The sequence below is a fragment of the Pleurodeles waltl genome, chromosome 1_1 (genome assembly GCF_031143425.1).
Source record: "Pleurodeles waltl isolate 20211129_DDA chromosome 1_1, aPleWal1.hap1.20221129, whole genome shotgun sequence".
NCBI lineage: Eukaryota > Metazoa > Chordata > Amphibia > Caudata > Salamandridae > Pleurodeles > Pleurodeles waltl.
Window position 1 is genome coordinate 823,663,405 of NC_090436.1, and position 552,198 is coordinate 824,215,602.

A 552,198-nucleotide genomic window follows, 5' to 3' on the forward strand; every position below is an offset into this window, starting at 1 on the left:
GTTTGCAAAGTAATGAAAGGGATTCATATGTCAGCTTCTCCTCAACCCAGGTATTCTTCCCTCTGGGATGTAGATATAGTTTTGAGGTTCTTAGACAAATGGCCATCTAATCGTTATCTTTCCAGAAAGCAAATCTCACCAAAGTTAACTATGTTCCTTTATCTCATTTCTTGTAAACATGTGTCAGACATTAGAGCTTTAGATTTAGCAGGGAGAGTATTCTCTCCAGAGGGAGTTACGTTTAACATCACTAGAAGAACGAAAACCAATTTTGGGTTGGTAACATATCCTATGTTTCCTGAAAATTCACAGTTGTGTGGAGTTTAATGTTTGAAGGATTATGAATTTGCTACAGTTGATAACAGAGAAGATTCTAGGGGTCAATTGTTAATATCATTGCAGAAACCATTTAAAACAGTGTCATCTGCTACTTTATCCAGATGGATGAGATGGTGGATGAATGAAGTGGGAATAGAAACTTCTAAATTTGGGGCTCATTTGGCTAGAGGAACAAGACCTTTGTGTAAGGCTCTCGTCTGGAAGGCATTTTGAGAGCAGTGGATTGGTCCTCAGAATCTACTTTTAGGAAATTCCATCACAAACCTGCAGCTGATGTAGCAACTGTGGTTGTTGGGCAGCTTTAACCCTTTCGCTGCCAGGCCTTTTCCCCCTCAGGTGCCAGGCCTTTTTTTGGCTATTTGGGGCAGTTCGCTCTTAGGCCCTCATAAATTTTTGTACACATAAGCTATCCACGCCACATTTGCGTCCTTTTTTTCCAACATCCTAGGGATTCTACAGGTACCCAGAGTTTGTGGGTTCCCCTAAAGGAGACCAAGAAATTAGCCAAAATACAGCGAAAATGTTGTTTTTAAAAACAAAATGGGAAAAAGGGCTGCAGAAGCAGGCTTGGGATTTTTTCCCTGAAAATGGCATAAACATAGGGGTTGTGGTGCTAAAATCACTATCTTTCTAGCTTTCAGGAACAGGCAGACTTAAATCAGAAAACCCAATTTTTCAACACAATTTTGGCATTTTACTGGAACATATCCCATTTTTACGATTTTTTGTGCTTTCAGCCTCCTTCCAGTTAGTGATAGAAATGGATGTGAAACCAATGCTGGATCCCAGAAAGCTAAACATTTCTGAAAAGCAGACACAATTCTAAATTCAACAATGGGTAGTTTGTGTAGATCCTGCAAGGGTTTCCTATAGAAAATAACAGCTGAATTAAAAAAATATTGAAATTGAGTTGAAAAAAACAGCAATTTTTCTCCACGTTTTACTCTGTAACTTTATTTGCGATGTCATATTTTTTAAAGCAATATACCGTTACGTCTGCTGGTCTCTTCTGGTTGCAGGGATATTTAGGGCTTGTAGGTTCATCAAGAACCCTAGGTACCCAGAGCCAATAAATGAGCTGCACCTTGCAGTGGGTTTTCATTCTATACCGGGTATACAGCAATTCATTTGCTGAAATATAAAGAGTGAAAAATAGGTATCAAGAAAACCTTTGTATTTCCAAAATGGGAACAAGATAAGGTGTAGAGAAGCAGTGGTTATTTGCACATCTCTGAATTCCAGGAGGCCCATACTAGCATGTGAATTACAGGGCATTTCTCAAAAAGACGTCTTTTTTACACACTGTCTTACATTTGGAAGGAAAAAAAGTAGAAAAAGACAAGGGGAATAACACTTGTTTTGCTATTCTGTGGTCCCCCCAAGTCTCCCAATGAAATGGTACCTCACTTGTGTGGGTAGGCCTAATGCTCGTGACAAGAAACACAACATGGACACATCACATTTTTACATTGAAATCTGACATGTTTTTTGCAAAGTGCCTAGCTGTAGAATTTGGCCTCTAGCTCAGCCGGCACCTAGGGTAACATACCGAACCTGCACATTTTTTAAACCTAGGGGAATCCAAGATGGGGTGACTTGTGGGGCTCTGACCAGGTTCTGTTACCCAGAATCCTTTGCAAACCTCAAAATGTGGCCAAAAAAACACTTTTCCTCTAATTTCGGTGACCGAAAGTTCTGGAATCTGAGAGGAGCTACAAATTTCCTTCCACCCAGCATTCCCCCAAGTCTCCAGATAAAAATGGTACCTCACTTGTGTGGGTAGGCCTAGCGCCCGTGAAAGGAAATACCCCAAAACACAAAGTGGACACATCACATTTTCCCAAAGAAAACAGAGCTGTTTTTTGCAAAGTGCCTAGCTGTGGATTTTGGCCTCTAGCTCAGCCGGCACCTAGGAAAACCTACCAAACTTGCGCATTTTTTAAAACTAGACATCTCGGGGAATCCAAGATGGGGTGACTTGTGGGGCTCCCACCAGGTTCTGTTACCCAGAATCCTTTGCAAACCTCAAAATTTGGCCCAAAAAACACTTTTTCTTCTTATTTTATTGACATAAAGTTCTGGAATCTGAGAGGAGCCACAAATTTCCTTCCACCCAGCGTTCCCCCAAGTCTGTTAATAAAAACGGTACCTCACTTATGTGGGTAGGCCTAAAGCCCATGACAGGAAATGCCCCAAAACACAAGGGGGACACATCACATTTTCACAAAGAAAACAGAGCTGTTTTTTGCAAAGTGCCTAGCTGTGGATTTTGGCCTCTAGCTCAGCTGGCACCTAGGGAAACCTACCAAACCTGCACATTTTTTTAAACTAGACATCTCGGGGAATCCAAGATGGGATGACTTGTGGGGCTCTCACCAGGTTGTTACCCAGAATCCTTTGCAAACCTCAAAATGTGGCCAAAAAAACACTTTTTCCTCTCATTTCAGTGACAGAAAGTTCTGGAATGTGAGAGGAGCCACAAATTTCCTTCCACCCAGCGTTCCCCTATGTCTCCCAATAAAAACGGTACCTCACTTGTGTGGGTAGGCCTAGCGCCCGTGACAGGAAATACCCCAAAACACAAGGTGGACACATCACATTTTCACAAAGAAAACAGAGCTGTTTTTTGCAAAGTGCCTAGCTGTGGATTTTGGCCTCTAGCTCAGCCGGCACCTAAGGAAACCTACCAAACCTGCGCATTTTTTAAAAATAGGCATCTCGGGGAATCCAAGATGGGGTGACTTGTGGGGCTCTCTCCAGGGTCTGTTGCCCAGAATCCTTTGCAAACCTCAAAATGTGGCCAAAAAAACACTTTTTACTCTAATTTCGGTGACCGAACGTTCTGGCATCTGAGAGGAGCGACAAATTTCCTTCCACCCAGCATTCCCCCAAGTCTCCCGATAAAAATGGTACCTCACTTGTGTGGGTAGGCCTAGCGCCCGTGAAAGGAAATACCCCAAAACACAAAGTGGACACATCACATTTTCCCAAAGAAAACAGAGCTGTTTTTTGCAAAGTGCCTAGCTGTGGATTTTGGCCTCTAGCTCAGCCGGCACCTAGGGAAACCTAGCAAACTTGCCCATTTTATAAAACTAGACATCTCTGGGAATCCAAGATGGGGTGAATTGTGGGGCTCTCACCAGGTTCTGTTACCCAGAATCCTTGGCAAACCTCAAAATTTGGCCACAAAACACTTTTTCCTCTCATTTCATTGACATAAAGTTCTGGAATCTGAGAGGAGCCACAAATTTCCTTCCACCCAGCGTTCCCCCAAGTCTCCTGATAAGAACGGTACCTCACTTTTGTGGGTAGGCCTAGCGCCCGTGACAGGAAATGCCCCAAAACACAAGGTGGACACATCACATTTTCACAAATAAAACAGAGCTGTTTTTTGCAAGTGCCTAGCTGTGGATTTTGGCCTCTAGCTCAGCCGGCACCTAGGGAAACCCACCAAACCTGTGCATTTTTTAAAACTAGACATCTCGGGGAATCCAAGATGGGATGACTTGTGGGGCTCTGACCAGGTTCTGTTACCCAGAATCCTTTGCAAACCTCAACATGTGGCCAAAAAAACACTTTTTCCTCTAATTTCGGTGACAGAAAGTTCTGGAATCTGAGAGGAGCCATAAATTTCCTTCCACCCAGCATTCCCCCAAGTCTCCCGATAAAAATGGTACCTCACTTGTGTGGGTAGGCCTAGCGCCCGTGACAGGAAATACCCCAAAATACAAGGTGGACACATCACATTTTCACAAAGAAAACACAGCTGTTTTTTGCAAAGTGCCTAGCTGTGGATTTTGGCCTCTAGCTCAGGGAAACCTACCAAACCTGCGCATTTTTTAAAACTAGGCATCTCGGGGAATCCAAGATGGGGTGACTTGTGGGGCTCTCTCCAGGGTCTGTTGCCCAGAATCCTTTGCAAACCTCAGAATGTGGCCCAAAAAACACCTTTTCCTCTCATTTCGGTGACAGAAAGTTCTGGAATCTGAGAGGAGCCACAAATTTCCTTCCACCCAGCGTTTCCCCAAGTCCCTCGAAAAAAACGGTACCTCACTTGGCTGGGTAGGCCTAGCGCCCACAACAGAAAATGCCACAAAACACAACGTGGACACATCACATTTTCCCAAAGAAAACAGAGCTGTTTTTTGCAAAGTGCCTAGTTGTGGATTTTGGCCTCTAACTCAGCCGGCACCTAGGGAAACCTACCAAACCTGTGCATTTTGTAAAACTAGACGTCTGAGGGAATCCAGGAATGAGTGTCTTGTGGGGCTCTCACCAGGTTCTGTTACCCAGAATCCTTTGCAAACCTCAAAATTTGGCAAAACAAACACTTTTTCCTCTCATTTCGGTGACAGAAAGTTCTGGAATGTGAGAGGAGCCACACATTTCCTACCACCCAGCGTTCTCCCAAGTCTCCCAATAAAAATGGTACCTCACTTGTGTGGGTAGGCCTAGTGCCCGCGACAGGAAATGCCCAAAATACAACGTGGACGCATCACATTTTCACAAAGAAAACTGAGCTGTTTTTTGCAAAATGCCTAGCTGTGGATTTTGGCCTCTAGCTCAGCCTGCACCTAGGGAAACCTACCAAACCTGCGTATTTTTTAAAACTAGACATCTTGGGAAAACCAAAATGGGGTGACTTGTGAGAAACCAAGATGGGGTGACTTGTGGGGCTCTTTCCAGGGTCTGTTGCCCTGAATCCTTTGCAAACCTCAAAATTTGGTCAAAAAAGCACTTTTTCCTCTCATTTCAGTGACAGAAAGTTCTGTAATGTGAGAGGAGCCACAAATTTCCTTCCACCCAGCATTCCCCCAAGTCTCCTGATAAAAATGGTACCTCACTTGTGTGGTTAGGCCTAGCGCCTGCAACAGGAAATGCCCCAAAACACAATGTGGACACATCACATTTTCCCAAAGAAAACAGAGCTGTTTTTTGCAAAGTGCCTAGCTGTGGATTTTGGCCTCTAGCTCAACCAGCACCTAGGGAAACCCAGCAAACCTGCACATTTTTGAAAACTAGACACCGAGGGGAATCCAAGATGGAGTGACTTGTGGGGCTCTCTCTAAGTTCTGTGATGCAGAATCCTTTGCAAACCTCAAAATTTGGCCAGGAAAATACTTTTTCCTCTCATTTCAGTGACAGAATGTTCTGGAATCTGAGAGGAGCCACAAATTCCCTTCCACCCAGCGTTCCCCCAAGTCTCCTGATAAAAATGATGCCTCATTTGTGTGGTTAGGCCTAGCGCCCGTGACAGGAAATACCCCAAAACACAAAGTGGACACATCACATTTTCCCAAAGAAAACACAGCTGTTTTTTGCAAAGTGTCTAGCTCAGCTTCCATCTAGGGAAACCTACCAAACCCAGACATTTCTGAAAACTAGACACCCGAGGGAGTCCAGGGAGGTGTGACTTGCGTGGATCCCCCAGTGTTTTCTTACCCAGAATCCTCAGCAAACCTCAAATTTAGCTAAGAAATCACTTTTTTCCCACATTTCTGTGGTGGATCACTGCACCGGGACAAATTTCTTACCAACCAACATTCCCCTCAGTCTCCCGGTAAAAATGATACCTCATTTGTGTAGGTGGACCAAGTGCCTGTAACAGGAAAAAGCCACAAACTTGTTGAAATTGAGGGGGAGCCAAAGCGGAAACAAAAGGGCAGTTTGAAAAAAAACATTTTTAGGCTGACAAGTTCAGCAGAATTTGTATCGATATAGATGAGACAATGTTGGGTGGTAGGAATTCTGTGGATTCCTGCAGATTCCGGAAGGTTCCATCACAAAAATGTGTGATTTCCAGCAAAGTTGAAGGTTTGCAGGGCATTGTGGGTAAGAAAATCAACAGATGTTTAGTTTTCAGATGTGTCTAGGTCTTGTGGATTTTTCTACATGGCAGCATCCCGAAGCCAAAAAAGTGCAGCCCTCACCATTCCTAGTGGGACGATTTTGAGAGTTACCAAGCTCTCATGGCCCATATGTAACACCAAAACCCAAAATAATCAAATGTCCTCTTGCTTGCTGTGGGATAAGATGTTTTAGTGAGTGGGAGAGAGCTGAAAGAATGTTACCCCCTTCAGTTGGCGTGGGGGCATAACCAGGCCCATACTGGTTGGTGGCCACCATCACATTTTTTTTGCTTTTTTTTTAAATTCCATGGCATCTACTAGACTTTCTGCTCCCCAGGATGTGGACCGGGGGTAATTGCCCCATCTGCCCACTGGTAGGCAGAACAACTTTGACCCCATATATTTGGGGTGGCGGTATGGCCATACCTCCACCCTCTTATTTTGAAAAAAAATCTTCCCTGGTCTCTGGTGAGCTTTCAGCCCCCCTTGGGGGCAGATGGGCCTTCCAAAAATAGGCCAATCTTCCCCCAAGGGGGGCAGATATGGCCAACAGTAATGTGCACCTATGGGGAGCGACCCTTGGCCAAGGGGCTGCCTCCCCCAATCAAAACACACACATACACACACACCAATCTCTGGTGTCAAGTGGTTTCTGCCCCCCTTGGAGGCAGATTGGCCTAACAAAAATAGGCTGATCTGCCCCCCAGGCAATACTTTGCCTAAGGGATCGCTCCCCATACATAAAAACATAAAGTAGATAAAAATACATATATCCCTGGTGTTTCTGGTGTTTTCTCGAATTATATTAGGCCGATTTGTCCCCTTGGGGGGCAGACATGGCCCAAAAATATTTTGCCCCCCGGGGAGCGGCTCTTGCCCAAGGGGCCGCTCCCCTGATGCATAAGTATAAAAAAAAGAAAATCCCTGGTGTCTAGTGGCTTCTGCCCCCGGGGGGAGGCAGAAATGGGCTAAAAATAATTTGGCCCCCCGGGGAGTGACCCTTACCTAAGGGGTAGCTCCCCACATATAAAAAAATAAAATAAACAAAAAAATGTATCCCTGGTGTCTAAGGGTTTTCTGCCCCACCGGAGGCAGATCGGCCTAATGATATTAGGTCGATCTGCCCCCGGGGGGGCAGAAATGGCCCAAAAATATTTTGCCTCCCTGGGGAGTGGCCGTTACCCAAGGGGCCGCTGCCGCTCCCCTTATGCGTAAGTATAACAAAAAAAAATCCCTGGTGTCTAGTGGTTTCTGCCCCCCCCCCCCCCCGGGGGCAGAAATGGCCTAAAAATTATTTGGCCCCTAGGGAAGTGACCCTTGCCTAAGGGGTCGCTCCCTACATATCAAAAAATATATATGTATCCCTGGTGTCAAGGGGTTTTTTGCCCCCCACCCCGGGGGAAGAAATGGCCCAAAAATATTTTGCACCCTGGGGAGCAGCCCTTGTCCAAGGGGTCGCTCCCCACATATATAAAAATATATACTGTATATATATATATCCCTGGTGTCTAGTGGTTTCTGCCCCCGCTGGGGGCAGATCAGCCTAATTATATTATTTAATTATATTAATTATATTAGGCCAATCTGCCCCCAGGGGGGCAGAAATGGCCTAAAAGTAATTTGGCCCCCGGGAGCAACCCTTGCCTAAGGGGTCGCTCCCCACATATATAAAAATATATATATATATATCCCTGGTGTCTAGGGGTTTTCTGCCCCCCTCCGGGTGTCTAGTGTCCCCTTGCCTAAGGGGTCGCTCCCCATACATAAAAAACATAAAGTAAATAAAAATATATGTATATCCGTGGTGTCTAGAAGTTTCTGGTGTTTCCTCTAATTATATGAGGCCGATCTGCCCCCAGGCAAAATATCCCCCCCCCCGGGGAGTGGCCCTTGCCCAAGGGGCCGCTCCTCTTATGCGTAAGTATAAAAAAAAAAAAACTGGTGTCTAGTGGTTTCTGCCCCCTCCCCCCCCCCCCAGGGGTAGAAATGGCCTAAAAATAATTTGGCCGCCCAGGGAGTGACCCTTGCCTAAGTGGTCGCTCCCCACATATATATCCAATTTTTTTTTTAGCCCTGGTGGCATCGCGATCGGGCAGCAGAAATGCTGTGAGAGACAAGAAAGGAAAGGAAAGGTCTTTCCTTTCCTTTCTTGTCCCTCCCGCCCCACCTCCCAGTCGGAAGAGAAATGCAAAAGCATTTCTCTTCCTGGATCATCCGAGGTGACCTCTGATGAAGTCAGCGCACGATTTTCGCACTGACATCATCAGACATCACTGGGGCGATGAGGGGGGTCGGGTGGAAGGGGAAGCGATTACCCTCCCATCCCCGACTGCGGGGTGTGGGAGGGAGGCCCACAGGGGGAGCGCTAGCGCTTCCCCCATGGGCCGGGTGCAGGACAACCGTGTGCCTGGACGAGACCAGCTCGTCCCGGGCATGGGAGGGGTTAAACAAGCATAATCCGAGCCTCCGGTCCTGACAAAGAATAAAAAATTGTCTAGCTTACGTGTCAAGAATTTTCAATTCCCTCTGCCACGGTGCGCAGTAACTTGGATATGGTGCACACATTGTGGCAGTAGGGGGACTCTAAGAGGCGCAAGTAAAGTGGTGCTGCACTTTGTGCAGCGCCACTTACCCTAAATACACCCCTCAGTGTCTGGTGCTCAAAAAATTAACTTGCAGTCAACCACAAAAAAAGATAAAGTTCTAAGTTTCGGCACAAAGACACATACAGGTTTACTCTGAAGAACAGCTGAGGGAACGATCAGCAGTGCCCAAACTTACGCATGTTAGGAGCTAATATCCATGGAAAAGGCCATTACCAAGAGTAGGAGGCTGGCCTGGCTTGTAGTTAGTACCAAGGGGTACTTACACTTTGTACCAGGTCCAGTTATCCCTTATTAGTGTAGAAGAGGTGTCTAGCAGCTTAGGCTGATAGAAAAGGGTAGCTTAGCAGAGCAGCTTAGGCTGAACTAGGAGACATGCAAAGCTCCTACTATACCACTGGTGTCATACGCACAATATCATAAGAAAACACAATACACAGATATACTAAAAATAAAGGTACTTTATTTTTATGACAATATGCCAAAAGTATCTCAGTGAGTACCCTCAGTATGAGGATAGCAAATATACACAAGATATATGTACAAAATACCAAAAATATGCAGTAATAGCAATAGAAAGCAAGGCAAGCAATATACAGTCACAATAGATTGCAATGAGAGCACATAGGTATAGGTGCAACACAAACCATATACTCCAAAAGTGGAATGCGAATAACATATGGATCCCAAACCTATGTGAGCTTGTAGAGGGTCGCTGGGACTGTAAGAAAACAGTGAGGGTTAGAAAAATAGCCCACCCCAAGACCCTGAAAAGTAGGTGTAAAGTGCACCTAAGTTCCCCAGAGAGCACAGAAGTCGTGATAGGGGAATTCTGCAAGAAAGAACAACACCAGCAATGCAACCAAAGTGGATTTCCAGACGAGAGTACCTGTGGAACAAGGGGACCAAGTCCAAGTGTCGCGACACAGTAGAGATTGGGCAGATGCCCGGAAATGCCAGCTGAGGATGCAAAGAAGCTGCCACCGGATGGTAGAAGCTGTGGATTCTGCAAGAACGAAGAGGACTAGGAACTTCCACCAGGAAAACAGTCGAGAAGGCCGCAGGATCAGCGATACAAGGTTGCAGTAGTCGTCTTTGCTACTTTGTTGCGGTTTTGCAGGCATCCAGAGCAGTCAGTGGTCGATTCCATGGCAGAAGGTGAAGAGAGAGATGCAGAGGAACTCTGATGAGCTCTTGCATTCGTTATCTAAAGAATTCCCCAAAGCAGAGACCCTAAATAGCCAGAAAAGGAGGTTTGGCTACCTAGGAAGGAGGATAGGCTAGCAACACAGGTAAGAGCCTATCAGAAGGAGTCTCTGACGTCACCTGCTGGCCCTGGCCACTCAGAGCAGTCCAGTGTGCCAGCAGCACCTCTGTTTCCAAGATGGCAGAGGTCTGGAGCACACTGGAGGAGCTCTGGGCACCTCCCAGGGGAGGTGCAGGTCAGGGGAGTGGTCACTCCCCTTTCCTTTGTCCAGTTTCGCGCCAGAGCAGGGCTGAGGGGTCCCTGAACCGGTGTAGACTGGCTTATGCAGAGATGGGCACCATCTGTGCCCATCAAAGCATTTCCAGAGGCTGGGGGAGGCTACTCCTCCCCAGCCCTGACACCTTTTTCCAAAGGGAGAGGGGTAACACCCTCTCTCTGAGGAAGTCCTTTGTTCTGCCTTCCTGGGCCAAGCCTGGCTGGACCCCAGGAGGGCAGAAACCTGTCTGAGGGGTTGGCAGCAGCAGCAGCTGCAGTGAAACCCCGGGAAAGGTAGTTTGGCAGTACCCGGGTCTGTGCTAGAGACCCGGGGGATCATGGAATTGTCTCCCCAATGCCAGGATGGCATTGGGGTGACAATTCCATGATCTTAGACATGTTACATGGCCATGTTCGGAGTTACCATTGTGAAGCTATACATAGGTAGTGACCTATGTATAGTGCACGCGTGTAATGGTGTCCCCGCACTCACAAAGTCCGGGGAATTTGCCCTGAACAATGTGGGGGCACCTTGGCTAGTGCCAGGGTGCCCACACTAAGTAACTTAGCACCCAACCTTTACCAGTTAAAGGTTAGACATATAGGTGACTTATAAGTTACTTAAGTGCAGTGGTAAATGGCTGTGAAATAACATGAACGTTATTTCACTCAGGCTGCAGTGGCAGGCCTGTGTAAGAATTGTCAGAGCTCCCTATGGGTGGCAAAAGAAATGCTGCAGCCCATAGGGATCTCCTGGAACCCCAATACCCTGGGTACCTCAGTACCATATACTAGGGAATTATAAGGGTGTTCCAGTAAGCCAATGTGAATTGGTGAAATTGGTCACTAGCCTGTTAGTGACAATTTGGAAAGAAATGAGAGAGCATAACCACTGAGGTTCTGGTTAGCAGAGCCTCAGTGAGACAGTTAGTCATCACACAGGGAACACATACAAGGCACACTTATGAGCACTGGGACCCTGGCTGGCAGGGTCCCAGTGACACATACAACTAAAACAACATATATACAGTGAAATATGGGGGTAACATGCCAGGCAAGATGGTACTTTCCTACACCAAGCTAATGTGCAAGCGATGAAAAACAAAGCTTCCTCACTAAGATTTGCCTTTTGAAAAGTATCCAAGAACCCAAATGGTCTGGTAGTAACATCACTTCTTAAGGTTATGAAGCCCAAAAACTGACCATCATTTAGTTATAGATTAGAAGCATTTGCTGATGAAATGAACTCTTGACTTAACCTGGAATAAAGTAAATAATTTAAAACCACTTTGAACCTCCATCAATTGTCTAGTCAAGCTCAATTTCGTATAGAATTCAATTTGATCAACCAGGAAATGGGAATAAATGGTGCCTTATTAAGGTATTGGTTTATTGTGAAACTAGCTAAGCCAAGTTCTTTCAAAAACAAAATCTTCATAGTGAATGTAAAGACTGAAGCTACTGAGGTAATGCCCCATGGCACATTGCAATTGCCGCTAGTATTGCAGAACTGGAAGTGGTACACCCATTGGATCGCGAGCTATCATACGTCAACTTCAAATGCCTCTTGAAGGAATAGATTGCCAAGGTGTACCAAATGGAAGACCTCCTAAAATTTGAAAACTGTCTTCATTCTGAAAGGATCATGGTCAACCATCTTGCTGCCATTTCATCAGATCTTTGCCTCACATTCCTTCACTTATGTTTTTGGCTCTTTGATTTAGGAGACCTTGAATAACAGTAGAAGCAGAAAAGAGTGTAGTCCGACTGCCATTTCTGCTCCTACTATAAAGAGCGTTTCTCCCCCAAATTTTTACCAAAACATAAAATGTTTCAATTACCGTGTTTCAAAAACTACGTATACAAACCTGAAAGGAAGCTATCTTCTCCTGTTTTAATAACACAGAAGGCTTATAAATATTAACTTTATGTTAGGTGTATTTGTAAAACACACTGTCACCCGCGAGGGTATCCTGGCACTTTGTGAAATTTGTTCACATTGTACAGAACATGGAAGACACTAAATAAGATAAACATTGAACACCTAATATATAAATGATGGATGAATATTTATCACATGATCCTAAATTATGCGCTATTTACCTATTTGTTTAACTGATTTACCCGTTTTTTGCACGTATTGTATTGAACGAACTGTCAATAAATAAACCCTTTTTCAACTTCGTGAATTGACCTAAAAACATCTAAAATGAGAGTTATCATGGAATATTCATAAACATTTCATGCAAATAGAAAGTGCTGTACTCTCTTTGAACTTTTTAATGGATGTTCAGGGCCAAGTCACTTAGACATGTAAGCATATGTCAAAGAGTACTCCTGTAGTACTGCTTCCTGTACTCATAAATACTTTGTACATCCACCCCATGTGATTTTGCCCCGAGTTCTGCTCATTTAATGCGCATCTGTTTTCACTGGTGTCCCTCTCTAAGGTAACTGGGAGTTAGACTCAGCACAGTGTTGATAGTGTTGGCACAACAAAGGGGAGCAGCGTTTGCCTTGGCAGCAGGGCACAACATCTCCACATATTTCCATGCATTCCAAACAGGATAGAAAGAATAATTCTTTCTTTATCAGTAAAGTGTTTTCTGTAATCCTGTATGAAAACTCATGTTTACTCGGCAGACGCTCTTATTTCAAGAGGTCACTAAGAGGTTAGCAGGCTCCCAAGTATTCTGCATAACTTGCTAATATTTGAAGTCTTGAACCATATCCGTATGAGACAGAAACCTAACAAACCTGCATTGTAAAAGCATGTTCTTCATTGCTCTTTCTTAATGCAGAGAGGTGCTCCCAAAAACAAAGTGGTGTGAACATAAAGTAAAAGTGAAACTAACGACCCATTTTGAAACATAATTGGCATGCAAAGATTAAATAGCCACACCTGTTATTAAAAGAAGGATCTACATTTATGATTTTCTATACCATCAGCTATTTCCCCCTGGGAGGCAGAGGGAACAATGTTAATTTACTTTTAATAAATGACTAATAACAATAATTTCTATTTTTGTCACATAAATTAATTTTTATTCACCATATAATTTAGTGATTCCTGCTGCATAATTCAGTGTTTGGTTCCACATAAATTTAGTGTCTCTAACAAAAGGCTGTTTTAATAGCATTAGGAGCGTGACCGGCATCATCCAGAACCCATTCATGATTATGGGCTAAACCCAGACTGGCTGCGTGGAAAGAAATTCAGGGGAGGAGAACAGAAAGACAGATTTAGCTGCAAAGCAGTTACGGTTACACAGCACAACACAGACTGTGCCAAGAGCATGGGGCGAAGATTGATGTGGCCTGAACTAGAGACCAGGCTGTAAAGGTGGATAAGAGAGGACTGGGTAGGCCCTGAGGGCATCCAGCAGACGGGGGTGCAGAGGACTCTAGTAGCGATGCCAGAAGATGAGAGTGGAGTGCCCGACCAGGACTGTTGGGGATGTCCACAATCTTGGCACAGGAAGGGGTGGAGGAGAGGCTGGTAAAGGAGTCTGGAATAAGGTGGGACAGGAGGCACTGCTGTCTGTGCCAGTGGTAGGCCTGTGATTATTGTTGGACTAGTGTTTTGGACAGTCTTGCACTCTGGCACTGCCTGAAGGGCCAGATTGAAAGAGCCACTGTGTGGGTCTCCTTTTGGCCCAACCATGCTTATGGTACTGCGTACTGAAGGATTTATTTGAAAACATGCATGGAAAGGGATGACAGGAGAAATTCTCAGGCAAGAAACACAGATGGCCTAAACTGGACAAAGAAGGACATACAAAAGTATAACCTAAGGGTCCGCTCAGTCAGGATGCTCCATCCTTTGTCATATTTGATAGAGAATTGAGGAGGACCACGTGTAAAGTTCAGGAAAGAGGGAAGGGGGGGATACAAATATAAAATGGAGGTGTCTGACAGGCTGCAGTGAGTTGTGCATCTTCTAGTAGTGAAAGGACTGGGTGAAACTGTCCCTGGAGCTCCAGCTGCAAGGCTCACTGGCAGATGGCAAGCTTTTGGCACACTGAATGCCCACCTCCCCTTGACTAAGAAAAACCATAAGCTGAGCAACACTGAGGACAAGTAGACATAGGAGCCTAAATTCTGAAGTGAAGTTGATGTGCGCGTGTGATGCCGACATCAACCAGAAACTGCCTTATTGGGACACCATCTAGGGGTAAATTAATGTGCCAAAGCGGACATAGGCATAGGGCAGCTACAAGACTATATCACAAAGTGAACCGTGTCACAAGGAAATGTCTAGAGTGGTTTAGCAACCTTAAGAAACTAAAGATACATAAAGATTGCAACAGAAGGTCACAGAAACAAGAAGAAAGCAAGCTCAATATGTATTCCTTCCTGGCAGGGGAGGAGCCTGCAGGGCACCAGCAGATAAGAAACAATAGCCAAAATCAATGGTAAAAAATACACTGATAGAGGTTCAAACCTCCACTTAGTCCCTAGATAAGAAAATAGACAGAGTGGCTATTCACCTGAAATTTCTGCCAGTGGAATTCCACAAGATCTCCAGTCACATGGGTGAGTGAAAAATAAAACAAGTAATTTGTCTGTTGATATGAAATAACGTAAAGAGGCAGTCTCAAAGATTCAATTCACTAAGTTACATCTAGCAACTAGGGTAAATGATATAGAAGGCTGAACCAGGAGAAATAATGTATGCATTATTAGTGTCTCTGAATAAAATGGAGGTACAATGCATTGGCGCTGATTTTGACACTCATTCACAAATGTACTCCTGCCTAGAAGTCTTTCATTCTTGTTCTCAGTATAGTGGGAGCATGAAACCCAGAACCCATACCAAAACTAAGAACAACCCAAGAGTGACAATTGTGAGGATTTCTAATTTTTGAGACAGGAATACAATTCTACAAACAACAAGAACCTGTGGTCCCCTTGAGGAAGAACATGCAAAAGTAGTTTTTGAGACATTTCACATGTGCAGTGCAGCAGAAAAGACATACATTCCAGGTAGTAAAAAGAGAAATGAGAAAACAAGAAATGTCATACATTATTATATTCCCGCCATGTCTGTGTGTCATAACAGAGGGTAAAGGATGGCACTTTCTATATCCAGATGATGTCTGGAAGTAGCTGGAGGGGTGAAGACCACACGTCCATGCAGAAGAGTAGGAAATTATCACAACCAAGGAACACAAGTTACAGTACAGACAAAGGAGTGAGCGAGTAAATCCAGAGAACTCTCCAAAGAGCATGCACTAATGATAGCAAAGAGGAAAGAAGCAGAAACTCCATCTTGCTCCAGGTTGATCTCATGCCAGACCAATGCTAGCCAACAGCTGAGTAAGGATCCATAGGAACGGGAGAGGTGGCCTTGATGTGGAACATTTTATTGACAAGAGATGCCTCAGACAGCACCTAGTGAGTGGTGGACAGATGAATACATGGATACTCCAACGCATATCTCAAGAATATGTGTGATGTGATATGGGCCAGGATTTCTGGGAATTTCAATAGTTGGACATAAAATATCATGAGGAGGGTATATGGGATGGAGGGAGAAAGGTCTTTCTCCCCCTTTAGTCTAATGTGGAAGAAGATCCTAGGTCTAATGTGGATCAATGCAGAGTTTGAAGTTGGGGTGACAGGTGTCTTTGATTTGGGTGCATGCGGATTGCAGCTCCTTGCACATACGTGTGGGGTGGTAAGACTTTTTGGCATGTGTTTTGTTTCAGTTTATTTTCAGTCATGTGGAGTTCTGTGAAAGTACAGAACACGATATTTGGAAGTCAGTCATAAAACATGGAATCGGAGCAGGGGGGTGCCATAAATACCTAGTGAATGTCAATGGCCAGAGTAACAAATGTGAAGATGAAAGACACAAATATTGAATCAAATATATCATTTTGCAGACACATTGTGTCGAAAATATAGACAGTACAAAAATATTGAGCAACAGAAGGTAAGAAAATCATTTTTAGGATTATAATATTGTTTTTAAAATGCCGTTTTATATAACATTGTTAAATGTAATTTTATTGGTTGTGGAAAATGCATACTAGCTGCACAGGCAAGCTACAACACTGGGTCCGCATCCTTTCAGAGAAGCAGCATACATGGACAGATACGAAGGGTTACTATGTCACTCTAGTAGACACACAGGATGGAGCACCAGTGGCAGTTTTTGTCCATCTGCTTGCCACCCAGACTCCAGGCGGCACTTCTAGAGAGTGGGTGCTGGATGTCACCTTGGTAGTGGGTGGAGATTTTAATATAGTGATAAGTTCCAGCATTCAAAGGATGACTGGCGCGGGAGCATTTGAGGTGATCAACAAACACTGGAGGGGTTTTGCTGCAACCTGAGGTTTGGTAGATGTACGTAGAGAAACACAAAGAGAAAATAGACATTACTGTTTTATGCCCATAGATGATTCTGTAATTGAGACTACTTGGTCCCTCCGCAGGAGTATGGCCCTAAATTTGGTGAGATTACATTTCTGGCACAAGGCTTCTCAGATCACTTATGCCTGGTTTTCACTGTGAGATACAGGACAGCCGGGTGGTTGAAGAAAAGATGACCCCCAAGACACAGTCACTGGATCTAAGGCTGCAGGAGGTGCTGCAGAACATCCAGTATAACCTTGCAGCATTTTAAAGGAGAAATATCAATAAAGAGGCCTTTTATTTAGTTTTTATCTAGTAGCAATAAATTGCTGCTTATATTTTTTTCTAACATGGAGATTGATGTTTAAATTTCTCTTCTCTTACAGCAAAGTGAGTGAATTATGCAAAAAGTGACAATCGTCCTTGAGTAAAGAGTGTGTGGATAGATGTCAAATCTTATCTAACACACAATTTACAAATGTTTCAATACATATCAGCACGTAAACACCAATTGACTGATGAAAGTGTCTCAAGTCAAATACTATTAAAATATTCAGTTGCAAACGAAAGATGTAAAATGTGAGTGTAGATATGGGTTCTGCGCATGCTGCAGGGGGCTAAGGGGGATCCGTGTTGCTCCAATGGTACAATGTAGTTGCTGTGTCATTGTATTCTTGTATTGTTTCTTGTTTCAACAATAAAAATGTTTTAATAAAAGAACTCTGAAAAAACCCTACAAAACATTGATACACACCAGTTATAGTTTTGTGAACTATAACTTGGGTCCTCATCAGGCACTGCTTACGACCTCACAAATTAAATCACTTAAGAGTAACATTGAATCACTACTGATATCTCAGTCATAGCCTACAGCCAGTCCATGCATGCAATCCACATCAGGACCAGCAAGGCCCTGCACCCAAACATCCACAAGCATCAATCCCTGGGGCGGATGGGGTCCTTTGAAAATGCTGGGGCATGTAAAGTGCCCCACTACTTCCCAAAAGCTAAAAATAAAATACCTCCGCCCTCCAGAAGCTCAAATAAAAACATAATTACTGACTACAAAACAAAACACAACCAATACACTTATATGCATTGCACATTTCCTACTCGGTGTTCTTCTGCTGTCCTATGACCAAAGAGCTCCCCTAATCAATCCAGACGCTGATCTCATAATGTTAACCAGCATGAGAGAAGCACCTGGATTGGAAGGAGTGGCCTGGCTGAACACTTCTACAGACCCTGGTGTCCTGTGCTTGGTATTCACTCAGCTGTTATAAGACAGCTGGGTGGAGAGCTTCGAAGTGCACGTCACTTTGGCCAGCACAAGACAGCCGGCCAAAGTGACATGTGCACTTTGGAGCATCCAGTCAGCCCTGCTTCAGTCCTCCATGCTTCCAATCGACAGCAGAAGACACTCCTCGCATGTCTCTGGGCTGCTGCAGTGTGCGAATCAGTAAAAATAAAATGGCAATTCAATCTTTTTATTGCCATGTTATTTTTTCCTGTGTGGCGCGCAGCAGGGGTGTGGGAGCGACACCCCACCTCCCATGAAGAAACTGCCACTGATCAATTCTCCACTGCACACAGTCTTCAGGACAGGTTTGACAGACAGCTAAGCCGGTGGCCACTCTCTGCACCCAACCATCCTGAAGCAGCCAACCCGTACCATGCACAGATCTTGGACATACATAGTGGAGGTTGTCTACAAGGCCTGGTGTCACACCAGATTCTGCATCCAACATACAATATGAGTGAGACAGTGGGCCTGCCCTATGAGCATTCTCTGTGCCCATCCCTCTGTATGTGACCCTGCACCCACCCCTCCATGTCCACCTAGCATCCTACTTGCTCAGTATTCAGACCTTCACAGCAACGATTGGCCAAAGACTCGTTCAGTAATGTTCAGCAGCCACATCTCTGCAAGTGGCCTATCACCACTGCATCCATCCTTTGGGTAAAAACAAGTAAAAGAACAATGGCATCTATCAAACGTGCTTCACATTTTAGATATCTAATTTCTTTTGCATCATTTGAAAGCTCACAGAGAAGATTATAAGAGCCCAATCCTCAATTTAAGTTGTTGTATTACTCCTTGTTCACAAAACCTATAGCACACTGCCAGAACCATTGGTTGATTTAATTAGTGTTTTTGGTGTTATTGAAATACATTCAGTTGTCATCAATGATGTAATTTATAATTCTATGATTGATGTAATATGTGAGTTCATAAGAAGATGCTGTGGAGTCAAAATAAACTGGGTAAAATCACTCCTCTAGGCAATTATGGAATGGAAACCACCTCCACACATGGATTGCCTATTAAGGTGTACCAATGATGGCTTTCAGTATCTGAGAATTTATGTTACTAAGGACATAAATAGGTTCATTGAGAGTAAACTGGAACTGGTCCTGAGACATATCAAGATAGATGTTGCTCATGGTGAAAATTGCTGTTGTCTTTGTTAGGTAAGGCTGAATTGTACAAGATTATCTCACTCCCCAGGTTTTGTTTATTGTATCAAACACCCTGTTATAAATTGTGGAGGAATTGTGAAAGGTAGGCACAACTGCTATGTACTGGGAGAACTGTTTTACAGGATGAAGGTTTACATAGAATCATTTTGGCTACATTATTCAGAAGTACTTATGATAGTGAGATTGATCAGCCAGACCTGAAAAAGTACTGTTGGTATAGTAATTTGTGAAAGAAAATGAATAGGCATTTGCATTTCAGCAGGAAGCATTCCTAATCATTGATAAGCATGCAAGCAGTCTCAGAAAATAACTCCAGGGCATATATGGATGGATGACTGGCCGTATAGAGGCAGCCCTCTAGATCTGGAAAAGAGCTCTGAAAAGTGACGACTGAGATGGGAAAATTACGACACAAACCACATGTTTGGTAAGAGCCTTGCTTCAGGAACTAAGGGCCAGATGTAGGAAGCATTTTGCATGGTGCAAACTGCGAAAATCACAGTTTGTGCTATGCAAAATGCTCATCGCAATGCTCATTCACAATTTGCGAGTCGGTACCGACTCGCAAATTGTGAATGCAACTCGCAAATAGGAAGGGGTGTCCCCTACCTATTTGCGACTCGCATCGCAATGCTAAATTGCTTTGTGACCTCGAATGCGGTCGCAAAGCAATTCGCACTGGTGGTAACCCATTCGCAAAAGGGAAGGGGTCCCAATGGGACCCTTTCCCCTTTGTGAATGTTGCCCAAAATGTTTTTTCAGAGCAGGCAGTGGTCCAATGGACCACTGCCTACTCTGAAAAAACGAAACCAAATGGTTTTGTTATTTTTTTTATTTTGCAACTCGTTTTCCTTTAACCGGTTCTGTGCCGAGGACGTAGTGGTTAAGTCCTTCGGCACAGTGCTGCTGTGCAGAGGACGTAAACACTACGTCCTCGCACACAACCCAGAGGGAGCGCTCTCGCTCCCTCTGTGTGCTTCCCCCCAACCCCCCAAAGGCAGGGATGGAAGGGGAAGCCCTTCCCCTTCCACCCCGACCCCCCCACCCCCCCTGTGACGTCAGCGCCCAAGCGCGCGCTGAATGTCACAGAGCCTCCCCCATCGCGCTGGAAGCTCAGCAAAGCATTTCTCTTTCGATCACGTGGGGGAGGCAAGGAGAGGCTTCAAAGGGAAGGAAATTTCCCTTTGAAGTCTCTCCAACTCTTTCAAAAGCCGGATTGCTTGCAATCCGGCTTTTGAAACGCCCACTAGACACCAGGGATTATTTATTTTTTTAAATGGACATAAGGGAGCGACCCCTTGGGCATGGGCAAGGGTCGCTCCCAGGGGGGGCATTTTTTGGGAAGGCCTTTTCTGCCCCCCCTGGGGGCAGATCGGCCTATTATTAGAAAGGGGCCCAGAGGGGCCCCAGGAATATATATATTTTTTTCTTCTGTTTTTGTTTATGTTTTTGATTTAGGTGTGGGGAGTGACCCCTTAGGCAAGGGTCACTCCCCTAGGGGGCAAATTATATTTAGGCCATTTCTGCCCCCCTTGAGGGCAGATTGGCCTATTTTTATGAGGCCAATCTGCCCCCAAGGGGGACAGAAACCACTAGACACCAGGAAGTTTTTTTTATGTGAATTTCACGCAAGGGGAGCGACCCCTTAGGCAAGGGTCGCTCCCTGGGGGGGGGGGGGGATTATTTTAGCCCATTTCTGCCCCCCTGGGGGGTAGATCAGCCTATTTTGATTAGGCTGGTCTGCCCCCAAGAGGGGCAGAAACCACTAGGCACCAGGGATTTTTTGTTTTTGTTTTACAGATGGGGAGCGACCCCTTGGACAAGGGTCGCTCCCCTGGAGGGGAAAATTGTATTTAAGCCCTTTGGGGGCAGATCGGCTGATTTTTGCTATGCCAATCTGCCCCCTAGGGGCAGACCCCGTAGGCTAGGGTCGCTCCCGGGAGGGGGGGCTTGGGGGGGCAAATTTATTTTAGGCCATTTCTGCCCCCCCGGGGGCAGATCGGCCTATTGTTATTAGGCCGATCTGCCCCCGGCGGGGCAGAAACCTCTAGGCGCCAGGGCAAATTTTATTTTTGTGTTTTTTTTTTCTTTGTTAGTTTTTTTAGAGATGGGGAGCGACCCATTAGGCAAGGGTCGCTCCCCTGGGGGGCAAATTGTATTTAGACCATTTCTGCCCCCCCCCTTGGGGTCAGATTGGCCGATTTTAAGTCAATCTGCCTCCAAGGGGGCAGAAACCACTAGGCACCGGGGGGGAGCAACCCCGTAGGCAAGGGTCGCTCCCGGGGGGGGGGGGGGATTTGGGGGGGTGAGGACAAATTTTTTTTAGGCCATTTCTGCCCCCCCTGGGGCCGTCTGAGCTAGAGGCCAAACTCCACAGGTAGGCACTGTTTTCTATGAAAAAATGTGATGTGTCCACGTTGTGTTTTGGGCCATTTCCTGTCGCGGGCGCTAGGCCTACCCACACAAGTGAGGTATCATTTTTATCGGGAGACTTGGTGGAACGCTGGGTGGAAGGAAATTTGTGGCTCCTCTCACATTCCAGAACTTTCTGTCACCGAAATGTGAGGAAAATGTGTTTTTTTAGCCAAATTCTGAGGTGTGCAAAGGATTCTGGGTAACAGAACCTGGTCAGAGCCCCACAAGCCACCCCATCTTAGATTCCCCTGGGTTTCTAGTTTTCAAAAATGCGCTGGTTTACTAGGTTTCCCCAGGTGCCGGCTGAGCTAGAGGCCAAAATCCACAGGTAGGCACTGTTTTCTATGAAAAAATGTGATGTGTCCACGTTGTGTTTTGGGCTATTTCCTGTCGCGGGCGCTAGGCCTACCCACACAAGTGAGATATCATTTTTATCTGGAGACTTGGGGGAACGCTGGGTGGAAGGAAATTTGTGGCTCCTCTCAGATTCCAGAACTTTCTGTCACCGAAATGTGAGGAAAATGTGTTTTTTTAGCCAAATTCTGAGGTTTGCAAAGGATTCTGGGTAACAGAACCTGGTCAGAGCCCCACAAGCCACCCCATCTTAGATTCCCCTGGGTTTCTAGTTTTCAAAAATGCACTGGTTTGCTAGGTTTTCCCAGGTGCCGGCTGAGCTAGAGGCCAAAATCCACAGGTAGGCACTGTTTTCTATGAAAAAATGTGATGTGTCCACGTTGTGTTTTGGGCCATTTCCTGTCGCGGGCGCTAGGCCTACCCACACAAGTGAGATATCATTTTTATCGGGAGACTTGGGGGAACGCTGGGTGGAAGGAAATCTGTGGCTCCTCTCAGATTCCAGAACTTTCTGTCACCGAAATGTGAGGAAAACTTGTTTTTTTTAGCCAAATTTTGAGGTTTGCAAAGGATTCTGGGTAACAGAACCTGGTCGGAGCCCCACAAGTCACTCCATCTTGGATTCCCCTTGGTTTCTAATTTTCAAAAATGCACTGGTTTGCTAGTTTTCCCCAGGTGCCGGCTGAGCTAGAGGCCAAAATCCACAGGTAGGCACTGTTTTCTATGATAAAATGCGATGTGTCCACGTTGTGTTTTGGGCCATTTCCTGTGGCGGGCGCTAGGCCTACCCACACAAGTGAGGTATCATTTTTATTGGGAGACTTGGGGGAACGCTGGGTGGAAGGAAATTTGTGGCTCCTCTCAGATTCCAGGACTTTATGTCAATGAAATGAGAGGAAAAAGTGTTTTTTTGGGCAAATGTTGAGGTTTGCAAAGGATTCTGGGTAACAGAACTTGGTGAGAGCCCCACAGGTCACCCCATATTGGATTCCCCAAGATGTCTAGTTTTAAAAAAATGCGCAAGTTTGGTAGGTTTCCCTAGGTGCCGGCTGAGCTAGAGGCCAAAATCCACAGCTAGGCACTTTGCAAAAAACAGCTCTGATTTCTTTGGGAAAATGTGATGTGTCCACATTGAGTTTTGTGGCATTTCCTGTCGCGGGCGCTAGGCCTACCCACACAAGTGAGGTATCATGTTTATCGGGAGACTTGGGGGAACGCTGGGTGGAAGGAAATTTGTGGCTCCTCTCTGATTCCAGAACTTTCTGTCACCAAAATTTGAGGAAAATTTGTTTTTTTAGCCAAAGTTTAAGGTTTGCAAAGGATTCTGGGTAACAGAACCTGGTCAGAGCCCCACAAGTCACCCCATCTTTGGTTCCCCTAGGTCTCTAGTTTTCAAAAATGCACAGGTTTGGTAGGATTCCCTAGATGCCGGCTGAGCTAGAGGCCAAAATCTACAGGTAGGCACGTGTGCAAAAAACACCTCTGTTTTCTTTAAAAAACTGTGATGTGTCCACGTTGCGTTTTGGGGCATTTCCTGTCGCGGGCGCTAGGCCTACCCACACAAGTGAGGTGTCATTTTTATCGGGAGACTTGGGGGAACGCTGGGTAAAAGGAAATTTGTGGCTCCTCTCTGATTCCAGAACTTTCTGTCACCAAAATTTGAGGAAAATGTGTTTTTTTAGCCAAAGTTTGAGGTTTGCAAAGAATTCTGGGTAACAGAACCTGGTCAGAGCCCCACAAGTCATCCCATCTTGGATTCCCCTAGTTCTCTAGTTTTCAAAAATGCACAGGGTTGGTAGGTTTCCGTAGGTGCCGGCTGAGCTAGAGGCCAAAATCTACAGGTAGGCACTTTGCAAAAAACACCTCTGTTTTCTTTCAAAAAATGTGATGTGTCCACGTTGCGTTTTGGGGCGTTTCCTGTCGCGGGCGCTAGGCCTACCCACACAAGTGAGGTATCATTTTTATCGGGAGACTTGGGGAAACATAGATTAGCAAAACAAGTGTTATTGCCCCTTGTCTTTCTCTACATTTTTTCCTTCCAAATATAAGAGAGTGTGTAAAAAAGACATCTATTTGAGAAATGCCCTGTAATTCACATGCTAGTATGGTCACCCCGGAATTCAGAGATGTGCAAATAACCACTGCTCCTCAACACCTTATCTTGTGCCCTTTTTGGAAATACAAAGGTTTTCTTGATAGCTATTTGTCACTCTTTATATTTCAGCAAATGAATTGCTGTATACCCGGTATAGAGTGAAAGCGCACTGCAGGGTGCAGCTCATTTATTGGCTCTGGGTACCTAGGGTTCTTGATGAACCTACAAGCCCTATATATCCCCGCAACCAGAGGAGTCCAGCAGACGTAACGGTATATTGCTTTCGAAAATTTGACATTGCAGGAAAAAGTTACAGACTAAAACGTAGAGAAAAAGTGATGTTTTTTTCACCTCAATTTCAATATTTTTCTTTTTCAGTTGTTATTTTCAGTAGGAAACCCTTGTAGGATCTACACAAATGACCCCTTGCTGAATTCAGAATTTTGTCTACTTTTCAGAAATGTTTAGGTTTTCTGATTCAAGTCTGCCTGTTCCTTAAAGCTGGGAAGCTGGTGATTTTGGCACCGCAAACCCTTTGTTGGTGCCATTTTCAGGGAAAAAACCACAAGCCTTCTTCTGCAGCCACTTTTTCCCATTTTTAAAAAAAAAACGAAATTTTCACTGTATTTTGGCTAATTTCTTGGCCTCCTTCAAGGGAACCCACAAAGTCAGGGTACCTCTAGAATCCCTAGGATGTTGGAAAAAAAGGATGCAAATTTGGCTTGGCTAGCTTTGGTGGACAAAAAGTTATGAGGGCCTAAGCGCAAACTGCCCCAAATAGCCAAAAAAAGGCTCGGCACAGGAGGGGGAAAAGGCCTGGCAGTGAAGGGGTTAAGGAAAACGGGCTGCAAAATAAATAAATAAAACAGCTTTATTTAAAAAGCAGTCACAGACATGGAGGTCTGCTGTCTTCAGCAGGCCACCATCCCTGTGAGTGCAGGGACTCGCTATGGGGTGGCAAAATGCGACCCACCTCATTAATACTAATGAGGTGGGTCTTTGCGACCCCATAGCGAATCACAGACAGTGTCTGAGACACCGTTCTGCATCCGATTTTGTGAATCGGAAATTGCGAGTCGCACCGACTCGCAATTTCCGATTCGCAAAATCAGAACTTCCTACATCTGGCCCTAAGAGCCCTAGCAGGATTCTGGAAATGGCACATAACAGGCACCACTAGTGTAAGAGATGTCTGGTGTATAGAAGGAATTAATCTGTTTGAGACCATGTAGGTTGAATACTCTCTTGAGGATCATCCACAATATACATTCTTGCCGCTGAAGCATGTCATGTAGAAGTAAAACAGCAACGTTGATTACCTTCACAGTAGTTCCCATTGGAATTTAAAGTGTTATCAGAATCGCTTTTGGTCAAAGTAGTTTGATGGTTTCACCAGTATCACCTCTGATACACGGGGGAGATTGAGAGACCAATGGGAGAAGGATGTGGGCCCCCTGGAGAAAGAGAAGTGGGAGGAGACATGTAGATATCCCAAGGAGGGGTTCATTCGGGAGTTGCCCTTCTGAAACTGACTGCATCAGCAGCTCATGTTCTAAGTAAGAAGCAGTACAGCCTAGCTCAACAGTTTAACATTAATGCCATTCATCAAGCAAAACTAGCATCTATGAATTCCCAAACGGGGCTGTTGTGGCAGCTCTTCTGAATGTTCAGTCACTTAACAATTTAGTAGCTACATTTATTCAAAACTAAACATTAGACATATGTTTGGGTGGAAACGTCGATCAAAGATTTGTCATCACTTGATATTCATCAAGCAGGTTCCCCAACCTTCAAGATACAGCATATTGATCAAGAAGTCCTCAAATGTTTGGGGTTTGGAATTATTTATAACATTGCTTCCCAAACGTTTTAGAACCACAACCCTCTTTTTAGAACGACAAACGTTCGTGATCCACCTAGCTTTAATGGCCATGAGGTGGGCGATTTGTTAATGTAAACAAAGCATTGAGTGGTAGCGTACTTTTGTCTACAAACAGCACATTTTCTATTGCAATTGTCACTACATTTGCACAAACATACAGTTTTACTTGTAAACCTATATTGCACACAAATGAGAATGTATGGAATATTTATCATTTGTACATCACTAAGAAAAGTTTCTTGGTTTGTTTTGAGCCTATTAAAATCGTTGCTTCCATCACAATTCAGAATTACAAAAATGTCCATTTTTACTTTCCTAACTGCTGAATGTGTACAGTTCATTTGCAGGTATTTACAATTTGGTGTGTGTTACAAAAAATAGCATCCTACAGCTTTTCCATTCACACTCTCTGTACCGCAGCAACATTATCACATAATTCACTTTACTTATTTTCCTCTGACTGAATAGTGAGAGTAGTTTGTAAACACCAGTGTGTTAAAAAACAGAAGCAGCAATTTTTCAGAAGACATAGGTCCTCATTAAGACCCTGGCGGTGAGTGACAAAGTGGCGGTAACTTCTGCCAAATTATGACCATGGCGGTGATAAGTCCCATAGACAGCCAATGTACCACATCAACCGCCAGGGCACAAACAACATACACCACAGCGGTAGCCAACAACTGCCAGGCTGAAGACTAAGTACCGCCCACCATATTAAGACACAGGAAACCACCAGCTTTTCCGGGGGCTACCAACGCCAACAAAAGCCTGGCGGAAACAGAGCTCAGAAGTGAAAGGACTCACCATTGGAGACACGGGGAAGAACCACGCTGCCATGGAACCCGAACTGCAAGTTTTTCCGATGATCATCTACGTTATGCTCCACCTGGAACACCAATGCCAACTAAGAAGATGACGGTGAGTACAGCCGCCTGGCACAAAAGAAAAGGTGGGAGGAAAACGAGAGTGACACACACACGCACGACACACAACCGACATACACACACACCATACACACAACCAGCTGCACACGTAAACCAATGGCACAAGACACATGGCCAGATTGCTAGAGTACTGTCAATGTATTAGCATAACAAAACCCACCTCACAAACCAAATATATTTACAGATGTACATAAAGGGCCAATGCCCAGTCCAAAGTCATAAGGGCACACAAGGGCACAGTCCAAGACCCAACCTGTATCCTGACACATCCGTAGAGGACACTGCAGGGGCATAATTTTGCAAGTGGGACGGCACCTCAGGGTGATGGGGTGGGCCCCTCAGCTGAATACGGGAACTACCCCACTGGTTCTGGAGAGGCAACATGTTCATTGCTCTGTCCTGCCGAGTGCAAGGCCACAATCTCTGGAGTGGGTGATTTGCCCACTGGTTCTGGAGGGGGCAACATGACCATTTCTCTGTCCTGGGGAGCGCAAAGCCACAGTTTCTCGAGTGGGTGACTTGCCCACTGGTTTTGGAGGGGGCAACTCGCACAGCAGCCCCTGGAGTGTGGCCTACATGGCGTCTGCTGGCAGAGCCGGCTGCACTGTGGTGGTGGTTGGAGGTGCCTCCTGGGCAGCCTCTGCACTCTCTGATGGTTGCACTGTGGCGGTGGATGGAGGAGCCTCCTTGCAGCCTATGCATTCTCTGATGGCTGCACTATGATGGTGGATGGAGGAGCCTCCTGGGCACCCTCTGCACTCTCTGATGACTGCTTTTCCTCAGCTGGCAGTGGGGGCCAGTGACAGCTGGTGGTGGTGGTGGTGGCGGTGTCAGCCTGACAGCCTCCACTGGCCTAGAGTGCTTCATCTCCTTCTGTACATGGTGCGTGGATCCCTTACCCTTCCTAGCAGGGGGGATGGGCATTTCCTCTCTCTGCCTGGTGGTGCAGGCTTCTCCCCTTTTTCACAGGTGGTACAAGCCCCTTCCCCTTCTTTCCAGGTGGTGCAGGCCCCTTTCCCTTCTTTCTAGCTGGTTCAGGCTGCTTCCCCTTCTTTACAGGTGGTGCAGGCTCCTTCCCCTTCTTTACAGGTGGTGCAGGCCCCTTCCCCTTCTTCCCTGGTAGTGCTGGCTCCTTCCCCTTCCCCTTCTGCGATGGAGATGTAGTATCCTTCCCACCACAAGTAGGGGGTGCTACCACTGTCCCTGTGGACTGTTTGGCTGAGGTGCTGGGCTGTGTCCTTGGTACCCTGCTCATACGGGCAGGAGGGGGAAGAGGGGTAGGAAAGGAAAAGCTTTTTACGGATGTGGGGCAGAGAGGAGGGAGGAGGAATGGGAGTAGATGATGAGGGAGTGGTTGTTGGAGGTGTATGTCTGTTGGACTTGGGTGCAGGTGCATGGGCAGTATGCTGAAGTGAGGTGGATGGCTGTTGGGTGTGTGAATGTTTGCATTATTTTCCCTTAGGAGGGGGGACAGACATGGTGGGAGAGGACACAGGGGAGGCGTGCATGTATGTTGTGGAGGTGTCTGCCAGTAAGGTGTGAGTTCTACTTGGTGTGGGGATGCTGGTAGTGGATGTAGATGTAGTGCATGCAGGTGTGAGTGTGGACGTGACTGGGAGGGAGGTGGAGAAGGAGGAGAGGGAGACAGTGGAGGAAGTGGATGTTGTTGTGTCTACAACTGTCTAGTGTTTGCATGCGTGTCTGTGGGATGAACTGTGGTGCTTGTGTTGGCCTGTGCCACTCATGTGTTGTCTTGTGTGCATGCTTGTCTGTATGTGTGCCTGGGATGGGTTGGGGTTGAGGGGAATGGGACTGGGAAGTGGTAGTTGGAGGGGGGACAGTAGAAACAGGGACTATGGCTGCTATCAGAGAGGAGGCCAGAGCCTGAATCGATCTCTGTTGGGCCGCCAATCCACCGTGAATGCCCTCCAGGAATGCATTGCATTGCATTGCTGCATGTGGGATGCCAGCCTCTGGATGGCATTCACAATGGTTGATTGCCATACAGAGATGGATCTCAGGAGGTCAATAGCTTCCTCACTCAGGGCAACTGGGCTCACTGGGGCAGGGCCTGAGGTGCCTGGGGCAAAGGAGATGCCCACCCTCCTGGGTGAGCAGGCACAGGCAACTCACTGAGGGGCTACTGGGAGGACGGTGCTGGTATGGGGGTGGCGGATGTACCTGCAGCTGGGTGGTCAAAGAGGTGTCCGCCACCACCAGGGCGCTCCCATCGGAGGAGGTATCTGAGTCTGTGTTGTCTCTTCCAGCATCCACCATGGTGCTCCCCTTGCCCTCCGTCCCACTGGTTCCCTCGGCGTTGGTGGACTCTGCCTTCTTGGTCCTGTGGGATGCAGCTCCCTCTGTCACCGGTGCCCCTGCTCCTCCGTCAGATGATGCTAATGCACACAAGGACAGGATGACAAAACAAGAAAGGGGGGAGGCAAAATAAACATTGGGTCAATGACTGCACCAACACCACTATTGGCATGCACATCACCGTCACACACAGGGAACAGCCCTAAGCAATATGCATTGCACTAACAGTGATATGGCTAGTCACCAAGGCAAGATAAGGAGCACACACCACCAACTGCAGCACACCAGGGACCCACAATGCCCTTCCTGAAAGTGACTACTTACAAGCTAGGTTACCTGTATTTGCCATGTAACCATTACACGAGAGATGACCCACGCTGCAATGTCTGGCCTGGCCTTGGGAGCACCCACTAACACACAACCACTACCCGAATACCACACCACCAGCCAAAATATGTAATGATACCCACTGTACTCACCCCCTTGTGGCTGATGTGATTCTCTCAAGCGCCCATCCAGCTCAGGGTAGGCCACCGCCAGTATGCGGGGCATCAGGGGGGTCAGGGTCCTACAGGCACCCCTTCCTCATTGGGAGGCCATACCCAGCTGGGCCTTTGCGGTCTTCCGTGCCCAGCATCTCAGGTCCTCCCACCGTTTCCGACAGTGGGTGCTCCGCCTGCCATAGAACCCCAGGGTCCGCACACGTCCTTGGCGATGCACACCATAATCCCTTCTTTTGATGGAGCTGACCTGCAGAGGTAATACATACAGGATAACTCTATTAAACAAACAGTCCATCCTGTCACACACAAGGCCCACCATACCCGATTCCATCACCATTGCACACACATATGCCACCTCACAACATGTACACTGCCAACAGACAATCCTCCTACCCCCCACCCACCCTTACACAATGCCTTCACACACATCTCCATGCATCCATGTCACATGCATCGTGCCCAAAGTGTACTCACCTGTTGGTCTGGAGGCCCATACAGCTCTCCGTACTGGGGTAGGACCCCATCCACCCATTGCTCCAACTCCTCTGAAGTGAAGACTGGGGCCCTTTCCCTAGTCACACGGGCTATGGTAGGTTCCAGACACAGGTCACAGCAACACTCGCAGTGCAGTTCTCCTCCTGTTGAAGGTCTGGAAACAAGTGAGGATTGAGTTAGAAATTGGCAGTCACGTCCACGGCGGTGTACACCGTCACCGCTGGCGTACATCCCCATTGGCCACTGTACTCCATAGGGCCCAATATTATCCAATGAGGAATTGTACAACGGAGCAAGACCGCCTACCGCCACGACGCCCATTGTCAGCAGAATTACCTCACTTCCATCTGTCCCTCCATACAGGACTGGCGGTCGCCATTTTTGGGGGGGGACCATGTGGACTGCTGTTGTGGTTTAGCTGTTCAAATTGTGACAGCCTACTCACTCTTTTGTCCCTTAAATACCTACCTCTGTGCATGAATGGGAGTTGGAGACATACCCCCCGTGTACAGACCCATGGTGGACTTAGCTATACTGGAGGACAGGAAGATTATCCTCACCTATAGACTGGACAGGGCCACAATCACAGAGCTGTGTTCCCAGTTGGAGCCTGTCCGGATATCAGCAATCCGTCTTCCCACTGGGATCCCCCCTGTTGTGCTCCATTTCCTGGCGACAGGTTCTTTCCAAGTGACAGTGGGCTTGGCAACAGAAATGTCGCAGCCAATGTTCTCAATTGTGCTGGCAAGAGTTTTGTCTGCCCTGGTAAAAAACATGTGCAGCTACAGAGCTTTACCTCAGGTGGAAGATTTGGCCACTGTGAAGGCCGGATTCTATGCAATGGGACATATCCCCAATATTATCGGGACAATTGACTGTACATATATTGCGTTAGTCCCCCCTGCCAGAATGAACAGGTGTACAGGAATTGTAAGAGTTTCCACTCCATGAATGTGCAAATGGTGTGCCTGGCGGACCAGTACATCTCCCACGTCAGTGCGAAGTATCCTGGGTCGGTGCATGATGCCTTTGTCCTGAGGAATAGCAGCATCCCAAATGTGATGGCCCAACTACAGAGGCACACAGTGTGGCTTATAGGTGAGCCTTGGTTCCCACTCAGTGTATGTTAGTGTATGCCTCCGTTGTTAAGCTCATAGGATAGTGTGTGGCTAAATGTTGTCCATCAATACCTGCAGGGGACTCTGGCTACCCAAACCTATTGTGGCTACTGACCCCTGTGAGGAATGCCAGGACAAGGGCTGAAGAACGTTATAATGAGGCACATGGGGGAACCAGTAGGATCATAGAGAGAACCTTCGGCCTCCTGATGGTCAGGTTCAGGGGCCTCCATCTGACAGGTGGATCCCTGTGCTACCCCCTTCAAGAAGGTCTGCCAGATAATCGTGGCATGCTGCATGTTGCACAACCTGGCCCTCAGAAGCCATGTACTTTTTCTGGAGGAGGAGGAGAATGGAGATGCCCCTGTGGCTACAGTAGACCCTGATGACAGTGAGGATGAAGAGGCTGAAGATGAGAATGAGGACAACAGAACCACAGTCATCCGTCAGTACTTCCAATGACACACAGGTGAGTCAGTGCAACTTCACATTTCAATGACTATTGGTGTATTCTGTGTGGCATGATGGCATTACCCACTTTTTACCTCTACTTAATGTCGCCTAAGGATTCTCATTTTACAGATGTTAGTGCAATGACATCTGTGTACTGAAGTGCTGACTACAGCCAGCTACAGGTCATTATTTCTATGCTCTCACACTGTACAGTTCATTTGCAACGGATTTAACTGTTTCCATTAATACACTGTTTCAACACATGACATACACGTAATTTAGTTGTGTTCAAGGGTGTTTATTGTAGTGCTAAGAAATTGAGGGTAAAGTGCAATGGAATGGGGTGATGATGGACGAAAGTCCAGGGTATTGTTCCAGTCTGTTTGTAGCACAGGTGCAGTGTCCAAGTGTCCATAGGAAGGGGAGCAAAGGCATTTCAAGGTGGACAAGGTGACAGTATGGGACACAAGGGGGATAATCAGGAGAGTCTCATTTCCTGGCGGTGATCTTGGCAATTGTCTCTGACTTCTTTCTCATTCACAGGGAACGTTTGCGGGGTGGTTCATCTTCTGCAGGGGGAGGGATGCTGGAAGCCTGTGGGTCATGTGGCGGGGCCTCCTGGCCACTAGCAGCAGCGGAAGTGGAGGGCTGTTCAATTGACTGGCTAGTGGTAGGGGCCCGCTGGTGTGCTGTTGCCTCCCTCATGATGTTGGCAATGTCTGCCAGCAACCCTGCAATGGAGATCAGGGTGGTGTTTATGGCCTGCAAGTCCTCCCTGATCCCCTGATAATGTACCTCCTGCAGCCTCCTGTTCTCCTGCATGTTGTCAAGGATCTGGCCCATTGTGTCCTGTGAATGTTGGTGGGCTCCCAGGATCTCGAACAGTGCCTCCTGGAGAGTCGGTTCTCTGGTCCTGTCCTCCCCCTGGCGCACAACAGTCTTCCCAGTTTCCCTGTTGGCCTGTGCCTCTGTCCCCTGAACGGTGTGCCCACTGCCACTGACCTCAGGCCCCTGATTGTCTTGGGGGCGAGATGAGGCCTGGGGTCCCTGTACAGGTGGGCAGGGCACACTGCTGATTTACGTGTCCTGGGGAGAGAAGTGTAGGTATGCTGGGTGGGTGCTGTGTTGTTGGATCCTGATGGGGGAGGCTCTGTGGTGGACTGTGATTGTGCTTGGGTGACCGGCTGTCTAATGGTCCCTGATGGGCCACGTAGGTCCTCCAGATCCTGAAGTTCAGAGTTTCTGTCATCACTGGGAGTATCTTCTGTTGGGGGATATTGGTGGCACCTCTTCTCCACTGACATTGGCTGTAAATGATGTATTATGCTTCATGTGTATGACATATTGTACATCTGTGGCTTCCCCTCTATCGTTGGTGTTGCCCTGACAGCTTTTGCTTGTGTATGGTAATGTATTGTGTGCTTGTTAGTTTCCCTATGCTGTGCATGCTTTAGTGATGGGTGTCCAAGCAGGGCTGGGAGTGCTGTCCATGCATTGGTATGGCATTCAGGGACTGGTATTGGGGTTAGTCATATGTTGTGGTGCAGTGTGTGGGATGGAGTGGAGTGATGGGAGTCAGGGTGAGATGGCATGCAGGTATAGGGGGTGATAAGTGTTAAATGTTGACTTACCAGTGTCCAGTCCTCCGGCAACTCCAGTGAGTCCCTCAGGATGCAGTAATGTCTAGACTTGCTCCTCCTATGCTGTGAGCTGTGGGGGAGCAAGTGGGGTCCAACGCCAGTCCTCTATATGGCGAGCTGGTGCCTTGCTGCGATTGGAATGTACCTTCTCCCGTAGGTCTTTTCACCTCTTCCTGATGTCATCCCTTGTTTTTGAGTGCTGTCCCACGGGGTTCACACTGTCCATGATTCTCCGCCATAGCTCCATCTTCCTTGCAATGGATATCTGCTGTACCTGTGCTCAAACCGCTGTGGCTCTATCCTGACAATTTCCTCCACCATGACCCTTAACTCCACCTCAGTAAAATGCGGGTGCCTTTGTGGTGCAATGGGAGTTGTGTGGTGTGTGTTGGTGAGAGAGTGTTGAGTAATGTAGTGGGGTGTGTGATGTGGAGTGCATGAGGGATGTATGGGTGTGAGTGGTGTGTGTGTGTAGTTGCCTGTGTTCTTCTTCTCAGTATCCTGGTAGCAATTGGTAATCGAAAGGGGTTGTGGATATTGTGGGTGTGTGATTTATAGTGGTGAGGGTGTGGCGTGTGTATGGGTGTCAGGTGTGTGTTTTTAGTATTGGCCAATGTAGTGTTGTTTTGTATGCGGGTGTCCATTCTGAGCGTGGCGGTATGTACCGCCAATGGTTTACCGCAGTTGAATGTCTGCTGTGGTGATTCGTGGGTCAAAATGTGGTGGGCATTGTTTTGTTGGCGTAACGGTATGGGTGTTCGGTCCGCCACTTTTGCACTGACCTTTGGGCTGGCGGATTTGTGTATGTGGCTGTATTCTGTCGGATTGGTGTGTGTGTGTCATAATATGGTGAAGAGATATCTGCCACCGCGGCGGTATGTTGGCGGCCATCAGCGTGGCGGTAAGCAGCATTTACCACCAATGTCATAATGAGGGCCATAGTCTGACATTTGACCACTGTCTTTGAAGCGCAGCAAATGTGACGAGTTAGAGAGTTTAAAGGCATCTTTATTTAATGCCTGTACTTTCATGACCCACCAAAAAATCGGCTCATGAAAGACTAATGGGTCTCGACCCAAAGATTGGGAAACACTGATTTATAGGGAATGGTCTAAGGTTAAGTGGGTGGAGGCTCTCTCTGCAGAAATACTGGCTTTTACTCTTTCACCGTCTGCTTCAACCACATTTTCTGACATGTTGATGTACTGGCCTTTGGGCAGTTTATTCAACTTTGGATCTACCTCTCCTAATTATTGTTCACCTCCCCTGAGCCACCATTATGGCGACATCTGTTCTTTTTTTAACCATGTGTGGCTTTATTATGTAGATGGATATGCCTTCCTCTATGTCTTATCAAAATCTTTTGTGTTCTTCTGCCTCACCTGGCCTCAAGCAACTAATCACTGTAGTAACTGATCATATACTAGACCTGTTTTTTGCTTCTAAACAATTTATATCCAATCTTGAGCAATGTCTGATCACTTAGTTGGATCACTCAGCCTTCACATTTTCTTTGAACTATGACATCATTCACAATAATTTAGCTACACTGCCTGATCCACCAGTGACAAATTACCTGCTCATTACCTCTGCACCATTTTAGAAAGAATAGCTTGCACCTTCCACAAAAATGTTCATAAAAGTAAAGGAAATGTCAATATTGGATTACATATGTGTAGGACTCGATTGCGCCAGCATAAGTCTATATCACTAGCTGAAAAACACCATGCTACCCTCCAGCCTTATATGGGTCCAAGCGTGGCTATAAATTATTAAAAAGAATCTGGGGTAAAGAATATCATGAGGAGACCAAAATTAAATATAAAGTCACACTTAAGAATAACAGGCTTCAATTTAAGTAGGCTATCTCTAAGTTTAATACCCCCTTTTCTCTTAAGTAATAGTACTTCCAAAGAAATTTGCTAAATTCTGAAACGATTTGCTAATTCTGGTCCACCCAGAATGCAGCACTATTCTCACTGGAGCTTATGAATCGTTGTGTTTCTGAGTAAAACAATTAAAATAGTTTAGCATTCCTTCTAGGTTGATCCTTATGGAGCTCTATTTCCTCCAGCTAAAACTTTGGAAATAGTACAGACTTTGTCTGAGCTCAACCCCATTTTCTTGGAGATGACTCTAGAGGATATAAACACCAGAATCATCACATGGTCCCTGTGCATCCTGTTTAGTTCATCCTATTGCTACCACAGTTGGTCCATCGGTCTATCAGCTAGTTAATGGACTCTGTTCTCACTGTTGCATTGTTCCAGCAACCACCGCCCTATCTCTTTTTTGTCTTTCTGTGCAAAAGTAAGTGAAAAAGTACTTAACACATAGCTCTCAGAGTGTACTGCAACCAACTCATTTCCTTCTTAAAATAGCTGAGGGTGGGCTATGCCCACGTCATAGAACAGAGGGAGCACTAATATCAGTCCAGAATGAACTGTGTATGTTCTTGGATCCAGGAGGCGTTATGGTGCTCATTCTCCTTGACAGCAGCCTTTTGGCACCATGTGTCATGCTATACTGGTGGATAGGCTGGCAGAGGGAGGAGTATGAGAGCAGGCTTTGGAGGATGAAGCCCCCCCCCCCGCCGGGATTACCAGTGGGAGGCGGCAGATTGGGGAGATGAGTAAAGGTTGGGGGATGGGAAGAGGTTCAGGAAGGATGCCAAATTTATTTTCTTTGGGGCACTGTCTGAGAAAAGACCAGCCCTGGGGATGGCACAGAAGTTTGTGGAATGGTGCATATATATGGATAAGTGAATGGTGGCTAAAAACATGGGGGCATATTTATACTTTGTTTGCGCCGAATGTGCGTCAAAACTTTTGATGCACATTCGGCGCAAACCGTGCCCCATATTTATACTTGGCACCCGACCCAGCGGACGTCAAAATTCCATCATGTGCCTCATTTTTGGAAGCGGGAAACTGCCTTGCGTTAATGATATGCAAGGTAGGCGTTCCCTTCCCAAAAATGATTTTAAGGCCTGTGTGCCTTATTTATCCCCCAGTGTCATTTTGACGCACAGGAGGGGGTGGGCCTTTAAAAAACGGCGCACAGCCTGATGTGTGCCGTCTTTTAACGCCTGGGTCAGGGCAGGCGTCAAGGTATCTGTGGGCTCGGAAGGAGTCCAGAGGTGCCCTCCCCTGCCCCCAGGGACACCCCCTGCCACCCTCACCCACCACTGGAGGATAACCATGGATGGGGGGACCCATCCCAGGTAAGTACAGGTAAGTTGAGGTAAGTATTTTTTTTTATTATTTAAGGTGGCATAGGGGGGCCTAATTTGGGCCCCCCTACATGCCACTATGCCCAAGGACCTTGCCCAGGGGACAGAAGTCCCCTGGGCATGGCCATTGGGCAAGGGGGCATGACTCCTGTCTTTGCTAAGACGGGAGTCATGTCAATGGAGATTGTGTGTCCAAAAAAATGGTGCAAGTCCGGTTTGAGGCCTGATTTTAACCTCAGACCTGACTTGCACCATTTTTTGACGCACAACCCCCATTTTCCCTAACGTCATTCCATAAATAAGGCGCCCGCATGGTGCGTTGGAATGGCGTTAGCCAGCGGTAATATTTTTGACGCACAACTGCATTGGCGCAGTTGTGCGTCAAAAAGTATGAATATGGCCCATGGTCTTTTATAGTAGAGGGTACCTGAAGAAATTTGAAAATGTGTGGGGCTGATGGAAAGAATATCATAGACTCTAAATTGGATTCTCTGTGATGTCATGAGTGTTTCCAGATCTTGGATTTTGTGGTGGCACTTACCACACCAAAATCCACAGGGCTAGGTAAACACCCCTTTTTTGATTATCGACAGGTTTAGACTATCAATGTGTATCCCAAAAATATGCTTCAAATATGTGCAGTAGCAGTAGTTACCACATATTGGAATTAAGCATCCCACTCAAAACTAAGAGTTTAATACTCTGTCCTGAAAATGATGCTGTTTAACCTGCCTGCTTAATTGTTGTCTTTTATATATTTAAGTACTGAAAATGAATAAAACACATATTTTTATCGCATTGCTTTATTGCATCTTTAATCAGGTTATTGCGGTTAAGAATCATTTTATGATTCCTTTTGTGTGCAAGCTGTGTGCGCCCGTCCTTCTGTCAAAGCGAAAAAGAGGCGTTGAACTAGATTCTCCAATACAGGACAACAAGAATAACATGGGCCGGACAGGTCCAAGAAGAACATACTGGGAGGCTTTTGCCGTACTTCTGTTTTGAGGCAATGGCAGATGTGAAAATAGATGATTGCATTGCGGAACAAGTCTGTTGAACTGATGAGACGTGAATTGCTCATTGTTTTCCATAAGGCGATGGAATGTGTGAAGTGAGATGAACACATTAAGCCGGTGTTGTTTGTGGTTAGACCCCCTGCAGCGGCAGTGCATACGCTGCTCTGCAGAATCTAGAAGTGCCCGTTACGGAGGCTGAAATCGGTTTCTAAACATTTCTATTTATGGGCGAAAGCGGTTGAAATAATTGTGCGTCTGGCCTATTTTTTGAAGCAAGGTCTTTGTTCTTCGTAAACTCTACCTGGCTGGGAAACTGCACACATCGCTGTAGGCGCTAGAGCTAAAGTTCAAATGCCCCGCTCAGATTTCTGTGAAATCCATTAGACTGAGAAAAGAAGAAAGGAGGAGGGCGCCTGCAAAGACAAAAATAAGCTATTAGAAGGCAAAAAACGATGATTGTAATATAAAGCTCAAATATACAGTAGTTAGAAATATATCTAAATAAGAAGGGCGATTGCTTCATGAAATGGCGTCGCCGGATGCAGGAAAGGGGTCCAACGCAGTCAATTTGGCTGGGGTGGGCGCTTTAAATGGACAGTTACTGTCCGGAACGGAGTACCAGCACGTCTTTAATTTGAAGGGGAGAGTACCAGCACTGTTGCAATACATTCTAGTGGACGAGTACACTTCTCAGGAGTAAAGAGGTACTCTAAGTAGAGAGTACCTGCACTTCTATAGTCCCATTTAAGGCACTGGCTGGGGTGGTGGATCAGAGTGGGATGATTGTTGAAATCTGTATTTTATGCTATTAAATGTGACCATAGCTACCCAAGGACTGCGGGAATGGGGGCATGGGCAAAGTGGGCAATTGTCCAGGTCCCCCACCTTGTAAGGGCTCCCTTAGAAAGTGAACCTTCGTGCTATTTGACATTTGTCTATTCTATTTTTCTACCCACGTCTCTCTCCTTCTCGGCCTACCCCTACCTCTGTTTCTGTCTGTCTACAAATTGTCATCTTAAGGGTCCCATGCAAGACATACTTCAACTGTTTTCCTGTGACCCTGTTGAAGATTAGCATATAATGTAGTATTTTTGGATCATGCAGGTTTGAATGAGCAGGAAATGGGTAATAAAATGCAAAATTGGGTCGTACAGGAGCCACCAAAATCTATTTTGCTGGGGACCCCAAAATCCTTAAGGTGACACTGATAGGGGCCTGGATCTATCCTTCCACCTCTTATCTGCAGTCGTGCTGGGAGTGTCCATCATATGGAGAGTCTCTGAGGTGACATGACTGAGTGCTCAATTTGGCAACTGGGCTGGTACACCATGCATGGTGAAATGCCTGTGCGCCTTCTGCCAAAATGTTCAGGGTGCCTGCATGATTTTGTACTGTGCTGCCTGCTGCAGGTGTAGATGTCATTTTATAGTAATAGTTTATAATAGATTTGCATGACTACATTTTGCGCTAATTGCAGTACAGACTGTTTATTTCTACAGCAGATTCGAGGATTATGATATTGCACATGTGTTTTATGCTGGTATTTTCAACAAGCATTGGCAAAGCTAACAGGTCTTGCTGTAATGTGTGAAAGCATGCAAACTGCATTTCTGCATGACTGTGTTTGTACTCATTAGCACATTGAAGCCATTTCTAACATAATGGCTTTACAAAAACTTGTTTTATAGAGTAATCACCAAAAGGTCATAGTTCAGGTACTTCCTGGGTGTCTAAATCACAAAGTCACATTTTGGCACACAAAAAATGGACTGTATGTTAACAGTGACATTTTAGACACTATAGGACTATAATAAGAAAGTTGTTAAAATGTCAATTTGCAGGTGGTAGTTTACAGCAGCATAATGCATTTTCCATTAACACGCACGCTAGTGGCACCTAGCATATTTTAAGCATTATTTTGAACTGAAATAGGTAAAGGAAACTGAGGTCCTGTCTGCATATCCTGAGCTTACTGGTGCCAAGGTGATGAACACATCTGGATGATATCATGGTGCTTTAACTGAACATCCAGAAAAGAAAAGGTTGTAGTCAGGAATGACAACAACATGTGGTAACTGTCAACTATCTGCTCCGCACTAGCCAAGAAAATCTAGTGGATAAACCCACAATCATTGTATTAGTTCTGTTCATTATTTTTTGCATTAGTTATTTTTAGGTGATAAGGAAGACCTATCGCTTCAGATCATGGAGTTCTTGAAGCTTGCATTATGATTCTTCTGGTATTATTAAATATTTTTTTAATGTTGCACTGATGATAACTATCCTGTTACCCCTCATGAATTTGGGATCAGATTTACTAACATTTTGCACTGGGTTTGCACCACAAAAGTGATGCAAACCAGTGCAAAACGTTTATTTGAAAATTACTTTCCAGGTAAAACGTGTTTTGTGCTGGCTGTAAAGATGCCTGAAATTAATACAAAGCAACACTTTGTGCTGTTTTGTATTATTTTGCTTTAAGGGGGAGTTCCATGGGAGGTACATGGGTGTTCCCAAACAACCAACTATGGTTTTGGATGAAAAGCCTTAGCTACTAACAATGGTAGACAGGTCTTTGTGCAAAAAAATTCCTTCTTTGAGGCATGCATTAAAAATGGGAAATGTTTTTATTTCACCAAACCTTTTTGATTTTGCAAGTATGCTACACTGTACAGCACACATACGTAGGGGAAACATTTTGAAAGTTTGTCTAGACACAGTATTATGTACTAGAAGGGATTCCTTTCAGTACAAAAACTACATTAAACATGACCCAGGCATCTTTGACAATGGTGAAACATAGATTAAGGCAGCCTAATTGTGCTCCACGGAGAAAGTCGTATTTTAGCAGATAGAGCTCTATCCAGCTTCCTCTCTCTTATGCAATACTGCCCTGCAACTTTGCTTGCCTTGCAATACTGCATGAGTTTTGCAGTGCTTAGTTTGAGCTGGTGGCTTCTGGTGCTCGGCACCAGCACTTAATTCTGAACACTGGCACTAATCACAGTCCACCACATGGTGGTGCTGTCTTTCTAATTTTGAAATGAGCTCAACATTACTGTTTAATCATTCAATATACATTATGACATGAATAATACCTGCCACACACCATACTTATAGCTTTGAGATGCCTGGAATAGTCTAAATATTCGCACTTCTGACAGTACAATAGTTAGTAGCTGTGTTGGTATTGTAATTGTCAGCACTGGAAGAGGTAAGGGAAGTTGCAAGCTGCAGTGTCCTCCTTAGAAGAGCCCTGGCACTTACTGTTTCACAAATCAAGCACTGCATTTTGTAAATCTACCCCAAAGTATTTTAAAATTGTTTGTGTTGGTGCTGAAGAGGTAGTGCTTGTTTCTCTTATTTCATGCATTATTACAAATTTGTACTCCAGCTATGCTGGGAGGATGAATATGTTTTTTTACGTTCTTATGTGGCATTAATGGCAGTTACTAAGCCAATAAGATATTAGAGTAACACTTTGAGCACATGCAATTGTTTTTTTTAATTGGTAGTGCTCTCGTTAGTGTATGTTCCACCCATACAATTTAAATGGGGTTTCACCTGTTGTTGAAGTTGTGTACAGGGCTGTATTAAACATTTTTGAATCTATGAATTATGTAAATATGAGCAATATAATCAAGCTTTTTAAATATAATATGTTTAAGGCTATCCATTTATGAGTGAATCATTGTTTGATGTTTTGCATTGAATACTTATAATTTTTCTCTTCTTTTTTGCCTTGCTCTTGGTTTGTGCAGTTCTTTACAGTGATTGTCTGTTTCTTGATGTTTGTGGTTAAGGTGCCATATGTTTGGTTCTGCATTGGAATATATTAAACAAGCAACACATTTCATTTATTTTGGATATTATTCTTTTAATTCTGGAACTACACAGGGCATTTGAATACGGATTTTAGGTTCTAGAGATTTAGTAAGCTTACACTTTTACAAAATGACTTTAGTTTCCTTATGAAGGTTGGTAATACAGATGCTAAAGGGATTCTATTCAGGCAGAGTGTCAGTTTCCTTTGCTGTGGGCTAGCTGTGAAGCAGTCTGTGTGTTCCAAGTGTTCTGTATTTACACGCTTTTTAAATGAGATCTTTTTACCGATTTTATAACAAGTTTGTCTTTGAATTTGATTGATTAAAATTGTAGAGAGAGGATACTTTTCGAAGTCTTAACGTATATGGACAATGTTAAAGTGCTTGTATATACTGTGTTACTTATAGTACTTTTGATACGTATATTTGTTACTGTTTACATTGTGAAGTTTGTCATTTTTCTTTTTAGGTAATTCTGTATTGTTTATGAAGAGGTTATAGCAGGCACTATGTTGGTCATCAGCATCTGTGTTATTATACAATTGTTTAGTGCATGTATTTTAATATTTTTTCTTTTTGTTTTTGATTTTGTTGGTATTCCAATAATTTGAATACCAAATATTTTTGTACTCCATTTTTTGTTATTTCTAAAGTAGTCTGAGAAAATAGATTTTATGGTAATCCATGTTTTTGTCACAATACCTTTGTACTAAATATGTTTCACTCAATATTGTGTTATCCAACCCTGAAACTCTGGTGCCACAAAAAAAAGAGAAAACTCAACAACAGATGATAGGTGGAATGCTTCAAAACATCTCAGACTACAGTGCACTCCACAATGTTTTCCCGCTGAACCATGTCAGATGGGTCCAATCATATGTAAATCAGTCTTGGCGCTGTTTCAGTAGGAACAGTCAGGCCCAAACTTCCAGAGTATGCCCTGTCTGAACTGTAACACAAGAAATCCCAAATGGATTTCAGTCCAATTAGGCCTCATTAGTGAGATGCAGTTTAGATTCTAAGGCACAGCAAGCACAGGACCCGCGACTTGGCATATTCCTTGCACTTAGGTTGTCACACCAAAAAACTATAGGTGAAAAGCTTGCTAAAGTCTCAGTCACTGGCAATCATTCAAACCACATTCCAGGTCATCATTTCTGGTCATTCTGCAACCCCAGATGTGAAGCAGCTTTCGTCATATTGCAACAGGACCCAAACTATACATCATGGTTGAGGCACAGTGAAGTTTAAACTGGTCTAGGGTCACATGCATTTTTGTTCAGGGGGATAGGTGCTTAAAGTTCAGGCTGGACTGTTCCAAGGGCCAAGACACATTTGCATACAGTTCCCTCTACTAGGAGTAGTGCAGTAAACTAAGAACTGATGCAGAGGTATGTGGCTCTGACTACCTACCCATCACCTTTTATGTTTTATTATTCAAAACCAAGCTAAAGAAAATGCATTTACTGAATCTCGAGTATTTATAATAAGTATGCTGCCAGACAGCTCCCCTCCTCAATCTTCAGTACACCGTCCGAAGGCAAGTTTTACCTTGCACCGCAACACATTTAGCCTATTTCTAAGATCCTACAATCATCACCAATGTTTTAATAGAATTTATCTTTAGTCAGCTCTGCTTTTCTACAGACTCCACTCTGTCTGGCACTTGAAAAGAGAAACAATGGGCAGATGTACTCAACCGTCAGTTAGACATACATTTAAAAAAATATATTTTTATTCTGGACTTTGATCATGTGAATTTAAAGTATAAACTAGGATTATATCCATTGGGATTTAGATTTCGGCAGATCGGATGACCGTCACCGTTGTGACAGAGTAACCCCTCCACCAATATCTAAATCATGTCCCATATATTGACATGTATCAATTGGCAGTCTTGTGATCAGCATCTCATGCTATTCTCTTCCTATTGCACCAATCGCTTTGAGGCAAAATGTCAAAAAATGCAGGAATTCCTCATGTTTATTTGCATGTATTCTTGTATGAATGTATTTACACATTTGGTATTGCTAAAGTGCAAACCTTGTCAAAAGGCAGCGAAATCTTGCACAGTGTCAAAGACAAGCATAAAATCAACAAGGGATAAGAGAGGTAGCTGGGTTCGGGACGGTTAATGCATTGGGGTGTAGTGTTCTTTAAAGAGATGAGTCTTTAACTCTTTCCTAAACTGGAGCACCATTGGGTCAGTCCTCATGGATATGGGGTGTTGTTTCATATCCTGGGTGCATAGATGGAAAAGGCCTGTTGCTTAGTTTTTTGTTTTTTTTTATAGTTCTTAGTCTGGAATCTTGTGGCCTCCTGGCTGCACGTGTGCCGAGAACCACCAGAGATGGTGAGCGTTTCTGCAAGATATACAAGGGTGTTTTTTCTGATGGCTTTGTAAATGATGCAGATGGTTTTGAAGATAGTATGGTCCATGTGGACACAAGGGCAAGTGACATTGATAAGACTTTGAGTCTTGGCAATATATGGCTTTCTCCCAATCTGCCAAAATAAAGTACCACTCAAGAAAATGTGATCGTTTAGAATTGAGTGTGACGCAAAAGTTTTTCCAGCGCTTCTATAAGATGCAATACGAGCGTGCATTGTATTCATATAAATTAATTTATTTGAATTTATTTGAATAAAATGTTTTTTATATAGTAATTTCTCACCCAGAGGTACTGAAACATTTTACATAAAACAATTAAATCTGTGCAAAAGATCGAAGATGGACTGCATTTGTGATGGGATAGTTGTGGAAACAAAGGGCAAGTCAGGGGATATCAAGAAACAATCAAGTGCATAGGGAGCGTGGCGTCCGGCGTTTTCATGGATCAGAGCATTTGCCTATAAATGGAGTCACAAAGCGCTAAAGGGTGAGATAATTTGCAGCTTCTCCCTTATGGTGGAGGAGAATCACCCAACTACTGATAGCCAGCAGATGCAAACAAGCAAAAGAAAATAATACAATAATTTCATTTTTCACTGAGCCAAGTCTTAGGGCAGGCCAGGGCCATCCTGTCATACAGCAGCAGGGAGGTTAGGTGATGGGCACTGTCAGTGCACATGTTGGCTTGGCCGGCTGTCTTAGATTACTCCAGCCCGAGGTGTGCCGGGTAGAGAACAGGCACAGACTCCCTGTCCCTGAGCAAGAGCCGAACCAGCTCGCTCAGACCAATCCCAGCACTTTCCAAGCCTCTTAATAGTATTACTAGAATGAAAGCAGCTTCTGGATCGGCATAGAGGAGTATGGGAGCCTGTGCAGTGTGCCAGGAGAGGAGCAGAAGAGCACTGACAAGGCAGCTGGTAGCGACAGGTAAGTTATTCTCACAAGACGTCTGAAGAAGAGTGGCATCGTAGCTGAATGGATGTCTAGAGGAGAATCCAGACTCTAAGGGTGCAACTGAGAAGGCTATATATATATATATATGTGTTTTTTATATTTTCCATTGAAACCAGGTGGTGAGGTATAGGAATCCCTGACTCAAATTTGAAGCCACCCAAGACGGATAGTTTGGAAGAAGGAACGACTAAATGTATATTGTTTTAGGACCTTGATGAACGTGTGCATTTGACTATAGAGATAACGTTCTCAAAATGTCAGCCCTGCAGATGCATCTTGTCAGCATTTTGCAACACATTAGCCACTGAGTACCCATTCTGCTCTGCAATTCACATGAAATAGCTCCTCACTGCACGGTAGCACGAATAGGAAAATGAGGCACCTTGAGCTGAGCATGACCAAAGAACTTTGCTGTCAAGGGGGGTATGAAACAGATTGAGCCCTGTGTCCCAGTGGGAATCTGATTTGTTAGAAAGCATAACAGTAAGTGGGCTACCCTAGACTCTTTTCTCTCCCCACCACTTATTTCTTATGTGCAGCCCCTGGCCACCCATCCCATACCTAAGGATTTTACTTTCACAGATGTGTAGATGACCTTTCGATGCTATTGACTGAGAATCTGGGTAAAGCTATATCTATGTTTCGCACACTACTTAAAGTCATTAGCACCTAGATGTGCCACTATCGCTTGACAATTATCACAATAGAGAGTCTCTGATATTTCCCCATGGTGCTCATATTTAAATTCTTCGTTCAAGCTTCATCTATTGGCATTTCCTCATCTTTGAAACAGGTAAGAAATTTAGGAGTCCAAGTTGTGAACATAGTACCATGACCCTCAGATGAACAGTGCCAACAGGCTGTGTTTTTGTAAATGAAGAAATGTAAACAAAATTACCTAGCCTTCCTTTTGCTGAATAATTCAATCTCATAAAGGCCTTTTTTGCTTTTGCCTGTGCAACAGTTATATAATTTAACACTTAGAGCATGATGGGTAGCCCGACACTGCCGCGTCGGCAGAATCTCAGGCCTTTGTCACACAGGTCAGGAAATTTTGATCCCAGTTATAGATCTCTGGCTGCCTGAGCGGTATCTCTGTGACAAACATGCATCCACAGAAATTGTGGTGCACAATGGTCACAATTCATGCCCAGTGGGCCACTGCATTTTTTTGGCCACTTTGCAATTCATTTTGCTTTACAGAAACATACCCCCAAAGCAGTATATTTTTCTGAACAGCAAAATAGCAAGGGCTCTGTTTTCTTCCTGCATCTCAATGCCAATATTTGTTTGTCCTATCACTACTGTGACCCCGTGGTCCTGTGGCTGAAGGCTAATGGGTCAATGGTTTCTGACAGCCATTAAAATCCTGGTGGTATTCCCATTCAAGAGGAGAATTCACAAACTACATTTTGTAGTATGATTAGTACTGCTCACATACTACAAAATGCTATTCACAAACCAACATGCAGAGGTCTCTACTTACGCCTCTCTTATCATTTCTGTGCAGAGATTTCCCCTCTCCCCCCTTCCACAGACTATAGAGATCTAAGAACATGAACACCTACGTTTTAGATGAAAATGTGGGAGGGACAGAATGAAGTGACTGGAAAATGGCCAATACTGCTGAAGTAGAAGGACTTTGGGAGAGATACAGAGGGGTTTAGGAAGGAATCTGGCCCCCTTCTCACAAAAGAGTAAGACCATTTTCACAAACTGCACTTCTTACAGCCAGAAAGGACCCAGAACCTTAGCAAATGAATTCCAGCTCAGAGCTGTAGTAAGTCCAGCACCACACATGGCCAACCGCTGGAACTGCAATACACTTCCATTAAAATAAATGGATCCCTAATGGAAAATAAGGTTAAAGTACATTTATTTAGACTTCTTAAATATATATGCATATCGTTACACATTAAAATATAAATATATGCATTTATTTAGACTTCTTAAATGTATATGCATATCTTTACACATCAAATTATAAATATATTAATTTCATTTAAAAATCTTCATTTCAGCTACAAGCTATAAACGTGCAGAACAAAGTAGAAAAGTGTTGAGCATTAAAATCAAACATCATACCAGAGAGATCAATAAAACCTATTTAAATCAACCAAACCAACTGAAAATTTAATAAAATCAATTACAGCCAAACCATTCCATGAACTCGATAAAATGGGTCACAACAAATGAACAAATACACTCTTCGTCCACAAATTCTCAAAGTGCTGGTGCATGAGGGAAAAGGGGTTCCTAGAAACACCCTATGCTTTAGTAATGTGCAGATACAGTCTTGGAGCACACATCTCAAAGTGCTAGTGCATAAGGGGGAACAGAATGAACAGGAACATCCTGTGCTTTTATGGTATCAAAACCCATATTGGGCTTAGAAAACATGTGCCTATTCCTCTCCATTGTTAGGAGGTATCAAGAGACAGCAAAGACAATACTTTGACTTATGCCATATCTCAAAATACGAAGGGCCTCAAGACGTTGTTTGAACCCTAAGGTTTGACATATTGGAAGTATCTTTTTTTCCTCCCCGTCTCAGAGGCAGGGCCGAAAAACAATGCATGCTTGATAGTTTCTTTAGTGGCACCACAAGAGGGACATGCCCACCTTTCCCTCCCATGAGGCCATCCCCATGCTGAGTTGAAGGAGAACAAGGGGGGATGCAACAACGAAACTGGAGGTAGAGTTTCCTAGCAACTGCAGGTTCAATCTCGTCAAGGAATCACTCTGCCTTAAACTCATCCTTCACCAAGAGGAACGCGTCAGACAGGGAGGCAAAAGATGGCTGTGACTGCATTGGAGCCATTGGGTGCTAGCCATAATTGGCTTTACTGGTGCTCTTATTAATTAACCCAACTGTCATAAGATCATCCCATAAGGCCCCATAGTCCAACTTTCTCAATGTGTTTCTGATGTATCTTTCCATGGGATATTACCAGAGCATGGCAAGCCCAAAATTCCTTCCAACCCCTGACGGTAAACTATAAGCTCAGAGGTAGCCCAGAGCCTCTTCCAGTAAAGACTGGTCTCAAACCTATCCCTTCTGAGATCGGCCAGATAGCCATGTCAAGTCTAAGTGGGAGCAAGGGTGTGTTAACAGGGAGCCCTGTCAGCTGGCGTAGAAACTGGTTTTCCACTAGAGTAAAGGCTGCTGCGTCCTCATGACCCCAAAGGTCCACAGCATGGAGGGCAGTCCCCATAGCCTGCTGTTTGTAAATTTGCAGCGCCTGTGAAGTTGGATGGCATTTGGAGCTACTCTGCACTTTTACCAAAAACCCCGTATCGAGTTTTAATCTGCACCTATCCACATGATGACACTAATCCAACTGCTCAGTGAGAGTCAGTCCTAAATGCTCAAAAGTATGCACACGCTCCAACTGGGAACCTTTAAGCTGTGGATTAGGTCTGATGGGGCAGCGGGGTTGAAGAGCATATATTTAGTTTTTTAGACATTGATTTCCATCCCCTCTTACTGCAGAAAGTATCAAAGCTGTCTAGAATCCTCTGCAACCCCAGGGGTGATTTAGACATTAATAAAGTATCAACCGCAAACTCCAGGGCAGGAACCCTGATGCTTGCATGACCTGGGGAATCTCTCTTACACCCATTCAAATGGTCCATAAGATCCTCAACAGACATTGTAAAAAGGGTAGGGGCTAAGACAAAGCCCTATCTAACCCCTCTTGTGACGGAAAAACGGTTCATCAGCTCACCTGTTTGACCACCTCACCATGGCATAATTGTGCTCATGAAGTCTTAGGAATAGATTTAATACATGTATTAGTTTATTTTAAATTATTTTGGTATTTTTAATTTAAAAATATATGTTATCTAGTTTTTAATGAAATCAAATTAATTGTATACATCCGTTTTAATCGTTTAGTACACATTCAATAAAACAAATATTGTGTTCTAGGTTTTTTTGGTGAATTGATAAAAAATATTTTTTAATATATCAAATACATATATTTAAATGAAATATATATTGAATCCAAAATTAAGTTATTATTGCTGTAGCATTTTTTTTAAATTGTGGTCTACATTTAAGTTAAATATATACAATTTATTTACATAAATATTCATCTTAAAATAGTTTTACTATTTTTTTTACATTAATACATTTTTAAACGTCTCCCTATACTTTTAAATGTTTCTCTTCCTACATGTTAAAAGTTACAAGTAGTAACTTTACACTCAAATTTCCGGGGTTGGAGACATGCAAGCCTACAATTTGTGGTAAATTTAAAACCCACATAGTACATTTACTAGAAAGTGTGAAAGTAAACTTACTTATAGATGTATTCACATGTAAGTTTGCTTTTGCACATAGCCCCCCAGATCAAGTGGACTTCTATGAGTTTGGAGGGGCAGAGCAGTCTCATAAAATGGCAAGGCCTATGCTCTGCCGAACCTTAAAGGAACCCCCCCCTTAATTTATTACATAGATCCACTGCCATACTGTAGCAATCTATCTTGTTGCTATTACCCATCCTGATGAAACTTAACCACCACATTTGCCCAGATATCCCCCAATGGACATCAGTTTTCCATATAAATGACTATAAGACACCATATTGCTCAGAAGCTTAATGCTCTGCATATGCTCAAGTCCTTTCATTTAGACCAATATCAAAATTATTCTCAACCCACTAATCAGCAATCGCCAATAAACAAATGTTTAGTATCAACCTCTATTGGTAGTTCTCATGGCCAGTTTTGAATACTTTCATGGTAGTTGTGGACATTTTTGTCTTCCAGGTCATCAAGGATAATGAAGAGAGCCTTTAATTAGACAGACCTACAATTGATGCTGCCTTAAGAGAGGAGTTGATAATTTTTAAGTGTGCTGGGGAATATTTCAAATGAATGCCCAACAAGGCAGCATTTTTTACATATTCAAACATAGGCTTTGCTTGAAAGCCTTTCATAGTAACCTTGCATCTCTGATTTGCATGCATTCTTCTAAGTCATGAATATTACACCACCCTGGGTCCAGTGTAAGAAAGTCAGTCATAATTAGTCATTCCCACCTCCACAACGGCGCAGCACTAATTCTTATCTATGATTTTATGCTGATGTAACATGGCAGAACTCTGCAAACCTGTAGTTTCTTTGCTCCCAATTAAATTTACATGTGTTCTTTTCTTGACTGACTTTCCATCACCTTTTTCTTAATTACTTTCTACAATTGTGGAAGGATTCCTGAGCATGTGGGGCCCTATTTATAAAATTACATTAGCATGTGTAGATATGCTCACACACCTAGCCCCTGCTTTGGCACTTACAGACCTGCCAACCTGTAATATAATTTCACTGTGTGAGGAGGGTGCGGGCAGAGGAGGCGGGCCTTGTACCAAGAGCTGCCTAAGAGGCAATCTGCCCTCCTCCAAGCTCACTACTCCCTTGGCTCCCCCTAAAAAAAAAACAGGTTGCTGAGGCTGTTGCCGATGTCCTTGGGTATTTTCACACCCCTAATGGACATCAGCTCTTTACGGCTGCAGAAGACAAGCTGGTAATCCACTATATACAGTGGTTTCCAGCTTGCCTTCCCTGGCACTGTGTAATGTAATCTCCTCACTGAGTGACCGAGTGAAGAAAGCCGAAATCGTGTGTGAGTAGGCAGGTCTGTTCCTATTACCATTTCCATGTGTGGATTTGTACTTAGATGGAGTCTTAGAAGTCTCCACTTCCTTAAATAAGGGGGAGGAGACCCCTACAACTAAATTTACAAGTTTAAAGTGACTATAAACAACTTTCTATCTGTTTGTGGAAGTGCTTGACATCGGGGCAGAGATCCCGCTATAGAAAGTAATAGGTTAATGAAAATTAAATTTAAATGAATAATGAATATTGTAATTTTCAGTGAAAAATAATAAAACCCAGTTCTCTAACTCCTATTCACATAGCAATTCCACAATAACCAAAGACAACACAACTACACTGAAGTATAACATCATAAATAATAAAATATTGAATTATTTAAAATGTTATTACAATTATTTTTACATTAAAAAAAACTAATCAAAATATTAATTAAACAACCATACTCTTACAATATAATTTCTGTAAAATGTGTCACAATTTTGCATGGAAGCTGTGTACTATTTTACTTGTGACTTATGTTTTTCTAATAAATTATCATTTACAGTATGTTGTATTAAGGTGTTTTTATGTATACTAAAAAATAACATTTAGAACTTTTAAAAATGTTTAATAAAATTATTTTGAATACAGATTAATTTGAATGTTTTTTCATTGGATTTATGTTGAAGTGTCCCTATGTGTTAGTGATACTGCCTGATTGTATTGATTGAGTGTGCTACAGTACCAATGGATAACTATATGTGGTGTTTGTCTTACTCTAAGGCTGGGCTGGAGTACATTTAAACCTGTTTGTCTCTAGTACTACTGTAGTAGATTTAAATGTCTCTATTGTCAATTCCATTGTCTTACTCTTAAGTGGGTGTGTATTTCCTATTAGCATGTATTTCCTCAACCCCCTTCTTCAATTTTCCATAACTCATTTTGTAGTAATTATTCCCCATTTTCCAGCCAGCGCTCCTTTTCCCACGCACATTTACTACTAAACATTATCTTTATGACTGTGTAAAGATCTCATCCACCAGGACAGAGGTTGCCATACAGAAAAAATAGAGGTGGAGATCTATGCCTGGAGGTTTATGAATTGCATTTTGGAGTACAGAAAGTAGTATTACTTTGTGTACTCCAAAACAGCTTTTGGGAATAAAGCTCATAGATTCCACAGACATAAAGAGAAGTTTCATGCAAGAGGTTGTCCATTAGGGCGAATGTCCCTCTGCCCCCAAGTTACTAAAACTGAGTATAAATATGGTGGTGTGTTAGTGATGCACTGTCTCTAATGTGTATAATGGGGATGCCCTTAGAAGACTGAGACCTGCAAAGAAAAACAACAGCAATGGGTGTTGACTCATATGTCAAAGGAGAGCTGAAGTGAAACCACAACAAAAGGAGTAAGAGAGAAACATTGGAGTCCCAGAAGGAGCACCATAGAGATCTTAAAAGAAGTCAGGGGTTCCAAGTTTTGTGAAGTCTTAAAAAAAGCTCCCCCACTTACGCTTGGATTAGGCATCTGAAGTCCTCGATTTGGTACCTTGATCCTGCTATGGGAATTGTGTACATAGGGGGGTGAAGGTGAAGCCTAATAATGTGAGAAGCAATAAGTTGGCATACAGCCAGGTTTTGAGAAGCTTTGTTAATTTGAGTTCATTGGGCTCTGTTCTCAAGTCGATAGGCATTGAATTCCACAATTTGAGGGATATGTAGGAGAAGGATCTTCCTCCCCATCTGGACTTTTGAATGTGAGGGACCTTCAACAGACCAGTCTTAGAGGACCTTAACATCCTATTGGGAGTATAAGGAGTAACAAGAGCCCTAATCATCTTGGGTCCCCTGCGATTAATTGCCTGTGTGTTATACAAAGTATCTTGAATTTTATTCTTTTCTTCATTGGATAACAGTGAAGAGAGGCTAAGGTGCCTTTGGCTGATGAGGATTTGGGTAGCTTGAAGATTGTCCTGGCCACAGCATTTTGGACCACTTGGGGTGAGCCCAAATACAGGGAGTTCCCGTAGTCCAGGCGCGACAAAATAAGTGCCTGGACTACAATTTTTCTGGATAGCTTAGGTAGTAAATCCAAAATTTTATGCAAAGTTCTCAAGGCAAAGCATGTACAACTCCGCTTCTTTACTTGTGCTTCCATAGACAAAGAGCTATCCAGCCATATGCCTAGGCTTTTTACAGGGTCATTAATAGTTGGGTAAGTTGCCTGCAAGAAGGGTTTGGATAAAAGAGAGTAGCAGAAGAGGACACTGGCAAGGCCACCAGCAAGATGCACAACATGAAGGATGAGCTACAAGTGCATCAACAGTGGTATTTATATATCACAGTACTCAGTCTACTCTCCTTTTGTATCATGCTGATAGAACTGCTTGGACCTCATTGATGGAAAATGTCAAACCATAAGCAAGTGAAGATGGTGTTAAACTTAATGGGTTCTAGGAGCTGTGTCTGTGTGCCATGCTAGGAGGATTTTCACTTGATTGGATTCCTTGAATGGGATTAGCAGAAGGGGGAGAAAGGGAGGACTCAAATAGGTCCACACAAAAGTATAAGAAACAGTGGAATATTTCTTGAAACTACACTTGTCAGAAGATGGTATGGGTGCCCTTGAGGACATCCCATATCACATTTAAAGAGAAGGTGCAGCAGTATGATAATCAATGTTACATGCAGTTGCCCCAAAAACAATTATTTGTATACTTAATAATAGGACGTATTTCAATAAATCTTCAAGAGAAATCATACTTCATCAATGCAATTAATGTAGATTTAATCCAACATCATTTAAGAATAAAACAATTCAGGCCAACTTGTAAACAGTGTTGAGGTGCATATATGTGCTAATCTGCTTTTGCATGGCATAGTGTCTGTAAAATATCCATGGGTATATTTGTATTATTGGTAAGTTGGCACATAATTTTGTGCAACGCAAGAAGAACAGGTTGTGTTGATGTTTTGATCCCCAAAAAAATGAATTAGCGATACCGTCATCAGGACTATATGCTTTAGGCAAAATGGTGGAACCTCATTTAAAAAAAGTCAGTATTACGATGTTCGAATGCGAAGCGGCAAATTTCAAAATCCAAAACATCACTGTGGTTGATTGAATCAACAAGTGAAGACCAAGGAGAACTCTGCAGATTCGAACCATCAAATGCAATGTTTCATAGCACCAAGAAGACCAAGAGAGACAAACTGTATGGCTTAAAGTAGGGTCCCTCTAATTCAAGCACTGACAAATACGAGGAGGGCAACAAGTAATAACAGCATTGGCTTCCGACCAATTAACAAAGGAGCACCCATTGCTCTGCTTGCCTGAGTTCACAATAATTTTGATTAAAATCTGGCACTTGGTCTGGTGCAACTTTCATAGCTAGAAGATATCACAGATCATAAAATGATATGCAATGTCTGCATTAGAGAACGCAAGATTTGCAAACAGAGCTACTGGTACAATGAGCTGTTGATTTAGCTGCAGGTCTATTTTTATCTCAAACATAGACCTGCAAACAAAAAAATGCTGTGAAGTGCGAGGACTTCAAAAATAGATCAGAGAGGGATTATGGCAGAATCTGTAAATTGAAAGATGAGAGTGAAGATAAGAACTTACAACACTTTGTCCTGGAGCTGTTTACCTTCATGCAAACAAGAATTCAACCTTCCAAATGAACTTAGAAAGACTACACAGAAAGGAGAAAAGAGGTATGAGAGGCTCTCACAGGCAAAGAGATATTCAGGCTTAAATAACTTATTTCCAGCTCAAAGAGAGATTCAAAATGGATATCTTCTTGATAACAGAGTTTCTCTGTATCAGGATCTTTCAGCAACAATTATGTTAAAAAAACTTCAATTACAGAAAATGTAATTTATCACTGAATCATGAGGAGGTAGTTAGATTGGAGTCAGGTCCCATTTGTGTAGATTGTTGCCCCTCATTTAGAGGGGTGCAACAATCTACACAACATTTGGGCGATTTGGGCAGAATGAACAGGTTACAACCTATCCAGGTTACAGAAAATGATAAAAGAGGTCCACCTGCAAGGTTAGCTTCACCACTCAAACCATTCTGACAGAGCAGATGATACAACAGACAGAAATAGCAATTGGACTAGGGAGGATATCACAACTTCCTGAAAGATTCTTAAAACAAAATTGAAAGACGAGAACAATTGGAACTATCCATGTCCCAGGTCAAGTAAATCAGGATCCAATTATAAGAACTAATATCAGACAATGTAAAAGGTATTGAATAAACAAATGGTCAATATCAGAAGATGTTGTCATTATGGCCATAGGTAGCTCACCCTTGTATGATTATCTAGGGAAGGCACACCTCCTGTAAGCACAAGCATCTTGGAGATAGAAGATAATGGAGCTTCAAGGGCAGAAAGTCAGGAGAATGAACTTGCATGTCCACAGGACAAAGAACCCTCCACAACACAACATGCTGAGTTTCAGGTATTCTGAAATTCCTGGAAAAAGTCTGAGGTCTTCCAAATCTGATTACAAATCATTTAAAACAGCAAATAAGACAGCAAATAGCCTGATAAATCATATCGGAAATGCTAAAGCCCACCCTTCCTGAACAGGCCAATGCGATCTTGCTAGCGCACCTGGGGCCAGATGTAGCAAGCAGTTTTGCCCATTCTGTGTCTATGGGAAAATGTGTTCGTACATATGGCCCCTGGTCTTTAATAAGTAAATTTACAAGGGGACGCGCATAGGTTGATGAACCTTTTGATTTCCATGGGGTATCCTAGCTACGGTGTGACCAATGTTATTCAATAATCAATACACACAAAATCAATAACCATTAGGCTAGTCATTAATCAACAGTTAATAAACATCACACCATGACCTTTCATTCATGAGTAACCACAACTCAGTATACGTTTTAGTAATTTTGGGCCAGATGTAGCAAACAAAAATTTTGCGACTCGCATTTTGCGAGTTGATGCGACTCGCAAAATGCGAGTCGCAAATTGGAATGCAGGGAAAAAAAACATGCAGAAATAGCGACTCGCACCCGGACTCGCAATGCAGTGTGCGAGTCCGCCGATTGCGAGGTCGCTTTTTGCGAGTGTGCAAAAAACGAACTCGCAGTTAGCGAGTACATGTCGCAAATTGCGATTAACTTGTAAATTGCTATCAGGTGCAGCAGAACACCCCAGAAACCACTCCAGAACATTCTAGAAACACTTCCTGGCACATGATGATGACATCACAGCCAGGAAGTTTACTAATACACCTGGGAGGAGGGAGGACCACACCCTTTTATAACTGCCAAACTACACAGAGGACAAACAGCAGCTGCCATGGAGGGAACACCAAGGAAGAGGAAGCTGAAATTCTCTGAAAGGGAGCTGGAGGTGCTGACAGAGGAATGCTGTCAGCACTATGATGACTTGTTTGGTAGATCAGCCCTCAATGTTCCTGAAGCCACCAAGAAACAGCTGTGGCAGGACATACAGGACAAGATTAATTCCCTGGGGGTGAGCCATAGGACCATAGACGACATCAAGAAAAGGTGGTATGACCTCCGCTCCCGGACCAAGGAGAGGGTGGCTGAAAGGCTCCGGGAGATGAGAGGCACAGGAGGGGGATCATCGTCTGTGCCACCACCTACACCCCTGGAAGAAAGGGTGGAGGAAACCTTGGAGCAGGAGGCAGTGTCTGGATTTGGGGACCTGGACACCTCAGAGCCCAGCACATCAACCGGTGAGTACCATGTGATATGCCTGTACCCCTATCAATGCCATACCCCCACCCACCATGTACACAGGGGCATGCACAACCAAGATAGCTCCATTTCAGGGTAGCAAACACCAGAATGATGCATTATGGGAAATGTAGTCAAGTAGGCAGTTCATAGGCAAATGTTTATTGTGAAGTGTGCAATAAATAGTAGACACTGACAGTCTGTTCCCCATGTCCCACAGGTCTCCAACAAGACACCACCACTACTCCAAGCAGCCAGCCCCATGAGGACACCCCAGGACCTGCCAACACCCCCACCTGCACGGTCAGCAGCATCCCTGCAGTAGCCACACCTGCTGCAACAGTGTCCCAAGAGGCTGCCCCAGCAACAGGCAGGGATGAGACAGGTGAAAGCACAGGGCAGCCACCGCTGCGCAGGCGTCGCAGATCCATCACATCAGGGCTGCAGTCTGCATCCGGGCTACTTCCTCCCAGCACCAGTGAGGCACATCTGCTGCATGGTCAGCGCCTACAAAATCAGATTTTAGGGAGGATTAGTGGTGTGCTGCACCGCTTCGTGCGCAATAACCATGCCAGCATGCAGCACCTGAACACAAGGATGGACATGATTTGCAATAATACTGGGGACCTTGCCCTTGCCATGAGGGAACTGGCGGGAGGTCTACTGGCCCAGGCCGAGGGTGGGCGGCGCAGGGACCGTCAGCTCCTGCACAGACTGGACAGGATGGCCACATCCATCGGCAGGCTCGCCATGAACACCACAGGCCTGTCGAGGAGGACAGTTGGGCTGCAGGTGGAAATGGGCCATTTGCTGGGGATGTGGCTAGGGCCCTGGGACGTCTGACCCACATCATAGACATGATGGAGACACGGAATATGTCGAGGGGCACAGGGGAAACACCCCAGGACAGTGAGGAGGGCTCGACAGTGAGCAGTGTCTCTGCAACTGACAGCAGGGTGCTCAGGAGTAGCAGGCAGAGCACCACGGAAGCACCAGGGAGCAGCCAGGCTGGCAGGAGGGGCAGAAGGTCTTAGAGATCACCCTGGACCATAAGATGTGGCACATGACGTTAAGGTGCCACATGCCTGGTTTGCATTTTCATGCCCATGGACAATCAGTAATTGTAAATAGTTTCATTAATGCACAAATAAAACAGTTATTTTTTTGCCACTTAACAAATGGGCTTTTTGGTCAATAGGTGAGTATGGTTGGAGTTGACACGTACCTTCCAAAATATTGTGTTGCAATGTGTTCCCGTCTCAGTCTGCCTTGATTAGCGATACTCCTATCCCCATGATGGCGATGTGGTTGTTCTTGCTCTTCATCATCAGGATCTGGGTCTGCAGGGGTGAGAGGTAGCCCACGTCGGGTGGCTATGTTGTGGAGGATGGCGCATGCGACCACAATTTTGAATGCGGTAATGGGGGTATACTGGAGGGCACCTCCACTGCGGTGGAGGCATCTGAATCTTGCTTTCAGGAGTCCGAAGGTGCGCTCAATGAGGTTCCTGGTCCTCTTATGTGCATTGTTGTATTGCCTCTCTGAATCATTGCTGGGTGTTAAAAACGGAGTCATGATCCAAGGCCTAAGAGCATATGCACTGTCACCTGTTGGGCACAAAAAGTAAACTGTTAGGAAGTCCATATTGTCGTGCACAGTGACCTGTGTGTATGTCTGCAAGTGTCTGTAGCTCTACCTAGGAGGTAACCATCTCCGAATACCCCACGTTCCAGGCGTTGATGTATCCCACTATGCCTAAACATGTATGAGTCATGGGTACTGCCTGGAAACTTAGCTACAATGTCGGTGATGACATAATGGGCGTCACAAACAACCTGAATATTGAGTGAGTGGGTACACTTTCTGTTGCGGAAAAGGTGTTCCAGATTTGCAGGGGGGCATATTTGAATGTGTGTCCCATCTACACACCCTATGACATGGGGAAAGTGGGCAATGCGGTAAAAGTCCAGCTTGGTGCTGTTCATTTCTGCCTCATTCCTTGGTAGGTATATGAAGTGAGACATGTGCGTGACTAAGGCATCTAGGAAGGCCCTGAGGTACCTTGACACTGCACTTTGGGATACCCCACCTGCCACAGCAATGACCCCCTGATAGCTCCCTGAGGCCAAGAGGTGCAGTGAGCATAGCACTTGCACATGCGTAGGGATGGCGCAGCCACGCAGAGTCTGGTGTTCTAGCTGTGGTTTCAGTAAATCAATTAATTCTAGGATGGCTGCGCTGCTAAGGCGGTATTTATCATATATCTCATCCTCAGTTTGCTGAAAAAGAGTCTGCCTTGTTCTATATATCTTCTCCTGTCTGTGGCCCCTCCTCCTCCTCTGCTGGGCTGCGTGGACTCTCCTTCTCACTGCTATCAGATATATCTCCGCCATCTTGGTGAACCCAGATGCCTTCTGGGTCTCCTTTTATACTTTGGTAATGGTTACCACCTGCTCTGAGTTAGTGGTAAATGGGACGTGCAAAATGGGCTTTTTGCGACTAGTCGCAATTTGCGAGTTGCAATTGCATAAGGTTTGCGACTCGCAAATTGCGACTTGCTATTTGCGGGTCGCAAAATGGGGTCGCAACTGATGCGAGTCGCAAACGGGTCCCATCGCTTTTTGCAAGTCGGAAATGGGCTTTTTGCATCCCATTTCCGATTTTGGACTGTCGCAAATAGCGATTCTGCCCATTTGCGACTCGCAAAACTTTGCTACATCTGGCCCTTTATTCCCTATTAGTTACAATACTAAATCATGAGATTAATTAAAACTTTATTCAATTCAAAACTATTCTCTCATTAACTCATTAGTAAACGCCAAAAGCATAACCAAGTCAAAACTTGCAACAGGATATATTCTAGAGCATTAGCATAGATCATCAATAGAATCAAATGCAAATGTGTCAACATAAGTAGCAGAGTTCAGCAAATCAGTCTGTCATGTATTTATCTCTGTAATTCTGTCAGTGTCATAGAGTAGGGAACCTCACCTAACCCAGATTAGTATCAGCATGTGGGACTTCATGCAAAACAATTTAGAACATGAATTTGGAAAACAGCTAGTCAGAGAAAAACTGTTAGTCAGTGAAGTTGGTACCTAGAAGAAAAGGCACAAAAGGTAATCCAGTCACATTGTCAAATTTACCTATCCTCGTTATGGATCAGCAATAAAGTCAGTCTTCGTCTTCAGGTCATCAGTTGATCAGCATCACATCAGGCTCTCAAGAGTATGATCCCAATGACAGAATCTCGAATCTGTGTTGATCTTGCAGTCTCTCCCCTACCATCTGCACCTAACATCTGAACTCTCTTCCCTCTGTCACCTTATTAAATCAAAGTTACCAAGACTATCCCCCAATTTCTGATTGGTCAATTAATCACACATTTCTACTTTATCCAATAATTTTTATGATTCAAATCTCTGAATTCTAATATTACACATTTCTCAGGTTTTTGATTGGCTCACGTTACGATGTTTTCATCATCCAGATCGTCAGGTATCAAAAATGTTGTATCTTCTTCTCCCAGTCAGTGTCTTCATTGCTCGAGTCCTGGGAAAGTACACTCAGAGCGCTTTACACACTATTTGCTACATTCTAGTTACATCGTCTCCTGTCCGTCGGTTCACGCAAAGGTTTCAGCTAAGCAATTTTATTAAACAATGAGCAGTTCAAGGTTAGTTCAGCTCGTCAACATTTTCATTGCACATTAGAAATACAGCTTCTGCACGACGTCTGACAAAACTAGGCCAAGACTTTGGCTAAGTTAAGCTCTACAATATACTGCAAAACATAGGCTATATCTCTCAATACAACATATTACTACATTAATCAAATACATTTTCAATATTTCACATGTGTTAATAACTCTTTTAATATTTTACATGAAATGTGTTGGACACTCCTCGAGGTCACAATTTCAAAAGTGCACATTATTTTTCTACTTTAATCATTTTACTTCAAAAGTCATTATGAACATTCAACAATAATTTCTACCTAAAATATTTACGTTCACAATCTCACACAGAGTCCCAATGCCACCAAGGAGATGTATACAGCACTTGGAGCCAACAGTGCCAGCTCCAAAGTCAAACCAGGTCAGACTAGTGGCAAGCATGCAAACTTTCCTAATGGCCTGTTACTAGGGGAAGGAGAGAAATTTAAATTCTTGTTGATAAAACCACTTCTGGCTCCTGGAACATGGTAGGCATTCTATCTAAAATAGGTGACCCACGGACTGGCTGCAGTTCCATACCATTTCTGAAGCCTGGGCTGTAAATTATTGGAATTCAGTGGAAACTTAAACTAATCACATTACTTCATCCTAACAAGAAGACAAGAAAAGAATTAGGGCTTCAGCCATCATGTAGATTAGATATGTGCACCTAAAGTTCAGAACACAGTGTATTTCATAATGACATTCACTGGAGGACATTTGGGCTAAGAGAGGCCTAATTTCTAAAAACAACTCATTTAAAAGGAAGTATAGAGCCCACAAAAAGTCTAGGAAACATGGACTGTATCTTTAAAAAACAGAGACAAATGTTACTTCTTTACTAATTATCAAGTAACACCAAAGGCCTCCACGTCTCAGAACACTGAAGAAAATGGAGAAAACTTAGCAAGCATATCAGCATAGTCAGCTGGTTTCATGAAGGTTGTACCCACAAGAAATAATAGTTCCAAGGTGCAAAGAATGAGAGGATTGATCCTCATGAAACAAGGAGTGTCTGGATAACTAGTATGTCCCTGACCAAGGGAAAAAGAAAGATGGCCAGGAATTGAACTAGCAGCCACTTGAACTAGAATTCACAAACATGAATGTACAAAATGGTTGGTCTCACAGCCTCATGAGCATGGAGGTAATACAGCATTGTGTGGAGAGAAATGTATTGGAAACAGCTTGGGCTTCACCACTATTGAAGTATCTTCTATGATGTCATTCAGACAAGTAATACAGTGTCACTGGCAGACAAATATAGTTCCCTTACAATCATGATAAGAAGCAGGTACAGAGACAAATATGGGATTAAAGATCAAGTTTTCACTCTTGCAAGAATTATGTACTTCTTGAGAACCTTGAAAGGTGGAAATTTTAAAACCCCCAATAGGGTACCCCAGAACTCTGGCTAACTCTGGTGGGACCTGGTCCTTGCCAGTGCCTTCCAGATTTCTGAGCTGCAGCTTCCATCCTGGGTTCTTGACGTAACAGTATTGCTGCCCTGCTATTAAAAAAAGCAATACATTTTAAAACATATTGGCCTAGCTGTCTGATTAACAGGGACTATAAGATAGACACTAAACTAAAATTGACCTCAATAAACAAGTGTGTGGAAGAGAAGACAATCCTTAATTGCATACAAGATGGCTTTGCTGGAGCATTTCAGGTATGCTCTAAACAAGGTCAATGGATCTTTTCACCCTAGCTAAGGGATAAGAGAAAATCAAAAATGGTACAATCAAATCAACATTTAAATTGAACAGTATGACCAATTTGGCAACACAAAGAAAACCCAAGTAATGAATAGAGTTAAAGTGTTTTATTACAAACTCAGACCAGGTTACTGTAAAGAATTCTCAAGACAAGACTATTAAGATACAGAATTACCATCAGGTGTCCAAAACGTTGGAACAACCACAGCTTGATTAACATCCAACAGACTAAGCATTTGATTATTGCAATACAGACCATAAGCACCTTTACCAGATATTCTGAGAATAAACATGAACCTGTTCTACTAAGCATGAAGACAATCTAAAGCAACCCAATTTAGTTGTTAAAGCAAAGAAATCCATAAAATTGAGAACTCACTAACTGTCGTGCTGGGCTACAAAACATGGGGACAAAATGTAAAAAGTATATAAAGGACAAAAATAATTTGGGATAGGATGAAACTAACAAAAGTTGGCAAAAAGTAAGTAAAAGGGGAAGGTGTCAGCGTTTCAGAAGCTTGCTCGAGTCTTATCATAGATCAGGGAAAATCCTAAGTCTTCTCTCAGCAGGCATTAGGAAGGTGAGGGGAAGGGGGAAAGAGGTCTGTATCTCTCAAAGTCCAATGAAAGAGTTCTCTCAAAGTCAAATATTGCCTGATCAAAATCCGAATGGTGACTGTCTCAAATCCAACTGGGGAACAGTAAATTAAAGTCCAAAGTGAGAGATGATGTGTCCATTGATCACACCACATGAATAAGAAGGTTTAATTGTTCAATCATGGTCCATCATACGACAGGCAGCTTCAACATCAGGAAAGATTCCCATTACCGTCATGGGAAGGCATCTATCTTTGCTGTTCTGTACGACTTTGCAACAATTCTGAAATGTTCCTGTTCTTAGTCCCTTTGTGTTCCGATTTCAAGGTTACTTTTGCAGGCTCTCTATGAATTAAACAATAGGACATCTATTTCCAAACTAACAATTTATGTGAACGAAAGAAATGACACATTAGCAGGAATGAAAAACAGTTTCTCACACAATTCATGAAACAGGGCCTAGCAGGCCTCACATTGGCTTACTAAAGCACATTTATTCAGACTAAATGTAAAGCACATATAACATTTTAATTACAGAATTTTCATTAATAAATCTTTGTTTAACATCATGTTACAGTAAAAATACAATGAAATAACTTTGTTAATTCATGTCATTAAGTATAATGGGAAAATACAATTTTCACCATTAGCCTGTTACATTTTTGTCACATTAATTAAGAACTAAGCTTGGTCTTTTTCACCATGATGGAGTTGTTATATCAAAGGAGTGGAATAAGGAATCTGTCATTCATTAAGATATCCTGTGATGTGTTCAAAAACATAATCCATTATCATTTCAGTGAAAACTATTTCTTAACAGCATTAGGAAACACATGAAATCAAAATGAATGAATTATACTTAGATTAAAATAACTATACCACATCTCATTAGGTCACTAGTCTACAGTGAATGCACTTTGACATGGGTTTCCAGTTTACTGTTAACTTGTTAGAAATTCACACATTATAATACAAAACTTGTCATTTATAAATCATCATTGTGATGTCAAAGGTAGCATTCACTTGTTAGAACTTCACACATTATAATGCAAAACCTGTCATGTGTAGATCATCATTGAGATGTCAAAGGGAGCATTAACATTTCAGCTACATCAGCTTCCACCCAGGTCTGTTCACAGCAGTTCAGGTCTTAAGTTCTACGCATCAACCACAAATACAGCAAGGCCAAACAGATACCTTTTTTTCCTGGCTACCTGGTGTTTACATCAGGTTTATGGAAGGAGTGAAAACGTGAAGTTTGTACAAGTGTCAAGACCCTTCAAACCTGTCATGCAGTAACAGTGAAAAGTCCAAGAAAAGCAATAAGAATGCAGGCAAAGAAGTATCCACAGCAGAGACAGCGTTGTCCTAGTTGGAAGAAGGTTTGCCGAGTCGTGCTGCATTTGTTACAAAGAAAAGGCCAAAGAAAGGAATCCAAGATGGCCGATGAGAAGCCGGAAGGTTAAGTTGTAGTTCTAGTGTTGCATTCAGTTTAGTTGCTAGGATATGCGCACGCCGCTTGAGATCTTCGCACTTCAACTGTGATCTGACAGGAATCCAGATGTACAAAGAGAGCGCGTCTTTTGAGGTAAACTAGAGGAAAACTAGACTTTGCATGTATTTTTACAGATAACGAGTTAACTGCAGATAATAATAATTCTTGAAGTAAAAGCATTTACGGATACAGAAAGTTTTTTTGAGTGCTCTAAAATGTTTTCGGCTGGAAAGGACTACTAAGAACATTCAAAGAAGATTAAGATATTCTAACAACAAACCAAATAATCCAGTCAACAATATACAAACAAAAAACTTAACAAATCTACAACAGGAAGTTCAATACGCATTTTTTCAACAAGGCACGCAAGTTATTCTTGATAGAAAAGTCATTAAAGACAGTCAAGAGGAAATCTTTAACACACCTAATACAACCATAAATAACTATCAACTATATATATATATAGATAGATATAGCTATATAGCAACCCTGCTGAATAAATAAGAACGTGTAAAGAAACGTATTCAGTATTGAAAATCTCATCACAAGAGTTAAGAAGCAGACAACTCTTTGTGTTAATTTGAGAACTATTTCAAGAAGTTCATTATCATATCAATAATAAACATTTACACAAACAGATAGAGGCAAATGCTCAGGGAGCTCAGGGTGAGTTAGTATAACATTGGATGTCAGAGAAAATTAATTGTTAGTTAATAAGAAAGAATAGTAACATATAATAGCGTGTCCCTAGTAATTGTCAATGTGATTTTTCAGGTGCTTATATCCAGTCAAACAAGACGTGAGGTGGCAGACTGAGTATTTGACAAAACGCCATCTCTGAGGCAGTCTCTCTAAATCCCATTCCCTTTTCCCCTTCCAGGGGAATTCGGAGATTCTATTTCTTTGCAAGTAGTCTGGGTTGGGACTGAGGATTTATCTTCTGCTCCTGAGGGAATCAAATCAAGGTACTCTATCCAGGAAATAACAAACAGGGGAGCAATCCAACGGAGGGAATACAAGAGGAATCAAATAATGATGCCTGTTAGAACTACTATCTTTCTTCTTCAATCAAATGTACATTATGGTTTTTGGACACGTCACAGGATATCTTAATGAATGACAGATTCCTCATGCCACTCCTTTGTATAACAACTTCACCATGGTGAAAAGGACCAAGCTTGCGTTGCAAGCTCACATAGAAGCATTTAGATCTTACTGTAAGACAAACAACCTAATAACAATTGCAACTCTAAAATGTCACAATTTAGGTGGCACTCAGGAAGGTGAACACTCAGAAAGTGAGAACATCTTGAAGGAGGTTAATTCTTATCTGTTTATAGGCATCCAAATGGGCAAAAACTTAGATGTAGAGCATGTGCTGTTTCTCCCACAAATGCTTCCAAATAGAGGGGTGAATCTGTCAGGAATAAGGAACAGTATCAGCATTTCTAGCTGTTCCATTGGCTGTATTGTTGTATTCAAGAGATGTGATCTAGTGTTTATGCTACAACACATTTAGGATGTTCTGGAGCCTTTACAGATGCTTTCCAATTCACTTCCATGGTAGAGGTAGGATGCTGTGTTCGATATCTGTCAAATTGTGGATTTGAAGATGCTCATTTGATTATCTAGGATGTATTGCTACTTACTGATGAAAAATAAGTGAGGAAACTGATCTCCCTGGAAGTATATCCTTTATTGTCTATTTGCTTGTCATTCCAAAATATAACTGTTGAACCGATATTATCTGGCTGCTAGGTCCTTATGGCCCTCATTATGACATTGGCGGTAAATATCGAATACTGCCACGGTGACTGCCACCAACATATCGCCGCGGAGGCGAACATCCATCCACCAGATTATGACACATACACACAAAACTGATAAAAAACAGCCACAAATCCGCCAGACCCACTAAACGTGATAAACTGATGGAATTACCACCCATACTATTATGCCACCAAAACAACGCCCTCCAAATAATGACCCACGAATCACCACAGCGGACATTCAACGAAGGTAAACCATTGGCGGCGGATTTGGCCACCCAAATACAAAACAAGACAACATTGGCCAGAACAAAAAAAAAACACACCTGACACAAATACCCACACACCCACCAACAGCACTCTAAAACACACCTCATCATCACCCATAAACCTTTACAAACATGACAAGATGGCTACACCTTGAGAGGACAATCCAAAATGAGAACTACACACACATCACAACTACCAATTCAGCCGACACGCACTACACACTACATACCCCAACACATCATACATCACCCCTGCACAACCTACACACACCACACAACACCCATGTCCCCTCAAAAGCACCCCGTTTCACTGCTGAGGATTTGCGGGTCATGGTTGAGGAAATAGTCAGGGTAGAGCCACTGCTGTTTGGAGCACAGGTACAGCAGATATCCATTACCAGGAAGATGGAGCTATGGCGGAGGATCGTGGACAGGGTGAACGCCATGGGACTACATCCACGCACAAGGGATGACATAAGGAAGAGGTGGAACGACCTACGGGGGAATGTGCGTTCCAGTGCAGCAAGGCACCAGCTCGCTATCCAGAGGACTGGCGGTGGACACCCACCTCCTCCCCCACAGCTGACAGCATGGGAGGAGCAAGTCTTTGCAATCCTGCATCCTGAGGGACTCACTGGAGTTGCCGGAGGACTGGACACTGGTGAGTCAACATTTACAACCTATCACCCCCCATACCTGCATGCCATCTCGACCCCAACCTGACTCCCATCACCCCACTTCATCCCACACAGTGCACCACCACAATCAACAAACCTAAATGCCAAGCCCTGCATGACACACCCACTGGATGCACATCCCTTCCAGCCTTGCAGGTACACCCAGCACCAATGCATGCACAGCATGGAGAACTAACAATCCCACAATCCAGCACCATACACAAAGGTGGCAGGGCAACAGCAATAATATAGGGGAAGCTAGGGATACAGAATATGTCACAGACATGTAGCATAATACACCACATGTGTCCCAGCCAATCTCAGAGGCGAGGAGGTGCCACGGCTACCCAGTCCCCCACTAGAAGATTCCCTCAGTGATGACATCAACTCTGGAGTTCTGGATCTGGATGAACTCCCTGGCCCATCAGGGACCATTGGTCAGTCGGCTACCCCAGCCCACACCCAGTCCACCACAGAGCCTCCCCCCTCAATATCCAACACCACAGCAGCCACCTAACGTCCCCAGGACATGTCAATCAGCAGTGTGCCCACCTGTACTGGGACCCTAGTCCAAACCTCATAGGCAAGACAATGAAGGTCCAGGGATCAGTGGCAGTGGGCACACCGTTCAGGGAACACAGGCACAGGAGGCCAGGGGCGGTCGGAGGACAGCTGTATGCCAGGGGAGGACAGGCCCAGGCAACCGACTGCCCAGGAGGCACTTATTAATGCCCGGGGGCATATCAACAATCACAGGACTAGATGAGTCAGGTGATAAACATCATGCAAGAAAACCGGCGGCTGCAGGGGGAACACCACCAGGAGATCAAGCAAGAGCCGCAGACCCTGAACACCACCCTGGTCTCCATTGCAGGGGTGCTGGGTGACATGGCCAACATTCATGAGGGACTACATAGCACACAAGTGGGCCACTTCCACTAGCCAGTGTACTGACCAGCCCTCCACATCTGCTGCAGCTAGTGGACAGGAGACACTGCCACAGGACCCACAGGCCACCAGCACCCCTCCCCTGCAGAAGGTGAACCACCCCTCAAAAGGTCTTGCGACCCAGACAGACACCTGAGACACTTGCCAGGACAAAGACCACCGCCAGGAAATGAGGCCCTCCTGAATGCCCCCCCTTGTGTTCCACTGTGTCCCCTTTTCCCTTTGAACTGCCATTGCTCCCCTTCCTATGGCCCTCTTGGACATTGGACCTGTGATACAAACAGACTGGCCCACTACACTGGACTATTCCCAACCATTACCCCACTCAATTTCACATCCCATTGTATACCAATTTTCAATAAACACCCTTGGACACAACTTGAGTAATAGTGTTTTATCTACAGGTAATGTACAATGTATTGAACTGTAAAGAACTGCATGATCCTGTGTAAATGTCCAGTAACATGTTGACCCATCCTACAAATGTGCCTCAGCAGTTTGCACACGTCACAATAGTACACTGTTGGAACAACACCAACATCTGCAACAAGGGAAGGCATAGGTGACAGTCAGGTGGAATGCAAAGGTAATGACTTGCACTATGCTACAGTCACACAGCAGAACACTAAAATGTAGAAATGCTTAGTTCAACAGTTTTACCTGTCATATGTGACCTGTTGGCCACATACTCCTCATCTTCCTCCTTCTCACTGTCCTCAGTGTCCACTGCTGGCACAGCTGCATTGTCAACCTCATCCTCCTGCAGATAGGGCACATGCCGCCTGAGGGCCAAATTGTGCAACATGAAGCACACAACAACAATTCTGCAGACCTCCTCATGGGAGTATAATGTAGATCCACCTGTCAGATGGAGACACCTGAACCTAGCCCTCAGGAGCCAGAAGGTCCTTTCAACAGTCCTCCTGGTACGCCCATTAGCATTATGTACCTATTTTCAGGCCCTGTTCTCGGATTTCTAACAGGGGTCAGGAGCCAGGACAGGTTTCGATAACCGGAATCACCTGCAAGAAGTAACAGACACATTAGCCCTGCACAATGGCATGGGCTATGACTCCTGAAGGCATTCACTGACATACATTGGGTGGGGACTCAGATTCACCTATTAGCCACACTTTGTGCCTTTGTAGTTGTGCCATCTGCTGTGGGACACTGCTATTCCAGGAGCCCCCTCCAGAACCAGTGGGCAAGGAGTCCCCTCCAGTACCAGTGGGCAGTGATCCCCCTCAGTGATCAGTTGGCATGGAGCTCCCTCCAGAACCAGTGGGCAGGGAGCCCCCTCCAGAACTAGTGGACAAGGAGTCCCCTTCAGATCCAGTGGGCATGGAGCCCCCTCAGTGACCAGTGGGCAAGGAGCTCCCTTCAGAACCAGTGGGCAAGGAGGCCCCTCCAGAACCAGTGGACAAGGAGCCCCCTCCCAATGATATGCCCCACCAAGCCTCCCTTCCCCCCTAAGGTGCACGTCCATTTCCAACATGATGCCCCTGAACAGTGGAGTCCCAATGTAGTCAGGAGTCAAGTTGGGGCTTAGACTTTGCCCTGTGGGCATTTGCAACTGTGGACTGGCCTTTGGGCCTGTATGTATGTATATATATATGCTGTTGTGTATGTTTTGCACAGGAATACAGTGGTTGGAACAGTGTATGTGTCCTGGCTTTCTTTGTTTTGGGGTTCTGTTACAGTTGTTTTACTCTGCAGATGGTTCTGGCTGTGTGGTGTGTGTATGGTGTGTGTTGTGTGCGTGTGTGTGTCACTCTCCCCTCCCTCCCTTCCTTGTGTGATTGGCGGCTGTACTCACCATTGTCATCTTCGTCAGCGTTGGTGCTCCAGGATGGCCATGGCATGGTACAGCATCGGAAAGACTTGCCGTTCGGGTTCCATGGCGGCCGCCAACTCCTGTGTGTCTCTGGAGGTGAGTGTCTCCTTTCATATGATGTGTTTCCTCCAGGCTTTTGGTGTTGTTGGTACCGTCCCGGAAATCCTGGCAGTGTGCTATTTCAGAATATGGTGGGCATATCCTTGTCTTTCGCCTACCTGTAGGTGGCTACTGCCGTGTTCAGTGTTCGTACCGCGCTGGCGGTTGGTGTGCTACATTGGCTGTCTATGGGAGGGATCACCGCCATGGTAATTATTTGGCACTCATTACCGCCAGCTTGGTGATACCGCCACATAAACTCTGGCGGTAACCTGACCGCCAAGGTCATAACAACCACCTACGTGTTTTTAGGGACCAGTAGCCTTCAATCAAAATGACACGGAGATAGTAAATTAAATCACATTAGACCGTAAAAGTGATGGGGTAGTTCCGATTCACTAAAATGATGTTAGGAGGAGCAGATATTTTATCCGGTTTATGGCCAGCTGAATTGATAGGCCCAAAGACTAGGTCAGCAAAGTTCTTCTGTAACAATCTTAATGTTTTACTGTTGTTAATTGTTTGCATTTTCATTTTCTGTAAATCACTCCTCTGCCCATGTAGGTATTTTACGTTGGAGAGAATACTTCATTAAGTAACTGCCCTTTGTAATGCTAAAACCACAAGCCTAAGCTTCAACGTATTGATCTAAATAAATAAGATGAAAGCCCTAAAGCTAACATTGCCTGGCCTTGTGACAGTCTTTGCAAGGAACAAGATATGCCAACCTGCATCAAAATGCACCAGCATTTCCCCGTAGGGTTCAGTATTGGCCACAGAAAAGACATATATTTATCTACTGAAAACACACAACAATAAGAAATATAGAAAAGCATTGCATAAAATAAGATACACTTGATTGTGATTAGCAATCGCTGTGTGACTAATGATGTGGGGGACTGCTGAAGCAGGCTGGCATACACATGCAAAGCTCAGCTTATCAGGATGCCATGCCTGGAACGAGGCAATTCAATAGGAATGGAAAGACTTCGTGGCCAGTGGCTTCCCTGAGACAGTAGGATTTTGTCAATAGCAGACGAGTTTTGGAGCAAGATGAACAAAAGGGAAGATCTGATGTAAGATGTTAGGTGCATGCATCAGTTGAAAAGCGTGCTCTGGTATTTCATGACAGGGTGGCATGCAGATTCAGCAACACAGCGAGTACTCCATACTCTTTCTTGAATTCTGGGCAACATCTTCTGGATCTGTTAGGCTGGTGAGTTTGCATGGTCTGAATATTCATGTGCACGCTCTTGTGTGCATCTTGCAGGGAACATAGCAGACCACCATCCATGTAACTGCATTCCAAAAAAGATTATTTTAAAAGCAACTAAAGGAACTGGTGCTACTTTACAAAAACATTTCTGTCCTGACTGGAAAACTTACTACTTGCTACTCGCCGAAAAGCACTTCAACACCTCGTCAGGGACAGTAAGCGCTATATAATTACAATTTCAAGTACAACTATAATATGCTGAAAATTGCTGGGTACACAGAGATCTCTGCAGCTGGTGCCTTAACCCATAAGATATTTTAAAAGACAGGCTGTTTGTGACCCAATTAAGTAATTCAGAACAGATTTATTATCACATTTTTCCTTGTAGCCAGTTTCTTTGGGGAAGAGTTTTGAAAAGTAAATGTTTAAGTTGCCTGCCAATCTCCTTGCTTCAGGCCTCCGTCCCTCATGACTCCATCCCCTTTCTTCTGTCATAACTTCAACCAATAGTGGCTCACAGGCCGTGGAAGGGGCGGGTGGGGAGGCATGAGAGGGTTGGGAGGAGGGAGGAAATATTTTTTTTTTTTAAATCACTTACCTCCTCCGCCGCTCCTCTGTCCCTCGATGCTCCCTGCTGCAGGCACAGGCTCCCAGCATCAGAGCAGCGTCAGGATTGGCTGGGAGCACCCAGCCAGGGTGCTCCCAGGCAGATTGGGAACTTGTGCAGGCTCTCTCCAGCCCAGCAACTATGTTGCTGGGCTGGAGAGAGCCTACTGCGCATGTGTGTTTGGCAGGCCCGAGACAGCCGGCCAATCACACATGCGCTGTGAAGGGGGAATGCTGAACACTCCCCCTTAGTGCACATCACGCCCGTGCCCTACCCCCCTTTCAAAGAAAACAATAATAAACATAGTTTATTAGCATTTTCTTTAAAAGGTTTTGCAGCTGCTGGCGGGGTAGCGACGATCATCTGCCCAAATGGAGGAGCCGCCACTGACTTCAGCCCTAATTTTAGGAAATCACAATATCTACAACCACTTCATATGTACGACTTGCAAGAAATAGTTCTCAAAGATCATTATTTATTAGCAAGTAAGACACTTTGACCCCGATTGTGTAATACCTGGTTGTAATGCCTGGTACGGACTACAAAGGACATTTAAAAAACTCAGAAAGGCTTACACTGGAGTCAGACTGTGAGAGTGGCGATTATTCTCCTGCTGAGCAGTGACCTTCTTGTGTGATGCCCTGCTTTTTGTGGTGATAGAACAATGGCACAGAGTTCCTTCAGAGTTCAGAATTTCCAAAAATTCAAAGTCTGTGAACCTGTGCTCGCTTGCTATCCATGTAAACAGTCTTGGTTTAATTGTTAAGTAGTCAAAGCTCTTATTTTCATCTCAAGTTTTGCTGGAGTTGCTGGACTAAATACATTCTCCTAGTTTCCTATCAAATGTCTAAGCATGTATTACATTTTCGGTATCTCCCCTCAAATTAAATCAGTCTTAGTGAACCAATCTGTATTTACAATTATTTCACTTAAATGACTAGTTTACGAGGGTATGTTCAGGGACATCTTAAGGATTTTAGGGGTCCTGAGCTAAACATATTTTTGGGGGCCCCTATTCAGAACAGCTTTGAAATGATAATACAATTTCTGCTTTTTCATCCCCCCCCTTTGGCCAGGTCACTGACAGTGCATCCAAATTCTAAATGTGTTTGCATCTAATATTCAGTGTTATTGACATGTTTTCAATATTTTATCACAGCAGCAAATCACGAATGTTAGTGCAAACAATGTCTCTGAAAACCCTCCCATTTCTCATAAGTGAGGTCCTGCTTTGATATGAAAAGAACCTTTTTTATGGATGTTGCATGAAACATAGACACAACTTGTATCTGCAAAATGTCTGTAATAGACTCTGACACATCATCCACATTAAATCAAATTAAAAGAAAAGAGTAATTAAAAAATGTGTTTAAGAATTATGCAAAGTCATTGGGGAAAGACACTCTGCAGAACAGAGGCCCTAGGCCAGAGCCCACTTTGCCCAAGCATTAAAACGTCTCTGCGCACGTTGTACAAAGGCGCGCACCTTTCACAACAGTGGAGAGTCAGCAGTCCACACATTACCGTGAGAGACTGCCTTCACCAGGGAGGGGTATCGCGTCGACAAGGTTGATGCCCTGGAGGATATACTGGCAAAGACGAATGGTCTTCTAATGATTAACTGCCTGAACTCGTCTTTGGACTACTTGTCACCTTTCAGCAGAGATTACGAACTTTATCAGCAATTGATAGCCCCCTCTGTGTTCGTATGCGTTTACACTACAAAGTGCACTAGTATATCTCTTGGCTTACACATTCAAAACACATTGGTCTAAATGTATTGGTAGTGTATGTTCCCTGACCAATAATCTTATTGAGCATCAACATGTTAATTTCCGAGCTCCATTCACAACTTCTGATTAACAAAAACAAAATGTATGAATCTTTACCTTCCACAAATTCGACTTGTAGCATTGAACATTCTGCCAGAATCGAACAATTTCTATAACAATAATGTTTCGTTTAAGCATAGAAACAAGGGTATTATCAAGGTGGAAGAAGGGAAGGTGTCCACTGGGAAGCCAGTAACACTCACAATATTCAGACCCTTAGGACCCAAATGTGAGTTGCCAGGAATTCCAGGTTGAAGATAATGGGTCCAGAATTAATTATTCTAGGAAGTATCTCCATCTCTTAATGCCTTTACGAATTTAAGGCTCTTGTGTGAGGGATGGAACTAGAATTTAGAACCAGATATTTTAAGACATTTTGTGGTTGCAAAGGATCGGATTCACAAAAAAGGGCCCTTCTGAACGCAAAATGGCCTATTGATATGTACAAAACTCAAATTGTGATCGCAATTTGGGTTCACAATAATAAATTTAAATACTATTTGGAAGGGACATGTTTAGGGCACCCTTGCCAAACAGAAATTTGCAATAGGATGTACTAATGTTTACTACTGAAACCCAGTCTCAAAACATTCATATTTTGCTAACTAATGAAAGGCAGCGGTACTCTATTTGCAAACTGGAAGAGGTCCCCGGGGGACCTTTCCCCTTTGTAAATCTTTAAAAAAAATTAGGTGTAGACATTGGCCCATGAAATATATTTGTAAATGTTTTTATTTTTCAGTTTAAAAAGCTTTATTGGAAAAACACATAAGAAACAAATATAGCATATAGAAACGTGTAAATATCTTATAGAGAAATTTAATTCGAATCACATGCAGAACTTAACCAGATAAAACATCATAAGCAAATAAAAATAGGAAAATATAAATAGGAGTATAACTCCTAACGAGGAAAGGGATCCATGGAAAAGCTATATATATTAATTAGCATTTATTCTCTTACTTTAAATTTGTAACTAAAACAAAATTCCAACGAAGTATAAAACACTAACCATCCTTTATAATGAGTTATTTATCTGATAAAGAATATGTAAATTCAGAAATTAGGTGCTTGAAGAAAATTAACAAACAGTAGTAACAAAATCAAACTTATTTTGTGAGGCTTGAATGCATCACATTCTACAGTATTGTTAGGCACCTTTTTTAGGTACAAAAGAGGTCAAAGGCAACCAAAGTAAATCTCTCTTAATTGACATTTGAATAGGCAGAAATGGGCGGTACTCAACCTGTGCTTATGACAAATCAAGTTCCACTATTGTAGATAAATAATCTTGCCAAGAGACTTCCAATTGAAAGTAATAACTTGAAATGCAACACCTAAGAGAAAACACACAAATGTACCTTTAGTTCTGTCTGTGCTCCAAATATGAGAACAACCACCTATGGATATATGTGAAATGTCAAAAGGTATGGCAATATATACAAATTTCTGAAAGTAAGGAACACACCTGCTTCCAAAATTCAGAAACATTAATGCAATAGAAGAACATATGCATAAAATCTCCACCGGCAGAATTGCAGGACCAGCAGTTGTCAGTAGTGGAAACGTTCATAGTATATAAAGAATGAGACATAAAAAATATCTTATTAAAGCAAAAATTATATCTGGGTAGTGCTGGCAAAACGGGAAGTGGTGTGGATTTTTTGCCATGCCCCATTCCATAAGGAAATATGGAAGATAGTACTTAAATCTTTCTACCATTGGAGTGCAACTTTAGGAGCCTGTCCATATTGAAATCACAGAGTCGTTTTCATATTAAAAAGAAGCTTAAGCCTCAGTGAAAAAATCATATAGGGAAACTGAGTCAATTAAATTCTCAGAGGCTGTCAGTGAAGAGCCTATGACAACAGACCATAGAATGGCAATTAATTGATCATATTTAGGGCCACATTACAAGTTTGGTGGTCCATGGACTGCCATGGTGGCAGCGATGGTCTGAAAGCCGTTGGCCTGGCGATGGTACCATTATATTATGAGACATGCGGTTCCAGAGAGGAAAAACCACTGCGGTCCAGCCTGCACCGGCAGGCAGCGCAGACTGCCGCCATGGCAAGAGAGGTCAATGAGGCTGTCGGAGGCAGTCTTTCCGCCATACACATTATGATTTTGCCTTCTGCCAACATGACTGTGGTGGTCCAACCACCAGGTCCCAGCTGGCGGAAACAGAGCCATAAAAGGAAGAAACTCACCTGCAGGCAGCGTCACACGTCCTGTGCCACCATGGAGTCGATCACACATGTCCTGCCGCTGCTTCTGCACCTCCATCCACCTGGTATGTATGTTACTCTACGTGGAGCAAGTACACTTGTCCTTGTGTCCCAGCTCGGAGTCATGCACAACAAATGACTCATACCCAGACACATGACGCCCCCTTTGGGCAGGTCACTGACACTGCACATCCACACGCCACAGAAACACATGTATACTCCTCACAGTTTCAGGGACAGTGAAGCGTACAAAACAGTGTGTCACACAACAGCCACACAACATCAACATCACACATAATTCAAGTGACACCCTCAAATTGATCGCATGCCATGGACTGTTGTGAGATTGATTAAAGACACATTGCAAGAGAATGAAAGGTAAATGAGAGGCAGGTTATTTTGTGAGACACATATCTCATGCTCATAATGGAAACAATACCTGCACAATAGGGATGGGGGCATCAGGAGCACTCCTGGAAGTATACTGACCTGGGACACATATTACTTTGCATATGGCCCAAAACACAATTTGCACAGGAACTGGCCTTTGATGTACCTCAGGGACAAACAATAGTAGAGTCCAGTGACATGCCTATCTGCCAAATGTGTAAGTGCAAGTCAAGAAAGCAAAAACAACAGCAACATCATGGCCATACATTTAGATGAAGTAGTTGGAAGGTACACACATCAAAATGGACACATGGTCAGTCAAATGTAAAGGAAGGTGTTCATGTGTGGACAAACAAAACTCTAGCTTACACACATGAGACAAATGTCCAATCCATATCAGAGGGTCAAATATAACAAAATACATTGGCCAACCAAAGATAAAATACTTACCATATGAAACAAAACACAATGCAATGACACCCCAATTGGATTACCACCCATCCAGTGAACATCTACCCTTGTCCCGGGTGACACCAACACTGCCCACAAAGTCAGATTTTAACAACCACAGCAAATGGTCAGCAATCAGGGTGAAACGTACACATCTGTAGGCAGACAACACAAATTACACTCACATTACTCAGGAACAACAAAAAGGTACAAAGTAGAAAAGTAATGGCAGGACAAATGTATTCCCAAATAACAACAACTTGAGTTTATTAACAGGAAATGCTGAAGAGCCAGGTCCATTTGCCAGTCCAGATAGTAGTCCATGCACATGATTGTGCCCAAGCTTGACTCCAATCACTGCCAGGGAACCTCCAAAGGGAGGGGCCTCAAGTGGGCATGCAAGCACCTCTGGGATCATGCTTGGGTGGGGAGAATGGCAGTCTGCCCCACAGAGATACTCCTCAGGAGGTCAAGAGCCTCCTCACCCAGGGCAATAGAGGTAACAGGTCTTGGTTTGAGGTGCCCTGGGGGAAAGGAAAGGGGATGGCTATCCTCTTGGGTGAGCGGGCATGGCCAACTGGGTGGGGAGCAACAGGGAAGGCGGCGATGGAACTGGGGGTGACAGACAAGGATGGTACAGGAGCAGGTCCTGATGGTTCCGCCACCACTTGGTAGTGGCCACTGAAGGTAGAATCAGAAGATGACAAGGTCGATCCTGTGTCCTCTGTGGCATTCCCCCTCACCCTCCGGGCCATTGGGTCCTTCCGTGTTGATGGTGTTATGACAAGAGGTATCGTGGCCAGATGCTTCCCCACTTGGTTTTGCCCTATCTCCTTTGCTTGCCTTGGATGATGCAGACAATACAAAGAAAAATAGGGTCATTATATGTTCCTGATCATACTTGAACAACAGCCGTGATTAGCAAACATTAATATGATGTAAAGAAGGGCCCAGCAACAAACTCCACCAAAGTGGCTGCTACATTTGCAACACCATATGCATGCATGCCACACGAACTGACAACAGTTGCCCACAGGAAATTCAGAATCACAGACAACTCCAAATGCATGGGTGAAATTGTGCAATCACAGTACCCATTGAACAAGTAGGAGACCTTATCACCTTCAATGGTTTGCCTCATGTAACATTCCTCAGTTACCTGTTGTCATACAATAGTAGGGCAATGCCAAGTTCATTTACACAGCTCACACACAAGGTCATGCATACAGCTAATCATCATATACCTAATACTACAGTATGAAGTAATGATCGTCCACAATTCTGGAATGTTGCTGACAGAAGTACAGTACCCTGAAGATGGGGACATGGAAATGCCCTTGTCACACTGGAAACAAATCAACAATGCTCACCTTACTATGTGTAAATTGTCCTAATGGTGTCATGGAGGTTATACTAATGTTGCTCAGATAGATAACACACCTAGCATGGAAATGTACACTGAGGACAAATTGTGTACAATGTCAGGGAGATATGTCTCCAAAAATCCACAACACAATGAACCAGCTAGCCACAGGGAAATCACCTATCTTGATTGGTACCCCTGACAATAACATACTCTGATTGCATCAGTAGAAGTCAATAGTCCTTTGAATGTTGGAGAGGCCCAGGGACTCTCAAGTACTTGTAGAAGGCCCTCAACATGTTGCCCAATGGGAAGCCATATCACTGTCTCCATTTTTGTCCTGCAAACACAGATTTCTGGGGATGAATGCTTGTACACAACCACATTGGATTCCCATATAACTGCAAGTCACTCCATGATACATGCCAACAGTAAGGCAATGCCCCTTCAGTTGTGTCCTAGGTCACTGTGTTAACAGGTAAGGCACATCAGCATGCACCAACACAAACCTAACACATCCATTTTGCAATTTGACAGGCAGGAATGTGCCCCAGACTCACCCCTTTGTGGCTGCTGTGCTTCCCTCAAATGCCCATCAAGCTCTGGGTAGGCCACCGACAGACCGTGTGCCATTAGAGGGTGTCAGGCTCAAGCATGCGCCCCACCCACTTTGGGAGAAAAGCCCCAGCTGGACCACTGCGATCTTTGAGGCCCAGCTTCTCAGGTCCTCCCACCTTGTCCGACAGTGAGTACTCTGCCAGCTATGGACCCCCAGGGTCCACACCTTCCGGCGCTGGCTCTCCAAATTCCCTTCTTCTGATGGATGTTGACCTGTATGGATGCAAGAGACAAATCAAAAGGTTACAAACACATTTTTGCCCAAATGGTTGTGTGACACACATGTCAGAAACACCAAGCACAACATTTGGAACTTGTCAACACACCACAAGTGTAGAGCGCACATGCTTATAAGTACAGGGACATAACTACATGCTTTTGGAGTTATCTGCACACCAACCCACTACCCTGCTCATGGTCTACACTGACTAAGCAACCCTACTAACATCAGGTGGCCCAGGCCCAAGCAACATGTACTGTGATGCAAGCCACAATGAAACACTACACACCATTGTGGTTTCTGAAGGGTAAACTACTTGGGCCTGACTGGGCCAACACAGTTACACTCCTCGACATTGACTCCCTGCATACAGTCCCCACAGGCAACTACCATAGTACAGACTTCACCGTTACACTTGAGTGACAATGAAAGGGTAGGCAGGGAAAGTATCTTCCCTGTGCATGTGTGGACCTGTGGACTACCAAATGCAGACTCATGCTACTTCAGGGTGGTTTTCAGTTTTAGGGTACCTGCACCACAAAACACACCTTTGACCATATGTGACAAACCTACAGAGATGGCATCCAACATACAAAATATGTTTGGTTTAATTCCTGCTATGTAACCAAGCTACTGAGTCACATGGCATGGCCTCCCTGGCATCTATACACTCTCTGCACTGTGGGTTTGCAATACGCCTCTGCTGGACAAATAGGACTTATGTGAAGGTGACAACAGAGCTGAGGGAGTAAGGGACCTGCCATGAGTCAAAGACACACATTGACAATGTTGCAAAATACACATATAGACTAGTTCAGAGATTTACCTCAATAACCATTCCTAATCTAGTCAATGGACTAAGGGATTCAGGGCAGGTTTTGCCACTATAGCCTCATACTGGCCACATGAGAGGATCTGCGGGACTACATAGAGTGGGCACAGTGCCACAGTTGCATAGCCACAGCCTGGAGAATGTCCATCCTGGGAGATAAACTTGACAGGCTCTGGTCTCTGCAGGCTGAGCATACATAACCTACATGACACTCACATTTCCATCACTTCCATGCACGATAGCACATCATGTGACCATCATCAATGCGGCTGTTGTGGCTACCTGAAGGGCACAGTGAGTCATGATATGCCTCTTGGCAAGGCCAGATGTGGGGTAGAAGATCCATGGCACAATACACACTGCTAACAAGATCCTCAAATGACTCAAACAAGATGCATGCACAGCTCATGTTGTCATGTACATACATGTTGTCTGACATTTACAAACATCATATCCAAAGAAATGTCATTGTATAGCAGTACAGTCTCTTTACCTGCATATATGCATCTAACACAAGGAGGATCTAAGCCTCAAAACATATCACACAACACAATGTGAATGTCCAAAACATATAGTACTGTTCTCCAATACCTGCACCAGGTACATCCCACTGATGCCACACAAACTGTTACAACAGGCACACAAGAAGTATAACTGGCACACAGGGGCACATTGTAGCCTGTGAGGAGGGAAAGGATAGTGTAGAACAGAGTTAATTGTACCTATGAGATTCTTACCTGCTCCTCTCGTGAGCCGCACAGCTGATCATACAGGGGGAGGACCTCCTCCACAAGCTTCTCCAGCTCTTCTGGAGAGAAGGCAGAGGCCCTTTTACCTGCTGGCAGTGCCATGATTGTTCCCAGAGGCGACACACAGAGCAGCTGAAGTGGTGGAGGTGCTGATGACAGCAGTGTCAGGAGTCACTTGACTTATTTAGCAAAACGCTGCGTACACTTTTACCACATATGTGGTCAACACCATTGACGGCCACAGACATTGGCCTGCGATCACCACAGGCAACAACTTTAGCCTACCGCTGTGTCCACCACAGTTGGTACCACCCACCTTGTGAACGACTTGCACCGGGGGCCGTGGGTGGTTCCTAATGCCCAGTGGAGTAGGTCAGGCATCCTTCAGACTTGTTGTCTAGGTCCCACTACTCAATCACCAGTGTAGTTTGTTGCTGGGCACAGATGGCATATGACGGCGGTGCACTGCCCACCGCCGCTGATGGTATTTTTGATGGTCAGGAGAGACTGTTAAATTTCAAGGGGCAGTTGAGTAGCAGATAGTTGGATGTTGCCTGAATCTATGTTGTGGACACATGCCTTGTCAACCATGGGGTCACATTTGACCCTTGTGTAGTTGACAGCTGTGATGTGTACTGGGTGTAATGAATTTCCAGTCTGAAAAACGTTGTCACATGATTTTGTTCGTATACATCATGTATGTTGGTGTAGACACAGTGACTAATGCTCACACTCATGTATGTTTACACATAGGTACCCTGGGAGAGGAAAAATGCCACAAGCTCCAGTGTACCATCCATTGCCAGACCTTCAAATCATTGAGGTACGCCACATAATACAACTATACCGACTCAATAGGCAAACAATAGTGGATTTATGCCATCAATTGGAGCTAGATCTGATGCCTGAAAACACAAATTCAACATGCATACCATCCATTCATGGAAGTATTGCACTTCCTGGCCACAGGGTCCTCCCAACAGACAGTGGCCATATCTGGTGGTATGTCTCAACCTATGTTCAGTCTTGTTTTGAGAGGTTTCTTATCAGCAATTGACAGCTATATCATGTTCCCGGATGTGAGGATTTAGCCGATGTGAAGGCTGACTTCTATGGTTTGGCCCACCCCATACACGTGGTGGGAGCCATTGATGCACACATGTTGCCTTCGTGCCACCACAGGCCACTGAACAAGTCTATCACAACAGGAAAAACTTCCAATCTATCAACGTGCAAGTTGTCTGTTTATCTGAGCTCTACATCTCAAAGGTCTGTGCCTATTTCCCTGGATCACCCCTTAATTCCTTCATAATGTGAAACAGCACCATACCCCAGCTGGTTTTACAACTGTAACCAGAGAGGGCCTGGCTGGTTGGTAAGTCACATCTGTCCTGATTGTGTGTGTGCAATGTCAGGTGCTACAATCATGAAGTGGGTGACTCATTGTTGCACTTATGTCCCATTCCAAAACAGGAGACTCAGTATATCCAAACCATCATTGGTTATTGATGCCTCTGAGGAAATCAACTATGCCAGGGGAAGTCTGCTTCAATGAGGCCCATGGAAGAACACGATGGGCAGTGGTACAGGCTTTTGGGCTCCTGAAGACCAGATTTCACTGTCTGGACAGGACTGGGGGAGCCTTCCTCTACTCACCAGCGAGAGTGTGTCAGATCACTTTGGCATGCTGCATGGTCCACAAACATCGCCCTGTGGAGAAATATCCCTTACATCCCAGAGGATAGGGAGCCTGCAGTGCCACCAGGTGAAAATCCTGAAATGCCAAATGAAGATGACAGTGGTGAAGAGGAAGGAGCTAATCTGCGACAAGATCTCATCACCAGCTTCTTCTCATGTGATGTCATCAGTTTGACTGTACAATGCACTGCAGTTGTGAGAATGTGTGGAGTTGATTCTTTGAAATAGTTAAGGAGCTGATACTCAGCCAAAATCCGCCAAAGGCTGTTTGATGAAATAGCTTTTGACATACCCCCACCTTAATAATGTTGCTTTGTTTTTGTCAGATTTATTGCAGTGTACTTTGTTTTCCAGATGCTTGCTATGTGATTTGTGTGATATGTATGGTTCCATGCCTATACGCCTTTTTTTGTTGTTTGTTCAGGTACCTTCATCATGACATCTTCATGTAGGCATTTCAGAGTTGTGGCATTGGCATGTATGTGATGCTGTTCTGACACACAAAGTGGACATGGATTGTTCCAGGGAATGTAGGTCACAGAGTTTGGGTGTAGGAGACCTGTACCAAGACAGCTTGCACAGTGATAGAATGGAAGTTTATAAGACTCCACTGGACTTGTTCTTGTCCTGTGCTGGCCCTGATGCATTATGTGTGTCATCATGTGGTCAGACAATATGTAATTGTAGGCCACAATCATGTCAGTTACTCTTCGCATTTGCTAAACACTCTTTTTGTGTGACCAGTATGTAGCCTTTGATATGTTTCCTCATTGTAGGCTAAAGTGCCTGTGCCAAATCACTGACATATGTTTGTGCCATACCACCAGATGCATGAGCACTGGATTGTAATCACTGTGTGATCATTAACTGTTGTACTGCCATCTGTCTGAGTCTTGTATTATATGGTGTTGCATTACTTTGGTGTGGTCGGTGATATGGCTCCAGCTGATGACATTAACCACTTCAATGATTGCCTATTCTACAGGACAATATCTGCCCAATCCCTTCCTTCCATGATCTGGAGGTCTATACATGTGTATTTACCTAACTTGAGACAATTATTTATGACTTGCTATGTTTCAGACATGTTGACAGCCTACGTGCTGAACAATGTAATAACATGTAATCTTTAAAAAGACACGTGTATGTATGTGTTTGTGTGGAATTGTTGTAATCCTGAGCTGGACACTGTGTACATGCAACATATCCCATCTTGAGCAAGTACCTTGGATCATCATCGTATGGTTCACATGGTCTGACATATCTACATGGCTAAATGTGAAGTTTAAGACAGCAGACAATGAGTTAGGGACAGGTGAAATAATTGGGAAACTACAACTAACAGAAAATATATGTGACTTGACTCAACAAAATTTCAAATGTGAAGGGGTCAGTCATGGTGAATGAAATAATTGGAGTAGATGCCACACCATTGAAAATCCAAAGTACAGAGTACTCCTTCCATTGGAAATGGAAAGTTGTTTATGATCAGTCCATAGAGTGAATGTGTGACACACAAAGGAGGATATTAAGGGAGAGAATTCTTGTTGGCAGTGGTGGGAGACTTGACATCTGCACTTCCTAGATTCTTGCATGGACGTCCTCGCTTGTGAGGGTGGGGGATCAGCTGCTGCAGAGGAAGAGGTGTCTGCGGCTGTTTGTGCCTCTGTCAGGGCCTCTCTTGCTGTGTCTGTCATAGATGTAGTTTGGAATAATGTACGTGCCACACAGGAAGGGGTAGTTGTTGTGAGTAAAGCCCTAATCAGTGTGGTGTTAATTTCCTGCAGTACCCCTGTTAGCGTGCCCATTTCGGTATTTTGCCCATTTCGGTATTTCGGTACCATTTTGTCAGTCATGACCCTCTGCAGCTGCTTAATGTCCTGGAGTTCAGTCAACACCTGGCCCATCAAGCACTGGGACTCCTCAGAGACCCCCAAGATGTGGCTGATGGTGTCCTGGCCAACAGCAGCCCCAGTGGCCTCACTCCGCTGGCCCACAGCATCCTTCCCACGCATACTACCCCCACAAGCCTGTGCCCTCTCCAACTGGGTCCTGGACCCTCAGTGTCCGGAGTGTTGAGTTGCACCTCAGGATCCAGGACTGAGGGGCACAAGATGGGGGAAACTGTGCTAGGTACACAGGTTGGGGGGGTGCATCTTTGACTGGGATGTTGAAGCAACAGGGGACGTTGTAAGCACAGTGAGTCTCACTGTTACCATCTGACCAGGTTGCCCAGATGGGCCAGGACTGTCATCCACATCCACAAGTCACGGCGTGTTACCGTCCTTGAGTGCTTCATCCAGGGGGGTAGTGGTAGTCTGTTCTGTGGCCTCTGTGTTCCCAGTGGCAGCTCAACCTGTTAATGAAGGAAGTACATTGTTACTGGGTGAATTGTGACACCTACCTCCAAAGGTTTTGTGTTACAGTAAGCAGAGACATTGGACACACTTAAGTTGTAGGTTATCCCATTGTGCCATGTTACCAGGGTTTTGGATTATTTGACATGACGTGTGCAGCATGCCTAAACAATTTGACTCAAGCAGCTCATGAGATGTGCAGATTAATTGCACTCTGGAAGATGGGCTGAAAATGATATTTTACCTCCAGGGAAGACAACACAGTGGAGACATTTGGAGGCCTAGCTGAGTGGGATGCAGGCAAACACAGGACTTTGCTGTATATGTGACTGGAGTCATCATGTGCACAGTGCTCTGTTAATGTGTCTGCTGCCGATACTAATCTGGTGATACAGCTAGAGGCCTTAGGAATACTTGTTGTACACACTTGGTAACGTGTCATTCCTGTCCTCAATAGTTTCATCTTTGGTTAGCAGGTCAAGATGGAGCTAGGTAGAGAGACACCTCTCTAAGTTGAGCATGATCTGTATCATGCTCACTCCGGGTGAGTAAACTTCAATTGAGAGTTACCAAACAGCAGAGTTTGGAAAAGTAACCACTGGGCTGATGTTTGAAGTTGCAGACACAAGGCCTCCTGTGAGTTGCAGTCAGGTCACTCCCTCTACTTCCCAACACTTGACAAATGGCATATTCCGAGGTTAGTGTAGAGCATTAGAGAGATGACAAACAGGGGCATTTGGACAAGTGACCACTGGGCTGGTGTTTGGAGTTACAGACACCATGCCTCCTGTGAGCTGCAGTTAGGTCACTCTTTCTACTACACACACTATACAAATGGTATCCTCCAAGGTGAGCACACTTCAATTGAGAGTTGCCAAACAGTGGTATTTGGACAGGTGACCACTGGGCTGGTGGTTGGAGGTACAGAAACAGGGCCTCCTGGGAGATGCAGTCAGGTCACTCTCTCTACTACACACACTACACAAATGGTATCCTCCCAGGTGAGTACACTTCAATTGAGAGTTACCAACCAGGGGTATTTGGACAAGTAAACACTGGGCTGGTAGGTAGAGTTACAGAGACAAGGCCTCCTGGGAGTTGCAGTCAGGTCACTCCCTCTACGCCCCAACACTTGATACATGTTGGGTATTACCTATCTGTATAAAGACTGCATTTAGGTTTGAGCATACATTCACATTTTGGCACATAGCATGAATCCTGGAATGTTTTTTGATACTGTAAGATTTAGAGGCACCATTTGGACATATGGTATGTGATGGGCCTTGGTAGCTGTAATGTTGGATCTAATAATACACACTGACAGTGTTAAAACTCAGATACTCTGGGTATTGTATGTTGGTAAAGTACATGAACATGACAGTGGCAAATTCCGAGCTGTGCGCATACAGGACACTGCAGCTTTGTGACAGTTTTTGTGTTGTAACTTACCAGACTCCACTCCCACAGGTATTCCTGCCAAGCCCTCACGATGCAGGACGGCCAAGACCTTCTCCTTCCAGGGAAAGAGTTCTAATTGGGCACTGGGAGGGTCACCTTCAGTCTTGTAGGCCTCCAGCTGCTGCCTGGAGGCCAGGGAATGGACCTTGCCCCTCAGGTCATTGCACCTCTTCCGAATGTCCTCCTTTGTGCGCATGGTGCTGCCTAAAGCATTCACTCTGTCGACGATCATTTGCCACAGATCCATTTTCCTACTGAGAGGAGTGTGCTGGACTTGGGCTCCAACTAATTGTGGCTTTACTCTTATGATTTTATCCACCATGACTCTCAACTCATCTTCTGAAAAATTGGGATTTTTGTAACATGGCATGGTGGGCAACTAAAGTGGGTGCCTGGGACTTACTTAATAGGGGAATTGCAATCAGGAGTGAATGGACAAATGTGTGTGCTGGGTGTTCTATGGAAGTGGTTCCCAACCTTTTGACTTCTGCGGATCCCCACTATCAATACTGGAATCCGGGGACCCCCACTGAATCATTATTGGAATGTGGGGACCACCCACTGAGTCATTACTCAAAGATGGGGACCTGATCTGTTAAAATTATTAATTTTTCTAAGCAGCCGCGAACCACCTGAAACGGCTTTGCTGACCCCCCCAGGGTTCCCCGGACCACAGGTTGGGAACCACTGTTCTATGGGATCGTGAAAAAAGGGTGCCTATTCTATGTAATACACAAAAATCTGTAGTCGGGGTGTTTTGGCTTCCTGTGGAAATGCAAAGGATTGTGGTCTTTTAATGGGTGTGTTTTATAGTGTGATATGCAGATGTGTCCACTGCACCAATGTGTGTCAGCTGTGTTGTTTGTGAATTCATCCAATGTGCACTTGTCTATTTCTTTGCTGGACATGTACCGCAGTGGTCAACCGCCATTGGCTAACCGCCGCGAGGAGACCGCCCTAGCAACTGTGTGTTTGTAATAGGCTCAATGATTAGCCACCAATCTGACGGCGCTGGAGGTCAGCCCGCCTAGATACAAGCCACCGCACCACTGGAGGTCTGCCTTTTTTGCTTGGTGGGCAGCGTCCTGCCTGTTTGCATTGTAATACGGCGGTGGTGGACCACCAGCACAGTTGTCTTTTTAAGATCGCCAACATGGTGGTCTGGCGGTCTGACAGCCAAACTTGTAATCAGGCTCTTAGTCTGGAATGAGTTAGGCATATTAAATGTACTCTGAAGTTCTTCAAAAACAGAAATTTATTATTGGACCATAAATGAGATACATATGTTATACCCTTAAACATCCAGCTATACTGTTTTAATATTTTTTGATCCACTGTAATGTTGCAATTGTACCAAAGAGGAGAGGAGCAATAGATGTTGAGGGGAATATATACAAGATAAAAAGGACCTTGCAACAAATCCCAGAGTGGTTCAATATGGGATATGCAAAAGATTTAGGTTTGTGAGATATCAATACATATTCCATAAAGAAAAACTGTGAAATAAAGGATAGTTCAAACCTGTGGCATATCGGTGAACTCATAGAGTTTGTCAGCTTCAAAAAGGTCCATGTCGGTTTAAGGACAAATGCTGTGTGATATCGAGCAAAATGTGGACATTTCACACCACCACTTTTTTTTAGCTTTTGAACTTTAGATAATGAGATGAAAGCATTTTTTTATTCCAATATACTGTATGTGGATCGAAAAAAAGATTTGTGGACATTTAAGAGGCAGCATAGCTAGGAAAAAATTAGCTATAGGTAACATTATTATTTTTATAGTATCTAGTCTGCCCACCATGATAGAAAAGAGGGGTCAACATAACAGAGAGAGAAAAAAGTTTGTCTTTTAGATTTTGCAATTTTTTAGTAATAGTGTTATTTAGTAGTGGTGGCATACGTTGTACTAAAACATTTAACAGTAATATTTTTCCATTTTTATGGAAAACACAGAGCCTTTGAACATATCTTTAAGACAAAATGTGTTTAAAGGCATTACTTCTGATTTATCGATATTTAATTTGAAACCAATAAGAAAAAAGTAAGATCCAGGAATGCATGAAAGGAAGAGAGGGGCTTGGAAATATATATATAACAAAATAGCATCTGCATAAACTCTTCTGTTTGAATTGAAAAATGGAAATAGATGGAGATCTACGAATGGTTTCCAAGAAGAGTTCCATGGATAATATAACAAATAGTGGGGATAGCAGACAACCTTGTCTTGTACCTCTTTGGAGAGGAAAATAATAAGATTGTACTCCATGAACCAAAAACGAGGTAGTGGGAGAATCATATAATAAGTGAACTAGTTGCAGTTAATTTTGGGCCAAACGTGTAACATTTTGAGGATCGGAACAAAAAATCCCAGTTTACTCGGTCAAGGGCTTTTTTGGCATCTAAAAATACAGCAGCCATTGGAGTATGCTATTTGGAAGCACCAAGAAGAATATTTAGAAAAGTTCTGGAATTGTCAATTATATTGCAATCATTGACAAAGACAGTTTGCTCAGGTCCAACAAGACAAGGGATATATTAATTAAAACAGAGAGCTAACATTTTTGCAAATATTTTGCAGTCAATGTTTATAAGGGAAATTGGTCTGCATTGTTTACATTCTGTGATGCCTTTATCTTGTTTTGGAACCAGACAAATCATAGCCTCTGTAAAGAGTCCAGATGTACTATCAATTGTGAGAAAATGCTGGAATAGTGATGAGAGCCTAGGTATAAACAATAGTGAAAACTTAAGATAAAATTCAGTTGTAATGCTGTCAGCACCAGATGCTTTATCTTTGGAAAGTATAGAAATTGCAGTGAGAATCTCCTCATTAGATATATTTGTTTCTAATTAGGTAAAATCCAAAATGGATCAGTGATTCTAGGCATATTATCAAAAAAAGCCTTCAGAGTGGCTCAAAGGAGATAGAATCAACTGCATAAAGTTGAGAATAAAAATCAGTAAAACTGGTTAAAATATCACAATCTTTAAATAATGTCTCGCTGGTTGCTTCATGAATTAGTCCAATTTTGGATTTCTGCTTTTTGACTTTTAAATAATTTGCTAATAGTTTACTTGCTCTATTTGAACCTCCATAAGAGTGAGCAATAGTATACAGTAGAGTAGCACATGCTTACTCTATTGTATAATTTGGAAATAGTATTCATGTTCCACTTTTTTAATTCGGTGTAATAAACTAGAGGATTCTTTTGTGATAGCTTTATTTTTTGTTACATAGTTTATGATGTAACCACTTGCACTAGTCTTAAAAGCATCCCAGACAAAATGAAATTGAAAATTACGTGTAAAATTGAAATAAAAAAACATTTATGAAACTCCATGACAAATTCCACATCCTGTAGCAGGAAATTATTAAAACACCATCTATTAGTATGAGTTTGGAAAATACGTGTATCTAAATCAACTAAGACTGGAGCATGATCCGAGATTAAAATATCTCCTATTTCAGCATTAAGCAAAGCTTGTGATAAGCATTTATCCAGAAAGATATATTTTTTTCAAGATGTAGAGTGGTGAGTGGGAGCATAGTCAGAGTATTCTAGTAAATCAGGGTTATAAATGCACCAAGCATCTACCAGACCCCTATTGAAGACCACGTACTGAAATGCCCTTTGCATTTTATTAGGGATATACTTAATTGCCAAATGTCTGTCAGGTATGGGGTCCATCAATTGACTACAGTCTCCAACTGTGACCAAATTGGGAGTATTACAGGATATCAATCTGCTGGACATAGATTCCCAAAACTGTGGATCAATCCAAGTTGGACTATAAACAATAAGGAGAGAATATGGAGTGCTATCTATTGTGTATCTAAATACAACCAATGACAAATATCATCACACTCTTGCTTAATAATATTAATTGATAAGCATTTATGAAAGAGGATGATAACCCCATTTTTTCATGCGAAGCCTGAGAACAAGACCAAGCCCACCCAATCTCTTCTCAAATAAGTAGCCTCTTAAGTCTCTTGTAAGAAAGCTATATGACATTGTATTTTTGAAAGGAGGGTAAGGACTCTCTGTCATTTAATGGGACTCTTCATGGCTTTGATATTCCAGAAAAAACAAGTCTAATTGTGTTCATAATTGATTATGTTTAAATAAGCAATTGAACAATGCTTCCAACAAGAAAACTGAATCAACAAGAAGAGAAAATACCAATATCGACTCATCAAATTGGAGCATGCACCAAATACATAAATAAACAGTTGGAAATGAGGTAAAATAAACTAAAATAACAGAAAGTACTAAATAGGGTGGATTACAGGACCCTAACTCAATAAAAAAAGAATATGGTGAAAAGTCTAAAGGACTTGAACTACAAGATAGAAAGTGAAAAAGGTAAAGTAAACTGCAAATGGGAAGTAGAGATAAGCCATGTGGAGGATCACTCAACAAAGAGTAGGTAAGGAAGAGTGACTCTGAGTTCTGGAAAAACAAAAGAGAAAATAGAAGGAAAGAATGTAGAGAGCAGGAAATAAAATGATAGAAACATGTGGATACGTGAAGACCAAACAAGGTTACTTCAACAATAAATGACAACAGAGGGGATATGAATACATTGTGGAACAACAAAGGGCTATATCACAGCCAGACTTTAGGGATCAACGTCCAGGGGAATCACTCTGACATGACTAATAAACAGCCTGTAAAAAAGAGCATAGAATATAGATTAGTATAATGAACATAGAAAGGCCATAAAAGCACAAATAACACTAGAGGTATTTTAAAAATAAGACTTTAGAAAAAGCCACATGGAAATATGCATTGGTATCAGACAATCAGTCAGGCAGTACTAATTTCCATTGCATTTCTTTTATGATGCTGTATAAAGTCTCTAAGTTGAGCTGGAGAATTAAAAGTTAAAGTCTTATCCTTGTTGGTGACCTTAAAAAGACAGACAAGCATGTAAAAGTCCAAATCTTGCATTCATAGCTTGCAAGGAGGGACGAAGGTCTATAATTATTTTCTTTAAACAGCAGTAGTTCTTGAAATGTCTTGAGAAAAAAAAACTTGTGTCTAGACCATAACATTTTGTTCTGCTGCTTGGCACTCAATTGTACCTTCATAAGGTCAGTGAACTGTAGAAAAAGAACAGTAATACCTCTAAGTTTAGATGCTGAGCCTGAAGAAAGATTGGGGCCAAAAGGGTGAGCTCTTTGAATATTGAAAGGGGCACGTTCAGATATACCAACAAGTTGTGGTACGTTAATATTCAAGAATGAAATCATGCCCCTTCCTTTAGCACCCTCTGGTGTGCCATAAATACAGAGATTAATGCATTGATTACGATTTTCCAAATCCTTAGTTTGCTTATTATGAGGTCTTGGGTCTTATCCTTAATCCTTGCTGAAACACCCTTCAAGTCATCCATTTTGACCCCAAAATTCGAAAGCGAGTTCTCAAGGGTGGACTAATGGTGTTTCAGCCTCTGAACAGCAGTGTTAGTATCCATAATGAAGGGTTTCAGAACCTTAATTACCTCCATTGAGACCTCCAGAGTAAGCAGTACAGGAAATTTGGTAATCGAGACAAGATCTTTTTCAGTCTTTTATTGCTGCCTCCTGTTCCATTTTTGTGGATGGGCTGAGGGGTAGGGGGTTGTGTTAGAACTTTTGATGTAACACATCATGTTACTTCGCTCTGCCATAATAGAGGGAAGTCTGTGAGACTGAGAAGATGCTCCAAGACACTTATACGTAGAGGTAACAAGGCTATGAAACCGTCTGGTCCTTCCTATAAGAGATAAAAAATCAGCAACCAGTGAAGAGACAGTTAAAAAAAACATACTTGTAATGTTACCTTATTAACTTCAGGCAATCCATGGATGGTTATAGAATAAAAGGGTAGTCATGTGAGATGTTTGAAATAAAAATGGCTGTCTCACAGAACGTGAAATTTAGACTTGGGCCCAACTTCATTAGACCCACTTGCTATTTTAAAAAAATGCACCACAGCACAATACATTCATGCAGATTAAAACAAACTCTCAGGGTGGGAGTGGCCGGCATGCATGAGTGGGAACCAGGTGAGGAAAAACTTTGAAAGCACCAAATTAGGACCAAGATAGGTCCTAAAACACTCACCTAGCCGCTCTCGAACTGCTGAACTGCCCCCGTCCAACATCCACAAGTCTCAGAACAGGACTGGTGCGGTCAAAGAGACAGAAGCCTGGTCTGAGGAGTCAAAAGCGTATCTATGGGGCAGTCACATTGTAGGTGCCCAAGCCACACCCCAAAGTTTTTATTTTTTTAAAAGCATTTTGTTTTACTTTCAGGAAAACAGGCTGCATTTAAAAGGAACATTGCTTTGTTGAAAATCAATCTCAAACATTTTGGGCTGCTGACCCTAGCATGTCACCATCCCTGTGAGTGTAGCCAATTGTAGTGGGTTGCAACCTTCAACCTCCCTCACGTATATTAAGAATATAGGTCATATTTTGACCCGCTACAAATAGTGATTTTGCGATTCAACATATTAGTGTGTAGGTAAGTTTGCAAAATCAGAATCGCTCTGGTAAAAGTTGGTGTACAATTTGCAACCAGTTTTACTGAATTGATTCTTAGTACTTTTGGCCCATAGTAACCTAAATGTAGTCTGATAAAAGTAGTGCATTCTATTGCCCCACTGGAGTTTATAATAGAAAATTTACACCCAAAGAGGTTATAGGCCACGATATTAATGTCAGATTATTTTAATCAATGTTCTGGCTCACAACTCAGCCTGGCTTTAATTAGCGGGTCCAGATGCATCTCAGCTTCATCAGTAATTAAAAACTGACTTTGATACGGGTCCCAACCAGAGCCTACATTCATGCCCCTAGCTTAACTGGTAAAAACATTGAGCAATTTCAATGATTCAGTCCTACTTCACATTTCACGTGTTTTACTTCATCTCACACTCCCTGCAAAAATTTGATTTTTCCAGATTTGTTTCTGTATTTTTTTTCATGCAACATCTGACTCACATAGCACATGCTGTGAGCTGAGTCGCCTTTAGGTGTCAGGTTGATTTCAGGGTGTGAATTGGTGTTCATGACAGGGCATGATTGAGAGCTCTGGAGTTGAGGTTAAAGACATTAAGAATCTCTCACAGTGCCTGCCAGTGGGTGATAGAGGTGTCATTCAATCCTTGACCTCTCTGCAGAGCACGCAGAGCCATAGTCACATTGTGCCACTTTTAAGTACTAAGCCATTCCCCTAATCACATAGGCCACATCTCTTTGAATGGATTCCTTGATACCCTTCTTTGACCAAGCCTCTTTTAGAAACACCTCATCTTTTAATTCTAAGGAACACTGAGTTGGATACCGCATGTGAATTCTTGATTCCAAGGAAATTGCAGCAGACTTTTTTACCTGCTCTGAAGTGGAATGCATCAGCAGTCCTGTGCATGATTTTACAGACTGCAGAACTGCATCTGCATACGAGAAATCAGTGATTTTAGGTGAAGGAACATCAGCCCACTCAGAATCAGGTATAGTGGTACCCCTGCAAGGAAGAAGCCTGGGTTACATTGTGAGGTAATCACAGTCAACAGTCCAGTAAAGTGTAAGACAGCATTTAGTAGGACAGGACTGCAATTAAATAAACATTTCAACATTTAATTAACTTTGGAAACGTCATGAACACGATCCTTTTATACCACCCACATTCCTTCTTCGCACAAAACTTTCAACCCAGTGAATCTTGCTTCACTCATCCTTTCACCTTTTCCTCCATTAACTCCTTCCATACTCAGTCTCATTCTCACTTCTTTCACCAAAGCATCCTTCAATGAAACCTCTTCGCCCTGCCCCAGGCAACCCACACACCGTCATCCTTCGTCTACACTCCCTTCCTCCCCCTGAGGGATGGATATGCCAGCATCTGACTCTCTGCCATCCCAGTTACTGCCTCTACTTTTCCAACCTGTCCTACTCTGGCAAATAGAACAAAACCCACGCTATCCCACAGCCCCCAACCCTGAACTCTTGTAGGGTGGGTGGGTGGCCAAATTTGCCTTTCTGTTAGCATACAGTGTGAGCCACCTACAACCTATCCTGTCCAGCCTCATCATCCCCCTCACAAAGAATCCCGTGGGATGAGTAGGATGTGCCTCGCCTTCCCACAGGACCCTCTATCATTAAGTAATCACATTCAACAGTCCAGTAAAGTGTAAAAGGCCATTTATTAGGGCAGTATTGCAATTAAATTAACATTTCAACATTTAGTTAACTTTAGAGACATCATTAACACAATCCCCTTATGCCATCCACATTCCTTCTTCGCCTAAAACTTTCACCTTAATCCATCTTGCTTCACTCTTCCTTTCACCTTTTCCTCCATGAACTCTATGCATACCCAGTCTCATTCTCACTTCTTTTACTCAAGCATCCTTCAATGAAACCTCTGTGCCCTGTCCCAGGCATCCCACACACCGTCATCCTTTGCCTATGGTCCCTTCCTCCCACCCCAAGGGGTGGATACGCCTGCATCTGAATCTCCATCCCGCAACTACTGCCACCCAAAAAAAAAAAACAGAGGGCATTTTACTGCCCCACCAGCAAAACCCACTTCAACACCACAACGCTTCATTCCTTTCTTCTGCACCAGACCCTCTCATTCCAAAGTTCTCCCAGCATATACCTCGGTTCCAACATGTAATATGCATAACCCATGTTCGAAAGATGCACCCCATCAGATCAAAAAAGACCTGTTTCTTCCTCCTCAATACCCCCATGTACCAAAACCTTGATGCTGTGTTCATCATTAAAACCCCTCCTCACCCTGTTCAGTTTCTTCCAGGCTTTATCAATGGCCCCATGCTTCATCGCTCACCTTCATTAGCTATGAGGCACAAACTCTGTCCAAATCAAGAAGGTCCCTTTCAAGTTTTGCTGGATTAGCACTAAATCCTGTTGCATGTGTTTTGCACAGGGCCCTAATAGCCAGACCAAAACATTTCTCCCCAGGTGTAGAACAAGCATGTCCCGACAACCCCATTTCAGTACCATTGATGCTAAAAAAAAGGCAGCAGGTTCCCCCATCTCATCCCACTCTTCCCTCACCAGAGCACCTCATGCCGACTGCAGGGCAATCCCAGATTATTTCCATAGATCTGTCTTTCTGTATATTTGGCTGCCCAGTGGATAAAAAGGAGTGTCCAACCATCCATGTGACTAACCTCTCAGGGCCGCTCACGCACCCTACAAGAAAAGAACAAAGTTAGCGAGCACCCTGCTGCGCCCCTCTGCACCTCCCCACCTAAGCCAAACCCTGTCACTTGTGCACATATCTCTCGCAACTACTATTGCTCCACCTGTCAATTTTACGAATTTGAGACCAATTCCACCCCAGCCTTGCAGCCGCAGTTGCTGCGCCAATTCTGGAAGAATGGGTCCCCAAGCTAACAGCGTTCCTTCCGAATTTCCGCAAAGCCATGTAGAGCACTGCCAGTAGCTGAAAAGCTGTAACCTTATCCCCATTTCCGTGATGAAAAATTGCCCTTTGCCTCCACCCTGGCCACTCGCTAAATCTGCACCACTCACTGGGCATGTCACTTCATTTCTGCCCTGCTGTAACCATGCCCATTTTCCCCTCCCCAGCTGATCAGCCTTAGATTTCGGTAACCAAATCCCTAACTGCTCCCTTTCCAGATGCACATCCCACTCCCCAGAACCCCCAGTTCCTTACGTGACCACAACATCCATATCATGCATAATCAAAAAAGAACAACCTCTATCACATCATGACAACATTCAGCCAACACATGCAAAAGCTCTATTAATAGATCAAAGGTGGTAGCCTACTACAACTCTCTACCCTGCCCATTCCTTCCTTGCCCCACCCTCTTAAAATCTTTCCCAGGATGTCATCCCGAGCTGGATCAAACCCACAATATAACTACCAATAAAAGGCTAAACCTGCCAACTTACCCGCTGTTGTTGCAGGCAAAACCTTTATCAATTAAAAACATAACAAATTGTATGACCTTTCTTTCCAAATCAACTTGATCCTGACACAAAGACCCTCCCATGTGCCCTTCAAAAGTCACAAATTCACTCCAAACCAGGTAACAGCTCCTCTTTGTGGACTCCGCTAAAGACTTCCTGAACAGCCTAATGATTTTCATTTCACCCACTCTCAAATCTCTGCCCGCATGGGTGTATTGTGTTCCTCTGCTCCTGGCACCAGGCTGCGAAATCAGTGCCACTGTGAACTGGACAACTAATCTGCTATAGAATTGTTGAAACCTGGTACATGTTTTGCCTTGAATACTATATTCACCTTCAGACATAACAGCATAAAATGTTGCAAGAGCCACAGAACCCTCAGATCCCGCGCCTTCTGGTTGTTAAACAGCTATACCACTGTCATATTGTCCACATTAAACATCACCGTCCTGTTGGCCAACTCACTGTCCCACACAGCCAAAGCCACCAGCAACTGAATTTTTTTTTAACACTATGCTCCTCCCCTGTTCCAACCAAGTCTGTGGGTGTCCTTCTGCACATCACCTTTCACCCCAAAACAGACCAAACCAAAGGCCTCTGCAACATCTAAGAATATCTGGACTCACCAGACCATGTTTTCTTCCTGGAAACTCATTGAGACACCATTGAAGTCCTCTAGAAAGAATTTTCAAACCCGGAGGTCAGCATGTACCTCCTTAGAAATACAAATCCTATGGTGTGTCAAACCCACACCAGACATGGCCATAGCCATTTCCAGTCTCTGGCAGAACGTCTGACCTCCCTGGACCACTCTGCATGCAAAATTCAGGAATTCCAACAAGTGCTGCACTACTCTAAGCTCCAGGATCTGACTGGGTCTCTTTTCTATTAGCCTCATTGAATAGCTCACTGTCGCCCTGTGCTTGGAAGGGCTGGGTGGCAGGTGTGAGAAAACAACAGCACTAAGCTCGCCGCCCTCTTCCAAAACTGATGCTCATTCTATTGTGACACTACTTTCCTACACTTCCTAAAGCAATTTATGGCTCCAGTCCCTTTCAGTGAAAAAGAATAATGCCTCGTAATATTCCTGCATGGGTGCTTCCCTTTTGAGTGTGACAATGCCACTGTTCACACTTCTCTCTCAACTGGGGGTTTGTGTTTTCCTGATCAGCAAATCCCACCCCCTGCTATTCACATGCATGTCACTGCTTACAGACTAGATTGTGAAACTAGAAATGGCAGCATCTCTGTGGGAAGGGTTGAATGTGACTTCTCCTACCCAGTTCAAACTAATACCGAATCTACTTCTTCGAACTCCCATCATGGATACTATACCTACAGTCACACCAGTGATTTGTCTGCCACCTTTTTCATTTGTAGAAACAAGGCTTATCCCTGGGTAGAGACATATTGGTCTGAGGTGTAACTGTGCTTTTTTTTAATTAAGAATCACACACTTTTGCCCACATCAAACTGGCCAGCAGGAAACTGTAGAGTAAACAAGATATATCACATTTGTGAAAAACACCTTGCCGCCACCATTGTGATCTAGTGGAAACCAATGAAGTGGCCATATTGCCTATAAATGAGTGTTGTGTAGAAAACTGAGGGCAAGCACAAGATCACTATGGCTTCTCATTCATCTGGGTAAGAGCTGAGAGACCACTTCTGGAATCAGCCCCACCGCTTTGAGATGGTGAGTGCATGTAAGTTCCCTACAGTCATGAGCCAGGATTCCATTCAATCTTGTATACCTTTGATTTGTTATCTAAAACCAGTGCAATCTTCTCCATGGTCAAGACATCTTATAACCAGGACAGCCATGTAGAGAATGTAGGATCAGTTGCTTTGCCCCATAACGCCAGGAGGCATTACTTCCCTGCCACAATAGCTGTGGCCAGCTGCAGCGCTGGCTCTAGCAATGCTAGAGCCCGGTGGAATGTTTTGTTTGGCGTCATCCATGACCTCCTTCTCCACTGTTTCTCTCCAAGAGTGGCCCTCTGACATACATTTCTTTTTTTTAGAGGGGCTACTTATAGTTCACTCACATTCAGTTTTGTGATCTGCATTGTACATGTTCTTTCCAGCAGGCACTTTATCCCTCTGCGCTACTTTATGATGAGTTAAAACTGCCATTGGACAAAAGTTTGATCTCTCAGGAGCAGTAACATTAATCACCAGAGTTATCTTGACATTTTTATTGTTGCCTGAAACTCCTGGACACACAAGAAATTTTACCTGCTTTTAAACCCATAAGTTATCTTTATACACAGCGCCCCCTACCAAAGTCAGCACCAGGTGCAGCTGCACTGGTCACACCGCCCTAAAGCTGTCCCTGGCCATCTGCTTGCCCCTAGAAGGCTTTGGAGAACTATGTGTGTCAAGGGGGAGGCCTAGAAGGCTAACACCTGGGTCCATATGGATCTGGGTTTCAAACACCCTATTTGGTTCATTGATGAGTTCCTCCCAGTATCATCCCAATCTGTGACGATGCCAAAGTAAGTGGAGAAGTGTGACCAAAGTGCAACACCCCCATCAACATCTGCCACTCTCAGAAGCATGACACCTAGCAATCTTTTCAATGATGCAATACCAGTATGTCAGTATCTTGTATTGGGTTTCAAGTGGGCGAGCATGGAAGGCAAACACACTTGCCCTATCAAAGAGCTTGCTCCATGCCTTGGGCTCGATTTCCTGTCCCAATTACCACTCCCACATTTGTTGCCTTGCTGCTTTATGATCACTGGCAGTGTTGATGAGGAGTTTATAAAGAGTAGAGATCAGAGCTCTGTCATGTGGCCCATCTTGATTCCACAGGACCATCTTTAAACCACCCACATCTCTATGCCAGGTAGTGATCTGGATGCTCCGTCGCTCATTGTAGGATGTAACACCCAGTGGTGGAGTTGAGTATGTGCAATTTTCTCAGACTTTAGAAGATTGAATTTTCGCTTGAGGTCTATAAACGGTAGGATGAGTTGGTTAGCAAAGAGGCAGCCAAACATGATACGTTTCCTCTCTTGCTAGACTTTGAACTGTTCTGTAGTGAGTGCAGGTGTGAAATCAGTATTTTATGAAAGGACCATCCAAAGGGACAGGAAAGAGGTGAACCCCGGTCTTCCAGATAGTCTGTCCCAAGTTGCCAGCTCCATCGTGATTTCTTCAGCCATGGAACCTGCCAAAGAGAGGCTATGAGATGTTCTGTAAAGCACCATTGATTTAACTTTTCCTTCTTCCCCCATTCTTAGGGGAGCAAGGTTGGGTGGCCTGAAAATATGAGATGGTGTAGGAGACTGCTAACCCTCATCTTATTGGCTAACTGCAGAGGTGTGCCCTGAAAGATAAAACAATCAATCAGGGACCGAAGCTGTTTTAGTGTCAGAGACAGTGTCTGTAGTTAAATGGTTTGGAATAGGTAAAGTATCTGGAGTAAAATCCTCATTTTTTTAACACATATTCTCCCCATCCAGGAAAACTGTTTGTTAAGTCGTTTTTGGAAGACACTTTTAAGTGCATCGTAACTTAAGCAACCACTTGGAGGTGTTGTGTTGTAGGTTTTGTATCCTGTCAGGGGACCATGAGATAGGTACTAGTCCCTAAAGGTGTTTTGATTGACTCATGTTTGGGTTTCTTATAGCTCTTCCAGTAGTTGTGGAACTGAGCCCACAGGATCTGTGAGTGACAGCAGAATATCATCAGCAAACATGGTGAGTTTGAAGGCATCTTTGCAGATGATATAACTCTTGATATCATCTCTGCTTCTCATTACGTTACCTTGTGTTTTTAGAGTTAGGGCAAAAATGAGCAGGACAACAAGCATCCCTATGTGGTTCCTCATTCACCTAGAATTGGTTGTGACAGCCTAGCAGTGACCCTGATTTTCACCCTCAGCATTTAATAGTTTGCCATAGCCTACCTCAAGAAACATAGTCCCATGTATTGTAGGACAGATCTCATAGTGGTGCAATTCCCCCTATCGATCTCCTTTTCTTGGAGTTGTTGTGGTGCGACATGATAGCGTCCTTGTTCCAATTTTCTCCGACTCTCTTATGGCAGCTTGTTTTGTTTGATCAATTTCTCTTGGAGGACTTGGAGTATGCTTGCTGTATCTTTTGGTCAATTGACAGGTGCGGCCTGTGCCTCTTGGAGGTTTAGGTCAGGAACTGTCCAGTGCAGGAGGGTCTTGCATGGGAAGTTTTAGGATCTTACAGGCCTCAAGTGTGGTTTTAATCATATGTTTCTGACTCCTCCAGACACAAATTAGACAGAAAGTGTGGCCCCATGGGTAGGTAGCATCATGAATGCAACTGTAATCTGTTGCAGTGTGGCTGGCTATTGTCATAATAGAAGAAGAATATATACATGAGGGAAAACATGCACATAGGCCATGATGCTCTTCTTTTCATCAAAGAAGTGACCCCTCGTTAGAATGTCAGGAGGAACCTCTACTGCGTGAGCAGCAGGGGTTGGTTCTGTGCGTGCAGTCTAATGGTACTAGCAGGTCATCTGGCTGATTGTATACATGATGGAGAAGACATTGGGAAAAGGCTTGAATGTCCTGCCCCTCCGCACAAAGTGGAACGCCCCAGATCCTAATTCATTACAACGGAATCTGTTTTGCAAGTCCTCTTGTGTGGTGGGGGGTGATCTCGTAATGGTCTTCAGGGGCAAGGAGTTGACACCTGTTATCATGGAGTACTACACAATTGTGTTCCAAGTCATCAATCCTAGACCCCAGCAGGGAAAGGTCATTCTACATTTCTTTCAAATAGTCTTTCAGATCCTTTGAAAGTGTACACACATCACCTTTGATTTCTTTCAGAACGTTTTGCCGAAATGCTTCCTAAATGGGTACACCTAGAACCGTTGCTTCATCCTCACTGCTAGATCGAGTGAGGGCCATGTGATTTTTGTCTGTCTTGTCTGCTTTACAGCACTTCTGACAAGACATATCTTTGATGGAGATGTCCCATCGGTTTTCTGCTGGAGACCGTGTCTCCACATAGAAGCCACTCCAGTAATCAGGATAAAGACTAGGTGTGCTGCTTTAGTGGAGATTGAGAAACTCCCAAGTTGAGAGGAAGTTCCATCTTGAGTATCCCTAACCACCTTGTAGATCACTGCCTGCACCCCTGGCGAAGGCAGGTGTAATTGAGTGGGAGTCACCAGATACAATCCCTGGCTCCGTTTCTGGACCTTCTAGTCGAATTGTTATGAATACAATACAGGGCACTGTTCATGTGTGGGGTATCTGGATCATAAGCTACCTGCTCACGTATTAACCTCCTAAAGTGAAGCATAGTCCTTGGAGCAGTCGTTGTGGCGGAGGAGAATTGTCAGACATCTAATTGTTGATAATAGGAGAGAGGACACGCCTAGCTTACGTATTCTATGAGAGATAGCACCTCACCTTCTGTCACGTCTGCTGATTGCAGCGCGGTAGTCACCCTACAGCCACACATCTGGTGCTCTGCTGGATGCAGACACCTCCTGCCACTCTTGGGCCCCCTGTAGTATTGTTTCAGTGTCAGCGTGGACAAGGCCTATTCTTGACCTGGGAGGTTGGCCTTAGACAGTGCATGGGGGAGCACACCCATCACCCAATGATGTGACTCCAAGTGCAGAAGTTCACCAGAGGTTCATTTCTTAGCAGCTGGGACCCGTCACTGAGCCACCAAGCCACCCTGCATGCCTGCAGAGGTCCTGGCCTCCGGTCTCCCGCCTCCGCTCTTGTTGGCACCCAACCAGCTTCGGGTAGAGACCGCAGCTCACCCGCCAAGCAGCAGCAACCGTATTTGTGGGCCTGCTGAGCCACGCTTTATGCTTGCTTGGTGCCTGGTGCCAGCAACCCAACACCTGTCCTGACGGTGAGCCGCAATGGGAGTCGGAGTAGTTGGTCCACGAACTACAGTCCCAGTCGCAGCTTCAGCTGTCAGGATTACCAACTTGTCATTCTGGATCAGCCCCTTCAGCCGCTAAAGAGGGTCCAAGGATCGATCAGGGTGCACTAGATTCAGTCTGCTGTAAGAAGCTTAAACAAATGGGGTTGGAGTGGTGACAAAAAAGCATACACCCTCCGAAATACTGGTCTAGATCCTATTATCCTGCTTATGTTGTGACTGCCATAATAAACACTCCAGTTGAAAACCATTACTGCTGTAAAAGACTGCCCAGATAGCAGGGGCGGGTCCTTCGCTATGGAGAAGAAGCGTCACCCCACTGGCTGTGCCAGAAACAGGTAAATAAAACAATAAATAGTTTTATTTGTCTGCTTTTGGCACAGCCAGCAGTGAAGGGAGGGATGGGGTGGGGCTGGGCCGTGGGAGGCGGCGTGAGGGGAGAGTGCACTTAAGTGCGCCTGTGTGTTTGGTCAGCCGCCTGAGGCCGGCCAAACACACATGCGCACTTAGGTTTCTCTAGCCTGGCTGTGTTTAACAGCCGGGCTGGAGAAACTGCACAGACCCCAGGCTTGTGTCTGAGCAGCAGTCACTGCCGCTCAGACCAATCCTGGTGCTGCTTTCATGCAAGGTTTTGCATGAAAGCAGTGCCAGGATTGCTGGGGAGCCTGTGCTGGTATCTCCGTAGTGAAAGATGGGACATTAGAAGAAGAGGAGAGTGAGGCGGCGGGAAGCAGCAGGGACAGAGGCGAGGTAAGTTCTTTTTTTTATTTTTATTTGCACCTTGTCTCCACTCCCAACACACCCACACCTCCCCTTACGTTATGCGGCACCCGCCGCTGCCAGACAGATTTCAGAGAGCGTCCTTTCTTCTGCAGTTTTGCTTCCTAGCTAGGGATTAGGACATTGGCATCAGTTCACCAAAATGCCAGGTGTAGCAGAAGTGATATTACATCCCATCTGACCTTTACTGTGACTTACACATACACACAGATTCACACACTCACGCACTCTCTCTCACGTAACACACACTCACCCGCAAACATACCACATACATTTGAAAACATTTTTTACTTACCTTAGCTGTCAGACAGGGTCATATTCCAGTGAAGTATACTCCATTTTAATACACAAATAGTGAATAATATTCTTTACTATTTGTGTGTCAAAAAAAATGACAGAAAACCAGGAAAGAGAAGCCCCAACTGAAGTTCATTAGGACGAGTTACCTCTGTGTTCCAGACACTTATTTTGCCACCTCTGAGGCCAGGGGTCCCAAAGGCAGTGCCAGGGGCCGCAACTGGCAAGGCAGGGGTCGCACCTGCGACCCTTGGTGACCTCTAAATGACGTCCATGGAGCAGGAAAGTCTAGCTATGAAATTCAACAGCTAGGTAAAGTATTGGAGGAGGTAGTGAACTCTAGTGCAATTACCCTTACGTTGATGTCTGACTAATAGGAAACACAACAAACTGTACTTTTACAGAATAGAATGGCTCTTGATTTTGTTTTGGATACCAAAGTTAGTGTCGGTGCAAATTTTGGTTCAGAATGTTGCACTTTATACTGGCTTAGATTATCAGATTGTTCAAATATGTGACAGTGTAAAGAATGGATGAGTGGGTAAGTGGATGTGTGAGTGGTAAATGAGGAACAAATGAGTGGGCAAGTAAAATAATGGAGACTGAGTGGGTGAATGAGGTGATGAACAGAAAAACGGTATGCATGAGATGGGTAGGTAATTAATGGATGACTGAAGGGTGGATGGGGAATGGACTGATTAATGCATGGATAGATTGACAAGGAAGCACCACAACAGGTGTATATGAGAAGCTGGGTTTGAGGGACCAGGATTACTGTTTTAGCTCAACAAGAGCACGGAAGGAAGAGTGTTATTGTCCACCCTAAGGGAGTTATGAAAGTACTAACAGAAAGGATAAGATATGGTACTTGGATGTTATGGAGGACCAGATTACGGTTGCAGGGGCTAAGACACAATGGGAGGGTCTTCAGGTCAGGCAGAAGCAATGACCCAATCACAATAACAGGAGAGGTGCTTCCAGGGCAATTTAAACAGCAGGACAAGAACTGTAACAAGTTACCTCGTAACTACTTTGGTTGCAACGTTCCCATTCCTTCACTTCAACACATTGTTAAGACATGCCCCTCTGTTTTGTTCTCTCTTCTTCTCTATGTTTTCCTTCTCTCTTGCAAGTACTTTCAAGGATGATGGGCCCTGTGATTGTGTCGGCCCGTCTCTTCAGTACACCTTCGGTTGGGAGCCATGCTTCTGTCAACATCATCTCCTGGTGATCGAAAACTCTGAGAAAGTCCCTGGGTACTTCCTATGTTCATTACCGGCATTCCCAATTGGGCTATCAGACAAGTACGCTGTTCTCAGCATGTGAAAATTACTAGGTATGCTGGTCTTTTCAGAGCCGGCTCTAGGGCGGTGCGACCGGTGCCACCGCACCGGGTGTTGACTTGGGTGAGGGCGCCGTGTTTGCAAGTACATTATGGCTTTAAAAGCACCTGCTGGCGCGTTCCTTGCCTAAAGCAATTTTCAGGCAACAATTCAAATGTCAAGATAACTACGGTGATTAATGGTGTTATTGGTGGAGCTACAAAAAATAGCGGGAGCATTGGTTACATTACTGAGAAGAAATGTTTTACGGAAGCTGAATTTGATGTAATTCTGGCGAAAGACTGCGTATTGACTCGTAGAAGTTGTAACTCATCCTAAGGTAGTGCAGAGGGTTACTATGCCTCCTGCAAAGAACGTGTACGTGTACCATGCAGATCATAATGTGCATATAATGTTAATAAATCAGTGGGTTACTGCTTTTGAGAGAGATCCTTTAGTTACTTGCAGTATGTGTGTTAAAGTGTTAACATAGAACAGTGAGCTAGAAAATGTAATCAAAGAGGGGTGTGGAAACTGCAGTTACAGGTTATGATTTTTACCCAGTTTTTCATTATCCTAATGTTGCCAAAAAAAGGGGGCATTTGGGTATAAATCAACTCATATTAGTAAAGACAACCCCCAAACATGGTGGCACTTTTTAAATTCGGAGTTTGTGCTTCTCCATATCAAGCACTCAAACTATACAGACTATCAGTATGGAAGACGTGACTGCTACACCGTGTAGTCCTCTGTCTTATGTAACATTTATTATACACTGAATTACACATATGATTGATTTTCGTCTGTGCAATGTGTTTATGATATAAGGTGCTCTGACACGCTGCACTGGCATGAGTGGTGCAATAAAACAAATTAAAGGCATCTGAGAGTGATTGGTTATAGAGCCTTGAGGGCACTGTTAAAGGGTGGTAGTGAGGGAATCTGCAGTGAAGGTGGTCATTGGGGTGGATGCCAAAAAACACTGACTCACAGGGCGCTGCCAGCCCTAAATCCGGCCCTGGCTCTTTCCATCTGAGAAATGAGTTATTCAGACTATCCCAGAGGCAAGGTCAGGACCTTCAATATTTCTTCTCTCACTTCCCTAGGTCCAATTTCTGCAATATGTTTTAGTGTGTGGGTTCTACTGCTGTCATGTAGGCCGAATGTTGTATGTGGAACATATAACATCGGCAGACAACGGTAGACGCTGAACCGGGGTGGATGTGTTTGGCTCTAGACAATAAAGTTGTGTTTAACTTCACATCGTGTGCGGGATCATTGATATAACAAGGTGGCAACAAGTGTCTGGAGCCAGGATCCATGCAAAGAAGACAGAAGGAGTGTGCTGGTAACAGAGAAATATAAATACCAGGCACAGGAAAATTAGAACAAGGTTAGGAGAAGAACAGTGAAGTCAGTAAGATTTTACATATTCAACAAATCGTATATAAGGTATGAACATCGTTGATACTTTAATATTTGGGAATCAGTGTGTTACCGTAAGAACGAACATTGTTGCAGGAACTGCACGCACTAATTTCTCTTATCACAGCATTGTAAGGGTGTTCTGAAAGTGCGTGTGTTGGTATTGTTGCCGTAGAGACATGCGTGCTTCAGCGTGAGTTGTACTGGCTGAAAAGACGCACGTGCCTCAGAGTGAGTTGTACTGGCTGAAAAGACGCACGTGCTTCAGCGTGAGTTGTACTGGCTGAAAAGACGCACGTGCTTCAGCGTGAGTTGTACTGGCTGAAAAGACGCACGTGCACGCACGTGCCTCAGAGCAAGTTGTACTTCCCCGAATTGGAATGTTCCTAAGCTTGTGCACCTTTGGTACTGCATTGGTTTTTAAAACTATTCTGTGTTCAAATCCTTTCAGATTTCCCAGTGAGGTGTTGAACACTGACGGAAATGTGCACAACAGTCTTTTAGAAATATTTGAACCCTCATCCACCACTTTCACCTGTTCCTCACTGTGAGGGTCAAGAAGGATATGTACCTTTTCTTGGTCTATCTACCGTATTACCAGGGGACCTTTCTTATCAATATACAGTTTGGTCCATGTATATCTGTTTTTGAATCTGGATGTTAACCACCTATACCCCAACATATCAGTTTTTTCTCCACTATACCCTTGTGGTTCTATATCTGGCTCACACAGCTCATTACCAATGTTTCCCATAAATGTTTCCTTTCACATTTCTTCATATATAATGGTGTAGGTTGAACCAGAATCTGCAAATATTTTTTTATCAACACCACCAATGCTTATCCAACATTCAGGTTTGTTTTTTATGCATTCATCATTGATATGTAAAATCAAAGTTTTTGAAACATTCATCACACTGCCATATTTTTTATCACTACCGTTTCCATTCTCTACATAATCCTGCTCCGAGTTTTAAAGTATACATTTAACATCATTCCATTTTTTCCTGCACACTTTGGAAAAATGACCAAAAGTACCACAATTACTACATTTCTTTTTGCAGGGCAGGTCTTGTTGTAACCCGAATGCCCTTTACTGCTGCATCTGTAGCATCTATTTTTGTCTTTTGAAGAGGTGATTGATTGTGCATTGAAATTCTTGATTGCAGGTTTTGGATTTACTTTACAGACTAATTCTGTTCCCTTATCCTTTGCCAGTAACTCCTTAGCACATCTACCAGAAATGTCAGCTTTACGCACTATGTTCATTACATCCTCAAGTGATGAATCCCCATTAACCCATAAGCGCTCGTGAATCAATTGATTTTTGACATGCATCACCACTTGATCTCTAATTAGTCTATTTGGTAATGACTCAAACTTACAATCAATAGCTAGTTTTTGTAATTCACCTACATAGTTGTCCACCTTCTCTCCCTCATTTTGTTTACGTTGGAAAAACTTATATCTGGTTACTGCGATACAATCTTTGGGGCAAAATAGATGTCAAGATCTTGCAATGGCACCTCAAAGACATTCGAGTCTCCCATTACAGGAGCCTTCAACATTTGATTATATACTTTTAATCCATAAGGACCTAAGGAGTGCAACAAAATTCTCTGTTTTTGGTCTGCTGACATTTTTCCAGCCTCATCCACAGTCGCTATATAATTAACAAAATAATCCTTTCACCTACGCCCAATATCCCCTAAAAAAATTGCACTGGAGCAGATTTTGTATATTTCCGGGACTACAAATCTCTACCAGTGGTTTGGTGATCTCGAACCTAGTGTGTCCTACCAACATGATGGACGGAAGTGGATTATATCATTGGCCTTTGGGGGAGCAGAAACTGCAGAGAGGTCATTTTAGTAACAGACACAGGAGCACCCAGAAAGGGCATCAGAAATACTGGCTTGAGATAAACATCTTTCCAAGCCCTCTTCACCCCAGCAAATCATTTGCAACCTCTTTGATCATCAATGACATAGAAAAGGAACCAGAACTGGAATTCTACTGCTTAATAAAAATTACCACCTAAAGCAAATGGCTAGTATCAAACAACAAACAAAGCAATTACTGCCATTTGAAACCTTTTCCCGCCCCGGATGCAACTTGCACCGTTTGGATTTTTCTCACAGAATTACTTGTAGAAAACAACTTTGCATTTTGCTGTAAAAACTATTTCTGATAAATAACTATTTAGTAACTGTCTCATCTTCTTGTGAAGACTGAACAGTAACGGCACCGCCTGATACAAATAGAAATAGGGAATTTATTTTCTTGTTACGCAGCTTTTGCGGTAGGTCGAGAGAAGCGGGTGTTAATGTACATACAGCAGATATCTATTACTTCCAACGACGTGTATGCGCTTCAGTTGTATATATTTTACCCAGATGTGTTTACTTCCTGCCACGGAGAAAATGATAGGTTAAAATTGCTACTTCAGTTTGTGTACACTGCAGTTCTCGCAAGGCAGATGTATTTTTTACGAGAATGTCGTGTACATGACAGAAATGACTGACAGGGCCGTGGCTGATCTAGCCCTGAGGCGTGTGCGGCGCTTGCCACAACAGAGGCGTGCCCACTGTCTGCGCCGTGCTGTCCTAGGCAGGTATGCGGCCTGAAGGAGCTGCTACCCCTCCTGCCTCGCCGTGTTGTGCCCCAGTGTGTGAATGCACCGCACAGTGTGTCTCTGTCGTCCGCTCTTTGCCGTGGGGGTGGGAGCCTGGTGACGACAGATTACCACTCAGCCTAACCCCCGCCCTCCCGGCGGGGGAGGAGGAGGCAGTGTGTGTACAGTAGGTGTTGCACTGAGATACCGGAGGCCCTGGCTGAAGGAGAGGCAGGAGGGAGGAATCTACCGCAGCCAGCGGGGAGGGCGCAGCGAGACCGGCCGCGCGGTGGATACGGTGCCTGCGGGAGGCTGCGTCTCTCAAGGGTGGCAGCAGAAGGGCTCCAGACCGGCCCGGGAAGGACAGGAAGGAAACATCCCCAGCGGACAGGTAAGCGCCAAGTTAGCTCCGCTGCCCTACTGGGGCGACTCTCACAGTGGCACAGGATCGATGGTGCAGGGACCCCAGTTCTACCCTCTGCGGGTGCTCTGCCTAGTTGGGGCAGCCCTGCGTGGTGATACAGTGCCTGGTGCAGGTGGCGAGAGACGGCACGGAGCTCTGGGTGCTGACACCACTACCCATCACCTCCCTGCCTTAGGTGCTGCCACCGGCGTTTGCATCCCATCCTGCAGTGGGGCTGCCACCACTGTCCGTCTGTCACTTCTGCACTGACTGGCACTGCCGCGCACCTACAGCCAGTCACCCCGGGCACTGCTGCGCCTACTGATCTCCTTCCCTCGCCCTGGGTGATTACACTGTTCGTTATGGCCCCCGTGTTCCCTGGGTGCTGCCATCACTGTCCATCTTCTGCCCACTTTACTGAATGCCATCATTGCTGTCCCTCTCGAGCACCTGCCCTGGGCGCTGCGATCTTTGCTTATCTACTACCCCTCCCCTGGATACTATCACCACTGTCCAGTTCCTCCCCCACCCATCATCCACCAGGTGCTGTAAATCACTGGGCATCACCCACACCCTGCTTTGGGAGCTGACAACATTGCCCAGTTCTCCCAGCCCTCATCATGTCGGCCTCTTGACCCCACTCTCCCTTTTCCACCTCTACCCACACACCTTCTGTACTTCCAACTGCTGACCAGTCCTTAATCCCGCCACTGCCCATCCTCTACCCCGGCCCTGGGTAGTCAACACAGTCAAACTCTTAGCCCTTTCTTGTCCTCCGCCTGCGGTCCCACTTGATTCCCCATCTCCCACCCCGGGTGCCATCTTCTCACCTCCGTGCACCCAGCTGTGCCCATCTCCTGGCCCTGTTCTCAGTTCTGCCCACTTCCCCCTGCTCGTGTCCTGCCTGCTCCTTAGTTCCCCTCAAGGAGTCACGAGTTGACTGGAAGAGGATCCTGCAGGTAGACTCTGCAGTGCTTGTCACCCGTCAGGCCCATCCTTTCCCGGCTTCCGGAATGGGTCCGAAGGGCAGCAGGTGCAGGGCACGCGCGTACAGGTTATTATAATGCACCTAAGTATCGGATTAGTTGAGCCATTCGCAGCGCAATATCGGATTTATGTCTCGACGAGCAGAGTATGAAACTGCTGTGTTTCGCTTGGTAACCGTGGCCAGGGATGGGAATGGACAGACCGGAAGCACTCCCAAATCCCGCCTCCCTCGTTGGGTCCTTTTGACCTGCTCGATTCCTGCATTTCTGTTTCTTTGTTGTATGTTGTTTTGGGTACGGACTCATGCCTAATTAAAGTTCTCCACGTAGAGTAGACGAAGATCTGAATTAGTCAAGGGAGGAGTCCACCTGTGAAGTTCCCCGGGCACTGCCCTGTAACCCCAGGGTGTGTGGGAAATTACCCAAAGGGCAGAAGGCAGACCTGGTTCAAATTACGGAACACGCCCGGTTTCCAGTAATCAGATAGATGCGTGTTTTTACACTGGTTGTTTAGGTGAATGTTTGTGTCTATGTTAATTGCACTCAATGCACCACCACCTCTCTCCCCCCACTACTCCTAGCAGCCGTGACAATCGTCTGAATAATTAATAGCCAATAGTAATCTCTTTCTAATGGACTGGGGAGTGCAAGGTCCGAGGCATCTCTCCCCAGCCGAGGGAGTCATTATCTACCCGTGGGTGGTCATAGAGAGGCGGGAGAGCTCGCGCCAGGAGCAGACTAGGCAAGACCCGCCCAGCAGAAACAAGCACCCTAAAAAGCACTGTCTCCTGACATGTGGATTACCACACTGAGCATAGCAACGGCGTCTCCAGCACGACTGTTGGTTGAGAGGATGTGTGCATTGCTGTTGTCTCGGATACCCCGCACCAACAAGGCGGGCGGCATCGCTGTCTTTATTGGCTCCCAGCCCTTCTCTTTCCCCTCTAATCTAGAAGAAGGACTTTCAGATGCACGTCTACCAATAGGAGTGCCCTAAAACTGGGGCAAAATGCAGATTTCTACAGCAATCACCAGAGGTACACACTGCTTAATTTGTGCTGGTGTTTTCAGGTGTTGGGTATTGGCACTAACTTCTGAGCACTGAGGCACATTTTTCTTCACCATACTTTGACCCAGAACGGAGCAGGGCAGAAAACAGTGAAAAAAGGAGAAAGAGAAGGGTGGGAACAGGGAATGAAAACAAACACACAAGAGTGACGGAGATAGGAAGTGCAGGGTGGCGGAAGAAAGCAACACACGTGTTCGGCAGTGCTGACAGTCGGCGGTGCCAGCCTTAAAAACTTTGGGCACCTACCCTTCTGTATTTTTTCAGACTAAGCACTGGATGCAGACAAGCTGCCATTGATTTCATCGATGTGGTGCATGGCTCTAGGGGCAGTAGAGCGCAGAAGAGATGATTTTAAGTGCTTAGGTGGGAGGCACACTGACTTGCCACTATATTGTTCTGAACAGGGCTTCTGTATTTACCTTGATGAGGAAGCATAGTTGGAATAACCTCGCAGGGGCACAGCTATAGTTAGAGCAGCCAGTGTAGTGGCACCGGTGTCTAGGGCTTTGAGGGCCAGGCTGCACCCCAGTCATGGTTGTCTCACAGGCTGCACACAGAATAGAGCCCCCGCTTTCAGGGGCGTAGCTTGGTTAGTGCACATTTTTTTGAGGGGGGGGGGGGTGGGGGGGGTGGGTTAGTGGAAGCTCCAGATTTCCCAGCAATCAGGCTGGCACATAATGTCAAAATACATTATACAACAAGCAGGGCACACGAGAGGGGAGGAATGGGCAGTGGAAAGGGAGATCAATGCTTTGATTGGTAGGGGTACTTAGTGAGAGAAAACGCAATATTTTGTAAAATAACCAACATTTTTGAAGACTTTCAAAGCAAAGAGGGAGAGAAATTGTGTGCGTGTGTGTCTGTGTTTATGTAAAAATTCCTTGTGAAATCAACCAGACACCTCACCATACACGACTGAAAACACCCGTATCCAACTATTTCCAGAAACTTTATTTAGGGGGGTTGTAATATCCCCACCCCGCCTAAAGCTACGCCTCTGCCCACTATCCAGCTTCCATTAGGGTCCATAGCGCCCTGTCTGCATGACTAGGAACCCCTCCAACGATCTGGGACATGAGTGAATCATGATGGTGTACATAAGGTACAGGCGCTAATGCCAGCAGATACATATATAATATATATATTTGCCCGATAAGCTGCCCCATCACCTCCTAACATGGGTAACTTTCAGATAATGGTATTCACACAGTGGTAGGAGCATCCTTTGTAGGCAAGTGCCCACTGAACGCCCTTGCTGTGCATGTCTTTGAGTAAGTTTGAATAATGATCACCAATTAAACACAAGTCTGACTTCTTTGTTCAGTATTTGTGACCGCATCTTGTGCTTGTTTAAAATTTGGCTGGATTGGTTCACTCTCTCTGTCTGTTCATTTGAGGGCCAGTTCCCTACCAGTAAATAGAACAGGCTGCCATGCAAGGGTGGGATGAGTGCCCGCTGCCATGATCGGACTCACTTCATAAAGTCATCATGTGGTTTCTGGAGGCAGATGTGTGTGAAAACAACATGGGGGCACTTGGGAATGGTCCTGCTTAGGAGGAATGTGTGTTCTAATATGTGTATATTGCATTTAATTTACACCTTTGCAATACTGCCATTGTTGTACTTCTATATGCCAACAGTGACAAAACACAGTTTTCGTACGTCAACAAAAACAAAAAAATATAACAGCAGCAGCATTGGCTACCAAACCTATGCCAAAGACACTCTTCTGCATATTAAGAAATAATGACAGAAAATAGATGTCTCCACTCATGGAGCATTGGATTTGAAAGCTGGTGGAGCCTAAATGCGTGTGCACCTTATATCCAGAGTGATCAATCTATTCTTATATCTTAAATCCCTAGGGACCCTCCTGTTCTCCTGGCCTTCCTCCATGGCTGACCTCTCTTGACCTTCCCACACACCCTGCACATATGAACAACCTGACTCCAGCAGCAGGCGGCCACCTCTATGGGATGATGCGTCTGTTGTCGCTACTGCACCGGTTAGCCAGGGTCCTCGCAGGTTGCCTTTACCACATTGGCCCTTTCAGTGGTCTCCTTCTTGGCCTTCCTGCCAAATTGCTAAAAGACCTCCCGAGTTTGCAGAACCGTGCCGCTTGCTGTAGATTTGGGATGAAAACACTTGACTGCACCAAGGCCATTTTACGTGCTCTCATTGTCTACCAGTCTACGAAAGGGTGCAGATCAGAAACCTGTGCCTTCCATGACAGTACTCCCTTCCTGTGAAATACCTGGCCCCAGACCTAGAAAGCCGACGCCAAGGTCATTTCACTCACAAGGCTGATCTCTGTGAAACTTCCTCCTCCTGGCCCTGCCCTTCGGCAGACTTTGGCCCTGGATTATGAGTGCTCTGGTAATTAACAATCCCTTCCCAAATACCTGTATTTTATGGAGGAGTCGTAATGGCAAGTGAGTTGGAATTTACAGTAAGCAGTAATTTTCGGGTGCAATAAAGGCCTCCACCCCAGGTCTAACCTGCTGGAATTTAAAAAAGGAAAATGCCTGGTAAACAGTCCAATATGGAGAGCACTGAAAGCCACATTTAGTCCCCGTTTGAAAGAGCGAAACTTGTAATAGGCAAAAATTATCGCACCCATTAAATTCCTAAACCTGGTATATGGGATTTTAGCAGGTGAGATACATATAGCAGTCCCCACAGGGGCAGTCACAATCACGGCCCTTATAAAGTTTTTAAAAAAACGAAAACCCTCCTCTTCTGCCAAGCACTAAGCCCAAACAGTACATCATTTGCCTATATATTCTGACTGTTATGCTTCCCTCCATTCTGTATGCCATCCCTCCGTTTGTAAGTGCTTAGATGGACCCAATAAAGAGTGTGGGCGCTATAAAAAATGCAGATGAATTAACATGGCAAGTATTAAATACACATATGTGAGTCAACGTTCAGTTAAAAAAATCAATGCTTTTGACAGGTTGCTCTTAAAAGTACCATTGTGAAATGATGTATGACATGTTAGTGCCAGCCCAACACAAGGCAGCTAGATTCATTCCGCATGCCACAAGTCTGTATTTATACCTCCAACAAGGATGTGTGAAAACATCTGTCCACACCTTTATGACGTAACGAGCAGTGACGCCTGAACGGACCGGATGTGCACTTTGCAAACCCTTCCAGCAAGCGAACAAACCAATACATTGTTCCTCTTCGCCATGGCAACCTCAACAAGCACAGCATTGCAAAAGTACAATCAGACGTAAGTCAATAAGCACAGCGGTGACCCACACAAACAGCATGTCCCAGCCAAGGTATATAGATTGTACAATATACAAGGCACATGTAAATATTGTTAACCGAAACCCCACTCCGGCTAATTGAATCTCCTTAGGTGGGATGCTATTAGGATATGAATCTGAACACTCTGTTTGTTGCTAGTGTTCTTTTCCGGTTTTTTTACAGAGCCTTGTTGCCTTCTTTTACTTCTGTTTTATAATTCAGCAAAACATGGACGATTGGTGCTTTGATATTAGCACCTGTTCCCGTGTTTGAGGTAATAACATGTTGTTTAGTATCAAACCAAACCTCGACAGATTTTAAGGTTGAAGTCTTTGGTTGATTTCTGGAGCAAACACTGTCATTGGTGGAGCGGACAGCATGTAACATCCGTCTCCTTGTCTTTAATCATCATACGTCATTTTTTAAAGCTCATGGCTACCAACTAAAGGTTTCCCAGCACTAGCCTCCTCACAGAATCAGAATCTTTAATAAAACCTAGACTTTCTTTACACTTCCCTGTTTTTTAGAACATGTTGATTTTCTCCGCGTAGCCTAGCAAAGTCTCCGAATAGTGGACTTGTCAACTACACCATGGCCAATAATGTAGGCAAATATCTCACATTCAAGTTCTTTAGGTTTTTCGCCAAGAAAGATGGTCATATTGACAAACTTGAGGCAGAACCTCTGTGCACTGGTCTCTCTAGTGGGGCTCATCTGAGCTACCCTCGAGAGCACTTTACAATGCTGCAGGAGATGCAGACAAATTGATACAGTAAACCATGAAACCTTAGCTCTAATTTTGGCTTCACCACTTGGCCAGATTTTAATTTCCTGGCAAAACTCAGTTCGTTTCCCTTCCCTCACTTTACTTAACTGCTAAACCAGGTTGACACACTCCTAGTTTCCTCCCCTGTAACAAGCAATGCTTAAGATCCGCGCAATAACATTTCATGTACTGAGGACTCTCAAAGGGAACCAAGCCATCTGTGGCAAATATTTATACATTAGCTAATTTAATTGCAGAAATGTTTGTTTCCTTACAGTGCACCGTGATAATACATACATGCCAGCATTTTAGAAGAGAAAACTGGGAGATTTCTAGAACAAAATCTGGAGAATGTATTTCCCCAATTGACTTCTATTGAGGCCTGAATTGGATTATTGTTATTTATGGGATGTGCAAGTCTGCTGCTGCAGGATCAGATATTAGATTTGCAAATGTATGTTTGTTTATCGTTACCTGTGAGGAGCACGGAGAAAGCGATATAGCAGGCAGGGAGACTGTGATGCAAATGTTGTGCACTGGCCTGCAAGAGCAGGTTACTTGTGCTGTGTTTGGCATTTTTCTGGCCTGTTGGTTAGCTGGCCTGAAGACAGGTGTAGAATCTTACTGGTGTCATAGGGTGTATATCACCACATTCCGTGATGCACTTGAGGGATGTTTGAACCAAAAGGTGACAGTTGGAAGTTGGTCCCCATCCTGGATGGTTGGTGGTTTGGCTTGAACTTACTAAAGCCTTTTATACTAATTTGATGAATGAGTATTATTCGAAACTTATCTTATTGGCAGTGCGTACTCTGAGTTACACAAGAGGAGGCCCTGTCTGCTGAAGCCGCAGAGGAATTGGGTTTTCACATGCAGGAATCGGGAGGTGGGAGAATAGCCTTGAAATCAGTAGTTTCCCGCGTGAATCAGGAGGGTTGGCATGTAAGGATAACACACCCCACAGCAAACGATATTGAGAGTACAAATCTTCTCATAATGTCATGCTGAGAAATTGTAAATGAAGCACTACACTCAGTGCTACACAGTTACACTAGAGTACCACCACGGATAACTAAACTGCAAGGACTGGCGCATTCAGGGACCCATAAAATGCGAGCACAGCAGTACGCATAGCCAGACACCCACAGCCAAAACCTAAATGCACTGTTGCATACATGCAGCGTCACACGGTATTCACACATGCATGCTCGCACTCGTGTGTGCTTCTAGTCCAACTCTGGGCTGAAAGAATGCGCCAAGTACAACCCCACGAAGGCACCGCAGTGACCTCATGTTAAACCATAATTATTCAACACAAACCAGAAGGACCGTCTTAGTTGTTCTCACTAAACAAGCACAAGCTTCTCACCCTGCAACGTAGGTTTGCGGAATGATAGTCATTTGTGTGCACAAAAATGTAACTTGCCGTGTGTGTACTAAACAATCTAAGCGCCCTTGCAGGCAGACAGGCGATGCCCACTTACATTGCACCGCTTTCAGCATCACCGCCCTCCCCAAAGGATGGGTGCAGAAAGCGCTTCGAAAGTAAGATTAACTTAAAGCTGGCCTTCCTCCCGATTCACTTATTTTCCCTCCATAGACGACTGATGACTTACACTTTCTTAAAAACTGGAGCCGGCCTTACGTGTGTCATTTTGTTTTGTTGCCTCGTTGCGCTCGAGCGCCGTGCAGCGCAGACATCTGCCTTTCAACTTGGGCCTCGGGGTACAACCTGTGCCCCCGCACCCTGGCCTGCTGCTGGAGATAAGACGAAGGCCTGTTTATCTTCCCTTTCTTGGAAAGCGCGCCAGGCCTCTGTGACTGAAGCTTCTGTCTGTAGCTGCCGAGTGTCCTACCATGGGGTACAGCCCTGGTAATGCAGGCTCAGGGGCGTAGCTTTTTAAGGAGGGAGGGGGCTACACCTCCCTAAATAAATGATTTTTCTTATAAATAGCTGGGTAGAGATGCTTTCAGTCCAGTATGGTGAGCTATCTGCCGGATTTCAGCAGGACTTTTTACATGCAGTGGGACAAAAACAGGCACACGCTCTCTCCTTCTCTGTTTTTAAAGTCGTCAAAAATATTGGTATTTTTTACAAAATATTGTGTTTTCCTTCACTTAGTACCCCTACCAGTCCACATTCCTCTCTCTTTCCACTGCCCCTTATGCCCCTCCCATGCACCGTTTGTCGTATAATATATTTAAACATTATGGGGGTTATTACAACTTTGGAGGAGGTGTTAATCCGTCCCAAAAGTGACGGTAATGTGACAGATATACCACCAGCCGTATTACGAGTTCCATAGGATATAATGGACTCGTAATACGGCTGGTGGTATATCTGTCACTTTACCGTCACTTTTGGGACGGATTAACACCTCCTCCAAAGTTGTAATAACCCTTAATATGCCAGCCTGATTGTCAGAAAATCTGTAGCTCACACCTCCCCAATCTTGCTGACCTAGCCACATCCCTGTGCAAACTGTGCCCCTCTCTACTACCTCATAGCTGCCAAGTTTCCCAGTTCCAGGCGTGGTGTGTTGCTCCAGTCCAGTTTTTTTTCCTTTGAATTCTGGGTCTGGTAGTCCTGTTCTATAATGGAATAAATAAAACTACAAGTGCCAGCACATCCCACATGGATCTGGGAAACTTGGCAGAGCTGCCACCCTTTTTTTAATAGACTCAGCCTTTTCGATATTAATAGGGGTTTCTCGTTTTTTTAGAAGGTTTCTTGCAGAGTCCATGATGATCTGCCTCGATGTAAAAGGACGGTCTGCTCCTAACAGTATCAGTTATTTTGTTACTTTGGATGATACCCAAAATATTGGTGCTTTAGACAAGTCACAATCCTTATGCCTTTTTTACTATTATTCATGTTTGCAAGATTTTTTTTTTTTTAAATCGTATATTTTGGACGGTTTTATAAACCACACGTTACTTTTGCAAAACGTCTACTAATATGATATATTACATTTGTTAAGCTATTTTACACGCCTTGTACATCTCTTTTACCCAACTCCTGGCTTAGCCTCTTGGGTCTGGCGTGTACCTCGCTGTGGATCAACTTATCTCCTCGTTGTGTGTTTTAAACATAGAGGGGACTTTATTTTGCAGCTGAGATTTTGTCACTTTCCTAAATTTTCCGTCAGTGTGATCGTTGTCGCTTAATTTCAATCACAATTGTCAGTCACTTTCTTTTAGTCGTAGGTAGTCAAACTTTGTTTTGTGGGATTTTCCCAGAGAAGGAGCTCCAGGGGGCAGGATGAGAGTTCTTGTGCTCTTCCTCCTCACCGAAGTGCTTGTCATCAATGAATTTTGTAATCAGTGCTGTCTATTTGTAGTTTTCACCTACGGGGCGCATAAATTAGTGAAAGCTATTGTTAAAAAAAGCTTTAAAACGGGCTTAGGGGCCCCCCATTACTAACCAATGCTTGCCATTAGTGGGCTTCCACGTCACACTTGTGTCCTTGCTTCTTACTGGTCACATCTCCTGCTTCCTGACAGCTGCTCACCCCCTCTGGCATTCTTCCCGGGGTTACTGTCCCTGCTGGGAAGGCTGGACCTATCACAGCTTCCTGTTTGTAGCCAGTGTCCTTCCGCTGGCCCCGTGCTGTTCCAGGTACTTTTTTTTAACTTTTTGCCATGCACTTTACAGAGTGCATGGCGCTGTACGGTTTCCTCACGCCCGCCCTCTCCCCCAATACACACACGTGTTGCTTCCCCCTGCTCCCTACTCCTGCTATATGTTTTGTGCCCCAACCCCTGTTGTCTTCCCACTGTCTGTTTCATTCCCTACTCTTCCATCATCCTCCCACTGTCTTTTCATTCCACACCCGCCATCTTCCTGTTGTCTGTTTCGTTCCCCACCCCTGTAATCCGCCCACTGTCTACTTCATTCCCCACCTCCCTTCCTACTCCCTCGTGTTCCCTGACCCCACTGCCCTCCTCCCACTGTCCGTTTCATTCACCCTTTCCCTCCCTTATGCTGCTTGAACCCCGTTCTGTCTTTTAACATATTGCACAGCAGCCCGGCAGCTTAAAGGAAAAAAAGCGCTATGACTTGGTCCATACTAGCTACGTCATAGCCTTTTTTGTTGTTCCAAAACTTTGCAGTCTTAAGTATGAAGGGCATTGTCTGGTAGATTTTGTATATCTCTATATAAAGGGAATTTTGGGAGGGATTTTCAGCATTCTTTGGACCTTGCACCTCAATCGAACGCTTTTGAAGAGAGTCTTATTTACCAGCTGCTGTGTGCCAATCAGCATCTTTTGGTACCTGGTGTGCAAACTTCAGGTTGCGGCCTTTGACCCCGTGGGTACCAAAGAGGATTCAGACGGCTGGGTCGTGCAACTTCAGACCAAATACTGTGTTAAAATAATCAGTGCGTCTTGAGTTTCAGTAGCAGGCAGAAGTATCCTTGTCTCGTAACTCATACCAGCTGGACTGTTTTGCGATCCCACTGTGTGTTCTTGTGCCCCAGTGCGATTATGTTCATTGTCCCCATTTGTGTGTCTTTTCTTTCCTGATGTTGGACTCCCCTTCACATGCTCTCACTTTGTCCAAGTACGTGTGTTTCCCTTTACCAGTGTGTGTTTTTGCTGTCCCAGAACTGGTGTCTCCCATTCCCGCTGTCATTATGGTTTCTGTCCCTATGTAACCGCCTGAATTCATTGTTAGCTCTCCTCTGTTTCAGTGTTTGTTACGATGTGAAAGTCCTCGTATTTCTGTCTTGGTGTCAGTCCTAGCCCTAGGATCCTACTGTGTGTGCCCCCTGCTACTGTGTCTGTGAGTTTCCTCTCCTCTCCACATGATTTTCTGCCTCTGTGGGTGCTTTCCTGCTTCGATGCATCTATCATGGTACAATTTGAAGGGATCCCAATCAGTGTTCTGGTTTACAATCTGCATATAGTGTTTGTGTCATCCTGTCACAATGAAAGGGTCGTACAGACCATGAAATTAGCGGTGTCCAAATCTGTGGTCCTTATTAACCATATGCTCCCTGGCTGAATGATAGGTGATGTTTCAGGTGAAATATACCAGTTTACCACTTTGGTGTGTGTGATTCCCGTCAGTCTCCATCCCAATCACCAGTCGTGGTCTCTTCAGCTGGAATGGCTTTCCCTGTGCATTATTCCATGTTAAACATGTATGATGTTCCTCCAGCCAATATCTATGTAATCCTGATCCTAATATGTGATTCACACTGCCCTCATATAACACTATCCACCTGTGCTACCAAAGTGTGCCCTCAGTGTGTGTTTTTCCTATTGAAGTTTAGGCTCAACATGGCCCTTTTCTGTTATTTGGTTTGTGTGTTGACGGTCCAGGGCCTGTATCTTCTTTATTCTATGTCTGCCTTGCTTTCTTGCCCAGTATCACTTAGGTTCTGCCCTATCTGCCATTGTCATTCCTTGTCCCACCAGTATTTTTCAGATAGCTGTCCAAATGTCTGCATTATCATTTCCTGTATTTTCACAAGCCAAGATTGCACATCTTTGGGAACCGTCGATTTGCATGTTTCCTTTTTCAGCAGGGGAGTTTCATGCCTCATTTCATTCATCTTTGGTAGGGTTCAGAGCCAATCCCTTCTTGAGTGATCATTTATTTAGTAGCCTACTGTAGATCTTTACTCTGGCTCGTATGCACCTTGTGTCCCAGCTACATGGTGTTTGTGGTCCCTTTAGGCAATGGATGTGAATGTGGATAATTAGTTGGATGAAGGCACGCCTGGAATACATTTGGAGGGAGGGAAGGAGTTCAAGATGGGGTGGAAGCATGGGGCTGTGTTGAGGAGAGGTGAAAGTAGACCTAATGCAGACATCCGTTCCTTGTTGCTCCAGTTGATTGGCCATTGATATCCTTCTGGCTTCCCTCCAGTAGAACATGTGATGGATGTAGATTGGGGCCCTTCAATGTGGACTGTCACCTGGAAGAACCAAAGTGTACTTATCAGCATGGGGCACCTCTTAGGATCCATAACTAAGGAGAAATAGGGTACGGTGGTGCGTGGTCAAGGAACAGGCCGGAGGACAGTTGGTGTGCCATTCTCTTGTAGTCTGCTCAATGAATTGATGGTCGATGACTAATTGTGTCAGAGTAGGGTAGTTATATATTTTGTGCAGCCATAGTAGACATTTTGTGGGAGCTGTGTACCTGATTTAGTCGGCCACTGGATATGAAGACAGAAGCATTTACCTCATTGATTGGCCCTATGCATGATACTGAAAGGCCAGTTATTCCATCTGTTATCCTGCCAGATTCTTCATGAAAAAGGTTAGATGCATGATGGGCTAGTGGGTCTCATGATAAATATTCACAACTGTCTTTATCAACCTCCTTCAATCACAAGATAAAATGGATATGCTATCAAGTTATAAAGCAAGTGCTATGTTTCTTTCCCCCAATAACTTGGGGAACGAGAAAAACATCAGTCCGTGCACAGCCTTATTCAAGATATTTATGTAATGCGGTAATTCTTTAGCAACATATGTTATTGCAGTCTTTTAGTTCATATTTAAAGTTTGATTGGGAGGGAGAGATAAAGCCAAGACAAGGGCATTCCACAGGCTCTCTGCTCAGTGCAAGAGCGCTCCATATCTGGAGATGTGCTTTAAAGGCTGCACCTGGCAGTCGATATTGGGTGGGCTCAGCTCTGTTAGCAGCCACGGGCCTTTGTCAGGCATATGCTCCCAGTCACAGTGGGCACCAAGAGCAATCTGTACCCTGACATGAATGGATGGCTGAGTCTGCATACAACACTGTACAGCTCTCCCCTTTCTTTTAGCCACCACCATGTCTTAATAGTGAGATATCTGCTCCTTAAAATATATCCATGCCAAGCATACCTCTGCTCTGCATTCTACATATTGTGTCTCACACCTCTCTCCACACACTCCTTTCGCTCCTTCTGTCTGTCCTACTCAACATCATAATCCCTAATCAGCCTTTGCCTGAACCCACTAGCCTCAGCGCACCCTGCACTCTACGCTTCACCCACCTTCCAAATCCCACACATTGACTGTGGATCCAGCATTGGTCCCTTATGACCTTTAGGTTTTATCATAGAAGCTGATCTTCCTCACATACCCACCATCTAGCTGAATGAATGTAATGTGGTCCTGCAGTTCTTATGATCCTAGCCTCACTACAATGGCACACCCTCCGAGTCATTCCCCTGACTGCAGGATATAATGGGAGACCTGGGCACAGGAAGACAGCAATGACACATGAGATATGGAGCTACGTTTAGCAGATGTGAGCAGTGGCATCAGTTGCCATGTCTCAGTGTTCAGGAAGGCCCATTCTGGACCACTGACCTCGTGGCCAGCTCAAGTGCTGGGGAAGGGGCTGCCCCGGGACATAGGGAGGGTAGTAACTTTCAAGGTCATTTTGCAAGTGGGAGAAATGAGTCAGCTATTTGGCCATATTTAAAACTCCACCTGAAGCTCTCATGATGCTCCTTACAGACATCCATCGCCTACAACCCTGGGCAATATGGCATTTGGCAATAAGCTAATAGTTTGACAGTGCTGTTGGCAGCCAAGTGTAGTCAACAGAAAATGAAGAGGGGTGAAGGAAGCTTGGACATTGGCTAGGTAAGATGTGGATTGATTGTTGCAATGCTATATAACCAGATTTAACTTAGTCAATTCAGAGAACCCTTAGTGCAGTGCTTCCTCTCAATCTGATGAAGAGAGCTTTTGTGGTGCAATGTAAAACAGGGCTGCTGGAGCATCTGGGCATGTGTTTTCCCCCAAATACATACCTGCCATCATCTCACCTCGCTTGAATCTGAAAGCCACCAAAATTATTTAATGTAAAGCGTCAGAGTGTGTAGAAGTACCAAAAGGATCCTCATGATTTAGAGAGAGGGGCTGTTCCAAAAGAAGCACCAAGATTGCACATTGAACCTCCTCAACGTATTCACAGTGGAGCGCTGGACCATGATATCATGATCAACCGGCTAAAGATATTGATCAAAATCAATGGACTTGTACTTCAGTGGACTGCCTTATGCTTCCAAATTGTATTTGACCACTGAAATTAGGTAAGAACCCTTTCAAACCACCTCAGTGTCCTATGGAATGTCCCAAGGACGTTCAAATCTTATTTGTTGCATCAGTAGCACTTCTAGCAAACACCAGCAACCATAATTCTGGTTACTTCATGTATGATAATGGTTTACAGATCTGCATCAGGATACCCAGGAATGGCGACATTTGCCAAAGACTGTCAGACTCTTGTAAAACAATGTTTGAGCCAAAATTGGCTTTTCCTCATTCCACCTGCCATCTTCAGCTCAAACATTTAATTCAACCCACAAATAAACAGTGTTACTAAGAACATTTTTAACACCAACTTTTCTGAGGATTACTCCTTCTACAGCTGACACACCAAATATCTCCCATTGTTGCCTTAGCTCTTCCTCACGTTGCTTGAGCAGAAGTAATTCCTGGGGCGCCCCTCCATAATGGTGTGCAAGATCCAAAGAACACAATGTTTGCTGCCCACCTCCCCTTGTAGTATGAAAGAATGACACCTTGCCTCCATTCCTGGTGTTTCACTCGTTGCTTGTTCTTTGCCACAAGACTTTGCAACACCACATTTTAATACTGATCTAAACTTTTCTTCTCTTACAAACCAGCCCAGTGCCTAAGGGCGGCCTCCCAGAACTGCCTTTTCCTGCTTTAAGCAAAATACACTGTCTGTGGAAAGGTCTGTACTCTCAGTGCCCTCCTCTTTGCATCTCCATGTCCTTGCCTCTTCTCTGTGAGTCAAACTACAGCAAAAACCTGAGCACCCACGTCTTCCATCAAGCTTGTGGTCTGTGCTCAGTTTAATTACTGCTGTCAATTGTGTTCCTCCTAACCTTAATGAAACAACTCTTTGTTGTGTAAGTGCCAAACAACACAAACATAATGTGAGCTGCAAATGCCATTGTCCCATGCCAAATTTGGATCCAATTAAAGACATGTTTTGGCTTACAGATCTGTTTATAGTTTAAGGACATGATAGTTACAGAATCAAGTAGCCCTTTATCTTTCAAGGGACTATGGAAACAGTGTACAAGGATGTAAACAAAACATCATAGGCGTGGAACACATCCATATTTTTGGCTCAATCAGCCATTCCATTGAAATGCTCCCCATCCAGGCAGGTGCCATCAATCAGTTTTAAATCTGATGAATATCATTAAATCCATACAGCACTCATCCAGAAGGTAGTTTAGTTGAAAACAATCCTTTGTTTGTGGACAGAGTGCATTGTGCTCATGCAAAAAGTTGCATGAAGTACCTCCAGAAGCATATCGGCTGGGTCTCTGGCCTTTTTTCGAAGGAAATTACCAAAAGGCTTACAGAAGGTCTTGTTAGTTATCAAATCAAATCAAATCATTAACATTTATAAAGCGCGCTACTCACCCGTGAGGGTCTCAAGGCGCTAGGGGAAAAAGGGGGGGGTTATCGCTGTTCGAACAGCCAGGTCTTTAGGAGTCTCCGGAAAGCGGAGTGGTCCTGGGTGGTCCTGAGGCTGGTGGGGAGGGAGTTCCAGGTCTTGGCCGCCAGGAAGGAGAAAGATCTCCCACCCGCCGTGGAGCGGCGGATGCGAGGGACAGCAGCGAGTGCGAGGCCAGAGGAGCGGAGGAGGCGGGTGGGGACGTAATGAGGCGTCTGTTGAGGTATTCCGGTCCCTTGTCGTAGAGGGCTTTGAGTGCGTGGGTGAGAAGTCAGAAGGTGATCCTTTTGCTGACAGGGAGCCAATGCAGGTGTCTCAGGTGTGCGGAGATGTGGCTGCTGCGGGGTATGTCGAGGATGAGGCGGGCCGAGGCGTTTTGAATGCGTTGCAGGCGATTTTGGAGTTTGGCTGTGGTCCCGGCGTAGAGGGTGTTGCCGTAGTGGAATCCAATAAACCTGTATCTTTTTGGCGACTGTGTCAGCTACACCAGGATGGATTCTGAGTTCTAGATTTATAAGTGAAATGTACTGAAATGTGCACTAATTCATTTGAATATGTATTTTGATATATGTTGTATTGATCATTCGTATACTACTCAGACAGCAAAGTGAAATTTCTATTTTGGCTTTAGTAATAGGTACTAATTTGTATTATATTTGTATTTTATTTATTTATAAAGTGCTAACTGTAACAGAAGACAATCAAGATTCAATGTGCTGTACAATGAAAAAAATAAAAGGTATAACATCAAAGCCGCAGTAAGACTAGGCAAGAGAGAGAAAATGGGGGATGGTTGCAGAGTGGTGTACAGAGTAACCATACAAAAAAAATGGGGAATACTGATTAGTTTAGAACGAGCTCAATTAAGATGAGGATGATTTTGCTAAGCGAGGATGGTTGAGGGAGAAGTTCTTTTTCAGTATTGCTCTGAAGTCTGGAGGTGTCTATGCAAGACATAAGTAGCTTCTATGGTTCCATATTTAGAAAGCAGAAAGTGATTAGTCAGGTACGTTGGGGCTTGATGATGTATTAATTGCCAAATGTTTTTTAATTGTTGATATTGAGTTAAGTTTAGATAACCAAGTCAATGTGTGGAGCAAGTGTGCTACGAAAATATTATGTTTTAAATTGTCCTCCATAATTATTGTATCAAATTATCAGCTACCACAATATCATGAAGGTATGTATCCATTGCTAAGTATGTGTAGGTAAGTATAGGTGTAATATCCCTAATTCCACATCTACATACCCTGAAGATATAATATATTCAATGCACGTAGATGTGGACTTAAGATTGATACGTTTATACTTACCTGTAAATAGTTACCTTAATGATGTGGTGATACTCATTGTTCTGGACACAATATTTTCGAAGTATATTGTTATTGTCAATATTCTGACATACAACATTCGTGCATGCTTTGGAGAGATGCTCATGTGTTTTTTTGAGAACGATGGCATTTCTGTTAGTTCTGTTTCGAACAACACCTTGCCTGGACATAAGCTACTGTGGTACATTGTGGTATACTACTTTGGAACAATATGAGTGTGAAGAATATAGTACCTCGAATAGGAAGAATGTAATGGAAAATGCCCAACATGGGACAGACTTTTGATAGGTTGTGTTAGTGAAGGTGGGCATTTTTTAAACCACTTGTACTTGTAGGACGTTGAAGAATTCTGAGTGTAATATAACCCCAACATTGCGTGAAGTTTAAATGTTTGCTGGAGGAGGTTTCAATTCGGCTAAAAGTAAGTTCTTACGGAACCCAAGACGCTTATGTCATTCATCTTGAAAATATCCAAATCTGAATTGTTTCTGCTGAGGGTCTAACCTGTGACTTTGTGGTGACAATCAGCTCTCAGTTTCCCGGGCCCTTCTTCAATATTGTCAATAAAGAGTGTCTTTATATGATCATATACTAGTTTTGCCATAGGTGTCTTTAATTGTACTTTTATGATATGTAGGGCGATGACTGCACACAACATAAAGGTGATGGCTGAGAGAATAAGATTTTTGGTGTAGTCTAGAGATTCTCACCCTCTGTAGAGCATTAGTAACTGATGTTGAGTCAGTTGTCCAAGCTTTAGCTTTTCCTGGGTGGATTTCAGAAATGATTGGAAATGATTTAAAAGTAGATTATATTTAAAGTTCTGTCGAACTCCTTATAATGGTTGTGATATGAAATATCAAATCCAGAATATCTATGGTTCATGTTGTCGTGCCCAGAATCTCGACAACAAAATATTTAAGGGGTAAGTGCACAGAGGGAGGTATGGATTTACTATTCTTAACTCCATATCTACATACTTTGAATATATATATATCAAGGTTCGTTTATTTGTGGAGTCAGGTATAGATAATGTATACAGACTTATTTTTCGATATTTATTCCCTTGGTATGCTGGTTATAATACTGTGACCAGTCGATATTTTGGCTTCGATATTCCACCCTTTAATCCTGCAGCCCGCACTGCATTTTGCATTTAACTTGAACATAATGAAGAGGGGTGAAGAAAGCTTGGACATTGGCTAGGTAAGATGTGGATTGATTGTTGCAATGCTATATAACCAGATTTAACTTAGTCAATTCAGAGAACCCTTAGTGCAGTGCTTCCTCTCAATCTGATGAAGAGAGCTTTTAACCCTGTTTCCATGGATGTCATTTAGAGGTCACGAGGGGTCGCTGCTGTGACCCCTGGCTCGCCCTTTGCTACCCTTGGCACTGCCTTTGCGACACCTGGCCTCACAGGTGGCAAAATCAGGACCAGGAACACAGTGGTAGCTCCTCCTTATGGAGGTCAGTTGGGGCTCCACTCTCTTTGTTTTCTGTCAATTTTTCACACAAATAGTGAATAATGATATATTATTCACTATTAGTTTAATAAAAATGGAGTACAATTAGCTGGAATATGCCCTTCCATGACAGCTGAGATAAGTAAAAAATGCTTTTAAATGTATGCTATGTGCATGGTTGCGGGTGAGAGTGTGTTTATGTGAGAGAGAATGCATGTAAGTCTGAATTTGTGTGTATGTGTCTGTGACTGAAAGTGGAAGTGAAAGGGCGTGTGATGTCACTTTTGCTGCCCCTCGCATTTCGGTCACTTGACGTCCGTGTCTGTTTCATAAAATTACACCGCTGATTGATTACCTTCATGTGGAGTAGCTGGCAGGAGTGGCTCTCCGGCGTAGAAGGGGCAGAGCGGAGCGCAGGGTGGGTAGTGGGCAGGGGGGTAAATAAACATTACATTTATTTAAAAAAAAACACTTACCTTCTCCGCCTTCGTGCTGCTCCTCTGCTGCAGGCAGGCACAGGCTGCCCTGCGGCCAATCCTGATGCTGCTCAGAGCAGCGTTAGGATTGGCTGGGAGCGCCCAGCCAAGGCGTTCCCAGGCAGATTGGGAGCGTGTGCCAGCTCTCTCCAGCCCGGCAACTGTGTTGCTGGCTGGAGAGAGCCTACTGCGCATGTGTGTTTGGCCGGCCCGAGAGGGCCAGCCAAACATACATGTGCAGTGCTTGTCACCCCGTGGCCCCGCCCCTTGAAAAGAAAACGATAATAAACAAAGTTTTGAAGGTTTTGCAGCTGTCACTGCTGGCAGGGGGCAACGCTCCTCTGCCCTAACGGAGGAGCCGCCCCTGGTAGCTGGTGTGTCTTTAGTGGGCCAGAGCAGTTGACATTTTTCAGTGGTCACCTTTACATTTTCAAACAATGAATCTGAATTTGAAAAAGGTTATCTCTTCAGTTGCAGTAAGACATTTTGACAATTGATCTGGCATAGTAACCATCGTCGGGCAAGACAGCCTTAAACCAGCTTTGCTATTCTGAGAACAGGTGAGTCCAGTGCGTCAACCTCTTGGTATGCACTTTTTTGATAATTTGGGGAGCTGGGGAACTTCCGGGTCTTAGGCCCTAAAATGTATAATGGGGACATTCTGAACTATAATTACATGTTCAGAGACAAATGCAATTTGTATTTGCCTGTAGGTGCCATGGAGTGCTCGATGGCTTACAAGTAAACTTGTTTTAATTTAATTTTGTTTGCATGAGCTGTACAGGAAATTAATATTATTCTAATGTGGCTTGGTCCGCACCTGCGAGGAGAGCAGATACTGTGGGGGCTGAGGGCGTGTTCTATAAATAAAGAGAAAAAGAAACAAAATAGGCACTCTGCCCAATCAGAGCTTACCGAGCTGGCAGGTGCCTCCCATGTAAACTATCTCCAAAACCTCATTCCTGCTGGTCTTAGGTTTCCGGTTGACAACTGCTTATTAACTTAATTACAACAACATCAGTTAGAACAGTTAATATAGTCAGGTTACTGCAGTTTGTGCTTCACTAGCCCTTGTTCATCTTAAGTTTCAGAAATGTTAAGTCCCTTACTTTGAATGTCTGCCTCAGTTTCCTTTATACATCGGCAACAATAACACAATGTTAATTAAGAAAATAAGCACATTTTTTTTTAAGTGGCTTATCAAAAGTAACACAATTGTTTGTAGTATAAAGGGAAACATGTCAGCGTAATGGAGTAGGCACAAGACGGCTGCATAGGCGAGAGTCTGAAAAGACCCACACCAGACATAGAAACAAGCATTGGCCAGGTCGATAGATCTGGCTTTGACTTCCAGCCTTTTGGTTTTGTCTTAGGGCAGAGCGGGGAGGCAGAAATGGTCCCTTTTGGAACTCCAGGTTATCCATACCTTGCCCCTTTCTAAACACTTTAAAAAATATTTTTAGAACTTGCTGTTGCTTCCTCTAATTACATCGCGTGGTCCTGTAGGACTCACTCAGACACAACCAATGAGAATTTCTTTCCTATTGTTTTTTTTCATGGCAGCACCACAGAAGGTTCTATGGCAACAGATAACTACATGTATCAATACATTTTGAACCTTAATTTCTCTAAAACGGCTGAAAAGAATGTAATATATGCAGCCAGTTATGAATATTGGAAACAGCTACACTGTGTTCCACCTGGCACATTTTTCAAAAATTCCACTCATTGGTGTAGAGGGATGTGTTCTTCTCAGGGCCGTACAGTTTTTCACACAATTCTGTCCTTTGTTAAGTTTACATTTTGCCAGGATGTATCTGAATATGCAACCTGCAATGTAATGCATATGTGTCTTTATCACTACCACTAATAGCTGGTGCTGGGTCTGGATTGGCCTGACAGACAGTTCAATTTGCATAGTGAAGGTGCCAGGATGACTGATACACACAAGGAAAATAAGCCCCGGCGTCTACGGTCTGAATAGTCAACTGCAGCCTTAATTAGAAGTTATTGGGGCTCTTATAACGCTGGGCTCCAGTGCCGCTGCACCTTCTGCACGATTGACAGCTACGCGCCTGGACAGCATACAAAGGTCACAGCGGGCCAGCCATCCTATGGTCCCAGGCTGATTTTCAATAATTCTCTACTAGTCCGCGGTGCCTAGGCATGCTAACACAGGTCTTCAAGTGGGTTAACACACTGGTGATGTGTGCCTGGACCTGGTGAAACGTGGCACGTGCAGCACCGAGGAGCAGGCCAGAAACTAAAAGTGTACATCAGGCTGCTGAATGAGAAACTTGTTATTTTTAAAGCAATACTAGAATGTAAAATATTAACCGTAGTGTTAATGTTTTGGAGGAAATGTTTTGAACAGAATCGTACCGCCCATCTCTCTGGGTATTTTTCAAGTAAGGGACAGTGACATATGTGCTTGAAAGTATCGATAACCCCATTGCACGCGCCCTTGCAGAACGTCACCTTGGAAATACTTGAAAGGGTGATAAACCAGGCACCCGTGTCTCCTATTGTTTCTCTGTGGGTTCATAGGTTTCTTTCATTAAACATTCACACGTCTTGCAGGCGGAAACTTAGATTTTGGCCTCTAACGTCTGCCATTATTCTCTTGCTCAATGGCTTGCCTGATGAATATTAACTTCCTGGATCCCACAGGAAGTGGGATGTCACATCGTCTAATTCAGTGGGTTTGTCAGTTACTACCGCTCCTTTCACTCACAGAGGCCTATCTTCAAAGCAGAATGGAGGCGGGGTGCATTACAAAAGACCATTCCACTTCCTGGAGGCAGGGATGGGCTAGGAACCAGACCCCAAACTGCTCTTAAAATGTTAGAATAAAGCCTCAAATGTCAGCAATAAAGCACAGTGCGGCCGACACTCACCAGGGTGCATGGGTAATGGGAATCTTCCCACAGGGTATTTTGGACACATAGAGTCCAAAAGTTTCATTTTAAATTAAGAGTCTGTCTTTTTGCGCAGTGGCATTACTTAGCTAGCGTGCTACTTGCTGAAAAGCGCTTCAACACCTTGCCAGGGGCAGTAAACGCTATATAATACAATTACAATTATTCCCGTGTGTCAAAAAACTGATACACGTCCTTGCATCCCATTAGGAAACTCCCTGCCTTCCCAGGGCCGACTCTTATCACGCCCCAAGGAGTTAAGAACGTGGGAAAGAAAGGGTGGAATAACTTGACATGCAGGTGTGATTGTAATTGATGTCACTGCTCAATTGTATTGTATTGTATTGTAATAGTATTTATATAGCGCTTACTACCCCTGACGAGGCGTCGAAGCGCTTTCAATCCAAGTTTAAGACTCTTTTTTTTAATTTAATCACATTTTTAAAATGAATAATGCTATTACCCTGCAATTAGGGGGTTGCGCACCTATAAATAATGTATAGAAACCTTCCAAAGATTATTCTTATGTAAACGGGTTTCTCCACGCCGGTACAATTCAATGTGCACACGTGATCTGCAAAGCTTTGAAAAGTGTTGTACGGGCTTCAAGAAATCCTATCACAGCATAAGGTTGGATATATGGGCATTTTTCAAGGAGAAATATTTCAAATCATTAAGGCTGCCTTCAAAGGGTTAACAAATTAAAATTTACAGTTGTGAAGGAGGCACTGCAGAGCATTTGTTGCGTAACCTACAATAGGTAGCATACGAGTAGGTAGGCCCAGGATTGGCTAAAGAATACACGCTGAAGGAAATACTCAACGAATTTCTGAAATACAGATGTTCCATGGGCAAATTGTAGCAGCTCCTGCAGGAGAGGGATGTCTCAGCCTCTTCCATAGGTCCTACTGTCATGTGCCTATAATAAACCACATTTTAGGGCCCCTTCACCAAACTGTGCAGGGGCACCATCATTTTGCCATACATAACTTAATTATTCTAGAAGTGTTTGGCGCTTTCCTGTGGGCCATCGTTTTGCCTTACACAACTTAATTGTTCTAGCAGTGTTTGACCCTTTCCTGTGGGACTTGGTGACCCTCTTAAAACGTGCCTGCCATGAATGTGACGGAAGTCTTCTGAAACAAGCACTGGCAAAACCAAAGGTCTCACTTTTGGGTTTTGCCAATGCAAACCTTGTCAGTGATTTTTTGGTGATGCATGTTCAGCAACGGCAAAAAAAGAAAAAGATGCTTTTAGCTGAAGCTGTGCAGCATCAGCAAAAAAAAGCAAAATAATGGATGTACACACGTGTCATTGCACATGTGTGCTTAATGATGAAAAATTGACAAGTGTCCTCACTCATGCGCACACATACGTCATGAAGCTATGTCCATTTTGTCTTCATTTTAATTTACCTTTCCATGATGAAGCGTGCCCATCGTGGAGCACTAAATGAAACATTCACATAAAAGGTGTGCCAAAACACATTAAAACTGCTCAAGACAGGAAGGATGACCAGCGGTGGTGCAGGAATTTGTGGGTGTTCAAAGAAAGTGCCAGTGGGCGGAAGGAGCAGCATTGAGGGGTAAAGTAACAGAGCAGCTGGATAGGGAGTATAACAAAATAAAAAATAAAAACAGGACAGAGAGGAGTGGTGGTAGCAACAGACGGGGGAAGGGGAAGCAACATGTAAATCGTGGTGTGGGATTTGAGTGTGAAAAAACACACTAGCGAGTACAAACCCCAAAAAATGCTCAAACATTTAAATATTTTGTGTAATTCAGAATCAAATATAGGAACATATTGCAAATTATCAGTGTTGCTTCCTTATTTGTATATACTTTATTCTTCAATCTATTATTATTATTTAATTTTGTAAAACAGTCATGGACCCCCTGAGTAGATCTCCTGGACCCCGAGGGGTCCATGGACCACGGGTTAAGAACCACTGCTCTGGGTGACAGGGAGTAGTGCTGCCTTTCCTTAGAAAAGGACGGATGTTGAATTGTGTGCCCGAGATTACCTCTGTCTAAAGGCATCCATGCAGTAATGAGCTGGCTATGACAATTGCTGGGAGTTCAGCACAACACATGTATAAAGCGTCAGAGAATCGATAGTCCCAGAATGTCAGCACACAGCACTGCTACGGAACTTTCAAATTGACGTCCCTGGTGCAGGATTTGACAACATATTTATTACCCACGTGCACAATGCAATGTAAGGCTTTATGTTTCCAATCACCAGCAATTGTGATTTATAACTGAGGTCTTTAGCACCAGTGGTCGAAGTGGGTTAAACAAGCTATGGAAACTGTGATTCTGTGTCCAGAGTGGAAGGGGGTGGGGTCAAATATATTTCTAAAAAACAAAATATTTGGTAACCTTTTTAGCTTTCACCTTCCGGTAACTACATATAAAATAAGGCACAGCATAAATAAAAAATAAATGCAAGTTAAGTTAATCAGTGGGAAATGTGCTATCGTACATTTTGAAACCTCTATTAGTTAATGCACTGCCAAGGTCTGTGTCTGTAACCAGAGATCCACAGAACTGAATCCTGGTTGGTCAGTTGAGAATAGTGACTTTTGTATGTTTAGTGCTACGAGGTCCCAATCTGTGATAGAAAGCACTAAGAATATGCAAGTCATTGTCTTAAACTGCTATTACACACAGTATAAGATAGCTGCTACAAAATGCACAAAAACGTTTACGATTAAAAAAAAGTGCTTCCAAAATATAGATTTTTAAAAATATCCAGACACTACAATGTGCATTGTTTTTAATAACTGACCCTTAAAAGTACACACTTCAAGCTCAATGCTAACTCCCTTGCAATACCACTGAAGAAAAACAAATGTGTGTCATCAGGAAACTTTAAGTGACTGCTTCCTAACACCCTTTACATTTGCAGATTACCCTTTTGCGCACATTTAAATTTCTTTGAGGCACGCAGGCACCCTTGCAAGAAGCTTGTTTAGCTGTCCCCTCCGTTTCACAGCACAGGAGACTTCCTGCCTGACTCTTCAGCTAAAGCATTTTAGCTCTAACCGTCCTGGGCCGGTTATCTTTTCACGAAAAGTAGGGGAACTATTTTTCGTAAGCTAAAAAAAAGTATGGGCACGTCGTGCCTCTCAGATGTCCGCCCACTTCGAGCCTTAGGTCTCTTGTAGGCATGTTGCTCATCCTACATGGTAATTTTTAAAGAAATAAACCAGTTTGGCTAGCTTACAAGGTAGGAGCAGACATTTCTTTTTCAACTTATGCAAACTGCCGTGTGTTATGTTGGGTGCATCTCTTTACCTGGGACATTTGCATGAGGCGAGATGTCATGTGAGCCGGTCGAGCAGTTTGTCAACAGCAGTTGGCTTGACATCATTGACACAGCTGTGTCAGTAAGCTCTGAATTCAGTGGAGTAGAATTATGCAATTTGTTTTGTGTTTGGGGTCATTGCATGAATGAGCTGCACAAGAGCACCTGCCATATTTATACTCAAAACACAACTCTATGAAAAGCAATTTGTTTCTGCAACTGTTTCAGTGGGAGGCGGCCTTAGTTTTGAGTCCCCTATTTATTCTCCATGTTGTTAGTTTAAAAGTCTGCCATTTATCTGTCTTTGTATTTTGGATTTTTTTTTTGTGCTACATCGACAGTCATAACATGTCTGTAGTTTACTCCTCTGGCAAGTCTGTCCACCTAGACCTCCCAATTATTAGGTCGAGTGTGCAAGCCCTTTTTGACTTGGTGTAAGTATTCTGTGAGCTTTTAACCATGCCCATCTCACATCCATCACTTTCCCTCGTTCGTGGGCTTGCCTTTCAAAAATTCCTTGGTGTGATTGGTAAATGTTTTATGTCTGTCCCGCCTTGGGGCGGTTTTGCTACCGCCTTGCAGACTGACCCTGTTACATGGATTATTGCACGACTGCTGATATACTTTAGCAAGGGCAAACAATTTTTTTTTCCCCCTTCGTGCTCAATGCCGGCCATGGTGCTTACAGCGCAAATTCCATCTGCGGTATTGAAGTGCTGGTCACATTGTTCACAATATAACTAATCAGACTCATTTCTTTTGGCTCTCCCCTTCACGTTCCATAGCGTTCATAAAAACAATTGTAACTGATAAATGCTTTACGTAAAAAAAACTGAAATCCTCAAAGCGTCTCTTCTTATACAGCAGAAGAGCTGATCCTGCAATATTCACTGCACTTGGGAAACTCGCTCCATAATGCTTTGCAGCCCATAACTTTTAAAAACAATTTTTGCTCATAGCTTCTAGGTGTCCTAGGACAATGGACCCACCACCAACATGTTCACGACAACAGGCTCTTTCTGTTGACATACTCTCTCGGTCCCCACACTAGGTTAATGGGGACCCCAAAATAATAACCCCTCTGAACATTCAGTGTTTTTTAAAGTTTGTTCATGGCTGGAGCTTTTGGTTTGCACCTGGCAATAATTTGGTTTGAGGCCCTTGTTTGTTATGTCATTGCAGTAGGTCTGATAGCCTTTAACATATGTAATGTACTACACGCTCTAGGGGCTAAATATATGGTTATACTGCATTACTTTCTGCCATTCCCTTTTCATTTGGTTATGCCCTCTAGGGTTTAACTATATCCTTACAAGACCATGTTTCTTTCAAGTGCTGTTTTTATTGTTGTGTTTTCTAGGGGCCGTTCTGAGCAATACAGTCAACATATTACAATATTCGCAGGCATGAAAACTTGCCCCATAATGCTTTGCAGGGCATTACATTTTCAAAACATTTTTGCTCATAACTTTGGTGGTCCTAGGGCAATGGGACCACCTTCAAAACATTCACCACAATGTGTTCTTTCTGTCTACATCATCTCTGGGTCCCCACACTAGGTTAGGGGGGACCCCAAAATAATAACTCCTCCCACCATTCAGTGTCTTTTTAATGCTCTAATTGTTGTAACTTTTGTTTTACAACTGGGAATAGTTTGTGTTCTAAAGGGTCTTGTTTGTAGTTTCATTGCAGTAGTCCTGCTAGTCCAAAAAAAATGTGTAATGCACTATGCTCTAAATATATGATTACAGTGCATTACTTCCTGACATTTTCTTTTCATGTAGTTATGCCCTTCATAGGCGTACTAAATGGTTACAGGACCATGGTGGTCATTCTGACCCTGGCGGTCTTTGACCGCCAGGGCGGAGGACCGCGGGAGCACCGCCGACAGGCCGGCGGTGCTCCAATGGGGATTCCGACCGCGGCGGTAAAGCCGCGGTCGGACCGGCACCACTGGCGGGGTCCCGCCAGTGTACCGCCACCCCATTGAATCCTCCGCGGCGGCGCAGCTTGCTGCACCGCCGCGGGGATTCCGACCCCCCTACCGCCATCCAGATCCCGGCGGTCGGACCGCCGGGATCCGGATGGCGGTAGGGGGGGTCGCGGGGCCCCTGGGGGCCCCTGCAGTGCCCATGCCACTGGCATGGGCATTGCAGGGGCCCCCGTAAGAGGGCCCCTACATGTATTTCACTGTCTGCTGCGCAGACAGTGAAATACGCGACGGGTGCAACTGCACCCGTCGCACAGCTTCCACTCCGCCGGCTCGATTCCGAGCCGGCTTCATCGTGGAAGCCTCTTTCCCGCTGGGCTGGCGGGCGGTCTGAAGGCGACCGCCCGCCAGCCCAGCGGGAAAGTCAGAATTACCGCCGCGGTCTTTCGACCCCGGAACGGTAATCTGACGGCGGGACTTTGGCGGGCGGCCTCCGCCGCCCGCCAAGGTCAGAATGAGGGCCCATGTTTCTTACAAATGCTATTTTCATTGTGGTGTCCTGTAGGGAATGTTCTAAGCATTACAGTCTAATGCCAAAAGTCTATTTCTGATCAAGGTTTGTATTGGGTTTATGTGATAATTGTGTATGTTATATTAATCTCTCCATATTGCAATTAGGACCATGTTTCAGGCCAGCTTAACATCCTTATTACACCATGACTGTTTGAACACTCTTGATATGTTTGGGTGACCCTTCTAGTTTATTTCTCTCATTAATCTTCTGTGGCTGTCTTGTGTCTTTTTTGGGGGAATTGTATTAGCCAGCCAGCAACTCTGATGGTGGAGTGGTGAAAGTGGTATTCTATTGGAATTAGCATGGCAGATTTAAATTAGGATGCTAACTGGCAACACTTTCATTTTTGACTGCAGCTAGAGAAAGAAGGTAAATGGAAGTGATCTAGTTATATACAGGGCCACTGGAATTATGTGGCAGGAAAATACCAAATTATGAGGCAGGGTTGACCAATTTAGGTGGCAAGAAAAGTCCAGCTATGAATTTACAATGCCAATAGCTCTAACTGAAGCAAATGCGATACCTATTGTATTGTAAAATGCTTGTTTTTCATGTTGTAAAGATTGCCAAGGGTACCAGCAGAACATGAGACCCACAGAAGACTTCCCCTTTGGCATTCTATCTGAACATCAAGTTTTTAATATTGTCCTGCTAAAATATCGCCTACCACAATATCTTGAAGGTAATTTTATCTACATAAGAATAGACTTACCATTCGTGACTGTGCATCAATGCACCTTGAAGACATATACCTCTAAGGAATTTATATGTGGGGTTAAGAATGGTAAATCAATGCTTACTTATATACTCTTACCATCACAATAGTGTTGTAGTTTACAGAGATATTGCGCAGAAGGATATAAAGAGCACAGCTGGCAGCAATATGAATCAGCTCAACAACAGAAATCTTCTGATTCCCACCACATCACTTAACAGAAACGCCATTCCATTTATATCAAACCATGAGTTAATTTCCATTATAGTGCTCCTGGCTTTACTGTATAATTCATCCGGGGAGTTTGATGTGAAGTGCATTACCTGTGGTCACCTACGAATGACCTTAAAGGGGAACACCAACCATCGAAATAATACATTCCTAGCTGCATTTACCGAATGAGAGGCCTAATTAAACAATATTTTGCCTTGATGATGTGTAACAGACCCTTGAAAGTGCTTTGCTGAGTCCATGTGCTCGGATCCAGCGGTGTGAGGAAGTCAGCTACCCTCATAAAGTGAGGTTGCTGGGCTGCTGTGATCTGTGTGCCACTTCAGTGTGAACCACTTTGGTTTTTCTAGTCTTTATGTTAGTTGTGATATGTAGTATTGTTCAAGTGGTAACGGAGGACACACAACTAATGACTGGAGGAGAGTTGTTTCTTTTGGCAATAGAGGCACACAGGAGCGCTTTACGGATGGAGCAAACCAGATGATGACACAATGAGAGTTGTAACCAACAATAAGTCACCAAAAAAGTATTGTCACTAAACCACTCTCAGAAAACAATCAGTTATAAGTTAATGTATTAGTTTATTTTATGTGTTGGGATTTTTAGGCTGTGGTTTAGAAAATACAGGCTGCAATACCCACAGATACCTCCCGATAAAGGCTCATCAGGCAGCAAACCGAAGATCAACAAACACACTGCCTAGATTACTCAAAACATCCAACAGCACCACTGGATCCCCCAAACCCTGATGGCGGAGGAGGGCAGGTACAGGATTCACATCCAAGTTTCATGTGCATGCGCACTCTGCCTAAATCCTTCAGAAATAAACATGATTGTGTCAGGTTCAGAGAGAGGCTCAGATTTATCGGTTCTCCACTTCTGTATCTGTCTCTGCCCCTCTGCACCATGCTTTCCAATAGTCATCATCAACTTGAATCCTAGCCCCCTCCCCGTCTATTCAATACTTGAGGCAGTGATTTCCAGCTAAATGGCCGAGAAATACATTCATGCCTAATACAATATCTTTTGTTGGGCAGGAATTCCTGCAGGTTCTGTAGAAAGTGACAAAAAGGAAATTCAAGTGAAAATATCTCCCTCCAACAGATAGTGGCTGATCATGTTACAGGAAGAAATGTTACCAGGGGCTTTGCTTGGGCAATCTTGTTTGCACAGGTTCATGATCCTAAACCCCGAGGAAGGCCTAATCCGGAAAGAGAGACTTCCTCTTAACGTCTTGCTGACATCTGAAAACAAACAAAACAAAGGTGTCCTTAGAGGACTCTTGGGAACTGCCTCCTCCGCGGACTGGGAGAAAAAATGGCCAGGGCACCAAAATAAAAGTGGCCACAATTAGTGAAGCAGACAAATTGAAAAAAATTGTACTTTCAGGAAAATCAGCAGTAAAGAAAATGGATCACCTGCCCATAAAACCGGCCCACACTCTGATCTGTTAGACCAGCCCATCTGGCAGTAGCTGATTGCCCTGTAAGCCTTTCCGATCCTGCTCTGAGATCTCTTGCAACAGCTTGTGTACTCCTTAACAAAATCCAGTTCTTTAGATGTGCTCCTCCTGTCTGTTAGGAAAGCTTTACAAGTACAGCACCTGCAACTGAAGGCCGGGGTGGTTCGATCGAGCTGAAAGTTTCAAAAGTGCGTTGCGCTCATTCAACTATTTCTACTTTTTCAATTTCTTCCGGAGACCCTTCCCTCGGCGATGTGTGTGGGAGAAGAGCTATGTTAAGTTATGTTATATTACACATATTTATAATGGGCTCACTCTGCAATTACTATGGGCTTTCAGCACTAATGGAGTCTGGTCAGTCATACTTTCGAGGATTCCATCACAGTCTGGTGTCTGCTTTTGAGTTGTAAATTGTAAGCATCACGGTATTGTGGCTCTGTTATTGTTCACCTTATGTATTTTATCATTGATAATTAGATGGGTTGTAAAGTTTAGTGGGTATGGCCGAAGATCTTACCAAGATGCATAGCTGTCATTGCCCAGCGTCTAGGTATGTGAGTGAATTAACTGAAAGTAGCGGATGATGTTGACTGGCCATGATATCAAACTCCTGCCTTCCAGGACTGCTTATGGTGGATTTCGTGTTCTGCTTAAGGTTATATACAGTGCTTAATTTGTAAATAAAAACGTGCCGGTGCCCAAAGCCCTCCTCTTAAACATGTGGCTGGGGCAATTTAATGTGGGAGCACAGAATACTGAGGCAGTGTAATCCTGAAGCCATCTCGGGCCTCTTCAATCCATTTACAGCCACTCCCTGCCCCTCCAGCTCACTCTTGCATCTTTCTGCTTTCTCCCATTGTGACACTTTTTCATTTTTCTGTTCCAATGTCTTTCCCATATGTATCTTTTGCTCCCAGTAAATGCATGGGGCAGAAGAATAAGCGCCAGTCCTAAAAAATAAGTGCTGGTGCTCAGCACCGGAAACACCAAGCACAAATTAAGCACTGGTTATATATCCCTCCTTTTCGCAGAGCCCAGATAAAGAAATGGACGTGAAAGTACGACCATGTGCACATCATTCACCAATGGTTGAGGTCAGACCATATTTAACATGCCACAGTCGCATTCATACACTTTTTAAGCTGTGATTCAGTGTGTTCAGTGGAGGTCAGGAATAGAGGAAGAACAAACAGGTGCTTGTATAGCACACTGAGGCCTTTCTGGAGCAGTTGCACTGGGCAAGTTCTTACTCATTCGATAAATAAAAAGGCATGAAAGAGTCTCATCTTCTCAGAGAAAAGAATAGCACAGAAAAACATGTGCAGCTCACATACACATACTAATCTTGTAATTGACACTGGAACATTTTTATTTTGCAACTTTTCTTTATACGCCTGCCCTTCTTTGAATATATCTGTGTCACACTGGATAACTTTCAGGGCTTCTGAGCACTACCATTTGAATGTGTCCATTTCCATGGTGCCTCAAGTACCTTTCACTGTAAGGTATACCTCTGCCTTACAGTACCATGCCATGAAGAGACGTTTATAAAAGAATGTGCTAAGCATGTTTGTTTAAGTAACATCCTTCTTGACTGTCTGTGACCAGTAAAGTGTTCAACATGGACATGTTTAGGAGACAACACAGATCACAGTGAAAGTCCTTTTATTCCCCTCCAAAGACTGTTCTTGCAAGGCTCTGAGCTTTCAGAGGGACTGCCTCTGGAGTCTCTTCTAACCATGCTCACATCCTCCCAGGTTTCAGCAGAGCTGCCTCTGGAGTCTCTTCTAACCATGCTCACATCCTCCCAGGTTTCAGCAGAGCTGCCTCTGGAGTCTCCTCTAACCATGCTCACATCCTCCCAGGTTTCAGAAGAGCTGCCTCTGGAGTCTCTTCTAACCATGCTCACATCCTCCCAGGTTTCAGAAGAGCTGCCTCTGGAGTCTCTTCTAACCATGCTCACATCCTCCCAGGTTTCAGAAGAGCTGCCTCTGGAGTCTCTTCTAACCATGCTCACATCCTCCCAGGTTTCAGAAGAGCTGTCCCCTGAGTCTCTTCCACCCACCGACGCTATATGCAGGAGTCAAGAAGGAGGTAATAGTGAGGCATTGTGATCCTGTCACAGGTCATACATATTAATAAGCAGTAGTTGTAGCCGTGCCGTCAAGGCCTCCAATTTCTCATTCTACACCTGGCTGCATGTGAGGTATTTTAAAGTTAAGAATCCCTTTCACAGGTAATGGGGATTTCTTTTCCCATACCTCTTTATTCTAGTACACATCAGCATGATCTTTAGTATGCCTGGGTCATAGAAAATCAAACCACAGAGAACTGTAAACCACATATCCACATAAATGTACAAGACATCGCCCCCATCAAAGACCTCACCAGCTACTTTGTAATTGAACCCCAAAATATCAGAAAAACAATGACCCTAATCAAATATGAGCCAAAAGCATGAAACGATGAACAGTCTGGTTCTTAGAATCTTGATAAAAGTGGAAGGTTAAAGAAAAAACCTGAGAAAGAATGGTATCCGTCAAGCAATTCAGGAAAACTAACAAACCTTAAAATAGTAAAGAAACTATATAAGACTTGCCATAGTAATGAAAACTCAAAGCTGTGGAAATCAGACCACAGATTAAACCAACCATTCTTGGTCAATCTTCTCCAGAGTTGATAATGGTGCAAGGTGGCAGTCAGTTGCCAAGGCCACCCGATCCTTATTCACTTTGACCAGTCTACAGTAATTTTATTTTTTTACAATAAAATATGTAACATAAAAATCATCTATCAACAATTTAAAAAGCCAGAGACCTTCCTAACACCACAGAAAATCAAATGCGGGCAACATACAAAACAATTTGTGACAAGACTCTACAAAAAATCTGCCCTTCCATCAAATCATTCCCTTTCATGGGAGGCACAATCTCAACTAATTAAGAAGCAATGCACCCAGTGTACACATCAGACACATTTTCAGTTTTCTAACATCCTCGAAACTGTTCCAGCCACACTCTCTACTGGTCTCAGATGGGTATCAAAAATTACCTTTATTGAGAACATTAAGAAGGTGGTCATCATAAAATTTTAAGAACACACTTAAAAACTATGTTCTTCACTGTTTATATCCAGGCAGTGCTTAATTTGTGCTTGTTGTTTCTGGTGCTGCGCACCAGCACTTATTTTTGAGGGCTGGCACTTATTCTTCAGCCTCAAGCATTTGCACACATATGGGAAAGATGAGGGAACAGAAAAATGAAAAAGCGTTACAAAGGGAGAAAGCAAAAAGCTGCAAGAGTGAGCTGAAGGGGCAGGGAGTGACTTTAAATGGATTGAAGGGGACCGAGATGGCTCCAGGATTACGCTGCCTCAGTATTCCGTGATCGCACATTTAAATGCAGCAGCCGCATGTTTAAGAGGAGGGCTTTGGGCACCTGCACGTTTTTATTTACAAATTAAGCACTGTATCCAGGTTTTCCATGATCAAAGAGAGAGAGAGTAAGAAGTTTGTGGTGGGTTCACTCCACTTTCCAGCTGATAAATTCACTTAATCAACAAGAGAGAGAACTCACTTCGGCCAATGTTGATAGTCTCTCTGCCTATCTAACAGAGGTATCCCTATGTGTTTTAAAAGGTCTTTCACCCACTAGGGCTGCTAGTAGCATGCTCCATCAGGGAGTCCCCAACCTAGTACTTTCTGGGTGGACTTCATCTCGATAGTCAAGGAAGCACTTATTTGACTTTAGAGAGAGATCTACACATACAATTGCCTAAGGTTATCCCATTTTCTGTCGCTGAAATTTATTTTGGGGTCTTTTGGCTAGGTTAAAAAGTAAGTTGATGTTATACGATCATACAGTGAACCATAACATCTATGAATCTACATGTTTCAGCAAAATATTTGTACCTTAATGGTCATATGGCCTTCTTCAGTATCAAACCTTATATCCCTAAGCAGACCACAGTTGGGTCGCAATATCTATGGGTAATGCACTATTTGTATGAGAATTAGGCTATGTGACTCTCTCACATTCCTGTCTCACTTATTGCAGCATGAGAATATACTGAAAATATTCCTCAGTTGAGTATTTATTCAAATGATTCATTGGGCCCCACAGAGTATTAGAGGGGGGAAGGCTTTGTAGACAAACTTTCGACCAAGGCACACACCCAAGAGAGTTCTGTGTGGCTCCTATATTCACGGAATCTTGGTTTTCACCTGAAATGCAGCACAAGCAGCCTCTTATCAAGTGCTGGGTGACACAAAGCATATTCTTGAAAAGGGTAATGGTGTTCCTTGGTGCTGTGTGCCCTATAAGAAACTTTTGATGTAATTAATCAGAAATTTTGCTTCATGTTTTTTGGGACCCATAAGAATTTGTGTATTTTCAGCACCCTGGCCCTCCTCCTTCTTAATGGGAAACGTTAACTTCATACACATCGACAAGTTTTTTTACCTATAGGTGGAGTCATTGGGTTTCACAATATTGGGGAAAAGAGGAATGACTAAACATTAGTATGCTGATAGATGACAATGAGCAGTACCTCTGAGTTTACTCAATGAATGATATCTGTTAACTGCAAATCTTCCTCTCCGACCTCAAACACTGGGAGGAAGCATTTGCTCTTAAACTGAACCCTCAGCAAAAGTCACTGTCTTCTCCTGCACCCATGGACACCCAACCTCCACATCCTGACATGGCTGGAGTTAAAAAAATGTTCTTGAAATCACAACATAACTGAACAATCCTGGTAATTCCGAATTGTCAGCAACCTACATGAGCAAACATATATCAACAGAGTAGCATTACAGCTACTAAGAAAGGGAGAAACATTGTAACACATAGTTCAGTTCTTTGTTCTATCAAACCAGGGTGTAGGTAATGCTTCTCTAGAGGGCCTACCAAAATCTAAGCTAACTCCTCTCATGAAGACCCTATAGCAGGCAACGAAAACTAGTCATTGGATCAAAAGAAATTCGCATGATACCTCTTCCGTCAGCTTACATAAGGCCCACAGAACCAATAGTCTAACCTAAGGACCTCTTCATCCAAGATGGATTGGTAAATAAAAAAAATATGAACATGAGAAAGGCAAAAGCACTTTTATTTATTAAGCTGAAATGCCTGCAGCAATTTACTGCCTGGCCCTCCAAAGAACAGCTAAAGAATTTTAAAAATGAAGGACCCCAAGTGGGTGGAGAGGGGCCCAATGGACGAGTGTGTCCGGGTAGCATGTGGGGGAATGAAAGGAAAAGCAGCACACGAGACAGGGAGCATTAAGATGGACAAGAGAGATGCACACAAAGGAGAAAATATGGAGATAACCAGAAAAGCAGTCGGGTGGAAGCAACTTGGAGTGTGGGGGGGAGAAGCACTCTAACGAAAGAGAGCAACATGAAGCTTGAGGGAAGAGAACACATGGATAAGAGAGATCAACATGCAGCTTAAAGGGGAGAAATGCACACTTGGGAGACAACTGGAAAACAAATGCACTCTCATGTAGTACAAAAGCAAAGGTAAAGAGTATGTCCCTAAATGTGAGCAGTTCATAGACACAAGTGAGGAGGCTGTGCTCCAGGCCAGGGACAAACACAAGGCATTGAATAAGGAGCAAGGACATTCGAAGGACAATATGGCAATGGTTTAAGCTCCCTGTAAGTAATCGGTGAGCTGACAGCAGATGTTTTCGCAACAATACAGCGTGTCGCTGCTTGGTAGGCTCGATCTAACAAGCATTTACAATGCATCGGGTCTCGCGTTTGCTCGTGTTAGAGCCGATCGCGTTGTAAACTCCTAACCCGACTTTTCACCTATCGGGCAAAAGTGCATTTATGCACGTAACCCGAAAAAGTGAAATCAAGTAGGTAAAGCGCTCGACTTCTGCCAAGCGAGATCGGGCTCGTAAATTAGTTAAAAAAAAAGTCCACCAGCCGGATGGAAAACAGCGAGCCTCGCATGTTTTCTGTACTTGGTCGCTGCGCTCGAGGAGGGCTAGCCACCGGAAAAGGCATGACCTATGCGTGCCTTCGACTAATGAAAGCAAGCCGATTTAATTAGGGAAGCCCACGAACCAATAAAAAGCACTGACGTGAAGTTGACAGGGCTCGGAGCCCTTTTCTAAATACTAAAGAGTCTCCCTGCTATACGCATGCGCGAGCGCATGCAAAGCAGGCTCGACCCTAAAAACGGTGGTGTACTTGGGTTTAAATAGTCGGTTTCAATAGTGTGAAAGTGAAAGAAAAGTTGAAAGGAAAAAGTTGATTTCCCAAAGGCAGCATTCGCCCTGTAGAGCAAAAACAGAGAAATATATCTCAGATCACATGTAATCCGTGTAGGGGCACAGCAGTGGACGTTCATTGGTGAGTGCACATTACAGAAACCTAGCTTTATATTTTACAGATGTGTTCAATAAAACCATACTGAAACATGGAGTGCTAGAAATGGAAGCGGCCGCGCGGGGCAGCCTTTTAATGTAAATATTTTGGGATGGAGGTTTCCCAGCATGAAACACGGTTACATTTCCATCAGTGCCCAAAAGAGCTTGAAATGGAAAAACTGAAGTGCAGGTCTGAGCCACAGTCCCTGCTTGTGTCTGAGAAGCAGCGTTTGTCAGAGTCGACCGATGCTTGGCTTGTATTCCTTAAAACGAGGTTATTTGTCGGTCCAGGCGTTCCTCGGATCCCTGAGAGACGGTTCCGGTGGGCAGCAGGGCAGAGAGATGCTCTGCACACAGGTTCCATGGCGCAGACGCAAATTCAAATAAATGTGCCATGTCTGTTGTCTGGCAGCAAATGTAGCAGAGATAAAAGGTTGTGCAACCGCAGCCAACGGAAAATACATGTCTTATTTAATTTAGAAATGTCTCCGGTCAGGTCGTGCCTGAGGCCTGGACGCTAAACATGTCGATGGGATTTTTTTCTCCGCCTTTTTTTATGTTTTTTTTTCTTCGCAAAGTAGGGCAGTCAAAGGCAGCGAAAATGAATGCAGCCAAATTGTTTATCATCAAAACAAGCTGTTCACTAATTCTAAGATAGGAAATACTGCGATTCCATTGGGTTCAAATGGACCCAGATGGTGCTGTGAATTCTGTTTACACTCTGCGAATAACCACGTGTATCATTACATGGTTTTTAATCGGAGGTAATAATAGCTTTTCAAAAGGTTTTTAAAGCCTTGATACACACTCGACTCCTTCCTGGAGGATGGGAACAGGGCACCTTCGAAATGACTTGGGGAAGTGTTTCCGCACAATGATGATCATAAGATTTTTGTGTTCTGAGAACTAAACATTTGTTTCTAAGTGTCTAGCGATGAACAACTATCCCAGTAAGAATTCTCCAACAAAACCTTTGGTGAACTAGTGTGTATGTGCATTTTCATCCCTTTGATTTCTGCCATTGTCCACTGATTTCCTCTGCAGGTGGGGTTATTATTCTTATGATTATAATTATGATTATGATGATGAAGATGGTGATTATTATTATTGTAAATAATAATAATATTACATGTAGTAATGATAATAACAATAGTAAAACTACACTGAGTAGATGTATGTGCTAAAAATGATTGCCCTTTCAGATTCCCTCTAACTATACTCATTGGTTAAGATGTGTTTGCAATAAACCAGGAAGCAGAAGGGTAGTAGAAAGATAAGGAGACAGGGATCATCTGTATGTCAAAATGTAGGAAAAATGTAGAGATCCCTCACATACAGTCGCTTGAAAACTGTGGATTGGCGCACACACACACACACACACAGAGAAAAATCAAACACATGTAGAACCGCATATATACATAAGTCCCCAGCACGCATGCGCACGCCCACACAAATACACAAACTTACTCTGAGTAAATAAGCACACACAAATCAACATTACAAGCCAAGTGAATGAAGTTTAAAAAAACCTCACGACCACATACATGTATCATCAGAAAACACAATTATAAGTGCCTTTCTCCTAATCACCTGCATGTACATTGTAATTATTTAACTTTCAGAAATGCTTTTTCTGCATAGGCCCATGGTAGGGTTTGACCCCGATCACTGGGATGCCCCCAAGCTTTGACTCAGGCAGCAGTATCTAGTTCAGTCTATTTTAAACGATTGCACTGTTTTTAGCTACTTTTTATCAGGAGCTCCTATATTCAGTGACAGCAGCACACCATGCAGTTTTAGGGAAGTCCTTCCTTTTGTGGATCTGGCTGTGCACAAAACGGATTTTTGTACATTATAGATATTATGATACAACCAACACATGTTTCGTCCCCCAAGCAATAAAAGGGTCTTCAAGGCTGAAACATGCACTTACAGTTCACACAAATGTGATCTCCTCATACAACATCATCCACACACTTCTCAAATTACAGTTGATTGTTACCAATCCTAAAAGACAGTGTTTCCGGGATGAAGGGACTCAGATTGTATAAAAGACACAAATGAAGAAAAATAAAAGTAAAAATTAAATTAAAAATGCAAGGCCAAGACTGGATAGTATGTGAGAAGTTTCGCTCCTTACATATGATACAGAACGACATTTAGAAACCAATATAGAAAGTTGTCTCCCAAATGTGTGCACTGTGGAAAACATTGAAACATATATAATTTATGATATCCTGACACTCAGTTAAGGGACTGTTAATAAGCCGACCACCAATCTGGATAGAAGATCATGTCGTATAACTATAAGGTCAATATATTTAGGTTTTGCTCCTTATTCCAGTTCACACCTATCTTTACCTTGTAGAAGGGAGTTCTGATTTCATAGACTATATCCGTCTGATAGACGTTTCAACCAAATTGATTACGTTTACAGTTATGTTTCGTCAATGAGCTGTTAGAGATAATTACTATAATTTTGTGCTTGAAAAAGTTCCAATTATTGTAAAAAGAGTAAAATTGCCTTGTGGTAATACAACTCTTATACTGATCAGTAGTGTAACAAGTAGGTACAGTTCTCACGGACTCTGTGTACAAATACATTAATTTTAAACAACACCAACTTCAATTGCGTCTCACGCTGTGAAATATATATTCAGTGAATAAATAAAATTCGCTCTAGTTCATTGTCTAAAAGCTTCCTAACAACAGCATAATCACAAATAGTATGTCAGTGTTTCTCCTGCATTTGTGAAACTGGGGTTTATCAGAGTTCCATTTCAGCCAATTAAAATGCTTTGAACTCGCAATAAATCGAGGATATTGACCTGAATTAAAGCATCAGATAGTAGCACATATATAAATATGCTGTGATCCTTGATGAAAATTAATAAAGTAGGCATTAAGGGAACATCTGAAAATTACATAAAAGTAAATATTTATATTTATTTTGCTCATATTGCACATGATGCAACTTGTAATTCTTGCTATTATGCAGCTTCTAACAGACAAATATGTTAAAGACCAGACTCATCTTATTTATGTAGACGCTATAAACCTCTCTATGGTCTGTGATAGGCCCACTCTCTGCTTGACTTAAAAATACTATTGGGCTCCTAAGACGTTTGAGTGCATTACACTCTGACACTTAGAGCAGAGTATTTATGGAGGAACATAAATGTCTAACAAAAAGATTAGAAACAAAAAATGGCCTAATGCAGAGATACCTATTTTCCCACTACTTTCTTCTCTGTACATCTATTATTTCTCTCTAATTTGAAAACATATTAGAACAAGTTCACCAAGTTTATCTTCTTGCCCTATACATACACAAATGCATGCTGATGATGTGGTCATTTTTTTACCTGACCCCAACAGGATGGGCTAGATGCACTGTTTACATGTTCAAGAAAATCACTCTTGATTCAAATTAAAATTCACTTAAAATTAAAATAACTATTTTAGAAAAAGAGTCAGACACAAGCTACCTTTAGCTGCAAAATAGGGACTAAAGTGTTGCAAAAGGTACAATGCTATATTTGTCTTGGGATGGTCATTTCCCAAAATCTCTCAGATTTACAATACATTGAGCAACTAAGCGCAAAGGCTTTGGCACAAGATTGTGGCTTCAATTCAATTTACCAGTCTAATGGTAAAAGCATTTTTAATCTCTTCTTCATTCATATAAAGCAAAGATCCCTTTAACCCTCCTACATGGTCTCAAACATATATATATATATATATATATATATATATATATATATATATATATATATATATATATATATATATCATGCCTAATGGACTTTAATGAGACGGAAGGCAAAATATTAAAGAAGATATGTAATTTGAATAAATCTGCACAATTATAGGCACTTTGTTTTGGAATTTGGATTAATTGTTCCTTATTTGAAGCTTTAGGTGCAGTAATTCAGTGGAAGTATCATATATTCTGGCCAGTACTTTACTCAAGAATCAATTTTACTTTTTGTTTACTTCATGTCTGAGTTTTTTATTCAAACAATTAAGTACTGAACTGAACTACAAAACAGAGAGAAGCACTCTTTTTATTTGGGCATACAACTCCATAGTAACGCTTTGGACCAAAATCAGGGAGAACTTCTTGACCAGAAAAGCCATCACAGTCTTTTGAGTCTTTTGAGGCTTAACTGTTTTTTCTCAGTGCATAAGGCTTATCTGAGGAAAGTCAATAAAAAACATGAAAATGAACTGTACCTTGACAAATCCTTTTGTCACAATCTGCCTGCACTAGACAATACTATATATTTGATGATTGTACAGCGATATGTTTGGCAGACGTGAATTTGTGTAAAGACGGGTTAATATGTCTGATTTTCTCATCTTTGTGGTTATGTGAATTACATTTTGTCTTGTTTAACATGTGGATATGTATTTTTAAACACTTTTTAGAATTAAATATACATATCAATATATGTGTATATATATATATATATATATTAAAGATATTTTATGTTGATGTTGATAAACATTAAGTAAATTAGTCAATTTAAAATATTGTGCACATGGATAAATATAGATTAGAGGTAAACATGAATAGAATGTGGATTGTTTAATGAAATTGCACCAGGATTGATGTTATATGCTAGTTCATGATTTCTATCATCTTTACTATACCTGACATAAAAAGTAATTGGGGAGGGAGAACACAAGAGAGAATATGAGTGTGAATAGTAGTGGTTAGGTTAAAGAATGTTTGTTGTGGGATATCTTTTTAATGGTTTGCAATATTACTTTGCTGCCCATATGTATCAGGGCCTTTCTACAAGGTGTCGTAATGCAAGTCTTTGTATTTGATACAGTATGGTACCAAGTATATCGATTTCCTACAAAATAAATTATGTATGGGCATTAGGAGTGTTTCTACCTAATAATACAAATAAGCTATACATTGCAACACTGAACCACAAGTTCTGAAAATCTCAATGTTGGAAAATAAGTTTTATTCTGGTTCTAGTCTGAAGAATAACTGTCTACTGTAGAATCAGGAAATGTTCTGGTGTGACCTTTTGGTATATAATTATTTCTTTGAAATTACTCATCTGAAGAAACCATCAGATGTCAGGATAGGAATGTATAAGGTTATTTTGAATACAAATTTTATTTTTTGGTTACTATTAAATATTTCAGACATATTGGAACATAAATATCTCGTCACCACTGTATAGTGTGATTGTGGCTAATCTATCAGTCTGATGATAATGTCTGCAACACCTTAACCACATCCTGACGTCAGACTTTTTGTACCAATGTTTTATTGTTGTAGACAATGTTACAATTGTACATTATTTTGATGTTATTGTAAACGAATTATGTAAGCTTTAAGTGAGCTTCTTAACATTCTATATTACCACCTAAATCTGATGGAGCTCTTAGTGTATTGAAAGCATTTGTATTGTCTTTTATCATGTGATTTCAGAATTATTAGTGGCAACACAGTACCCTGAACCTAAACTACGGCAATGATACCTGTGTGTGTTACTTTTCAAATAATGGGCCTGATAACGACTTCGGCAGAGGGGATTACTCTGTCCCAAATGTGACGGATATCCTGCCCGCCGAATTACAAGTCCATTATATCCTATGAAACTCATAATATGACGGGCGGGATATCCGTCAAATTTGGGACAGAGTAATCCCCTCAGCCAAAGTCGTAATCAGACCGTATGTCTTGTTACAGAGGATGTTTAACATCTTGTGCATCATAAAAAGGCTGGTAACTAAATGTCCATGAGTTTCATTATAGTGACTAGGCTGACAAACGTGTTGAGAGTAAAGCTATACATCTGGGTTATTTGGAATTGGAGAACAAGCTGAATATACTCAGAATTGGTAGCGGGCATGGGGAGTCCACTATTGCATCTAGATCCTAAGCCCAGCAACAACTGCTCAGTATATAAGGGGTAAATGTATCACCACATTACCTTCTTTTTTATCTCAATGAAAAAGAACATATAAATCAAGCTAGTATGAAAGAAAAAATGAATGACAGTTCTGAGAAGGATCACTTGTTTATTTCACTTTGTTGTGTTTTAAGATGTTGCAGTCGGTCTATAGTACGTTGTTTATATAGTGTTTATTTTGCTGCTATTTTATATTTTGAAAAGTGTTGTACCTCCTGAAGTCTACATTTAAAAGGATAAATGCACTTATTGTGACTTGATTTTAGCAATGTTGGTACATTTTTTATTTTTTCCTATGGTTGTTCTTTAAAGAGTGCAGAAAATACTGTATCTGGATGTGGGGTGTAATTGGGTTCCTTTAGAGCAGTGGTTCCCAACCTGTGGTCCAAGGACCCCTGGGGGTCCGAGAAGCCTCCTCAGGGGGTCCGTGACTGCTTAGAAAATTAAATAATATTAACAGATTAGGGCCCCAATTTTCAGTAATGACTCAGCGGGGGGTCCTCGGATTCCAGTAATGATTCAGTAGGGGTCCCTGGGTTCCAGTATTGATAAAGTGGGGGTCCACAGAAGTCAAAAGGTTGGGAACCACTGCTTTAGAGGAGGGGGTGCACAAAGACCCATAAGAAGTAGATTGGATAGTTCAAGTCTTGCTGCAAGGTAGTAGGAAGCTCACCAGAAGGTCGTTTCAGGCAGCCTGAAAACCAGGTCACCTATTGGGAATATATGGTTTGTTTGAACAAAGGTGGTGTTTGGGTGATCTTACGTAACAGTTAGTGACGTAGAACATGTAGAGTGTAAGCCTAATGGGAAAGACGGGTCTGGCTACAGATGAGATTCCTTTGAACCTGTTTATAGAATACGTTTCTGTTGCACAATACTGACATCTTTATGCTGAGAAACTAAAAATGGCCATTTTCAAAAAGAGGGGCTTGCAATACAGAGTAATTGAGATAAACTAGTTCATGAAGTGTACAACATGAATTGATTAGCAACGATCATATACATATATGTCAGAATTACACATTGTTGCTTCATGTTGCCACTGAATAGCTAAAAAGTGACTGTATAACATGAATTAAGGTGAAATTAGCATTCTCTTGCATGTTGAGTTTAGAAAAGGCTTCTGGACTCTGGTCCAGTGATAATGTCCTCTAAGAACTGCCATTGGTTCACAGTTGGAGAAGGCCGTGTGGAACCCGTGAGAATTTATGTAAATGTAATACAATTTTATTTGCATAAAATAAAATATTTATGTAAAATCATATAGAATTATATAGAATAATATTTATAAAGAAACTTACATAGACAAGACTGTGTGAGGGTACTCTGTATCACATTCAAATTTGTTTAAAAATATTATTACAAATATAATTAAAGGTGCTAAAATATAAAATGAGTAGTTAGTGTAAGCATTAGGATTAATATATCATTGCTTTTAAATAATTTACCATACATTTATGTAATTTTCAATAAGTTTAAAAGTTGTAAAAAAACATTTTAAAATAAGTTTTACTTTTTATCTATGCGTATACAGGTTTGGCAAGTTTCTCAATTCACCATTCTGTGTTATGTTCATTGCCACTGGGTCATGAGTTAATTTGATTCTCAGAGCTTATTTTGTTGTAAATTCTTCTTGTGTATACATTTTCGACATGTCGGCAAAACCAATTTAAACAAAGCCAAAAGTCTGGTCAGGTAGTACCAGAAAGTTGCATTTATTTATGTGCAAGCACCTAACAGATGTTTAATGGTGTTCCCATTTAGTGTGCAGTGTCCCAAGGGCCAATACGTTTTGGAAGCATCTGTTTCCCTAATTTCAGGGTTTCCAACACAAAATACTGTGAGATGCTTGTCTGTATTTTAATTGCTGTAATTTAAGGGCTCTAATGATAGTAAGTAACGTAGGGATGTTGTCTAAATCTACGGTGTTTAGGATCGTGGAGGTATTTATGGAGACATCTGCTCTGGGGCTAATGAACATGGAAAGGATGCAGGTATTCATTAGCCACAGTGGGATGCTTCTTGACTATCAAGGGTGAAGCCCCGCGGCCACTCTCATGTAGCAGGATGTGCTGACCATATTTTTGAACCTTGCACTTTTGCTAACATATAAAGCACTAACATTGCAGGGCCATGTACAGAATAAGATATTTTGAAGACTTTGCAGTGTCTATTTACAGGGTTTTGAAACTTTTAAATCAATTCCAAGGGACATAAGGAGTTGACAGAGCAACTGAGCTACGCAAATGACTTAGTTTACAAATCTGACTTCACATTAGGTAAATATGAAACGTGAATTGACGCCTGCAAACTGTGTATGATATAATGTCATGCGTAAGCACGTCTCCTCAGGGTGGTAGATAGGGAGGTTATGGATATTTACAGCTCTTCAGTATAAAAATTCCCACTCAGAATAAATATGCCAAGGTTAGGAGTAATTCGATATTCTGAGAAAGAAAGTAGTATGCTCAGAATTGTGAAGTCTGAAGGCTAAAAGAGGTCTTGCCTTGAGGAATACTATTTTCCCTGCCGAGAAAAAACAGGAAAAATTCTAACATAAAATACGCTTTTTCTAATGATTTATACATCTTTAAACACACACACATGCTACATGTACTCATGCCTAAGTACTTACACGTGAGAGTACTCCTGAAAAGTCATACATTTTCATGAGTTCTAAATTAATTTGAAAATTTAAAAAAACGTAAATCTGCTCCAAATGTAAGAGTAAACTGATGGGAGGAAAATACAAATTAAATTTTTTTATGAATGAGATTGATCATGATTTGTTGTTTGTGTTTTGCTTTTTATGGGAGATTTTTACTGTATGTCAAATTAAAAATGGATGTACATAGTATCCTATACATGTTTATGTTTTACTTTTTACGTTAATTGTAATTGTATTTATGTAGCGCTTAATACCCCTGATGAGGCGTTGAAGTGCTTTTTAGCGAGTAGCACACTACACCGTCACACAAAAAGGATTAGTGGTGGATTAGTATAGAGAAATATAAGTTGTTAATGTGAGTGGTGGACATGTGTGTCTGTTCGTTTGACCGCATAGGATAATGGAGGAATAAAGGAGGGAAGAATATAGAAAGTGTTATTTGGGAGATCATAATATTAAGAAGAGGTTTGGGATGTGTCAAAGGAGGGAAATACATTTTGTGAACTTTTGCAACTGGAGGAAGGCTTCGATAATTGTTTCTGGTCTCAATATCACGGATAAGGCTAAGGAAGGTTCATAGTTATTAAACAAAAGAGCAAATGCTGATGACTTGAGGTCTCGAAAGCATATGTCCAGTCATTCCATGAATGCATATCTCTCCTTGGAAAGCCTTGCCACTTTTCCTCTAATAAAGGCAAGGTTGAGCTGTTAGATTTAGCCTTTTGCTGGTGTCAGAGAATGCTTCTCCAAACAGTTATGGAAGGATTTATTGCAAGCTAACCTAGAACATATCTAAATAAATAATGTGCTGTCTAAAAAGGGCAGTTTATGTTGGTTACAGTTCAAGCATGTCATTTGATGTGTTCAGCATAATGTGTGTAATGAGAAGCACTTGCGCCGTAGATTCCTGTATAGTAATAAGTGGCAGCATGGTACATGTTAAATATTGCCTTTAATTATTTAAATCTGAACTTATGCAACAGCCAATCAGCCAGCACCTGTATCCTAAACATTTGTGCCATGCAGAAATGCGGCATGATCAGCCATGATACGCCTAAGGCTGGCAAACAACAACTCTCTTGATCTCCCTTGGTGAGTTAACAAGGCTTTTTTGATGGCCTCTTAAGTCACTCTGCTCCTTCCTTTGGCGCCATATCTTGTCCCTCGTTTCCTCTCTCCTGGTCCCTCTTTTCCAACTTGACTTTCCCGCATCAGTGCTTTGAGTAGACCCCAAGAGGGACTTGAGGTACTATATAAAGAGTCAACATGACATCGATCAATGTAACCTTGCACAGCCCAAGCCCTAATGGAAGATCGTCTTGTTGAGCTTAGAGCCAGACAAACCGTTTTGACAACACAATACCTTGAAAATAATAAATGCATCTTAGTGGTAAGGAATTGGTTTACTCTCCTGATCTTCACTTTGCATAGCTCATGGTCTCAGGCTATAGCACTGGATCAGTGGGTGGTAAATTATGACCTTCATGCCGATGTCACGCCATAGCATCCTGTTTCGTGTGCCCTGCCTATGTCATCCTTCGCAATATTTAGAACTGATTCTGTAGCTTATGGGTCATGTACTTGCCTTTAAAGAAAAATGTGTTTTGGATTCAATTTTTGGTCAACTAGAGCAGAAGAAAGTGCTGCCACGTGCGTATGCTTTGAAAGTCAATGCAATTTTGCAGCCTCGAGAATTTCTTTGACAAACTTTGTATTGCAAATCAAGGTGCAAGGCTTTCTCATATCTGCATAAAAAGTTAGACTTTTGCCACAATTAGTGTACTAAGAGGTAAATTTCCTAAAGAAAACGTCACGCATTTTACGCTAGGGACAGAAAAACTGCAAATAACACTGCATAGAAATGGTCTGCATTATTTTTTCATCTTTGCTGGGTTTTTGCTACAGTGGTAGTTCTCTTGCGCTATTGTGAAAATTATCATGCAATCAGCAGCAAAACTTTGCACAGCCGAAGAACAACTAAACCCGCAAAAGTTCACAAACTTCACGAATTGAAAAAAGCGGACATTTGCAAAACTTTGCGCAAAACAAAACTGCGGTCATCCTTATTTGCGCCTTGCCTTTCTATTGAGTTCTAAGATGTGTCGCCTGTAATTCGCTCAGTCACTTTGGTTCTCACCTGCGTGACACGCGATACAGGGAGCGGCGCGGCGGGAGCCACGGCGCCCTTCTGCCGCCTCACGTGAGGAGATGCCTTTGAACCCGGAATCCAGTTAGCCTTCCTGTCACAGCCTGGCACTGCACACCTGAGGTGCCTTTGTCTGATTTCCTTCTGAATGGGCTTTCTTGTGAAGTATGCACACATGCAGCTTAATCAGGTAAAGTATGCACATGTGCTTCAAAGAGCCCAGATAATATGTGGTTTGACCACCAGGGATTGGAACGCCGCACTTCCAACAAATTCCTTTTTTTAAAGAGGAAATGCGGTTAAAAAAAACAGGCTTGTTATCTACTGGGAGTAAATATATTTTGTACTGAACGTCATGACTGGGGCTGAACAAGAGAACAACGCAAAGAGGCAGCTTTAGACGGACCCTGGTTGCCACGTTGTGTTTCTCTCACCGACAATATATAGACTTTGCATGTGGTAGGGAAGGCAGGGGCGATTTCACAACATGCACTTGCATATAATGCTAGTGCCAGACTGATGAGGCTGCCATGCTGGAAGCCGTGACACAAACCTGGCAGCATTCAAACCGCAGTTACTTCATCAATGCCTCTTCTTGGAATGTCATGTCGCTGAGTACTTTTCAGGGAATAAGACACACCTTGAAACATGACAGGTGGCAGGGCAACAACATTGAGGGTTGCGCCTTGCAGCTACACGGTACCCAGCAGGGGTACAGTAGCAACCCGCTTCGGTCTTCTGAAGCGTCAACAGCACTGGGGCCTACAATTTGCACCGTTATCTCTGCCCAGTAGTTACTAGAGCAGTGGTGGATGTTTGAACTCCGCAATGTGCTACACTCATTGGTCCAGGAAAAGCGTGAAATATGCCATGTCTTTCAGGTAAACTAATGTGATGAATGAGGTACAAGCAAAAGAACATTCTCCAGGAATTGTAAAACAGATACTTTGCTCAGTGTGTTAGAATCATTATCCAAGACAATAAGAAAGGCAGATAATTATTGATTATATCGCTCTAATGCACATATCTGGGGTCTGTGCCAACAGTATAATGAGAATAGGACTGCCCGTCATATTGGCAAATCAGCACAGCCCTTGTGTTGGACCTGGCCCTTTCTTCAGGGTCATCTCCAGACTTTTTGTCTTTTCCCTCCACTTTTTGCTTAATTCATTTTTGTTGGCTTTACGACAATGGGCATTTAGCCACTGCTAACCAGTGCTAAAGTGCATGTGCTCTCCGCTTAAAACATGCTAACATTGCCTTATCCTCAATTGGAATATTTATTTTACTTATAATTCCCCAGTAAAGTGCACTAGCTGTGCCCCGGGCCTGTAAACTAAATACTACTAGTGAGCCTGAAGCACTGATTGTGCCACCCACTTAAGTAGCCCTTCACCATGTCTCATGCCTGCATTACAGAGCCTGTGTGTGCAGCTTTAAACTGCCACGTTGACCTGGCAAGTTAGCCCTCACGCCAGCCGTAAACCTTTCTTTTTAATAGACAGAAGTCACCCTTAAGGTAGTCTCTAGAAAGCCCAAGGGCATGGTGCAGTGTTTTTAAAAAGTAGGACGTGGACTTTAAAGTTTTGAATGCCCTAGTAGTGAAAACCTCTTAAATTCATTTTTCACTACTGTACGGCCTGTCTCTCACACAGAATATTATTGGGATTCCCTTATTAAACTTTGTACGTTTAATAAGAGATGAGACCTCCAAGTATGATGTCTCTGAAATTATAATTTAAAATCACAATTTATGATGAAGTCAGATTTAAAATCGTAATTCTGAAAATGTCACCTTTAGAAAATTGGCATTTTCTTACTTTAACCATCTGGTGCCTTCTGCCTGTCTCTGAATAAACATCTGGGTGGGTGACAGCTGGGGTTTTGTGCATTCCCTCCAGACAGCCACACACACAGGGAGTTTAGGTGTGACTGATGAGTCATCCACAGCCTGATTGGATCCTAGGCAGGATAGGAAGGAGGAGCTTACACTTACTCCTGAATGAGCTGTGTCCTGATCCCAAACAAAGGGCTGCGTACCCCCCCTTCCCCCGTAGCAAGTCTGGAACCAGGGCAGGAAGGGCAGGGATTCTGTGCACTTCAAAGGCCTCTCTTTGAAGTCTACCACACTTCAAAGGCACCACTGGGTATAAGAATTGGACTTCTGGTCCTACCAACTCATTACACTGTGGGACCTGTGGATACTCTGCCTGGAGGAAGGACTGCTGTGCTGCTGAAAGAACTGCCACTCTGCTAGACTCTGCTGGACTCCTGCTCTGCTGACCTGCTCCCCTCCTTGCCTGGTAGTGAGAAGGACTGGTCCTGAATATCTCCAATCCCAGAACCAAGTGCCTTTAAGGGTTTGCTGCCTTGCCTCCTGTTCCTCTGAATTCTCAGGGACACAAAATACTACCAAAACACCTGCTACAGCTCCTGGTCTTCAACCAGCTTCTGACCTCCAAGAGGCACCGCTCCAGTCCTGGGCCCTTGGAAGTGTTTTTTGACTCCTGAAATCAAGCTTTTGGGCTCTTTGTGACTGCGAGAGGCCCGCCTCACATCTGAAGCGCACCACTCACTTGAAGAATCAGTGCGAGTCACCACAAGTTAGTCTCTGGACAGCAACAATTTCTGCTCACGACTGCGAGGCTGCAGTCCATGTGTCCGCAACACCCGGCCAACACTACGCACCCAGGGGCCACCGCTGGTGAGGCTCTCCTTGCTCCCGGCAAACTTCTTCCCCGTGAACTGTACTCTTGTCCTAATTCTTAAGAAGGTAAAGTTTCAGCAGTGATATCTGGGACTGTACCCGACCCTCGCTCCATCGTGGTCAGCCTGAACTTTTGGATTTAACCTAGCATGGTCTAGCACGATCAGATATCTCAGTTTGGCGTGTTCTGCTTTTAAGCACTATATTGCATTTTAATCTTTAAAAAATCACATCATGACTTCTACATATTGGATTTTTGTTGTTTTGGTCTTGGTTTGTTCATTAAATGAAACTCTTTTTTTCCGATGAGGTGTGGTATCTTTTTGTAAGGTGTGTTCACTGTTTTGCTGTTTGAAGGGTTGCATAAATACTTTACACATTGCCTCTTACATTAAGTCTACCTGCTGTGTGCTAAGCTAGCAGAGGGGGAGCACAGGTTAATTTATGGTGTGTATCTGATTTATCCTGGCTTGGATTGTGGTTTCTGTTTGCACAGGGTGCATACCTCTACCAACCAGAAACCCAATTTCTAATACCTTGTGTGTCTGCTTGGTCTATTCACACACACCTCTTCAATGTGAAAAGTCAAGCCCACCGGCGACATGGTGACCATTCCAACCGCCAACAAACCACAATATTTCCTAGTCATTTTGGGTCATGCTGGCAATGGGCTGCAAGACTTTCAGGTGCTCCTGCTTCTCAATCGCTTCACTGCAGCCTTTCAGTTCGCAGCCATCGTGACAACTGGCACTTCTGACTCAATAAATACAGCAAGAGTGTCCTCAATGGCACAGTATAGATGTCAGCTCACTAAAGCAACGTCCACCCTAGTCTCGGTTCAACCAGTAGAATGGTTCACGCTCTACACAAATGCTTGCTGCACCGACAAAGTATGAAAAGACAGCAAAAGAGAGATTGGGCTGTTAGACCATATTTCAAAGCAGGACAGTCTCTACCACACAAAAACCCAAATTAATTGCTTCATCCCTCAGTCACCATGCTCTTCCATAAGTAGCCATACCCAAAGTGAAAAGGTAATTCCAGTCCTTGGCCTAGCATTGTAAACTATCGCATTCTCTAATGGTGTCCTACCTTATTGTGCTGTAAGTACAGTGACAAAAAATCAGCCTTTTCATAGAGAACAGGCTAAGCCTCAAAGCAGCACCTCAATCTCTTGTACAGAACCAGCAATATATGCAAACATTGCAAAATTGTAAAAAAACACAATACAAAATCATCAGTATGGGTTAGCAACGAGCACAGCCTGGAGTGGGGAGGGGAAATCAAGCTGGCTTTGCTGTCAACAATTCAGTAAGGCATATCATTAATTCATAGCTGCCTCAAGTAAGCCAAGAAAAACCCCAATGCTCGGAAAGCTGTTGGGTAGTAGGACTCTTTACATGGTGTTCACTTACAGATACAGGGGTATAGCTACTAATGGGTACATTGAAAATAACACAGGGTGCATACACATATTCTGTGGTGTGCCCCTTGTGGACCATCGCAAAACACATATTCCCAGTTTTCTACTTTCACAACACAAGTGAATTGCGACTAACCCCGTTAAGTTTCTGGCAACGAGAAAAATAGACAAAACGTGAATTTTGTAAATTTGCATATCCTTTTGTTAACCACCCGGAAAGGAAGTCCATTTATACACCAAATGTAGAAAATTAGTTTTTTGTGGCATTTGCAATTTTTTTATTAGTAGCAATGGTTCTGAATCATCTTGGCCTGTGACCCAAAAACATTTAAATATTTCCTCACTATTGAAATTACAGGAATATATTTATTTTATTATTTCTCATTAGTGATGATTGACCCTATTGTTTTGAAATGACAGACCTTGTTTTAGATTGCTCCAATCAGTTTTTTTCGGTTTTCTCTTTGTGCACTGAATTTTTTTGCACAGGGTGTATAAAGCTACAGCCACGATTTTCTTAGTTGGTACTTAATATTCTATTCTAATACTGGACTTGTCTGTAGACTCCTAGGGCCAACGTCTTCGGCCAAATGCTGCACATGACAAAATAAATCAAATCAAATATTCTATAAAACAGTAGATGATGAGACAGTGACCGCTTGTTAGTTCTGATCCCTGCCTTTTGGTAAACTCTGGATTCTGCTTACGCCTTTTATAGACTAGGTAATAACAGAATATCACCTGATTTTGGGAAGACGGACTACAGCCTTTTTTGAAGCTGTTTTCTCCAGTGAAAACTCTGCTAAGGAGAATACCTCTTGCTGGCCGATTGTCCACTAGAGGAGAGTGTTCAGATTAGGACCTTTTTCTTCCACAGATAGGAGGAATTTCCATTACCACTGAACTCTAAGTCCAGTCGTGGCTGATGTTCGGGCAAGAGGACGGGAGGGCGTTTGGCACAAAACAAAAACACAAAAAAATACAAAAAACTTCTGTGCCGCCTTGCTGCATCACTGCATTACTCCATCGCCACTCTTCCGGTACCACCGCAGGCTCACAGGCTCCCAGACTGCCCTGCGTCCAATCTTATCGCTGATCTCTTGCTGCTAGCAGCATGAGAGCAGCGTCAGGAATTACCTGAGTCCTTTTAAAATTTGCACTCCCAGGTAGACTGGGAGCCTGTGACTGCTGTCTCCAACCCGGCAACACAGCTCGGGTTGGAGGTAGCTCACTGCGCATGTCAGTTTGACCATCCTGCGGTGGCCGGCCAAACCCACATGCGCACTGACAGCAGTGCCACTTCTCCCTGCCTATCATCCCCCATGGCCCTGCTCCCTACAAAAATAAAACAGTAATACACATGTTTATTATTGTTTTATTTTTCAAGTTTTGCAGCTGCTGCTGCTGGTTGGGGGGGCAACGCTCCTCTGCCATAGCGGAGGAGCCACCGCTGTCTAAATAAGTGCCTCAGGCTCCAAACTTGCTTTTACTCTCAAACTATGACTGCTTTTGTGTGCCACCTTTATGAAAGTTTGCTTGATGAGTCAAAACATGTGCAACCGTTGGTTTATCTTTGTGAATATAATTATTATTTTATAATCAATTGTTTTTTGGAAGATACCATTATATGAATATCTTACTTATACATTTTTAGTACCTGTGTTCTTTACATTTTTTTACTTTTCCATGATGTATGGTCTTATAATGACCTTGACAGAAAAGAACCCCCTCTGTTGTTTAAGTGTCTTATCTTGAACCTTTTAATGCTTCTTTATGGTAGCAATTCCTGGAATTCCCTATGTCTCCTTCTTTCTTGAGCAAACAAGTGAACAAATGCAGTAACTAGCAGGAAGTCATTTGTAAGGTGAAACTGGAGCTGGAAGTCAAAGTAATCCATTTTCCCTCCTCATGGATCTCAGTGCTGTTCATTGACCCAATTGATCTGTTTCTGCAGGGCTGTACCACCAAAGCTGTGGCCATTCTATGTCAAAAGAGGAGTGGAGTGGCATGCTTCCACTTGGGATTTTATGTTTTAGTGCAGTGGTTCTTAACCTTCAGACTTCTTTAGACCCCCCCCACACACACATACACTTAATCATTACTGGTGGCAGGGACCCCTACTGAACCATTATTCGAATCTGGGAATCCACACTGAGTCATTACTGGATTCTGGGACCACTGGCCTACGCAGTTTCAATGATTTGAAACCTACAATAATGCACACAAAATCAGAAATAAGCATTCATCAAACAAGAGCACAAATATTTAAATCACAATCATAACAAATCTAAATTTTAATAGTTTTTTTTTTATTCAATTAAGGCTGCTCATCATCCACACTATATTATGTTTGATGCACTTTCACTGCACCCACAAATCAATCTGAGGATATTAACTGAATTTTTACCCTCCAATTTAAACTCCTTGTTTGCAGAACATTTGAAAATATTCACTTATACATTTTGCTTCTTTATTTATACACACTTAATTAATGTGTTAATAGTATTAAATTTTCTAAGCAGTGACAAACCCCCTAAGTGGGATTCGCAGACTGCAGGAGTCCCCCGACCACTGGTAAAGAACCACTGTATTAGTGGATGCAGTGAAAACACATCTATAATGAAGCAATACCTAAAGTGGTATCATCCCATGCCTTCGGTAGCAGTGAGTCCATAATGAAACGCAGAAGTTCCAAAGCAACTCATGGCAGTATATGTAACTACAGCAACTTCTGTGGGGACCCAACTTTATCACATTCATCCCTTGTGACACAGCCATCTTGGCTCACCTGTTTAATATATCCAAATCCATAAGAGACTGTTCATAGACATGGTATTTTCTAGTTATATGATAAGTGCACTCTTTTATACTGGATAACAGAAAGTAGAAAGACAATTGAAATGTTAGACTCTGCTGACACTGATTTTTTTTTACATAGAACAAAGTGTTATTAACAAGGTGATACATATGGAGAAATCTTTTATTTTGTTCCCAAACGTTCTCCATTGGTCTTCCTCTTTGTAAAATTTAGGATTCAAAGTGTGGCACAGCGAGGTAACTAATTGAAGGTTGTTATTGAGACACATACATGAGTCTCAATACCAGCCTTTACACCTTGGTAATAAAAATATAAAGTTGTGATGAGATTGTTTCCTTGGGTGAGAAGATTGTACCACTTCCTAAATCCTGCTCTCCAGCAAATGTCTGTGTAAGGCAGGTTATGGAGCCAGTCCTCCTCCCGCTCAGCTTTAAAGACTGCCTTAGCTACACCATGAACTGCTTCCATGTAAAGTGATGAGACCAACCCATCCTTTGACAGTATATTGGGTAGGCATCAGTATTACAAAAACATATACATAACAATATCTAACATCAAGAACATTTAAGGTTGGCTAGGGAACCTCGGTCACTTTAGCCATTTCAAGACTAACCCTATAGTAGAGACTCACCTCCCCTACCTTCAGCTACGCCCCACTCTTGTACTCCTCCAGAGTCAAAACATTGTTCTCCAGGAAAAAGCAACCTAAGATGCTAATTTCTAATTTGTCCAGAAGCCACGTGTAGCCCTTTTCAGAGGTAATTTTTTTTTGGGATGCCTACATTTCATTCAGTTGAGGAGAACGAGCCAATACCATCTCGGCTCTCACCGTGAGCTGCCTCCATGCCCAGCCAACTATTCCCAAAACATTAATCTCCCGTCAAGGCATAGACAACTTTGTTAGGAGTACTCTTTCAAACGTGATAGGAAATGGTGGAATCCATTCTTTTCAAACATGTGGGCGAGGCTGTTCTTCAGAGAATCAAAAGAAGACATATTATGACTGGGAGACCTGTTTATATGTCTCAAAATCAGAATTAAAGAAAATAAAATGTGATGGGGGAATTACTTTAATTAATCTCGGCCACTGATATTAACTCTGGGCCGTAATTCAATCCATTGATTTTTAGCCCACCATGTTCCCTCAGACAGGAACAAGCCATGTGCAAATCAGCCTTTTCCCTGGTCCATACGTAGAATCGAGGCTGAACTACCTGCCCAAATCCCTACTAAATGGAAACACAAGCAACTCTAAAATGAATATGCTTTTTTGTTTTCCTTGCAATAAGATATAGCCACCTCTCCTTTCATATGGCTGCATCAATATTTCCCTCTGCCAAGACTAGTCTAACACATGCTGCTCTAACTCAGGTAATCAGTTGGGTATTCAGTTGCTCTGGGATGGTCATGTAGAGGTATAATAATATGGGCAATGCCACCATCTTCAGGAGGGATATAATTAAGAGCAGAAGTTACACATATTTTCAGTGTCTCAAACTTGTCCATTTCCACTCCAAAATTACTCTTACACTGCACATGCATATCTCGACTAATAAATGTTCTTAGGTGTCTTTAATGCTGTTTGGCAGTCAGTATGTCCTTAGTAGTTAAGGTGCCAGCATTTTGAAGGTTTTAATAAAGTCCTATGTAAGGCCATCTGTCTTAGCCCTTTACACCCTGCACAATACGACATGCCATTACATATCTCATCAGGGAACAGTGGCATGTTCAAGGGTTCTCAATATTCTCCATCTATGTATGGAAACAGCACATACTGCTAATGGTGAATCGTCCTAGAAGGGGTCCTCTTTATGTGAAATATTGTTCTTTACAATACATGGCAAAAATAAACAGTTGATATCTGCCTTTCTTTTTTCATCTTTGAATGCTGGGATGTCGGTGAGTTGATGTTCCAAGAGTCCAGCAAGGGTCCAATTGACCTTTCACCCCCGCCATTATGTCAGGCAACAGCCTGATGATCTAGTTAATGAACTCCTGGGCAACTAGTTTCCTAAACCCTGGGAACTTGGTTTTATGTTTTCTCATGATCTATTTGCCACCAGATCCCTTGATTTGACAGTTTAAGTTTTTGAGTTACACCTTTTGTTTTCCAGCTTGCCTCAAAGGGATGTAAGTAGGCCAGTGTCCTTAGCCATGCATATGCCCCTGATGTCGGCCTCAAAAGCATCCTTTGCCTTTGCCTGTTCTTGGACAGAATCACTCTTTCCCTAAAGCTATAACTGAAACCACTCCGCAGTTCCATGGCAGAAACCCAAATCTGCTAAGGTTGCATTCATGAATGACCAAAACCTTTGTCAATTAAATCATGACTTATTCTGTGGTCTCAGTATTACCACTGAGTGATCACACAGCATTCTAGTCTCTATTTCTGGATGGCATGATCAAATCAGATGACACCAGTACTCAAACAATCCGTGGATTGTGCAGCACATAATGAAATGTATAGTTTTTTTCCACCCGATGCATCAGCCGTAAAGCAGGTCCTGGTATTTTAACAGGACTTCAGCAGCCAATGACGTACAACTAAATATAGTATTTTCTAAATCTGTGATGGTATTGAACGTGGTGGGAGTCATGGAGCACAGAGTATTTCCACATAACTTCTTTGTAAAAGCTGGGATTGTCAGTGTTCGGATCATACAGAGATCGCCATTAGGCAATCAGCTATACTGCCATGCACAGTGATGTACCTTCTATATCCCTCACTGTTCTGTCTACTCTAAATCCCATCATGTGACGTATCAATGTGACGATTCCACTAGGGCTTGTGCTATATGAGGAGTAACGCTGGTGACTACCCAGTTTACTGTCAAAAGCAGTGTAATCTTGTGTCAGGAGATTTCTTGAATCATGTCATGGCTAATGTCATGCCTGTCTCAATATATAAATACCATTGTTGTCTTAGCAGAGCCATTCAAACCTTTTACATATGAGGTGTGGTTTGCGTTGTAATTCATTTTCGCTATGTTTTCCACTAGGTACTTCAAAAAGAAGAGGTCCACATAGCATAAATAGAAAGCATTGTTGACCTCTGACGGCAATATTGCAGATAATCTCCAAATCAATTCTTTGTATGATATTTTCTTGATGCATACTCCATGTATATGAATATCTTGACAATCTGAGTACAGTTTTACTCTTTGTTAGCCGAGAGCCCAGCCTTACCATATTCTAGTTCTATTAAACGAACAGATCTCTGTTTCATTTCACGCCTTTTATTCTACTACCATGTCTTTGATTTTTTCTTGTCTGCCATTTTCTCCTCAAAGCATGGATAACCATTATTTAACTGTTACCACCTGAAGCCTTCAGCTCATGGTAGCCATGTCCACGTTGTCTATGTGTAAACCTTTTTATGTTAATAAATACTCTATATTTTTTAAGATAAATTAATGTCATGTGAACCTAACATTTAGTGTTAACCCTTAATGCAACCCTATACTTTCTTTATATAGGCAACCACTGTGCTATTTAATTTGTTCCCATACATTAAAACTTAATGTATTGTTTGTAATTAATTACAATAGTTTTGATCGAGTACATTGTTTTAGGTTACTTTATATTATTGCTAATTGAAGAAATGACCCTGACTTTTCCCTTAAAGGTAACCCTAGCTCTAACAAATGTTTAGTTAGAGTAAATTATCTGCAAATAGTTTGGTAACTCAGAAAACTGGATTGTGTAGTTTCATGGGTCTACTAGAGCACTTTACACATGCAAAAGTTTCTTCATGCCAGTTTGAGAAGCTAACGGGGAGAAAACCAGTAGCAAGCAATATTTTGTCTTCCTGAGCTGTTTTTTTAAATGTTTGTGTCCAGCTGTTGACCCGGCCCTTCCAGCTACAGCACTCGCTGCAGGTTCATTGAAATAGCCCAGGGAGCAGCGAAGCCTCAGCCATCTGTGCCTTTAATTAAGATGGGCAGGTTGTCATCTTTCCAGGGTGCTTCACTTCTCAGACTTGTTTTATATCGTTAATTAGTAATCATGTTCTATTAATAAAAGGGCTGTAGTTGAGTTGCAAACGCCTGTCACCACCAGACGGGCTGCCAACTCCTGTTATTGCTTCAGTGGAGGGCATGAAAGTTAACTTAACGCCAGCCTTCTCGTTGCTAGCTCTGATTATATAAGGGCACGCCGAGTATACCTTTGTTTTGTCAAATAGTTGTGACTCTATGGAATGACGTCATTTGCTAAACTTCATTGTTACCGAAAACAAAGGTTCCCTTTAGAACCAACACAAATAAAAAAAAGTGTAAAGACTTTACCTTAGTGATGCATTGTGTCACCTACTGTTTTTTCTCAGTGATGCTGCACACAACCTTTGAATCTGGCTTAAATGAGTATTTGGGATTTTTAACAATATATGACATGCATGTGAGATTCCCCGCCTGTAAAAAAAGCATTCCACTTATTAAATGATTCAATCCAAGCAGCAAAGGCTCTACTTCTGGGTATTTTCGCAGGATTGCTTACCTAGGCCGATTCACATCGCTTCACATGGATGCGATCTATTAGGTTTGTAGTGCAACGAGTCCTAGTGCAGACCTGAAATACGTGAAGGGTTCAAGCGCCAGCAACATTTACACATCAGTACCGCGATCGTCATTTCACCACTCACCAGTACTATAGCAAAACATTCATTAAGCGACTAGCATCACCGATGACATAAAAAATGTGACCCCTTTTCCCGGCCTTAGTCCCTCAGCAACGCAGTGGCATAGCATAGACCCCTGCAGCCCCTGCAAGGGGGGGGTCCTCCAGTAAGCCCCCTCAGCACAGTATCCTGGCCTGAGAGATCCAGAATGACCTCAGAGGCTGGGCCCTTCCATGTACTTTGCTGGAGGGCCACCTCAACTGTCGTTATGCCACTGTTCCTTCCTCAATGCTGCTGATAGGTTAGAGGAAGGGCAGAGTAGAAACTTCAAGAGGTAAACAAGGCTCCTAGAGGCCTCCTCATCTCCTACCAGTAATAGCAACAACAGTGCCCGAGTTCCCAAAAGTTAAGATAGGGGTAGCAGCTACCCATGGCAATTCTAATTCACATCCGTGATAAATAAATTTTTATGTTGGTCTCATTTAAAAAGAAGGGTTGGTCATCCTTACAGCCTCCTTTCTGTGGTAGATCTAAACCTACAGAACATTTTGGGTGTTGATACTTTTCTCGGGTCACTCTAGGTTGAAACGATATATGACTGCTTACATTTCTTCATTCAGAAGTCAAATAATCATACTTTAAACTGCGCCTGTAAACAAGGTGGACAAATATTTATTTGCGTGTTGTAATTGTGAGTCAGGAAAACAAATTGCAGAAATATGTGCTGATTCGGCAAAACGTGAATTAAGAAAATATGTTGGAGCACTTGAATTGGATTTTTACCTATCTGATTTTTCTTAGTGAATTAATTTTTTTATGCAGAAAAATATTTGGATTTAAAAAATTGAGTTGTTTTCAAGGATCATAATTTTCTTACAGTTTTGTTTTTCATTTCATCACTCATTTTTGGAGCAAGTTAACGTTTTTTACACATTTATTCTACTTTTTTTTAATTTTTCATTTTTTTTGGTATTTGTTTTAGGGATATACGTGTTAATTTGCAACCATATTGTTGGCCAGAATCTGCTAAATGCAGCATTGGACAAATGCAACTGTACCTTCTCTTTAGGATTGCGAGACATAGCAATACAAATGAGATATTAAAGGATCAATCTTAATTGGGAATATATTTTTCTTTATCTGGGAACAATTTTTTGGTAGGTGTTTGCCATGCTGCTCAGTCCACACGTATAGTGGGCGAGTAGCATACATCTTTAGCATTCTGAGGAATAGCATACTTCTTTATAATTTAAAAATATCTCTTGTTTTGAATATTTCAAATAATTCTGCCACCATTGTCTGTGTTCACCAGGCATTATTGGTGTAAAAATCATGAGTGTGATCATTTTGTGAGTATGGATGATTCACAGCACAGAGCTTTTGAAAGTCATAAAATACATAAACTATAACCTTTGCATTATGTTTGCAGTTTCTGTTCAACTCTACCTAGAAGCCACTCCAACTGTAACGGAGTGTAGAACACCGTAGATGCTTTAATATATATCAAAAATCTTGCAAGCTTGCTTCAAACCCAGAACGAGACTGATATCATACCTATTACCTAGGATCCATTAGTATATGAAACACCGTGATAATGGCGGCCATGTTGAGTGTGGGCCCGTCTACATATCTCACATAAAGAAGACGATGCAAATGTCAGTACAACCTTCTGGGTACTGCACACTTTATAAATTCTATAAAAATATGCATACGTTCAGTAAATGAACAAGAGACAAATTGAACTGCTTATGTCAATTTTTTTGTCAATCGTAATAGTGGTGCAGACATTAACTTTTATATACCACCCATTCAATGAATATTGCACCAGACTTTTGTTTCTTTTATTATGATATTACGTAACTAACTGTCTTTTTGCAAACTGCTTGCTAGACAGTGGGAAACCTGTACTCTGCGGCTCATTTATACACTTTCAGGCATTTTTGCGAATAAATAAAACTGCACAATTATTAAATACATTTAAATAAATAAACTGTGTCCATTCAACGCTTCCACTGAGCAGATAAAAAAGAAAGGCTCAGTGCATAGAAAATAAAAAATAAAACTCAAGATATTAGCAAGCAGTTTTAAGTGTAAAGCTTAAAATGATGCCATTGTTGAGCACTGTGAGTCCAGTCAAGTCCTTAAAGGTATGTGGTTTCTATCTGCCTCTGACTCTGTACATTTCTAGCATCTGAAAATTGTGAACGGAGCTGCAGTGCAACTTGTATTGTCTGAGGAAAAATGTATTCCATTGGTACTCATTTTAGGTTCTGATGAATGGATTAAGAGCATCCTGGCGGTTGCTGCTTTGCTGCAATATTTAGCACACCTGATAATGTACTTGACAATGATATATCTGAAAAAGTGTTACATGATAAATGTATACATTTAATGATTGAGCCACCATCAATTTTAGTTGGCATTTCGAACGGACATCTTGACATACTCTTGATTTCCAGTGGCGACTAGAGGCACTGAAAAAATCTCTGTCCCCATCACTTTTTCCATGGACTTTCAGTAGTTTATCTGATGAAATTGAGTTTTCAGAATATCAGGTTCTACCCCAGTTTAACTTAGTTGTTTGCAAGATAATCTTCAGAAACATGCCATTTAAGGCACGTCATTTTCAAATGGTTTTAAGTGATGATTTGCCAGAGTTAAACCCATAGTAAAAAACAAATTTTGCACATCAAATATACATTAGAGGATCAAAAAAATCTGTACAATGTTGATCACTAGGCCCATAAAATAGATTCTGTTACAAAGCTGTTTAACTTTATTAGGTTTTTTTTGGGGGGGGGGGCGGCTGGAGATAAGTGGGTAACAGCAGGCAGCAAATGAACACACAGGAGCTGAGTTAGCGCTGAGTTTGTATACTTGATGAAGGAATAAGGTCTTCATACCTTTCATGTATTTCTAAAAACCTAAATAAAGTAGAAGATCCTGTGGGTGCCAAACCTGCCTCGGTGTTTTGCATTTTGTTATGAGGAGCAAGTGATGTGGACGCCTGTGCGTTAGTAACAACTACACGATGTTGTCTGGGATGCCACTTTGCGTTGCCTTATTTGATATACACATGGTTTAAAAATAAGCCCTCTGCCGCCCTGCCATGTTTTCCATGTCCGTACCTGATGTGCTGCTCCAGTCTGTTTTTTTCTTTGAATTCTGGGACTTGTAGTCTCATATTAACCATTATAAAAAAGAAAGGACTAGAAGTCCAGAATTCAAAGAACAAATCCTATTCTGGAGCAACACATCACGCAGCGACCTTGGAAACTCGCCAGCTGTGGTTGCATTAGCCCAGCATTCAGCAGTGGGAGTTTACATGCGGTGAAAGTGGTGGTAATTGTGGTGTTACACCGTTCCCACCAATCAATGTGAGGTGTCTCTCGGATTTCACCAGGAATTTGTATTTAAACACAGACAAAACACCACATACATTCTCTCTGTTGTGACATCTTCAAAAATGTTGGTTATTTACAAAATAATGCGTTTTCTCTCATTTAGTACGTCTACCAATCCACATTCCTGTTCCCTTCCACTGCCCTTTAGGCCCCTCTCGTGCACCCTGCTTGTGGTATAAAGTAGTTAAACATTGTAGGCCCATCTGATTGTCAAATGTCGCGCGCACACCCCTCACCCCCACCAGTCTTACTGACCAAGCTACGCCCCCGGACCAGTAAATTGTCTGCTTACGTCTTTTACAGTAGGAGCGACCTGGCGTGTTGTTCTATGTTTAGAAAGGTCATTGTTTGTTTTAGGGAACAGCTAGGAATGATTAGAGGGGAAGGGGAAGGTACACCACCTCTTGCGTCATCCTGAGCACAGTTTGCATACATGGGACCCGTTTCCCACTGCTTGCAGAGAACATTACGGATGCAAAGCTTTCCACAGGTGGGTCCATTAATACACAGCGCGTTCCCTTGGCCTGTGATTCACCGGCCAATCACCGCCATTAAATTGGCATTAGAAGCGTGGCGCGCGCGAGCTGTTACATGACTCACTTTATTGAAATACGTGAAGCAATTATTAACGCAAAAACTACAATTACCTCGTCAACGCTGCATGTGTGGCCCAGTGATTGCAGGTGCAGCACTTGCAAAGCAGGCCTTGGCTTACAAATTAATGGCGGCCTGCTACGCAGTGTACAAAGGTCACACACTGCATGGACTGGTAAAGCATTCTCAGGAGCTACAAAGTGATAAACAGAGCTGTTGTCAGTTTGTGTTTACATTTTACAATTCTTTATCCGCACTGATACCATCATCTCTTGCAGCCTGTCAGTCTGCCCGTCCATTCATATGTCCTACTATTTTTTTTTTGTTGCAGTGCCTTTCAACATGCATGTTCATCGATTCATTCTTCCACCCACTTCTCAGCATACATGTACCTTCTTGCTTCTAAGCCTGTGTATTTGAATGCAAGGAGCGGACAACATAGCTAAGCGCCTGCTGCTAGGATCTATCCAGACAAGGCCAGCTCACTCTCAGAGCCTACCCTAATAAGACTAAAACCATCAATTGAGGAACATTAGCAGCTAACATTTCATAGATGCAGTTTGCAAAAAGTTTGCATCTGTTTACTTGCTAGTACTGGATAGGGGTTTGAATTTAACATGGAAACTGATGGCTAATGACATCTTTGCTGTGCTTGCTTGCTGAAGTAGTCTTGGTAAGTTATTTACATTATAACTGTCCCGCACCAAGCTGCTTCCCGATTTTTAAGCATATATTTTTTAAACCAGGCTAGCCTAAAGCATTTGGCTCATGGTAGATGTCACGTCAGTTCTCAAATTTCACATCCTTTGTCAAATTTGAGAAAATATAGTTCAGTCGACTGCACTGAGAAAAGAGGGTTCTTAGCTACCTATGTGGGTTCATAGGAATGTGTACCCATCGTTTCTGACAGTCTTGTGATTTAGCTCATGTTGGTAGATAGCTAGGCATATAAGGATGATACACATAACACCCAGCACAGTATGTTATAAATATGTGATGGCGACCCGCAGCAAGGCATGTACCAGGCCTATAACAGTCATTATTACCCTCTTGTTGACAGGAAGAGGGCAATTTTAAGAGCTGTGTAGCCCCAGTGAATAGGAGCTGTAATGCTGCTACAACCTTACACCCACTTAGAGTACAAAGCTCTATACTAAACACAGAGAAAGAAAAGCTAAGCTGTACAATGTTGGAGTAAGAGGCCCATGTCAGCCATTACCTGCTCTTCACCGCTGCCTTCACTGCAGCTCACAACATTCCAAGACCTTTCTACCCTGTTAGTAAGGTAGGTGATTCCATGTGTGTAACCTTAGTCTTACCTACTTGAAATCCCATTGGGCTAGAACACGTCTTCTGAGCAGATTCCTATTATCATGGACTGGTCGGGTCACTATCTTGTTTCAGTCTTCGTCTCTCAGTCTTTTCAAGTATATCCTGTCCTACTGGACCGCCTAAAGTTCACAAAATTCATGCACATAAGTTTACAGTGTATATTCTTTCTTCCCTTCATACTATGAAGCAATCTACTCAGTGGGTCACTTTGCTTCTCACCAAAAGAAATTTCCTCAATTAAGTAAATATCATCCATGGCGCGCTCAGGTGCTTTAAATGGGCCAGTACTGTCCAGTACTAAGTACCTGCACTTCTTCAATTTGAAAGAGACAGTACCTGCACTTCTCAGCACTAATGCAATATATTTAATGCAAGAGTTTGACACTTCTCAGGAGCAAATAGGTACTCTAAAGAGTGAGTGCCTGCAATTCAATATTTCCATTTAAAGTACTGCACACTCATACTCTAAAATGAAAGTAATGTTCTTAAATTGCACAAAAAATTGGCATTCACCTGACTTTTCCATCAATAGTCTTAATTAAAGAAACCCAGAAGATCTTAAATCAAAGAGACCAAGCACTCTTCATAGTAGGGTTTTCTCATGAACTTTCAGTATTTCTCACAAAAATCTGCAAATGCTGTGAAGTTCCACCCAAGTTGTACTTTTGCATGAAAATTGAAACTTTCACAAATATTTTGTACGCAACTAATTTGTGTTGATATGTAGCTAAGGAAAAGTAAGCAGCATAGGCGCTCATAGGCAAAATGGCTACAAGATACTGATGCTACATGGTTTCAAAGTACTCAGCAAAAAAAGCTAAGCAAGGTATAAAATTGCATTTGAAAGGCTTGCCAATTACTTGCCCAAACTAACACTTGCGAAAGACAACTATGTGAGTTTGTAGGAGTAGGAAATATGAGAAACTCCACGAACTACGCACGGGCCTCAATTTGAGAACTGTACGAGACTACCCTCACATAATTTAAACCATTTATGTATTTGTAGAGGTTCATTGATCATTAATAATGGTTGCACTTTATTCAAAATCTGAAATAAAACAGATGAATTAATATTCATTGTTAGACCTGACAGCTCTTGGCGTGATTTCCCTGCACATTTTGCTTCGAACCTCCTGTTTTTGGACCCTGTGCTGCAAATTCATTTTGTCGGGTTTTGATACTGTTGGCACTTTACCACTGCTAACCAGTGCTAAAGTGCAAGTGTTCTCTGTCTAAAAGTGTATTGGTGATTGGTTATCCATGATTTGCATACCTGATTAACCAGTAAGCCCCTAGTAAAGTGCACTAGAGGTGCCCAGGACCTGTAAATCAAAAGCTACTACTGGGCCTGCAGCACTGATTGTGCCACCCACATGAGTAGCCATACAAACATGGCTCAGAGCTGCCATTGCAGTGTCTGTGTGTGCAGTTTTAAATTGCCAATTCAACCTGGCAAGTGTACCCACTTGCTAGGACCAATCTTTCCCTTTTTGTACATGGAAGACACCCATAAGGTAGGTCCTAGGTAGCCCCATGGGCAGGGTGCAGTGTATGTTAAAGGTAGGACATGTACTGATGTGTTTTACATGTCCTGATAGTGAAATATTGCCCAATTCGGTTTTCACTATGGCAAGGCCTATCCCTCTCATAGGTTAACATGGGGACTGCCTTTAAATATCTTTTAAGTACAGTTTCCCATTGGGAGCAGATAGAGATGTGGCATTTGGGGTCTCTGAACTCACAGTTGAAAAATACATCTTTTAGTAGAGTTGTTTTTTTTGATTGTCTATTTGAAAATGCCAGTTTTAAAAGGTGAGCATTTTCTTGCATAACCATTCTGTGCCTCTGACTGCTTGTGTATTCCACATCTGGGTCAGACTGACAATTGGGCTGTTGTGAATTCACTCCAGACAGTGACACAAAGGGAGCTGGGAGTGTCGTGTATATCCCGATGAGTCTCCTGGGCTAGAGTGGGGTGGAAGGAGCTGACACTTACACCTGAAAGGGCTGTGCTTGTCCTCACACAATGCAGACTTCAACATCCTGGAGTGTGTCTGGGGCCAGGCCTGGGCAAGGCAGGATCTTGTGAACAACTGAGGCTTTCCTTTGAAGTTTGCCTACTGCAAAGACAGACATGAGTATAAATAGTGGACCCAAAACCCCAGATTTTCAGATTACTTCTGGATCAAGAGGAACCTCTGCCAAGGAGAAGAGCTTGATGCTTGAGGAGGGCTTTCGACTCTGCCTGTTGCTTTGCTGAGCTGGTCTGCTGCTTCTGCTTGAAAAGAGAAAGAACTGGACTTTGTTTTCTGAAATCCTGCTTGTGAAGGTTATCCAAGGGCTTGGACTAAGTTTGTCCCCTATTCTGAAGTCTCAGGGACATCAAACACTTAATCTGCCAATTCCTGTGCTCTTCTGCTGGGAGTCCTGAGTTGCTAAGTGGTGCCAAATCCAGTCCCTGAGCCCTTAGAAGTGGAAGCTGGTAACCTGCGGGGTAAAATCCACACACAGCTGTGTGCACGTCAGAAATATTGATGCACGGCCCGTCCTGTGGCTCAAAATTTGACGCAACGCATGCCTTTCTGAAGGAGAAATGACGCAGCGCCTGTTTTCACCATGGACTCTTCGCACAGCGCATCGGAAATTTCCACGCACAGATCCTGGGTGTCAAAGTCTTCAACATCCCCACACGGACCCGAAGTGGCGCACCCGGAATCTACGCAATGCCTCCTTTGCGAGAAAAGAATCAACGCACGGCCGCTGATGCGAGTAAAGAATCAACGCACGGCCTCACTTGCGAGTAAGGAATCAATGCATGGCTTGCTTTTCTGATGCACCATCACCCTTGCAGCTTTATTTTGACGCATACCAGGTACTTTGGGCTAAAACAGCGCATCCATTGATTTCTATGCATTAAGTCTCTTTTTATTTTAAAAATTCATATCTTTGCTTGTGTATGATGGATTGTTGTCATTTTGGTCTTGTTTAATTTAGATATATATTGGCTATTTTTCTAAACTTGTATGGAGCCCCTTTGTGGTGTTTTCACGGTGTTACTGTGTGTGTTTTGTACAAATACTTTACACCTTGCCTCTGAGATAAGCCTGACTGCTTGTGCCAAGCTACCAAGGGAGTGAGCAGGGTTTATCTGAGCATGTATCCCCCTTATCCTGACTAGAGTGAGGGTGTCTGCTTGGCAGAGTACAAACTGATTCCCAACCAGAGACCTAGTTCTAAAATTCGTCCTAACTGAAAGACAGAAAAACAAAAGAACATTAATGATCTGTTTCAGAGCTTGCCCGACAACAAGCAGTTGGTCCGTCTTTGTAGGCAAATGTAAGTGCCTAGTGTAGGAAGCTGGCTCTATATATAGTGCATTGAAATGAAGTACACTGTTCAGAGACTCCAGTGGATCCCCAATTGGTATTGCATAGGCAAAATTAGATGGGAATAATGCTCTATTTATGCTAGTGTGGGCGAGCAGTTAGGCTTATCAAAGAGTTGTGTTAGGCATTTGTTCTACTCACAGTCAGTAAATGAGACACACACTCAATTAATAAATACAAGACGAATTTAGAAAAATAATATTTGCCTTTATATATGCTTTGAGCCAAAGAACTTTGTTATAAAGTAAGCAGTTTTTAAAAGTTAAATACTTTGCAGTTTCACAAATCAACACTTAGGTTAACATTGCTGAACTGAAAAATTGCACTTTGGTAAGAAAACAAGAATGCAGTACACGACTTACAAATCCGGTCTTCAGGTTTTTAGGTCAACACCAGGCAAGGCTCAAATCAGTACCAAGAGTGCACCCACAACAGCACAGGGACGGCGGGTGCAGAGGTCAAATTCGGAGTCGGTGCCATATGTTAACCAATGGAGACTGGGGGGAGAACGAAGATGTTCTGCTCACGGGTGAGTAAAGCGGTGTAAGGGGTTGATCTCCTTTGGTTGAGTTCAACACAAGGGGGCCACGAGGTAGCACCAAACTTACACCCTCAGCGGCATGGGGGCGGCCAGGTGCAGAGTGCCAACACAGCGTCGGGCGCCCAATGTTAACCAATGGATACAAGGGGTAACCGAAGATATGCTGCTCAAAGGTGAGTAAAGTTGTGTCAGGGGTCGATCTCCTGGGGTTGAGGTAAACAAAGGGGGAGCCACAAGGCAGCACCAAACTTAAACCCTCAGCTGCACAGGGGCAGCCAGGTGCAGAGTGCCAACACAGCGTCGGGCACTCAATGCAAGTCAACAGCGGAGATCAGTTTTGGAAAAATGCTGCAGGCTCAGGCCAGGAGGCTGAACGAAGAAAATCCACAACTGCCCAGGTAAGTTCTGATGCTAGGGGACATAGGAATACCAACGGTCCAGCTCCCCAAGACCCAGGGGCTCCGTGTGCAGGGGTGTCCTTTGGCTTTGGGAACTGCTTACTGGGGAGGTCGCGGTCAGGGGGAGTCTTTGATTTGAGGCTGCAGGTTTTGAGGCAGAGTCCGGCAGGAGTCAGCGCACGGTGGACTCGGACTCAGAATCGCTAGGGAGCCTTTAGAGGACCAGTGAGCCACTTGGACTTGGGCGTTGTGTGCAGAGGTGGGCCCAGAGTCAGTTTTGTGGTTCCTCAGGGCAGGGTTCTTTTCTTTTAAAGTTGGATTCTTCTTGAACAGGCCCGCTGTTCTCAAGAGATCTTGGTCTTTGTCGAAGGCAGGCAGTCCTCCCAAAGCTTTGGAAGTCACTGGGCTGCAGGATGGTCGAGGGCTGCAGACAGGCTGGAAGGGCTGGGGCCAAGTCAGTTGGTGTCTGCACAGTTCTCTGCTGATTCAACTATGTAGTATCCGTTTTTTCTGAGGCCGTCAGGAATCTGAGTTCTAGAGTTCAAGGGTGCCCCCTAAATACTATATTTAGGGGCGATACAGGGAGTGCCAGGCAGTAGCCAATGAGCTGATCACTTTCAGGGTGACTACACCCTTCGTATGACCACCTCCAATAGGAAGGGGGCATAACCCTAACCCTAGTGGTCTAATTCCTTCCAAACAAGCTGGAGGAATTTAAAAAGTAGTGTCCACTTCAGCTTGTCCACCTTAGGGGTGGGACTGGATTGAAGTGGGCACTCCTCCTAATTTAGCTAATTTTACCACCTGTACTGCCACCAAAAGTGGGCTGCACTGGTTTTGACCAGTCAGTGTCCACGCTAGGAGTTGGTAGGTTTTTAGGGGGCACATCTAAGGTGCCCTCTGAGTGCATGTATTAATAAATCCATCACTGGATTCAGTGAGGGTTTATTAATATGAAATGTTTGATACTAAACATCTCTATCTTCAGTGAAGCCGTTGTGTAGCTGGGGAACTCATAATGACCAATGTCCAGCACATTTACTTAAAATGGATTCCCTGTTCACTTACTATGTCTGAGAGTCGACAAAGACATGGAGGGCGTATCTACTCATACAGGTATGCCCTCACATGTAATATCGTGCACCCTGCCTTTATGGCTGGAAGGCCTGTGGTAGGGGTTACCCACATATATTGTATGCAGTGTAAAGGGGACAGGGCACACAGGCTGTGTGCCATGTCGTGTTTTCATTTTAGTTCTGCACCAAAATATGCAGCCTGCAAAAGTAGCACTGTGCACTTAGTGAGAGGGGCCCCGAGGGAGGCACAATTTGTGCTGCAGCCCTCAGGGGCCTTCCTTTAGTACTCCATACCCTAACTACCAAGGGGATGATTTACTATGGATTTAGAGTGGTAGCTAAAGTTTGCTAATTGGGAAAAATGACTTTGCAGTTTTGGGGGAAAGAGATCTGGCACTGGTGACCTGTTTAGCAGGGACCCAGTGCACTTTCAGTTGAAATTGCACCAGAAACCAGGCAAAAAGTGTGGGGAGGTGACCATGTCAAAAGAGGGCCTTTCATACACCTAGCATAATCCATTGAATTGCAAACCCCATGACATGCTTGGTGGCAATAAGTAGTCTTAACTCTGAATTAGTGTACAGCTTTGGAGAAGGGGGAAGGTATTAGGAGAGAGTGTGTGAACAGCAGTCTGGGAGCAAACTCATGAACAAGCGTTGATAACAGCAACAGGCAGTCACAGAGTTTACAGCTTTAAAACGGCACATTTTCCCTTCAGTTGGCAGATGTACATTTATTACAGTGAAACATTCAGTAGACAAAGACTTTGTTCTAGAGCCTTGAATGTACCTTATCTTCATCTGATACAAATGTTATGTAGGGTAATAACACAGCAGCAGGAGATAAATATTGTCCATGCAGAGATTCTCAACCAGCATGTATTGATAATTACCTCGAAGGCAAAATGTTTTCTTGATGAACTGACAGATTCAATGCAATGATAAAAATAATTTGATGTAAAAAAACATTGTTAGCGTCCTTAAAATTTGAGCTTGACAAGGTCTGCCTGGCCATCTCCTAAGTGAATGTACCTGATATCTGACTGTGTTTTCACCATCACATAGGCATGGCAGGTGACTGGTCAGAGATCTAGGGGCCATATGTACGAAGACTTTTTCCCATAGACACAGAATGGGTAAAAACCTTTGCTACATCTGGCCCTAGGTCCCAAAGCACATACATGGAAGAAGTGTGTCTTCATTTGTGGGCACGCAAGGTGAGTGGGAAAGCAAGAAAGATGCCATCTAACCTTTATTGTGTTCCTTTTCTCATTCTTTCTTCCACAATATGTGCTACAGTGAAGTACTGCATAAATGTAAGTCTGCCATTCCCCTCAACCATCGTCTTCTCAGTATATAACTTAAAAAACACATACTGCATACCTTTCATGGGTTATGAATCTATTTCTGTCTCAAACCACCAAATCTCCACAATCCTTAGTTGCAGTACTAAGTTTGGCAACTTCAATGGGACAAGATGAACAACCCCAGAGATTAGTCTTTCTTACAGCTCTTCTGACTTGGGTGAATTGACATGTCTTTCTTTCTAGAGAGCCTCTGTGAGAAAGAGTCTTTAGAGTCAGTACAGAAACACCACCCATGGAAGCACCCACAGCATACTGTCCAGTTCTGCACAGCAACAAAATACCTCCTCTGAGAATGTCTAGGCTGTAAATCTTCAACACACATTTCACTCTCCAATTGTGGGACAAATCCAGTGGAGCATGCAACCAGCCTAATTGGTGACATATTGTTGATCCCAGCAGCTGGCCGTATTTACAGCATGCTGTTGTCTAAACGCCACAAACTCAAAATATGAAGCCTCACTGTGAGTAGAGGATGAGCTACTCCTGAACAGATGCATGAGCCTGCTGGTCAGTTTCGACTGGGGTTGTGAACTGCCTGTTCCCTTCAGGGAAAGACCAAGTGTGAAGTGCTTTCTATCACTCCAATACAGAACAACATTAACTACACTTGGTGTTCAGAAAATAAGCATTGGTCTACTTGTCCAAGCATTAGTGCAAGACGGAATCACCTTAATAGGTACTTAAGGCAAAGGAAATCTTCAAAGTCAGCATGCCACTAATTGGTATTAACTGTGCTACAAAACATGGGGACAAAAAGTTAAAAAAAGGAAATAAAGAACAAAAATGAAATTGGAACATTGACATCTGGGGCAAAATGAAGCTAACTTAGGTTGGAACAAAGTAAGTAAAAAGGGAAGGTGTCAGCATATCAGAAGCTCGGTCAAGAGTCTTCCAGTGGGTCAAAGAAAAGTCTAAGTTCTCTCAGCAAGCATTTGGGAAAGTGCGGGGCAAGGACAAAGAAGACTGTACCTCTCCAATTACAAGGGGATCGCCTCTCGCAGCTAACTGAAATTGATTAATTAAGATCCAAAGTAAAGGGTGATTTGTCCATTGGTAATTCCTCTGGATTTAAAGATTTAATTGTCCAAACATCTTGCGTCATACAGTAGACATCTGTAAAATGCTTGTGGGTTCCCAAGACTGTCCTGGGAAGGTGTCCAGCCTTGGTGTCCTGTAAGACTTTGCACCAAAACGAATTGAGCTAGTTTTCACATTCTCAGTTTCTCCATGTACTGTCTTCAAGGCTAATTTATCAAGCTCTCTGTGAGTGAAATAATAGCATATCTATTCCCAAACTAACATTTCATGTGAACGACCTCTGAAAAGAAAACAGTTTCCCACATTCTATAAGACCATGCCGAACAGGCCTAACAAGGCTGAACTAAAGCTGAATTAAAATGGCACACATTATTCCGATCTATCAGAACATATAACATTTTCAGATATAAAACTTCAGTAATAATTCTTGTCTAAACCTCATGTTACAGTAAAATTCAAAACTAAATATCTTGTTAATACATGCCAGTAAATATGATGGAGAACTACATTTCTCAACATTAGCCTATGACATCTGGCGCACATACGTTATGAATGTATTTTTGTTTCAATGCTAAATACTCTCTGCTAAAATATCAGGAGCAATGTAACATCACAATTAATAATTACATTTCAAATAATAGTTTATACTGCACACATTTCATGACTAAACTACAGTGAATGCCCCTCGATATACACATTTAGTGCACCACTTTAGCTTGTTGTAAGTACACGTGTTAATGTCAACATGGTCACGTATAGATCAGCATTGTGACGTCAAAGGTGACGGACAAATCTCAGCTGCACCAACCATGACAGCTTATTGCAGGAAACGGTGGAACAGCCATCTTCACTAATTTGCTAACTCTACTGAGACTGATGGCATAAGGTAATTTCTTTAAGTGCCAGGGCGACGAAGGTAATGTGTGCCTTTCGAGACATAAAATAATTTTACATTTAGTCAATGTTTTTTTCCTTAGATTGATGACGGCCTGGGTGCTTTACCAACCAAAACGTTTTGCAAAAAACAGGACAAAACAAAATGAGCACTGACAAACACAAACGGCAAATGGCCAACTCCAGATCAACAGGCTCGTTAACGCTTGTTTACACTTGGGTGTTCTTTGTCAACCTTTTGCCTTTTGTTTTAAATCTCTTAGTGTAAACACTCCCAACACACCAATGGCACACAGCTTTGTGTGTGGTGTGAGAGTCTGAGAACCACTGATGGATCTCTTGTTTACACCACTCTACTCCTTTGTAAAGAGAATTCCTGTAGCACAACTTCTGCCTGTACCCTAACCACCTTTTATAAAGGCCACAGAATGAAGGTGAATGGCTGAACTTGGGAAATGTATCTTTTTCTTCTGTGTACTGAGACACAGGCCCTTATTTCAGTGCTTAATTTGTAAATAAAGAGGTGCCGGTGCTCAAAGGCCTTCTTTTAAACACGAGGCTGCTGTAATTAAATCTGCCCGCACTGAATACTGAGGCAGCATAATCCTGAAGCCATCTCGGGCCTCTTCAATCCATTTACGGCCACCCCCTGCCCCTTCAGCTCCTCCTGCACTTTTCTACTTTCGCCCTTTATGACGCTTTTTAGTTTTCTCTTCCTCTGTCTTTCCCATGTGTGTCTTTTGCTCGCAGCAAATGCTTGAGGCACAAGAATAAGCCCCAGCCCTCACAAATAAGTGCTGGCGCTCAGCACCGGAAACAACAAGCACAAATTAAGCACTGCCTTATTTAACGTTTTACAGTAAATGAGAGGCAAAATCTTCCCAGCAGTATTTGCATAAGGTTCCCACAGCATGTTTGTTCACAATTTAACACTAGGTGAAACATAACGGTGCAAATCATTTTAGTGTATCTTTGGCACACATTCTTCAGAATACTCTGTATTGCTTTAGCATCTGCTAATAGCTGGGGATCCAACATATCGTGCACTTCCGGAGCACATTGCACCTAATGTAGGGGGGAGACACAACCCACAGAGCCTTGTGAATTGGGTCCTAAGAGGTTGGACATAGCTATAAAAATCATCAGCAAAAATATGTTTTCCTTCCGTTTTTGCCACTACACGCATTGCAAGGCAAGCGTAAATCGTTAGGAGTAAGTCTAGAGGTGGGCAAACATAGAATTCATGTGAAGAGCTGAGCTATACGCAAGCCACGGCCAGCTTGTTCTTAGACTGTAAGTACGAGCAGAGCCCTCAAAACAAATACAAAAAAATCAGCACAGGAATTATGATTTCTTTTATTTGCAAATTACAGAATAGATTACGGTGTGCTAAATGAGCGTACAAATTAGCAAAGACTCCTAAACATGCAGAAAATAAATGTTTATTTACTGAGCATGTGTGTTTCATCTTTCATCAACAATTTTCATTGGTTACTTGTATCAAGGTGGGCACTTCAACATGTGAAGGTTTTAGGCATGGTGTCCGCTCTGCTTGCAACCACACACTTAATGTCCCAGTTATCAATAATAAAACACGTTACGTTCATATGGCACCCTTCCTCTCGCCGCTGATGCAGTGTGTGATCTTCACCACATATGGTTTTTCCTGTGCAGCCTCGTTTGCAAATTTATATGTATATAAAAATATATAATACTGTGCATCTTTTGGGTCGAGAGCTGACTGGGGGTTCAGGATTCAGATCGAGCAACCTGTAATTGTGTAAGTGCTCAGAATAACCGTAAGGGGATTAGACCTTGGTTCACAATCGTTGCCTGTTTTTATTTTGGAGGTTTTTATAGCGCAAACCAGTACTTTAAATGGACCGGTACCGTCCGGTACTGAGTACCGGCACTTTTTTATTTTGAGAGGGAGAGTACCGGCACATCTCAAGAAAAACGTAATACTTTTAATCGGAGAGTACCGGCACTTCTCAGAAACAAGCAGTACTCATGCACAGAGTACCTGCACTTTAATTTTTCCATTGAAAGCACTGGCGCAAACCAGTCTCAATGACATCTAATCGCTCAGCGTGAGCATCAGAATATACTGTTGATGTGTTTTTAGGCTCATGGAGATTAAAAGATATACCAACAAATCACAAGATGTTTAGCCAAGGCTGGGGTTTGAACGTGGTCCCCAGCTACAACGTCGGCAGTATTAGCTGCATGGCGCGTCACCTCTTCTCCTTCCTGGTTGTGTCTTGTCACTACCACACTCTTCAAAACAATAGCACGTAATGTGCAACCCAACGCACCAAGAAGACACCGTTGTTTATGGGAGGGGATGAAGGGTCGCTACCTGCTTTCCTGTTTATTTTCCATCAGATTTGGGGTTGAGGGTCCAAAAATACCCGGAGCTGAGCCAGGCATCGCCCACTTTTAAATTGCAAACATTTACAAACATAAAAAAACAGTTTGTGAATCGAGCCAATAATGTGGCTAATGAGCTTTCTGTAATTGCTTCCCACTATGCAGTGCGCGTGCGCGTACGCTCCGCGCGCGCAGTGACACTTCTATGCCTTTAACTGGTCTGCAGTGATGGAGCTGTGATAGGAGGGCGCCCGCGGGTAGAGTGCTGAAAACGAGATCTATAAATAATCACAGTGCGTGCAGCTTTTTCACAGGAACAGCGAACAATGGAGCCTAGCCCACTGCAGGCATCTGCACGGGAACGGTGTATTTGTCTGTACTCAGAGTCTGTTGTTACTTACCACGAAACCTTATAAGAGAGCTACACACACCTTTTAATTTTTTCTATCGAAACTTATTATGTTCTACTGGCCAGGACTCAATGCCTCAAACCTTCCTGCCTAACAAATGTTCACTGATGACTTTTCTGAAATATGTGACATCCCGTGAAACATCATAGCAAAGGCGCCTGTGCCAAAAAAGACAATAGCTGAACTTCACTACACCTCTTCCCAGAATGGTGAAGCTCACATTCAGGTCAGAATGGTCCATTAAATACAGACGCCTTCCATGCACTAAAGGAGGGCACAAGCCACGACTGGAGTTAGGATGGTCTGTATTTCTTGTAATGGGCACAGCAGAAGGTTCAGGCCGTAGATCATACCACACTCAACATATGATGCAGACAACTATACAATCTCTTCAATGAGTTTCTTAGGATAATGTCCTCGAAGCAGACAAAGCGGAAAACAGACATGGCTCCTCTAGAACCTGCCTTTCCACTGGCTGGAACAGGGCTTACACTTTTGTTTCTTGCGAAGTGTCCTTTGTAGCTCATTATTTGGGGTAATGTCAGTGAAGATCTGAAAGGGAAAATTCATCTGGGCATATATTTGTAAGATTAAAGAAAGTACAACACTGTTTAATGTCCATATTTGTAGAGATGTGGAATGTGGTGTTATTAGATTTATTCAATGATTGTGGTACTCCCCTGGTTACAGCACTAGACCTTTTGTAGTGAACCAGCGACTGACTTTCTTTTCTAATTCTAGAAATGTAAAGTAGCTGTTGTTTTCTCTAAGATCTGTGCGCTGCCAAGGAATTATGAACGAACAGAAAGGATCAGTGAGTGTATCCCGTTTCCTCGGTAGAAAACATTTTACTCCTTCATTATTGAATCACCCCAGAAATTGACAATCAGAAGACGTAGGAAAGGATGTTTGAGCCAGATGTACGATTTATATGTCACAAAAAAATGGTTCTAACTTGCAACTAGTATTTTTGTGCCCAGTAAAGTATTTTCTGAAAGACTCATGTACTGCTTGGAAGGTCTGTACAATTTTAATTCAGAGTGGGTCATAATTCCACCAACCTCATTGATATTAATGAGAAAGGTTACAAAATGAAACCCACTCCATTTGGAGACCATCACAGTCAGCAGACCACAATGTTTGTGAGTGACTACCTTACAATAAAGTATTTTTTTGTAATGCAGTTCATTTTCATTTATTAATTTTAGGTTTGTTTGAAAGTTTGCAGTGGTCACTTGGACAAATGCCGCCACAAACTTTTATTACTATTCGCAAAGGAGAGGAGTTCCTAAGGGGACACTTCACTTTTTGTGAGTGAGTTACTACTCCAAATAAAAGTCTGTAATCAGGGCCGCCTTTAGGGCGGTGCGAACAGTGCGCCCGCATCGGGTGCTGACCTGGATGTAGGGCGCTGACCTCATGGGGGTGCTGTGTTTAGCAATAACTTACACAACTTGCAATTTAAAAGCACCTGCTGAAAAGTTCCTTGTGTGTCCAGCCTTCAGGAAGCAATAAAAATGTCAAAATAACTCTTGTGATTAATGTTCTTGCTAGAGAGCGAGATCAGCGTTTTGTCCAGTGGCAGTTTTGACCCGCCATAAGGTAGCGCACAGGGTTTATGTGCCTGCTGCAAAGAACATATATATATTTTATGTGGATAGCTGAGTGGATTAGTAAAATCAGCCATTACCAGCGCTTTAAAACAAATAAAATGTATGTGAGAGGAGCTATGGAGAAATGAGGGGCCCTTTTGCCGGGTGGTAGTGAGGGAATCCGAGGATGTGGTCTTGGGCTGGTCATGGGGTGGGGGTGCCAAAAAAGGATTGCTGCACAGGGCGCCACCAGCTGTAAGGCTGGCCCTGTCTGTAATTTTTCAGTGTTATGTTAAGGGGTTTTGGTCGCTTATCACTGCCATACTGCATACCGAAATAGGGATTTGGCATGGGATCTAAATCCCTTTTTAAGAGTTGGTAATAGTTTACTGACCCCTGGAAATTAATTAGTACATTCTAGAAAACTTTTTTACTTTGTTGAATTTCAGACTGAAACATTTGTGACCATTAAAATGCTTTATACATCTGTCTCTTATTTCTGTTCAATGTTTGGTTGTTGTATGTGATGACAGCTGTTCAAGAGGAAGAAATGTCACTACCCTTAGTACTGGGAGGGAGATGCTAGGAGTAAATAGGCCAAACCTGACATTTCTCCCTTTCTCCTCTCTGGAGTCACAGGGTTCAGCCACATTTTGCAAAGAGTTGAAGTTAAACAGTACCATCAGTAGTAGACAAGCTCCATGGCTGTGGTAGCTTTGAATATTCAATACAACACAAGTGATCAGAAAAGGTCAAGCACCAACATTCTATAGTGACCCATCACAGGATTTTCCATTGATCTTTGTTCTGATTTCCTGATACAATAAGGACTTTGCAATTTCCAGATAGCACCCACTTGCTTTTCGAAGGGCCGTTGGTATTTAAGTCTAACATTTTGATGAAAACACAGCGTAGACGTTTATGTTCACAGACCTCCCTCCTTCTCTTCTCCAAGAAGAACATTACAGTTCAATCTCAAAGTGAAAGGTGTTATCTTCACTATCTCAGAATATCTTAATGTCTTCTCCTCTTTCAAACATTCCTGTTGTGTAACTTAAGCTTGTTTTTCTTCACATGACAACGAAAGGAAAAACACCAAACACAAAACAGGCTAGGCCTGCATTCTTATTATAGTTACCGTGAAATGAGCCATGAACATTGGCCCTTTCACCCACAGGAAGGTACAAGTGAACTACATTCTGCTGGTTGCCTTTTTTTCCATAAACAGGAGCAAAGAGTTCAACACTTTTTCTCAATTGGCCGTTACTAAATCCATTCATCAACTTCAAAGTGTTGACTTGGTGTGTTGCGACCTTTTATGGGATAAACTCTTTGTCCAGAATATCCCTCTGCAACCTGCTGGCTGTAGTCCAACGGTTGCACGTAGAGAAGGATAAAAAAGGTACATTAATGCAAAAAATTCAGCTATGTGATGGCCTTAAGCAGGGCTGTGTACTGGCACCTTATTAAGCTTGTTCTTGGCACATCTACCTCAAAGGCTAGAAACGTATTGTTCTTTCTCTCCAAAAGTGGGTAAAATCCATGTTCATATTGGAAGCCTGTTTAATGCTGACGACCTTTCAATGATAGCAGCATAAAGAGATGCTCTTCAAAATGGTATGGTTGCAACAGACCTGTGGTACTCAGAGTACGGCCCGCGGGCGGCCAGCGGCCCGGCAGACCTTGCCTGGCGGCCCGCATGCCTTTTTTATCGCCTCGCCTTGGGAAGCCCTGCACAGCTGCTCCATAGGGGTCTCCCCGATGCCCAATGCTTTCAGCAAACACAAGAGTATCACTGGAACATGCACTACACCAACTTCAGTAGGCATGCTCCAGCTGCCCTCTTGTGTGTTTACTGAAAGCATTGGGAAGCCCCCTACGGGTGACATCGTACACCTAGCATTAGAGGGAAGAAAAGGAACTTTAAATGTCAGCTGCTGCGAATGCACAGCTGACTTTTAAGTAGCCTTTTTGGAAGCTTCCTGCTACCTTTGCTGAGGGCATCGTCGCCCGCAGCCTTGTGTGCCTTAGCCGCCTGCTTTCTCCAACATTTTTCTCTTAACCAAAAGGACTCCACTAGCAGCAGTGGATCTGGTCAGCCTGCTGTCCTCCTCGTTGCCCGCCGACTAGCTTGCTTCCCTCCTGCCCTCCTTGCCAGGAGGCCTTCAGATCAGTGTGTTGACTGTTTTATGAATGCTTGTGGGCTAGTTTTAGTTCTGTTGGGCCATTTTGTACTGATTTTCCGATATCAAAACTAATATTGCCTGCAGTAAGCTCAAATCCATGCAGTCTTCCATGCCTTGCAAAAATCGTATACAGCTTGATTTTTTGTTTTTACTCTTAACAGCCCTGCCCCACCTTGCCCATATCTGTAGGTCCATCCGTGAGGCCCTCAGCCACAAACAAAACTGTACTTTTGGCCCCTGAAAAAAGTTTGTGAGTACCCATGCAACAGACTGACAGTTCCTGTCTATAAAACCAAGGATTTGTCTTTTAATAGTACAAAGAATAATTCCTCCTGGTGGCTACCAGGTAGGAAACTGGAGGTTGTGCAAAGCTATAAATATTTGGGGATGATAATCACACATACATTGGTTTGAAAGGAACCTTGGGATAATACTAAAAGTAAAGTCCTCTCAGCATTGGGGGTGTTATAAGATATGATGCTATGTATGGTGTTTTTTTCTTGACTATTGGATAAGAGAACGAATTTTATGGTAGCAGGGAAGGAATGTTTAAAGATGATATTCTATCTTCCAGCTAGTGCCGAGCTCAAGCTGTACGATTATAACTAGAAATGCTGTCATTGCAGCCTAAATCTAGACCACAGAAATATTTTCGGTTATGAAAAACAGGGAAGCTGAGACAATTTCTATGTTATGTTGATGAGAGTTTGAAAAGAAATATAACAATTCATCAAAGGATTAGTGGGGGAATGTGAGGCCATTGAAAAATATTTTGACAACTTCAGACGTAGTATTCTTACAGCAAAGAAATCTACTCATTCTGCAGTTCGAACCGTAAGCCTTACCAAAAATCATGGTAACCTTTGAATCAATAATTCTGTGATTTTGACTATAAAGTCCCTGTGACATAAAAATGCATAATTTAGCTAGATTGCACCTCTCATGTGAAGATAGGGAATGAATTATTGTTTCCAATTGGTACTAATACAAGTTAGTGTAATATATTCCTTATGGCACTTATAAACAAGCACTGACAAAGCCAATAGGTGTGGCATTGGCTAACAGCCTTTAGGCATTGTCAGTACTTCTTTTGTCAAAGATCTTGTAAAATGTTTTGTTGGGGGAGCTGCCAAGCTCTCCCCAATATAAAAAAAATAGCTAAAAGCAAACGTTTGTTTTTGTTTTCAAACTTATACTTTGGGATAGCAGTCCCTAGCACTGGAGTTAACTAATTTGTGTGTTTGTGCTCCATGTGAAAGAGTGCAATGCCATTGCTCAATCCATGTGAAAGAGTGCAATGCCATTGCTCAATCCATGTGAAAGAGTGCAATGCTGTTACTCAATCAGTCAATACGCATTTGCAGCGATGTAAGAGAAGGTGTGACTGCCACAGCAACTATGATGTATGCAGGGGGGTGTGCGAGAAAGGCAGAGCGAAGGTGTCTGGAGGGTTGGTGGAACTTCAGACATTGGTTAAGGTAAGAGAGTCCAAAGTCATGGAGGGCCTTGTAGGCAAGGGTGAGGATCTTGAATTGGCATCTCTTTTGCACAGGGAGCCAGTGGAGGCTCCTTAGGGAAGGGGTGATGTGAGTGCATCTGGGGAGGACTAGGACGAGTTAGGCTACTGCATTCTGAACAGTCTGTAGTTTTCTGAGGAGCTGTGTGGAGATTCCAGCGTAGAGGGCATTGCCATAGTTGAGGCAGCTGGTGATGAGGGTGTGAGTGACAATCTTCTTGGTTTCAGTGGGGATCCAGCTGAAGATTATGCAGAGTATGCAGTAGTGTGGCAGCAGGAGGATGCAACGGTGTTGACCTGATGTTTCATGGTCAGTTGACTGTCGAAGTTGATCCCTAGGTTGCAGGTATGGTCTGTAGGGGTAGGCGGAGTTGTTGCTCCCGAAGAGCAGTACTTCAGTTTTGTCAGAGTTCAGCTTGAGGTGGTTGTCTCTCAATCAGTTGGCTCTGTTGTTCATGGCATTGGAGAAGTTTGTTTTGGTGTTGGTCGGGTCATTGGTGAGGGAGAGGATAATTTGCGTATCATCGGCATAGGAGATGATGCTGATGCCATGGGATCTGACAAGGTTTGTGAGGAGGGGTTATGTAGGTTTTGAACAGGGTGGGGCTGAGGGCTGATCCTTGGGGCCACATATGATGTTGTTGGGTGCTGAAGTGAAGGGGGTAGGTGGATGCTTTGAGTACGTCCTGTGAGGAGTGAGGCGATCCACTTGAGGCCGTTTTCTTGTATTCCTAAATTGTGGAGTCTTGCTGAGGGTTTTGTGGGAGACTGTGTTTAAAGCTGCGGAGAGGACCAGTAGGACCAGAGCAGCCATTTCTCCAATGAAGTTATACAGCAACTGGAGTGGGCTGTCCTACTCCCCCTTGCTGTATGCTGTAGTGGTTAGGAGAAAAACATGAATGACAACAGACCGATAATTGAAGAGGGCTGGCCGAAAGCCCCTTTATGTACCCATTGTATGTATATAATTTTAGTGAAATTCAAAAATCTTGACTAATGCCAAACCTAAAACAGTAATGGAGAATGTATTTGTTCTATCAATATTGCTGTGAGATAAGTGGATTTTTCTTCACATTTGTTGTATGTATCTTTGTCCATTTTTTAAAGTATTGTGGCCCAGATTTACCAGGGTTCGTTCAACACATTGAAACCTACAGCTTTTAGTTGTATGAATGGGAACTATAATGACATTTGTCACGCAAGCTGTAAAAATTGTATGCCTGCCAATGGTAAACATTATTTAATGTTGAGCCATGGTGAGCATCAGGCCGCCACATTAAGGAGTTAGCGGGTGCCCAGAAAGGATCGAACACCAGCAGCCCCAATCCCCTAATCCCTAGACAGTGAAGGATGTTAATCCCCATTAGAGAGAGACAAAACATTTACAAATGGCTAGCATATATATACATCAATAGGGAAGTAAAACGGTTAATGGTAAGGGTTACGTTTAGAGCAAGCAATAGATTAAGGGAAGGGTTAAAGTTAAAAGGATCTAGAGGTGCGAAGTTTAGGTTGTATTTCACTAAGTCAATATCAGCAATATTGATCAACAAAACTATTGTATCTAAGATATACTCTACCATGGTATGTACCTGTAGGTAAGTATAGATTTACTAAACTGATATTGTTCTTAACTCCACACCTACTTACCTTGATAATATAGTGATTGTTGATATAGCGGATACAATATTTTTGTCATGCAGTACATCGTGTGTGATAAGGTCATCAACTTTAACATACAGTAAAATTGAAGCTTTAGGGATGCTTTCCATTCTGTTGGAAAAATGCCTATCCTACATTTTAGGCATAGATAAATGGGGAAGATGGCGAGAAAGTGCTGACACATATGGTTATCCAAGAGCAACCAATATGAAGTGGGTATTCTCCATCTCACAGCCTCCTTGAAATCAGAAATAGTTGCATTCATTGTTTTGTGTCTGTGTTGGTTTTTCTAGTCGTCCTTATTTCACTAAAAGATTTTAACTTGTTCATTTTTTTATGAGGAACCTGAATATATATAGTATCTGGTTTACTATAAAATTAGTAAATCTTCACTCATAGAAGTACTTCTTGAACGTATGCAAATCTACTAGTTTTTAGAATTCACATAATTCGGCAGTACTAGACTTGTAAAGCTGCACCATCCTCAGGTTTCCAGGGATACTACTGGCAATCAAACACCCAAAGGTTGATAGGACAGATGCTTACAAATAGTCTAACCACTGGCAATCACTCAACGTAGCATTGCTTTTCATCCATTTGGCCACTCTAGATAGAGGGCCTGGTTTAGGTTTTGGTGGATGTAGTAAAGGCAGGTAGGGTGGTGGAGGAATTTACATCATTCACCCTGCCTTAATATCACCTGCCAAATTTAGAGAAGTTAGCCAGCTCTACGGACATGTCTATACATTGGCAGAAACAGCTGTCATGACAGTTCCTGTCAATATAGGAAAATGTTGTTGGACAGCTCCGTCAAACATGAGAGTCAGCCATTGACTTTTCCAAAGTTTTTTTTTTTTTTTTTACTTGAGGGTATTTTTTTTTTTTACTGTCCCTTACCTAGAGGTGATGGACAGTTAAAGAAAGTCATCTGACCATCCATTCTAAAGAGGGCAGATGGTTGGATGGCTTATCTCTAACTGCTCCTCCTCCGTCAGGCTGTCAGAGGATGTTTTACTCTGTCAGGGTAAAACTTGCAGTCGTGGTACTTCATCGCTGTTGCAATGGTGTAATAGTGACAGAGTACCCTGCTTGCCAAACTCTAAATCACCCCCAGAGTCCCATGTAATAAAAATCAGTACTGACCCTGCTTCTCAGGAGATGAGTCCATCCTGAACCTTGGTCATCTCACCCGTTCATCATGCGGCGACTGCTTTTTTAGTTTGGAAATTTGAGATTCACACCCCACGAAACTCACTGAGTGAGGTATGCCCTCGAGCACCCCGTCCCCCTGTGCCCGAATGGTCAACTCTGTCCTCGCCATGGCCAAAGACTTGAGTACTTTTGTGCCCCTGCCGACCTGAACTGGGAGTGAACTGTTGACCTAGGCAGACAAGAAAGGCAGTGTTGATTTACACGGCCGTCCCAATGCTCCCTCCTTGTATGCACATTTCTAGAACTCACCCTCATACACTGTTTTTGTTTTCCAGTTTCTATTCATCAGCATTGCTTTGCAGCTGTATAATCCTCCTCTCTCATGCAGTGATGTGTAAAGCGCGCCATTGTTCCATTCTAAGCTGCGTTGGTATGCAAATGCCATGTCGCCGGAGCTGTAAAACAGGCCTCTCAGCTGCGGTGTGTTCTGCTCTCTGCTGTATGGCACAAAGGCTGGCTCGTGCGTATTTACGCCTTTTTATGCAACAACACAAGCAATGGAACCACACGCCTCCCTTCCGCGTTGCTTCTAAATGGGCGTTTATGTATCATCTGATATCTACTGAATTAGTGTATTATGCATAAACAGCCAGCACCATATTGGTATTTATTTCCACTGTTGTTTTTATATAGCACCAGGTCACTTCATGGTGGCTTTTAAGCGATTCCTCTGAAAAGCAAGACAATCAAAGACAAAAAAACGCTATAACAGACTATAAAAAAGATGCTTCCTGTCTGATATTTTCATGGGCCAAAGTAAACAAGTGAGTTGTCAGCACATATCAGTATTTCCAGACTTCGAATTTCATCATTCCAGAAATTCATCACCTAGAAAAAAATCTGAAATGTTGCCAAAAGAATGATGAGGCAACTGAAAAGATTTGTGTCTGTCAATTTTAACATAGTGACTATACGCTAACACAAGAAAATGATTCTATTGCTAGCACTTGGAATTTCAAAATTCTAGAAATTCATTAGCTAGAAAAAGAATCTGAAATTTTGTTAAAAGACTGGTGACACAGCTGAAAAGATTTGTGTCTGTCAGTCTTAACATGGCGACTCTAAGCTACACGAGAAAAGGATTCCACTGGTGGCACTGTCCGTTTCCTTACTACGTAAAGGGCCCCTTAGGCCATGACGTGTTTACCTTTGCTACGGCCCTGGGGACGCAAAAGCGTGACTGTGTACATCCAATATTTGACTATGATTACTTTGGGGACACCTCTGTTGGGACGTGCAAAACGTAAATAGCACTTTTTGTTAGCTGCAACAGTGAAGGCTGAAAATACTCGGGAAGAAATGAATGCCTGGATGTGTTAATGATCTGTCACAATATAGGGGCATATTTAAAAGCCCCTAGTGCCACCTTGCGCCGCTCTAGCATCAATTATTTTTTTTACTCTAAGGCAGTGTTAAGGAGGCCTTTCTCCTGTTTGCATTGTGCCACTTTGTAAAGCCTTGCACCACATTATGACTGTGCAGGCATAAGGTTTGCAAGGGGGGCGTTCCGACGCAGGGAGGCCAGAAAAAATGGCACAGTGAAATTTACAACATTTCACTGCGCCTTTTTCCCATGATTTTTAACGCCTGCTCAGAGCAGGCGTTAAAATGACGCACCCCTTTTGATCAATGGGCCTCCATGTGCTTTGCTGCACGGGCATCAACATTTTTGACCCAAGTGCAGCAAAGGACCACAGTAGCGTCAAGAATATTGACGCTGTTGTCCTAACGACCACCATGATGGGGCGTATTGTAAATACGGCACAGCCATGTTGTCGGGTGGGCAGGGGCGACGCAAGAAAAGTAGTACATCGGGACCAATGCGCCACTTTCTTGGAAGTATGCCCCATAGTGTTCAATTTTCAGATTTGGTGGTTCTTCAGCTCTCGAAAGGGGGTAAAAGCCGGTGTCCCACTATCATGGCCTCTGTTGGGGGCTGGTGCAGTGGCGTTCTGCATCACTGTTTCCACTGGAACAAACCTACCCCTGGCTGCTTCTGTGTAAAGGTGGACAACTCAGCATATTATTAGGGAGAAACGGGCCAAGAGTCTGGCTGTCTCGAAGAGCCATAACACATAGAAGTAGTTCAACAAAAACAGTGTAAACATATGATAATGACATCAAAGATCAAACGTATATATCTTTCACTTAAGCTCATTAGATTGTATGTTGCATTGAGCTGAATCTATTAGAAGTAATGCTACTAATTATACTTTCTAGACTGAACGTACAAACAAAGGCGCTGATTAAACAAGAGGAGAGACATTTGTCAGGGGCTTGGGGTGTCAATGAGTACAGATTAGATACGAGTGTCCAGTTCCGGATTTGCTCTTGAGTTCCATCCTTCTTCTAAGTGTTTCTGATTCACGAACTAACACAAAAAATACACTTTATTCACCCAGGAGCAGACGAATATGGCGAAAATGTAAATCAAGTTGAGAATTGCTCGCCTTGTTTCATAGAAAGTGTTGAAACAGTTTACCACGTCACGTTAAGCCAGGGTGTGTGCAGAATACAATATACTACTGGTGGAATGTAAAACAGTGAAATCAAAGAAAATGTGATGCCCGTCGAGTGGGCTTTCTCATCCACGTTCGCCGTGAAAGCTCAGATAATTGCCCCCGCGCCGGCTGGCACAGCTGGCGGCACACAAAGCCTGAATTATCTCCAATTACTGAAGCGCTTCGCGGGTGCAGGCCAAGGTTGGGCGCTCTTTGTGTGGAGGGAGGCGGAGGCTGACGCAGTGTGCGGGGATGGGGCCCCGGCAGGGCTCTGTGTTCTCACTGCTCCAAGGACAGTCGCGCATCCCTACTTCAGGGCATTGTCATTAAAGGTGACAAACCAAGTAAATCGTGTCATCAGCCGAGACAGAATTAAAGGCGCTTCGATGTACGTCACCGCCCAAGCAAAGAGAGAGTTAAAGGTAGTTCAAGGCAAAAATATGTACTGCTGAAAGGGTGCTGGCGTTGTCACGTTAGTTCGGAGATCTGTTGTCTGCCATCTCTCACACCTTTACTGGGCTAACGTGTGCTAATATTAATTGCTTTCATCACAACGCACATTCCTTCGAGTCCTGGTTCCGGGCTCTCAAACAGATTATGGTCCCATGCGCCAATTTAGAAAATCTCTTTACATTTCCTTATGCTGGGCAGTAAAACCTTATCTTAAAAAAAATACTGTAACACTTTTTTTTGTTTTCAAAAAGTTGTATTGCTGTAATAATTTATGAATGCTTTATGTTTGCAAATCCCTGGAACCAGTGTATAATTTCTGTGGGGTACATCTCAAATGGGAAGTGAAAGGTCCATTGTGGCCATTTTGCCGTAGAGCCCCTGGGGACTCGGGATTTTTGTCTGCACTGTGAACTCACTAGGCCTGCTAAGATACTGAAGGGCAGTACCTGATACAAGAAAACGACCAGCACGTCCAATTCCCTAGTTATTATCGATCTCCCCTACATTGTGTCTTTATTGACTGATCTGTGCGTTTGGGTCCTATGGCGAAAGATTAAGCAAGGTGATATTATGTAAATAATGCATGTGTCTATATGCTTGGAGCAAACTGCACTAGTGGTGAATAGAGTAGTTAAAGGGACTTTGAGATTATGTTCAGTCTGTTTTTTTAAAATTAGGATTTAGGGTTATGTCAATTAAATGCTTTAAAAATGAAGATAAGAGTAATTTAATGGGAAATACCGGAAACGAACATTACAATTAAGTTACATTTGAAATAGTGACGTATAGAGCTAGAAAGAGGCTAGATTCCTTTAACGGAGTGTGGGAGACATTTGTGGATTACTATTATAATTTAATTTATAAAGCACTATTATTTTTATGTTAACTATTTAAATCCCATTTAATCTCTAACCTATGTTTTAAGGTTCTTTTGGGTAGCTGAAATGTATTCAATCTTTAAGTTCTTACAATAATATTATGTATCTGGATTATATTACAAAAATTAATAATTTGAATTAAAAAATATAATTAAACTCATTAAATAAGTGTTTGAATTGCAGGTGGAGCAAAAACGCCACTGCTGTGATCGTCCACGGCGGGCTAGTGTGCCTGGAAATTATAGTGGTGCCTTCATTTGATGGTCACCGGGTGGCCAGAAAAGGGGTATGCAGTCCCCATCATCTTCCCTCCCCTTCCTTGTATGGGGCAAGCGGGACTACGTAAAGGGTGATTTTACTCTTTTAGGAGAAAATGACACAGAATGTGGTAGGGTAGATAAAGGCTAACGGTAAGAAGAGGATGGGAAATGAAGGATGTGGGCTAGGGCAAAAGCGCAGGCAGTGCTTAATTTGTAAAAGAATAAGTGCAGGGGCCCAATATTGCTCAGAAGCCAGCAGCCAGCGTTATTGTAGGTGGGCGTGCTCCACCTCATGCCTCCCTAATCAACTCTCTCAGAAGTTGTATCACATTCTTGCGGGTCCCTGTGTTCTCCCCTTGTCTAGCTTTTTCTGTCTTTCTCTTCCTCCTTTCCACCTTGTGTGAAAATCTGTTGAGGAAAAGTAAATGCGGGCCCCCAAAAATGAGTGCCGGTGGACCCCACCTGGAACCACCAGCTGAAACTAAGCATTTAAAATAGAAGTAGAAGGGCTAGGGTGACGACTACAAGGAAATGATATGGAGAAAAGGGAACAGAGGTGAAAGGGATGGGGCGAGATATTTAGAGTCCAAGTTGCAACTGGACATAAGGCTTTCTTCGCAGAGTTTCAATGGTGGCATTGACATGCTACACACACGCCATGTTGTACTGACCATCAGTGCATACTGCTGAAAGGGCTTTATTTAGTACAGAGCAAAGATCTACGCCTCTGTGTTTTCAAGACGACCTCCTACATTTTACTTTGGTGGAATAAAAGTCATGCACTGATTGCTTAACCTACAGAAGAGCCAGCAGTCTGTCCTGCACTAGAAAATGGCCTGCAAGCTTGTTGTGGTTGTGACTCCTGAAACCAAGATGCTGAGGTAGGAGTTTAAAGGAAGGTTCAGTTTCCCCTCTGAGTGACCCTGGTGATCATGTGTCAGTATCCTTCCAGCTGTGAAGGCTCTTTGTCTTGAAGGGCAAGGAACTGCTGACAGAGGCTCAGGAAGTTTTATTTTTCGTATGGTGTAGATGTGGTTGGATCAGGAGTGCAGGCGGTGGTGTAGCAGCGGCCGGGTCTGGGGCTCAGTGGACCAAGGTATTCACTTAAGGAATTCGTTTTTTACCTCGTTGCAGGTTCGAATTCCTATAAGTTCACTCAGACTTTCATCCTTTGAGAGTCAATAAAATGAGTATTATTAGGTGTAAAATAAACCATCTGTTATTCACTGCCAACGTGCTCCCAGGGCTGAAAGTGTCCATTACAAATACACATGTGACGAGTAGGCGGTGGGTTATGGTGGTGGTGGGTTATGGTGGTGGTGGTGATTTAGGGTAGAGGTGCTGAGTAAGTGTTGGGGAATGTAGTTGGTTTTGGCATGGTGCAGGGTGCGGCATAAGGTTTGTAGGATTTAGGTGGCGTACCGTGTTTTTCTGTGTAAGTGATGTTATTCAGTAGGGTAAGATGTGGGGTGTATTGAGAGTGGGTGTATCTGGTGGCATAGGTGGTGCACGGTGCAGGTGGTGGAATACTGTGATGTGCCGAGGTGGTAACAGAACACAGCTCTGGAATGATTACTGCCTGGTCCTAATGGGGTACAGTGTCCTTGGCAATGAAGGGAAGGGCATGATATGTATTAGGTTGTGAGAGGTGTAGGCTATATTGTACAGTGCAGGTAGTGCAGAGAGTAGATGGTGGTGTGTGCAGGGTGAAAGTGGGGTGGGTGGTACATTAGTGTATTGGAGATGCATAGTGTAAATGGTACTATGTGGAAGGTGATGTGGGTATTGACCTGAGGGAACGCAGGCGAGAAAGAGGTATGCTCTGTATATAGGGTTACCAGGTAACTCCATGTCACCAAGACATCTAGATTCCAGGGCGAGACTTTCATTAGCAGGGCAGTGTAGTATTTCGTTCCTTCAGCTTTACCAAGTGAACTAACACACCTGAAAACAATGGTCTGTAAAATGACTGGAGTATTTGTGCCCTGGCCACAGGGAGTTATCTGCAGCTAGCTGCAGGGGTAGCAGTATAGATGGCGGTGAAGTGCTTCCCCCAGCCCCTTTTCCTGCGGGAATCTAGCGGCTTGAAGGAGGAATGAGAGGAGAATACAAAATGTGAAATACAATAGACACTGCACTTCACGAGAGTCCTACCCAAAAGTAGAAGGCACCTTTGAAGCTGACAGCTGAAGAAGACCACACCTGCTCTATCCACAGACACCACTGTGAAATCCGCACAGTCAGATTTGTCTACTGCGTTCGTGCAGAGACCAGGGGCGTAACAAAGGCCCCCGCAACCTCTGTGGTGAAGGGGCGGGGGCCCGAGCTCCAGGGGGCCCCCTCCGCACAGTACACTGCGCTTAGGTGGCAGGCCCCTGACAGAGTCCATAGGGCCCCCTACAGGCACTTTGCATGGGGGGCAGGGGGGCTTACGTTTCGTTACGCCACTGGCAGAGGCATCCCCGTGGGCCGGAACCACGCAAAAGTTGAGGACTTCCTGGAAGGGAGAGATGTGCTTATGTCATATTGTAATGCTTTTGAAAACGGCCTTACCTTTCTGTAATTGTCAGGACAGAGGCTGCGCAGAGGTGGAAGAATGTGAGTTATATGTGGGTGACGCACGGACGATCAGAGGGCTGTATTAGGGAGTGCAGGTAATGATAGACACAGGCCGCTAAGAAGGAGATGGTGTAACTAGGAAGTAATCGCATCACCAACTTCAAACTTTTCACAGACAATTAGCATATCGTGGATATCAAAGTGGCTACACGGTGAGGTGTTACCTGTGGTGGGTGCCAGTGGTAGTTTGTAACTAAGCATTGCTATCTTTATTACAAGTGGGTTACTCTTTTTAGGTCTGGCCTGATAGTGCACATGTCTGCTGGGCATCTTTTAAATATAGATAGAGGTGGCTTTGGCTTCTCCTGGACAATTATTTCTCTCTCACCTCACTTGGCTGTTTGGTGTATCATTCCTCCTTCTGTGGTGTGCTTGCATTGTAATGCACAAAGCACTATTTAATGTTAACTGTACACCGAATCATCACACAAGACATTCTTTATCTCATAAATACACGGGTTACAGGAAGTGATTTTATTTATTTTTTATTTTTAGAATAGCGGGCGTTTAAAAATATTTTAGTCTGTACTAAAAATGCAAGCCACAATCAATGCTTCTTGTACCTATATGCAGTCAAAAAACACAATTCAGTGAATTGAAGCTAGGCGTGATAAAATAGATTTAAACACTTGCAAATTCCACTCAAGGAGATTTTGAGTGTAAGTCAACGAGATTTTATCTCCCAATAGCATGCTTTGGAAGGCTTGTATGTTTATCCAGACAAAGTTAAACAAACATTGGCAATGCCAATATGTCCAGCATTGGCTGCCATCTTTTCAGCATTTTCAGGTCTTCTTCCGCTTTGTCATGACTTTTGTAAAACGTTATTGTTGGTGGAGTTGCTGAGCCCTAAGCCCCAAAATATGTTTTGGTCTCAAAAAGCACACATTATCGAAACAGTCCCAGGCACTGAATGGAACTGTTTTGAGGGCAGATGTGCTTCTTGTGAAAGACCAGAATGACATCGCTCAAGTGAAGATAGCCAGCGGCTGATGTGGTCTGACCCACTGCCCCATGCTGTATACTTCAGTGGATGTGAAAAACGTGTGAATGATGTAACAACACACCAATGGATGAAGAGGGTGGCCCAAAACCACTATAAGTAAGTATATTATACTTATAAATTTAGTCACATCAATGGTATTGGCTAACACCAGACCTAAAAATCATTTGACTTTGAAAATAGGCAGGACTTCAACAATCGCCAGGAAAAGATCATTGGCATGACTGACTTCATGATAGCTGTCATCGTCTGACTTAGTTGCTGCATATGATATATGAAGGTTGCTACCTCATTCTCCATATTTCTACCTGTGCATCATTGCCGTAAGTGGCTTGAAAAGGTGGTGGCCAAGACCAGTATCTAAGAAACATCCCCAAGAGGTGTGGCATGTGTAGATAAAGGGCACAGCCTAATTAATGCACGTGAAATAGAATGCTGTGCAAAATCGGAAACAAATAGTCTTTCTGTATGTAGAATATCTAAAATCAGAAGCCAACAAGCTATTTATTCAACAGTTTACATAGAACTATTACTTTGGGCCATACACAAGTAGAACACTTCACAACATAAAGCTGAAAGTAAATAGCAATGACATGGTTATTCAATTGGAATATAAAAGCATTTTATGCCCTAGGACAACGATGGTGTCCATAACCACAGTTGTCGGCCTCCCGTTTATTGAAATGGCCAGTCCCTGTGGACTGGAGCCTGAAGTGGTTGGGTTTTGAGGGAATGGTGGTGCTGCTGGCACCTCTGCCACTTTCTCCAGCTCTATTTACAGAATGCACAGTGTGCCCTTTGGGAAGGGGGGGAGAGAGAGAAAGAGAGAGAGAGAGAGCGACAGAGAAAGAGAAAGGTGTATTTTCCAGGGCTTCCTCTGCTTCCCAGTCTGGTTCTGCTGTCCACCGTCCCTGTGTCACCAAGGCACTTCTGTTGAGATCGCTTTGCAGTTCCAGCATGTGACAGGCAGACAGGAATAGTCTGCAGGTCTGGATTGACGGTGCTGCTGTCTGCCGACCTATTGTTACCGATTTAGTAAAATAACAGTGTCAGGTTTGGCTGCACTCCGAGAAGTATTTGTCTCTGTCTGCATTGTATTGGCTATTTGGTATGCTTTCGCCTCCTATGGAGTGCTTGTTTGCAATGCATGAGGGACGATTTTACATCTCAACACTCCAAGGAATCATCATATGCAGTCCTTTACCTCATAACTAAATTGTGTACCAAAAGCAAAAGCTTTTTTTTTTTTTTTTTTTTTACTGCAGCAACTTTAAAAAATATATATTTTATTCAGGACTCAAATGCAAGCTAGACCCATTCGCTTTGTCAGGGCTTATTTCTGTCAGTTATGTACAGATACAGGATGCTCCCCATGGCTCTCGTTCAATGCCCGCTCCTCGCTTTGCCATAGCCCAGCCATTGTTGGTCCTGGCACACACAGAGCACTAGTCTGCATTCATACCAACCGGGAAACATCATTGGCAGCGCATTGACCGCGCTGCCATTACCACGCATAAGCATTTACTATAGCTATTATGGGGGCGGAAAGCCGTCCATTTAATGACCTTATATCTTCTGCACCTTCCCTGCCACACTTATGAATAAGCAATGTGTGAATGAAGCATGTTACCTATTGTCACAGTAAAAAGATAAAGACAAAAATATATCTGAATGGCTCCAAAAACTGTTAGGGTAAACCAATGAGAAGACATTAGATGCATTTTCTTGTAAAACTAGTATTTTAACACACAAGCACATTTAGAATTTTTGCCTGAAAATACCATACTATCCTTCATTGACTTTTCAGTTCCCAACCTCAGCTCTTGTGAGTGGAAACAGACACTTAACCCTGCTGTGATCATCATATACATGTGTTTATTGTAGGAGGTCGCTTCTTTTGCAAGGACCTGAACCAGGGCTAGGGATGTAACGGGAGCACTGTATCCTTAGATGTGGGGATGGAGAGCACAGGGATGTTTACAGAGCTTCCGGAGAAACTGCTCCTGGTGCAAGTTTGGGAGCAAATGAGCAGATGGTAGGGGGACATTAGATCTTGAATAGCGGGTAGTAGGAAAAAAGTGTGTTTTTCCGTTTTTTCTTAGATATCGCGGGCGTGGGGTAATTACAAGAAGGGTAATGATACAAGGCCAATAAAAACAAAGAGCCTGTTGTAGAGGCTCTCTGATGTACACCTACGTCTCATGCAGTATATCTGATGCCTCAAGGGAGATTAATGTGAGATCACAATATTTCCAGATATTCCAATTTTTTCTCTTCCATGCAGCATGTTGGCGTGGTATTAGGACCGCGGGTTGATGCTCACATTCAGCAGATGTTTTATGCAACTAATGCTGGAGGAGGGCACATGTACTGCGCATGGCCCTGCTTCCTGTGTTTCTGTGCGTGCAGCCCCAGTACGTGTCACGCCCCCTCCCCTCTTCCCCTTGCACGTGTATCAGATGCCTCTCTGCCTCCTTCACCCTCCCTTGGCATCCCCACTTGCTCCTGGTCCATTGGCCCGGCCCCAGGTGTTCCGTCCATAGCCCACCTGTCTATCTCCAGAACAGAGTTACTGCTAGAGGTTTTCAAATGAATATTAAACCAACGTTTTTTGAAGTACAATATACTCAAAACGACTAGCGCAATCCCTTTATTTGAAATGTGTGTGTGTTGCTGTTGCTTACTTCCGAAAAAGAAAGTTAACTGTGTTATGGTAATTAATTTCCGGGGTGGGGAGGGGTGTTTCAAATAAGTTTTTTCTTTCTCGTGAAGGATGTTTTATGTTGATTTTACAGAACAGTTGCTATCAGTGGTGGTAAGTTTAAGACAGTCTTTACCATATTTGGAAAGGAACAATAGTACAGAAAAATGAACAGTACAAAGAGATACACACAGAGCTAGAGAGTGTGGATGTCGTGACAGAGATCTTCCTGCACTTGACTGTCTTTGAACCCCCCTCAAGTGCAGGCAAATGACCAACCGGCTCCTCAGCGGAGGCATACGATGAACGCCTGGCAAAGGCATAAGAGAAAGCTTTCTAAACTCAGCGAAAGGCCGGAAGTGACGAATGTGCCTTGATGTGATACGTTTGCAGTTTCATCACACAGTGCCCGCACTTTCTCAGGTTTTTCTCTGGCTTCACGTGCTGAAAAACCACTAGTGTTGTCAACGTGAAAACAGAAGAAAAGAGCGAAATGCTAGGATTTTTTTCCTCCTATTTTCTCACCTTTTTGCAGTGTCTAAATGAGGCCGAGAAGGGCACCGTAACAACATGCAAGGAGCCAATCAACTGTGTATATTATTTTCCATAGATCTTGTACAGTTAACCCAAATAAATTAAACATGCTGACAGTACCACTACATACATACGATTTAGAAATTACCTTGTTTTTTTCCTTGAATTTATTAAATTCCATCATTTGTTAATTGCAAAAATATGTATATTTTATGACAGTTTCTGAAATGCCGGGACCTGCACACTCACAGGATCCCAAAAAATACTGTGTGAAGTGGTATGTTGTAGTGTGGAATCCTTTTGCTCACTGGATCGCAGATGCCTGTGGCTGACAGCAAAACACAGAGACAAAGTAGAAATTGGCCGTTTACTGGCCATCCGCCTCAGGCAGTAGTATAGGGAGGACCCCAAGATACCCCACCTGCCTAACCTGGCCACATTTACCACACATCTGCCCTGAACGTGCTTTTGCCAGTGCGTCATTATCCAAGATAGTTTATGATCATACACCCTATCTTTAGGGGGACTTGGGCCACAGGGTTTACCTGAAGGGTTCATCTTTGAGCAGGGACAGCTCCTCCGCTGTGATGGAGAAGCATCACCCCCCATCCCTGCCTCCCACCAGCAGCAGCAGTTGCAATCCTTAAAAAATCAAGCCATAATAAACAATGTTTAGTATCGTTTTATTTTTAAAGGGGGATGACAGGCAGGGAGGTGGAGTGCTAAGCACTCCTCCTCACAGCGCAGGTATGTTTGCCACCCGTCTCAGGCCGGCCAAACACACATGCGCACCGTGGCTCGCTCCAACCCGGCACTGTGTTGCCGGGTTGGAGAGAGAAGGCATAGGCTCTCAGTTTGCCTTAGAGCGCCCAGCCAGGGTGCCCTAGCCAATCCTAACACTGCTCTGAGCAGCGTCAGGATTGGCCGCAGGGCAGGCTGGGAGCCTGTGCCTGAAGTGCAGCAGAGAGTGGCGGTGCGGTCAAGGTAAGTTTCTTTTTTTATATATTTTTTTTAAAAAAAATTGTTCCCCCCACTTTGCCCCGTCGCCAGCCGCAACTGTCTTTGAGAGCATGCCATACTTAATATTTTCTATAATCAAAAGACTGGTTGGCCCCAATTATTGCCTTTTTACACATTTTGATACTATGCTATGTAATTGCTTATAGACCATGTGGCTTTTTTTCTTCAAAAAGATGCATTTCCTTTCCGAAACTGGTTAAGATGTACTGTGAGGTTTCATCTTTGAAATGATGCTACCCCATCGGAAGGGGTTTATCAGAGTCTGCTCCATAAGGTGGCAACTTGCCCTCTACGAAACTGACCCAGATATCCAAGGCAGGGGGTTAATAATAAGTTGCAGTCCCCTCTAATATCATTCAATGAGCGATATAACTATTATTCAACTCTTGTAACATCATGCTGAGAGAGGGAGATGTAACTTTGTGCAATAATGGAGGCCACATATTGCGTTATTGAGCATTACAGTCCTATGATGACTTTGTAGGGTTCTTCGAGGCGAACAAATCACAGGCTAAAAGTCAAGTGATTTCAACCAGAACCCTAGGATGTCACCATGGGGACTGTCTTCATGTCTTCTGTTCTGCATATTTTATCCACCAAGAGGAGTTTCATTCTACAGTACTGTCTGATGTCATTCTGTTCATCTAAGAGCTTTGAAACCGTTGTGAAATAAAAACATAACTCATTAATATAATTTCATAGACATATACAATACACCACGTCATCACGTTATAGCAAAACCTGCTGCCATATGATACCTGTTCAAAGGGGCACCTTTACTAGAAAGAAGGTAGAAATGTGTCTCTATGGTTTACCAGAGAGTTTTCGAATGGCAAACCGGCCTAAAAGTCTAAAGTTTACCTTGCTTTTCGGTAAAAGTAGAAAAAGACATTGATTTTCGTGATGGAGTCTTTTTTTGTGTTTTTTTTGTCCTCCACAAGGTGCACACCATTACTTGTATTTCACTTCCTGCTAATGTGTTTTTTAAAAATAACTTTAAGAACTAGTATTTGTTTTTTAATATGTCATGGAGATTTTGTGAGTTTTATCAATTTGTCACCATAGTACTCAACAAAAAGCTTATTCCGAACAGATATTATAAAGACCCCATTTATAACACTCTAATGTGAGAATCCTACAGTGCGCAAATTGAACCTGTAAATGTTTGTCATGCATATGGTGATAAATTATGCAGCAGAAACACTGAATTGTGACAGCTTTAGTTGTCATCTGAGAGAGACTCAGGTTTCATGGCCTGTTACTTTAATCAGTGTGAATTATTTACACAGGTAGCTGAAGAAAGCCATTGGGCCGCATTCAGTTGTGATGTGCCTACAACAATGCAGCGTGTTCACAATTCATTCACAAAATGTGCCAGGGATTTAAAGTCTCCTACACGCGAGCATTTGTACCTCAGCCCTGTGTGCATCATTTCTGGTTTTATCATAAAATGTCCTCTATAAACATAGTCTCACCTTTCCATTCAAACCTGTTGATTCCTCTCCTTTTCTGAAGTGACAGTGGTACCTTGGCATCTGTCACTGTGGAGTGTGCTAGAAGTAGAAAGAAAAGGGCGAAAGAGCACACTATGAGGCATGTAGGAAAATGTACACCGAGATGTCGCTGGTCCACACCTTTGTTTTCCTCAACCGCTGAGACACTCAAAAGATCGCTCTTGTAGGTTCAGACGTCCTCAACCATGTTGCAATGATATGACATCCACAGAACACCACAGGCTCCAGATTTACTCTCTGATATGGTTGAGACAGCCATGATTATGGCTCTTCAATATATGACCATAACCTATGTCCCTCTTGCATCGGTCTGCTCCACTTTACTGCTTCACCGGTTATCTGTCAACCTAAGCTGCTCGCCCTCTATACCTCCTGCTCACCTCAAAGTGTCTGTGTCAAATGCTAGGACCTTTCCCCTCACCCCCTCATCAGTGTATCATTCAACCTGTGATTTATGAAGTGCTCCACGCTTCAAAAAGGGCACTACTATAATGTCCTATACAAAATGTAATATCGTACATTGTGTTCCAATCATCTCAACATTACTTCTGCTGCTCTGGGTCTTTTAGATGACTGCCTCAAACCCCCCGAACCATCTGAGCCTCCACACATTGACCTGACAGTGGGATACACACCCTTTCTTTCACACCAATGGATGCATCGATAACCACCTCACATACCTACACATTCCCACTGGCCACATCAAGCAGGACGTTCTTCCTGTCTTCATCCTACCGATCTATTAACAAATGCCCCCATAGCTCCGGAGTGCCAGAAACTATCCTGCCTTTAACCAAGTTCCACCACTCACTACTGGTATGTCACAACTTACACACCACCACACCTGCAAGCATCCACAGCCATCAGTCACCTGTCATTCACCATCAAAACATTTGCAATAAGAGGACGTCTCGCCTAAAAATGATTAATGTCTTGGAGATGTTAGTGTCTTCTGCTGCCTTTAAAGTCTGAATTTGACCCAGAAAATGATTGTACATGTCTAATATCTCACATAAAGCGCTGCAATAATCATCACCTTCTGTATACTCACAGCAAAATGACACCTACACTTTAGGAGAAAAACATTCTTTTGTGTCCTGCACAAAAATTAAGGTTGCAGGTTAGATTCAGACAAGGATAGCTCAGCATTCATACTATTGAGGTCAACAAAAAGCCTACGTGTAACTTGTGGAAAAGTAAGAGCTGTAATTTACAGCACTATGAACCTGTAATATATACTGTAGCACCGTAGAAGAACATGACATTTAATAAATATCATATGTAACTCCCTGAGGAGGTTCATTTTTAATTTGGACATACCTTTGTCATTTTAAGCAGCACACGTGTTTTGTCAAGGTGCAACATCTATTGAGCAAATGGAAGACCAGAACTTGATGTGCATATTCAATCCTTGTATCGATCCTAATATGCTCCGAAGTCTGTGTCAATATTTTAGCTGTATAGAGTCTTGCCTTATGAAGCTGGACTTCCATCACAGGTTTTAATGAAATATCCGCATCTGGAAAATAAAGAATAAGCAATTCATTGAAATTTTCTAAGTGCATTTGATGGTATTCCCCATGTACTGTCACATATTGTGGCAACGAAAGTCTGGAAGTTAAAAGTCCCAATAAATGGAAATAGTAGTCTAAAGTATTTAATTCGATTACTGTGGGAAAGATTTAAAATTTCTTTGTGAATTATTTAAGCTTGGGGGTACAATTGGTTTTCCTTTTGGTACCCCTGTTTCTGCTCCCAGCAGCAGGTCCTGAAGTAAGCAAGCAGCAGACAGTGGGCTAGTGATGTGCGAAGGAAGGGATAAAGGGTCACCTTGGGTGTCTTCAGGATCAAAGGATGCACTCTGTCTTTTACATCACCTCTGAAATTCTAGAGAATCCGGTTCCACGCACAAGACATCTGTCTGAAATCGAAAAAGAATTGCTTAGATTAAAATGGGGGTGAATAACAGAAGAGGGATTGAGTGATAATGTGTTGGTCGATTTCCTGACAATTTTGGAAAGACCTAAATATTCGTATCCTTTTATTTTAGGTCCTGTTACCAGACCGCATCAATGAATGAGCTAAGTGTCGTCATTGGCGCCAGATGATTTGTGACTGAAGAAAGGTAATGCATTTTAATATCTGAGCATAATAATAAATATAAGTGCATGAGTGGAAAAGACATATTTTCAGGCACTTGTACACTGGGATATTTTCACACCATCCAGGAAGGCTAGGGTTCCTTCTGACCACCCTTCATAGAATCAGACACATATTCCAGAAGTGGCTTTGAAGCAGTCCAATAGCTGACATACTATGAATGCCACGCCAGGAGCAACAAGTGTCTCACAATCGTGGTATGCTACGTTTTATTATGTTGTATTGTGTTACATTGGTTTTGCTAAATCGTTTTTCACCCACGTGAGTTTTTGTGTGAGTGTTTTGTTGCTGCTAGCCAAATAATAGCTAACACATTTAAAGTCCTGGGATACTTTTAATGGCAAACATTGGTGTACCTGGAACGTTTCCAAAGCATCTAGTTATTGTTTTGCACTAAGATCTACTGAGGGGCTCTCCAAGTGTACTTACCTATGTTACTCATGTGAATAGCTCTTCACCACATAAATGTCACAATGATTGGCCTTTTGGGTAACGGTGCTCCCCGCGTGTGAGATTCAAGGCGGAGAACGTGGTGCCGGATACAAGAGAGGGCTGGAGCAGTGCAGGGTCATTTGTGCAGTGCTGGGGACAGAGGACCAGTTCAGGGTTAAGGGGTGGGCAGTAGCTCCAGGAACTTCATAAGCAGCAACAATGCAACGCATCTGGAGGAAGGCAGCTGTGCAAAGTCAATGGCGGAGGGGATACCACAGTGCGGGGGAGCCACTACTTCCATCCTAACAGAGCTCTGTCTCATCCACCTTAGTTGATGGTCCAGCTGCCATTAGGACGTGGCAAAGGGTCTATTTGCATAAAGGGTAACAAAGCACCACCATTACCCCAACTGAACACTTTGCCATCCATGTATTGCCATCTGCTTGGCAGTGTAAGGGAATGTGATGGAATGTGAGGCATGGGTCGTGAATACAATAGCTACTTCCTGTCTAGCAGTGTATTTCTTAAAACAAACTCCCAATAGTTAATGCCAAATGGGCTTTTGCTCCCACCTGGGTTAGACATCCAGAACAAACTTGACTTTGGGATCCTGGATTTAAAAAAAAAAAGATCCTGCATCAACCAGCTCGACTTCTAATGAATTATCACCCTGGAGTGTTTCATACTGACGGGGCTACCCAGTCCCCAATATTGTTACCTGGTCCTCAAGGCTGAGAGAGCCGCCTGTCATACAATACAGGATAACTCACCCTCAGTAGCTACCACTTTTAAAAGGGAAAACCACATTATGCTTATACACTTGTCCTTGTGCACTAAGATCCTGAGCTTTAGTGTCAGTTTGTTCATTGGAAAAAAGTACTCTCGACCAAGGCACCATCCCTTTTCGCATCCCTGCATCACTGTATTGCACTGCAAACTGCAATACAGTCGTATCCTGAAGCTTCCCTAGAAGCACGGACCACAACATCAAGTGGTCTCATGCGCAGCAGGCATATCAATCTGCCCGTGATAGCCGCACAGACACCCACCCATGAATCCTGCCTCAGCCAAAACTCAATGCCCTCACCACACGCATTTCTTTGAGGCAGGCCCCAGTACTCCTCATTTTAATAATCAAAGCAGATTATGTGTAAGCCTGTCGGTGAAGAAGTTTGAATAGCAGTTATCCTTGTTAACGCAGGGGTCTGAAAATTTGTCTATAAAGCTGTTATTTTTTTCTTATGAGATGCATTTGTCAAAATATTTGGGCTAGATAGACAGTAGGATACTTACTTACCTTCCTCAACACCCTAGTTATAAGGTCGCCCCTACTCAACCAATGCACCATATGCTAGGTTTAGGCATCCTTGGGTAAGAACACTCCATGAATTCTCCTTAGGCTGGCCAGCCTCTTAAAAGTTATCCAAGGGAATTCAGTTGGAAGCAACAAATCTATCGCACTTTAAATATTTGAACCATTTTACCCTACGTGACATCGCTAAAAACACACTTTCTACCTCAGTCTAGCCTTGGCCAACTTAGTCAAGCTATGTTGTCCAAAAAGGGCCCTGCTCGACTCTTATCTATTCTGTGTCTCAACCCTACAAGTAGTAACCAATATGGCCCTCCCACCGTTACTTAGTACTGCAAGGGTGGTCCAAGTACTTCCTCAAAGCCCACCTTCTAAAGCTCCAAGAAGTAAGTCCAATGAAGTCTGTAAAATCTTACCACACCTGCTATGCTGCATGGCCTAGTTAAGACTAAGGGCCTGATTTAGAACTTGGCAGATGGAATACTCCATAACAATTGTGACGGTTATCCTGTTTGCCGTATACCGACCCCATTATATTTTATGGAGATTGTAATATGACAGACAGGCTACCCGTCACGTATGTGACGTACAAGGTGGAGAACAGGTATGGCCAAGATAGATTTTTTGTCTTGCCCTCAACATGGCCGCAGAAACCGTGAGACCCCAAAGACCACTTATTGTCTGGTATCTTATTTTAAAATTCTCAACGCTTCTCTGCACACCCAGACCCCAATAGCGCGACAAATTAGTAATATCCATTTTTTACCTAGCACATCAGTACTGTGGGCAAAAAAAGAACACTTGCTCTAATGTTTCTTCCATAGCAGTGCAAAGAGGACGCAGCCCTATACTAGGCCTGGGAGGGGTGCCCAACTAATTGTGAAGCATTTTAAGAGAAGAGTCCCAAATGTCAGTTGCAGATAAAGCTTTCTGGCTAGCATTGGCTCTATTTCATCTAGAAACTGCTCTTGCTTAAACACTTCCTTTTGGTGCATGAATTCCGTGGTCAAAGTAGGCCCAGTTTATATTGCCAGTAGGCTTCCTTGACTTGGTCCCGAGTGCTCATATAGGACTCCTTAAGGGTATCCCAAAGGTGAGCTAGGCCAGTATTGGTCAAGGTTGCCTTCACATGCTTCAGCTACAGGATGTCGCCAGCTCCCGGCAGGTATAAAGTCTCAGACAAACCTAACTGGTAAGCAGACAACTTGAGGGTAGCCCAAACTCTCTTCCAATACACAATTGGCCTAGAGCATGCCTTATCCACCATGCTTTTTAACCCCATATCCAGCCTCAGGGGAGTCAATGGTGTACTGATAGGTAGGCTCATTAACTGTTGCATAAAGTGATTTTTGCCTATGCTGAGGGTGGACAGTTCCCTATTTCCCCAGAGCTCAGCACCATAGAGTGCAGTGCCTAGCGCCTGATATTTGTAGACTTGCAAAGTTGGGGCAATGGGACGAAAATGCGAACCCCTTTGCATCATTATCATACCTACTGCAGTTTGCTCTAATTTGAGTCTACACCTTGCCAGATGTTTCTGCCAAAGTGTTCAGTGAGGGTAACCTCCAAGTAGTCAAATATAGTGACACGTTCCATGGGAGACCCTCTGAGCATAGGATTTGGACGTGTAGAACTACAGAAGTTGAAAAACATATATTTAGTTTTAGCAGTATTTATATCCAGACCCCTGAGGTTACAGAAAGAGTCAAAACTATCAAGGAGTTTTGGAAGGCCCTTGGGAGACTTTGACATGAGCAGTGTATCATCCGAGCCAGAACCCTGATGCCCACAAGACCCAGTGCGTCTGACTCATGGTGGTCCACGTAAGCCACCAAATCATTAATAAAAAGCATAAAGAGCGTAGAGGCCAGGACACACCCCTGTCTATCCCCCCGGTCCACTGGAAATGGGGCTGTCATTTCCCTCACCTGCCTGCATATAACTTGGGCTAAAATATTATCGTGGAGCCTCTTAATTATCTTCAGCAAATAGTGCTGGACCCCAGTATCAGCCAAGATCTGCCACAGCTTGGGGCAAGATATGAGGTCAAAAGCTGACCTGAGATCAACAAACACCACATAAAACACCCCTGCCATAAAAGAAGAAAGTTTCAGTATAACATCTGCAAGTGTAGTACCTGATCTATTGTGCTGGTACGATCTCTGAATCCTGCTTGTAAAGGAGTTCGTATCTGAGTGGCGTTCATCCATTCTTGGAGTCTAGACAGTACAACACGCACAAATAGTTTCTGGGAGCTGTCTATGAGGCTGATCAGCCTATAGTTTGATGGAAGATTGTGGGCCCCTTTCTTGAAAATATGAATGATCTCAGCTCCCACCCAGGAAGGAGGTATAAGTGCACCCTTCATTTTGGCTCTGAAAATTAGAGCGAGATAGGGGCTCCACCCCTCAGACTTATCCAGAAAAAAGTCCCCTGGTACCTTATCCACTCCTGGGGCCTTCCGAGGGATTGTCTTACATATTTCTAGCAAGACTTCCTCTGGGCTGATATTTAGGCAACTTTGTGGGTCCTCACACAGAGCTTGTAGGTCTGCTATTGATGTCGACCCATATACTTCACCACAACCGGGCGTTCCAAAGACTTGGTCGGGGGTTCAGTGGTATCAGAAGTGGAATATATTCTGGAAAAGTGGTGACCCATTCTGTCATTCATATATGGTTTTCTATTGGGCAGAAGCTCTCCAGACTACCCACAAAGATCGAGAGTTGCCTCTCTTCGCTGCAACTAGAAGTCCCTCCCATTTCCTGGTTTCCCATTCCCTCTTAGCTTCCAAAATGGTAAGTTTATAGGTCTGCTGAGACGCTTGAAACTTTAACCTATCTTGGGATTTAATAGCACAAGGTGATGCCTCTCTTGATTTGTTACACTGTTTACTATACCAGGTCGGAGGGCTACGTCTCCTGACTAAACAACTTATTTCCTCATAAAAATATCCTCTCCGATTTTTAAACATTTGTGAGTAATTCATCATACGGTGTGTCAGGATGTCCCCCTCCTCCACCGACTGTTCCAGTAGCGACAAGACTTCCCCTATGCCATCAGCGACCAGTTTGTATAGCTTGCCAAGAGAATTTGTTGATTGGGATAATACACTCCATTTAACCCTATGTTTGTTTGTAGATAGTGCCAGTATTCTATCAAAAGGCTCACTATTCGCTGGGCATGTGACAGGAGCTGGCACCCTCATGTCTAGATTTAGGGCCTCATTATGACCCTGGCAGCCGGCGGTAAGCTGGCGGTAACACCGCCAACAGGCTGGCGGTGTTCCGCCAGCCATTATGACCATGGCGCTATAGCCACGGCCATACCGCCGGCACTTCCACAATACCGCCAGGCGAGGGCAGCGGTTCAAGCACCGCCGCCCTGGGGATTATGAGTCCCCGATCGACAGCCTGGCCACGGCGGTAAACACTGCAGTGGAAAGGCTGGCAGTATGGGGGACTTGGGGTGCCCCTGGAGGCCCCTGCACTGCCCATGCCCTTGACATGGGTAGTGCAGGGGCCCCCAGGCATAGCCCAGTTGCGCATTCAGTGAAATACGTGATGGATGCTACTGCACCCGTTGCACATCAGCATTGCCGCCGGCTCTATTACGAGCTGGCAACAATGTTGATGTGACCTTTCCGCTGAGCCAGCGGACGGTAACACTGTTACCGTCCTCTGGCCCAGTGGAAAAGTCGTAATAGGGAGCCAGAAATACTGCCGACACTGGCGGTATTCTGGCTCCCGCAGCCTCTGCGGTCTTTTGAAAAGGCCACCGAGGTTGCAATGAGGGCCTTAGTGTGTTACGATCACTATTCGTGCGTGGAACGACAACCATATAAATTAAATTAGGCCATAACCGGATCTCAAGCAGAATGTAATCTATCAAACTTGTACACTGCTGCCGGTTAAATGTGTGGTTGCCCTTCTTGCCATAATTAGACCTACCATTACCGTTACAGGCCCTTAAGCCCTGATTCAAAGTGAGGTGGTGGAATTGTCTGCTTAGGTATAGAGCATAAGTGGTCCTCCTCTAGTGAATACGGCCTGAGATGGACATCTAATGGCTCGAACTGGCAATTTAGCTCTCCTCCCACAATCTTAAAAACCTCAACAGGAAGGGCTGTTAAATGGGCACATAGCAATTCAATTACACCTGACTCCATTTTGTTCACTGTGGGCCTGCAATTAATGTTGTAGATCTGACAAATTACATTGTTTAGATAGGTCATGCTGATGCAAAGCAAATCAGGTGAGTCAAAAATGATTTCCCTTGTAATACATTTTAAGGTGGTTTTGACCCAGATGGTCTCTCTTTACCCCGAAGAAATAGCCTCTTGGCTGAAGGAGGAAAACACAGATCGATGCAAAGGAATAAGGTCACCATGTCTCTTGGAATAAACAAATGACAAATGTGTCGGTGAATGCACACCACTCAGGAAGCTTGGACTGAGGTCCTGTTACATTCCAAGAAATCAATCTGAGCGAGGGGGGAAGGTTCCGCACCCCTTGAATCACAGCCGTTGACACACTGAGATATATGCCCAAGCCCTCATGTCAGTCAATGTCTGCCAATGCTTAAAACCGATTTTGTCTTGTGATCCCAGGTGATAAAATGGGTAGTGGGCTAGACGCAGTAACTGGGGTATGAGGTGGTGTTACAGGACTCCAATTGCAGGCCCTTTCAATGCAAAGGGGATTTTAGTAAAAATAACCCAGTGGTAGTGGTATAATTCTGCTGGAGAACTGTTGATTTCCAAAGTAGCCAAAGAGTAGGTGATGGACCAAGGAGGAGGTTCTAAATTTACAATGACACAATCACCTTGTCGAGCCACGGACCCAGGACCAATCCAACCCACCCTTCTTGTCAACTAAATATTATTTGCCATGTGCGATGGAACTTTTCTAAAATGGCCCAGCCAGTTCAGAGTTTAGTTGAACAAGTCAATTATAGGTCTCCCTCTGATGCTTACATAAGGGTGAAACTCAGAATAGAACTAACACACAAGGGCAGGGTGCTCAGGTGAGATTGATCTCAGGCTGATTTGCTAAATGACCGTGTGTCTCCAACCCCTCAGAGCCCGAACCCTGAACATTATGAGCAAATTGGGATCGGACCAGCTCCCTTGCAGTTTGTCTTCGCTGAATGTCGGAGCATTGCTGAGTTTTAATCATGGAATTATCTGAGTAATGCTCCAGTCTTGGGTTGACTATTATGAACCTTGAGTGGGCTTTATCCACTGGACAGGGAGGGAGAGTTACAGAACCTGCAGGATGACAGCTTTGGCCCCTCTACTTGTCAGGGACTGGAGATATCACTGGACTGGCACCTGCATGTGCGATTCCACTGAGTGCTTAGAGTTCTTGATGGAACACTGAATTGCTGCCAGCCTTGCAAGGCTTGAGGCAACTCTGCCTGATATAAGTCCCTTATTTTATCAATACTGCCCTCCAACAGATACCTAATCTCGAGGGACTCCAAATGCAAAACTCCTGGCGTCCCACCCACAAGCAAGCTGTCACAGTAGTTAAGACCTATGCTGCCGTAATACACTGTGATGGAGCGATCGTCTGAATGGCTGCTTCCACTAAACGTGACTTTACTTTTCGTTTTTGGCGTTTGGCAGCTATAATGGGGGCTAGAACTCAGACTTAGGGCTGCAAAAGCACCTGGGGGGACAAAGTTAACCGGGGAGGAAAGTATAGGCGAGGAGCTTGGTGCGCTTGCAGATGGGGAATTAGACAAATTACTTTGAAGGGGCGGCGCATTACCAGAAATGAGTGACAATCTTCGTTCAGTAAGGTCAATCTCATTATTGATAATGTTTACAGCCCTCTGTAGCATCCTACCAATAGAGGTTGATGTAGTGAGAGGAGTTAATATACCAGGATATTTCCCGCCTTTTTCTTCCCTATTCTGTGTTGTTCTGCTCACCGTCCATGACTATACAATATCTGCATAAATTACCAAGTACCAAGGAATAATCCACACATACCTCAAGTGTAAGAATCAAGAGGGGTGGCCCAACCCAGCCTCCTCTGGGTGCAAATGGGCCTGCCCTTGACCCGGGATTTGTCTGGGACATCCCGCACAGCGGGAGCCCACAGCGCGCTATGTAGCGCAGGAGAAGGGGTTTGTCTGCCTCTCTTGCATTGGTGCCTCCAGGCACTGTGTCTCCTGGGATACAGAGGCCCACCACCAGCAGCAGATTGTTGGCCAAACCGTGGGACTCCCCAGGCAGTGGGACCCCACGGCACACTATGTAGCTCGGGAGAAAGGGTTTGTTCACCTCTCTCGCGTTGGCGCCTCCAGGAACTGTTTCTCCTGGGATACAGAGTCCCCCACCAGCAGCAGGTTGTGTGGCCAAACTGCGGCACTCCCCAGGCAGTGGAAGCCAGCAATGCGCTATGTAGCACAGGAGAAGGGGTGTGTCCGTCTTTTTTGCATTGGCGCCTCCAGGCTCTGTGTCTCCTAGGACACAGGGTCCCCCACCAGCAGCAGGTTGTGTGGCCTAACCATGCCACTCTACAGGCAGTGGGAGCCCGCGACACACTATGTAGTGCAGGAGAAGGGGTGTGTCTGCCTCTCTCTGGTTGGCACCTCCAGGTGCTGTGTCTCCTGGGACATGGGATCCCCCAGCAGCAGCAGGTTGTGTGGCCAAACCGCAGTGCTCTCCAGGCAGCGGGGGCCAGAGACACCCTATGTAGCACAGGAGAAGGGGTGTGTCCATCTGTCTCTCATTGGCGCCTCCAGGCACTGTGTCTCCTGGGATACAGAGTCCCGCAGCAGGTTGTGTGGTCAAACTGTGGCGCTCAGGTGTACATTTTTGTATGGAAAAGGCCATTATTTGCACAAGGGGAGGAGTTAATCACCCTTAAGTGGAGAAGAGAACTGGGAACACAAACCAATCAACTTAGAGTGAGAACTATAAAAGAGAAAGGCTTACCATAGTCAAAGTTTTCTGTTGATTGCTCAATCTTTATCCTGAGACAGGTCATTGAAGGAAGAGGAGGATATATGGAACTACTCTATGACTCTCTCCAAAGAGAAGAAGAAATTCACCAAACAAAAGATACCTCAAGCATTTTAAAAGAAGATCATGCTGAAGAAATGCTTTTAACTGCCTGAATGATGTATTGAAGCAGTTAATTTGAGATTAATCAGTCATACCGCCAATCTCCTGTTTATGCCCCCTTATCTGCCTCTCAATCCCTCCATACTATTCCCTGTTCTTGTTATCCCCGTCTTGGTTGTGGGTCCTTTTCTTACCAGAAGCTGCCATTTGCAACTCTCAGCCTTATAGTGTGCCTTTTGCCTCTGACCATGTCCTTGGGCTGAACAAACATATAACCCTTTTCTCTTTCTAATAAGCTTGTGCTATAATGATGGAGTCTAGTGTAAGGGCTGCCTGGGCAACGTTGCGTTCTCTAAGATGGCTAATCAAGCAGTCCAGCATATAAAACAAGCTTTTATTGCTTTCATTAGCATTGGGGGAGATACTCCCTTTCCTCTCTGCTGACAAAATTAGTAGCAGGTGACCCTTTTCTTGGAATGAAAATTCTTTAGTGTTGGCACATGTCAAGTGGGTCCCTGCATACTGGGCCACTGGAACCAAAGTGTTCCTGCAGCTGCCACAAATGTCAAGGGGGGTAACAACATAAAAAATAAAATAAAATAAAAACATTTACCTCACACCGCCCGTCTCCTGCGGCCTCTTATGCCGCCTCGCTTCTCTTGCTGGGGAGCAAAGGCTCCCCAGCAATCCTGGCACTGCTTACATGCTAAACATAGCATGTGCACAGCGCCAGAATTGGTCTAAGCAGCAGCCACTGCTGCTCAGACACAAGCCTTGGGTATGTGCTGTTTCTTCAGCTCGGCTGTATATACAGTTGGGTTGGAGAAACCTAAGTGCGCATGTGTGTTTGACCGGTCTCAGCCGGCCGGCCAAACACACATGCGCACTTAGTGCACTCTCCCCTCCTCCCCTCTCCTACCTCCTGTGGCCGAGTCCCACCCCTCCCTGTACACTCTGCAAGCTGAGCCAGCAGATGAAGAATTATGAAAAATAAATAGCAAAACAATTGTTTTATTTTTCATCTGCTGGCTCAGCTAGGGGGCGACGCCTCTACACAATTGAGGAGGAGCCGCCCCTGTATGCCTGGCTGATAAGCCTTAATGAGGGCAAAACCAGTCCTGGATTGCTTCTGCTTCTGTTCAGGTTCAAGACTGAATTGCATATGGCTGGGTCCAAACTGAGGTGGCACAGTGTGCCGATTAACGGTGGACTGGGTTGGGCCCTGACTAATTACCAGTGGCTGAGATTAGTTCAGGTATTGCATCCGTCAATTTTTTGTATACTACAAGAAGGTCAACCCAAAATAAAGACTGTAATTGTGCATTTCTCAACATGTTGTAGCGTACATTATGAAAATCAAAATCATTTAAATTTCGTTTAAACCATTTGCCTTTACTGAAGACACTGACGCACAAGAAGCCTATCTTGTGCATCTATATGTCCAAGAGGGTTTCTTACAATAGCAAAGAAAAACAACATCAGTTTGTAGGGAGGAGGGAACTTATGATTGTAAAAATATTGTGCATGTTTGATTACCTCAGCCTTTAATTACATTACTTTGTACTGTATGTCATTAGTGATGAAGTTTGCATCTTAAAACCATACCGATTCTCCTTACCTTTTGTGGCGCTCCAATTAAAATACAGAATAAGACTTGCCTCTGGGTGGGAAGTTTAATCAAACCTCCATTGGGTTAAAAGGTCTAGGGAATCTCCCAAGCACCTTCCAGCACTAATCTCAGTGTGGGTGGCGCACGGTAGTAATGCTGAGCGGCATCAAAAATATTAGCTCATTCCCCATAGTTAAATAGAATAAATGCATGACACATGCAAAAATGAATTTGTGTTAAATTAACATGCGCGGCTATTTCTTGGAACGCGTTTTACTAATTCTCTAGGTGCTCATGCATAGAACGCAGCATTTCCGAGAGGTAAACTGAGTACATGATCATCTCTTCCTAAGAACAGGAAGTCTTCTTGTACAATAACATTAATTAAAACAATTACTCGTGCCAAGAACATGGGGCCTGAGGGTACAATAATCTCTATAGGGCAATTTAATAAAAGTATCGTAAACATGTCTAGTCTGAAACGTAAAAAAAAAACAAGAGCCTCACAGGGGTTGCTTTAATATTTTTAATTTCCTTCATTATCGAGCAAATGTGTTTTCTTCAAATATTACACCATGGAAACGAGAAAAAACATTGTGTACCCTCGATTTCTGTTTCTATAGATGTCTTCCTCGACCGAAAATGGAGATGCAACAGCTGTGAATCCAAATGGGGAGAAAACATATAAAAAGGTAAGCCTACAGTGTTATATATTCCAGCTGGAAGTCAGACTGCCTTAAACAATGTGGTGTCTAAACTAGTTCAGTTCTGAGAGACAGAAAGTTGCACAAGGTGTAGAAAATGGGGGCAATTAATCAGGACGGAAGATATCACCTGCTGTTTATGAAGTTTATCAAGGGGGCTTGATTAGTGAGAGCAACAATGGGTTTGGTACCAGAGAGATAATCCGTTCAACAGTCCGGTGAGAATCTTATGTCAAAGAGCCATAGAAGGTCAGCTGCTAATCCTTCGGCACATCTCGTACAGATTTACCCCTCCAGTGCCACTCCTAGCCCTCTAGTCCTCACTTCATCACGCCTCTTGCCTTTTTTCATTTCTCACTCATCTGTTCATCATCTCTTATTTTCCAGGGTTTTCCCTCAGTGCTTTAAGTCAGCTTTAGCATTATGTCTACTGAAATACTCAAGAGCGCCCCCCGTCGGCCTGTCTCCTAGCCCTTTCTTCGCTAAGGTTCTTAAACATCTTAACCAACTTGCCCAGTACTTCGCCAACAATAACTTACTCGATCACTTAGGTCTGGCTTCCGGATGCTCCACTCAAAGGATCCCGAATAACGCTAAGTATTAAACCTTAACATCTCAGCTCCCATTACCTGTCCTCTATCTTTATTCTACTGGATACGTCAACTGCATTTGAATTTTTTTAAATATGTATTTATTTCATTTTCATGTCTGGACCATCTCCCAAAACTGGCAATTATCATATTAACATGAAAAATAACATAGCAGGAATCCATAATCAATTACACACGGTAGTGACACACAGTGATGTCAACTGCATTTGATATTGTCGACTACTCGCATTTGGTGAATAGCCTGGCTCCTCTCGGTATTGCTGGCACAAACCACTAGGTTCTGTTCCTACTTAACAACCTGCTCATTTTCTTTCTCTTTGTGTTTATTCCTGCCCGTGACCACCCCACTCCAGGTTGGTGTTCTCCAGGAGTCAGTCCTGTGTACAGGGCTTCTCTTGATCTATTCCTTTTCCTAGATACTAGTTTTTCCTGGATAGGGCTGTCACTCTAAACGTCCAAAACAGAAATAATCTACATCCCCGCTTTCTCCTTGTCGAGGAATTGTACTTGTTTACTTCCCCACTGATATTTGCTCCCACACCTTTGGTTTATGAAACTTCAGCACGCTCTTCCGTTCAGATATACAGCTGAAGTCCTGTTAGTAGAATGGCCATAGTGATCAGGTACCAGCTAATAAACATCAGAAGGATGCTCTCACACGCCCTGTTCAATTCTTGTAAGTCCTTCGTTGGTTGCTCGGTGTAGGAAAGTACCATCTTGCCTGGCATGTTACCCCCATTTTCACTTTATGTGTGTTTTAGCCCTTGTGTCACTGGGATCCTGCTAGGCAGGACCCCAGTGCTCATAGTATGTGCCATGTATGTGTTCCCTGTGTGGTGCCTAACTGTATCACTGAGGCCCTGCTAACCAGAACCTCCGTGTTTATGCTCTCTCTGCTTTCTAAAATTGTCACTGCAGGCTAGTGACTAAATTTACCTATTCTCATTGGCACACTGGTACACCCATATAATTCCCTTGTATATGGTACTTAGGTACACAGGGTATTGGGGTTCCAGGAGATCCCTATGGGCGGCAGCATTTTTTTTGCCACCCATAGGGAGCTCAGACAATTCTTATACAGGCCTGCCACTGCAGCCTGAGTGAAAAAACGTCCACGTTATTTCACAGCCATTTTTCACTGCACATAAGTAACTTATAAGTCACCTATATGTCTAACCCTCACTTGGTGAAGGTTAGGTGCCAAGTTACTTAGTGATTGGGCACCCTGGCACTAGCCAAGGTGCCCCCACATCGTTCAGGGCAAATTCCCCGAACTTTGTGAGTGCGGGGACACCATTACACGCGTGCACTATACATAGGATGTATAGCATCACAATGGCAACTCCGAACATGGCCATGTAACATGTCTAAGATCATGGAATTGTCACCCCAATACCATTATGGTATTGGGGGGACAATTCCATGCCCCCTCGGGTCTCTAGCATAGAACCCGGGTACTGCCAAACTGCCTTTCCGGGGTTTCCACTGCAGCTGCTGCTGCTGTCAACCCCTCAGATAGGATTCTGCCCTCCTCGGGTCTGGGCAGCCCCGGCCCAGGAAGGCAGAACAAAGGATTTCCTCTGAGAGAGGGTCTTACACCTTCTCCCTTTAGAAATAGGTGTGAAGGGCTGGGGAGGAGTAGCCTCCCCCAGCCTCTGGAAATGCTTTGATGGGCACAGATGGTGTCCATCTCGGCATAAGCCAGTCTACACCGGTTCAGGGATCCCCCAGCCCTGCTCTAGCGCGAAACTGGACAAAGGAAAGGGGAGTGACCCAGAGGTGCCCAGAGCTCCTCCAGTGTGTCCCAGACCTCTGCCATCTTGGATTCAGAGGTGTTGGGGGCACACTGGACTGCTCTGAGTGGCCAGTGCCAGCAGGTGACGTCAGAGACCCACTCTGATAGGCTCTTACCTCTCTTGGTATCCAATCCTCCTTTCTTGGTAGCCAAACCTCCTTTTCTGGCTATTTAGGGTCTCTCCTCTGGGGTATTCTTCAGATAACGAATGCAAGCGCTCACCAGAGTTCCTCTTCACTTCCCTCTTCGACTTCTGCCAAGGATCGACCACTGACTGCTCCAGGACGCCTGCAAAACCGCAACAAAGTAGCAAGACGACTACCAGCAACATTGTAGCGCCTAATCCTGCCGGCTTTCTCGACTGCTTCCTGGTGGTGCATGCTCTGAGGGCTGTCTGCCTTCACCCTGCACTGGAAATCCCGAAGAAATCTCCTGTGCGCAGGCACCAAACTTCTGCATCACCAGTCCTCTGGGTCCCCTCTCATCTCGACGAACGTGGTCCCTGGAACACAGGAGCTAGATCCAAGTGACCCCCACAGTCCAGTGATCCTTCAGTCCAAGTTTGGTGGAGGTAAGTCCTTGCCTCCCCACGCTAGACTGCAAACCTGTGTACTGCGTGATTTGCAGCTGCTCTGGCTTCTGTGCACTTCTCCAAGGATTCCTTTGTGCACAGCCTAGCCTGGGTCCCCAGCACTCCGTCCTGCAGTGCTCAACCCTCCGAGTTGGACTCCGACGTCGTGGGACACTCCTTTGTTTCTCTGAGTCGACCGCTGTCCTCAGATCTTCCAAGTGTCTGCTCCGGTACGTCTGCTGGTGCTGCCTGCTTCTGTAGGGGCTTTCTGAGTTGCCGAGCGCCCCCTCCGTCTCCTCCTCCAAGGGGCGACATCTTGGTCCTTCCTGGTCCCCAGCAGCACCCAAAAACCTCTACCGCGACTCTTGCAGCTAGCAAGGCTTGTTTGCGGTATTTCTGCGTGGAAACACTTCTGCAACATCCAGCACGCCGTGGGACATCTTCCATCCAAAGGAGAAGTTCCTGGTCCTTTTCATTGTTGCAGAATCCTTGACTTCTTCCACTTGGAGGCAGCCTCTTTGCACCTTCATCTGGGGTTTCCTGGGCTCCGCCCCCCCCTGGACACTATCGCGACTCTTGGACTTGGTCCCCTTGTCTTGCAGGTCCTCAGGTCCAGGAATCCGTCTTCAGTGCTTTGCTGGTGTTTGTGGTTATTGCAGAATCCTCCTATCACGACTATTGTGTCCTTTTGGGGTAATAGGGGAACTTTACTCCTACTTTTCAGGGTCTTGGGGTGGGGTATCTTGGGCACCCTGACTGTTTTCTTACAGTCCCAGCGACCCTCTACAAGCTCCCATAGGTCTGGGGGCCATTTGTGATTCGCATTCCACTTTTGGAGTATATGGTTTGTGTTGCCCCTAGACCTATGTTCACCTATTGCATCCTATTGTAATTCTACACTGTTTGCATTCATCTTCTTACTATTACTTACCTGTTTTGGGTTTGTGTACATATGACTTGTGTATATTACTTACCTTCTAACTGAGGGTACTCACTGAGATACTTGTGGCATATTGTCATAAAAATAAAGTACCTTTATTTTTAGTAACTCTGAGTATTGTGTTTTCTTATGATATTGAGCTATATGATATAAGTGGTATAGTAGGAGCTTTGCATGTCTCCTAGTTCAGCCTAAGCTGCTTTGCCATAGCTACCTTCTATCAGTCTAAGCTGCTAGAAACACCTCTATTCTACTAATAAGGGATAACTGGACCTGGCACAGGGTGTAAGTACCACAAGGTACCCACTATAAGCCAGGCCAGCCTCCTACACTTGGTCATGAGCAGAGTTTACCAGCAACACTCTCCCAGTATGACTTCCAAAGTGCTATTTTTCACCCACAGAAAAATTAATCAATTTGGTGCTTTCATACGTTTATGTCCCCTCCATTAGCATCCTTGTGCATGCTGGCTGGCTGGCTAATTATACTATCAGTGGAGCACAGTTTGTACTCATCATCATGGTGATCTTGTGCATTAATGGCCGAGCCCTTGTACATGGCCTTTTCCCCAATCTCATACAAGTGCTTTTTACCAATAGTACCTATGCTACTGGTACCTATACTACCTTTGGGCACTTTAATCTGTGTTTTGGCACTTATTGCAATTAGCTCATAGTTAAAGCTATATCAGTGGGTTTGAGTGTAGTGCCTTGCATTAGAAGCTGTTCTTTGGCATGTCTGACTGTGCCTTTAATGCTGCGCCCATTCATTTAAAGCTGTAAGTGGGCATTAAAGGAATCATTGAGCATGTGAGGGGGTAATTGAGCATATGAGCTAGTAATTGGACATTTTAAGTAGTACTAGGATGTTTGAAGGTACACTTTGACATTTGAAGATACTCTATTTGAGACGGTACTGGTTATTTGAAGCATTACTTTGATATGGGATTCTTGTGCCTGATATGATGTGATTGCTACCCCTGGGTATGTGATCCTATGGCTTTGGCATGTAATGACTTCATCCCGGCATATTCTGGCAGCACACTAGCTTTATGTGTTTGAGAAGATATATAGCTGTTTAGCACCTGCCGTAACAGTGACGTCACTGTGTGAGGTCACAGGAATGATCAGCAAAGTGATGTCACTTCCTATAAATCCTTCTGAGACAAAGGTCGTACTTTGTAATTTTTTCTAACCCTGGCACTCTGCTTAATTGACCTCCTTGACTGGGAAAAATGTATTATACAAACAAATTTGTGTCTTGACATTTGTGACTGGAGTTAATTTTATTTTTAATGCAAACCATAACATACTAACTTTTTAGGCTTCTACCAGTGGTTGGGGGAGTTACCCCAGGACCTAGATAATGGCTCACTCAATTCCTATTAGCAGTATATTAAATGAACACAACACGGCTCGTGGATGGCCGATATTGTCGTATTTTCATTGAGATGCTCAGCGGAATCACCTGTAGAACAAATGTGTGTGCGGTGTGGGGACATATGATGAGGGCGAAGGAGTTGTTGGCCTCAGTAATTAAGAATCTTCAATTACAAGAATTCCAATGCAAGTAAATGCCCCCCGCACCCTCTCTCACACCTGTTACTTGTATGCAACGCAGACATGCAAATTTATTTTCGAGGGGACCGGATGCAGTGAAAAAAGTGGAGGTGAAAAGAGATTTGTGCACATAGCTACGTGTCATAGAAATATCAACGCTGGCAGAGAACAGAAGTTAAACTGGACACCTTAGTTTATACAATTTGCTTCACATCGTCAAGCAAACCTGAGGTGTTGCAACAAAGAACTTACTAAACAGTAACCAAGACATTTGACAAGTGTGTTTGACAAGATGATGGCTTCGTCTATGGTTGGTTTGAGATTTCTGAGATTAGTTCAGTTTTGTTTTTGTTTGCTGCTGGGGTTGGGCGTCTTAGTTTTCTCAGCCTTCGGTTTCAGGAGATTGGAACGAATCCAACTTGAAATGTCAGTGATACTGACGTGAGTAAGGAGAACAAGACCAGGAAATGGGTGCTGTAAAAACAGTCAACAGTCAAAGCTGGAAAAAAACTGAGCAGGTACATGAGTGATTTGCGTGCTGCCTTTAGAGTAAAGATTGGAGTCCCAGCAGTCCTGCTTTGGCCTTCTATCTTGTCTATGCTACATGGCATACTGTAGAGTTGGGTAACAGTAATGACCAACTTATCAGGGAACCATGCATCAGGGCTAAAGGCCTGATTTAGAACTTGGCAGACAGGCTACTTTGTCACAACGGTGTTGGATATCCTGTCCGCAGAAATCTAAATCCCATAGGCTATATTAGGATTTGGATTTTGGCGGACGGGATATCCGTCACCGTTGTGACGTAGTAACCCATCCACCAAGTTCTAAATCAGGCCCTAAGTCAATTGATTGAAAAATAGGTCACAATTCAATTTTAATTGCAACTTCTGCTGTCAAAAAATCTGTTGTCATCATAAGGTATGCAGCAGCAGACAACAGTAACAGTTTGTCAATGCATATAGCTAGATTAAGTATTTACGTAATTTGCCAAGAATCACGAGATTTTGAGCCAAAGCTTCCTGGTTCCAAAGTCAGTGGCTCTGGCAGTTAGGTAAACTCTCCTCCCCTCTGCTTACTATGCAGTATATCAAAACACTCCTGATCAATCCATTTCTCCACCTCACAATAATGCAGAGTGATCCTTGCTTCAGAGACAAGGTCAGATCTCTTCAAACCTTCCTCCGTCCTGACTACACCATTCTGTGACATCTGGAGCTTGCAGAGCAGCTCCTTAGCAGTACCTATGTGTGGGAATGACTATTGTGTAACAAGCAATCACAGTATTTGGAATAAAATAAGAGTGTTCTTAATCTATGGATATTGGAAAAGCAGTTTCACGTGACCATGCCTGCATGATCCCAAAGTTCTTGGCTTTTTTTTACAACAGCACTTTATGTATGATCTAAGTGGACCTGGAGTGGCTAGCTGCTCCTTTGCCCCTAATACCATCCTCTTTGTCGTATTGGCAGTAGGCTGCAGCCAACTGTTATGCATCAAAGCCTGAATCTCTATCAAGCAAGCTTGCAGGCTTTCAATGTGAGCAGAGGTGTCATCAATCCCTACAATGAGTTGCATGTCAGCAGTTTGGCTCTGCAAGGACAAATCCCATCCTTGAATGATGGTGAGGAAAGGATGCAAACAGATATTTAAAAGATGGCACTAGAGACGGGGCAGCTTGGACTATAGATCATTGGCTACCGAAATAAAAGTTTCCAATTTAAAAGTAGTTGATTGTTGAGGCAGAGGGGCTGCAACCTTCTCAGAAGGACACCAGTAACTCCTGCTACCATGGAAAGCCTCTGAAGCACAATTTGTTGGGCCTTCATTTTGAGTGCCACTTATTGCACCAAAATGGAACATTATCTGATACATGACAATGCTAATAGCTGATATCTTATGACATGAGTAGAAGATTGGCTGGAATGCAGGAGAGTGTCGTTGGCCAAAGGAGACTGCAATTGCTCGGTAGCCATCTTTTCTAGTAACTTATTCAAACTAGGATGCTTGGTCGATAACGGGTTCATTTAAAGTTGTTACTGTGAAGCATGAATATACGCTGTTTCCAGTACCACAATTATGATCGTTTGAATTGTCCCAGAACAATCTTCTTTAAAAAGAGGAGCACACCATCCTGGGGATCACATTATACATGCAATCGCTGAGTTTTAATTTCCTAAGGAGTATCTGGCCTTCATCACTGGAAAGGAATAATTTTTAATTGCGACCCAGTGGGATTATTTAAAAAATGTCTCAGTAGAGGTAGTATCTTGCATAGCAGTCACAATTATGCTAACTCATATAATAGCAACTCGAACATTATGAAGTTCTGTGATTTGGTTATGTTTTTGGGAATTAGATACGTTTTGGTTTGTAGTTTGGGGTGCCAGTTAAGTTCTTAAAAAGTGAAGCCACTGCACATTGTCTCTATTTGCACACACTATGTATGGATGTTATCCTAAGGTGATGAAGCTGCCCACTATTGATTTAATTTTTTTATTTTATTGATCTGAGTTTTCATATATTGTTCAGAAAAGTGGGCAGTAGATTAGGACAAAGCATGATGTACATGTTTGCTTATATTGGGAAATTGCAAATATGAAGTCGTTGACTTACACATCTTGTGAAGGAGTTTAGCTTCTCTGTGTGTCTGTATTTCAATTAGGAATAAAAGAGGCATTTGTATTACAGTAGAAGTGTTATAGTTGTAATTGAGGTTGGACGGTTGGGGACACAATACATGAGGGAAGAGCCACAAAAATCTGATTTGAAGATGTGATCTTTTTGTCAACGTAGTAATTCGTATTTTGGAAAGCAAATTATTTTGGCAGATCTTTTAGTTTTCTCACAGTTCTTGATGCAAAGCTGTTTTGCAAAACGTGATTGTGGTGTGGATTATCCCCGGACTTGCCTATGTTGCTTTTGGACACTCATTTTTGCATCTGCATAGTTCAGATGCAGCAATTTGTCTGAAAAGCAAAAATGGAATGAGATTTATTGTCGCTATTCCACTCTAGGACTCTCACTATCTGTCTACAGCGGGTGGCTGTTCAGAGAGAAATTGCATTTCCATTCCTTACCATTCTTAACAGAGTATAAGGAAGGACAATCTTGTAGCTTGTGTAGTTGGCTTTACCTTTGGTCATCTCTGAAGTTCACGTCTTTCTCCTGATGTTTTATTTTTATCATCCTTGTTTTCTCACAAAAACAAGGGGTCACTAAAAGGGGTGTTTGTCATACAAAGAGGTGCTTGCATGTTGCCTACCGAATGGAGTGGGGCAGTAAACCAACAGCACAATTTAAAAACACCTAGGACAGAAAAAGGGATCAGTCCTATTTTAAGACTAGAGGCTAGATGCACACTAGACAGAGTTGAGGGTGTTGTTGCTGGAGATCAAGTGGGTGGCATAGATGAGCCTGTGCATCTATGAGTGGAAATATGTTAAGGGTAACCTGAAGTAGATTTGTAAGACAAGCACATTTACTAATAGCATTTTAACCACAAAGGATAAAACAAGGAGGAAGTTTATTTTCATCTACTCTTTGCATCTGTAATTCCTATTCTCCGTTCCGGAAGATGCTTATGACCTAGCTCTTCTAAAAGATAATGCTCATATATATGTTTTGGATCTATTAGTGCTGGGAAACCCCAGTGGGGTAGCCATGCACTTTATAAATGGAATTGTATTGTATTGTGTTGATCAGTTTGCAGTTCGGTGGCGAAAGCACTGGAAGGGCATGCATTGATTTTTTTTTAAATACATTAAAAACATTTTTATTGATTTTCCATAGAATGACTGATAAAAAATCTCAACAGAACCGTTTGTTCAAAGCAACAAGCAGTCAGTGTAAGAGGATCATCAGAAGGTGGTTCAGTCAAGGAGTCCCCCAGGAGTTCAGAGCATGACAGAATTCTCCTCTGCCTAATGCATCACCAGATACCTTAATCAAGATGCATCTATCCAGTCTCAGAGGCTGGCATCAGGAGATCATAATTGGGGAAGGGGGGGCGGGCGGTGAGAGCCATCTCTGACCACTCCTGATATCTCATCAAGACATCTACATCTTATACATTTTTTTGCAGATGACTCTAGCTCATAAACATTTTTTTCAGCCAGCATACACCAGACTCCAGGTCATACAGAATGCAGCTGCCTGACTTGACCTCCCCCGTTGAAACCACATCATGCCTCACCTCAAGGAACCCCACTGGCTCCCAGTGCAGGAGAGATGCCAGTTCAGGCTGCAAACCCGTTCACACAAAGCCCTTCACAGCTGTGGCCCGCCTACATCAGCCACCACCTGACCTTACACCAGCCAACCAGACAGCCTACCAGACACCTCCATTCTACCGCCTCGCGGTCACTTCCACCCCCTACATCCACAGAAGTGGTGGATTCCCCTTCTCCTACATCGCAGCAAAGACATGGATCGACCTTCCTTTACACCTCCGGGCCTCCCCGTCACTACCAGAGTTCCAAAAATCATAGAAGGCCCTGCTCTTCGACTGAACCACTGGGCTCTGCCAGCGCCTGGATACCCTCATGAGTGACAAGCAGCGCTATAGAAATCAACTGATTGAGTCAATGTTGAAACGCCATTCCTCTCTGGTTTGAGCGTCACCGCTCCCTCACCTCCTAGCCATGTCGTGGCGCTTGACCCTTAGTCCCAAGATAAAAAACAGCTTAGTATACTTCGAGGGAGTCAGTTCATCCCAGTTGGCCAGCCAGGAAGACGACATGCACACTACCATCGAAAGATATCTGAGTGATTTGGGGCAAACCACTGCCAGTCCCCTACCGGAATGGGGCATGTCCGAAGTGTGTGCCAAAAGTCTCCCACCTGTCTACATGCCCTCAAACACAACTGTTGGCCCTCGCAAACGTAGAAGGGGCATGCATTGTTTACATTATTTGTGGTATAAACAATGAGGTGTTTTGGGGGCATTTAATTAGAGACTTGCACATGGGGACATCCTAAAAGTGGACTGCAACATGTAACGTTGTTAGAAGCACCGAGGATTCGTAACATATTTGGTAGTGTTATATTATTTAGAAGGCGAATTAAAAACAAACCTCCTTAATGTTTCATTTTAATGTTAAATTAAAAATACCAAGAGCGGAGCAGCAAATAGCATGCTTGAAAGTCAGCCTTTCACAAGAATGGCATGGTTACTTAACGTGTGAGCAGTCAGTGTATAAATTGGAGGGTAAAATCACGACAGACATGAATGTAAATGGTTTCATTCTGTGAGGTGAACTCGCATAGGTTTACTTTGGACGCTGTCCCGCCACAGCTTCGAACCCTTGTCCTTCTGCTTCCCATCCCTAGTAGGGCTGAGCGGAGCCCGGCTGTCTGCTGTGTTTACCGAAGATAAATGAATTTCTGGAGTGCATGCAAAATGGGAATTAGACGTATGGAAAATGTCCACCTACCACGTACATCGTAAGATGCCCACGAGGCAAAATCTAAACGGAAAAGGTGACAGGGCAGGTATTTTCCATTTACGGTGACGAAAGCACGAGTCGGCTAAAGAGGACAAAACAAAAGTGTCAAAACCGTCTTTGCTTATGGGCGAATGGAATAAAGGAACAATGTAATCGGGAATCGTCGATTAGTCTGCGTTGTCAGAAACTCCATATATGAATAAATTATAGTGCTGCTCGAGGTTTCTTGGTGGCCGCCATTGCTAATTCCCCCTGAAACTAATCCTTGCAAACCCATCCCCAACATTATTTAATCACTTTAATGTACAATGCACAAAGATTTTACAGATTTTTTTTGTTGTTGCTGACGTTTATGTCTTCTTCCTAAAGCCCTGCGTTCAAAAATCGGAAAATGATTGCAGTAGGTACCCTCCTAAACCTGGAGCTGGTTTCTGGTTTACTGATAATTCCCAGAGAATATCAGCAATACAACACAAAATCTACAAGAGTGATACATTTCTAGTATTCATTTTACCAAAAAATTCTTATGCACATTTTCCAGTATGTGGAAAATCTGCATCAATAAATCATGTGGAAAGGTGCATTTTCACATTCACTGTTTTTCTCTACAGAGAAAATATTTTTCTTAAAAGGTAGCCCCCTCGTCCTACAGTTGCAAGAAAAATGGGATGTACCTTTAATTTTCAACCCTGGAAAGTTACCTAATCCTACCTATAACAAGAATAGTTCTGTGTGCATTTGCAAGATGATTACAAATAAAACTCCTTTTGTTATGAACTATAATTCTTATATCTCTACCATCTTACAACAAGAAGTAGCAAATCCAATAGGTATAATGTTTGTACTGTGTGCTTCTGGTTTTGACAATGCTTGTTAGCATACTGAAAAGAAAACCTAGCATCTAAAAAATAGTTGCTAATGAAACAAGCATTTGCAATGCAATGGGTCTCACGTTTGCTCGAGTAAGAGCTATCGCAGTCAAACGTATTATCGGCAAAAATGCAATTATCCATGTAACAGGGTCGATGTGATGCAAAGCGCTCGACTACTGCAAGATCGTGCTGCGTAGGAAATAAATAGAAAAAAGTAGTTTGAAACCATACGGAAAACAAGGAGTCTCGTATGTTTTCAGTAGTTGGCCGGTGCACTCGAGGAGGGGTAAACACCGGAAAAGGCATGACGTATGCATGCCTTCCACTAACGAAAGCCAACCAGCCAAACTCATGGGCATGTGGTGGGCGTGGTTACAAGCCCATAGAGAGATTACAGCAGGGACAGAGCGTTTTGCGCTGAACCCTAAAAAGGGGTATCTTTCTTTTCTGGAGCATACAATTTTTCAGATGCTTGTTTGCTCTCCCAAAGCGCTGCTGCGCCGCTGGTTGACTGATTTTAAACATGGCAGCCATTCTTGAATGGCAAACCAATAATAGTGTACATAGAATGTTACTCCTGGTTGGTCAACATGTTTATAAACAATCAGCCACCAGTGCGGCAGCACTGGGGAGCAAGCACTGATAAACCAAAATGGGTGCTACAGAAAATAAAGCAGCCCATTTAAGGTTTGGCTACAGATGGCTTTAGATGTCAGTAGGCATAACTGTTGTTTTCAATAGATAACACACTTTAGGTCAACCCATTTGTTAGGAGGGGATGGGTTGTTCTCTATCTCAGATGTTTCTTCTTGATACAATGGCTATTCTCCCTGTTCTTGTGTTTGCCCTGCCTTGGACCACTTCAGTGTCACAGTGTTCTGACTAGATGAGTTCTACTTCATAATAACGGAACACTTTTTATTTTATTTTCAGCATTCCATTAGAATGGGTATGTTTCCTTGCTTTCTTTCCCCGTTTTTTCCTGTCTTCTCCACATATTCTCTTTTCATTCCACCTAGCTCTCAATCTGGTCCCCAATCCCTTCCCCATTTTAAATGTATCCTTCATTTAGATGGGCTCAGCAACTGCAAAGTGCTTCAAGGAGTTCCAATCCTTTTTGTGCTTCACTCGCACTTATTTTTCACCTTTTCTACATATTAATTTACTATTCTAACACGTAGTCATTGACCATGGCCAAATGTCACGAAATGTGCAATTGCACACAATACAACACATTTGTGCATATCAGTGACATGTAAAGTAATCCCTATGAAGGACATGCCTAGTCAGTCTATATAAAAACAGTGGTTGCAAAACTCTCCTGTAGGCTTGATCTAAAATATGAATGACAGTGATGTCAGCCAATCGCTGAAGGGTTCAAGGCAAAGTAAGTCAATAGCTGAAGGATGCTGACCAAAGGCCCCTAAAGTAATGATAACATGCAGTGTGGTTGACATGGATTGCACAAGCTACTTACATGTAAAACCTAAAAAAAGGCATGAATAACTGCACCCACCTGCTAGGTGATGTCCTGGGGGCCCCCATCCCCCTCCAGAGGGCTGCCATTAGGGGGCGCGCCTGACAGTGCACCACCTTTTAGGTGGCACCCTGTCAGTGCACCTCCTTACAGCTTCTTTGGCTCTGGGCCCATGTCGATAATATGGCGAGGGTGTGGAGGAAAAGGGATTCTTACATTTGCATGGGGCCGTGCCCTCATGCAAATGAGGGAACACCCTCTGCTGATAGCGCCAGCTCCATGTGTGCGCCAGCACTGTCTGAATTACAGAAGGGGCCGCACAAGCATCCGTGGCCCCTTCTGTAATACCAAAGTGCCCCAGGGGCACGGAAAGCAGGCACACATGGCCGTTGCGTCCCGGGGCGCTCCTACAATATGACCCCAGGTCTATGCCATTTGATGAGCTCTACTACTCTGACCTGCTGGGATGATTTCAGTGGATCTGCCCTCAATAGAGACAAAGTCATGCAGTCTGAACAAGAGTGCAGGAGCAAGGCTCAGCTGCCCCTTCTTTGGAGATGGCACAATGAACAAAGCCTGCCTTGGGGCACAGGATTTTTAAGCCAGCAGGCAATGTCTGAACCTGAAGATATCTTCTTTACTGAATGGCCAAGGGAAAGCTAAGATTGAACCACAAAAACACAACACCAGGTGGTGAACATAAACTGCCCCTTCAAACCTGGAGTATTGGAGCCTGTATTACTCTCTATCCAGCATAGGTGTGACTCAACAATGTTCCTTTTACTTTAGGTTCTCGGGGTGTCATGTTGGTTGAGGCTGGTCGACCTTATGCCAGAAGAGACTCCACCTACCCTCTTAGATGTAAAGTCCCCGATATATGATAGTTTAAAAGTCTGCCAGTACAATGTTTCCAGTTACTAGGTAGAACAAGTTAGGTCAGTAGCTTTTACCTTTCCAGTAAGTGACTCACCTATTAGATAACTCCAAAGAGACATATGCACAATCTAGACTCCTAAAGTTTCATACCCCTGGAGATCTACTTTGTAGCTTAGGTACATTCTCAAACCACTGGTCACCTTGTATTACCATTGCTATTAAGAGGCTAGTTGGAGATGCAACTGGTCTACTCCTGAAATGTAACACCCTGACCCTGTCACTGACCTCCGAAACTAGTTCACCCCAGTTAATGGACACAAGAAATTTCAGTTTGTGATATTTTGCACAACTGAAATGCCCCTTTGAGAGGATTTGAATTTCCATTTTATGTTTGGAACTTTTTTAAATTTGTGACAAGTTCTCAGCAACTAGAACTCAAACCCATTGAGTTAACCTTCCCTCCATTCAGAATTGCTAAGAAACTAGTAGTCAACAACTGAGGCCTGAACTTTTCTAGAGTTGATGGGCACGAGTGCTCACTTTTGTTAGTCAGGATTTACTTTTCAACCTCAGACTCTTCCTTGGGCAAGCGAGAAAAATGCATAAAAGGGAGCAAGAAAGAGGAAGATGGAACAATGGAAAATAAAGAAGGCATGGATAAAAAAGAACCTGCAAGGATAAGATAAAGAGACAGGAAATGTAGGGTGGTGGAAGAAAGAGGTATGAGGCAGAATAAAGATAAGGCAGCCTTCATATTTAGCAACCGGGGCACCACTAGGGGTGGGATGCATGTATACCCCCTCACCCCCATGCTATTTTGATTACAGTTCTCCTGCTCACTGTGTAAGAACTATAAAAAAGATTGGGTCTGCTATTCAGCTTTAGAAGTTGCAAGCACCTTCTTATTTCTGCTGCGTTCCTTTTTATCCACTTTACCCAGTGCTTAATTTGTGCTTGTTGTTTCCGGTGCAGAGCACCAGCACTTACTTTTGAAGGCTGGCGCTTATTTTTCTGCCTCAAGCATTTACTGCGAGCAAAAGACACATATGGGAAAGTCGGAGGAAGAGAAAACTGAAAAAGCATAACAATAGGAGAAAGCAGAAAGCTGCAGGAGTGAGCTGAAGGGGCAGGGAGTGGCTGTAAATGGATTACAGAGGCCCGAGATGGATTCAGGATTATGCTGCCTCTGTATTCTGTGCCCGCACATTTAATTGCAGCAGCCGCGTGTTTCAGAGGAGAAGCTTTGGGCACCGGCACGTTTTTATTTACAAATTAAGCACTGACTTCACCTACCTTGAAATAAAGGTCATTTTTTCAAATTAAGCAGCTATCACTGGGCATTTATTTTATTGTGTGGGTGTATTGGGTCACATTGTATCTGAGGTCCAAACCCCGACTCCCTTCTGGAGTGAGCTGTGACTGCAGGACCTACCTGTCCTTGGAGATTCCCGTGTACAAGTAGAGTAACTTGGTTATCCAGATGGATTGCAATAGTACTTTAGACCCTGGGATTTTATCTGTCAATAATAGGATCCACGGCGGACGTCATCCAAGAACCACTGACTGTCTGAGAGCCCACAGAAGAGGCACTACAACGTGCCTTGAACAGGACAAAGACTTGATAATAGAAACGGAGCAGCACAGAGGATAACTGGTGATGGGGGAGTGAGTGAGTGCAGCATAGACTCTCCAGAAGCCCCTCCATTTACTGGAAATTGAACAAAACCGCATCTGTCAGCTTTGGACTCCAACAAAGTCCATTATAAAGTTCACAGCCGGGGCATTTCTAGAAAGCGAAGGTTGTTTGCTTGAAGGTGGATTTTGTTGACAATGCAACAATGGCTTAACTTTCGGTTTTGATGGCCTCTGAAGTCATATAGTTAGTGAAGCATCTCTTTGATAGGGATGTGTCTAGAGGCAAGATAACTGACAATAAATCATTCCTTGCATTTAAAAGACTGAAGAGCAATTTTCTTCTTTTGAGCGCATTTAAAAAAGGAAACAACATTGTACTTCTAGTGAGCTGGCTACTCAAAACTTGACACCATTGTGTGGCAATTCCGGCAAATTACTCATTGCAAGTTAAATTTCCTTTTCACACTACTTGCACTGCCCCTTGTACACAGGGTAATAAACCAGTGCGGGATTATTTAATTGATAATAACTAATTGTTAAGTATTTGTACAGCTTCTAATAGTTCCTTCTTACTGTTGCACTTTTTTATGGTTCTGACGGATGTGCATATCTGCTGGCAACACAGGGTGAAGATTATCTGAAATTAAAGAACAAGAAGAAACACTGGTTGCAAACTAGCCTGAGAGGTAGACTTGTTGGTCTTACAAAATTATTTTGGTGAGACGCTGGGTTGCATCAGGAGTGTCCAACATAGGTTCATATGGGCCAGATCCATGCCAGAGTTACAGGCTTATCACAAAAGGTAAACACATAAAGTGCATCTAAACCTACATAGTAGATGTCGCAAAAAGTTGGCTTTGATACAGTTCTCCTATGTTGGACTCCAGTAGGTTATATTAATTCTAAAAAGTGAACATATGCAAATGCTGAAAAGACACCACTGACTGACGGTTTGTCCACAATTTATTTTGTAGCCTTGACAATTGTACTATTAGTTATCTCTGGTTCCGTGCCTCAAAAACAATTTGAAAATCTATACACTCACCAGAAATGTTCAAGAAAAGAATCCACTAAAATTAGAAATGCCCATAGAAAACTGGCCCAGAGCAAGAGGCAGGCTATTCTGCATACACGGAGACAAACTATGGAATTCAAACTGGCCCAGAGCAAGAGGCAGGCTATTCTGCATACACGGAGACAAACTATGGAATTCACCTTTTGCATCCCGCCGGTTTTCCGCGGCCCAAAAGAATCCGCCATGGCGGCGCAGCTAGCTGAGCCTCAATGGGGATTCTGACACCCCATACCGCCATCCTGTTCCTGGCGGCTCTGCCAATGGCATGAGCACTGCAGGGGCCCCTGTAAGAGGGCCCCACAAAGAATTTCACTGTCTGCATTGCAGACAGTGAAATTCGCGACGGGTGCCACTGCACCCGTCGCACCTTCCCACTCCGCCGGCTCAATTCTGAGCCGGCGTCCTCGTGGGAAGGGTGTTTTGCACTGGGCTGGCGGGCGGCCTTTTGGCGGTCGCCCGCCAGCCCAGTGCAAAACCCAAAATACCCTCAGCGGTCTTTCGACCGCGGAGCGGTATTTTGGAGGGGGGAACTCTGGCAGGCGGCCTCCGCCGCCCGTCAGAGTCAGAATCACCCCCTTAGTGTTAGTAGTCCGATGCCTGTTTGGATTTGTTTATTGTTCTCTTGATAAAACCTGACGATAATGGTGATTGGTGATGGAAGTACAGCAGTCACCATTTGTGATGGCATCCGCAGCACCTTACTAAAGAACTTTCAAGAAGTCTTAAAAGTGACAAGATTTCTCAAAATTGTGCATTCAAGAAAGACAATGGATTCCCAGGGTGGCGCGAGTAAAGATCACTGTGAGAAAGGGTTGTTCTCAGCAGGAAAACAATCCCTCTTCAGTTGTGTCATCTGCAACTGTTTCGGTACAATTTTGATGCAATTTCGATGGCATGAGTTGGTAAGCCCTGGATGAGCTCTGCCCTTGGAATTCTACATTCATTAGTTCCCATGGGTGGTGACCACCTTCTTTGAGGGTGAGCTAGCTGCTCATTCCCTAAAACATCCCCACGATGGCACCTTTGTCAGCAGGGCACTGCAAGTCCTACTCTTTGTGTGGGCATTCATACAAAGAAAGCAGCATTAAAGAGAACATTTTAGATCTCGCTTGACAGTGCATATGTCTGCAGATTTAAGCTTACCGATTCTTTAAACTATAAATAAAGTAGGACTTTGCTTCCAACTACGAAATATCCGTCTCTCACCTCATTCCATTGGGTGTTTGGTGTTATTCCACTTTTTCAGGAAATGTATGTGGGACTATTTTTCATCTGCAAACTACACTCAGTCATCGCATGCTGTTTGTCACATTCAATTCTTTATTACATATTCTATACACAGAACTATTTTGCTACTTTTTCCAGAGAATTTGTAAATCCAGTCCAGCTGGATACGATGTGATAAAGAGCATTTGTGCATGGAACGCATAGAACAGCATTTATAAATGTCTGTGTTTACATGGATTGGCACATTAAAGCCAGACATGTTGGCTTTGCCAATACATGCTGGTAAAGCTGGGGCATCTTGAGCAGGAAGCGCTCTTCTTAGAACAGAATGGTATTTAGGGGCGCGTTGAGAAGGAATCACAGGGATCAGGATGTTATAGGGGCAGTGGACATGTAGCTGACAAAGTAATGCAGGGCATATTGGTTTTTACATTGACTATCTATGATTTAAGACATGGGTAGATAAAGTTGGCAACAGTCACGTATGTTTTGTTTTAGTTCAAGCATCGAAGATGGCATTAGAATCCAAGTCTCCGTGGCTCCAAAAGCAGGATCTTAGTCACTAGGCCACAACTTTTCCCAATAGCTGAAGGAATGTATGGACATAAGCAGGTTACATAATGGTGAGTGGGTCATGAAATACAAAGGGCAAAGCCTTATCATGTGCAGGCATCCTTAGCCAACTGAAATCATGTGACGCTCCTTGGCATTGAAAACATACCTGCACTGCTCGGAGGGCATTAACATTCCTCCAGCTTTCTTAGAAAAGAGTCAGTGTTCTGTTGTCTAAATCCATTGAATCGTTTTCACTTTGGCTAATGGGAACTTTATGATCCCATAGGCATTTGCTCCCTTGCTATGACATACTTTTTAATTAGAAGTAGAGTAAAAAACTACTGAGAGTTAATGCAAAGGCTTATTTGTTTCCCAGGCAGATCCAAAAACAAAGTCCGATGGCAAGTAATAGCTTTTGGTAAATCCTTTAAGCCAAAGCGCCTGAGTTTATGCCGCATTGCATAAGGGTGTTCACTGAGGAATAGCCGCAGATCAGTCGACCCTGCTAGAAATTATGTGTGTAATTGTGTGTACATATGCATGTAACTGTTCAAAGTACTTCTTCCATATTGGCATTGGTCTAGTTGCAATTACATAGCATCAGAAGAGGAATAATACTATATATTGTGGTGCTAACAAATGTTAACCATTGTTATTTAAGAAAGTTGATCTTCTAGTGCGTGAATAATGACAACAAAAACATTGTGTTTCATATTTCCCTTTTAGGCGCATCCCTTGCGTAATAGATCTTGGATGTGCTTTTGTGAATTGACCCCATAACTTAAAGTGGAGTAAAATATGTTCGGGGAATAACAATACACAATTAACACAAATAGAAGTATTGTACCCTCTGTGTACTTTTTATAGTAGGGAGTTGGACGTCTCAGCAGCAATTTACAAAGGCATGCAACAATATGCAAAAGAGCACTTGTGTACTGCTACTTTCCGTACTCGTAAATACTTTTATGAACTAGGCCCATTGTTTGCAAATCAATAGTAAACTAGTTCCAGTGTAGTTTTTATTTTACATGCCTGTGTGAATTGGCTCCAAAAGATTTAAAATGGGAATATTCAGGGAATATTCAAATACACTTTGGGCAAATAGATAGAAAGGAATGTGCCTTCCTTGCGCTAATAGCCAGTTGAAAAATTCTGTGCCAATTCCCAAACGCAGGTAAGAGTATCTGAAAGAGTACTCCTTTTCACCTACTCATATATGCATTTGCGAATCGGCTCCATTGTTTGTCAGGTCTAGTGCGCTCAGGATAATTTGTTCTAGGGAGGGGCCGAAACAAAGATAATGGACCTTCACCTCGCTCCTGTCCATGTTTCATAATATTTTGCAGGCTCCTGAGTGTTGGGTCATCCTTTTGAGGACCATCCTCATTGAGACATGGTAGGACATGAAAGAGGAAGGCGGGTTAGAGGTGGGTCTGCATACTGAGTATAATAAGGTAACTAAGCAAAGGCCATTTTATGGTTAGAGTGATGCTTGTTTCTAGAGCGGTGGTAGCCACATGAGATGGAAAGAGCAGTCAGGGAGAGAATGCAGGAAGTGGTAACAAGAGTGATTGCATGCCGAGTTGGAAGGTCATAGCATTCTGTTACCCAAACCTGCATATCTCAACTCTTGCCTTCCTGCCCTGTGTCCTACTGTTGAGTTCTTGTTTGAGCCTCCGGCCAGCTCCTCAAACCGATGTCACATATCTTCTTGTGCATGCTATCTGCACTGTTATTGACAAAACACTGTACAGCTTGTATTGTCTTATGTGGACGAGGCTCTTGTTTGATGAACTTTATTTATTTGATATCAATAAGTGATCGAAAGCTGTAAGGCACATACATGTCATAAGTTGTTTTAGAGGCGGTACGTAGGAGCAGGTTACAGATGGGGTGTAACACAACGAGGAAGTGATGAGGTTGAAATATGGTGGGTGATATAAGGATATACTACATATTGCAAAAGAAACATTTAGAAACACACTTAGTATTCTTTGTAGATAAGTACATATTTACGTTATGTAGAAAGTGTCGGGGAAAGGGACTGGAAGTTTGGGCAAGCAAGTGCGATGTGACTTATGGTTTGAGCTTAGAAAGGGAGATGGTGGCTTTAAGTTGGAGTTAGAGTGTGATCGAATGAATATGTACCAAGAAGCTAAAATGATCACAGCCATTGGACACCAATGGAAGTGTGAGCACAGTAAAAAGGTGGTGGTTGGCTCAAAACAGGGGCTGTGATGGACTCTGGTGAGTGATAGAGGGATTTAGTTTCTGATTCTTGCTAAACCCCAAGGTGCATAAACAATCTTTCAGATAGAAAATTAAGATCATAAAACACACTTTCGTTTAGAAAGATAAGCAGGTTTGGAGTTGGAGACCGGCTAATGCACTTATCTGTCTCCATGGGGGCAGAGAGTGATGAGATAAAACTGGAGTGAGCAGTTTGGAGTAACAGGCAATGTAAGAAATTTGGATTTTCAACCATTCAATCAGGCAATAATAAAGTGGTTGTTGCTTTCAGCTGGATTTTTCAAAAGTCCAGGTCTAAGGAAATGTGCCTGGGTCTGAGTGATCAGGATTTTTTTGGGGATTAAGGAGTGCTGATGGTTTTATAATACTATACAAGGCGAGCATAGATAGCTTAGTAGGCCAAGAGGATAAGTAGTGCTTAATAAGAAAATGGCGATATATTCTTTGTATGGAAAGCAGCTGTGGCCCAAAAGGATGTACACATTTGCTAAGAAGGTATGTGTGAAGGGAGGTGATTACGGGGTTCTATTGCCATCTTGACCTCGGAAAGGCTGAAAACCATGAAATGAACTTGTAGATTACTTTTTCTGTATATGATAAACGACTGCTAGGTTTTATGATGCACCAAACAAAGCAAATAAGATTTTCTCTAGTGACATTGTGGTATGAACTGGTTTATCCTGTACACATTTATTTTACATTCCTGTGGTGTCTTCTCTACATGCAATAAGGGTACTGATTGCAGAGATTTTCATTAGGTATTTGAACATTTTGAATTTCACACAATCCAATAATAATCAAATTGTTATAGCAGGGTACCAATAGGAAACATGTTTAGAGAAGACAAAGAACTTGCAATGGTCATTACAAGCAAGAGAAAATATAGGGTTGAGCAGCATGCCAACTTCTTTCGTATTTAGAGCTGATAGTTACCTGTCTTGCATATTCATTTATCAGTAGCATTTATCAACACATCTTCTTGCTATCAGGCCACTGCATTGGTAGTACTGTTAGTGCATCAGACCTTAATAAGTAAACTTACAAGGGGACGCAAATACGTCAATGAACCTTTTGACTTGTTTTAAGAAGTTCTTACCATAGCTCCTGTACATGAACCAATAATCAATGCACAATAGTCAATAATCATTAGTAATCAATAAATCAATAATCAATGGAGTCAGTAAATGTCACGCACTATGACCTCACAGTCGTGAATAACCACACCTTTGGTAAAGTTTAGTACTTGTATTTCCCTCATATTGACAATACTAAAGTCATGTAGATTAATCTCAAAATCAAATGAAACACATATATAAACAATACTAGTTGTCCGAAGACGCGAAAGAAACATAATCTAATCAAAGCTTGAATCACGATACATTCTAGTGCTACAGTGCAAATCAATAGCAGAATCAGTTCCAATAGAGATATAATATACATAGAATTCAGCAAGATAACTCGTCAAACATTAGTCCCTGAAATTCGTCAGTCAAATTGAGTGCCCTCAACTAACGTCAGATTAGCATCAGCATGTTGGGCTTCATGCAAAACAATTTAGAACACAAATTTAAGGAAGCATCTAGCTTTGGATCTATCAAAACAGTGGAGTTGGTACCTAGAAAGAAAAGGCATAAAATGCATAACAGTCACATTTTGTCATATCTCCCTATCCACGGTATGGGTCAGCAGCAGAATCAGTCTCGTCTTCAGGTCATCAATCGATCAGGAAAGCATCAGGCTCTCAGTCAGAGAGTATGAGCCCAATGACAGAATGAATCTCTAATCTCTTCTAAAGTCTCTTCTCTCCCAAATTCTCAAAAATCTCTAGTCTCAAAATCTGGTCTCTCTCTGAATAATTCTCCTCTGTCACGTTGTTATATCAAAGTCACATAAACTATCCTCTAATTCCCTATGGGTCAGTTAAACGTACATTTATACTCTACCCAATAATATTTCTATGCCAAATCTATGAATTCTAATATTTCACTCTTCTGATGAAGTTGATTGGTTCATTTTACAATGTCCTCATCATCTGGCTCATCAGGTAACAATATTGTTGCATCTTCAGCTCCAGTCAGTGTCTTCATTGTTCTCGTCCTGGGAAAGTACATCTCACACCCAATACACATAAATTGTTACACTAGAGGGAACATCATCTCCTGTTAGTCGGTTCTCTCAAAAAGCTTCTGTTAAATACTTTTAAGAAGACAATGGAGATTTCATAGTTTAGTTCACTCTGTCAGCAATTTTATTAAACGCTAAGAAATACAGCTTCTGCATGAGGCCTGGCAAAACTAGGCCAAGAAACTCGCTAAGTTAAGGCCTACAAATATAAAGCTAGAACATACTTCATAACCCTTAATATGACATATTACTACATTAATCTAATACATTTTCAATATTTCATAAATATTAATCATCAATTAGTACATTTCGTGAACTTTGGTGGCCATTCTCGGAGGTCACATTTTCAAATGCGTGTATTATTGTTCTACGTTATTCATTTTCTACAAAATTCATTATTCAGATTATATAAACACTAACAATAATTTCTAATTAAAACACCTGCTCTAGCAGTACCCATGGCATTGAGTGGGTTATAACCCTCCAGGGCCAAGTCATGGCCATCTGATTTTTGTCATTTCAGACAGAAGTCCATTTTTTTCTGCTTCCTTCTAATTGATTAGCCTCCTCGCTTCTGCAAAATGAATCAGTGGTTGAGTTGACATCCCCCCACCTTACAACATTTCCTTTCCCATCGTTTACCTCCATCCTTCAATCTACTATGACTGTCTTTCAGCTATCGTCTACTGACTAATTTTCAGGTCTCTTATGCGAACACCTCAAGAACTGAAACCATATACTTACCTAGTGTATCCTTTGAAACAAATGTTACTTCTACCTCTTCCACAAAACTATGCCCTCTTCCTCCAGAATCTAGGTGTTCAAGGCATCTCCACAATGTACTTGTTACCATTTATACCCCCCCTACCACTGCTGCCAGCAGCTAGAGCTGCCAACCTTGGAACCAGGTTTGAATCCCATCCTCGGCTCGACAATCTGTAGTTCTGGGAAAATCTCTTAATCTCCCCTTGCCTAGGAAAGTAAAGAGTAAAATTTGGTTTTCATGGAAAGTGCTCTGATGCCCTTGGGCCAAGTTCACGCTATATGAAACTGCAAAAAAAAATAAGAACATTTTGAAAATCTTCTCGTACTTTCCATTCTCCACTGTCCCTACTCTGAATAATGCTTTAGCAATGATCAGACTGACTAGAGTCGTAGCCTCCTAACTAGAGTCCTACTAAAGCCTACTCCATACTGTACAAAGTCTTTGTTTGCACCTCCAAAATATTTCAAAACTTTGCTGCTTATAACAAGCCCCACCACACCAAGGCAAATTGAGGGTGGCACTTCGCCAAGTATTGTTTCCACTACAAACATCTCATCTTTGTATTTAAAGTACTTATGATAAGTGAATTACCTGTCCCAATCACCTGGCACTGCCCTTGGCTGACAGCACGCTCTACCAACCTTCAATTACTAGCTCTACCCAAACCACCTGTGCCTCAACATGTCAGCGCCTGCATCCTGTCTCTGTGCCCAAGGTGATGAAAATCCTTATCTAGTCATGCATGTGAGTGTTTTCAATGTTATGACACGGCTGGAAGGAGACAGTGAACATGTCAAGAGCCAGAACTGTATACATGTGGGGCACACAAAGAACCAGCATTTTACAGTGAGGGCATATACCCTCCAGTTTTTCTTCACAGTTAACATCAACCTGTTTTCAGACAACTCATTTCTTGAAGTGAGGATTCAAGGTGAACAGTCACACACATTTACAAACTATGGGGCCTATGGCCTAATCTTGATGTCAGTTTGGAGTACGTAAAATAGCACTCCTGTACTGTTTTGTATACTCTTACATGCCTTTGTGAATTGGCCTCAAAATGTATAAAATGGGAATTATAGAGGAATATTCAGAGAATATCCACTAACAATTTGTACAAATAGAAGAAAACTGTGCTTCATTGCATTGTTACCAATAAGTAACTTGAGGTTTCAGGTGAATTTACAAAGGCATGGAAGAGCACATAAAAGACTTCTCCTGTAGTATATCCTGCACTCATACGTGCTTTTATGAATCACCCAAATTATTTTGAATAAAATTTATTTTTGGTTTTGGCGGCAGACATTTCTCACATCTCACATATAAGTTAGTAGTGCGCATTTACTGTCAGAACCTATGTTTAAAGATTACTTTTCAATTCCCCCTGAATACATTGATCATACTGATGAAGTGCTTGCTTTCTCTTCAAACACGATGGACGGTTCTCATCCTTTACATTCACAACGCTCTTCACGGGCAGCACCAGGTAGAAGAAGACTGGGACACCATCAACAGCCTAGACAAGCTGCAGCCAGATTTAGAAAATCATGCCTTACGACCCATAACTGAATCTAGCCAACCACTTGCCAATATATTCTTCCCTTGAACAATATATTAAATCCCAACAACTCTGCAGGCCACTATCCACTCTCTCTACATGAAAATAATAGTAAATACAACCAAACACAATGTCCACAGGCCATCTTGACTCTGGTCATTGGGAATCCCAGAACTGTATAAAGCAAACAGAGTTTGAAAGTGCATTGGTACCAAACAAATGAAGATTATGCGTTATACAAAGGCACTTAATATCACACACCACCATACTATGACAGTTTTAAGCTGGTGCAGAAAGTAGAGCTAACAAGCTCTGGCAAATCCAATAGGTGTTCTCCTTGGGACCTAATGACTTTGCCACTGTCTTTTGGTGAAGCTGTACAGCATTTGGCTATTTCCCGGCACAGAGCAGCATTGTAAAAAATAAATAAATAAAGCCATGAGGACGGGATTGATGCTGACATATGTGGCATTCCACTAACGCACCCATCCGTGATGACGAATGTGTGAGCGTGCCTGAGAACGCATGCACATTCCAGAAGAACGATGCAGGTTCCATTTTGATTTACTGATCCAACATGACAGACAGCATTTAGATTGGTAAATAAAAAAATAAACATTTTCCTAACATGAAAGTGCAATTTATAAATAAAAAGGCCTGCGGGTGTGAGTAGCCGAAGAGCGAGGAGAGCTGGTGGAGAAAAGGAGGGGAAATTCATCAGAGAGGGAGAAAGCAACATGAGAGCAGAAGGAGAAGCACATATGGAGAGAATCAAAAAGCATGAGGACAGGGACAGAGGAACATGTATCGAGGGTGGGATGACAGAAGAACACAGAACGCAGGGGTGGGGGGAGAAGCACATGAGAGAGCAAGAGGCACACGAAAGTGACAGCAACACAGAGTGGGTGAGAACCACATGAGGGCGAGACCAACACAGAGTGCCGGGGCTGGGTAGAAGTACACAAGAGAGCAACACAGATCACAAGAGTGGGCTTTTTAGGGAAACTCACAGGGGAAAGAACAAGAGGGCTAAAAAAAAAATGCACTCTCATGGAGTGCCTAACCAAAAAGAAAAAAAGTTCCCTAAAAGTGAGCAGTGGAAGGGCAGAAATCATCCAATCAGAGAGATGGTAAAGACGTTGAATAAGAAGCAAGCAATGAGAATGACAAAAACAGCCAACCAATGGTAAGCAATGGATTGGCAGTGAACCCCTATATGATCTTTGTAAGCCCACAGTAGGCATTTTGCAACTGGACATCTTGGCTCGACCTAAAAAGGCAGCATCCACATGAGATGAGTTAATGCATTTTCCTGCATATTTAGTTTCATAATTATTTCAGTTTAGGAGGTCGCCTCATGCCCCTTACCAAGTTGCGCTCACTGTGAATAGAAGTGCATGAAAGCGCCCAGCTATTGTTAGCAATTGTTTACATGATTGTTTATGGGAGTGAGGTGAAGCAGTTCCGAGGGTATTATGCACAACTCAGCTTTGGCAGCATTTGTTTTGTTGCTCATAAAGCATAAACATATTTTCTATTTTGAGGGAGGCAATGTCTTGGTAGGAGGAAGATGGAACATGAGCACATGTGTATTAGTGCAACAAATCGGCTCATTACCAGGGCACGCTCCTGATAACAAGTGAATGTAAAAAATAAAGCCAGATTCAGATGTGCTGTATGTAAATTTCTCTTAATAGTCTGTGTGAAAATGAATAATGGCCCCTGGATTGAGGCCTTGAAGAGCACCAGCGAGTACACCGCTCTCGAGTAGAGATTGTCAGAGTGTCAGCTGCCATTGGCAATGTTTTTGGCTTTTCTTCTTGTTGCGTAGGTCTTGCTTTGGAAGTGGTTATCATTTGGTTTTTGTTTTGTATAATTATTTTCTCTTTTGCTCCAATTGGTTTCTGTTGACTGAGGTTGGAGCATACAGAAGCACCAGTTTATGAATATTTGTTGACCAACAGTCAGTCAGTGTGCTGTCCATTGAAAGTGGCAAAGTATAATTGTCAACCTAAATGTTAACGGATGCGTATACAAAACAGTGATGGATGGAATGCTTGAATTAATCATAGCCACTGGTAATCACTGGTAGTCACTCAGACTGCATCCCAATCCATCGTTATTTTGCTCACCATGCACCCTCAGTTAGGACCTAGCCATTTTCAAATCAGTCTTGACCTTGCTCCAATAGGAACATTCCAGCCTGAACAATCAGACCAGGTCCTCCTTGAACTGGGACACAAGCAACCCATCACCAGTGTGCCCTAGTTATGAGCTCATCTGCTGGGTGTACTATACCATATTGTCATGTTAACGGGGATCCCATCAGAGCTGCGCAGGGCCCTCCTGCTGCATCTAGGTGGGAAAGACATTCATAAAATATACAAAACTCTGGCTGAATACACCCCATAATCATAGGCCACTCTGCTGCGGTCCCTAAACGGACACTTTAAGCCAATGGCAAACAGAGACTATGAGCGGTTTGTATTCCGCCAAACTCGTCAAGAACCAGAAGAGTCTCTTGACCCATTTCCCAGTCGACTGATAGAGCTGGCCCCCATGTGCAGCTTCACGGACGAACAGCAAGAGACCGTTGGACAAGTAATACAGGGGTTCTCATCATCAAACTCAGGGAGGCAGTCCTCAAGGAACCGGGAAAATCACTACAGAGCATCCTAACTTTAGGGAGGTCAAAGGAATTATCGAAAGTCAGAGCCTCCCATATGGAAGCAGCCCTCCAAGGCCAATCAAAACAGAACAACTTAATGTCGTCCGTGCATCCTCGAACCCATCAGGCCCAGAAGGGGCCCCAAGACAAGCGCAAAGAATGTGGATACTGTGAAGGACCTCCCCACCAACTCAATGACTGCCCAGCAAAAGGTCTACGCTGTTCTACATGTGGGAAAAACAACCACTTTGCGAAGGTCTGCTGATCCTCCAGGCACAAAACCCTTGAAGAGGTTGTGTAAGTAGTCTCAGGAACTCCAGACGGCTCAGAGGATATGGACAATGATACAGAAGACTATGTGGTCCACACTGTCTTTGCCATAGGAGCCACCCAGTCTTCCTGTCGCCCCCTCTCGAAATGCGAAATCAAAGTAGGGAGCCAGCTGCTCACAGCAACCATCAACAGCGGGGCCTCTATCAAATTAATGTCAGGGAGCACCTATCGCTCCCTTAGTGAACCTCCGCCGTTAATGTAAGCAAAGATCAGAATGTTTGCATACGTCCAGGCGCAGCCGATGCCTCTGTTGAGAAGTTTTCCAGTGCCAGTATCCCATAGAGACATCAACATTTAAACCTCAGTCGACATAGCCAAAGAAGGACAAGGCATGCTGATCAGAGAACAGACAGCAGAGACGCTCAGATTAATTTAATTTGCCCTGGGAGTGCAAGAAGAAGAGATGTCTGCCCTCCTGGAAGAGTTCAAGGGCATTGGCTGCCTGAAAGGAAAAGAAGTCCAGCTTCATATTGACCATTCCATCCAACCAGTTGCCCAGAGACATCAGCACATAGCATTCCATCTCAGACCCAGGGTGGAAGAAGAACTGGACAAATTAGAGCAGGCTGGCATTATTGAGAAGGTGTCACCAATTGGAATCACAAAGAAGCCCAAACAGCCTTGGAGAAGTCCGCATTTGTGTGGATATGAGACAACCCAATGTTGCCATCTAATGGGAGCGACATTTAACTCCCACAGAAGATGACATACTCGGCGACCTCAATGGTTTTCCAAGGTTGACCTTTGATGGGTATACCATCACCTGCACTCCATCAAGAATCTCGCTATATTACAACCTTCTCAACCCATATGAGCCTATGGAGATACCATTGCCTCAATTTTGGCATCTCCAGTGCTGCAGAGATTTTCCAAAATACGATCTGCGAAGTATTCAGCGGCCTGCAGAAGTCATCAGCATTAGTGATGACATACTCATCTCAGCCAAATCATTGCAAGAGCATCACAATCATCTGTGCAGAGCCCTCCAGAGGATAAAGGACGCAGGCCTTACATTGCACAAAGAGAAGTGTTTATTTCTTAAGCAAAAGATAAGTTTCTTTGGGTACACCTTCTCAGCCGAAGGCATAGCACTGGATCCAGACAATGTGAATGATGTCCAAGAAGCTCGGCACCCACAAACATATTTCAAGTCAGGAGTTTTTTAGAAATTGTCAATTTCTGTCACCGGTTTATCCGGGACCTTACAAGCCTCACACAATCACTGCCGGACCTCACCAAGGCCACCACCCCCTGCGCATGAGGGCCTGAACAAGAGGAGGCCTTTCAAAAGACCAAAGAGGCACTGTCAGCAAGCACCACGTTATCCTACTTTGACCCTGCCAACCCTACAAACATTCCAGTGGACGCAAGGCCTAAGAGGCAGTGCTTTCTCAACAACACATGGCGACTGGGTCCTGGTCGCATATGTAAGCCGATCGCTCAGCGAGATAAAGCACCGCTATTCGCAAATAGAGCGGGAGGCCATTGCCATACACTGGGCATTCCGACATTTTCACCCATACGTCTATGGCGATCCTTTTGTCATCACTGACCACAAGCATCTGATACCACTTTTCCAAGGGTCAGCGTCTAAACCCCCGAATGCACTGAAATAGGGATGCTACAAATCCAAAATTATGACTGCCGGGTAGAGTTCCGGCTCGGCTGAACCAATCCGACAAACTATCTCTCCCAGCACCCTCGAGCAGCAACACCCGAGGAGGAGGCTGAAGCAGAAGCAACAAAAGCCTATGTGCACTTCATTGCTGAATGCGCTTGACCACTTCCCATCTCCTTGGAAACACTACAACAAGCTACAAAGGAGGATGAGTGCCTACAGCTTGCCCTAGCTGCAATCCAGTCGAATAATTGGAGAACCCTCAAGGCACAACTGCCACAAAGAACCCCAGAGGCAAAATAAATACTAGATGTTCAACAAGAGCTGTCTGCAGGTGATGACAGGTGTCTACTGAGAGGGCCTCACCTCGTCATTCTAGCTAGTCTGACCCAACGTGTAGTCCAGCTTGCCCACCATAGACACCAAAGGATCACTAAAACAAAGAACAGACTCTGCACCAACGTCTGGTTCCCTGGCATGGATGACCTGGTGGAAGCAAGTGTAAAGCTATGTCACTGGTGTCAAGTACGGGCCCTCCTGAATCACCTCCATCAGTCATCACTGAAGAAGGCCCCCACACACCATGGGAATCCACTAGGCTTGACTATGGCCATCTCCCATACGGAAATCATGCTTTAGTCATCATAGATGACTACACAAATTATCCGGAAGTTGAAATTGTAGGATCATAGTCAGCCCCAGAGGTGGTCACAAAACTGGAAAAGGTTAATGCCACACATGACATAATGAACGTTGTGAAGTCAGACAGTGGGCTCCCATTCAATGTACAAGAGTTCACAGAGTACCTCAGCTCAGTGCTTAATTTGTAAATAAAAACGTGCCGGTGCTCAAAGCCCTACTTTCAAACACGTGGCTGCTGCAAATAAATGTGCGAGCACAGAATACTGAGGCAGCGTAATCCTGATGTCACCTCTGGCCTCTTTAATCCATTTAAGGCCACTCCCTGCCCCTTCAGCTCACACTTACAGCTCTCTGCTTTCTCCATTTGTGACGCTTTTTCTTTTTTCTCTTCCTTCGTCTTTCCCATATGTCTTTTGCTCGCAGTAAATGCTTGAGGCAGAAAAATAAGTGCCGGCCCTCAAAAATAAGTGCTGGTGCTCTGCACCGGAAACAACAAGCACAAATTAAGAACTGCCTCAGCTCCTGGGGAATTCAACACCGAAAAATAACATCAAAATCGCTTTGTGCAAATGGAGAGGTGGGACAGTTCATGAGAACCCTAAAAAAAATAGTGATTCGTATAGCTCACGCAGACAGCCAGTCGGATGAGAGAGCCATTTATGGCTTCCTGCGCGAATACCGACAAACCCCTCATTCAACAACCGGTGGAGCTCCGGGGCAGGTCAGCATGGGACGAGTCGTCACTGACACGATTCCCCATTTCCCCACATGGTCTCCACCTATGATCAATAACACAGAGGTCCGCAACAAAAGAAAGGCCACCAGTCAAAGAGCTAGCACATCGAGAAACGTCCGGCACAGTGAGATTTAACATGGGGATTGGGTGTTTGTCAAGGACAGATACCCTGACAGTAAATTTCGGCTGCATTTTGAACAGAGTCTGTGGATGGTCATCAAGAGACTAGGTACCATTATCACAGCCTGCCACAGTGACGATATCATCACGAGGAATGTGTCATTTTTGAGGAAGGTTTAGAGCTTTCCTGGGGCTTATCTGAATCCTGGTGATGTCCTGGATCCCTTACCAGGGAATTCTGGCTGGGCAAGCTCACCCAAAACTCCTCAAGCAGGGCCCCCTGTCTGGAAGCAAGTCATCCCTAGGGTGCACACCGGTTCTTCCCAGCCACGACCAGGAGACTCTGCTGACTCAGTCTGAGTGAGAGACCAGCATCAGGAGTCCGGAAGGTTGTGGTGCACACCCAAGATAACACATTGGCCGAAAGCCTGGACCATCCTCTAGGTTGTCGGACTTTCTAGTATAGTGTACTTGGGTATTTTATTGCTTATTGGTTATGTTTTGTTTCATTCGTTAAAGTTGGGGAGGAATGTACTATACCATCTCGTCATGGTAACAGGGTGGACCTCTGATGATCCCCCGCGGACGAGGAGCATAATGGTTCATTCCAGCATACACTGGAGAGTTAATAAAGAGCGCCTGGCATGGTTTCTTTAGTTACAGCTGGCACCTGATGCTATACAGACTCCTTGTAATTCTTTGCCTTGTGTGCCGCTCAGTAGGCCTTGCGCTCCAAGTGCGCGCCTGCCTGCCTACTCTACACCGGGTACTGCTTGGTTCCAGTGACAAAGTGTACATGGGACACTTATCCAAGCATACTCGTCCCACTTAGGGTGGCACAGAAAGGCTGATTTGAATATATCCAAACTGGCTGGGTCCAAACTGAGGTGGCCTGGTATGCCAAATAAAACGATGGATTGAGATAGGGCCTGAGCGATTGCAATTGACTGATATTAATTCAAGCATTCCATCCATCACCTTGTTGTTTTTGCAGTAAATGTTAACAAAGTCACAAGAACTATGCATGTGATTTAGAGACCAGGTCTGGTGGCCAATTGGACTAATTCATCTAGTACAGGGTTCTGCGTTCCACTCCATGGTCACAGGTTCTAAGTTTGCTTTGTCAACTCAGCCTTTTATCCTTGTGAGGTCGATAAAATGAATACCATTGAGTTGGATAAAGATAAATATCTGTTATTCAATTCCAGATCACATACGGTAAACATATGCTTTAGAAATACACATCATATGTTATGGCATAATCGAAAGATTTGATACTTTGTTAAATATTTCTATGCAAGTGTAATATGGTACATGCCACGTGGAAATCTCAGGTAGGAAGAGTTCTAACAAAAGAAACGTGTATGCTTTTTCAAGAAAAAAATCAACAGACAAGGTGGTTTTAACATTTTATGAGCACATTGTGAACCTTCTGATCTAAATAACCGGAGAGTTTAGGATTAAAGTCATAAAATTGAAAACGCTGGTGATGGCTCCTACACTAAACCATTTTTCCTAAATATTCACAGATTAAAAAAAAAATTGTTACACAACACTGCTCATGCAGTTTGTTTCTTTGTGAAGTGCTTCAAATAACAGCTATCACTGCTACCCAACTTAATGGTACCCTTTTTTACCGATCCTAGGAGGATGGAGGATGAGTGTTAGGGTCCCTCTTAAGGATGTCATCAGTGGGTGCTTAAGGAAATGCTTCATCTGATTTGCAAAGAATTATGAGAAAGGTTCACTTAAAACCCCTCTGTCTGGAATATAACTGTAGAAGCGTTATTTGTCCAGAACCACATAGCGCTGTGACCCATAGAATGGAGAATAATGAAGGGAAAAGAAAAGAAACCGAGATCAAAGGAGACTTTTTAGTTGTCCTTAGTCGGGGCTTTTTAAACAATGTTCTAGCTTTTCTTCACCTCGGCTGTAGCTAGCCACTCCTAGCGCCAAGAAACACTCTGGTTTGCAGATGCACTGCACAAATAACATTTAAGATAAGGTAACAGTGCTCAGAGCCTGATGCACAGCGGAACCGGCTCACAAAGGATTTATGAGTACTGGGAGTAGTACTATTGGAGTACTGTTTTGAGTACTCTTACATATCTTTGTGAAACGTCCAGCGAGAACACAGTCCTTTCTGTTTGTGCAAGCTGTATATGGATGGTCCCATTTTATTCCAATTTTAGGTGTTTGAGGCAAATTCACAAAGGCAGTGAGACTACGTAAAAGAGTTTTACGTGAGTGCTAACTGATGTACTCCAAAATAGCTTTGTGAATAGGCCCCAGAATGTTGATTATCGCCGCACGTTCCAACGTGCACATTAACTGTAGATGGAACGTGTCTGCACCAAACCACGTAAAGCACAGCTTGTCAGGTCTAATCACCTTACATCTGAAATGTGGATCCGGCTGAAGCCACTAAAGAAAATTGCTCTGCATAAAGCTGCCTTGTACTGAGAACAAGCACTGCCTTTGTAGAGGCCCCTGGAAGTAATCCGCTCTTTTCCCTCCTTTCAGACAGCATCCTCGGCCATTAGAGGGACCATTCAGCTGGGTATAGGATACACGGTGGGAAACATCACCTCCAAGCCAGACAGAGACGTCCTTATGCAAGATTTCTATGTTGTGGAAAGTGTCTTTTTACCCAGGTAAGTCCAGTTTCTGTCAAGGGTGCTGTGATTTGCTCTATGAAATTGTTTTCAGGGGATTTGCGCTGTATGTGCTTCGAATTAAAACTGTTATGTTATAGGTAAGAAAGCATAAGTGCTACATAGTGTTAGGGATTGTTCTGTATATTTTAACAACGCGCAGAATGCAGTTTTACACTTGATTATACATGTACCCACTGATATATTTAATCAAATTTCTGATGACCTGTAGAGGTGTATTTTCCAGACTCTTGTGAACTAGGCCTCAATTTAGGTCTCGTAGCCATGTTTTCTAAAATGGATGTCTTTTTGCTTTCCCTGTAAATGTCACTGTTTTGTTATTTCTGCAAGGTAGAGTCATGTTTGTTTATTTCCACTGGCATTTTGTGATTTCGAAGCAATCTTCCTAGCTTGGTCACTAAACTGTATCTTGTGTCAAGGTTTTTCCGTAAAACTCACTGTACCCTAGTTTTTCAAAATAGTTTGCTTTTGTTTATGTATCTACCTTCTCTGGATGGCATTAGAACATAGTGGGCAGAATTAATATTCATGTAGTGGAATAATGCTTAGGAGCTAAGGCAATATGACGTTTAATAAAACTGTGTTCAGTTTTTCTGACAATGTAACATTTCTAATCATACCACAATGATTTAGCAGTTTAGAGATTTATTATGCAAAAATAGCGTACCTAGACCCTCAGTTTTGGGGTTGAACCAGAAGATTTTCCATTTCTACTAAGGATGTTGTCCATTTTTACGGGTGAGCTCAAAGTGCTCCGTTCCATGTTGTTATCGCTCTTTGTGCTTCAAACCACACCCATGTCACGTCAGTATCTTTCATTGGTTCGTGGGCTTGCCTTTTAAAATCTGCTTGCTTTCATTAGTGGAAGGCATGCATACGTCATGCCTTTTCTGGTGGTTAGCCCTCCTCGAGCGCAGCGACCAAGTATTGAAAACATACGAGGCTCGCTGTTTTCCATCCGGTTTGTGGACTACTTTTTCTCTTTTTTTTCGCAGCGCGATCCCGCTTGGCAGAAGTTGAGCGCTTTGCATGACATTGACCCTGTTACATAGTTAACTGCACTTTTGCCTGTTATGTAGATAATTGCACATTTACCGATAGATTTCACTACGAGTGAACTGTTATTTACGTTTGTGTGTCTGCTTTGCACTGATGGCGGCCGTCAGCTCGCTTATGTGAAACTTTTACTTTTCAGTTTATATGGCAAGAAAAGTCCAGTTAGTTATGTGAAACTGTTTTATTTTAGTTTTCAATTTATGTGGCAAGAAAAGTCCGGTTAGGAGTTTACATTGCTAATTGCTCGAGCTCAAGCAAACGCAAGACTGTTTGCATTGCATTGCAAATGCTTGTTTTTATTGATTTTGCTTCCCACTTGGGACTTAGCATATTTTTGATTTTGCATTTCTCGGCAATGGTCTGTTTGCTGAGAGGCTGCATGTCAATTATTATACACTGCATATTTTGAATTTTGGAATAAAACCTTTACATTTATTTCAGGCATGTAGAACTCAGTTATTGAATGGGCCCTTTATTTAATTGACTGTATGTCTGGTATTTTGATGTGTTGGGGGGTGCCTTAGCTCGGGGACACATTGCCCCATGAAATTGAGGTTCAATACTGTCTCGATTCATCAATCTGTGGCTGTTCTGTTGAGGTAAAATGTTGAGGTCAAGAATTGTGGGGAAACCTGTGCTCACACAACAAGAATGTTAAACGTTTTCTGAATGGGATGCATTGGTTACCCATCCGCTGCTATATTCAGTTGGATTTGTCACCAATTTCAGTACGATCTTGCTTGTGGAAAGTATAGCATTCCTAAAGTCCACTCAGAATGTATTTCTGTCAAAGTAATGTCACTGACAGCATTAACAAACACTGCCTTAACTAGGAAAGCGAACATCTGGCATGTGTTGCCCCAAAAGAGTGGTATTGAAACTTGAGGGTCTGCGAGAGAGTAGCTGGTTTAGTTGAATTGTGATGGTATCTTAGAATGAAATTAGGAGAGGAGGCATTTGAAAGTGGAGGCACAGAAAGTGTTTACACGAGACCTGATTTGGAGGTAATGAGACAGGAAGTATTTACACCAGTCCTGGGTGGGAACCTGATGACAGAAGAAGTATATACCCAAATCTTATTTACACCAGGCCTCGTTTGGAAAGTATTGGCACACTAGGTATTTACCAGGTTGGTAAATAATGCCATAAGTGATTTTTAGACAAGACCCGTGTTGAAAAGTGATGCCACAGGACGTACTTACTCCAGATCCGGGATGGAAAGTGATGGCACAGGAAGTGTTTACTGGGTCTGATTTGAAAAGTAACGGCATAGGAAATAGTTACACCACATCTGAGTAGGATAGTGATGGCAAAGGAAGTATTTATACCAGCCTTGGACATGTACTTTTATGCTTTCATGTCCCAGTAGTAAAAAAAAACTCCCAAATTAATTTTTCAGTACTGTGAGACCTACCTCTCCCATAGGATAACATAGGGTCACCTTCTAACATTTAATACATGCTAACTTTTGATTGGGAACAGGTAGGGAAGTCATGTTTGGTATCTGTTGAATTGTAATTTAAAATCCTTATTAATGGTAAAGTCAGATTTTAAGTTACAATTCTAAAAATGCCATTTAAGAAAGTTGGCATTTTCTTGTCCCAGCCATTTGGTGCCTGCAGCCTGTTTCTGGGACACATGACTATGAGCTACATGTACAAAAGTTATGAATAGCGATTTTCTTATTACGGTTTCTTGCAAATCACAATTAGGAAAGCGCTATTTCTCTTTTGAGTTTCATTAGCAATTCCTAGTGAGCTGTAAATAAACATATCTCATGAATATTAATGAGGTAGGTCGCTATTTGCAAACTATTAGAAATCGCAGATATCATAGGGTTGATGGCCTGCTAAGGTCAGCACCACCATGTCTGTGACTTCTTTTTAATAAAGCAATCTGTCTTTTTTTTAAACAAAGCCTGTTTTCTTTAATAGTACATAGGACCACTGCCTGCGTTTAAGAAATATTTTCCCAACCATTCTCAATACTTCCCATATCTGAATGGGTTTCCACCAACTTTCAATTGGCTGTAAATTGCGAATGTTTTGCTACTGCTTTTCGGTCACAAAACATTCATACATACCTTTCTGATTTGGTATTATGAAGGGACCCGTCAGCACGCTGCTTCTAAATACCAAATTGCCAAACCCAGATTGCACATTGGTAACATCTTACCGAATCACAATTTGGGCTGTGTGCATACCAAAAAGCATTTGTTTGGTCAGAAACAACCTGATTCTGCAAATTGAGCCGTTTGCAACCTCAAAAATGCTTCATACATGTAATCCTAAGTGTGAGTGGCAGTTGGCCTTTGTATGTTCCTCCCAGACAGCATCGTAGTAGAGGGATTAGGTGTGCCTGAATGGGCCCTTACTGGCAGGATGGAGGGAGCAGAGCTGTGTACAGACCCACCTACACATCAATAGGCTGGGTCCTGCTCACAAACAAGGACCTTCACACAAGGCTTTTGTGGCTGGAGCCAAGGTGGGGAGGGAGGAAATAACAGACACTTCTGTTGGGGGTAAGCCTCCAGATGTTTGCCCCACTTCAAGAAGGCACAAGGGATAAAAAGGGGATTTTCATACTCACTCTTCAGTTCAGTCCTGGACCTGTTGAAGGATTCTCACAGGATTGCCTGCTACTGTGGCTTAGTGTGTACTTCAGAGGGACTCGTTTGCAGCACCAAGAAGGATTGCTGTGCTGTGTGAAGCCTGCTGTGAGTCCCAGAGGTCAGCCCTGCTTCCTGAGCCCTGCTGTTCTCCTTGAACCCAGGACTTCCAGAAGTGACTCCAAGGGCTAGTTGGTTGGCCTCATAATCAGAGTTTCAGGGACATAAAAGGCTTTAACCATCTTGAACCTACACGTGGACCTTGCCTGAGTGAGTCATGACCCTCCAAGTGGTGTCTTTCCGGTCCCGGGCCCTTGGAAGTGGTGCTAAAGTGCCCAGATAACCCAAATCCAAAATTTGGTGCTTAGAAAAGTTATGGCTAAAAAGTGCTCTGAGGGCCAAGAGTAGACCAGGACCTACCTGCTTGTCAGTCCGCTTAAGGTGCATCGGTTGTCAGCCTTATTTCGCGGCAGTACCCACTACATTATTCTCCACAGCAGCCAATCCTGTTCAGTGGCTCCTTGCAGAAGGGCTATCTGGCCTCATAGAGCCCTTGTTGGCTACAGCATGCAGCTTTGTCCTGCTGGAGATTTTCAACTTCCCAAAAAGAGACTAAGGGGGTGATTCTGATCAAGCGGGAACCGCCAGAATACCGCTGCGCGGTCAAAAGACCGCCGCGGTAATTCTGAGTTTCCCGCTGGGCGGGCGGGCGACCGCCAGAAGGCCGCCCGCCCGCCCAGCGGGAAACCCCTTCCCACGAGGATGGCGGCTCCGAATGGAGCCGGCGGAGTGGGAAGGGTGTGACGGGTGCAGTTGCACCCGTCGCGATTTTCAGTGTCTGCTATGCAGACACTGAAAATCTTAGTGGGGCCCATTGGCATGGGCACTGCCGGGGCCCCCAGGGGCCCCACGACACCCGTTACCGCCATCCTGTTCCTGGCGGTGAAAACTGCCAGGAACAGGATGGCGGTAAGGGGGTCGGAATCCCCATGGCGGCGCTGCAAGCAGCGCCGCCGTGGAGGATTCCCTAGGGCAGCGGGAATCCGGCGGGACACCGCCGGTTTCCTGTTTCTGACCGCGGATGTACCGCCGCGGTCAGAATGCCCATGGGAGCACCGCCAGCCTGTTGGCGGTGCTCCCGTCATTTTAGCCCTGGTGGTCGTCGACCGCCAGGGTTAGAATGACCCCCTAAGTCTGAACGAAGGAATCTTCACCATGACTTCGTCCGTGGCTCCCTGATGGTGATGACACCTTGTCAAACACTGCCAACTGTCTTGCAGTCCTGAAATTTACCTTCTCAGACATTTTTCCTCAAAATTTCTTTTAAGTCTGAAGGTGAGCAGAGACCAGTTTAAATCCCCTTTGTGTAGCCAAACTGCGCTCCATCACAATTGGCCATAACTTTCTACTTTGCCCCAGTCTCATGCAACTAGATGTTCACATTTGGTGCTTTGATCTGTTAGGCACTCGTTTTCACTTTAAGCATTAAAAATTCATAACTCCTGTTCTAATGATTGGATTTTTGTCGTTTTGGTGTCAACTAATTTACTCTGTTTTTCTAAATTGTTTGGATTTTTTTGTGTTGTGTTTTCACTCATTGTGTACCACATAAATATTTCACATATTGCCTCTAAGTTAAGCCTGACTGCTTTTTTGTCCAGCTACTAGACAGCTATGCACAGGTTAATTCGATAACTTTAATGGAACCCTGATGGGGATTGTGACCATTGTTTGAGAAGGGCTGAGACCCTTCTAAGACAACAACCCAGTTTCTCACAACCATGTTCTTAGACTACCTGGGAATGTAATACACAAAGTGCCCAGGGGACCTAACGAGGACGCATGCCCTTATTTGAATGAAGGTATGGTCCTATTCAAATTAGGTGATAACTTTGCCGTATTATGGACATGGGCAGAGACAAAGAGGTCATCAGGCAGCATTCTGACTGTGCGCCGCAAAAGGTGGCGTATATTCAGTAGCCCACTGCCCCCAGAGTAACTCTTGCAAGTGAGGGGAAAGGGTCCCATTGGCCCCCAAGTACCTCCTGCCAGTGGGCACAGTCACTCTTCCGAGGAGATCACTGTTCCACTTTCCAAAGCATGCTAGGTGACACGCTGTGAAAGACAGAGGGACAAAGTGGCTGTGCAATCCACAGCCGCAATACATTTCATAGACACGCTGTCCCCAGGGCTGTGCGATTTTGCTTCCGCCCTGACTGCATCGCATAATTTGAAGCAGAGCCCAGCACACCTAGGGAAAGGTCATCCGTAATAGGACCTAGCACACTTAGTTAAAGGTCATACATAACATGGCCCAGCGCACCTAGGTTAAGGTCATCCATAGCAAGGCCCAGCGCACCTAGGTAAAGGTCATCCATAGCAAGGCCCAGCGCACCTAGGTAAAGGTCATCCATAGCACGGCCCAGCGCACCTAGGTAAAGGTCATCCATAGCACGGCCCAGCGCACCTAGGTAAAGGTCATCCATAGCAAGGCCCAGCGCACCTAGGTAAAGGTCATCCATAGCACGGCCCAGCGCACCTAGGTAAAGGTCATCCATAGCACGGCCCAGCGCACCTAGGTAAAGGCGAGCCACAGTGCAGACAGGAACAGTGCGCCCTTTACATAACAATAGATTTGTAATTGGAGCTGGTGGTTCCATACGGCAGGTAAATGGAGCAGACCTAGAACACCAGCAAGTGGAAGTCAATAAATATCATGAAGGCAGCACTTTGGGAGGGGCAGTGTGGAGCAGCGCAGGAGGACGCACTGGATCTGCTCCTCTGGACCAGGGTTTGTCCAGCAGGCTGCAAGTGTGGCTTGCACTTCTCTACACTGCCTCAGCATGGAGCTTACCTATCGCTGTACCGTTGCAGTAAGATCGTTTACCTAGCTGTCATCTGCATTAACTCTGCCTTTTCTTCATCTCCAGTGCTTTGTCGTGTTCATTCAGCCTCCACTGTAGATTTACCCGGGAGCTGATCCCACAGTCCATCTAATATGAATAAACACCACTCATGTCTCTGCTGAGCCATAAGTTGTATTGCATTTTTCGTGATCATGTCGCTTTGCATTGCTGTGACAAAAACTGCAAGCTGCAGTTAGCTCTTTTAAACCTTTGTTATGTTATTGTGTCGTTCACATGTCCTTCTGCCCAGTGCAGCATACCGCATGGGGCAACGGTTTCAGCCCATTTTTGCCACAGGCTGACTTCTCTGTGAGTGATGCATTCTGCTCTTTCACAAGGAGCACATCCCCACAGAAAGTAGTTCCTGCAGTGCCAAGGACTACTATGGCAATGTGTGCTTTTTAAGATCAAAATATATATTTCCTTTTGGCCAGTGTTTTTTTTTTTTTACTGAGAAGGGCCCAGCAGCTTCTCCACCAATAGAATTTTGCAAAGAACCATGGCAAAATAAAAAGGCTGTCTGTCAATGTTGACCTATTGGCTTTGCCAATGCTTGTTTGAACATTGCATTCAAGTTGCCACAGCGAGCTGGAGACTCTCTAGTGGATCTGTGCAGATGCATGATCTTTGAGAAGAGAGAACAAATAGCTACATGTTTGCAAGCAGTATTGAAAGCCCTAGGCCTGAAGCCCACACTGCAATTTCTCCTTCGTTTGTGGTACTCCCAACCATGGACGTCAATTAGGGGTCGCCGGGGGTCGCAGCTGCAACTCCTGGCTTGCCCTTTGTGACCCCTGGCACTGCCTTTGTGATCCCTGGCCTCAAAGATGGCAAATTCACTAATAGGAACAAGGTGACAGCTTATCCTTATGGACATCAGCTGGGGCTCCACACAATAGTAAATAATAATTTATCATTTACTTCTTGTGTAATAAAAATGGGGTACGTTTAGCTTGAATATGCTTTTAAGTGTATGTTATATGTGAGCTTGCTGGTAAAGTGTGTTTACGTGAAAGAGAGGGTATGTAGGTGTGAATCTGTGTGTATTTGTTAGTATGTGTGTGTGAGTGAAAGTGCAGGTCAAAGGGCATGTGATGTCACTTCTGCTACCCCTGGCATTAAGGTGAATTGACGCCCATGCTCCCTACCAGCGTTGCTCCATGGCATTGCTTGCTGCCATGGGGACCTGCTTGTCTTTAGTGAGGTTGGCCCAGTGAGTAGGCTAAATATGAGCTTAGCGATGCAGATTTAGTTTTGATGTGGACAGCTATTGTTTTTATTTTTTATTGATTGATACGGGTAAATCAGTGACCTCATTATAATTTGTTGGCTGTTCACCGGTTCTGTCAGTCTGTCAATCTGATTTCTGACTATTAAGGAACTTCTTACTAGTTATAGTGACTGGGATGAGACAACACGCTTTTCCAAAGGATATGTTATGTATGAACTTTGAAGACGTTTTTCCATTGTTTTGCTCTCTCAGGAACAATATGCTCCGGTGCCTTTTTCCATAATTTTGAAGACTCCATTTTGCTTGTGAGTTAACATTTGCAGTCATTGGTGTAACTAGACTTGATGGGGTTTTGTTTTAATTTCAATGTATTATAGCTTTTCCAGTTGTGACTGAAGTATACTCTGTGCACTGTATAATCGTTATCATTCACAGACCAGCCAACTCACACGGTGCTACCGTATGTCACACAATGTCAGCTCCTTTCACACAACCATATGATGATGAGCCAGTATCACACTGTTTTTTTTTTTACATTCTCTTTATTGATTTTATAGCAACAGAAACAATACAAAAAACTAGGAAGAAGAGAAATAAGGAAGAAAGGGTAGGGATAAGCAAAAATAATTACATTCAAGCATCACCAAAATTAACATGTCTAGTAAGAGATAGTAAGCCATATAGGGCCAGATGTATGAAGAAAGCACTTTGCGATTCTCTAATAGCGATTTTAAAGAAATCGCTATTTCTGATTCACAAAAAGGCATGTGTCGTATTTGCGATTCAGTAGTAGCGATTTCTTAAAAATCGCAAATGCCATTACCGAATCGCAAATAGCGATTCTGAGCCCATTTGCACCTATGGGCCTGTAGGCCCATATTTGCGAATTTTTTGCATTTCCTAAATTGTGAATTTGCAACTGGAATTCGCAATTTAGGAAATGCAAAACCCCAGGGTGCTGGGGGGCTAACGCCCCCTCTACTGCACCCCAAAAAATGTTTCAGGACATGTAAGGCGCACACATGCCAAAGGGGCATGTGTGCGTTGCATGTCAATTTTAAAAATGCATTTTTAGTGCAATTTTAAAATTTGCACATGGTTACCACCAAGTTTTACTGGTGGTAATTGCGATTCCTTAATGCCCAATTCGCATTAAGGAATTGCTTGATATATGTGGTTTAGAAATCGCAAATAAGAATTCCTTATTTGCGATTTCTTATTTAGAGAATCACAATTTGCGATTCTCTAAATGGGCTCGCAATTTTAAGGAATCGCTATTTTAGCGATTATTTAGATTGCATAGCAAATGCCTTTCATAAATAATGAAAGGCAATTTTGCATTCGCAAACGGCCATTCGCACTGTTTGCGAATGCAAAAACGCTTGATACATCTGGCCCATACTCCCGAGTGTGGAAGTTGAGACATTGAAGTTGACACAGTAAGGGTGGCATAAAGATCTTAAGGGCATATGAATGTGAACAGTAAGAACGTTCAGGCAACAGTGAACGGGGGAGGTGACGGGCTAGGGGTACTCGGCTACCCAGGTAAGGTTGTGGAGAAGTGGAAGGCAGTAAGGGTGGGTGCCGGGGTAGATACAGCTCATCGAGTCAGTATCACGCTATGGTAAAAAATGTGAGCTGGATTCCCCTGCATAGAGCAGGTTTCCAACTCACTGTGTGGAGGCTGAACACAGCTGATATGCAGCAGGATGTTGCCACCTCCCTAGGACATCAGGGGGAGCTTTGGAAGCCTACATGTTTGTTTTTATTTACAGGGGTTAGAGTGTGTCTCGAGCAGTGGCCTTCACAGAGGCACCACCCCAGCAATAGCCCAGTACTTCATGGAGTGAGAGGTAATGGGCTTGAGGCTCCACCCCTGGGCTCCCTCATGAAGGAAGGGAAACTAAATGAGATGGGATGATAAGAGTGATTCACTTTTAATCAACGTTATTATTTGCATTCCAAAATCATTTTTAGTTCTTCTGGCTCTCAATGAAAACTGCATGGCTGTTATAGCGTGCTTTCCTGACATCCCCTTAGGTGTCTGGTAACAATCAGAATGGGTGATGATATTTTTGTACCTCAGCTCTGAGCCCCACTTTGTCTCAGACAGCCTTGTTCCTGCTACCTTCTTGCACTCACCACGTGCCTTCCTGCCCCCACTGCCGCACCAGTAGCCTGCTGCCACAGCAACACCATTCCCATGTCCTGCTGCTCTCCCTGCACTCCACCATTGCATCCTGAACCCCTCTGCATTTAGGTCTTCCCCCATTTTCAATTCCTTCAACAGTCCATAAGTTGTAAAAGAATAAGCGCCGGAGCCCAAAGATTTTGCGCAGAAGCTGACATCCGGCACGGCTGAATGTCACCATGCTGTTAACAAGGCTGCTTCGTGGTCTTTATTCCACCTCATGCCTCTTTAACCAACCAGCAGATGGTCCCTGCCCTTTATTTTACTCCTGCAGGTTACTGCTTTCATCCTTTCTCTCCGTTGTTCCAGCATCCTCCTCCTTCTTTCCCCCTTGCGTGTTTTTCACTCTTTTGTTGTGGGTCAAAGTCTGATGAGGAAAACTAAGTGCCCGCCCCTAAAAAAATGAGTGATTATTGGACCCACCTAAAATTAGGCACTGGCCTTCCTGCAACCATTTTGATCATTTCAATCTCCCTGGCCTCTTTTGCTGATCCAACAATTCATTCCCGCATCTGGCTCCCATCTCTGCTCTCAGAAACCACTACCTAGTCCATGTTTAGCACCTGACTAGTAGCAATCCCTGGCTGGATCTTTTATATCTCATACTTTGTTCTACCCTTATCCTCAGAGCCCCCAAAAGTTGTGTCAGACTACAAAGTGAACAGGATTCTGAGAGCTTATACTTTTATGGAGTCCACACCATGTCCTTCCACTAGCTGGTCATCAATAAATTGGAGACTGTTAAGGTACTAAAGCAGAGTTCTCAAGTTTCCAACATCCATGCATGAGTAGCTGCAAGTCTCAGAATGCACGATTAAAACCTGGACTGGATGAACTACTCAGGAATGGGCCCGGGACACTTCTGAGCGCTGCTAAAGGTGTGGAAAGAAGTCAACACTGGATGCCATCGGGGTGGGGGGTCAAATGATGCATGGTGCATGATGTCACTTCTGCTGCCCCACCACTTAGGTGAATTGATGTCGACTCTTAAGCTTACATTTACTTGACTGCCCTGCAGTAGTATTACAGTTTGCAGAACAACCATCATTATATTTATGTCGGTTTAATTTTTCTTCATTTTATGTTGATATGTATGTATTACATTTCAGTAAAGATTGCAAAGGTATGATGTAAAAACAGGAAACTGATACTAAAGGTGATATTAAAAAAATTATGTGCAGTCCAAGGATTCTTCAAATTGATTGGTACCTTGCTTTAGTATAAATGTGGATTGTGTCCTTTTAAGAATTGTATTTTTATTTTTTAAATGTGAACAGTTTTTTTTCATCCCAACACTGCCCCTTCCGTATTCAGCCTCCTTGGTAATACTGAGGTCCAGGCAGGGAACTAAGTAGGATGAAAAAACTGGGAGGGGGTGTTTGTCTCTAAATGGGACATGACCTGTGTAGGTAAGGGTGTAGCATAAACCTGTAAACTAAACAGTTGCATAGTGTGCCGCCCAGCTGTTTTCTTGCTGCTTCTCTATGTTTTCTGTTACTGTATCCAGATATATAACACAACAAATGACATACCCAAAACAAGCCAGGACTATTGGTTTGTCACTGGTTGTACGCTGTAGAAGATAAATGAGTAACAACAACTTCGTTGTAAGTAATACTGACAATGTTTCAATTCCCAAATTGTGAGACTGCGAGTTAAGCATTACTGTGGTCTGTAGGAGGAGGAGTGGTCTTTAGACTGTCTCAATCTCTCCTCGTCCACCCTTTCGCACCACATGCATTTGCAGTCTATGTTAGATACTCATGCCCTTTTTTATTCACATTTTTCCAAAACCCTCTATTTGCTTACCTCACACCTCATCTCTTTCCTTGTCAGCACCATCTTTTCACTCTCTCCTGTATGTACTTCCTCTGTCTCCTTCACTTCACCACCCAAACACTCAACACACTCACTCACATGTAAGCAATATATTTTCTTTCACTTGCGTCTTGTCAATATTTTGGCCACTGTTTATCTCCTTTACACACATTTGCATAAAATCACAGCTGCAACTGGCACACATGACAGTTGCTCCACACGGTCTGCAGAAAGGCCAAGAATTGGGGGGTTCGGTGGTGGAGGGTAACAATGCATCCAGAACACATTTTATGACCCAGTGATAGGCCACTGTGAAAAACTCTGACTGTCCTCAGCCTCAAACCCAAAAGCCTTAATTAAATCCAGTATAAACAGATAGATGCGCCATAGTTCACAGTACGCACCATACATGACTAATATGATTCACAAAACAAAACTACTGTAACATAACTTCCAAGAAATAAGAAGCATTCTGAAACATAAGAAAAAGTACCTCTTCTGCACTTGAATCTCAGTGGTAGCTGTGGACGATCAGTCAAAGGCTCCCTCGGGGTAGGTTGTGTAGATACAGCTTAGTGAACAAGACTCATAACTCAAATTGCACTCAGTGATGTCAGTAAATGAATGTCCTTTCAAATACTTGTTTGTATAGTAAAAATAGGTATTTTATTTCTAACTCTATGCATGCAAAGGTCAAGGCTCTAGAGATTTATCTGGCAACTCCCTGTACCACCCTCTTCCTTGTAATGTGGTTGGGGTTATTCCCCATTCACTTGTGGCCGCATCCAAAAAGGCTCACTAGTAAGCCTCACTCTAGTCCACTTTGAGTCTTAAGGTAATAGTCAAAAGTATCTATGGTGCCACAGTACCTTTAGCAGCAAGTCCCCCAAGTTAAGCTAATTAAAGGTAAATGTACTCATTTAACTTCTGTTGGCTAATGCTATCAGTTGGCTAACACGATCACTGCAGATGTCTGTGTGTGAGGCCAAAAAGTCACAGAATTAAGCCCTGATTGGTGCAGTGAGGAATAGTGACTTGTTTGTTTATAGTGCTACCTGGTCCGAGCCTTTGACAGAAAGCACTGTGAATGTCATTATTTTAAAATTACATTACACGGTTTAAAACACACTGCTGGAAAATAGTGTTTAAAATAAAACAAGTGCTTTCAAAATATGAATTTTAGTAATAAGCATTCAGACTAAATCTAGTGCAAATATGTGTATGTGTACACTCCTTTTAATGGACACATATATTACAACTAAAAAATAATAAATATTTCTCACCATGAAGCTTCAAGTGACTCAGTTAATTAGAACAAGGGCTCCCAGTTTTAGTGTATTTATTTTATTAACAGGCCTGCTGACCTTCACTTAATGAACAACTATATGAAGTGGGCCTCATATGAATCAATGTGGCTTTTTAAACTGTTGGATCTATGATTAGCAAAGGACTCAGCCTTGCTTCAGGTTTAGCACCAGTATGCCTTTTTGCAATCGTACACTCTACAAATACTATAGATAAATAAGAATGAAGAGTTTTGATTGACACTGAGTACAAATGCTACCCTTCTCTAGAAAGTGATTCCGGGATTCTGATGTCGCCTTTAGTACAATGCAGATGGATAAAGGAACTGATGCATGTGTAGTTTACAGTGAAGGCTAAGTGGTGAAAGACCAACTCAAAACAGTTTCCTCCAGAACTACAACTCGGGCAGATAGCTTGGAGAAGCTAAGAACAGGCGCACAGCTAGTTGTCAGCTGATTGTGCATCAAAATAGAACTCTAGTCAAAGGTCTTGCTTTAACAATTCCGACATAGACATCTCTTGCCTTTCTCATGAAATGTCAAAGGGAATTTTAGGCCTGGTCAATCCCATGATATTTGCCAAATACTAAGTAAGCAATTCTGCTGGTTCCAAACTAAACCTCAAGCTACCCAGTCCTTCTGTGGTTCAAGAAGTTTTCTATTCCTCTAGGGTCCTTAACAATTTGGGATCTGCCTTTCTGCCAATCATTCATTGAAGACAAAGCAGCCCCAATGCATAAAGAACCTGTCAGGTTTGATGTCAATCTAACTCTGCAAAACCAGATCGATTCTGTAGTCAGGTCGTTTATGTATCAGTTACGCACAGTGAAGCATATTCTCAATTTGTTCACATTTTGACATTGAGTCCAAATGTTGAATGCATTCACTGCAGTCAGATTGGACTATTGTAATGCCATCTATTTGGATTCCCCTGACAAGGGTTCTTTTTTTTTTTTTTTTTTAAGTGAATAATTTGCACGAAGCGCATCACCAAGGCTGGTTTTAAAGCTCAAGTGAACTATTCCATCTCCCCAACTTTGGCGTTGCTTCATTGACTCCCAGTCAAACAGACAATTTTGTTTAAATATCTCTGCTTAGTTTATAAGGCCTGATTGGTCCCCAGCAAAACCCTTCATATCCTGCATTTGTGTGTTATACACTCAGCCAAGAGCTTAAACTTGAGGTGGCATTTGTTCTAAGTTTCGGCGTTGCACCCTTTGTGGAAGTACATTCACTGCGACGGCAGCCAAGCAATTGAATTCGTTGAAGTTATTCCTTCACTCAGGACTTTTTGTTACTGTTTAGGAATTAATTGAAAACTTGACTTTTCCAAATTAACCAGATATTTGGCTTGCTTATTGTACCTCCAATTAGGTCTAACATCAAAGGATGCGCCTTCTACATACTAAAGTAAATATATAAATGAAAATACCACAAAAATGGTGCTTCAGAAACAGAAAAAAATCTGTGAATTAAAAAAACCTTTCAGAATTCAGGTAACCATGGCAAATGTGAAGCGTACTAGAATCAGCTTGAAAAATAAGGCACAGGAACTACTTGACCGTAATTTTAGGAAAAAAAGAAAGAAAGCTGAGCAATCACAAATATTGTGTAAGGCATAATAGCGCCACTCGTTATCTCCCAAAATGCACTGCGAGATTGACATGCCAAGTAAGAATAATTCATCTGAAACAGCAAATAGTGTTTCAGGGACCTCGATATCTGAAAGGAGGAACTCAAAAGCTGGAGTATCTAACCAGTTTCAGCTGCAGCGTGCATGGGAGGACCTATAGAAGGAGTAACGTCTTCATTTACATTTTCTGAATAGGTTTGCAGTTTAAAGGTGTTGGGAAAAATATGTAATCTGGAAATAAAAATTCATGTGTAGGTCTACATTAGAGGGAATAGCCACATTTCATCTTAGAAAACAATTTGATCCTATTTTAAATCAATATTTGCAAAAGACTAGTGCTTTCTAAGGATCTTGGAAGTGTTTAGGAATGGTTTAAATTACTGTGCTTTTGTCTTGCCTCAGCCTGAGGAAAGGAAACACAAAAGAACAGCTATGGGGACCACTCACACTAAGGGCCAGTGGTATTATGAAGTGGACCAGGCTATTTACACGGCTTCTCTTTCATGATAAATACTGGGGGCAATTTCCATGATCGTGAAACCAAACTAACACTGTAAAAACTCAAACAAGCCTACGTGCTGTAATTTAAGCATCTTAAATTCTAGAAGGCATTCTACTGGAGGAGGAAATGAATCTAATCCTTAACATTTCCGTTTGTGGATCCCAGAAGCCTGGTTTCTAATCCCAAATTACCTTCTACACTACAACGTTTGATTGTACTGTGTGGTCCTGGGGAACCAAATCAAAATAGCGATGGCCAAACATAAAAAAGTTCATATACAACAATACAAGCATATGAAATTGTGGCGTCTTTTTTCAGTGTGTGATATTAGGTAAATTGCATATCACTGTAGGCTTTAGTTCCCAATGGCTACAATTTAAACTGTTAAAATAGGCAAAGCAGTGGTATTAGTCGATGTATAAATAAATAGTAATTTATATTTATCCAGGGTAGCAGAATATACAGTGATGTGCACCCCCTTCTACAAGTGAAGATGAATATTGTATTTTCTGGAGTAACATAAAAAAGTAGCTCTGTTTTGAAGATGCTGTACTCACTTATCCTCTTGTCTACGTCACACTACAGTAGAATATACTTCTTTGGTGCCCAGATGTGTGTTTTCTGGCGGTCGCATGTGTCCTGTGCATCTATAAACACGCTCTGTGTCACTCCTGTTTCAGCAGCCTTCAGCCTTTTAGTGGAAAACATTCACTTAGATCCCCAATGTTTATACTATGTAACTTCTTGTAGAGTCGCTGTGCACTTCGTCATTTTAGTGTGGTCTTACAGTGCTCAAAAGATATTTATTTATTTATTTATACTTGAGTTTTTACAAATGAGATCCAGGCCCTGTCAGGCATCTGAGCACTTTACAATACTGCAAGATAAAAACGACCATATTCGCATACTATAGTGTGATAATGTCACATTCTAGAGAAAATAAAGTATTACAAATTGGCAAAAGTCAGCAGTAAGACATCATGCCAAAAAATTAATAACACAAATGAAGCCAGAATGAGGCATAACATCACAGAATCAGCTTAGAAAAAGAATATGATTGAACGTATCATATTCAGTGATGCAATCCAGCCTACATCACACATGAAAAAGTTCAACCAAATTTCCCGTCTGAAAACAGTGTGAAACATAATGATATTCGGGAGTAAAGTATGGCACATGCTATTGTCTAGTTTCTTACAGGGTGCATTGTGGATCATGGTGTTTTAGCTGAAGACAGTTTCCATATTTTATAGTGCCAGTCCTCAGTACAAGAGTCTTAGGTGGTTACAGTGAAGCAGTCCGACATGTAGTCTCTGAAGGATGGCAGACCATTTGGGTCATTAGCCCCTGAAAAAATGTGGTGTCTTGATTCTTAGGAACTGGGATTATTTAACTTTCTAAGTAGGCAGGTCATAGGTTGGAAATACTTTGCATGGTGTTTTTGTGGGAGGTAATAACATGTTTGATAGGAAGAGAGCTCGGCAAATTTCTAGAAGGGCTTTACTTATGCCAGTTAAATATCAGTTAGAGCACTCTTGTAGACTGAAGTAGTGACAAAGGAGTTGAAAGTGGTGAGAAGAGAGGACCGCTCTACAGGATTAGTATCCAGGAGAACTAGGACAACTGAAAAATTAACAAACACTCATCCAAGTTTTAATCAAAGATGCCATGGGTTTCCTACACCCGTGTGTTCAACCTTGCATCTGGTTCTGAAGGGCGATGGAGACTGGAGGGCATATTACGGAAACAGAATGCGCATCATAGCAAACGGACAAGATGAGCCCTGGTTAGATATGCCAATTATGCACAGAGGTAGTATGGCCACAAGCCAAGCATCCAAATGTGGCACTCATGTGTGAACACTGGCTTGTCGTAGTTAGGTGGCAGCAGGTACATAGAGGTGAAAAGAGGAAAGGAGATTGGACTTGAATGTAATACATGTCGACACAAGCTTGACAGAAGTTCTTAGAACTCTACCTGCTGATTAGAGTGGTTGATATGATTAGGCTTGAACCTTCCCTGTAAGATACTTCTTGGGTTTCTTGAAGGATGTGTTAGAGAACCAAGTTGATTCTGCGGAGAGAATTCAAGATTCCCCAGGCATTGCTTGAGAGCGTTTGAAGCTCACCTGGAGAGAAGGATTCCTCTTGTTGTAGGACAGAGCACACAATCCTGTAGAGGTAGACACCTTGACAACGAGGACCAATTTCTGGAGGAAACCCAAAATATGGATTAGAATCCACTTAGAGAATTTCCAGAACAATAAGGATACCACTGCAGAAGACGTTAAGGTGTTAATTTATTCTCTGTGTTTTCAGATTCTTTCAGACATTGGAGGATTTTGAATCACCACCCTACTCTAAACTGGGTTCTAAGTATCTGGGAGTGTTGAAGTGGATTTCTTTGCTTGGTACTTCGACTGTTCAGTGCATATAACAGTGTTTATTGGGGAGCCATTGCATTCAGATTAGGAACTGGATTATATGGTCAAAGCAGCCTGTGCTCGAGATCACCCTAGGTATTGAATAATGCATTGCTTTCGACAATTATAAACAGTTGTCTGGAGGTTTTTTAATATAGTATTGCCTCACTTCAGTATTGAAACTATCTATGCATGCACAAAAAAGTAACAGGCTTGCCAGGTAGCAACATTTCTAAGCTCCTCAATACTCACAGCAACACGTGGTGTCCTCTAAAAGAGTTTTAGTAGGTAGTTTGACAAGCAGATTGTTAATGAGAATGATGACCCTCACTAACCATAGATTACAAACTCAGAACATGCAGACTTTATTCAACATGTTGTATGTTTTGTTATTTCAAAAACACATTATTCACCATTCATTGTCATGTGCCAGGCTTACAGGTCTAGACCAGTGGTTCCCAACCTGTGGTCCGGGGACACCTAGGGGTCCGCGAAGTCTCCTCAGGGGGTCCGCGGCTGCTTAGAAGATTTAATAAAATTAACAGAATAGGTCCCCAGCTTTCAGTAATGACTCATTGGGGGGTCCCCAGATTCCAATAATGATTCAGTGGGGGTCCCCGGGTGCCAGTATTGATAAAGTGGGGGTCCACAGAACTCAAAAGGTTGGGAACCACTGGTCTAGACAGTACAAAACAAGGGGTCAGTACCCTCACAAACACACAAAGTATGTATGTGTCCATTACACATATGAATAATGAACAACATCTATATAACAGTATACAAACTATTTTCCCAGAGACAGCACATTAGTATAATCCTGACATGTAAAATTCAACTTAAATCTTTAAAAGGAAGTTTTTCATGAGCTATGTATTAAATGCCATTGAATGTGGTCCCACCTGAGGGTATCCTTTAGTTCTCCAAAAGTAAATAAACTGTCAGTGATTTATCCATCATGAGTCACGTTAACAATGGATGCGGCAACCAGATACTCCCCAGATATTTCACACGTCACACAAATGTAGGTTGCATTCCCATATCAGAGAAGGGCACAAGCTTGGGATGGTGAGAAATGTAAGAAATCAGTTTTTAGCGTGTTGACCTTTCTATTGTTGAAGTAACATTCACCCCTGTAGGATGGTTGATGCCTTGTTCATCAGTCCCATCATGGGCAGCTGCATATATCTGTGTATGTGTGCATGAAGATGTGTCTGTTACAGATGAGATCTCTAAGGAGATTACTAAGCATTGGGCTACTTCAGGTGTGATGGGCACGGGTGTGGATGTGAATGTTTTGATGGCAAGAGGAAAAGCATTTGAGCACTTGACAGTGACGGTCATACATGAATTTTGCTGACTTTTACTGTTTGCTTTAAGCATGCTTGTATGCCAAAAGTAGAAGTACGAAATAAATTACCTCAATGGAGAACCAGGAGAAACTACCTCTTGTCACATCAGAACCATTTGTCCGGGTGGAAATATTCACTTCACAGAAGAAATAGAAAGAAGCTGGAGATTTTCACACTGAGAATGACTTTTGGAGGACGTGACGAGGGATGCTCTGACTATCCTAGCCCGCAGCCACAAGGAGCCCTGCTGGCAGTACTCACACTTCCTCTCACCAGTGTCTGTTCCATAGAGGCTGATTACTGCATTAGAAGGCATCCTTCATTACCTCCCACAAAGGTTCACGGTTTGAGTTTGTTGGATTTGGGTGGACAGTGTTCATTGCTTTGCTCCAACAGAATCATCGGACACACACTCTCATACATATTGTTCATGTTATTCAGTCTGATATCAATCTCACTGCTCTTTATATTAGCTGAAAAGAAGCAACATAGTGGTAGACATGCTTTTTGAGAGTTTAACCATGTAAAGAAGACTGCACGAGGAGAGAAATGCATAATGTATTCTCAGGATGAGTAATGCATTCATTAAATAAGTGAGAGGGCCAGATTAAGAAGGCATGAAGCATGAATTGACGTTTGTTCCCTACCCTCCCTCCCCCAAATAAATACAGTGCAATAGACATGAGATTATAAATGTAGTAATCTGCTTTCATGGTGATGGGAATGAGAGGTTGGTAAACACCACTAGCAATGAATGCGGTAGAAAGCCACTCTTAGAGATTGTAAAAACGTTGATGGATCCTTCCTAATTTATCCTTGCTTAATTAAAAGTTGCTTAATCAGTGATATTGCCGCCCTGTATAATGCTGGTTGTGGGACATTGAGGGAGTATGTTTAGATCATTCTGAAAAGGCCGTTTTTATATGGTTAGAAATCTGTTACTGCTGGAGTGAGTGTGGCAGGAACATAAAAAGTATGTTTTGGAGTCTGAGAGATAGCTACAAGTTTCGGCTATCTCTGCTTGTCGTCCAGGAGGCCTGCTGCTCCTTAGATGCCTGCTCCCTAGTGCCTACATGCCTAATGTACCCAGCAGCACAGACTTTGTCTACCATGTTTTGTTTTGCAAGGAAACATATGTGGTGGATTATTAGGCTCACTAAATTTGATATTTTAAAAAAGTAGTTACATTCAAATTCTATGTTTATTTGAAGTACATCTTTTTTGATAGTGTCATTATGTGATTGATTTATGCAAAGGATATGCGTTTTAGTCTCGAGAATTGTCAGCATTTATTGCGGAACTCTTTCACCACAATATACACTGGTACAAACAGAAAGATGCATTATCCTTGTCCAATTTAAAACAAATACAGGTATTCTAAAAGAAACGTTGTTAGAAACACAACAGACAGACAAAATGAAAAATAAAATAAAAAGCGTACATGGAATAAATGAGCAAGTCAGTACTATCATGCACAGGTCAAAGAACTGCATTATATATAAATTCCATACTTCAAAACAAAAAGGAAAGACTGTAATGCACATTAGCCGTAGATCATTTAATTAACTCTTTATCATAAAAAAAATATATATATGATCTGATGTTTAGCGCTTTTGTTCAGTATTTAAATTGTGCATTCCAGTGAGGCATGATACATAACTCTTTCCACCACACTTCATAATTTGGTGCTCTGTCCTTTTTCAGTGTCCAAAGTTAAGCGTTTTACTAACCAAAACTTTTCCAATTCATTAACTGAAGAGCATAACTTAATCAAGACTGAGGTTACATTAATGGGACCATCAAAAACAAAATTAATTCTTCAAAAAAGCTTGCCAAATATATTTTCATTATCTAAGTTGCAAAGCCAATCTGAAGCTATCTATAAAATTACTTTCTGCCACACGTGATGGGCATTCCATCCGCCTTATTAAAATGCCATAGGGTGTAGTGCACTTGTAATAAGGCGAACAGGATATCCCTCATATTTGTGACAGAGTAAACAATCTGCCAAACTCTAAATCAGGCCTTTAGTCTGTAATGTAAATACCTTTAACAATCCAAGGAAAGCATTCCCTGAAACTGCAAACTAATATTGGAGCGGGACAGGGAGAAAATAATAATGAAGAGCAAAGCAACCCACCTCCAAATATATGCTATATGTGTATGGTCACTCCTTATTATAAAGAACTAAACTATTTATTTACACCTAGAATATTTCTCTGTTGCTTCTCTTTATTTTAGAATTCATAACCAATCTATCTATAGTAACTTAAACATACTAATACATCAACAGAGAACTGTCTCATCCTTCAAACTAAAACATATCACACTCACAAATTCCAGAACACCATTCATACCTTACACATACCCATATCAATAAAACTTTGTTTTACAATGGCACTCCGACCCCTCAAAGAATAAGTCAGGTGGAAGACGCATCATACCATGGTACAATTCCTGACTCATGTATTATCCTATACATTGACCTAAATGTACAGGTCCCAACTAAACCGCAATTACTACAGGTCTATGCATATAATCACTTCATATTCTTAGTTAATTATACTCCAGTCCAGAGTCAGAGAAGCTGACGAACAGATGCTGAGGTGCGTTTCGGTGTTGAGTGGTCAGCCTGCAACAAACCTTCTTCAGGGCACACAGAGAAGGTTCAACAAAGAATAAAACACTGAGGAGGGAAAGAAAGAAGGGCAGCTGCCCAACTGGTTCTCAAGAGATACAAAAATAAATGCATAAATACCATAACTACAAATTGTGATTGTATTTATATAACACGTACTACCCCTGACAAGGTGATGAATCACTTTTTGACTAGTAGCATGCTACTCCAGAAGCCAACATGATTAGAATTGGATTAGTATTGGGAAATATGAATTAATTTGAGTGGTAGAAATGTCAGTCAGTTAGTTGGTTTGAATAGGATAATGGAGGGATTTAAGAGGGATGGGTTTAGAAAGTGTTATCATACATGAAGGAAGAATTTAGAAAGGGTTGTTCGGGAGATCATCATAACTGAGGTTTTGGGTGAGCTAGGAGGGATAAAGGATGGAAGAGTCTAGAAGGGTTATTTTGGAGACCATAGTAGTAGAATGAGGTTTGGGATGACTCAGAGAGTGGAGGTAGAAGATATATTGAGAGAGGTATAGTTTGAGACAGAGTAGTGCATTAGAAAGAGTAAAAGTTTTTTTCTCTCTTTTCTACAGTAGGAGTAAAGTAATAAATATATAGATACATGACTACATAGAAAGGGTATATGTGTTTACGGAAGATAATACATTGAGATTTAAAGTTGTATTGTATAACCTCAGACTTTCAAGTGTTGCTGTACTTGAAGCTAATGTGTGTATTTTTATAACTCATTTTTTTATAAAATGTTATCTTTTCCTCAATAGTTCAATAATGAAGCGTTTGTAGATAAACTAGATACAATACTTACATATTGTGATAGATAAATAAAACAGAGACCCGTACGCATCTAATCAGACAACTTGCATAAAAACTATGCAATGACCTATAAACATGTTAAGCATAGAATAATATATATATATTTAACCATAAGTAATATGTACATTTGTTAAGCAGACCTAATGACTATATATTTTACAAACCATAGTTATTATACATATTTGTACAAAGAAATACACATATCTAGATACATACGTATAACCAAATTAGGAATGTTTAAATACACAGACATATGCTGTACTTTAGTGTTTGAGTATGTTGGTTATGTAGTAAAGAGCCTCCTCTTGAGTAGTCTTCTGAAGATATAATAGCTATCCGTGGCCCTTATATTTGATGGTAATGGATTCTGTAGTTTGGCTGCTTAAACAGAGAAAGATGTACCACCTATGGTCTTTCTCTTGTATGGTCAGGTTTTGAGGTGAGGTGCCAATCTTGAGCGGAGATTCCTTTGTTGAATGTATTTGGTGATTTTAATGCTGATGAAAAGTGGTCCTGTTCCATGTATTGCTTTGTGGATGATAGAAAGCAGCTTGAAGGTGGATCTCCTGGCAATGTAGGGGCCTCGAAGCAGGGGAGATGTGGGCTGTGGCTTTACATGTAGGAGTAGCCTGGCAGCAGAGTTCTGAAACTGTTGTAGTCTTTTCATGGTTGATAGAGATGATCCATAGTAGAAGCCATCAGCGTAATCAGGTTTAGACAGTACAAGAGAGATAGTAGCCTGAACATTTTATGGAAATCCCAGGTGGGAGAAGATGCGTCGCAGAGTTTTCATGGTGATGAAGCTTGATCTTGCTAATTGGTCCATTTGGGCATTCATTGTTAACAAGGTGACCATGGTAATTCCAAGGTTTCTTACTTCCTTAGATACTTTAGGGGTGGTCAAAGATTCTCCAGCCAGGTACAGAGTGGGTTATAATTTTTCCAGTTGCCAAATGTGAGATTTTCCCTTTTGGAAGTACTCAATTTGAGATGACTCCATGTCATCCACTGATTAATGGCTCTGAGGCAACTGAAGATTTTTGAGTTTCCAGTGACTTTGGGGCTTTCCAGTTTAGGTCACATTTGTGTGTCATCTGCATAGTTGTAGCATATGAGCTGATATTCATTGATCTTTGCCATTAATAACTTAATGTAGATGTTGAAAAGCATGGGTGAGATGTACGGTTTGGATGAGAAAGGGGGAGTGTTGATGACATTACTTCTGTTTTGAGGGTAGGATGTGATCCAGTCAAGAGCAGTACCATCTATGTTGGCTTCGTAGAGTCTTTGTACTAGGGTGTCATGGTCAGCTGTGTCAAACGCTGCTGAAAGGTCCAAGAGAAGCAGTGCAGCAACCCCATTCTGGTCTACTGTGTTTTTAAAGGTCATCCCAGATGACGATGAGGGCAGATTCTGTGCTTCTTCCTGGATGGAATCCAGTTTGGTAGTCTTAAAGTATGGAGTTATCTTCAATGACTTGTGACATCTAAGTGAATTCTGCTCTTTCTACCAGTTTGCCCAGAAAAGATCAATTTGTAATTGGTCTGTAATAGTTGGGGTCATTTAATAATGGGTGTATGTATACCTTTTTTAGGTCTTTTGAAAAGATTCACATAGTTAACAAAAATTATTGATAATCCTTCTTAGTGTTGTGGCAGCAGAGGTAGGTAAAAGAATGTTTTTGAAAATTTGTGGAGGACAAGGGTCAGAAGGGCAGCGGGAATGCCTTCTTGCTTTGACCAGATCCATAAATTCACTTTGTGATATTCGTTTGAAGCAATTCAGAGGCTGGGTTAGCCTACTCTTGGGCTGGATTTTTGGTTTGGTGTGTGTAATTGTCCTTTGTTTAAGATAGGAGTCCAACGTGTGTGTTTTAGTTGTGTGTAATAATTTGCCAGTTTGTCTGTGAATCCTCGAGTAATAGGATGGGTTCCTTTGGGCATTTAGGTTTACAATCTTTGGTGAAAATTTTATAAAATTCTTTATTTGTACATTTAGCATTTTGAATTCTGTCTGACTAGTACCTTTTTTAGCTTTTTTGATAGTTGATTTGTATATTCTGTTACGTTTGATGGTCGTAATGGCTTTGTAAATGATGCAACTAGTTGTGAAGATGGCGCAAGCCTGGAAGATGAGCCAGTGGAGTGCCAGCAGAATGGATGTGAGGTGATCATATTTCTACAGGCCCTGGATGAGATGTGTTGTGTCCTTTTTATGTTGTGTTATTTGTATAGCACACATCTCACTAGAGAGGGTGTCCTGGTGCTGAAGCAGGAGATGTATGGGCTAGGTGAAGAGCCAGGTCTTCAGTTTCCTATGGAATTCATGAACTGAAGAGGAACATAGGAGCTGGAAGTAGGAGTGCAGAGGGTGCTGCAGCACCACAAACTAAGCATGCTGGAGGTCAGAAGGTGAATAATAAAAAAGAGACCTTTACATTTTGTTTTTATCTTATCACATTTGTTTACTTTCTGAAACGGAGGACAAATGTGAGGCTATATCTGATAAATTGCAGCCTAATCTTTTACCATGGAGATTGGTGTTCTCTTTCATTTTCTTTCTTGTGCTCCAAAGTGAGAGGATTTTATAGATGAACTATGTGACAATCTTGCTGGAGTACAACGAGTGTGAAAGGAAAGACTGTATGATGTCCATTTTCATACATGTGAAAATACTTCAGAAAGAAAAGGAAGGACACCAGCACCACTTTTACTGTATACCTGCCCCCAATGGAACTTAAAGCAAGTACACCCGAGACAGGTGAAGAACTGTTGTGCCACAACTGAAACAACCCATCACCACTCCTTATGTTGAGAACATACCATGTGCCAACAACCAAACCAGTGTATTTCCTCACCAGACTCATGTGATAAAAAGCACGACAACCCTCGTTACCCCATCATGTGTGAGTAAAACATACACCTCTCTTAAAAGATTACTCAACCCTCCGTTGTCACAGATCAGGATAAAATGAAGCAGGGTGCTATAGGCAGTGCTTAATTTGTGCTAGTTCTTTCCGGTGCTGAGCACCGGCACTTATTTTTGAGGGCCGGGGCTTATTCTTCGGCCCCAAGCATTTGCTGCGAGCAAAAGACCCATTTGGGAAAGACGGATGAAGGGAAAAACGAAAAAAGCGTCACAAAGCGAGAAAGTAGAAAGCTGCAAGAGTGAGCTGAAGGGGCAGCGAGTGGCTTTATATGGATTGAAGAGGCCCGAGATGGCTTCAGGATTATGCCGCCTCAGTATTCCATGCTCACACATTTAATTGCAGCAGACGCATGTTTGAGAGGAGGACTTTGGGCACCAGCACCTTTTTATTTACAAATTAAGCACTGGCTGTAGGTGTGGTCCAAAGTCTGTTTTATGCTTTGATGGGTCGGAGGGGCATTGTACAGCAACATTTTATTGGTATGAGGATGTGTAAGTTATGAATGGCGTGTCTGGAATTAGTCAGTGTGATATGTTTTAGTTTGTAAGGGTGAAACGGTTTGCTATTGTTGTATTATCATGTTGTTGTATTAGTATGTTTAAGTTACTATATATTATGATTGGTTATGAATTCTATTTGTTACGATTGGTTATGAATTCTATATGTTATGATTGGTTATGAATTCTAAAATAAAAGTAACAGAGAAATATTATACGTATAAATTCATTGTTTTGTTCTTCATAATAAGGAGTGACACTACATATAAAGCATATGTTTGGAGGTGGGTTGCTTTGCTCTTGATTATTTTGTAAGTACCTTTAGCCACTGTAATATTGTAGGCTCAAAAAGAGTTTAATAGTGAAGCTCAGCATCATGTTTTATTTATTAAGACGCACATGGATCTGACATCTGTAATGCCAGAAAAGGGTCACACTCATAATAAATGTAAGTGTAGGGTCTCAAAGACAAAGCCTGAAATTCAAACATATGTTAGCAAAAGTGTTACTTTTAACAATTGAATTACGCAAATCAGTGGGTAGTATTCCCTTAGCTGGTGAATAACTCTTGCTTTTCCTTTTTCTATAATTTTACAAAATAACCGTCAAAAAACCCTTAAACAAAAGGGAGAGTTCCGTCATAATATATATTATTTCTTTTGTGGGCCCATTTTTACCAAATGTTTATGATAGTTTTCTAAATATTCACTTTAAGGTCAGAGATCATTGAAAAGCAACAGCATTACCAAACATTAGACCATTGCCAGTGTAATGTCGAGATATGCTGATCAGCATAGCATGCATGCAATTTTCACATTCAATTTATCATAGGTAAAAAACAACTACCAAAAGAAAGCATTCAGCGCAAAATGATTGCCAAGTGTGGAATCAAAGATGTTCACAAATATTTATAATTCAGAGGACTATCCTTACAAGGCTATTTGAGAGTTCACAACTAGGACTGATTGATACGTCTAAACAATACAAAATTAATGAAAGCAGACTATTTTCTTTAAAAAATGATTTTCAGCCTCGGAAATGAAATGCTTAATCATTGTCTGGCAATTCCATTTGGTAGAAGGTTTAATTTTCAAACAGATGGTGCTTTCGCCAGGGTGATTTGAGTTTGCAATTAACCCAGGCTATAGTGCTGCATGTGTACCAGCCATTACCTCGGGGCAAACTAATACCAATAACAGGCCTAGGAGTGTGATTGCAATTGGTCAGCATTCCTCCACTAATTAACCAATTGGTTGGCGCTGGGAATACACTGTTCAAAATTCAGTTTATATTGGTAGGTTCCCGGCTGTTGTAGATGTACGAGCAGAACTTCATACCCAACATAGGAAAAGTGTCCATTCAGCAGAAAAACTATATAAACAGCTAAAGAGATTAATGGAGCAAAAAAAGTGGCAAGGGAAAAAAAAGTGGTTATGGATCTGGGAAACAACCAGTGGCTCAAAGTAAAAATGATCAACAATGTGTAAGAAATCAGCAAGGGTGGCAGTCTACACATCTAGTTAAGTACAGAGCAGTGTTGAAAAGAAAGTTACAAGGAGCTGGTAGGTACTACACTCCTAGTTTCTTCCTGCAAATGCCTGGTACGCTAACCAAAAGTGCAACCAGGAGCTTCCTGCGGCTCCATAGAAACCCACGCATGTTGCAGCTTGAGTATACCCCCCCAACAGATTTTCATGAGTGTTACGGTTTCCTTTTTCAAATTTACTTTATCAAATTTAATTTTATTAATTCGTAATCCACTGATTTGTGACTGGAAGTCACTTTCTGGTACTGAAACACTCAAAAAAGAAGATTGAACCTTTTTCAAAATTTTGAGATAATTAGGCTACGTAGAAAAAAAGGATACATTCCAGGTAGGTAATCTGATAATGGGGTTGAATGCATCCTTGTGTGCAAAAGAGGTCATTCAAACACGCATTTATTATGTTCCTGCATTCGTTCAAGACATGTTTTAGCTGAACTTTGCTATTATTCTTCTGAAGTGCACGAAAAGTCATGTAGAAATTATTTAAATACATAATATGTCAAGGGCTTTCTTAATTAATTGGATGACATGGAAACCTTAAACTCTGCTGGAGTATATTGTTGAAATTCGATTTGTGGGACGTTACACTGGTTGCTAGTTGCACTTAGGTAGCTTCTGTCACAAGACAGTCTTTTGGGGTATTTGCCACCCTTAGAATATCCTATAATCCTAACAGGATATCAAATAGATACCATTAGCTCTGGTTAAAAACAAAAATATTGATACAAAACACAACTACACTGTTCCTAGTAGAGAAAGAAAACACAGGACAACCCTTAGGTTAGAAGCTAATACCCTCACACACCCAAATGGATGTCATGCTTCATCATCGGGCAAGCTCCACGTCAGACCGGCGCTGCAATGTCTGACGGGCACCCCCATAAGGGGGCTCTTTGCCGGAGATCTTTTCCCAGTAACACTGTGCCGGATCAAAGGAAATAGAATGAGTAGTGCCCAATTGCAGGCATCCACAAGTAAGGAGAGAGAAGAAATAGCAGAACACAGAAGAGTTAAAATTGGTTCAGCACCCTAATGGAACACCTAATTTAATGAACGTAGAGGGGTGATGGCCAAATTAAAATCTAGGAGGAGAGTGATAGATGAGGTGATGCTCAAAACACTCTCGCACTCCACCGAAAGACTAGGGATTTAAGGAATTAGCCTAAATCCTATAGCAGGGGGTCAACATGTTCCGTGTCTGTATGGTCCAACAGGATCCACCAACTCTTCTTCAGGACCAAAAATCTAACTCTGTACTTCTCCTAAGGAAAACAATATAATGACACAAATTGTCTAAACTGACAGTCACATTAAACTCCAGTCACTTACAAAAAGGCTGCACGTCAGGCTAGTCTAATGTAAGGGTCAACCGTCCCATCAGTAAGATCGGATATCATAGTAAAACACGTGCCCAGAGGAGAGAAATATCATTCGTATTTGGTGCTCCTCAGTCCGGGACCTACCCGCGGCCGTGTTCCTGCACCGGATTGAAGAGCACCAAATTCGAATGATATTTCTCTCCTCTGGGCACATGTTTTACTATGATGTCCGATCTTACTGATGGGAAACTTGTACAAATTAAGAACTACATATTAAGCAGTACATACAACACAGCTGTCACCAACTTGAGAAACAATGGCACGCCAAAAGGAACCTCTCTGACAGAACTGCTTACAAAGCAGCCCTCAGCAACTACCACTGGCACATCAAGGAAACCAAGAGAACAGCTATCACACCTGCATCAACACAGCGGCCAACCACATGAAAGAACTCTTCAAAATAGTCAAGGAATTCTCCAACACGGCAGCCACGCAGGTCACCATCCACCCCTCTTACAAGCTCTGTGACACCCTGTCAGACTAATTCCACAAGAAGATTGCCACCATATGCAACTTCGACCCCCAACCCATGACTCTCAACCTCAGCAACCTCGACCAACCAGCATACACCAGCCGAATGATCTTCACTTGGTCCCCGATCATGTGATCCATTCACTTTAGGACACTCACCGACTCCTGCCCCCACTGTCATTTCAACCTCGGAATTGACCCTATCAGCACAGAACTCGCCAGCATAAACAACACCTCCATCACCACAGGACCTTCCCAGACAGCTGGAAACACGCAGAGGTCAGACTACTCCTAAAGAAACCCTCTGCTGACCCCAGCGAACTAAAAAATTATTGACTGATCTCACTGCTCCATTACGCAGCCAAAGTATTTGAGAAGGCCATCAACAAACAACTCACTGAATACCTGGAACAAAATCACCTACTTGATGCGTCCCAATCAGGATTCCGTGCTAACCACAGCACTGAGACCAAGCTGATCGTGGCCAAAGAAGAGATCAGAACCCTCCTCGACTGCAGGGATCCTCCTTGACCTCTCTGCTACTTTTGACACCATTTCAGACCACACCCTCATCAAAAGACTCTACATCGGCATTCAACAAAAAGTCATCAAGTGCATTACCTTCTTCCTCACACAATGCACACAGAGTATCTGGCTGCTTTCCTTCATCTCCAAATCCAAGGACATCTTATGCGGTGTACCCCGAGGATCATCCCTCAGCCTCACCTTGTTCAACATCTGAAATCGTCAGATCCCACGGCCTCAACATAATTTCTTACACAGCCCATACTCAACTCATCCTCTCGCTCACCGAAGACCCTTCCGCTACCAGAATCAACTTATGCAATGCCATGCCCAACATAGCCAACTTGTTGAGAGAAAACTGCCCTAAACTCAAGTCTGACAAGACAGGCGTTCTGATCTTCAAGAAGAACACTTCCATTTGGGATCACAGCTGGTGGCCAGCAGAACTCAGACAAACACCCACAGACCATGAACTCTAAACAATGAACTGACCATGAAATGGCAAATCAACGTAGTCACCTTCCCCCTGCTTCCACACCCTTCACAAACTCTGCTGAATCTTCAAATAGATCCCAGACCATACAGAATTCTGCAGCCACACTCATCCTGGACCTCCCCAAATGGACTCACATCACCCCTCACCCCCCTCACAAACCTCCACTGGCTCCCCATCGAGAAAAGATGCCAGTTCGAGATCCTCACGCACGCCTACAAAGCTCTGCATTATCAATGACTAGCCTACATTAATCATCTACTAAACTTCCACCAAGCCGTAAGACACCTGTGCTACCACCTCACTAGCCTGTGCACACACACCCACATCTGTGCAGCGGATGTTGCTCCGTCTTCTACATCGGCGCAAAGAACTGGAATGACCTCCCCCTCTATCTTCGTACAGCACCCTCCCTGGCGGATATCAGGAAGAAACTCATGACCTGGCTCTTCAACAGAGATGTTGCACCCACAACACCCACACAACCTTAGGGGTGACAATAATGCGCTATACAAATAGTGTTTGATTGATGGATTGAACAGATGATAGGAAAGGTAGCTGATTTGTGAATTCCTGCTGCATTAATGGATTGGGGAGGGGGGGTGGGGGGGCTCACTTCAGCATAGCTTTATATTTAATTTAGGATGCAAAATATAAGCCAGGCCATTGACTTGCCAATGCTTTACTTTACTTAAGATCCTGCTCTATTGGTGTTACAATAGGACCACCTGTCAAGCTGCAGTCTCTCTAAATGAGCGAGCAGTAAATATTTTTACAGGCTGATGTACCAGCAGGCAGCCAGTAAAAATAGTTTACTTCAGGGTTTATTCACTGCTCATGAAGTTTAGTACTCTGTGCCAGACCAGAGACCACTAATAACACTAATAACAATGTAACTGTCAAGCTGCATTGAAAACACTATAAAACAGGTTACACTGCTGGCAGACACAGGCAATTTTAAATTGAATTTATGACCCTTCATTGACTTGAGCGCTCCCATTCGTTCTTTCTGTTTACCTCCCCAAACCACATGTGCATTATAATCTGACTTAAAACCGATAACATGGTGGCAACGAAAAACGCCACATTTGTTTGGTTCTCACAGACATGCTTGGAGCCAGTGTGCTAAGACTGGTATCGTGGTGCAAGGTTTTGAGAAAAAGAGGGAAACAAAAAGGCAACACAAACCAGCTTGTGAGATTATAGAAGGTGCAGAAGACAATCATGGGGCAGTTTGGTAGGATGTCAGTCCACGCAGGTCTCCAACACGTGCCCCTTTCATGTGGCTTCTCGCGAAACATCCAGGGCCTGATTCACAATGATAAACTCAGACTTTTGTGTTTACTACTGTTTGCTATTCACAAAGGTATTTTACTAGTAGTAAGTATCTTTACGACTGTGGAGTCTCAACACATAAAAAGATAGGACAATCCCAAAGCTTACCTTTGTGAATCTGGCCCTATGTTGAACACCGGGGTGCTGTGGACACCCCTGATTCTTGATCAAAGCAATCCCTTTCTCAACAACATGCTCAATGTTGTCTTTGTGGTCACTGCCTAAACACGCTTTGGGCATATCTGCAATCAGTGACTGTGTGTTTATTATCCTAAGGCCTGTAGCAGTGTCAATAATTACTCAAGAAACCTTCTTTGGAGCTTTGCCACCTGCTCAGAAAAACAAATATATTAAGTTTTACGCTACTGTGATCTCCAGTCACTTTGACCACAAGTATCCATATACTCTTTCTCTACACACATGCTTATTCTTGAGCCCTTGTTTTACTCAACAAGCTACTCCTCGATGCCTCATCCAACCCCAAAACTGAATGCATTTCTTCATATCCCTGCCCTTATGAACCCAAGCATCTCTGCCACTCAGCCAGAGGCCGGAGATGGCAGGGACAACCTGACTAGAGAAAATGGGTAATTGTGACTGTAAAAGATTTTATATTCTTATGCTATATTGCTAAAAGCCTATAAATCAGTACCCACAGTCTACAGTGACTGAGACACAAGAAACACTAGCAGGCCATGACTACTTTAGTGTAGTGGGGCTACAAGAACTAAGAACCACATCCGAGGAAGTCAAGCGTGTGGAGGTCCTGGTTAACCCTCGGCTACAGATGAAAAGAATGGTTCCTGTGGAAGGAGCCACAGCGCTCTGCCACATATACTGGTGACCTAGTGCCCAATTAAATATTTCGTACCCAGTCATTGTTTGCACAAGCCTGCATCCTCATTGTGTGTGCCCGATGCAAATCTGAAGCACGGTCAGTTACAAACAAAAGGGCGCCCTCCAGGACAACACAAATGTGGAACTTGTGTCTGTACTGCTGAGAACAGATTAGCAAAACATGGAGCGATGGTCCTCAAATCACTGCTCCATCTTTCACTGCAGGTGGGCTTGGCCTGCTTCCGTGGAAAAGTGAGAACGTCCTACACGAGGTTCAACCAGGGTCTTTCTGACCCTGCGAAAAGGCACCCTAGAACACACTGACTGTCCCCCACAGTCTGTTTGCATCGTGAGAGATTAATTTCTTTAGTGCCTATGTCAGTCATGTGGCAGAAGCACGGGGGCAAAGGTGTTCCATCTCTTACATGAGGCCTTGAAGCCATGCAAATGATAAAATGCCTGCGACATTCCGTAGGTGCAAAATGTGCTCATGCTTATTGGGTATTAAAGAAGGTGGCAGCCCGAAGGTCTGCAGCTCCACTGAAAATACAAACGTGCCCAGGATTGGACACAATAGCGCTGATGTGTTTCTTGTTCGAATCATTTGTGCAACCCGATTGCCAGCAGCAAGTGCCCTGAAATCATTGGTTTGCATAGTCTGCATCCGTGATAAAGAGAACCAGCAGAGTCACGGGTGACACTACCGATGAAGAAATATATGACCAGTGCTTAACTTGTGCTTATTGTTTCCGGTGCTGAGCACTAGCACTTACTTTTGGGGGCCGGTACTTATTCTACAGAGTGGTATGGCCCATTCGTGCCAATTTTGGGCGCTAATTGGGCTATACCTGGGTTTTTAACTGTAGCCCAGGGCTACACTATAAAAGACGGGCGACATTTTAAGTCGCCACCATTTTGCAGTAGATCGCGCTGATCAGTGGTCAAGCTTTCTAGGCAGTGTGGGGTGCTTAGTATTAGTGGTTTGTTCTATAGCTGAGATCGGGTAAAGCAGGGCTTGGATTTGACAAGTTGGGAGCTAGCGCATTGTTGCCAGCTGGGTTAGTTACGCTTCGGGGATTGCAGGGTAAAGGAGGATTAGCTGGGGGCTTACTTACCCGGTGGTTAGCGGCGCGGCATTTCTTCGTTCCACGTCGACATGGACGCTAGGGTGGTCCGTGCCATGGAGCTCCTGAAGGAGGCAGGGTGCCTCGATTTGTTGGCGGCCCCCGCTGCTCCCCGGGATCGACCGGTGAGACGGGCGGCGAGTGGAGTCGCAGCCGCTGTGGCGGCGTGCTCCCCGCCGAGGGAGAGGAAACAGGTGAGTGGGGCGGGCCGTGGGCGGAGCGGGAGGTTGGCCCCGGGCTACCCTGGGCGGGCCGCAACCAGTTTGAGGAGCCGGCCGCGCCCCTTGGGGGTGCGCCGGCCACGGGGAGCTCCCAATGGTGGGGGGAGGGGCGGGGAGGAAAATCCTGCTGGGCCCCGACAGCGGCGGCGGCCCAGCAGGCTCCAGGCAGGACGCGCGCCCGTGGGGGGCGGGCCGGTGCTGTTGAGGGCTGTCGGGGACAGTGGGGATGGCGTGCAGAGCACGCGAAGACCTACAAGGGAGGAAGGGCCAGCAGGCTTGACCGCCGCGGCCGTTAGTGAGTGGGAGGGGCAGGGAGGACACGGGGTGGGCTCGCGGAGTGGGGAGGGTGAGCAGGTATCATGGGGACCAGATCTGGACCTCAATAGCTGGGAGGAGGGTGGCATGGAGCAGACGGAGGGTGTGGGGGGGGGGGGCGAAATGGAGTCGGTAAAGGAAATAAGTCACATCCTTGAATGGAGTGACGATTCCAGCCAGGGGGGGGGGCGAAGACAGGGGCCAGGAAGGGGATGGGGAGGGAATCACACTCAGGGTGCGCCCGCCAGCCCGCACTTATGTTAATTTTGGTGGAAGGGGGGCAGGGGCGGACGGGGAGCAAGAAAGGGGGGCAGGAGATAGTAGTAGGAGTCAGGGTGGAGCAATTAGTGGTCAGAATGTCACTGATATGGACTTTTTTCAGGGGGCACAAGGTAGGAGCGAGGATGGGGACCCAGGCGAGCTTGTGGCGGGCTCCGAACCCTGGGAAGAGGAAGAAGAAGTGCTGGCAGGGCCCAGTGCGGCCAGCTGGACAGGATGTCGTCGGGCGGTAAGACGGTGCGAGCCACGGAGGTAATTACGCATGCCACCTCCGGGACGGGTCTTGCGCCCCCCGGGGGATGGGGGAATAAGGGAAAGCGGCCGGGCTACGCATTACAGCGTGAGGGGGTCCACACGCCCCTGAGGCGACCGCGCATTCCGGCGGCGCCGATTGAGGAGTTCATTAAGAAAGTGCGTTTTGGGAGTAAGTTTTGTGATGAGGATGTCGAGGGATTGGAGAGCGGGGACAGTTTGGACTTTGACGAGGACAGTGTGGAGGAGGGCGAGATCAGGGATGAGGAGGTCTTGTGGGAGGGGGGGGCACCTAACGTTGTGACTAAGTCGTTACAGGTGCCTGATGGTGTGTCAAAGGAGAAGACGACTGCAAAGCGGACGGTTACGGAGCGGCCCCCGTTGTTGCAGAAAGGTAAGAGGAGGGGTGCAGTGACCCAGGTGGGGGTGGCAGTGGGGACGGACAGGATAACGGGGGAGAGGTTATATAAAGGGGTATATGTTGCGGATGCGGGGGTGGGTACGGATCAGGCGAAAGAAGAGGGGTCTCAAAAAAGTGCAGGTAAGGAGACAGAGGAGGTCTCGGGGAAAAAGGGGGAGGAGTTTGGTCCGGGTAAAATAGGGGGCAAACATAAGCGTCTCCCTTACATGGGGACGGCCAAACCTCTGGGAGCTCATCTCATGCCAGCTACTAAGGAGAAGATTTGGAAAGGGGAGTATGTGGAGATGCTTAAATTGCTCCACAGGGAGGTCAGGGCAAAAGAAGGGTCAAAGGAAGAGGAATATGAGCTGGCTAAGAGGCCTAGGGTCCCGGTTACGATCGAAAACTGGACAGCGGCGTTTTTGATTTACGAGAGTGTATATTGCGAGCGCCATCCGGAGCGGGCGGTGGCGCTATTTAAATATATGGACGTAATTCGGAAGGCATACTTGAATTTTGGTGGGTATGCATGGGCGCAATACGATGAGGAGTTTAGAGCGCGCATGGCGGCGGATGAAGAAGCGCAGTGGGGTGAGATCGACGCGGATTTGTGGCAGCACACAATGGGTCCAGCAAAATTCGGTTAAACAATTTTTACGGCTAGCGGGTTACCCATAATTTACCGGCCCTTTCGGGATCGCCCCACCCAGGGTGGGGCCAGTGGCAACAGCTCAGGGGATAAAGGAGCGACAGGCGCAGGAGCAGGTGGGAAGAAAACAGGGGCATGCTGGGATTTCAATAAAGGGTTGTGCACACGGGAGTACTGTAAATTCCGGCACGAATGCTCCAAGTGCGGGGGAAAGCACGCTGTTACCAGTTGTTTCGGGGGTACCAGCGGGGGCCAGCAATTTGCGGGGTCAGGGGGCAGTACCCCGGGGAGTGCGGCTCAGCCCAAGCCCAGGGGGCAAGGGCCTTTGGGAAAAGGCTTTTACGCCAGTTAGAATGGAGCGGCTTCGTTATTGGGTGAGTCAGTATCATATGCAGGAGCAAGGGCGTCTACTGTGGCGGGGTTTTTCGGAAGGCTTTGAATTGGGTTACACGGGTCCGCGACAGCGTCGGTGGGCAGAGAACTTGCGCTCGGTCTGTGGGAAGGACGAGCTGGTGAGCCAAAAACTTGGGAAAGAAGTGGAAGAGGGACGAATGGAAGGCCCCTTTTTCGGATTGGCCTTTACCTAATTTGATTGTTTCCCCAATTGGTGTGGTGCCTAAGAAGGAGCCTGGGCAATACAGGCTGATACATCATTTGTCCTGGCCGGAGGGGGCGTTGGTCAATGATTTTATTACGGAGGAGGTCACAAAGGTGTCATATGCCTCAGTGGACGTGGCAATGGCATTAGTGGAATCATTGGGTCAGGGCACCCTTATGGCGATAACGGACATAAAGTCGGCTTTTAGGTTGCTGCCGGTACACCCGTGAGATTTTGAATTGGTGGGCATTCAATTCCAAGGCAGTTGGTACGTTGACAAGGCACTGCCCATGGGATGCTCGAGCTCTTGTTTTTTGTTTGAGGCATTCAGCACCTTTTTGCAGTGGATTTTTGTGACGGTTACGGGTCATAGTTCAGTCACGCACTACTTGGATGATTTCTTCATCGCAGGACCAGCAAGGTCGGAATCTTGCAGAGTGGCGCTGCAGCGATTCCAAGAGATTATGGGGGACCTGGGTGTGCCCCTGGCCCCTGAAAAGACAGTGGGGCCCTGCACGGCCTTGTCGTTTTTGGGCATAGAGTTGGACACTCAAGCCATGATGGCACGGTTGCCAGATGACAAACGGGTGCATATGCTGGACACGGTGCGGGCGGTGTTGCAACGGAAAAAAGTAACTGTGAAAGATATTCAGGTGTTATTGGGGCATCTGAATTTTGCTTGCAGGGTGGTGCGAGCGGGCAGAGTTTGTTGTAGACGTCTGGGAATGGCTCTCGCGGGTGGAACAGCACCACACCATCACGTACGGCTTAAGGCTGGTGTCAAGGAGGATCTGCGGATGTGGTGTACATTCCTGGAGTCGTTCAGCGGCATTCCCATTCAGGTTTGGCCTTTGTGCGAATGGGATGTACAAATTTTTTCGGATGCGGCGGGGGCGTCGGGTTTCGGAGTATACTGGCAGGGTAATTTTTGTGCGGAATCGTGGCCGGAGCCGTGGCGCGGGGGGGGACAGAGTATCGCGTTCCTGGAGCTTTTCCCACTAGTGGTGGCAGTGTGTCTATGGGGGTACCGGTTTGAACATAAGCGCGTGCTTTTCCGTGTGGATAATATGGCAGTGGTGCAGGTGGTAAATCGACAGTCAGCAAGAGATCTACAGGTTTTGCAGCTGCTGTGAGTTTTTGTTTTGGAGTGCTTGCGCCGCGATATTTATTTTCGGGCGCAACACGTGGCGGGGGTTAACAATGATATTGCGGATGCTCTATCTCGTTCGCAGTGGGAGAGATTCCGTGGGTTGGTTGCGGACGAGCAGTTAACCAGGATGGCGATGCCGGCAGCGCTTTGGGGGATCGGAGAGAAAGGGTTCTCCGTCTGGTCGTGAACTCTTTGGCCCCTTCGACACAGCAGAAGTATGTAAGGGCATGGCAGGAATTTCGGGCGTCGGGAGCGCAAAAACGGAGGCGGACGCGGGATCGGGTAGAGGATGTCATCAATTACATGATGCTCTTGATAGAGAAACGTTTGACCAAAGCGTCTATCGCAGGGAAATTGGCGGGGTAGCCTTTATGGGTAAGCTTTTGTGGGGTTACGCCCCGTCGGCAGGGGAGTTCGGGCAGCGGCTTATGGAAGGTTGGGCTCGGGAGAGGGGCAAGGGAGTAAGGGAGCGCCGGGCAATATCGTTGTCTTTGCTAAAGGCAATGTTACTATCGACGGCGACAGTCTGTGCAAGCTCGGAAGAGGCGCTGTTGTTTAGCACATTGATGTCCTGGATGTTTTTCGGGGCTTTCCGCGTGTCGGAATTAGTGGGATCCAAGCTCTGGGGTGGTGTGCAGTGGGATGCGGTATGCATTTCTCCGGGAGGAGTCGGGGTGTTTTTGGGGCGTTCAAAGACGGATCAGAGACGAGACGGGTCGCAGGTTTTTATGCGGTCTTACCCGGTGCAAGAAATGTGTCCTATGAGATTGACGCGTCGGTTATGGGGGGAGGGGGGTCGGCGGGAGGGGTTGGTTTTTTGTCATAAGAACGGTGATGCAGTATCTGCTTATCAGTTGCTGGGGGTGATGAGAGCTTGTTTGACTTCATTAGGCGTTGATGCTTCCCGCTTTGGGACTCATTCATTTCGGATTGGTATGGCGACTGAGGCGGGGCGGAGGGGTTGGCAGAGGAAGGCGATTTTGGCACTGGGGAGGTGGAAGTCAGATGCGTATAAGAAATATGTGCGGTAGGGACCACATGGGCAGTAGGTTTAATGTTTATTTCTTTTTCTGCAGGTTCGGTTCATGGACCAGCGGTGCAGTCACTACATATTTGGGTCGTGGGACATTCCTTCGTAAAATGGGCGGCGAGACAAGCTCAGTCATCGAAGGCGGGGTCTAATTTGGGTTTGGATAGAACACTGCACTGCGTTCGGTGGGAGGGAAAAGGGGGCATGTGCTGGCAGGAACTCTTAGTGACGTTACAGAGGCTGAAAGGGCGGGGACACTGTCCGGACGTTTTAATAATACATTTGGGGGAGAACTACATGGTGAAAAGGACGGGGTTGGACATTTTAAAGGGTATGAAAAGTGATTTGTCAGTGATAAGACAGCAGTGGTATGGATGTCATGTGATGTGGACAGCTTTCGTTTCCCGCCTGGTTTGGAGGGGAGCTCGTAAGCCAGGGGCTATTGAAAAGGCAAGGAAGAAAATTAACAAGGAAATGAGGGCCTTTTGTGCGGAGCAAGGTTTTACGTATATTGAACACTCAGATATCCATTTTGAGGATAAGGAATTCTTTCGGGGCGACGGTGTACACCTGTCCTTTTTGGGGACAGAGTTGTACCTGCTCCAATTGAAGGAGGCGTTGACACTTATTTTCAGGGACATTTAGGCAATAGGACTGACGTGGGAACAGAACGGTCTGGGGGGGCAGAAATGGAGAGGACGGCCCAGGGGCTGGGATCCTCTCCCATTTCTGGTGGCGGAGACAGAGAACGGGCACATGACAGACGTGAACGGATGGGAAGAAAAGAAGACAAGACAAACGATGATTGATAAGGGTGGACAGTAGCTGGGATGCATAGATAATATCGAGTGTTAAGAGATGGACACCTGAACGCTCAAGACGCTAGCAAATGACTATTAAGGTACTGGACAGAGTAGATACGACCACGTAGTAAGGAGGTCTGGACTATTGAACGGCAAGTGCAAAAGGGGAGGGAGGGGGGAGGCGTGGCTAGGGGAGGGGGTGTGTGGACAGGAAAAATTTATGTATAGTGAGGTTTTAGTTTTCTAAGGCTTAAGGCCAAGGGAGTGAACGCTTGTGAGTGCACCTGTTTCCAATAAAGCGGCCTTTTACACACAAAAGTGGTGTGATGGTGCAATACTTTATCTCTCGCAAGGGGGTTTTGGGGGGGAGCGCCGGAACCGGCAGTCTCCCCCCTGGGGAAGTTTGCGAGAGTGGTATGGCCCATTCGTGCCAATTTTGGGCGCTAATTGGGCTATACCTGGGTTTTTAACTGTAGCCCAGGGCTACAGTATAAAAGACGGGCGACATTTTAAGTCGCCACCATTTTGCAGTAGATCGCGCTGATCAGTGGTCGAGCTTTCTCCCTCCCACCCACCCGTTATACGGGTTGATTCGGGTGTCTTTTTCCTTTTGGCCCCCTTTTTAATTGGAGCTTTTAGTTGTGTTGGCCTTGTGGGACCAGGTGCATGGGGGGGGATTTTTTGGTTGTATTGTCGCTTGGAGCAGGTGCATGCGGAGACAGAGAACGGGCACATGACAGACGTGAACGGATGGGAAGAAAAGAAGACAAGACAAACGATGATTGATAAGGGTGGACAGTAGCTGGGATGCATAGATAATATCGAGTGTTAAGAGATGGACACCTGAACGCTCAAGACGCTAGCAAATGACTATTAAGGTACTGGACAGAGTAGATAGGACCACGTAGTAAGGAGGACTGGACTATTGAACGGCAAGTGCAAAAGGGGAGGGAGGGGGGAGGGGTGGCTAGGGGAGGGGGTGTGTGGACAGGAAAAATTTATGTATAGTGAGGTTTTAGTTTTCTAAGGCTTAAGGCCAAGGGAGTGAACGCTTGTGAGTGCACCTGTTTCCAATAAAGCAGCCTTTTACACACAAAAGTGGTGTGATGGTGCAATACTTTATCTCTCGCAAGGGGGTTTTGGGGGGGAGCGCCGGAACCGGCAGTCTCCCCCCTGGGGAAGTTTGCGAGAGTGGTATGGCCCATTCGTGCCAATTTTGGGCGCTAATTGGGCTATACCTGGGTTTTTAACTGTAGCCAGGGCTACAGTTTAAAAGACGGGCGACATTTTAAGTCGCCACCATTTTGCAGTAGATCGCGCTGATCAGTGGTCGAGCTTTCTCCCTCCCACCCACCCGTTATACGGGTTGATTCGGGTGTCTTTTTCCTTTTGGCCCCCTTTTTAATTGGAGCTTTTAGTTGTGTTGGCCTTGTGGGACCAGGTGCATGGGGGGGGATTTTTTGGTTGTATTGTCGCTTGGAGCAGGTGCATGCGGAGACAGAGAACGGGCACATGACAGACGTGAACGGATGGGAAGAAAAGAAGACAAGACAAACGATGATTGATAAGGGTGGACAGTAGCTGGGATGCATAGATAATATCGAGTGTTAAGAGATGGACACCTGAACGCTCAAGACGCTAGCAAATGACTATTAAGGTACTGGACAGAGTAGATAGGACCACGTAGTAAGGAGGACTGGACTATTGAACGGCAAGTGCAAAAGGGGAGGGAGGGGGGAGGGGTGGCTAGGGGAGGGGGTGTGTGGACAGGAAAAATTTATGTATAGTGAGGTTTTAGTTTTGTAAGGCTTAAGGCCAAGGGAGTGAACGCTTGTGAGTGCACCTGTTTCCAATAAAGCAGCCTTTTACACACAAAAGTGGTGTGATGGTGCAATACTTTATCTCTCGCAAGGGGGTTTTGGGGGGGAGCGCCGGAACCGGCAGTCTCCCCCCTGGGGAAGTTTGCGAGAGTGGTATGGCCCATTCGTGCCAATTTTGGGCGCTAATTGGGCTATACCTGGGTTTTTAACTGTAGCCAGGGCTACAGTTTAAAAGACGGGCGACATTTTAAGTCGCCACCATTTTGCAGTAGATCGCGCTGATCAGTGGTCGAGCTTTCTCCCTCCCACCCACCCGTTATACGGGTTGATTCGGGTGTCTTTTTCCTTTTGGCCCCCTTTTTAATTGGAGCTTTTAGTTGTGTTGGCCTTGTGGGACCAGGTGCATGGGGGGGGATTTTTTGGTTGTATTGTCGCTTGGAGCAGGTGCATGCGGAGACAGAGAACGGGCACATGACAGACGTGAACGGATGGGAAGAAAAGAAGACAAGACAAACGATGATTGATAAGGGTGGACAGTAGCTGGGATGCATAGATAATATCGAGTGTTAAGAGATGGACACCTGAACGCTCAAGACGCTAGCAAATGACTATTAAGGTACTGGACAGAGTAGATAGGACCACGTAGTAAGGAGGACTGGACTATTGAACGGCAAGTGCAAAAGGGGAGGGAGGGGGGAGGGGTGGCTAGGGGAGGGGGTGTGTGGACAGGAAAAATTTATGTATAGTGAGGTTTTAGTTTTGTAAGGCTTAAGGCCAAGGGAGTGAACGCTTGTGAGTGCACCTGTTTCCAATAAAGCGGCCTTTTACACACAAAAGTGGTGTGATGGTGCAATACTTTATCTCTCGCAAAGTGCTTTTATGTACGTAACCCGAAAAAGTGAAATTAACTGTCTAAAGCGCTCGACTTCTGCCAAGCGAAATCGCGCTAGGAAAATAAAGAAAAAGAAGTCCACAATCTGACAGAAAACAGTGAGCCTCGCATGTTTTCTGTACTTGCCCGCTGTGCTCGAGGAGGGCAAACCACCGGAAAAGGCATGACGTGAGCATGACTTCGACTAATGAAAGGAAGCAGATTTTACTAGGCAAGCCCACGAACCAATCAAACACACTAATGTGACGTCGACAGGGCTCCGAGCCCTTTTCTAATAACTAAAGCGTCTCGCTGCGATACGCATGCGTGAGCGCATGCAACGCAAGCTCGACACTAAAAAGCGTCACAAAGGAGAAAGCAGAAAGCTGCTAGGGTGAGCTGAAGGGGCAGGGAGTGGCTTTAAATGGATTGAAGAGGCCCGAGACGGCTTCAGGATTACGCCGCCTCAGAATTCCATGCTTGCACATTTAAATACAGCAGCTGCGTGTTTAAGAGGACAGCTTTGGGCTCCGGCACGTTTTTATTTACAAATTAGGTACTGTATATGACACTATCCAGGACCCCAGAGATGCCAGACTAGCCGATGAAGACCAGGTTTCTTATGGCTAGTCATTGCCAATATTGTCAATAAGTCATTGTTAAAAGGCTTAAATTCAATAAAAAAAAGATTCGAGAACACCTTATTGAGCGACTTTTTTTACACGAGCTACCGGTCGTGCAGGATTTGGCACAGTACACTGATATATCAGACCTGCAACTGGAATGATTTATCCAGAGCAGGAATGGATTGACCAATCGCACGGTAGGTAAGAAGACCATCGTTCAGCTGTAGGGGACTCTTATGATTTTACCTCGGTATGAACAGGAGCATGGGCCTCCGTCTCACGGGGAGCAAATGACAGCTCCACCAGCACAGCACCGGCTTTGGGAAACTGGGCATAGAGTACTCAATGGGGATCCTGGAGTATTTTAAGCTGCAGAGCCAGTTTCCCACGCCTGACACCACAGTGCATGTAATTTCCAAGTAGATGCGATTATGTAGGAAAAATAAGAATCTCTATTTAAGCATTGTAATGATATAACTGCAGTGGCATCTGTCACCAAGGCCACCAACTTCGTTTTAGGCACCCTTTGAGAAAATAAATGGATTTGATGATCTGCTATCTTCAGAGATGAAATCATCAGGGACAATTTACCAGGGACTAATCTGGGCCCGAAGGCTTTATTAATTAGAACACGATGATTTGCATTTCTATCATGTGAATCACTGAGCTTTTAAAAGAACCAGCATTTACGTTATTGTTGCGTGCATCTCGTTTTTTAATTCATTCACGTTTCGACACAGTTCACAAAGACACACATTTCAAATAGGTAGGATCCACAGTGTGCACTTTCTGGGGCATTCTACCGGGCAGCGAGGCAGCCTGCTTCGTCATGAGGTTTGATTCAATTGGCACCGAAGGCACATGTTCATGCCTTGTGATCACCGATGATGACAGTGTCAGCCTCCCTGTGTACTCAGTAACAGACTGGCCGCTTCTCGCTTATAATGTTTTCAAATCTACGAGAGGACTCTCTGACCCTCCCACAAACTGTGCGAATCGGGTGCGTCTTTTTTCCATGACAAACTTATTGAAAATCGTAAACTGCTTAACAACACGAGATCGAGCCTGCCTCTCTCTCCCTGCCATCTGTGCTCGAGACATACTCATCCGTCAGTAGTTTTTAACCCCCGTGTTCCTGAATGCCCTAACTAAATTGTGTTCGCTTCTTGACCCATGAACTCCTCATTTTTGGAAACAAATCAGTCATATTGTATCTCACTCAGGAATTGTTTCGCATCAGTCCACACAACTATAATAACATCCATAATATCGGTCATCTTATAAAGGGCGACTCATCTCATGGAATTATCATATATTCGTAACGTTGCTCTACTTCCTGCTATTGCCAAAATCTTGGAAAACTATGGAATGCTTGCACATGTTAAAGGAGGGTGGAGGTGTTAACGCCCTGATCCTACAGAATCTGTTGTGACATTTGTGGCATGCGATCACCAGGTCCTCAGGGGCGTAGCTTGGTCAGTAAAATTGGGGAGGTCTGAGCTTCAGTTTTCTCAACAATCACGCTGGGACTTAATGTACGAATGCACTATACCACAAGCGGGGGTGCATGAGAAGGGCCAAAGGGCAGTGGAAAGGGAGGATTGCAATTGCTAGGGGTACTAAGTGAGGGAAAACACAACGTTTTGTAAACTTAACATTTTTGAAGACTTTCAGATAGAGACAGGGAGAGTGCCTGTGCGTTTTTTCTGTTTTCGCTGGTGAAATCCGACAAAGACCTCATCCCAACAGACTGAAATCACCTGTACGCAACTATTCACCACAAAATAAATTTATTAGGGGGTGTAGCACCCCAAACATCCCCCCTGAAGTTACACCCTGCAGATCCTCATCACTAGGCAAGATATTGGGATCAGTGAAACAGGTGTTGTCAAATATGGCCCCATTGATGGTGAGGGGGCACCAACATTTGCTATTGTCCCACACTCGAAAGCACTGCACAACCACTGCCTAGACCTGAGCTAGCTCGGAAGGCAAAGAAGACTTGTGACAGAACTTTAAACCAGGTGAGTGTTTTAAAGGGTGAGCAATAAGGCACAATAAGCTACAATGTCTTAAATCCTCAGGCACTGCTAGCTTATTCTCCGGACCTAAGCAGCCTTTCTCGTCTCACCAATGTAGTTCCGAATTCGCTTCTACCAATGCTCACCACTGATTTAGCAGCCAGTTTTGCTCATATTTTTTGGCCCTAGCAACCCCACTACAGCTCAAGAAAGGAAGTCTCTACTAGTTGAGTCCAATGTCCGAATGGTTGCAGCATCAGAAGAACCTTTATTGACACTTCGGAACAGAAGACCTTTATCTGCGAATATATTTGACGAAATTAGGGTAAAAGGCAAGTTTCTCAATATCCTGTGACAAAATAGCAGGCGGCATCACTGAAAATGTCATCATGTGCACCACCCCTGATTACTATGACAAGAAATAAGATCCATTGGTGTAGGTTGCGGAGGTGATTTTTTTTCATGCCAAGTATGGGAGTTTGTTGGTTATTACTGATTTTTACGTAATACAGCATAGTCTACACAGCCACTTCAGCTCTGTATGGGTGGCAGTGCTGTGATGTAGTTATGTCATCATGTTTAGTCCTTTGATTAGATGAGCCGCAGCGTATACGGTGCTCCTCAATGGAGACAGCTGAGAGTCGGGACAACGGTGCAGATTCCTTGCATTAAGACTGCAGGAAAAACATGCTGATAGTATTCTCCTGGTAAAAAGTCTCAAATACTAAAAGATGGCAATCCTTTATTGAACATGAAGCTGGAAATTACGAAGTGGTAAACAAAAATATCATTTTTAATAAATCTTATGAACACACAATTTTTAAAAAGAGAGAAAGGCCTGAGACTCAAACTAACTGTACATACACAGTAAAATAAATTAAAAATAATTGTGTTTAAAATAAGAAGCTTGGCAATACAAACTACAGTGGAATCCTGTGGGACAATTTTATTTCGGTTTGCATTAAGTGCTACTTAAAGTTCAGAGCATAAACACAAAGATTGTCTCATTGTAAGGAACTACTTCTTTTTTTAGATAGCCAGATCGCCCTGTGATACAGTCTTAAAATGTCTCCAACCAAAAAAAATAAACAAAACAAGTGCCACTACTTTGGAGGTTGCCACCAAAATTTCCCTTTTAAGACTCTGACATGCATTTTAAACACTGAATATGCTTATATTACACTATAAAGGAAACAACCAAGCTGGAAAAAGAAGCCAATTTAAAAGATATCATTAGGTAGGTTTATTTTGGAGGCATGGCCAAGATGCCGACCACATCGAACAAGCTTTAGCGGGCTCCGCAGCCAGCCATTGAAATATCCTCCAGTTATCCTTGCCATCCACCCGTAATCCTTATCGAACTGGTGTCCAGATTACCTACCTCGTCAGGGGTCATGCACTGGGGGCGGAAGGGGAGTGCTGACCCTGCTCGGCCGTCATTGGAGGTGTGGTATGCTGTCCAAGACTACAGCCTGGTGCAGGGCATCTCTGATGCGGTCCCACTGTTGTACAAGGATCGCATTAGATAGCGATCAAAGCTTGGGGTGAGATGGACGGACGGGTCCCTCTAACCCCCCCAGAGCCTCAGGGCTGTCCAGACAGATTCTCTTCTGCCGGTGATCCCTGGCCCGGTCCACCAGTGGCTCTCTTTGGGTGTGTTGCATGGGCGGGCAGTCCTGTGCAGCGGTGTGACCGGGCGACCCCGCTGAGCTCCTCATGCCATCCGGAGGGTCACTTACTGCCCCCGGAATGCGTGCTCCCTTCTTACTGTGGCCTGGGCCCCTGTGGATTGTGTAGCGTTGTGCCACATGGAGCTGGCACCCTTCAAGTGGCCTATGTTGACTGCGGGGCCCCCCTGAGGTGAGACACACTGGTGCCACCTTGGGCTTGGAGGCCGATGTGAGGGCTCAGCCCCCGCTCCAAGGCATGCCATACAACTGCCAGAGCCTGTGACACACGGGTGAGTGTGTGTGGGGCCTGATATTAGCTCACACCAGGGGAGGCTATATTTAGACGGCCCATTTGGAGGGGCCATGCGGCCTTGGTACGGACACCGCTGTGGGTCTCCAATAGAACCACTCATTGCTTCTGTCCCACCACTGGGCCACACGCCCTGTGTCTCCACTCCCCCTGGTGACTGTGACCGGACAACTGCATGTGTGACTGGCCGGGAACCTCCTGAGATCACTGTGATTTCGGGCCTCCAGTTTGTGGCTTTTCCAATGGCCCAGTCTGTTTGGGACAGACTTATTTGAGGGGTGTGGACTGCTGGCATTATGCAGCGCTTCAGGACTGCATGACGTATCAAAGCCTTCCTGACAATATTCACCCATCTCGGCCCCTGGTTGGCTGTGTGACTCTAGCCACCTGACTTTGGATTAGGGGCGATAGATGCTGGTGGTGGGCCCTGTCGCCCTCTCTGCAGAACACAGTGACTACACACCTGAGGATACCCTGATCCCTCATTTTGCTGCTTCCAGCCACCTTCATACACACAGGGGCCTGAACTAAATATATCACCTGGCCAAGCCTTCATTTATCACTGAAACCAGTTGGGCTGGCTGCAGTTGACTCAAAAGGCTACTGTTGATGTTGGGGCCATAAACTGCACCTGCTGACACCAGTGGGACACACAACGGAGTCTGCCTGGTGATTGCTGTCCCTCCCCACCACCCCAAGCTGCAGCGCTCCATTGGGTGATCCCCTAGCTCTCTGAGTGCCCTGCAGGGGTTGTCCCCATGGAATTACAGACGGCTGAAGATATCCACCACTGAGGGGCTGGAGGGCATGAGCTGGTTCATTGCCTTTTGAAGTTCTCTACTGCTCTCCTGTTCTGTCGGTCACCCCTGAGGAGCTCCGTCTCTGAGTCCACAGGGCTGCTTGTGCTGTGCTCCTCTGGGGGCACAAGCATGCTCTGCTCCTTATTGGTGCCGACCTCCACTCTGGCTGTGGGCAGAGTAGACTCCTGAGGAATCTTTCACTTGCCATTGCAGGGCTGCTTGTGCTGCACTCTCCTGTGGGCCCAGGAGTGCAGACGGGTCCTGCTCATAGTTGGGACCGCCTACCACCCTGTGAAGTAGAACCTCCAAGTTGCCCTCACGAGCCGATGACTACCATGCGGAAGGACAGGCCACAGAGAGGGGCTTGGCAGACCAAGATAGACCAACTTATGGCCCAAGGGTCAGGCACAGGATTGAACCAGCCACCGCGGCAGAGTTCGGAGCTCACGCTGGAACCACAGGGTTCAGCCAGTGCCCAATTATTGGCCGCAATAGAGGCTTCGAGTGCAGTCGTTCAGGCAAAAATTTATGCTGTATCCCAAGATGTGGGTCTATTACATGCGATCTCTGTGTTGTCTACTAAGCAAGATGTCTTCAGATTACAGGGGGAGGTTGCCTCTTTGCAATCTGAGCTGAAATTCCTATCGACCAGGACGACCACACTGGAGACCAGAGTTGAGGACGCGGAGGGTCGTTCACGCCGCTGCAGCCTCCACTTCATTGGCTTTCTGGAGGGTGTGGAAGGTCAGAGCCTGGAACTTTTTTCCCTTGTCCCAGCTATCGACCCGCTTCATGGTTAAGAGACCTCATCGCACATTGCCGCCAAAGTCCCCTGCTTGATCCCCCCATACTCAGTCATAGCAAAAGTGCTTAATTACATAGACAGAGATGCTATCCTGTGAGAGGTCCGACAGGACAGAGACCCCAACTATGAGAACCATGTGATATGCATCTTCCCTGACTATACAAGGCAGGTGCAGCAGCTGCGAAAGACGTTCAGGGGGGCTAGACAAAAGTTGAGACATATGGGTCTTAGCTGTATGCTCCTTCATCGGATGAAACTGAAGGTATTGCACAATGACTGTTCACACTTCTTCACCAGCCCTGAGGCAGAGTGGGACTGGCTGGAGCTCTATGGAGTCAACAGAATCCCAGCGCCCATCTCTCCGCAGGTCCAACAACGGGTCAGGGAGCCCCCGACACTTGTGGCGATTGGGGAGGCAGAGGAGACAGCACAGCTGAGATTCCTGCTTTACCTCTCAGGTGGTGGTCAGACGGGATGGCACATTAGATTCTGAAGAGAAGAGGTTAGAACGTGAGACGGCGATGGCATTGGTGTAGGCAGTGAGAGCCAATGCCGCAGATGTGGTGGAGGAGATACCGGACCCGATGAGGTTTGATTTTGATGACTGCTCTGGCTATATCGACTATCTATGCACCTTTCTATGCGGAATGAGGATTCCCCCCTTCTATTGAGGAAGGTGTTCACTCAACAGCTGGGATAAGGACTGGGGCAGGTGGCCTCCCAGTGACAGGTTACCAGCACGGTTAATATGCTTGCCATGCTGATGGTTGGGAGTGGCTTGTGCGTGGACTATACTGAGTTGAACGGGGTGGGCGGGCCAGGCCCAGCCCCTCCCATTTTTACTTGCACCTTTCCTTCGTCTTCTTTCTGTATTGTTTTTGGGATGTATATCAGAGTGGGTGGATGGGCTGTTTGTGTGGGAGGATGATTGATGTGGTGTGGGTGTGCGTATGTGAGATAAGATCTACATAGTGGGGTGAGTTTTTGTTAGGGTGGGTGAAGTTGGATTGAAATGATTGGGAAGACACATGTTGTCTTGGAGTGTTTACCCGGTGGGTGAGAATGGTTGTTGTTTTTGTTTGAATTGTTTCAGTATTGCAGCAACAGCACAGTAGTGAGGTTGGACGGGATACTGTGTTCTACACAGTATTTTGGTCAGTATACAGAAGGATGAGTATACAGTTTGCTCTGCTCCAAGAAACTCACTTCCTAGAGACTGAGGCCCAGAAGGTACATAGGAAGTGGAGGGAACTGATTTACTCTCCTACATATTCCAACTATGCCTGTGGTGTGTCCATTTGGGTTGCTCCTCAGTTCCCCTCCTGGATGCCGTTTTAAGGCAGATGTCGAGGGTAGATACCTTTTGTTGTGTGGGTGGATGTGAAGTGTGTTTACTGAATGTGTATGCACCCAACACCGATGATGGGGTGTTCTATTTAGACCTAGAGCGCAAACCCCTCCCCTACATTTAAGCCCCACTTTTCTGGGGATTTTAACTGTGTCCTGGATGCTGGTTTGGATCGTCACCTTCCCAGATTAGGTACAAAGCCCAGAATGTTAGCTGCACTCCATGGGGTGATGGACCGGAGAAGCTGTTTGGATGTCTGGCGCATGACACATCTGGGCGTTAAGGAATAAACATGCTATGTCCTGGCACATGACACATATAGCTGTCTAGACAGATTCATAACTACATTGGATATAGCCACTGAAGTAGTGCAGATGCAGATACTAGGTAGATTCCTTTCAGACCATGCACCTCTTCTTCTGGAGTGGGGGTGGGTGGCAACAGCCTTTTGGTGCCTCTATGGTGACTTCACCCGGAGGCACTTACTGATGCACTGTTTCCTGAGGAGCTCAGGTCGGTCACAGCTGGTGACTTTCACTCTAATTGGACAACGTCAGTGCACAGGGTAATAGAGTGGGACACACTGAAGGCAGTGACACAAGGGGAGTGCTTGTCTCGTATCTTTGGCACAAGGCGTTGCTTGGAGGCCAACTGCTTTAGGCGAAAAGGCAGCTGGTGGTTCTCCAATGAGATGCTCCCACGCTGGGGCACAGCGAGGGCTGCTGTTGACAGCCCGGAGGGCAGAGGAGTCCTGGGATAGGCCGAACTGACTGGTGCAGCGAGACTATTGTCAGTTACTGCAAGTGAAAGAGACAATATCAGGACGCCAGCTGACATGGTTACTTACAAGGGAAGACCCACCCCCCCCCCCCCCAGTGATTCTTTCTTTGAGCTACCACAGTGGCACCCTCGCAGGGTTGCAGGCTGCAGTTAATCTCCTTCTGCGGGACCACCTTAAGTCAATTTATGGTGCTACGGTAGTTAGCGTATTAGAGAGGACACTCGACTTCCTGGATCTGTTACAACTCCTGAAAGTCTCGAGGGAGAGCTGTCAGCGCAGGAGTTACTTGAGGTGGTCCGGAAGATGGTGCAATGTAAGGCACTGGGCCCCGATGGGCGACTGGTGGAGTACTACCAAGCCTATGTGAAGTTAATCCTCCCCCACCTACTAGAAACACTTCTGGAGGCACAGGAGTGTGGGATACTGCTGCAGTCCATGTGCTAAGCACAGAAAAGGTGGTGCTGTTCCTATTGGTCGCACTGGCAATAATGCAACCAACAGAGTTCCTCGTAACTGAACTTCAGTGGGAGACAGATCACTTTTGGTATCTGGCAAACCAGTTAGCAAATACGCTGGTAGCCCGCTATAATCTTAACATGGGTAGAGTCCTTAGAGGACTGGAGGACTCCATTCATTTCTGGGTACGCCAGCCACTATCAGTGATGGGCAGTGTCACAAAATGGTTCTCCTGCCCCAGTGTCTCTATGTCCCGCAAAATGCTATGTATAATATCCCGCCATCTACCTTCACCAAACTCAATAATCTCCAACTGTCCCTGGTGTTGGCAGGTAAACACAGTAGACTTAAAGTAGATCTTCTGAAGTTAGACACAGACCAGGGAGGTCTGGAACTACCAGACCTCAGACTGTACTACTTCATGAGTCTTTTGCAATACGCTGCTCAGTGGTGTCTGATGGCCCAAAGTTGAAAAAGAACCTGTTGGACATGTGGGGCACTGGAGAAGACCATCCACATTGCCTTATGCTAGGGGCGGGTGTCCTGAACAACCACCCCTTTGTTGTCTGGCAAGTGGCTGTGGCATGGGAGCAGGTGATGGTGGGGATGTTTCTCTGGGCCCCCTATGCTAGACTTTTGCCTCTCTGCAGGCTGAAACCCATACGTGACAGCCAGTCAGTGATGGCCCTTACGCAATGGTTCACAGGTGGTTACAATACCGCTGGCGACCTATACCTTAATAGTACATTCCTTACGATGACTGAAGATTGAGAGGTGTTTAACCTTCACCAAGGTCAGTTCCTGCAATATGCCAAAGTATTCCGCACAGTCCGTGGGATTTGTCTGACTTTCCCTACTGAGCCTGCAGAATCGCAGACTTTGGAAAATATTGGACCCTGGGTCACCCCGAGGCCTGGTTTCACACTTTTACAGAGCCCTTAAGGAGGATCATCATACAGATCTGATGGTGGTTCAAGACAGGCGGTTGGGGGCACTGATGGTGCTCCTCATGGACGGTGCCTGGAAGAGAGCGTTTACCCAGTTTAGACAAGTGACATGCAACGCAAGGTTCAAACTTACACAGTCTATTACCTACACCAAGCCTACCTTACCCGCTCCATTTACACAAGATTAACAGTGCTCACTAAGAGGATTGCCCACACTGTGGGTTGACCCCAGCAACCTTCCTTCATATGACATGGGAGTGTGGTGCATTATAAGGGTACTAGTAGGAAGTCTTGAGAGAATTACTAGGAGTCACACAGGTGCCGGTGGATGCCTCCGTGGAGCACTGCTTGCTCAGGGTGCTCCCGATGCCTAAACGTGGGACCCCAATACACCATAGGTTTGCACTCTTGGGACTGGTGCTAGCCACGAGGAGGGTGGCCATACATTGGACACAACCCACAGCCGCGACCATCGGTAAATGGCTGGCAGATGTGCAGGAATTCCATGTGGCAGAGGAGAGATGCCTGCAAGCTGTACACACAGATGAGAATGCTGAGCAAAATCTAGAGATGTGGGAAGATATGTTGTATAGCTCATCGGAGATAGATTTGCTGGAACCTGCCTTACCCTCAGTTTTGAGGTGCCTGGAAAGGGAGTAACCTCGGGTGGCAGGGTCGAGAGCTGTGATCGTCCTCGAGCTTGGATGAGTCCCTACACAATTATCAGGCTTCAGAGAGCTGATGAGAGTGTGTGGGGCAGGTGTCCCCAACCAGTTGATCGCAAGCAACCAGTAGCTCCTAGACCCTTTCAAAGTAGCTCTCAGTCTGAAGATTATTTTTAAATAAGCACAGGGTCATGTTTTTCCTTTTAAAGTTAAGGGAAGGCTGTGTTTATTGTACATTAATATCACCAAGCTACAGACAGCAGGTCTTGATAAGGAGCAGTGCTGGAGTCAGATTTATGACCCAGGTCACAAAGGCAAAGAATTGAAGCACTAAGGTATTTAACTCTTAAATAAAAGTCCTTGTCAACTCAGTGTTGGAAGTGAGAACAAAATGATGTTTCTCAATGCTTTTAAACTGGAGAAAATTAAAATGAAAAGTTACATTATAGTTAAGTTAACTTTTCATTTACATTTTCTCAAATTATTTTTCAAAGTGTTGCATTTGCAAACAGCAGGCCTCTTGCTCCCAGTGGCCTTTAGAACACTGTGCAATACGTAATAACTGAAAAATACAATCATTTTTTAAATGGAGAAATTTAAAGTGCAGAAAAATGTTCCACTTTATGAACATTTTTGCACTTTAAATTTCTCCCATTTAAAAACATGGTTGTATGTTTGTGTTATACTTGTTACGGTACCACATATGGCGAAAGGTATGCCTTGTGCCACAAGGCACCGGCTCTCAGTTACCCATACATATATATCCCATTCACATGAACACATGTTCATAAATCCCGAAAGACCACCCTCTCAGTGACACACTTGGCAGCCTTATCATAGTGCCCCTAGTCAAAGTATTTTGTTCAAACCATAGTATCTGGCTCTATGAACATTAGGCTTAAAGTCAAGGAAGTCTGGCATGAGTGTGTCTGGTAATAATGGGCGAGTTGTTTACCCTTCAGTAGCTCACAATGATTTTCACTGATCAGAAGCAGCTCTCGCTACAGAAAAGATTGGAGTCCCCTGGTGTGGGGGATACTATGTGTGTTTGCACCACTCCACCTGATGTCGAATTCTCTTGCCCCCCTCCTGCCCCTTCCTCTCCCTCATGGCCTGTTTTGTACTCTATCCCTCTCTGCTTCTCTCCGTTGTGTCTTGGTGGGATACATGGTAGAGTCTCACTCACTATTGAATGCTGCTGTTCACTTTAGTATGAAGAGGTTACAGGTATATGTGACATTTTTTATGCAGTATTGTTCCTGTCTTGCATGTGATTCCTTGATCATTCTGCAAACATGTTAGATGATGTGCTGGGCATGATACCCGTGCTATTTCCACGTGCTTTACTTCTGAATCAACTGCTAATAAAAAACATGTTTATTATAAAAAAAATATATATATAATGCGGCAGAATAGAATATCCAATCTTCTGTTTGTAGAAAGCCACCAGTGAAATCGTAAAAAATGTGTAAAAACAACCAAAAACGTCCTTCATTGCAGCCCTTCCTTTTGACTATTTCAAGCCTTCCTGCATGCAGAAGATCCTAATAAATGATGAAGATCCTAATAAATGATGTAAAATCTTATTGTACCTTGATATGTTTTCTAATTTGCCAATAGCCGTTTCTTATACACCCGTACTACATGTTACCCCAGCTGTTAGGGTGTTGTTAGTGTTCACGTAGGAGAGGACATGGCTTGCACCATGTGTCTAATGTCACTTTAGAAAAGTATGGTTCTGTGCAGCAGTGACCGCAAGTTTTGGGCAGTTAGAGTTTTGCTGAAGTGTGGGACTTGAAGGGGAGGTTGCCGCTGATTATGAATGGAAATAATTCTGTCATTTTGGCGCACTGGAGTGTTGGTTTGGCCACCTTCATAACAGAACCAGTCCCCAGTCTGTACATGTTAGGTGCTTACACTCAAGAGGTGAAATTCAGTCTGTTTGGTTCAGTATGAGGTATGAAATTGACGCTCACTGTCTTTTTTAGAGTGGATGGGGCAAGGGGTTGGTCTTTGAGTTACTGGCTGAACTTACTTTCAGATAAAGCTGTGCGTCATCACCGTACTGATGAATCTTGATTCTGTGGCTGGCCAAGAAACCTTTGAAAAGCTCCATGTTTACATTCAAGGCAGCAAACTACATAATAGACCCTGAGGGAGTCCCCCTGTCAACACGTCACTGGTTGATTAATTTGGGTGGGCTGACGTGAGCTGCAGAGTTAGAAGGTTAACAGTATGGTGTTTACAAATTCCAAATATATTGTCAAGGTGTTGCCCTTGGCTTGATGGTCAGTGGTGTCGAAGACAGCTGAGAGATCAAATGAGACCAGGAGGGAGGGATTGCAAGTGTTTGTATGAAAGGGGCACCATCTATGACCCGAATCATTTGTGCCGCAGTGGTGCGCCAAGTAATGATAGGGCTTAATAGGTATTTGCACAGTAGGGATCGCTGGGAGGCTTTCAGATAAGGTAAAAGTCACTGGTTGCATGACTCAACTAGCCAATGAGGGTGTCGAATGTCTTATGGAATTTGGCTACTACTTCAAGAACATAGGCCAGTTGCCAAACTTTGAAAAAGATTGCAAAAGCTCTTGCTTGAGGGTGCCAGCCTGTATTGACACTCTACTGCTTGTGCTTATAACCTTCTACATGTTAAAAAGGGTGCCAGAATTTAGTTGGCACTTGACCTGAAAAGACGGAGGAGTCATATAAATTATGCAGTCGGAACACCAGAAAACCACCTTAGGTTTTGCTAAGGGTATAAAAAGCACTAAATAATTACCAGTGCAGTTCAATACGTGAACCAGGAGGCACGTGATACAGCATTCCTTGTCGATGATAGCTGCACAAGGTAAAATCAAAAAGCAGTTTCATGATCATTGCCCATCCTCAGATTGATCAACTGCCTAATGTTGTAGATCGCTGGAGTGGCAATGTTAGGAAGAGCAAGGTTGTGCTCAACTTGTTTGGCTGTTTCATGTTCTTCATTTTCAACCCTTCTGGAAAATGGTACAAGATGAGGACACAGCTTGGCTGGTGCATCATACTTGAGTGGCTGTGTAGAATACAGCCAGTGCTGGCAGATCAGGGAGTGATTTCACAATCTCAGACCTCCAGTAGGCCTCTCGTCTGGTGTGGTCGCAGCGCACAAGAACAGCGTTGTGAGGGTCCTAGGCCCAATCTCAGATGAGGATTGAAGGGATGCATGTGCATCTCCACAAGAATCGGCTATTGTATCACAAGTCAGAATTATTCAAATAAAACATGTGTAGCAATCTTACCGTACACAACATAGCCTATGGAAGATGGGAGTCGGGCCCCCATTGCTGGAGAGTTGGAAAAAAGGGACCAGACAATTTATATGAGCTTAGAACAGCCCATTTATCTAGCACGAAAATGTCTGCAGAAACACCATAAAATGTGGAAGGGCTGGGTTCAATGTCGGGAATTCAGTTGGAGCATGTTGGGCCAGAATGTCGGTCTGTGGACACTGAAGCAATCACTCACAGATCTGAGATCCATTACTCGTTAATGCTGCGAAGATAATGAGTGTACTGAGGCGGAGCCTCTCTTGTTTTGTGATAATGGCGGGAACTGTCAAGAGGTTCTTGCCTCTTTGCCTAACTGCTTTCTTTTTATGTTTGTATGAAAAACAATAGAAATGTTTTTTCTTTAAAGAACAGTGGTGTGAGGGGGCATGACTGTCTGCTCATTTTTTTCTCTGGTATCACTTAGTAATACCTGAACCATTAAAGTGCTTCATTAGCACAATAACTTGCCCATCTTAATGGCCCCACAGACCTGTGGACTGAAATGCATGCACTCAGAAATAGGCATTGGCATATGTCAGCCCAGACTGACAGGACACTAATGAAGACAATAGTATAGATGTTTTTACTAGTTGTCCTTTGAAAACATTTGTTTAGAGCTGTTGTTGGTAGAACGTATTAAAAAAAGACAGTCTTCCAGGTAGGGTTCAAAGACATGTCAAAGTTAGTTGCTGTCTTTGCAATCATTTGAAGCCCAAGCTGTTCTGCATGAGTAGGTGTGACGTACTACTGGAAATTCAGGATTAATTCCAGTTCGAGTCATAACTACTCATAGCCTGTAAGTCATGCCTACTCATCGTAAACATTTAGCAGCAGCACAAGACCTAGGGCCAGATGTAGCAAGCAGTTTTGCCCATTCTGTGTCTATGGGAAAATGTGTTTGTACATATGGCCCCTAGTGTTTGAAAATATATGGGTGTATACAGGCGGTTGTGCTTCTTTAGCAATGCTGGTCTTCTGGTGACATTTTAATGCTGCGCTGGAGAAATGTCTGAATTATCTTGATTGAAGCTCTGTATTTTTCTGACTTTCTACAGGATAAATGTAACATTCTCACTTGTTCTTTTGTCACTTTAGTGAAGGCAGCAATCTAACTCCTGCTCATCACTATCCGGACTTTAGGTTTAAGACCTATGCACCACTAGCATTCCGCTATTTCAGAGAACTCTTTGGGATCAAGCCGGATGATTACTTGGTAAGGCACAAACTGAATTCACAGAACCAACAAAGGTCTTTATGATATTGTGCTTTATAAAAAATCATGGATAAATATGGGGTTCAGCTTTTAGATTTCATTAAAGTTTCAGAAATATACTTTTCCTGGGTTCAGTCAACTACAATTTAAATATATTGCTGACTTTTTGGGAATTCACAAAATCCCAAGAAGCAATCATGAACATCAGTGCAAGATATAAATTCCCATGAGTAAATAACCCTCTTTATGCTTACTCCTATCCACTGCCTACAGTGTGGACACTCAACAGAAGTAGAAATGGTGGATTGGTGTTTTGGAAAATAAAATATAGTTTTTCTCATATTTTTTTTCTCCTCGTGGAAAATATGCTTTCCTGTGAAGAAACCTCTTTTCCTGCATTCTGTTGAAATGTTGGCAGTGGGATTCCCTACTTCCTATACTTTTCTATACTGCAGAAACATTTAATTCGCTTTTTTTTTCTTTATAACAAGGGCATATGTGCTTGTTTCGTCTGTGGGAATGGCGATACAAATGAATTGTGAATGCCCACAAAAGTATGGGTTTGGCCACATCTCTGGCGCATCCATCTTTTCGGCTTCTTACTCTAAAGTTCTGACACAGAGTAAACGTATGGATTTTCCAGAGACTACGGCTCCATGTACTGGAGGAAATCTTTGCAGAGTCTAACTCTGTGATCAGAGATTTCTGAATTGCGCCAACAGATGTTTCCCCTTTGTGCACCAGAGGAAATCATATGTCTGCTAAAATGTTCAAGAATCTGGCCTTAAGTTTGTAAATCGGCACAAACTTGCCGTTGTCAGCCCTTTTATTTCATTAAATTTTAAGTGAAGGCTGCTGGGATAATTGATATTTTAGCAACCCAAATATCACTGCTGGTTATGGCAATTATTTCTGCAGAGTGTGATAATTAGATTTAAAAGCCCATGTGAATCACGTTGATTGCGTTTCAAATGAGAGCTCTTGTGTGGTAATTGACCAATTTATGCGCTGTGGGGAGGACGTGTTATTTCGAGCAAACCTTCTACTAACCTTGACCTGGAAATACTGAAGCAAAAAAACACCAAGAAGGGATCATAACATTAATGTATGTGATGTTGAAGACCTGCAAGGAGTGTACCTGGCCGGGCAGTGGACATCTATCTCAGCTGGACGTTCTTCCTGTTTGGCTCTTCATAAAGTCTTCTTTTCCCTGGTCGCTACCAAAGAACAGGATGAGAGAGCACTGGGATATGAGATAGGTATCAGAAAATTAGAAATAGAATTGTTGGTCTTAATATCAAATATAAACTGGTCGGTTATACAGAGGCAGAAAATCTGTCAGTTTGGTGTTAAGTTTATACGCTGAAAACTACAAAGACAAAAACCTTGATGCACAGCCTTGAGAATTATATGACTCTCAAAAAAGACTGTGTGTCAGAATATCATTAGCAAAAATATAGCCTGACAGAAATAGGGTGCCCTACATATCGTTTACAAAAATTTCGTCCATTGGCTGTAGCTTTTCTGTAATTCACTTCAATTGGATGATAGTTTTGTAAATGATGTTTAGAACTCACAATTTCTGTCAGATAATATTTTGGTTACATCGTTCTGGTACCCATAGCCCCAAAAGGGGAGTAACTTTATGAACATTTTAAATCTTTAGTTTCTGTCTGTATTTCACTAGCCACGTCTCTAAACTGAATGAATACTAAGTTACCTCAAAAAATGAGGTCCCACCTGCAATAACTTACCTAGACCGCGCAGTCCGCCTATGAATACCATGCAGGGGAGTCAGTGACCAGTTAGGTCTTTGGGCACTTCATCTCACAGTTCTTCAGTTCCTCATTGGCTAGAAAAACAAAAAAATGAATACTCATAGGTTCATGTCACAATTTATCCAACTTTCTCTGTGTTCTGGGTATTCCCAGAGTATTTATGCAAAGTCTCTACTGTTGTGGCTTCACAGGAATACTTTCTATCATATATTTTTCTCATGTATGGAAATCCATGTGTGCATTTCCTAATGCAGCAATGTATAGCATAAGTATATTTGTACTTTACTCTTTTTTTTGTTTTTCCTCTGGAGTAATATTCGTCCCTAGTGATAACACCTTTCCCCTACACCAATAGATTTGGGGACATTACTCTCTTGTACACATCTTGACAATGTTAAGGAACCAACTGTATCCATGGTGAGAATGTATCTGACAAATGACTATGAATGCCCACAAACTCATACGTTTGTAGGTGTTCACCTACAAACTGACAGTTGATATAGACACAAATGCCCAATACCTAACACTGTGAGCTGATTACAGATAAGGAAACTTCTATATAAACAATGGCACTTGCGCACCACAGTGTCACCTAGGCGTGTAGATACCTTTGTGAAGCAGCCCCTGACGGTGCTGTACGTCTTCTGTATGGGAAGGAAGCTGCCAGGGAAACTTATGCACAGACTGGACAAACAGTGCACATTCTCTGCTGGGATTCTTGGTGGATACTCTTTGCCACCTTCTCCAATCCACACTGCCACTGAACCACACCAAGCATTACAGATGGTTCAGTTTTATTAGTTTATCACAACAACAGAACAGTCAAACAGTGGAATAAAATATAAGCATGTTTAATGTATTTATGAAACAATGGCATCCATGCAACCTATCAAATTCCCATGTAAGATCTCTTATTTTTCTTATGCTGGTACACTTCCCATTTTTTTAAACAATGACTAGATAATAACCTCTTTTTCTCTTCCAATTTGGCTCCTGCAGACTCCCGCAAAGCAGGTAATTGCATTTTCTCAATGACTCGACAATGCTTCCTTCTTCTTCGCTCCTCAAACATCACATTACCATGCAAACTCTAATTCCGATCATAGTCAGACCTGAAACACACATGCGTACCACGTACCTCTGATGTGATAATACTTGCCACTGGTCTTATAGAGGCGGCCATGACGGACAAAGGGATTACCTAATTCAGTAGCAGCTTGGAAGTGAAAATAGTCTTTCCCTGTCAATTTGCATTGACAGGGCAGAGCTGAAGGGCAGCATAGCATAGACATTGTCCTTAGGTACAGCAGGAAAAATCTAAAGGAAAGAGGACGGACAACATTTTCAAAGTTCAACAGTTTGACACAGCTAGATTGAATGAATTACTTGTACAAGCCATTATAGGACCCAGATCTCCACTGCTTACCCAGGCATAGGATCATATCCTTCTCTGGAAGAATCATTTCTTGTGTTGCAGGAGAAGAATCTATTCCTCTATGCCACTTCTGAATGTACTTGTCTAGTTCTCGAAGAAATAAACTTCTGCCATGCGCATCGATGATTCTCTAGTATCAGGATCCTAGTAGTCCCCAGCAAGAATTCTAACCTATATTGTTACTAAAGTAAACACATAATACATTCTTACTGTTCCATTGTGAAAAAGACAATTCTTCTCGAATTCTTTGGCCATGATTTAATAGATGTGTTCATTGTATAAAATGAAAGCCTGTGTGAAAAGCTCAGACAATAGCTTTGCCCTACTAAAGAAATCTGAAATGGCATTCTAATAGACTAATGCTCATGTATGGCTACTCCATACACAGGAGGATCAATGAGGCCTGAATATTATTCTGGCGAGTTATGCCTTTCAACCTATGGATCTCATTCAACTAAGGTTTGTAATTTGGAAGACATCTTTGACAGTTGCTGTTACTTTGCGTGTAAAGTAAATGAACAAACAGGTTTGGTCCGAATGCAGTTTTTTATTGAAAGAATGTGACCCAACATGCTTATCTATGCAAACCAAAAATAAACCAGGAAAACATTTTCCCAGAATGCACTTTTGTCCCACTGAGGAATCTCTTCACAACCTAGCCTGTGAGGCAAGCTCTAAATTTCTTGACACTCATAGTTCACATATTTCTAACATATGGTGGAAATGTTCCCATTAGTCAAGCCACCTGACTCCTATAAGAGATGGATTGCGTCTACAACATCATTGCCTTTTTTTCTGTGTATTTAGTGAGTATTGCTTTTTGGCAATCACTTCAAAGTAGTAGACTGTGATTTGCTATCTGTTAGACAAAGTCTGTACTCCTAAAACGTTAGGATTATGCTCTAACTACTGCCTAATCCTAGTATAAAACCAGACCAACTTCTCTCCATTCCCACCGATTTGTGATTACTGGTCTTGGGATGAAAGGAAGAAGGGGGGGCAAGATCTAAGCCAAACAAACACTAGGCAGCTTCCTTCAGCAACAATAGTAGGTTGGCAGACTACAATTACTGGCGGCAGCTGTTTGCCCACCGTCAGCGGAGGGGGCATCAACATTTCTCCTTATCTAAGGTGGTAGAAACACTAGACCAGTCCTGGCAGACCATTCAGTCACACTCCACAAAAAGCAGGGATCTTCAGCAGTACTAAACTGTTGCTCCTGGATCAAACAAACCTGACAGGTAGGAAGAGAATATGCTCTTGAGCACTACCACAATTTATGTTCAGTCTATGTTATGGAACTCAGCATCACAATTAACAGAGAAAAAAGTGAGCTAAAAGCAATTTAAGTATGTTCCCTTCAAGGGTGCAAGCACGCTACCGTTGTCTTAATTATCTGTCAAAAAACGCTGTGCAGACGCGTCTTAGATGTTGAAGCTGTGCCTGGCATGAGACTAATTCACTGTTAGATGTACACTTCCAAGAGCACATCCCAAGCATAGCTGACAAGCCTGTCTGAAAACTTCCACTTCCCATTAAATCTCAAATACCGGTGGATCTACATAGTTAGGTACCATAGGGAAGCGTGGGCTCTCACATAAAACGCGTGCTTAATGTGTAGCCAGTTCTCAACTACACCTAAATGTTGTCTTCTGTTCTTGTTTTAGTATTCCATCTGCAACGAGCCTCTCATAGAACTATCCAACCCTGGAGCCAGTGGATCCATATTTTTTGTAACCAGCGACGATGAGTTCATCATCAAGACGGTTCAGCACAAAGAGGCCGAATTCCTGCAGAAGCTGCTTCCCGGCTACTACATGGTGAGTACCTGCCCCGCATGTTGAGTGTGGTAACAGCGACGTTGGTAGCTTGGGCTTTATGCTGTGCCCCACACACTCTGCCGTCCGCTCGGCAGTAGGAGGTGTTTGCTTATGATGCTTTCTATTGGAGCATTGACAAACTATATAGGAAGGTATTTTAAGGAGGTCTATGATTTCTCACACGAGTACTCAGGGTAAAGTTGGGGAGACAGTGTGATGTCTTCATGTGTTCACCCATCACTTGAATGCTCCCTTCCAGCAAGGGAACCAATAGAAACAGCAGAGAGTACCCAAGACGAGTAGAATGCACGGAACAAAGGGAAGACAACTGTTTACTCCCTAAACCGGAGAAAAGAAAAGTGAATAACCAATGTAGTTCTCACCATTCTGTTTTTATTTGTTGACTGCATAGTGCAGCTGTCAGCTCCCCTATCTGTTGTTGTAAAGAACAGGCACTGTCTCCACAGCAACAGTCGTTCCTACTGATTAGATGCAAGAGTTTAATACAGGCCAATGGTGTATCTGCAGAAGGCGAGTTCATAAGAAATGAAAAATATATCAATTCAAGAGACTTGCTTGTCTGTATAGTGAATGTAATCCCATACGGACAACGAAGCATGCTTGAAGAGATCGACAAATTTTACTCATACACTGCGCAACTTTAGGTAAGGCTTTACGTGGGTTTAGAATAGGAGAAAAAGGAGTTCTGAAGTATTGGCCTCATGCACGGAAACCCGCGATAGGCAGGCACAAAAGTGAAAAGTGGAATTGTGATTTACAGCAAACATAGGGGGTCATTCTGACCCCTGCCGGCGGCGGATGCCGCCAGCCTGGCGGGAACCACCAGAAGACCGTACTGCGGTCAAAAGACCGCGGCAGTCATTCTGAGTTTCCCGCTGGGCTGGCGGGCGACCGCCAGAAGGCCGCCCGCCCGCCCAGCGGGAAACCCCCTTCCACGAGGATGCCGGCTCCGAATGGAGCCGGCGGAGTGGAAAGGGTGCGACGGGTGCAGTTGCACCCGTCGTGATTTTCAGTGTCTGCTATGCAGACACTGAAAATCTTTGTGGGGCCCTGTTAGGGGGCCCCTGCATTGCCCATGCCATTGGCATGGGCAATGCAGGGGCCCCCAGGGGCCCCACGACACCCGTTCCCGCCAGCAAGGTTCTGGCGGTCAAAACCACCAGAACCAGGCTGGCGGGAAGGGGGTCGGAATCCCCATGGCGGCGCTGCCTGCAGCACCGCCATGGAGGATTCCTCAGGCCAGGGGAAAACCGGCGGGAAACCACCGGTTTCCCTTTTCTGACCGTGGCTTTACCGCCGCGGTCAGAATTGGCCTGGATGCACCGCCAGCCTGTTGGCGGTGCATCCGCGGTCCCCGGCCCTGGCGGTCTATGACCGCCAGGGTCGGAATGACCCCCATAGTATAATAATGCGGGTGGATGTACCTGCAGCATGGCACAGGGAAAGAGGCTTGTCTTACGATGTCACCCAGTGGAATCTGACTTTTGTCGGGTGAGTGGTACAGTCATTCCTTTGTTTGGTGATATGCGGCATGTTGAGGGAGTCAAAGCTTTGAGCACAGGCTCTGATTGGCTGTTAATATCACCAGAACCATCTATATGGACCTGCCATAGTGCCATCTACAGCAGAAAGCTGACACTTGAAAGAGTGTCACCCTTTTCCACCACTTGAAACTTTAAGGTGGTTTTTGCAATACATCTTTAAGACAGATGACTTGGAATTGTGCCCCTTCCTTTCAGAGTGCGCTCAGTTCACTTGAGGAAACCCCAGGGCCAACCCCATTCACCTTACTCTTAATCCTTCTCATTTACTTCCAAGGACCATCCCTTTCACCCTCTTCTTTGCACCTCACCTGCTCCCTCTGATGAGACTCCGTGGATTGGGACTCATCTTCCACTTTTCTGCTAATGATATACAAACATATCTCCTTTACGAAAGGCCAGTGACAACTTCTCCCATTGGGTGATGATCTGCACTTCCCCAAATTTGGGTGTACACAAATTACGTGCAAAGGCAACTCATGGAATATTAATCATATCATATGACTGCATGAACACAAACACCCCATTAACTACAATATATACATACAAAACGTAAAACGTTTTATGGAAACTATAAAGAAAAACACTATTAGCCAATACATGGAACAGAAACAAAAAGATACACATATAGGACATGCACAGACAATAGTTGTATTAGGAAGAAATTATATACTCGCATTGCATACATTGTCAATTTGTGAAATAGAAACAAACCACTGCTATGAATGAAACAAACCATCAGATCAACAACTAGAACAACTAGAAGGCTGTGATAGATCCAACCCCTAATCTACATTACATGATGGAACTCCTTGAGAGCTAAACATAATTCAGAGGTAAATACTTCAGCTACTAAAGTAAAGTGAAGAGCTATTTAAATGAATGGTTGTAAGAAAGTATTTGAGCACTTTACTTTGTCATCAAACTTTCAAAATTGTGTAAGGTTTTCAATTTCACAATGTATATCTTTATAGACCCTGCAGCAGATGTGATACAGTTCTTAAATATTAAGTTATCCTTTTGGCATAGCTAGTGTGAGTGGTCTTTAGCATGGAGGACATGTGATTGCATGTCACCTTTTCTTTTTCAGAATCTGAACCAGAACCCCAGGACCCTCTTGCCAAAGTTCTATGGACTTTACTGTCTCCAGTCAGGGGGCATAAACATTCGGATTGTGGTGATGAACAATGTCCTACCCCGCGCCATGAGGATGCACTACAAATACGACTTGAAAGGGTCAACATACAAGCGCAGGGCCTCGAGAAAAGAGCGGGAAAAGTCATGCCCGACATTTAAGGACTTGGATTTCTTGCAAGACATGCACGAAGGATTGTACTTTGATTCGGAAACCTACAATGCTCTTGTGAAAACGTTGCAGAGGGATTGTCGGGTAAGTACACCTTTGGTATGTACCCAAACAGGAAGTGATGTTGAGCTACCGGGCTTACATAGGCATGTCTCATTGAAATGTCAAGTGAAACGATGATCATTTGGACTGCAAGCGCTTTTGTTGGCAAAAGAACAGTAGGTAATTTTTCTGGAAGTGCTCAGTTTCTTAACAAAAATAAGCCAACTGCTCAAAGCATGTTACTTAAAAGGAAAGCATTTATTTGAGGTACGTTGGCCATATTTTAAAACCATTTATGGTAACAAGTAGCAGGCAAGTGGTAAACCCTATAAAGCAATGAAGCAGAACAATGCATACAATTTTAAGTGATTTGGAAGATGCTTCAGCCTGATCTAACCACACACTTACTGCTTTTATGACTTGTTTGAAAGGGTGTGGAACCAGGCACAGGTAGTGGACAAAAGTAAATGCCCAGTACTCACAGGCCATGGCCTGAGGAGCGGTTGCCCTTTTGACCTGTGGCAATATATGTTTGTTGATACAAATGGTGTAGGCGTAATACGGATCTGAACTTTCCCTGATACCATTTTAGGTGCTTGCATGAAACAGTTCTTAAAAAAATATTGCTTTAATTTTGTATAGTCTTACCTTGCCTTTCCAACTACGATCACAGGACACGGGTATTTATATAAAATAACTGAATGCAGTTTAAGTCGCTTCTTATTATTTATTGTGTCGTTTTTCTGACAGGATTGTCAGCCTACACTATTACTGTGCATTAAGCCATGTGCCACTTTGAAACTGTGGATTCTGTATGCAACAGTCTGACCACCCAAACGCTTTTAGTGTGCCGTGTGTGGATGTTACTGTATTGGAAATGTTGTTAAACAAAACAGATTGTGTAGAAAGAACACTACCGCAGTATGTTTTGTGGATTAGCATTTTGTGGTGTTTGGTGCTGCTTCTAGGTCACGTGTACACTAAATGGGTCCCATTGTCTGGCAAGGGGTGGTTGGCTTGAGTTAGTCTTGCTAAGCCGCTGATCTCATGCGCAGCTGCACAGTGAAAGGAAGATGGGGGGGGGTCTTACTGAAGACATTGTTTGATTTCCAGTTCTGTATGTTCTAAAAAAAAAAAAACGTATACCAATTCCCACTTCCCAGTGGCAATGTTACGTTGCCAGATTCAACTTCATGATGTCAGTGGAGGAAGCAAAAGATAGAGAAGGGACTGCAGAAGAAATTAAGAAAATCACAAAAATAGCCCAAGAAGAAAAAAATCACACAAATAGCAAGACGTCAAAAATGCATTTGACATGTGTATGTGCTCTATTGCTAGCCATCCCTTCACGACACCCCAATTGTTTGTATTGTCCTATCATTTGTTTAAAAATTGAGTTTAACATGACCAAGTTAGAACATGTTAAGTTTAAATCCACCCACCCACACGTACACTCACGCCACAATATAAATAACTCTTAGTACAGACGTCTTCCATTACGTTACTTTGAATTACAAACTGTGTGTCTAATGGAGTTGTCTCTGAACAGTTCTTAATACTTTTGGAAACAGAACAAAAGCACCAGAAAGCTACATTATGTTTGCGTTGGGATATTGATCTTCCTTCATTGACCATTTTCCACTGCACCAGTGCATTCTGTTACTCGGTTTCTACATGTGAAATATGCACTGCACCTGTGAATTGAACAGACAGCAGGCAACGTGCTTTGGTTTTTGACAACTTGAAATTGATCAATTGCACACAATGGGCGAGTGAGGGCTTCTTGGAGAAGTTGTGTGTGTGTCGGGCACACTAGAGCCACCCTAAATCATGGATGCATAAACTATCTGAAGATGAGTCATAGCAACCTTGAGCCAACCTATTTCAAACTTGAGTCATTCCTGGCCTACGCCAAGTCATGGGTGAATTATAGCACATTACAGGTATCCCAAGCCCCATATAGGGCAAGGTATTCTTAAGTTATCCCATGCCATGAGCAATCCAGGTCGTTCATGAGCTACCCAAGTCCTGAGTGAGTCTGGTCACCCCTGAGCCATTACAAGTCACAGGTGAGTGAGGGCACTCTTCAGGTATACTAAGGTATTGTAAGTTGGACTATTCATGAGCTGTCTCAAGTCATGGGTGAATCAGGGTACCTTTGAGCCTTCCCAAGTAATTTGTAAGACAGGGCACCCTACTAGTACTCTGCCTGTCGTGAGTGATTCTATAATTGATCCAACAAGGAAAAATTATGATGGTGCTAAGAATGGGAATGTGTAGATTTTAGATTTATGGGTAAAATGACAGTAATTGTGCATGTGAAATTGGATCAACAAATATAAGTTGTCTGAAATCACCAATTATGTGAAATATTCTAAAGCTTTCTGTGAGCAATGATGATGGTGGAAGCTGTAGCCATATTTCAGGGGCATCTGGACTTAATGCATCATGTATCTTCACTACACAAGCCCAGTTGCATTTACACGTTCACATAAAGCCAGATTATTACTGAGTGTAATTTATGTTGAGCCCTTTATGTTGTGCCCATGCTACTATGTTCATATACCTTTTTTTGGGTTGCTTACACAGTACATAGGAAATATAATGTAGCTCTTGAAGGCTGATACTGATGGTCCTGTGATAGAGGGCCCTTGTGAGCTTCTGTTTTTTCTGGGGGGCGGTTTCTGGGGATCTGTTAAGTCGAGAAAAAGAGAAGAAACAGGATGTTATCTGCACAGATTAACTCCCCTAAGAGATCACTGTGCTCATCAACCCAGAGGACAATTTATTAACCCCTTTAAATGTTCCTCCTCCTTGAAAAGAGCCCCTTCTATGACACTGTCAGTCCGAGACATGGGCTGGGATGAAGTATTCTTCTCCGAGTTCATCTGCTCCTTCCATGTCAATGCAGATGTTAATAAAATCAATTTTCGACTTACTAAGGGCTTCATTACTACCCTGGCGGTCTTAGGACCGCCAGGGCCATGGTGGCTTCAGACCACCGCCAAAGCAGCAGTCCAGCCTCCATATTATGACCGTGGCGGAGCCGCCACGGTCTGACAGCCAGCACTGTCAGGTTGCTGCCAGTCAACAGCCTGGTGGTGCCGGTGGTCACAATCTGCCAGGGCAGCACAGCAAGCAGAGCTGCCCTGGGGATTACGAGTCTCTTCTCTGCCGGCTTTTGCATTGCGGTCCCACTGCCATGCAAAGCTGGCAGAGAGAGGGTGCCGGGGGCCCCTCACTGCCCATGCACTTGGGATTGGCAGTGCGAGGGCCCCATGGACAGCCCCCTCGTGCTTTTCCCTGCCCGAATTGTGGGCAGTGAAAAGCACGACAGGTGCTATCACATCTGATGCACCACAGCATTGCCGCCAGCTCGATTACGAGCCGGCGTCAATGTTGTGGACTGATTCCCACTGGGCCAGCGGGCGGAAATGCAGTTTTTCTGTCCTAAAGAGTTTGGACTCAAAATGAGGCCCTGGGCGCTGAAAAACTTCGACCACTATGGCAAACTGATACGTGGCTTGATTTAACCACTGTAGCATGGTAAGTGGAGCAATCACAATCTTGAAAGTGAGCTTAAAAAAGTTCAAACCTAGGCAGCTGAATAAGCATATAACTTGAAAAAACGAAATCAAGTAAGCACTAAAAACATCCCAGTAGGAGGTCTTCTGGTATCTTGGATCGAGATCAAGGGCCTCTGTGCCATGCACAGGACATTCTGGAGCAAGACCCCTGCATCCTGCAGATGCTAAGCCCTCACTATATCCTGACCAGTACAGCATCCCTTAACCAGAACACTGATTATAGCTGAGACCATCCACCAACAAATATAACACCCACAGTGGCAGGGCGCCGGGTGTACGAGGCCCAGAGCTAAGGAGCACCATTATCGGTCCTTGACAGCCCAATCCATCTACCTCATTTTTATAAAAAAGCTGAACCTAGAAAGAGACCTAAAGAGGGTGGGTTAATAGGTCAGCTTACAGACTCTCAATTCACAAAAGCACTTATCACAAAACGTATTTTAGCACAATATACTTAACAGGTTATTACCCGAATTGGGTCAACATCGGAAGTCCCGAGTTGGAACATGAGAGGAGTGCTAGTTTAAAACAAGAGGGGTGTTTCTCCTTATGGAAGAGGACGCCTCACACATTTATTTCTGTCATGCTTCATCATTGGTGACCTCTCTCCATCCTGGTAGGTCAAGTAAACTTGCCCCCTTTTATCTCTAAAACCTAGTCCGAATACTAATCTTGAGTAGTCTCCACAAATACCTCACTCCCCCCCAGACAAACTAGACCTGCAAGGCCAGAGTTAATCTCATTAACAACTGATTAAACTAATTCTTGTGCACATATTCACTTATGTTTTCCTTTTCTCTGTGTCTGTATCCACTAAAGACATTCCTGGAAGCAGTTGCAAGGCTGCCAGTAATGTTGGTGCTGTGGAAACCAGTAGTAATTCAGAGCAAGCCTTCAAAATCTGTTACTTACACTGTTTGCTGGAAATCCTAAAATATGTGCTGTACAAATGTGCACAGGCCACAGCTCTAACTAAATGTGCCTCTGCACGTGGTACATTAAAGAGCAGTGAGACGTACGTCTTGAAAAGAGGTGAAATGACCACTCTGCTTGCAGAAATATGCAGCCGCAGTGCTTTTCTCCATCGGCTTCTGCTGCGGCCCATTCAGTGATCTGCAGACGGATCAGTGGCTCAAGGAAACTGGACACCAGGAGCGATGATTCTTTGTTTCGCTCTGATAACACTGAAGAACAGAGGCATGAAGACATATGCGCTGTTAAGGAGGGTGCCTAAATGTGAAGGTTGGCAAATCTGTAAACGACTCTACAGTCTCTCTGAAACAAGGTGGTATTCAGTGGCGTAGCAAGAGTGCCATTAACCCTGATGCAAGCCAGGAAAATAGGCCCAGGGCCAAAATTGGAAAGTCAGATGCAGCCATAATATGGGTGGAGAGGATCCCTTGCCACTGGGCCCCTGTGCCCCTGTGCCCCTGCACCTGCAGTACTATTTAGAGTTACGAACTTGCTGAAATTGATTTTTCGCCCTCCTTAAATTCTTAGAACTTTGCAAGAAAACGAGAAGAAAAGTATAGGGGTCACCCCTCATTGAGCAACCAACCGGAAGTGGCCACAGATCCTGGTTAATAGGACAAGCACAAGCTTCCGGCTCTACTTGCCCTGCCGCAAGTTTACAAAAGAGGTTTGTTTCATTTGCCTGCGCCCCACGACTTTTCCTGGGGGGCGTAAATTCCCTCTCAGACCTTTCCCGGCTAATTAACATCACAATGAGTTCACCGCTGGGTCGACATTGTCACACTCTCAGGTGAGATCAGCTCATCAGCGTTCAGCCCCCGCCTGCCCGCTGAAAGCACACATATGACGTGCAGTTTTATGATCGGATAAGGGCAGCAGGCAGTTTGTGTTTTCACGGGCTCCAAAGCAATTGTAGGGAGTGTGTCTGTATGGGGAGCGGTGATTTGTTACCATGGAATTCATGTAGCACATTCTCTCTTTGTTGTGGTTTTCCATTTGGGTGTTGCTGTTGGCAGTGTTCAAGGATCTTGAATTACGGAGCAAGTAAAGCAGATTTCTGTTGGTAAAACTCTGATGTGTTATCCATTTTTGCCTTCGACCCAACCCCCTGAGGATAGTGTTAAATCCATAACTTTTCCTGCAGGAATAAGTACGACTAGACCAATTGCAGTGAGATATTTGACATGGCATGCTGCCTACCAAATGTTTAAAGCCCATGAGGAGGTGCAACAAGAAGGTTTAGATAAATACAATGAAAAAACCCTAGCGGCTATTGTGAGTTAGAATTGGGCTGTGTACGGTTCTCAGCAAAATGAAGAGATTTTGGAGCACAAGTTGAATGAAACCAGGAAGATTTATTCCTCGTAAGGACCCACGACCTGCTCCTTGCACTGCAGCACCGAAGTGTCTGCTAGGCTTCCATTCTAGAACCACTTCACAGTTCTATACTCTACCACTGCATTCATTCTGCTACTTATCCACATACTGCAGGCTGCCTCTAACAGAATGCACAAATGTCACTTTTCACGCCTCTCATCCTACTGAGGCAGGAATTAAATGAGTAGAAAATTGGTGACAACAGAAAATAAGATAAATGGACCTCTGCTAAGTGGCTGGCTTAAGGTACCAAATTTATTTCTGGGTGGTGTCACTACGGTTCAAGGGGAGTGATGCTCAGTGAAGCAGTAGTTAGTGCCATTGGTGGTCTCCAAAGAGATGCAGTAGCCAACAAGCTGCGCTAAATGAAACCATAGTGGCCTTCATATGGTCCCAGTTACCAACCTTTGAACCAGGTCCTGCATTGCCTTACCTGTTGCAAAAAAAGCAAATTCCATTACATTCACAACAGGATGTAGGCAGCAAGAGCAAAAAGACTTGGCATGGGCTGTGCATCTTCTTTAATTATGGCTCGGCCTAGCTAAGATCCTCCCCTTTCCTGAATTGGTTGACCAACGGCAGGCTGCACAAGGTGCCTGTCTGAGGATCCCTTATTTGAAAGAGAGGTTGAGCAGGCTACATTTCACCCATCCCACTTTCACTACAGCTGGGAGATTCATCATACTACTTTGCCATCCTAACAGGTGTCATTATCGTGTTGGTCAATGAAGAGGTGATAGAAGGTTTTGATGTTCAGTTTAGTGGTGTGGACTACGCACAGGGCTGTGTGAGCTATAGGTTTTGGCATTTGGTGGACCCATGAGTACGAACCATTGTGCTTTGTCTGGCCTGAAGTCGCAGTGCTGTTAAGCACCATTGCTCTCTAGCCATCAAGCTACAGAATTGTGTTGCGTGTTGATGTTTCATCAGTGTGGCCCATCATCAGCCATGTTGCTATACACGTTACCCTCCCGTGACCAATTTACACTCTTAACAGTGGTGATGTCTTATCACGTGCAAACTTTAGGTAACCTCTTCCCGCGATCATCAGTTGACTAATGATGCATTATCTTCTAAAGAACAATTTCAGACCCCATTTTGTAAGCTCCTGTGCCCGTAGGGGAACACGTAGAAAAGCGGGTGGTAAGTTTGACACATAAATGCCAATTTGGGAGAGACAAATGCTTCTGGGAATAGAAAGCTGCTCATGTTGAAAAGAAATACATGGATAGGGCGTAATTACACTTATTGACTCGGTGTTGCTGTTCAGGTGCTAATTCATATTCAAGTAGCATTTTAACCCAGATTAGGAGCTATTGCTTTGGTACAGCTACATTAGGCACTAAGCAATTACTCCATGCCGCTCCGCCCGCTGCAGTGCCTACCACGGGCTGCTTTTAACTGTTATTGCATTTGCAAAGAACACTGTGAACTTGCTGGAGGAAATACCGAGATAACCTTTTGAGCTGGCCCATTTTCCAACAAATATGATAGAGTGGTTTCCAGCCAGGCCTAGCAGCTCTCTCGATAAATAGGTTTTCAGTAATACAAGAAAGGCCTTTGCAATCTCGGGGCGCTGACTCACTGCCTGCATCATCTCTCAGCGAGGGACGCTGGGCTGTTATTTAAAGGGCCCGTGGCTTCACACGTCTTTGCGTGTTTTCAGTGTGCTCTACCTGCGAAGACTGGCCAGTGTGTGTAATGTTATACTTCTTCCACACAGCTTTAAAAAGGGGCTCTCAGTCAGACGAAAAGCCTGACAGCATTTTAGCATTCTGGGATACGTGGAAATGGCTAAAGATGGAGTTTAGTTGCATCGTTGCACTTTATTAATTTGGCGCATTGCGTTATGAAGATCAGATTACACCACAAGATTAATACATTTTAATTAAAGCGCGTTGTGATTCAGCATCCTTCAGAAACCAGAGATGCTGAAAGAACCTGTGTGGACCCTGTGTGGCTGAGCTGCAAAAAGAAAGTTACAGAGCAATCAACAACAGACTGGTTTCTCTTTCTCAAAGTCTTGGGTTCACCCCTTACCACCACCAAGGTTCAAATACTATGATTGTGTTCGCCTTTGACCTCCCCTAACTGCGTATGTTTGCATGTTATGTCATTGGTGGTTTTATAGCATGCTGGTCACCAGTGAGGGTATCCTGGTGCTCTGTAGTAGTTGGGTGCGGCCATCCCTGGGGGCTTACTCAAAAAGATGGGACTTCAGCTTCTTGCGAAAGTCAAGAAGAGAGGGGGAAGATCTGATGTGAAGTGAAAGGTCATTCCAGGGTTTAGGGTCCAGGTACGAGAAGGTGGGCCTCTCCCCTTCCGAAGTCCCACCCTTGCCCAAGTCATTGGGTCCAGAGTGACAATGAGGTTACAAACTGTTAAACTTTATACTCAGATAGGTAAAAAACACAGCCTTCTGTTTGCCTTGAGCCGCAGCCATCAATATAAGGGCACCAAGAGAGATGTAGACGTTGGGTGGACTTTCCCTCGTAAAAGGTGGATCGCCACAGACCTCAGCATCTGCTTTAGGGTGGTGCACCCAATGCAGCTGCACCTGGAGTTGACTTAGGTAGGGGGTGCTGTGTTTAAAAATAACTTATGGGTTTAAAAGAACCTGAACTTCCTTGTGCATCCAGCTGTTTTAGGCAACAATAAAAATGTCAAGATAACTCTGGTGATTAATGTTACAGCTGTTAAGAGATTCGAATTTTGTCTACTGGCAGGTTTGACTCGTCATAAAGTAGCACAGAAGGATAATGTGCCTGCTGCAGAGAGAGTGAGTGAACTATGAGTAGCACTTTAAAACAATGAAATGTATGTCAGAGAGGGACTATGGAGAGATGTGGGCAATGTTGGATGGTGGTAGTGAGGGAATCCATGGAGAGAGAGGTCATGGGGAGCACCAAAAAAACTTGCACCGGGTGCCACCAGCGCTAAAGCCAGCCCTGACAATCTTGAACTAGTATCACACTCATTCCCCAGAAACAGTGAATGGATTGCCAGCATCTAAAGCCAAAGGTCACTTATTCAATTTCATACCCTTCCCACCTTGCAACACAGCTGTTGACTCAGGTCCTACTGTAATTGGATGCCCACTACTGGTAGTACCATAAGGCCTGACCTCCGCTTAGGAACTCAGCGGACCTGAACACCCCTTTTAAAAGCAGAGTAGCTAGAGAAGATAAAAAGGAACCAGGCAGTGGTGTACTGCAGAAGCTCAGGTTGCAGGGGAGTGTGGAATGTGGTAGAAACTGGACTATGCTTTAAATATGGACATAAAACACAATAAAGAGTGGAAATTGGAAGAGAAAAATGTCATATTAATGATTGTATGTATTTAGTGCTCTTGATATATCTTTAAGTGCTTGATGCCCATTTGAATGGCAGCAGCTCAGGAGCTAAGGTTGCATGAGAACAAATGAGTATTCAGGGATGATTTGAAACTGAATAGAAATCTACGCAATCTGAAAAGTGAGGATGTTTCATTGACACCTCCATTTAAAGTGAGTTGGTGCAGTCCTAGTGGGAATTGACCAAGGCAATCATTACAAATTGAAAAAGGAGAAGGTGCTACACATTCATCAGACAAGAAAGATGGCACATATTTTGTCAACAGGCTCAAAATGATATTTTCATTAAGAGATTGTCATCTAGGATAAATCCCAGGTTTAATAGTCAGTGTTAGTCCAATAAGCAGGCCAACTATGTATGGAAACCAAACTTTTACAGTGGAAGTTTCCAAGCTGCCCCTTTATCTTAAAGAATTTGAACTCAGTTTTATTCAGGTTAGCTGGAGTGGCTGTTGTTCATACACACCTTGATATTGTTGAAGTAAGACAGCAGAGTACATATATTTATTGTAATGGGATTTTATCTAAAGTGTTGATGATATGGGTGTCATCTGTATAGATCTGTACATATAAATCTCATCTCTGAATGAGACAGTAGAGGAACTGCAACCTGTCAACCCCAGATGACTCCTGAGCTGCTGCCCGAAGAAGAAGATCCCAAAAGTGCCACCTTGTACATACGCAAGGAAACACTTTTGGAGGTGGCTGCCAGGTTGGTGACAGTAATTGTTATTGTATTTATATAGCGCTTACCACCCCTGACGAGGAGTTGAAGCACTTTTTGCCAGTAGCACGCTACTCCAGAACCAAAAAGGATTAGTGGTGGATTAGTATGCGGAAATATCATTACAGTATTAGCATAGGGAGGTATGAGTTAATTTGAGCGGAGAACATGAGCCTGTTAGTTTGTTTGAATAGAATAATGGAGGGATAGAGGAGAGAAGAATCCAAAAGTGTTAATTAGGGGAACATAGTAATGAGATGAGGTTTGGGGTGAGTAAAGGAGAGGTGAAGGATGAAGAGTCTGTAGAAAGGGATTAGGGAGATCATAGTAGTTAAATGGGGTTTGAGATTAATCAAAGGAGAGATAAATTAGGGAAGAATTTAGTAGGCTGGTTTGGGGAGATCCAGGAGGGTAGAGGAGGGAAGAGTCTGGGAAGGGTTATTTTGCATCATAGTAGTAGAATTGGTTTGGAATGAGTTAGAGAGTGGAGACAGAGGATAGATTGATAGAGGTATAGGGTGATGATCTGACAGAGTAAAGCTTTGAAGACAGTCATTTTTTCCCTCTTGCACAGTAGGATTAGGGCAGTAAATATACAGATACATGATTACATAATTAAGGGAATAATGTGTAAGGAATATAATATATTGAGATTTAAAGGCGGATCGTATAAACACAGGCTTTCAATAGTTACAGTATTTGAAGCTAATTTGTGTACTTTTAGAACATTATTTTATCTTTCATCAATATTTCAATAGTGAAAATGCTTCTGCATAAATAGTTAAGATAATATTTACCTATTGTGATAGATAAAATAAAATCAGAGACTCATAAGCATCTAATCAAGCACCTCATATAGAAAACTATGCAATGATCTATGAACCGAACATGTCAAGTGTAGAATAATATATATATATGTATATTTAGAGTGTGATTCATACTGTACGCATAGCCTTTTGATCTATATCATTGACAAGGTTAACCTTCCTTCCCAATATAAGATCAGAAAATCCATGCAGTTCCTAGTAATGTGAGGCCGTTACTCCCAACGCAGTTGTACGATGATTCCATGGTACTAGATGTTGCTCCAGATCTTGGTGCGTAGATGGAGGTGGTTCTCAAATATTTTTTTTCTAGCACTTCTTCCTTTCCACACTGATGGGGTTTTGACTGTGGGTGTACCAAGAACAATTGGCGATGGCAATTTTTTGTGGATACTGCAGCTGGCCTTGAAGGTGCTGTGTGGTGGCAGGAATAGCCAGGGATGCTGATGTAGTCATAATGAAGACTGGAGATAGAGGTCGAATTTGACATCTGTTTCAGAAAGCTTGGGTGAGTACACATAGCTATGTGTCGCCTTTGTAAAAACAAAAGAATACACACCTTTCAGTGATCCACTTAATAAATCTAGACTAATAAGCTAGTGGCTTCCGTCAACCACAAGTCTATTCTCAATTCATATTCAAGACTGAAACTGCCCAATCAGTTCTTGAATTAACTTCCAAGGCTCTCACTTTGTACTGAACGTAGAACATAATAGATCGGATGAATACGGAGTGAATGTTAATTATGTTTTCCTTTTTTCAAGGCACTGAGTACAACGTTTCATGGCCATTTCAATACTTGCTAATCTGTTGCCCGTCTTCAAGCAAGAGAAACGTAGCTGCCTTAATTTATTTTGAGCAAGAGCTTGCCACGAAAAATAAAACTAATTCTTTTCTTTGGTCATCCATCTTTTGAAAGTCTGACTTTATACCCTTGCATTGTTGCCCAGATCTAATTCCAACCTTTTGTGAGTTGTATTTTGGAATAAAAGGTCTGCTCCCTTTTGTTCATGGCACAGTTCCTCCCAAGGTCATTATTCTGGTGCTTAGGTTTTCCCACATTAGGTTTGATTTAGTCTAATGCACAGGGCCGGTTTTCCAGGTGGACATCAATGAGAAGTTCTGTGCATGACTCATATCAATAGTACAATAAATTGGGCTGAGCACAGATCATTCTTACTTAAGCTTACCGCACGCTTGTCCTTAGTGGGTGTTGAAGAGGTGAAGCTGTTCTGGAACAATGTGGGCAGCTTCTGATCACGTATATCCGCTTTGCTGAGCATCACATTTTACAGCAAGGCTTTCATTTCTCTTTTATTTCTACCATTTGTTTGGTCCACCACGGCACACTGTTTTTATTTGTTATTCCTTCTATTTGTGCAGCAAGCAGAGTCCAATATATTTTTACTCCTGCTACTACTACCATTTGCATGATCCAGCACATTATCCAGACTGTTGAACTATCATTTATCTCTGCAGTCTTTCATGTGCTAGTTCCACCATGTTTTACCATCTCCACTCACAAGTCTTTTTTGTGATCCTTTGTAACACTTTTGTTTCTTTTCTATTCAATTTGATAATCCAGTGTGATTTACGTTTCTTTCTTCTGTTTGATGGCGCTAGGTGAGTCACTGTTGTTTTTGTCTTATTTCTTCCATGTTTGCGCAGGCGTGACTTACTGTAGGCCACATATTTTAGCTCTTGTTGCTTACAATTACTTTGTCTACAATTGCCTTTGTCTTTTCAATCATTGCTTTTGAATTTGCATTGTGCAGCCCAATACACAATTTTGTTTCTTATTTCTTCCATTTGTTCTCTTCTGCCAAGTTAGCTGGGTATCCTCTCTTATTCCTTTATGCCTTCCATCTGCTTGGCACACAGTATTTAGATGTTGTTTTCTCTTCTGCTATTCTATCAGTGCTGAAATATTGATATGGGGAGGAGTCAGTTTAAATTTGTGATGACGCCTGTAGGTCCTCAAAGACACACGGTGTGAGTCACAGGGAATATTCTACGTCTTACTCATGAATGACCAGTATTAAGTCACACTTACTGTTAGAAAAAAGATTTGGGAATCAGGGTTTGATGCATAGTGTTTTGGTAGCTTGTTTCGGTTCTGGTAATTTATGCTGTTTGTTGCTGATTGAATTGGTAAGACAAGTACATCTGCTGCAGTGAGTGCATGTGGCTTTGAGAGTGATAGGACAGGGAGGTTTACTTGAAGTTTTTAGGTTTTTTTTTCTGGTAGCCGCACATGTGAGGAATTGGCCTGATCACTAGGCGGACAGACCGAATGAAGAGGTTTGGGGACAAAATCACTCAACTGGTTGGCGGACCAGTACTTCTGGAGAGGCTGCGAGAAGTAGAGAGCTGGTGGTCAAAAGGGACTGAAGATAGGACAGACAGATCCAGGAAGTTGGGAGTGACTGAGAGGCAAGTAATGGGGATGGTGCAGAACCACTAGGATGATAAGTGGGTGACTCTATAATAAAGGGTTATAAGACTAGTAGGTTAGGTTTTGTGAACAGGCAGCACAAAGGGATGCTAGGTGGGTTCCACAGAGGGAAAGGTCTATTCTGCCAAAGTAGGTGGGTCAGAGAGTGAATGAGCAAGAGATGATTTGTAATCATATTTTGGTTAGGTTCAGTCTAAAAGGCATTGGAGCCAGGTGGTGCATTTTTGTGATGTATACACCTCCCTCATTAAAGCGGCCTACCGCACAATATATGTGGTGTGTAGTAGGCTGCTGTGTTCTGCTCAAGGCACCCTGAAGGTGTGATCATTTTGTCTAGGAGCTCTTGTCACCAATCCTCCATGCATCTTAGAAATGTTGGCTGTAATTCTAAGGCAATGCTGCCATGGACTACCTTTCATGGGAATCTGTCCAGAACCTGCCTGACTCAGTGTGCGTGACAAGTGACAGGCGGAGCCCTTGTCACCATTGCATGAATTGCGGAAAATAAACAAGTGCGTGGGATGGGCTGCAAAGGCCACATGGCTGGCATACAGATCATTAGCTCCCGACAAACATAATAAAACAATAATAGGGTTTTGCCTGAATTTCTGAGCGCAGAAAAATGTGTTTATTTAACTTTGTGGCTTTTGTTTCATGTTCAGCGATTCTTACTGTTGTTTAAATATAGTGTATTTCAAGATGAAAGTTAAGTGGCTTATTTTTTCTGGCCTTTCGCTGGGACTGCTGGCGAGCTGAGTGATTTTTTTATTATTATTATTTTGCTCCTGTTGTGTTTTATTTGGCTCGGGAAGGGAAAAGCAGCTGGTGGTGCGCGTAGCCCTAAACTTTGTTTTTTTTATTTGCATAGGCCTCACTGTTTTGAATGGCAAATATTCCACATAGGTGCAGATGTTCTTTCCTTTTCAGGCCCAGTTTACTTTGGGTCTCTGTGGCTCACTTAACAGTCAAATTCTTAAAGGATGAACTCTTGGTGTTTCATAGGAGCCACCATTATGCTTTTGTGCACTCGTTGGTTTAAAGAAGATGGATCGACGTATAATGGTGCTCAGTACTCTAACCTCTCAGGCTCCACGCAACTCTATTAGCAAATGTTATCGATGTTTAATAATTATGTGGGTAACATAAAAAAATGTTAACTAGCCAAATACTTGTCAAGTCTCGAGGCCACTTTAAGCAAACCTTGCTCGCAAAAAGAGAGCTAATACATTCTGCATCAAATCGTGCGCTCAGTTATACCATACTGCAAAAAATGGTTTTGTGATATGGAGTAGCAGAACTAGGGTACTGGAGTACCAGTTGTGAAAGCAGTGTACATGAGGCCACCTGGATTTACACCTTTTTGCCCTGAGGGAAACGGTAATATGGCCCGAGGTCTCCCACACGCAGAGTTCACGCCAGACATCATAGCACTGAAGGTTTACGAGAATCCACCCTCAGCATAAGGTCATTTTTAAAATAATAGCCTTTCGTCGTACACAGAAGGAAAGGCCACATCTGACGGTGCCTGAGCCCCACTCTGTATCTGGGGAAAGTCGTTTGTGAACATCAGTATTTTCCTAAATCTTGAGCGGTTTCATTTTAGGCTGTGCTTTTTTGCTTTATTGTGGTTTAAACAGCTTTGCACATGTGCTCCATGCTTTGCAATTCAGTACAAAACAAAGCTATATGACATATGTAACATCAGCAGTGTCGTAGAATTACCAATGCAGGTAAATACCACCAGTGGTAAATATTCTGTTGGTAAAACCACCATGGCTCCCCAGCAGCTAATCTAATGGTGCTAGGACTAGAAATTACCACCAGCAACGAAATGCCGCATTTATTAATCTATTCATAGTTGTGACACGGTGCCTGGCTGCACAAACCGCTCCTCCAGAATCACTTCCCTGTCCACAGGACACACATAACCCACGCTTAACATGGAAGGACTTCTCCTTTGCAAGACCACGGCAGACATTATCTTATTTTAAGTGCTACGTTAGCGGATGTTCAGGCTGTCTTTTATTTTCCAATAGGAATTATTGGCAGTAATGCAGTTATCAACGGCAGTAACAAACGTAGTGCCTGGGTATAATGTTAGACTCTCCTCGTAATGGAGGGGATTTCTCCCACTGCTATGCTGTGGTGAGGCACAGTGGACGACGCTACACAAAGCCAACCAAATAAATATATCTTTCATGACGACTTGTAGCCAATAGCAGAGCAGTCCACGCGCCCGAGCTCTTTCTTCAGATGTGAACTTGTGCGAACAAGGTGTGCCGAAGCATCTCTACAATCTGCGAAAAGTCAAACAGGGCTCAGGGGTAAACCCAGAGATTTTGCGTCACAGGCATCAGACACTGTCCCGGAAATACTGAGCCCCTTGGGAGTCTGCACATCTGTAGCGGCGGAAAGCCCCCACTGACTTCAGAACACCTGCACTTGTTATCACCATCATCTTGCTTCTGTGTGAACGCTGACTGTCCTCTCTCGCCGTGTGACGTCGACAGGCCGCGCCCTGCCAAGAGCGACTGTGACTGCAGGGAAACATTCTGTGCTAAACAATAAGCCAAAAGGTACATGATTCTAAGAAAAATGCAAGTGTGTAGCGAGGTGTTCCTGTTCCGAGTCCAAGAAAAAGTGAATGCATTGATTTTATTTGTGGAAATGCTTCAGGGTGACATGTGCCTGCCCTCAGCTGAATGGAATCCCAACAACTGAGAGCCAGCAGCTTGAACTGTCAGTCATCTCATTAAACGCACCATTATACAAGGTGTATGCATCACAGCCGTGTAAGGGGGTAAATATACCCCCCCCCATGAACCCACCTGTAAAAGAGCAGTAATGGCTGGGCTGGCAATAGCATTACTGACGGCCGTAAACCACTGTTTGGCCACCTTCCGTTGAACCTCTGCCCAGTTTTTCTTATATTATGTTCATGAGCCCACTCTTCGTTCTTACAGACATCTGCAGGGTCTTCCCAGTTTTGTTTGCTTTATTCGTTTTCACCTTGAACATTTGCATTCGTCCTATTGCGATGTGTGTTTCCATGGACACCTAATTGATTCTATGCCACGCTGTTTTGCTCTAAATCAGTGCCTCTTGTTCAGTTGTCGCTTCACGCTACAAGTCACATTGCTGCCTGGGCATCTTGCAAACCCTGAATTATGTCTTTGGAAGACATTATTACAAAGTGAAGTCCATTTGCTAGATGCTGTGTACTAATTAGTCATGTTTGGGTCTCAGCTGAAGATAGCTGGCAGATGTTTTGTTTTCAATACATAACATACCCTTACAATGGGCTTTGAGCTGCCCCATGCTCGTGATTGGATGGCACTGTTGTATATCTCAGTTGTTTGCTTTTGGTTCGAGGGCTTTCTTCCCTACTCTTGTGTCTGTCCCACACAGTATCCCAGTGCTCTGATTGGATAAGCTGTATCCTTCTTCCTCTGGCTTGATGGGACCCTTTTTGAGGTCAAGCATAGCAGCGCTCAGGCACTGCTTTTCCGACGTGTTGATATCTGTGTGGGCTTTTAACCACTGCACGCCCATCACTACCATTCATTCATGGGCATGCCTTTCAAAAATCCTTTGTTATCATTGGTAAATGCTTTACGTTTTCCCTCCTTGGGGCAGTTGTGTTACCGCCATGTGGACCGACCCCGTTACGTGGATAATTGCATGTTTGCCAGTATGTTTGACTGCGAACAAACTTCTTTTTCCTTTTGTGTCTCTCCTTTGCGCTCAAGCTCATGGTGGAAGTGGCGCTTTGAATAGGCTTGCTTACGTCAACTGTATTACTTTACATTTTCAATTTATGTGCCAATAAAAGTCCAGTTAGGAATTTACAATGCTAATAGCTCTAACTCGACAAATGCGAGACCCATTGCCTTGCAAATGCTTATTTATGATTCAACACTAAATGCAAGTGTACTGGTTACCCTGGCCTCCCCCTTGTTTGTTCCTCTCCCCGGCACACACTTAGGGCCGTATTTATACTCTGGTTGCGCCGAATTTGCGTCGTTTTTTTCGACGCAAATTCGACGCTAAATTAACGCCAACTAACGCCATATTTATACTATGGCGTTAGACGCTTCGGGCGCCAAAGTGCCCGGAGTGTGCGTCATTTTTTAGCGTGAACCCCTTCCTTGCGTTAATGATATGCAAGGGAGGCGTTCCCGTCTTAAAAAATTACTCCCAGGCCTTTACGTGGTATTTATACTCCCGGGCAAAAATGACGCCCGGGAGTGGGCGTGGCCAAAAACGGCGCATTTGCGCCGCTTTTTAACGCCTGGGTCAGGCATGGCGTTAAGGGACAAGTGGGCTCAAAATGAGCCCAGAGTGCCCTCCCCTGCCCCCAGGGACCCCCCCCTGCCACCCTTGCCCACCCCAGGAGGACACCCAAGGACGGAGGGACCCATCCCATGGACATTAAGGTAAGTTCAGGTAAGTATTTTTTTTTTTTTTTGTGGCATAGGGGGGCCTGATTTGTGCCCCCCTATATGCCACTATGCCCAATGACCATGCCCAGGGGACAGAAGTCCCCTGGGCATGGCCATTGGGCAAGGGGGCATGACTCCTATCTTTACAATGATAGGAGTCATGTTGATGGGGGATGGGCGTCGTTAAAAAATGGCGCAAGTCGGGTTAAGACGATTTTTTCGACGCAACCTGACTTGCCCCATTTTAAGACGCCCTAACGTCATTTTCCCCCTACGCCGGCGCTGTCTGGTGTACGTGGTTTTTTTCCACGCACACCAGGCAGCGCCGGTCTGCTTGCGCCGGCTAACGCCATTCCATAAATATGGCGCTTCAGAATGGCGTTAGACGGCGCTAAATTTTTTGACGCTAAACTGCGTTAGCGCAGTTTAGCGTCAAAAAGTATAAATATGGGCCTTACTACATCCATCCAATCTGCCTTATGCTCTCCAACACACTCCCAATTTATTTGTTAATTGATTTGTTTTTAATGCAACCCAGCAGCTGCAAAGTGCACACTTCCTTTTTTGTGGTGGTGTGTACTTTGTTTTTTACTTTTTAAGATTTGAATTAACTTTTCTAACAAGCTTATTAACTGTTTTAGAATGATACATTAAGAATGGCAAAATGGTCACAGTGCTTCCTGATGCATAGACATGATGGTAAGAATGCCGGCTACTTATGCCCATGTCATGGCACATGCGCTGGCATGCGATTGGCAAAAAAAATCGAATATTGAGTAGGTCGCCTTTTTAAAGCTCAGTTTTGATGGCGATGCCAAAGCTTATTTAAAATTCGTGCTGAGCAAGAGCATTTAGAGGTAAATATTTTTTTATGTTTTCATTTAAATAATGATTGTGTGGAGCACAAATCTGGCTAGTGCTGTTTGGACCACAAAACATTTTGTACTTCAGTTCCTAAATGATGTAAAAGGCAACTCTTGAGTTGATGTCTTATGTGGCCAAGCAGTTCTTTGTAACTTGCTCATTTGAAGTGTGGTTTAAATTGATGCTCTTTAACTAAGGAATGTCTGCTTAGGAATTCCTTCCCACCATTTAGGCATCTGAGGATAAAAATATTAACCCATATAATGTAGATTTACTTATTATTAACTCCAAAAGGGCAATACTTATTTAGGACACAATACTTTTGTCAGATGGTATTTAGGCAACAATATTGTGGTTTAACACGGCTGGGCTCCCACTGGGCTCTTTCCTTCACTGCTTAGCTACATTCCATCTGCCCTATGATAGAGACATACAGGAATGGGCAGATAAGCTTAGCGTACACATGTGCTGAGGTGCCATGTGACTCGTTTTTATTGTAGTAAAGAAACTACAAGGAAAGAATTATCCTGATCCCATTATTAACAGGGCTAGGAAACGTGCATGTGACACACCAAGAGAGTCTCTTTTAGAACCAAGCATACTAAAGGTTAAGGACTCTATTATCTGTATGACAACATACAATAACCAATCTAATGCAGTGAAGAAGATTATCAATAAACATTTGAGAATACTGAATTCCAACAAGTTATCTTTAAGTAAGCCAATGTTCTTTTTTACAAGGAATAAAAGGTTTAGAGACCAGCTGATACATACGAGGCCTAGAACAGTGATGATGTCCCGACAGACTAATCTATGGATTCTGCCATCAGTCACTGGACATTATCCTTGTGGGCAGTGCACCGCATGCTCGTTCACTCAACATTCGAAATCTATAGACATTGGCCTGGTTAGGCGATGGGAGCAACTAACACATACAAATTGCAATTCAGAGAATATTATATACCTCATTACATGCCCATGGGAACTCAAGTATGTCGGGATGACCTCCCAAAAGATTCAATTGAGAATCGGGGAACAAAGAAGCACTATATAATGTAGAAAGGCATCCACTAAAATGATGGCCCATTTTTTTGGGACAAAGGACACGGTGACCGTGACATTAGGTGGACTGTCATAGTGAAGGTGGTTCAGAACCTTGTTACGCAAAGGGCACTTCTGGAGAAGGAACAACGTTGGATCAACCGACTTAAGACACATATCAAAGGGTTGAATGATAATGTTGCTTGGAATAGTTTGAACCAGCAATCAAAAGTAGCCAACTATTCCATTTGGGTATTCTTAAGCATGTGATGGCGAAACTGGGGTGACATAGGGTTTCTCTACAGTATGGGTAACATCAACCCCAAACTGATGAAAACATATGGGTATTGAGATGTACAAACCTTTACACAACACCCCTTAGACCATGCTCCATTAGTTGAGAGACTAGTAATTTTTTACTAAAGATATGACCGTCCTTGAGCATTACTACGTTAATGTGGAGCCGTCATATGGTCATTACACCACAGAGTATACCGAAATAATTGGGTAAGATGCCCTCCTAAACTGCATTTATGACCTTAAGTAGATGGTGTGGAATTACATGCCATTTCTGAGTATAATATCATGTAATAGGGAGGAAACTGGCACAAACGTGTCTAGATTTGTGTCCCCCCACTTGCCTCCCCAATTCACACCCCGCCCCTAATAAGTGAAGGACATTACACATGCCACCTATGTTGATCTAACATCCTGGTATGCGCACCAGTGTTTTCCTGGCAGCCACCTGGGGAGAACCACAGTAGGCCCCAGGGTTGGCTAATGGAGGCCGCGTGAGTACATGATCACCACGTGGGGCGTGGTCCTGACATGGTACACCGGCCTGCAAGATGCTGGTTAACTCACCAGTGTTCATGGGCAGCCACTTTGGGAGTAACTGAGGAGGCCCAAGGATTGGCCAGCTAGGACCGGGTCAGCACGTGCGACACACGTTGGGCATGGTCCCCGACAATACGCACCAACCGCCAAGATGCTGGATAAAAGCACTTGAGTCCGGAAGCCTGACACTGCAAACGAGCGGCACAGGCCTGGGGCGAGAGGACCATTTAGGTGAAATATGCTGCGTTGTCCACTTGACAACGTATGTAGTGGCGCAAGGGTTCCCCCATCACGATGGTGCACCACTACCGTGGCACTGAGATAGTTGGCAGAGATGCCACCATTGCACCGTTTTATAGCAAAGTTTGCCCTTCTGTTTTGACTTTACCAACCACCTCTTTCTCTTAGTGTGTGACTACAGGGGCATGCTCCCCTACTCCCCCAGAGAAGTTGAGTGGTTATCCAAGATGGGTGAGTTTGTAAGAGATTGCGGCACCTGTCACCATCTTGTGTATATCATTTTGTGGTGTCTGTTATATATTTATGTGGGTATGTGATTCACTTAGGTGATGTGTGCCAACATATACACATTTTATACCTTATGCATGCAACCATCGCTGGACGCAGATCGCCCGCCACATTCCTACAGGTGTTTTGCTTGTTCAAAGAATGCTTTTTTTATTCCTGACTGGTACTGATTATTATGAGAAGTGCAGTGAAGATACTTGAGAGAGTTGACTAGCATATGACTCAGTGTACATCTGTGTTTGTTTGTTGTCCCTCTTTAAGTCACGGCTCACTGCGCTCACGCGGGGTGGGTGCAGTGCGCGGGGGTGAGAGGGTGTGGGTGGTTTTGGGGTACAATTTAATAAAAAACAAAATAAAAAAAAAACGTACCTGCATGCCGCCCCGCGCCGCTCATCCATCTCCTCTGCTGCATGCAGGGACATGCTCCCAGCCTGCCTTGTGGCCAATCCTGATGATGCTGAAAGCACCATCAGGGTTGGCTGGGAGCACCCAGCGAGGGTGCTCCCAGGCAGGCTAGGAGCCTGTGCAGGCTCTCTCCAGCCCGGCAACGGTGTTGCTGGCCTGGAGAGAGCCTACTGCGCATGTGTGTTTGGTTGGCCCGAGACAACCAGCCAAACATACATGTGCACTGAGGCGGAGTGCTGTGTACTCCCCCTCATCACAGCCTGTGGCCCCACCCCTTTTACCAAAAAAACTATAATAAACACAGTTTATTATCGTTTTGTGGTAAAAGGTTTGCAGCTGCCGCAGCTGGCGGGGGGGGGGGTGACATTTCTCTGCCCAAATGGAGGAGCTGACCCTGCCCTCTTTGTTGTTGTTATTTTAGGGCCACATTTGTGTTTTATTCTATTTATAGGCGAGTAAAGGTAGAATGCCTTGCATGTATTTTTAGTATATTATGCATGTTCCACAATTCACTGAATAAGCTGTTTCAACTAACCAAGGCCAAAATAGAGATATACATCCTGATGAAAGGCAAGGACCTTAATGGGCTTCGCAAGGGCTGAAACATGTTGACATATTAGGAAGAGTCATTGGACCATAATAACCTAGAGCACATGTTGTGATTTGTTTTAACCATACCTACTGTCACTCTGAATAAAGGAATAACTTTGTGAACAGTAAGGTATTTTTATCTTTAGACCTCAGTAGGAGCTTTATAAGAACTCCTGCAGGTCGGAAGAGCCCACCCTGGCTTTTAGGAGCTAGGGTGGGCCCGGTGATGAAGCATGCCACTACTAGAGTAGGTGGGGGTCACTGAAAAACAAAAGAAAACTTTTCTGGACAAGAACGACCACAGACTAGCCTGTGATCCCAGTGGTGTCATTGTTTGCTGATGGGCTTAGGGATACTCTATTGTGATAGTAAGTACTAATTTTTATGAATCTAATAGGCACATTAGTCACTCTCCTGGCCTGAAGGAATGTCAATGTTTATTGGTAATCTGAAGGTGATGTACCTTAGGCTAAGAGTGCTTATGTTTCTATGCTGAATAACACATTCTTTGCTGCAGAACACTTTCATATTCCAGGGTTGTTCTTTTATAATTCCAGAATTTGTTTTAATAATTTTCTAACATGTTTTTTTTAACATTTATTTGATAGGTTTTGGAAAGTTTTAAAATCATGGACTATAGTCTTTTGTTGGGAGTACATGTATTGGACCCTTCTTCAAGAGAAAATAATGGTGAGAGCTCACAGAGTGCAACTGACAGACGCCCTGCGGGGCAGAGAGTACTGTACTCTACAGCCTTGGAGTCCATACAGGGGCCCGGGAAGTCTGTTGACACTGCTGTCATCACTGAGAGCACGTAAGTGTTTTGATCAAACTCTTCGCAATAACATTTTGGGATTCTTTCTGCATGTAGGTTCTGAACCTTCTATCTCTCTTCTCATGTGTGCTCTGTTTGTCTAGGGGATTGTTGAGGGGGGCCATGCAGTTTTTGCCAGGCCAAAATTTACCTCATTAGGAAACACAAAGTTTAGATGAATCAGAGATGGTGTGAAACCTCAGACAAGGCACCTTCCAACATATCAAAAATATGAAAATACAGTCAATTAAATAAAAGAGCTCACTCAGTAACTGAGTTCTAGATCCACAGAATAGTTAAAGGGTTTTAATACAAACTTTGGCAAAAAGGCGATAAAAGTCAGTGCCATAAAGGCTCTCAGTAAGTAGGGTACTACAGAGAAATGCAAAATCAAAAATTAGTCCACGTCCCAAATGGGAAGCAAAATCCTTGGTAGAACGGGAAAGTCTCTTGCTCACCCCCACAGTCAAGGGTTTGTATACATTATTTTCACATATGAAATTAAAAGAACTACAGAATCATAGTGATATGAGCAAATGTATCATTTAATTAGCAAATCAGAACACTGAAATATTTAACGTCATATTGTCTTAGCATCTAAGCACTATCCCACTACATGAATAATTATTTTACCCCTTCTATGCATCTAGCATCAGTTTAATCTAGCATCAACTAGAGATGCTTGAATAAACTAGGTACATCAAAACAACACTTTATATGAATGAATAGGGCACAGTGATCTCGTGGAAAGACCTTAAATGAATAGTTACAGTTTTGTGACTGAGCAGGGGAAAGTTTATCAAAGACAGCATGAACAGTGACAATGGAAATAAACAAAGAACATTCTACATGAGTATGTGCTTGAGGAACAACAGGTAGCGAGATGTGCGGCGGGTAGACAATAGTGAAAAAGGTCACATCCATTTTAAAAATAATGGTGATTAGGCCCAAATTGAGGCCTAGTTAAAAGAATCAGAAAAAACAATTCTGCACATTATAGGAATATTTCACACAAACAATAGTACTAGATCATTGAGGGCTTGTGTAATCGAGTGTGAAAATATGTTCTGCACGTTAATATTGAAGCACCAAAATATAAGAACTCAAAAATTCTTAAGAGGGCGATGCTCTATGAGTGCTTGTTTCCATTTTCAGCTGCACAAATATGCTTTAGGAATATTGAGTACCACTAAAAGGATTAAATAACTGCCCCTTAACAAAAGATTTTGTAATATGGTACTTTTAATGAGAGAATTGACAATTGAACCTCCTTCTTTTTTAATAGCGCAGTTTTATTCCATTTTACATTCGTTTTTACTGTCCTTTGTTTTATTTGGTTTTAATCATGAAAATCGTGCTGAAAATGTGTTGCTGTAGAATGTGATGTGCACTGTCTGAAAGGCAGATAGGCTGCCTTTCTCAGACTTAGGCTGGGGACACTTTATTTTGGCATTTGCACTTTGGTGTGAGATTGCTTGGAAGTTTAATTGCTGTTGGGCATATTGCCCTGTTCTTTTCGCCGCATCCTCACTTCCTGGTGGCCCTTTGGGTTGGGACACCGGCATTGGAAGGCAGCATTCTAGTAGTTCTCATGCTGCCTTGTACCTAGCAATTCAAGTAATTCAATTCACTTCAATTCAAAGAAGGCCGGGGCGGAGACACCGGTCCGAGTAATACGGTACGTTTAACAAGAGCCTTGGCAACGGGTCATCCTTACCTTTTCAATCGTGCAGTTTTACTCGTTTTACATGATTTTTCTCATTCTTTTCTTTTATTTGGTTTTAATCTTGAAAATAATGGTGAGCATGTGTTGCTGCTAAATGTGATGTGCACTGTCTGAAAGGCAGATGAGAGTGAGCTGGTCGGGAGTGCAGGATTTGGTTACTTTGAAGTTTAATTGCTATCGGGCATATTACCCTGTTCTTTTAGCCCCATCCTCCCTTATGATGGCCATTTTGGTTTGGCCCCAGCGTTGGAAATCAGCATTTTAGCTGTTCTCATGCTTCCTTCCTCCCGGCATTTCAATTATTTACAGTAGGCCAACTCGCAGATACGCCTCTGGCGTGCCAAAGGCACACCAATTGCAAGTCTGTGTCCTCCCGTCCATGCCTGGATGGCGCCAGGAATGCAGCCCCTCTGAAGAGAGACTTGCCCTCTTACCCTTCATCTGCCCTGCTCAGTTTGAGGGAAGTCTTCCACAATGATTGTCTGATTGGCTGGTGCCCGTGGAAAAGTACTTTTAAGTGTGTACAGTGTGGCTTTGTGTCAACCATGAACCTCCCTCCTCTGGCACTCCCCTGTTGGCCATGTGTGCTGCCTAGGACAATTATTACCCAATGCTAAAAATGTGCACCATTAACTGACGCTCTTTGGTTCGCCACCACACTGAGGTATTCAATCTGATTCAAGATAACTCACCTGATGTTATATTTCTTAATGAAACCTGGCTCCCTTCTGTAACCACCGCTGAACCCCTTCTAGCACTTTCCCCCAGGCTATAGCATCAAAAGGTGTGTGGACTCAGTGGAAGAGGGGGCCGCACAGTTAATATCTACAAATCTATTATAGCTTGTATCCTGGATGCGTGCCCCATTCAAGATTCTGAAAGTGCCCTTTTCCAGATATCAGTGACCAAAAGTTTTATCCTGTCTGGACTCTTAATTTACAGACCCCCAGCCTGTCAAACCCTTCAGTACAGCCTTGGTGAACCAGGTGACTTTTTAGCTCTTAAATCATCCAATTTTAGGAGATCGTGACCTTTACTTTGACCAGCCCAATGACATTGGGTCTTTGAACTGCTGGATGACTTAGCATTGCTACAACTGGTTCAGTTAGTAAGAGGTACTACACACACACAGCTCCTCATCTTCTATACTCAGTTTTTTCTAACCTTCCTAATTAAGAGGTAGCACCTCCCTGGCCTATGACCTGATCAGACCACTGTCTGATTTCCATGTCCTTATCAATGTTTAACAATATGAATACCACCACCATCAACACTACTATGAAAAGGCCCTGGCATAAATTTAAACTGGCAGAAATCAGCAGTTATATATCTGCCAATATCCCTCTGTTGGATGCCAACGTGGAGTGCGCTGAATCCAGGATAAAGGCCTGGCTCACCTCGAACCTTGACAAGTTAATACCCTGTGGGGTTCAGACCAGAAGTAAGCCCTCCACCCCCAGATTTACCGGGGAGTTGGTTGCTTAGAAAAAATACTGCAAAGTACTTGAGCAAGCCTGGAGAAAGTCCTATGAGGCAATGCAAAAACGACTTACATGAGCGCACTTTTAGCATACCACAAATCAATAAGGAAAACTCAAGCAGAATTCCTTTCTAATGAGATCTTAAATAGTAAAAATCCTCCAAAAGAAACGTTCTCCATTGTAAACAGCTTCACGAAACCAGTCACTACAGAGCCAGTTGAGGTCTTAATTGAACTATGCAACAATAAAGCAGACTTTTCGTCTATAAGAAAAACACCATTTGTATCCATTTCCCGCCTAAGGTCCCCGCCAACACTGAGGCCATTCTTGATCGGCCAGTTGACTTACAGCCTTGGCCAGAATTAAATGAATTAGCCCTCCTTGCTTTGTCCTCTTTCTCCACTTTTTGCTCACTAGTGAAATTTGGCACCCTGGATGATCCCCTCAAATCAGACTTTGTTATTAAACTCCCCAATGTCATCCTTCCTACATTTCTTGAGGTTGCCAATCTCTCATTGTCCTCGGCCATTGTTCCACACGCGTGGAAGCAGGTGACAGTGGTACCCCTGCTGAAGAACTCTCTTGACTCTACTATACTTGAAGGCTACCGCCCTATTTCCTTAATCCTAATACTAGGTAAAATTGTGGAAAAACATGTCAACAAACTCCTAACTGAGTTTTTAGAAGGCAATCACATTTTGAATATGTCCCAAAATGGCTTCAGGTCCAATCACAGTTCTGAATCGGCTGTGTTGACTGTAACAGAGTCAATTTGAAGAACAGCCGATGAACATGGCTCCTCAGCCCTTATCCTTTTGAACCTGAGTGCTGTCTTTGATACCATATCACATAAGGGGCTCCTCCAGTGCCTCTGTGATATAGATGTCCGTGGTAAGGCTCTGTCCTGGTTCGCTTCCTTCCTTGGCAAAGAGTCCTTTCAGGTACTTTCTTATCCTCGCTTAGACCATTGGAGCATGGTAAGCCCTACTCTTTTTAACATTTACATCATGCCCTTAGCGGGGATTGTGAAGTCCTTTGGCATTTCCATAGTATCATATGCAGATGATACTCAACTTATTGCCTCCCTCTCTGCTGATGTCTTTCAAGACATTGTTATGTTTCAGGGATGTATGCTGGAGGTGGGCACCTGGATGGATGACAACTGCCTTAAAGTTAACTCCAATAAAACAAAGATCCTGTTATTCGGTATGCATACACAGATAAGGGGTGATCACTGTTGGCCGGAGGCCTTGGGCCCTCTTCCATCTCCAAAGTCATCCATAAAATAACGAGGTATTTGGCTTGATGAGTCCCTCTCCTTTGAGACTCAAGTGAGAACTCTAGCAGGCTCACGTTTTGGTCTCCTGAGAGGATCATAACCTATCATCACCTTTTTCCAACACCACATTCGACAGATGATTATTTAATCTCTCATCCTGTCGCGCTTCGAATATTGTAACATCCTCTCTCTGGGTTGAAAAAAATACATTTTAAAGAGGCTGCAATTGGTTAAAAACACTGCGGCAAGACTACTGTTTTTCCTTTCTAAGTTCTGTTCCTCCTCTTGGCTCCTTCAAATGCTCCATTGGCTGCCATCGGGAGACCCCATTCCCTAAGAACTCATCATGCCCTATCTTTCTACCAGAGAAATTCACTCTGCAGAACTTAATCTGGCAGTGATCTCTCAATTCAAGAGAAAGAAACTGGAAAGTAGCTCCTTGCACCTTCCCTCTGGAACAGCATGCCTCCTGATTTAAGGAATACTCCAAGTCATCTTTGCTTCAGAAAAAAATGAAAACATGGCTATTTTCTACCTAAGCCTCTCAGTAGCTCCCCGTCTTTCTTGTTTCATTATGCCGGGCTACTGGGAACAGCGCTGGGAAACCCCGTTGATGGGGCAGCCATGCGCATTACAAATCATATATGCATAACTGACGAAAAATGAGTGAGTAGTTTCAAGCTTGGCCTGGAAAGGCCTTCTTTAGCTCACCCTGACACCTCCCCCGTACAGTTTGGTGTAAAACTACATTACCCCTGATGCAGAAACACTTAGGCTGCACACTCACTCATGAAGTAATTGTGTGCTGTGTCATTGCTAATTCTTAATTGCCTGTTGCCAGTGTTCCACATAGCAAAGTTATTAGAGTAGTATAACTGAATTGTATGTAGACAATACTCCATTTTGGCAACTCCTTCAAAGGACACTTCAGGACGCAGTTCGTTCAACCTGCACTTTTTTCATACTTACGTTTTTACTTTGGGCAAAGAAAAGGGCAACCGGCGGTTTCCCGCCAGTTTACCCCTGGCCCAAGGAATCCGCCATGGCGGCGCTGCTTGCAGCACCGCCATGGGGATTCCGACCCCCTTCCCGCCATCCTGTTCCTGGCGGTAAATACCGCCAGGAACAGGATGGCGGGAACGGGTGTCGTGGGGCCCCAAAGCAGACACTGAAAATCGCGATGGGTGCCACTGCACCCGTCGCACCCCTTCAACTCCGCCGGCTCCATTCGGAGCCGGCTTCATTGTTGAAGGGGCTTTCCCGCTGGGCCGGCGGGCGGCCTTCTGGCGGTCGCCCGCCGGCCCAGCGGGAAAGTCAGAATGACCGCCGCGGTCGGTCTTTTGGCGGTGCCCGCCGGGGTCGGAATGACCCCCTTAGTGTCTATCTCACTCACTTATTTTCCTTTCTGATCCTATATCTGCCTGCGCTAACAAAATAGGTATTTTCTCGTTTTTTCACCACATTGTTATATTCCTTAGTTTCCCTTAGCATGCAGAAGGCCGGCAGATGCCCCTCTGAGAGCTGAGTAGTAATAGCCTCTCGGTACATCGAGCTTAATTCAAGATATCATGCGCCTATACTTAAAGACACTCTTCTGCCCGATGTGCATGTTTTCCGGCAGCTGCTGCTACGGATGTGCACTGCAAGGCGGCTCTGTCAGGGCAGCGAGGTAGCAATTAGCGTCGCTTTAATGACCCGCTGCGTTCTCTCCTCTGAGACGTAATGCTGTTGTTTTTTTTCCACTCTTTAGTGTGTTTGTGCAGCAACATTTTGAAATGTGACATAAACAGTTTTCCGTTAGACTAGCGTGGCCTGTGTGTAGTATTCCCATGGATGGTTGTTGGTAAAGCGGGGCCGAGCTACATCTTGCGGGGCTGTCGTCGGTACACAATACAAACATCAGCTGTCTTAGTCGTGTTGTCTTTGGTTGTTGTAATACACCCTTTTGAAACAAGCAGCTGAACATCACGGATGTTTTCCTACTTCACTGTGACCTATGAACCCCGGAAGCATGACTTGGAAGCTGCTGCATCATATCAATATGTTCAGGAATGTATATTCACCCTTGCCTCACATAAAGGGCAAAAATAGAAAGGAAGCCCTGTCACTAAATGTCTCCCTCGGACTTTAGTTCAAAGCCTGTTATTACCTTACGGAGACTAGCGGCACACCTGATTTCAAATTCCACTGTGGCCAGACACTACCATTTGTTTGAGGCATGGTAGCAGAAACACAACTCTCCAGGCTAGGGCCTTATTTATTTATTGTTGGGCAGTGGTAAATAGATCCACCATTTCAAGAGATTTACATCTTCTGTCAAGGCGTCAGAGGAGTATTGACCTTATTTTGGTGCCGGTTTTTCCACCCAGGTGCCGTTTGGCAAAAAAATCTCTGGTGGAGAATCTATAATTTCCTGTATTTGCTGGTGGATTGTCTGCAACAGTGTGTGATTACTGGAAATGTACCATGTCAGTGCCACTATATCCAGTCTCTTTGAAATGCAGGGGGTGGGATGTTTCCCAGCACGTAGATGTTGTACTTACCTTTCCCAGGTGGTGTTTTCTGTAGGTAACTTCACCAGAAATGCTGGTGGATCCATTGATCTTAATCTGGTGCTTGATCCACCAACATTTCTTGAATAGTTAACTCCTAGCCTTAGTGGGTTGAATGGGAGCGACAGAGGGGTTACTGTCAGTGGAATATCTGCTATTTACTAAATCTGAAATCAGTGGTTCAACTGCCTCAGCAGGTAGTTGTAAATATACCAGATTTCAACAGATTCAGTTACCATCCTCTTTTAAATCAAGGTCTTTGATGTTATTTCAGTGGTCCAATGTTTTAAAATGTGCATTGAAACAGGTCTTGAGATGACCCCGTGCCTTACAGGTGCTTGTGTGCAAATAGAATGCAGTGAGCTTCTTAGTAGCATATGCTTAAGGAAATAGAACATGCTCCAGAGAGCGCTGGATATGTTTGAGTATGCCTGCTAGCTAGTAAAGTGTAGGAGACTGGACATACCCGATAGAGTCCGAGAATCACCCCAGAGAAAACCACAGTAATTAATGTCTAGATAATTTAATTTCCGTCATTGTTATTACTTTCTTTCTGACTAATGCGTAACATTGTGTAATCCCGCTCAAACCATTTATATTTAATGAGGCTTCTGTTTGTTGTGTTTTTTTTAATCACTAGAATGGGAGGCATTCCAGCTAAAAGCCATAGAGGAGAAAACCTGCTTCTGTTCATGGGCATCATTGATATTCTTCAGTCTTACAGGTACCTTTATTGTCTCCTCGCCAGTCCCAGTTTAATATCGGCATGGTTGGAAGGAAATGTATAGGTAAATTGAGAACGTTTGTTTGCTTGCCTCTGGGGCATAGACCTGCTCTTGAACCGGTGGTAGACAGCAGACCTATGCTACACATGGCACAGGGTGCACTATAGACCTGCCTGGAAGCAAGATTGAGCTTAAGGCAAGAACTGACTAGAAAAGTGCAGTTATTACAGAACCCCATAGACAGAAAGTGCAGAATCAGGTAAAAGCTGAATACATGATCACAGTCCGTGTTACGTGTGGCAGATCTGGTGGCATTATCCTATACAACCAGGAGTTTAGCAGGCCCTTATTGTTTATTGGGAGCATCAAAAGAATTTGTACAGAAATCCTGTACATAAAACATGAAAACAATACCTAAAACCATTTACAACTTGTCATGCTTCACAAAGCTTTATTTGGTGGGTAGGTGACTTACTCATGGACATTAAGAAGTAAGTTAAGAGAAAAACAAGAGTAAGTCACCTACTGCTCAAGTCAAGTATGTGTTTATTGAGTCCAAATAATGTGCAGTATTTAACAGGGAGTATAAAGGCTGAGAGATAGTACACAAACTATATATATTATTGCATTATAGCCAACTGCAGAGAGCTATACAGTTGTTAAAGGCCCTCAGCTAGAGCGAGCTATAGGCTCGAGCTGCAGGCGGGGGCCTATAATCAGAGAGAGTATACAAAGCTGAGGGATAGCCTAGGCTAGAAGGGCTATGGTAGTATTAGAACATCTTACACATTGAGAGTTGAATGTTTTAAAGTGAATAATGAGTAACAAAAAGACAAACATTGGGAAGCTGAAGAAGTCTGTAGCAGTCATTATTGGTCCTTTGGCACTTTGTTGCTGGCAGTGTTCTAAATATGTACATACTTCAAAGGAGGTTAAGTGGAGAGTATGGGGAGAGTGAGTTGATACAGAATATTAGTTCCATCTGCTCTCTAAATTGAGAAAGCGAGTCTCAAGGTGGTTCTGGGGTGTGAGGAGACACAGAAAAATTCTGCTGGAAAAAAGTTCCAGTGACGTGATCCTAATAGAGTGAATGGTAAGACTGTGCAGGTAGGAAGATTTGGATTTGTCAACTAAAGGGTGAGTTGGTACCATTTCTAGTCAAGTTGGGAAGGAGCAGCAATAGTCTGTCACTGAGGTAAACCTGAGTAGACAAAAATACTAGAGTCACAATTTTTAAGATACGGTATATTAGCAAGGGTGCATTCCCCACGGGAGTTCTGTTGTACCAGAAATCTTTATGTGGAGATGTGACTTCAAGGACTGAGTTTGGTTCATATTGAAGCAAGACTTTCAACAAAAGTGAGAACGTAATCATGTTGGTCAGCAGGCCCAGGATATAGATATGTGATGCCTGGAACCAGATACACAAATGGATGATAATGCTCTCTGTTGGCCCCTTTCAAAAGGGGCTTTGCTGACCTAAATGCAACCTAAAATGTGCCAAAGAAGGGTATATTCCCAATCCTGAATATGATTAGAAGATGATTTCTCAAACAAGCTGCCTTTGCTAATGTGGACATTCCACCAGCATGGTGCTTTTTCTACAACTGCAGACTTAGAGCCATGTTTTATGTATGCATATATTTATGTGTTATGTGTACTGCTTGAACCTAGCCAAAAATGAGCGTAACATTTTATGGGTTTTGCGTGATGGTCCCACCTGCAAAAGCAGATGAATATACACAAACCACAAGGTAGGATTGGGTATGTGTTTTGTTGAAGTCTGTACTTCTGTACATGTTGACAAATTGTAAATGAATGCCATTGTAGGCCACTTTCATCAAGCCTAAAATCAGGGTACTAGTGCTCACATCAAGGCTGATACTCATAAAAACTAGAAACACACACTTCCGTGCAGTGATTTTCATTTTTTGCCACATTAATGATATTGTTTGTTATTTTTTCGTTAGGTTAATTAAGAAAATAGAACATTCCTGGAAAGCACTTGTGTATGATGGGGTAAGTCACCTTTTCGATGTTTATTTAAGACATGTTTTCAACATTTTTTATCACTCATAAAATAATGCACAACAACAGATACACATAGTACCATCAACAGCAACTGACTAAGTATAGGCCAAAAAATACACCAAATGAAATAAATCCAGAAGTCTTATGGTATTTTTTTTAAATGGTGAGGGTCTGAGCTCCCAGGCATTACCCTCATTCGTGTATGCATACTAAATATCCTTCAATCATTGTGCGACTTTTTACCAGTACCATACCACCACTGTTTCTAGGACACATTTCCGTATTTCATCCAAGGACCTAATACATTATCTTTCTTCTTGGGACAGTCCCTATCTTGGTATACATATTTTTCAGCTAACATGCACCAGTCCAAAATAGAACACCACCCCACCAGGTTCTGAATCTCGAAGCAAACCCAACGCCTGTCAATATCTCCATCAGATCTCCGGGCCTGCTGGGAGGTGGGCTACCTCTGTTTCGGACTTTATTGAGCCTCTTATTCTTAAATCTGCAAATTTTACTGTGCTTGAGACTATTAATTTCCATCTCAAAGATCCGAATTGTAACCAAACCGCAACTTTGATACAGGATCTGAACACTCTTGGTCTTGCTCTGTGGAATTCCACCGCTTCTCATACATCAAGCCATCTTTTGGATCTGATTTTCTCGAATATGGTGGATGTGTTTCCTGAACCCATATCCTTTTACTCTGGACTGATCATTTTGTGGTTCAAGTCAAAATGGCTCCAGTGTTTTTTACTGTCAACTACAAATCTTCTCTTACTGTTAGAAATTGGTCCAAACGTGATGTTTCCATCCTTAATGAAGGATTAAAGAGCCCCTGGTCTACTCTAAATTTCTTATTCCCCAAAGACTGGGAGAGTTTTCATGATTGATTCACAAAGGGAGTGGATGATGTCCTACTACGTACAGAAAAACGTTTTAATCAGTTTCCCACCAGCATCCTGGTTTAATGACTCTCTGAGAGAATGAAAATAAAACAGTGCAAGGTGCTGGAGGGACGTTGGAGAAAGAAATATTAGGAAGTGGATAAAGCTAATTATAAAGCTCAGCTTAAGAAATATAATTGTCTGTACAAAGTAGCACAAACTGCATATTACGCTACCAAAATGTTAAATTCCCAAAATTGGCCCCAAAACTCTTCACAATAGTGCAGGAATTGTGGCATCCTAACAAACCTTCTCATCCTCTCGCATTATATCACTTTCAGTGTGAGGAATTAGCCTGCTTCTTTAGTTGAAAAGTCAGTAATATCTATGCACAACTGAAGAAAGATCGTACGTCTGGAGTGCATATGTCCAACGTTGGGAGTGGAGGTTGTTGACTCTAATTTCGCAGCAGAAGTCATTAGTGCTACTTCCCCTCGTACTGCTCTGTTGTTTTCTATAAAAGCATTGCACCACTTTTTAACCTCCTGCACCACTCCAACAGGTATAATGTATGAAAGGGGGTGCGTTACCCCGCGAGGAGGCTAAAAAAATTGTGCAGTGAATTTTACAAGATTTCACTGTACCATTCTAGGGTCATTTTGTAATGTCTGCTCAGGGCAGGTGTTAAAGTGAAGCTTGTGCATTAGCCTATGGGCCTCTCTGTGCTTTGCTGGACTAGCGCCACAATAGCATCAAAAACGTTGATGCTATTGTCCTAATGTGCGGCATTGTGCACTGTATTGTAAATACAGCGCTAGCATGGTGTCGTTAGGGAGCTGCAGGGTGACGCAAGGTAACTGGCACATCGGAGCCGATACGCTAGCTCCTTGTAAATATGCCCCAGAGTTCCTTATCAAGTTATGATCAAGACCGACCTGGTCAAAGGTTTTGGCCAATTTCTGTCCTTTGTGCTGCAACTTAAATGTTTCATACTGTGCCGTGAAGATGACCTTCATTTGAAAACTGAAAGAGGAGCATTCTATAAATTGCTTAAACTTATGAAAAGAAAAAATCTCTTATAAGAGAAATGTTAGGACATAATGGATACATATTCAGCAGGCAACCCTTCAACTTTGAGCAGGCTGCTACAGAAGGGAGGTAAATATTTTCCCTGAAGAAGAATCTGCTGGAAGTGCACAGAACATTTCTAACACAGAAAGCTTAGTTTATTAGTTTCTTTTGTGAGTCAGAGTTGCCTCCATAGAGTCTGATAGCAGCTCAAAAAGAGGACAACCCGTTCACCAAAGGAGCCCTGCCATTTTGGTTACCTTGGTATGGACGGCTAGTTACATTCTTATTACAAAATCCCCTGCAGGTGATATGTCCGTGTCCTTCTATCAGGTTCTACTTTTCTGTAAAGACATGGAGCAGTGCTGTAATTGGTGGGTTTACAAGTGCCCCATCCAGGCATAGCATGTGTCGGGGATGAATCTGTATGCCCTTAAAGAGAGTCCTTTCAAGCCAGGGGCAAAGGTGTTAACTGAGAGGGGAGATCCCTACTCCACTGATGACAGCAGGAATGGCCATTTAAACTATGAACATGCCTCTTAAGTTACTGCCTCCATTGGGTTTCACATTCACCTCCAGTGCAGACCTGCATGTCAGTGAGTACCTTTTGCTCTTTAGGTCTGCTCCACCTGTGCTTTGCAGCAGGCCAAGGGTCAGCTGCAGTCTTTGCACCAAACACTGCCTCAATGTGGTGGCTTATTATGGAAAACTAGTAATTAGTCAGTATTTTTCCACACAGTTGTTAGATCAATTAATCTTCTAATAAAACAAAAACGCAGTAGGAATACCAAAACGATAGGTTATATATTTTCTTGTCTTTCTTCCTATGTCAGGGAGGTATGCACATATACATTTGTACCGAGAGTGCAAGTAAAGGTCTATTGGATTTGCACTAAAGAGACCCAGAAGGTATGTGTCTTGTAGCTACATTGCCCTTGAAACATTCTTCTCAGGCAAACTAACACGTGTTGGCCAGGTGCAGACAAATCACAGATTTATTGATCTCTTTATTTATTTCACTATACTGTTTTACAAGGAGAAAATCAGCTCTGCAAGTTATGCTTTTTATGCCTTACTGTCTCTACACTAATTCCATGTCAAAGTAATATTCCAACTTTATATAACTTTTCTTCCCTTTTTATGGCTTGCAAGCACCTTCGTGTACTGAAGCAAAAGCCAATGCTCACCACACAGATTTCACTGTTTGTGCTGAGGTTTTGCTACATACGTTGATCCTATTGACCCCATGAGCGAGTGGTAAAATGGTGCCTGTCTTAACACCAGCGCCCTTTACAAAATTAGCACAAATTGTGCAAAATGTTGGCGTGGGCCCTTAACTGGATGCACCAGGAAGTCATTTTTCATGTAAAACTTTGTACAAGGGGTATTAATGAGAGGAAAACGAGGGTAAACTCAGATGCTGCATTTACCGTGCAGCTCTCAGAGCTGAGACTCCTAAGTACTTAACAAATAGAGGAACCAGAAATAAGTCATGCTATCACCTCAACCGTGGCCAGCAAAATAACAAAAGATTATACCCAGGTCTGCGACTGATTATACCCAGGTCTGCGACTGGAGGTGAATTTTTGACAACGTTCCACATACCATCCATCATCTTTTTGTGTTGGATCCTTCACATAGAAATTGAGGTCCATATTTATACTTTTTTAGCGCACCATTTGCGTCATTTTTTGACGCAAAAGCAGCGCACACTTTTGCGCCAATTTTGCGTCAAAAAACGACGTGAATGCGGCGCTAAAAAAGTATAAATATGGGCCTGAATATCAGAATATGGGCTATGTCAATAATATACTGACCTTGTGACTACCTCACAACAAGTCCACATTTTGAATAGTGTGCTTCTGACAGATTTTATCTTAAGTGTTTCTCGAGAGCCCAATGATAAAGCCGCATTCACCTTTTGTGTACTGTTTTGACTCCAATCTGCATCTTGTAAGACACCTTAGTAAAGAGACCGTGGTTCTAAGAGTTCAATTCATGCTGGCAACTTCCTCTGGGTCATTATGTCTCATGGTACTTTTCTCTTCTTAAGGCTGTGGTTTTTAAATCTTTTATACTGAGCCAGCCAGCCCCTTCAGTAAAATATTTAAAGATATGGGTTAAACTTGGGCAGAGACTCCCGAAATGATTGACTAATTCTAAAACAAAGGCATGCTACATGTTGGTGGTGAATGGTTTTCTTCTTTGACTAAATGTGGTAGAACGTTTTCGTTTGATTTTATCCTGTGCAATGATACTAATAAAAATATGTACATTAAAATATTTTAATTCTGCTCCCATGCTGTCCACAAAATTGATGAACCCTTGTATGTGCTCTCACAATCAATATATAAAATATGAGATGTCTCTTTCTTGACAGACCCTTGTTCCCGTGGCCAGCTTGGAATTATCTTTGCAGGCCCTTCTCTCACAGTTAAAAAAAACACTGTCCTAAGCTGTACGTACGAAGTGCCCTCATGTGAAAAAGCCTTTTCCAATAGAAATACCAGATTCTATATTTGTGTGCTAACATCTTAATTTTTTTATTTTCATGAAATTATCCCTGGAATCCTACTAGAACCATTTATGGTAGAATTTAACTGATGTTTTTTGTGCATTTTAGGACACTGTCTCAGTCCACCGACCAAGCTTCTATGCAGACAGATTTCTAAAGTTCATGAACACCAGAGTCTTCAAAAAAGTGCAAGGTACAGTAACTACGTTTTGGGGCTAAATTGCCTAAGAACAATAAAGCTCTATCAAGTTTCACTTCACATGATTTAGCATCATGCTATCAAACACATGATTTTAATTTCCACAGTAATTGCAATTAAGTGCTCACCCCATAGAAATATAAAAATATTTAATTTTAGGATAGAACAGGAAATTGATCAGTTGTATTGTAGATGACTATATATAGATTGTACTTAATATGCAAATTATACATTTTGAATCTATGTTCCGACTCACTGTCACCATTGTGTATTTGATTTATGTAGTGTAACCATAATTTGTTTGCCAAGACCAAGACTTTGCACTTGACAATGGTTGTATATCCCAAAATAATTTAGCATTGTTTACTAAATTCCAATTTGCACCTCAGTTCTCTTTGTTAGTTTTGGTTAAGCGTAGGCATTTTTTTCTGTTCCTGAATCAACACTGGTTTCATATAATTGTGTCTTTTTGCCTTTCCCTATGATTATTGTAGTACAGTTTGCTTGTTGTTGTTGGTCTGGTCGCCATATGTATCATAGATGGTGTTTAACAGTATGTTTCTCCTTCTTCCTATGCCGTCTTCCTCCTGACCTCCACCTCCGATTTCCTCCGCTTTCCTCCCCTATCTCTCTACACCCTCAGTTGCATCACTATGTTGTTATGTGCATTTCTCTCTTCATAGCACCTGGAAAACCCACATATGACCTGTTGTACTCTTAAATCTGTATCTCTGATTGTTCCCTATAACGCGCCTTAACGTCAATCTAGTAGAAACAGCACTATGTAACACCATTAAATAAATAAATACCGATATACTACTACTACATTTACAATGAATGTGCACACTTACAATTTCGACTCCACATGCACTAGAACTTTCATTTCTCCAGAGATTCTTGACACCATTTTGAAGAACCACAGTGTGGAATGCGTGGCCCTGGATAACAAGCTGTCTATATTTTCGTGATAATAATTTAGATACAGAATGTTTTTTTAGTTAAACAGACTCATAGCCACGGACTCGTCACAGAAAAACAGTATGAGGCATAAAGTTCTAGGATCACTCTCAGGTGGAATTAGCCATAACAAAGTACACATTATGGGACGACACAAACCAATGATAGTTGTGAGTTTGAAAGCCATTGCCTGTCATAAGGAGTGGATGGTACAAAACACAAAAGATGTGTGATAACTACACACAGATGTGTGATAACCATGGGCACAAGCTCCATAGAGTAGGGAACGAGCAACCCTGTAGAAGTGGAAAATTAAGGGAGGCACCTCAGGCAAACATTAATGGGGGGTCCAAGTTGCAATTTGGAACACCACCCAGGCTTCTCATACACGATGTGTCAAAATGCAGAGGGGGAAGGAAAACGTTACTTATCGCTAGGTCTTACTGCTCACCCGTCATAGTAAAAGGGTGGTGCACCACGTCAGTACTGACCCTACAGGATATGTCATTGCAGTGGGGACTCTGAGGGAAGGGAGGTTAAACATAAAGAAGAGCATGGGTGGGGACTCTGAGGGAAGGGAGGTTAAACATAAAGAAGAGCATGGGTGGGGACTCTGAGGGAAGGGAGGTTAAACATAAAGAAGAGCATGGGTGGGGACTCTGAGGGAAGGGAGGTTAAACATAAAGAAGAGCAATGGTGAATACACCATATACTTTATCGGTAGTGTGTCAGCGCATGTTAAAAGTAAATGAAATTACATCAGTAAACTATTCATTGAAAGTCGACATGTTTCACTGCTATGAAGAGATTTAGCACAGACTCATCAGGTCTGTATTAAAACCAGCAAAGGGTCAAAAGACTGGATCGCAATAGATTCACCGCCTCATAGTGAGCTATGGCGTGTTTGGGGACAGAATATTTTTTAAAGTATCCAAAATGCCTTGTGTAGCATTAAACAGTAAAAAAATGGAAACAATCTTGATATTGTTGACTGTGTTACTGAGTCATAGTGCAAGGTAACACAAACAGAGTATTCTGTTTGTGTTTAATCAAAACCCTTTAACACAGATACATACATGCAAGTTCCATGTCAAATTCACTAAGTAGCGGGACACTAAGTTTGATGTAATTGGTATTCACTGTGGGAAGGAGGATGGCCTTTGTCACCGACAGCGGTCACTATTTATGGCCATCCTGTATAATGTTTTTAACAAAGAATTAAAAGAGAAAAAGACAGACCTCTGTAGATGGCAACAATAACATTTATATAAAACAAACGAGTATGAGTGGAAAAATGCAAAGGAGTATAAGACAATTTGAAGAGTGGTCATACGTGTGTCAGCTAAGATTAGGTGTGCCTTGGTGTGTGGTCTTGCTTTTGGTGCTGACTAATTAAAGGAAGTAAGTAGGTAGGTAGGTTAATGGCATTACACAAAAATTGAGTGAACGTGTTGCGAATGACCTATCCAACACCAAAATTGCGTGGCACTCTGTCACAAAGAGACAGGAAATATTGTAATTCAGAAGGAGACGTGAAACTAGCAGAAAAAACAAGTTCTGTTATCACTGCATGCAATGGTCTCACTTCAGCTGACACTGGACTATGGAAGCCCATATCAGCTCTGGAAGATATATCGCCAATGGATAACCAGAGATTGCATTCATGTCAAGGAAGAGAAATAGTGATGCTGAAATTTATTATCAAGATTTTGATGAAGACACTGGTAAGGAGTTTCACTGGTATCGGTTGTACAGAGGTGAAGGGGTGGTCTGTGGGCCCTCCAGCATGAGCAGCACATATACATTGCTGGCTGAGATTCTCCCACTAGACCTGAGAGGTAGCCTGTCTCTGCAGAGTATTTGCATTGTTTCCTTAAGGGAGACATCAGTACAAGATAACAGGCAAGAATGAATAAATATTCTCCTAAGGGACTGCTCTTTGGCACCCAAATCGGACATTTCCCTATGGCAGTACCTGGCTAGTCACGGGCTGTTGCTTGTGGCATCACAGTCTTGTTCAATAATTTTAGATTTGCAGCAGAAGTCATTGTCCAGCATCTTTAACTTAAATTAAGATACCTGAAATTGGTCATGGAAAGTGTTGTGAACATCCTTTTACTGTCCACGAACATGGCACATCAGCAGATTATATGGAATTTTGTTGTAAGGTAAAGCTTCCTTGTGAATTACAGATTGATACGCCCCTCCAAGAGAGGCCGAAAGTGTAATTGTAATCAGCGAGCAGGGTTCACTCTGCATTTACCCTGGTGCAGTGTTCACCAACTCGCTACAGTTCAATGTGCTCCCCCCACACCACATAGCTCTCACATGTTCCTAGTTCTGTTTTGGAGCAGGCATTCAGAGGATTTCCCGTAGCCTCCTCTGCACTATCTCTCCATGACAGCTTCATGGTACTAAGCCACTTGCTTCTCATTAGACAGAAAGAGTGATGTTGCTCGCATAATTTTGGCCAGTCTCCTAATAGCAGAGATGAGTTTAATGGAGGCATTTAAACACATCTGGTGCTTAAATACACTCAGCAAAGTGAGAAGATTGTTAGTAGAGACACACTTTGAAAAGAACAAGTCTCAACATGGGAGGTTCGGTTTAACATAACGAATAGCTACATTTCAGAAAGAACAGTAACAGGTTTACATGATTACATATAGAAGAGATAAGACAAACTCAACATTGGAATTAATACAAGTATAGTGAAGTCAAAGAGGAATAATCATAATTTAAATGCAGAGGTGACGCTGTCAACAAAGTAGTGTTCTCAGCAGTAAAGGTTAATGGATCTCGTGGTTCTTATCACTTAATATAAATGTTTGCTATATGCCTGAGATGCAGTTAGTGCAGATTCCTTTTCATCTGATTTCATGTTTCCTTGTATGTTTTTCCTTCATGTAATTAAATTCCTTTGGGTATGTCAGAGATGTATTTCCTGGTTGTTTCAAGGGCAGTTCTTTATCGTATTTGCATCTGGGCCATCCAGACGCAACTTGATGCTCTGCTCAAACAATCAAGCATATGACTAAATGAACTATTTATCTTTTCTGATTTACTCAAGGTCGGCACAACTTTTCTTCTGGTGATAGTTCTCCCTTGTGTTCCTTCAGTCTGGTTGCTAAAAACTCATGGAGTTCCACTAGACCCTTTTTACAGTATGAATGAGATGCCAACCCTAAAATGTCTGCAGTGGTTCATAGTTTAATGGTCACCAGCACTTCAGGTGTTAAAATAATAATTTCACAGAGGCACAGGCCTGCTGACATTTTGGAATCTAAGTCATAGTAACAACTAGCAATATGGTTCTCCTGCTCAAGGTGGTTTTTGCCCCCAAGGTTTGTATGATCCATTTGCTTCCTTATATCTCATCTTCAAGGTTTTGGTAATATTTCTGCATTAAAACCTTCTTTGCTTTGTTTGGGGTCTGGTCAGTGTCTTTCTCCTATATTCTGCAGCACCTACATCTTTGGTTATGGTTTGAGGCCCCGACTTGGCTTTTGACTAGTCCCTTTTTCAACCTTTCCCTTCACCACCCCTGTAGATCAAGCATCTGAATACTTGTCTCATCCTAAACTGTTCTAACTTCTTCTAGGTTCTCACTTGAACCTAGATGTCTTATTAGGCTTTTCATATCTTACTTCTTCAGAATGGAACTCTATATAGGCTTTCTCAGTTATCATATAACAAACTCCACAGAGAAACAATTGACTTATATCTCCCTGATGATCTACTTGAAAGATGGTGAGATCATGTGGTGTTTGGCTATCACTTGAGGGCCTCTATCTCTTGGGCCAATGTGACTATCAACTTGAAAGCCTTTTCTGGTGACTCTTGTGTAGCGCCACAGAAGTTTCAGGTGACATGATACTTAATGGCATCAAAAGCCACTGAGATGTTTAGTAAAAATATAACTGTGGGAAGGTTTTTGTACAGGTCTTCCACTAGATTCTTATGGGTCCAGAATACTTTATATTGTAGCTGATGGATCACAGTTAATTGCAGGTTTTCATGAAGAGTGGGGGTTGGAAATAGGACAGACATTGAATGGATCTGAAAGGGAAAGTTGGTCTTTTGTCAGAGGGGCAATGGCATGTTTCACAAATGAGGTATGTTCCCTTCAGCAGTGGTTCTGTCATGAACTGAAGCAAGATTTCTTAAAAGGTATTGGTGACCCCCTGCAGGAATTAGAGCTAGAGGAGAGGGGGCAACAGTGGTTCATGATGGCAAACTCTTATGATCCAGGGGTCCCATTTGTCTCTTGAATAACTTAGTAACCCTGGTAAGGCTGGAGATGTATGATTCCTGAGTTGTAAAGATTGCTTTTTCTACAAGCAATCTGTTATCCAAACCAGATTTCATCCAATGATGTTGTAGTCCCCTGTGGAAATTTCAAAGGGCTATGTGATCTTTTGAGAACTACTTGTTGGTAATGTACAGGCTGATTTTTGTGTAGGATGTAGGAGCCAAATTTTCAATTGTCTCTCTTCTGGACGAAAAAAGGATTATTTTTTTATTCAGTGGACTCACTGACACAGTTGAGTTGGAACTTGAATTGAAGCGTGTCTGAAAATCTTCAATTCGTGTTGGCCATATACCTTTAAATCTGGTGGCCTTGGTGTATTTTAGGGTGGGAACATCAAGTGAAATCAAAAACTGATCATATCAGCAAAAAGGCTTTGTGTGGGACTTGTTGATGGAAACGTTCCAACATATGTCAATGTTGTAAGCTTGATAAAAGCATGTGTCAATTCCTTGAAATGCTGCTAGACTATGAAGCTTTTATAGGATATTTTGCAGTGGTGATGACCATTCTATTGGTCTTTCAGACAGATTTTGAATTGCCAAAAAGAAAGATATTCTTGGGGGTGATTAACTCATTCAGAAAGACAGGGTGGTGCTCATGAAAGGCTATCATGGGATCTAAAGAGAGGGTAGAGCTGCTATGGCTCTAGTTCAGTGATCAACTAGCATTGATAATAAGGGGGCAGCTCAACCCTTTCCTGAAAGCTATTCAGTGGGTTCAGAGTTCAAGGTGATTTAAATGGCGACTGATCAACAAATATAAAAAGAATTATGAAAAGTATTTCAGAATACACTGCTAAACATTTGGCTTGTCTCTCTACTGTCTCCCAACATTCCTAATGGACAAGGCAGACCTAAGACCTCTTGTTTCTTAGGAATAGTGTTTCATTCAATTTTGACTGCCAGTATGGATCTAGTTAATATCTTCCTGCGAGATAACAATCTTTTATTATAATTGTTCAATATGAGACAAAATATGGCAAAAATTATCATTCCTATAGGCCTATAGTTCCCTTGTGTGAGAGATAAGTTAATTAAAGGCATCTACTGTACCATGACGTTTGTGAGAAAGCAGTCAGAGTCCATAGCCTCTTGTTACCAAAAATGGCATCCGTAATTGTGATGTCACGGTGGCCCAAAAGGTTAGGGGTGACAAATATACTGAACGTTGTTCAGAAGAGCTTTGGTTGTCAGAGCTACTTGCTGGATTTTGGGTTTGCTCCCCTGAAATTGTTGAATGAAGGTAATCATGAATAATATGTAACCAGCATAAATATTCCTTTTTTCCAACCAATGTTGCATCTCTTGCAAGTCATTTCCTGGTCATTCAAATCTCCTCTTTTCCTCTTCGGTTATGTAGTTTTGTCAAGTGATGCTAACCATAGATTGATTTAAAGGAATATTTGCTGACTTTGGGTTCATATCTAATACTGTGCCTTGATGAAAATATATGGGGATATATTACATACTGCCCCACTCTGCACTGTGCAAGGACGGTGCTTTGTTGCAACTCCCTATGCTTGAGGACAAAAATGCAAACCCTAAGAAGCATAGAACAGAGAAGAGCTGTACATTTTGCAGCAGTATTTTGGATATCCAAAAAAATAGGATTCACCATTTATTTTTAAACATACAGATTCAACTGAGCGAACTGATTCGACTGAATTCCATGTTTCTCAAGTTCAGTTAACAAACATGTATGCATGAATGTAAAAAAAAGTCAGGTGTTGCAGCCTGTCACAAGTGTTTTAAAAAGGAAGCACAAACTCAGGGCCTGATTACGAGTATAGAGAGTGGCGGCCCCCGCAAATCTTGGGGGGGGGGAGGCAGGGGTAATATATATATTGTTTTAATACCTGTTCTGCTGCCGGCCAACTCGCTCCTCTGCTCTTCCTGATGCTGTCCCAGCAGTCCCTGGGGCACCAGCACAGGCTGCCACTCAGTAATGGTGCTGCTCTCATGCTATACCTAGCATGAGAGCAGCGCCAGGATTCGCTTTGTCTCCCACTCAGACAGCGCATGGGAGTCTGTGCTGTTTCTCCAGTCTGGCTGTGCAACACAGCTGGGTTGGAGAAACCTAAGTGCTCATGTCAGTTTGGCCAGCCTAGGATGGCTGGCCAAACTGACATGCACACTTTTAAGTGCACTCCACTGCCCTCCCCTCCCATGGCCAGGCCCCACCCCTCACTGCACACGCTGGCTCTTAGCCAGTGGGGGGACACTGAGTACAGGTGCTATTTATTGCACCTGTTAAATAGTGATACTGTAGCGTACGTTATTTATTAGGTGTAATAAATAGCACCTATTTTGTGTTTCTGGGGAATAATTTATGTTTAACACCAAAATCCACATTGTAAATAACGTGTGCTTACACCTGCCGAAATTTAACAAAGATTGAGGTATTTAAAGCATCTTATAGTTATGGATACGTTAAATAACACTCAACTCTTAATTTCAACCCCTGCTCAGACGTGTTTTTGGAGGGATCGGAAAATAATGACCCATTCGTAATCAGGCCCTATGGTCATGGAGGAGATGTAATGACTAAAAGCTAATTTTAGACAATCAAGTACAGGGATTTTATGTGTAGGCAAGAAGGAAAGAGAGAGGTGGTGTTCCAGCTTTTAAACTCGGTCAATTAGGTTCAAAACCAGCTAAACACAACGGGGGCACGTTTAACTAAGAGGGAGGTGAAAGTTTGGTAGACGCGTTTTCCAGAGAGTGTGGAATTGTGTGCAGTCGGCACGTGTCATAGAAATGTGTGACCAGGACTATACAAACACAAACACATTTGATAGATACACTTACTTTTTTATCTACTACTTAGATAATCAACCATTGACAATATCAATAGGGTCGTGTCAATCGTTTAGCAAATAAAAAAGTGCAGGTGCCCAAAGCTCTGCTATGAAACGAGGCTGCTGCAATTAAATGTGCGAGCACTGAATACTGAGGCGGGGTAATCTTAAAGCCATTTTGGGCCTTTTCAATCCATTTACAGCCACTCCCTGCCCCTTCAGCTCACTCTTGCAACTTTCTGTTTTATCACTTTGTGTCGCTTTTCCGTTTTTCTCTTCCTCCGTCTTTCCTATATGTGTCTTTCGGGAAATAACTCAGTGACAGCTGTATTCTTAGTGTAAAAGGTCATTTATTAGGACAGGGTTGCATAAGCAAAATAACCTTAACTTTTATAACGTAAACCGTAACTTTATTAACGCCCTCCCTTTAACATCTGCCTCGCTCATCCTTCCCCTTCAAACCCTTATTTCGTTTCCATTCCCCTACGCACTCCCCTTTTCCTTTCATGCCCCATTTGGTTCGTGCGTACCCCCACTCAGAGCCTTCACCTGCTTGTTTATTCCCTGGAAGGGTGGCCAAGCCCGCATCTGGCTCACCACCCTCCCCCATCTACTGCTCGCTCTCTGCTGCAACCTGCCCTAACTGACAAGTAAACCTCCCCCCTTTTTTGCCCTACCTCTAACTTCCATCCTTCAAAACTCTTCTTCCAATTGCCGGGTGGGTGGGAGGCCAAACTATCCGCACGATGGGTCCGCGCGAAAAGAGGCCGGTCCCTCCACCCCCACCCCTTTTTATTCCCACCCCTAAGACCCACCCCCACTTACCTTACTCCCAATCCCCTGTCCCGCCGTCACTTCCTTTCCCCGAACCGTCCCGCGGGGAAGACTAGAGCGTTGCTCTATGCTTCCCGCGGGCCCCCTCATCGGGAAATAACTCAGTGACAGCTGTATTCTTAGTGTAAAAGGTCATTTATTAGGACAGGGTTGCATAAGCAAAATAACCTTAACTTTTATAACGTAAACCGTAACTTTATTAACGCCCTCCCTTTAACATCTGCCTCGCTCATCCTTCCCCTTCAAACCCTTATTTCGTTTCCATTCCCCTACGCACTCCCCTTTTCCTTTCATGCCCCATTTGGTTCGTGCGTACCCCCACTCAGAGCCTTCACCTGCTTGTTTATTCCCTGGAAGGGTGGCCAAGCCCGCATCTGGCTCACCACCCTCCCCCATCTACTGCCAACCAGCACCAACCCACTTGGCGTTGTGCTGCCCCACCCCCCCCCAGACACGCTACTGCACCCCGCGCTACTCATTTCTTGTTTGTAATCCACAAATTCTCTCCCCACAACTCTTCAACCAGCAGTCTCAGATCTGTCAAATAATACGCATTCCCTAGTGTGGACAAGTGGACCCCATCATCTCTGAATAAAGCTGCCTCCTGCTCCGTAATATTTTCATGCTTAAGTATCTTTATCCCCTGAGCCCAGCAGAACACTCTCATTGCTCTGTTAAGTTTCCTTCGAGCCCGTTCCATGGCTCCGTACTTTACTGCCCCTCTCCACACCCTACGTGGAACAAGCTCTGTCCAAACCAAGCATGTACCATGCAGTTTTTCCTTGAGAATCTCCAAGTCCCTCTGCATGTGCTGCAGTAGCGTGAGTCCTGATAATTTTACCAAATCATTCTCTCCCAAATGAATGATCAACAAATCGGGACATCCCCAGTTCGATAAGTTAGTAGTGATGAAAGGAAGCAGGTTACCCCACCGCATTCCGCTCTTCCCCCACCATAGCACCTCGTGCCGTCTGCTGGATAGTCCCAAGGCCCGACCATATATCTGCTTCTCGGCGAACTTCGCTGCCCAATGTACAAATGAATGGCCGACCAGCCATGTCACCGTCTTGCCCTGCGATGGACCAATCGCATCTCCTGCAACGGAAAAATAACTGTAACATGTGTTTTTGAACATCCAAAACCCCCCCCCCCCTCAACCAAAAACTTTGAAGCTATCCCTCCTCACATCTCAGGGTCTAACGTATCGTTCACAACACCTTGATCTCCAGCGGCCTATTGCCCTAATCTTTGCCCAGTCCCAACCCAAATGCGCTGCAGCCGTGGCCGCCCCAATTCTGAATGAATGCGTGCCAAAATCCATGGCCTGACGGCCCACACGTCCTAAAGCCATCCTTAATACTCGCAGGAACTGAAAACTGGTGAGCTTGGAGCCTGACCTGTGTGTGAAAACCCCTTCTTCTTTTTTCAACCTGCCTGAAAATTGCCACTTACTCCATTCCGCAACAGGGCAGGCCAACACGTTGCCCCCTTTTTCTAACCATACCCACTTACCCCTGCCTAGTTGATCGGTTTTTGATCGTCTAAGCCAAATCCCTAAACGGCCACCGTGCGCGCACACATCCTTGTAGCGTACCCCCACCGCCCTGCCAACCCCCAGCAACTCTGACACTCGGAAAGCTCCAAAAAACATCCACACCATGCATAGTCGAAAAAGTGCCAATTCGTAATCGTCTGCGCAACATACCGGCAGTACGTGTAACAACTCCAGTAATAAATCAAAATCAATGGGCTCCCTGGCCGCTCTACCCTCTACCGATCTAATCCTGCCCCAACCTTTCAGCATCCTTCCCAGCAGATCGTTTCTTGCCGGGTCGTGATCAAAAAACAATTTCCCATAAAACGATACCCCTGCCAATTTTCCCCCGATAGTGGCTGCTGACAGCCCTTTCTGAATCATATGCAGCACAAAACGCAACGCCCGATGCTCTAACTGTCCTTTGCTTTGTCCCCAAAAACTTCCTATAAACCGTTCAAAAAACTGAAAATCCAACCAAGCCAGCCGGTAACTTCGCCGAGTAGATTCCGCTAAGGACATCTCCACCAGCCCTGTGATCATGCCCCCCACTCCCAAATGTCTGCCGGGACCGGTGTCTTGTTCTGTTCTGCTCCTGGCGCCAGGTTGCTGAAACGCTGCCACTGTGAACGAGACAGGGAATCCGCAATCTCGTTGAAAACTCCTGGAATATGTACAGCTTTAAATATCACATTCAAAGATAAACATTGCAACATAAAACGGCGCAACAAGCGCAACACCCTCACATCCCTCGCCTTCTGTCTGTTCACCAGCTCGACCACCGCCATATTGTCGATTCTGAATAAAACTGTCCTGTTTGCCAATTCCTGTCCCCATACCGCCATGGCCACCAGGAGGGGAAAAAATTCCAAAAAGGCAATACTTCTTCCCTGTTTTAACCATAATGTTGGCCACGCCTCCGCGCACCACCGGCCGTCCCAGAAAATCCCAAAGCCATGCGCTCCCGCCGCATCCGAAAAAATCTGCACCTGCCACACTGTCTCTTCTTCACAGAACCACATAGATACCCCATTGAATTGTTTCAAAAATGCTTCCCACACTCTCACATCTTCTCTAAGTCCCGTCGACACTCTTATTCTGTGGTGTGGCAAAACTGCACCCGACATGGACAAACCCAATCGCCTACAGAAAGTCCTTCCCCCCCTAACTACCCTGCAAGCAAAATTGAGATACCCCAACAGCTTCTGGGCTGTCCGCAAGTCAATTTTTCGTGCCTCTTTCACAAGACCCAAGAAAACCAGTATCTCCGTTACCTTCTGTGCTGGTAATCTGGCCGTCATAGTATTGGAGTCCAACTCAATACCCAGAAAAGTTAGTACCGCTGCGGGGCCTTCAGTTTTTTCGGGTGCCAAAGGCACCCCCATCTGTTGTGCCGTCTCCTGAAAGATTGTCAGGGCCCTCTGGCATTCACCTGAATTCTTTTTCCCTACGAACAGGAAATCATCCAAATAATGGGTCACCGCATAGTGCCCACTACTTTTTACAAACACCCACTGCATGAAGGTGCTAAATGCTTCGAACAAAGCGCATGAAATTGCGCAACCCATGGGCAGAACCCTGTCCACATAGATGGCCCCTTCAAACTGCATCCCCAGCAAATCAAAGTCCCCAGGGTGTATTGGTAGCAACCGGAAGGCAGATTGTATGTCGCATTTTGCCAGTTCTGCGCCATTGCCACACCCCCTGACCAATTTAATAGCATCATCCACCGACGCATACTCCACTCTGGTATCTTCTGCCGCAATGAAATCGTTAACCGATGTGCCCTCCGGCCATGATAGGTGATGAATCAACCTGAACTCACCCGGGGCCTTCTTCGGCACGACTCCCAATGGGGAGATCATTAAATTCTGACTTGGCCACTCATAGAATGGGCCCGCAATTCTACCTAATGACAGCTCTTTGTCCAGCTTCTTCCTAACCACTTGAGGTAGTTCCTTCGCAGACCGCAAGTTGTCTGCCCAGCGCCTCTCCCGCGGGCCTTGATAGCTGACCCTGAACCCCTCTTGAAAACCTACAGCTAACTTCAACGCAGCTGCCTCATCCGGGTATCTGTGAAGCCATGGCAAGATAAAATCTACCCTAACTGGAGTAGGTCCCCTTTGGAGCAGGAGCGCCCTGGGTCCCTCTGCCTTTTGAGGCCCTCCATTGCTCGGAGGGGCTGGAAAGTGAAAAACATTGTGTGACCGGATGACGGCCCCCGCACTTGGAGCAGTCGTGTTTAAATTTACAAGGATGTCTGGAGCAGAAACCCTTGTTGAAATTCCAGCACGCTCCTGTCGTGCTAGGTGTTGTTTTCTGTCCCACACCCGCCCCCCCCGGAGCGGGACGTGCCTGAAATGGCTTATAGATCACCGGTAAACCACTCGCTGTATGAGTTGATGCCGTGGATTGCGATGACGCCATCCATTGCATCCATAATTCTGGGTCGACATCCCCCCATGGCTTATCTGGGTTAATGCTCACTCGGGCTCTGAACTCTTCGTCGTAACTCAGCCAGGCAAAACCCCCAAAATGCATCTGCGCTTTCCTAATAATGTCCATGTATTTAAATAGCGCTATAGCTCTGTCAGGGTATTTCTCACAATAAATACTCGCAAAAATCAGAAACGCCGATGTCCAGTTATCCATATTGATTGGGACCCTCGGCCTACGGGCCAGCTCCCATTCCTCCTCCTTAGACCCTTCCTTGGCTTGTATGTCCCTATGTAATAACTTAAAAACGTCCACATACTCGTGTCTCCATATTCTGGCTTTCGTTTTCTCCGCCACATGTGAGCCCAAAGGCATCGCCAATCCCATATAGGGTAGCCTCTTCTTGTGTTCACCCCCTTCTTTTGCTTCTGCGCCTGACTTCTCCCCTGTTGCCTTGTCTCCACCCTCGCCCTCGGTCGTGGCTCTGGCTTGTGTCTCTGTACCTTTTTCCCCGCCCTGTTTATCCTTAGCTGGTACTGGGTCAAGTATCGAACCATCACCTACTCCTACAGACTTGTAAATTGGCGCATCATCCCCTTTTCCGCCATCCCCCCAGACCGACCACCATTGCCCTTTACCTCCTCCTTGTGTAGCCACAGGCCGCGAAACCTTCCGGGCCCCTCGGCCCCGTGCTTGCTCTTGCCTCTTTCCTTGTGGACCACTGCCGTAGTCCCGTTCCTGAAAAATAGAAACGGAGAGGGGGGTTGCGCCGCTCCTGCGTCCTCTTCCCCTCCCCCTTAAGCTGAGTATCTCTGTCTCCCTGATCTCCCCCTCTTCCCATTCCTCCAGCTCCTCCTCATAATCCAGTTCCAGCACATCATCCTCACACACATCCATCTGTTTACTAGCGTTCCCGCTCATCATCATATGGTTAGCAGGGTTATCCTCATGGCCCTCGTGGCGTCCGCCACCTCTGTATTGTCCCCGATCCTGCGGAGTAGAGAAGGCCGCCGAAGACCCCTCTAGCGCTTCGGACCAACGTGCAGGGGCCGTGTTGCGCCCCGTTGGCATCGCCTTCTTTCTGCCAACCTCTTGCCTTGGCATTGACCTTCCGCGCCCAGTCTGGCCGCATGCGCCACTGGTACCCACCGCGCTGCCTAGACCGCTATCCATCCCTGTTTCCTGGCCCCTGTCGCTCGGGACCCATACCCAACTACCTTTCCCGGCGTCTTGCGGCCTGGTTCCTGTGCTGCCTACGCTATCTGCTGGTCTTTTTAGCTGCCGGCCGTGTGGCACGGATATGTCCCTCTCCAAGCACAATTGGGCCCACCTGTCCTCCGTTTCTGCCACTATGCGGCGCTGTTCCTTAATCCTGGCCTCTAGGTCCCAAGCCTCGTCCATATCTAGCCTGCCAGGCCAGGGGCCGGGGGGCGTCGACTCCCCCGCCTGCCCTCGCGTCTCATGGGACTGCCCCTTACCGGCCCTACCCTTGCCCAACCCGCCCGTGAGTCTGGGCCCCTTGCCTTTCTTTTTGGTGTTGTTGTTAGCCCCGCCCTTAGGCAGAGACAGGTCCATGGGCATGGGGTCAGTGGGGGGTGCGGGATGCTCGCGCACTAACTCATCCTGCACGGGGGCGTCTGTCTCTAAAAACTGATCCTGGGGCGGATCTATGCCCCCCACCTGGCGCGCTGGTGCCGTGCCCTCGTCTGATGGGCCTGGCTCGACCACTGGACCTTCCCCGTCACCTGATTGGCTGGTGGGAGAGGGTACGCCATGCGCCCTTTCCACCGCCGCTTTTTTGGGTTTCTTGGGCCTCTCGGGGGATGTGCATGCGGCTACGGCCGCCGCTACTCCGCTTGACGCGGCACGCGTCGGCCGCACCATACCCACCCAAGCCTGTTCTAAAACCCCAGGCCTGAGGAGGTCAGCCCGACCCGCTTCGCCAAGTACGCGAAGCGCGGCCCGTACCGCCTCCGCGTCGTGGCTGGCTGCCATGGCGCAGGGGCGGGCCTCCCCTTTTTTTTTTTTTTTTTTTTTGTGTCCGGGCCTCCTGTACTCGGTGGGAAACGAAGACAAGGGCTCTATGTTAAAAATCCCTTATTATTTTTAACTATATAAATATCTATTTATTTATTTATTTATTTATTTTTTTTTTGGGGGGGGGGGGGGGGGCTCCCCTACCGAGTGCGGGGGGAAAAAAACTCTCTGCCCTGTGTGTGTCCTTCTAAGTTGTGTTCCCAGTTATTTAAAAGAAATACATATATATTTATGTATATTTTTTTTTTTTTTTTTTAAATAGTAGTGCCCGACCGGTTCCTTTCTGGTCCCGGTTGTTTCTGTCTAATTCTGGTTGCTACCGCAACCCGATCTTTTTTCCCGGCCGCGGAGCCGCGGAGCGGCCTGGCCGGCTGCCAAACCACACGTGCAGCCTGGAAAGGGGGAACGGCCGCCCGCGGAGGAGCGCTTGCCGCCCCCTGTTAATTCCCGCCCACGGGGGATAGCGTGTGCCCAGCCCCGGTTGCCGCGCGCCCCACCGACCGCACCGCCGAGACCCCACACTACCTTTATAAAATTGCACCCACAGGGACCGGCCAAACTATCCGCACGATGGGTCCGCGCGAAAAGAGGCCGGTCCCTCCACCCCCACCCCTTTTTATTCCCACCCCTAAGACCCACCCCCACTTACCTTACTCCCAATCCCCTGTCCCGCCGTCACTTCCTTTCCCCGAACCGTCCCGCGGGGAAGACTAGAGCGTTGCTCTATGCTTCCCGCGGGCCCCCTCATTGCTCGCAGTAAATTCTTGAGGTAGAAGAATAAGTGCCGGCCCTCAAAAATAAGCACCGGAAACAACAAGCACAAATTAAGCACAATATGGGCAAAATATGTTGGTGAACCGGAATGGATTCTACAGTTTTTCGGGTATCTGTTCTACTATGTGAGGTTACTCTTTTTTAGCAGATTTCTTGTGATTGCTGTAAAATTATAAAGTAGACTGCAATTGGTTTGTACATGATTAAACCATACAGTGTGAACCCCCTAACCGGTACTGACATTTTTTCGATGAGGAAACAGCAAAATACCACGAATCAGTGCACCTTTTTTTTCTGCATTCTAAAAAAATATAACTTGACCTGTGCTACAGCAGGGGTGACTTATTCAATTATGTAGCAAATTTGCATTCCATCTGACCACGCTAAAACTGTGTTGTAGGTCACTGAACTTTAGTGAATTTGGGCCTATATTTATGTTTTTTACCACAAAGCTGTGCTAACCCAGTTTTGCGGCTAAAAGTTTAGCACCTGCTAACGTCATTTAATAACGCTAGCCAGGCGCCATATTTATTGAATGGCTCAAGCCGGCGATAAACTTGGGTGAGCATCTTAAAAGAAGACGCTAGCCGGGTGGGGGTGGCGGTTGGGAAGGAGGGGGTTGTGCGTCAGAAAATGACGCTAGCCTGGTTAGAGGCAAAACAAATGCCTCTAACCAGACTAGCGCAATTTCCTGGTGCACAACCACCAAAAACATGACTCCTGTCTTAGGGAAGACAAGAGCCAGGCCCACCACCACAATGGCCAGCACAGGCGACAAGTATCTCCTGGGTATGGCCATTGCACCCTGTACCATGCAGGGGACCCCAAGTCAGGGCCCCCGATGGCAATTTAAAAAAAAAAAAAATACTTACCCAGACTTACCTGGGATGGGGTCCCCATCCTCCAGTGTCCCTCTGGTGTGGGTGAGGGTGTTCCTGGGACTTGGGGACGGCACCTGTGGACCCATTCCATGGTGTTTATCCATGGAAATGGGTCCACAGCAGTGCTTTAAATGGGCCGGTACTGTCCGGTACTGAGTACCGGCACTTCTTTATCTTGAGAGGGAGAGTACTTGCACTTCCCAAGAAATACGTAATGCTTTTAATTGGAGAGTACCGGCACTTCTCAGAAACAAGCAGGTACTCTGGCACAGAGTACCTGCACTTCTATTTTTCCATTTCAAGCACTAGTCTACAGGTCCCCTAACGCCTGGTCTGACCCAGGCATTAGATAATGTTGCAAAGCAAGCTTTACACCATTATATAGCCCCTCCTCCCGCCTGTGTGTCATTTTAGCACAAGGGGATAAATATGGGGCGCTAGCCCCATTTTTAAAATGGGAATGCCTACCTTGCATCTCATTGACGCAAGGTATGTGCACGCAACCAAAAAATGGTGCGAACCCCTATATTTTGACGTTAGACGTGTCTAACATTAAAATGTAAATATGGAGTTAGTTTTGCGCTAATATGCATTAAAAAAAAATTGGCGCAAACAGCGTATAAATACCGTGGTTTCAATGACCGAAAGCCAAAATCTTTGGCAATGCCCTTTAGGGCAAGGAATGTGAGCAAGAATATGTGGAATGTTCAACTACCTTGCAGTGTTATGGACCCCACTACATGGCATTTTAAAAACGATTAACCCCACACTGTGAACCATAATTAAAAAAAATCATAATCTGGTAAGTGATTATCATACATCACAGTAAATTTGTGTTGGCTCCGATATTCACAAGTTCTGCGGTCTGCTATGCGGCGTGCAAATATTTACTTTTTTCTTCAGTGTGTTTTTTGGGAAAACTCAGTCATTTTTGGGAGCCCAGTAAAAGCAAACATTCATGCGATCTAGTTCCCAGGTTATGAACTGGTAATCCAGGAGATCAGGGTTCAAATTTTGGTTCCACAATTGGTGACAATTTGTGTTTGCAAGCAGATTACTTTATCCCCTTGTCCCTCTGGTGGTGAATAAGGCAAAACTGAGAGCATTCGGAAGTGGACTAAATGCAGATATTTAGCTTTATACATACCATGCTGTTATCACAAATTGTGACGCACGTCTTTTATTACATAGAGATCCTGGTGTACCTATACAATTAGTAACATAAAACTGTCTTGTGTGATTATAGTTGGGAAGATTGAAACCCTGGGTTAATATTCTTACTTCTTTATCCCATAGTGATCTGCGAGGACTGATTCTCTAAAGCTGTAGTACAGAGGCTTCGAAGCTCCCTAAAAAATAACTACATGCATACGTACTCCACGAGTGCCCTTGAACAATTAACAGTGTGACTGATGCTGACAAGAAACCAGCTGAAAATTGCTAAAAGACGACACTATCCTAAGTGTCTCTCAAATGGACACAATCTTCCTTAAAATAACATTAAATGGGTAGTTACAGAAAGAATGCCAATTAGATTTTGCTGTAGTTGAATATGCCATCTCACACAAGCATTATGGGCTTGATATGTTTGATGTACATGCTCCATGAAATCCGTTTCTGAAGCATCTACTGTTAGCAAACATTAGGAACAGTGTCCAAAATATGGCACAGACAGAGCCAACAGTCTTATGGTGACATTTGTAAGAAGAGAGCAGGTGCTGACCCTGTGAAATAGTTCATCTGTGACAAAACAAAAGCTGTAGAAATAATAAAAGCAGTGCAGACAAATTCCGCCAGTAAACCTTGAATAAAGTTAGATCAAGCCTTGATATTCAAAATGACCACAAATATCAGAGGTAGAGCAACTGCCAGTCTGGAATGGAGCAAGGCAGTGCCCATCATACCTATGGTTGGTCAGGGGTATGAGCAATTATTTGCCTTATTTCCATGATCTGTGGCCTGCCTTGCAATATCAGCAGTGTATTACAGCAATATGTTCCTATTGTTCCACTGGAAAATCCATTTGAGTGCTAAAGTATGGTATTTGTGGGTAACATATGTAATTGGGGGCATAGAGCATCTTGTGATGAGTAGCAGATATCTCCTGTTTAGTGCCAAGTATCGGCTGCTTGGAAGAAGGCTATCATCGGAAACAGAGGAGATGGTAAACCTCTCCGCTGAGTGACCCATAATCTGATTCAGTGATCTTTCTCAGCTTTTACAGCTTTGTAAACAGGACAATTGTTGGTCTGAGGCTAAAAGAAGAACGTGTCTATCGCCAAAAGTGCACATTGTTGTGTCCTGAATGAGTTGTGTTGCATAGTCACCATGTTTGTGCATGTTTTCCATGCTGCGTAAGATATCTACTGCTCGACAAGATGTAGGCCTCTACTCAAAAAGGCAAATTGTGACCTGTGGGGTATCAGGTTTTCCCATACTACCATAAAGGGATGAATGTCTGGCTTGGTGCAAGTCTGACAGGACATTATCGGCTACTACATATGGCGGCTTCATAACCAAAGGAGTATATATCACTAGCATGGATAGTTATCTGACTTCATTGATTCATTCTAGGTTTATTTGTACTTTGGAAATAACTAACCTTACTATCTATGGGAGAACAGTGGGTGGTACAGACTTACTCCTGAAAAGGAACCGCATACATGAATGACAGTTGTTAATTAGAGAACTGGGGTAGCAGTTACAGCTCCTTAGATCTGAATGCGCTTCGTATGCCCGTTTTCGCAGAGTAACCTAAGCATACCCTCCTAAGCAGTGTAATGCTGGACGGATGGCTCCATTTGTGGGTGAATTGACGCTTTATCCCCTCACGCAGCTATAATCCCCTCCACCTCATCCACTTGTAACCGTTCCATGTAATACTCTGGTACAGTTCCATTGAGCCTATGTCTGGTACATGTGCATCGCTAACATCCATGCACTGCAAATAGCTACCAATTTACTGTCAACCCTGAAATGACCAAAAGGTAAATTCACTACTTGAGAACGATTCTTGTCAAAATGTGTAAAGATTTTTATACACATGTGAAGAATTAGGAACTGCTGTGAGGTCACATTGCTGTCTATGGAGCGCCCTGTGATACTCTCATGACGTGGTGAGGTTTTGCTCATGAGATATAGATCCTGGTGTGCCACAAGTGTGCAGCTCATTCATTGTTTTCTGCTCTGCTGTTTGGTTTGGGGAGGGAGGGTTGTGACCTTTGCTATTAAAAATGCACGGAAGTAACAAATCACAAGCCTAAACAAATATTTCGTGTGTGGATTTGTTTCCGCAGCTTTAAAATCCTCTCCCTCCAAGAGAAGATGCAACTCCATTCCCGCCCTTAGGTTCACGTCGCAAGAAAAACTTTCTGCAAGCAACCAGGAGTGGAGAGACGAGAAGAACGACAGGTTAATCGAAGGACAGAGCTTTGCCAGCCTCGATGAGGAAGGTAATTCGCAAATACCCTGAAGTATTACATTTATCTGTAGGCAACAAGATATTTGAAATATCCCCAATAACTAGTCTTACATGACACCGTGTTTCAGCCATCCTTTATCATACTTATTTGCTTATTTATTTTGGGGTTTTGCATACAGTGATTTCATACTCACCAGTCAGCCACTGAGGAGCGCCATGCCTACCAAGACTGGGACAGGGTGAATAATAAACTTAGGCCCATATTTATACATTTTTTGCGCTGCATTTGCGTCTTTTTGTGATGCAAAAGCAGTGCAAACTTACAAAATATAATTGTATTTTGTAAATTTGCACTGCTTTTGCATTAAAAAATGCCGGATATGCGGCGCAAAAAAAGTATAAATTTGTGCTACATATTGGTGTTAGAGTTATCAAGTTATTTACTTGGCTATGGTTGACAGTCAGCGGATGGTCTCACGCTGACATGCAGGTTGCGCAGTGGGAGTACAGGAGGAGGCACCTGTCTATGGTCACCTGTTGTAATGCCCTAAACAGTAGTGGTCAGGCCCGGTGGTGGTACTTATTGCTATATCTGCTGGCCCTGAATCTTTGTCACAGAAAGTCCTGTATACAAAGGACGATTAGACCATGTGGCATTGCAAGCCTTATCCAACTGGATACACATCCCGGTGGCAAGCAGTGCCCCTAGTTATATGTGGCCACATGCCATACAGTAAATTTGATGATGAATTGCTTTGTGGGGAGGGCAAGCCTCCACTGCAAAGGGCGATGGCTTGTAAATTTAGTAACTTTTACATATTGCTCATTGGACTTCAGCATGCTTAGAACATTTGTGTGGGCAAAATCTGATGGGCCCCTCACATTTCATTTAGTCTGGCTACTTAACAGGCGAGATAGTCCCCTGTGCATTACTGTCCTGGCCTGCAAAGCAAGCATTGGCAATGTTTCGGTCGCTCTACAGTGGAAATGGTTACCAAACTTGACTTCCACTCTAAGCGAACCTAACATGAGCAGCAGCAGTGAATCTTCGCTGACTCAACGCAATGGCACAGAGTGGGTATCAGCAGCAGCAGTGCAAGACACACACACACACACACACACCCACACCGACACATACCACCTCCCCAACACGCACACACTCTTCCTCACATCACAGTTTCTGAAGTGTCAGCCCTGCTTCCCTGGGAGAGGAGTGGGATGAAATGTGGCTCCCTCGTCCTGCTCTTTGCCGCCTTCCTGGTACATTGACAAAGAATTTGCAGAATGCAAAAACAATGTCACATGTTATGCCTGTTTCTTTTGCTTTTGGCTGTCTTGTAAGTGTACCAGAGCGCACGCCGGTGCATTGCAGCATAAATGGTGCAGGGAAGAAGAACTGCATTGAAACATAAAATGAAGGGAGTGCAGGTAAAGATCATCGCAGCAGAACAGAATAAAGAAACAGAGGTGTGGAGAGCAATCAGAGCACCAGCAAGCTCCACTTCTACCTGCCCTTGGTTGGCAGAGTTGCATGTGTGGGTGGTGGTACTCACGGGGTCTGGAACCAGTGGAAGTGCTACAATAATAACTGGGTCAAATTTCATTTTGTCAGTTTAGCAGATGCGTTTCACAGACAGCTGCCATTCCCTAGCACAGAAGGTATCACGGCATCTGCACTGCATTGAATGGACCCTTCCTGGCCCTGCATTTCAAAGGAAGCATCACATGTATGTTGTGTGCATGCACCCTTGTGTTAATGAGTTTATCGGTGTGTGGCTGATTTGCAGGGGTCATTACCCGACGCCAGGCTCTATTAAAAACACTGCCACAGGCCAGTGTAGCATTTTATGTTTCGACTTTTTTTTGCTTAGGAGTCTATATCTGTCTAATTTCCCCAAGATCAGAACTTCAAATCGCTAAATCAAATAGAATGAAGGGTAAGTTATCGATGGGGAATCTTATATGGAATGTCATGTTTACCCACTGGCTAATTAAAGTGCATGCCTTCCTAAATTAGGTTTTTAAAGCAGTGGCTGGGGAGGCCTATGATCTCCTCGCAGTGCCCTAAAAACAACAAGTAAATTAATACCAGAGAGGGCAGCACCACCCGAGCTGTGGAACCATTTCTGCCTGTTACTCAGTTGATATCATTCGTACGGTATAACTGAGCTCAGACCCTTACTTTTGTGTCAGAGATCTCACATAGGTCGTGTCATGGTCTCTGCCAGTAATTAAACAGACGTGAGGTGATACTGTTGCAATTGGAGCCCTCCATGACTGAAGCTCTTAGAAACTGAACAGTTAATCTCAAGCAACCAACTTGTGTTCTCGAAGAACAGCAGCTACCAGGGCAGATCACAAGATGTCCCCATTGACGTCCTCCTCATTTTCAGGCCACAGCACCTGAACCGGCCTGTGGAGTCATGTAGGTCTTGCAGCTGTGTTATGCTCCTGCGGCAGTCCCAACTGCTGCTGTACCCATAATTGTTCGCACCATTATGCCAAGAGACTTTTTGATTGGATATTAGATGGGTAACCAGCAGCGACAAAAACAGAATCTACATCCCCAAACAATCAACATTGATGGTCAGAACGCTGCAGTGACCATCTTGCGATTGACCTAGCTCTTAGAGGCCAACAGTAGCAGCTGCAGGGTCACTTGAACTGTTGCCACTTCCATATGATGGCAAGATTCTCAGTGAGTTATATGCTTGCACTGACAACTGATGTGGCCTGCAGAGTGCAAGCATGAATCCTGGCAAGATCATCTTTAACTTTCATTCTTCAGACCTTAGTAAAGGGAAAACTATTGGGGAACCATACCACCTGTTACACACAGCTCTTCGAACTGCTTTATGAAATACTACATAGCATCATGTTGTTATTATTATTGCAAGGAAGGCATCATACCGAGAGTAGATGTTCTTTCTTGGGAGTTAGGTTTTCATTGGAAGGTGCCTAGAAGCTAGCTGTGCCTCTCAGGTCCTCGCCGCCACAACATGAAAATCCTCGCACCACAAAATTTCCTGAGTCCTGAGCATGCTGTGTGCTGCCTTAAAACCTAACAACTGAAATTGTATCACAGAAAGCTTTTAGGATCCTGCTAAGGCAACTGAAGCACACCATGGCCTGTATACTGAGGAGATAACAAGGGCCGCCATGTGCTGCCTTTCCTACCGCAAGGCAGGTGTAGCTCGAGTCTGTCACTACTGGGAAGCACATCACTAACATGACTCATGTCGCACCAGTCCTGGCTGGTACCAGAAAAACTACATTCTTCACCGAGTTAAAAGTAAAACGAGCGGTGATGAATAAAATATATATTTTTCTATACAGGTGCCTGCTAAGCTCTGTGGATGCCAAAAACATTAACCTATGTTTACAGTTCTGAAACTTTTTTGAAACGTTTTCACACGCTCAGCTTTTAAACCCAGAACTTAAAGTAAGTTGAGAACCTTCTGGAAGGGAGCCCTTTGGACTCTGGGTCTCCAGTGACGCATGAAACAGAACGGATCAACTGCATTTGAGAGAGTGAGTCCTGCAGCTCACAGCATGGCTACTTCTAAGCCCAAAATTAAGTCCAAAATAAACAATACGCCATTCAGCGCAGCAGGCAGAACTACCTCATGCCAAGTAAACAAACGGCTGTTCCCAAGCACACTTGTATTTAGACTGCGTTTTTCAATAGTCTGCAAACCAACATGAAAGGAAATGATACAAGTTCAGGTCTTCAGGTTCAAGGGATTAATAGGAAAGAATAGGAGCGATCCCAGAGAGCTCAGGAGCCCAAGTTTATTTTAACAAAAGAGTCTTGTTATTTGTTGAGGCGCAGCGTCAGATATATCATTGGATCTTGATACATGTAGACGAAAGGAAAAAACCGTCTGATAAAGCACTCTACTAGGCCCATTTTCACTGGATGTAAATGAATTCCTGGTCAAAAATGTAAGAGAAGTGAAGTTTTCTTCGACATCTGGTAAGTTAGCTCAAGTGTGTTAAAGCACGCTTAAGATATTTGCATTGATCTGAATATCACAAATTTGAATATTGATAAGGTCGTCTCCATTTTCTATTCTTCTGAACTTGGTAAATTGAGTATCACTAAATCGACTAATGGTAAAATCTGCTATTTGCAGGGCTTAGAAGTAGGTATTTGCAGTACAAGGTGTTACAATAAAAACAAGTTATTTACGTTTATAAGTGAACGTGCTTTCAGGCTCTGCTCTTGGGTTGAAAAATACCACCCACTTGCTATTATCATATAGCTCAAGGGGTTAAAATCTACTGTTATGAATTAAAGCTAAGAGGCTAATTATGTAAGGTGTATTCGCACCACGGACCCAGTCACTGCAGTGTAAAACTCTCACGTGTATCAGAACAAAAAAGGTACACTGCCAGATCCTTCTTATGTTGCGTTCCTGCATCAAGGTGCAAGTTCTAGCATGCATTCATTTCACCTTCTCCAGCACAGGACAGCAGAGCTTTGCTGCACCTTGGTTCTTTCTGGAACCCTTGCCTTGTACATTTTAGACTGTTCAGAACATGTTCGATGAAGCAACTCTAAGAAGGTGGCCCTCACTTAGTATTCCTTTTATGAGAAATGGACTTCTGAATTCTGTGTTGTCAGTGCAAACGTATGTGGCAGATATTTCCTCTGGGCTTATTTACACGCATTTTTAGTTTTTCAAAGATGTTTCCATCTAATAAGCATGGTATGCACAAAATTCCAAGGTACCTTTGAAAGGATGCACATAGAGCGACCAATAATCTGTGATGGAAATGTGAACAATTGTGATTTCCAAATTAAGAGTTACTGATGTGTAAAACAAGGTGCTACCTAGCAAGAAATCATTAATATTTGCTGCACAAGACATTTAATTAGAAAATCACAAATGGATGCAAATTGTTAAATGTCACACAGCTTCCACTGATTACCTCACTAACAACGTTCACCCTCAGAAATCGCACACACAAATAGTAACAAGAGGGCAGCTGAGAGCAAACCAATGGGATACGAATAATGCAGTTGGGGGTAACTTGCTTTGCCAATGAAACAATAGAGAAGAGATGGTACAAAATACATATCTGACATCATGCACAGCAGCCTCCTCATTATGCCATTCATACATAGAGCAGAAAATGCATCTGTGGCCATGCTGAGAGGGGTTATTTTATCCATGTGTAATGCACTGTGTGCGCCCATGACAGACAGCACAGGGGGATGAAGGAGAATGAGTGTGTAAGAAACTTTCTGATATGAGTGATCTACTTAGCAATCTATTACCTGCATGTGTAACTGAAGCATGGCAATGGATGCTACATGCCACATGTGTTACATCCCACTGGAGTATATCAACCAACAGCATCAATGGAAACCTCATGCCCGTGATCACTCAGTGGTGTGGGTGCAGCAGTTCCATGAATTACCTACCATTAATACCAGGTTACAGACCATGGGATCTAATATCAGTGACATTAAAGTATCATGCAACTCATGAGCAAGGCCATTGTGTCTGTTAAAGCATTTTTCGGGTTATGCTTTAAACAAGGTAAATAAATCTTTTCACCTGGCATGAAGGGGTGGAGAAATAGTTCAATCAGGATCCCTTCAACCAACAAAATTTAGAATGATAGTATGACCCATGTGGCCACACAATGAGAGCTCCAGTCTGAAATAAGGTTAAGGATTGTATTACAAACTCAAAGTTATGTAGACAGTTCTCAAGACAAGGTTAGAAAGATACAGAGGGGGTTATTCTAACTTTGGAGGAGTGTTAATCCGTCCCAAAAGTGACGGTAGAGTGACGGATATACCACCAGCCGTATTACGAGTTCCATAGGATATAATGGACTCGTAATACGGCTGGTGGTAAATCCGTCACTTTTCCGTCACTTTTGGGACGGATTAACACCTCCTCCAAAGTTAGAATAACCCCCAGAATCACCAGGGATGACCAAGGCGATGGAAAATGTTCAAATAAACTAAAATCAAAAGGAAAACATTCAACAACAGACATACAAAACATCAGAAATGTAATCTGATGGGTAGCAAAAAAGCTCTGTTCAGTTCTTTTAAGTGTAAAGGCAATTTAAAAGTCATCTAAGCTTAGCTAGCTAGAGTAAGGGAAAATCTTACAGATTAGCAAGTCAGAAAGTTAACATGTGCTGGGCTAAAACACATGGGCAAAAAGTAAAAAGAAAAAAGACGAAAAGGATTTGGAAAAATGACATCTGGGGTAAAAGGTGACTAACCAAAGTTGGCAAAAAGTAGGTAAAAAGGTACGGCATAAGCATATCAGAAGCTCTATCAAGATCCTTTTTCTCTCGGTCAGGGAAAAAACATTCTACGTCTCGGAAAAGCATTGTAAAAGGATAAGTGTAGAGAGGTCACTACCTATCAGAGTCCAGTGGGTCTGTTCCTAAAGGGAAGAGCAGGAAGAATGCTGCAGTGGCATCTGTAGAGAGACTGCCAGGGGAAGAGTGACAAGCAGAATGATGCTAATCCAACCGAAGAAAGATATATTAAAGTCCAAAGTGCAAGATGATTGGCTCATCCATCACTCCACAATGACTTGGAAGGTGTAATTGTCCAATCAGAGTTCGTCATGAGACATGGAACTGCAACATCAGTAAACATTCCGATTACCAACATGTGAAAGGCAGCCATCTTTGCTCATCCTTGCGAGTTGAAACAAATGTAGAAATTCCACTTCCACAGTACCTTAATGTATAGAGCTCAAGGTTAGTTTCTTAGGCTCACTATGTGTAAAACAATACATCTGTTTCCAAGCTCGCATTTCTTAGGAATGAAGTCTGAAAGAAAAGTCACATTAGCAAGAATGACAAAACATTTTCTGCACAGTCAGGAAACAGGGCCTTGCCAGGCCTCACTTAGTCTAACTAAAATGAGTTAAAATGGCTCATTCATTTATGCAAATAATTAACATATAACATTTAAATCATGAATTCAACATTAATAAGCTCTGTCAGTGTCGGTGTTACTGTAGATTTAAAACAAAATAATTCTGTTAATACATCTCTGTAAATATGTTGCAGAACTGCATTTTCGACTTTTTCATGTAACTTTTAAAACATTACTTTTCTGCAATTCATTGTTGTTTTAGTGCAACCTATTAATTAACACAATAAAGAATCACACAGAGTTGAATTAATTGGCTATACATGAAGTTTTAGCACTATACCACATCACTCAAAATTGCTAGTCTACAGTGAATGCACATTAACATAGGCTTTCAGTGCACTACTTTACAACTAATCGATTAATTTATATTAATAAACTGTAAAGATTGTCACAAATAGATGATTAGTGTGATGTCAAAGGTAGCAATAAGATTTCTTCTACATCATGTCCAAGGTACATAGATTTGATACTTTACCCAACAGTGAACGCTCAATAAATGATTGATGAGTAGTGCAACTTTTATTTAACAGTTTTGAGGAATTCCATCTGCAGAGTCCCCAGGCATCTTTCAGTCTTTGCACAACAATGTAGACCTCTGCTGAGGACTGAGACCTTAATTACTTACCCTTTTTAAATGCATCAATGCAGCAATTATTTTCCCCTAGTTCAGCCGGTCCTATGGCTTAACTCTAGCCCTGCTGGCCTCTACTTGGGGATCTCATTTTGAAAAGAAGAGCACATAAAAGTGTTCTTGTTAGCACATGATTAAAGAGCCCCTGCCTAGAGATCAGTGCCTTTATAAGTGTAAATATACATTTATGTTGTCGTTGCAGCTATCCTTCCCAAAATGTGAAGATATGTTCCCCTTTCTGTGGAACAGGTGAACATGGTAACAGTTTGGCAAAACTAATTTTCCAAATTACACTATAGTAGAAGTTGAAATCTGTGTCCTCAGATTCAGTAAGTTTGCCAGGTGCAATGCACAAAATGCAAGCTGAACTGACTTCACAGAGACATATGTTAATGTACCAGCTTAGAAGCTGTGCCTGGAATGTCAGTCCTGGCCTAATTCTCAAGAAGAGGTGAAAAACCCAGAACCTCCTCCTCATGCTAATTTGTCAAAGTGGTCGGGTTATCAAGTTCAAAGGGAGCAGAGCAGAATGCTGGATCCAAGCCAGGAGGCGGACAATCGACTGTGATTCAGCATGAAAGAGAATCATGGCAGTGATCTTCAGTTGTTTTCTATACATTCTATTCTCTCAAAATGTCCACCTCAGTGTGTCACGTTTTCTATATTTTAGTATGGCAAGCAAGCCACTGTTGTTATCACTGTCAATCTCAGCTCACTACAAAAGCATAGAGAGTTGGCAAAACCAATGGCAGTGTCCCGCATGGAGTGTAAGATGGGAGTGGTGGAGGGAGTTAAGACTGTGGAGAGGGGGTGCTGAGCAGGGAGCAACAGAGGAACTGCAGAGGTAAACAGTAAATAAAAAGCGTGGAGGGGCGGCGGGACATAAGAGGAGCAAGAGTGTGGGAAGTAGGATGAGCTAGGGCACAAAGGGGGGTTGGAAAAAAAAAGCTGTGCAGGAGAACTGGTGGAGGCTCTACTACCCATAATATTTTTCTGGTAGGCCAAACGCTTATTTTAAGAAAAAAACAATAAGTTACATTATTCTGAACTCAAACTTGATTGGTTTTGTTTGTTGACGACAGGGATGCTATTAAAACTGTAAACAATTCTGCCCATAATGTTCATTTAATTGTATTACTTTTGGTTAAAAGCACGGAGTTCGTAAATGGTCATCTCTGTATATCTATTCTGCACCTTTTATGGTACAGAATCTTCATATCAATTCAGACGATTATTCCCAGATCAGGGAATCCCAGGATATTCAGGCAATCTGACCAAAGTGCTGTCGATTAAAAACGATTGTGTGACATCCTCTTCAGTTTTTTGTATCCACCTGGTATGTTTTACAGAACTATAACATTTATCATGTTAGTTTATTGTTGATATTTTTCTGTCAGCTGTTACCTAATAGTACCCTTTATGATATAAAGGTTCGCTCAAACGTATTGAACCTGATGGCAGTCTCCCCAGCACCAGTGTCACTATTGGCGAGGGCATAACAAACACAATTAAAATAATGCATTAAAGAATAGGTAAAATCTAGAGCTTTATGAGGCATGGTATGTAATTGAAAACCAAAAGTATTTTTTCTGACAAATAACAAATGTTTCCAGATGAAACATCCTCACACGGTGGGGTTCAATCAGATGGGAGTGTTCCGTTCTTTGTAACTTGTTTATAATGAATGTAATGTTTGCTTAAATTCTTGCTTGCATGCTTTCTTTATGAACACACTTAAACTTGACTTGGTTAAGATGATGCATTGTTAAACTGATAGACAACTGAGAGCTTTTAATGGGACCGGTCCCTCCATTTTCAAAGTAGTAGAGTTGAATTATACACATTGAATTGTGTTGTTTTCTTCATCTGGCGACAACTGCTGAGCCTGGTTGATGGGTATGCACATAAATGTCACGTAGATGGAAGAGGGACTCCCTAAGGCTGACACTAACTAATCTACAATGTATTTAATCAAAATTTGACCATGAACATGACCCCCATGAAGAGCTTTCCATTGCAGTGTTACGGAAGCATGATGTAGCAAAGCACATCAATCAGGATTGGTTTGCCACTTGTAGAAAGTAATGCTTGTTCACTGAGATATATTGAGTATTGCACAGTGTCCAAAATGTTTTTTTGTAGGAACTCTTTTAAAACCTTATGATTGACAACTCAGAGGGACTAGATAAACCCATTGCGATGGAAGAAGTCATGTCGGCCTTTGCCCGCCTGAACTCCAGTAAATCCCCTGGACCATATGGCTTCACCCAACTATTTTCTAAGGTTTTCTGACATGCCCTGGCCCCGCCACTTACGTGAATTTACAGTTTGTTTACTGACACTGGATCTCTTACTGACTCCATTTTGTGCACCTCCATCTCAGTGATCCCTAAGCCTGGTAAGGATCCATCCCTATGTGGGTCTTACAGACCCATATCCGTTTTACATGTTGATGCTAAACTCATCACTAGTATCTTAGCAAGTCTCCTTAACCCCTCCTCATCACCAGCCTAATAGAGCCGGATCAAGCAGGCTTCATCCCAGCACGTCAATGCGGAAACACCAAACACATTGTTTACCTCATGATATTACCACGCATTCTGCAAATATTTCAGACTCTTCGACTGACCTTTCCACAACATTTACTACCCTCCCTCCAAATAGAGCTTAATTAATTTATCTGGGTCAGGAAGAAACCCTGGTTACACAAACACCAGCTTTACCGTTCCACACAAGGGGGGGTCTTACAGTGCCCCTCCTGTCACGCTACTTCCAGGCTATGCAGCTCTGCTTCTTAGTGGAGTGGAGCTGTCCGGCCTCAGTGAAACACTGGCTTTTCATGGACCAGCCGTAGCCAACTCCCACATCTGGAAAGAGCCTTGGCTCCCCCATAAACACCATGCATAGGGCCTATACTCTTTGCCGGTGACAGGGTTGGTTTTCAGAGTGTGTGATGCGGTGGCGTTTAAAGCAGGTCTCAGTACTTTCCCCTCCCTATGACTCCCATCCTGTCCAACCCGCACTTTACTCAGGGGCTGAGCACTGAGAAATTCCAACAAGGGACAAAAGGGGGCTGTAAACGCGTAGGCTGTCTGTTGGACGCCAATGGTATTATCCTGTTTGAACAGTTTTAATCTGATTATGCCCTTGAGGAATTGGACCTTATACATTAACTCCAAGTGCATCCCTGGGTATTGCATCCATCATTCGAAGCTCATGCTGAAAGTCCCCTTACACCGTTAGAAAAATGGGTCTTCCGAACTCTACGGCCTATTAAGCAAAGAGAGGCCCATATCAAATTCAGCAGGGCAGTTAAGGTGGGAGGACGAACTCAGCAGGACCCTCTTAGCCAAAGAGTGGGAAGACATTTATTACAGAGCCCGGCACTCAACCCACAATATCGCTAGTATTGAAACTGCGTACAAGGTAGTCTCATATTGATACCTGACCCCTGTGCATCTCCAATCAAGGAACCCAGAGCGTTTGAAGAAATGCTGGAGGGGTTGTGGAGGGACAGGCCCTCTACTCCATCTCCTTTGGCATTGCCCGAAATTAAATCGATATTGGACCCTTATCCCAATGACATTGACAACGCCTTTAATACAACGTTACCGAGATTCCCAGCCTATACAATCTTAGGGCTGCCAAACCCTCTAACTTCCCCCCATTGTGCTTTGAAAGGGAAACAATTGGCTCTAGCTCTGGAGGCCAAACACCAGGCAATTCTTTCACTGTGGGGCACCTGCAGGATTCCCGATTACACGGCTTGGCTCCATAGATTATGATTCATACTGGGGATGGAAAAGCTGTCTCTAATAGCCGACCAGAAAAGTGATTCCTACTCTAAAATATGGGTGCTGTTCATCTTCATTCTCTCCTCAGTATTTAACGAACTCGTCTGCCTGGTCTACCTTAACCTGCTCTGCTTACTCACGCCACCCGATCCAGCGGATGACCCTACACCTACTTAACCTAGTGGATAACAATGCCCACCCGACTGCCGCTACCACACTTAGCAAATCTTTTGAAGGAATTGGGGGGGGAGGGTAAGGTTGTGTTGGTAGTAGTTATATTCTATCAAATTGAAATACCACGTTAACGCTGCCAGCCCCAGGATTGCAGGCATACAGATGTGTACAATGAGGTCTATCAATTGTACTTCACTCTGCCAGCCCCTTGGTTTGTAGGAGTACAGCTGTGTACAATGAGGTCTATCAATTGTACTTTACGCTGCTGGCTCCTTGAGTTGTAGGCGTACAGCTGTGTACAATGAGGTCTATCAATTGTACTTCACGCTGCTGGCTCCTTGGGTTGTAGGCGTACAGCTGTGTACAATGAGGTCTATCAATTGTACTTCACGCTGCTGGCCCCTTGGGTTGTAGGCGTACAGCTGTGTACAATGAGGTCTATCAATTGTACTTCACGCTGCTGGCCCCTTGGGTTGTAGGCGTACAGCTGTGTATGCTCGTGCTATACGGTGGCTTGGAATAAACAGAATTGATTCATAAAACCTCATGATTGTAGTTCTCAAGATTGTTAAGTATTGAGCAAGTCCACTGTCCTAGGAATGTCTCAAGAGGTTAAGGAAGTGGGTGTACATCTTCTTATGCACAGGGCAGAATATATGAAACTCTTCCATGGGAAAGCTATATTTCACCGAGTTTCAGACACTTTTATTAGTTTAGATTCATTACTTGCTATTATTGGTTTATTTCATCACATTTGTATTATTTATTTTAATAGTTTATTTAGTTATTTAAGGCTCCATGTTTCCATATGTTTTTTTCTTGAAGTTCTTTCACTCATTATCATTGAAATCTTTTATGTTTTTTAACCTGTTTGATGTTTTGTTTTTATGGAAGTGGAGTGAAGATGATCATGCAGAAATTAAAATTAATGATACCTAATTATGAATTCTAATTAATCATAGTCAATGATGAAATCTATTTGGAACCAGTTAGTGTGCACTGTGTCTTTCACTTTTTGAAACTCATTTGGAGAATTGAGCTAAATAATCTGCCTTCTTTATGCAGCATTAAACTTACGACATCGGCCCGATCTTGTGCCAAGCACTACGTCTTTGTTTGAAGCTGCTTCCTTAGCAACCACAATTTCTTCGTCCTCTCTGTATGGAGATGAGCAATATCACAATGATGGAACTTTACCTTACAGGTAATCCTTCATATTGTATTTTGAAGAACCCATCACAGATCCGTAGTTGACTATGTTGTTTGTATCAACTTTAATGATCAATGTGATTCACCTCTGTCCTGACAGAGTGCTGGTAATTCTACATTAGTTATGTTTTCTTTGTAATAATATGTATTTTCAAAAGCCATTTTTGGGTTTAAGTAAGTGTGGATAATTAACTGCATTGGCCTACTTCACTTTAGGAACGTACAGGCACAATAGGTATATTCATCACAAATAATTTGAGCGTATTTGCACCTATTGTTGAAGATACAGAATAATCTCCCTGTAGGCCTCTCTGCTATTGCAAACTTCCATGCCTATTTCTTCTGACCAGCTCATGCTCCTGAGGAGTGTCTGCAATGCAGCTCACTGATTCAGTTTGTAGTGCAGTTTATAAATAGTCGGTCTTAATATGTTTCTAATTTTTAAAAACTCATTGTACGTTGCAAAGCTGAAAACATCAAAATCAACCTTTTAAAGTAGTATTTTGGTTTATATTTCAAACCATTTGATATTTCAAATATTTATAGCACTGCATACTTATCATGTTGCTTTGTCTATAGTTTACATATAACAGAACATGAATTTCTGTTCAGGAAATGATTACGGTGGTTCAGTAAAGGCTTTCCAAGTTTACATTTTGAGGGTTTGAAATGGAACCAAGCCACAATCAGAACAGCCCTTCCTGGCTTTAGCACCTCATTTTACAATCCTAGTTCCCTACTGTTGGTTGTGTCCGTCAAAGTTATTACTTTGTTTTTATTCTTGTTCTTATTACAATTCTGAACTGGTTTCTCTTTTATGGTTATTTGATGCAGATCATTTCTTTCTTTTACGTAAGTTGTATACTTTTAATGAATATTTTTCTGAATCTGTGATCTGAAGTAAAATGCATGTTGCTATATTGTTTCCAGTTGCATTCTTTCATTTCTGGGTAAGTCCAAAGTCAACTTAGTTTCTTTCTCTTCACCGATGACAATTACGAAACGCTTCATTATCTGTAAAGGAAAATGATGGCAACTGAAAAAGTCAGGTTTATTTTTCATGAGAGGTGCACAGACGAATGCAAAATTGTAACGACTGTCAAGTAAATCATTTTATGAGCCCTCATGTGCCTCAGTAGTTGTGACTGTTTATAATCAGTCACCCAATTTGTACCCCTTTCATGAAGAACTACACGATATACAGTGGCTGTGTTTCCAGCATTGTCACTGAGTGTTTACACTTTATGCAGGACAGAAATAAAAGGCTGCCTATTACCAACACATAAGAGAAATCTATTGTTCTCCTTACTTTAAAATCCACTGACGAGGGCCTTCTATACAGTTGCCATTTATCTTCTACAATGGTCACCATCAGGTTATATGGGTATAGAGGATAAAATGAACCCCTTTCTGCCTTGGGCAGAATAAGACTTTTCACATAGTCCTCTTCAACTGACAACAACCCATATCTACAAACAAGTAGGTCTGCATTGTTTGTGACTTAGAAATTGCTCATAAAATCACAAACTCTGGATTTTGAAACTACTGTTCCCGCCCGCTGACCCAGCAGGAAACTCGTAATGTGGCCCGTGGGGAGGCGGCCGCACTGACAGCAACCTGCCCGTCGGGACTTTGGTGGATGGTGTAAACCGTACGCCGAAGTCATAGTGACCCCCGTAGTTTGTGCGCCCTCAAAGAACTGCTAATTTCTTATAATTGATGCAGATTTTCAACCTTTTACTTCTGCGCTCTACTCTGCTGGAGCTCCACTGCCAGGAAGTCGCAATGACTCAGACAAGGCAAGGCTATTTCAGACATATATCCCACTGAGTATAATTGGAGGCTGGCAGATGTGGACCATGTGCATCCACCCTGTTTAGACAGGGGATGTCACCTCTTTCAGCAGAAGCCAGAGGAACAGACGAGCCTGGGCTGCATTATGTCACACCGTGGCTAAGTGGCATTTGTGAATATGCGCTTTAGTAATACATTTTCATCCTGGCTTCACGAGGTGCTTCTTATTATCTTCTTCCCTCCCCCTTCCAAACAACCACTATATGTCTATGAAAAACAATTAAAGGTGGCACCTTTAGAGTCCTTACATTCTTCAAAGGGGTTAATCTGATACTTACCCGTTTATCACTGTATTCCAGTAGTCTTCAAATAATTGTAATGCCCTCCTCTCAACCCTGCATAAAATAATTCCATCAAGCTCCCAAAAATGACAAACACACTTTTTTGCATTTTAATTACAAGCAAACAAAAGAATATCAATGGCACTTGAGGGCACACTCTGCAGTGGAAAACACAGAAAGCTAATTAAACATTTTATGGCAGATTGCTGGGGTGAAGGCCACTTAAAAATAGTCGAAAAGCATTGTTTTGTCATTTTTTCCTATAATAGATTTCATTTCTGAAAATACAAATATATTGTAAGTAAAGGATCTTACATGGCTTACAAAATATTTTGACAAAAATGATGATGATTGTTTACTTTTATTTGTTCACATTATAACACCCACCTGGCAACTGGCCCCTTGTCAAGTGTGTCACATTTAGCCAGTTGTGGCTTTTTAGCCGAAATCATTTTCCATGCTGTGATTTTTAAACCCATGTCTACAGTGTTAAACATGTAACTTCAAATCCCCAAATAAATGTTCTCCTGGCTAAACTACCAGCACTGGCTGATGGTGTTGCATGCGACGTGGGGACACTTAGCGACTGAACATATTCAACATTTCTAACTAACAATGCATGTATGATCAGTAATCCTTTTCCAACATGCACCTAAATACATGATTGCCAGCGTGACATAGCGGACATTTCACCACAAAAACTCTATGCTATGATTCTTTATTAGAAATGAGACAGGAGTAGTTAGCGGTAACTTGGAGACCAACCAAGACAAGAATACCACAAGAAGTTACTGACTGCTCGCTATGGAACTGCTCATGGCCTCTCTTTTCTTTCACAGTATCTCAGCACTGCATTCTTTAGGGGCATGCTGGTGCTCCTCCCGGCTAGAGATTGAGCAATGCTGTATTCAGATCCAAGAGACATTAGATTGTCTCTCCTGAGGGTTGAGATAGACACTTTAGTGCTTTGACTGAAGACTAAAAAAATACCAGGAGCAAACAAAAGCATTACACTTTCATTGTGAAGACAATGACTCCTTCTTTTGTAAGAATTTAAATGGACTTCTAAGATACCATTTTAATCTAAAGCAATTTACATTACATATAGAACATTTTGTATGCAATGGTTATTACCGTGTCCAATCAGGGGTTCATTTTATTGATACTATACTTAAAGGATGAAGGGCAGACGTTACCATGCCGTGATCTGAAACATTGGGCTGGATGTCCCATTCAGATCTCAGCAACTAGTGTCCAACTAATTGAGCTTTTTAAAAAAATATACATGTAGGGTTATAATGCTGGGACCCACAAATTAAGAAACATTCAGAAAAAATGGATATCTGCTACATAAGCACATTTGTCTCTGGATGACTAGCCAGAATGTTCCTTACATAAGAACACAGAATAGGGAAGGCCCACTCCAGTTAAAGTTAGAGGTGTGATAAGGGTGTGATATCACTTCCTATGACAACACTTTCTGTAAGATCATTTACTCATGAAACCAAACCACATCTATTGCAGCAGAAACTCCTATTTCAATCCAACTTGATACTGTAATCAAACTAATTGTTGCAGAAGTTCAAATCATTACCTTACTATTTGAACCCAAGGCTGAGTGATATAGGCCAGTTTAACACATTCATTTTTCTTTGAGAAGAGCACATTAGAATAAGAAGAATCTACAAATCAATGAGCCTAAACCCTCCCACCCCTCAGTCACAAGCGTATACTCTGAAATCATCCAGTATATTTCTTGAAAACATCTGTCATGGGTTACGCAGCAAGCTAGCCATTGTGTAGCATAGACGGCACTGAGGGTTCATAAAGCCATAGGAATGCAGGCAAAGCATGGCCTTGCGAGGCTGTGCTCAGTTCCATCATGTAAATACCTTGCCCAAACTTTAAGGGTGAAGATAATAAAAGATCCTCTCTGGCATTTGCAAAATCTCCATCCAAGTGTTTATTTATTACCCATATACCTTCTCACATTGCTACGATCGTAAGGTTACTACTTCTTTTCAGCGTGCCTATGGCTCATCATATTTCGCAATATATGCACCCAGCCATTACACTACACTTCCAACCTCTGAGAAGGTCAGCTGTCCTCGTTGACGTGGTGGCCTAGCAGTAACCTAGCAGCAGACAGAATGTTTGTCTCATTCTAGTGCCTATCAAATTACGAAATACACCAGTATATGGCATGCAAATAATGTTTTTTAACAGTTTTGCAAGCTATTTTAGGAGAATCCACAATATTCCTAAAAAATGTGCATGAAAAACTGACGTTGACCCCAATCTTTGAATTGTTGACTGTCAGCTTTTTTATGGCTCCCTTCTTTCTTTCCATCCTCTGTTTGCCTGCACTCTGAGCACAGCATTCTCTAAGTCGCATGCATGTTTGCCTTAACCCCTATCACTGTATCTCAAATCTTGCAACGTCCCCTTTGAAAGTCATAACCCTGCAACCTAACAATATTTAATCTCCTGTAGTTTATCTATAAATACCAACAATAAAATTCATTCACACACCCCCCTTCTCCAACTAAAGCTCACACCTACCTCCTTAATAGTAGTTTCTACCACATAGAAACTGGAGTAAATGCATGGAATGGTAGCCTTACGATCACAAAACTAATCCCAATAGCCAATAGTAAGCACAAAAACAACACTCGCCATGGGTTCTGGAGCAGCGTGCTGCCTGGCATAAAGCTCTACAAAGCCTCTTCAGCTGCAGTATGTGCTACATAGATGTAATTACAATACATTATATAACCCTCTTGTCCCACACTAATACCATAACATTCAGATTCTGGGCAGTTGATTGTAGTTCATGGACTGCATAGTAATTCCAGTTTACTGCTTGACATTCTTATACTCAAATAACACAAAACTATGGGTCATGTCCATCACCCAGTATCATACTGGTCCACAGCCATGAAACACCAAGTACCAGCTGAAGAGGTGTGCAATAACTGAAGAGATCAGCAACATGCACAGGCCAATACAGGACTTTAGTGTAGTCCACCACTACAGGTCCCAACAAACTGAATATTATGGCAGCTTCTTTTCATCTCACAATGACAATCAGATATGAGATGATGTTACCAAAGTCCATCCCAGCAGATCTCCCCTCCACTTTTCCCTCTAACCTATACCGCCTCAGGACCACAAACTTTAAATAAAACATTTTAAAATCAACAGCCTAGTAACCAGCTAAGTGGACTATGACCATAAGGGACCTGCAGACCTCAAAGCTGCCAGTTTACCAAAAACCATAAACTGTGCACCTCTTTCTCACACCTCGTCATCCACCACACTGCTAAGTGATATGTTCATAACACAATAACAGCACCTCAGTGGTCATCACACACAACATGGAAACCATTCCCACACAGAATCAAAACAAAGACAACACACTTCCAACAACACACCCTTCATGGCAGAGTGTGCTGCCCATATAGCAAGCACTTCAGCGCCCTCTGGTGGTGTAGGAAGTGCTATATAAATGTTGCAGTACATCCCAAAACCTATATTACTTTCTCTTGCTAAGGGCAGGCGGCCTCTGAATGTTAATACATCAGCCCTAGGCAGGTGTAAAGGGCAGGGCAGAGATTGTGCTTAATTGTCGGTTAAGCGCATGCCTTTCAGGACAAACCTGTTACTGAATTTCTAAGCAAAATTTGCTTTTCACTGCCTAGAGGCAGCCGTCAAGCATCTAGCTTAATATGCCGTGTACATGCGGCCACGTATTATGTACGAGACGGTGATGTGCCCGATCCTTAGCTCAACTGTCTGCAACAACTGAACTCGTGTTTTTACTTACATTCGCCAAAACAGGAAGGTTGGATTTTCCAATTGGCTTTTACGGCATTTGGGTGTTAAATCCATATTTTCAAAAACTTGGGACAAGCTCACACAAGTTGAAATTGTATCAGGCAGCTGTGTGAGTGTGAAAGATCGCACCATCGTTTACATTATTCAGCTGTGGCTGAAACAATATTTGCAGCAGCTAACCAATGCAAAAGTGACATTTTTACCTGTGTGTAATTGCAAATGCAGTTTCTGCACTAATCAATGTAGTTAGAATACAAGTGGAAAATAGTACCGCTCAAAATTTCGTGAGGAAGGTACAATCGATTTAATCAACCGTTTGTGGAAAAAACAGCACTACATTTGTGGACTTAAAGCAACGCTAAAACTAAGCAACTGTAATTGGGCGGTTTAATTTTAAATTACTAGAAAAAAATAACGACTGTGCATTTGGTTTTTCACTACTGAGTATTAGGGATGTTTTTAGACATTTCTTAGTTCTGTCAGCCATGCCACAAGCAATGAGTTCCACTGACGTCAATGGGAGTGTATAAAATAGAAAGATAAATAAAGGCACTCGTGTTCCCATATTCACAATATCTGTCAGGCATTGGAGTGGGTCAGGCATGCTGCAAGCAATGACTCCCGAGAAGGCCCTTTATGTCTCGGTGTGGCCTACTATGCTGCCAGCATTATCGGTTCCCTCAAAGGAAAGCAAACATACAGCAAGCCGTTTCCTTTTATAGCCTGGGAGCCAGTACAGCGGTAGCTTAGTAATGGAGAAAACTGACTCCATCCCTGCGTCCATCCCGCCAAGATGTCTGCATTGGGTTTCTGCTTGGCCTTGCCCCGTGTGTTTTTTCTCCTCTCCAGTTACTCCGTACATTTGCTGAAGTAGGTAATTTCGAGAAAAAGTAACAGGAAAGCTTCGTTTATTTTCAGAATCCTCTGCTGGGCCTAGTCCTTTGAAGGATTATTGCTACTGCTGCTGCGAGCACCGGATTAGTGACGTCACCACTGTTGAATTACAGGGATATCAAACACTTTACTTCAGGCGGAATATCATCCGGCATATTACATATCATCGAAATGCACTTACCATTGTTGAGCAAGATGGCCGGCAGCTGTCAATAATAAAAGCATATGAGGCTGGCGGGTTTCTGGACACCAGAGTGACTTTAGACACATGTTGTGAGTAAGTGGCTTGATCAGGGAAAGCTCAGCATCCTGTGATTCTGGGCAGATCACTTGATCTCCCCGTGCCCACTAAAAATGAATGTTTTCTGGTGTAATGTAACCGCTGCTCAGGTATAGTGCTCCAATAACTTTGGGTAGAGTTCGTGCTATAGGGAAAAAAAACAACAGCAAAATAAGTATTTTTGTGCCCATACGGGAAAGGGAACTAGCTGATGGCGCGTGACTAAGGGCCATATGTACGAACACATTTTCCCATAGACACAGAATGGGTAAAACCCTTTGCTACATCTGGCCCTAAGTGTACAAAATTCACCTATCAATGTAATAGAGCTCTTCTTGCGTTATCGTGTGGCTTGAGGCAGTCCCCTTCAGTGCACCTCTGTGAGGGAGTCTATAGGTTGTTGGTGCAAAATCAAGGTAAAAGAAACAAAAACGACTTTTAACAATTTATTGATCGAATAGAGAAAAAACAAAAACCTGTTTTGGCTAGAAATGCTAATAGTCTGCACGGCTCCTAGGTGGTGCAATACTGACTACCCCCTCCCCACAAAGTATGAAGATGAGCCGCTGCTCCCATGTAATGTAACCAGGGACACCTCCTCCTTCAGGGTGGAGGAGCTTCACCCCACTAAGAAAACTGCCCACCAGAAAAGCCCAGGAGATGGAAAATAAAATAGTGTAAAAGTTAATTTATTGCCATTTTCTGAAATGTAATTCATACAGTAGAGAAAACTATTAAGGGGTGAAGTGAGAGAAGCCCATAATCATTTGTGACATATTTACTGACATCATGTGGTCAAAATACCTCTTTAAATGCATTACAGACTTATGTAGCCAATATTTCCCTTCACATTCACAATTCGTGTGGTTCATTATAGTCCTAGGTATAATTCTGTTTAAAACAATATTTAAAACACAAGCAATACTGTGTCCAGCAGAGTTCATGTAGGCAATACATTTGAAAAAAAATGATTGCTGCATTATAAAGATCATGAATATATGTGTATCCTCACTGTCAATGTCTTAACTCATAACCAGTCATATTGAGGCAGACCTCTATAGAGCGCTTTAATTCAATAATACCAGTGTCTTTATGGGTTAGGGAACTTGAAAGTACGGGTGCTTGCAATAAAGGTGCAAGTCTGTGTACGCAAGCATTTGTATAAGTGCAGAGAGAGTGTAGCTTAGACAATCTAAGTACAGGCATAAAGCCAAAAGGCCATTGTTGGTCCTCCGGAACATGCGAGCATGTAAATTAGCGCAGGTGAGATGCGCCACTTTTACTATGAGAGCTCTGTCAGAGCTCAGTTATTAAAGAGCGGGTCATTTTTACCTTGCGTTCTATTTGGAGAGAATTGAATGATCAGGGTCTGTTCAATTAGTGCATATGAGCATGCGAGGTCATCGCAGCTCCCCAAAGCAGACAGGATTAAAGTCATGTGGCGAAATGCTAACAAGTCAAGGTGGCGTGGTCTGTGGAGCCCCGTATACTGGGCTGTTGAAGGGGAATAGTATGTGGGCCCTGTAGAACTAGATAAATAGAAATCAGTATGAGGCAGCTTGGGCTCAAGAGCCCTCTTACTGAAGTCATGAGGTAAACCCTGGACATGAATTTGCCAGGTGTGCAGCCAGCAAAGCGAGTGCACACCAATTTTACAGGAGCGGAGGGCTGAAATCCCTCCTCAGTTTCTATTACTGGATTAGAGTTAGAGATGGTAGACACAGCCACCATCTATAAAGTGTCATTGGAAACCCTAAGGTTGAAGGCGGGGAATGAAGGGTTGTGGTACTAAATGGTGATTTTGCATAAAAGTACCACACTAATAAGTAATTACTGAAAAGTTTCAGGACGTGATATTTGGCATAACATAGTATAAGGGTTGGGACACTTGGAGGTATTTTTACTTAAAAGTGCCTTGAAGTGGGAAAATAATAGTAAATTTCGAAGTAGGATATTGGACGTAACTTGTTATAGTTTGTTTTTGCAATCGAAGAGGTCTACCGTATGTATATGTGTATTTCACTTCAAATTCAAGCCACTGTCACTCCTTTTCCCTGTCCCATGTATTCCTTTTTCTGCTACAGCTGTTCTTCTAAATGCTGTTCAGGAGTGTGGTGTCATGGGTTTTAAGGCAAGCGTTTTCATTGCCCATTGGTATGCTCTTGAAGGACAATGTGCATCTCAAAAAGGGTCCGCACTGCTATCGCCAACAGGTTTAGCAATTATCCTGCGGGATATCAGTTCCCTGACTCAGAAAGTCCATGACAGATTTGTGAATCTGACATCAAGGCTTAGTCGAGGCATACTTCAGCTTTTTCCCTACTGGTTGAGAACTATGACATACACTACAGTAACTGGGAAAAGATGTGACCTTGCCGCTAGTTCTGCTAATCTTGGAACTAGGGAGCTAGGCTAGATTCCCATCCTTAGCTCAACATCCTGTGACTCTGGGCAAATCACTCAATCTTCCTGTGCCTGAAATATGTGTAGCTTATCATTAAGCTCATCACACACACCGACAAACAGGGAAATCAGAGAAGGCCCAGTAATCATGATAGCAATATGCATATGGAGGAGATGCTGTCAAATGGACAAATGATGCCAAATAGATAAGAGTGAGGGTTAGTTACATGAACAGTCGCCGTGCACCTTTTGTAAGGGCAAGGACACTGTCTCGCACTGCACAAATACACCTTATCAGTGAGCAAATAAGTGGAAGAGCAATTCCAGATGGCAATCTGAGGAGAAACTACGCAATCTTTAAAAAGGCTGATTCCCCCTGGGCTGAAGAAGGTCAAAAATTCGAGCAGGTGTTTCTGTCCCAAACCAGATTCAGGTCCCAAAAGCTAACAAATGCGGGGGCACCGTAGTGAGGGAATGACAGATTCTTCAGTCTGAAAAAAGACAATGTGGTGAAAGAAGACGTGTCCTGCTTCCACTGTTATGACTAGGGCAGCAGCATTTTGTTCAGTCGAAGCTCTTTTCTGACTTGTGAGCCTTGCGAAAAACAACTTTTATATCTATCTCCACTTGAAGCAACTCACCTCGAGTCACTCACTGTCCATTCAGCCTAACGTGATTCTGTGTATTACGCTTGTGACTTTAACATCACAAATCTTTATTTTCTGGCCCTGAGCGCAACTCAGGATCCAAAAAAACCTGAAAGACTCTGATCCTTAGAGGGTCCCTCAATGTCTGTGAGAGCCTAGCCAATGGGTCTGCAGTTGCCATTGGCAAAAAAGTCGCAATAGAATGAGACGCAATGCGAATACAAAAGGTAGTGAGGAAACAGGCTTTGCTGACGGCACCCTTGAAAAGGATATCATGGTACCCTAGATGAATACATTTCCCAAGTACTGCGTGCATTGTTGTTCTGATTTCACTGCTAGCAAACAGGCACCAGCCAATAGCAGCTCAGTTCACTGAGACACACGGAGGCAGCCCTGCTTTTCATTTGTGATGGATGGTCCACCAAGGATGCATGCCCTGTTTCAAGCCCCGTACATTAGCCACCTCCTACAGGGAGGGAAGTGCTCATCCACAAACAAGACAATATGGAGGGGATAGTCTGACATACCTTACCTATGGTGTTTGAGTAGTCTGAAGGAACAACGAAAGCCCTACGGGGAGGAGTCTCTTGCTGGTCTGAGGTCAGAAACATTCTAATCATTTTTGCAGACCGACCTGAGCCGGCTGGTATTTCTAAATCGTTTTGTGCCCTGTTGGTTTAATTTCCTGTTTAACAAAAATGGATTTGTCAGCAACATTCTAAAGTTACTGGCGGTCTCCTTGACAGTGGCAAAATACAGAGCCTCCTCTGCCCCCGCAACACTGGCAGGTGGCAATGTTTCTCTCTGCTTTGTGACTTTGCTCAGTTAACCTCCCACCACCTTCCCCCTACACCCGCGTGCATATGGTTAACTATTGTATCTAAACTTCATACAGTGAGCAGACAAGTCTCTTTTTTTAAACTTCTTTAGATGGTATTTTCAAAGTATTTGCCCTGACAAACTCGGAGAGAGTTTAAAGTGAGTATTGAAAGGGCTTATTTAAGACAGGATTCTGCAGATTTTTTGGGCTGACTAATGTCTTAAAAAGTTTTAAAAAACTGATGATTGATACTTTACCACCTCAAACCGTGGTAAGTGGTGATTGTCACTGAACATAGAAAAGGATGTGCTGCTTTTGACTGAACTTGTAGCTGACTTTATTTATCGCCGAAGTAAATAGAACACAACACAACAACCTAGCTCAATGCAAACCAACACAACTAAAACAAAATGGGCAAATCACAACAAAAAGTAAAAATAGAATGCAAAATAACTACAGTACAAAACAATAGTAACACCATTCAACAATGCAGCACAAAAATACACCAGGACAAACAACAAAATGGAGCACAGTACATGCGTACAAATATACTTGTCATATATTCTCCCCTACAGAAATCTGATTTTATAGTACAGTGGTAAATGTTGTTTGCACCAATCACTGCCTTACGTACCTCCAAAAACATGATAACAGTGCCAGCCCAAAAAAGTTTTGAGATCCATCCCCGTGACTTAAAAGAGATATGTCCTAGGAAAACCTTATGGTAAATGCGAGGAGTACAAAAAATATCCAATAATCAGGTTACCACAAACATGTTTTCCATGGCATCTAAGTATGAATATTATCAGAAGAGGCAGTGCTGGAACAAGAAGTTAGGTCTGCAGTATCTTCCGTCTCCCTGTAATTCTTACAAGTGTCTCCATCAGATGTTTGCTGCTGCAAAAAAGTTCACCGAAACACCAGGGAACACAACGTTTCACCTAGTTATTTGCCAGTTACTGGATTGAGTAGTAAATACAGCAGAAAGATGAGCTTGTAATGGTAGTATCGACACGTTCATTTACATGATAAAGGTACTACCTAGATCTAGTAAGAGTCACCGTATTGGGTGATTGCTGTTGGTATACTGGCACACTTCTCCTAAGAGGAGCCTGGAAACAGAAAACGAGAAAGCACAATTGAGCATTCAAAGCTAATACAAAAATGTGGTATGAAGCCAGGTCAGAGGTGCAAGAGCGGCTTCAGCGTTACAACCACTTCAAGAATCTCAGTGAACTGAGCGCCGGATTTGTGTCATTTTTTTAAATGCAAATCCGGCACAAACTTAACTCCATATTTATACTTTGGCGCTATACCCGCCTAGCGCCAAATTTATGGAGTTTGAGTCATTTTTTTACAGTGGAAACCTACCTTGTATTAATGAGATGCAAGGTAGGCATTCCAGGTCAAAAAATGACTCTTAGGCCTTTGCGCCTTATTTATACTCCTATGCAAAAATGACATATGGGAGGGCCTTTAAAATTGATTCTAAACCAGTTTAGAGTCATTTTTGAACACCTGGGTCAGGGCAGGCGTTAAGGGAACTGTGGGCTCATTTCCATGGTCTCTGACCGTGGAAGCTGTCCACGGGTGCCCTTCCCTGCCCCCAGGGAAACCCCCTTCCACTCTCGCCCACCCCTGGAGGACTCCCATGGATGTTCTACGGTAAGTAGGGGTAAGTATTTTTTTTTATTTTGTAAAGTGGCATAGGGGGGCCTAACTTGGGACTGCCTACATGCCATTGTGCCCAATGGCCATGCCCAGGGGACTTCTGTCCCCTGGGCATGGCCATTGGGCAGGGGGGCATGACTCCTGTCTTTGCTAAGACAGGAGTCATTTCCATGGCGGTTGTGCATCAAAAAATGACACTAGTCAGGTTAGAGTCAATTTTTTTGACTCTAACCTGACTTGCACCATTCTTTGACGCACAACCCCCATTCTTCCCTACGCCTCCGCTGACCGATAGAGTCATTTATTTTGATGCTAACCAGGCCGCAGCGCCGGTTAACGTCATTCCATAAATAAGGCGCCCAGCTGGCGCGTTGGAATGGCGTTAGCCGGCGGTAAACTTTTTTACGCAAGTCTGCGCTAGCGCTGATTTGCGTCAGAAAGTATAAATATGGGCCTGAGTGTGGGATGGAACATTTTGTCTGGCTGTCAGATGGATGATAGGCTTTTAGGCTGTTCTGTTCTCTCTTTGGCTGTCTTGTTCTTAGACCTTGAAATCAGATGAGAATTTATATGTAGCATCAAGAAATGCAGGACTCTCTTCCAGTTAGATTCTGGGCCGTTGCCAAAGCTTTTTAAAGAATAACGTATTATTCATGTTACTGCGCCAGTGTTACTTACCCTGTTTCTCAGAGGGAAGGGAATTAGATATTGACTTCTTTGGAAATGGATATGACATTGGTGTGGCATTTCAAGAAGGCTGCTGCCATTATGCTCCCAAGGAAAAACAATAAACCGAAATGTAAGTAAACAAGGAACCCCATTTGCAATTTTTATTTTATGCTGAATTTTTAAAAACAAATACAGCAGTACAGGTACAAAGTAGGAAGCATAAAAAGCTGGTACTCCTAAAAATGACATGCTGCTTGCTCTGATAATTACAATTAGATACCAAACGTCCCAAAAATTTCCCTTAGTAAATTCAACCCATACAGTCCTTTTACACTTCACCCATAAAATTCACATTTGAATAACTCACACGGACATAGCCGAATACCACAAAAAAGTTCAAAACATATATATGGCTTTAATCCTATTATACAATTTAAAAACAATTTGTCAAAATGCATAAAAACATGAAACTTAAAAACCAAGGAGGATGTTCCAAAGGCCACACAATTCGTCTTTCAATAGTTAATCAGATGTAATTTTTATGGGTGATGGTTAAGAGATTGAATGGTTTTAATTTACTAAAGGGAGGTTTTGAGATATTCTGAGGGCACAACCCTATCCTCTTGGTTTGAGGAGTTATCTCTATTTGGTTGTATGCTTATAATTACAATTAGGCCACTGCCCAAAAGGTTCCCAACTGGCTAGAAACCGTGTTGTTTCAAGGCTATTCCTTGACACTGATGCTGGAAATCATGATTATCATGTCAATGGGAATGTTAAAAAAAGATTGTTTTAGTACACATTTTTTCCAGTCAGGCACAATTTTGGTTTGATTGAAGGGGTTGAGTGACTCCTACGTTTCTAATAGACCCAAGTTTGTTTACATGGGCACCTCCAGCCCTATCCCTATCATTTGTCGAGTCCCCCAGGGTTCCATGCTGTATTCTTTCATCTTCGACTTTTACATGAAGCCACGTGTTGCTCTACTGACAGATAACAGCATAACAATTAACAGTATGCACATGATAACCCAATTCTACTAAAAGGTTTCTTCTACTTCAGACATCCAGTGCCTCAAACATTATTGGCATTTCATCCAGACCTGGGTGTCCAGCATCTACCTAAAGTTCAACCCAACCAAGAGAGGATTACAGTTATTTGCCAAGAACAACAAACAAGAAACCGTGCAAATCTGGCTCAACGATATCAAACTTAATGGCTTCGAGCCCCAACGTTTCCTGAATGCCAAGTCACTTTGATTCACCCTGGATACCAACGTTACCCTCAATTGCAAATAAGACAAAAATGGCCTGCTACCACCCCTCTCCTCTAAAGAAAGTGAACCTTTTACTTCCATTAAGCAACTTGAGAACTACTCTAGCATCTGGATGGTGGTAATGCTGTACCTCTTGGCTTCCACGACTGCATACTGGCACCCATTAGGGGAATAATACATGCTGCAGCACATCTCTTCCAGGGCCTAAAGAAGGGTGATCACATCACCCTCATGTTGGAACTCCATTAGCTCCTCTTGCCAGCCCACACCATCTTCAAAACCAGCTGCATCATCTTAAGAGCCACACATCCAGGACTACCTCTTATGCTGCATAAAAGCTCACCATCTCTGGTCATTCTAGGAACACCCACAGCCAGGACAACACCAGACTGAATACTAAGAAGTGAAAAAAGAAAATAACAAAACAGGATGCCTTCTCTGTCTATGCACCTATATGTAACAACATCCCTGCATCCATCAGTAAGGCCCAACGCTGCTCCAGTTTAGGAAAGAGTTGAAAACACAACTCATTAAAGACCACTACATCCTAATATATTAACCATACCCAACCAAGCTTTCTTTTGTTTTAACACTCATTGAATTTAAACTTGTCTTTAACCTTGTACACCACTTCTGTGTGTTTTGTCTACGTTTGTGCTACAGAAATACCATATACATGCTTACGTATAGCGGTGGGGGTCACTGGGAAGACATTGAACTCAAAGTGGTTGGGTCTGGCTAGAACAATGTTCTATGGCCTACACATCTCACCTGTATTACATTTACTATTCCTGGTCACCGCATAGGCAGTGCTTTAAATTGACAGGTACTGTCCGGTACTGAGTACCTGCACTTCTCTAATTTGAAAGGGAGAGTGCCTGAGCGTTTCAGCTCTGCTGCAATATATTTAATGGGAGAGGACCAGCACTTCTCAGGAGCAAGCAGGCACTCTGAATAGAGAGTACCAGCACGTCTATATTTCCATTTAAAGCACTGCACATAAGCATAATTTCTTGTCTACCACTGCAGAGATTTCATAATTGCATTTAGTGTAATGATAAGTCAGCCTTTTTTCCTGAGCCTAACGGGTGAGAAGGCACCTTCTGATGAAGAAACCTCATTTACTACAGATGTTATTTTACGTCCTTTTTCCTCTGCAATTATAACTTGGTTGGCCAGGTTACTGCACAAGGGATGGTTTATTGCAAAAAGGTGATAGGCATTTTTCTGGAGCATCCATTCAATGAATAGTGTTTACCAAGGCACACTATGCAGTACAGGTTGCTGGTCTGCATGTTTCCCATCGGTTTTGGAATACACAGGCAGTGGTGTGGCTTTAGTAGAATGGAATCTTATGCCATCTTGCAGAATATAAAGGAACATAATCAGAACTCACCCACGGTTTTGATCTCAATGAAAAACAGACACACTTATTAGAAGTAATTGAAGATGTAATTTTGCCCTTGCGATGGGCAGTGCAGGGGACAGAGGCAAAAATGACAATGATACTGAAACAGGAATATTGGATAGGGTCCACCTCACATCCGGTTGGATACTTAACTGCCCTTAAATGGTGGTTCCAGGCATTCTAGTGCACATGGCAATGGTCCAGTCTTTCTGTAAGTCCAAGTGCGCACTGTACAAAACTGCTACATACATAAATCAGATTAGCAATTGAAGGCATTGGTGGAGGAATGTATGCATATTATGTGAGAGGGAATCAGATTCTTTGGGAGACATTTTCTAGACATGTACAGATTTAGTAGTACTTAAGGGGGGCTCTGTGAAAGAAGGTGTGAGTGACGTAGTAAGGGGCATGCAATTTTCCCGCTAGTTCAAGATACAAATGTGTCCTCATTAGATTTCCTTGCCCATTAAGCAGGAATATAAAGAGAGCTTGAGCTCTCCAGAGTGGCAGCCAATAGCAATAAACGGCTTTGGGTCAAACAGTCAATAAGTAGGTACGCTCTTAGTAAGCACAAAACACCTCAGCAGTCTTCCTTCCAACTAGGTAAACTATGGTAGGGATGATCTGGCAAGTCAGTGTCGATGTTTCTAAAAATTCTAATTAGATAGTCATTATTTAGAGACCATTTTAGGAACTGTAGTGGTATTTTTTATATGTCACAAATGTCAACACTGTAATCCGATTTTATGTATTTTGTATTAAAATAATGTCACCAGTATCAACTCTCTGGCATATAATTTTTTTTCATTTCAATATTGTAATTCAATCTTCTTGGAAAAAGCAATTCTGCTGTGCTGTTTCTAAAGAATCACTTCCCAGATGCCCAGAGAGCCACAAACATACTGCCATGTGGCAAAAATCCCACATCCCTTCTTCCTTAAAAAGTGGAAACAATTGTGGAAAAGGAGCAGGTGGGGCTGTTGTTTGTAGCAGTGCTCGCAAAATGGAGCCATGGTAACTACTACTAAGGAATCAGACTATAATGCCTCAGCTTCTTGCAGCGATACTCCAACAGGGGCAGATCAGTCTTGTGCAAAGATGCAGCTCCCTGTCCACCCTAGCTACCCTTTGCAGGATAGTTATGTTATGCAGATTTGTAGAGTGCACTGTCCCCCAGAAGGGTATCCTGGCGCTGAAGTGAAGCACTAATGCTGTATAAGCGATACTTACCTACATGCTTCTCCCTCCTCCATATTTTGGCCCTTGATATTTTGGCTATGATATTCTTATAAGCAGGTATTCCCTATTCGATATTGCAGACTACAATGGGTATCATTCTCCATAGTTCTTCGATAACAGACAGTTGCAAGATGTCTTAAGGCAAGACGTAAAATTGTGTCAAGAAGGAGGAAGTTGAAGAGGGTAGGACAGTTAAAGGCCCTTTCATAGCCAAAGAAATATTCTTCCATATAGGATTCACTATCCTAAGTTTGCTTTACTGGAAAAGGGGTCCTGATGCATCTCAATTATTATTACAAGTATTGAGAGAATCACGTGTTGACCGTTTACAACAAAGTGGGATGAATCAGCAGCAAATTTAGAGGGCGGATCACGGTTTCTTCATTCCTGGCTGTTGTGATTTATGAAATCAACACAGACACACTTTGACTCTCAGGTCATACAGCGGGCATCTCAAGTACTGTCATCTTTCCACCAGTGCTTAATTTGTAAATAAAAACGTGCTGGTGCCCAAAGCTCTCTTTTGAAACACAGGGGGTGATGGATTTAAGTGTGCGAGCCACCTGGGGCCTCTTTAATCAATTCACAGCCACTCCCTGGCCCTTCAGCTTACTCTTGCAGCTTTCTGCTTTCGCCTTTTGTTACACTTTTTCACTTTTCTCTTCCTCCACCTTTCCCATATGTGTCTTTTGCTCACAGTATGCCTGATGCAGAAAACTAAGTGCCAGCCCTCAAAAATAAGTGCTGTGCCCCCCACCGGAAACCACCGGCTCAAATTAAGCACTGCATTCCACATTTTAAAAATATTATTAACTATTTCACACCACTATTTTTTAACATAAATTATAAAGACACCATATATTGTGGAGGTTTGAGGTTGAAGATATTCTGAAATTATGGGCATAGCCAAAGATGAATTGGAATGTCCATTGTGCTTCTGTAAATCATATTTTAAAAGAGGGGCACAACATGCTGTGCATTACGGTGTAACAACAGCTACTTCACAGCAGATATTCCTCAGGCATTAGAGTGGCCTTCTCTTTGTAAGCAATACGAAAAGTTAAATAATTCTAAAACCGAGAGGCATTCAAAGTTTGGGGGCAGTTCATAGTAATCCAGTGGAGAAGTAGTCTTAGGCGTTCGGAGCTACTTGAGTTTATGAACAAGAATATTAAATGTGCATGTCATTAATGCGTGTCATTAATATTTAGAATTTCGGTAGTATTTCCATTCGTACAAGGTTCCGGAGATAGCCTTAGTACATGAGTCGAGGTCCACCAGCAATAGTAACCTGAACATCTTACTCCAGAAGACCGATGGAGCCAAGAAGAACATCGATAGATATCCCTGTTCTGCTTGCAAGAAGGATTCAGACCATTACAACTGATTCATCCAAGTTCCTCTATTTTTAATATGCTCTCAGTAGTCTTGAATAAAGATGTTTTAAGCTTGATACTTTGGTCACCAGATTATTTTGGTTTGGAAGTAAAATGGCGGTGGAATGCGGCTAAATTAAGCAAATACTATAATGAACGCACTTGTAATAATTGGCTGGCGTTAAAAGTACAGCTAAAGGCGTGCCCTTGATAATGCGCCGGTTTATAAAAGAAACACTGACTGACTGATACCGAGTTTTAATAACATATGTACATGTACATGGTTTAGAAACTGATTTGACAAAGTCACCTTGACAGTGTCCGATCTAATGCCCTTCGGTTAGGTGATACAATTTGGAGAAGCCATGAGAAGTCGTAGATGTGCCTCCATCGTGAAGCAGCATGCACAAATGTTACATGTCCCTACAATAATGACAATTACCACACTTAGCAAGCGGAATTTTGTCTTGGCTAAATTACAGATGATGTACTCAGCTAAATGTTGCCCATTTTCTTGCTCTCAGAAGGATTTGAAGCTTCAGAGCCAATCGAGAGGCAAACAAGGTGGTGCTTGCAAAGGAATCCACGTATCTCCGCAGTGAATACAGCAACCCACTAAGATGTCTCGGCACAGTTCTCTAGAAGTGTGTGGATGTGCTACCTTGGAGAGTGGGCAGACTAAAGTTTTCCTGCCTTCCTGTCCTTTTGTTCCTCCTTGTCATCATTTGTCTAGTTATATCATAGCTCCCACCCCGTCTCGGCACCATCAGGGAGCTTTACTCCTACGTCCATAAATCCATTTTTTCTCGTTGCCTGCTCTGTTTAATGACTTCTGCCAGGCTGTATTGATCAGTCCCATTTTAGAATCGGCAGCTGTGCTGAGATATGACCTTCATGCACTCCTCTTAATTGGACATTTGCCCCGGATTGGCTTTACGAGTGGACTTTTGAAGAGCGCTTCTTGGCAATTACTTCTCTTTTCTGGAACACTAATTAGGAAAACAACAAATAAACAGAAATGAACTCGGCAGTTCATTAGTGCACAAAAACATTAGGTTTAGGGTTACAGCGATACTAGTTACAAAACAGTGTAAAAGGAATGACTCATCTGTTTAGCCCTTCCTCTCCTAACATCCTCACCTTGTGGGGTCTCAGAGGTACAATTATGCACCAGGCCACATGAGTCGGCTATAAGTAGTTACAGGGGCAGCTCCTCCGCAATGGCGGATCAGCGTCGCCCCACTGAATAAGAGCCTGCAGCAGAAAAATAAAATGATAATTTGAATATCGTTTTATTTTTCTGCTGCTGGTTCAGCCAGCAGTTGCAGGGAGGAACAGGGCTGGGCCAAGGCAGGTAGGAGGTGGGGAGGCAAAACTGTGTGCACTAAGTGCACATGTGTGTTTGGACGGCCTAAGACAGCCGTCCAAACACACATGCGCACTTAGGATTCTCCAGCCCAGCTGTATACACAGCTGGGCTGAAGAAACTGCACAGGCCCTAGAGTTGTGTCTGAGCGGCAGTCACTACCACTCAGACCAATCCTGAGGCTGCTTACATGCTATATTTAGCATGTAAGCAGCACCAGGATTGCTGTGGAGCCTCTTCTGGTGTCCCAGCAAATTCTAGTACACCAGAACAAGAAAGGAGGATGCACGAGGTGGCAGGAGAGGACAGCGGCGGTGACTAACAGTACTTTAAAAATAATGTATTCCCCCCTCCATCACTGTCATCGGCGTCACCCCCCTCCCCTTGATATCTGCGGCAGACGCCGCTAAGTACTTATATGATAGACATCCCTCAGGCACTAAAAATACAGTGTTATATAACAAATCTCCAATACAGACAATACTGCAGCGTGAATGTGCCACTTGTACTGTAATAGCAGAGTTAATTATGTAGAGAAAAAATACAGGGATATCATAGTAGTTAATATTCAGTAATTCATTGTTGCTAGAGGAGCTATTCTGTGGAGAGGAAGTGTGCAGTAATCCTTCTGTATTTCCAAAGAAACCCTGTGGGTAGTAATACTGCTGTCCAGTTAGGAGCACGATACAAGAAGTAATGGTGTTGTGCTATAAATATAATCCTATATGTAGGAGCACTGCAGTATTATACACGTAACCCCACATACTGGTCTGGCTGGATACTGCTGTAAGAGCCCAGCCCTTGGTGCTCGATCACGGTGTTATATGTTACCTTGCATGCATTAAGACTGTAGTGCTACCACAACAATTCTTCATTGAATGAGACGAGTCGTGCGTTTCATCTTGAACAAGCTCCATCAAGGAGAAATGTAATGGCATTAGTAGAGTTCCTGCATTTGCCTTTTTGAAGAATTACTGGTTTTCTCGAAACACTAGGGACAGTCAATTGCAACCTAGCTGACTCATTCTTGACAGCCTTGAAAAATCACCAGGCCTGTTTCCCGAGCACAAAGCGAAACACGTGTTGGGTAAAAAAAATAAGAGCTGCACAAAAAGTGTTCTTCATGGAACACAAATAAAAAATCTGCAATGTACTTTCTCAAGTCAATTTTACTCCTTTGTGTTACATAATGTCCTGTCAAGTCAAGCCTTGAACCCCAACTATCTGAATGTTTACTAGTTACCGTTACAGTCGTTGTTGTCTGCTGATGTTTCCATCTTTTTGTTGAAAAGATAATAGAAAGCAGGCCTGATTTATTCCTTCAGTTAACTCAGTAGCACCTCTAGGTAATGCCAAATTTTACATTTTCCTTTTTCTCAATGTACATGTTTCCTAAATTACTACCTATTCGCTGGATCGGGAACCAAAGACAGGCTCACAAACCTTTTGGCACGCATATCCACAGGCATATCTACAGGCATGTCCACAGGCATATCCACAGGCACGTCCACAGGCATATCCACAGGCATGTCGACAGGCATATCCACAGGCATGTCGACAGGCATATCTACAGGCATGTCCACAGGCATATCCACAGGCATGGCGACAGGCAGAAAGCTTTGGGTGTTGGTCAGTGAGGCGGAGGTTGGCATTGGCAGGTACAGTGGAGTGGATGGAGGGTATGCTTTATATATTTTTTAAATTAAATTGTATATGGTGCTTAGCACTGCATGAGGCTTCAAGGCGACGAAGATATTGCAAAGTAGAATAAATATATAGGAGTCAGAATATTGTTGACCAACTAACACGAAAAAAAGTAACAGTAAAAATAATTTATCAGCAGATACTTCAAGAATATATTATATCGAAGTATAGATTATTTCTTCCATGGTGTTTTTGGAGCTTCCCAAAATAAGGCCCACAAAACCATCAGCGTCGTTCCACCAATTTGCTGCACCCTGTATCTTGAAATGTTTCAGATAAGTGTTCACACTAAGAGCAAGATTGGGGTGGAGAGGACCTGGAGATATCATCCATGAGATATTAGGTCATTAATGGAAGAGAATTTTCCAAACAACACAGCACAGTTGGTACTCTTCTGGTAGCAGTTTCTCTTTCTCACTGTCAACAGGTGGTCTCATTTCAGTAAGTCACAAAAGACTCAAACAATTCATTTTTGAATTGGACTGGGATGGAAAATAAGATTTCTTGAACGACCCTTAGGAAGTGTAAAATATGATCTCACATATTACATTTTTGAAACCAATGTTACTTCTACCAGAATATGTTTTATTACTTTGTTGTATGAGTTGTAAGTTTTAAACTATAGTTGCCTTCAGACATATATTTACTGCATGAAAAACAGAAATTAAAGCAACATTCAAAATGTAGAATATGGGCTAACATTTGTAGAAGGTTAATGAATGCACCACAGCATAGGCATGTCACAAGTTGGATGTCACCTATTCAGGTAATGAGCGCACCACTTCTGTACCCAATGATACCTGTGCTCACAGCAGTGTCAGGATTGGCTGGGAGTGCTTTGGCTGGGCGCTCCCAAGCAGACTGGAAGCCTGTGCAGGCTCCCTCCAGCCCAGCAACAGTTGCTGGGCTGGAGAGAGCCCTGTGCACGTGTGTTTGTGGCCGGCCCGGCACAGCACTCCCCCTCAGTGCACGTCAGCCCCGTGGCCCCACCCCTTTCAAAGAAAAGGATAATAAAATAGCTGCTGGCAGGGGGGGCAACCCTCCTCTGCCCAAATGAAGGAGCTGCCCCTGCTGTGCTGGATTCCCCATAGCAGAGAACTCTGCACAGAGGGAATAGGATGCCATGTGCAAACACACGTTGCCCCACAAGACAAATATGTTTCTGCATGGAGAAAGCCCTTCTTCTACATCCCCTGCAAATTTGAGAGTGATGAATTCCCCTTCCCATCCCTGTGCTAGTGTATGTCTCCAACCATTTCCAGCGTGTGAATGGGTCGGATGGGAGTTTGGGAAAGCCTAATAACATGCTTGTTTGCAGGTGTTCTCAAACTTTCAAGGCAGACAGCACCTTGGACTGCCTGCGTCCCACACATTGAGTGGCAATTTTAAATGCAGAGTTCTCTGTATTTGTGGCAAACATCCTATCCTTTTAAACACCGGCTGGGGATCTCAGTTGTAAACATATTTATGAGCAAATTTTACTTTTGTGAATAGGGTTCATCATATGAAACGTCAACACTAGTCGTTGCATCTTTGACCCTTCAAATGCCCCAAATCCTCTCCTAGTTCAGTTTAAAGTGTAGGTAATCAGATTCCAGAGAGCCAAGTGTAAGTGAAAAGACCCTAGAGTGTGCATGTCAGCCCTTGCCAGGCCTTCTACATGTGACTCCAAAGGTACCCAATAAATATAGTCTTGGCACCACTCTGCCTTCATTTCTTTCTTCGGAAGTACTACTTAGCAATTGAAAATTCCGAGCTTCTGGTTTTTGAGTAACGTGGTCAGAAAATCCACTCTCTGGTGTAGCAAAGTGAATGGTCCACTGCTTACAAGGTTTGTCACCATGGTAGTGTGTTTTCACCTGCAGTGCTTTCTGCCGACATGTTGGCTTCCGACATCACAGCCATTCTTCTATGCCAAGCTAACATATCTGAATTGCTGTTACAAGTATAAGTGATGTGTCACACAGTGGAAAAGTTCTCTGCACTGTACAGCTCTCAGCTTTTGGACATGCACCCCCAAATTGGTGGTATGTTATTTATTCGTGACCAAGCCAAAATGCATTAATGAGTTCACTTTGGAGTGCAAGATAGGCAGTAAAGGAGGGATGTGTGAGTGTGGTTCTTCTTTCAACACCAAAGAGAGGCTTTCTGAGTATATTTATGTATTTGTGGGATTTATATAGTGCAAACCAGACACCCAAGGGTTTTCATCCATGATAGAAGCAAACTTATGATCGCCCCAGAGAGTCATTCTATCTCTGTAACCCTTGCTCCACTTCCACAGAGGACCTCATCCTTCTCCAACTTCCCTGGGGCATCTAATTCTCCAAATTACAAATGTTTTTTCCTCGCATGCCAGGGACGTTTGTAGGTCTTTCCTTGCAAGACCATTATGTCTTACTTAGTGGCTTTGCATGGAACTAATGCTGCCAAACAAATGCCATTTTGTGTATGGTTATGACTGCCTTATGGTGCTCCCAGAGGCTGAGATAGTGGTGGCTTGGCTAGAAGGTCAGTGGGATTGCTACTGTTCATGGGCATGGATATCCTGTAGCTTTCCGTGTCTAAATCAGATGATAACTGTGGCGAGGCACCTTCAATGCATATGTCCATAAGCCCACTTTTACTGAAATTATATACATTTTTTCTATTCTTCTATTACCAATCCAAACTTTGACAGGAAACATTAGTGGCAAAAAAATCAATATTCTGTCTTGTTAGTAATTCTATATTATACCATTTATGCCTTCATTCACTTATTCCATTTATATCTCTTCTCTTACAGCAAACGTTTACCTTCTAGTTCAACATTCACCCTAGAAGATAGTGCCATCTACTTGACGTCAGAGCAAAGCACACCAGAAATGGACAATGATAACACCTCCGTTCTGGATGTCTACTTAGTAAGTCCTCCATTTGTCTGTTCTTGGTCGGTGGCTCAAACCTAGCATGGGTTAACCTTTGCTCGTTCTACTTGGTCCTTAAAACATGGCCATCTATGCCGATGATGCTGTTTCATGTCCAGGATGATGTGTCAACTCTTGTATGTCCTATGTATCTCCTGCGACATTGTTTTCTATCCACTGCTCTACTGTTTTTTAAACAATAAGGTCAACATACATGGTGACCCCTGAAAAACATGCTTAAGAGCACCTTGCAGCTGCAAATTAAGGGTCCAATGTAAGCACCTTACAACCACAGAGAGCAGAACTAGAGACAATAATAGCAAGGATGTCACAACTAATGCCGTTCAATGTCCTGTGATACAGCTAACATGAGAGTTTAGTTTTCTCTCAAGATCACAGACGCTAATCGGGAATGAACTACTTTTGTCGTCCAAGAATGTATGATTTTCCCTGTTTCTTCTGCTTGGCTTGAAGGCGAACTTCGTAGGCAAGCTTTTTGTTGCTGTCAGGCAGAGGGTAAAACTTAACGCAGGGCTTGCAAACAGCAGAGTTTATAATTCAAAGTCCTGGAGAAGGAACCCACTTATTTTGTTTCCAAAGCCTCCCTCACTCATCTTCTGGGGGCATCCCTATTGAATTAGAAGGACCCTCATCCACTAGAATTAGTTAATTTCATGCTTCACCGTCCGGTCCTCATCCAGGTTATTTTATGTACCTCAGAAACAGACCAATGGCAATTTTTAAAACAAGATAAACTGAAATAGTTGAGAAAATATGTATTTGCATGTAATAAAATACCAGACTATGAACCAAAAGCAGCCCCGGGAACAATCTTAAGTCACCCAGGTTGCATTAAGCATTTCTTAATTGTTTCTAGGTGCACCCTGACCAGTTCTAGAAATATTTTGGGTAAATAGCACCAAACAGTGGGTTTTATAGCACAGTGAATGAATATATTTACTACAAGCACAGATGCTGTCATATTTGATATGATTATTTGTGAGGGTGCTGCTATCAAATGCTAGGACACATCTAATACACACCTGAATGTTGCAGAAATATTACAGCCTCCTGCTTAAATTATCATTGTATCACATATGATTACAATGGAGAGGGCGAATCATTGTGTCAAACAGCAGTTCATAGTATTATGTGACTGCTCAGGGTATTAGGTGGGGTACATAAATTGCATTTATGTAAGTATGTGACATTTTCAAAAAATGGGCAAAATTGTGTGGCATGCAAAAAATAGCATTTGACGATATATTTTATGTGAAATGTGTCCTCCCACCCATTTTGGATGCATTTTGTGCTAAAAAATAGCACAAAAAACACAACTGCCACAAACAGCAGCCTATGTAATTCTGGTGATTTATGCTGTTCCCGTGCACTCCTGTAATTCCATAAATTTGGTAAAGCAAGCATAACACAAAATTATTAAAATTAGTCAGGATTACCCCAGTATAACAGAAAATTTGCACATGCCTAGTTTTAGGAATGTTGCTGCAAGTGCTTAGACTGGTGCAGTTTACATATTACCCCAGACAACTGATCTTACATCCGATACCTGGGGCATTATCCATTAGATTACTGACGCAGCCAATATCCACGTTGTCAAGTATTTTTGGAGCGCGCTACTCACCCATGGGGTCTAAAGGCGCTGTGGGGTACATCCTCAGGGCTCACTCGAAGAGCCAGGTCTTGCGGTCCTTCCTGAATTGAGGTACCGATGGCAACTGCCTGAGGTGAAGAGGTAGGGTGTTCCGTTGTCCCATTAAGAAACACAGGCACTGAAAAAAACAGCTCCTATACTGCTCCCAGGTTTGCCACAGCAGTTTCACCCAATCCAAGGCTACATAAAGTAGACCTGCTATGCCAGGTTTCATATTGCCCCAGTATATAATGTAGTGTAGGTTAACAGTAATATTTTTAGAGTGTATGCTTACCTCCAAGGAGGCCTCTTTGTCCTTCTGACAGAGATGTTTATTGTTATCCAGCTCAATGGCACAAGCACAGAAAGCCTGAATAACTTGTATTGGTATCAGTGTGAGGTGAAAATGCATCTGTGTTGGAAACAAAGGATCAGCCTTTGCCTTTTGTCTCTGTGCTACTTTACCCGTATTTGTACTTCGTTTTTGTTGCAGGTTTCACTTGTTTGTGGTTTCAGTTCCCTGCCACGCCTCCAGTGTGGGCCTGGCCCAGCCCCAAGTCTATTTGTCTGATGGGGGCCTTCTAATCAACCTCTACCATGTCCCCATCTCTTTCTGCCGACTCCTTCCATAGCTCCCCCACCCAGGACATCCATCCCATCACTCCCACATTGACTCCGTCTAGTACATTCACGGATTGTACATTTAGGGGTTGTACTCTGAAGCACATCTCCAGACCTCAGCCTCCATCTTCACACCTTGCATATGGGCCAAACTGCAGTGAACATGCTTTTTAGTTGTGTGGTTACAAAAAGCACATAGGAATCTGATGCAAATCAGATCGTTTTATGACCTCATCGGGCATATGAAGTGCACCGTAAATGATACAGTACGACACATTCCATTTCCCCTAACTCATAAAAAACATTATCTTGCCTATTGCCACACAAACTGGCCCCCAGTACCTAAGCATAATTGTCAAGCCAGTTAACACATTCACGTGCACTCAGTTTATAAACCACTATTGCCACAGGTCTAGTAAAATTATTTTCGCAGCACTAGACAAAATGATGTTTTGCTGTTGGGTGCTCCTTTTGACACGCAGTAAGGCGTACCCAAAGCCATTTGTCTCAATTTGGCAAACCCTTGTGGAAATAGCTGTTCCTTCTTAGACAGCTACATGAAATAGTATACATTTAGCACCTGCCCAGATTGTCAAGCCAGACTCCTCTTCACCCCCCACACCCACAGGCCGCGCGTCACCATTGTCGGGTATAGTTTCTGCACACACCTCGTGTCCTGGATATGCCAGTCGTGCCAAGCCAGTTTTCACAAGCACTTCTTTTCTCACCTTCCTATCTCTGACAGTACTCGCTGTCATGTGGCCCCGCTGAAGAGGCTGTAGTGGGGGCTAGGCACGCAGGGCTAAAGGTGCTGTTGAGTACTTACTGTGCCCCGGAACTCCAACGTTGCATACCAGCGAGTGAGTTCCAGTGGAGTAACAATAGCCCCCGCAGTGCAGGGGGTCGGGAGGGCTCCTGAACTCCAGGAGGCCCCCTCCGATACTGTGCACAAGAGGCAGGCCTGAGATCTCCTCTCCATGTACTTTGCAAGGGGGCCCCCTCAGGTTTTGTTATGCCACCGGTGAGTTCCTGAAGGCAGGCTACCTGTCCTGCAAGCGCATGTAAGGAGAAACACAAACAGCCCTGCATACTGTAGCTACCCGCACGAACAATGGCTGCACCTCTCCAGCAAGGACCTAGGCAAAGAAAATGTAAGTTCATCTGCGCACCTGTTGTAGAAGGATCATTTGAATAGAAATTAGGGGGAAATCTGAATAAAGTATGTATTTGAAGCAGACAGGAAAATACAAAGGAGCAGTGCCATCAGCAGACTTTTGAGGTGGCATGTTCCTTGTTACATCCAATGGCTGCTCAGCCTGGTATCTCTGTATAAATGCTTGTGCCTAATTTTCTTAGTGCTGGCTACTTGTGATGTCTCTAGTCCCTGCTCATAAAGAAGTGACTACTGATCAACTGTAATAGCTTATTACAGTTGACTCTCAACACCTGTACCAGAGCCAGCAGCCATGGTTAAAGGCAGGCCACAGAGCAGAATTACAGCTGATATTAAAACACGGAAATGGGAACTGACTTTTTCTTCATCTGATCTGGTTTTCTAAAAAGAAAAAAGTGATAAGCAGAAAGGAGATCTTTGTGGCAGCATATAAATTTGTTTCCATGCTATAGGTCATTACAAGAAAGACATAATAGCTGTATATAGCTAATCAGTACGACCCGCCATATTTTTAACATGATATACATTACATTTATTCTAATTTCTTTTTGCAAAAATTGCAAACTTCTTAGTGAAGTGTTTAATTTCTCAACATAGGTGCTGCTTTTATTCTTCTGTTCTGCAATGTACACCAAAGAACAAGACACCAATGGTTTAATTGTTTTTGGGAAGGGTGATGGTGGGTCTCATGTATTACAAATAATAAAATACCTGCTGCTATAACTTGAAAGGAAATTTCAAAAACCTCAGGGTTCGAAGACCTTTTAAAGGAACTTGGCAATCGGCCTTATTCCTCTACATGATCAGTGAACTCCTCTGTGACTTGCAATGGCATTATAATGTATGCTAGGGTGTACTTTAATATATCATGCATTTTTATCCGGGGCCTCTTTGAAATGACCACAAAAACTACACTGCAAATAAATAAAAGGCAGTAGTATGTGCGAATAAAGAATTAACAGCAAATGAGACTGAATTCTAAAAATGCTCAAATAAATACTAGATGTGTGCATGCATGTTGAAGTGGCCCTGCACAGTCTCAAACCTACCAGGACGAAAATCGGACTATTGACAACATGAGCTATAATGTACATCATAGAGATACTTTTTTGGTGGGGAGTTTCATGTTGCACACATTTTTTCTGATTCTGTGTTATCAATGTTCAGTTATATTGCAAATCCAAACTTTAGAGGTTAGGAGCCCAATTTAATAATATATTTTTACAACTATCACAAAATAATAACACCACATTTTAGTGACATTTCACAGAAACAAATCATTTTCACTTAGAGGCAGCAGATGTATAGTTACGCCAATTACTTAAGATACGTATGAATGACAATTTAGGATTTTTCAGAGATAAATATATGTACTAAAGCATTCTGTTGTGCCTGAACATTTAGACTACTTGTACAAAAGGCTTGAAGAGAGCAATCTGATTGGTGTATGTGACAAAAAGAATGCAGGTCGGTCTGATCACACAGTTTGCAAGTGAGGAAAGAGGCAATTTATTCTTTCTTTTTCTTAATTTTTCTACACATCTAATCGTAAACCTACATTTATATCATGGTTCTTCAAACTGGGGGGCCTCAATTGATTCCAGGGGACGGGCGCCAGGCTCTGGCCAAATGAAGCAATTATGCTATTAATGGGGCTTTGTTTTAAAGTGAAACAAATGAGCATCAGTAAACCGCTCTGTAATAGGCCATCAGTAACATGTTTTGTCATTTATATCCAAGCAGACAGTATGTGTCAAAATGGAAGGGACTCCAAATACTCTTCAAAACCCTCACCACACGCCAACTTCTAATATTCACTCTGTGGATACTTTTACGCGTTAGTAAGGCCTGTCTGACCAGAATACTATGTTTGGCATCATCTGTTTGATTGCATTTTTCAAACACTAACAGAACTTAACTGCAATGTTTAAATAAGTGTAGACATATTTAAACATTGCCAATTTAACGGAGTAATTGTGAATAATTCAGGGGGGGTGTCAATAATTATTTTTTTCGGGTGGGGGGGACGGCATCAAAAAGTTTCAAGAACACTGTTTTAAATACTGACATTTGAATGAACTTGACTACAGAAAGGTTTGATCAGTGCGGATTTGAAATCTGAGTGAAGGGACTTGATATTAAGTGTTTAGGAAAAGGATTGCAAAGAGAGTGGTTTTAAATTCTTTTCATATTCATATTTTCTTTATTCGGCGAATCATCACCATTAAAGATCATAACTATACATTCAGATAAAATGAAAATAAGATTATAAAAGCAATACAATAACAGTGAATAAAAAGGACACATAGAAAACAATTTAAACAAATTAACTAGTGAGCAATATGCATCCACCTTTTAGCGAACTCTTAGCCTAATCTTCCACATCAGCATTAGGAACCCTGAGAAAGGGAAGCCCACATATTGCCTATTGTCTGACTGAATAATCCTAAGTGCTTCCTTGAAGTCTCTGACACCAAGATTTCAGCAGAGTGGTGCAATCCACGTATTTCTTATACCACAGTAACCAAGACAGAAGAACAACACATGTTCCATTGTTTCAGGCCAAGATACACTGAATGGTCACTAAGCATCTCTTGCGTTTGCCATTTGCCCCCAACTAGCTTTAAACAAGGAAAGCGGTAAGTTCCCATACCTAAATTGCAGATTGAAGTTCCTGCAATAGAGGGCTCTATTTCATCCAGGAACTGCTCTTTCTGAAAATTATCTTTTAACACTTGGAAGGCTGATATCAAAGGACCCATGTTAGATTGGCATTGCAGTAAGCCTATTTGGCGCTGCCCAAGGCCTTCTTTATGTGCCCCTTAGACGTCACACTAGCCTCTTCTGGGGCAGTCCACAAATGATCAAGCCCAATGTCCACTAATGTTGTTCTCACATGCTTGATCCATGGAAGGTCACTTGCACCTAGAAGGGACACAATTTTGACCATCCCCTGCTGGTAGAGGCTCAGTTTTAGAGTTGCCCACAGCCTCCTCCGAAACAAAAGGGGTCGTAGCCTATCTACCTGCGTAATGCTTTTTAACCCCATATCTAGTCGCGGGGGAAACAATTTTCAACAACATCTAAGGCTGTAGCTTCCTTATGGCCCCAAAGTTATGTACCGTACAGTGCGGACCCAAGTGATTGACAGTTATTGACCTGCAGTGCCGGCGCGATTGGGCAAAATTGGTAAGCTTTAAATATCTTCAATAGTATCCCAGTAGTTTGCTCTAATCCAGGTTTTCACCTTGTGATGTGGGTCTACCAGTGGAAGTGCTCATTCAGAACCATGTCCAGATATTCAAAAGTCTGGACTCGCTCCAGGGGGGTCCCTCTCAGCGTGGGATTCGGTTTAGAGGAGCGACAGGGATTGAACACCATTTACTTGTTTTTTGCTAGATTAATATCTAGGCTCTTTACCCCACAAAAGCTGTCAAACCTATCCAAGATTTTTGCGGTCCCATAGGAGACTTAGATAGGAGCAGTGTATCAGGACAAACATCAGGACAGGAACCATGAGGTTTGCCAAGCAGGGTGCGTCTGACTCAACATGGTCCACATGCGCTACAAAATCGCTTATGAAAAGCAAAACAGGGTTGGGCCCAAGACACAACCCTGCCTAACTCCTCTGCTGACCGGGAACTGATCAGTCAGTTCCCCCAACTGTCAGCACCTTACTTGGGCATAGTTGTGGTCATGAAGCCTTATTATCAAATTTAGTGAGTAAAGCGGAACTCCCATGCCAGCTAAAACTTGCCATAACTTAGATTGAGGAACGAGATCAAAGGCTGCCCTTAGCTCGACCAGTACCACATACAATCTCCCGTGACCTAACAATGACCTTCCAGTACAATGACTGTAGCCAAAAGACCTGGTCTAGTGTGCTAGTGCGCTCCCTAAATCCTGCCTGCCAGGGAGTCCAAATATTTGATGAAGACATCCAATCTTGCAATCAGCCCAAGATGACCTTTGCAAAGAGTTTTTGGGTACTATCAATCAGGCTTATAGGCCTGTTGTTTGAGGGAAGATCTCTAGATCCTTATAGCTCTGCCTGTATGCAGGTCATTATTTTATCCACCCAACCCTCCATAAATTTTTCCATCCCCAGGGATTCTAATGAATGGTCCAGCGGCTGCTGGTTTGCCAAGCCCAGTACCACCGCAGGCCAAGGCCTAACAGTTCCCTTCGAATGCTTAGCCACCACTGGTGTGTTCGAGCTATCAGGAAGCCTGAACAATAGTGATGATGATGGTAGTGTAGAGCAGCCCGTCTCTGGTGGAGCCAAATACGCCAGCGGGCTGCCTAATGGACTTTGCAAGGGGGCAGGTGAAGAAGGGGGAACAGAGCCCATCCCAGGTACAGAACCAAGTGAAAGTCTGCATTCTGAAAGGTCAATTTCATTAATTATGGTTAATTTAATTAATTATAACACTCACCAATCATCCTGTCTATTGAGGTGATTTTAGTAGGTGGCGATAGAACAGAACTGTATTCTCCCTGCTTCCTCTTTACCGTGATGTCTAGAATTGTGGCAGTGCAGTAGTGGATTGAATTGTTCTTGGGGCCACAATCATCAAAGCCCCGAATTACAAGCCTGCAGTTTGCAGGCGAAAGAGGGATGGCCCAGCCTCTTCTGGGCTCAGTCCTCTAATAACAGTGGTCCAGGAAAGGAAAGTTCAGGACTGCACACACTGGTGGACATCGTGGTGACATGGAAACACCTACTCCTCTACACACTGCGGTTCTCATTAGTGACAGAATATCGTTTTAAGCAGGATGCATTATGTGGTACATGCGGTTCCATAACAAGTGACACTCTCATCTGCCCAGCAAAAGGGCAGTTTTGGACATTCCCCGGTGCACTCAGTGGCATAGCTTCGAGGGGGGGGACAGGTGTTACACCCCCCCTAATAAATGTATTTTCTGGAAAATTGTGGGTGCGGATGCTTTCAATTGGGTATGGTGAGGAGGTGTCTGTCAGATTTCACAAAGATTTTTTACATATACAGAGACAAAAACACACACACACTCTCTCCTCTGCTTTGAAAGTCTTAATTTTTTTTAGTTATTTTACAAAATATTGTGTTTTCCCTCTTAGTACCCCTACCAGTCCGACTAACGCTTCCTTTCCACTACCCCTTAGGCCCCTCTCATACCCTGCTTGTCTATAATGTATTTTAACATCTCATGTCAATTTAAATGTTGGGAAATCTGAAGCTCCCCCCCCCCCCACACTTTCCCCCCGTCTTACTGACCAAGTTACGGCCCTGGGTGCAATATGGCGTCCTTGGCAGCCTCCTGCTGGTGGACCCGAGGCTGCCTGACCTCACCTGATGGACACGCCGACCATGAGAACAGGCCTCATGAATGCTCAGTGTCTGCCCTTCGCCTAACACTGCTCCATGCAATAACATGTTTTCCAATATCCACAGCTGGGCACATACTGTTGTTTGGTTCCAGGTCAAGGTGAAAGTGCAAAACAGAAAACAATTTGTCATGCTGCGAAGCAGGCAGACTAATGCTCGGGGGAGCATGTGACTTCTCCGAGTCAGTGCCCACTCTAGAATAGTCAAGATAAGTCAAACCTGCTGCCTGAGCCAAAACAAACTGCGGGTCCTTTTACAGGTCTTGTGACGGAATCACTCGGGCTGATAAAGCCTTCCCGGAGCGTCAGCATCACCCTAGTTGGAAATGTGAGTCTGCTGCAGATACAGGAAGATCGGCGCGATAGAACATTTCAATCTAAAAACACCCTTTAAAAAGTGCTGCTTCAGTGCAAGCTTCTTACTCGTGTTCCAGATGACCACCTCCTGGGTGAGCTTTCAGGCCAGGGGCCTGCTGCCTCTGCATCGCGGGGGCTGCAGGGGCAATTGTTACACCAGTGGGCATTACAAAAGCCCGGGCAGCATTCATTGGTAGTTCGCATCCGCGGTTAAAGAGCGTGCAGAGGAGCATGAGAGCACATAAGGGTGTATAAGAAGCCTCACGTATGCTGCGTTGTTAAAACGCACCCTCAACTGATGATTAGTAACACAGGATGCAGCAATGAATGTAGCAGGAGAGGGCCCGCCTTGAGTCCTGGCTGATTTTAAAAACCCATTAACTTTCGCAGATAGTCAGCCGTCCTTCCTTGATATTAGAAGTGGGTGAACCAACAAATTAACAGAGGAGAGTCGTCTGGCTCGGATCCTACAGCCTGTGCACGAACCGAGTCCTAAGAACGTTTGCTATGTAAATCATAGCCCAAAAAACGCCTAAAATATGTTACAGTGCACAAGATCACCATTCATTGTTTATAGGGATCACAGGATCTTGAGACTCCAACCTGGTTCCCCAATTCCAGAGTCCACAGCTCTGGCCCTAAAGCCACATTCGCTGTACAGGGAAAGAGGGAGGCAGAAGCCACACGAAAGCTGGGCTGGTTATGGGCTCAATGTTCCAACAAGACCTCAAGCTGAGCCAGAGACAAGCTTACAGCTTGATGTGCTGAACTTTTAGCCCTTGGCTGTGTCACTGCAGTGTGTTTTTTTAACTTTAAGTTATGCTGCACAGCAGCCACACTGCTGTATCACATGATTAAAAAACATTGACAAAGCCCATAGGTCTCGTAGACTAGATCTGTTGGGTTTGCCAATTTTTCTTAAGTCATGCTGCATGACAGCCGCACTACTGTACAACATGGCTTAACATTGACAGAGTCAATAGACCTTCTCCCAAAGGCGAGACCTGTTGGCTTAGCCAATGTTTGCCCTTCAATGACGTCCCCCTCCTGCATCAACATCAGTGCAAACTCCAAGTTCTACATGCGCGGATTTATTTATGCCTAGCTATTATCTGAAAAATGTATCCAGCATATTATTATACTGAAAATATACTGTTATTTTTACCATCCATGCATTATAATGTGTATTATTGAAAGTGTTCATTATCTAATAATAAGACTACTAGGCCTATCAAGCCTGACTGCTACTAAACGGTATACTACCTTTCGTACTCAATTGTTGTTCATACATAGGTACTACACTCCTGTGTTTGTCCCGGACCTTTTTGAATTATGTTACTCACTCAGCTCCCACACTACCCAGTAGGAAATTTAAAAGAAAAAGAAAAAAAAACAAGCTGCTCAAAACCTAAAAGAAGTCATGTATTTCACTGTGGTTTTTTGTCTCCCTTCACGTCACATAAAATATTTTACTCATAGGTCCCATTTCTGCAGTGAAATGTAGACACTGAGGGTGAAATGGCAAGAGGAAGGGCAAGAGGCAAGAACAGCACACACCACCAGGATGTTTTTCAAGTGTTCTATAGAATATCCTATAAAAACAAGAAAATAAAAACAAGCAAAATTGTCAACATCGTATACAGCAAACTTATGTTAATATTGAACATGTTAGACATGTTAAAACGAGCTTTTGTGAAACCTATTCATACATTTGCATCGCACTGTTGTGTACATTCCACAGATACGTGTGTGTCCATCTGTTTCTTTTAGGGGTTTTTGTACCCACTTTTTTTGGGTGTGTGGAAACGGCCTGGTTGCCTGCATGTGTACTGTTCCTGTATGTGTGTTGAACTGCGTGCCTGGGTTCTTGTGTATCTGTTGATCTATATCGTTGAGTGGCTGTACATCTGTTGGTCTGTGGGACTGATTGTCTGTAAATTCGTTCTTTTGTATGTCTGTGTATATGGGCTCTCCAAAAGTGTTGCTCTCTACATTCAGAGGTAGTATGTATGCTAAAACTCCATACCTCTGTCCATCCGTCGCCCTGTGTTTTTGTGACTGCCTCTGTACACATTCTCTCTAGTATCTGTTTTGCCTTGGTACTTAAGTGGCTGCATGTGTGTTTTATGTATGTGCATGGACATGTGCATGTCTGTTTCTTTCTATCAATGGGTGCCTGTATGTCTCTTGAACAATATGTATGAGTGTTTGTATTTGTGTTGGCCTTGTGGACATATGCACCTGAATGTTTGTTGGCACGTGTGTATAAGTGCATGTAAGTAACTGGTTTTTGTCTCTGTTTTGTGTTCTCTGTGTGCATGTCTATCACTTAGGGGCAGATTTATGGAAAGTGGCGCTGCACTCACCACTTTCCCTGCGCCCCTTAACACGCCCCTACCACCACCATGTGTGTGACGTATTTAAAATATGGTGCACTATGCCGCAGGGTAGGGGGCAATAGCGTAATTTCTCATGACGCTATTGATGTACTCTGCAGGAGTACCGCCAAAATATTGGCGCTACTCCTGCAGAGTACATAGGGCCCCATTGCTCCTGAGCAGGCGATAAAAGTGCTGTGAAAAGTGGCGCATTGAAATCTCAGAGATTTCCTTACACCATTTTCCAGCTCCCCTAACCGGGAAACGCCCCCTTTGCATACTTTATGCCTGGCACAGTCATAAAGTGCGCAAAGGGTTACAAAGTCGCGCAATGCATGCATTGCTCCACTCAGTAAATATGGCGCAGGTATTCCGGGCTCGTTGGGCCACATTAACGTAAAAAATAATGGCGTTAATGTGGCGCAAGGTGGCGTTAGGGCATTATAAATTCTCCCCCGAGTGTGCTTGCACTATCCTACAGGTTCCTACGGGTTGGTGTTATTGTTTTTTCCATTGCTAGCGCTTTAATACCACCATATGTGTTTTCGTGCAGAAAAATCCTCACCCTGTGAAAAGTACAAGGCCCAGCCAATGCATCGCCCCTTTTGTCCACATACTATCCAATTCAATACTATGTACAGGGAAGAAAAGTTCAGGGTAAATATTATCAGACCTTCATCAAGTTAGCCCCCTTCCTTGGATTTTCTTTAGGGGATGCAGAGTAAAAACAGAATTTATTAAACTGAAAGACTTGAACTTTTAGACTGTGGGGGCTTGTCGAATAATAGTTCAAGACTTTTGATTCGGTGCCAAAATATAGTCAAACGGAGAGGCAAAAAATGTGTACTTTAAAGCTTTGGTGTTCATGTTTTTCTATATCCAACGGTCTGTCACCTGCCCCGGCCCGTGATTCACCGGCATCTATTGGATATTGTGTCCCTCGCTTGCACCGCAGCTGCTTTTCTTTAGAAACACGTCTGACTGGAAACACGTCAGAGCTTTGTATGGGGCAAACAATAGGTTATATGAATCCTAAACAAACAGGGCGCTGACGTCTTTGCCGCATCGCTGACATATTTCTCCACCTTAATTTGTTCTCTTAATAGAAACTAGACGGTTGTAGCCGATTTAAATAAATAACAGAATGCTACGAAATTGATGGTTCCTCCTGCTGTTAATCCCCCCATAAGTAATCTCTGTGTGGCGCACAGGCAAAGACAAGCGCATTAGTGGCTGAATGTTTTTCAGCACAGAGACAGTTAAAATGAACAAACACCAGACAAGTTATCCAGTGCACAATTATTGCTGGTCCAGGCGAGTACCATGGTAAAACACTCTTATTTCTCAACTGTGCGGAGCGCATGCATGAGGAAATGTTTCCTCTAAATATTGAATACATGCAATACTGCCACCTAGTGTCTCTCATGTGTAAAATGTTAATCATCATGGAGCCGATTCGAACACAAGTATTGGAAAGTTAATGGTTTAGTGTTTGTATTGTTAATTATGTGCACAGAGAGAGAGACACACAAGGAAAGACAGAGCAAAACAGTAACACGCAACTAGACACAACATCACCCCCACAAGACAGGTGCAGACACCAATTCAACACTACTCATATACATGCACACGTACATACCTGGATAGTTGGTAAGGATCTCAAGTGAGACAACTTCAGGAAGTGTGTTGTGTTGTTAGCTTTCGTTCCGCCGCTTTAATAAATTAATTACCGACACCATGTGTTAGTTTTGTGGCGGCGCGGCAGAGCGAGGCCTCACAGTTACGAGAGCCCGGCAGCACGGGTCTCTCACTGTGTGCGGCGCCGTCTTCTCTGTCCGACCACGCCTCCGTTTATTTTTATAGCTCCGGGCGAAAACCCTGGAGCAAACCGCACACAACTAAAACAGAGGTGAAATCCCTCGGGAACATCCGGGGATTTCACCAAGATGCATTATGCAATCAGAAACACCCCTCTCACTGAGGGGAGTGTCAGCAGGCCTGTTACATCACAGGCCAGCGACACTACATTCCTCCACAAAATGCAAAAACTGAAACATTACACAATACTGGATTATTCCTGAACCATCAGTCACACATGTGATCACGCAGATGCATTGAGGGACGTGGATTACTCCGCAGCTCATATCTCGCAGACCCAGATCGTTGGGACACTAACTCTGGGACCAGCCCATCAGTCACGCGCTCCATCGGGGCAGACCCGGCAACCACACCTCCATTCTCGGTACCAGGTGTTGAAATGTTTCCGTCTGACCCCAAAGACCAAGGACCGGCACCATTATGGTCATCAGACCCCTCGTCCTCAGTATCTCTAGATGGGTGGAACCTCTTAAACAACGACACGTTACGAGTTACTGTTTCACTACCAAGCTGAGCAACAATGGCAGACCCATTCCGTTGAACGATTTTCCACGGTTCAGAGCTGAAAGGCATACGAAACTTGCTACCTGGCAGGGTTTGCTTTAGCAGCACCTGATCACCCACTTTGAGATCAGACACAGTCGCTCGTCTAGCACGGCTGACCCTTCGATTGGACAACAGCCTTTTCTCTTGAACCAAATCTCTAGCCAAGGGGGGAGGCATCCAGGACGAATGATGAGGAATGGCATCAACAGACGCCCTACCAAATGCTACATGGCTGGGTGCCTGATTCGTAGTGGAATGGGGTGTTTTTCGATAGTTCCGTAGGAATGAGAATATGGCATAGTCGACGGCCTGTCCACCTGCTAGCGCAATTCTAATCACCTTATTTAGAGTTCTCATAAATCTCTCAACCTCGCCATTCGCCTGAGGCCAACGCGGTGTAATTCGACGATGACGGGTTCCTGTAAGCCTTAGATATTCAGCCAACTCTTTGCTTTGGAAGGGTGGTCCACTGTCGGTCTTTATCTCAGCTATGAGACCATGAGTGGCCATCGCTTTCTCGAGACCAGAAATAACCCCAATTAACCGTGAGGGCAGGTATAAGTTCTACTTCGGGATACTTCGAGAAATCATCAATGATGACCATGGTGTGTCGGCCATCGGGCAAACTGCCGAAATCCAAACTAGCTGAAACCCAGGGACCTACTGGAAAAGGTTCCGTTTCGATGGGAGCAGGCCTACTCGAGTCACCAGTAGCCTGACACCAACGGCAAGACCTTACCGTGCTCTCAACTTTTTCGTCCATAAGGGGAAACCATACTTTGGAGCGAAGACGGCTTTTAGTTTTGACCATTCCTTGGTGGCCATTGTGAGCCAGCTCAATAGCTTTGGTGGTGAGGGAGGACGGAATAACTAGTCGGCTGCCCCTCAACAGGCACCCTTCAGCATCAGTGATGAGTTCACTTTTGACATTATACAGACTCCCTAGGATGCGTTGAGACTCGACGTCTAACAAAGGCAACTGTCCTTTTATCCAGTGCCACTGGTTATTCTGCATTGCCAGCAGGACCTTCTGCAAACACTCATCCGTTTTAGTGGCTTGTACAATTTCGTTCACAGTTATGGGCATGGGCCGGGACCGATCAGTGACATATCTGACATACTCCTCTGTCTCTTGCGCTTCTTCGACTTCCACATCCAAGGCCGCTCGGGGATGTCTCGACAGATAGTCAGCAGGGTTTTCCGAACCCGGGCGATACTCTAACTGACACCGGTAGTCCTGCAACTGTAGCATCCTCTTCTCAATTCTCGGCGGTGGCTTGGAAGCGGTTCCATTAAACAGAGGCAGCAACGGCTTATGGTCGGTGGTCACTACAAATGGACGGCCGTACACATAAATATGGAAATGCTTACAGCCCCAGTGTACCGCGATTGTTTCCTTTTCTATCTGCGAATACCTCTGCTCCGTTTCAGTAAGTGACCGGCTGGCATAAGCAACGGGAGACCACATCCCTTCTCCCTGTTCTTGCAGCAACATCGCACCTATACCCTTTGGCCCAGCGTCAACAGCGATCTTAGTATTTTTCTTTGGATCGAAGTACCTCAACACGGTTTCGCTGGACAAAGCCTCTTTAATGTTATCAAAAGCAGTCTGTTCAGTGGATTCCCACCTCCATGGCTCAGAGGTCTTTGTGAGACTTCTCAGAGGCAATGTCAGGTTAGATAAATCCTTAATAAATCGGCCACAGTAGTTCACCATTCCTAGAAAACTTCGGACCTCGGTGATGTTGGTGGGAGGGGGCACATTTTTAATGTCATCTACCTTTGCAGGATCAGGGGCTACTCCACTCGCTGAAAAAACATAACCAAAGAACTGGATCCGATCTCGTAGAAATTCACACTTTTGGCGATGCAGGGTGAGTCCAGAATCCTGAATGCATTGCAGAACTCTCTGCAACCTGGAGTGATGTTCGGCAATGGTAGGCGCATGAACGAGAATGTCATCACTGACATTGATGGTTCCAGGTAACCCCACCAACAGCTCCTGGATGACATTCTGAAACACTTCCACAGCACTTGACACCCCAAAACTCAAACGTTTATATCTCCTAAGCCCCACATGTGTGGAGAAAGTCGTGATATAACGTGATTCCTTGGCCAGCACCAGCTGGTGGTAGCCAGACCGGAGATCCAGTTTCGAGAACCATTTAGAGTCACTGAGTTCTCCCAATATGTCATCAATCGTCGGGGTCAGGTGTCTCTCTCTCTTGATGGCAGCATTCGGGAGACGCATGTCCACACATATTCGCACCTCTCCCGGTTGCTTGGGTTTCCTCGCTACCACAATGGGAGACACCCACGGTGTGGGTCCAGAGACCTTTTCAATTATCCCAGCTCTCTCCAGGTTGTCCAACTCTTTTTCCACCTGTGGTCGAAGGTGGAACGCCACCCGCCGATGTTGAAGGGCTACCGGTTGCACTGTGCGATCAATGTGGAGCTTGATCTCTCGGCCTCGGAGACACCCAATGCCTTTGAATACCCCTTCATACCGGGCTACCAGTTCAGTCACAGACTCTTGGTGAATGCTGAGCGCGAACACCACAATGGCTAACTCCTAAGCGGCCTTGCAGCCTAGCAGCATACCAGTTCTTCCCTCCGTCACATAGACTCTCGCAGGTATGGATTGTGAACCATGGGTAATAACCGTCTGGAACATGCCTCTCAAAGCTAATGGGGTACTTTTCCCGTAGGCATACACCTTGACATTTGCCTTGGTCAATGCTGGGGTCGGTGACATCCGGCAGTGTTCCTCAGCTGCCAATAGATTTATTGACGCTCCCGTATCCACTACTGCAACAATTTCGTGATGGCCCATGAGGATCTGGCACTTTGGAAGTTGCGCTTGGCGATGGCTGGTGGGTTTGACAGCAAATAAAGAGTGAACAACATGAATAACTGCTTCATCATCATCCATATCACTCCCCGCTCCGATTTCTCTGTAGGGACCTCTTCAATTGCAGTGTTGACAGATGCACCTCGCGTGTTCTTGGATCTGCAAACCTTTGCGAAGTGATTCATCTTTCCGCAGCCAGAGCATACCTTCCCTCTGGCCGGGCACTCTGATGCTCTGTGTGGTACTCCACCACAATATCCACACTGCCTGGTGCGTGCCTTGTTCACCTTTTGTCGGGGTCTATTAGTGGGTGCCATGACTGCATTGGTTACCTCTTCCTTTATGGGACACTGTAGGGCTGCCTCCATATGTGACGCCCTCGCTCTCGACAGCTCCTTTGTGCGACCCAATTGTAGAATGTCTGGTAATGATTTTCCAGACTCCTCTAGGATGCGCTCCCTGAGCTTGAGGGATGCACACCCTTGTATTAATTGTCCTCTGACCTCTTCGGTCTCATCATTAAATCTGCACGTACTCGCTAGCTCTCTTAGCCTTAGGTGAAAGCATCTAGCGACTCCTCCGATTGTTGTCTTGCTTGTCTAAATATGAACCTCTCGTAATCCGTATTGACCATGGGTTCAAAGTGACGGTTGTGGGCCGCTATGAGTGTCGTATGTGTCTTAGGTGCATCTTCCACTAAGTTCTTGGATATCTTATATATGTCCTTCCCTGCTATGTGGATGAGCATGGCACGCTTTTGGTCATTTGCTACCTTTGTGGCTTCAAAAAATAGCAACACTCTTTCCACCCACTCTTTCCACTTCGGCGCTTGTGTAGAGGGAGCACCTTCTACAACAAACGGTTCTACAGGAGGTATTGCAGACATTGTGGTCAGGGCGGAGTTCGACAGTCCTGGTGAAATACTATATTAAGATATGATTAATATTGCCTTAGTTAAGGAATTAACGTTATCTGCGTAGTCAATATGTTATGGGGTGGGACACTCTGGTACTCACGGTGTTCTGATGTGTCCCTGTTGTTTCCCCAGCTTTGGACTTGCTAGCAGTTTCTATTTTAATTCCTTTCCTTGTGTCACAGCAGTTTTTGTTTTTTGCACTGTTTTTTTTTGTTTTTTTTTGTTTTTTTACAACTGGCACTCCGTCAGCTGCTCGTTATTTTCCTTTTTCTCTTCACTCCCACTGCACGAGCACCGCGTTTAGCACGTGGCCGCAGCGGGAGCCCAGGGGCGTGGACTCGCCCACTCCTCGTCGCCAATTTGTTGTGTTGTTAGCCCTGAGAAGGGCTACAACACTCCGCTTTCGTTCCGCCGCTTTAATAAATTAATTACCGACACCATGTGTTAGTTTTGTGGCGGCGCGGCAGAGCGAGGCCTCACAGTTACGAGAGCCCGGCAGCACGGGTCTCTCACTGTGTGCGGCGCCGTCTTCTCTGTCCGACCACGCCTCCGTTTATTTTTATAGCTCCGGGCGAAAACCCTGGAGCAAACCACACACAACTAAAATGGAGGTGAAATCCCTCGGGAACATCCGGGGATTTCACCAAGATGCATTATGCAATCAGAAACACCCCTCTCAATGAGGGGAGTGTCGGCAGGCCTGTTACATCACAGGCCAGCGACACTACAAAGTGTATGATTCTTGGCTGACAGCGTTGTGCAAGCTGGCATTGTGGGCCGATCTTATAATGATCAAATCAAAACTGTCAACTCCAGCATGCACTGGTGAAAGGGGTCGTTTGGCAGCTGAGTTCTTGGATAAAAGAATAACAACCAGGGGTGTATAAAAAAGTAAAAACATACAGTTTGTGCTGCAAAGACATGTGCTTCATTTTGTGGTGCCTTACACTGTGGAGGCTTCCAATCTCAGGTCTAAACAAAAGTGCAAAATATGCATTTGGATAGTAACAGTTTAAAAAGTTTAGCATGGGGCACATTTCAGGGTATATTGAACAGGAGATACATTCAGCCAAACCTTTCCAGACTGTAGCAATGGAAACTCTAGACTTGGCCTTATCCTTTTGGGTCCATGATAGCCTGTCACCCCAAACACAAATGTTAGTAAAGATCTCTCAATCAGTTCTGTCCCTCTACTACAATTCTCACAGAGGTAGATAAGGGCAAAATAACTCCATTGGGTCATAGGCGAGAGGAAAGCCATTCCCCTGATTCCACCCCACCATTTTGAGGCAACATCTTAGTGTTGGTGGTTTTGCATTTGTAAGCTATCATTTACCTGTACTGGTAGCTACAACAAGCCCCAGGACATGGTTTTCGTTGGTGAATATTCTGTACCCACAAGGTTTGTCTGTAAGTAAGGCCCATCCCTCACTGGACCTGGCCATGTTGATCAAGGGTATCTGCACAATTTTGGACACGGAGGAAATATTCATTGTCTTACAACAGAAGAGATCAAATCGGTAAAGACTGTGGTGATCGAATGAGTTCATGAAAGCCTTGAGGTAGTTTCATGATTTCCTGCCCATTTAACCCTTTGTGTATCTTTAAACATTCCTGAGGTTTTAGAGAGGGGACTGGGACAGTAGCTCAACGTTTATTGTTTTATAAGATCCATTCAAAATGCTTGACATCAATAAGTCCCCTCTGTACGTAGCTTTCATTGATCTCCATCAAGTATTTGATTTGATCAACCATGAATTGATAGATATTCTGGAATTATGAAGATCTTGTGGGATATACAGTGATAATCTGGTCAGGGTGTGATTTGGCCCAGATGTGCAAACAATATAATTTTTCTAATTATATATATGAATTACATCTCAGTTCTCCTTTGGATGTAACACATGATGGTCAACGAATAGGAGCAGATGTCTTGTTCCTACTCTTCATGGACAATATATTGTTAATTTCAAGGATGCCAATGTAACTGATATATATTGTGATCATCCAGTATAGCCATTGTTCGCTAAAGTACCAGAATGGAATACTCCTGTCAGGCCTGAAATCAGGCAAACAACTTTCCATTCACAGAAGTGACCAATACAACATCCTGTTCCTGGTGCATCCCTTCCTTTTATTGCAAAATCATTGAAGGTAAATGAGGGACTAGGTGTTGCTGAGTAATGTTTCCAGAATAATTACAGCAAAGACACATGCTTTGAGGCCCATACGCATGAAGACCTAGCCCTGCCTGAAACAGCATGAGATAGCAAGCATCAAATTCAGAAACTACCCCAACAAATCCACCTGCTCCTCCTTCCCTCAAGTATCAGAAGAGTTGTCATTAGTGAAGCAGAAATGACAGAACTGGATGAAACAGACTTATTGGGAAAACAATCAACGTAGGATTTCACAGTATCTCGAGCATAGGACAGCCCAGTGTATCCCACAAGGGAAAGACGAAACTCTTGGTATAGGGGGCTATGGTGCCATGCATATATTCTGTGAGAAAATTATCATGCCCTAAATATCATTTACAAATATATTGCCCCATTTGAGCTAATATAAATATAAAATCTGCACCATTGGTATAATCTTTTTGCTAACAACATTTAGGATATATATTTATTTCAGATGATCTTTGTGACAATTATACACACTTTTGAACCCCCAAATTATTGGGGTCTCACACACACTCAGTACATTTTCTGAGTCCCCATAGGAAGCTGCACCCCTTTTGAAGAAGAGGAAAACTGCTGTGTGTCTATCACTCCTTTTCCACTGAGTTATACTGAGTATGGTGAGAACGCAAGGAGTCAGTCAAAACCTGTTAGACAACCCCTCATCTGCAGGTGGTATGTATACCCCTGCCCCAGGATGCACATGTAATTGTTGGTTTTATACTACATGATTATTTACTATGCACTGTTAGTCTGCAAATCATGCTCATTTGAATGACTGTAAATATTTAAACAACTCAGCAATTGGTGAACATGTTGAGTGAAATACTTCGTTTTCTAAATCACTACCTAAATTATAACCAGTTGGTATTAGTTCATCATAATCTGCCATGTCACGTGAGCCTTCCCTGCGTACCTTATTGTCATGGCAGACCTGAAGTTACAGCCCTATGTGCAGCATTGGTCCAGTAATCGCTTCATCTGTCTAACCCTGCCTCTACACTAGTATCCTAAATACCTTTCTAATACATGGTGGGCTATGGAGTGAAGAGAGGTCAGCTCATGCTTGGCTCCTATTTTAATACGCAGGATAGCAAACCATGCTTCTTGTTCAACATATGGCCTTGCACTGGAGCTTACTGCTACTTCCCTCCTACAAGGCACAACCCACAAGGTCATCTCTGCTTTTCGCCATATTTCAGCTGCATTATTTACGAAAGAGCAACAGGAAACTGCCTATCAGCAAAAGTCTCAGAAAAAACATGGCAATCAAGCAGACATTTTATTAGCTTCGTCATTTAAACAGGTCTTTGTTAGAAAACGAGAAAGCCTGTCTTCTAGGCCCTCTACTTCCTCCACTCACTATAATACTTTTTTGTATGCAAACAGTGACAATGTTAGCTTACAACCAGGCCTGTACTGTATGTAACATTAAGAAATGCATGCATAATCCTTGCCACACATGTCCACACATCCTATGGAGAAGGATAGCACAAGGTATTGGGCTATGTAAGGACAGCAAAAAGCCTAGCATCAGGGAAGGACAGCAGGAGATAACTCCTTGGACTATGAGCTGGAGCAGCACGATATAAGCACGCACATTTGGTGGCCATTTAAACAAAGGATCAAGACTAAGGCGGTCATTCTGACCGCGGCGGGCGGCAGTCGCCGCCCGCCATGCAGTCACCGCCAAATGGCCGCTCCGCGGTCAGGAGACTGCGGATGCCATTCTGGCTTTCCCGCTGGGCCGGCGGGCGACCGCCCGCCGGCCCAGCGGGAAAGCCCCTGCAACATAGAAGCCGGCTCCGAATGGAGCCGGCGGTGTTGCAGGGGTGCGACGGGTGCAGTAGCACCCGTCACGATTTTCACTGTCTGCAAAGCAGACAGTGAAAATCTTCATGGGGCCCTGTTAGGGGGCCCCTGCATTGCCCATGCCAGTGGCATGGGCAGTGCAGGGGCCCCCAGGGGCCCCACGACACCCGTTCCCGCCATCCTGGTTCTGGCGGTGTAAACCGCCAGAAACAGGCTGGTGGGAAGGGGGTCGGAATCCCCATGGCGGCGCTGCAAGCAGCGCCGCCATGGAGGATTCCCTGGGCCAGGGGAAAACCGGCGGGAACCCGCTGGTTCCCCTTTTATGACCGCGGCTTTACCGCCGCGGTCAGAATGGCCCTGGAAGCACCGCCAGCCTGTTGGCGGTGCTTCCGTGGTCCCCGGCCCTGGCGGTCATGGACTGCCAGGGTCGGAATGACCCCCTAAGAGACAAGCGGCTGCAGCACATTCAAAGAAGTAATAGGAGTAGCAGTATGAAACATGGAAGCTGCCAGATCCTACGAAATAGCCATAGAGAATCCACATACAGGCTCAGTTAAGAGAATCAAATGAATGGATGTATGGGAACTAGCTAGAGGAGAGAAGAATTGGAAAGCACCATTCTCATTCAGTTCTCCGGTGTCATAATGAGAGATGTATCCACAGTCTCCCAGTGGAGTATTGTCACCAGTGAATGTATTCACTCTCCTCTACAAACATGCAATATATCAGTACTGTGTCAGTAACCAGTCACCAACAGAAAAAACGTTTCCAGGCCTGGAAAAGGCCTGCCCAGAATTACCCTGATACAATGTTCCCAACAAATGTTGCAGTGCACAGCAATGGAGGCAAGAGTAGACCACCACATCCAGGATCCACCATTACTGATGCCTGTGCCAAGTGTGTCTTTAGCCCTGGGGCTGTGGCACCCTATGATCTGGACATCCGCCAAAGTATGACATCCATCCCACACCAGCCTTTACATCCCAGAGGGACCCAGTATTTCCAGGAGGGAGACAGAGAGAAATTGAAATTAGCCTCTAAATATCAATGTCTGATGTTTGCACCAAATATGAGACATTGGGACCATAAACTAATCAACTCGCCAAGAGGCACAATAGGCACTTTTGTTTCTGTGACTATAGGATGTAGTATAATTTGTATGTACCATGGTATTATTATGGGACCAGAGCAGGGGTAACCAGGACTCTTGAATTGGTAAGAAAGGTGACAAAGCAAGACATGAATTGAAGTTCATATTTCCAGGGATGAGGTAAACACAATTTCACTTCTACAGAGTTAATTACTTTTGTGACTGGGGGCAAGCTGGAATAAAAAAGGATGAAAAGGTGATGCCCCTTCTACGAAAAGATGTTTGTTGACATCCAAAACTAATTGCCATTCCGATATACAAGACATAGAATTGATGGAGAATTTTAATAGATTTGTACCCAGGAATACAGCAAGGACATGGTGGAAATCTGAGGCAGGGCTCTACATACCACCTGCAGATGAGAGATTATCTGCCAGGTTTTGTCTGACAGCTAACACTCTCACCTAACTCAGAATAATTCAGTGGAGAAGTAGTGAGAAACAGACAGCAGTTTTCCCTTTCTCCAAAATGGTTGCAGCTTCCTATGGGGACTTCTTTCTGCCAAGCTTGATTACAAGTCTCTCCAAAAACGTTGTACACTGGTCATGAGCAAAGCCAAAAGAAATCATCTTGCGTTAATATTGATAAAACAGACAACTGACATTGGTTAACTATTTATGTTGGTCACAGGCCTCAGTGTCCATGTATGTATCACCCACCACTGTCCCCCGCAGAAACTGCCAAACTAAAATGTGCAGCTTAATAATCAACAATGTTGAGATAGTCAAAGAATTTATGGCTACTGTTTTTCCTGTACTTCCCACTTCAGACCCTTTAACTTCCTGCCATCTTTGTTGCTTCATCAGTTACCCCCCGGGATCCATCCTCTTCAATCCAGAAGCACATAAATTTCTCCTGTGTACCGCTTCTCTCCAGCAATTATGAAAGAGAACAGATTCAATCTCCCCTATATCTTTCTCCTTTATACAAGCTAAGCAGTTTTCAGAGTTTTTTCTTGATCCACTGAAAGAGGTTGACACCACAATGAAAAACAACTTTCCTGGATCTCAAGGCCTCAACAGACTATCCAGCAGTATCCTTAGCCCCATTTGTTAGTAAAATCCACAAATGTATGTTTGTCTCACAAATTCAGTGTTATCTTGAAATAAGATCTATTCTGTATCATCACCAATCAGATTTCACAAAACGCACAGCAATGAAATGGCAATGGTTGTAGAAGTTGAAAATCTCCTAAAATGATCAGTTTGAAATGAAGGTGCGCTACTGTGAATGTTTGATTTCTCAGCAGCTTTCAACAATGTTAATTAGAATATTTATCATCCCCCTCAACGGTAGCACGAGTCCCCTCTCCATCCTATTACTGGTTCCAATCCTAACTGCAAAATCGCCAGTTTAAAAGTCTACCAAGATGTGTACTCTGAATCCTCAAGTGATGGATATCTGCAGAGATAGTGATATTTCCAATGCATTGCTAAGGTTATTTAACATGTACCTACAACTACTGAGAAACCTACTCAAAGATTTAGGTCTGGTATTTGTGCTAGATTGCCAGTACCCAAATATATACTGGTTACCTAGGTATAACTTTCTGAAACTGGCACGCATTTCCGAAAGACTTATGGCCTTATTATGAATTTAACGCTCCCACCGTGAGACTGCCAGACTTGTGGGGAGGACACCACTGCCATGGAAGTGGCGTCCCCCCGAGCATATTACAGTGTTCCTGGCGGGCTGACCGTCGGGAACATTGTAGTACGCGGTTCCTGCTGACACTGCTATGATATTGGTCTTGTCTCCCTTAAGGGAGCCGAGACCCATACCGTAGCATACAGCACTCTCGGAATGTGCACTCTCTGCAAAGCTGGGCAGGGGGGCTGCACTGCCCATGGGCAGTGCAGAAGCACCCCTGTGACCCCTGGCACTTGTTCTCCACCAGCCTTCTAATGGGTGACCCCACCATGAGAAGGCTGGCGGAAAGCTGAGTTGTAATCGGCCAGGCTACGCTTAGTTCAGCGCCGCCCTGCTGAGTACAACTCAGACCACTGTTGGACCATCGGGAACCACATTCCCGGCAGAGAAGGCGGTACCCTGGTGGGTCTGCCCACCAGGGTTGTAATGTGGAGGTCGTACTGCCACAGTTGGGGTGGTCTGACCGTCACCGCGCCACCAGCCTCGTAATGAGGCCATTAGACTGAAGACTCCAAATTTAGATGAACAATAGCATGCCATGTCTGGATGTTGATTTTTGTAGTCTGGACTACTACAATGCTGTCCGTGAACATTCCAATACCTGCCTTTGAAAGAAGCTCAGTGTTGGTCATCCTGATCATATTTGAATAAGCGCACAATCCACCATAGGCAACCAGCCAAAGAAAACTGCCAATTTTAAATTCCAATCCTCATTTGTAAAGTGCTTTATAATTAAGTTCCATACATGTGTCAGATCTCATCTTCCCACAGTACTGCAAGTCTTTGCTGCCTGTCCAACGTTCAAGCTAGAACTTAATTCATAATTCATCCTTAAGGTACATTTTACAGAAGGCAAAAGGGTCTATATTAAAAAAAAACAATTAACTTTATTTAAATGTTATGAGAGGCATGGTGATCTACCAATGCCAGCAGGCCACCATCCTTGTGATGGCATGTAATTAAGTTGCAATTTGTGACCTACCTCATAATCATTTATGAGGCAGGACTAATTGCAACCCGCTCTGAATGTGATTTTGCAAACCCACCTAATAGTAATTAGGTTGCTTCAGAAAATCTCATTCATTTGCAAAAAGCCAGTGGCAATTTGCAACCACTTTTTGCGAATTTGATGTTAGTATGGGCCATATGTACGAACACTTTTTTCCCATAGACACAGAATGGGTAAAAACCTTTGCTACATCTGACCCTATATCTTTCCCAAGGTTGCATAGATGTGAATGGAAAAAGGAAAACTGACCGTGATTTTTGGGAAAAATATAAATCTCAAGACTTTATGCAGCGAATCAAGGTCAGTTTTTTCTGGCATCAATCACATCAAGTTAAGAAAAGCAAGGACATAAAAATGTTAACCATTGTCATTGTCAGTACATCATAAGATAGGGGAACTGACTAAAAAAAGTGAATCAGATGTCAACTGCTGCATTGCACCATCACTAATTACAGAGAGTAAGCTAACCATAGTCATGGTCCTTTTGTATGACAGTCTGAGATACAACTTCAATATCAGCTTACTTCTGTCTCCATCAGCTTAGAAGCAAATGTTGTAATAGTGGACGCTTTACAGCTTGTGAACAAATGTCCCTTTGGGAGACTGTTCGTTCTCAAGTAGAAGAGAGTCAGAGCAACAGTCAGTATTCACTGAATGCTCTTTAGACAGAGTATATTAAGGATTGTCTTAAGTTGAAGAAATGCCAGAATTGATAGTTTAAAGGTTAAAGTTGTGAAAAATGTGAATTGATATTTCAAAGGTGAACATTATTAATATTTTATAAGAAAATTATTTAGTACTATGTAAAATTGTGTTCCCTACAGTGACAGTATGAAATGTAAAATCAGTAAATTTTATTAAATAAATCACAATTATGAAAACTGATCTAACGGGCAGTATTTTCTGTTTTAGTGAAGGAAAGAGAAAAAAAGTCAACGCTGGACATGAATGAACCACAGTGGAAGGAGCCCTTCAGGAACAAGGGGAGTTCTCTGAGCCTAATATACAAAGAGTAATAATGGAGAGACCTTAGTCTTGCCTTCAAAGATACTGCAAGCCCCTGGGATCCAGGACAGGAGATGGAGTCAGAAGATGTTACGGGAGAACCTTGCAGACTTCACTGTTGTTTGCTGCTGCTTGCTGAACTATGAGGAACTGCAGAAACTGTTATTTATGCTGCTTTACATGCTCCAGCCAATCACCTTTTTCAGGGACAAAGGGGACTTGAAAGTGATATTTTCCTATAGAGCCTTTAGCTGTTTCCTTTGCATGTCTTACTGATCGTACCACACGCGACACCAGTCAACGGCTTGCCCATCGAATGAAGGAGGAGATACACTGAAACAGTTGTGAATTAAATTCCCACTCACTCATCCGTTTTGAGAATAATAATCACGTGAAGTCATGTTCTTGGAGGTGCACACTGATTTCATGCAAAGATTGGCATACTATGTCTGCACATCCATTCTGAGTGGGAGCTTCTGTGAAAATATTTTCTAACTGTTTACCAGTGAAATGAGGAAAAAAGCTATTTATAACAAGGCCTTATGTTGTGTACATACATTGTCAGAAATATTTGTGATTTAGTTTATTGCTTGTAAAAGAGAAATTATATAATTTATTTAGTAAAGACTACTGTACACTATAGTTTTATTGATGAAAGAAATAAACTATTTTGTTCCCAAACGTTTCCTTGCCTTTCTGTACTTGAAACATTTGTATGGCTTCTGCCCTACACAACTGTCTAGTATTAGTGCATTATGTTCCGCAACAGATATTTAAAAAACAAGTTTAGAATACTATTTTAATCAACAGAAAGTGCCCCAGATGCCTCTCGTTGAGCAATATTCCCAAATATGAAGCCTAATACAGGATGACTAGAATTGCAATTCTTTTATGTCACATTTGGTATTGTTTATAAATAACCTGAATGCCTTGGTGGCTAAAATGCAGAGCCTTGTTGAATAGTTATTATATTTATCTGGATATTGTTCTAATATGAGTAAATTAAAGTTATTACCACTTTTCTAAAACAGCTAATATGAATCAGACACCCGATGCCACCTAAAATTGTATAGCGTTGGAATACAGTTTAAAACCATTGAATTAGCTGCCACCATATACGGTACAATGACGGTTGTCACTGCAATATAAATAAAAAATATTTGAAAAGTATGAGGTAGCATAGCAGGCCTCCACTTTGTGAATCGATGGAGAAGCCTAAACACAATAAAAGCAATAGCAGCAACAATAATCTTGTGCCGACTGTCACTGCTCCATTCCCTATTTCTATCCATTTTAGTTCAGGCAATTATATGAATAACTTATATTGTCCAATTTCAGAATCATGAAGAATTTCTGAGCCATTGTGTGTTGAGAAATAACAGGATAATGGGATGCAATCAGCACTTCCAACCCACTGCTTATCAATAACCTCCTTCCCCCATTCCCATGCTATTCTCGTTTCCCTATGGAAGCCTCAAGGGGGCTCAAGCTCAAAGTCTTTTCACCTCACTGGTCAGAGTTCAGGCCACGTCCTGAACTAGACAGACCGCCCACGATGTGTGGCTAAAGTAGAGTTAAATTATTCTATTAAATTCAAAAACTTAATTTTGGCCACAAAGGTGACCATAAAAGCATACCCAATAAATATATCACTGTTAGAAATAGGGTCTCTAGTTGGCAGTCAGTTTACACCCTGTGCAAGTAGGGACCCTCATTCTAGACAGGGTAAGGGGGATACCCTTCTCAGATAACCCCTGCTCACCCTCTTGGTAGCTTGGCACACACACACAGTAACACAGTGAAAACACAATAAAAGTACTCAACTTCAGTTTGAAAAAATCGCCAATATTTATCTGAGTAAAACAAGACCAAAAAGTAAAAAATCCAATATACACAAGCAAAGATATGAATTTTCAGATTAAACTTCAATATAGCACTTATAAACACTGTAGCCCCAACTTGGGCTATCGGAATGCCATTAATGGAGTCGTTCCCAACAATCTAATGCCACTCGCGAGGAGGGCAGCGCTGGTCAGGAAGTCGCACCCCCAGGTACAGTACCTTTGGTAAATGAGGAAACCTAACCAGTGCACAGAGTCGGAGGTGAGGCGTCGAGGGATCTGGTGCGGTGTCGGTTCCTTACTGCATAGCAGGGGAGGTGATGCGGCGTTGGTACGAGGTGTGGGTTCCTGACGATACAGCTGGGTTGATGAATCAGGCTAGTCAAGACACGTTGGGCGACCTCACAGGGTTGCGGTCACACCACAGAACTACAGGCACCGGGGTGGAGTTGGGTGTCACGGGCATTGGTGACACGGCATTAGGAACTCACAGAGTCGGTGGGCATCAGTGGGGCTGCGGCAACATCAGGCCTGTGGTGTCAGTCACAGTCAACGCCCTCCAGCGGGGACCACAGCTTTGGTTCCAGGCGGCGTTGCAGAGTGGGGCAGCTGCATCGGTCCTGTAGTGGGTGCAGCTGGTTATTCTTGTTTTTAGGCCAGCTTTCACTCCTATGGGCCCAGAAACTGGAACAGGCACCACCTGGCAAGTTAGAATCCACAGCAAGTTACCCCAGAGGCTGGTAGGTGGAGTCTTTGATGTCCCTAAGACTTCTTAACAGGAGGCAAGCTCAGTCCAAGTCATTGGAGAAACTTCACAAGCAGGATACACAGCAAAGTCCAGTCTTTGTCCTCTTTAAGGCAGAAGCAGCAACTGCAGGTTAACCCAGCAAAGCACACACAGCAAAGTGGCAGTACTCCTCCTACATCTCTTCAGCTCTTCTCCTTGGCACAGGTTCCTCTTGATCCAGAAGTGTTCTAAAAGTCTGCGGTTTTGGGTCCACTACTTATACACATTTCTGCCTTTTAAGTAGGAAAGTCTCTGTTGTTTACAAGATTCTGCCTTGCCCAGGCCTGGCCCTAGACACACTCCAGGGGGTTGGAGACTGCATTGTTTGAGAACAGGCACAACCCTTTCATGTGCAGATGCCAGCTCCTCCCTCCCCACTCTAGCCCAGGAAGACTCATCAGAATGTGCAGGATACACCTCAGCTCCCTTTGTGTCACTGTCTCGTAGGAATTCACAAACAGCCCAACTGTCAGTCTGACCCAGACGTGGATTCCATAGGCACGGAATGGTTAAGCAAGAAAATGCCCACTACTAAAATCAACTCTACCAAAAGCTGTATTTTTAGATTGTGAGTTCAGAGACCCCAAACTCCACAACTCTATCTGCTCCCATGGGGGAAACTGCACTTAAAAGATATTTAAAGACAGGCCACATGTTAACCTATGGGAGATCTAGGCCTTGCAGTAGTGAAAAACGAATTTGGCAGTATTTCACTATCAGGGCATGTAAAACACACCACGACATGTCCTACCTTTTAAAAACACTGCACCCTGCTACATGTAGTAAAAGGGAAGGTTTGGGCCTGGCAAGTGGGTACACTTGCAAGGTCAAATTGGCCGTGCCAGAATGCACACACATACACTGCACTGGCAGGTCTGGGACATGTTTACAGGGCTACTCGTGTGGGTGGCATAAGCAGTGCTGCAAGCCCACTAGTAGCTTTTGATTTTTAGGCCCTGGGCACCTCTAGTGCACTTTACTAGGGACTTACTATTAAATCAAATATGCCAATCAGGGATAACCAATCATAATCACAATTTATACAGGAAGCACTTGCACTTTAGCACTGGTCAGCAGTGGTAAAGTGCCCAGAGTACCACAAACCAGCAAAAACGAACTCCAGTACACAGTCAAAAATACAGGAAGCAGAGGCAAAAAGACTGGGGAAACCGTACCCAGGATGCCAGGTCTAACAATCACAGTACAGAAATTCAGATAATAAATTATAAATCGATGAAAACATATAAAAAAGCCGAAAGTAAATATTAAAATATTAAAATTCCCCAGCAGGTATGCAACAACCCATCAACATTTAAGACCGCCACACTAGAACAGTAATAATTTCCTTCAGCTGAGAGCACATTTTATGAAGGAACATATATTAATACAATTGATTGGGGAATACAGCTATTGTAAATACACCAAAGAAGCACCTGCAGATCGAATCCTCTTTAGTCATATGATCGGAACTAGGAACTGCATCATAAGATCATTTAAGAATTTACAAAAAAAGATAAAAGGTGCAAATTGCTTTGCAGAGAGGTTTTGTTGCATGGGCATAGGAGTACCTTTGTAGAATCGAATTGGCCCAAAGGAAACCCAAGATTCCATCTCACAAAGCCCAATCTAAATCTGGTGAGCAGACATCTGTCCCGAGAGTTATCCACACATTCAAGATAGGGCTCCATAGAAAGAGAAAGGTGGTCCTCCGCATAATCTCTAACATACTGCTTTTCAAACTCGTGAAGCTCCCTCAGTGATCTTGACCGGTCCATGAAGGCGGTGTTAACCCATGATAAATCGGACTTCTGCATGGAGGATGCATTGGTAAAAAGAGATGGTCTGCCCAGCTTAGTTAATTTGGTTGAAATATAGCCTAACCCCAGGATTTTCAAACCTTCATCACACCCAAGGCAGTCAAAAATAATTTATTTGTTTAGCACAGCATGAGGATTAGCCCAGATGGAGCACCAGGGAAGCAAAGGGGCACGCTTAATGGTATTCTCAATGTACTCCATCCCAAGTTCCTGATGGACTATAAAAGTGGAGCATGCAGGAGGGACTCCCAGTAGTCTCCTCAAAGTCCTGTTGTGCTTCACCTGGAAGGCACAAGATTTTGCGTACCCCTAGATCCGAGCGCCATAATTAAGTACAGGGAAACACTTCCTCTTGTAAACTTACAGAAGAGGGGCAAGAAGTTTCTTGCCAGCAGCGGCTGCCACAAATCTCATCAAGGAGGGGCAGGCAGCGGAGGGATGAGGGGAGGGGTAATAACACAAAAACAAACAAAAAAAACGTACAGTTTACCGTTGCCACCACCTCCTGCTCCATTGCTCCTCTTTCCTCAATGTGGTGTCCCAGCATTCACTTGGGCACCAGCACAGGCTCCCCAGCAATCCTGGCACTGCTTTCATGCTAAACCTAACATGAAAGCAGCCTCAGGATTGGTCTTAGTGGCTTGGACTGCCATTCAGACACAACCCTACGGTCTGCGGAGTTTCTCCAGCCCGGCTGTTCAACACAGACGGCCGGCCAAACACACGTGTGTACTTAGGTGCACGCTCTCCTCCTTCTCCCCTCTCCCCCCGTTCTGTGGCCCAGCCCTGCCCCACCCTTCACATGCTGCTCGTTTTATCTTTCATCTGCTGGCTTAGCCAGGGGGCAACTCTCATTCACCATTGTGAAGGAGCCATCCCTGCTTCTTGCCGATGTTTTTGGCCAAGTTAAAAACACAGCCATCAGCACTGGAAAATTTGTTCCTCACCCTAGTTATTCACATTCCCCAACTGGACCTGGCGCCCATAGCCACCCCCAAGTACTCAGTAACCTTGGCAACTGGGTGACCGTTCAAAGCTATACCAAGCATCCTATCTTTTTTTGGATTGCAAACCATGATAAATGTTACAGTTAAATTATTGTATTTGAACACTGAAGTAATTTAAACATTTGAGTCTATAAAATATAAAATGCTGGAGGTATGTTTGGCCAGTTCTTACACAGAAATAAGACCATGGTCCAGTATCAGAGAATTATGTGTATTCTCATCTGCGTATCCATGAGAAGTCATTTTCCTATGTAATATATTTCTAAGTTACTTTACTATATTGTTTGTAATTTGCTTAATATATCATTTAATAGTGTTACCTCTCTATGTGATAACATTTTCTATGCAGATTTATGTACATTATAAATGCTGTCCCATAAATAAAATTGAATGTTTAACTTAGCTATTGTGGAAGCAGAGATTTTAGTGATAAAAATCTAGATTTGATGATGTACTCATTTTATAGATTAATGTGTGGTTTAACTTTGATTAATCAATGTAGTAATGAAAACGAGTGTTTTATGAAATGGCCACCATCTTACTTAGGCCTGTGATTTAGCATGCATAGAATTATTTTCATTCACTCTGCACATATTTTCTCTAGTATGTTTCTTAGCCAATAAATGTGTTAACAGTGACATCTACCGGACTAAAGCATAAGCATATATAAGGTTGTTGTATGATGTAATTAATGAAATGATTCAATTGCTGTTCCAAGTCTTAATATTCTCATTGTTAGAGAAATGATACTAACATGTGTGTTTCCCTCGAGGGTGGAAATTAATGAAACAATGTTAAATTACATATCTTGAGCACAAGTTTTTGATGGGGTAAACAAAGGATCCACAGACGAGACGGAAGAGAAGGAAGTCTAGAATACAAATGTATTAGTTTAGGGATTCGACAACCAATGGAAAATGTGAATAATGTTTAAATGTGTAATTCCTAGGTATCTGTTTTTATTCTAATTGGTCATACTTTGCTCACCTTATGTGTTGTCCACTGATTTTCATTCGTGAATTTTAATTTAATGTTTAGTCACCATTATATTTGGAGAGTCATCTTTTCGGAGTTTATGTTCCAAATGCTTTAATGGTTTAGTGTAACTTATGGCCCAAAATCCAAACCATTACCCTGTTCCATCCTGTAACCTGTATTCTGATGCTGTTTTCTGAGGGTGTCCCTCTGATGAAGCAGAAGAACTTGCTGATTTCGTAGTGCATTGGGTAATGTATGAATTGTACATGTTATGTGTTTTTGTTTTGCAGGTACCTGCTGCAACTCACTGAATCAACTGCTGCTAATGATTTTTGACATAACCCGAGTTAGATATTTTTCTAAATTTGTGTTACTAAAACTTTTACATGAAGCCCAACATGTTGATGCTAATTAGTGGTTAGTGAGGGAAATGTTTTTCTTCACATGCTCTTGAATTGTTATTGATGTTTTATCATTTGTTCTGATGCATTTGATTACTGTAGCACAGATTTTGGTGCTATGTTCTTGTGTCATAATTATTGAATTGATTTGATTATTTGCTTTGAATAAACTTGGATACATGAGGCGTTCTAATCAGTCTTTGTTGACTCTATATGTATAATTTGTGCTTGAGAATTATTTTTGTGACTTTAGCGTTGTTAATATAGGGAAATAAAATTGTTAACCTTTTACTAAAACTGGTGTGGTTATTGCAGTATTTTGAGATTGTAGATTGTATTGATTTTATATTGTTGGTATGATTATGACGTCATACAATTGACATCCCCTCTATACAATGTCAGTTCAGTCCAATTGGCCTGATGCGTGAAACTTGCTATCTGATCGGAGGTAATAATAGCTTAGGTTTCTCTGCGTGTTCACAGTTTTTGGAAGCAGAGTTCGGTCACGTCATTTTTTAGATGATGTCATTGATGATTTCATAATTGGTGAAAATGTTATTGAGTTTTGGTTACTAGTTTTTCCTAAAATGTTTTACAGATTTAACAAAATGAGTTGCTAGATGCATTAAGTGACTTTCCCCAGTCCTTGGAGATGCTCTAGGTTGGTAGGGAGCATTCACAGAGTACTGTTGTTAGATCGAGTGTGGTTAGGAAAAATCCACTTACACAGCTTTAGCTAATTTGCAGATGATTGAGTTGTTTGTGAGTTTATTGGGAGTTGGCGTACTCCAATAGAGAAAGTAGTGTTCATAAGGAGTGGGTGTACTCCATAGAGGTATGTGAGTAGGGAAGTCAGCGAACTTCATATGAGTGTGGCGCTTACTGCACGGTGAAATTATCCACGTGGTTGTTGGTAAGACAGACCTAATGAGAGAGGTCTAAGACTCCGTAGTATATTGACAAGTGTAGTGAGACACTTGGTATATGTTGTAATTTGTCTATTTAGTAGACCAATCTTGGCATGGTTGGTAAGTCAAGTTTGTGAGATAATTTGAATGTTTGAGATTTTCCAACTGAGATTTGGTGAGTTCTGTGTACATTGGGACAGTATCTTTTAATCAGTTGAGAGTGAAATATGCGGGTCAAATTTTGCCTGCGAATGTGGGGAACTGTGAAAAAGAATAGCTGTACATGCGAAACCTGAAGGTGAAATTTGGAAGGTTCCTAAAGCGGTTGTGTTACCCTACCTAGAGTAAATAGACAAGTTTGTTTTCTTTATATTTTTTGAGTATTGCTCACCGATTAATATTGCATTAGGCTGTGTGTTGAGTCTGTGGAAGATAGGCCGAAAGACTTTGTCAGCATCTCAGTTATCGCGCTGAGGGGTGTGTGTGAGTTAGTGTGACGTAGGATTGTGCAGCGCTGTGATAGGTTGGTTAGCAAGAGGGTTTGCACTGGGATTGGTGGACAATTACGTGTTGCGATTGGACGAGAAGGGTGTTGAAGTGGATTATGGGTCTTTAGTTACTTCCTAATGAATTGTTTTGATCAGATTTAGTGAGGATTAAGTTTTTAAGGCTTTTAAAAGTGCTCGTACAGGTGATGAGTACATTCAGGCGAGAGAGGGAGAAATTTGTCTACCAGAAAATACTCCAGCTTATATTGTAATTGAGGAGAAAGGTATCGGAGCATGTCTTTGGTTGAATCATTGGATTAAAATCACAAAGAAAGAGGGTTGTTTGGCTTTTCCAGAAAATGGTACATTTAATTTTATGAGTTTGGAGAATTTGAGACAGAAAATGTACAGTCTGAAACCTCCTCCGAGACCAGCTCAGTTCAAGGCTTTAGCTATTTGGAAACTAGTAGCGAGACAACAACAGTCTTTGAAGTTTGAAAAAAGGATGAAACAAGTACAAAAGACACTAGCAGAAACTAGATGGGGTAATGAGCAGAGACAGTGGAGAATCAAAACTTTACTGGGTGTTCGGTTGTTTCCAGCATTTACAAAAAGTTACGAAAGTGAGTTAAACATGACAAAGAAGAAGAAAGGGAGTGATGCAGTAGTCAAGGGACAGAAAACAGTTATGTTCACTGATGATGATGACATATATGGTTCAGGAAGCTACAGGGGCTAGTGGAAGTGGGATTAATAATGCTGGTCCTACTGCACCACTATCAGCTGTAGCATCACACAGCTCAGTTCACAGTGATTGTCTCATCACAGAGAATCCGTTACAGGTCAGCTCTAACATGAAGCAGAATTTTCCAGGTCAAGATTCACAAAGTGCAGGTCAGATTAGTTCAGGTTCAAGGGAACAAGTACAGATGCAGAGTAGTTTTAATGATTTGTTAAACAATGGACAGCGACTAGAGATGAATGTTACAGAGGTTTATCAAGAGGTTCCGATTGTAAGGACAAATACTAATTTGGTGATGTCTTCAGGTCAAAATGTACAAGAATTGAGGTTAATTCAATAATAGCCTATCTGAGTGCTGACACCACAGCTACAGATTATGGGGTTAGGAAGGTCACAGCATTGTGAAATAAGAAATCCAGATGCAATTTCAGTACCAATTACATTTGGTCCACCTATGCCATTATATCTCCCGGATAACAATGATGTAGTGAATTCTTTAGCTCAGAGTCAGAATAGAGTTATGTCTTCTTCTGGGCAAGGACAAAACGTGAGTGAGTCAAATTCTTTTATAGATTTGTCTCATATTAGACATACTGGAATAGGATCAGGCAATGCTCAAGAGAAGGGATTATTTACTCCGCAATGAGTACAATACAGTAGCAATCATTGAGTGCTCAGCCTGACAGAGTTTCATTAAAAGGTTTGTCTGCACAAGAGATAACAAAATGGTTAGAAAATCTGAATGTTTCAAGAACTCCAGAGTTTCAAAATAGGGAAGAAGAATTCATAAACAGGGTGAGATTGTCAATGGAGGGGAATGAGCTTTTGGAAGGAACAATGGGTGTGAACAGAATAGAGTCATGTACGGAAGCTCAATTGAAATATTTGTGTAAGATCATTACAAAGGGAGCGAGAGAAGTACACCAGCAACTACAAGAAGTAGCAGATGAGTATGGAATAGAGCTAACAAAAATGAAAAACCTGAAGAGAAGTTATAGACTACATTTTGAGGAAGAAGATTTTGCACACATGAGGTCTGCAGGAATGAAAACACATCTTAGGGAAGTACTCGAGAGAGAGTACAGATTTGGAAAGCATTGGATAAATGGGAAGGCAGATGGGTCAAGAAAAGAGAAAGACCGAAGAAAGATTTAGGTATTCCTATTGTAGATTTATCACAGACAAGAGAATCAGAGAAGATGTTGCCAGTGAGAGAAAATCCAGGAGGGAATTTTGTGCATGTCCCTTGGAGCAGAAGTGACATTCTATCATTTAGAAATGATTACCCAAGGTGGAGGGAGAAACCAGTGGAATGGTATCAGCAGACAGATAGGTTTGTGAAACTGACAAAATGTCTGTGGGAGGACTTCAATACTCTCTTTGATATTGTTGTTCCAGCAGATTTGTGGACGGAGTGTAAGCAGAGTGTAGATTGGCCTAAAAATGAACTGCAAAGGGATTTGAAAACAGGTGCACTATCTCCAGAAGTAATGAAATATTACTATAAAGTCATTGATTTTCTGAAAACAAGAGTTTCGCCGAAAAATATTGATTGGCAATGCATAAATAGAACAGCACAGGAGGGAAAGAGTAGATCCATGCGTATTATGAATGATTGTTAAAGGTTTTCAAATGTCACAGTGGTACAGAAACAATTGAGCCAAAGGACATGAGTCATTTTGTGCACAGATTTGTTGAAGGATTGAGGCCAGAGATTAGTCAGATGAGTAATGATCATTTGATCTCTTGGCAGAATAAACCGATTGATGAGGTGTTGCAATATGCGAAATAGTGTAGCAAAGAGATTGAAATAAAGCAGAGAAAGTTGAAAGAGAAGGCAATGGTAATGGAGATTGAGGCTGCACAGTCAGGAATGCAAGGGGATTTTCAGCAGCAGTCGCAAGGAAATGGCATGTTTCAGAATCAAGGTAGAGGTAGAGGTCGAGGTGGAATGATGCTTCCGGTTGTTAATGGGAATGTAGATTTGAATTCAGTGGTGATGCAAAAAGGACAGCAAGGAAAGAAGATGTTACCGTGTCACAATCACGGAGCAATTGGACATTGGAAACAGCAGTGTCCAATGCTGAATCAAGGTGGCGTTGGTGTTGTTCAACAGACAAGAGATATCAATACTTATCAGAGCATGAGAGGACCTAGAATAAGAGGTCAAAATCCAAATTTTCAGAATGGTGTCACTAATATGCAAGGGTTTCAGCCTTTACAACCGATGCAGCAGATGCAAAATGTGCAACCACAGGTACAACAAATACAGATGCACAAACGCAACAATTGCAGCCACAGTTGCAGATGCAGATGGTGCCTGCACAGCAGATTCACGTACCAAGAAAGATTCGAATGCCACAGAGTCCTATGAATCAGCATCAGAAAGTAAACAAAAGTGACAACACAGTGAATGAATCACCAGCACATTGTGAGAATCAAACAAACGATATATGGCTGACGGATAGTTCAGATGAGGAGGAGTGCGTGATGGCAGCATCCTTGGAAGAGGATCAGAGAGGTCCTTATATAAGGGAAACGTACATGGACATGAAGTTTCCTTTCTGGTTGATACTGGAGCTACGCGCTCAACAGTGAGATCAGTAGAGGTTCCAGACTTACCTTTGACAGGGAAAGCAGTTCAGATTGTGGGAGTTGCAAATCAACATTTGACAAATCCTATTACAGAACCAGTTATTGTTAAAATTGGTAATTTTGTGGGTTTGCATAAGTTTGTGGTTTGTGATTCCAGTCCTATGTCACTCTTGGGAAGAGATTTGTTGTGCAAAACAAATTGTTTAATTACTTGTTCAGATGAAGGAATTGAGATTCAAACAAAAAGTGATGACGATGACTTGACACTTACTGATAACAATAACCGAGTGTCTGACGAGTTTCCTTTGATTAGTTTCAATGAGCCAGAAATTGAAGAAAATACTTTAATTGATATGATTAGTTCTTTCCAGTTTTTGAGATAAAAGATCTTCCAGAGGATTTGCAGAAGATTGTTAAGTCTAGAGTTTGGGATCTTTCAGGATAATAAATTGGGTTGATTAAAGGTGTAGAACCAGTCAAAGTTGCAGTGAAGCCGAATGTGGTGTTTCCTCAGACTCCACAATACCCGATGACAAATGAAGCTATCGAGGGTATAAGACCTTTAATAGACCAGTTGTTGGAGCAAGGAGTCCTGAAAGAAGTGATGAGTAGTCCGTGTAATTCACCAATAATGGATTTGAGAAAACCATGTGAAAAAATTTGACTTGTGCAGGATTTGAGGAAAATCAATAATATTGTGATCAAGTGTTGCCCAGTTGTGCCAAATCCAGCTGTGATCATGTTCCAGATTCCGTGTGATGCTGAGTGGTTTACTGTGTTAGATCGGTGTCAAGCATTTTTCTCTTTACCTCTTCATGAGGACAGTAGATATCTCTTTTATTTAAAATTCTTGACCAGAGTCTACTGTTGGTGTAAAATTCCGCAAGGGTTTTCAGAATTGCCTTCGATTTTCAATCAAATTTTAAAAAAGAACCTGCAGTCATTGGTGTTGCCATATCAATCAGCATTGGTGCAATATACAGATGACTTATTGGTTGCATCTAAGACAAAAGAGGGGTGTAAAAATTATACAATTGCTTTGTTGACTTTCCTGGGAGACAATGGTCATAAAGTGTCCCCTACTAAATTACAATATTGTCAGAAGGAAGTGAGATATTTAGGTCACCTGATTGAGAAAGGAACTAGGAGAATCTCAAGAGAGAGAGTAGCGATAATTGTACAGATGAAAGTACCAGATACACAGAAAGAGATGAGGATGTTCCTGGGAATGGTTGGATATTGTCGTCAGTGGATTCCAAATTTTTCAGCTATTTCAAAGCCCCTTCAGAGATGAACTCATAAGGGTGTTTCTGGTCCTATAATGATTTGTTCAGAGTGTATGAAAGCATTTAATGAGCTGAAAGAGAGTTTGTGTCAAGTTCCAGCCTTAGGAATGCCTGATTACACAAAATGTTTCTTGTTGTTTTGTCATGAACGTGATGGATGTTCTTTATCTGTTTTGACACAGACACATGGAGGTGTCAATCGTCCAGTAGCATATTTTTCAGCTACTTTGGATCCAGTCGCAGCAGCCTTACCAGGATGTTTGTGTTCTGTTGCAGCACTGGAGCACAGTATTGTTCAAAATGAGGCTATTGTAATGGGCTACCCTCTTACTGTGATAGTACCTCATTCAATAGAAATTCTATTGGCACATTCAAAAACACAGTACTTGACCAATGTGAGATTGTCACAATACGAAACAGTGATTTTGGGAACACCAAATGTAACAATCAAAAGATGTACTGTGCTTAATCCAGCAACTTTACTTCCGGTTGAAAGAATTGGTTCAGATAAATTGGATGATACTGAACATGATTGCTTGGAAATTACAGATCTATGTACAAAGCTAAGGGCAGATATTAGAGACAACTGCCTAGAAGACAATAATCAAATTATTTTTGTTGATGGTTCCTGTTTAGGAGATAATGTGGGCACATTGAGAGCAGGGTATGCAGTATGTACTATCACAAGCATACTAGAAGCATCATGGCTTCGAGGAGTGTTTTCTGCACAAATGGCAGAATTGGTGGCTCTTACTAGAGGATGCCAGATTTCAGACCAGATGAAAGTAACAATCTATGCAGATAGTCAATATGGATTTGGCATAGTGCATGATTTTGGCCAGATTTCGTCACAGAGAGGTTTCACCTGTGAGAAATGGTGAGAGGATTCATGAATTGTTACAAGCTGTTCGGAAACCGGAGAAAATTGCAGTGGTGAAATGCAGTGCACACCAAAGGGGACCGAATATTTAACTTTGAGAAATGCATATGCTGAGCAAGTTTCAAAATTCTGTGCCTTGAATGGTATTTCCTTCAAAGGAAATTGGGAGTTGTTTCCTGAGCATGATAACATTCATGAAAATTTCACTATGCAAATTGTCGATACTTTGGAAGAGCTGAATGCGCTACAAGAAAATGTTCCAAAAGAAGAGCGCAAAGATTGGGTGAAGCTTAAAATGTATCCAGAGGGATGAGGATGTTTGGGTAGCACCAGAAGGAAAGGTGGTTCTGCCAAATAGTTTGCTTCCTCAAATAGCTAAATATTGCCATGGTCAAGAACACCTAGGGAGAGATGCAATGATTCGAACTTTCAAGCAGTATTGGTTTAATCCAAAATTTAGACAAGTTACCAAAGTGGTTTGCCATAGATACATTGTCTGTCAGCAGATGAACGTTGGCAAAGGAACAGTAGTCAACATGGGACACATTGGCCTGGCGGGCGGTCCATTCAGCAAAATGCAAATGGATTTCATTGAGATTCCTGCATGTGCTGGTTTGAAATATGTATTGGTGATTTTTTGTATTTTTAGTCATTGGATTGAGGCTTACCCTACTAGGAGAAATGACAGTTTGACAGTAGCCAAGTTACTACTTAGAGAACTGATTCCATGTTTCGGTTTCCCAGTCTCTTTAGAATCAGATAGAGGAAGCCACTTCAACAGTGAAGTGATAAAGTTACTATGTTCAGCTTTAAACATTAAGCAGAAACTTAATTGTAGCTACTGCCCAGAAGCTTCAGGACTTGTAGAGCACATGAATGGAACTCTAAAGTCCAGACTTGCAAAGATGTGCGCATCAATGAATTCTAAATGGCCAGATGCTTTACTGTTGGTTTTAATGTCAATAAGAAGTACCACTGACAAGAAGACAGGATTCTCACCTCATGAAATCCTAATGGGGAGAGCAATGAGACTGCCAGCAACTCCTGCAAACGCTCTTGTAAATATTACAGATGAAATGGTGTTAGACTACTGCAAAGGTTTGGCTGATGTGGTTCGATCTTTTTCTCATCAGGTGGAAGTAACTACAATTCAACAATCTCAAGGCCAAGGTCACAATTTGAAAGCTGGTGAATGAGTAGTCATTTGTAAGCATGTGAGAAAGTCGTGTTTGGAACCATGTTGGAGAGGACCTTATCAAGTGATTCTAATAACAACAACAGCTGTGAAGTGTGCAGGGTTACCAAACTGGGTACATGCAAGCCATACCCGGAAGGTGAACAATCCAACAGAACAATAAGAAGAACTGTTGAGGTTGCCATCAGCGAAGAATATTCCAGGGCCGGAACAAGGAGAGAGAGAACTGGAAGCAATACCTGGAAATGTTCAAACTGATTTACATATTCCTCTAACAGATGAAAGAAAAAGAATATTGGAAGGAGGTGAATCATCTACAAATGAAAAAATAAGACAAACGGTGCAGGAAGAACAAGAAAGAATACTGGTCGAGAGAAGATATGATCAGAGGAGGGTGCCTTCAGAAACAGATAATCTGACACACCTGATGGAGAAAAGTTTTGCTCAGAGGAGGGTGTCCTCAGAAGCAGGTAGTCTGACATACCAGACTGAACAAGTGACTGACCCCAATGGAAAGGGAGTTGAGGCAGGTCCTGACCAAGTGGATTTGACTCCTCCTGAGCCTATTGCAGCAATGTCAGGAGAAAAGACTTTGAATTCAATCCTGAGGAAACTGTTGACAAGAAAACACTTGATAGGTGACTGTTGGCCAGAGACAAGCTCAAAAAGAGAGAAGATAAATGTAGTTCCATCAATACAAGAGGAAAAGGAGCTGAATGAAAGAGAAAACATCAGTGAAGAAGAAGTCAAAAGTAATACAAGAGCAAAGAGAAAGAGAGTTGCGAACAGTAGATATTCTGGACCAGAATGGGCATATTTGGCTACAAATGAATGGCAAGAAGAGTTTTTGAATTTTTGTTTTGAAAAAGACATTCCGAGTTTATATTTTGGCATGTGAAGAACACAAAATCTTTCTTGATGATAAGTCGCATTTTGAAAGAGAAAAGATTTTTGAATGAAGTCATGCCTAGAGACATTTGCTTAAAGAAACTTTGATAACATATTTTTGACAAGCTACTAAACTGGTTTTGATGACAGATCTTTTTATTGGATTATGACAAGGAGGATCTTGTTGTGTTAATACATTTTTGAAAAAAAAAATTAGGAGGGACTGATGCTGAATTTTGAAAATTGTTGAAAATCTTTGTCTTATGTTTTTGTTTTGCTGCATAGTTGTATTTTTTGCTTACTTCTAATTTCAGATTCTCAATAGATCATGGGAAACTTTAGTAATCAACACCCTAAAAATGGTCATTGTAGGTTTGTAGGTATTGGTTTGGCAGTTGTTTGTGCTATAATATGTTTAATATTATTTGTAGGTGTGATTGTTTTTTAGATGAATAGAGCCAACCATGATACAGAGTTACACACTTCTGATCATTCTTTAGAGACTACTACTATGTCTTCTACAATAGATAGGTTTGAGATAGATATGAAATATTTACACGAAAAAAAAGAGCTTTCTTCTAATGTCTTCTATCGCTTATTGCGTGAGTATGTTGAAGTGATGGACGCAAAAGATTGTTATGTTTGCATACAGATTCCAGCCTCTGTGGAGGAAATAATTACATATAATAGCTTGCCTTTGACTTATGCTATAAGTTGCAGTCTTTTATTAACACGCTTCTATGACCAAGAATATATACAATACTTTTTCTCGAACTACGATGTAGGTTTTTCTTTTGTGCCTGTTATTGGTTATTTGAGTAAAATAGCCAGAGTTCATAATATAGTACTAATGAGAGATTTCTTTAAGTCTACATTAACCTTTGGGATGGCATTTGCCCACCGAAACAATCTTACGTGCTTACTAACACCCGTAGAGAATACATTTTTAGATAACACAGAAGATATGAGAAGAGAGATTAAAATTAAGATAGAGAAAGGAATACTTAATCGTAGACCTCAGATTGATTATGCTTATAGTGACATTACTAAACAAGGAAAACTAACATTAGATGCAGAACATGTGGGAAAGCTTTATATATATATATAGGCCACAAGGTCATTTTGATAAAGTATATGTGGGTACGAGTGACTGTAGATGTGTTTTTGTTTCAGAGTAAGTGAAGTTTTATGTTGAATGGACAAGACCCTTCAATACCTGATGTATATTATATCTGTAGAAAGAATGCTTATTATCGTCTTCCTAAAGGATTGTATGGCACGTTATTTGGGAATAAGATTCAAATGAGACACAAACAAGAATCAGTTTCTAGCATTGTGGAAGACATTTTGGAGCAATAATTCCTTCAGTGGGAGTTGTTCTCAATTCAATAAAGATACAGAAGTTGTCTACAGTTATGGATAACATGTTGATGAGTTATTCTGGAGCTATTATACTCCTAGATACTGAATTGGCTGCTACAAGAGCTATGGCTCTTCAGAACCTCCTTGCATTAGACATTCTTTTAGCGAAAGATAGCGGAGTTTGCAAATTACTTGGTCCGCGTCACTGTTCTTCATACATACTGGACAATTCAAAATTAGTTAGAGGTGTGATTAATAATCTAACAGATGATAAAACTGAACTAAAAGAACTAACAGAAACTACTATCTGGGAAGGGAATTGCTTCAGTGGGAAATTGATTGGGCAACTTGGGAAAAGGAATAGTACTGAAAGTGATCAAATGGGTATCATTTATTATAGTGTTTTGTCTAATTGGAATATGGGGAATATAAAAAATGTATAAAATAATTAAGAGAAGAAAATTTGAAAAGAATCAGAAGAGATTGGATGTTCAAATAGAAAAATGTTATGGGGACAAAATCAGGCGAAAGAAGATTTATAAGAAAACAAAAGAGACAAGGTTCTAAATTTTCTAACGTGAAAGAAATACATTTATTTAAGAGGTTTGTGTGATGACATATATAGTCATCAGAGGAGGGATTGCGGAAGCAGAGATTTTAGTGATGAAAATCTAGATTTGATGATGTACTCATTTTATAGATAAATGTGTGGTTTAACTTTGATTAATTAATGTAGTAATGAAAACAAGTGTTATATGAAATGGCACCATCTTATGTAGGCCTGTGATAACTTAGCATGAATAGAATTATTTTCATTTACTCTGCACATATTTTCTCTAGTACGTTTCTTAGCCAATAAATGTGTTAACAATGACATCTACAGGACTAAAGCATAAGCATATACAAGGTTGTTGTATCATGTAATTAATAAAATGTTTCAATTGTTGTTCGAAGTCTTAATATTCTCATTGTTAGAGAAATGTTACTAACGTGTGTGTTTCCCTCGAGGGTGGAATGAATGAAACAATGTTAAATTACATATCTTGAGCACAAGTTCTTGATGGGGTAAACAAACGATCCATAGATGAGACGGAAGAGAAGGAAGTCTAGAATACAAACGTATTCGTTTAGGGATTTGACAACCAATGGAAAATGTGAATGATGTTTAAATGTGGAATTCCTAGATATCTGTTTTTATTATAATTGGTCATACTTTGCCCACCTTATGTGTTGTCCAATCATTTTCATTCATCAGTATTAATTTAATGTTTGGTCACCATTATATTTGGAGAGTCATCTGTTGGGAGTTTATGTTCCAAATGCTTTAATGGTTTAGTGTAACTTATGGTCCAAAATCTAAACCATTACCCTGTTTCCTCCTGTATCCTGTATTCTGATGCTGTTTTCTGAGGGTGTCCCTCTGATGAAGGAGACGAACTTGCTGATTTTGTATTGCATTGGGTAATGTATGAATTTTACTTGTTATGTGTTTTTGTTTTGCAGGTACCAGCTGCAACTCACTGAATCAACTGCTGCTAATGATTTTTGACATAACTTGAGTTAGATATTTTTCTAGATTTGTGTTACTAAAACTTTTACATGAAGCCTGACAAGTTGATGCTAATTAGTGGTTAGTGAGGGAAATGTTTTTCTTCACATGCTCTTGAATTGTTATTGATGTTTTATCATTTGTTCTGGTGTAATTGATTACTTTAGCACAGATTTTGGTGCTATGTTCTTGTGTCATAATCATTGAATTGATTTGCTTATTTGCTTTGATTAAACTTAGATACACGAGGCGTTCTAATCAGTCTTTGTTGACTCTCTATATGTATCATTTGTGCTTTAGAATTATTTTTGTGACTTTAGCGTTGTTAATATAGGGAAATACAATTTTAACCTTTTACTAAACTGGTGCGGTTATTGAAGTACTTTGAGATTGTAGATTGCATTGATTTTATATTGTTGGGATGATTATTATGTCATACAATTGACATCCCCTCTATACAATGTCGGTTCGGTCCAATCGGCCTGATGCGTGAAACCTACTATTTGGTCTGAGGTAATAGCTTAGGTTTCTCTGCGCGTTCACACTATGTATATATTGCAATAATTAAATATAGCATAGCTATACTGTGGGGATTTTGTAAAGTGCTACCTGGAACACTACTGCACTGTACAATAGAGTGTTTATACAGAAGACAATGGCAGCCATGCCAGTGTTAAATGACAGTGATTATTAATTTATTCTAGGGTAAGGTAGCTCACATGGTGAGCCTAGCAAGAGGATGTACTACGAGCATATGTTCTAAATTTGTCAGGGTTGGAGGGGCCCATGATAATTACCTTACTGTGAAATATGCATTATGAGGTAAATTACCTCTTTTGCATCTGCCTACTAGCCTTATATACACATAGTAATAATGGAGAGACCTTAGTCTTGCCTTCAAAGATACTGCAAGCCCCTCGGATCAAGGACAGGAGATGGAGTCAGAAGATGTTACGGGAGAACTTTGCAGATTTCACTGTTGTTTGCTGCTGCTTGATGAACTATGAAGAAGGCTTTATATGCCCCAGACAATCACCTTTTTCAGGGTGAACGGGGACTAGAAAGAGATACTTTCCAATAGAGTCTTTAGCCATTTCCTTTACGTGTCTTACTGACCATGCCACACGCAACACCTGAAAGGGTGCAACAGTTAAAATCACACAATAGTTGGCATTCATATCCTGAAGAGCGCCGGCAGGCAACCTTTGGGCTAGGACTACATGCAACTTGGGGTGAGGCCTGTAGTCTTCAGCCACACACTCATCAACGCCGCCCGCTGCCTGTGAAAGGAGAGGTGTCACTCTTCATACAGGCTAGTCCATGCATACCTGTGCTTTGGTGTTCAGTGTCCTCCTTGTGCACATTGGCTGGGCAACACAAAGAGACTCAGAATAGTCCTTTTTCTATTGGGCCCCTGTAAAATCCATAGAAATATAATTACTTTGTCATAACACTATTTAATCCACTTTGCACAAATAAAAAATGATTTGCTGAGTTAACATTAGTGTGTCGTTTATATAGCAAACCTTCGAGCCTTTCAGCTCCTTGGGAGCTTGCTGCATGATTTCATATAACATAAAGCACGTAAGGATAATTAGAGGAGAAAACAGCACTGTCTTGTGCTGCTTTCTGCATCTCCATTTAGTATTATGTTCCACTGTTTTCACTACAACTTTATTTTGAAACTCAACAGAAAGGGCTCAGTATACAAATGTGGATGCTTGAAGGAAATGTTGCTGTATTACAAAATGAGAAAAGATGGAATTAATATTAAACAGACATGGTTGTTTCACAAATTTAACAGCAGAGAAAGGACATTTCAGAAATGTTACCTAAAACATGCAGTGGGCCTATTGTAATTTCATTTTCAGGTTGCCAATGATTAAGTTTGGACGGTATGTCGGCCAGTTTATTAGATTGGCAGGTCAACTGTTGGAACTATTTCATGCTAGAATTAGGGCCTTGATTGGTCATGACAGAAGACATAGAAAACTGAACCAGTCAGAATAAGTTTGAGGTAGTGACATCGAGATAGCATGACAAAGCTTTCTGATGAAGAAACATACAGTATGATTTTAACATTGTGCATGAAAACTGAAAGTGTATGCGAGCGGATTTATGTTGTACTTGTATGTGTAGCTGATTTAAAAAAAGATTGAATAAGACCATAAAATACTATCCAATGCATTGTGTGAGAGGGAGGTCAGGGAAAATATACAATGCTGCCAAAATGCCATGCCATAGAATAAACCAATAATAGATCAAATGTAATGTCTTTCTACATATTTTTACATGGAAAAACCGTGGCATGTCCCAGTGAATGTAATGATAAGGAAGTAATAAACTTTTTGATGCTTGTGAGCAATACTTATGAGTGGTTTTCCGTGACTTGTAATATGCTCGATAATCTAATAGGAAAAAGGCAAATGCTTGTTACACAATAAGGTCAATAAAAAGTTATTTGCTGCCAGTCTTAACATTGAATTATGTCATGATCCTATAGTAAGAAGACAATCGCCTTATCAGCTTTAGATGGCAAGCTTTTTGCAAAATGTCTGCTGTGTAAGCCCCAGGCATGGGCCAGCGACAAGAGGTTACTAACATTTACTCAAACTAGTTGTTTGTGCTAATTGATTTACTCGAGATAATATAATACCTCTAAACCTGTTCGCTTACCAAGCTCTGTCAAGGTCTAGTAATAAAGTATTTGTCGTCAATTGTAGATTATTTTACAGACTTTTACAAAGTAGAAAGAAACTGCTTCTGGTCCAAACGTCACTCATTTGGTGTTGACAGCACCTTACTGCATTTTCCAATTAAATTATATTCTGACACATTGTTTCAAGTTAAGCGATCTATATTAAAGGCCTATCCCACAAAATATTCACAGCTAAGATACTGAAAGAGGGTTTTAGTCTAGTATTGCTCTTGCATTCCTTATACATTGCTGTTTTACTAGCATTTCTGGATCACACAGATGGCCTGTCTGCTAAATGTGGGAGAGCAAGAATTAGTATCGGCTTATGCTGAACATTTGGTTATTTTATTATTACTCAGCTAGGCTTACAACATTAACTAAATAATCTGCAAGAAAATAACATATTGAACAGTTTAAAAATGAATCTTTCTCAAACCAAGATTGTTTTTTGGATGCTGGAATCCAATGTTTCACTGGTGAATAGATTCACTTTTTTCGATCATCTAATAAATTGACTGTTTTTAGGAATACGTATTGATTGGAAGTTGCAGTGGAACACATACTGAGTGAATGTGGTATAGGGAGAAAAAGGTACAGTTAATGTTAGTGAGCAATAATGAGTGTGTAATCAGTGGTCAAGTATACCTCATGCACAATGAGCAGGGAGACTTGCTAAACAATTTGATTCCAGATCATAACTTAGTCAACTTGCTAAATAAGAAAGAAGCTAATTCTGAAGAGAGACTACCCATCTTTAAAGAAGCAGGGGATAAGTCCATAATTCACTATATTTTAGTTTCAGCTGATCTATTTTACTCACTGATAAACTTTAATGTGAGATTGGGATATTCATATAGATCACAATCCTCTTCAGGTACTTTTCAGTGGGGCATGAAACCAGTGAGTATAGGTTGTTTGTTTAAAGACAATGTTTTTCTTAAATATCAAAGCTGTAGAGTAAAATGGGCCCAGATTTCCCCTGTGGTTTTTAACTCAAACTATTGTCTATTGGCCAGTTTGAATTCCAGATCTGTCTGGATGATGTAGCCTCTGAAGTATGTATTCTAATAGCATTTGCTGCGTTGTGCAGGCAGATTAAGTCTCCTCTTACTACGTTGGGGGCATCCCCACCACTACCACCACTACCTCCACACAGATGGTTTGACAGGAATTGTCAAGAGTTCATAAATAGCTGCTGGCTGTTAAAAAAAAGCTCTGTGACAGAAACAAGGTTGAAAAGGCTTCGGCTTTATGCCGTCTCGCAGGGAGGAATAGCAAGAGCAATCCAAAAAAGGAGTTGTGAGAGAACCTACAGAAGGTTAGCGTATTGCGGAACAGTGCTGCTTTCTGGAGGATTGTTAATAACCCTCTATTCAGTTCAGAACAGGTCGTAAATCAGGTTCTAACAGTCCTGGCTCAGGATTGGTCTGATCCCTTCTCAGCTCTATATGACTTTTAAGATGCTGAATAACCCATTCCAAGTGTCTAGTGGACACAAGGATAAGGCTACAGTGGGAAGGAGTCAGGAGAGCTATTCTCTCCTTTCCTACAGGGAAGGCACCTGGACCAATGGGGTTCCCCTCTGATTAGTCCAAGTCTTTAGTTGATCTCTGGGCACCTATTTTGACTCAACACATAAACAGAGCCATTTGCGGCTCGCTACCCTCTGGCATCACTCTGTCAGAGTGCCAGTATTCAAAAAGTGGGATAGATCAGACCCCACTTGTTTTAGATCAATTTGTTTAGAGGACTCAGAAGTCAAGATCATAGGTTAGGTGATCCTAGAATGAGTCACTGTCTGGGTGGATGAGATGATGCCATTTTGTTTGCACGTATGCCAAGGGTTCTTCAGTGCCTTTTAGATCTTTTTATTGTTTTTATGGACAGTCTTGATCTGTCGACTAATTAAAAAAAAATCTCATGTCATGGTGGTGGGCCCCAAGAATACTAAAACACAAACAATGTATGGTAAAAGGCCAACACATAAGCAGGGTGGAAAAGTTTTCCTACCTTGACATTTTACTTGATTCCCGTTTTAGTTGGCATCCTCTGTTTAAGGATAACACGGTGTACCTTAAGAGGGCTATATTTAACATAAAAGACTTTTCACGATGACTGGAACACAGGCCAATCAAGGTTTTTTTGTTGATGTTTTTAAAGTTAGATGCATTCATATAGCTTGCTTTGGCTGTGAAATTTGGGGCTATGTTTGTACTGCACACATGCTTATAAGGAGTCTTTTAAGTGAACTACAAGTATACCCTCTGAGATCATACACAAAGAGTTGAGGATGAAGTACATATCAGACATTATACGTCTTCATCCCCTCTTACTTCGGCTTTTAGTTTGGCTGAAGGAGGAGCTAAAGCTAAACAAGTTAATTACTCATGATTGTATGGGCCCGGACAAGATGCTACATATTTCATGGGTATATTAAATCATGTCCAACTTTAAAGAATTAGGGAGACCATAGCTTATCTTTGACCATAGTCATATTGTTAAAGAAGATCTTGCTTGGTTGAAGCAGGCTTTTTCTCTCAGGGTGGCAGCAGGGTGTGAGACTGCTGCCATAACCAAGCAATCCATGCGTCAGTATATTCTGATGAAGTTGGTAAGTGGGATGGAACCTTGCCTATACATGGAGATGACTAGCTACCATCATCGGCTGTTGACCTATTTTAGACTAGGGATGTTTCACTATCTGATGTTCCCACATGGAAGCTGGTTTAAAGAATCTAATATACCTGTCTGCGTATATGATAACATCTCAATTTGTGACACTCTGCATATTGCTTTCAGTTTCCCCAGATTTAATACTCTGCTATAAATACATACGGTCCGTTCTGCATTCTATGAATTTCAGACAGATGAGACAAGCGTTCTTACTCAGCAGCTTTTACCAATTCATAAAATATTTTTTCATATGATGGCATTGAGTTCATGTTAATTAGACACCTGTTTGTATGGAGTCCTTTGACACAGTGTATATAATTAGATCTGTTATACCTCACTCTCTGAAGGAGCTCCTTAATACTATGGTGGTCATTATGACATTGGCAGTGACTGTTAAAGTGGAGGTAATACCGCCAACAGGCTGGTGGTAATTACCACCAAATTAAGACAATGGCGGTGATAACTCCCATAGACAGCCAATTTAACACACCAACCGCCAAGGCGTTAACATCACGCACCACAACAGTAACCACCAACAGCCAGGCAGAAGACAAGGCACCGCCCACCATATCATGACACTGCAATTCACCACGATTTTCGGGGCGGTACCAACGCCATCAAAGTCTGGTGGAAACACTGCACAGAAGACGAAAGACTTACCATCCATTGGAAAATCACATACAAACAATGCTAACAAATGATCAACTACCTTTATTGGATATTATTGCTAAAATGACCAAACTGACTGTAAGATCTATAAGAAGTCATTCATAAAAATATGTTTAACTTGAGCTTATCATTAACAAATAAACAATCTAATTGCAGCTAGTAACCCTATTTAGATTCTAATCTGTGAAAAGAGGAATCTTATGCTTTAGATTACTTTCCATACCAAAGCTTGAAGATTCCTGGCCAAAGTATGTGTAGATAGACTTTTGAACATATTATTTGATTATGACCTGGCTTAACTGAGCTACAGGGGAAACTTTTAAAATCTATTCAGGTTTTAGGACAGTTCAGAGCAGTAGCACCTATTATTGTAACAATAAAAACAATAATACAATTGGATGTATTGTTTAGTTTTTAAGATTTGCTATAACAAGATTATACTGAGGAAAGTTTGGTTGTGACATAGCAGACATGTTTTCATTGAACTGTGTTTTGAACTTTGTTTCTAAATGTAGTATTTTGATTACTATTGTTAATCTTTTAACTTCTACATGCACTTAGCAACTTGTCTTGTCCTTATATTTTGTTGGGTTATATTGTTATTTTTTATTTTAAGACTGTGATTAACATTTTTAACTTCTGTATAAGCTAGGCCCTTTGTTTTATTTACTAATGCATTATATTGTAAATGATTTTTAATCTTCAAAATAAGAATATAACATACTATACTGTTAGAGACATAGGACTATACAGTGAGTGTTTTTATTATGTCACAGAGCTCTAATGCAAACCTGCAATATCGTTGTAAGTAATTTTGTGAATATGGTATTCTTTGTAATATATGGGAGAGCCTCCTCCTTTTATCTCTGCCATCTCCAAAGGTTTTTTACTAGCTCACTATTGGTGGCATGGGAATCGTTCAGTTAAATTTCAGTTTACCACACGTCAAACAATTCATCAGGGAAAACCCCCTCAACCTTCGGATTCAGGTCGATGGATCTTTGATGTTGATGGAGATTGATCAAGAGCTGTACATCACATTAGTTATAGCAGTTTCAAACTCGATTTTCATAAATAAAGGGAATTTATTATGAGTTAAAGAGTTTTATGCTTCAAAATCATTAACTAATTAATCTTTATTAGTTACAATATAAATTCATTAATCTGTCATTAGAATTTTATGAGTCAATATTCTATAAGTAAACAAATAATTGCAATAAAATGGATTAAGCGCATTTCACAAAGAAAGCATCCCTATTCTAAGAATGAGAAGGTAAAGATGTCAGCTTCAGAAACCCATAATTTGATCAAGGCAGAACTTCTCATGAGCGAGAAACTCAGTAGAGTCTCCAGCATGTATAGCATGGCATGGACAGGGAAAAAGGCGAAAGGAAGAAGTATGAACTACCCTAAACATGTGCTATTATAAGCATACAAAAATTCACTTTTGCTACATGTTGCTTCTTCATTCTTTAGTTGGCCAATCAGCTTTCAATGCGCTCATAGGAACACGTTCACTCCCTGTCTTGTCACAGGAACACAATAAACTTCAGACACCAAATTGAAGGACCACAACTATATCTTATCATGTAATTATTTTGTCTTGTTTCTCATGCTTCATTCTCCATTTAAGTATGCATTCCCATGTGTGAACATCCATACCTATCTTTTCTAAATAACACTTCTATTCATTATTTAACAGTGGTCTTTGTGGAAGTAGAAACCTCTGCATAAACAAGAAGAAAAACATTTTGCATGACAACTATTCATAGTGAAAAACAGGACTTGTAAAAGGTCAAGGTCAAGCCTTGTGCAGATTGCTGATTCTACAATTCTTTTAGGTTAGTTAACTATAATATGGCTGCATCTTCATATTTCAGCACATTTAAGCATGGTTGCTTACTACATTTTTTGCATTAATATGCATATTAAACATAATTAACTTTACAAGTTATTTTTGCATAATTACTCAACATTGAAATGTTATGAACTGTCTTATCTTCTTCACAAATTAATGTTTAGAATTCACTCTCATCCTCAATTGAGGTCTGTCCTATTTCTATTCAACGACTTTGCTTCTTTCAATATTTCGTATTCCTTTTTCTTAGCATCTAATAATTCTAGTTTTTACTAGCTGTTTGTTTCTATCTCTGTTCTTTTTCTTTTCAAGATAACATCTACAACACGTAACAAAATCAATTAGCAAAATTACAGAAACTCCTTTACTAACATTTTCTAAAACACTAGGAGTTGATAACAGCTCTAACTCAGGTTTTAATGTCAGAATTTTTTTTAATAATTCTAAAACTTTCTTACTTTTGTCAGATATGCATGTACAACAATGCTGAGCTTTCAGCATTCTGCAGACTCTGCATTTCTCTGCTTGCAAAATATTTAAAGCCAATTGATCTTGTAAAACCACAGACCTAATAGCCACTAATTCTGTGTTAACAACTAGCAAAGCTCCAGAAGTACTGTTTGACACTTTATCCATTACTATTGCAGGTTTCTGATCTTTTTATTATTTAAAACGATTCCCATTGTTGGAATGATGGCTCAAAAAATATCCCCCTCTAATTGTGTACCACCATTTATGCTACGTGTATGCCTGTGTGATGGGATTGTTGTCAAAGCATCCATATTATTTACATGGTACATTTTGGAAGCATTAATGCTAAATAGCAAACATCTTTCCAGACAGCTGGTAATTGAAATTAAGCATGTTGCCCACAAATTAAATAAACTCCTAAAATAACTGATGCATCTCCTTCTAAAATTTGCCCTGAACCTCTCAAACCTTTAAATGTGTCTCCACAACTACTTCTGCCTAGAGGCCTTTTTCCGTATTAATTTCTTCTTTTGTAAGACATGATTTTCCCTTTTGCGTCTATCTAAATTCAGTTTTAAGGTAACCCATTTTCTTTCTATACCCATTTTCTTCCTTGTTCCAAATGTTTTTCAAAATGTATTCCCATCTATAAATAAATGAAATATAGCAGCAGGTAGAGTCAATAATCTGTTTTTAGACTTTTTCGCAAAAGTAGCTTCTCTGGTTTTCTTTTTGTGAGTTCTTTCAGCTTTATTTACAACAATCTTTGTATATTCATCATTAACCGTTCTCCACCTTCTTCTAAATGTGTTACCCATGCACTTCTATTGCAGCCTTCGGCCTAAGGAAATCTTTTTAATTCTTTTTGTCAACTCTCTAATTATTATTAGTCTTTATTTCAGTCTTTGCACTTTTTATTCAATAGCATCACTCAAAATATTTATTTTATTTCAGAAAGTCTTAACAGCAGCTTTTTCTCCTCATACTGTTTTCACTGTAATATCATGGGGGCTCACATACTTCCGATCTCAGGTCAGTCATATCCAGCACTGATGCATTTAACACGTTATTCATATAGTAGGTCCATTCAGGTGCAGAATACCTTTGACAAGGCACCCTTGCTCTTTTTGTTCTTCTTAGGGTCTGTTGATCTTCTTCTGAGTCACTTATACCGCTTGATTCTGTCTCCTCAGTGATTATTGGAAGTATGCTGATACACTTGATGTCAATTTCTCCTGACCATAGTTTCTTGGCCACTCAGCATCATGGGACAGTCCTCTCGACCCAGTAACTGTTCCTTCACCTAGCCCCTCAGGTTGTTCCTTTAATGTTGCAACTTTTCTCTCACATTGAGCTCTTGTTTCTTTTACTTCAGGAAGTACCTCTCCATTCTGCAGTACTACAGTAACTGGGACGGGTGTGAAAGTCTGAGATTCTTCACCCATTTCTGCTGCTTGCTGCTGTGCTCTTTGTGATGGTGCTGTAACAAGTGCCCTTTGTTCTTGTCAGCAGAACACTATCTCTTCATATGGACACCTTACTCGCTGAGTAGGCGATGCATGCACCCAATTTGGTATCCCAGTGCACTTAACAGCAGTGTTCATTCTCAAGATGATCTGGAAGGGGCCTTACATCTTGGTTCCAAACAAGACTTGCGCACATGTTTCTTCACCAATACCAGTCACCAGGACTGAGGTCGTGGCACTGTTCCTGATGCGGATTTGAGGTAGCAGCTTCAACCTGGCGAGAGACAGAACACACCACATCCACCAATCCTTTGCAGTAATCAAGCATTATGCTATCTGCGATGTTCACAAGCACATTTGCAGGTACAGAAGGCAGTCTCATTGCATGTCCCATAAGGATCTAATTTGGGGATAATCTTGTTCTCCGGTCAAGACTACTTTGGAGGCTCATCAACACCAAAGGCAAAGCATCTGGCCATTTCTGTGATGTGGAAGCACAAACCTTCGCAAAACGGGGACTTTATGGTTCCATTCAACTTCTCAACAATTCCAGAGGCTTCTGGATGATAACTACAATGTAACCTCTGTTTCACCTGTAAAGCTGCACACAGCATTCTCAGGATGCTGTTGAAATTTGACCCTCGATCTGACTCTGGAAAAACTGGTAAACTGGGTATCAGTTCTTGTTACAGCAACTTAGCTACAGTGAGACCTTCATTTTTCTGTTAGGTATGCTTCCACCCATTGAGAGAAAATGTACACTATAACCAGGACATATCTCAACGTTTTACAAAGAGGCATTTAGATTAAGTCTATTTGCATTCTGTTGAAAGAACCACCTGATCTTCCTATGTGACTCAATGTGACTGGTATTCTTTTCCCTACATTCATCTGTTGACATGTCATACCACTGTGGCACAATTCGTTTGCAAGCATCCTTAATATATGGTTAAAAAATGTTGTCTGAATAATCTCACCATTGCATCTTTCCCAAGGCGTGTAGGACCATCAAAGTGGGAAACAGTAAACTGTCTGGCAACACTGCTGAAATCCAAACGTCATCTGCATTTTGTACATCCTGCTCTGATCCAACCTTGCTGTTCTACTTCCGACAGTTCTTCCTGTATTCTCTTCAGTTCTTTCCAAGTATCAGCCACTGACAACAACATTGAAAAAACAGTGTCTTCTTCAGATTTATTTGTATATGTTCTGTTAAATGTGCAGGCCACTAGTGCACAATATCATGCAACTTCATCAGCAAATCTTTCCGACTGTGACATATTTATTGCTACTTCACTGAGCTGCAAATTTAACACAGATATTTCTACAGGCATTTGCAGGGCATCCAACAATCTTTTTACATGTTTGCCATTTCTTATTGGCAAGCCAGATGAAGTCATAAACACCCCCTGTGACCATAACCAAAGCCATACTGACTATTTGTAAATACAGTCACTATCAAGTGGGCTGATAAGCTACAGGGTCTTGTAAGGGCAATCAATTCTGCCACTTGTGTTGATGTAACACCTCAAAGCCATGAAGCTTCCACAACTTCTTGAGCTGTACAAACAGCATAGACTGTTCTCAAGGTACCTATGTTATTTTTCAGACATGAGCCATCTACAGAAAATGACATAATCAGACTCAACCAAAGGTTCATCTCTCAAGTCTGGCCTTGGCTTGGTGCATAAATCTGTGACATCTAGACAATTGTTATGATGAGACATGGTGGTCCTACTATGATATTGGTGGGAGGGGTGTTTGTTAAGGAACTCCTCAGCACAGACAAGGTCATGGTTCTGACTGTCACGTGCAGGAGGTTCGCTAATAAATCGGAGCGAGGTTCAGGCCTTGTAGTTATTTCATCATTGACCACTTCTGTGCCCTGTGTTCTCTTTCATAAAGTTAATATTGCTGTGTAGCTGTGTCAGGTCTACGCTGAGGCCAGGTTTTACATGGCAAGACAAGCACAACAAATTGGCGACAAGGGGTGTGCAGTACCTCTGTGGCCACTTCAACCGCCACTCGACTTGCCTGCTGTTGGGTGGCCTCGTCGCCTCTGCCGCCATGCCGTTGCAACACACTCTGGCTCCCGATCGTGTTGGCAGTCTTCTCTGAGGAGCAGCACCTGCCTAGGTGCAAGCACTATGCCGGTGTCTGTCTACCAGCATCAAGGGTTCATGCTGGGACTCCATGGCTGTCCAGCGCTTGGTCCTACTCCTGGCCTACTACAAAGCCGCAGGCCAACCTTGAATACAATGTTTCAGTGGTAGTCCAGAAGGGGGCCATGCAGCTAGGTTGCCTCTGGTGGCATTTGGCCCAACCCACTCTGCCCATCCCAGAGCCTCGACATGGTGTGAGTATGCGTCACTGTTATCTGGACCCATTTCAAGTAGCAGGTGGCCCCGCCTAACAGAGCTGGCCAGGGGGGGTCTACAGTCACACTGGACCCCAGCAGCGGACCCCGTTTGGTGGCATAATTTTCCATGACAAGGAGGGTTGTGGTGCCACCCACATTGACATCGATACCACAGACTTGCCCACCTTTGATGATCACACTGTGTGAAGGCCCTGCTTTCAAGGTGACTTTCAGACAGGTTGTTAGATCTTCCTTTCCCGCTCCTGTCCCACATCCAATGTTTGCCCTGCCTTTAGAGGGTGTGGTCTTGAGGCTTTGCTGCCTCTTGCATTGGATGCCTAGGTTACCCAGACTCACCGCAACTCTGGTGAGTAGCATGAGGGGATCCCATGGTGTCAGTTCTAGCTCTTGAGCCATTTGTGGTGGAGGGATCTCTTTCCTCACTGGTGGCAAAATGGAAGGAGAAGGTGTGGGAGGTTAGTCTGGAAATGTACTTTGCTGCTGTGGGTTTGGATAATGACAGAAGGTATCCCATGCTCCTACATTTGGTGGGAACTGCCATTCACATGAGTGCAAAGACAATCATGAAATCTAGCTCCCCTTTAACGTACGATACCCTGAAACGAGCCCTAATGGACCATTTTTAACTGCTCACAAAGCCTAATTAAGAGCAGTTTCTCTCTATGCCAGACCAGGAAAAAGCTGGAGGAATTGGTGGACTAATTTTATGCCCAGTTAAACGACTTGGCCAGAACGTTCTCCCTGCCAGTGGCAGATGATGAGATCAGGCCTCAATTCATTCAGGGCTGTTCTTCTGGCAAACTAAGGGAGCACATCCTCCAAGTTCCAAGAATGATCATGGCCGACATGCTCACCATGGGCCACCCTAAAGAACTCTCAAAAAACTGTGCCATGCACATGGAGGCGGCCTTCCAACAGCCCATCAAATCTGAACCAGTCAACTTGGTTGCAAAAGCTGGCCTGGACAAGAAGAAGACTCGTCCCAAGTCAACTGCCAATCCCATGTCGTGTGACCGGTGTGGAGGCCCTTATCCACATCAATGTGACTGTCCAGAGCAAGAGAAAAGGTGTGCCCCATGCAATAAACTAATCATTTTCTCAGGGGCGTGGCTTGGCCGTCCTGCTAATGGCTGCCACCTTGTGAGGCTTTGCCGGGCAGGAGCCTACATTTGGCATTTCTCCAGGACCGGCTGCCTGGTTGGAGCTGCTCCCCTGTGAGGGGAGATAACTAGCTGTGGCGGAGACCGGAAGCAGTGCTGGCTCGCTTATCAGAGCGGCGGTCAGTGAGGAAGTGGCCTTGGTTCACGGTGCTCCCGTGGGTGGTGGTGCCGCATGGTGCCCCCTCCTCTCCCCCTCCCCTGGTACTTGGCTCTGCAGCTTCCTTGCGGTTCTGCGTGAGCCCTGGATTGAGGATGCCTTGCAGGGCCTAACTGGCGGGTAGGTCGGCCCGCGGCCCCCTCGGACATTGGGGTTGCTGTGCCGGAGGCCTGGGCCGATGGGCGGGGCTGCCTTAGAGCTCCGCTGCGCGGCCTGGGTGGACCGTGCCTAGTTTCCTCTGGGGGGGTGCGCGTTGGTGCCCTGAAGACGTGCTTGTGCCCTGGTGCTGGGGGGGTCGTGGTCAGATGGCGGCCCCCCTGAATTCTGACGCACGACCTGGTGGTCCTGTTTGATGCCTCGGCCGCTGGCTACCTGCCGGGGTCTCTTGATGGTGCTGATCGGGCCTTGCGGCGTGTGGCCTCTGCGGTGGTGACTGCTGTGGGGACCGGAAGACGACGCTCCTCAATGGAGTGAACTGGGGCTGCTGGCCGGGGCCCATTTACTTTTGGCGGGCGTGCTGGCTCTGCCTGGAGGCTGCAGGAGAGGGTGCTTGGCCCTTGGTCACTTTGTGAAGTTGGTGGATTCCCCGTCCTCCCTCTGGCCCAGGTGGTTGCCTGCATTGGAGAGTTCCACAGCGTATACCTGTGTGGCGTGGTGAGTCCTGTCTGCGATGGGGAAGGCGGATCATAAGCAGCTCAAACTTACGTTTAAGGGCAAAAAGAACAGTAGCCAGGCTGGTAAGTCGTCAGACGATCTACCCCAAGAGGAGGACACGCAATTGCCCTCTGTGAAAGCTATGTTTGTAGACCTTAAATGGCTGGCTAGTATAGATGGGAAATTGGACCATCTGACTGAATAAATGGACCCCCTGAAGGAGAGGGTGGATGACCATGCCACCCGTCTTGAACATGTGGAGTCTCGCACATCAAATTTGGAAGAGAGCCGCCGCGATGACGGAGAGAGGCATCTGCGGATGGAACGCGTGTTAGAGCTCATCCATAATAAGAACAAGGATCTGGAGGCCCGGTCCCGCAGCAATAACATTCGCATTTTGGGTCTGCCGGAGACGACGGCCATGGGACAAATGGAGGATAATGAGGTGACTATGGTTCCAATGCTTTTTCCTGGCGAGCTCTCTCAGGTGCTGGTGGTGCAGTGGGCTCACCGGTCGCTTGGCCCCCAACCCCCGCCGGGAACGCCGGCACAGCCAATCATTGTGCATTTATTGAACTATTGGGACAAGGACGGGGGCATCATCCAGTGATTCATCACAATAACAAACTCAGCATTTTTCCGGACTATACTCCCAGGGTGCAGGCTGCCTGCAGGGCGTTTCTTCCAATCAAGTGCACCTTGAGTCAGACAGACGCTAAGTTCACTCTCTCATTTATCCTGCCAAGTTGCGTGTACTACACAAGGGCAAGCTGCATTTCTTTACGCATCCGACGCAGGCAACCAAGTACGCCAAGACTATTCCTAAAAAAGTGCCTTCGGCTTGTGCACAGGCGGACAGGGCATTTGATGATGCCCCTGATGGCAGCGAACAATGATTAAACTCTGCTCTGTTGTTGAGGATGACAATGGACCCTCTGCCTGTGGGTTGGAATTGGACTAGGTTTGACTTGGGCTGGCTCTGACGTGGCGGTCCTGGACTATAGACGGTATCCTGATGCTCCTGCCCATCCACCCCAATCATGTGGTTACCGGATGGCCTCGCTGATGCCCCGCTGGATGAGTCCAAATAAGAAGTTTGCTGTTTTGCAATGGGCTATGAGTTCGGGTGGGCTTACTGGGCTGGCCCTATTGGCGGGCCAGTGTGGATGGGGTCATGCAATGTTTGTTGTTGGGGTTGTTGGTGCTATTCTTTTTCCCCTTCTCTCTCTTGCCCCTTCCTTAGCAGCTGTTGCTTTATGTAGGATGGCTGGGGTTGTCATGCGATTGGGCGGCTGTTGGGATGGTGAATACAAGTGGGGCGGCTGTTGGGATGGTGAATACAAGTGCGACAGCTGTTAGGTGACTTACTTGGAATGTCAGGGGGCTGAATGATGGACGCACAATGAGATTGCTGCTGGCCTATATGCAGGGCCATGCGATTGATATATGTATGCTGCAGGAAACTCACTTGGTCGAGGGAATGAAAGTGTGGGTGAAGGCTGGCTGGATTGGTGAGAGTTATATGGTGATGTACTCGGGCTATGCACAGGGTGTGGTGATTTTGATCAGGAAGGGGCTGCCGTGGCACACAGGTAAGGTGCTAGTGGACCCGCAAGGTCACTATGTCATGCTGAGGGGCACTTTGTATGATAGGCTGTTCTGCCTGATATAAACTATGGCCCCAATGTTGAGTTTTTTGGGGAAGTCTGGCACTTTTCTTGGTTCGCTGGGCCCTGGTTCTATATTATGGGGTGGTGATTTCAATGTGGTCTTGGACCCGGAGGCGGATATTGAGAGCCGGGCCAGACCTCAACATGTGGCAGCTGTGAGGGCACTGGAGCACATCATGGCTGAGGGCACTCTAGTGAACCTGTGGAGGGCCAGGCACGGTGAGGATAGGCAGGGCACGTGTGTTAATTCTGTGCATGGCAGCTGGTCCAGAATAGATAGATGGCTGGGCACCAGAGATGTGGAACTCTGGACGAAGTCAATTGAGCATATGCCTCACACTTTATCGGATCGTTCGCCGGTCTTGCTGGAGCTACATGTGCCCAGGGGTCCCGGCCACGCATTTTCTTGGCGGTTGCCTTGTGGGGCGCTGAGAGATCGTGTCTTTCGGGAGGAAATCCGCACTGCTATTGTGGACTACTTTGAGATCAATCAGTGTTCGGTGTCCTCGGTGGGCACCTTATGGGAAGCTTTAAGGTTGTAATTCGCGGAATCTGTCTTGCTAAGCAACATGGGGTGCTGAGGTCACTTAGACAGGAGTTAGCGGACCTGGAGCTGCGGCTTGCTGATTTGGAGAGGCTTTTGGTTTCTGAGTGGTCTGCAGGCCTTTTGGCTGAATTTAGGGAGACGCTGACCCAATATGAGGAGGCGGGTGTGCTTCCTGGGTAAGGAGGCGAAAGGGAGGAGCTATGGTGAAGGTGAGAGGACTGGAAGGACACTAGCTGCCATGCTTTGCAAGCCATGGCCTGGGAATTATATAGTAGAATTGACTGACTCAGCGGGGATGCTTCGGACGGGTACAGAAAAGGTTCATCGTGTCATGTCAGACTTTTACTCGAACCTGTATGCTGAGTGGCCAGGAATGAGTACTTTGGATGCTGTTAATTACTTTGAGGAGATTAGCCTGCTCTGGCTTGAGAACTCCCACAGACAGTATCTGGACACTCCTTTCTCGGAGGAGGATGTGGTTCAGGCTATACGCAGTCTACCAAGTGATAAGGCCCCCGGGACTGGATGGCGTGACTCCTGCCTTCTATAAGGAATACCCAGATATCCTGGTGCTGCACCTTCCTGAGGTTTGTGCTGAAGCGCTTGAGAGTGGTGTCCTCCCGGCTTTGTTGTGAGAGGCTCTCATAGTGATGATTTTAAAGCCCGGGAAAGACCCCAGCAGTTGCAACTCTTATCGGCCGCTTTCGCTTATAAATACAGACAATAAGATTCTGGCAAAACTCTTTGCAGTACGTCTGCAGCCCCTGCTCCCATCCTTGGTATTACCAGAGCCATCTGGCTGTGTGCCAGGACATTTGACATTGTATAATCTTCGTACCCTTTTTGGCTATTTATGGTGCAGCAGTTGCTTGGTTGGAGGATAAGGTGGCGGTCTGGCACTCGCTGCCACTCTTGCTGACCGGACGCATCACAGTAGCAATAGCAAAGATGGTAGTTCTACCTAAATTCTTGTATCTTTTTGTTAACTTACCTCTTGTTCTTACAACTGGTTTCTTGAAGCGGCTTAGATCTTCGCTTGTGGCCCTCGCGTGGGTGGGAGGACAGCTCAGAATTTCATGTGAAACTCTCACTTTACCATTCGAGCAGAGAGGTCTTGCGACCCCGGATCTCGAACTTTATTATTACTTTGCACAGGTTCACTTTGTGTATTTTTGGCTGCATCTCATTCGTTATTTGCCGCACCTAGCTCCTGAACATGACTCGGTATGGCCTGACAGATTGGAGCGGGTGGTTGGCCCAGGCCCCGTCGGCGAAGTGTGGACACTGTAGGGTGTTCGTCATCGGCTTGGGCGAGCTTGCTAAGACGAGCTGGGGTGCGTGAGGTGTTTGCGCCTTCGATGCTGGTGCGAGATGTGGTGGGCCTTCCCCCGTAGGAGGATAGCCAGATATCTGAACGCTCCTGGGAGTTAAATATAACCACTTTGGGGTCTGGGCTCCCAGCGGGAACTTTCGTTTCCTTGGAGACCGCGCTGGGAGCCCTCTGTGATACTGCGATTTATCAACTTTTTTTTTTTAGGATCCAGGCCTTTTTGCGGGCGCGGTACTCCTGCTTTCCCGTGGAGCCCCCGCTGTGCCGAGCGCTGCAACTGATATACAAGGCGCCATCCGCCTGACGACTCATTACGAGTCTGTATGTTTGTTTGCAGACTACGGAGCCTCTTGCTGAGTCCAAAGCTAGGGTGCACTGGGAGGCGGATTTGGGTGTGCCCATTCCTGAGAAAAAGTGGCGCTATTGCTGCGCACAGATGTGGGAGCTTTCCCCCAATTACAAGTTGCATCTTCTACACTTTAACTTGCTACATCATCTGTATTACATGCCTAGTAGACTGAAGAAAATGGGCCTTAGGGCGGATGCTAGATGTGAGCGTTGTTCTGCCTTGGAGGCGGACTTTCCGCAATTGGCGTGGGACTGTGTGGCATTGCGAGGTTACTGGTCTGAGGTACTGCATGCGCTTGAAGAGATGACAGTGCTTGTGTTGCCGCGTACTCCTGAGGTTGCACTTCTGGGCTACGTGGAGGAGATCCCCTCTGTGTCCGGGTGGTTGGTGGGATTGATGCTGCTGCTGGCTAAGCGCAGGGTGGCACTGTGTTGGGGAAGGAAACGGATACCCGATGTGATGAATGGTTGAAAGACGCTGCGTACTGCCAGGAGCAGCTGGCGATTTACTGGGAATTGATGCCAGAGGTTTTCCGCCCATGGGATATATGGGCCCCCTTAACAGTCTTTCTTGCGGCCCGAGCAAAACGAGAAGACTAGCTCTTCATGCATCCCTTTGAGTATTCAGTGGTGGTCGTTTTCCTTTCTGAGGTAACAGGGCATGGGCCCCTCTTCTATGGGAAATACAATGCCAGCGCTGCTTCCTTCCCCCTCCTTCCTTTCTTTCCTCTTCTACCCCCCCCCCAAGCTCTGTTTCTTACGTTCACTTGTGCCTCTGGATGGGGGCAATCATGTAGAGGAGTACTCCATTCTGTTGATTATCTTGATGCCTGGACATTGTTGTTATTCATATGAGGCCTCCTAGCAGACTATGGCCCTCATTCTGACCTTGGCGGGCGGCGGAGGCCGCCCGCCAAAGTCCCGCCATCAGATTACCGTTCCGCGGTCGAAAGACCGCGGCGGTAATTCTGACTTTCCCGCTGGGCTGGCGGGCGGTCGTCTTCAGACCGCCCGCCAGCCCAGCGGGAAAGAGGCTTCCACGATGAAGCCGGCTCGGAATCGAGCCGGCGGAGTGGAAGCTGTGCGACGGGTGCAGTTGCACCCGTCGCGTATTTCACTGTCTGCGCAGCAGACAGTGAAATACATGTAGGGGCCCTCTTACGGGGGCCCCTGCAATGCCCATGCCAGTGGCATGGGCACTGCAGGGGCCCCCAGGGGCCCCGCGACCCCCCCTACCGCCATCCGGATCCCGGCGGTCGGACCGCCGGGATCTGGATGGCGGTAGGGGGGGTCGGAATCCCCGCGGCGGTGCAGCAAGCTGCGCCGCCGTGGAGGATTCAATGGGGCGGCGGTACACTGGCGGGAGCCCGCCAGTGGTGCCGGTCCGACCGCGGCTTTACCGCCGCGGTCGGAATCCCCATTGGAGCACCGCCGGCCTGTCGGCGGTGCTCCCGCGGTCCTCTGCCCTGGCGGTCTTGGACCGCCAGGGTCAGAATGAGGGCCTATGTTTGCTGAATATTGTATGTGAACGGTACTTTGCTCTGTTTCATGGTTTTTGTTTTCTAAATGCAAAAATAAATAAATACAATTAAAAGAAACTAATCATTTTCCCAAAGTATGCCACTCCACTGCATCCCAGAAAGTGCAGAAGTCCAAATCAGTGAAAGCCATAGCCATCCCGGCTACCCAAGAAGATGAAGGGGATATGGACGATGATGATTTGGATGGTGCAGTGCATGTCATACCTGCCATGCAATTAGAGGAATCTCACACTGCATGGTTACTATCGCTGGTCACCAAGTTCCGACTCTGATTGATAAGGATGCCTCCATAACCATTGCAGAAAGTACTGCAGATGCTCCTGCAGCAACCCATTCTACGCCCCACATCGACACATGTATATGCATTTGGCTTAACATTGCCTCTCCCGCTCGCTGGCATATTTACAATGGATGTGACCTATGAGGCCTGAACAATACAAGCCAAAGTGTATGTCACAAAAGGAGGCTTCTGGAATGCTGATCAGCTGTCAAACAGCAGAACGCCTCCAACTAGTGTCTTTTGCATTCAGTGTACAAATGTTCAACATTGAAGCCCTTTTTGATGAGTCTGGACTGTTGTTTGACTGCATTGGAAGCCTCAAGGGTCACATGACACACCTTCATGTTGATGATACAATTCAACCAGTTGCCCAGAGACACCATTGCGTGGCTTTCCTCCTATGCCCGAACACAGAGGAAGAACTACGAAAGAAAGTTGAAGGCCCCACTCCATGAGTGTCCTCAAGAGTCATGCCCTGGAAACCTAAACAACAACATGAGTTCAGAATTTGCATGGACATGCATTTGCTCAACATGGTAATCAGATGTGAGAGGCAGTTGACACCCAAGGTAGATGATATTGTGGCAGAAGTCTCCGGGTCGAGGTGGTTCTTCAAAATGGACCTATGGGCCGGATATCATTGGCTGATGCTAGCACCCGAATCCAGAGCAACTACTACTTTTTCCATCTATGTGGGTTTATGGAGATACAACGCCTCAGCTTTGAGGTGTCTAGTGCTGCTGAAGTGTTCCAGTACACAATCTGTGAGGAGCTGGCAGGACTTCCAGGTGTCATTAATGTTAATGTCAGCGATTACATCATGGTGCACACCCCTACGCTCGAAGAACTCGATAGGCTGAGGGCAACATTTCAGCAGCTGTCAGGGAATGGCTTCACTTTCTTTCGCGAAAAGTGTGTGTTCCTTTAGAACGAGATCTGTTTTTTTGGATACCCTTTCTCTGAGAATGGAGTCATGCCTGATTCTGCAAAAGTCAAAGACATCCAGTCAACCCTGCCCCCACCAATGTCATGGGGATAAGCAGTCATCTAGGAATTTTGACCTACTGTGCTTGTTATTTGGAACCGCACCACCCTTACTGGTCTGCTCAGGAAGTTTACAAAAGCAAATGCTATATGGGCATGGGGCCACAACCAACAATAGGCTTGAAAAACAGACCTTTTCAGAACACACTACCTTAGCCTATTTTGAACCTCACCACAAATTGGAACTGTCAGTTGATGCCAGCCCCACTGGGCTCGTTGCAGCCCTGTAGCAAAAACAAGATAATGGAGAATGGGCCCTCATAGCCTATGTCAGTCGTGCCTTGACGGACCAACAGCGATACTCACACAATGAGAATTCACTGCCCATTTCATGTATATCTCTTTGGACACCTTTTCGTAGTCCACACCGACCACAAGCCCCTTATTCCTCTGTTCACCGGGTGCTCTTCCAAGCTGCCTAAGAAAATCCAAAAATTGATTCTCAAGTTGCAATACTGTGTTTCTGTGGAATATTGACCGGATACACAGAACCCGGCAGACTACCTGTCCAAACATGCAAGGCCAGCTAGTATAAGTGAAGAATCAGAAGCGGAGGAAATTGAAGGGTACGTAAAGTTGATAGTAGAATGGTCTTGATGTTACCAATTTCCCTAGAAGGGATTCTGGATGGAACAAGAATGGATGAATGTCTCTAGTTGGCCCTATTAGCTGTGACATCAGAAAGTTGGAAGACATTGACGCAGGAATTGTCCCATTGAACCTCTGAAGCATGGCAGACTTTGCTGTCACTGCATCATGTCCGCCATGAGTTGGGGGCCTCTCCGGAAGGTTATCTGTTGAGAGGACCACAGTTTGTGATTCCTGGGTGATTGCAACAAGAGCTGGTGGATCTAGCCCATACTCCTCACCACAGAGTGGTCATAACAAAATCCAGACTTCGGTGCAAAGTTTAGTTTCCTGGACTAAATAACCGGTTTGAGCAGATCATTTACCACTGCCCGCTGTGCCAGGCTGCTGGACCAGCAGATCCACCTGCACCCATCATTACAGAAGACATTGTTCCTTTTCAATGGCACAGAGTGAGTGCTGATTTCAGGTGTTTAACTGACGGTCAGCACTTGCTGGTTGTAATCAATTGCTTTTGAAAATATCCAGAGGGGGAAATCCCTGATTCCTTGAAAACCAGCCAGAACATGTCCATTTGGAGAAGATAATGGCTACTCGTGGTTTGCTTAGTGAGCTCGTAACAGACAATGTGCTCCCATTATCCAGCCAGGAGTTCTCAGACCATTTGAAATCTAGAGGTATTTCTATGCCTCAGGCTAATGGAGAGGCTGAATGTTTCATGCAGATGCTGAAGAAAGTAATAAGGACTGTGTTAGCCAAAACACAGACCCTGGAATGTGCCCTGTACTTGTTCCTACCAGAGTATACACTCACATCACATGACACAAGAGTAAGTCTAAGCACGTTAAGCATGAATAGGATGGTGGGCGACACTATCCCTCATACTGTGTAGCAGTCAGCAGCTATGGATGGAGTGACAGATGCACTGCACCAACGCAAGCTGCAGAATGACAGATCATCTGTGAAGTGGAAGGCCTGGTAGAGGAATCTAGAAGTAGGTGACCTGTTACTTGTTTGAGATTGGCATCTGGGGAGCAAGTTCCAGCTACTGTTAGAAGTTGATCCATGGAAGGTCAGTGCTGTATGAGAGGCAATGTCCGTGGTGAGAAGAGGTGATGATGCAGTTACAGGTAATGTAGTTTTCTTCAAACAGCACATACCACTGGGCCATGCAGTGGGTGCTGATCATCCGCTGTCCTGGGTAGATGACACTAGAGGAAGTCCCATTGAAGTTTCCACAGAATGTTTGACTGAGTCAGACATTCAGGATCCAGTCCACTGATCCTCTAGTATCTGTATACCCCTCTGGAACTCGAAACCATGCCAAAACTCAAGAACTGACTGCCATCATGCAATGGTATAGAGGAAAGGCCTGGCACAAGTCCACAACAGTAAACCACTCTGCAGTGCACAGAATCTGAAAAATTATTGCTGCTGGATTTTGTACCACTGGATTACTTGAAACAATACTGTTTCTAACCTGTGAAGATCTTGTACAATCTAATATTTATCATTTGACTTCTGTAAGCTCATGATCGAAGAGTTACAAGGGCTTCCAACAATTTCTTTTAAAATTCTTATCCTCACAATGTCTTCAATTACTGGTGTTATTTCTGCCATTGTTACTGGGGTAAAATTATATGGTTGTGTTCTCGGATACAGAGCATTGGGTTTAACTGTGATTTAGATTGGTCTTACTCCTTCAAATAGTCCAATATCTTTTCCTATAAAGTCCCATACTTCTGGGTTCACAGTCTCTTTTAAATCAGGAGGTAAATCCTCTACTGTCCTTATTGGAAATAATTCTACAGCTGTTCCATGTCGGACCATTTTAAATTCATCACCTTCATTATGTGTTTGAAACTCAATACCATCTGTTGTATAGTATATTGTACAATTTAACTTACACAATAAATCTCTTCCTAGCAGATTAAGGGACTAGAATCACGAACAACAAATTGATGGTTTTCTTCAAATGAACATACAAGGACCTTCTCTGAAACTGGGTTTGTTATCTGTTTATTTGTAACTCCTACAACTTGGATATTCTTTCCCAAGATGGGTAGGTCTGGGACTTGTGTTGTTCTAACAGTGTATCTGGTAGCTCCAGCGTCAATCAGAAATGACACTTGGTGGCTGTTAATCTCTCCTTCTAAAAATAGTCCACTATGGTCTGTCACCAAGACTGTACCAAAGTAACCAATCTTCCTCCTCCCTCTGGCACCCTCGCTGGGAATTGTCAGAACCAAAACTCTTGTTATCCAACACAGGGACCTGATTAAATAAATTCTGTTTCTGGTTCTGAAATGTAATCAGATTTGTTCTTGGCATCTGATTCACATTAAATCTAAGGTTTCCCATATTATGTGTGATTATCAAAGCCTTGGGAACCTGCATCATTGGAACCTGGCACTTGCATTTTCTAAACAGGTACATTCTGCATTCACCCTTGGTTTCCTCCCAGCGCTTGACCATCTCCACTCAATTTATTTGGATTTTGCTAAATTACCTCTTCTAATGCCCTATTTTGTTACAATAATGATAAGGGGTCGATTTCTTAAAGATAGCAATATCAATACTGGAATTCAGAACAACCATAATTCCTCGACCTCCACCCTGTGAAACAACCATTCCTTGAGCACGTTGAACTCTTTAAATCAGTACTTTGCATTCCACTAGCGTTTCCTCCAAACATCTGATACTTTTTTTTTAGCCATCTTGGTTTGCTCAAGCATGAACATCTCCTTAAGTCTTTTCTGCTTCATCTCTTGTTTATCAATGCAATACTTTGCATACCTCGGGATCTCATCTAGAGGTTTTGTCTGCCTGCAAATCACATTCTGCTGTATATGCGTACTAATCTCTGGTCTCAAAACAAGAACAACATGTGACACAAAACAACCCATATCACTCCTTTCGTGATTTTCTCATCAACTGTGTTATCTAAACAACTGTAGCAATCACTCATAATAGGCATGCACTGACTCCTTTGCCTCTTGTGTAGTCCGATCAATCTTCAACCAATCAATGTCTTTTGCTGGGACTTTGCCCTTCAGGAAAGTGATCAGCTCATCATACTTGGTCATAACTATGGTGCACATGGAAGGCACATATTTCGGAAGGTACATTACTTGGCCATCATGCAGCTATTTTACACTCAGCACACAAATCGCTGGGCACTACAATATCAAAGAATGTATTTAAATCAGTTCACAATTGTTACAACTCTGTCAACTTGTATAGGATGCTCCCTCAACTTTTGAAAATTGTTTGTGAATGTTACAAGTTTGTCTCTATTCCATAGTAAATTAACATACTCTCCATCTGGTATCTCTCTCATTGGGGATGTCAAAGCTTCTTCTTCATCAGGGGGAACTGCCAGTGGTTTACTATTTGCTTAAGCAGCATGCCATGTGATTGTCTCTTTTTCTTTTCCTATTTCCTTGACAATTTACTCTCTAATTTCTCAAAATTGCTCCATTTATGGATGCATTTCACTAATGCAGTAATGTCTAATTGCATTCCTGAATAACACATTGTCTCAATAGTCTCGTCATCTAACTGTGCTCTGAAACATCTTTTCAATGAGATGCTCTTTGAAAATCAACCTCATGTTTTCTTGTCGGTTCAGCTAATCTGTCGTGTGTGACAGCTGCACGTCTTGTAATTTCTTTCTTCAGGTAAATTAGCTCACTATCTTGATAATGATTTACATGTCCAGTGTCTAAACATCCCTGATTATTTCTTCTAGCTCAACTTTTAACTTTGGGACATTTAAAGTTCTGACCCTTTCAGCTTCCGGGCATTTAGCTTTATGTAAAGCTCCATCTTCAAATAACTTTACCTCTCCTTGTGCCATTTGTGTTGTAAAGATAATCTTTCTCCCTTCTCTCAAAGACAGAGTAGTTTGGGGTGGTGTCCAGGCAACAGTCTGTGAAATATTCATGGTAGCGATGTACCCTGTCGCAGGTGCTCCGCCAACTGCTCCCGGTATTCGGAACAATGTTTATATGTGCACTTGCTGTTCAAATCTTTAAAGGCTGAGCAGTTATGATTCTAGTAACTGGTGCTGGTACAGTCACAATAGAAGCAGTGACACCTTGAGGTATCAGTGTAGGAACAGTCTCAACTCATGCAGGCACAATATTAGTTATGACGGATTGTACAACAGGATGTGATATATGCAATGGTAGTTCTATTTGGATTATATTTGGATCAAACGGAGCTGCAGCCACTGTAGTACCAGAAGTTAAAGTACCCTCCTTATTAGTTACAGGGGCCATGTTTGGTGGGGACACAAAGCCAATAATGCATCAAGAATATAATCCCTTTAGTCACTATCAGTGTTGGATTTTCTTTGCAGTTCCGGCATCATCATTTTCCTTTCTTGTTCTTTTTCTTCTCTGTAGTTATGACTTTGGGTTCCCTTGATTACTCACTTTCTCCACTTTTGCTATCTTTCGTCCCATTGAGCAGCTGCATAATTCTACACAGGTCTTTTTGCCTAATTCTGGTATTTCTCTTTCTCCTTATCGTGTGTTGTTTTCTTCCAAACATTTAATGCCTCATGCTCTGTAGATCTAGGTGATGGCTTTGTCTTTTATAATTTCTCCCTCAATCTTTCAATAATTCTTAATTCAAAAGTACCATATTTTGGAAATCTCAATGGTCCTTCATTCTCAGTGATCTTGCACCACTGACAAAGCCATAAACATATATGTAACCCCACTTTTGTCACCATATAGTGTGCTGGTGTACCTTCGGGCGGTGCCTCTTCACCTTCCCTTACTTGAATTCTTACATCACCTCTCAAAAAATGCTTAAAATCTGTAAAATATTCCATTGTCTTTTTTAGTTATTTAACAATAATCAAACAAAACAATTCAAACCTACAATGTTTTGATTCAATTCGTAATTCTGCATAAGTCAATTGTTCTTCTAGTCCGTTACCATAACTCCTCACTCCTTATGGTTCAGCATGGATGTCAATTCACCAAATTGCCAGGGGTAGCGGAAGGGACCTTTACTTTCACTCATGCACACTTGCTTACCAATACATACACATTCACACACACACACACACACACACACACACAAACACACACACCCTCTCTCATTTTCACACTCTCACCTGCAAGCATGTTCACATCATACACTAAAAAAGCATTTTTTGCTTATCTCAGGTCTCAGGGAGGGTCATATCCCAGCGAATTGCACTCTATTTTGTATAGCACTAATAATGAATAATATATAATGATTCACTATTAGTGTATTAAAAGATAGAAAACAAGGAAAGTGGGTCCTCAATTGACATCTGTAAGGACGAGCTGCCCTCTGTGCTCCTGGCACTCAATTTTCCACCTCTGAAGTCACGGGTCACAAAGACAGGGATCACAAGGGGCAAGCCAGGGGTTGCAGGTGTGACCGGTGGCAACCCCTAAATGACATCTATGCTGTTCGCCCTCCTTTACAGTTCTCTCATACACACACAGTTCTACAACCCAAACAACATAGAATAACAACAAATACTTTGCTCCACCAAAAAAAATCAAGATACTTCAACAATCAGAATATAAGGTTTTAACACCCTCTGACTTTTCATAGAAAAAACCTTCACATGCACAAATGAAATCTCGACCAGAAGTAAATCACCCTAATTGATATAGCTTTACCTTTGTGCAATAGGTTCCACTAACATCAATCAATATTAGATCATTTACAACAATTAGAGTCCCTAACTCAATTTGTGAAAATGATGGTACCTTACGATGTGCACCATAAATCCTTTAGCAGGCAAGAAAACCATAAAATCAACTCATCTAGCTATCTATCTATCTATCTATCTATCTATCTATCTATCTATCTATCTATCTATCTATCTATTTACCTATCTATCTTCTATCCCGGGATCTTGGTTGTGGTGGCGGGTAACATTTCAAAGTGGTGGGGTGTAAAAGTTGCGGATGAGTGTTACGTCACAAGCAAACAAACCTGACTGGCGTAAGAGTGGTTTGGGGAGTTTTCTCCTCCAAGAAGAGTGGGCAAATGGCGCATTTTAAAAACACATTTGAAAAAGTAAGACGGTTTATAAAGCTTTTGTGAACATGTAGTCTTTAAATGTTTTACCACATTAAAATTCGCCCATACCTTACTGCATTAAATATTTTCAACAGGCCAGAATGGAAGCTGCACATCTGCTAACCCCATGGTCACAACAGCAGCATACATAAAAGGCAAGGCTGGGATCCCCAAAGTTTACTGCCCACGCTTATATGTTATGACATCATTACCATCATCCAACCCATCAAATGCAGCCACCAGTTGCCTGGCTGTGTTCTTCCTGACAAGTGGTTTGAATTGTAACTGCTTGCATTTTGGAAGGAGTGAAAAAAGCTGTAATCAAAGCAGCACTCGGAAGTACCAGCCTTCTGAAAATAACAGTTTTATCTAGGCTACAAGCCATTCGCCACACCGCCATGGTCACACTTGTTGGTTCATGCTGCATGACGTACACAAAAATCAAAAAGTGACAGCACATTACAGAACTGTACTTTGGTGTTGCGTAGGGCGGTCGCCTTTAACCACAATAGGAGTGTCTGCCCACTCTGCCGACTGCCTGGGGGCATAAAGTAAATGAGGAATTGAAAAATAACCACATCTTTGCACCTACATGTTAAATTAAGAGAAGCTGCCAGGCTACATTAAAGATTTACAGAACACAAGCCTCAGACACTCATCTCACCAGAGGAGCCCATTTCTTTGCTGTTTACAGATAAGCTTTCAAGTCATAGCATATTCACCAACTTCCTCGCTTCATCATTCAAAAAGGAAAAACAAATAATAGAAGTTCCACGTAGCTGCGCTTTTTTTCCTTTTTGAATGATGAAGCAAGGAATTTTCTGAATCCTCCAAGATTGGAAACTTCGGGCCTCATTCTGAGGCTGGCGGGCGGCAGTAGCCGCCCGCCTGGTGGGAACCGCCAATTGGCCGCTCCGCGTTCGAAAGACCGCGGAGGCCATTCTGGTTTTCCCGCTGGGCTGGCGGGCGACCGCCAGAAGGCCGCCCGCCAGCCCAGCGGGAAACCCCTTCCCACAAGGAAGCCGGCTCCGAATGGAGCCGGCGGAGTGGGAAGGTGCGACGGGTGCAGTTGCACCCGTCGCGGATTTCAGTGTCTGCACAGCAGACACTGAAATCCTTTGTGGGGCCCTCTTACGGGGGCCCCTGCAGTGCCCATGCCATTGGCATGGGCACTGCAGGGGCCCCCAGGGGCCCCACGACACCCCATACCGCCATCCTGTTCCTGGCAGGCGAACCGCCAGGAACAGGATGGCGGTATGGGGTATTGGAATCCCCATGGCGGCGCAGCAAGCTGCGCCGCCATGGAGGATTCCGTCGGGCAGCGGAAAACCGGCGGGAGACCGCCGGTTTTCCTCTTCTGACCGCGGCCAAACCGCCGCGGTCAGAATGCCCTGCGGGGCACCGCCAGCCTGTTGGCGGTGCTCCCGCCGACCAAGGACCGCCGGGGTCGGTATGACCCCCTTCATCTGTAAACAACTGAACATGAGCCAATAAGGACAGAGAGTTAGCAGAAAAAATAAGTGATCTTACAATTACACTATATAAATCAACAATCCAAATAACTTGGATTGCTGATTTTTATAGTGAGACTAGTAATATAACTTGTTTTTCTTAAACTTACAGGCAATGTCACACTTTACTCCCCACAGGAACAAGCCACCAAGCGGCTGTTGTACATTTTTATGATAACAATAAATGCCAAACAGTAACGCAATCAGGAACTCTGAATTACTTTAGCTTCTCATTGCAACATGCATACATTTTGTAAAATCCTTATCCGACCTGTTTCCCTCTGATTATGAACTTTCTCTGCGCTTCTTGTGTGTTTGTAGAAGAACCTGTCTACATCTCCTGAGTCAATCCAAACGCTTCTCCCTTGCTGTAACGTTAGCAAACAGCATGAGAGCAGCGCTTGGATTGGTTTGGTGAGGCAAACTCAACGCTCCTTAAGAGAACAGGGAGCTGCAGCTGTGATCCCCCGGCTCCCTACACTGTGTGGGTAGAAGAGGCCTCAACTGCGCATGCTGGGCTGGCCAGAGAAAGGCATCTGTCCAACCTCACATGCTCCTGAGCCTGCATTCAATTAAGCCCCACCACGCTCACCATCATTCATGCAGGAAAGCACCTGCTGGCCTGCTGTTCACATAAAAGCACAGCCGCAGCTGGGGAAATAAAAACGAGTTTATGCGTCTTTTACAGTTTAAACGGGGGAAATAAATACGTGAGGGCGATGCTCTTTTGTCCATCTAAAGGACCCACCACTGGATCTTACACTACTTCTGGGTCCGATAACCTCTTCAACTTCTTCACAATTAACACTTAACCATCACCAAATCATTTAACACATATACCCCAACAAGCAAACAAATTTCAACAACAAAAACAATTGCAACGTATAACCCTATTGATATTCACACCTTCAGTACTGCAACCGTCTTCTAAACCGCACTCAAGCTTCAAAATTTGGGTTTGGACAATGGGCATTTCTTTAACTCTGGGTTATTATTTACAGCTCCTCTGTCTCATAATGTAAAGTGTTCCTCTGCTACTACCTTTTCTGTTGGCGCAGGGATTTTTCAGTTACATTTTGGCTTACCAGAAGTAAGACCTCAAGCGACAGTTCATTAGGGGAATCCCCTGCAACTTCGGATTCAGGTCACTGGATCTTTGACATTGATGGAGATTAATCAGGAGCTGTACATCATGTAAGTTATCATAACAGTTCCCATTTCTATTTGAGGCAATAAAGAGAGTTTAATATTAGCTAAAGGGTTTTATTCTTTAAAATCTTTTAGTAATGTATTTTTATTAGAGTTACAATAAGTTTATTGATCTCAGTCATTAGAATTTTGTTATAAATTAATAATCAATAAGTAACCATTAAATCACAATGAAATGTGTTAAGCGTGTTCCATAAAGGACAGTATCAGTATTGTATGATTGAGAAGGTAAAGATGTCAGGTTCAGAAAGAGTTCTGATTTCGAGAGAGGTTATGCATAAAGCACAAAGCTTTAGCATCAAAGGTCAGCTCAATATTAAAAAATAATTTGATCAAGGCAGCACTTCTCATGAAGAGATATTCGTGAAACTCAGTAGAGTCTCCAGCATATATAGCATGCCATGGATGGGGAAAAAGGCAAAAGGAAGAAGTCCGACCTACCCTGGGAACATGTCCTATTATAAACGTATACAAATTTAGTGTTGCTGCTTGTTGCTTCTTCTTTCTTCTGCTGGCCAATCAGCTTTTGATGCGCCCATTGGGAAAATGTTCACTCCCAGTTTTCTCACAGGAACACAATAAACTTCAGACAGCGTCTTCTAAGACAGCAACTATGTCTTATCATGTAACTATTTCAGCTAGCTTCTCATGATTTATCCCTCATTCAAGTATGCATCCCTATGTGTGAACATTCATATCTATCTTTTCTAAATAACAAGTGTATTCATTAGGTTACAGTGGTCTTTATGGAAGTAGAACCATATGTATAAACAAGAAGGACAACATTTTGAGCAACAGCTATTCATTCTGAAAAACAAATCTTTTTAAAGGTCAAGATCAAGCCTTGTGCAGATTGCCGATTCTACAATTCTTTCAGTTTAGTTAACTATAATATGGTAACGTCCTTATGTTTCAAGCCTAACATGTTTAACTATGGTTGCTTACTACATATTTTGCATTAATAGACGACGTTATAAACATCAACATTGCATGTTATTTTTGCATAATTTTTCGACATTTTATTGTGCTTTCCCCTCTTTCTTGTCCTTGCCTTTATACTTCTGTTTGATTGTATGCCAGAATGTCAATGTCCTAAGTATCATGGGACATAAATATTGCATCCTCAATATCATACACAAAAAAACAATCATTCCACAGGGTGTAAATTCTGTTTTATTAACTCCAAAATTGGACAATATTTAGGTCATAGAGTATTCTGGCAATGATATTCTAGTGCCATATTGTTTGTTTCTTTCTTTCAACCTACCTATTGTGGTGTTACTATGCACTTGTTGCAAGTTTTCACAGGCAAGTAACGATGTCAATATAGACAGGGATACTCACCTGAGTCAAAGGAAGAGTCCTCAGGAGTGCTACAGCAACGAGGTGCTTCCAGAAAGTAAACAGAGGGAAAGTTAGAAAGGGCTAAAAGACTGCCTACAGGCGGGGAAAGAAAGAAAAGACTAGAAGATGGGAAAGAGGACAGAACAGAAAGACTCGGAGGGTGAAAGAAAAGAAGGACTATAAAAAGTAGTTATTTCCTGATGACCTTTGACCTCTAATCCTCGCTACTGGAAGATAGCAGGAGCAGAGCCAATGCACGGAGGACAAATTACTGTAGCAGCAAGGGTGAGAAGAGGAGCCACAACACAGACAACAGCCAAAAGGGACGTGACTGTGTCGAAAAGGGAAATAAAACCAGCACCAGGAGGCAGGCCTCGTAAACCAAGCAGACAAAGGAGACCTAAGCCAGCATTTCAGGAAGAGGAGGGGGAGGACCATAGCTGACCCGCTGCTTGACGGGGTAGTCTGGGACAAGAGTGGACAGACTAATAATATAGGGGGAGGAGTGTACTCTGCTGGATGCCACTGGGCGCCAGCCCTTATATTTTAGGACATAACTTAATCCTGGACTTCTACTAAACCGTAACCTGGCTAGTGTGATTGGTCAGGAAGATACCTATATATCCAATAATTACAACTGAGCTATGTATAGCCAAAAGGAGTAGGGAAAAAAGATAAAAAGAAGGGAAACGTAAAAGAAGAAAGTGAAGCAGAGGATAAAATAATGGAAGGGTAGCAAAAGGGAATAAAATAGAATGCACATATATAGTGTACAGAAAAACACAGAAAGAAATGAAATTCAAAAGAACGTTTTGAGACTTGTTTTGATTTGTGGTTAAAATAATACCTATGGTTTGTTTTAGACCAAGGGCATTGGAGGTAAAGTCCATAGCTAGTCCCAGGAAAAGCCCACCAGTGGAAGGAGAGAGACCTTGTTTGCATGTAGCATACCCCCATGGAAAGGAGGTCCACCACATTTCAAATCAGAATTCCAGTGTATTACTCCTGAACTAACATCTTCCTTTTTCCTTTTAAATACACAAATTGTATAGTTTGTGCAGCTGGAGTGGTTATTTCAGGAACATAAACTTTCTAGATTCTAATTCATATCAAGCAGAAACATGTGGAGAATCTGTCTTCAAATCTAATTAACCTTCTGTAGTCTCAATCCTGCTTGTGAGTCATGCATAAAAGAAACATCTACCATAAAGGCTAAGTATAGTAGTAATTCATAAAAACCAAACTGTTTTGCTTAAAGTAAACATATTGACAGTATAGTCAAGTAGTATTATACTCTAAGCAAAGAGCTAAATCTTTACTGTGTAGCAACTATGGCTTTGCATTTCTATGTCATGAAAGGTATCAAACAGTAACAGCATACAAAACATGTGACATTAGTCTGCTTCAAGTAAAAATAAATTGAGAACACAATCTACATGAAAAGCAGTTGTGTATCCTTAATAACTTTGTGCTTCCTTGACTATTTTACATCAGCCTCAGGAAAGAAACATTTTAAGATTGACGATTTCATAACAGCAGATTTGGTGCAAATTGGCAAAAAGGAGTCAAAAGTTGTAAAAGGAATCCTAAGGCAAGGTTTTTTTTTTCATTTTCATTTAAATCACCAAAACTAATTTCACAAGACATCTGGCAATACTGCCTTGACAATTCTGCTGCTAAGACCAGCAATGCTAATCATTACATCTGATAATTCCCTTTTATTTTATCCTTAAGGACAATTACACATATTCATGTTACTCCATATTTCTACATTTGGAAAATGTGTCCTTCTGGCTGACCTAATGGGCCTCATTATGACCCTGGCAGTCATGACACCGCCAGGTCCGCGGTGGAGGTCAGATCGCCGCCAAAGCAGCGGTCCGGCCTCCACATTACGACCGTGGCAGAGCTGCTATGGTCAAACCTCTGACACTGCTGCTTACGCCCGCTGGCCCAGGAGGCAACTCTTAATAGGGCCACCAGGCAGAAGACCGGTGTGGCGGTCTTCTGTGTGAATGAGTTTGGCAGGCAGCCTCCGCCACCCGACAAACTCATAATCAGGGCTATTTTGTCTGTAAATGTCATTTACTTTATAGGTCAGCAATCAGCCTTTAAAAAAAAAATCATAGCATAACTAAACCTCCTTGTCATATTCATATAATTTAGCACAAAAACACACTCTGCTTTAATACAATGCACTTTGAAATATATTGCCCTTTGAATGCTAGCTTAAAAATGAATAAGACAAAGTGAAATATATCTATTAGAGAATAAGAATAATACATATGTTATTCAATACTATCAAGTTTTACTTTTACAACAATCATGGCATATATTTCATATATAGAAACTACTTGTAAATGCACATCTCTTTTACATAAAAATGCATATCCCTTTCAAAGAAGCCATCTTGCTTCTACTGGGTGATATGTTTAAAAGCACAAAATATATTATTACCAGTTCTGGCAGATGCCTCCATTGTGAAGCCTAAGTAAAATAGTTAAATAATCTCTGAAAACTATTAAAAGAAGCTATAGTAAAGTAGATGCTGACCAGTTGCCAATATTTTTAAGTTGATATAAGAAAGCCAAAAAACAATACAGCAGTCTTTGATGTGAGGAATGAAATGGCTCAAATATCCAATTACCCCTTTTAGGGGTATCCCTATCCAGTTCTTGCTCAGCACTCTACTAAGCCAATTCTAGACATCAACCTGGCAGGGTGGGTGTGCTGCCCTACTATAACCTGTGTTAGCCTGAGATGCCCTATTGGCAGAAGAGTGAGAGAAATTGAGAGAAATCCACAAAATTATCAACATACCCCCTCACCAAGTGCCTTTGTTCCTTTACAAAAGCCCCCGCACCGAAGGATAGGAGGCCAAGTTACCACTCATTTCTTGTGGTTCCCTGCACACCTAATTAACCTTAAGAAATAGTTTCCTAATATCTGTGAAAATTGCATGAATTTCTGGGAAGAGCTACAAACTGGTTTTGAATGGTATAGACTAGTTTTTGATGCTACAAACCTAATTGAGCAGATGTGAGTCAACATTTAGGTCTTGTTATGTTGAGTGAAGTTAGGGATAATTTGATGGAAAAGAATAAGAGAGGAACCTGAATATGTGGCTGGTCTTGCGACTGTGAAGAAGGTGTTGGTAACGGAGATATGTCCGGTCATGACTGAATGGACTAAGATTTCTAATTCTAAACAGAATGAAGGTGAATCTAGTCCTGTTGAGATATGTGTTTGAATGTTTCTTGGTATTAACCAACCTGCTGAAAGTGCACAGGAAGTTGCTGGTGCCTCTTTTGTTCAAGGTCTGCTGCCCAAGGTACAGGAGCAGGTCTGCAGCATTTGAATTGGGAGTCAGACGAATGGCCAAGGAGACCTGGTACCTGTTACTAATAATTGTCTGTAAGTAAAAAAAAAAAGAAAAAAAGGAAGCAAATAAACCTAGACTGATACCTCTAACATGCAATCTTTTTAGAAAACGTGAAAACAAGTTGTCATGGATAAAATGGGGAGGTCAAAAGAAAGGCTTGAGCAAAGGGGAGGAGGATCAGGATTGCCCTTCATGCTTCAGCTGTGGATAATGGGGTCACTGGAAACAGGAGTGTCCCCATTTAAACTCAATCACTTCTTTAACCTGATAAAACTTGAGTTTACCCAAATCTCTTAGAGTCAATACCATATTTTTAGCACAGCCTCAGAGGTGCCAACTGCTCTGTAAGAACCTTAATCCAGATAGACCACTATGGTCTGTGAAATGTTTAATTATTGGGAAACTCACCTCATGCCCTATTGATACTGGTGTTAGTCGACCCCTTTCCTGGGCTTCTCCATTGATGTAGTTGTCATTTCAAATACCTGTGTTTCCCATATTACTGATTCTGTCTCCATAACTCTGGGTCCTATCACAAATCAGGTTGCCTTTCTACTGAGACTCACCTCTACTGCAAACCTATTATGGAAAGACTTTTTGTGTAAATGGAACTGAGCTGTCTATTCTTCTTGCAATTGTGCTTATCTGAAAGTGCCTAAAACGTTTGAAATTAACTTCTAGCTGCCTTATGTGAGACCACTGATTGTAATGATGATATTGAATGTAAAATAGGGTCCTTTATCAGTAAGACATTATGATAATCGGTCACTCACACTTTAAAATGTGACACGTCTTTTTATTTCATAACTGCTAATAAGCTCCTCCACAAATCACAACAAATAGATGAATGAATAGATGGGAGTATTACCACTAATATGCACAATACAAAAGGAGTACTGACACAGCAGACATGTGTACCATGTAGTTCCCCAACATAGGGTAATCTAAGAAATAATGGATTTATGGATGGTTTAAATGGATTAAAATCTAAAATCGGAGGAAAGTGCAGTTAGACTTGGAATGGCTCCTTTTTGCAAATAGGTGAGCCTTATGACTTGTAAAAACCCTGATATAATCACCATATTTTGCATAGAAACAAGATTTTGGTTTATCTTCACAGCACATACACTTTTGTATTTGATATATGTCTGTAAGGTAAAGAAACTGATTATTGGGTCATTTGGGATTTTGCTGTGAAACGTGACATAGGCATAGTAATATCTTATTGGACACAGCGGTGGCTTACCCAAACGTCACTCTGCCTGACAAGTGCATAATAAGATAACGAAAGTCCCTTTTGATGTTTTCTGATTGTTTGTCTGATGAGTCATATGGTGCAGGAGATTTGATCAGTCTGTGAACAGGAAGATTAACTTAATATATGGTTTCTAGCCCTGCCCTAATGAATTAAGTGATGATGAAACACATGTTGGCTAAAGCGGGCCAACTATTTACTGAATAAATAAGAATTGGAACATCAACAGTAACTGGAACTTTGAATCTTGGATTAATTAGGAAAGGAGTATTTGAAGGTGATTTGCACAACTTTAGGGGGTATTCCTTCTGTGGAGTGTGCGCTAGTCACTCTTTCCCTTGAAGCACCAAGACCTTGGGATTAAACATCTTGCACTGTCTGTATTGCAAAGTGTACACCCTCAGTTTCTTAGGTACTGAATGGTCCAGTAAGTGTTTTGTGTTTTTTCCAGTATCACTGTAATGATTTATTAAAATTTAGCTGCAATAAGCTCTGCCAACCACAAGAAGAAGACACTCCTTTCTTTTGTAGTAAACAGGGTCTCATTATAGGTGCCCCACAAGTTCATATGAAATATATCTCAAGCGGCATTCTTTGCATCACAATCATATATGCAAGGAAAGGTAGACAACACATATGCACTACAAGCTGCAGGCATTGGTTCAGAAATTGTGTAATTTATTACTCTAAAGAAGGACATGCTAATATTCTCTTATCAGTAGGAACACACAATGTTATGGTAGGTCCCAGAAGGCAGTTAAGCTGAACTGTTCCCATGGGCAGAAGGGTCAAGACTGATTTGCATATGGCTGAGTCCAAACTAGGGTGGCAGGGTGAGAAAGAGAACGGATGGATTTATCCCAGATCTGTGACTGGGGACGAGTGTTTGAAAGGTTTCAGCATTTCGTCTATCATCCTTTTGTGTTGCTAAAGTTGCCCTAAGGCCAGGGTAAGCCCAGACGTGGGTCCCTTGTTCACTGTGCCACTGGAATCAAGCTAGCCTGGCTGATGATGGCTGAAACCCCAAAAACCGGTCTCAGGATGCTTGTTTCCAGTCCAGGGAGGACCTGGCATGGCAGCTCGGGCAGGACTGTTCCGCTGGGAAGTCAGGTCAAGACTAATTTGCATATGGCTGAGTCTAAACTGGGGTGGCATGGTTAGCAAATAAACAATGGATTTAACCCAGATCTGTGACTGGGGGTGAGTGATTGAAATGTTTCAGCTCTTCGTCCATCATCCTTTTGTGTTCCTAAAACTCCCAGAAGAAAACATACACTATTAAGCACAAACAGGAATTAAGATATATTACTTAATATAATGCCGAAATTACCAGCTTATGGAAGCTAAGATAGATGTTCTGTTTGTTGCTGATAATTAATGTTTGCAGCATGTTATGATGCAGCCCACATTACAAACTCTGAAAAAGAATTAAAAAAGATATGGTATGGTGTTTCAGCAAAACAACATTATATTAGTCATGTTTGTTAGATTTCAAAAACAGTGATAATGTGGTTTTTAGGTTTCACTTGAGATACTGCATGCAGTGCCACTTGAAAGACATTTTGTTAGCATACAAGGGCACTTGGAACCCACCTACTGCTTACCACTGGTTGACTTCATCATTTCCTTGCTTCTCTTCGGTCAATGTGTACTGGCTTCACTCTCTCTTTGTGTGTTTGTCCCTCTCCCCCCCGCCGGAGCTTGGCACACGTATGGCTTGGCTTCCTTGTGTGTGTGTGTGTGTGTGTGTGCCTGTGCGTGAGTGTGTGGGTGTGTCTTTTTATTGCTCGCACTTTCAGAGGTACATTTTGTTTTCAACTGCTTACCCCATTATTGTTGCTTGCCCATTGTCTTTGCTTGTCCCATTGTTGTTGTCTCCCCATCATTGTTGCTTCCTTCATCCCTCTTGTGTTGTTGCTGTTGCCCCGTCACTTGCACCCCTTCCTAAGTTGTCTTGCTTCTTCAGTCCCTCCCTCCCCTCTCCCGCATTCAAAAACAAACTGGGGAAAAACTGTGCTTTGAAAAGCTTTGCTTGCTTGAGGAGGGGGCATACAGGAGCTTAAGTGTTAAAACATTCTTGTAGTAGTCCTGCGTACCACCCCATGCAATCCACTGTAACTTGGGTTTCAATAAACAAATCCAGTGTTAATTATGTGCAGTGGTGGCTGGAAGTTTTAGGAGGGAGGATTAAGCACACTCACACACACACGCACATCCATTAACAACACTCATCAAACATGCACCAAACATTCATTTAAAAAGATCACACACACACACTTACCTTCAGCCTCGGAGGTCCCAGTAGGGTTGGGACTGCTGCCTTCCCTCACTGGCTGACCTTAGGTCAGCCAGTGAGGGAAGGCAGCAGTCCCAACTTCGTCACAGAGTGGGATGGGGTCAGTGAGACTGCTGACCCCACCCCACTCTGTGACGAGGTGTCACTGATTCACATTCGCCCCGGGCACTTCAGGGCTTAAATCTGAAGTTTCCAGGTTGAAGTCAATGGGTGATGCTTCCCTCGTCACCTCGGGGAGGGCCTCGAGGCACCTTTGCTGAGCCGAGGAGGTCACGCCCACAGGAGCTGTGACCTCTTCAGCCCAGCAAAGTTCAGCTCAGGCAGCCAGGAGTCAGCGCAAATCGCACATGTCTGCTCCTGGCTGCCTGACCTGAACATGAATAGTGTCTGTCAGGGTGACCTTTATTCAACCTGACCGGCACTCTTCATGAGGGGCAAAGCTGGGGGGGCGTGGCACATCTGCCCTAAAGGACGGGCCACGCCTGATTCTGTGGCATTACACCACACAAATGTATAGCAATCTTCATCAAAACTGTTTCCATAATGATATACGAGTGATTAACGTAGGACTTATCTGCTCCTGCCTCACAGCTGTCATTGAGAGAACATCCCTTTTACAGCCTTATTCAGAGTCTCTCTTAAACCCATATTCGGCCCAAAATTGGTATTCTAAGTAGTGAAGAAATTAACACACTTGCAGGTTTTTTGCAGCACATTTATTCGAGATACTACCTGACGAACTGATGCAAGGAAATCCCTCATCATTATGAGTTTTACACATTCAAACCGGGGGTATAAAATTGTATTACTGTGGTCTCCCTATTATGAGGTGTGTTATTTTGCCTGTCACATCCCCCTTCTGCGTTGTGTTACTTGCATCGCCCCTACCGCCACCAAAAAAAAAGCGATATGCTACAGTGGCCAGGGACGCCATGTCATAGTGCTATTTTTCCCTAACTTTCAGTCAAGCTGCACAGCAGATGCGCTACTAAATAACATAGGTAAAAGACTTTGAAAAAGCCAATAGCACTCGCATACGTGAGACCTATTGGCTTTACCAATGCTTGTTGTTCATACAGCTACATATTTTACATGGTATAGTGAGTTGCTTAAGCCAAGTGTTTTCTAATTTATATTCACATAGCATACTGAACAAACTTCCAGGAGATTTTTTGCTCATGCTCCAAATGTCATGACAACACCATATCACACTTTCTCGACATGACTCTACACCTTGAGCACTATAGGGCACTGAGACGCACTTACTTGCTTCCTGGGAGTTTGGGGCATATTTATAATTGTTTTGCTCCAAATTTGCGTCATTTTTTTAACGCAAATTCGGTGCAAAACTAACTCCATATTTATACTTTGGCGCTAGACCTGTCTAGCACCAAAGTTATGGAATCAAAGTCATTTTTTGGATGTGGAAACCTACCTTGCGTCAATGAGATGCAAGGTAGGCATTCACATGCAAAAATGACTCTATGGCCTTAGCGCCATATTTATCGCCGTGCTAAAATCACACACAGGGGGGAGGAGGGGTCAAATAAAGCTTTGCACCATTATTTAACGCCTGGGTCAGGGCCGGAATTTGGGGACCTGTGGGCCTATTTCCATGGTGGAACACCATGGAATATGCCCACAGGTGCCCTTCCCAGGCCCCAGGGACACCCCCACCCACACCAGAGGGACAGTGGTGGATGGGGGACCCCATCCCAGGTAAGTATAGGTAAGTACAGGTAAGTTGGTTTTTTTGTAGTGCCATTCGGGGCCCTGAAATGGTCACCCCCCTACATGGCACTGGGTGCAATGGCCATGCCCAGGAGATCCTGGTCCCCTGTGCTGGCCATTGGGGTGGTGGGCATGACTCATTTCATTTCTAAGACAGGAGTCATGTGTTATGGATGGTTTTGCGAAAGAAAATGACGCTAGGCTGGTTAGAGTCTTTTTGTTTTTTACTCTAACCTGCCTAACTTCATTTTTTTGTGCAAAACCTCTTCAACCATACCGCCACCCCCACCCGGCTAATGTCATTTTTGTTTTATGCTAGCCTACCTTTTGCGCCAGTTTGCACAATTCCATAAATATGGTGCCCGGCTGGCGCTCAAGAATGGTTCAAGCCAGTTCAAAACTGTCCGATGCTAAACTTTGTTCAGGCATCAAAAAGAATAAATGTCCCCCTTTGTTTCTTCAGTGACATCGACTGTTAACCAGCCGAGCTCTCAAAGATAAGGGCTTGCTTTGCAAGCACAGGACAAAGGCCATCATTACAACCCTGTCAGTCGGTGTTAAAGCGGCGGTAATACCGTCAACAGGCCGCTGGTAAAAAAAAATTGAATCACGACCACAGCGGTAACCACCAACACATACATCCACTTTAACACTCCGACCGCCACGGCGGTAGCAACAAACACCACGGCGATAACTGCCAACAGCCAGACGGGAGACAATGTACCGCCCACCCCATTACAACACGCCCATCCACCAGCTTTTCCGGGGCGGTACCAGCGCCATCAAAAGCACGGCGGAAACAGTTCTTGGAAGAGAAACCACTCACCTTTCGACACTCAAGGAAGAATCAGGACGCCATGGAGCCAGAGCTGCAGGTCCTGCCCATGCTGGTGGATCTTCTCATACATCAGGAGTACCAATGGCGGCGACAACGACCACGGTGAGTACAGCACCTAGCACACAGGGAAGTGGGGGAGGAAAAAGAGACACACACAACATCCCCACCCCCACCCTCACCCCCAACACCACACACACAAACACATGCAACATTACATATACACCCCGTAACCCTCTGGAATAACACAAGTACAAAAGGAATTGAGTCAAATTAGTGTAATATTAGAATTGAAGAGAAATACATTCATAAATAAATAAACAGTATGTACAATATATACAATATATACAAAATGAGGGACAATGTCCATACAAAATAGTCCGTGGCCCACTGGGCCAAAACACATAGGCCAAGCCCACACTTGACTCCTGCCTCAAAACAGAGAGAACACTGCAGAGGCATCAGGTCGAAAACACACAGGCACCTCACGTGGATGGGGAAGGGGTGGGGCACCTCAGCTGGAAGATGGTACTGCGCCAATGCTCCTGGAGGGGGCTCCATGCCCACAGCGATGTCCTGGGGAGTGCAAAGCCACAGTCTCTCAAGTCTCTCCAGTGAGTGGGTTGCCCACTGCCTGGTCCTGGGGAGTGCAAGGCCACAGTCTCAAGTCTCTCCAGTGGGTGGGTTGCCCACTACCTGGTCCTCGGGAGTGCAAAGCCACAGTCTCTCAAGTCTTTCCAGTGGGTGGGTTGCCCACTGCCTGGTCCTGGGGAGTGCCAGGCCACAGTCCCTCAAGTGGGTGGTTTGCCCACTGCTTGGTCCTGGGAAGTGCAAGGCCACAGTCTCTCAAGACTCTCCAGTGGTTGGTTTGCCCACTGATTGGTCCTGCGGAGTGCAAGGCCACAGTCTCTCAAGTGGATGGCTTCTTCCACTGGTTCCTGAGGGGCCTTTGTGCCCAGTGTGCTTCATCTTGCCAAGGATAGGTGAGTGGATGCCTTTCTCCACTTGTTCTGGAGGGGGCTTGGTGCCCAGTGTGCTTCATCCTGCCAAGGATAGGGTGCCAGTGAGGGTTGTATAGTGATGAGCGTGCTGGTGATGGAGGTAGTGGATGAGGATGTAGTGCATGCAGGTGTGAGTGGAGATGCTACTGGGAGGAAGGTGGACGAGGAGGAGGAGGGGGACACAGTGGAGGCAGAGGATGTTGATGTGTCTGCATGGGGATGGTGCCTGTGTGAGTGCCTGTGAGATGAAGTGTGGTGCTTGTGTTTGCCTGAGCCACTTTTGTGTGTTGATTTGGGTGAATGCTGGTATGAAGGTGTGCTTGGGATAGGTTGGGGTTGAGGGGATTGGGACTGGGACTGGGTAGAGGAAGTTGGAGGGGGGAGGCTAGAGACAGGGACAATGGCTGCCATCAGTGCGGAGGCCAGATCCTAAAAATGCTCTCTGTAGGGCCGCCACGCCAGAGTGAATGCCCTCCAGGTATGCATTTGTTTGTTGCAAATGCCTCTTGACACACTGGATGGCATTCAGAATGGTTGACTGCCCAACAGTGAGGGATCTCAGGAGGTCAATAGCCTCCTCACTGAGGGCAGCAGGGCTGACTGGGGCAGGGCATGAGGTGCTGGGGGCGAAGGAGATGCCCACCCTCCTGGGTGAGCAGGCATGTGAAACATGCTGAAGGGATGCTGGTAGGGGGAGGGTGGCTGTACCTGTTGTTGGGGTGGGCAGAGAGGTGTCCGCCACCGCTAGGGAGCTTCCATAGGAGGAGGAGTCACTGTCTGTAGTGTCCCCTCCTGTCTCCGTTGTGGTGCCCTCACCCTTAGTGGATTTTCCCTCCAGGCCCATGTGGGATGCAGCTCCCTCCGTCGCCGGTGCCTCTGCTCCTCCGCCAGATGATGCTAATGCACACAAGGACAGGGTGACAAAACAAAAATGGTAGGGAGGGACAGAGGATACACTTGGTCAATGCCAGCAACACCACTACCGTTGGCGTACACAACACACAGGGAGCTGCCCTATGCACTAGGCCATGTACTACCAGTTACAATGCTAGTCACCAGCCATGGGGGACATGGCATAACGCCATCAGCTTCACACCTGAAACCTACAGGACCCTGCCCAGTAGTAGATGCCCACTAACACCATTGGGTTTGGAGTGCTTCAGAGCCTGCCTACAAGGGACCTAGCCTGCCGTGCTCCCCCTGGCCTGGGGGCACCCACAGTCCACATCCCCTACCCAGGTAAAACATTAATGCGCGTCAACTCATGAATCTGAATTTCTACATACCCCCTTGTGGCTGCTTTGATGCCCTCAAGTGCCCATCCAACTCCGGATAGGCCACTGCCAGGATGCAGAACATCAGGGGGGTCAGGGTACGACGGGCACCCCTTCCTCGTTGGGAGGCCAGCCCCAGGTGGGCCTCCACCATCTTCCTTGCCCAGGGGCGCAGGTCCTCCCATTCTTTGGGCAGTGGGTGCTCCACCTGTCAAAGACCCCCAGGGTCCGCACCTCCTTGGCGATGGCATGCCAAATACCCTTTTTCTGATGGGCGCTGACCTGCAGGAAAAATACAGCAGAAAAGAGATTAGTAATACGATCCGGACCGTCACACTCATGGCCCACCATATCCCTCCCATCCTCTAACGCACATACATTGACCACCATACATGCAGCGCTCTGCCCAGGACCCCTTAGCTCCCCCCACATGTGGCTTACACACACAGCACTCCATACATTCATGGCCCACGCATCATGCTCACAGTGTACTCACCTGTTTGTCTGGAGGACCATAGAGTAAAGTGTACTGGGTAGGACCCCCTCCACAAGTCTCTCCAACTTCTCCGCAGTGAAGGCAGGGGCCCTTTCCCCAGACACATGAGCCATTGTCGCTTCCAGACACAGGTCAAAGCAGCACTTGCAGTGTAGGTCCTCTCCTGTTGAAGGTCAGGTAGCAAGTGAGTGAATCACCGGCCGCGTACATCACCATTGGCTCCTGGAACCCATAGGGCCCAATGATAACCAATGCGAAGTTGTGCGGCGGTCATCGACCACCTACCGCAACGGCGCACAACGCCAGTGGAATTACCTCATTTCCACTTGTCCCTCCTCACAGGTCAGGCAGCTGCCATTTCAGGGGGGCACAGGCCATGGCACCTAACTGCGTCACAGCAGACATTGGCACATCAACTGACTCTCGGATTCACATCCTGGTTCTGTAAATGAAGAGATGCATCATCATGATTTCAATAGATGTGTGAATATGACCCTCTGCTTACTATTTTCCTCCCTAGGCTTCGACCGCTGAGGATGAATATGAGATGGAGACATCCTCCAGTGTACAGACCCCTGGTGGACCTTGCGACAATGGAGGACAGACACATTATCCTAACCTACAGACTTGATCAGGCCACAATTCAAGAACTGTGTGCCCAATTGGAGCCAGACCTGATGTCAGCTATCCACCAGCCCACAGGTATCTCCCTCTAGCGCAAGTCCTGTCAGTGCTCCATTTCCTGGCAAGTGGTTCCTTCAAAACAACAGTGGCCATGCCATCAGGGATGTCTCAGCCAATGTTCTCAAATGTGTTGACCAGAGTGTTGTCTGCCCTGCTGCAACACGTGCTCAGCTATATCGTATTCCCACAGGTGGAGGATTTGGCCACAGTGAAAGCTGACTTTTATGCCCTGGGACGTATCCCCAACATCATTGGTGCCATTGATGGTACACATGTAGCATTTGTGTCCCCCCCACCCCCCGGAGAAATGAACAGCTATTCAGGAATAGAAAAAGCTATCCCTCTATGAATGTGCAGATGGTGTGTTTGGCTGACCAGTACATCTCCCATGTGAATGCCAAGTATCCTGGCTCTGTGCATGACACCTTTATCTTGAGGAATAGCAGCATCCCATATGTGATGGCTCAACTCCAGAGGCACCGGGTGTGTCTGATAGGTGAGCCCAAGGTCCCCACCCAGTATATGTTGGTGTCTGGTTATGGGGTTGTCCCTAAGGGTTAGTGTGTGTCTAACAGTTGTCCCTCGATGTTTGCAGGTGACTCTGGTTACCCCAACCTCTCATGGCTACTGACCCCAGTGAAGAATGCCAGGACAAGGGCAGAGGAACGTTACAATGAGGCACATGGGCGAACAAGGAAGATTATTGAGAGAACCTTCAGCCTCCTGAAGGCCAGGTTCCAGTGCCTCCATCTGACAGGTGGATCCCTGTACTACTCACCCAAGAAGGTGTGCCAGATCATCGTTGCATGTTGCTCAAACTGGCCTTGAGATACCAGGTGCCTTTTCTGCAGGAGGATGAGCTTGGAAATGGTCTTGTGGCAGCGGTGGAGCCTGTGGACAGTGAAGAACAGGAGGCAGAGGAAGAAGATGTGGACAACAGAAGTAATATCATACAGCAGTACTTCCAGTGACACACAGGTAAGACACTGTAGCTTCACTTTACTTTTCAGTTTTTTGTTGGACATTGTACATGGCAGCATGATTTCCCTTTGTCTATGACAAATTACTGTTCCCTTTGCCATCTCTATTTTCAGATCTCTGAGGCCCACTCTGGCTTCTGGTATGTTTACTGCTGGCCACTACAGGTCATACCAATGTATAAATTACTGTACACATGAATTGCAATGTTTTCAGAAAGTTGTACTAATACATATTTCAATCAATTGACAGACTCCAGATGTGTATTTGTTCCAAGGGTTTTTATTTAAGTGTTAATAAGTAGAGGGGGATGTGCATTGGGCTGGGGTGATGGTGGAAGAAAGTCTAGGATAGAGTCCAGTCTCTTGGTATCACAGGTGCATTGCCTAATGGGGCATAGGAAGGGGAGTAATGGCAGTTCAAGGTGGACAGGGTGACAGAGTGGGACACAAGGGTGACAATCCTTTCCTGGCGGGGGTCTTGGCAATGTTCTTTGGCTTCTGCTTGGATTGCAGGGACCATTTGTGGGGTGGTTCTCCTTCTGCAGTGGTTGGAGTGCTGGTGGCCTGTTGTTTCAGTGGCGGGCCTCCTGTCCACTAGCGGAGGTGGAGGGCTGTTCATCGGTGTGGCTAGTGTCAGGGGCCCGTTGGTGTGCCACTACCTCCCTCATGGTGTTGGCCATGTCAGCCAGCACCCCTGCAATGGTGACCAAGATGGTGTAGATGTGTTTGAGGTCCTCCCTGATCACCATGTACTGTCCCTCCTGCAGCCACTGGGTCCCCTGCAACTTGGCCAGTATCTGGCCCATGGTCTCCTGGGAATGGTGGTATGCTCCCAGGATGTTGGTGAGTGCCTCGTGGAGAGTGGGTTCCCTGGGCCTCTCCTCCCCCTGTCGCACAGCAGTCCTCCCAGGTTCTCTGTTGCCTTGTGCCTCTGTCCCGTGAACCGTGTGCCCATTGCCACTGACCACAGGTCCCTGATTTTCTTGGGTTTGTGGGGTTGCCTGGGGTCCCTGTAGTGGTGGACACACTACTGATTGACATGTCCTGGGGACAGTGGCATGGGCCCGCTGGGTGGGTGCTGTGGTGGTGTTTCCTAAGGGGGAGGCTCTGTGGTGGGTTGGGACTGTGGCAGGGTAACCGACTGTCCAGAGGTCCCTGATGGGCCAGGTTGGTCATCGTGATCCAGGCGTGCAGAGCTGCTGTCATCACTGTGGGCCTCTTCTGGGGGGGACTAGATGTTGCTGGCAACTCCTCTCCGGTGACGTTGAGTAGGGGTCCTGTGGGGATGCAAATGCAGTGCTATAGTATCTGTGTGTGCCATCTTGTGCATGGCTGTGTTTCCCTGTATAGTTGTGATTGCCCTGTCAGCTTTGCCTTGTGTGAGTGGTGATTTTGTGGGCTAGGTGATTCTCTCTAATGGGCATGCTGTGGTGATGGATGTCTATGCAGGTCTGTGATGGGGGTCCATGGATTGGTGTGGCATGCAGGGCTTGGTATTGGGATGGGTGGGTTGTGATAGTGAGGTATATTTGAGGTGTTAGAGTGATGGGTGTGAGGGTAGGTGTAGGAGTTTGTGATGGCATGGAGGTAGGGTGGGGGATATAATAGTAAAGATTTGACTTACCAGAGTCCAGTCCTCCTGCTACTCCTGTGAGGCCCCCAGGATGCATGATCGCCAAGATTTGCTCCTTCCATGTTGTTAGTTGTGGGGGAGGAGGTGGGGGTCCACCGCCAGTCCTCTGTACAGCTATTTGGTGTCTTGCAGCCACGGAACGCACCTTCCCCTGTAGGTCGTTCCACCTCTTCCTGATGTCATCCCTTGTTCTTGGGTGCTGTCCCACGGCGTTGACCCTGTCCACGATTCTCCACCATAGCTCCATCTTCCTTGCAATGGACGTCTGCTGCACCTGTGGTCCGAATAGCTGTGGCTCTACCTGGATGATTTCCTCCGCCATGACCCTTAGCTCCTCGTCTGAAAACGTGGGGTGTCTTTAGGGGTGCCATGGATGTGGTGTGAGTGGTATGTGTGAGGGTGTGTAAGGTAATGTGTGGGGTGATGTTTTGGGGTGTGAGCTGTGAGGTGCGTGGATGGTGTATGGGTGATGGTGTTCTGTGGCTCAGCTTGAGTAGGTGCTCCTGGCTTGTCTCTCTCTCTGTTGGCAATCTTTTTTTTTCGTTGAAAGGGTTCTGGGTAATGTGGGTGTGTGTTTTATAGTGGTCTGAGTGTGTGGGTGTGGTGTGTGTATGTGTGTCAGGTGTGTGTATTTAGAATTTTCCAATGTGGTGTAGTTTTGTTAGTGTGTGTGTATTTTGAGTGCGGCAATGTGTACCAATGGTTTACCGCGGTTGAAAGACTGCCATGGTGATTCATGGGTCCTGATACTGTGGGGGTATTTCTGTTGCCGTAACGGTGTGGGTTTTGGTACCGCCAGTTTATCACTGACCTTTGGGCTGGCGGACTTGTGTGGGTGTCTGTATGGTGGCGGATTTCTATATGTATGTCATAATACCCGTAGGGGTATACCACCATAGGTCACGGTATGTTGGCGACCGTCAGCACAGCGGTAGGCAGCATTTACCTCCAGGGTTGTAATGAGGGCCAAAGTGCCCTTACCTAAGAGAATTAAATAAAATATTCTGTCTCTCATGATGCTAATTCTTGATATCAGAGTCTCAATAGCATCAGAGGATAGCAGAGTCTCAGATAGGAAAGACACTTTATGAGAATACATGTTATCTCTTTTCACAATCTTTATATTCTCCAAATTCTGTACTACTGCCATGTCTGGGATATTTGCCATAATTACTTTGCATGTATTTTGCGTAGTTTAACTTTGAGCAAAAGTGCCTAATAATCCTAGTCCAGATGGCTTGTGTTTGTGCTTACCCTGAGGAAAGGGTATGACTGAGAAATTGGGTTGTTGGTTGAGCAGAGTGTGGTTAAGCAACAACCGAAATCCCTTGCAGGGTGAACCACAAAAAGTCACTAAATGAACCTGTCTTTAGGCCTGTGGAGCTTGGAACAAAAGCAGCCAGGCTTAACTTAGAGGCGATGTTTAAAGTATTTATGCAGCGCACAAAAAGTAACTAAGTGAAAACACATCAAAGGAAAATCCCAAACCAATTTAGAAACACAGAGTAAATTGTAATAAATTATTTCACACCAAAATGGCAAAAAAATCAATACATTATTTCACACCAAAATGACAAAAATCCAATCAGTAAAACCGCAGTTATTAATTTTTAAAGTTTTTAGTGAAAATGTGTGCCTAATAGATCATAGCACAAACAGCGGACCTCTAGTTATGGAAGATTGGGTCAAAGTCTAAAAATATGGCTGACAGGAAGGAGCCTGGTTGGGATACAAGCAGTGGATTAGGCCTGGTCAGCGCTTCCCTTTGGACTAAAAAGAAATTCTGAGAAAATTGTCTGAGAAGGTAAAGTTCAGCGGGGCAAGGCTTCAGGAGGTGTCCAAAGAGGGAGCTTCATCGTCGGATAGCCTTGGGTCCAAGTCAGGGGTGAAAATATCTACGTTCGTATTTAGTCTCCGAAATGGAAGTCGAAAATTTCCAGCAGGACGAGGCAAAGGGCCGTAGCCGAAGACAGTTCCACAAGGCCAGATACCTCTGAGGGCTCATGGCAGGCGCCTGGCAGCCAAGCAGTCCTTCCCGGTACATTAAAGCAGTCTGGCAGAGTGCACAACAGGTCATCCCAAAAGGCAGTCCTCCTAGTGTCCATAAACAAGGACCCCTAGTGAATAAAAGAGTGGGTCTAAAGGTCTTATTTTTATACCAGGGTGTCCTTCTTCTTGAAGGTGGAGAAGCTTCTAAAAAGGTTCTTTGAAGTCCATGGAATTCCCTCCTTCTCCTGCCCTTGCTCCAAGCTGGCTGCAATGAAAATGTGAGGTTGTTAGGCCCTTTGTGTGAAGGCAGAGCGTGCCCTATTCACCTGCAAGCGAGGCAGTCCTCAGCTCCGCCCCCCTCATCCTCCCAGCACGTGGACCATTGAGGCACACCTAATTCCTCTATTGTGGGACTGCCTTGGAGGAATTGATAAACGCAAACTATCAGCTACACTCACTCATGTGACAAAAAATGGGCTACAGGCACAAATGGCGAAGGGGAGGAAAATGCCAACTTTCTAAAAGGGGCATTTTCAAAATTGCAATGAGAAATCCAACTTCACCATTTAAGGGGATTAATCATTACAATTCTATAAATACCAAACACAGCTAATTTGTTTGTTTCCCTTTGGAAATCACTGCTTATTAAATATAATTAAGGAACCCCTAATGTTATCCCATAGTACTGAAAAATGAATTTAGTTTTTTTTTTTACTACCAGGGCATGTACAATTTTAAAGTACATGTCAAATTTTTTATTTACACAGCACCCTGCCTAGGGCCTACCTTAGGGGTGACTTGTATGTAATAAAAGGGGAGTTTAAGGCAGGTGGGTTATATTGCCAAGTCGACTTGCAGTTTAACTATGAACTAGGGCCCATATTTATACTCGGTTTGCGTCGAATTGGAGTCTTTTTTTTAACGCTAATTTATCGCAAACCTAACTCCAGATTTACTTTGCCGCTAGACCCGTCTAGCGCCAAAGTTACGGAGTTAGCATCATTTTTTTACCGTGAAAACCTACCTTGCGTCAATGAGATGCAGGGTAGGCATTCCCGGGCAAAAAATGACTCAAAGGCCCTAGCGCCTTATTTATCCTCCTGTGCAAAAATCACAGGAGGAGGAGGACCTTAAATAATGGTGCGAAGCCTACTTAGCACCATTATTTAAAGCCTGGGTCAGGGCTGGCATTAGGGGGACCCGTGAGCTCATTTCCATGGTCAGAGACCATGGGAAAGAGCCCACAGGTGCCCTTCCCTGCCCCTAGGGGCACCCGCACCCACACCTGGAGGACACCTAAGGATGGGAGGAACCATCCCAGGTAAGTCCAGGTAGGTATTTTAAATTTATTTTTCAAAGTGCCACAGGGGGGCCTAACTTGGGCCCCCCTACATGGCACTGTGCCCAATGGCCATGCCTAGGGGACATAAGTGCCCTGGGCATGGGCATTGGGCTGGGGGTCATGATTCCTGTCTTTACTAAGATGGGAGTCATGTTCAGTGTGGTTGTGCGCCAAAACAATGATGCTAGTCAGGTTAGAGTATTTTTTTTTTACTATAACCTGACTAGCGCCATTCTTTCCCACACAACCTCCAGTTATCCCCTCGCCTCCCCTACCCGGTTAGCATCATGTAGTTTGACGCTAACCGGGCCTTAGCGCCGGTTTGCGCCATTCCTTAAATATGGCACCCGGCTGGCGTACTGGAATGGCGCTAGCCGGCACTAAACTTTTTGACGCAAACCTGCCCTAACGCAGGTTTGCATCAAAAAGTATAAATCTGGCCCTATGTATTCAGGCTGCAATGGCAGGCACTGACATGTTTAAGGGGGTGGCACAATAAGTGCTACCGACCCACTGGATGCATTTAATTTACAGACAGTGAATATATGGTGAATCCCTCTACAAGGAATTTATAAGTAAATTAAATATGTCACTCAGGTGTAAGTCAGTCAAACCATATTTAGGGAAGTGAGCACAAGCACTTTAGCACTGGTTAGCAGTGGTAAATAAAGTGCACACATTCCTAAGGCCAATAAAAAACGAATTTCAGCACAAAAATGGAGTAGGCAAAACGTTTAAAGGTCACCCTGCAAAGAGGGCCAGCTCCAAAGGTATGCAAAGAGTTAATGGCAAATATTACATTGGAACACAGAAAAATAATAATTTTGGCTTTTGCAGTTTGTCTGTTCCTAACTTGCATCCCTTCTAGATTAGTTTGGTAACATAACAATATTAATGGTCTGACAACTAACAGCAAATCTTTAATAGAGCAAATGTAAAGGCACACTTTGGCTAAGTCTTTGATTTTCTACAAGCACAAAAATGGAACTTTGATCAAAATGTAACAGCATAATCCCAACAGTTGTGTCACATTCACAAACAATCTCAAAGAGTCTTACTATCCAAATCATTCTTGAGTCCTGAAAAGTATTTCTTTCTTTGAAATAACCCAACATGTTGCATGTCAAGCTACAGTCCAATCCAAGGAAAAAAATACCCAACAAATATGAAATCCATGGAGGTGAAGGTTTGGTAAAGTGTGGCAAGCCAAACCTAATTAAACACTGAAAATTAGACAGCAAATCCACTAGTAAAAATATAGGCGGTCATTACAACATTGGCGGTAAAAGTCGCTTACCGCCGTGCAGAAGACCGCCAACACACTGCAGCGGCCGCGGAATTCCGCCACAGCTATTATGACCCACATCTCGAAATCCGACAAAAATCAGACACCCACACAAGTCTGCCACACCAAAGGTCAGTGATAAACTGGCGAAAACAAAACCGTCACACCAACAGAAATACGCCCACACTATCACGACACACGAATCCACGCGGCGGTCTTTCAACCACGGTATTCCATTGGGGGTACACACCGCTGCGCCCAAAATACACACACACATACAAAACACAGCCACATTGGACAATTCAAAATACACACACCTGATACACATACACACACCACTCCCACACACTCAATACAATATAAAACACACACCCACATCACCCGCAAACCCCTACGACAAAAATCACAGAGAGAAAGCCAGAGAGACACCACCATCCACAAACTAGCATCCACAGGCACTCAACACCATCACCCACACAACTTCCACGCACCTCACACAACACACCACTACATATCACCACACTTATCACCACACACACCACCCCACATATCACACACACCACCCCATGGCATGGCAAAGACACCCCAGGTTCTCGGAGGAGGAGCTCAGGGTCATGGTGGAGGAAATCGTCCGGGTAGAGCCACAGCTATTTGGAGCACAGGTGCAGCACACATCAATTGCAAGGAAGATGGAGCTGAGCTATGGAGAAGAATAGTCGACAGGGTCAACGCAGTGGGACAACACCCAAGAAATCGGGACGACATCAGGAAGAGGTGGAACGATCTACGGGGGAAGGTGCGTTCCGTGGTCTCCAGACACCACCTGGCGGTACAGCGGACTGGCGGCGGACCCCCACCTCCTCCCCCACAACTAACAACATGGGAGGAGCAGGTCTTGGCAATTCTGCATCCTGAGGGCCTCGCAGGAGTCGGTGGAGGAATGGACTCTGGTAAGTCAAACCTTTAACTACCATATCCCCCACCGCACCCTACTTGTATGCTATCACAGACCCCCACCTTCGCCCCCTCCCCTATCACTCCAACTCCTCACAAATGTACTAATATCACAAACCACACATCCCAACACCAAGCCCTGCATGCAACAACAAAGCATGGACACCCATCACTAAAGCATGCCCACTGCACATACCCATACAACCCCCTAAACCATCATCACACAAGCCCCCACACAGGAATGCTAGCACTGGGGTACACGGTCACCCACCCATTGCACACCATGACACACACAGATGCAATAATCATGCTTTTACACCCCTGCAGGACCACTACCCAACGTCACCAGACAGGAAGGTCCAGACGTCTCCACCCCACCCACAGAAGAGGCCCACAGTGATGACAGCAGCTCTGTCCAACTGGATCCAGATGACCAGCCCGGACCATCGTGGACCTCGGGACAGTCGGTTCCCCTCACACAGGCACAGGCCACCACAGACCTTCCACCCTCTGGTAACACCAGCACAGCACCCACCCAGCGGGCCCATACCTCCGTCCCCAGGACACGTCAATCAGCTGTGTGTCCACCACTACAGGGAACCCAGGATAACCCACCACCCCAACAACAACAGGGACCTTGGGGCAGTGGCAGTGGGCACACGGTCCAGGGGACGGAGGCCCAGGAACACAGGGGAACTGGGAGGGCTGCTGTGTGCGACAGGGGGCGGACAGGCCAAGGGAACCCACTCTACACGAGGCCCTCTCCTCCATCATGGGAGCATACCACCACTCCCAGGAGACGATGGCAACGGTCCTGGCCAAGTTTCAGGAGACCCAGCGCATGCAGGAGGAACAGTATTTGGGGTTCAGGGAGGAACTCAGAACCATCAGCTCCGCCCTGGGTACCATCATAGGGGTGCTGAAGGAAATACTTAACACCAGGAGGGACACTGTGGCACTCCAAGGGGCCCTTGACACTAGCATGGATGATGAACTGCCCACCACCTCCGCCGGCGCTAGTGGACAGGAGGCACTGCCACAGGACCACCACACCAGCACCCCACCCCCTGCAGATGGAGAACCACCCCGCAAGCGGTCCCAAGATCCAGGAACAAGACAGAGCACAATTCAAGACCCCCGCCAAGAAATGAGACTACCCTGATTGTCAAACCACTGTCCCACTTTGTCACCCTGTCTATATTGGAACTGCCCCAGCTCCACTTCATATGCCCATATGGGCAATGCACCTGTGAGACTAATAGACTGGACTCTGCCATGGACACTCCTCCACCATCACCCCTTACCATTTAACTCCCCCCACCAATATTTTGAATGTAAACAAACAAACCTAAAGCACCAAAAGATCTGCAGTCTGTCTGTGATTTAGAAATAGTGTATTTGCAATTACAGTGACAAAAATTCCAGGAAATGGTAATGTCAACATACCAATGTCAGACAGCTCTAGTCCATGAGGAATCTAAGCAGATGACACACGTTGGAAACCACACCTGTGAAACCGTAAGGGAAAATGACAACTCAGTGACCATACACTGGGTGAAATCGACAGACAGGATAGAGGTAGAAGTGTAAAAGTACTTGTAGTAGGCAGGAATGTATTCTCACCTGTGTGTCACTGGAAATATTGCTGGATGACTAAGTCCCTGTTGTCAATGTCTTCTTCCTCTGCTTCCTCCTCATCACTGTCCACAGGCTCCACAGCTGCCACAACACCGCCATCTGGACCATCCTCCTGCAGAAAAGGCACCTGTCGTCGCAAAGCCAAGTTGTGAAGCATACAGCAGGCCACGATGATCTGGCACACCTTTTTTGGTGAGTAGAATAGGGATCCACCTGTCATATGGAGGCACCTGAACCTGGCCTTCAGGAGGCCGAAGGTCCGCTCGATCACCCTCCTAGTCCGCCCATGGGCCTCATTGTAGCGTTCCTCTGCCCTGGTCCTGGGATTCCTCACTGGGGTCAGTAGCCATGACAGGTTGGGGTAACCAGAGTCCCCTAATAGCCACACCCGGTGCCTCTGGAGTTGACCCATCACATAAGGGATGCTGCTATTCCGCAGGATGTAGGCGTCATGCACAGAGCCAGGGAACATAGCATTTACCTGGGAGATGTACTGGTCTGCCAAACATACCATCTGTATATTCATGGAATGATAACTCTTCCGGTTCCTGTACACCTGTTCACTCCTGTGGGGGGGGACCAAAGCCACATGGGTCCCATCAATGGCACCTATGATGTTGGGGATATGTCCCATGGCATAGAAGTCACCTTTCACTGTAGGCAAGTCCTCCACCTGAGGGAAAACGATGTAGCTCCGCATGTGTTTCAGCAGGGCAGACAACACTCTGGACAACACGTTGGAAAACATAGGCTGGGACATCCCTGATGCCATGGCCACAGTTGTTTGAAAAGACCCACTTGCAAGGAAATGGAGCATTGATAGCACCTGCACTTGAGGGGGGATCCCTGTGGGATGGCGGATTGCTGACATCAGGTCAGGCTCCAACTGTGTACACAGTTCCTGGATTGTGGCACGGTCAAACCTGTAGGTGATGATCAAACTTCTTTCCTCCATTGTCGACAGGTCCACCAGCGTCGATACACCGGAGGATGCCGCCATCTCACCACATGTCCCAGCGGACGGTGCCTATGAAGGACAACAGCGACCACAGAGTCAAACAACTCAGAGGTATGTTCCCACAGTCTACACAGAACACCATTCATACACAAAATGTGGCCTGTGTGTGTGTTGTGAGACTAGGCCTAGGTATGTGTGACGCAGTTGGTAATTAGGCCTTGTGGGCCCCTGAAATGGCGGCTGCCTGACCTGTAAAGTGGGACAATGGGATGTGAGGTAACTGCGCTGGTGTTGTACACCGTCGCGGTAGGCGGTCGAAGACCGCGGCGCAAAGCTGCATTGGTTAACATTGGACCCTATGGGTCCCAGGAGCCAATGACGATGTACGCCGGCGGTGACGGTACGCACCGCTGCGGACGTGACCGCCATTTTCTAACTGTTGAATCACTCGATACCTGATCTTCGACAGGAGAGGACCTACACTGCAAGTGCTGCTGTGACCTCGGTCTGGAAGAGACAATGGCTTGTGCGTCTGGGGAAAGGGCCCCTGCCTTCACTGCAGAAGAGTTGGAGAAGCTCGTTGACGGGGTCCTCCCCCACTACACACTACTCTGCGGTCCTCCAGACCAACAGGTAAGTACACAGGGAGCATGTTGTATGGGCTATGCCTGTGTGGAGAGGGCTGGTTGTAAGAAGGAAGGGGGCACAGTTCTGCGTGCATGAAAGACTGTGAATACATTGCCACATGGCAAGGGTAGAGATGTGGGCCACTCACTTTGACGGTGCAGTTGGTAAAGACTTTTCTTCTTCCCCTGTACATTTCATGTAGGTCAGCGCCCACCAGAAGAAGGATATTTGGCGTGCCATTGTCAAGGACGTTCGACCCTGGGGGTCCACCACAGACGGAGCACCCACTGCTGGAAAAGATGGGAGGACATTCGCTGCTGGAGCAAGAAGACGGCGGAGGCTCAGCTGGGGATGGCCTCCCAACGTGGGAGGGGTGCCCGTCGAACCATGACCCCCCTGATGTTCCGGATCCTGGAGGTGGCGTACCCGGAGTTGGATGGGCGCTTGAGGGCATCACAGCAGACACAAGGGGGTGAGTACACTATCATTCCGCGGACTTTGCGCGCAGTGAAGGTGTCTGGGTGGGGGAGGAGGGCTGTGGGTTCCCCTAGGCCAGGGTGAGTTCCGTAGACTAAGCCCATTCGTAAGGCATAGCCCTGTGGCCCCCCAGCCCACCACTGTAGAGTGCCAAGTACAGGTATTCATGCCCCTGTGTCATCTATGTGTGCAGATGTCGTACATAGCCTTGTAGGCCATTTCCACGGAATTGCACTGTAGAGCCCAACAGCGCGACGTAGTGCAGGGGGCTGCTGTGTCTGTATTGTACGGCAACTGTAGCGGTAAGCCATGCACTCAACCTGTCTTTCTTCTGTCGTCCCCCCCCTTTTTGTGGTCTCCCTGTTCTTGTGTGCATTAGCATCATCAGGCGGAGGTACAGTGGCACCGGAGCACGAGGGAGCTGCATCCCACATGGGCATGGAGGCCCACACTACGGACTCAGAATACACCAGTGGGACAGAGGGCGAGGGGAGCACCACGGCGGTCACAGGATCTGCAACCAGCGACACGGACTCATCCTCCAATGGGAGCTCCCTTGTGGTGGCGGCAACAACTGTGCCCCCCACTTCTACAGGTACAGCCCCACCCCCCCTACCAGCACCGCCCTCCCAGCAGCCCCTCTGCCTTTGCCCCGTGCCTGCTCACCCAGGAGGGTGGGCATCACCTTCGTCCCAGGCACCTCAGCCCCTGCCCCTGTCACCTCTGCTGCCCCCAGTGAGGAGGCCATTGACCTCCTCAGGTCCCTCACTGTTGGGCAGTCTACCATTTTGAATGCCATCCAGGGTGTAGAAAGGGAGTTGCAACACACAAATGCATTCCTGGAGGGCATTCATTCTAGTCAGGCTGCCCTTCATCGAACCGTTCAGACTCTGGCCTCAGCACTGATGGCAGCCATTGTCCCTGTGTCTAGCCTCCCCCTCCAACTTCCTCCACCCAGACCCAATCCCCTGTACCTCTGCCTATCCCAAGCACACCATCAAACCAGCCTGCACACACCTCACTACACAAGGGAAGCTCAGGCAAACATAAGCACCACACATCCCACAGGCACTCACGCAAGCATCACACACATACAGACACACCAACATCCACTGCCTCCACTGTGTCCCCTCCTCGTCGTTTCCCTCCTCCCTCCCAGTCTCATCTACACTCACACCTGCATGCACTACCACTACAGCCACTACGTCCGCATCAGCACACCCACCACCACACCCTGCTCACGTGCACTCACCACCCCCACTACCATTTACACGTCCCCTGTGTCCTCTCTCAGTGTGTTTGTGACGCCCCCTCCAAAGATACACAAACGAAGGCACACACCCACCCAACAGCCATCCACCTCACGACAGCCTCCAGCCCATGCACCTGCACCCAAATCCACAAAACTTACACCTCCTACAACCACCACCTCTTCCTCCACTCCCAAACCCCCTCCAGCTACCCGTCCCAGTGTGTCCCAAAAACTTTTCCTGTCCACCCTTAACCTATTTCCCACCCCCCCCCCCATCCCACTCATAGGCCCCGTACTAGCACCTCAGCCAAAAAATCTCCGGGACCAGTGGTGCCTGTTGTTACAGGTATGTGGAGTGCACCGGCCACCAGGGCAGCCAGTGTGGAACGGAGCCACAGCACAGCCAGTCCCCCCCCCCCCCCCCCCCCCTGTGAAGCACCAGAAGTTCGACAGTGCCCGGAGGGAGGGGGGAAGACTCCAGCCAGCCAAGCCGCTCACAGGGGTCCCGGGGGGAGTGTGGACTCAGCTGTGACTCCTCCCAAGGTGGGGAAGGGGCAGAAGAAATCTCCAAAGTCTGGAAGGAGCAGCACGGCGGAGAAGACCACCATCATCCCCACTGCCCAGGAGGCCACCGCCAGCCCCATCGTCACTGCCCAGGAGGCCACCGCCAGCCCCATCTTCACTGCCCAGGAGGCCACCGCCAGCCCCATCGTCACTGCCCAGGAGGCCACCGCCAGCCCCATCTTCACTGCCCAGGAGGCCACCGCCAGCCCCATCGTCACTGCCCAGGAGGGCACCGCCAGCCCCATTGTCACTGCCCAGGAGGGCCCCACAAGCCACAGCCCAGCTGGCCAGGAGGGACCCGCAAGCCACAGCCCAGCTGGCCAGGAGGGACCCGCAAGCCACAGCCCAGCTGACCCATGAAGGACCGCCAGCCACAGCCCAGCTGGGCAATGACGGACCGCCATGGCAAGGAATGCTGCACAGGGCAAAGACCGCCATGGCAAGCACCGCTGAACAGGTCAGACACTGGCAACTCAAGCACCGCTGAACAGGCCAAAAACTGCTGCACAGGGCAAAGACCGCCATGGCAAGCACCGCTGAACAGGTCAGACACTGGCAACTCAAGCACCGCTGAACAGGCCAAGGACCGCTGCACAGGGCAAAGACCACCATGGCAAGGACCGCTGAACAGGTCAGACACTGGCAACTCTAGCACCGCTGAACAGGCCAAGGACCGCTGCACAGGGCAAAGACCGCCATGGCAAGGACCGCTGAATAGGGCAAAGACCGCCATGGAAAGCACCGCTAGCCTATTTGCGGCAGGGGCAGTGACGCAACTGGGACCGTCACGGGGTGAGTGCTGCACTCTGGGCACCAGTCCCCCTCCAGAACCAGTGGAGACCTGCATCCACTCCGTCTGTCCTGCACAGGATGAAGCACTCTGGGAACCAGTCCCCCTCCAGAACCAGTGGAGACCTGCATCCACTCCATCTGTCCTGCACAGGATGAAGCACTCTGGGCACCAGTCCCCCTCCAGAACCAGTGGAGACATGCATCCACTTGTGAGACTGTGGCTTTGCACTCCCCAGGATGGTACAGTGGGCAACCCACCCACTTTAGAGACTTGTGAGACTGTGGCTTTGCACTCCCCAGGATGGTACAGTGGGCAAACCACCCACTGTAAAGACTCGAGAGACTGTGGCTTTGCACTCCCCAAGATGGAACAGTGGGCAACCCACCCACTGTAGAGACTTGAGAGACTGTGGCTTTGCACTCCCCAGGATGGTACAGTGGGCAAACCACCCACTGTAGAGACTTGAGAGACTGTGGCTTTGCACTCCCCAGGATGGAACAGTGGGCAACCCACCCACTGTAGAGACTTGTGAGACTGTGGCTTTGCACTCCCCAGGATGGTACAGTGGGCAAACCACCCACTGTAGAGACTTGAGAGACTGTGGCTTTGCACTCCCCAGGATACATCAATGGGCATGGAGGCCCCTCGTGGATCTGGCGTGGTGCAGTCATCCGGCTGAGGTGTCCCCCCTTCCCTTCCCCCTGAGGTGCCTGTTGTATTTCTATCTGATGCCCCTGCAGTGTTCTCTCCGTCATGTTCGGGTATCTTGTGTGGGCCTCGCCCATGCATTTTGGGCCCAGTGGTCCACGGACTATGAATGGTGCAAAACCTGCACTACTGATCGTGGTGTATATTTTGTTTATTGTGTATGCATATATGTATATATTTGCTTTCTGTATTTTGATATATTACAATGGTTCCACTCATTTCCTTTTGTCTTTGCATTCTTCCGGAGGGGTTGGGGGTGTTACTGTTATGTATAGATAAGCATTGGTGTGTGTGTTGTAGTGGGTGAGGGTCGGTGGGGGTTGGGGTGTTGAGTGTGTGTGTCCCTGTGATTTTGCCTCCCCCTCCCGTATGTCGTAGGTGCAGTACTCACCGTGGTCTTCGCCGCCGGCATTGATGCTCCTCGTAGAAGAGCAGGAAGTCTGGCGTTGGGAGAATATGAAGTTACGGCTCCATGGTGGCCTCCTTCCTCGTGGAGTGTGTAGAGGTGAGCGTTTTCCCTTTGAAATGGCTGTTTCCGCCGTGTTTTTATCCGCGGTGAATCCACCCCAGAAAAGGTGGCGGATTGGACTGTAATAATAAAGTGGGCGGTACATTGTCTCCCGCCTGTCTGTTGGCGGTTACCGCCGCGGTGTTTGTTTGTACCACTGTGGCGGTCGGAGTGTTAAAGTGGCTGTCTTTGTTGGCAGTTTCCACCACGGTCGTAATTGCTAATTTTTTACCGCCGGCCTGTTGGCGGTCTTACTGCCGCTTTAACACCGTCCGCCAGGGTTGTAATGACCACCATATTGTTTTCCATATTCCAATTTTTAAACTTTAGGACAATCAATAATTTAATTCAGTCTTGGAACCTATTACTTGGCATTTGACTACTTTTTGAAGGGAGTATTTGCTTGCCCCATTTGAACCATATATGTGAAAATGGTGAGACACAAAATTCAACAAGAAGACCTAGCAGCAGCTGAACTCAGTATACCTCTGAACAAGTCAACAATCAAAAATAACAATTCAGCACTGCTAGTAAGTGCTGACATTCAAAAGGGCCCTCGTCGAGACTAAGGTGTAAAGGTGATCACAATGGTGGAATTTTAAGGAGAAGAGATCAGTATTCTTTTTGCACATAAATGTCAATTTTTAATAACATCATACATAGACAGGAACATGAACATGTGTCCAAGCTTCAAAAGCAGTGCTTGGCCAGATTGAGACACAAACAAATGTTTCTAATACACACTAAGACAATTTAATTGCATGAGCTACTTGCTTAACCACATTCCTGTTCAGTAGTAATAACTACATGACTTATAGCGCATGATTTAAGAGGCATACTTTTGCATCGTTTTTAATTGTGGACAACACAGTGTTGGGTCCTCCCCAGCCTGGGTACCCGCCAATGAATACGCCACATATGGATCCATGGATCACATGTCTTTATTCGTCAGTGTGTAACTGCAAACTCAACATTTTAAACCTGCATTCACTTCACCATGTTCTAACACTTACATCACAACTCTACAGAGTTCTTCAGGAGCCAAGAGGGGTCTGTCTTTTATACTCACATGAAACTACATCTCCCTCTCTGTTAAATAAAAACAATACATGTTTTTAGAAATGTCTACACAATTATAGCTCTTTGATAAACCTTCTTGGCACTTTGATTGCTTGTTCCGACTGTGTGATCTGAAACTTGGGATCAGCAATGGAAGTGTCCATGATCTGCGCTGGTGATGTAGGAGCAACATCAATCTGGGATTTTCCAAATGCCCTTTCTGACCCAGTCTCTACTTTGACATCAATGTCTGATGAGTGATGAGCCACCTGTCTGGAATGCAAGGAATCTCATGTGATGGATTTCCCAAGACCTTGGGCAGTCACTATATGTCATTTGCTGGTTACAATATGGAATGGCTCGGCATCAAATGGAGCATCAGAGTTACGTTTCCTCAGTGGATGAACAAGCACTCAATCTCCTCTTATGAAGACAACGCCTTTTGCACTTCAATAATATGTTGTTGCAGACTCCACGGAATGACAACTCTCAAATCCCCTAGGAATAATGCCTTCTTGTGTGATGGGCAGTTCATCTTTGACATTTTTAAACTTCTGGTATTCACTATCACTAGTAAAAGAATGAGTATGTTGGTTCCATGTAATAATGTCAATCAGTTTTTACACGTCACTATCTTGACTCATGGCAGTGACAATCTCTTCCAACGAAATGACAGCAGGTGTCTTTGATTTCACATTAAAATTCATGAAGGCTTCATCTGTTTTATAAGGGTTACCTTGACATTGTAGAGGCACTCTGTAAAAGTAGTCAGCAGGGTTTTCATCTTTCTCTGGATGATGAACAATTGCATAGTTGTACTCTAATTGTAGACCCTCAACGTTCAATGCATGAAGGCATCTTGGCCTTTGGATTGGCAAACATGGTCAGAATTTCTTGATGATCTGTCACAAATGTAAACGGTTTTCAGTATAGGAACACAGGGAAATGTTCACAAGCACACATTATTGCTAAACTCTCTTTTTCAGGATGTGAGTACGCACATTCAGTCCCTGACAAACTCTTGCTTGCATATGCCACAGTAAGACTTTGAGCACTTGGGTTCTGTTGTGCTGTGCAGGTATTGCATCATACCCAACCAGGCTAGCATTAACAACTACTTTGCTCGTATTCATGTGACTAGTGAAATGAAACATTCTTTTTCGTCAACTCTTTCAATGGAACACTCACAGTGGCAAAGTCTCGTATGTATAAGACACAGTCACTGGCCATGCCAAGGAATGAGCTACATGGAAATGTCTTGTGGGAGACTGACAACTCTTGCACTTTAGCTATATCTGGTGTCATGCCCCCATCAAAAAAGATACAGCCAAATAATTTTAGCTTTGTCTCATTGAATTCACATTTCTCAGCATTCAGTTTTAAACCTGCATTAAGTAAATGGCACACTTTCATTATGTTCCTTGTGTGTAGCTCCGAAAACCAAGATGTCATTGCTATAGTTGAAAGCATTCATGACAGGGTGTATGATATGCCCATGGACGCATTTTTCATCCTTTGCATGAATTAAATGTGCAACGAGGTCAACTGACCTTTGGACCCAGAAAGATGTGTGGTGAACCATCAACAGTACTTCAACACCACCCCAACAATTCAGGTACCATGACCAATGTGGACACAGAAAAAAAACTCCAATCAAGAATAAAGTTAAAAGATTTATTACAATAACAAGCTCAAAGTTATGTAGACAATGCGCAAAACCAAATTGTCCACGGCAACTAAATAGATTCAGGCGAACTAACATTAATAAAACTAAGCATTCAAGAAGAAGAATGCATAACGTCAAAACAGGATTATCTGTGACACAGAAATTACATGATACTAAGAAATTGCAATCATTAGTTAATTCAAATTTAGCAGAGTCAATAATCTTCGGCTGGGCACAGGATAACCCTATAGCTAACCAAATCAGGGAAATACATGTGTGGTAAGGAACACATGCGGGCCAAATACAAAAAATATAAAAAGGATAAAAATAATTTAGAAAAAGAATAACTCTGGCTACAGGTAACTAACTAAAAAAAAAACCTAAACTAAATAGGCATCAGCATGGTGGAGTTTCTAACCTAAAAGGGCACTTCAAAGGGCAGTGGCTAATGGCAAGGGATACCGCGTTCAGGGAGTTTTCATTGGTAAAGCATCTAGTCAGCAAGGAATGTACAAGCATCAGGAAGGCATCTGGAGTTGTCCAAAATCAGGACCAAGACTGACCAAAGTTTGAATGTCCATTAGTATGTCAGTTCACATAGAACATTCTGGTTTGTCAAAGGTGTCAATTCATGTTACGTTGAATAGGCATCATCCAGTCATAAAATGTCACCACACTCCAGGTTGCTACAGTTCGACCATTTCCCAAGTCTGTCATGGGAACATATTCTTTCAGTGTGACTCCAAACAGGTTGAAACAAAATGGATATGATTTCAGTCCATGTTCCTGCTTTATACATTCTCATGGACCAACTGGGTATAACTTTCCACGCTCTAACAATAGACTTTTTCAAAATTGACTTTATTTCTCATGGGAACGAAATCTGAAAGAAGGCTTCACGTTATGAAAACATAATTCAATACTTGTACATGACTGCAAAATCCAATCTCTATAAGCCACAGTTACGCTAACACAAGCAAAAATATAAATTGCACTTAATTATTACTTTTTATGCTAAAACGCATATAATATACAGACTTATAACTTCAATATTAATAACATTTCATCAGTAAGAGTAATACATTTCATACAAATTGAGAAAGCTTTGAAATTGCATTACATTAGGTATAACAGAGAACTGCATTTTGCTCAACTAACACATATTTTTAAAATTATTAATCTTTCAAAAATCACAAGAAATGTAATACCATTTCTATAAGCACTTTTAGTTTAGAGTCTAAATTACATTTTAACATCAACGTTAACCTTCTAGCATGTGATTTAATTAGAAAGGCACCCAAGTCGAACTTTAAAATACAAGCAAATTGCACATTTAAAATGCGTGTCAATGCAACTTTCTATGTTATTAATGTACCTTCAATTCTCCTCAAGTTCCAATTTATAACATGATTCAGTTAGATCAACATGAGTGAACACTTGCACCATTTAATTGTGTTATCATATAAGCAATGTGTGGTCTTGATGTTGTTCTCTTTCAATTGCCTTGCTCACTTGCTGCATATCCATATATATGTGCACAGCTCACTGTCCTTTTTGGTCACTACCACAATGGGAGAAACCCATGGTGTCTGAACAGTAGTATGCTCAATGATATCATGCTTAAGTAATGAGTTGAGTTCCTTTTCAACAGCTACTTGTAAATGAAATGCAATTAATCTGTGTCCTTTAGCAACAGGACTGACCTCCTCATTAATATGCAATCATACTTTCATAGTCTTAAGTTTTTCTAACCCATGAAACAACAAATAGAACCAACTGTTTCAAGATACATATTCATGTTTTAGTTCACTGAGATCAGTCCATTTCAGCCTGAGTAAACAGGTACTTGACCCCATACCTTAAAGCACATAGATAGGCACTTGCACTTTTGTTTTCTTATGTTTCACAGTTGCAACAAATTAATCTTTACTTTTCAGGGGTGTTGATGCAACCCATGTGTACTCTTTAGTTTTCAATGGCATCAGTCTTGGCAATGGAGATAGTTCATTATATTTCTCCTCAGGCATACTATTTATCGACACACTACTGTTGATTATGAAAGGTAAGGAACAACTGCTTATTTTTAGTGTAATCTGAGGACAATGTTTGAATGACTTTTGTGCATTTTCATGTTGACTTTTCTTTAACTGGTAATTTTTCTTCACATACGGCCAATCCAACATGTGTGCATTTTTCTGAGGTAAACATCGACATTACACAATCATCTTCTTCACTTTCACTTGACACTGATACTGAAGAACCTTTTAATGATGATTTAGATGACGACTGATTTTGTTTGGTGTTGATTTAGCCCAACTGATACTGTCGGTTGGCCTTTGGGCATGTTTTAAACATTGCTTCTGGAACGCCCAGTGGGCCATTTTGTCACCTCATTATGATGCACTTATTTTTCTTTCACCTTGCAGACTGTTACTAAGTGGTTCTCTTTTTTCACAGATTCTGCATAACTGTCCATTGGCAGGACATTTACCTTCGTGTAGAAATGACAATTCACACCTGAAACAAAACTTGTTTTTCTTTGGTGACTTCATCTTGTGTCTTTCAGCTTTGTGTTTCTGCTTGCTTTTTATTTTCATGACTGACTCACTTTGAACACCTCCCGCCTCATGTCAGTAGCTTGTCAGTCAGCACGCCCTTCAGCTCTGGCAGCCATAAGAACTCGCTCCAAACTAGGAGTTTCTATCAGCATTCGTCATCTGAGTGAATCTGACAGGCATCCATCAATAACTCTAAAACTATTGCTTCTTCACTGTAAATGGACCTTTCATAATCTACATTCGCAATTGGATTTAGTTCGCAGAGTTCTGCTATGTGGAACTCTGTCAAGTGCTGAATAAACTCTGCTGTGCTACATGGAGTTCCGCGAGCAGCAGAGTTTGGGTAAGTCACACTGATTTTCAGCAACAGGAGTTTATCCTGCTATGTAGAATCAGCGCGAACAGTTTCATGCAGAGCGCCTGAAGGCTCTAACTTCTTTCTGCTGCTCAAGTAGATTTTCTACTTGAGTGTCAGGTTCCTCAACGTGAGCAGCAGCTGTCTCATCACCAGCGATTGCAGCCTACCACGACCACTCATGTTCAGAAATCTCGCTTGCCAACTTAGTGACTTCTCACGCTTGCCAACTTAACGTCAGTGAGCAAGAAAATAAACTCTGCTCTGCATCGCTTCGCATAGTTTTTTTAAACTCTGCGAGGAGCGCAGAGTGGGTAAAACTCTGCAAACTCTGCCGGCAGAGCGGGATTCTTCACCCGCCCCTAAATGGATTGAATTTGAGATTCAAAGCTTCTTTAATTTGACAGTACATAACTGCATCAGCTTGGAGCATTTTCTTTATGACTTCTCTTACACGGTCACCAGCAAGATTCTTCAGGTACTTGATAATCTTTTTGTTACATTTTTCTTGTAGCGCATCAATGAAAACATCAAATGTCTCTGTACAAACAGTCCATCTATCTCCAATATTTTGCCTTTTGGTGTTATCAAATAGTGGTGATAGTTTCAGAAAGGCGGCAGCATTATAACCATTTATGGGACTTACTGACATTGATATTGGAGGTCTCTCCAGCTTCATCTACCGTCCATTAGGGCCTGTTCCATTCATATCATCAGCCAGGCCCTATGACGTGCTGGCCTCAGGATCATCTTTTAGAAATGCAAGAAATGGTGCCTTTCTTGGCCTCCATTGGAAGGACACCCTTCTACTGTGCCTATCACCGCTGCAGGTATGGACGGCTCCATATGCACAACCGTAGGCACTTCTCCTTTGGCCACTTCCCAGTGCTGCAGTATGATGACTCTCTTCGATCAGGTTTGATAGGTGGATGAACCTTTTCTTGTTTCTGAATTGTTGCGTTTTCAAGCTTTCTGACACCTCAGTGAAGGCACACACGAGCAGTTTGCTTGGACCAAAGCAAATTCTATAGGAGAGCACTATCGATCTTTGGGTTACTTAACCCCAATCTTGTCGCCAGTTGCATGGTCCTCCCTAGCCTTGGTACCCACCAATGAATACACCACACATGGAACTATACATTCTACGTCTTTATTCATCTGCGTCTAACAGCAAACTGAACATTCTAAACCTGCATTCACTCCACCACTTTCTAACACTTACATCACAACACTACAGAGTTCTTCAGTATCCAAAAGGGTTCCATCATTTATATTCACACGACACTACATAAAGTATGAAAACAGACTGGAATATATGAATCCAACAAATGGTGTCTGTCAGCAAGTTATATACACATGGCTGAATATGAAAGTACTATTTTAATGTTGTTTATCATTTATTTAACGATACAAGTTCTACCAACCTTATTCATTTAACAACACAAAAGGTTCTTAGCAAGCTTCTTGGACGTAAGCATTATTGTGCTTAGAGATCTTCTACAATTAATCCCAGTTTCTGATGCCTCTCCACAAATGCATCAGCATCTACTGTATCCTACAATACTCGGTATGCTATAATAATTATTATTATTAACATTGCAATTGATCAGCATACACTGTATCTTACAACACTTGGTATACTATAATTATTATTATTATTATTAACATTGCAATTGATCAGCATCTACTGTATCTTACAACACTTGGTATACTATTATTATTATTATTATTATAATTAACATTGCAATTGAAAAAGTGCACCTGCAGGTCATTTAATGATAGCTCAGTCTCTTTTCTTCTTTGCAGTAAAAGCAGGAAATGTTGATGGTCCATATACCATGCTATTATATTAGCAACTTGGGTTAGTGCTGCACCTTAGTTTAGGCCATTTACAAACCAATTCATCCTTAAAATGTGCTCACTTTATTTCTCACTGAGGCACGATTCTGTTTCTCAGACTCTGGTTGTTTACTAAATAAATTTGAATGTGTGAAAATTCAAGTTCTTTTGTTATGGTACTCAGCAAAATAGTCTAGTGTCCAGTTTTGATACTGCTCTTAAATGTTCTTGAATTCTGAGGTTTAACTGTTGTTTAACACTCCCAATATATGTCCTTTTTTTTTTTGTTCATGTCATAGAAAGAAGAATCCGTATAACGACAATTAATAAAAGTAAGAATTTCACATGGTGAATATGAAATCGATTGGAAATCTCTTTTTTAACCTAATGACAGCTAAAAAAAATACAAATAGGTAAAAGTGACAGAACAATATACTTAAGTAAAAAGCTAGGGTATCCTAAAAACTGGACATAGTCACTAGTTATGATTCAAAATAAACCTTAACTTCCACAACACAACACTTACAATAATGGAAATAAAACAACATATTACTTCCTGACCTATATCTGAAGCTGTGTAAGTTTAAAAATGAGTATACCATAACAGGTTCACATTAAGTTTAACAACAAACCCATCTTTTACTAACATATCTCATCCTATTGCTAAACAGGAAATATGAAATATCGTTTTGCAATACAAAATTTGTTAACCAGCATCTTATAATTCAACTCCAGCATTGTAAGTACCAAAGGTATAACAATCAGAACTATCAGAACTAATTTCTACTAAGCAATCCAGCTTTAAACGCATAAGCAATAAGATGTTCATACAATGGTAATGTTGATATAAAAAAATAAACTGTCCCCATTACATTTGGAAGTCATCTAACAAAAAGCATAAATAATCCTTTCTTCATAACACTTGTGGAAGAGAAGAAACATGCTGAGAAACCCACAGAAGTCTAACACATGTTTAATGCAAAGCAATAGGAAGTAGTAAAAATATTCTAAGGGCGAATATACAATTTAAGTGGACCAGAGCTTCATCTGAGCCGATGGAGGATATAAGGCTTAATTCACTTGAGTTTTGACCTTCCTTTACACATTGTCTATAATACAGCAAGTGAAGCATACTACCAATGTGAAAATCTAGATAGCTGCTAATGAGCACGTCCCTAACTCTTCTCATGAGAAGAATGCAAGGAGACCTAGGAACAAAGATGCAGTAGGGTATGGTAGGTAGATGACTTCAAAATACAGGATAGGAGTACATTTAAAATGCATGTTAAAGTCCAACAATGCACGGCTTTGGTAGTACAATTTCACTAATTCAGTCCTTTTTCACAGCATTTGTAAAATATTACAAATCATTAGCAATTAATCTGATCATTTCAGCATGAAATTCAATATCATTACATATTTATTTTTCTACATAACTGTTAGCATCATCAGCAATATCAAGTGGGGCAATACATTTATGGGATGGCTGATGCACGTGCATAGTTTGATCTGAAGGTACGGAGTTACTGCAATAACAATTACAGATAGTATTATTCCAAAAGTTTTCATTAACCACTTTCCAAATAACCCATATATCCATGACCAGGTGATACTCCTGTTCACTTCATTGGTGTTTTTAATTTTGGTTAATTTCTAATGCTACTCCTGAAGTGATCTCACGATGCTGAGTCAGGTGTTGAGTACTTGTGAAAAACATTCTGATCTGACTGTGGCTCAAACTCCCCTCTTGACAGCACAGATAAAGTAAAAAAAAACATTCTATTCTGCATGATCATGGTCCTCTGGGAATCGAGTTGATCAGTTATCAGGTCTAAAGGAATGGCTGCAGCTTTAGGGATTTCTTCTAATATTTAAGCATTATGGTGGTGATTACAACCCTGGCGGACGGTGTTAAAGCGGCGGTAAGACCGCCAACAGGCCAACGGTAAAAGAATTGGAATTACAACCGTGGAGGAAACCGCCAACAAAGACAGCCACTTTAACACACCGACCGCCACGGCGGTACAGACAAACAGCTTGGCGGTCACCGCCAACAGACAGGCGGAAGACAATGTACCGCCCACAGTATCACAACCTACCAATCCACCACCTTTTCCGGGGCGGATTCCCCGCGGACAAAAACACGGCGGAAACAAGACTTCGAAGGGAAAACGCTCACCTCTACATACCCCATGAGGAATCCGGACACTATGGAACCCGAGCTGCACATCCTGCCAGCCGTCATCTTCTTGCTCCTCTACCAGCATCACAAACGCCGGCGGCAAAGACAACGGTGAGTACTGCACCTACGACACGGGGGGAGGGAAAAACAGGGACACACACACGCAACACCCCCACCCCCACCCTCACCCACTACAACACACACACTAATACATATTTATACATTATAGTTACACCCCCAACCCCCCGGAAGAATGCAAAGACAAAAGGAAGAGTGTAACCATTGTAATATATTAAAATCAAGTAAGGAAAAATATATATACATACACCATAAACAAAATACACCAAGCTTAGTAGTCCAGGTAGTGCTCCAATTAAGTTTGTGGAAGACTGGGCCCACACGGTATGGGCGAGGCCCAAACAAGATCCCCGACCATGACGGAGAAAACACTGCAAGGGCACCAGAGAGCAAGAAAACAGGCACCTCAGGGGGAGGGAAAGGGGGGGCACCTCAGCCGGTTGAGTGCACAACGCCAAATCCATGAGGGGGCCACATGCCCACTGTTCCATCCTTGGGAGTGCAAAGCCACAGTCCCTTAAGTCTCTACAGCGGGTGGGTTGCCCACTGTTCAATCCTGGGGAGTGCAAAGCCACAGTCTCTCAAGTCTATACAGTGGGTGGGTTGCGCACTGTGCCATCCTGGGGATTGCAAAGCCACAGTCTCTCAAGTCTATACAGTGGGTGGGTTGCCCAATGTGCCATCCTAGGGAGTGCAAAGCCACAGTCTCTCAAGTCTATACAGTGGGTGGGTTGCCCACTGTGCCATCCTGGGGAGTGCAAAGCCACAGTCTCTCAAGTCTATACAGTGGGTGGGTTGCCCACTGTTCAATCCTGGGGAGTGCAAAGCCACAGTCTCTCAAGTGGATGACAGTCTCCACTGGTTTTGGAGGGGGCATGGTGCCTAGAGTGCTTCATCCTGCTAAGGACAGAGGTAGTGGATGTATCTCTCCACTGGTTCTGGAGGGGACATGGTGCCCAGAGTGCTTCATCCTGCTAAGGACAGAGGTAGTGGATGGGAATATCCACTGGTTCTGGAGAGGGCTCTGTGCCCAGAGTGCTTCATCCTGCTCGTGACGGACTCAGTAGCGTCAGTGCCCTTGGTGCTCATGGGCCAGCGGTGCTTGTAGCGGCGGTGCCCTGTTCAGTGGTGCTTGTAGCAGCAGTGCCCTGTTCAGCGGTGCTTGTAGCAGCGGTGCCCTGTTCAGCGGTGCTTGTAGCAGCAGTGCCCTGTTCAGTGGTGCATGAGGCGGCAGTGCCCTGTTCAGCGGTGCATGAGGCGGCAGTGCCCTGTTCAGCGGTGCATGAGGCGGCGGTGCCCTGTTCAGCAGTGCTTGTAGAGGCGGTGCCCTGTTCAGCAGTGCATGAGGTGGCGGTGCCCTGTTCAGCGGTGCTTGAGGCGGCGGCCTCTCTGTCCCAGCAGAGCTTGTGCTGGTGGTCCTCTCTAGCCCAGCGGAGCTTGTGCTGGCGGTCCTCTCTGTCCCAGCGGGGCTTGTGCTGGCGGTCCTCTCTAGCCCTGTGGGGCTTGTGCTGGTGGTGGCCTCCTGGGCAGCGGGGATGATGGCGGTGGCCTCCTGGGCAGCGGGGATGATGGCGGTCTCCTCCGCCGTGCTGCTCTTCCCAGACTTTCTGGGTTTCTTGTGCCCTATCCCCACCTTGGAAGGTGTCGCAGCTGACTCCACACTCACATCAGGACCCCTGGGAGCGGCTTTGGTGGCAGGAGTCTTCCCCCTCTCCCGCCGGGCACTGGCCAACTTTTGATGCTTGACAGGTGGGGGACTGTCCGTGCTGTGGCTCCGTGCCACACTGGCTGCCCTGGTGGCTGGTGCACTCCAGATTCCAGTGACTACAGGCACCACTGGTCCCGGAGATGTTGTGGCTGAGGTGCTAGGTTGGGACCTGGAGAGTTGGGCCCTAGGACACGGATGGGGTGGGGGAGGTGTGGGAAAGAGGTCAAGGTTGGACAGGAAATGTTTTTGGGAGACGGGTAGCTGGAGGGGGTTTAGGAGTGGAGGAAGAGGTTGTGGTTGTAGGAGGTGTTCGTTTGGTGACTTTGGGTGAAGGTGCATGCGCTGGAGGCTGTCGTGAGGTGGATGGCTGTTGGGTGGGTGTGTGCCTGCGTTTGTGTATCTTGGGAAGTGGCGTCACAGACACACTGGGAGAGGACACAGGGGACGTGTGAATGGTAGTGGGGGTGGTGACTGCACGAGAGCAGGGTGTGGTGGTGGGTGTGCTGGCAGTAGTGGCTATAGATGTAGTGCATGCAGGTGTGAGTGTAGATGAGACTGGGAGGGAGGAGGGAGACGAGGAGGAGGGGGACACAGTGGAGGCAGTGGATGTTGGTGTGTCTGCATGTGTCTGATGCTTGCGTGAGTGCCTGTGGGTTGTGTGGTGCTTATGTTTACCTGAGCTTCCCTTGTGTGTTGACGTGTGTGCATGCTGGTCTGAAGGTGTGCTTGGGATAGGCTGGGGTACAGGGGATTGGGTCTGGGTGGAGGAAGTTGGAGGGGGGAGGCTAGACACAGGGATAATGGCTGCCATCAGTGCTGAGGCCAGAGTCTGAAAAGCTAGCTGAACGGCCGCCTGACCAGAATGAATGCCCTCCAGGAATGCATTGGCTTGTTGCAACTGCCTTTCGACACCCTGGATGGCATTAAAAATGGTAGACTGCCCAACAGTGAGGGACCTGTGGAGGTCAATGGCCTCATCACTGAGGGCAGCAGGGGCTGAGGTGCCTGGGGCGAAGGTGATGCCCACCCTCCTGGGTTAGCGGGCACAGGGCAAAGGCTGAGGGGCTGCTGAGAGGGGGGTGCTGGTGGGGGGGGTGCCGGCTGTACCTGTAGATGCGGGGGTACAGATGTTGCCGCCACAACAAGGGAGCTCCCATCAGAGGACGAGTCCGTGTCGCTGGTCTCAGCTCCTGTCCCTGCCGTGGAGCTCCCCTCGCCCTCCGTCCCACTGGTGAATTCAGACTCCGTAGTGTCGCCCTCCAGGGCCATGTGGGATGCAGCTCCCTCGTGCTCCAGTGCCACTGCTACTCCGCCTGATGATGCTAATGCACACAAGAACAGGGAGACCACAAAAAGGGGGGGACGACAGAAGAAAGACATGTTCAGTGCATGCATTACCGCTACCGTTGGCGGACACGACAGACACAGAAGCCCCCTGCACTACGCCACGCTCTTGGGCTCCCCTGTTCTATCCCTGGGAAATGGCCTACTAGGCTATGGACGACATCTGCACCCATGGATGACACAGGGACATGACTAGGTGTACTTGGCACTCTACAGAGGTGGGGTGCCACATGGGCTGCCTTACGGAGGGACCTTGCCAACTAAACTCACCCTAGCCTAGGGAAACCCACTGCCCACCTCCCCCACCCAGACACCTCCACTGCGTGCATAATCAGCAGGATGAGAGTGTACTCACCCCTTGTGGCTGCTGTGATGCCCTCAGGCACCCATCCAACTGCGGGTACGCCACCGCCAGGATCCTGAACATCAGGGGGGTCATGGTGCGACGGGCACCCCTCCCACGTTGGGAGGCCATCCCCAGCTGAGCCTTCGCCGTCTTCTTGTCCAGCGGCGAATGTCCTCCCATCTTTTCCGGCAGTGGGTGCTCCGTCTGTGGTAGACCCCCAGGGTCCGTACGTCCTTGGCGATGGCACGCCAAATATCTTTTTTTTTGGTGGGTGCTGACCTACATGAATTGTACATGGGGAAAAGAAAAGTTATTACCAACTGCACCGTCACAGACATTGGCCCCCATCCCGACCCTTGCCATGTGGCACATGCACTCACCGTCGTTTCATGCACGCTGCAATCTCCCCCCCCTTCTTACATCCACCCCACTCCACACAGATATAGCCCATACGGCATGCTCCCAGTGTACTTACCTGTTTGTCTGGAGGACCATAGAGTAGCGTGTACTGGGGAGGACCCCGTCCACAAGTTTCTCCAACTCCTCCGATGTGAAGGCAGGGGCCCTTTCCCCAGACACTCGAGCCATTGTCTCTTCCAGACCGAGGTCACAGCAGCACTTGCAGTGTAGGTCCTCTCCTGTCGAAGATCAGGTATCGAGTGATTGAACAGATAGAAAATGGCGGTCACGTCCGCAGCGGTGCGTACCGTCACCGCCGGCGTACATCGTCATTGGCTCCTGGGACCCATAGGGTCCAATGTTAACCAATGCAGCATTGCGCCGCGGTCTTCGACCGCCTACCGCAACGGTGTACAACGCCAGCGCAGTTACCTCACATCCCATTGTCCCACTTTAGAGGTCAGGCAGCCGCCATTTCAGGGGCCCACATGGCTTCATTTTTAAGTGCGTCACACATACCTAGGCCTAGACTCAACACACATACAGGCCACTTTTCGGATTAGGATTCGTGTTCTGTGTAAGCTGTGGGTACGTACCTCTGAGTTGTTTGACTCTGTGCTCGCTGTTGTCCTTCATAGGCACTGTCCGCTGGGATATGTGAGGAGATGGCGGCATCCTCCGGTGTACAGACCGCTGGTGGACCCGTCGACAATGGAGGAAAGACATGTGATCATCACATACAGGCTTGACCGTGCCACAATCAGAAACTGTGTACCCAGCTGGAGCCAGACCTGATGTCAGCTATCCGTCATCCCACAGGAATCCCCCCTCAAGTGCAGGTGCTGTCAGTGCTCCATTTCCTTGCAAGTGGGTCATTTCACACAACAGTGGCCATAGCATCAGGGATGTCCCAGCCTATGTTTTCCTGATGGGACACGTGGCTTTGGTCACACCCCCCCCCCGCAGGAGTGAACAGATGTACAGAAACCAGAAGAGTTATCATTCCATGAATGTGCAGATGGTGTGTTTGGCAGACCAGTACATCTCCCATGTGAATGCCAAGTTCCCTGGCTCATGTCATGACGCCTACATCCTGCGGAATAGCAGCATCCCTTATGTGATGGGTCAACTCCAGAGGCACTGCGTGTGGCTACTAGGTGAGCACCTGGAAGCAAGACAGTGGGCATGGTTGTCTGGGTCTGGGGTTATCCCTACAGGTTAGTGTGTGTCTAACAGTTGTCCCTCACCATTTGCAAGTGACTCTGGTTACCCCAACCTGTCATGGCTACTGACCCCAGTGAGGAATCCCAGGACAAGGGCAGAGGAACGCTACAATGAGGCCCATGGGCGAACACGGCGGATAATCGAGCGGACCTTCGGCCTCCTGAAGGCGAGGTTCAGGTGCCTCCATATGACAGGTAGATCCCTATTCTACTCACCAAAGATGGTGTGCCAGATCATCGTGGCCTGCTGTATGCTTCACAACTTGGCTTTGCGATGACAGGTGCCTTTTCTGCAGGAGGATGGTCCAGATGGCAATGTTGTTGCAGCTGTGGAGCCTGTGGACAGTGAAGACGAGGAAGCAGAAGAAGAGGACATGGACAACAGGGACTCAGTGATCCAGCAATATTTCCAGTGAGACACAGGTAAGAATACAAACCTGCCTACTTCATGTACTTTAACACTACTACCTCTCTACTGTCTGTCGTTTTCACCCAGTGTATGGTCACTGAGTAGTCACTTTCCCTTACGATTTCACAGATGTGGGTCCCACTGTGTGACATCTGCTTTGATTCCTCATGGACTAGAGCTGTGTGACATAGGTATGTTGACATAACAATTGAAAGATCTTTTTGCCACAGTAATTGCTAATACACTATTCCGAAATCACAGACTGACTCCAGATTGTTTTGTGCTTCAAGGGTGTTTATTTATGTGCAAAATATTGGGGGGTTGCAAAATGGTGAGGGGTGATGGTGGAGGAATGTCCATGGCAGAGTCCAGTCTATTAGTCTCACAGGTGCATTGCCCAAATAGGCATAGGAAGTGGAGCTGGGGCAGTTTAAGGATGGACAGGGTGACAAAGTGGGACAGAAGGATGACATTCAGGGTGGTCTCATTTCTTGGCAGGGGTCCTGGCATCGTTCTCTGTCTTTGTCCTGGATCTCAGGGACCGTTTGCGGGGTGGTTCTCCCTCTGCTGGGGGTGGGGTGCTGGTGTGGTGGTCCTGTGGCGGTGCCTCCTGTCCACTAGCGCCGGCGGAGGTGGTGGGCAGTTAATTGTCAATGCTAGTGTCAGGGGCCCCTTGTTGTGCCACAGTGTCCCTCCTGATGTTGAGTACTTCCTTCAGCACCCCTATGATGGTGCCCAGGGTGGAATTGATGGATCTGAGTTCCTCCCTGACGCCCAAATACTGTTCCTCCTGCAAGCGCCGGGTCTCCTGAAACTTGGCCAGTACCGTTGCCATCGTCTCCTGGGAGTGGTGGTAGGCTCCCATGATGGAGGAGAGGGCCTCGTGGAGAGTGGGTTCCCTTGGCCTGTCCTCCCCCTGTCGCACAGCAGCTCTCCCAGTTCCCCTGTGTTCCTGGGCCTCAGTCCCCTGGACTGTGTGCCCACTGCCCCCATGTCCCTGTTGTTGTTGGGGTGGTGGATTAGCCTGGATTCCCTGTAGGGGTGGACACACTGCTGATTGACGTGTCCATGGTACAGAGGTATGGGCCCGCTGGGTGGGTTCTGTGCTGGTGTTTCCAGAGCAGGGAAGCTCTGTGGTGGCCTGTGACTGTGTCAGAGGAACCGACTTTCCTGAGGTCCCCGATGGGCCGGGCTGGTCATCTAGATCCAGTTGGACAGAGCTGCTGTCATCACTGTGGGCCTCTTCTGTTGGTGGTGTGGACATGTGTGGACCCTCCTGTCCGGTGACGTTGGGTAGAGGTCCTCCAGGGGTATAAAAGGATGTTTATTACATCTGTGTGTGGCATGGTGTGCAATGGGTGGGTGACCGTGTACCTCAGTGCTTGCATTCCTGTGTGGGACCTTGTGTGATGATGGTTTAGGGGGGTGTATGGGTTTGTGCAGTGGGCATGCTTTGGTGATGGGTGTCCATGCTTTGGTGTTGCATGCAGGGCTTGGTGTTGGGATGTGTGGTTTGTGATAGTGGGACATCTGTGAAGAGTTGGAGTGATGGGGGTGAGGGTGGGGTATGTGATGGCACGCAGGTAGGGTGGGGGATGTAATAGTTAAGATTTGACTTACCAGAGTCCAGTCCGCCATCTACTCCTGCGAGGCCCTCAGGATGCAGAATCACAAAGACCTGCTCTTCCCATGTTGTTAGTTGTGGAGGAGGAGGTGTGGGTCCGTCGCCAGTCCGCTGAACCGCAAGGTGGTGTCTTGAGACCACGGAACGCACCTTCCCCCGTAGGTCGTTCCACCTCCTTGATGTCATCCCGATTTCTTGGGTGCTGTCCCACTGCGTTGACCCTGTCCACTATTCTTTGCCATAGCTCCATCTTCCTTGCAATGGAGGTGTGCTGCACCTGCGATCAGAATAGCTGTGTCTCTACCCGGACGATTTCCTCCACCATGATCCTGAGCTCCTCCTCTGAGAACCTGGGGTGTCTGTGCCGTGCCATGGGGTGATGTGGGAGATGTGTGGGGTGGTGTGTGTGGTGATAAGTGTGCTGATATGTAGTGGGGTGTTGTGTGAGGTGCGTGGAAGTTATGTGGGTGATGGTCTGGTGTGCCTGTGGATGCTAGTATTGTTGATGGTGGTGTCTCTCTCTGTGCTTCTTTCTCAATTGTTGTCGTAGGGGTTTGTGGGTGATGTGGGTGTGTGTTTTATATTGTATTGGGTGTGTGGGAGTGGTGTGTGTATGTGTATCAGGTGTGTGTATTTTGAATTGTCCAATGTGGCTGTGTTTTGTATGTGTGTGTGTATTTTGAGTGTGGCGGTGTGTACCGCCAATGGAATACCGCGGTTGGAGACCGCCACATGGATTCGTGTGTTGTGATAGTGTGGGCGTATTTCTGTTGGCGTGACGGTGGAGGTTTTATTTTCGCCAGTTTATCACTGACCTTTGGTGTGGCGGACTTGTGTGGGTTTCTGAATTTTGGCGGATTCCGTGCTGTGGGTCATAATGGCTGTGGCGGATTTCCGCGGCGCGGCAGTGTGTTGGCGGCCTTCTGCACGGCTGTAAGTGGCTTTTACCGCCAATGTTGTAATGAGGGCCTTTGTCTCATTTCATGGATAGCCTGCTCTACACCATACAAAGGAAACATAATGAAGAACTGGACAATCACATGGAGTTCAGCAGTATACGCTATGGTCGCACACAAACTGCTGCATTACACAGTTTTGCCTTATCAAAGGCATCAAGTCGCTTGTATCTGCAGGACTACAGCAGTACTACACTCACGCTAATCTGTGAGTACAATCCTTTCATCTCCTTACACATTTGTGTTTTTTCAGCAAATTCTGGGTGGTATCGGCCCCTTCCACAGCGGCTGTCCTTTTCTGACTGACACTAATTCTTTTCCCAGCCTCATTGAACTGGCAACCATTCCCTAGGGTGTTATATGTCCAGATGAGACCCATGTATCCCTGAATGATTCTAAAAGATGTCAACAGTTTCAAAGACAGACCTTTCAATTGCTTATCTCACTTAGGGATTTGCCCTGTCTGGTCAAATGTATTTACAACTGTCATTAGTTATGGCTGTCTGACTTTGTATCAAATATACCAACTATTATTTTAATAATATAAACCCTTTGTCTCAGTTTTGGTGTGTTTGCACTTTCTCACAAATTTGTTTGGTCAATAATGGAAGAACGTTTTTCTGGTTCTATGATATATACAAATAAATAACTTGCTGAATTTATAAGGTAAGTACAGTAGTGGTTGCATTGTGGAATTTGGATTCATGCCTGACAGAATGTTGACTGTCTTAATGTAAAAATGTATTTTTAAGATAAATGAGTTTCATGTGGACAGTTTTTACATAATAAAGGGCAATAGCACCCCAGCCAATCCAAGCATAGCTGTCATGCTTCTCTAAATACCAAAAAAATAAAAGCAGTGCCAGTATTCACTTGGTCAGTGAAACACAACGCTCTGTCGGAGACTGATGGACTGTGGGGAAGATCTTCCAGTTCCCATGTAGCGTTGATTATGGAAGCTGGAGCTGCGCATGTCACACTAGCCACAGCAAAAATTGCGACAAATCTGACATGTGCAGTTCATTAACACAGCCTGAGTTAATCTTCTGCACATTGCTCCGCAGCTCTGCCTCTATCCTACAGAAACCAAATGCATTGGATATGGAGTGTGTCTGATGTATTTTGGCTCACAGTAAGGAGTCAGTACCCCCACACTCATAGAGATGAGCTGCCCCTGCAAACCCCAGTCTAGTCTTGGGGTAACAAGGGATAACATACTTGCTGCAAATTAGACTGTCAAGCTCCTCTCAGAAACCATGCATATGGAACAACTTGCAAGCGGGAAAGCAGTTTTCAAAGGAGTAACCTAGTGATGCATAATTTCCATAACAGTGTCACATTCACTTTGGCCCACAAAGATGATCCAGTTAGCTGGATCTCGATGTTTACAAAGCTGCCCATACTCTGAGTAGGAAAGATAAATAGTGTTTGACAAAAAGTAACATTTAGGGTCATATAAATCTTCCATACCATGTCAGGAGCCTGGGTAGGAGCCCACATATTCAGGCAAATGATGCCCATGATAGAGAAGACAGGCTTTAGTTTTAAAAGGCACCATGATCAAAGGCACAACCCCCAGACATCGGTGGTCAAATGAGTACCAAGAGGGACAACAAATAGAAAATGGGAATTTACTAATAGAAACACTGGTGGTACAGCAGCATCTTTCATCTCCGCTGAAGGTGTCCTAGAAAGAGAAAAGGGACTTGTAAACAACACAGTAAAGGAACTGAAACAGGAAGAGAGAGGGAGGGGTCATAGGCCTAATGTACTACCAAAATTAAAAAAGAACTCATTCAAGTGGGAAAAAGGGGGGCTGGAGGAGAAAAGATGCAGAGAACAATGAGGACAGAAGGTTGAAAGGAGAAGACAAAGCGGTCGGACAGGATAAGGTGGAACAGGACAGTGAAGCTGGAGATAGAAAATAGAGGAGCCACCACGGAGCCCAAGCGGAGGGAAGGCCTGGAGACATTCTTCCCCTCCAACTGCACCCCAAGGGAAGCAAGCTGATGGAAGAAGAAGGAGCTGACCCACAGGGCGATGTTAGGTATGAGAAGTGGTTGACAACTTCCATTCAGCCACAGTACAGGAGGCCTGTGGCCAACCCCAGTGAGTCGACTGCACTGAGTGACAGTGTTTTTGCTTCTTTTCTTTTGCACTGGTGTGGGGGTTTTGAGTTTTCAATCAAATGGCACACTATTGACTTCCTGTTTTAAAGATAAGATTGACACAATCCATGTACATCTTTCACATCGTGGGCTGATGAATGGGATAATAGTACAGGGTAGGAGTCTCTGCTTCCCTTTCCTTCACTGTCACCATAGCAAAGCCTAATAAGACCTACCCAACACCAGAAATGGAGACTAACCAATGCATCAGGATGGTATTTGTCTTTTCTATCTGTATCACAAAGGATCACAAAACTGTCGCCACAGGAAGGGTGTCGGAAATGGCTTTAGAATAGGTGACAGGTGAAGAGCAAGAAATACTACAGAAGCAGAATATTTGCCAGCATAATTCATTTTTTCTAGAGGGACGTTGGAGGCAAGTCCATGAAGACCCGGAGTGAGGGAAAAGAGAAGACCATATTAATGGTATTACCACCACCTTGCTAGACTTGGAGTTCTTCTTATGCCCCCTCCCCAGAGAAAATTTAGCATTTTTTGTATTTTATGTGCTTGTATAATACAAATCAAAACCACCACAGGCAGAAACAATGCTTCAAAGTATCCTAGATTTAATGTAAGGTTATATTTGTCTAGCAACAGTATGTAGAAGTTGTTCTGGGACACATATAGGTGGTTTCTCTCGAGGACAGGCAGAGTGCAGTTGGGCATTATGCCAGCGGTCCACTCAGTTTCTATGAGCTACCCCACAAGCAGCCAGAGAACAAGAGCAACAGCAAAAAGAAGATGCCAGATCCTCAATGTGGATTCAATGTTGGAAGACTGGTTGTTCAACTCTCTTATGGGCACCATTTGGGGCCAGATGTATCATTTTATTAAATTGTGATTCCCTAATTGCGATTCCCTGCGACTCACAATAAGGGAATTGCTATTCAAATGTGTGAAACTCGTGGAGTTTCATTTTGCGTTTCCTAATGGGTTGCAAAGCAACCTACCTTATTAATATTCATGAGGTTGGTCGTAATTTGTGACCTATTAGGAAATGCTAATGTCACCGAGATGGTGACCTGCTGGAATCAGCATACCTCCATGTTTGTGATTGCTTTTAAATAAAGCAATTTTTTTTTTTACATGCAGCCCATTTACCTTACAGGAAAATGGGGTGCGTTTAAAAAAGAAAAATGAAAAGTTTTCTTTTCATTTTTTAAGAGTAGGCAGTGGTCCGTGGGACCACTGCCTACTCTTAAAAAATGTTTTCGAATGGATTCACATCCCATTCCCCTTTGTGAATGGGTTACCACCTACTTGTAGTAGGTGGTAAAATGCAAAATGTTTTATGACCGCATTTCGGCCACAAAACATTCCTGCATACCGCTGTGATTCGGTTTTAGGAAGGGACGTCCTTGACAGTCCCCTTCCTAATACCGAATTGGAACGTAGTTGCAATTCCAATTTGCAATTTGGTAACAAGTTACCGAATCGCAAATTGAAATTCATACATACCAAAAAGCATTTTTGCTGTCGCAAACAGCCCAATCGGGCCGTTTGCGACTGCAAAAATGCATGATCCATCTGGCCCTTAGTCCTTTAGGCTGGAATGGCCCTGACTGACCAAAGAGCCAAGACAAAGACATAAGGCCATTTCCAGTGGGTCTCTGAAAAGATTTTTGCTATCTTATTCCTAAGCATGCTATTATTGCTCCCACCAGTCCCTTCTGATTCGGAGTGATAGATCATAGAGGAAGTGTTGCTTAATCCCTAAAGCTCTGCAGATCTCCTGAACTACCATTGAAATAAAATGTTTTCCACAGTTGCTAGAAAGGTGCTAAGGAACAGTGAATTGTGGAATGAATTCCCTGAGTAGGCTATTTTCCACAGTTATAGCATCTACTCTTGCACATGGATACACTCCACCACCCTCCAGGCCCACAGGAAACATACAATCACAAGAGCATAAGGTTAGGAAGCACATTTTAGTACTTCCATGAAGTCCATCTATAGATGGGTGAAGGAGCCCCAAGTAGACGACCGGGCATTGGGTGGTGGTCTTGATTCCCTTGCCAATGTTGTGAGACTGACAGATGACACCAGTGTAACAAAAGTTTAGAGCAACAGAGGAAAAGGAATGGTGCATACCAGTGGGTTCATGCAGCACAAGTTATACCCTTCAGTCAAACATGGATAACTCCATAACACAAATGTGCAAGGTTGGGAAGCAGAAATGTCGGTGTGATCACATGTCCTGAGCTGTCTCTACACACTCCTTATATGTCTCTTTTAAAATTCTAATTTGTCCAGTATTCTTTTAGACTTCTGAGACTCTTGTAACAATCACAGATCCTTTAAAGCGAGAACAGGAAATAAATTGATATGTACAGCATACACAGCAACTTCATTATGCAAGGATAAAGAACATTTCTTAAGAGGCAGAACCAGCAAAGGCATTTCCCTGAAAAACTTCATCCTGAGTTTGGTGGTCAGTGTATTTGATGACTACAATTTTAAAAAGCAAACATAAAGTGCTCAGCAGTTGTTTTTATATATACAAAGAAGCCTTTTTGATTAGGGTGCAGGCAGAAGTTAGAAAACCCCTCTGCATCCATAGGAGCCCAATGTCATGTGCAACTCTGAACGCATACTTTGAGGTGAGTACAGTTACACTATTTTTCTCGGCAATAATACAAGCTCTGGCAAGAGCAAAAAGCTCAGCAACCTGGGCAGATGTCAAATTGAGTAAATGGCAGCTCTCTACAACTTGATATACAGTACATACAGCATAGTTGGCTGAAAGCTCACCATTGTTATTTTTAAGACATGACCCATCCACAAAATAGACTAATTCACAATTTGGTATAGAAGTGTCTGTAAAATTAATGCAGGGCTTTGTCAGATATTCAGTTATCATAAGACAACCACAGGATTCTCCTTCCTCGCTGGTGGGAATTAGAGATGCAGGGTTTGGGGTAGGGCACTAATTAAGGTAGCATAAGAGGAAGATACCAATTGAATCTCAAATTGAGACAGTCTGGGAGTGGAAATGTGGTGAATGTTGGTTGGAAGGATGGGTGGAATAACAGGATAAGAAACAGCCAGAATCACAATATAAATCAATAAAATATTTTAAGAGGCTTCAACAAGGTGGGTACCAGTGGCTAGAGGGCTGGGCCATGAGTGACACCCTGCTGCTGCGAGGGCTAAAGCGAAGGACTAATATGTTGTGGGCTTGTTCTGATTGCTATGAGCTTGCACCAGTACTCCAAGTGCAAATCCATCTCGTTCATGACAATACAAAATAAATGGTTTTGTGCAATGAGTGTCCCAAGGCAGGTGGAATGGTAAGGGCTTGTTTTATTTATACAAATGCATGCTCAGCTTCTTCAGACCATTGCAAGGGGTCAGGGAGGGGTGTCCATCTTAACAAGAATTTGTGAAGGTTTTTCATTAGTGGGATACCAAAGGATCTACTGTGTACAAACCCAGCCATACCCAGTTCATACCTGGGAGAAGGTTACCAGACATAGTAAGATACAGAGAGCTGCAATCAGCTCTTTCGATAGATGAAACTTTCCTGCAGCGATCTCTTGATCGAGATACCATACATAGGAAGGTAAAATTGCAGATTGTCTGTCAAACCCATATGCCTTTTCTTAAACAATTTGGTGAGGACAGAAATGGAGTCACTTTTGCATTGGTCTTAAGTAACAGAGACAAGAAGATCATCAACAGATTAAACCAAGGTGACGTTTTCAAGAAAAACTAACTTGTTTAGATCCTTCTTTAAAGCTTGGGAAAAGACTGAAGGAGATTCCCTAAAGCCTTGAGGAAGAATTCTACATCCTAGTTGGGATCCCCCAAATTATGAAGCAAAGCTAAACTTATTATCATCAATAGATATGGAAAGGAAATATCAATGAGGCAGGTAGTGGTTTTTCTGTTTATCATACAATCAATTTAAGAACCAATCTGATCAATGCACATCAAAATGTTCAAGGTACAGTCAGCACCTCTTGGTCTGTCTTAGTATTCAGGATATGGATTTTACGTTATCTTGGGAAATTCCAGTGGGTCAAAAGAACTAGGCACATTTGAAATACTATTAGGACAATCTATTTTCCAATGTCCCAGTTGCACACAAGGAAAACATGACCCTCCAACTCCTGGAGCTTTTCCTCTACCTCTTCCAGTCCCGTTTTCAGCTCAAACTCCCTGTTGGCCTTCTTGATGCCCCCATGAAGGAGCTCATTGTTGCATACTTTATAATTTTAAAACCACCAGCTTACATTATGCTCATCCTTTCTTGCATTCCTGCAATGCTACACAAAGCTTTGCCACAGGCACTAGTCCAGCCAATCTTTTAGTTTCACATCCAACCCAGATACATTTCAAACACACCCTTAAGCCTGTCTAAATATTCTTCTGCTGACTCTCCTTTGTGCAGTGTACAGTTCTAAATCGAGTCCATTCTGTTTTCACCTAGCACACCGCCCCAACAACATTCAATAAAGCATCATTTGGCTTATTCAGGGCCCTATTGTTCCTGGGGTCTTGTCTCGATCAGCCTCCCTTCTAACTCAATTGATCTCTTACTTCACTTGGCACAACCAAATGTAACAATTTAGTCACATCAGACCAGGCATGTTTCGACACTTCGGACACACTTTGCTGTTCCTTGTGAAATGGGTTATGGTCTTCTTGAATATTAAAGACTAGCTTCTTGATGCTCATCAAATAAGAAGGGGTCGAAGAAGCATGAATGATAAATCTACCCGAGACCCGGCGTACTCTCTCAAGGGAAGGAGAGGATTTGGGCCGGACAAAGAGGGACTTTCGTCATCTGTGCCACTATCTTCCCTCTTATTTAGGACTCTACACCTAACCTTTTGCTCGGCTCTCTGCCTTAGACTTTCTCAGGTGATAGTAGAGCTGTGCTCCTGTGGATCCCTTAGTGCAGCTGGGACAAAATGATATTTCTGCCTGTTATCCTCACTCTCCTTCCCTTTTTCTTGTTGTTCAGTGATCTGGGGTAATAGGGAGGAGCCGTGGCAGTAAGAGCACAAGCCTTAACTCTGTCCCTAAGATGGCTTAATTAGTATTCCAGTCTCTCCTGAGACTGTTTCATACCAAGGACTTGAGATTCATGTTTGTGTAGGTTTGTGCCCTCATACCAATTCAAACCACTGCCCATTGTTCTGCATATATTTTATTTTTAGGAGCCTTCAATTTCTTTTTCAAATCATTCAAATGATCCAAGTCAAAAGGACCACTACTAGGAAAGGATTTCTTCACATCCCTCTTAATGCTTCCCACCCATTGTTTCAGAAATCTGCATGTGACTTTACTGTACTGGTACTAGATAGCAGGGGCAGGAGTCCCTTTTGGTGAGAAATTCATTATGCTTAGAGTTCTCTGTGCCCACTACGTTTTCTTCACTCATACACAGACAATAAGAGTATGGGCCTCATTAGGGCATCTTTGGGCAGGAAAACCACCAGTCTGGTTTTCCGCCCACTCACCCTATACCGAGTTTCCCACTGGGCCACCGGGCAGAAACAGCTTTTCTGCCCGCTGGCCCAGCGGTAAACTCACCACAACATTGACGCCGGCTCGTAATCAAGCTGTCTGCAAGATTATCATTTGAGAAGTCGCATGGGCAGGCAAAGGTGCCGATGTGGCTGGATCAAAGAGCATCTTTCTCTCACACATTCATTCATTATGGATCCATGCTTCAGATCACAGCACCCCTGCCTTTCTTCCCAGTACCTGCACTATTCCCTAGAACCTGCTCATTCTATACCATAGATTGCAGACGCATCATCTCTCTTCTGTGGGACTCCTTCCATTCCTACCTACCCAATCACCTCCTACTCAGATGACACTCTGCCCCTTCAACAAATCCCATACAAAGAAACAAAGCAACAAATAAAAACATGATCAGTCTTCACCTTAATTTAATTTAGAATGCTTACACTGTCTGGCCAGAATAGGGGTCCAGCGCTTGGACATGCTCCATCCCAGTCCCCCAGGAGAAATATATCCCTTAACTTGGCACGTGTGTGTCCTGTGGAGTCCCCTTGGTGTCCAAGTTAAGACACTTCCAGCACGCAATGAATAAGGTTCTGTGGAAGAAAAGATACACACTGAGAAACCCACTGAAGTGAAATACATGTTTAATGCAAAAGTATAGCAAGCAGCAAAAATATTCTAAGTGAGAAGTCCCAGTTTCAACAGACGAGCGCTTCACCAACTGAGACGCTGTACCAACAATGCTAAATTCACTTCAAGTTTGAATTTCTGTTATATATTTTCTAGCATAAAGGAAGTGGAGGCTAGAACGTGCTACAATGTGATACCTAGATAGGTGCTAACGAACAGGTGCCCAGCTCTTCTTATGGAAAGAATGCAAGCAGACCTGGGAAAATAGATACAGTGGGGTATGGCAGAAAGCGGACTTCACTAAATTGACAGTTTCTTGCTTCTCCGTGCCAAATTTGAAAAAAATGAAGATATGCTTACTCGAGCAGTGAAGTCAAATGTGCAATTTACACCACTGAAATACAAGAAAGCAGTACAATTAGCATGCATGTTAATTTGCAGTAATGCAAGGCCTTGCTAGTGCTCAGTTTCATTCATTACATGCAGAGTAGTATAGTGAGTATTCTAGATTACTTACAGAGAAGCTGTTCTGAGTCTGCAATGAATCTTGAGATAGGAGACAGCTCAATAACACAATGTGATAAGCAATGTTCGTTATAACTCCCAAACATGGGAGAGACTGGTAGAGATTAACATTTTGAGTGGAACCTTTGTAGGATGCATATTCAAGATGATCTTGGTGTTTGTGTGCTCCAATCAAGCGGGATTCATCCTGAGAGGACATATGATAAGCAATCTTTGCCTTCTTGCTCTTGTAAGGTATTACTTAGAGAAAAGCGCAGGCAATTATGCTGTGATTTCCATAGATTTGGAGAAAGCCTTTGATACAGTGGGTGAGCCTTAATGTTTAAGGACCATGAAAACTTAAATTATGGCGCTAATATTTAAAACTGGGCTAAGGCGCAATATTTGATCCCCCAATCTCACGCAAAAACCGGGAAAGAGGTTTAGAAGAAATGGACAATTGAGAATGGCACCCGCATGGGTTGCTGCTTATCACCTTATTGGATGAATCAGTGCAAGATAAGAATTGGGGACATGATATATACAGTTTTAATTTTCACTTACATTGCATGTTAGAGAGACCCTGAACTGTCATCTCCATGTGTGATGGACTACTTGAATGAATGCAGAATCCTGTCCGGGCTCTTTATTAACTAGTGAAAGTTCTGTGGGGCATATTTATACCTGTTTTTCACCGCATTTGCGTCATTTATTTTTTAATGCAAATTCGGTGCAAAACTAACTCCATATTTATGCTTTGGCGCTAGACCCGTCTAGCGCCAAATTTATGGAGTTAAAGTCATTTTTTGGACGTGGAAATCTACTTTGCGTCAATGAGATACAAAGTAGATGTTTCCGAGCAAAAAATGACTCTATGGCCTTAGCGCCATATTTATTACCTCTGCTAAAATCACACACAGGGGAGGAGGGGTCAAATAATGGTGCAAAGCTCGCTTTGCACCATTATTTAACGCCTAGGTCAGGGCAGGCATCATGGGACCTACGGGCCTATTGCCATGGTGGAACACCATGGAATAAGCCCACAGGTGCCCTCCCCGGGCCCCAGGGACACCCCCGCCCACACCAGAGGGGCAGCAGAGGATGCGGGACCCCGTCCCAGGTAAGTATAGGTAAGTACAGGTAAGGTTTTTTTTTTTAAGTGCCATTGGAAGCCCTGAAATGGGCCCCCCTACATGCCACTGGGTGCAATGGACATGCCCAGGGGACCCTGGTCCCCTGTGCTGGTCATTGGGGTGGTGGGCATGACTCCTGTCTTTTCTATGTGGTATGGATGGTTTTGCATCAGAAATTGACACTAGGCTGGTAAGAGTCATTTTTTTTTTTACTCTAACCTGTCAAACGTCATTTTTTGGTGCAAAACTACCTTCTTCCATACCGCCAACTCCACCCGGCTAACTTTTTTTTTTTTTTTTTTTACGCTATCCTACCCTTTGCACAAGTTTGCACCATTCCATAAATATAGTGCCCGGCTGGTGCTCAGAAATGGTGCAAGCCAGTGGTAAACTTTTTTGTGCAAAACTGCATTAATGCAGTTTTGCACCAAAAAGTATGAATCAGGGCCAGTGTGTTTTGTAGCACTGTGCTGGTGTGAGTGACTGAGTGTGACCGCCCCAAAGCTGCACTATATTGTAGGCTACTGACTTTAAACACCTAGGAATTAGATTTACAGACAACATTGATACAGACATACATATGAATGTGGTGTGTTTACCGGAGGGACAGTGTCAATCCATATAATGCTACCCTTTATGATCAAACATGCAGCCCTGGTTGGATTAAGCTCACCTGTAACAATGGTACATCAGAATATAGTGGTAATGGGTGTGACACATCGACCCTACTGGATAAAAGTACCACTGGATTAAGGGAAATTGGTAAAAGAAACGAGGGAATTATATTTCATATTAGAGGTTATGTAAAAAATTAAGGAATAAGGGTACATCGATATATACTACATTGATATCAGTTTGATTTTCATAACAATACTATAGCATTGAAAATGTCATGATACATATGTTGTGAAGAAGGCGGGTTTAACCAGCAAACCCATAAAACACTGTGTCAACACTTTCAGTGACATTTTCTATGTCCAAGATTTTCAATGTGAATTTTAGGATATATTATTGCGAATTCTATTTCTTTATCTTGATATGCTTGTGTGATTTTTTATTAATATAATTGGTATGATTTTAATGAGTTGTACAATGTTAATGTGGAACAAATTGTAGGAAAACACGTGACAATTATGATGCTGTAAGGAAATCTTTATAATAAACTCATGTAAGAACTTTTATGAATATGTACTATAAATCAGGATTTTGATACAAGAATAAAAATATGTTTATAAGAAAATAACAGAATTCTTGGATGTTGTATACACCGTTGATGACTGGTATGAAGATTAAGAGACAAAGGGCACACTAGGGTGCACCAGCAGAAGTAGACAGAGGGGTAACAGTAGTTGCCCATATATCTGAAATTATTGGTCCACTTATCATCAGAGCCCATATATATTTTTTTCGTTAACATGTTCATTTATTTATAACGCACAGCAATGCCAACAAACTATACTTCTAAATGCAGAACAAAAATCATGCCAAACAAAGTAAAAAACAAACATGGTAACATACTTAAATGTAAAGAGTTCCCTCTGCCTACCGCCCAATGAGTTATGGGGATGTTACTGTGCGCTCACACACTTCCCAGCATTTTCAGTGCATAAGTGCTGCAAAAAATGTGCAAACGTGCAGTGGAATTTCCCACTATGACCATAATGTGGGAAAAGCAAAAGGGTGTCATGGATAATATTTGTCTACAAAATATGAAACATATGTATTATTCCCATTGTTATGGGTGGGACATATGAGAAATTAGAAAAAAATGTGTTGCTTTGTCTTCATTTTCACAAAAGGAAGTAGATGTTCTTTCGATTCGGGAGCCTCTTCCCCCCCTTTGGACTACCCATGAGACTACCAATGATTACTCCTGTTGTTTATGATAGAGGGTTTCCTAATAAAATATATAATTGTATTAACACACTTGAGATATTTTGTTGAGAAGCTGTGTTTATTTTAACACTGAAAATGTAGGTCTCGATTTTAAAATAGTTGTTGCCGTCTGCAGCCATCTTTTCCTGCGCGCAGTCACCTCTTTGTTCTTTCCATATAATGCACTCAACAAACAAGTTATTTTGTAAGCAATGTTTTGAAACACAGGGCCATTCTCTGATGTATAACATGATGCTTTACTTATTGGCAGTGGTGGTCGGTTATTTTACAGGGAAGGTGCCAGGGGAGAGGTTACACATGCACACATACACCTCACTCACACCCATTAATTCACACACACACTTACACACCCATTCACAACACTAACAAATACACATACATGCATAAATACACACACGCACACACCAAACATAAACAAAAATAAATAAAACTTACCTCAAGAGCAGCAGCTCTAACAGGGAAGACTCAGAGGTCCCAGGACGGTTGGGACTGCCGCCTTCCCTCATTGGCTGACCAAAGGAGGGAAAAACAACAGATAATGGACGGAATGCAGAGCAAATCAAACATTCACCCCCAGGCAGAGATCTGGGTTTAATCCATCAGTTTTTTTGCTTGCTATGCCATTCTAGTTTGGACCCAGCCATATGTAAATCAGTCTTGACCCTCTTTCCAATGGGAACAGTACAGCCCAAACTGGATGGAAAGCATGACTGGAACGCCTCAAAACCTATTTCGAGGCCCTCGAAGTAAAAGATGAATGGGAGAGGCCCCTACTTCTCCATTTGGGCGGGGCGGACATCCACAAAATTTCCAAGTCTGTGCACGAGGCGAAACCACACACATACCTCACGCTAAAGGAGGTAATCACTGCGCACTTCGAAACATACGCCGACCAGGACTACGAATGCTTCTTGCTTCAAGCGTGCCAAACCGCTGATGAATCAGTAGATGTGTTCTATGCGCGTCTAAGAGAGCTAGCCAGCACGTGCACATTGCCTGATGAGGAAGACGTAATAAGAGCTCAATTTATCCAGGGCTGTTCATCGTTGAAACTTCAGGAGCGCATCCTACAGGAACCGAACATGCAGAAGAGAGACATCCTCACCCTAGGCCGCTCACAAGAGTTGTCCAAAACGAGAGTGGTGCACATGGAACAGACACCAGGTGTACAGGTAAAGACAGAACCCATCAATGCAGTGACTGCAGTCACACCAAAAAGCAAGACTGACAACCCAAGAGGAAAACCCAGAGACAAAGTCTGCAGATGGTGTGGGAACCCACTACCACATCCGGCAGGCTGGAAAAACTTGCAGCGAGTATGGCAAACTCAACCACTTCGCAAAAGTCTGCCACTCCACACCAAAGGCGCCTACTACCAAGAAGACCGTCCAAGCTGTAACTGCCTCTCCCACCATCACATCCGACAGCAACATGGGTGACGACCAACAGGTAGTTCACGTCAGATAAACTGTCGGCAACCGATGACTGCCCACGTGTCAAGTGGTGCTACACCACCAGCGCGTTTCAGCCCTAATCGACACCGGAGCATCCATTAACCTCATAGCCGAAGACGTATGTCAAAAACTCACAGTTAAGACCCACTTTAGCACAAGTCCACACTTTTGGAAGCGGATGCCCGCTTGACATAGCCAAAGTTTTCACAACAGATGTTGCTCACGAAGACTCGAAGATCACAACCAAAATCCATGTACCACAAGAAGGGACAGGATTCCTGCTCAGCTGCTGCGCCGCTCAGAGCCTCAACCTGGTACAGTTGACATTCAACATTCACGGCAACGGGCTAGAAAACCTATTAAGAGACTTTAGCCCACTATTCGAGGGCATTGGATGCCTAAAGGGCCCACCCCTAAAACTCCATATAGATGAGTGGGTAGCCCCCGTTGCCCTCAGGCACAGGCGGATAGCGTTCCATCTACGGTCCAAAGTCAAAAATGAACTCCTCATGCTGGAACAAGCTGGCATAATTGAAAATGTGTCAGGGCCCACTCCGTGGGTATCTCCCATTGTCGTTGCAAAGAAACCCAAACAACCGAACGCTGTCAGGATCTGTGTGGACATGTGCCTCCCAAATCAAGCCATCAGAAGGGAGAGGCATCTAACCCCAACCATCGACAACATCATGGGAGAGCTCTCAGGGTCTAAGTGGTTCCCCAAAATGGACCTTCAGTCGGGGTACCACCAGATTGCCCTACACCCTGCCTTACGCCCAATCATCACCTTCCCCACCCATACAGGCCTCTGGAGGTACACCCGCCTAAATTTCAGGATCTCCAGCGCTGCCGAAGTGTTCCAACACACGATCAAGGAGGTCCTAGGAGGACTCATCGGAGTTCTCAACATAAGTGACGATATCCTAGTTCATGCCCCCACTCTGGAGGACCACCTGGCAATGGTACGAGCAGTATTCGAAAGACTGCAAGAGCAAAGCCTAACACTCCACAAAGAAAAGTGCAAGTTCCTCAAGAAGGACATAAGCTTCTTTGGCTATCGTTTCTCTGAACATGGCATCTGTTCAGACCCCCTCAAAGTCCAAGACATCCAGGAAGCCCCACCGCCCACATCTGACTCCGGAGTTTCCTGGGGATGGTCACATACTGTGGCCGGTTCATAAAGAATCGGTCAGACCTAACTGGCCCCCTTCGAGTGCTGATCCGAGCTGACCACCCGTGGGTCTGGAATGCCAAGCAGAAGGCTTTTGAGGACACAAAGAAAGCCCTGTCCCCAGAAACCACCCTCGCCTTCTTTGACCCCAGGCGAGAGTCACAGCTGGCGGTAGACGCCAGCCCCACCGGACTAGGCACCGTCCTGGAGCAGAAACAGGACTGCAGAGACTGGGCACCTATCGCATTCGCCAGTCGGACCCTCACTCCGACAGAACAACGATATTAATCACGGACCACAAGCCGCTAATACCACTCTTCAAAGGGTCATTCTCGAAGCCTCCGCCACGGATCGCGAAGTGGATCCTTCCGCTGCAGGAGTACGACTTCAACGTGGAGTACCAATCTGGCACCCGAAACCTGGCTGATTTCCAGTCCCGTCATGCTCGCCCAGCAACCCCGCAGGAAGCGGAAGAAGCACAGGAAACAGAAGAATACGTCCGGCTGGAAGTTGACCGAGCCCGCCCACACCCCTCACGGAAGTGGTGGAAGATACCAACCAGGATGGCTGTCTGCAAATAGTCATACAAGCTGCCAAATCAGGAGACTGGCGCCCGCTGCGACACCCGGCGGCCTTCCGCGCTGCAGACGCCCGAGCCAAGCTCCAGGCACTCCTCAATGTCAGGGACGAACAGTCCATGAGCGACGACGGGTGCCTACTACGAGGATTCTGCCTTGCACTGCCGACCTGCCTGACGTCTAGAGCCGTGGTCCTGGGGCATGGAGCCCACCAGGGTATCGTCAAGTCGAAAAACAGGCTCAGGAGTAAAGTCTGGTTCCCTGGCCTAGACCAGCACGTGGAGGAAGTAGTCAGGGGGTGTGCAGACTGCCAGACCAGTGGGCCACCTGATCCCCCAGTGCCAGTCATCACCGAAGAAGGCCCTACCACCCCTTGGTAGAGAGTCAGTGCAGATTTTGGGAGCCTACCTGACGGGTCCCACATGCTAGTAGCGGTAGACGATTACTTGTTCTGTCCTGAAGTGGAAATCGTGCAGTCCGTCAGCGACGGCGGTTACCTGAAAATGGAGAATCTGATGGTCACGCACGGCTCTTCAGTGAAGTCCGCACCGACAACGGGCCCCCATATAACAGCCAGGAGTGGTCTGAGTTCCTAAGGTCACAAAACACCAGACACTGCTGAGTCACACCCAGGTGGCTGCAGGCAAACGGTGAGGAGGATCTATTTGTAAAAACCCTAACCAAGGTGATCCGTATTGCTGTAGCTGAGTCGCAGAATGTTGAAAGCTACATCTACACGTTCCTCCGTGAATACCTGGTCACACCCCATGCCACCACCGGGGTTGCCCCGCACCAACTCTGTTTTGGCTTGACTGTGACAGGTGCCATACCACACCACCCAGCGTGGACAACGCAACCAGAACCCCAGAACCACTCAGCCCAGCGGAGATGAGTACGCCTCGTGGAAGCGGTGAGCCCGCCTGGTATCGGTCCGAGTCAGGGACACCGTCCTGGTCAAAGACCGTCACCAAGGAGGGAAGTTCCGGTTGCCGTTTGAAGTGGACCCGTGGGTAGTGACAGCAGTTAAAGGGACCATGGTAACTGCAACAAAGGGATCAGAGACTGTGACCGGAAACGTATCTCACTTCAAACTGGTCTGGACAGCTACCCAGTCGGGGTGGAACAGTGAAGGCACCACTGCACCCGAGGAGCCCAATGATCTAGACGCTACTCAACCTTGCCCCGGCACGCCCGATTCGGCAGAGCGGCCGACGGCAGTGAACACGGCTGCCAACCCGCAAGAAGCGTCATGCTCCCCGCAAGCCAAGCCCAGCACCAGCCAGGAACCCTGACAGCCAGCTGGGAGGCATGGGGTGGGCGATATCATCAGAGGCAAAATCCCAACCCTTCTAGACACTATGCTGATTTCGTATCAGACTGATGTTCCCTGGCCCGTAGATCCAGAACTAGTGTGCACGGGGCGCGCATATCCCAGCTCCTATGGACATATCCGTTTCTCTTTTCCACCATGTATGTGTATGTGTTTTTCTGAGTTTTGTTTGTTTGTCTCCAGTTGGGGAGGAGTGTAGCATTGGCCCTGTGTTTGGCCCAGCCCACCCTGCACTGTTTTGCAGGGTTGCCCCCCTAGGATACCCTCATGCGTGGGGCTAATGCCAGCGCCCAGGCATGACATATCCTAGGGGATGTAATGTGAGCGCGAACGCGCAAACGGGAATCGAACAGAGACAGAGTGGAGGTTAATAAATACGTTTTCCAAGCAGCCGGCGGCTCAGCGTAGTTATTACTGCTGGCCCAGCCGACCCTACAGTCACCATTTGTAAACAGAAAATTGGGAGAATTAAAAAAAATCGGGATAACTTATTTTCTTCCCTGATTTGTATTGATATGGAGGGAATTTTAGAAGGGAGACTCTT

At 43.9% G+C, this 552,198-nt stretch overlaps 1 protein-coding gene across 2 annotated transcripts; it reads left to right on the plus strand.

The window, feature by feature from the left end:
- Positions 1–107,458: 107,458 nt before the first annotated feature.
- PIP5K1B (phosphatidylinositol-4-phosphate 5-kinase type 1 beta) lies at positions 107,459–439,185 on the plus strand. 2 transcript variants are annotated; one of them, XM_069228675.1, is made up of 15 exons: positions 107,459–107,892; positions 207,061–207,135; positions 218,225–218,293; positions 252,284–252,414; positions 309,277–309,394; positions 314,275–314,427; positions 317,080–317,379; positions 339,946–340,151; positions 347,830–347,913; positions 349,885–349,933; positions 354,527–354,611; positions 374,476–374,631; positions 387,187–387,325; positions 411,841–411,958; positions 438,412–439,185. In XM_069228675.1, the coding sequence occupies exons 3-15, from the start codon at positions 218,225–218,227 to the stop codon at positions 438,412–438,414; spliced, it is 1,611 nt and encodes a 536-aa protein (XP_069084776.1). In that variant the 5' UTR covers positions 107,459–107,892; positions 207,061–207,135; the 3' UTR covers positions 438,415–439,185. The 2 variants fall into 2 exon arrangements, with proteins under 2 accessions (XP_069084776.1, XP_069084781.1); XM_069228680.1 differs by lacking the exon at positions 411,841–411,958 and having other exon boundaries at positions 107,686–107,892.
- Positions 439,186–552,198: the final 113,013 nt, after the last annotated feature.

What these genes read in the sequence shown, in the direction of transcription:
- PIP5K1B (XM_069228675.1), top strand. Translation starts at nt 218,225, where the DNA reads ATGTCTTCCTCGACCGAAAATGGAGATGCAACAGCTGTGAATCCAAAT. An exon ending in CGTTGCAGAGGGATTGTCGG is followed by an intron (nt 317,380 to 339,945) that starts GTAAGTACACCT and finishes TTTATTTGATAG; the next exon opens with GTTTTGGAAAGTTTTAAAAT. An exon ending in GATGGAACTTTACCTTACAG is followed by an intron (nt 387,326 to 411,840) that starts GTAATCCTTCAT and finishes CTTCTCTTACAG; the next exon opens with CAAACGTTTACCTTCTAGTT.